General features: G+C 41.4%; 2 long non-coding RNA genes and 2 pseudogenes across 3 annotated transcripts; 1 reads left to right on the forward strand and 3 right to left on the reverse strand.

Annotated features, from left to right (window-relative positions):
• Positions 1-4,266: 4,266 nt before the first annotated feature.
• LOC118965933 (uncharacterized) lies at positions 4,267-43,333 on the reverse strand (annotated as a pseudogene).
• A 73,659-nt stretch (positions 43,334-116,992) lies between these two features.
• LOC149980886 (uncharacterized) lies at positions 116,993-458,625 on the forward strand. 2 transcript variants are annotated; one of them, XR_016483201.1, is made up of 4 exons: positions 116,993-117,557; positions 117,911-117,972; positions 453,355-453,418; positions 458,220-458,625. It is a non-coding gene; the product is annotated as an uncharacterized LOC149980886 (long non-coding RNA). The 2 variants fall into 2 exon arrangements; XR_016483200.1 differs by lacking the exon at positions 453,355-453,418.
• Positions 222,268-225,613, reverse strand: LOC118965934 (uncharacterized; annotated as a pseudogene).
• On the reverse strand, positions 438,777-457,149 carry LOC149980887 (uncharacterized). The gene is made up of 3 exons (XR_016483202.1): positions 456,696-457,149; positions 456,251-456,312; positions 438,777-438,804 (listed from the first exon to the last, which is right to left on the reverse strand). It is a non-coding gene; the product is annotated as an uncharacterized LOC149980887 (long non-coding RNA).
• Positions 458,626-566,232: the final 107,607 nt, after the last annotated feature.

Below are 566,232 nucleotides of genomic sequence, written 5' to 3' on the forward strand. Positions count from 1 at the left end.
TTGGATGTAATAAATGTATCACTAGTCACTTTAAACTATGCCACTTTATGTAATACCCTACACTACTCATCTTATATGCATATACTGTATACTGTACATATACTGCATACACTATACTGTACTGCATCTTGCCTATGCCGTTCGTCCATCACTCATCCATATATATTTTTATCTACATATTCTTATTAATTCCTTTACACTTGTGTATATAACGTACAGTAGTTGTTGTGAAATTGTTGGATTACTTATTAGATATTACTGCATGGTCGGAACTAGAAGCACAAGAATTTTGCTACACTCGCATTAACATCTGCTAACCGTGTTTATATGACAAATAAATTTGATATGATTTGACTTCCGACTCAATTGAATATGGTTAACCCATATAACCCATATTGGGTTATGTCAAATTTGACATTGGTGGTTATGTCACACAGTCCTCCACATTTATGAACCCTTCATAAAGCATGACATATATAAATGTGGCAAATTTTCATTTGGTCAGGAACAACTCTTTTACCTGATTATGATTACTTAGGCTTTTGAAATATCAGAAATACTTATATGTGGCATAGTCACTTAATCAACTGCTTCAGCAGTTTCCCAACTGCTTGGTGACTACTGTTTGTTGTTGTTATGATGGCATGATACTATTTGAGAAATATATTTGAGGAGTTTGATGGTAGCAATAACAATGTGAGCGACTAGCAGTTGTTCTGGTCGGGAAGTGGCAACAGACGCTCCAGTCTGCACCTTGGCATATATTTTATTTTTAATCATGCAAAGCCAGAGACTAACGACCATATCAAAGTGCTGCATCACACGTAATGATAATGGTTCTCATGATGAAGATAGCAAAGCCCCACTAAACTGTAAAAGATTCTTGCTGACAGAAACCCCATTTTACACCATATGGCAGTCTGTTGAACCCAATAACTCAGAGTCTTAAGCATGGCAGAGGGAAGCTGTAGCCGTAGAGGAAAACTAAGATCAGTAAACAGAGGTTTAGAAATTATTTACGCTTTGCACAGGGAACTAAGAGGATATTGTACTCACACAACATATCGCTCAAATCAATTTGTTTGGGGTCACATACACATGGTTAGCAGATGTTAATGCCAGTGTAGCAAAGTTATTGTGCTTCTAGTTCCGACAGTGCAGTAATATCTAACAAGTAATCTAACAATTCCCCAACAACTACCTAAAGGTGTGAATGAGAATATGTACATATAAGTACATGGATGAGCGATGGCCGAGCGGCATAGGCAAGGTGCAATAGATGGTATAATATACAGTATATACATGTGATATGAGTAATGTAAGATATGTAAACATTACTAAAGTGACATTATTTAAAGTGGCATTGTTTAAAGTGACTAGTGATCCATTTATTAAAGAGTCCAGTGATTGGGTCTCAATGTAGGCAGCAGCCTCTCTGATTTAGTGATTGCTGTTTAGCAGTCTGATGGCCTTGAGATTGAAACACATCTTCTATCTCTCTGTCCCAGCTTTGATGAACCTGTACTGACCCCGCCTTCTGGATGATAGTGGTGTGAACAGGCAGTGGCTCGGATGTTTGTTGTCCTTGATGATCTTTTTGGCCTTCCTGTGACATAGGAGTACCATGTCATAGGAGTAGCATGTGAGTATGTAGTCAGAATCAAACCAGTAAACCTTTTCGCCCTAATTCAATAATGTTACCTAAGGGTTTTATCTAATGGTCTAAAAATTTTGGAAACAAAAGCAGAGAAACAGTCTTATAATCTAGCCTAATGGTGATAATGATTTGTTCATTTTCTTTCAGTAGCAATGTGTTGTGAAGAGCGCAGGCAAACAGTGGCAGATGGCCACACTCTCCACATCGGCCTGTTGAGGGAGTGACAGAGTAACCTTGCCAGAGCAAATACCAGTCAGCCGCCTTCCCACATCCCACATGACCAATTAACAAGGTTTCACCTTTGGGGGACCATGCAGACGGGTGTACCAAACCAAACTGTAGTATTTTACTTTATTAACTGAATTACAATGAGGGAATTCAACCAATAATGTGTTAGGCGCATAAGTGGATTAGTTAACAGTTTACCCACTTTACCGGTATGCTAACATTGTTGTTAACCAGTTGGATATAGGGGGCGCTCTTTTAATTTTTGGATTAAATATTTTTCCGCGAAAAGATGCTCGACTATGCATATAATTGACAGCTTTGGAAAGAAAACACTCTGACGTTTCCAAAACTGCAAAGATATTGTCTGTGAGTGCCACAGAACTGATGTTACAGGCGAAACCCAGATAAAAATCCAATCAGGAAGTGCCGCATTTTTTGAAACCGCCTCATGCCAATTACTCCTTATATGGCTGTGAAGGACCTAGGAATCAGCTTATGTTTTCCACGTTTCCCTCAAGGTGTCTACAGCATTGTGACGTCTTTTTAGGCATTTCTATTGGAGAATGTCTGTAAGAGGCCATATAGGGCGAGTGGTCGCATGGTGTCTCCCGGGGAAAACCTTGCGTAAAATACTGAGGTAGCCATTTTTCCAATCCAAATATGAGAAACCAACTGCTTCGACGGATATATTATCGAATACACATGTTAAAACCACCTTGAGGATGGATCCTAAACAACGTTTGCCGTGTTTCTGTCGATATTATGGAGTTAATTTTTAAAAAAGTTTGGCGTTGTAATGGTAGCATTTTCCGGTCGATTTCTCAGCCAAGCATGATGAACAAACGGGAGATATTTCGCCAACAAAAATTATATTTTTGGAAAAAAGGAACGTTTGCTATCTAACTGGGAGTCTCCTGAGTGAAAGCATCCGAAGTTCTTCAAAGGTAAATTATTTAATTTGGTTGCTTTTCTTATTTTTGTGAAAATGTTGCCTGCTGCCAGTAGAGCTAGCATAGCATTATGCCATGATAAACTTACACAAATGCTTGTCTAGCGTTGGCTGTAACGCATATTTTGAAAATCTGAGATGACAGTGTTGTTAACAAAAGGCTAAGCTTGTGTTTGAATATATTTATTTCATTTCATTTGCGATTTTCATGAATAGGAAAAGTTGCGTTATGGTAATGCGCTTGAGGCTATGATTACGCTCCCGGATACGGGATTGCTCGTCGCTAGAGGTTAAGTGGTAACATGTACAGGGCGTGATCAAAACCAAGCACAGACCTTTGATTCCTTGCTTTGCAGCCCGCCTCTAAATTTGTAAATTACACCTCCATTATCCCCATATTTGTCAGTGCCTTTGCTTCCCCATGCTAAGCCAATTTCTGCCATCGCTCGATTGGGAATCCCATCTTCAAAAGTAGGAGTGTGACGGTGTGTTTATTGGGTTTCAAACCTGGCCAGTGATAACAACATATTACCTCTTGCTGCCATGTTGCCCAGATGCTGAATAGTAAATCAGAGCTGTTAAATTGGCTGGAGAGGGGGTTAGGAAGGAGGAGATTGCACAATATGGTGTGAAATCACTAGGATGTGTAATGTTATTGACCGTGGTCACCATGTGATAATAAATGTATGCTCACACCGCCTCCCCCTTTTTCAAGTATTCCGTATTAGAATTTGGGGGAACATACAGTATATGTTTTGGAGGAAGCATTAGATGGGACTCTCTTATAATACAGTTTCCTTTGACATTGTCCCTAAAAAGCATCCCTTGTGAGTGGGATATCTGCCACCACTGTCAGAGCTCCACCTGGCCTGAGCATCTGCTGTCAACTGTCAGCCACCCCCTTTTTAGGCTAGACAACAGTTCCTCTGCCAAAACTGGCAACACTATTATAGTGTAGGACCATGTGAGAACTTACTGATCTTCTTCATCTTTCACCATTTTAAATCATAGTTGTCATCATCGTCATTATAATACTAGTTGTTTTTTATGTTCTTCTTCAGCAGACTTCTCCTCTAACTCACTCTATTCTTCTTTGGTTTGTTGATTGTGGATGGATGGGGTCAGTGTTAGGTTTGTCACTAACCCATGGATGGGTTTGGTGCCACACCAGTATCTCAGAGGATCCCCTCACCACGGCACACAGAATGGAGTAGGGTTGGCTCTTGGCGGGGTCAGCCCGTACTGATCCCACCCACCACACATTTTCATTTGTGGAGGTTTTCCAGACAGAGAAACCATGGGCAGAACAAGGTTCATATTTATATTTTAGTAATTTAGTAGACACTCTTATCCAGAGCAACTTACAGTTAGAGATAGTTAGGTGGGACAACCATATATCACAGTCATAGTAAGTCAAATGTTCCTCAATAAATTAGCTATCAGCAATGGTGGTGGTGGGGACACACTCTGCTGTCCTAGCATCAGGGGGAATCTGGTTCCACCACTGGGGTGCCAGGACAGAGAAGAGCTTGGACTGGGCTAAGTGGAAGTTGCCCTCCCATAGGGGTGGGAGGGCCAAGAGACCAGAGGTGGAAGAACAGAGTGCTCGGGTTAGGGTGTAGGTTTTGAGCAGTTGTGTAGGGAGGCACAGTTCCTCTTGCTGCTCGGTAGGAAAGTACCATGGTCTTTTAGTGGATGCGAGCTTTGGCTGGAAGCCAGTGGAGTGTGCGGAGGAGGTTGAATGGGAGAAGGTTGAACACCAGGCGAGCTGCCGTTTTCTGGAAAAGTTGCAGGAGTTTTATGGCACAAGTGGTGAGCCCAGACAACAGCGAGTTGCAGAAGTCCAGATGGGAGATGACTAGATTAGGTCCCGAGCCACTTCCTGTCTGAGGTAGGGTTGTACTCTATGAATGTTGTGGAGCATCAACCAGTAGGGGCGAGTCACTGCTTGATGTTTGCAGAGAATGACAGGGTGTTGCCCAGAGTTACATCAAGGTTCTTTGCACTCAGGGAGGGGGACACTGTGGAGTTGTCAACTGTGATGGAGAGGTCTTGGAGCGGACAGGCCATCCCCGGGAGGAAGAGCAGCTCCGTCTTGCCGAGTCTGAGCTTGAGGTGGTGGGCCGACATCCAAGGTAAGATATCTGATATGAACGCAGAGATGTGTGTCACGAACAGGGAAGGAGAAAATGAGTTGAGCGTCATCTGCATAGAAATCATAGGAGAGACCATTTGAGGATATGACGGAGCAGAGTGACTTGCTGTATAGAGAGAAGAGCCCTGGAGTACACCAGTAGTGACAGTATGTGGTTCAGACAAGTCACATGGTAGGATGCAATCCAAGAGTGTGCCGAGCCTGAGACACCCAGCCCTGAGAGGGTGGAGAGGAGGAGCTGATGGTTCATGGTGTCGAAGGCAGCGGATAGATCTAGGAGCTTGAGAACAGAGGAGAGATAGTTAGCTAATGGCAGTGGCGAGAGCTTTCGTGACATAGAGAAGGGCAGTCTAAAAAGTGGCTTTAGCAGTGGATACAGAGAAAGAGAAGGTAGAGAGGAGCGAGTGAAAGGATGATAGGTCCTCCAGAAGTTTAGTTTTCCTCCATTTTCACTCAGCTGCCCGCAGCCCTCTTCTGTAAGCTTGCAAAGAATAATTCAGCCACGGAGCAGGAGGGGAGGGCCAAGTCGGCCGGGAGGAAAGGGGACAGTGCGAGTCATAGGATGAGGAAAGGGAGGAGAGTAGGGGTCGAAGAGGCAGAATCAGGAGACAGGAGGGGGAAGGATTTAACAGAAAGGGAGCGATGATAGGATAGAAGAAAGATCAGTGGGAGATGGAGAGTGAAGATTGTGACGGCGCATGACCATCTGGGTAGGGGCTGAGTGGCTAGGGTTGGAGGAAAGGGACCCAGAATAGGAAACAAAGTAGTGATCAGAGACCTAGAGGTGGGTTCTAGTGAGATTAGTAGGCGAACAGCCCCTAATAAAGATGAAGTCAAGCATATTACCTGCCTTGTGAGTGGGAGGGGATAGGGAAAGTTCAAAAGGTTGATAGAGGTAAGGAGGGGACAGGTAGAAGGGAGATGTCGGGAGGATGAACATCGGGAGGTATAGCTCATTGAGTTCGCTTGGGCATGTTTATTACAGAAACGTTTTGTAACATTGCAGAGAGAAATGCCATGAACAGAACTGACATGATTCCTTAGAATAAGAGATGCATGTTTGTTCTACCTAACACATTTACATCTGAACTAATACAGGACTAACTACTGAAGGCCCAGTGCACTACTTACAATAAAATAATAATACAACTAATTATATACAACTTTACTTTTAAAAAAAATACATTTTAGAGCATCTTAGCTCTTATGGCAGGACTTTGACTGTGGGAAATCACCTTCCCAGTCAGTATTTTGTATGTATTGGACATTCGTATTGCACTCTACAGCCTTACCTATGGATTTCGCACCCACCTTATGGGGTATCAGCCCACTCATGAAATGGTGGTTTCCCACCATGAAATGAGTGGGCTGATACCCCATAAGATGGGTGCGAAATGCATAAATTTGATCGCTACTGAGACAACCTGGTTAAATTTGAGTCCTTAGGCAAAACCAGTTTAGAACCACTGCTTTAAGGTAAACAAAGGGACATAGCCTTAGTGTTGTGGAGTGTATATCTCTTCCCACTGCTATGAAGTGATGAGAAAGCTTTCAGTGCAGCATTAGCTGTTCATCTATGTTTGTTCGGCCCACATTAATTCAGCAGGACGGCTTTGCAGGGGGCTATCAGGCGTGCAGCAGGAAAACTTCTCGCTAAAACTGCAGACTGGATCTCAATCCTCACAAAGTCTAAGTCCTAATCGCATTCACTCCTTGCCTTGAATGATAATAGATGGTTCTGTCCTTCAAATCATTTTGATTGGCATATAATATAATTATGTAGCATGCATTTACTTATTTTTTTTATCCCAGTTAGAATTTATCAGTCTTGATTCTCACTTAAACTGCCTATAGTGCAATAAAAATATATTGATTAATTGTCTGTCTTTTTTAACAGTGTTCAATTTCATACCTGTCCCCGGGGAAAGGTATTATAGTGGAGAATGTGTTTCTGTTTCATTACATTTTTTCTCTCTATCCCCCTCTCTCTTTATTGACTCGGTTCATACAGTGCCTTGCAAAAGTATTCATCCCCTTGGCGTTTTTCCTATTTTGTACCATTACAACCTGTCATTTAAATTGATTTTTATTTGGATTTAATGTAATGGACAAACACAAAACAGTCCAAAGAGGTGAAGTGAAATGAAAAAAATTACTTGCTTCAAAAAATTCAAAAAAATTTAAAACAGGAAAAGTGGTGCATGCGTATGTATTCACCCCCTTTGCTATGAAGCCCCTGGTGCTACCAATTACCTTCAGAAGACACATAATTAGTTAAATAAATTCCACCTGTGTGCAATCTAAGTGTCACATGATCTCAGTATATATATACACCTGTTCTGAAAGACACCAGAGTCTGCAACACCACCAAGCAAGCGGCACCATGAAGACCAAGGAGCGCTCCAAACAGGTCAGGGACAAAGTTATGGAGAAGTACAGATCAGGGTTGGGTGATAGAAAAATATCAGAAACTTTTAACATCCCACGGAGCATGATTAAATCCATTATTAAAAAATGGAAAGAATATGGAACCAAAACAAACCTGCCAAGAGAGGGCCGCCCAGCAAAACTAACAGACCAGGCAAGGAGTGCAATAATCAGAGAGGCAACAAAGAGATGAAAGATAACCCTGAAGGATCTGCAAAGCTCCACAGCGGAGTATCTGTCCATATGACAACTTTAAGCTGTACATTCCACAGAGCTGGGCTTTACGGAAGAGTTTCCAAAAAAAAAAAAATTCTTATAGAAAGAAATAAGCAAACACGTTTGATGTTCGCCAAAAGGAAATTGAAAACTCCCCAAACATATGGAAGAAGGTACTATGGTCAGATGAGACTAAAATGTAGCTTTTTGGCCATCAAGGAAAAAGCTATGTCTGGCGCAAACCCAAAACATCTCATCACCACTAGCACACTGTCCACTAGCACACTGCTGTGGGGATGTTTTTCATCGGCAGGGACTGGGAAACTGGTCAGACTTGAAGTAATGATGGATGGTGCTAAATACAGGGAAATCATTGAGGGAAACCTGTTTGTCTTCCAGAGATTTGAGACCGGGACGGAGGTTCACCTTCCAGCAGGACAATGGCCCTAAGCAAGACTCGAGTGGTTTAAGGGGAAACATTTAAATGTCTTGGAATGGCCTAGTCAAAGCCCAGACCGCAAACCAATTGAGAATCTGTGGTGTAACTTAAAATTGCTGTACATCAGCGGAACCCATCCAACTTGATGGAACTGGAGCAGTTTTGCCTTGACGAAGCTTATAGAGGGATACCCCAAGAGACTTGCAGCTGTCATTGCTGCAAAAGGTGTCTCTACAAAGTATTGACTTCAGGGGGTGAATAGTTATGCACACGCAAGTTCAGGTTTTTTGTCTTATTTCTTGTTTGTTTCACATAAAAAATATTTAGCATCTTCAAAATGGTAGGCATGTTGTGTAAATCAAATTAAACAAACCCCCCCAAATATATTTTTTCATTCCAGGTTGTAAGGCAACAAAATAGGAAAAATGCCAACTTTTTAGGGTTAGACGTGCCTCTAGCAACCCACCTCGACAACATCAACATTTCTAATATTAAACATTCATGAAGTTACAAGTGTCTTACATCTTTTAAAAGCTTAACTTCTTGTTAATCCAGCCGCTTTGTCAGATTTCAAAAAGGCTTTACGGCAAAAGCATACCATGTGATTATCTGAGGACAGCGCCCCGCACAAAAGCATTAAAAACATTTTCCAACCAAGCAGATGCATCTAGAAAGTCGGATGTAGCGATAAAATAAATCCCTTATCTTTGAAGATCTTCATCTATTTGCAATCCCAAGGGTCGCTGTTACATAACTAATGGTCCTTTTGTTCGATAAAGTCCTTCTCTATATCCCAAAAAGTATGTTTATTTGGCGCGCTTCATTCAATAATCCACCTGTTTCCCCTCGTTCAAAGTGCATACAAAATAAATCCCAAACGTTGCCAATAAACTTGGTCGACACATGTCAAACGTTCCTAATCAATCCTCAGGTACCCTAATACGTAAATAAACGATACAATTTAAGATGAAATAAACTATTTTCAATACCGGAGAAAAACAACGAGGAGCGCACTCTCATTCATGTGCACCAAAAGACTAGAGTCCACCTGAGTGACACTTAGAAGACACATACTTCTTCACTTTTCAAAAGAAAAACATTGAACAATTTCTAAAGACTGTTGACACCAAGTGGAAGCCATAGGAACTGCAATCTGGGTCCTAATAATTAGGCTTTCCCATAGAAAGGCATTGGAAAGTACAATGACCTAAAATAAATTATCCTGGATGGATTGTCCTCGGGGTTTGCCTGCCAATTCAGTTCTGTTATACTCACAGACATTATTTTAACATTTTTAGAAACTTTAGAGTGTTTCCCTTTTTTTCTCCAATACTACCATGCATATGCATATCCTAGCTTCTGGGCCTGAGTAACAGGCAGTTTACTTTGGGCACCTCAGTCATCCAAACTTCTGAATACTGCCCCTTATCCCTAAAAAGTCAACTGCGTTTTGTTTGTAGCTACATCTGGTTTGGCCAGCGTTTTATCAAGTCGCTCCGGTCACGCCACAGTGACCATGGCGTGTGCAGAAAATAACCCATCACTTTTTCCAACTGATTTATCGATAGCTCCTGTTAAATCCAGGGCAGCAATTTAGTTGAGAAAAGTAGCCTTTGAAGACCTCGATGGCTAACATTATATCAAAAACGGTTCGGTAGAAATCGCATCATATACAGTACATCATTCAACACATGTTGAGCAGCTCATGTTATAGACAGAAGCATTCTACATGGCAGATCAATCCAAACTGGCCCTTCATGTCCAGCCCAGCCATTATCTCAGCCAGTCATGGCTTGCGTGAAAGTTCCTTTCTTTTTCCATGGCTAAACCAACTATGCTCATAACTTAACAATTTTTTCCTATTTAAGGATGGAATACAAGTTTGTTTTTATAGCACATGAAAGTGCACATGTTCCAGAAGGCATTTCTGCCCAAAAATGGATTTTGATTAAACAAATGAAATGCCTCTCCTGTGAAGTAGTGACGTGCGACACACAGCAAGTTTCCTGAAACAAGTCACATCTTTATTTTCTAAATAAACATTTTAAACTCAAGTTTAGAATAATACAATTTATCCAGTGGAAACAAAGTTTTTAAAATTATTTTAGAAGAAATAAGGAATTATTTAAAGATGCACTATGCAAAAATTGCTCCGCTATTTCCTGGTTGCTAAAACTCTAAAAGTTTCAGTTCCTGTGACAAAACAAGTATAGGTCAGAGAATCATTGTAGCATCTAAACTGCTGTGAAATATATTTTCCAGAACCAAAAGTATTGTATTTTCAGCTGTTTGAAGCTGGTGTACAAAACTGAAAGTAAAAATGCAAAAACAAAACATAAGAACTGCAATCATAGAAATAGTGCACATAGAACATAGAACATAGAACACAACACTTCTTAGACTTGCTTTCAATGAGAATGATAGATTTTTGACAGACATTTCTATGTGAATTTGGTTGGGTCACCCAAGGTGTTACATATTGCAGATTTAAGAGAAGTGCAAGGGTGCTAATATATTTATATGTAAAGAGACATTATGTAGACATAAATACAGTCAAATGAGATGCATGTTAGTCAATGTGTGTGTGTCTTCAGCTCAAATCCTTCCACAGTTAGTTTGAATATTAGAAAACCTTAGTAATGTGAGAAAGTAAGGTACTGAGGTTTAGGGACCCAAACTTGTCTTCATGCCGCTCTTTAATTGCAAACACATTTAACTTTAACCACTAGGGAATACTGATTGTCACAATAAAGTGCACTGTTCCTCCAAACCAAATTTGCCAGGAATTCGATCTCCTATCGCTGTAGGAAACACGTTTAATTAAGTCACATTTGCTTTTTTCAGACAGACCCCATAACCAAATTACCATTACAACCACACACCAGGCATTTATGTTCAGCTTATTGTGTCCCTTCTTCTTCTTATGCCTTGTGTAGTCTTTCTTTAGAGCAGACTGTAGCTTTACTGAACAACAACAGTGCTTGTGTGTGTGCGCGCACATATGCATCTGTGTGTGTTTGCCTATGTGCATGAAAGAGAGAGTAACCAAGAGAGAGCACACAACTCTTCACAATACATTTTAAAGATGAGCGCATCACTTTGATGATTCTGTGTCTCTGCGATTGTGTCTTATTCCTCAATGCCTCCCCCATACCACTCTACAGTGTAATTAAATTACATTTGATTGAGATTTACTCTTCCCATAATGAGCGCCTGCCTGCCGGCAGTTCGGGAGCAATGGGGGAAGCACGCTTTACACAACACCACTGCCTCTGCTCATTACTGGCTGACACAAAAAAGCATTCCCTCAGACCATGTTGTTATGTCCAGGACCTGTAGAATGACATTGTAGGGGACCTACATCTACAGCATGACTCTACCGCCACATTACAGCCGCCAGCCCAGTGCTCATTGCATATCTCTCCCCAGAGGACTTCTCATTTTAACTATGAGGAGAGAGGGGAAGTGACCAAGAAAATTAAATAGACAGAGTGCAGCCTTAGTGACGTGCACAATAAAACTGGTCATATACTGTATATACAGTACTTTCGAAAAGACCCCTTGACTTTTTCCACATTTTGTTATGTTACAGCCTTATTCTAAAATTTATTAAATCATTTTCCCCCCTCATCAATCTACACACAATACCCCATAATGAAAAATAAAACAATTTTTTTTTTCAAAATTGATAAAAATACAAAAACAGAAATATTACATTTACATAAGTCTTCAGTCCCTTTACTCAGTACTTTGTTGAAGCTCCTTTGGCAGTAATTACAGCATCAAGTCTTCTTGGCGCTACAAACTTGGCACATCTTTATTTGGGAGTGTCTCTCATTCTTCTATGCAAGAGAAGAACTGCATTGTTGGTTAATTTAATTTGATTTGAAATCCTCTCAAGCTCTGTCAGGTAGGATGGGGAGAGTCTCTGCACAGCCATTTGCAGGTCTCTCCAGAGATGTTTGATCGGGTTCAAGTCCGGGCTCTGGCTGGGCCACTCGAGGACATTCAGAGACTTGTCCAGAAGCCACCACCAATGTGTTGTCTGCGCTGTGTGCTTAGGGTTGTTGTCCTGTTGGAAGGTGAACCATCGCCCCAGTCTGAGGTCCTGAGTGCTCTGGAGCAGGATTTGATCAAGGATCTCTCTGTACTTTGCTCTGTTCATCATTCCTTCGATCCTGACTGCCACCACCAATCTAAACTGGCCCATCATGTCCTAAGATATGATAGGGCAGCCTTGATGTCCCTGATTCTCATTGTGCCACAGCGCTTTAAATCTAGCTAAGATTGGAGGGAAAAGATGATGCGTTTGTTCTGGTATTTCACAGGCTGGCTTTTTGGACCATGTGGATGCCTTGGAGCAGGTGCGAAGGCTGTGATTGGCTGTCTGGCCTTAGGACTATGGAAAGTGCAGCTGCAGTTAGGGAGCACTTAACAGCGTGAATTCACTTTGGTATAGGACATTTTTGTTTCCAATGATAGATTTATTTTGCCATTTTTTACTACTACAACTTCCCTTTGAGCAGCTTTATGTGGAGGAAACAAGGGAGTGTCCTGTCTCTCTCTGTCACTGTACTCTTTCTCCTCCTCTAGCTCTTCCATATCTTATGTAACACTAACACAGTCCATCCACTGTCTGATCCATCCACAAACAAACCACTGGGAATTACTATGACGTCTAAAGAACTGCCAATTCCACAGACATTCTCCTTTTCCTTATTTTATCCCCACTTTCCAGATAGATAGTTGTGTATTTCCCCAAAAACATTAATTTCCAGTGTGCTGGGAGAAAACTTCTGTCATAGTAGCCCCCGGGCTTTTTCTCTGCCTGAGTGTTTGGTGTCAAAGATCTAAACAGACCAAAATCTCAAAGCACAGCTGGCGTAATTGTTGAAGGGGAAGACTGAAGCACTCTGTCACTCTTTCTTTCAATCTGAAATACACAGACACACACATACAAAGTCCATCTCTCTCTTTCCTCCTCCTTCATTCACTTCTCAGACAAATAAGTCCTCTAAGAACGTACCACTCAATGCCTGATCCATTAAAACACTTTCTTCTACCTCTAACCCCCCCCCCCCAAGAGAGAGAGAGAAACAGATTGAGGGATAGTGACTGATTTGTGTCACAGAACCACCCATCAATCCCTTCTCATAGGGATAGGAATAGGGGCTGCAGGGACCCCCCTTTCCATTGGGTAGATCCATATAAATCAGATTCCAGCTCTGTGAGCCATAGAGGATAATCTCTAGAGTCCTATAAACACCAAATGTATCCTCTAAAGATTTAAAGAGATCAAGGGCAAAACAAATCTAATTGGTCAACAGACTCAGAACTTAAATAAGTTGTTCTGTCCTACTGAACGGAGTCGGTGGGTATTGGTGATGGAATAGAGTTTTTCTCTTGGTCTCCATTAGATTTGGTCTCAATTAGACTCTCTCTTACTTTTCTGCTTTTCTGGAATCAGCTGTGGAAGACGACTGCTAGAACCAATAAAGCATACAGTACAACAAAGATTAGTATGGACATGCTATACTTCCTGGATAGCTCTGGGCTATAGATTGCACATCATGGTGATATTTAGCCACTGGCTGGTGGGAGAAGTGAAAATAACTGGTGCCTTCTTTGTTCCGCACTTTGTACATATTTCCTATAATAGACAGCAACAACCCATGTATGCAGACAGGACATTCATTAAAATATAAAATAACAAGTCGTTAGGATAGAGTTGGAACACACACACTGACTCCACACAGACACGCACTCATTTACATCTTTCACGAGTATCATGGACAATTGGGACGTCAATTACCGCCTTTATTAAACAATACACTTCTCATTAATTACTTGTCATGATAGTTCCTTCCATTTTCCTTTCTAAGAAACAAAAAACCTTGAGGCATGTCATTAGTCAGAAGCTTGGCCAAATCTAATTCATATTCCTACTACCTCATAAAATGGAAATGGCCTAACTAAACATAATAATCAATGTACCTTGTGATCAGCATTAACCTACTGTTGTAGTATAACACATGATCAACCCTATGACCTGATGTCATCATTGTGCCAACATAGTTTAACCTCCCATGAAGAACCTAAATAAAAGCCACAATCATACATTAATGCCCAGGATTTTGAATTGAGATGTTTGACGAGCAGGTGTCCCACATACTTTTGGTGTGCCACATACTTTCACGTAGGGTATCTTGTTGTGCTGGAGTAATGGCTGTCTCGCCTCACCTGTCCCTATGGCTTTTGTTTTCACCAGGGCCTCTCTACTTTATGATCTACCTTTAAATCACAGCATGCTGTAAATAATATATTCATGAGTTATTATACCTTGTCTTTTCAATGGAGGATGCCTTGATCTTAGGCAGGTTAAATGTATATCATATAAAGTACATACTGTATAAGGCGTTTTATTTAACCTCTTGATCCTACTTGAGACGCAGACGTCTCAAGTAGGCACCTGGAAATGCAAATGCGCTACGCTAAATGCTAAATGTACTCGTTAAAACTCAAACGTTCATTAAAATACACATGCAGGGTATTGAATTAAAGCTACACTCGTTGTGAATCTAGCCAACAAGTCAGATTTTTAAAATGCTTTTCGGCAAAAGCATGAGAAGCTATTATCTGATAGCATGCAACACCCCAATATACCTGAAGGGGACGTAAACAAAATAATTAGCGTAGCCGGCGCTACACAAAAACGCAGAAATAAAATATAAAACATTCATTACCTTTGATGATATTCTTTGTTGGCACTCCTATATGTCCCATAAACATCACAAATTGGTATTTTTCCCGATTAAATCCGTCCATGTATGCCCAAAATATCCATTTGTATAGCCTGTCTAGTTCAGGAAAAAATCTCTCTTCCAACACGCAACGTCATTTTTAAAAATTATATAAGTTGCCTATATTCTTTGACAAAACACTTCAACCTACTTTTGTAAGCCAACTTTAGGTATTTGTAAACGTTAATAAGCGATCAAATTGATCACTGGGCGATCTGTATTCAATAGCAGCTACTCAAGAAAACAATGTCCATTTTTCAATCTTCCAAAATCGATTGTTGTAGGCTGGATGGAATGACGGATCTATTGGTCATGTCTCAAAGGGTTTTTGTCAATGAAAATGACGTTTTTGGCGACATCGTGTGGAAGCTGTAGGAATTGCATCCGTGTCCATATTAAATTTGGTGTCCTTCAAACAATACATGAAAGTGGCGCATGGATACTTTTTTCAGCTTTCAGTGACCAGTTTTTCTTGTGCTTTTCGATGAAACACACGCTCTGTTATAGTCACAGCCGTGATTTAACCAGTTTTAGAAACTTCCGAGTGTTTTCTATCCACACATACTAATCATATGCATATACTATATTCCTGGCATGAGTAGCAGGACACTGAAATGTTGCGCGATTTTTAACAGAATGTTCGAAAAAGGAGGGGGTAGAATGATTAAACATAGATAAAGCCATCTGAAGGTCAACTGCGCCAATTACATTTATATAGGCCAAATGGATGTAAAAACAGTTACACAGGAATGTTCATCGAGCAAGGGTTGTCAATATACTGCATTTAAAAGTGCATTGTTTAATTCCTTTGTGACAAAGAAAAAGAGGTCTTGTTACATTTCTCTGAAATAATTTCGTTTTTTTCATGTTGAGAGCTCTAAATCCATCTGAGACAATCACAGCGTGATCAGACACACATCAACAGACACACACTTGTCTGTCCTTTGTGGAAATATAAACCACCTGGAGCTGGGACATGGTGAGGTTGGACCCATGTGCAGAGAACAGACCAGACAAGGAATCAGTGGTTAAGGATAAACATAATACTTTACTGAGAAACGGTTCCGGAAGGATCAGAGTAACACAGTAATCCAAGCTGCTTCACATCCGGCCATGATTGGGAGTCCCATAGGGCGGCGCACAAATGGCCCAGCGTCGTTCGGATTTGGCCGGGGTAGGCCGTCAGTGTAAATAAGAATTTGTTCTTGATTAAAATAATAAAATCACTGGGAAAACAACAAACACTAAGTGTCAAACTCACTCAGGAGACAAACGCAGACAATTCAAGCTTCACTAAAGGACAACAGAAAACACACCTCTTTTAATTAACAGGGAAATCATAATGACTAAATAGTACACAGGCTGCATCAACAGAGTGTGGAGTGTACAGCAATTGATGTTGCTCTGTCACGAAGCGCTCCGTACACAATAATGTTGGTCAGAACCGGTCTAGAACAGCTCAATGTTCCCTAAAAAGGGGACATTACATCTAAGATGTTTTTAATGGATCACGTTCAAATGGCAACATAGTTCTGCTGTATGAAGGATCACTTCATGTTAATGCCAAGCAACGTATTGTAATGCAAACAAAAATAGTGATATTGAAAACAAAACCTGAAGCCCATAAACAAAGTAAAATTAGACTCTTGGAATTATCTAATTTGAATGACTTAGTAGCCATTAATTCAAGGATTTTATCATTCATTGACACTTCTTTGATAGTGTAAAGCAGGGCTGCTTTTAAATGCCAGAGCATGTAAGTGGGCGAGTGTGGAGAGAGGAGCAGAGTGTAATTCAAGCAGATTCAGCTTCAATCAATGGGCATGCTCTGCCTAGCTTTTGTTGTTTCCTTTATCACTATTCTTTTGATTAGGCATATTCGGTTGTAATTATTATTGAATTATTATTTTCATAAATAAAAGGGAATAAATAATCTCAAATTGCAGCGGTCAAATGGTTTGCGCAAAGAAGCAAGCACCAGGCTTTATATGTGTATTGAGCACTCTACAAACTACACATTTTCACTTAGTGGTTCAAACAAGGTAGTTCCAAGAGTTTAAGTTATTTTAGTTTTTTTTGCCTTGGCCTTCAGGGCTTCCGAAGATAGCAAAACAAAATATTGCAAGGAAAAACATTGAAATGCAAGAACAAATGAATTGTAATTGGTGCCCCGGAAAATTGTTTCAGGTATGTGTTTGTTGTTGTGATAATAATAAATACCTTAAAATATCTAGAAAGTTTTCATGTTTGTTTTGTTTTAAACCTTGCAATCGGGGGAAATGCAGAATGTTGTTTGAGAATGATCCGTGTGTATAAGTAGTAGATTGAGAAGGTCTTCCTATTGGGAAGAAGGGAGTCCTAGTTGAAGGAAACATATTATGGAGACTAGTGAAGGTAACAAAGTGAATTGCTTTCAGATAGCAATCCAATAATGCAATATTTTAGTAATTTGAAGAAGTAAGACAGAGGGACTGAGCATTGCGACTTAAACTAGAGGCTGCTCACTCTTCAAGACCTGGTCCACTGCTCTTGGGTTTAAGTCATATGTTGTTTGTGATTTAATAAAATAACCGCCAGGTCACTGAACTCAAACAGACTGCAAGAGACATAATGGGGAAATTAGGGACAGTTCATACAGAATTGTATGTCAATGCAACAGGTCAAAAAGATTAAGATTACAAGAGAGTTGTTAACTTTTACAAAGTGCCCAATTAATCTTTATGGAACACTGTATCATCTGATGTGCCTGAAGTATAAAACTGTCTGAAGAATAATTCTGTATACGCATGGGTTTATTAACACTTCCTGCTCAAGTTGCAGTAAACTCGATTATGTTTATTTTCTTTCTTCCAGAACTGATGGAATACCCGCTACCAAGTTAAAAAATAAATGTTTATCAATTATTCTGTATATCTCCCTTTGTAAGGCTTCCTGAGGCAGGTGCCTTAGGAGAGCAGTTAAACATATCCAGAACCAGCTGTTAACTTCTTTAGGCTAGGGGGCAGCATTTGGAATTTTGGATGAAAAGCATGCCCAAATTAAACGGCCTGTTACTCGAGCCCAGAAGATATGATATGCATATAACTGGTAGATTTATAGAAAAAACTCTAAAGTTTCCAAAGCTGGCGCCTAGCCACAGAAAACCATACAGCCATTTTCAAACCAAGGACAGGTGTCACAAAAGTCAGAAATAGCGTTAAAATGAATCACTTACATACCTTAAGGGAACATTCTGACATTCGCCATATGGTTAGTGAGAAAGTCCATATTGCAAATGTACTGTTCCTTACCAGACGTCCGAAAACGTTTGTAAAATTCGCGGACGAAGTAGGGCCGTGCTGCAGGGCCGGATCTACCGGGAATTCATCAAACGAACTCTCTCGGACATTTGGTTTCCGTTTTATAAAATAATACATTTTGGGGTCATTTTTCCTCTGTCCCGGTAAATCCCACAAGAGGGCATAAGCAATCATATTGCAAATGTACAAAACATCACGAATTACGACGTGGCCTTATCTCCTAAACGGAAAATATTTTGAAGCCGAAACTTGGTGAGCGTAGGTTTGGCATAATGGGCAGTTGGCCCCGAAAAAGATGGCGTCTAGGCCTCAACGGTTTTTGAGTTATGGAAATTTTTCTGGGATTAAAGGTCCAAAATGAAAATAGAGCAATAATTTTTCCGCTCACGTCAAAGTCATGGAGCCTCCTGTGTCAATAAAAAAAGAACCAGCCATTTATCTATCGTCATTTAAGAATGTCAAAATGGTGATGTTCAAAAATAGCTTTTTTTTTAAAAACAGTTACTGTTAATCCAGTTGCAGCTTGTTCATACGAATCTTTTTAAAGTGTGCTTCGGACCTCTGCGAGATTTCTGTGATTCTCTGTGATTTTCTGAAATAACACACACTCACTAAACCCTCCGTAAATAAGTCAGTTCTTAACATAAAGACTTAAAACTCAAAATTATATAACTGCCTACCCCAAGGAGGATATGTATTCACTTTCAGCTTCCTGTGTCAACCGGAAGTGCCTTAAAATGGAGTCATAGGTGCTGTTTCCAAGGGTTCAAAAGGTCAGATCTTTTCAAAACTTCATATGTGTGATTAGGCAACCCCCATGAACTGTAAGTCAGTCATTTCTCCCAACAGATGTCAAAGAAAAGCTCTCTCACACGCACACACAGCAAGGATGGAGTGACAAAGCGCGGTGCTTAAAGACACACAGAGCCTGCAATGGCATTTCCATATTCTCTAGGCCGTGCCGAGTTCAACGAGATGCCCTGCTAGACTGTAGCTCACTCAGAGTGCAGCGACCGTGAAAAAAAGTAGGCCCAAAATGAAGCCTGGCCCTAAATGTCATTTGCTTTTGGGTGACAGTGAGAGAACCGTTAGGGTGAGAAGCAAAATTTGACCTCAGGTACGATCCTGAGGTCCTCCCGATCTGTGCAAGCCTAACCTTGACCGTGTGGCATTAATCCTTAACAGTTTAAAGAAGGTGTTTACATCAAACAGTTTGCATTGACTTCTCTCCCCATAGGAATACATTGCCTGCACCTCTAAATTCAACCTGAAGCCTATGTGGGTTATGAATGCCGTATGAACCTGTCATCGATGACAGTCCATCAGGCCACTATGAGGTCTACCGGTGTCGATTCCAAGCTTCCTGGACCAACCGGAAGTGGTTAAATTCACCCTAAAAGTGTTTTGAAACGCACAACCTGTCATTATGAAAATCACTGTATTCAAACCTGTGTAGATCAGTCAATTCTTAACATAAAGACTTTAAACTCAGGATTCTGTAAGAGCCTACCCTAAGAAAGATATGTGTTTACTTATAGCTTCCTGTGCCAACCGGAAGTGCCTTTAATTGGGTCACACTGTCTGTTTTGAAGGGTTAAGAAACATCAGAACTGGACCCGTTTTTATTATGGTTTGAACAGAAGGCGTTGTGAATTTTGAGCCAGGTCTGAAGTATGTGATAGTTGGCTACTGAACCAGTTGGAAAAAGTGGGTTTGGTGTCAGTTTGTATCAGTTTGGTGTCAGAATGATATCTAATTGACTGATGGACGGTGACTTGCTGGTGACTCTTGTCCATTTGCAATATGTTTAAACAGTGAGGTACCATCACCAAAGTGACATTTTGAAATCAACCCTAACGAGCGATGGAGAGGAACCAGAATCACTGCCCAGCCATCCCGAGTTCATCGGTCCAGTCAATTTTGCATTTCTGCAGGATTTTTGAGCATGTCAAATTTCTTATGGCATTTGGCCCCCAAAAAAGTTACTTTTGACTTCCTATGAAATCATATTGCAAATGGAGAAAACATATGCCTTATGCACAAGTAAAAAAAGAAAAAATGATGATAATAAAATATGACTAAAGTATGTTCATACAGTTCTTACACATGTGTAATTGACAAAAGAATTTCGAAAAAACGGTCCAGAAAGCACTTTTTTAAGGGGTTGCTAGGTTTTTGATGTGTGATTTAATGAAAGTTTGATTTTTATATCATTTTATTTGAATTTGTGGCACTGCATTTTCCCTGGCTTTTGGCCAGGTGGGACGCAAGCGTCCCCTGTACCATAAGAAGTTAACAAGATGTTTATCTTTCATTTTCTGTATTGGACTTGTTAATGTGTGAAAGTTACATATTTAAAAAAAATATTTTAGAATTTCGCGCGCTGCCTTTTCAGCTGAATTTTATCGAGGGGTTCCGCACTAGAAAGTTCAACATCAAAATAATCCAAACAAGTCCTTTTTCATTTCACTGGTAGAATCGGAAAGTGTCGACTTCCTGTGTATTCGGGTGCTCATAATGAACCACAAAGTCCAGCATTCATAGCAAATGCAGACATTGCCCGCTAGGTAGATGGGGCATGCCCATAATCTTGGATAATTGTTTACTTCGAACGACCAACACGCAGTAATTTCAGAACTTGTCTTGGCACTATTTTTTTTCACTAATGTTTGTCATCAAGCCTGTGTGGTGTTCTGGTGCTGACAGTGATATTGACAAACAAGCATGAAAATATGTTAGCTTTCACTGTTCTACATACCAGACATTTACACTGATACAATTGTTTTTTCTTTCACAATCACAACTGAAGGTGCTAAATTAGAGGTAATGTAACATTAGCTGGTATGCGAGCTTAGCTGGAATAGGTAAGTTAGTTAGCTAACGTTACAGTCCTGCATTGAACTCTGAAACCCATCAGCTAAGTCATAAAGCTAGCTATCTTTTGGATACACACTGTGAATTAATTTCACCTATGCCATTGCAGTCACTGCTAGACTGGTATCTTCAGCAGAGTAAACATGTTAGAACTAACTATATTTGACTAACGGTATCTAACTCAAGCTAGCTAACATTAGCAAATAAGAGGAGCTTAATCTGGTAGCCATTTACTCAACCCTTGTGCTTCATTCTATAGTGCATTCAGACTCCTTTACCTTTTCTATGTTACAGTCTTATTCTAAAATGAATTAAATATATTTTTCCCTCATCAATCTACACACACACCCCATAATGACAAAGTTAAAATATATGAAAGATTAAAGCAGAAATACCTTGACATAATTAATCATACCCTTTATCTTGACAGAAGGCGAGACCCAGATGCAGACACGAGGCAGATGGTTGGAGTCTTACAATGTTTGATAATCCAAAAGGAGTAGGCAAGAGAATGGTTGTGGACAGACAAAAGGTCAAATCCAGATCAGAGTTCAGGAGGTACAAAGTGGCAGAAAGGCTTGTGGTCAAGGGAGGCAGAATGGTCAGGCAGGCGGGTACAGAGTACAGAACAGGCAAGGGTCAAAACTGGGAGGACTAGAAAAAAGAGAATAGCAAAAGTCAGGAGTATGGGAAAACCCCTGTTTGACTTGAAACATACAAGATGAACTGGCACAGAGAGACGGGAAACACAGGGATAAATACACTGGGGGAAAAAAGCGACACCTGGAGGGGGTGGAGACAATAATGAGGACAGGTGAAACTGATCAAGGTTTGACACCATTTGCTATGAGATTTGAAATTGAGCTCAGTTGCATCCTGTTTCCATTGATCATCCTTTAGATGTTTCTTCAACTTGATTGTCCACCTGTGGTAAATTCAATTGATTGGACATGATTTGGAAAGCCACACACCTGTCTATATAAGGTCCCACAGCTGACAATGCATGTCAGAGCGAAAACCAAGCTGGTTGAAGGAAGCGGCCGTAGAGCTCCGAGACAGGATTGTGCCGAGGCACAGATCTGGGGAACGGTATCAAAAAATGTCTGTAGCATTAAAGGTCTCCAAGAACACAATGGCCTCTATCATTCTTAAATTGAAGAAGCCTGAAACCACCAAGACTCTTCCTAGATCTGGATGACTGGCCAAACTGAGTAATCGGGGAAGAAGGGCCTTGGTCAGGGAGGTGACCAATAACCCGATTGTCACTCTGACAGAGATTCAGAGTACCTCTGTGGGGATGGGAGAACCTTCCAGAAGGACAACTATTCATGCAACTATCAGGCCTGTATGGTAAAGTGGCCAGACAGAAGCCACTCCCCAGTAAAAGGCACCTAAAGAATCACAGATCAAGAAAAACAAGATTCTCTGTTCTGATGAAACCAAGGTTTAACTATTTGGCCTGAATGCCAAGTGTCATGTCTGGAGGAAACTTGGCTCCATCCATCATGTTTTTCAGCGGCAGGTACTGGGAGACTAGTCAGGATCGAGGGAAAGATATCAGAGCATAGTACCGAGAGATCCTTGATTAAATCTTGTTTCAGAGTGCTCAAGACCACAGATTCACCTTCCAACAGGACAACAACCCTAAGCACACAGCCAAGACAATGTGGGACAAGTCTCTGAATCTCCTTGAGTGACCCAGCCAGAGCCCGGACTTGAACCAGATCGAAAATCTCTGGAGAGACCTGAAAATAGCTGTGCAGCGATGCTCCCCATCCAACCTGACAGCTTGAGAGGATATGCAGAGAAGAATTGGAGAAACTCCCGAAATACAGGTGTACCAAGCTTGTAGTGTCATATCGAAGAAGATTCGACGCTGTAATACCTACCAAAGGTGCTTCAACAAAGTACTGACAAAAGGGTCTGAATACTTATGTAAATGTTGTATTTCAGTTTTTTTATACATTTGCAAAAATGTCTGAAAACCTGTTTTTTGAGGTGTCATTACGGGGTATTGTGTGTAGATTGATGAGGGGAAAAACGATTTAATACATTTTAGAATACGGCTGTGCCGTAACAAAATGTGGAAAAAGTCAAGGAGTCTGAATTATTTCCGAAGGCACTGTATAGCTAAAGAACTCCTGTTATCTCCAGGAGTGATAAGTCTATTGTCTAGTTGTCTGTTGTCTAGTACCGTCTTTTTGCTGTATAGGGCCATCTACTTTAAGTGCTGCCTGTCTTTCCGGTAGCCTACTTGGTGTGTGAATTGCTGACTGATCCATACAATTACTGGAGTAGTTAAATTGTGTATTGTTGTGTGTTTTGTTGTACGTGGTACAGAATCTGATTTTACCAGCATGTGATTCCAACCCCTAGCTTTGCACAAGGTAAATTGGCAAAATATTTACAAGCTAACGGCTAACATAACTCAGTTTACATTAAGCATGGCATAATCATGAATTGGGTAGTGTTTGTATGTGTTTGTGCTATGGGGTTACAGGGGGTTAGATGTAGGAGGACCACAGAGTACCTTCCAGATGATGTAACAAATTGAGTATAATCCTTTTCTCGATGTAGAACTCGGTTAACTGGAGTGCTTCAACAGTGCCTCCTGAAAAATACCCTAAAGCATCTGAATTGTGGGTACACGAACATGAGGGAGGGGACACACCTCGCGGTTATGGAGCACAACAAGATTGTGGGACAAAAACCAGCAAGGGACACTGAAAGGTATAGAATCAAGGCTACGACAGTAATGACACAGCCACCTCATTCTTCTCCCTGCAGAATCTCAAAACACAATACAAAGACACGTCAAAAAAATCCCCTGCTAAGGACTACTATTGACAAGAATGATTTGTCAAAGGACTGGGGGAGGTTTACAGATAGGTGTTTGAGATGTGGAAAGGTGTTCTGCTTGGGCTGTGAGAGAAGACTCTCAATGAGAGAATACTTGAAATAGACAGAGGGTGGTGAACACATTGTTGGATTACTTCATGGAGCAAAAAATAATATTTGGTCAAAGTACAGGTGCTACACCAAACAGTACCTATCCTTTAATGCAGCTGTTGGCCATACTGTTACTTTTGATATTGACACCCCCCCCCCCCCCCCCCCTTTGTTCAGGAACACATTATTACATTTTTATTAGTCAAATGTCTGTGGAACTTGTTCAGTTTATGTCTCCGTTGTTGAATCTTGCTATGTTCACACAAATATTAACACATTTTAACCTCTCTGGGATCGTTCGGGACGCTAGCGTCCCACCTCGCCAACAGCGAGTGAAAGCACAGGGCACCAAATTCAAAACAACAGAAATCTCATAATTAAAATTCCTCAACCATACAACTATTGTACACCATTTTAAAGATACACTTCTCGTTAATCCAACAACAGTGTCTGATTTCAAAAAGGCTTTTCGGTGAAAGCAGAACATATCATTATGTTAGGTCAGCAACTAGTCACAGAAAGCGTTCAGACATTTTCCAACCAAAGAGAGGTGTCACATAGAGCAGAAATATAGATAGAATTAATCACTAACCTTTGACGATCTTCATCAGATGACACTCCCAGGACTAAATGTTACACAACACATGTATGTTTTGTTCGATCAAGTTCATATTTATATCCAGAAACCTCAGTTTACATTGGCGCCATGTTCAGAAATGCCTCCAAAACATCCGGAGAAAATGCAGAGCCACATCAAATAACAGAAATACTCATCAACTTTGATGAAAGAAACATGTTTTACATAGAATTAAAGATAAACTTCTTCTTAAAACCTGTTATGGCAAGGTGATCCCCGAGGGGAACTCCACCCCCCCATTCAGCTGAAAAGGTCCAATACCTCAAATGAAAGATAAACAGCTTGTTCATCTACATGTCCGATTTTTAAAATGTTTTACAGCGAAAACACAACATATATTTATGTTAGACCACCACCAAATAAAGGGAAAACGCAGCCATTTTTTCCAGCCAAAGAGAGTCACAAAAGCAGGATTAGAGAAAATGAATCACTAACCTTTTGAAAATCTTCATCAGATGACACTCATATGACATGTAACACAATACATTTATGTTGTGTTTGATAATATGCATATTTATATCCACCAATCTCGGTTTACATTGGCGCCATGTTCAGAAATGCCTCCAAAATATCCGGAGGAATTATAGAAAGCTATGCCAGAAAACAGAAATACATAAACTTTGACTAAAGATACATGTTCTACATATTATTAAAGATACACTGGTTCTTAATGCAACCGCTGTGTCAGATTTTTTTTAAACGTTACGGAAAAAGTCTACCATGCAATAATCTGAGACAGCGCTCAGACGTAAAAGTATTTCTCCGCCATGTTGGAGTCAACAGAAATACGAAATTACATCATAAATATTCCCTTACCTTTGATGATCTTTCATCAGAATGCAGTGCAAGGAGTCCTAGTTCCACAATAAATCGTTGTTTTGTTCCATAATGTCCAATACTAGTGTCCAATTAGCTGCATTTGCTACCACTTTCAGCTCACGTGCCTAAATGCTGACGCTGGTCCAGGACAACTCGCACGAAAACTTCAAAAATATATATTCCAGGTCGAATGAACTGGTCAAACTAAGTAGAGAATCAATCTTCAGGATGTTATTTTCATACATATCCAATAATGTTCCAACCGGATCATACGTTTTCAGCTGCAGCCAAATGGAACGACGGTGGCACCCACAGAGAAATGCGCCACAGGGAAATTGCATTCTGTCGGGACAGTGACTATTTCCACTCCCATTCGGTCAAAGTTCACACCAGAAGCTCCATTCCACGTTCTACTGAATGAGAACATCTAGTGGAAGGCGTAGGAAGTGCTACCAGATCCATATCTTGTTGGGAAAGGAAGGGGCGATGATGTCAAAGTTGACCCACGTTCAGAATTTCACTTCTTGTTTGGAAGTTTGCCTGCCCTATGAGTTCTGTTATACTCACAGACATAATTCAAACAGTTTTAGAAACTTCAGAGTGTTTTCTATCCAATAGTAATAACAATATGCATATATTAGCAATCTAGGACAGAGTAGGATGCAGTTCACTATGGGCACTCAATTCATCCAAAGTGAAAATACTGCCCCCTATCCTCAACAAGTTATTAACCTTTCTAGGTCAAGGGAACCCCTCAATATCATTCCGCTGAATGACAGAGCTTGAAATTCAAAAATATTTTTTTGAAATATGTACCTTTCACACATTAATTAAAACCTGTTAAAGATAGGGCTGACTTCTGCCCCCTTTGGAGGAATTGGGTACCCATAGTAAACTGAAAAAAAATCTGTCAAAAATTGCTAATATATGCATATATATATATTATTGGATAGAAAACACTCTAAAGCTTCTAAAACCGTTGGAATTATGTCTGTAAGTATAGCAGAACTCACAGGGCAGGCATTCTTCCAAACTAGTTTTTGTGGTCATGAAAATTGGGGCAACTTTGACATCATCGCCCCCACCCTTCCCAACCAGTTATGGATCTGGGGAGACTTTCTATGTCTTCCACTAGATGTCCTCATTCAGTAGAGCTTTTAATCGTTCAAATCCCGCAATCCAGAATTGGCCCTATGGGAGTGAAATTAGTGTGTGCCACGAGAAAATACCTTGTGCGTTGGGGCGCGAATTGGTCCCGGCCATTCCTTTGTTCCAGCACTCCTGGGAAGAGCTAACGATGACCGGTTGAATAGAAATTTGTTTTGTGTGTTTAAAACATCATAAAGCTTGATTCTGCACTTAGTTTGACCTGTTTAGTCGACATATAATATGTAATTTTGAAGTTTTGATGCGCAACTTTTCCGGACCAGAGGACATTTTGGGTGCATTTCAGCTGATGTTATTAGCAGTAGCTAATACAAAGACGCAAGACTTGAAACCAAACGATGTATTGGGTAAGTATGAACCCTTCCAGAACATTCTGAACGAAGACCATCGAAGGTAAGGGAATATTTATGCTGAAATCTGTGTTTCTGTTGACTCCAACATTACGGAGAAATTTAGCTTATCTGAGCGCCGTCTCAGAATATTGAATAGTGTGCGATTTCTGTAACGTTAAAAATAAATGTAACAAAGCGATTGCATAAAGAAGCAGTGTATCTTTCTAACTATATGTAGAACATGTATATTTAGTCAAAGTTTATGATGTCTATTTACGTTATCTTCTGAACATGAATTCAATGTAAATGGACATTTATGGATATAAATGGCATATTATTGAAAAAAAAAATGTACTGTGTAACATGTCCTATTACTATCATCTGATGAAGATTTTCAAAAGGTTAGTGAATGATTTATTTTTTAATCCTGCTTTTGTTGATTGCATGTTTTGGCTATTCAAATGAGCTGTGTCTGGTGGTGGTTTGACATATATATGTGCTATGTTTTCGCCGTAAAACATTTTAGAAATCTGACTTGCTGGCTAGATGAACAAGGTGTTTATCTTTCATTTGAGCTATTGGACTTGTTAATGTGTAGAGGTTAAATATTTCTAAGAATATTTTTGCGTTCCATGCACCACCGTTCCAGCTGAACGTGGGAGGGTAGGTTCCCAGCTGGGAACCATGATCCCTAAAGTCCAATACAGCAAATGAAAGATAAACATCTTGTTAATTATGTTAGATTCACCACCAAGTGGGAAAAACACACAGCCATTTTTCCAGCCAAAGATGGGAGTCACAAAAAGCTGAAATATAGATCAAATTAAACACTAACCTTTGATGATCTTCATCAGATGACACTCATAGGACATCATGTTACACAATATTGTGTATATTTATATCCCCAAAAATCTCAGTTTAAATTGGCGCCTTACGTGCAGTAATATTTTGATTCCAAAACATCCAGTGATTTTAGCAGAAATACTCATAATAAACATTGATAAAAGATGCAAGTGTTATTCATAGAATTAAAGATAGACTTATCCTCTATTCAACCGCTGTGTCAGATTTAAAAAAAACTTTACGGAAAAAGCATAATCTGAGAACGGCGCTCAGAACACAAAGGAATAGCCCCCATTTTGGCATCAACAGAAGCTATAAATATTCACTTACCTTTGATGATCTTCATCAGAAGGCACTCCCCGGAATCCCAGTTTGACAATAAAGGACTGATTTGTTCCATAAAGTTCCATCATTTATGTCCAAATAGCCACTTGTTGTTAGCGTGTTCAGCCCAGTAATCCATCTTGATGAGGTGCGAGCATTTCATCAGGACAAAAACTCGAAAAGTTCCATTACAGTCCTTTAGAAACATGTCGATCGATGTATGGAATCAATTGTTAGGATGTTTTTAGCATAGAACATCAATAATGTTCCAACCGGAGAATTCCTTTGTCTTCAGAAAAGGCACTGGAACGAGCGGTAACTCTTTCGGGAGCACGCGTCATGAGAACGAGGCACTATGCCAGACCACTGACTCAAACAGGTCTCATGAGCCCCTCCTTTATAGTAGAATCCTCATTCAACTTTCAAAAGACAGTTGACACCTAGTGGAAGCCGTAGAAAGTGCAACCTTATCCATATCTCAATGTGTACCCGGTAGGCAAAGCTTTGAAAAACTACAAACCTCAGATGTCCCACTTCCTGGTTGCAAAAGCACAATATTCAATAATCTGAGAACAGCGTTCAGCCACAAAAGCAAGCCACTCAGTTACCCGCAAGTTGTGGAGTCAACAAAAGTCATTAATAGCATTATAAATCTTTACTTACCTCTGCTGATATTCATCGAAATGCACTCCCAGGACTCCCAATTCCACAAGAAATGTTTTATTTTGTTCGATTACGTCCATATTTATGTACAAATTCCTCCGTTTTGTTTGCACGTTTAGTTCACTATTCCAAAGGCACAATGTGCGAGCGCAAAATCCAGCCGGAGGGTCAAAAGAGTTCCTTTACAGTTTGTAGAAACATGTCAAACGATGTTTACAATCAATCCTTAGGGTATTTTTGTAATAAATCTTCAATAATATTCCAACCAGACAATAGCATATTCATTACAGAGGAAAAAGAAGGAATGGCACGCCCGCTTGACCGTGCAGTAAACAACTGATTGGCCAAGCCTAGTCCACTTGTTGAAACAGCTCTTATTTGACCCCCTTCCACAATAGAAGCCTCAAACAACTTTCTAAAGACTGTTGACATCTGCTGGAAGCCTTGGGAAATGCAATCTGGCCGCATAGATGCGGCATATTGGATAGGCAATCACTAAAATGAAACTACAGATTTCCCACTTCCTGGTTGGATTTGTCTCAGGTTTTCGCCTGCCAGTTCTGTTATACTTATAGATATTATTCAAACAGTTTTAGAAACTTCAGAGTGTTTTCTATCCAATACTAATTTTTTGCATATATTAGCATCTGGGACAGAGTAGCAGGCAATTTACTCTGGGCACCTTATTCATCCAAGCTACTCAATACTGCCCCCCTGTCACCAAGAAGTTAAGTTTGCTGAAAATAAACACAGCTGACAGGAGAGGACATGTCTTTTTGTTGAGTTTAGTACATGTTTGTTTGGAGAAGTGTTTGTTTAAAGATGTGGGCGGATGAGTGTGTGTGCCTATGTCTGTGCACAGTACACTCTTTGAAAAAAGGGTTCCAAAAGGATTCTTCGGCTGTGCCCTCATGATAACCATTTTTGTTTACAGGTAGAATCCTTTTGGTCTCCATATAGAACTCTCTGTAGAAAGGGTTCTACATGTAACTGAAAAGGTTTATACCTGCAACCAAAAATTGTTCCTCAAAGGGTTCTCCAATGTGGACAGCTGAAGAACCCTTTAAGGATCTAGATGCCTTTTTTTCTATCTATAAATCAATCAATCACATTTATTTATATAGCCCTTCTTACATCAGTCACAAAGTGCTGTAAAGAAGCCTAGCCTAAAACTCCAAACAGCAAGAAATTCTGGTGTAGAAACACTGTGGCTCGGAAAAACTCCCTAGAATGGCCAGAACCTAGGAAGAAACCTAGAGAGGAACCAGGCTATGAGAGGTGGCCAGTCCTCTTCTGGCTGTGCCGGGTGGAGATTATAACAGAACATAGCCAAGATGTTCAAATGTTCATAGATGACCAGCAGGGTCAAATAATAATAATCATAGTGGTTGTCGAGGGTGCAACAGGTCAGCACCTCAGGAGTAATGTCAGTTGGCTTTTCATAGCCGATCATTCAGAGTATCTCTACCACTCCTGCTGTCTCTACAGAGTTGAAAACAGCAGGTCTGGGACAGTTAGCACGTCCGGTGAACAGGTCATGGTTCCATAGCCGCAAGCATTGAGTGTGTGTCTTAGAGTGTGTGTCTATGTGGCTCCTGACTACTGTGCCCAGTGCTGTAGAGTTGTGTGGTTCCTTGCCTGGGAAGCAAATGGCTGGACCGTGGGCACGTGGCTGCTCCACCCAGGGCCATATTAAGCGGGGGTTGCCTGCCACATGGAGGGGGTGGGGGTGTTAGGAAGTACTTTATGTCAGGGATCCGGTCGTCCCCGTCACAACAGTCTCCCCGGACATAAGGATGGACACATACAAGGTCGGACATTCACACACAAACACACGTGTTGGACACAAACATGGTCGGATACATTGCTGGTACACAAACACAGTCAGACGCACACATAGCCGGACACACATACACACACACAAACACACACACACACACTCGGTTGGACATAATACACCTATTATCCCTCTCTGAGGGTCGACAGAACTTGACTGTGTACCACTTTACACAAAGTATGGCCTGGCCTGGTAAACAAACATTAAAGGAGCTTAGAGGGCCGAATATTCTAAGGTAAATAACCTTAAGTGCTTCTATGAAATACCCAACTTTTAAAATGGATGATAATTAAACAATACAGGTCACCTTTAATACAGCATCTGGTGCGAAATCATGTTAACGATGCTAGTGGAGCTGTAGTACAAGAGACATGCCTGATTCTGTTGAGGGTGTAGATGACCAGATGAAGGGCTTGATCTAAAGTAAAGTTAGACCTGTCATCATTTTGGGGCGAGACACATATGATTAAAAATGATTAGAATCACCTTTCTGCAGGTTGATGTTGGAAACATTAAACAGTTGAATTATAATAGAATGATTACTTTTGGAATGGCTGCTGTGCGAGATTGATCCACTCAGAATGATGACAACCTGTTAATTTTCTGAAAAGTGATTTATCTATGGATGCAGCATTAATTAAGCTATCCATCATGCCTTGGCCAATACCTCATACCAGGCCTGGAAAAATAATATTTGTAGAAAAATGTAATATCTCCATATACTTGATATCATATCTGAGTGTGGGAGGGTGAGATAAGCTTGAAGTATGAGGAATAATGAACTTTTGGAACATAGATGACCTATGTTTTACAAAAAAACAGTAATGGTTGTGTATTGATTATCTGTTAGTTCTACATGTTTGTGTGTGTGCATGTTCACAGAACCATACTGTGCATGTGTGTGAGTGCTTTCTTGCTTACAAGTGGCTTGCATGTGCCACGTGTGTGCTACATATTTACAATTTAAACCCCTGTTGGTTTGAGAGCTCAAACAACAGTGTTTCCTTAAACCACAGTTGGCAACAAGCTGCTACCCTCATTATAACCATGGGAAGATAAGTGGTAATGAATGGATGGACCAAAAGTAGGGAAGAGGCACGGGGGTAAGTAGTGTGGTACGGAAATTCACCACTAAGGACTCAAACTAAAAGTAAATTAAGCAATATTTATCATCACGCCTCAAGATGCTTTCAAACTCCTTACAAGTCTGATGAAACACTGAAAAGGAGCTTTCACTTTTCAGTCCCTTTATACTTCTACACAAACAAGTCAAAAAAGCATGGTTTGTTGCTACATGAGACTGACTGATACCACACCAGGTGTCTTACCTTAAAACTGAGATACTCCTAGTTCCCAGAGCAATGTTCTGGGCGCTCTGCCAAATTGCTTATCAGTGATAGTGTGGATTCCTCCTTCGTACAATTAATCAGTCACTCGCATGAACCAAACCAAGTTGGTTATTAGAAAAGCAGCATAGTGGTAAACATACATTCATACACACAAGAACATTTCCATCACAAGTGTATGGAGAAAGGTTTATTAAAGCCATTCATTTAATTTATCTCAGAGAATGTCCCCTCTGATAGTTGTCATGCACAGTACAGACACTTAAGGCCAGGCACCACACCCTCACAGGATATTTTCCCCCTTTAATAACAGCATAATCAACTTTTATCAGTTGAATGTAAACACACATTAATACTTTTTGAATAAAACATTCCAATGACTACAATGAGTTGGCATGTGGGATGAATCTGACACAGGAGTGATGGTGTTACGGTGCGTGAATGAGGACCCAAAAGCGAATTAACGTAAACAGAGCTTCTTTAATAACAAAACAAAAAGTAGGCTCAGATGGACCGGCAGGTTCCGACAGGACAGGACAAGGTTGCAGCAAACATGACGATAGTCTGGTTCAGGCATGAACAACACAAACAAGAATCCGACAAGGACAGGAGCAGGAACAGAGAGAGATATAGAGACCTAATCAGAGGGAAAAAGGGAACAGGTGGGAAAAGGGGTGACGAGGTAGTTAGGAGGAGACAAGGCACAGCTGGGGAAAAGAGGGGGAGAAAAGGTAACCTAACAACGACCAGCAGAGGGAGACAGGGTGAAGGGAAAGGACAGAAACAAGACACAACATGACAGTACATGACAGTACCCCCCCACTCACCGAGCGCCTCCTGGCGCACTCGAGGAGGAAACCTGGCGGCAACGGAGGAAATCATCGATTAGCGCACGGTCCAGCACGTCCCGAGAGGGAACCCAACTCCTCTCCTCAGGACCGTACCCCTCCCAATCTACTAGGTACTGATGACCACGGCCCCGAGGACGCATGTCCAAAATCCTACGGACCCTGTAGATGGGTGCGCCCTCGACAAGGATGGGGGGGGGGGGGAAGACGAGCGGGGGCGCGAAGAACGGGCTTGATACAGGAGACATGGAAGACCGGGTGGACGCGACGAAGGTATCGCGGAAGAAGAAGTCGAACTGCGACAGGATTAATGACCTGAGAAATACGGAACGGACCAATGAACCGCGGGGTCAACTTGCGAGAAGTGGTCTTAAGGGGAAGGTTCTGAGTGGAGAGCCAAACTCTCTGACCGCGACAATATCTAGGACTCTTAGTTCTACGCTTATTAGCAGCCCTCACAGTCTGCGCCCTATAACGGCAAAGTGCAGACCTGACCCTCTTCCAGGTGCGCTCGCAACGTTGGACAAAAGCCTGAGCGGAGGGGATGCTGGACTCGGCGAACTGAGATGAGAACAGCGGAGGCTGGTACCCGAGGCTACTCTGAAAAGGAGATAGCCCGGTCGCAGACGAAGGAAGCGAGTTGTGGGCGTATTCTGCCCAGGGGAGCTGTTCTGACCAAGACGCAGGGTTGCGAAAAGAAAGACTGCGTAAGATGCGACCAATAGTCTGATTGGCCCGTTCTGCTTGACCGTTAGACTGGGGGTGAAAGCCGGAAGAGAGACTGACGGAAGCCCCAATCAAACGGCAAAACTCCCTCCAAAATTGAGACGTGAATTGCGGACCTCTGTCCGAAACGACGTCTGACGGAAGGCCATGAATTCTGAAAACATTCTCGATGATGATTTGTGCCGTCTCTTTAGCAGAAGGAAGCTTAGCAAGGGGAATAAAATGAGCCGCCTTAGAGAACCTGTCGACAACCGTAAGAATAACAGTCTTCCCCGCTGACGAAGGCAGTCCGGTGACAAAATCTAAGGCGATGTGAGACCACGGTCGAGAGGGAATGGGAAGCGGCCTGAGACGGCCGGCAGGAGGAGAGTTACCGGACTTAGTCTGCGCGCAGACCGAACAAGCAGCCACGAAGCGACGCGTGTCATGCTCCCGGGTGGGCCACCAAAAGCGCTGGCGAATGGAAGCAAGCGTACCCCGAACGCCAGGGTGGCCGGCTAACTTGGCAGAGTGAGCCCACTGAAGAACGGCCAGACGAGTAGGAACGGGAACGAAAAGAAGGTTCCTGGGACAAGCGCGCGGCGACGGAGTCTGAGTGAGTGCTTGCTTTACCTGCCTCTCAATTCCCCAGACAGTCAACCCGACAACACGCCCCTCAGGGAGAATCCCCTCGGGGTCAGTGGAGGCTACTGAAGAACTGAAGAGACGAGATAAAGCATCAGGCTTGGTGTTCTTAGAGCCCGGACGATAAGAAATCACGAACTCGAAACGAGCGAAAAACAGCGCCCAGCGCGCCTGACGCGCATTAAGTCGTTTGGCAGAACGGATGTACTCAAGGTTCCTATGGTCAGTCCAAACGACAAAAGGAACGGTCGCCCCCTCCAACCACTGTCGCCATTCGCCTAGGGCTAAGCGGATGGCGAGCAGTTCGCGGTTTCCCACATCATAGTTACGTTCCGACGGCGACAGGCGATGAGAAAAATACGCGCAAGGATGGACCTTGTCGTCAGAGAAGGAGCGCTGAGAAAGAATGGCTCCCACGCCCACCTCTGACACGTCAACCTCGACAATGAACTGTCTAGAGACGTCAGGTGTAACAAGGATAGGTGCGGATGTAAAACGATTCTTGAGGAGATCAAAAGCTCCCTGGGCGGAAACGGACCACTTAAAGCACGTCTTGACAGAAGTAAGGGCTGTGAGAGGGGCTGCCACCTGACCGAAATTACGGATGAAACGAAGATAGAAGTTTGCGAAGCCGAGAAAGCGCTGCAACTCGACGCGTGACTTAGGGACGGGCCAATCAATGACAGCTTGGACCTTAGCGGGATCCATCTTAATGCCTTCAGCGGAAATAACAGAACCGAGAAATGTGACGGAGGAGGCATGAAAAGAGCACTTCTCAGCCTTCACAAAAAGACAATTCTCTAAAAGGCGCTGGAGGACACGTCGAACGTGCTGAACATGAATCTGGAGTGACGGTGAAAAAATCAGGATATCGTCAAGGTAAACGAAAACAAACATGTTCAGCATGTCTCTCAGGACATCATTGACTAATGCCTGAAAGACAGCTGGAGCGTTAGCGAGGCCGAAAGGAAGAACCCGGTATTCAAAGTGCCCTAACGGAGTGTTAAACGCCGTCTTCCACTCGTCCCCCTCCCTGATGCGCACGAGATGGTAAGCGTTACGAAGGTCCAACTTAGTGAAAAACCTGGCTCCCTGCAGGATCTCGAAGGCTGAAGACATAAGAGGAAGCGGATAACGATTCTTCACTGTTATGTCATTCAGCCCTCGATAATCTATGCAGGGGCGCAGGGACCCGTCCTTCTTCTTAACAAAAAAAAACCCCGCTCCGGCGGGAGAGGAGGAGGGGACTATGGTACCGGCGGCAAGAGCTACAGACAAATAATCTTCGAGAGCCTTACGTTCGGGAGCCGACAGAGAGTATAGTCTACCCCGGGGGGGAGTGGTTCCCGGAAGGAGATCAATACTACAATCATACGACCGGTGTGGAGGAAGAGAGGTGGCCCTGGACCGACTGAACACCGTGCGCAGATCGTGATATTCCTCCGGCACCCCTGTCAAATCACCAGGCTCCTCCTGTGAAGAAGAGACAGAGGAAACAGGAGGGATAGCAGACATTAAACATTTCACATGACAAGAGACGTTCCAGGAGAGGATAGAATTACTAGACCAATTAATGGAAGGATTATGACAAACTAGCCAGGGATGGCCCAAAACAACAGGTGTAAAAGGTGAACGAAAAATTAAAAAAGAAATGGTTTCGCTATGATTACCAGAAACAGTGAGGGTTAAAGGTAGCGTCTCACGCTGAATCCTGGGGAGAGGACTACCATCCAGGGCGAACAAGGCCGTGGACTCCCTTAACCGTCTGAGAGGAATGTCATGTTCCCGAGCCCAGGTCTCGTCCATAAAACAGCCCTCCGCCCCAGAGTCTATTAAGGCACTGCAGGAAGCTGACGAACCGGTCCAGCGTAGATGGACCGACAAGGTAGTGCAGGATCTTGAAGGAGAGACAGGAGTAGTAGCGCTCACCAGTAGCCCTCCGCTTACTGATGAGCTCTGGCTTTTACTGGACATGAAGTGACAAAATGACCAGCAGAACCGCAATAGAGACAGAGGCGGTTGGTGATTCTCCGTTCCCTCTCCTTAGTCGAGATGCGGATACCTCCCAGCTGCATAGGCTCAGCACCCGAGCCGGCAGAGGAAGATGGTAGTGATGCGGAGAGGGGGGCAACGGAGAACGCGAGCTCCTTTCCACGAGCTCGGTGACGAAGATCAACCCGTCGCTCAATGCGAATAGCGAGTTCAATCAAGGAATCCACGCTGGAAGGAACCTCCCGGGAGAGAATCTCATCCTTTACCTCTGCGCGGAGACCCTCCAGAAAACGAGCGAGCAAAGCCGGCTCGTTCCAGCCACTGGAGGGATCAAGAGTGCGAAACTCAATAGAGTAGTCTGTTATGGATCGATTACCCTGACATAGGGAAGACAGGGCCCTGGAAGCCTCCTCCCCAAAAACAGATCGATCAAAAACCCGTATCATCTCCTCCTTAAAGTCCTGATACTGGTTAGTACACTCAGCCCTTGCCTCCCAGATTGCCGTGCCCCACTCACGAGCCCGTCCAGTAAGGAGAGATATGACGTAGGCGACACGAGCAGTGCTCCTGGAGTAAGTGTTGGGCTGGAGAGAAAACACAATATCACACTGGGTGAGGAACGAGCGGCATTCAGTGGGCTCCCCAGAGTAACACGGCGGGTTATTGATTCTGGGCTCCGGAGATTCGAAAGCCCTGGAAGTGGCCGGTGGATCGAGGCGGAGATGGTGAACCTGTTCTGTGAGGTTGGAGACTTGGGTGGCCAGGGTCTCAACGGCATGCCGAGCAGCAGACAATTCCTGCTTGTGTCTGCCTAGCATCGCTCCCTGGATCTCGACGGCTGAGTGGAGAGGATCCGAAGTCGCTGGGTCCATTCTTGGTCGGATTCTTCTGTTACGGTGCGTGAATGAGGACCCAAAAGCGAATTAACGTAAACAGAGCTTCTTTAATAACAAAACAAAAAGTAGGCTCAGATGGACCGGCAGGTTCCGACAGGACAGGACAAGGTTGCAGCAAACATGACGATAGTCTGGTTCAGGCATGAACAACACAAACAAGAATCCGACAAGGACAGGAGCAGGAACAGAGAGAGATATAGAGACCTAATCAGAGGGAAAAAGGGAACAGGTGGGAAAAGGGGTGACGAGGTAGTTAGGAGGAGACAAGGCACAGCTGGGGAAAAGAGGGGGAGAAAAGGTAACCTAACAACGACCAGCAGAGGGAGACAGGGTGAAGGGAAAGGACAGAAACAAGACACAACATGACAGTACATGACAGATGGTTGCTGATAATGGGCCTCTGTACGCCTATGTAGATATTCCATAAAAAATCAGCCGTTTCCAGCTACAATAGTAATTTACAACATTAACAATGTCTACACTGTATTTCTGATTAATTGGATGTTATTTTAATGGACAAAAAAAAATAGCTTTTCTTTAAAAAATTCTAAGCGACCTCAAACTTTTGAATGGTAGTGTATGTCCATTTTAAAGTGGTTAAAAAGCATTACAATTGTAAATTAGTATAATAAAATAGTATGATAACATTTTCATCAAGTTTAAGTTTATGTTCACTCTGAAACTACTGATATGAATGGACAAATATACAAAGAAATATTCAAATTAAAAGGTAGATGCAGAAATGTCATTTCAGGCTGTCGTGTCTGGTCTTAATGCTGCTACTGGTACTGCTGAGGATGGTAGTGTAAAATGATACAGTATTTAAACACTAACACACATGCTTACACAGTCATGTTGAAATAGTCTAGTGTTTAAGCAATCACATACAGTCGCGAGCGTACAGACACAACTTGTCAAATCGATCATAGGCTTTCTATGGTACCAGGACATAGCTTTGCTTTAGGTTATGGATAAATGTTTATTGGTAGGCCTATTTGGTCATCATTTTCTCAGCTTAAGCCTAACATTTTACAAAGCTGGTGTTACATTGTGTTGCAATGCTGCCATATTTAGACTGGTGGCAAAAATGTAATAACTTTTTCAGTAGTTAAAGTTGGAAATTCAAACATTGCAAATTGTCAAATACATTTTCATCATTGTTCACACTGTCTTAAGCCTTAGCCCCACCCATGTCTTTAAGGATTCATACGTCAGGCCATGTACTAAACAGTGAGTAAGGTGACCCAGCAAGCTAACATTCACTAGCTAGTTAACAGTACACTTTAACTTGCAAAGAAAATGACTTTCGCTCAAAATAAGAAATGTAGTTAGTAAAAATTTGAATAACCTGGGGATAAGGGGATAGACACGTTACTTTTTCTGGGAGACTTTTAGAGGGAGGAGATGGCATGAGTTTTGTAGTGAATACAGTAAATCCAACCAACCAGAAGCCCTGGATAATATGCTATGTCATCACACAGACAGACAGCCATAGTGAAGGAGGTTTTCAGATCACATAAAAGTATATTTTTTCAAAAAGGTTAAATGAAATACAAATATTATATTACCACCAGTGGAGTCCTCTGCTCTGGAGAGACTGCAGGTAGTTGGTCAGAAGGCTCTGCAGGTCTTTGGACCGCTCTCACCTGTAGAGAGATGGATAGAGGTACTGCATGCAATTGCAAGAGAGTTGACATTGTTAATTATTTAGGTCTATAAGGTTGCCTTCCAATCAGATAAAAATGGAATGCGTAAAAGACACAAGACCTCAATTGCTTTCAAAAGGAGGAGTGTGTTGGGGAGAGGCTTGTGTTGTGATGTCCAACAGAAAAGTTGCCATGAATATCCTGCAAACAATTAAAAATGTAGAATGGCGTTTCTCCCAACCAAACAGTTGTTGCACATCCATTTCATGCATTTGGTTGGTCAACTCACATACAGTACCATAGTCATGCTCGTTTGGTCATTTTCATGTGTTTACTTGCTGCTTTTGCAAACTAATAAAATATATGTATCTTTTTTTATAAAGTTGGATACTATTGCAACAGTACAAGAAAGCAATTCAAGTTGTTTTGACTGTTGAGTTTATTGAATTCCCATCCTTCACATTGTGTTTGTACTCTGGTCTAAGTAGAGATCCCGATGCACCAGGGCAGTGAAGGGGACATTTCCCTGCACAACGTGCTGTCTTTCGGACGGCTGTTCTGACTTTCTTTTCTCCTTAAAAATCCCATGGCACTGAGCAGAAGAGCAGGGGTGTTAATCGTGGTGTCATGGCTAAATTCCCAACCTGGCCCCATTCCCTCATGGACACCTAATCATCCCCCTAATCATCACTCCTCGCTTTTCATCACTCCTCACTTCTCAAGCTCATGTGTTGTGAGTGTTCTGGCACAAAATGGTTACCTATCACCCAGGTGGGTGCTACACATTGGTGATGGATGAGGGGAGCTTCCCCCTACTATGTGAAACACTTTGAGTGCCTCAGTTGGTATAAAAAGTGCTATATAAAATCAATAAATTGTTAATTGATCAGACATACCTGCAATTACAGGGAGAAAACAGGATTGCTCATTGGATGTGTTCTGAAATGCATGTTTTCTAATCAGATAAAGATTCAAAATGGAAGAAATGTGTTAGTTTCCTCAGGAAAGTAGATAAGATTCCGGCAACGGATTGGGTCTAACTCTAACCTTGAGCGAAAATATGTGCACAACTAAATATTGTCACTCCCTGATCTGTTTCAACTGTCTTTGTGATTGTCTCCACCCACCTCCAGGTGACACCTGTTTTCCCCATTAGTCCCTGGGTATTTATTCAGGTGTTCCCTGTTTGTCTGTTACCAGTTCGTCTTGTCTTGTCTAGTCAACCAGCGTGTTTTTCCGTGATCCTGCTTTTTCTCATCTCTGTTTTGCTAGTCCTCCCGGTTTTGACCCTTGCCTGGCTTGACTCTGAACCTGCCTGCCTGACCATACTACCTGCCCTGACGTTGAGCCTGCCTGCCACTTTGTACCTCTTGGACTCTGACCTTGTTATGATCATCTGCCTGTCCACAGCGATTATCTTGCCTGCCCCTTGGATTATAATAAATATCAGCTACTCAAACCATCTGCCTCCCGTGTCTCGCCCTGAATCTGAGTCTCGCCCTGTGCCCTTATAAATAATAATAATAAGAATACATTTGCACTGCTAAGCAAAACATGCCACACTTTTTCTACAGTAGAAAAACACACTATTGTTTATTTTAATTATTGGCGTCAGTAGAACAGTGAACATGTTGATGTGTGAGAGAAAAATTGCAAGATTATGTTATAATACTGTAATTGCATCAAATGGTTGTTTTATGCAACATAATAGAGGGTTCTTATAACTCTATCTCTGTGTGAACTGAAAGTGTTCCTCTGCGAGAATTAACACTGACAGGAGATTTACAATGTATTTGGGTGATACTGCATTCCATAGCATGAGTTAAAGTTTCTTTACTGGGGTACCAGGGGGAGATGGCTCCAGTATGGAGTTGGGGGCCAGACCCTGGTCTCTACACAATGAGGACAGTATTTACAGCAGATGCTGTTTGCTGTGAATTATTAGTAACCTTGTGATTCATTCCATACATCAGTTGTTTGTCATGAACATCCAGGAGGATGGACTTTTCTAGAAAATTCTGTGGCTCAAATCCGCTCGTTGAGATCTCAGTGATCACCTCCAGGGGTGATTACCGACCAGCTCCATTACTGTAGTAAATTAATAATAAATTTAGATTGTTTTGAATAAATCTAAAAGTCTATCATTTTGATTACAATAATTCCATGACATGGGAGAATTCTAAACAGATACACATTTCCAGCAAATCATATAAAATGGCGGGTGTAATATCAAATTAATGAATCTAGTATCCAGTTGTTAGCAGGGGCGGCAGGGTAGCCTAGTGTTTAGAGTGTTGGACTAGTAACTGGAAGGTTGCAAGTTCAAATCCCCGAGCTGACAAGGTACAAATCTGTCATTCTTCCCTTGAACAGGCAGTTAAACCCACTGTTCCTAGGCTGTCATTGAAAATAAGAATTTGTTCTTAACTTACTGAACTAGTTAAATAAAGGTACAAAAATAAAAAATATATATACCCTCAGGCTAAATACATTAGTTGCAGAACTGGTGGTGTAACGATTCTCCTCCACTTCTGAGGAGGAGTAGGAAATATCGGACCAATGCGCAGCATGGTAAGTGTCCATGTTGTTTATTATAACCGGAATACTGAAACAAAAACAAAAGTAGAACAAAACGCAAAAGTTCTGTCAGGTACTCACACAAAACACTAAACAGAAAATAATCACCCACAACTCAAAATGGAAAAACAGGCTACCAGGTATGGTTCTCAATCAGAGACAACAATTGCCACCTGCCTCTGATTGGGAACTATAACAGGCCAAACACATAGAGATAGAAAACATAGAACACAAAACAGAATGCCCACCCCAACTCACGCCCTGACCAAACTAAGATAGAGACATAAAAAAGGAACTAAGGTCAGGACGTGACAGGTGGGCTGTTTCTTGAATGGTGTTAATATATTTTTGCCATGAATGATATGTATGATTAGTATCTTAGTTTCAAAGGATATATGTGAGCTTGACTTATTCCACATTTTGTTACAGCTTGAATTCAAAATGGATTAACCTCTCTTGGGTAGGGGGCAGTATTTTCACATCCGGATGAAAAGTGTGCCCAAAGTAAACTGCCTGTTACTCAGGCCTATAAACTAGGATATGCATATAATTGGTATATTTGGATAGAAAACACGCTAAAGTTTCTAAAACGGTTAAAATAATGTATATGAGTATAACAGAACTGAGATGGCAGGCAAATCACCAAGGACAAACCATCCACCCCAAAATTATTCATCCTACCACTATTTTCAATGTCTGTCACTTTTATTATAAGGCGAAGTCCTCCCAGATTGCAGTTCCTAGGGCTTCCACTAGATGTCAACAGTCTTTAGAAATCGTTTCAGGCTGGTTTCTGGAAAAATGAGCCAGAAATAGTAGTTTTTCTAATTTGCTCCCATTTTGGCTGAAGTATTACCAAGCGTATGAATGAGAGTGCGTTCTTTGGTATTTCTCTCCAGTAAAGACTATAACCATTCTCTGTCTTAAATTGTATAGTTTATTTACGTTTTAGGGTATCTAAGGTTTGATTATAAACGTTGTTTGACATGTTTGGAAAAGTTTATTAGTAATATTTCGGATTAATTTTGTATGCATTTTGATGGCGGGAAACTGGGTGGAATATTGACTGAAGCGCACCAGCTTAACTGAGTTTTTATGGATATAAAGAAGGACATTATCGAACAAAAGGACCATTTGTGATGTAACTGGGACCTTTTGGAGTGGCAACAGAAGAAGATCATTAAAGGTAAGGCATTTATTATTTTGCTGTTTATGACTTTCGGGTCGCACCTGCCTGGTTGAAATATGTTTTTTATGGTTTGTATACGGGCGCTGCCCTTAGATAATTGCATGGTGTGCTTTCACTGTAAAACCTTTTTGAAATCGTACACCGCAGACAGACATTAATCTTAATTTTTGATGTATTACAGTTGTGATTTTATGAAAGTTAAATATGTGTAATTCTGTAGTTTGAATTCTGTGCTCTGCAATTTCACCGGATGTTGGCCAGGTGGGACTTTTGTAGATTTTTGTCCTCAACCATTTACACACAATACCCCATACTGAAAAAAGTGAAGACATGTTTTCAGAAATCTTTGCAAATGTATTGAAAATTGAATACAGAAATATCACATTTACATTAGTATTCACACCCCTTAGTCAATACTTTGGAGAAGCACCTTTTGTCATGTCTGCTTCCGCTCTTCCCTCCCCCTGGCGCTTGAGGGCACTGGGTTAACCTGCATCATGTGCTCCTGCCATCCGTCACGCACACTTGACTTCCCTCATCACGCGCTTCAGCGTTTTTGGACTCACCTGGACTCACTTATCACCTGTTAATTTCTTCCCCTATAGTTGTCAGTTTCTCTGCTTTTTTCCCCGCTGCTGCATTGTATTGGTTTTGTCTTTAGTATTAGGTTGCTGACGCTGTTCCTGTCTTATTCCATGTCCGTCTTTATTAAATGTTTTACTCCCCGTACCTGCTTCGTCTCGCCAACATCATAGCATGTGACGGAATGCAGCAGCCAACATGCAAAGCATCGGGGAGTACTGGCGTTCCTGTTGGTATGGTGATATCGGCTCTGGGTTGCCACCGATGAAACCGGGGTGCCATCAGGCTCCATGCCCTAGCTCGTCAGGCTCCATGCCCTAGCTGGCTTGAGAGGTTTCCTTGGCCCGGTTGGCTCAGATAACGCCCATCCCTTGCCGGGCCTCAGTCAGATCCTCAGTTCATGTTCACCCAGCCGGGCCAGGATTTTTTATTTATTTTGGTGACGTTGGGGTGGATTCCACCGCCGATGGAACCGGGGGTGCCTAAGCCAGCCCGTCAGGCTTCCATGCTCTGGATGGCTCGAAAGGTTTCCTTGCCTCAGTCGTCTCGGCGGCTTCCCATCCCATGTCACTCTCCACCAGATCATCAGGCTCCCTTCTCTGCAGTGGGATCAACAGGCGTCTTGCCTCAGCCGGAACGTCATGCTCCCATGCCTCAGCCGGCTCGCCAGGCTCTCATGCACCTGCCGTTTCGTCGGGCTTCCATGCCCCAACCGGCTTGCCCAGCACCCATGTCTAAGCCGGTTCGTCCAGGTGGGACGCCGGGTGGCGCCCCAAGAAGGGGTGGGGTACTGTCACTTCTGCTCCTGCTCGTCCCTCCCCCTGGCACTTAAGGGCGCCAGTTTGCCCTTTATCATGCAAAAATGCCATCCATCACACACACCTACCTTCCCTCGTCTCGCGCTTCAGCGTTATTGGACTCACCTGTTTCTTATCACCTATTTCCTCCCCTATATTTGTCAGTTCCCCAGCTCTGTTCCCCGCTGCTGCATTGTATTGTTTTGACTTTAGTATTAGTCTCATTCCATGTCCGTCTCTATTAAATGTTTTACTCTCCGTACCTGCTTTGTCTCTCCAGCATCATAAAATGTGACACCTTTGGCGGCGAGTACATCTCTGAGTCTTTCTGGTTAAGTCTCCAAGAGCTTTCTACACCTGGAGTGTGCAACATTTGCCCATTTTTTTCAAAAGTTTTGTAAAATTGGTTGTTGATCATTGCTTGACAACTATTTTAAGAATTTGCCATAGATTTTCAAAACTGTAACTCGGCCACCCAGGAACATTCACTGTTTTTTTTGTTAACTTCTCAAGGGTAGGGGGCAGAATTCAGAATTTTGGATGAAAAACAAGCCCAAATTAAACAGCCTGCTCCTCGGGCCCAGAAGATATGATATGCATATAACTGGTAGATTTTGATAGAAAACACTCTACAGTTTCCAAAACTGTTAAAATAGTGTCTATGAGTATAACAGACCTGATTTTGCTGGCGGAAACCTGGGAAAAAGTCATTCAGGAAGTAGGTTTTTTTTTTGGTGGTTTTCTATTCAATGCCATTACAGTATCCATTAAATTGGGACTCAAATTGCAGTTCTTATGCCTACCACTAGATCTTCAACAGTCTTTATAAATTGTTTCAGGCTTGTATTCTGATGAATCAAATAAAATTTGATTTGATTTGTTGAATGAGGGAGTAAGACAAGTCTGAATGAGTGGACCCTACCGTGTCACAGAGCTTTTTCATGCGCAATCCCAAGAGAGTGCCTTTCTTGTTTACCTTTTATATTAACGACGTTATTGTCCAGTTGAAATATTATAGATAATTTAGGCTAAAAACAACCTGAGGATTGAATATAAACATTGTTTGACATGTTTCTATGAACTTTACGGATACAATTTGAATTTTTTTGTCTGTCTGTTTTTACTGAGTTTGAGCCTGTGGATTACTAAAGAAAACTTGCGATCAAAACTGAGGTTTTTGGATATAAAGAGACTTTATCGAACAAAAGCAACATTTATTGAGTAAATCTGAGTCTTCTGAGTGCCACCATATCAAGATCATCAAATGTAAGGGATTAATTTTATCTCTATTTCTGACTTGTGTAACTCTTCTACTTGGCTGGTTACTGTTTGTAATGATTTGTCTGCTGGGCTATGTTCTCAAATAATTGTAAGTTATGCTTTCGCCGTAAAGAATTTTTTAAATCTGACACCGTGGTTGACATGCTAGACACAATCTGACACGCTAGCGTCCCACATACCCTAGAGAGGTTAACCTCTTTCAAAAACAACGTTCCCAATGTAACCGGACTATTTCTCAGGCCCATGTGCTAGAATATGCATATGATTGACAGATTAGGATAGAAAACACTCTGAAGTTTCCAAAACTGTCAAAATATCGTCTGTGAGTATAACAGAACTGATATTGCAGGCGAAACCTGAGGAAAATCAAACAATGAAGTGGCTTCTATTTTGAAAGCTCCATGTTTCATAGCCTGCCTTCGCTCCATTTAAAGGGATATCAACCAGATTCCTTTTCCTATCGCTTCCTCAAGGTGTCAACAGTCTTTAGATATAGTTTCAGGCTTTTATTTTGAAAAATGAGGGAGAAATATAACATTGCGTCGGTGGATAGCTGGGTGTTCGCATGAGTTTTGCTTGAGTAACACAGTGGGGCAGCCATTGACTCTCCCTCTCCTACTGAAAAAGAGACAGTTCCGGTTGATATATTATCGATTATATATTTTAAAAACAACCTGAGGATTGATTATAAAAAACGTTTGACATGTTTCTGTGGACATTACGGATACTATTTGGAATTTTCGTCTGTGTTGTCGTGACAGCTCGAGCCTGTGGATTTCTGAACATAACGCGCCAAACAAACAGAGGTATTTTGGATATAAAAATAATCTTTATGGAACAAAAGGAACATTTATTGTGTAACTGGGAGTCTTGTGAGGGGAAACATCTGAAGATCATCAAAGGTAAGCGATTAATTTGATTGCTTTTCAGATTTTTGTGACCAAGCTACTTTGATGCTAGGTGTTCATAATTTTGTCTAGTGATCGATAAACTTACACAAACGCTTGAATTGCTTTCGCTGTAAAGCATATTTTCAAAATCTGACACAACAGATGGATAAACAAAATGCTAAACTGTGTTTTGCTATATTGCAATTGTGATTTCATGAATATAAATCTTTTTAGTAATATTATTTGAATATGGTGCTATGTAATTCAGCGTTTGTTGATGACAATTATCCCGCTAAAGGGATGGGTAGCGTCAAGAAATTAAGCAACTCCAGTGTAGATTTGGCCTTGTGTTTTAAGTTATCTTGCTGAAAGGTGAATTCATTTGTCAGTGTTTGGTGGAAAGCAGACTGAACCAAGTTTTTCTCTAGGATTTTTCCTGTGATTAGCTCCATTACATTTGTTTTTATCCTGAACAACTCCCCAGTCCTTAGCAATTACAAGCATACCCATAACATGGTGCAGCCACCACTATGCATGAAAATATTGAAAGTGCTTGTCACTTTCAATATAGGATTTGCCCCAAACATAAAATGTTGCATTCAGGACATGAAAATAAAAACTAATTGAACTAATGGTTTGACAGATATTTTACAGTATTATTTTAGTGCCTTTTTGGAATATTTTTATTGTGTAAAGGCTTCCCCTTTTCCCCTCTGTCAGTTAGGTTAGTATTGTGGAGTAACTACAATGTTGTTGATCCATCCTCAGTTTTCTCCTACCACAGCTATGGTACTCTGTAACTGTTTTAAACCGTATCCATTGGCCTCATGGTGAAATCCATGAGCGGTTTCCTTTGCGTCAATTAGGCTGGATTATGGCCTACTGGCTACCTGACAGGCTCACTTTCCCGTTGAACTCGTCATCTCTATTCTCAATCGATTGAGACATGATGTAGTATTTTCATATTTTAGTATACAGTTTTCATTTTAATTCGAAATTACTGTTCTCTTTGTAAGATTTCTCAAAAAAAACAAGCGTATCTCTGTGAAATGTCAACGTATCACTGAGGGTATGCCAAGCTTTTCCAATTAATTCAGCTCGTGTCATGCTAATTTAGCTTTTTGTGACCCACAGAAATTACTTTGAAGGCGACGACCACAAAATGTGAAATCATCCAAAGTTGCACACATATCCTCAGTCGAAGGTGAGCTGTAGCTCACAGTATATGGGCACGGTTAAATTAATTTGCATTCAGGGTTTTTGATACAAAACTTATGGTATTGTAAACCGGTAGGCTTCCTAATTCGAAAAGCTTGGGACAAGTTCTGTGGTGCTGACAGCTAATTCACCCATGTTAGGGTCACACCCTCCTGTTGTAGATGTAATTGCTACTTGTATGATTTCACACTCATATTATTATTTAATATTTTTAATCAGGCAAGCTAGTTGAGAACAAGTTTTCATTTTCAACTGCGACCTGGCCAAGATAAAGCAAAGCAGTGCGACACAAACAACAACACAAGGTTACACATGGAATAAACAAGCGTACAGTCAATAACACAGTAGAAAAAAAAGAAAGTCTATATACAATGTGTGAAAATGGCGTGAGGAGGTAAGGCAATAAATAGTCCATAGTAGTGAAGTAATTACAGTTTAGCAAATTAACACTGGAGTGATAGATGAAAAGATGATGAAGTGCAAGTAAAAATACTTGTCACGTCCTGACCTTAGTTCCCTTTTTATGTCTCTATTTTGGATTGGTCAGTGCGCGAGTTGGGGTGGGCATTCTATGTTTTTCATTCTGTTTTGTTCTGAGTGTTGTATTTCTATGTGTTTGGCCTGGTATGGCTACCAATCAGATGCAGCTGTCAATCGTTGTCTCTGATTGAGAACCATACTTAGGTAGCCTGTTCCCACCTGTGTTGGTGGGTATGTGTTTTCTGTTTTGTATTCTGTACCAGACAGAACTGTTTCTTATTCTCCATGGACTTTACAGTGTCCCAAAACTTTTTGGAGTTAGAGCTACAGGATGCAAATTTCTGTTTGAAAAAGCTAGCCTTTGCTTTTGTGACTGACTGCATGTATTGGTTCCTGACTTATCTGAAAAGTTGCATATCGCAGGGACTATTCGATGCTAGCGCAGTCCACCGCAGGATGTTTTTGTGCTGGTTGGGGCAGTCAAGTCTGGAGTGAAACAAGGGCTATATCTGTTCTTAGTTCTACATTTTTTTGCAAGGGGTATGCTTATTTAAACCTCTCTAGGGTACGTGGGACGGTAGCGTCCCAACTGACCAACATCCAGTGAAATTGCATTGTGCCAACTTCAAAAACAGAAATACTTATTAGAAAAATTCCGAAAACATACAAGCATTATACATAGGTTTAAATATGAACTTCTTGTGAATCCAACCACGGTGTCAGATTTCAAAAAGGCTTTATGGCGAAAGCATACCTGCGATTATTTGAGAACATCGCCAAGCAGAAGAGTTACAAATAGTTACAAGTCAGAAATAGAGATAACATTAATCACTTACCTTTGATGATCATCATATGGTTGCACTCAGAAGACATTAATTTACTCAATAAATGTTTGTTCTGTTCAATAAAGTCTCTCTTTATATCAGAAAACCTCAGTTTTGTTCGCACGTTTTTCTTCAGTAATCTACAGGCTCAAACGCAGTCACAACAGGCAGACAAAAAAAATCCAAATTGTATCCGTGAAGTTCACAGAAACATGTAAAATGATGTTTTTATTCAATCCTCAGGTTGTTTTTAGCCTGAATAAACAATAATATTTCAACAGGGCAGTAACGTTGTCAATATAAAAGGTAAACAAGAAAGGCACGCTCTTGGGATTGCGCATGAAAAAGCTCTGTGACACTGCAGGGTCCAGTCATTCAGACTGGTCTTACTCCCTCATTTTTCAGAACACAAGCCTGAAACAATTTCTATAGACTGTTGACATCTAGTGGAAGGCATAGGAACTGCAATTTGAGTCCTAAGCTAATGGATACGGTAATGGCATTGAATAGAAAACTACAAAAGAATCCTACTTCCTGGATGTTTTTTTTCAGGTTTTCGCCTGCCAAATCAGATATGTTATACTGTTATCTGTTTCAAACGTTTTTCCCCATTAAGCAACGAGTCTCTGGTCTCTACTCCTAACGTTACGGGGTCTGAGACGCCGAAGCTTCCCACATTAGCTCTGACAAATTGAAAACTCTAGTCATTGGCGACTCCATTACCCGCAGTATTAGACTTAAAATGAATCATCCGGCGATCATACACTGTTTACCAGGGGGCAGGGCTACCGACGTTAAGGCTAATCTGAAGATGGTGCTGGCTAAAGCTAAAACTGGTGAGTGTAGAGAGCATAGAGATATTGTTATCCACGTCGGCACCAACGATGTTAGGATGAAATAGTCAGAGATCACCAAGCGCAACATAGCTTCAGCGTGTAAATCAGCCAGAAAGGTGTGTCGGCATCTCTGGCCCCGTCCCAGTTAGGGGGAGTGATGAGCTCTATAGCAGAGTCTCACAACTCAATCGCTGGTTGAAAACTGTTTTCTGCCCCTCCCAAAAGATAGAATTTGTAGATAATTGGCTATCTTTCTGGGACTCACCCACAAACAGGACCAAGCCTGACCTGCTAAGGAGTGACAGACTCCATCCTAGCTGGAGCGGTGCTCTCATCTTATCTACCAACATAGACAGGGCTCTAACTCCTCTAGCTCCACAATGAAATAGGGTGCAGGTCAGGCAGCAAGCTGTTAGTCAGCCTGCCAGCATAGTGGAGTCTGCCACTAGCACAGTCAGTGTTGTCAGCTCATCTATCCCCATTGAGACCATGTCTGTGCCTCGACCTAGGTTGGGCAAAACTAAACACGGCGGTGTTCGCCTTAGCAATCTCCCTAGGATAAAGACCTCCTCCATTCCTGCCATTATTGAAATAGATCATGATACCTCGCATCTCAAAATAGGGCTACTTAATGTTAGATCCCTTACTTCAAAGGCAATTATAGTCAATGAACTAATCACTGATCATAATCTTGATGTGATTGGCCTGACTGAAACATGGCTTAAGCCTGATGAATTTACTGTGTTAAATGAGGCCTCACCTCCTTGCTACACTAGTGACCATATCCTCCGTGCGTCGCGCAAAGGCGGAGGTGTTGCTAACATTTACGATAGCAAATTTCAATTTACAAAAAAAAATGACGCTTTCGTCTTTTGAGCTTCTAGTCATGAAATCTATGCAGCCTACTCAATCACTTTTTATAGCTACTGTTTACAGGCCTCCTGGGCCATATACAGCGTTCCTCATTGAGTTCCCTGAATTCCTACCGGATCTTGTAGTCATAGCAGATAATATTCTAATCTTTGGTGACTTTAATATCCACATGGAAAAGTCCACAGACCCACTCCAAAAGGCTTTCGGAGCCATCATCGACTCAGTGGGTTTTGTCCAACATGTCTCCAGACCTAATCACTTTCACAGTCATACTCTGGACCTAGTTTTGTCCCATGGAATAAATGTTGTGGATCTTAATGTTTTTCCTCATAATCCTGGACTATCGGACCACCATTTTATTACGTTTGCAATTGCAACAAATAATCTGCTCAGACCCCAACCAAGGAACATCAAAAGTCGTGCTATAAATTCACAGACAACACAAAGATTCCTTGATGTCCTTCCAGAGTCCCTCTGTCTACCCAAGGATAAAAAACGTTCCCTTTTTAAACAAGATATTTTGTCACGAAAAGATGCTCGACTATGCATATAATTGACAGCTTTGGAAAGAAAACACCCTGACGTTTCCAAATCTGCAAAGATATTGTCTGTGAGTGCCACAGAACTGGGTTAGGGTTAGGGTTAGGGTTACGTATCCGGGAGCGTAATCATAGCCTCAAGCTCATTAGCATAATGCAACGTTAACTATTCATGAAAATCGCAAATGAAATGAAATAAATATATTGGCTCACAAGCTTAGCCTTTTGTTAACAACACTGTCATCTCAGATTTTCAAAATATGCTTTTCAACCATAGCTACACAAGCATTTGTGTAAGAGTATTGATAGCTAGCATAGCATTAAGCCTAGCATTCAGCAGGCAACATTTTCACAAAAGCATTCAAATAAAATAATTTACCTTTGAAGAACTTCGGATGTTTTCAATGAGGAGACTCTCAGTTAGATAGCAAATGTTCAGTTTTTCCAAAAATATTATTTGTGCAGGAGAAATCGCTCCGTTTTGTTCATCACGTTTGGCTAAGAAAAAACCCTGAAATTTCAGTCATTACAACGCCAAACTTTTTTCCAAATTAACTCCATAATATCGACAGAAACATGGCAAACGTTGTTGATTTACTCACAGACATTATTTTAACAGTTTTGGAACCTTGAGTGTTTTCTATCCCAATCTACCAACTATATGCAGATACTTACCCTAGAGAAGTTAAGATGGTGATTAAATTACTTTTAAAGAACAAACAGGCATCCTCGACTGAAGGGATGAGGTCAATTTCCTTCCAGGATACCCGGGCCAGGTCGATTAAAAAAGGCCTGCTCACAGAAGTATTTTAGGGAGCATTTGATAGCGATGAGGGGTGGTCATTTGACCGCGGACCCATTGCGGATGCAAGCAATGAGGCAGTGATCGCTGAGATCCTGATTGAAAACAGCAGAGGTTTATTTGGAGGGCAAGTTGGTCAGGATAATATCTATGAGGGTGCCCATGTTTACGGATTTAGGGTTGTACCTGGTGGGTTCCTTGATCATTTGTGTGAGATTGAGGGCATCTAGCTTAGATTGTAGGACATCGGAGTGTTAAGCATATCCCAGTATAGGTCACCTAATAGAACGAACTCTGAAGATATATGGGGTGCAATCAATTCACATATGGTGTCCAGGGCACAGCTGGGTGGTGAGGGGGGGGGGGGGGGGGGGGGTCTATAACAGACTTATTTCTGGAGAGATTAATTTTTTTAATTAGAAGTTTGGGCGTAGACTTGGAAAGTATGACAGAACTTTGCAGGCTATCTCTGCAGGAGATTGCAACTGCTCCCCCTTTGGCAGTTCTATCTTGACGGAAAATGTTGTAGTTGGGGATGGAAATCTCAGAATTGTTGGTGGCCTTCCTTAGCCAGGATTCAGACACGGCAAGGACATCAGGGTTGGCGGAGTGTGCTAAAGCAGTGAGTAAAACAAACTTAGGGAGGAGGCTTCTGATGCATGAAACGAATGCTTTTTCTGTTACAGAATTCAACAAATGAGAGTGACTGGGCATACAGAGCCTGCGTTATCCTCCACATCACCCGAGGAACAGTAGGATGAGGGTACGGCTATAGGCTATCAAAAACTGGTAATCTAGTGCGTTAGAGACAGAGAATAAAAGGAGCAGATTTCTGGACGTTGTAGAATCAATTCAGGGCATACTTTACAGACAGGGGTATGGTGTGGTTCAGGTACAGTGGAGGTAAACCCAGGCACCGAGTGATGATAAGAGAGTTGCAACTCTGGACGCGCTAGTTATGCTGGGTGAGGTCACCACATGTGTGGGAGGTGGGACAAAGGAGGAATCTGAGGCATGTTGAGTGCGACTAGGGGCTCCGCAGTAAACTAAGACAATAATAACTAACTATCCTCACACTCAAAGTCAACAAAACTAAGGAGATGATTGTGGACTTCAGGAAACAGCAGAGGGAACAACCCCCTATCCACATCGATGGAACAGTAGTGGAGAGGGTAGTAAGTTTTAAGTTCCTCGGCGTACACATCACAGACAAACTGAATTGGTCCACCCACACAGACAGCATCGTGAAGAAGGCGCAGCAGCGCCTCTTCAACCTCAGGAGGCTGAAGAAATTTGACTTGTCACCAAAAGCACTTACAAACTTCTACAGATGCACAATCGAGAGCATCCTGTCGGGCTGTATCACCGCCTGGTACGGCAACTGCTCCGCCCACAACCGTAAGGCTCTCCAGAGGGTAGTGAGGTCTGCACAACGCATCACCGGGGGCAAACTACCTGCCCTCCAGGACACCTACACCACCCGATGTCACAGGAAGGCAATAAAGATCATCAAGGACAACAACCACCCGAGCCACTGCCTGTTCTCCCCGCTATCATCCAGAAGGCGAGGTCAGTACAGGTGCATCAAAGCTGGGACCGAGAGACTGAAAAACAGCTTCTATCTCAAGGCCATCAGAGTGTTAAACAGCCACCACTAACATTGAGTGGCTGCTGCCAACACACTGACTCAACTCCAGGCATTTTAACAATGGGAATTAATGGGAATTGATGTAAAATATATCACTAGCCACTTTAAACAATGCTACTTAATATAATGTTTACATACCCTACATTATTTACCTCATATGTATACGTATATACTGTACTCTATATCATCTACTGCATCTTTATGTAATACATGTATCACTAGCCACTTTAAACTATGCCACTTTGTTTACATACTCATCTCATATGTATATGCTGTACTCGATACCATCTACTGCATCTTGCCTATGCCGCTCTGTACCATCACTCATTCATATATCTTTATGTACATATTCTTTATCCCTTTCCACTTGTGTGTATAAGGTAGTAGTTTTGGAATTGTTAGCTAGATTACTCGTTGGTTATTACTGCATTGTCGGAACTAGAAGCACAAGCATTTTGCTACACTCGCATTAACATCTGCTAACCATGTGTATGTGACAAATAAAATTTGATTTGATTTGATTTTAAACGACGATGTGCAAGGCCATATGTTGATTTTCCTATTTAGTATGCTTCATTTAAACTCACAATGGATTCTCAATTCTCACAATGGAGCTCTTTGGATTCGTTGGGTCAGTCAAATCAATTGACATCTCTAGCGGTCGTTACTGTTTTTATACAGTACATTAAAAAAACGACATTTTGAATGAACAAGCATCATACAGAAGGGGCTCCTATGCTGCTTTTCAGAACCATGGCTCTTTTTCAGCACCATGGACATCTCTTCTCAACAGACCCCACTTGGATTGAAGGGGGGCAAGGGAGAGCAAGAACACTACAGTTTTTCCTTTCCATTTTTATCACACAGTCATAACTGAGGAGTAGACAGAGGCTTGAACCAACTACCTTACCCTTATTTTTCTAATCTCCCCTGAGGTCCTGATACACTAATGGATAGCAGCCAGTTAAAACACTCATAAAGCTGCCTTAAAGGTGTGCACTGATGCCACACACACACTGCCTGAGGCTTTTTCTTCAATACCACCTCTTCAGCATTATCCAGTGCCCTGGAATGTGTGTGGCTGCATTTACATAGGCAGCCTAATTCTGATATTTTTTCCACTAATCACATCCGATCTTTTCACATCAGATATTTGTCAGCGCTGATCTGATTGGTCAAAAGACCGTTAGTGAAAATCATATATCTGAATTGGGCTGCCTTAGAGTCCATGTGTGATACTACATGGGGTTCTCTAATATCTTCCAGCTGAGGAAAAAGACAAACACACTGAACAATGAAATATGCTATTTTTCAAATTGTACGACCATGAATGAAGCCGTGAATAGCAGCCGCCCTTTGTGGACTCAGACTTAAATTGATAAAGAAGCATTTTTTAAAGCATTCCTACAGACAATATTATTGTGGCATTGGAATCCTGGTCGATCCAGTTATCAGAGCAACAGCTTTTATGGTGGCTTTCTTTTCATAGTATTCTATATCCTCATATCATTGACATTTATAGTCGCAGCAGGAGCTGAGACATTTCTATTACACCTTCATTTGCAATAAGCTTTTTCTACTGTCCATTGAACAAGCACCAACCAACAGACAAATGGGCCCAGGAAGACCAAAACTTCCATGGGATGTGGAAAATCGAGTCAGAGTATCTGTGGCTGAAAATGTCATCCAAAGCTCAGGAGTGAATGTGGATGGATGGTGTAGCCTTCCTAATAGGAAGGAAAATATATTTTCACAGATCTCTCTAGAATTTATTTGTCAGCTCCTTAAAATGTTGCCTATCATCTGCTGCCACAACTTCATCATCGAACAGTTGACATACCATATGGGAAGTCATCTCATGTTAGCTTGGTTACCAGACATGTTTGTCATATGACAAGGAGTGGCAAGAAATGGAATGATAGCACAAACAGGTCTGGTACCCAGGCTAATGTCATGGCAGTTCTGGTTGGAACATGTATGTTATATATCTATTTCCTTCTAGTTACCTTATGTTCACTTATGTTACACCAAACAGGTGCTTTAGGCATCCCAAATAAACGTTCATCTAAATTTGCATCAAATGTACTAATTTATACATTTTACAACAGTGTCACAGTTCTGTATAACCTGGCCGTATGTTACTGTAATCAGTAGCCTGACTAATTTCTGTTATCCAGGAAATAAAACTATTTGACAAAGGAGCAGGAGGGGTAATAAGGTAATTACGCACATCGTGAGGTCTAATAAGAAAAAGTAGAACAAATTATTTTATGAACCCGGTCTCTATCTTATGTCTCCATCCACATAGGCAAAAGCAGTGCAGCAAATTACCTATTCTTTTTATAACAAGTTACAGCAACGAAGGGCACTTTAGATTGATATTAATGAATTCTGTGGACCATGCAATTTCAATTACCAAAGATAATCAAAACATTATGAAAGGAATCCAAATTTATTCTCGTTTTTAGACCCATATAAGATTCTTATAGACTCCTCATTGTCTGTAATCAAAATAAAACATTTTGTATGGCATCTGTGAAAAGTTACTGTTGAATTATACATTTTCTGTACTTTTATTGTCAACACTAATAATGAACCAATTAGAAAATGTCTCCTTAGCCGCAACAAAACACGATATTCAATTCCTGTTCTAAGCTTGTATTGAATGAACATCCTTGATATTGTAAAGGCGTCTTCAAACATATGCTCGGAACACAACACTGTACCTGGGCATGACACAACATACAGACCCAGTGACTCACAACCAGGTGGAGTGGAGATAATAGATTTAAGAGACTGTAAGCAGATTTGTGTGTATGACTTGACTTAAAGGCAGATCATTGGGAGCCACCCTGTATACAGGCTTTAGAGAAATCAAACCGTTAAATGTGAAAATACATTTATTAACTCAATCGGCTTAGTTCAGGTTCAGCTCTTTTCTCAAATTAAGTTTGCTACTGGATTTCACAGGATATTAGCAGACAGAGGAAGGGAAGGAGCGCATAAGAATCATTGGCATGTCATAGAAAGCCATTTGTTATACTGTCATTTCATCCCCTTTGGAATTATTTTCTTCTTAAAAAACTCTCATCCATTGTGCCGCTGAAAAGGAACATTCATAAATCTGACGCAGATAATAGTTGTGTGTTCTAATCTTCAACGATTCATCCTCCTCCAATTATAATTTTTAGCGCATATAATGTTTCTTTGTATTCCCTCTATTCATAAGTAACCCTTTGTGATGCTCCTAGGTAGAGATTTACTGAAATATGAAATATGCAGGCTATTTCAGAACATTAGAGCAAGGGGCCGTTTCCTTTAACTGTTTCTCCTTCATAATTGGCTACCCAATACAATCATTCAGATGGGAACCCATAGTGCTGAAACATTTACGTTAACCTTCATCTGAACTTGATGTCCTTGAGATTTAAACCCTTACAATTATTTCAAAATATATAATTGTACAGAGCTCTCTACTGCAGTACAGTCCATCCATATGGAGTAGTACTATATATAAAAAACACAATACTCTGGATCCAATTCCAGCTGTCTTTCAAAGCCCCATTCTATAACCTCTTTCTTATGTCTTCAGTTCCCGGAATGTACGTAGAGAACATCCTCCTAATGGGGAGCAATGGCAACCTAACTGGTAAATGTGCGTTTGTACCCAGAAAATAGCAGCCAGTCACATATACTATAGGGACTGATATGTTGGTGGTGGCAGTGGTCATCTAATAGTCATGGCACACAGAGTCAGGACCTATGCTATTATTCACCAATGCCTCAGACTCCTGGACCTATTTGGATGGTGTCTATATAGTGGAGAGCACTTGAATGGCTCCTGTGAAAAATAAAGGTACATGTTTGTGGATTGGTTGACTTTTAACGTACCCAGTTCCCTAATGTGACTGATTGGGATCTGGGGTTTTGCTGGACTTAGTCCATAAAACCACACATGTGCACAGACAAGAGTGCACAAACACAAACATGCATTCAGGCCCAAGTGCACACACACACCTCTACAGCCGATGCTATCTGGTCTGCTAGGCCACCAGAGCTTGAGCTGTGCAGCAAAAATAAGTGACTTGACAACAAACCATTGGTGTATGTTTAATCACTTAATTTCAGTGAGGTGTCAACACAGATGTTTCTGTTGGCAAGCCAAGAAGCAGGCCAATTTGGTCAAGGAAAACCACGAAACACAAGAAGAGGCAAGGAAACATCAAAAATATTTTTTTATCAGACTCAATAAGAATTGATTTCCCCACAAAGAGCTCGGCGTTATATAGAAATAATTATACAGGCAAATAGTCATGCCGATCTATGGGAAATAATTGGCTACACAGATTTCCTTGGCTGCTGGAACAGAGCAAGCGGAAGTGGAGTTGCTTGGCGCACTTACAGCATTAGCAGGGGGCCGGTAATGTGCAGGCCTGGTGACAGGGAGACATAATTATGGACGGAAGAGACAATAGGGCCAAGAAGCCAATTTGTAATAATCTGAGTTTGTGTGTGTGTGTGTGTGTGTGTGTGTGTGTGTGTGTGTGTGTGTGTGTGTGTGTGTGTGTGTGTGTGTGTGTGTGTGTGTGTGTGTGTGTGAGTTCTTGTTTATGGGTGTGGGAGTGTGTAACGTAAATGTGTGTGGTTGTGTTTATTAGTGAAAGCTATTTGTGTTGGTACTATATTGATGCACATCCTGTGTTGACTCATCTCTCGTCACCTCTCTGCATAACCTAGAGTATCTAGAGCCAAACCAGATAACAGACATACACTGCTTACATAGAAGGATGTACGGGTACCTAAATATGGGTAGGAAGTATACTGTGCCAAAGCTGGAACCCACATTAGCATATTTTAAAAAGTTAACAACCTTCTTGATGGACAATGCAATATAATATTATGGCTGCCGTAGTGAAACAATACCATTAAAGTTTGATTTGTACAAGAAGTTGTCAAATATTTACCGCCTCATGTTATAAACTGTTTTTGCTCTGTGGAGTGACTCATGTGGGAATTGGTCGCCTAGCCTCTCAAACACTCCAAATAACTTCTTCCTGAAAGGGTCCAGCTAGCATTGTGTGCAGTGGCAAGGGGCCTCTCTCTCTCTCTGGGTGTTTTCCTGAGGTCATCGGACGCCTCCTCTGCCTTAGGCTCTGTCTGCCAGACACTGGAAGTTTCTCCTTGTCTGGCAGCCCTCAATTCTGTCACTGGGTCTCCTCAGAGTGTTTTTTACTCTTGCCATCACCAGTGCTAGGGGTTTTCATATTTTGACAAGCCTTCGCCATGGTACCCAAACCTGCTCGTTGCGGGATGCAGGATTAAACTTTAATACCTCTCCCCCAGATACTGGGGTTTCAACTGTCAGTGAAATACATGTTTTTGGAGGAATTAAAAGCAAGAAGGGAACACAGTGGTCCGTGTGGGAGAAACTAAGAGTCCGATTCTGACTTAAGAATGTACGCCTTTCCTACTCACTTCTCAGTATTTCGTATTCAGACATACCTTATTCAGTCACGTAATGCGCTCTGCAGGTGTGGCTTCCTTGGGCTCTCTGAATATATTTAATTTAACAGCTGCAAACCCTCCCACTTACTGGCCGACACATTTTCTCATAGAGTTTTCATTCAATAGGGTTTTCAATAAATGTATCATAAGCCATCCCTTTAAATATGGAGTACCTTTTAATTAGAATTTTGTCAACAGATTCAATAGAATACATCAGGAGAACTGGTTCAAAATATATGGATCAATGAAATAATGCCATCTATGCATTTAAAAATACTCTGACCTTGTAGGATTATTTAGGAAAATTGTAGGGTTAGGAAAGTATGTATGAATCATAACAATTAAAATAAACGGGATTGGGGAGCCTTTATACGCAAAATATATTGATGGATAAAAAAATACAGTTTGATTCATCCTGAAAGTTGTCAATTTCAAGTTCATTCTATGCAATATTGGAAGGTAGAAAATAAGTGTACAATAGGGGTTGAACAATTGTCCTAAAAATCTAGCCTAAATCGCATGAGTCATGGAACTGTATGACAACGGTCCAGACGTCGTGAATCGTGCTCCAGGCTTAACATCCTTCATGTGGTCTGAGTTCCATAATGATTGAAATAGGCAAAATTATTGCACAACATTAGCCTAATGTGATCCACTAATACTAGCGACCCTCAGAAAAAACATACACAGATGTGACAGAGGAAAGAAAGGTTAAAAACTTCTTATGGCTGCAATCCCGTTAACGGGAGCGATATGACAACAGCCAGTGAAAGTGCAGGGCGCCAATTTCAAAACATCAAAAATCTCATAATTAAAATTCCTCAAACATACATGTATCTCATACCATTTTAAAGCTAATCTCGTTGTTAATTCCACCACAGTGTCCGATTTCAAATATGCTTTACAGCAGAAGCACCACAAACGATTATGAAAGGTCACCACATAGCCACAGAAAAACAGCAATTTTTCCAGCAAAATATTTGCCAGCCAGAGTCACAAAAACCACAGAGTTAAAATGTATCACTAACCTTTGATCATCTTCATCAGATGACACTCATAGGACTTCATGTTACACAATACATGTATGTTTTGTTTGATAAAGTTAGTATTTATCAAAATATGAGTTTACAATGGGGCGTTACATTCACTAGTTCCCGAAAACATCCAGTGATTTTGCATAGCCACATGATTAAACAGAAATACAAGTTATACATTATACACAGGAATTATAGCTATACCTCTCCTTAATGCAACCGCTGTGTCAGATTTTTAGAGACGGTGCTCAGAAGTAAAAATCGCAACGATGTCGTCAACATAAATAAGAAATTACATGATAAATATTCCCTTAACTTTGATGATCTACATCAGAAAGCACTCCAGGAATCCCAGGTCCACAATAAACGTTTGTTTTGTTCGATAATATCATCGGACAAATACTTCAAAAAGTTATATTACAGATCGAAGAAAAATTTCAAACTAAGTACAGAATCAATCATTAGGATGTTTTTAACATATAGCTTCAATAAAGTTCTACCCAGAGTATTCCTTGGTGTCTTCATGAGCAATGGAATGCAAGTGGGTACCATGAGTGGGAACCCCATCATAGCACTGTATCTGCACTTGTGAAGGTGGTAAATAACTTTTTAATGGCATCAGAACGAGGCTCTGCATCTGTCCTCGTGCTCCTAGACTTTAGTGCTGCTTTGATACCGTCGATCACCACATTCTTTTGGAGAGATTGGAAACCAAAATTGGTCTACACGGACAAATTCTGGCCTGGTTTAGATCTTAGTTTGTCTCTGTGAATGGTTTGTCCTCTGACAAATCAACTGTAAATGTCGGTGTTCCTCAAGGTTCCGTTTTAGGACCACTATTGTTTTCACTATATATTTTACCTCTTGGGGATGTCATTCAAAAACATAATGTTAACTTTCACTGCTATGCGGATGACACACAGCTGTACATTTCAATGAAACATGGTGAATCCCCAAATTTGCCCTCGCTAGAAGCATGTGTTTCAGACATAAGGAAGTGGAGGGCTGCAAACTTTCTACTTTGAAACTCGGACAAAACAGAGATGCTTGTTCTAGGTCCCAAGAAACAAAGAGATCTTCTGTTGAATCTGACAATTAATCTTAATGGTTGTACAGTCATCTCAAATAAAACTGTGAAGGACCTCGGCGTTACTCTGGACCCTGATCTCTCATTTGAAGAACATATCAAGTCCATTTCAAGGACAGCTTTTTTCCATCTACGTAACATTGCAAAAATCAGAAACTTTCTGTCAAAAAATTATGCAGAAAAATTCATCCATGCTTTTGTCACTTCTAGGTTAGACTACTGCAATGCTCTACTTTCCGGCTATCCGGATAAAGCACTAAAGGAACTTCAGTTAGTGCTAAACACGGCTGCTAGAATCCTGACTAGAACCAAAAAAATGTGATCATATTACTCCAGTGCTAGCCTCCCTACACTGGCTTCCTGTCAAGACAAGGGCTGATTTCAAGGTTTTACTGCTAACCTACAAACCATTACATGGGCTTGCTCCTACCTATCTCTCTGATATGGTCCTGCCGTACATACCTACACGTACGCTACGGTCACAAGACGCAGGCCTCCTAATTGTCCCTAGAATTTCTAAGCAAACAGCTGGAGGCAAGGGCTTTCTCCTATAGAGCTCCATTTTTATGGAATGGTCTGCCTACCCATGTAAGAGACGCAAACTCGGTCTCTACCTTTAAGTCTTCAGTGGGTCATATGATTGTAGTCTGGCCCAGGAGTGTGAAGGTGAACGGAAAGGCTCTGGAGCCACGAACCTTCCTTGCTGTCTCTGCCTGGCCGGTTCCCCTCTTTCTACTGGGATTCTCTGCCTCTAACCCTATTACAGGGGCTGAGTCACTGGCTTACTGGGGCTCTTTCATACCGTCCCTAGGAGGGGTGCGTCACTTGAGTGGGTTGAGTCACTGATGTGATCTTCCTGTCTGGGTTGGCACCCCCCCTTGGGTTGTGCTGTGGCGGAGATCTTTGTGGGCTATACTCGGTCTTGTCTCAGGATGGTAAGTTGGTGGTTGAAGATATCCCTCTAGTGGTGTGGGGGCTGTGCTTTGGCAAAGTGGGTGGGGTTATATCCTTCCTGTTTGGCCCTGTCCGGGGGTGTCCTTGGATGGGGCCACAGTGTCTTCTGACCCCTCCTGTCTCAGCCTCCAGTATTTATGCTGCAGTAGTTTATGTGTCAGGGGGCCAGGGTCAGTTTGTTATATCTGGAGTACTTCTCCTGTCCTATTCGGTGTCCTGTGTGAATTTAAGTGTGCTCTCTCTAATTCTCTCTTTCTCTCTCTCTGAGAACCTGAGCCCTAGGACCATGCCTCAGGACTACCTGACATGATAACTCCTTGCTGTCCCCATTCCACCTAGCCGTGCTGCTGCTCCAGTTTCAACTGTTCTGCCTTATTATTATTTGACCATGCTGGTCATTTATGAACATTTGAACATCTTGGCCATGTTCTGTTATAATCTCCACCCGGCACAGCCAGAAGAGGACTGGCCACCCCACATAGCCTGGTTCCTCTCTAGGTTTCTTCCTAGGTTTTCGCCTTTCTAGGGAGTTTTTCCTAGCCACCGTGATTCTACACCTGCATTGATTGCTGTTTGGGGTTTTAGGCTGGGTTTCTGTACAGCACTTTGACATATCAGGTGATGTACGAAGGGCTATATAAATCAATTTGATTTGATTTGATGAGGAATAAACGTGATCAGAAAATGGCTGCATGTCATACACCTGATACATTCTGCTCTCATTCACTCCCACAACAATGTAGAAGTCTCATTCAAATTTCTATTGATGGTTGACATCTAGTGGAACCCCCAGGCAGTGCAACATCATATCTCAAGGGGATTTCATTGGGGACTCTGGTGAATACATACAAAGCTCAGATTTCTCACTTCCTGTTTTGATTTCTCCTCAGGACTTTGCCTGCCATATGAGTTCTGTTATACTCACAGACATCATTCAAACAGCTTTAGAAACTTTAGTGTTTTCTATCCAATACTAATAATAATATGCATATATTAGCAACTGAGACTGAGGAGCAGGCCTTTTACTTTGGGCGACTTATTCATCAAAGCTACTCAATACTGCCCCCCAGCCGTAAGAAGTTAACGGAAGGAAATTCTGCAAAATGTAAGCTACAAATTGAATTAAACGAACACTAAAGTAACAGTTATAAATGTATGTAGTTATTACTGACGGTGGCTCCCGATAGTGACTAATATTTAACATGATACAAATTGCAAAATACATTGAAAAAAAACACAGAACATTGGCTAAATTCAAAACATTCTAAAGCACATGCATTAACTCGCCAAGTTCAGCCCTACAGAAGCCTGTAGCTTTGGTGTCAAAATGTAATTCATGCAAATTATGAGGGCACACAAAATTCGGAATTCAAGGCACAGCTATATATAGCCTATTTCACTGTGGAAAAGGGTCCGCAAAACATGCAACATTGATATGATTTTCAGTTTGCATCCATATCAAATCAAATGTTATTGGTCACATAAACATACTTAGCAAATGTTATTCAGGGTATAGCAACATTATTGTGTTCCTAGCTCCAACAGTGCTGTAATATCTAACAATGCACAACAATACACACAAATCTAAAAGTAAAATAATCAAATTAAGAAATGTAGACTTATTAGGACGCGCAATGTCGGAGTCCAGAGTATGTACAGTATATATATATACACATATATATATATATATATATATATATATATATATATATATACACACACATGTATACATATACACACATATATACACACACACACACACACACACTACCGTTCAAAAGTTTGGGGGCACTTAGAAATGTCCTTGTTTTTGAAAGAAAAGCAAATTTTTTGTCCATTAAAATAACGTCAAATTGATCAGAAATAGAGTGTAGACATTGTTAATGTTGTAAATTACTATTGTAGCCGGAAATGCCAGATTTTTTATGCAATATCTACAGAGGACCATCTACAGAGGCCCGTACAGAGGCCAATTATCTGCAACCATCACTCCTGTGTTCCAATGGCACGTTGTGTTAGCTAATCCAAGTTTGTCATTTTAAAAGGCTAAACGTTTATTAGAAAACCCTTTTGAAATTATGTTAGCACAGCTGAAAACTGTTGTTTTGATGAAAGAATCAATAAAACTGGCCTTCTTTAGAAAAGTTGAGTATCTGGAGCATCAGCATTTGTGGGTTCGATTACAGGTTCAAAATGGCCAGAAACAAAGACCTTTCTTCGGAAACTCGTCAGTCTAATCTTGTTCTGAGAAATGAAGGCTATTCCAAGCGAGTAATTGCCAAGAAACTGAAGATCTCATACAATTATGTGTAATACTCCCTTCACAGAACAGCACAAACTGTCTCTAACCAGAATATAAAGAGGAGTGGGAGGCCCCAGTGCACAACTGAGCAAGAGGACAGTACATTGGAGTGTCCAGTTTGAGAAACAGACACCTCAAAAGTCCTCAACTGGCAGCTTCATTAAATAGTACACCCAAAACACCAGTCTCAACATCACCAGTGATACTCCGGTACGCTCGTCTTCCAGGCAGAGTTCCTCTGTCCAGTGCTTGTGTTCTTTTGCCCATCTTAATCTTTTATTTTTATTGGCCAGTCTGAGACATGGCTTTTTCTTTGTAACTCTCAAAGCACTTCATAATGACAGAAGTGAGTGCTATGGGGCGATAGTCATTTAGTTCAGTAACCTTAGCTTTCTTGGGAACAGGAATAGTGATGGCCATCTTGAAGCATGTGGGCACAGCAGACTGGGATAGGGATTAATTGAATATGTGTATTATCCTCAAAGCGAGCAAAGAAGTTGTTTGATTTGTCTGGGAGCAAGACGTCGATGTCTGTGATGGGGCTGGTTTTCTTTTTGTAATCCGTGATTGACTGTAGACCCTGCCAAATATGTCTCGAGCCTTTGAATTGCGACTTTGTCTCTATACTGACGCTTTGTTTGTTTGATTGCCTTGAGGAGGGAATAGCTACACTGATTATATTTGGTCATGTTTCCAGTCACCTTGCCATGATTATAAGCGGTGGTTCACACTTTGTTTTGCCCGAATGCTGCCATCAATCCACAGTTTCTGGTTAGGGAAGGTTTTAATAGTCAGAGTGGTTACAACATCACAGATGCACTTGCTAATAAACTCACTCACCGACTCAGGATATACAGTGCCTTGCGAAAGTATTCGGCCCCCTTGAACTTTGCGACCTTTTGCCACATTTCAGGCTTCAAACATAAAGATATAAAACTGTATTTTTTTGTGAAGAATCAACAACAAGTGGGACACAATCATGAAGTGGAACGACATTTATTGGATATTTCAAACTTTTTTAACAAATCAAAAACTGAAAAATTGGGCGTGCAAAATTATTCAGCCCCTTTACTTTCAGTGCAGCAAACTCTCTCCAGAAGTTCAGTGAGGATCTCTGAATGATCCAATGTTGACCTAAATCACTAATGATGATAAATACAATCCACCTGTGTGTAATCAAGTCTCTGTATAAATGCACCTGCACTGTGATATTCTCAGAGGTCCGTTAAAAGCGCAGAGAGCATCATGAAGAACAGGGAACACACCAGGCAGGTCCGAGATACTGTTGTGAAGAAGTTTAAAGCCGGATTTGGATACAAAAAGATTTCCCAAGCTTTAAACATCCCAAGGAGCACTGTGCAAGCGATAATATTGAAATGGAAGGAGTATCAGACCACTGCAAATCTACCAAGACCTGGCCGTCCCTCTAAACTTTCAGCTCATACAAGAAGAAGACTGATCAGAGATGCAGCCAAGAGGCCCATGATCACTCTGGATGAACTGCAGAGATCTACAGCTGAGGTGGGAGACTCTGTCCATAGGACAACAATCAGTTGTATATTGCACAAATCTGGCCTTTATGGAAGAGTGGCAAGAAGAAAGCCATTTCTTAAAGATATCCATAAAAAGTGTCATTTAAAGTTTGCCACAAGCCACCTGGGAGACACACCAAACATGTGGAAGAAGGTGCTCTGGTCAGATGAAACCAAAATTGAACTTTTTGGCAACAATGCAAAACGTTATGTTTGGCGTAAAAGCAACACAGCTGAACACACCATCCCCACTGTCAAACATGGTGGTGACAGCATCATGGTTTGGGCCTGCTTTTCTTCAGCAGGGACAGGAAAGATGGTTAAAATTGATGGGAAGATGGATGGAGCCAAATACAGGACCATTCTGGAAGAAAACCTGATGGAGTCTGCAAAAGACCTGAGACTGGGACGGAGATTTGTCTTCCAACAAGACAATGATCCAAAACATAAAGCAAAATCTACAATGGAATGGTTCAAAAATAAACATATCCAGGTGTTAGAATGGCCAAGTCAAAGTCCAGACCTGAATCCAATCGAGAATCTGTGGAAAGAACTGAAAACTGCTGTTCACAAATGCTCTCCATCCAACCTCACTGAGCTCGAGCTGTTTTGCAAGGAGGAATGGGAAAAAACTTCAGTCTCTCGATGTGCAAAACTGATAGAGACATACCCCAAGCGACTTAAATCTGTAATCGCAGCAAAAGGTGGCGCTACAAAGTATTATCTTAAGGTGGCTGAATAATTTTGCACGCCCAATTTTTCAGTTTTTATTTGTTAAAAAAGTTTGAAATATCCAATAAATGTTGTTCCACTTCATGATTGTGTCCCACTTGTTGTTGATTCTTCACAAAAAAATACAGTTTTATGTTTGAAGCCTGAAATGTGGCAAAAGGTCGCAAAGTTCAAGGGGGCCGAATACTTTCGCAAGGCACTGTACATCAACGTTATTGTCTGAGGCTACCTGGAAAATATCCCAGTCCACAAGATCGAAGCAATCTTGAAGCAAGGAATCCAAATTGGTCAGACCAATGTTGGACAGACTTGAGCACGGGCGTTTCCTGTTTTAGTTTCTGTCTATAGGCTGGGTGCAACAAAATGGAGACATGGTCATATTTGCCGAAGGGAGGGTGGGTGAGGGCTTTGTATATATTACAAAGTAGTAGTAGCAATTACGAAGTTAGAGTAGCAATGGTCCAGAATGCTACCAGCTCATGTTGCGCATTCAATATGCTGATAGAATTTAGGATGCCTTGTTCACAGATTTGCTTTGTTAAAATCCCCAGCTACAATAAATGCAGCCTCAAGTTCTTTCAGGGCCGTCGAGATATCTGCTTGGGGGAGGGGGGGGGGGGTATACACAGATGTAATTATAATCGAAGAGAATTCTCTTGGTAGATAATGCAGTCGGGATTTGATTGTAAGGAATTCTAGATCAGGTGAACAAAAAGACTTAAGGTCCTGTATGTTGTTATGATCAGACCATGACTTGTTAATCATAAGGCACACCCCCGCCCTTCTTCTTACCAAAAAGACTTAAGGTCCTGTATGTTGTTATGATCAGACCATGACTTGTTAATCATAAGGCACACCCCCGCCCTTCTTCTTACCATAGAGTAGTTTGTTTCTGTCGGCGCGATGCGTGAAAAAAACATATGGCTGACAACATCCCGAGTGAGCCATTTTTCCGTGAAACAGAGAATGTTACAATCTCTGATGTCTCCCTGCCCTAACTTCATCCACCGAGTTGTCTAGAGATTGGACATTGGCGAGTAATATGCTCGGAAACTGTGTATGGTGAGTTCGCCTTCTAAGTCTGACCAGAAGGCTGCTCCGTCCGCCATTCCTGCGGCGACTGCGTTGTTTTGAATCGGCCTCTGGGGTAAGATCCCAGAGTGGGAGGTCCGAACTAAGGATCTGCTTCCGGAAAGTCGTATTCCTGGTCGTAATGTTGGTATGTTGACGTTGCTTTTAAATTCTATAGTTCTCCCTGGCTGTATGTAATAAGACTTAAGATTTTCTGGGCTAACAATGTAAGAAATAATACATTAAAAAAACACAATTCTGCATAGTTTCCTAAAGACCTAAAGCGAGGCAACAATCATCCTTGACATTAGGTTTTTGAGTTTTACGACGCAATATATATATATTTTAAAGCCGACACAATGGCAGACCAATCCAAACTCATCTCTCGACATGTCCAGCCCACTCATTATCTCAGCCAATCATGGCTAGAGGGAAGGTTGCTCTCACTTTGTGTGCCTAAACCAACTAGGCTAGAAATTGTATTTACAGATGACATACAATCTTGATATTAAGGCACATGACAGTTCACATGTTCGAGAAGATATTTCTGCCAAAAAACGCATTTAGATTTTTTTGATTTTTGACTTTTTTTTACATTCCAACAGCTCTCATTTGAAGTCGTGACTTGCGAAATATGCCTAGTTTCCTGAATAGTGTCAAATATTATTATGGCAAAAACAGCTCAAATAAGCAAATAGAAATGACAGTCCATTTCTTTAAGACATGAAGGTCAAACAATACAAAAAAAATGAAACAACCTTTAAAGTTTCTTCAAGTGCAGATGCAAAAACCATCAAGCGCAATGATAAAACTGACTCACATGAGCATCAACTGCTACAGAGGATAAGTTCATTAGAATTACCAACCTCAGATATTGCATCCCAAATAAATGCTTCACAGAGTTCAAGTAACAGATACAGCTCAACAACTGTTCAGAGGATACTGTCTGAATCAGGTCGTCATGGTCGATTTGCTGCATAGAAACCACTAAAGGACACCAACAAGAAGAATATACTTGCTTGGGTCAAGAAACACGAGCAGTGGAAATCTGTCCTTTTGTCTGATGAGTCCAAGTTTGAAAATGTTGGTTCCAACTGCCGTATCATTGTGAGAGACAGAATAGGTGAAGGAATAATCTCTGCATGTGTGGTTCCCACAGTGAAGCAAGGAGGAGGAGGTGTGAAGGTACTTTTCTGGTGACACTGTTAGTGATTTATTTAGAATTCAAGGCACACTTAACCAGCAAGGCTCCCATAGCATTCTGCACCATTACGCCATCCCATCTGGTTGGCGCTTATTGGGACTATCATTTGTTTTTCAACAGGACAATGACACATAACAACTCCAGGCTATGTAAGGACTATTTGACAAAGAAGGAGAGTGATGGAGTGCTGCATCAGATGACCTGTCCTCCACAATCACGCGACCCCAACCCATTTGAGATGGTTTGGGATGAGTTGGACTGCAGAGTGAAAGAAAAGCAGTCAACAAGTGCTCAGCATCTGTGGGAACTCCTTCAAGACTGTTACAAAAGCGTTCCAGATGAAGCTGGTTGAGAGAATACCAAGAGTGTGCAAAGCTGTCAACAAGGCAAATGGTGGCTACTTTGAAGAATCTCAAATATTACAAATATTTTTGATTTGTATAAAACTTCTTTAGTTTTGATGTCTTCACCATTATTATACAAAAAGGAAAACTCTTCAATGAGTGTGTCCAAAGTTTTGACTGATACTGTGTATATAAAAACAAAGAAACGTCCCTTTTTCAGGACCCTGTCTTTCAATGATAATTCGTAAAAATCCAAATAACTTCACAGATCTTCATTGTAATGGGTTTAAACACAGTTTCCCATTCTTGTTCAATGAACAATTAATGAACATGCACCTGTGGAACAGTTGTTAAAACACGAACAGCTTGCAGAGAGTAGGCAATTAAGGTCACAGTTATGAAAATTTAGGACAATAAAGAGGCATTTCTACGGACTCTGAAAAACACCAAAAGAAAGACGCCCAGTGTCCCTTCTCATCTGCGTGCATGTGCCTTAGGCATGCTGCAAGGAGGCATGAGTACTGCAGATGTGGCCAATAAATTGCAATGAACCGCCTAGTGCTACAGGGAGACAGGACAGACAGCTGGTCGTCCTCGCAGTGACGTTTAACAACACATGCACAGGATCGGTACATCCAAACGTCACACCTGCGGGACAGGTACAGGATGGCAACAACAACTGCCCGAGTTACTCAAGGACCTCACAATCCCTCCTTCAGTGCTCAGACTGTCCGCAATAGGCTGAGAGAGGCTGGACTGAGGGCTTGTAGGCCTATTGTAAGGTAGGTCCTCACCAGACATCACCAACAACGTCGTCGCCTATGGGCACAAACCCACCGTCGCTGGACCAGACAGGACTGGCAAAAAGTGCTCTTCACTGACGAGTAGTGATTTTTTCTCACCCAGGGTGATGGTCAGATTCGCGTTTATCATCAAAGGAATGAGCGTTACACCGAGGCCTGTACTCTGGAGCGGGATCGATTTGGAGGTGGAGGGTCCGTCATGGTCTGGGGCGGTGTGTCACAGCATCATCCGATTGAGCTTCTTGTCATTGCAGGCAATCTCAACGCTGTGTGTTACAGGGGAGACATCCTCCTCCCTCATGTGGTACCTTTCCTGCAGGCTCGTCCTGACGTGACCCTCCAGCATGACAATGTCTCATGCCATACTGCTCGTTCTGTGCGTGATTTCCTGCAAGACAGGAATGTCAGTGTTCTGCCATGGCCAGCGAAGAGCCCGTATCTCAATCCCATTGAGCACATCTGGGGCCTGTTGGATCGAAGGGTGAGGGCTAGGGCCATTCATCCAATAAATATCTGGGACCTTGCAGGTGCCTTGGTGGAAGAGTGGGGTAAAATCTCACAGCAAGAAATGGCAAATCTGATGCAGTCCACGAGGAAGAGATGCATGCACTGCAGTACTTAATTCAGCTGGTGACCCTCCCTTTGCTCAGTTTGTCTCAGTTGTTGAATCTTGTTATGTTCATGCAAATATTTACACGTTAAGTTTGCTCAATATAAACGCAGTTGACGTTTAGAGAACTTTTCTTTATGCCGAGTGTATATATACATATATGTGATTTACAGACTTTATGGACAGTATGTGAAGAGAACATTTTGTACTGTCTATCTGAAGAACAGGTAGGATAGAAAAATATATGTACAGCGATAGTTGAATAATATATCCTTTACTGGAATACAGTATATACATATGAAAAGGATAAAACGGTATATAAACATTTTTAAAGTGAACAGTGTTCCATATCACTGTACAGTGCAATCAAACCACTAGATGTTTTGTACATTTGGGTTACCTTACAGCCTACTTTTAAAATGGATTAAATTGTATTTTTCCTCTACACACAATACCCCACAATGAAAATATCACATTTACCTAAGTATTCAGATGCCACAAGCTTGGCACACCTGTATTTGGGGAGTTTCCCCCATTCTTCTCTGCAAATCCTCAGGTTGGATGGGTTGCGTTGCTGCACAGCTATTTTCAGGTCTCTCGAGATATGTTAGTTCAGGTTGAAGTTCGGGCTCTGGCTGGGCAACTCAAGGACATTAAGAGACTTGTCCCGAAGTTTCTTCTGCATTGTCTTGGCTGTGTGCTTAGGGTTGTTGTCCTGTTGGAAGGTGGACCTTCGCCCCAGTCTGATGTCCTGAGCACTTTGCAGCAGGTTTGCTCCGTTCATTTTTCCCTCGATCCTGACTAGTCTCCCAGTCTCTGCCGCTGAAAAACATCCAGACAGCTTGATGCTGCCACCACCATGCTGCTCCATAGAGATGGTGCCAGGTTTCCTCCAGATGTGATGCTTGGCATTCAGGCCAAAGAGTTTGGCCAATCTTGGTTTCATAAGACCAGAGAATCTTGTTTCTCATGGTCAGAGAGTATTTAGGTGTTTTTTGGCAAACTCCAAACGGGTTGTCATTTGCCTGTTACTGCGGAGTGGCTTCCGTCTGGCCACTCCACAATAATGGCCGGATTGGTGGAGTGCTGCAGTGATGGTTGTCCTTCTGGAAGGATCTCCCATCTCCATGGAGGAACTCTAGAGCTCTGTCAGAGTGACCATCGGGATATTAGGCCCTTCTCCCGAGATGACTCTGTTTGACTGGGCGGCCAGCTCTAGAGAGTCTTGGTGGTTCCAAACCTCTTCCATTTAAGAATGATGGAGGCCACTGTGTTCTTGGGGACCTTCAATGCTGCAGAATTATTTTGGTACCCTACCCCAGATCTGTGCCTCGACACAATCCAGTCTCAGCACTCTAAGGATAATTCCTTCGACCTCATGGCTTGGGTTTTGCTCTGACATGCACTATCAACTGTGGGACCTTATATAGACAGGTGTGTGCCTGTCCAAATCATGTCAAATCAATTTAATTTACCACAGGTGGAGTCCAATCAAGTTGTAGAAACATCTCAAGGGTGATCAATGGAATCAGGATGCACCTGAGCTCAATTCCATTGTATATTGTTCAAACATTTGCAAAAAAGTCTAAAAACCTGTTTTTCCTTTGTCATTTTGAGGTTTTGTGTGTAGGTTGGGGTGGCAGGGTAGCCTAGTGGTTAGAGCATTGAACTAGTAACCGGAGGGTTGCAAATCCCCGAGCTGACAAGGTACAAATCTGTCGTTCTGCCCCTGAACAGGCAGTTAACCCAGTGTTCCTAGGCTGTCATTGAAAATAATAATTTGTTATCAACTGACTTGCCTAGTTAAATAAAGGTAAAATAAAAAAAGGTTGATGAGGAAATGTTTTTTTTTTAATCATTTTTAGAATAAGACTGTAACGTAACAAAATGTGGAAAAAAGTCAAGGTGTTGTATAGCACACTTTATTACTTATACAACTAATATAAGGACAGGACATGAGACGGGAGTAGAAATTAACTTGGACATTGTTTAATGCGTTTCACAGGAAGAACATTCCAAGCATTTCAACGTAGGTATTGCAATGGGGGGTTACAGGTGCCCTAAAAGGACAAAAGTAGAATATCAATACACAACATATTCCTCCCCCTTTACCTTTGATGACTCATAAGGAAAAAGTTAATATTCACTGTTTTGCCTATTGTTTTCTTTTAAATATAAGTCCTCTTAATGTAAATAAATGAACTTTTCAGAATAACCTTTTCTAAACTGGGGATAGAGGGGTAGACTGCCTCAGTCCCCAGACTTAACCCTGGGGTGTATTCTGCCCGAATGTCAGAGGTTAGTCTGAACTAAATAGTCAACCTGTCAGGGGGTTGTCTTTCTCTTGCAGGGTAATGAAGACGTACAGGTGAGTCTACAGTCACATTATCTCTGAGTCTGAGTGGTGATGGTGTATGCTCAGACTGGAGTGCAACAGTACCCTAAGTAGGCACTCTGGCTGGTTAATTAAGGTGAGTCTGGAGCACTTCCTACATTTGTAAGTTTCTGCAGTGGATGTTCAGGTGATAGCTCATAGTCATGGTAGGTCTTCAGTATCTGATCTTGGTTTATCACGTGACAGGAGTCATCTCTGAGGTTGGTTCCTGGCAACAGTTGATCCACGTGTCTCCTCCAGAAGATGTTTTCCGGTGTGTGAACTGTGTAGGACACAGGCCCTGTTTGTGCAACCACTGTGGCTGGTATCCACTTTGGACCTTTGCAGTAGTTCTGAGCAAGAACTCTCTCTCCAGCTATGTTTTGCTCCGTCTCTCCACCTGTGCTCTCTGTTGTGTCTGTACAACCTGTCATCTTTGGAGGTCTCAGGAGTTCGAGTCACGTGCAAATCGGTCTTTTCATCATGGCTGACGCGGGTGCCACTTTGGTTGTAGCGTGGGGAATATTTATGTAGGTTAACAGGAAGTTGTTTAGACGCCTATTGAGGGAGCCGTTCCCTTTTGATGATTTTAATGCTTGCTTCATCGTTTGGACTAACCTGTCAGCGAGGCCGTTCGTTGCAGGGTAATACGGCGCTAACTTGATGTGCTGAATTTCATTTTCTTCCATGAATGACCGGAACTCAGACACCAGTTGGTGGCCATTATCACTAACGAGTTGTGTTGGCAAGCCGAGGCGACTGTAGATTGACCGTAGCTCTTCAATGGTTCTCTCCTCTGAGGTGCTCTTCATCACTGTAACCTCAGGCCATTTGCTGTGTGCATCAACAACGACTAAGAACATATGATCCTCTAGTGGGCCTGCATAGTCTATGTGGACTCACTGCCAAGGCTCCTCTGGGAGGTCCCATGGGTGTAGTGGCGCTAGCTGAGGCACACTCCTCATCTTTTGACATGCAGAAAATGACTTGATCTTGTTGTTGATAGCTGCGTCCCGACCAGGCCACCAAAAGTAGCTGGAGGCAATCTTCTTCATTCGCACCATGCCACAGTGCCCCGAATGGAGTTTTTCAAGCACCTGTCTTCTCAGTGGCGGCGGAATGATGACTCAAAAACCCCATAGCAAGCATCCAAACTGAGCTGTGAGCTCGTTTCTCCTCACTAGGTAAGGTTGTAGGCTGTCCAACATCTCTCCTTTTCCACGAGTGACAATGTCGACGACCTCAGACATCACTGGATCAGTGTGGGTAAATTTTTTCACTTGGACAGATGTAACTGGGGCGTTTATCACTCCCTTGAAGTAGAAGTTTTCAGCCTGGGAGTGCTCAGTGTGTGCGACAGATAAGGGAAGCCTTGAGAGGCCGTCTGCATTGAAGATGGAGGTGAGGGGTCTATGGTCCGTCAGCAGTGTGAATTGTCGGCCAAACAGAAACTGATTAAATTTCTTAAGCTCTCTGGTACAAGTGGGAAGGTAGCGTCCCACCTCGACAACAGCCAGTGAAATTGCAGGGCGCTAAATTCAAAACAACAGAAATCCCATAATTACATTTCCTCAAACATACAACTATTATACACCATTTTAAAGATAAACTTCTTGTAAATCCAACCACAGTGTCTGATTTCAAAAAGGCTTTACTGCGAAAGCACACCATTAGGGTATGTTAGGTCAGCACCAAGTCACAGAAAACCACAGCCATTTTTCAGCGAAATTATAGCAGTCACAAAAAGCAGAAAAAGATAAAATGAATCACTAACCTTGAATTATCTTCATCAGATGACACTCATAGGACTTCATGTTACACAATACATGCATGTTTTGTTTGATAAAGTTCATATTTATATAAAAAAATCTGAGTTTACATTGGCGCATTACATTCACTAGTTCCAAAAACATCAAGTGATTTTGCATAGCCACATCGTTTCAACAGAAATACTCATCATAAATGTAGATGATAATACAAGTTTAATTATAGATTATAGTTATACCTCTCCTTAATGCAACCGCTGTGTCAGATTTTTTTTAAACATTACGGAAAAAGCAACCCATGCAATAATCTGAGACGGAGCTCAGAACAATAGCCAAATTAGCCGCCATGTGAGAGTCAACAGAAACCAGAAAATACATGATAAATGTTTCCTTACCTATGATGAACTTCATCAGAATGCAGTTCTAGGAACTCCAGGTCCACAATAAATGCTTGATTTGTTCGGAAATGTCCGTTATTTATATCCAATTAGCTACTTTGGTTAGCGCGTTTGGTAAACAATTTCAAAGTCACAAAGCGCGTCCAACAGTCAGTAGAAACATGTCAAACGATGTACTGAATCAATCTTTAGAACGTTGTTTACATACATCTTGAATAACGTTCCAACCGGAGAATTAGAATGACTTCAGATGAGCGGTGGAACGCAGGTCCTTCCCATGTGAACGCGCATGGTGAAAGCATGGTCAACTCGTGGCAGTGGTGACTATTTCCTGTCTCATTTGACCCCCCTTCACATTAGAGTCATCAGACAAAGTTTAATTGGTTGTTGACATCTAGTGGAAGGCATAGGAAGGGAGAACTCATCAGAACTCAACTCAACTGTAATTTCAATGAGAGCTTGGTTGAAAATCTGTCACCCCCAAACAGGAAGTGGAATTTCTCAGGTTTTTCCTGCAATATGAGTGCTGTTATACTCACAGACATAATTCAAACAGTTTTAGAAACTTCAGAGTGTTTTCTATACAATACTAATACTAATATGCAAATATTAGCAACTATGACTGAGGAGCAGGCAGTTTACTATGGGCACCTCTCATCCAAGCTACTCAATACTGCCCCTGCAGCCATAAGAAGATCTGTATGATCATTATGATCAAAAACCTCCTTTATTTTCATGCGTTTTGTCCAGTAATCCGAATGCACAAGGCACGGGCACTAAGTCCAGACTAAAAGTTTTTTAAAAGTACAATAAAAGTTTGTATAAACATGCCAAACCATGTTTAATATCAATCGGACAAAAGCTTTGTCAATAGGAAAGGAGAAACAAGAAATGCGCTTTCCCAATCAGGCGCATGGCTGATGTCTGGAAATTTCCACTGGCCTCTCATTGAAAGTGCTATATCTCCCTAATTTTTCAGAGTAAAAGCCTGAAACAATGCCTAAAGACTGGCCACATGTAGAAGAAGCCATAGAGCTCGTGGATAGGCTTTCAATGGAAAAACAGCCTTTCAAAATAATATAACTTCCTGGTTGGAGTTTCCTCTGGTTTTTGCCTGCCATATCAGTTCTGTTATACTCAGACATTATTTTAACTTTTCTGGAAACTATAGAGTGTTTTCTATCCAAATCTACTAATTATATACATATCCTAGCTTCTGGGCCTGAGTAGCAGGCAGTCTGATTTTGGCACGCTTTTCATCCAAAATTCCGAATGCTGCCCCCTACCCTAGTGAAGTTAACTCCAAACACAACGGCGAGTGCTTCACGCTCTATATGTGCATAATTGCTCTCGGCTTACTTAAGATCCGTTATGCGAAAGCAATTGGCCTTTCTTCACCTGATGGCATGATGTGTGAGACAACCACACCAATGCCATAAGGCAATCCATCACATGCCAACTATAATGGCAAGTTGGGGTTGAAGTGGGTTAGGGCCTCTGACTGAACTAAGGCTGTTTTCACTTTCTTGAAGGTCTCCTCACATCTGTGTGTCCACTTCCACTGTTTTTTTTTTTCAAAAGTTAATGCAGTGGCTTTAACATGTTAGCTAGGTTTGGCACACACTTTTGAGTAGTATGTCAGTAGTCCTAAGATTGATCTCAGCTGACTCGCGTTCTGTGAGGAAGGAGCTTCCGCAACGGCCTTCACCTGTTGTTTCTATTTGAAAAAATTAAGTAGATACTTTTTCCACTAGCAACCAGTAGGTTAGCTAGACCTTGGTGGTGGAATTATTAGGGAATTAAGTCAAGGTCAGAATACTGCATATCTGTAGAGAGGCACCTTAATTTGTTCGATCTCCAACAAAATTAGTAGTTCAAGGTCAGATTGTGCATAAAAAGGGAATTTACATTCCATCTACGCATGCTTAAATTGGGTCGGAATCGGGGCCTCAAATATGAATCCTTGTTGAATTATTATATACTGTATAACTGGCTGCCCAGAGTCTTGAAGTTGTGTACACTACTTTGTTATGGCTTGGAAATGATACATTCATAGCTGGTTTTCATCTAGTATTGGAGAAAATATGGAAGATTTACGGTAAGTGAGAGTAGAAAAAAATTAAAATGTGCGTATTTATCCTTTAAATGATTACTTTCTAAAGCATCCATTAATCATTTGCATAATTAATTCTGTGAATATTGTGTTTTTGTTGAATTTTAACAAAGCCATTAACAAGTATTAATTTGTGGCAAATGAGACTTTGGTTTCCTTCCCAATACTTTCCAGCATAGGCTCATTTTCATGCCCTGGCCTTAGAGAGCCTTTTTATTTCTCTATTTGGTTAGGTCAGGGTGTGATTTGGGTGGGCATTCTAGTTTTCTATTTCTTTGTTGGCCGGGTAGGGTTCCCAATCAGAGGTAGCTGTCTATCATTGTCTCTGATTGGGAATCATACTTAGACAGCCTGTTTTCCACCCTAGTTTGTGGGATCTTGTCTTTGTATAGTTGCTGTTTAGCGCTACAAAGCCTTACAGTCGTTTATATTTTGGTCTTCTTTTAATAAAGTACAATGAACACTTTCCACACTGCGCTCTGGTCTCACTCATTCAACGACGGACGTAACGCATGTCCTTGGAATTACTTCCCAAGTGTGTTGTGAGCATCTCAAAAGATAAATTATGAAACAAGGGTGAACTATACACTACACAGTTATTTCACATTATTTCCACCCGCCAAGTCAATTTATAATCAGTTTTCAAAACAATTTCATTATTCTAAACTGTAACAATATACTGGGGCTCCCGAGTGGCGCACCGGTCTAAGTTACTGCATCTCAGTGCAAGAGGCGTCACTACAGTCCTGGTTTGAATCCAGGCTGTTTCACATTCGGCCGTGATTGGGAGCCCCATAGGTTTGGCCGTGGTAGGCCGTCATTGTAAATAAGAATTTGTTCTTAACTGACTTGCCAAGTTAAATAAAGGTTTCTTGGCTTGGGGGTTTGTGTGCATGTGTGAGGCAGTCTTTTTTGTTTACCAATTACTACCCATCATTGATTACGTGGTGAGACAAACAGAAATACACCATCATTCCTCCTATTTGTTACCAACTCCATCCCCTTCATCCTTCCTTTCTATGTAGCCATGAGTTCTGCCTCCTTTCTGACCTCTCCTGCACATCTAAAGGGCATGGAATGAAGTAAAAAGAAGGGAAGAAAGAAGGAAAGAAGACAAAGGAGAGTAAGGCAATGGAATGAAGATAAAAAGAGCAACGGAAGAAGGAAGGAGAGAATACATAAGAGTGTAAGGAAAGCTTTATAGCTTATTAACCAAAGAGGGAAAGTCAACAAAGGAGCTAGAGCTACCGTTTCTGGGGGAGGTAAAGATTATAGCTTTGGTGTTCGACATAGGACAACTGCATTGTCTCCAAAAAACAAGACTGATTCTACACCCACACTGCCAAGGTCATTACGTCACTACTGTTTCTCACTTACTGTAGCCTACATATACAGACAAGAAAGATTGCATTTAAAAAATATAAACACATCATCTAGGCTAGAAGAAGACAGTTCTGGGAATCACTATGTCAATCAAATGTATTTATAAAGCCCGTTCTACTGTACATCAGCAGATCACAAAGTGCTTATACAGAAACCTTAAAACCCCAAAGAGCAAGCACTGCAGATTTAGAAGCACGGGAGTTAGTAAAATCTCCCTAGAAAGGCAAGAACTTAGGAAGAAATCTAGAGAGGAACCAGGCTCTGAAGGGTGGCCAGTCCTCTTCTGGCTATACCAGCGGAGATTATAAGAGTATACGGCCATTAAGGCTAGATAGTTATTCCAGATGTTCAAAATTCCAGATGACTACCAGGCTTAAATACTAATTCCAGTGATTAGAGAGGGTGCAACATGAGTAAATGTCAGTTGGTGTTTCATAGCCAAGCATTTAGAGGTCAAGACAGCAGGTGTTAGCAGGTCATGTGAACAGGACAGGGTTCCATAGCCACAGATAGTACAGCAGAAACTGGATCAGCAGCACGATGAAGTAGCACATCCGGTGAACAGATCAAGTTTCAGAAACTAGATCAGCAGCATGACCAGGTGGACTGGGGACGGGCACAGCCAGGAGTCGTCAGGCCAGGTAGTCCTGGGGCATGGTCCTAGGGCTCAGGATCTCTGGCAGGTGAGAGAGAGACCGCAAGAGAAAGAAAGAGAGAGAGATTTACAGGGCGCATACTTAACCTTTTTGGGATAGGGGGCAGCATTTTCACTTTTGGATGAATAGCTGCTAATAGATGCTAATATATGCACAGTATTATTAGTATTGGATAGAAAACACTCTGAAAATTCTAAAACAGGTTGAATGATGTCTGTGAGTATAACAGAACTCATATGGCAGGCGAAAACCTGAGAAAAATCCAACCAGGAAGTGGGACGTCTGAGGTTTGTAGTTTTTCAAAGCTTTGCCTACCGAATACACATTGAGATATGGATAAAGTTGCACTTCCTACCACTTCCACTACATGTCAACCGTCTTTAAAAACTTGAATGAGGATTCTACTATAAAGGAGGAGCTCATGAGACCTCTTTGAGTCAGTGGTCTGGCAGCCTTGGTCTCATGACGCACGCTCCCGACAGTTACCTCTTGTTCCAGTGCTTTTCTGAAGACAAAGGAATTCTCCGGTTGGAACATTATTGATGTTTTATGTTGAAAACATCCTAAAGATTTATTCAATACATCGTTTAACATGTTTCTAAAGGGCTGTAAACGGAACTTTTACACCAGATAAGACAGTGGAAATACACAAGATAGGACTGACCCTAGATTATTCGATTATTGCAGCATAGATAATAGATACCGGGGACTGAGAGAGAGGGGGGGGGGACACACGATACCCCCAGACAGGGCCAACCAGGCAGGATATAACCCCACACACTTTTACAAAGCACAACTCCCGCACCACGAGAGGGAAATCAACATACCACTAGGAAGAGTATAGCCCACGAAGATCTCCCCCACCACACAAGCTCGAGGGAGCGCAAAAAAAGTCTGCAAGACACGATGCACCCCTCCTAGGGACGGCATGGGAGAGCAATATCAAGCCAGTGATATAGCCCCCGTTATAGGGTCAGAGGTAGAGTATCCCAGTGGAGAGAGTTGAGCCGGGCCAGACAAAAGACTTCAAGGGGGGTTCGTCATTCCAGTGCCTTGCCGTCCACCTTTGCACCTCTGGGCCAGACTTCGCTCAATCATATGACCTGCTGAGATCAGCCTTCAGTCAAGACTTCAACGTTTGCCGGCCTTGGCTGGGAGTCCCATAAGGCGGCGCACAAATGGCCCAGTGTCGTCCGGGTTAGTGGATGTTTTGGTAGGGGGGCTTTACTTGGCTCATTGCGCTCTACTGACTCCCTGTGGTGGGACGGGTGCCTGCAAGCTAACTTTAGTCATCAGTTGAACGGTGTTTCCTCTGACACATTGATGCGGCTGGCTTCCGGGTTAAGCGAGCGGGTGTTAAGAAGCAGCGCGGCTAGGCTGGTCATATTTTGGAGAACGCATGGTTCGACCGTCGCCTCTTTCTCTCAACTCCCGTTGGGGAGTTGGGGAGAAAAAGGGGGTAAAATTAAAATGACCATTCCATAAACATTGAGCTCTATAGAAGAAATTCCTGCCTCCAGCTGTTTTCTTTGAATTTCTAGGAACAATAAGCAGGCCTGCGTCTTTTGACCATAGCGTATGTGTAGGCGTCTGCACCAGGACCAAATCGGAGAGATAGGCAGGAGCAAGTCCATGTAATGCTTTGTAGGTTAGCAGTAAAACTTTTATATCAGCCCTAGCCCTAACAGGAAGCCGGTGTAGCACTGGAGTGATATGATATAATTGATCACTAGCAGAAGCGTATTTTGTGTTTTTACCAGGAGTAGAGCATTGAGATAGTCTAGTCTTGAAGTGGCAAAAGCATGGAGTAACTTTTCGCCGTTATTGTTAGACAAAACTTTTCCAATTTTTGCAATGTTACAAAGATGGAAAAAAGCTGAAATATTTTTTATATGTTAGTCGAAAGAGAGATCAGGGTCCACAGTAAAGCAGAGGTCCTTCAGTTTTATTTGAGATGAATGTACATCCATTGAGATTGTCACATCAAATATCAGATTCTCCAATATTCTTTATGTGCAACTTGTTACGGTATTTGGGTTGCTATACCATTTGGTTTGAAGTGATTTTGAGGATTTGGGAAGGCTTTTTGAAGAATCTTGCCATAGGCCCTACCACTCCCATTGTGTCAGTAGCAGCTATGCTGGCTGTGGGGCAAGTAAATAAAGTTTTACCGAATATGCAAATGAACTGTCATTCTGCTAAAATAACACTATGTTTTGGTACTTTTTTATTTCAGATAACATTATTTAAAGTAAAGTTCACATTTTTATTTATGGCGGGTTAAAATTAACCCTGTTGGTCATCTTTGCATGTCCAATATGTTAGTAATATGAGGGTTAATCCTCATTAGCCTATGGTCCAGAGTGTGTTGGCTTAGAAGGATTTAGAGGGGTTGGTCGATGTTGATTGAAGGGTGTGATGGTTGGAGCGAGCTGAAAAATGTAAGGAAGCATAGTGGGTAGAATTGCTTTGCTATGCCATTCTAGCTTTGCTCTGCTTTGCTTCAATATTCTCTGCCTTGCATGCTACCTCAGGGAGCAACGCCCCTGCCCTAGTCTCTGACGGCGCTCTTCCGGCGCTGACAGAGATGGCCGCCTCGCTTCGCGTTCCTAGGAAACTATGCAGTGTTTTGTTTTTTTACGTGTTATTTCTTACATTAGTACCCCAGGTCATCTTAGGTTTCATTACATACAGTCGAGAAGAACTACTGAATATAAGATCAGCGTCAACTCACCATCAGTACGACCAAGAATATGTTTTCCCGCGACGTGGATCCTGTGTTCTGCCTTTCACCCAGGACAACAGAATGGATCCCATGCAGCGACCCAAAAAAATGACTCCGAAAAAGAGGGAAACGAGGCGGTCTTCTGGTCAGACTCCGGAGACGGGCACATCGTGCACCACTCCCTAGCATTCTTCTCGCCAATGTCCAGTCTCTTGACAACAAGGTTGATGAAATCCAAGCAAGGGTAGCATTCCAGAGGGACATCAGAGACTGTAACATTCTTTGCTTCACGGAAACATGGCTCACTGGAGAGAAGCTATCGGAGGCTGTGCAGCCACCGGGTTTCTCCACGCATCGCGCCGACAGAAACAAACATCTTTCTGGTAAGAAGAGGGGCGGGGGCTTATGCCTTATGGCTAACGAGCCATGGTGTGATGAAAGAAACATACAGGAACTCAAATCCTTCTGTTCACCTGATTTAGAATTCCTCACAATCAAATGTAGACCGCATTATCTACCAAGAGAATTCTCTTCGATTATAATCACAGCCGTATATATCCCCCCCCAAGCAGACACATCGCTCTGAACGAACTTTATTTTACTCTTTGCAAACTGGAATCCATTTATCGGGAGGCTGCATTCGTTGTAGCTGGGGATTTTAACAAGGCTAATCTGAAAACAAGACTCCCTAAATTGTATCAGCATATTGATTGCGCAACCAGGGGTGGAAAAACCTTGGATCATTGTTACTCTAACTTCCGAGACGCATATAAGGCCCTGCCCCGTCCTCCCTTCGGAAAACCTGACCCCGACTCCATTTTGTTGAGCCTGCCTACAGACAGAAACTAAAACAAGAGGCTCCCACGCTGAGGTCTGTCCAATGCTGGTCCGATCAAGCTGACTCCACACTCCAAGACTGCTTCCATCACATGGACTGGGACATGTTTCGTATTGCGTCAGATAACAATATTGACGAATACGCTGATTCGGTGTGCGAGTTCATTAGAACGTGCGTTGAAGATGTCGTTCCCATAGCAACGATTAAAACATTCCCTAACCAGAAACCGTGGATTGATGGCAGCATTCGCGTGAAACTGAAAGCGCGAACCACTGCTTTTAATCAGGGCAAGGTGACTGGTAACATGACCGAATACAAACAGTGCAGCTATTCCCTCCGCAAGGCTATCAAACAAGCTAAGCGTCAGTACAGAGACAAAGTAGAATCTCAATTCAACGGCTCAGACACAAGAGGCATGTGGCAGGGTTTACAGTCAATCACGGACTACAAGAAGAAATCCAGCCCAGTCACAGACCAGGATGTCCTGCTCCCAGGCAGACTAAATCACTTTTTTTCCCGCTTTGAGGACAATACAGTGCCACTGACACAGCCTGCAACGAAAACATGCGGACTCTCCTTCACTGCAGCCGAGGTGAGTAAGACATTTAAACGTGTTAACCCTCGCAAGGCTGCAGGCCCAGACGGCATCCCCAGCCGCGCCCTCAGAGCATGCGCAGACCAGCTGGCCGGTGTGTTTACGGACATATTCAATCAATCCCTATACCAGTCTGCTGTTCCCACATGCTTCAAGAGGGCCACCATTGTTCCTGTTCCCAAGAAAGCTAAGGTAACTGAGCTAAACGACTACCGCCCCGTAGCACTCACTTCCGTCATCATGAAGTGCTTTGAGAGACTAGTCAAGGACCATATCACCTCCACCCTACCCAACATCCTAGACCCACTCCAATTTGCTTACCGCCCAAATAGGTCCACAGACGATGCAATCTCAACCACACTGCACACTGCCCTAACCCATCTGGACAAGAGGAATACTTATGTGAGAATGCTGTTCATCGACTACAGCTCGGCATTCAACACCATAGTACCCTCCAAGCTCGTCATCAAGCTCGAGACCCTGGGTCTCGACCCCGCCCTGTGCAACTGGGAACTGGACTTCCTGACGGGCCGCCCCCAGGTGGTGAGGGTAGGCAACAACATCTCCACCCCGCTGATCCTCAACACTGGGGCCCCACAAGGGTGCGTTCTGAGCCCTCTCCTGTACTCCCTGTTCACCCACGACTGCGTGGCCACGCACGCCTCCAACTCAATCATCAAGTTTGCGGACGACACAACAGTGGTAGGCTTGATTACCAACAATGACGAGACGGCCTACAGGGAGGAGGTGAGGGCCCTCGGAGTGTGGTGTCAGGAAAATAACCTCACACTCAACGTCAACAAAAATAAGGAGACTTCAAGAAACAGCAGAGGGAACACCCCCCTATCCACATCGATGGAACAGTAGTGGAGAGGGTAGCAAGTTTTAAGTTCCTCTGCATACACATCACAGACAAACTGAATTGGTCCACTCACACAGACAGCATCGTGAAGAAGGCGCAGCAGCGCCTCTTCAACCTCAGGAGGCTGAAGAAATTCGGTTTGTCACCAAAAGCACTCACAAACTTCTACAGATGCACAATCGAGAGCATCCTGGCGGGCTGTATCACCGCCTGGTACGGCAACTGCTCCGCCCACAACCGTAAGGCTGAGGGTAGTGAGGTCTGCACAACGCATCACCGGGGGCAAACTACCTGCCCTCCAGGACACCTACACCACCCGATGTTACAGGAAGGCCATAAAGATCATCAAGGACATCAACCACCCGAGCCACTGCCTGTTCACCCCGCTATCATCCAGAAGGCGAGGTCAGTACAGGTGCATCAAAGCTGGGACCGAGAGACTGAAAAACAGCTTCTATCTCAAGGCTATCAGACTGTTAAACAGCCACCACTAACATTGAGTGGCTGCTGCCAACACACTGACACTGACACTGACTCAACTCCAGCCACTTTAATAATGGGAATTGATGGGAAATTATGTAAATATATCACTAGCCACTTTAAACAATGCTACCTTATATAATGTTACTTACCCTACATTATTCATCTCATATGCATACATATATACTGTACTCTATATCATCGACTGCATCCTTATGTATCACTAGCCACTTTAACTATGCCACTTTGTTTACATACTCACCTCATGTATATACTGTACTCGATACCATCTACTGTATCCTGCCTATGCTGCTCTGTACCATCACTCATTCATATATCCTTATGTACATATTCTTTATCCCCTTACACTGTGTATAAGACAGTAATTTTGGAATTGTTAGTTAGATTACTTGTTGGTTATTACTGCATTGTCGGAACTAGAAGCACAAGCATTTCGCTACACTCGCATTAACATCTACTAACCATGTGTATGTGACAAAAAAAATTTGATTTGATTTGATTTGAAAGAAGTCTAGTGCTCAGCTGGCTCCGCCTGATAGCACTCGGTTAGGGCCCCCACCCAGGGTTACGGAAAAATTTAGGGTAGACTGGGCTCTCAAACCCTGGCAGGTAGCCAGTCCAGGAGAAGGACAAACTACAATTACAAAGCCACAAGTCCTCAACGGCTGATTCAAGAGTCCCATCTCCCAAACGTCTGGAAAGGCAGATGAATTCGGCAACTGATAACTGACAATTATGTACTCACTACTGTAAGTCGCTCTGGATAAGAGCATCTGCTAAATGACAAAAATGTAAGGGTGAGAGAAAGAGAAGATTGATTGCCATAGACATGGAGAAGGTTAAAGATGGGGAATGAGGGTTATGGGGAGGGCGAAATTTGGAATGAAGGTGGGAGTGAAAGAGTGATAGGGTTAGGGAAGAAAGAGAACAGAAGGGGGAGTGGCTTGGGATGGACATGTCCAGTCGAAGGTTGAGTTGATTGATGTAGGAGATAGGTCAGAGTGAACGGCAAAAGTTTCCAGTAGGAGTAGATGTGATTGAAGGATTTGAAGGACTTGCTGTAGTGGTTGAGATATAACAGGGTTAGACGTTTGTAAAGGATAGATGGGTTGAAGGATTTAAGTGAGAAAGGTGCAAACTATTGAGGAATTTATGGACATAATGCTTGAGGAAGTGTTGAAGTGATAGATGGTTTCAGTGAGTTAGAGATGTAAAAGGGCAAACTGTTTTGATCGGGTTAGAGGGGTTCAAATGTCTGAGTGAGTTGAGGGTAATGGTGGAAGTGATATGAAAATATGAAAGGGGTAAAGGTGGTAAATAGTTTTGGGAGGGATGTAGGCTTTATGATTCTGCCTCAGATGAGAGGTCAGGGGAGAGGTAGTAGTTGTCCATCTGTAGGTGAACCTCTATCACCTCTATCCTATTTAATCTTTCTGAATCTCTCAGATGTTTAGCTGTCATCTCTGAGGCAGTAATCTTGCCGGTGACCCGCACCCTTCATTCTTATCATACCTATATGATCTCTCTCTGCCTGCAACTGAATGATAGTCGGAAAGGAGGACTATGCAGGATACTATTCTGCAATGCATTTTCAATTTGGTAGAACTAGGGACCTTTTTTATATCAATTTCAATTTGGTTTTAGGTATACTGTATGTGTTCCATGCTCGGCCTTGTTAGAGAGCAACACCTTTCATTGTTTAAGGCAACATGACATGATGTGATTTCACACTTCATATTGACGTTGAGGATCATTTCTGTCATGATACCATCATGTTCAGGGAACTCATTTTTTTATTGAGAGACTGCTATCTTTATATGATTATTTTTTTCCCTCTAAAGAACACATTTGGTCTGGTACCTTTGGTATTGTCCAAGAAGTTAATTTTGGGAATATGGCTTTCCATTTGTTTACATCTACACTCATTCAAAAACAATGGATGGACCACTCATTGCTTTACCCTTAAACGTTTTGAAAAGTAACATTTACACATTTCAACATTTTACTTAGTAGTTCAAAACAGTTTCATTGAAATAGTTGCACCATGCCTTTAACCCTTTACACTCATGGGAAAGGGCCATGGGTTGTTTTTTACAGAATCAATATGAAAAGCATATACATAAGCATGGTAGAAATTGAAAGGGAATAGTTTGGAGATAAGTTTCCCATAATTAGGCCAAAGTTGAGAATAAAACAATTCACCTGACAAGACTGAATCCAAAAATTACACTGTTGAGTTTGTGCATTTTACATGTACTGTACTTTTCACCATATTTGTTGATAAGGGAATCAGAAAATACTCTGGATGCATTCAGCAACATTATACAAATATTCCTGGAAAATGTGGGGCAGGTGCAACTTAACACAAAAAAATGACAAGGGTTTACGTGAGAGGATTAAATGGTGTCTCAAAGTGGCCACATACCTCTCCAATGTGTCTGCAGTTCCTAAAGGCGCCCACATACTAGGTTTGGTTTGCTCCTAGCAGTTCTCGGGTAGGTGGAGCAAAAGTCTGTGCCTCGCATACTCCCCTAAAAGACCTTCACCTGAAAAACAAGAAAAGCAGCAATATTACCCTTTGTCCCTCTTGAGAGGCCGTAGCAACACCATACTGTAGCCAGTATACACTTCCTCAAAAAAGTCTGAATTAATCTAAGATTAATTTAATTACAAATTTGCTTAGTTGGGCAATTTGACATTAACTAAGATGTTTGGCCCTGCATTAAAGAGCAAAATTGGTTAAAGATAAATGGACAGCTGAGCCATACAAATTGCAAAATATTTGGGAAGAGATTTTTGATGTACTGATTCCATGGCACATGGTTTCTGAACTGATACACAATATCATGACACAAGGCGAGACCCAGATGCAGACACAGGAGGCAGATGGTTGGAGTCTTACAATATGTATTAATCCAATAGGGTAAGGCAAGAGAATGGTCATGGACAGGCAAAAGGGTCAAAATCAGTTCAGAGTCCAAAATGTACTGAAGGGCAGGCAGAATCAAGGTCAGGGCAGGCAGGATGATCAGGCAGGCGGGAAAGTAGTCCAGAGTCAGGCAGGGGTCAAAACCGGGAAGACTATCAAAAAGAGAATAGCAAAAGGAGTACGGGAAAAACACGCTGGTTGAATTGACTAACATACAAGACTGGCACAGAAAGACAGGAAACACAGGGGTAAATACACTGGAGAAAATCAGCAACAGCTGGAGGGGGTGGAGACAAAAACAGTTGAAACAGATCAGGGCGTGACACACAAAACAACGCTGGATTCAAAATGTAGAAATTTTAAATGTAAATTATTTTACACAATTCTTGCAACCAATGGGATACAACCATCCCATTTATGCAGATTTCACTGTGACAGCTACAGAATCATTAGATAATATGTTTTGGTACTGTCCATATTTAGCTTGTTTTTGGTCAAGGTTCAGGAATGGCTGGAGCTAACTCTGCAAATAGCACTGCTAGGTGATTTGAAAAGTCATAGTCAATATATCAGGAATCAAGGTAAGACCCAAGTGCGGACTGTGAAGTATCAATGTTTAAAGTAACAACGGGGGCAGGCAAATGGCAGGTCAAGGCTGGCAGGCTCAGGGTCAGGTCAGGCAGAGGTCGGTAATCGAGAGGTGGAGCAAGGCTACAGGACGGCAGGAAGGCTCAGGGTCAGAGACAGGCAGAGTGGTCAGGCGGGCGGGTACCAGGTCAGGACAGGCATGGGTCAAAAACCCAGGAGGACAGGAAAAGAGAAACAGGAAAAAGCAGGAGCGGAGACAAAAAAACGCTGGTAAAAGAATATCTCTCAACAGACAGACAGAAAACACTGGTTTAAATACCCAAATGATAAGTGGGGAAAATGGGCGACCCTTTAGGGGTGGTGGAGACAAGTACAAGGACATATTAGGACATGACACAAAATATCAATAGTACAATAAAGAAATGGTATCTTGAATTTACAATCTGTAGAAACTATTAGAATATAAAAGTTCAGACATTTTGTGAACCATCACAGCACAGTTGAAAAATAGATTGAGATTGATGGGAGGGGTTGAGGGTAGCTGAAGGATGGGACTAAAAACAAACAAAAGATAACTAGTGTAAAATGTACAGTTGAAGTCGGAAGTTTGCATACACCTTAGCCAAATACATTTAAACTCAGTTTTTCACAATTCCTGACATTTAATCCAAGTAACAATTCCCTGTTTTATGTCAGTTAGGATCACCTATTCATTTTAAGAATGTGAAATGTCAGAATAATAGTAGAACTTTCATCACATTCCCACTGGGTCAGAAGTGTACATACACTCAATTAGTATTTGGTAGCATTGCCTTTAAATTGGGTCAAACATTTTGGGTAGCCTTCCACAAGCTTCCCACAATAAATTGGGTGAATTTTGACCCATTCCTCCTGACAGAGCTGGTGTAACTGAGCCATGTTTGTAGGCCTCCTTGCTCGCACATGCTTATTCAGTTCTGCCCACAAATTGCCTATAGGGTTGAGGTCAGGGCTTTGTGATGTCCACTCCAATACCTTGACTTTGTCCTTAAGCCATTTTGCCACAACTTTGGAAGTATGCTTAGGGTCATTGTCCATTTGGAAGACCCATTTGCGACCAAGCTTTAACTTCCTGACTAATGTCTTGAGATGTTGCTTCAATATATCCACACAATTTTCCTACCTCATATTGCCATCTATTTTGTGAAGTGCACCAGCCCCTCCTGCAACAAAGCACCCCCAAAACATGATGCTGCCAACCCCATGCCTCACGGTTGGGATGGTGTTCTTCGGTTTCTCCTAAAACTACGATCTTTGTCCCCATGTGCAATTGCAAACTTTAGTCTGGCTTTTTTTGGGCGGTTTTGGAGCAGTGGCTTCTTCCTTGCACAGCGGCCTTTCAGGTTATGTTGATATAGGACTCGTTTTACTGTGGATATGGATACTTTTGTACCTGTTTGCTCAAGCATCTTCACAATGTCCTTTGCTGTTGTTCTGGGATTGATTTGCACTTTTCGCACCAAAGTACGTTCATTATCTCCAGGAGACAGAAGGCATCTCCTTTCTGAGCGGTATGACGGCTGCGTGGTCCCATGGTATTTATACTTGCGTACTATTGTTTGTACAGATGAACGTGGTACCTTCAGGCATTTGGAAATTGCTCCCAAGGATGAACCAGACTTGGAGGTCTACAATTTTTTTTCTGAGGTCTTGGCTGATTTCTTTAGATTTTCCCATGATGTCAAGAAAAGAGGCACTGAGTTTTAAGGTAGCCCTTGAAATACATCCACAGGTACACCTCCAATTGACTCAAACGATGTCAATTAGCCTATAAGAAGCTTTTTAAGCCATGACATCATTTTCTGGAATTTTCCAAGCTGTTTAACACACAGTCAACTTAGTGTATGTAAACTTCTGACCCACTGGAATTGTGATACAGTTAATTAATTATAAGTGAAATAATCCATCTGTAAACAGTTGTTGGAAAAATTACTTGTGTAATGAAAAAAGTAGATGTCCTAACCGACTTAGTTTGTCAACAAGAAATTTGTGGAGTGGTAGAAAAACTAGTTTTAATGACTCCAACCTAAGTGTATTTAAATGTCCGACTTCAACTGAATATATATTTACTTTTTACAAAAGTACATATTTGGTGGGATTGGAAATTATGAAGACAATCACATTGATAGAAGCCACAATATACCTGCAATATTAAATCTGATTTAAGACATTGAAAAATATGTTTGGTGCAATATTTGTCAGGTGAAAAATATATTAATGAAAATGAGCAGTCTCGCTTTGAATGACAACAAACACTTTATTGAAGAATCCCGTCCATAGTTCCCATTATCACAACAGTGGTTCCTCCTTTAAAAGTTGTGAGCTTACGCCGTGGGATAGAGGTAATTTAGAGGTAATTTGTGGTTTAGTATGGTATCCTGCGTCACCATATCATTGCTCCAGACCAGCACAAGGGGGAGTTAGAGCACTGATTATGCTTTTGGGTCCTACTGTGTCTCTAAATGATAATAAACAGGTGACATCAACCTAAATAGAAACTGATTATTGTGTATTGTGCACGACTTCAGTATTACTTACTAAAACTGTTAACTTCTTGCGGCTCATTGGGACCCGTCCGTCTCCCATGTGGCCAACATCCGGTGAAATTGCAGAGCGCCAAATTCAAATGACAAAAATCGTAATATTAGCCTCCCGGGTGGCACAGTGGTTAAGGGCGCTGTACTGCAGCGCCAGCTGTGCCACCAGAGACTCTGGGTTCTCGCCCAGGCTCTGTCGCGACCGGGAGGTCCGTGGGGCGACGCACAATTGGCCTAGCGTCGCCCGGGATAGGGAGGGCTTGGCCGGTAGTGATATCCTTGTCTCATCGCGCACCAGCGACTCCTGTGGCGGGCCAGGCGCAGTGCGCGCTAACCAAGGTTGCCAGGTGCACTGTGTTTCCTCCGACACATTGGTGTGGCTGGCTTCTGGGTTGGTTGCGCTGGGTTGTGTATCGGAGGACGCATGACTTTCAACCTTTGTCTCTCCCGAGCCCGTACGGGAGATGTAGCGATGAGACAAGATAGTAGCTACTAACAATTGGATACCATGAAATTGGGGAGAAAAAGGGTGAAATTCAAAAAAATTGAATAAAATCGTAATATTAAACCTTTATGAAAATACAGGTGTTACATCAGTTAAAAGCTTAACACTCTTATTAATCCAGGCACTTTATCAGATTTCAAAAAGGCTTTACGGTGAAAGCACATCATGTGATTATCTGAGGACAGTGCCCCACATACATTTCCAACCAAGCAGAGGTATCACGAAAGTCCGAAATAGCGATAAAATAAATCACTTACCTTTGAAGATCTTCATCTGGCTGCAATCACAAGGTTCTCAGCTACATAACAAATGGTCCTTCTGTTCAATGAAGTCCTTCTTTATATCCCAGCGCGCTAGACTCAGTAATCCCCCGGTTTCCCTCGCTCAAAATGCATACAAATTGTAGGATTTTTAATGAATTTATTTGCAAATTATGGTGGAAAATAAGTATTTGGTCAATTGCAAAAGTTTATCTCAATACCCTTTGTTGGCAATGACAGAGGTCAAACGTTTTCTGTAAGTCTTCAGAAGGTTTTCACACACTGTTGCTCGTATTTTGGCCCATTCCTCCATGCAGATCTCCTCAAGAGCAGTGATGTTTTGGGGCTGTAGCTGGGCAACACGGATTTATTTGTACGATCGAATGGGAAAAAATCTGTGTGAGCATTTGAAATAAGAGCAGGATCACAGAGGCAGGGAAGAAAGGATGGTGATCCTGCTTCTGCCTGGCTGCCAGCCATCTCCCAAGTAATTGCACCGGATTCAAAATACAGAATTATAAGCAAGCATTTAGTCAACATTGACGACAGTTTGGAAACTGGAGGTAGGCTGTCTCTCTACTACGTGTACTTTGGTTTGCAGTATGACAAAGTCATTCACAAATATCTTTGACATCTGTGTAAGCATTTTAATTAAAAGCAGGATTAAACGAATAGGATAAAAACGTTAGCAAATATCTTTGATACAGATGTTTTTAGCAACTTCTGGGCTAGCTAGCTAGCTTTATCTTGGTACCTAGCACCAATGCAACCAGCCTGAAAACAATGACAAGTAGAAACTGCAGTCATTTTCAATATTCTTATCAATGATTTAGGAATCCATGTGAGTAACTATTAGCTAGGTAGCCACTTGTTGTTCTCCTACTGAAGTCAAACTTCAGTTCATTAAAATGACTAGCTAGCCAGCTACTTAACCCTGTTGCCCAAAGCTAACGTCATAAGCAGCTTGCTAGCTTCATCTGGCTAGTGTGGATGGACCGAACCGGGTTATGTGTTGTGAAGCTAGCCACAATACGGATTAGCCATAATAATGGAATTTGTAGTTCACCCTCAAAATAAAAAATCCTCTTTGAAAGGGATGCAAATGCTTTACATTTTTCACATTTTATGCTGGTGGAATCATGCCATATTTAGACAAGATAATGATAAGCAAGGTTTGAGTGTTGGAATGTGGAGCAATGAAATGGGGTATCAGTCTACTCAGTGACACCCACAGAACACAATTTTGAAGCATTTACTCAAGTATTAGCGTCATAGCTCTTTTTGCAGGACTTTAACTGTGGGAAATCACATCCCTAGTCAGCCTGTTGTGCGTATTGACATTCATATTGCACTGTACAGCCTTACTTCAGGATTGGGGTATCATTCTACTCAGTACCCAAGTGTGTTTTTCCCCAATGTCCTCCTCAGAGTTATCAGACTCCAAAACATCCACTTTGTCTTGTTTTTCCTCCCGAATAGTGTTCAATGCACATAGTAGGTTGTTTGGTACAATAACCGTGGCTCATTTCACAGTGTTTACACATGATCTATTCCATTATAGCATAATTCCATTATTTGTATTGATTTGCATAACTTTTAATTAGATACTTTTATTTTGAAGGTGAACCTCAAATTCCACTATTGTGGCTAGCTTCACATAGGGGGGTCCAAACATAATTTATCAAATAACAACTGTCTTATAAATTAGGGGTGTTTAAGGTGGTAACACCTTTCTAGATAGTTAGCTAGCTAATTATAGTTACTGAAACAGATGTAATTTTGCTATGTTCTTAGAGAAAAACCTTGGTGACATCCATCAGCTAGCTAACTTTTTTATGACCAGCACTGACCCAGAGCTTGTGGAAGTGTGTCTGAGCTGGTGTAGCAGCGGCAGGTGCGTGATACAACATTTTATCAGTGTCATAGCATACGTATCTGTGAATTGCTGTGACAAATTAAATACGAGTGATAGTGTAATCAATGTGTAATAACTTTGTAAAAAGTAATGAATGTGTTATATTATTATGTGACATGCAGTCATATCCAGGTCCTGATTGGTCAACAAGATTATTTGACGTGCATCTTTTTGACACGGACGACCCAAATGGTGTTCCATACTTTAGCAATGGCAAATATACTTCAAATGAGTAGGCTACACTAATAAGCCATCCATCCTCAACAGCTCAGTCCAGAAGGCCAACATTTCTGTTCTGCAGAATAAAGAAGTTGTGCTTTCCACCTGTCCACCGTGTCACCACATTCAGCAGCATCTTTTGCATATTACATAACCGATCACCTGCACATAAAGAGTGGAAGCCTTTTCTGTTCACATAGTTTAAATTGTTTTGGGATGGTGATTTTATGGAGATGTGGTGGGTGCCGTCTATTGCTCCATTCTTATTTGGGAACCCATTGATGGCATTATGGCAAAGAAACCCCTCTTGACTTCAACCTGTTGTGCGATTGTATATGGACATTTTATGTGTTATTGTTAGTTTTGCTGATGATTGCATCCAGAACATTGGCTCATCTGGGGCTGTTTGATGTCGATCAGCAAGCTCCTGCTGAAAAGTGCCTTTGGCCAAAAACCCAACGATAGATTGCAGTTGGATGTGTTCCGGGATGCCTTTATAAAGTAGGTCCTAAATCCCTGCAAATATTCTATATGATTTGTTTTGGGAAACGATGTCTGATGAGCAAATGTGCAGAAAAAGTCTCACATTTCTCTAAAAACACACTCTCTGCGAAATGCAGCATGTGTCAAATCTTCTAGAGAGCAGATCAATTACATTTCTGAAAATGTCGTTCTTTTATAGTATTTCAACAATGATTTCACTTTCACATGTAGGCCTACCTCTAATTGAACTGCTTTATATAGGTTATTATCATAACAAATGCACTGATGTGGTCAAATTATAGGCTAAAGAATGTCAAGATATGTTTCACAATGGAAATACAATGAATTAAAACCCTTTATTATGATTACTCTTACAATTTTACACGTTTTCAAAATATATTTTCCCCATTCTACGCTTGAAAAGCAGTTCCCTTATTCCATCACTTGGCACTGTGCACATGCATGGTTATGGCTGTATGCAAATACATTGGGGAGAACAAGTATTTGATACACTGCCGATTTTGCAGGTTTTCCTACTTACAAAGCATGTAGAGGTCTGTAATTATTATCATAGGTGCACTTCAACTGTGAGAGACGGAATGTAAAACAAAAATCCAGAAAATCATAGTATGATTTTAAGTAATTAATTTGCATTTCATTGCATGACATAAGTATTCGTTCACCTACCAACCAGTAAGAATTCCGGCTCTCACAGACCTGTTAGTTTTCCTCCATGCTTTGTAAGTAGGAAAACCTGCAAAATCGGCAGTGTATCAATGACGTGTTCTCCATGTAAACGTTCATATTGACACATTTCACATTTTGCATGGATGATCCCATGCATGGTTTACACACAGATTTGTGCCTACGCATGATTGATAACTGAGGCCCCAGGAGACCACTGATGCAGTCTGTGTTAAACTTTTGAGTTCCATTTTTTTATGCATGTGATGTAGGAATGCACTCACGGTTCCAAAATGTGATTGTTAAGAAACAGGACAGTTAACCCGCACTGCCCTCAAACCAAGGCATGCTGCCTGCTAATTATCTAATTATTTGTTTCAACTTGTCAATTTGTAATTATTTTTGAACAAGTTTGATTTTCTAACAACCTTCTGAATTGAGGTGTGTTCCGCCTTACAATTAATTCACGAAAAAATGTAGCCCATTTCACTGTTGTGGACAATTTCGCGGAGCCTGACAAAAGCACTTTCGCGGAGCCCAAGCACTTTTCCAATATTTCTTCAGATCAAGTATGAAGACATTGCACATCTAGTCAGAATAGGCCTTGCAATACTGTTTCCCCGGGCACATGTTCTGGCTGGCACCCGTATTGTCTTCATTGTTGTTTTCCTTCCAAATAATGATTTTGGACGTGTGCATTCCTATCAAAGTAAGTGCATTATTTTCTGTATATCATGTTGTCATTTCTACTGTATGTATATATGGGGCAAAATGTATTTACTGTTTTATTCACAGGTTTTCAAGGACTGGTGACAAATCATGCATTCCGATTCTTGCATAGATTGTAATGGGCACCTATAATGTGTGTAGGCTAGACAGTAGACTTGTATTTGGTGAGATGATCTGTGAGGTCATAATACTATATTTTCTTTGTGATTTGTTAAAAACGGTAAACGACTTGTCAAGTCATGTGCTCCGGTTCTTGTATACAATGCAACAAGGACATAGAAGATTTGTGATATACTGAAAAGTGGCCAAACTAAATTCCTATTTTTCAGGCAATGAGCACATTCATCTTTGACTTTGTTTATTTGCATTTTATAGTGAATGGCATGCTGGGATTGTGGAGTTTTTGCTTGTCAAACATAAACAAACATGGCTGCCATAATAAAGAATTGATCTGCAGTTAGCCTAGCTGACATGCATCTCTTTTCTAAACAATATTACATTTCTCCCTTGTGCTCACTACAGATGTGGTACATTGTTAATTAACAAGTCTTGCTGTTAGGTCCCTAACTTATGTAAGGGAAAACCCCCCTGAAATGGACAAAAATGAATGGGAAGTCATTGATTTTTTTGTCAATTACACATGTGTAAGAACTGTATGAATATACTTTTGTCCAATTTTATTATCATTATTTTTTTATTTATTTTTTACTTGCGCATAAGGCATATGTTTTCTCCATTTGCAATATGATTTCTTAGGAAGTCAAAAGTCAAAAATAGCAACATTTTATAAAAAACTTCACACACCCTTAAAAAAGTGCTTTCTGGACCGTTTTTCGAAATTCTTTCGAATTTTGTGTCAATTACACATGTATAAGAACTGTATCAACATACTTTAGTTGTATTTTATTATCATAATTATTTTTATTTTTTTTAACTTGTGCATAAGGCATAGGTTTTGTCCATTTGCAATATGATTTCATAGGAAGTCAAAAGTCAAGAAATTTGACATGCTCAAAAATACTGCAGAAATGCAAAATTGACTGGCCTGATGAACTCGGGATGGCCGGGCAGTGATAGTTGTTCCTTTCCATCACTCGTTGTGTTGACTTCATCATGTCCATTTGGTGATGTTTTTTCACTGTTGAATTATATTGCAAGTGCACGTGTGTTTGCAATATGTTTCAATGGGCATTTACCATCACAAATTTGTCATGCTCAAAAATCATGCAGAATTGCAAAATTGACTGACCTAATGAACACAGGATGGCCGGGCAGTGATAGTTGTTCCTTTCCATCGCTCGTTGTGTTGACTTCATCATGTCCATTTGGTGATGTTTTTTCACTGTTGAATCATAGTGCACGTGCATTTGCAATATGTTTCAATGGGCATTTACCATCACGAATTTGTCATGCTCAAAAATCATGCAGAAATGAAAAATTGACTGACCTAATGATCACAAGATGGCCGGGCAGTGATAGTTATTCCTTTCCATCGGTCGTTGTGTTGACTTCATCATGTCCACTTGGTGATGTTTTTTCACTATTGAATGCTATTGCAAATGCACTTGCATTTGCAATATGTTTCAATGGGCATTTACCATCACGAATTTGTCATGCTCAAAAGTCAAACTATGCTTTGCTCAAACTATACTTTTGTCAACTTTTATTATCATCATTTTTTTTTAACCCGTGCATAAGGAATATGTTTTGTCCATTTGAAATATGATTTCATAGGAAGTCAAAAGTCAAGGTCAAAAGTCACTTCTTTTTTTGGCCAAATGCCATAAGAAATTTGACATGCTCAAAAATACTGAAGAAATAAAAAATTGACTGGCCTGATGAACACAGGATGGCCGGGCAGTGATAGTTGTTCCTAACTATCGCTCGTTGTGTTGATTTCATCATGTCCATTTGGTGATGTTTTTTTCACTATTGAATCATATTGCAAATGCACGTGCATTTGCAATATGTTTCAATGGGCATTTACCATCACGAATTTGGCATGGTCAAAAATCCTGCAGGAATGCAAAATTGACTGGCCTGATGAACACAGGATGGCCGGGCATTGATAGTGGTTCTTCTCCATCGCTCGTTGTGTTGATTTCATTATGTCCATTTGTTTATGTTTTCTCACTTTTGCAAATTCACTGGGCATTTGCAATATGGTTCAATGGGCATTTACCATCACGAATTTGTCATGCTATAAAAATCCTGCAGGAATGCGAAATTGACTGTCCCGATGAACTCGGGATGGCTGGGTAGTGATTCTGGTTCCTCTCAATCGCTCGTTAGGGTTGATTTCAGAATGTCACTTTGGTGATGGTACCTCACTGTTTAAACATATTGCAAATGGTCAAGAGTCACCAGCAAGTCACTGTCCATCAGTCAATTAGATATCATTCTGACACCAAACCCACTTTTTCCAACTCGTTAAGTAGCCAAAGCTAACTATTGCAGGCACTGTCTGTCTCTACGCACCCTCCATTCAAGCTGTGTGTGTGTGTGATTTAGTTTTTCTTTGAACTTTTATGGGAAAAATGACTGATTTACAGTTCATGGGGGTTGCCTAATCACACATATGAAGTTTTGGAAAGATCTGACTTTTTTAACCCTTCTAAACCAATTATGGCACTTCCGTTAAGAACTGACTGATTTACACAGGATTGAATGCACTATTTCTATCAAACTGCAGGTAGGGTATGGATATACACTTTTAGGGTGATTTTGACCACTTCCGGTTGGTCCAGGAAGCTTAGAATCGACAGAGGTAGACCTCATAGTGTCCTGATGGACTGTCATCGAAGACAGATTCATAAGGCATTCATAACCCACATTGGCTTCAGGTTGACTTTAGAGGAGCAGGCAATGTATTCCTATGGGGAGAGATGTCATTGTAATCTGTGAGATCAAAAAACCCTGTTTTACTGTTAAGGGTTAATGCCACACGGTCAAGGTTAGGCTTGCACAGATCGGGAGGCCCTCAGGATCGTACCCGAGGTCGAATTGTGCTTCTCACCCTAACGGTTCTCTCACTGTCACCCAAAAGCAAATGACATTTAGGGTCAGGCTTCATTTTGGGCCTACTTTTCTTCACGGTCGCTGCACTCAGAGCGAGCTACGGTCAAGCGGGGTGTCTCGTTGAACTCGGCACAGTCTAGAGAATATGGAAATCCATTGTAGGCTCTGTGTGTCTTTAAGCACCGCACTTTGTCACTCCATCCTTGCTGTGTGTTTGTGTGGGGGGGTGTGAGAGAGAGCTTTTCTTTGACATCTGTTGGCAGAAATGACTGACTTACAGTTTATGGGGGTTGCCTAATCACACATATGAAGTTTTGAAAAGATCTGACCTTTTTAACCCTTGGAAACAGCCACTATGACAACATTTAAGGCACTTCCGGTTGGCACAGGAAGAGTTTATAAATAAACTCATATCCTGATTGGGGTATGCCTTTACAGAATCCTGAGTCTTAAGTCTTTACGTTAAGAACTGAGTTATTTACAGAGGGTTTAGTGAGTGTGTGTTATTTCAGAAAATCATAGAAAATCACAGAAATCTCGCAGAGCTCCACAGCACACTTAAAAAATATTCGTATGAACACCCTGCAACTGGATCTGTAACTGTTTTTTTTTTTTTTAACTATTTTTGGACATCACCAATTTGACATTGTACGATTTCTCTTAAATGACGATAGATAAATGGCTTCTAGATAAATGGTTTCTTTTTTTATTGACACCGGAGGCTCCTTGACTTTGACGTGAAGCGGAAAAATTATTGCTATATTTTCATTTTGGACCTTTAAAACCTGTTAAGGATATGGCAGATATATGCCCCCTTTGGAGAGATTGGGTACCCCTAGTAAACTGAAAAAAAAATCTGTCAAAAATTCCTAATATATGCAAATAAAAATTATTATTGGATAGAAAATACTCTAAAGATTCTAAAACCGTTGGAATTATGTCTGTAAGTATAGCAGAACTCACAGGGCAGGCATTCTTCCAAACTAGTTTTTGTGGCCATGAAAGTTGGAGCAACTTTGACGTCATGGCCCCCACCCTTCCCAACCAGTTATGATTCTGGGGACACTTTCTATCTCTTCCGCTAGATGTCCTCTTTCAGTAGAGCTTTGAATCGTTCAAATCCCGCGAGAATTGACCCTATGGGAGTGAAATTAGTGCGTGCCACGAGAGAATAGGCTGTGCGTAGGGGCGCGAATTGGTCCCAGCCATTCCTTTGTTCCAGCACTCAAGAGAAGGGCAGACGATGGCCGATTGAATTGAAGTTTGTTTTGCGTGTCTAAAACATCATAAAGCTTGCTTCTGCACTTAGTTTGACCTGTTTAGTCGACATATAATATGTAATTTTGAAGTTTTGATGCGCAACTTTTCCGGACCAGAGGACGTTTTGGGTGCATTTCAGCTGATGTTATTAGCAGTAGCTAATACAAAGACGCAAGACTTGAAACCAAACGATGTATTGGGTAAGTATGAAGCCTTCCAGAACATTCTGAACGAAGACCATCGAAGGTAAGGGAATATTTATGCTTAAATCTGTGTTTCTGTTGACTCCAACATTACGTAGAAATGTAGCTTGGAACGGAGCGCTGTCTCAGCATATTGAATAGTGTGCGATTTCTGTAACGTTAAAAATAAATCTAACAAAGCGGTTGCATAAAGAAGCAGTGTATCTTTCTAACTATATGTAGAACATGTATATTTAGTCAAAGTTTATGATGTCTATTTACGTTATCTTGCCCCGCTACCTAGATTTCCTGCGGGCATTTTTGAGTAATTTCTGAACGTTAACTCAATGTAAATGGACATTTATGGATATAAATGGCATATTATTGAAAAAAAAAAATGTACTGTGTAACATGTCATATTACTGTCATCTGATGAAGATTTTCAAAAGGTTAGTGAGCGATTTATTTTTTAATCCTGCGTTTGTTGATTGCCTGTTTTGGCTATTCAAATGAGCTGTGTCTGGTGGTGGTTTTACATATATATGTGCTATGTTTTCGCCGTAAAACATTTTAGAAATCTGACTTGCTGGCTAGATGAACAAGGTGTTTATCTTTCATTTGAGCTATTGGACTTGTTAATGTGTGGAGGTTAAATATTTGTAAGAATATTTTTGCGTTCCATGCGCCACCGTTTCAGCTGAACGTGGGAGGGTTGATTCCCAATTGGGAACCAATATCGTAGACAGGTTAATCCCAGAAAAATGGCCATAACTCAAAAACCGTTGAGGCCTAGACGCCATCTTGTTCGGGGCCAACTGCCCATTATGCCAAATCTACGCTCACCAAGTTTTGGCTTCGAAATATTTTCAGTTTTGGAGATAAGGCCATGTTGTGATTTGTGATGTTTTGTACATTTGCAAAATGATTGCTTATGCCCTCTTGTGGGATTTTCCGGGACAGCGTAAAAATGACCAAAATTAGATTATTTTATAAAACGGAAACCGAATTCGTTTGATGACTTCCCTGCCGCTCGGCCCGACGCTGTCCACGAATTTTACAAACGTTTTCGGACGTCTAGTAAGGGACCGTACATTTGCAATATGGACTTTCTCACTAACCATATGGCGAATGTCAAAATGTTCCCTTAAGGTATGTAAAAATTTTTTGACAGAGGGCCTCCCGGGTGCCGCAGTGGCCTAGGGCACTGCATCACAGCGCCAGCTGTGCCACCAGAGACTCTGGGTTCGCGGCCAGGCTGTGTCGCAGCCGGCCTTGACCGGGAGGTCCGTGGGGTGATGCACAATTGGCCTAGCGTCGTCCGGGTTAGGGAGGGTTTGGCCGGAAGGGATATCCTTGTCACGTGGCGGGCCGGGCGTAGTGCACGCTAACCAAGGTCGCCAGGTGCTCGGTGTTTCCTCCGATACATTGGTGCGGCTGGCTTTCGGGTTCTGCGTTAACCTCTAGTGAGTCCCCATCCCGTGAACGGGACCGTTGTCATCATCTGACACTAATTAGCATAACGCAACGGACATAAATCTTCCTAGAAAATATTCCTATTCATGAAAATCACAAGTGAAATATATTGGAACACAGCTTAGCCTTTTGTTAATCACCCTGTCATCTCAGATTTTCAAAATACGCTTTACAGCCAAAGCATTTGTGTAAGTTTGTCGATAGCCTAGCATAGCATTATGCCTTGCTAGCAGCAGGCAACCTTGTCACGAAAATCAGAAAAGCAATCAAATTATGAACTTCGGATGTTTTCACTCACGATACTCCCAGGTAGATAGCCAAAGTTCATTTTTCCCCAAAATATTATTTTTGTAGGCGAAATAGCTCCGTTTGTTCTTCACGTTTGGCTGAGAAATCGACCGGAAATTGCGGTCACGACAACGCCAAAAAATATTCCAAATTAGCTCCATAATATTGACAGAAACATGGCAAAGGTTGTTTAGAATCAATCCTCAAGATGTTTTTCAAATATCTATTCGATAATGTATCCACCGGGACAATTGGTTTCTCAGTAGAAGCGATTGGAATAATTGCTACCTCTGTACTTTACACAAGATTTTCTCCGGGAGCATCATGTGACCACTTGCGCAATGTAGCCCCCTACGGGTATTCTTCAACATAAATGCGTAAAACTACGTCACAATGCTGCAGACACCTTGGGCAATACGTAGAAAGCGTAAGCTGGTTCACAGCTCAATGGGGACTCATTGGCACGCAGCGCTTTCAAAATATGGGGCACTTCCGGATTGAATTTTTCTCAGGCTTTCGCCTTCAACATCAGTTCTGTTATACTCACAGACAATATCTTTACAGTTTTGGAAACGTTAGAGTGTTTTCTATCCAAAGCTGTCAATTATATTCATATTCTAGCATCTTGTCCTGACAAAATATCCCGTTTGAAACGGGAACGTTTTCTTTCCAAAAATGAAAATACTGCCCATAGAGTCGCAACAGGTTATGAAGCAGTGCAGCTTGGTTGGGTTGTGTTTCGGAGGACGCATGGCTTTCGATCTTCGTCTCTCCCGAGCCCGTACGGGAGTTGAAGCGTTGAGACAAGATAGTAATTACTAACAATTGGATACCACGAAAAGGGGGTAAAAAAAACTGTTATTTAGACTGGTTGAAAAAAGTTGAAATTGACTAATAAATTTGTGAAGACCTTTATTTCCCATCAGTACAACCTATTGTTTAGATGCCTTTCAGACAGTGCTACCATATTTATGATGGTAGGCTGCATGGACAACTCAACAATGGTCACAAATATGTGATTGAACGCATCAAAGGGAGAACCGTAAGCAATCCGATGACCATTTTCAGTTTAATTGTGCATTAATACATGATCAACACGGCCCAGGCCGCCTAACGAGTGAGGTAGACCTTGCAGAGAAAAGTTTCTTTAATACCCCCCGAAGGATAATGATCAGCACTTCTTGAGCAAGTGGCAAACTGTGTTGGAATCCAGCACTGAATGTGCCTGAATGTGCATCCTGACTTGTAACAAGCTACACTAATTGCAGTTATCATCCTTCGGTGAATGAGGCTCATCTTGGGAAATAGGATACGTCAGACGAGGCAGTTCAAAATGTTGCATTCTCAGAGTTTTATGATCCTCACCAGAGCTCTGACAGTGCAGTGATGAATGACCGAGTGTACATTCTTTAACATAAAGATGATTTCTGTGTTCTCCTTGACTGAAGGCCCTTATTCACAGCGACAAATCCCCTCATTTATCCTCAGCCACATGTATTTTGTTTGGTAATTAAAGACTGAGAATCACACTCATCACAGTGTATGTACTTCTTCCTAATATTGAGTTTGCACCCCCTTTCGGCCTTCAGAACATCCTCAATTCGTTGGGGCATGGCCTCTACAAGGTGTCAAAAGTTGTGTCAAGTTGGCTGGATGTCCTTTGGGTGGTGGACCATTCTTGATACACATGGTAAACTGTTGAGCATGAAAACCCACCAGCGTTGCAGTTCTTGACACACTCAAACCGGTGAGCCTGGCAACTCCTACCATAACCCGTCCAAAGGCACTTACAAACACTATTTGTCTAGCCCATTCACCCTCTGAATGGCACACATACACAATACATGTCTCAATTGTCTCAATGCTTAAAAAAAACGGAACTGTCTCCTCCCTTTCGTCTACACTGATTGAAGTGGATTTAACAAGAGATCATAGCTTTCACCTGAATTCAAGTGGTCAGTCTATGTCATGGAAAGAGCAGGTGTTTCTAATGTTCTGTACACTCAGTGTAAATTTACTGTCTTTAGATATGGTAGGTGTGGATTGTTCACTTTCTAAGTAGGCTGTGTCTTATAGGTTTTGGTTTTTATTGGTCAAACAATGTATTGACTAAATTAGCTCTGGATACAGTAAGCACATACAGTATGTGACAGTCAAGTGTATGTTACAAATAATGTATCTGTCTAGGAATAGCTTAAATCTTAGAATAATGATTGGTTATCCTACCTTACACAAGCTGTTGTGTATTTCACTTGAACTTTGCTACGGTTGGATTATTCATGCCTTACTTGTTATTCACACCATCATGCCTAACTAATCCAGACTGATGTGGTTCACAGCAACCTGGTAAAAGGGAAAAGGAACATCTGCCCAGCAAGTTGAAATAGCCAGTTTGATCAGGAAATATTATGTTCGGTCATATGCACACACATGCGCACATAAACACACGCAGGCACATGTGAACACACATACCAGTGTTTGGCTCAATTCCAATTGAACCCAACCCTGAAGTGTCTGTCTTATATCTGTGAGATATAAGAAAGCTTAGGACAGTGGTTCTTAACCTTGTTGGAGGTACTGAACCCCACCAGTTTCATATGCGCATTCACCGAACCCTTCTTAATTGGAAAAATAAAATATGATTTTTTTCAAATTCAAAACATAGGTATATATTTTACTGGTGCACAAAACGAAGCGTGCATCAACATCACTGCGTTCAAAGAACAAAATCATCAAAACATGATTTTCACACAAAAACAAAAACATAATAATGAATATTTACTGCAAATCAGTGTGACTTCTGCTGTTGCCTTTCAGAGACCAGTTCAGAAATGCGCGGCTTCACCTTGGCAAGTGCCACTCTCATGTCATTTTTGCAACAAAGTCTGTTCCTTTTCTTCGTTTTTTATGTCCAGCATCCTCGAAAAGGATTGCTCGCAAAGATTTGTTGTAACACACGGTATGAACATCTCCAGAGCTTTCTTAGTAATAACAGGGTACGTTACCATTTGTTGACACCAAAACTTTGAAAGCGTTGTTGTTCTGAAGAGTTGCTGTTGAACCTGGCTCTGCTGAATTTCAATGATTTCATCGAGGTATTCATCATTGACATCTGTTGTCTCAACACTAAACGTGAACAGCTGTCTCACCCATGCTGGATATGACTCTATTGTAGGGATGTATCCGTCGAGAGACTTTGCAAGCTCATCTAAGTGCGTGGCAATTGCTTGCTTCAGTTCCGCGGGCAGAGATGTGTCTCCGATTCCAGATACATCTTCGATCTTACTTACACAGTCGTCCAGCAGGGAAAAGTTTGCGAAGTTATCGTTCTCTGTTCGTCGTTTCAATAACGGTAGCTTTTTTTTGAAAAGCCTTCAGGTTTTCCTCCGCTTCGATGATGTTGACTCCACCGCCCTGCATCTTTTGATTGAGATGATTGAGAGCTGCGAAGATATCAGTCATGTACGCTAAAATGAGAATGAACTCAGAATTTTTGACGCAATCTGTATGACAATGTTGGTGCTCTTGCAAAAACAGGGCTAATTCCACACGCACGGAAAAAACACGATTCAGCACCTGTCCCTGGGATAACCACCGAACGTTAGAATGGTACAGAAGTACCTCGAATTCAGAGCCCATTTCTTTACACAGCTCACTGAAGATGCGTTGCCTCAGAGCACTAGTTCGCACATAGTTCACGCATTCCACTACAATTTGTAATACTTCTGCCAGTTTTGGAGGCAAGGTTTTTGTTGCCAACGCATGCCTGTGCAGAATACAATGTGTAACAATGATGTGTGGTGCATCGGCTTTCACTAGCGCACCAAAACCAGACTTTCTTCCCAGCATGACTGGAGCTCCGTCCGAACAAACTGCAGAATACCATATCCCACGAAAGATTGTTGTCTTTGAAGAAGTCATCCACAAGTTTCTTCACATCGGCTGCCTTAGTTGTTGTTGTAAGTGGCTTACAAAATTTAAAAATCACATAGCGCACGAATACAGCAAGCTGGCTTAGATTGGAAAAGTCTGTGGTCTCGTCGAGTTGAAGGTTGAATTTTCCCGGGCTTGAAATCAGATCTGCAACTACTTGAGCCAAGATGTCCTCTATTCTGTCGCTGATGGTGTCATTTGAAAGAGGAATTTGGGATAACTTAACTTCAGCCTCTTTTCCCAGCATGATATTCGCCATCTTCAACACAGCTGGTTTTATGAGTGTTTCACCAATGGTGTGTGGTTTGCCCTCCTTTGCGATCAGGTAAGCAACTTCGTACGATGCTGTGAGGATCAGTTTGTTGATGGGTACAAAGCCGAGAACAGGCAGAGTAGCCTTTTCATCGAATCTGGCTCTCTTCACCTTGAATTCAACGAGTGTTGTGTTCTTGTATTTTCCATCTCCATGCAGCTTAAGGAAGTGTTCTCTTAGTTTTGCCGGTGCTAGACTAGAATTTCTCAACTTGGCATTGCAAATCATGCAGTTAGGATGCTGACTCCCATCACGTTCCGTTATACATGTGAATCCATATTGAACATATTCTTCTGACAATTTTGCTCGACATAGTAAGTATGAAGGGATTAAAATATTAAGAAAGAAATCACAAGACGTACCATCACGACAGTCACAAGTCGACTACTGAGCACACCAAATTCCCTGCAGCAAAGATAGGCCAAGCGATGTAGCGTGATCACCTGCAGCCAATTATGGCCAAGCGGGGCGTGTCATCACGAATCATGAGTCGGGTGTGTCTTGACCTCCGCCAAACCGCTGAGACTGACTCAGCGAACCCCTGGGGTTCGATCGAACCCAGGTTAAGAACCACTGGCTTAGGAACATATTTTTTATTTATTTTGACCGATATTTAACACCTTTTTTGACACAATAGTACAGATATAGGATCTTAATTTGAGCCAGTTTGCTACAGCAGGACAATAATCCTGCAGAAACAGGAAATGTCAATTATTATGTGGATTATAATTATTAAGGGACATTTTTTGTAAGGGAAAATCAAGTCTGAAATTTCAAAGTGGAAATTACAGTACAAACTTCAGAAGCCTTTTTAAAGTTCAAATACCCTACACGTTTTACATTTATCCTGCATCAGGGTGATCAAATTAAGATCTGACATCTGTACTTCCATAATTCCATTTTTTTTTTTAAATAACCTTCAGACAATTCTTGTGAGGCTTGTCAGTTTTGCTCTACGACGGTCATGTTTTTATGAGAGTCTATGCTTTCGAAGGTGGATTTTCATTTGTTTTGAGCCCAAACCATTTGGAGGCTACAGACCATTTAGTTGTCTGACAAACACCTCTGTAGCTCTACGCCGTTCCATCTCAGATGCGGAAGGCCAAAATTGGTGGATGTGGTGGATTGAGATACAGCCATGCAAGAAAACGGATATCTCTAGCTTAAACAGAAACATTTTTATGGGGATATTTGTATTATGCTAACATCGACTCTTGGGAGATTACTTAAACCCGAGCAGGAACATTGTTTATTTGGGCCTCTGTCCAACTCCTCCATTAGGCTTTTGGCCCAGGTGAACAGTAATTAAACAAGTCTAAAGCCCATGTCTGAAGTGCACTCCACAGCCTCGCCACCTCCACATTCGCTTCTATTATTATGTTATTATATTATTTATATTTCCCTCTCCAGCCATGGTTATACCATTTATTAACAAGTGGTTGTCATCATCCGGTCACTATCTGATCAAGATTTGTTGTGTTTACACATAGTAATAAAATGTATCTTATCTGCCCACTGCATCCACGTTGTGACCAGATTCCCTGGTTCCTCCCTGTATGCAAATTAATCCATCCTGCCTTGGACCTCCTTTTATGACACAAGCTGTATTCATCAACAGAAAACAGCACACTTTTATAGTTAATAGTTCAGTATCACAGTCTGTTTCACTCATTGAGGGTTGATGTGCTAGCATTACATACATTAAACTGAACTACAAATGTATTGGGGATCCATGGGACGGACTATGATGGAGTCACAACAGAAGAGCGTGACAAGTGTATGGAAATGTTTTAAAAGTCCAGAGTGGACTTTTAAAACATTTCCCATAGACAAACTACTGTATTATAATGCCACAGTAGACTATTATTTTCATATCTGATATAGCAACTGAATTATACTATTCTTCACATAACAAACACGTTTATAAAGCCACCTCACCTGCACACACTTAAAAAGATAGAGGATAAAGAGAGTTTTGTTGATGCTGTCACACCCTGACCATAGTTTGCTTTGTATGTTTCTATGTTTTGGTTGGTCAGGGTGTAATCTGAGTGGGCATTCTATGTTGGATGTCTTGTTTGTCTATTTCTATGTCTGGCCTGATATGGTTCTCAATCATAGGCAGGTGTTAGTCATTGTCTCTGATTGGGAACCATATTTAGGTAGCCTGGGTTTCACTGTGTGTTTGTGGGTGATTGTTCCTGTCTCTGTGTTTGTTTGCACCAGATAGGCTGTATAGGTTTTCACGTTACGTTTGTTGTTTTTGTATTGTTCGTTTTTTCGTCATCATTAAACATGTATCAAGAATACCAAGCTGCATTTTGGTCCGACTCTCCTTCACCGCAAGAAAACCGTAACAGAATCACCTAAAGAAAACTGTTACAGAATCACCCACCACAACAGGAACAAGCGGCGTGGTAACGGGCAGCAGCAGGAGCAGCGCAATAAAAACTTCTGGACTTGGGAGGAAATCCTCGATGGGAGATGACCCTGGGCAAAGCCAGGGGAGTGTTGCCATCCCAAGGTGTGGCAGGAGAAGCGGCAGCAGGAGCAGCGCGAGGAGGAATGGACATGGGAGGACGAATTGGACGGTAAAGGACCCTGGGCACAGCCTGGAGAATATCGCCGCCCCAAAGAAGAACTGGAGGCGGCGAAAGCGGAGAGGCGCTGGTATGAGGAGGCAGCACGGCGACGCGGATGGAAGCCCGAGAGTCAGCCCCAAAAATTTCTTGGGGGGGGCTCACAGGGAGTATGGCGACGCCAGGTAGGAGACCTACGCCAACTTCATGTGCTTACCGGGGGGCTAGAGAGACCGGGCAGGCACCGTGTTATGCTGTGGTGCGCACGGTGTCTCCAGTGCGGGTGCATAGCCCGGTGCGGTACATTCCAGCTCCGGGTATCGGCCGGGCTAGAGTGAGCATCGAGCCAAGTCTCTGATTGGGAACCATATTTAGGTAGCCTGGGTTTCACTGTGTGTTTGTGGGTGATTGTTCCTGTCTCTGTGTTTGTTTGCACCAGATAGGCTGTATAGGTTTTCACGTTACGTTTGTTGTTTTTGTATTGTTTGTTTTTTCGTCATCATTAAACATGTATCAAGAATACCACGCTGCATTTTTGTCCGACTCTCATTCACCGCAAGAAAACCGTAACAGATGCTAAGAATGGAATGTATGTTTCTAATAAACAATCTTAGAACGTTCAATGAACGTTGCTAAAGTTTCCTTGTGGTTTTTATGGAAAATGTTCTTCATGTTCCGAGGACAACATTTTGAAATTGTTCATGTGTAGAATTTCATTTTTTAGAACATTCCCAGAATACACACTGAACAAAAATATGAATGCAACATGCAGCAATTCACTGAGTTACAGTTCATATAAGGAAATATGTCAATTGAAATGAATGTTAGGCCATAATCTATGGATTCCACATGACTAGGAATACAGATATGCATCTGTGGACCAGTCAGTATCTGGTGTGACCACCATTTGCCTCCTTCACATAGAGTTGATTAGGTTGTTGATTGTGGCCTGTGGAATATTTTCCCACTCCTCATCAATGGCTGTGCGACATTGCTTGATGTTGATAGTAACTGGAACATTCTGTCGTACACGTTAATCCAGAGCATCCCAAACATGCTCAAATGGGTGACATGTCTGGTGAGTATGCAAGCCATGTAAGAACTGGGATATTTTCAGCTTCCTGGAATTGTGTACAGATCCTTGCGACATGGCGCTGTTCATTATTGTGATGGTGACGGATGAATGGCACGACAATGGGCCTCAGGAACTCGTCACGCTTATGCTGTGCATTCAAATTGCCATCGATAAAATGCAATAGTGTTTGTTGTCCGTAGCTTATTCCTGCTCATACCATAACCCCACCGCCACCATGGAGCACTCCGATCACAATGTTCACATCAGCAAACCGCTCGCCAAAACAATGCCATACACATGGTCTGCAGTTGTAGGCCGGTTGGACGTACTGCCAAATTCTTGAAAATGACGTTGGATGCGGTTTATGGAAGAGAAATGAATGTTAAATTCTCTGACAACAGCTCTGGTGGACATTCCTGCAGTCAGCATATCTATTTCAAGTTCCTCCAAAACTTGAAACATCTGTGGCATTGTCTGGCAAAACTGCACATTTTAGAGTGACCTTTTATTGTCCCCTGCACAAGGTGTACCTGTTGTAATGATCATAATGTTTAACCAGCTTCTTGATATGCCACAGCTGTCAGGTGGATGGATTATCTTGGTGAAGGAGAAAGGCTCACTAACAGGGTTGTAAACACGTTTGTGCACACAATTTGAGAGAAATAAGCTTTTTGTGGTTATGGAACATTTCTGGGATAATTTATTTCAGCTCATGAAACATGGGACCAACACTCTACATGTTGGGTTTACATTTTTGTTCAGTGTAGTAATAATGTGACATTAAAGGTAATGCGGAGTCATCCCATTAGCCATATAAAATAGTCTTAGAGTGACTAATCATCACCCATCATATTTTCTCCTGATTAAATTCCTCATAATCTGAGACAAAAATAACCGTATCGCTCATCTGTGACTGTTTGTAGACATTTAGAAAATATGCATAGAAAATAGATGTGACAATTGCCTGCTAGGGTACATTTCAATTGAACTATCTTTTGTTGATGAAAACAGCTGGACGTAATGACATCACACCTAAAACATTTATCAAAATGTTGCGGTTTTTCCACTTCCCATTTAGGCAAATTGCGCATGAAAAATGTTGACAACCTGTATGCCCTCCCACCTATCTGTTTTATGTCTTAAGTATCCTGCGAAAGCCAGCATGGATACAATGCAATAATTGACTAATATTTGTCATATTCTAATAATTACCATGTGCCAACGTATCGCCATGGTGAAACTTGCACTCCTGTATATCTGAAATAATTGGATGGTGAAACTTGCCAGCCAACCAGAAAATCATGATGAAGCAATTCAGGCATTCTTGACAATAAGGATAATCCGTGTCCTGCAAAATAAAGATAGTTTTTTTTATAGTAGAATGAATTGTGGAGTGGAGCTTTATAGTTACACAGTGATATCACGCATCCTGGGTACCTTAAATGATTTGTCAATCATTATTTATTTGAAAATCTCAGTTTCCATCATCATTTGTAGAAAATAAACGTAATGACATCACATTAATGTGGATGCTACTATGATTACAGATAATTCTGAATCTGTCACGTTCTGACCCTAGTTCTTGTGTTATTTGTTTGTTTTAGTTGGTCAGGACGTGAGTGTTGTTTTGTGTTTCTAGGTTGGTTTTCTGTGTTCGGCCTAGTATGGTTCTCAATCAGAGGCAGGTGTCGTTAGTTGTCTCTGATTGAGAATCATATTTAGGTAGCCTGGGTTTCACTGTTGTTTTGTGGGTGATTGTTTCCGTGACTGTGTTTGTTCGCTACAAGGCACTGTTTCGGTTTTGTTCACGTTTATTGTTTTGTATTTCATTGAGTGTTCAGTTTATGTTTTTAAATAAACAACCATGGACACATACCACATTAGCCTCACTAGGCAATTTTCCATTGACCCAGGTTTATTCGACAATTAACATTAATTACTATTAATTTAATTTCTCCACATTAATTACTCCAAAATGACAACACATTTTTTATCACTTTTTACCATGAACTTCTATTGGCCACAAAACAAATTGCATATGGATTCAACACGTTTGTAGAGTCACAAGGTTGAGTCGTTGTGTGGTAGAAATATGGGACCAAATACTGGACTTTTGACTACTTTATTTATAAGAATCTTTAGGGGGGTCAATTTTGACCACTACCTTTTTTCAAGAAAAAAATATTACTTCTCTGAGCAATTGTATTAGAATAAAATAATATAATTTCCACATTTTGAGCATACAATATAGCTCAGTGATTGCTTATCTTTATCAAGGGTGTCAATAATTTCAAACCCCACGGTATATACTGTACAAATAGACAGTAGATTTGTATATGGTGTCTGTTAAGCCAACATTCCACTCCTTTTACTCTGCAAAACATATTTGACACATGTCAAATCTAATTGTATTTGTCACGTACACATGGTTAGCAGATGTTAATACGAGTGTAGTGAAATGCTTGTGCTTCTAGTTCCGACAATGCAGTAATAACCTAACAATTTCACAACAACTACCTTATACACACAAGTGTAAAGAGATGAAGAATATGTACATAAAAATACATGAATGAGTGATGGTACAGAACGGAATAGGCAACATGCAGTAGATGGTACAGTATATACATATGAGATGAGTAATGTAGGGTATGTAAACATATACAAGTGGCGTTGTTTAAAGTGGCTAGTGATACATGTATTACATAAAGATGGCAAGATGCAGTAGATGGTATAGAGTACAGTATATACATATGAGATGAGTAATGTAGAGTATGTAAACATTATATTAAGTGGCATTGTTTAAAGTGGCTAGTGATACATTTTTTTCATCGATTTTCCATTATTAGAGTGGCTGGAATTGAGTCAGTATGTTGGCAGCAGACACTCAATGTTAGTGGTGGCTGTTTAACAGTCTGATGGCCTTGAGATAGAAGCTGTTTTTCAGTCTCTCGGTCCCTGCGTTGATGCACCTGTACTGACCTCGCCTTCTGGATGATAGCGGGGTGAACAGGCAGTGGCTCGGGTGGTTGTTGTCCTTGTTGATCTTTATGGCCTTCCTGTGACATCGGGTGGTGTAGGTTTCCTGGAGGGCAGGTAGTTTGCCCCCAGTGAAGCGTTGTGCAGACCTCACTACCCTCTGGAGAGCCTTACGGTTGTGGGCAGAGCAGTTGCCGTACCAGGTGCTGATACAGCAAGCCAAATTTCTTCAGCCTCCTGCGGTTGAAGAGGCACTGCTGCGTGGTGTTACGAGCAGAGACAGCAAAGGAAGCGAAACATCCCACTCGTGGGCCACTTACACATTTTTTATGTTGCAATGGTAGTCAATGAGCTAATTAGAACAGACACAGCTGCATTCACATGGTTTTCTATGAGAGAGCCACCCCCTTAAGTAGGCCGAAACTAACAATGTTTTAATGTGAGTGGAGTTGTGGGCCAGTGGAGGGACAGTGTTGACCGGTATGAGCTGCAAAAGCTTCCCTTCCGGGCTGTACTGGCAGCGTATGTAGTGGGAGAAGGCCGCACTGTATGTTGAACAGTGTATACCAGAGGGTTGATGGCTGAGGAGAGGTATCCACCCACACAAAACACATTAAGCAGCTCCCCCATCATCTCCAGGTCACAGTTCACTGGGTCGCCCACCACCGACAGTACGTTGATGATAAAGAAGGGACACCACATGACCACGAACAAGAAGAAGGCCATTTCCAGGAACTTGGATGCCTTCTGCACGTTGCTGATTGACTGCATGGTGTGATGCCTTCACCGCTGGTCCACCCTGTCCCTGCTGACCCCTCTTCCTACCCCTCCTGTGTCGCGGCTTAGCGAACGCATGAAGAAGAGCTTCTCTTAGAGAGAGGCCTGGGGGAAGAAGCCCAGCAACAGGGTGGCGGCCCACTTGGGCCGGGGATCCAGCTGGTCCAGGCGGAGGGAAGCTTCAGTATGCAGGGTGCTGATGGTGAGGAAGTAGGTGACCACCATGATATAGTGAGGGGGGTGAAGGCCACGAAGGAGTCCAAGCAGGATGAAACTGCTATCTGTCAGCAGACTACTCCTACCATACCTTTGTCTGTACATTATACCTTGAAGCTATTTTATCGCCCCCAGAAACCTCCTTTTACTCTCTGTTCCAGACTTTCTAGACGACCAATTCTCATTGCTTTTAGCCGTACCCTATATTTCACTTGTGATTTCATGAAGATTAGTATTTTCTAGTAAAATTATTTGACCGTTGCGCTAAGCTAATTAGTGTAGTTGATGACAATTCTCCCGGATCCGGGATGGGTAGTTCCAAGAGGTGAAAAGGCACAGTCAACTTAGTGTATGAAACTTCTGACCCACTGGAAATGTGATACAGTAAATTATAAGTGAAATAATCTGTCTGTAAACAATTGTTGGAAAAATTACTTGTGTCACGCACAAAGTAGATGTCCTAACCGACTTGCCAAAGCTATATTCTTTTAACAAGAAATGTATGGAGTGGTTGAAAAACTTGTTTTAAAACCTGTTGAGGATATGGCTGACTTATGCCCCCTTTGGAGGAATTGGGTACCCCTAGTAAACTGACATTTTTTTGTCAAAAATTGCTAATATATGCATATAATAATAATTATTGGATAGAAAACACTCTAAAGCTTCTAAAACCGTTGGAATTATGTCTGTAAGTATAGCAGAACTCACAGGGCAGGCATTCTTCCAAACTAGTTTTGTGGTCATGAAAGTTGGAGCAACTTTGACGTCATCGCCCCCACCCTTCCCAACCACTTATGGATCTGGGGACACTTTCTATGTCTTCCACTAGATGTCCTCGTTCTGTAGAGTGTTTAATCGTTCAAATCCCGCGAGAATTGGCCCTATGGGAGTGATTTGAGTAAGTGCCGCGAGAAAAAACCTGTGCGTTAGGGCGCGAATTGGTCACAGCCATTCCTTTGTTCCAGTACTCAGAAGAAGGACAAGCAATGACCGGTTGAATTGAAAATTGTTTGGTATGTCTATAACATCCTAAAGCTTGGTTTTGTACTTAGTTTGACCTGTTTAGTCGACATATAAAATGTAATTTTGAAGTTTTGATGCGCAACTTTTCCGGACCAGAGGACATTTTGGGTGCATTTCAGCTGATGTTATTAGCAGTAGCTAATACAAAGACGCAAGACTTGAAACCAAACGATGTATTGGGTAAGTATGAACCTTTCCAGAACATTCTGAACGAAGACCATCGAAGGTAAGGGAATATTTATGCTGAAATCTGTGTTTCTGTTGACTCCAACATTACGGAGAAATGTAACTTATATCTGAGCGCTGTCTCAGAATATTGAATAGTGTGCGATTTCTGTAACGTTAAAAATAAATGTAACAAAGCGATTGCATAAAGAAGCAGTGTATCTTTCTAACTATATGTAGAACATGTATATTTAGTCAAAGTTTATGATGTCTATTTACGTTATCTTGCGGCGCTACCTACATTTTCTGCGGACATTTTTGAGTATTTTCTGAACATGAATTCAATGTAAATGGACATTCATGGATATAAATGGCATATTATTGAAAAAAAAAATGTACTGTGTAACATGTCCTATTACTGTCATCTGATGAAGATTTTCAAAAGGTTAGTGAATGATTTATTTTTTAATCCTGCTTTTATAATTTTATATTTTCTGGGACAAAATGGCTGCCTCTTGTCTTGGTTTCGGTGGTGGTCTAATATAAATATGTGGTGTGTTTTCGCCGTAAAACATTTAAAAAATCTGACATGCTGGGTAGATGAACAAGGTGTTTATCTTTCATTTGAGCTATTGGACTTGTTAATGTGTGGAGGTTAAATATTTCTAAGAATATTTTTGCGTTCCATGCGCCACGGTTTGAGCTAAACGGGGGAGGGGGGGGGGGGGGTGGCGTTCCTCTAGAGGATCCCCTGGCATCAACAGGTTTTAACCTGTTGAGTGTAGGGGGCAGTATTTTGATGTTTGGATGAAAAACGTACCAAAATGAAACTGCTTATTTCTCAGGCCCAGAATCTAGAATATGCATATAATTGTCACATTAGGATAGAAAGCACTCCAAAGTTTCCAAAACTGTCAAAATATTGTCTGTGAGTATAACAGAACTGATACTGCAGTCGAAAACCTGAGGAAAATCAAACCAGGAAGTGCCTTAGAGAAATGAACATCCCTGTTCCATTGCATGCCTTTCCTCCATTTAAAGGGATATCAACCATATTCCTTTCCCTATGGCTTCCACATGGTGTGAACAGTCTTTAGACATAGTTTCAGGCTTTTATTCTGAAAAATGAGAGAGAACAATCACATCGTGTCAGTGGATGGCTGGGTGCCAGCAGAGTTTTGCATGCGCAATAGCTTGGAGCAGACATTTTCTCTATCTCTCCTATTGAAAAAGCTACGGTCCGGTTGAAATATTATTGATTATTTATTGTAAAAACAACCTGAGGATTTATTATAAAAAACTTTTTACACGTTTCTACGAACTTTACGAATACTATTTGGAATTTTCGTCTGCCCGTCATGACCTGCACGAGCCTGTGGATTTCTGAACAAAACGCGCCAACCAAATGGAGGTTTTTGGATTTAAATATAATCTTTATTGAACAAAAGGAACATTTATTGTGTAACTGGGAGTCTCGTGAGAGCAAACATCCGAAGATCATCAAAGGTAAGCGATTCATTTTATTGCTTTTCTGACTTTCGTGACCAATCTACTTTGCTGCTAGCTGTTTGTAATGTTTTGTCTGCTGAGAGAGATGTCCTAACATAAATGCTTGAATAGATTTTGCTATAAAGCTTTTTTGAAATCTGACACGCCAGGTGTTTTGCTCTATTGCACTTGTGATTTCATGGAAATTAAATATTTTTTGTAATTTAATTTGAATTTGGCACTCTGCAATTCAGCGGATGTTGACGAAAATGATCCCGCTAACGGGATGGGTGCGCCAAGATGTTAAAAAATGCAAATACAGGCGCTAAAAATATATATGTAACATGTATCCTTCCAGAATACCATTCATCATTAATTACCAAAATGGATGAGCCAGCAGACATAATTGAGACAGTTGAAACCCTGTTATCCCAGTTATAGCCCGAATTCCAAGCTATAATTAACCAGATGAATGAGGATGGGGTAACAGACATAATACCGATAGATGAAACCCTATTATCCCAGATTCCCGCCAAACTCATAGAATTAACCAGTTGCATCTCTAGGGGCGCTATTTCATTTTTGGATAAAAAACGTTCCCGTTTTAAGCGCGATATTTTGTCACGAAAAGATGCTCGACTATGCATATTGACAGTTTTGGAAAGAAAACACTCTGAAGTTTAAGAATCTGCAAAGATTTTGCCTGTAAGTGCCCCAGAACTCATTCTACAGGCGAAACCAAGATGATACGTTAAACAGGAAATGAGCAGAATTTCTGAAGCTCTGTTTTCTAATGTCTCCTTATATGGCTGTGAATGCGACAGGAATAAGCTTAGACCTTCTGCTGTTTCCCCAAGATGTCGGCAGCATTGTGACGTATTTGTAGGCATATCATTGGAAGATTGACCATAAGAGACTACATTTTCCAAGTGTCCGCCTGGTGTCCTGCGTCGAAACTGGTGCGTAAAGCCATGTGCAAGTATTTTTCCATTTGATTGAGAGGGGAAACCATGCTTCCACGAACGATATATCATCGAAGAGATATGTGAAAAACACCTTGAGGATTGATTCTAAACAACGTTTGCCATGTTTTCAGTCGATATTATGGAGTTAATTTGGAAAAAAGTTCGCGTTTTGAGGACTGAATTTTCGGGGTTTTTTGGTAGCCAAATGTGATGTACAAAACGGAGCTATTTCTAATACACAAAGAATCTTTTTGGAAAAACTGAGCATCTGCTATCTAACTGAGAGTATCCTCATTGAAAACATCAGAAGTTCTTCAAAGGTAAATGATTTTATTTGAAGGCTTTTATGTTTTTGTTAATGTTGCGTGCTGGATGCTAACGCTAATGCTAACGCTAAATGCTACGCTAGCTAGCTACTTTTACACAAATGATTGTTTTCCTATGGTTGAGAAGCATATTTTGAAAATCTGAGATGACAGTGTTGTTTACAAAAGGCTAAGCTTGAGAGATGGCATATTTATTTCATTTCATTTGCGATTTTCATGAATAGTTAACGTTGTGTTATGCTAATGAGCTTGCTGATAGATTTACACAATCCTGGATACAGGGTTTTTTTCATAGCTAAACGTGACGCAGAAAACGGAGCGATTTGTCCTAAACAAATATCTTTCAGGAAAAACTGAACATTTGCTATCTGAGAGTCTCCTCATTGAAAACATCTGAAGTTCTTCAAAGGTAAATGATTTTATTTGAATGCTTTTCTGTTTTTTTGTGTAAATGTTGCCAGCTGAATGCTAATGCTAAATGCTACCTTAAATGCTACGTTAGCCATCAATACTGTTACACATATGCTTGTTTTGCAATGGTTGAGAAGCATATTTTGAAAATCTGAGATGACAGTGTTGTTAACAAAAGGCTAAGCTTGAGAGCTAGCATATTTATTTCATTTCATTTGCGATTTTCATGAATAGTTAACGTTGCGTTATGGTAATGAGCTTGAGTCTGTATTCACGATCCCGGATCCGGGATGGGGAGATCAGAAAGGTTAATTAATCATATGAATGAGTCCGGGACGACCGATTTAAAACCTGTTATCCCAGATCCCTGACGCCCTCATATCGTTAATTAACCAGATGAATGAGAGCATAAGATCTTCTACCCCCCACAAACCCCGCCATTAACTCCGAAGAGTCTGAAACACAATACGATGTTTTTGTGGAATTGGAAAATTGTCTAATAAATCAGGAGGGAGATGGTATCGATAGAAGTGTCCGAGTTGTGTACTGAAATAAATTCAGCAATACAGAGATTCGACAGTTTTTCAATTTCACATGGATGAATCAGAATCTTGACGATGCAGTGTTTTATGTGATGATATTGGTTACTCTGAACAAACTGTTAGACAGGGCAACAGCTTATGGCGAACCTCGGGATGTCTTACAGTTGGAAATTTGTGGAGATAGCATGCAAAACAGTGTATATCTTATTTCACCCAATGGTGAAGCAGATCTTGAACAATTTATAGCGACTTGTTCAGTAAAATGTATCTGTCATAGCTGATAGAACCCACGAGCTTGTAGTGCAAATAATATGGCAACACCTGGGTGGTGGGGGGCAGAGAAGAAAACTAGATCCTAATGCAATCAGAAATCATAAGCAATAAAAGGGCATACCTCAAACGTTCACAATCCTGGTAATAAGCTATGCTTTGCAATAGGCCTAGCACTTTTACTCAACCCTGGATGTACGGATCTAGCGGCGTTACACAAGGCTAGAGAGCTCCAAACGGCCGTGGGTCTAGGTATACAGGATGCGTTGCCATTCTCCGACATAGTCAAATTTGAAAACTTTCTGAACATCAAGATTGTGGTTTTGTACCACAGTAGAGCTAATGCAGTTCTCTTGAAATTCCAAAACAACCCACAACCTCATCCTCAGATTCTGTACTTTTATGTGCAAAACGACCATTATTATGCTATTACCAACATCACAGCGTTTTTAGGAGCATGTCAGCATGTCATACCGGCTATACCCGAAAGGGGTGGCACTCGTGCCGTTATAACTATTCAGTATGTCTTGATGAAAATTGTCCGATGCAGCCCTTAAACCTGACACCCTGTGCGGATTGTCACCGCACATGTCATTCGGCCTACTGTTACGAAAAACACAAAATTGAAACACGGCACCCCAAGTCCTGTAAATCTTTAGGCAGGTGTGACATTAACAAGAAATGTCCAAAATGCCATTGCAATTACAACCTTAAAATAGACAGCCCTAAACCTCATGTGTGTGGAATCATACATTGCCCAATCTGTAAAGGGACTTTGAAAAGCAGAGACGCTGAAGTGGTTCAAGAAGTGCCACACGAGTGTTATATTCAGCCCTTGGCTGAAGATGAACATTCAGAGAAATACGTGTTCTATGATATTGAGACTAATCAGCAATCAGGGGTTAATTTGCCTATTTTTGTATCTACCATGACTTTCAAGGGTGATAAGTAGTCGGCAGAGGTGCCCAATTGTGCACTCCTCTTTCTAAAACACTTTAGAAAACCACAGTACAGAAACTTTATGTTTATATAGCACAATTCTAGAGCCTATTACTCCTACCTGCTTTTAACACCTTGATACAGCAAGGTGTTGCACCCAGTGTCATAGCTCAAGGTAGTAAAATCTTGTGGTTTGTAGACCCCGCCTTCAACCAGAGATACATTGACAGTTTAAGTTTCTTACCCATGAGATTGGCTCAAATGCCTGAGGCCTTGGGTTTGGAAAAATATGTGAAAGGTTGGTTTCCCCATTTCTTCACATCTGAGGAGAATCTACATTATATCGGATCTTAACCCAGACCCGAAATGTACGGGTGTGATCAAATGTCTCCCAAAGAGCGAGAGAGATTCCTGACGTGGTATGAGACAGTAAGACTTAGCAGCTTGATTTCCATAAAGAGATGGAATCATACTGTGGCAATGACGTGGTTATACTTTGTGACGGATGCCTCAGATTCTGAGAAGAGGTAATCAAAGATGCCGTCATTGGCCCCTGGAGTCACTACCGACGCCAATTCAAGTCATACTTTGTAGATGGATACACACAGATTGACAGTGTTGAGATCGTGTTTGATTACAACAGTTGTTTCTTCCACGGTTGTAAATCTTGCTTTGTGCCCCAGGCCATGTGTGTCCTAACCCAAAATACTTTTGGGGAAATGTACCAAGAGTTTCAAGACAAATTGGAATCTTTACAGGCTACTTATGGGTTGAAAGGGAATGTCATGTGGGAGCATGAGTGGACTGCATTCAAAAAGTCTGATCCACATTTTCGAGCCTTCCTTTCCAGCTTTGACACACTAGAACCCTTGGAACCACGACCGGCCTTGTATGGAGGACGTACCAATGCTTTGACATCGCGGTATGTAGCGCAACCCGACAAGACAATAGGACATGTAGATTTTACATCCCTTTATCATCATGTAATGAGTTCCTTCATGCTATCCTATGGGGCATCCTGAAATTATTCACCGCTACTTTGACTTACCCCAAAACTATTTTGGTCTGATCAAAGCAACTGTCTACCCTCCTTGGGGTTTGTTTATACCAGTGTTGCCTTACAAGGGACCTCAAGGAAAACTTTTCTTTCCCCTTTGTCGCACCTGGAGTGAAAACAACAACCAGGAAAACCCTTGTGATCACTCTGTATGGGTCACAGTTGAATTATTTAAGGCTCTAGAGATGGAGTATCAAGGAAATCAGACCTTCTTGAGATGCAAGCAAATGGCTTCAGGCTATCCTGCATCGGTCACAGATCAAGAGAGCAAAGACAAGTACATTCAAGACTATCACGACAGAGAAGGCATACTTCTTGACCCTGACAGAATAGAGGTAAAAAAATAAAAAAATAAATGTCAAAATTGTACTTAAACATTCTTTGGGGGGAGCTTTCGCAGAGAATTTGCTAACAACGTCAATCATTAAAGACCCCGAAGAATTTTGGAATTTGTTTATTTCGGACCAATACGAAACATTTTTCATTCTTGAGTCAAGACATTGCCCTGGTGCAATGGAGATGTAACAAGAAGTGGGTTCTACCCCTGGGTAATGTAAATATTTTTCTTGCAGCATTTACCACGGCCTTTGGCCAACTTGAACTGTACACTCTCACGGAGCAGCTTCAGAGGCGGGTTCTTTACCACGACACAGACTCTGTTGTCTATCACCCTGTCATTTCAGATTTTAAAAAATATACTTTACAGCCAAAGCTAGACAAGCATTTGTGTAAGTTTATCGATAGCCTAGCATAGCATTTTGTCCAGCTAGCAGCAGGTAACTTGGTCACGGAAATCAGAAAGGCAATCAAATTAAATTGTTTACCTTTGATGAGCTTCGGATGTTTTCACTCACGAGACTCCAAGTTAAATAGCAAATGTTCCTTTTTTCCAAAAATATTATTTTGTAGGCGAAATAGCTCCGTTTGTTCTTCACGTTTGGCTGAGAAATCGCCTGGAAATTACAGTCACGAAAACGGCGAAAATATTCAAAATTAGCTCCATAATATCGACAGAAACAAATCAAATCAAATCATATTTGTCACATACACATGGTTAGCAGATGTTAATGCGAGTGTAGCGAAATGCTTGTGCTTCTAGTTCCGACAATGCAGTAATAACAAGTAATCTAACTAACAATTCCAAAACTACTGTCTTGTACACAGTGTAAGGGGATAAAGAATATGTACATAAGGATATATGAATGAGTGATGGTACAGAGCAGCATAGGCAAGATACAGTAGATGGTATCGAGTACAGTATGTACAAATGAGATGAGTATGTAAACAAAGTGGCATAGTTTAAAGTGGCTAGTGATACATGTATTACATAAGGATACAGTCGATGATATATAGAGTACAGTATATACGTATGCATATGAGATGAATAATGTAGGGTAAGTAACATTATATAAGGTAGCATTGTTTAAAGTGGCTAGTGATATATTTACATCGTTTCCCATCAATTCCCATTATTAAAGTGGCTGGAGTTGAGTCAGTGTCAGTGTGTTGGCAGCAGCCACTCAGTGTTAGTGGTGGCTGTTTAACAGTCTGATGGCCTTGAGATAGAAGCTGTTTTTCAGTCTCTCGGTCCCAGCTTTGATGCACATGTACTGACCTCGCCTTCTGGATGATAGCGGGGTGAACAGGCAGTGGCTCGGGTGGTTGATGTCCTTGATGATCTTTATGGCCTTCCTGTGACATCGGGTGGTGTAGGTGTCCTGGAGGGCAGGTAGTTTGCCCCCGGTGATGCGTTGTGCAGACCTCACTACCCTCTGGAGAGTCTTACGGTTGAGGGCGGTGCAGTTGCCATACCAGGCGGTGATACAGCCCGCCAGGATGCTCTCGATTGTGCATCTGTAGAAGTTTGTGAGTGCTTTTGGTGACAAGCCGAATTTCTTCAGCCTCCTGAGGTTGAAGAGGTGCTGCTGCGCCTTCTTCACGATGCTGTCTGTGTGAGTGGACCAATTCAGTTTGTCTGTGATGTGTATGCCGAGGAACTTAAAACTTGCTTCCCTCTCCACTACTGTTCCATCGATGTGGATAGGGGGGTGTTCCCTCTGCTGTTTCCTGAAGTCCACAATCATCTCCTTAGTTTTGTTGACGTTGAGTGTGAGGTTATTTTCCTGACACCACACTCCGAGGGCCCTCACCTCCTCCCTGTAGGCCGTCTCGTCGTTGTTGGTAATCAAGCCTACCACTGTTGTGTCGTCCGCAAACTTGATGATTGAGTTGGAGGCGTGCGTGGCCACGCAATCGTGGGTGAACAGGGAGTACAGGAGAGGGCTCAGAACGCACCCTTGTGGGGCCCCAGTGTTGAGGATCAGCGGGGAGGAGATGTTGTTGCCTACCCTCACCACCTGGGGGCGGCCCGTCAGGAAGTCCAGTACCCAGTTGCACAGGGCGGGGTCGAGACCCAGGGTCTCGAGCTTGATGACGAGCTTGGAGGGTACTATGGTGTTGAATGCCGAGCTGTAGTCGATGAACAGCATTCTCACATAGGTATTCCTCTTGTCCAGATGGGTTAGGGCAGTGTGCAGTGTGGTTGAGATTGCATCGTCTGTGGACCTATTTGGGCGGTAAGCAAATTGGAGTGGGTCTAGGGTATCAGGTAGGGTGGGGGTGATATGGTCCTTGACTAGTCTCTCAAAGCACTTCATGATGACGGATGTGAGTGCTACGGGGCGGTAGTCGTTTAGCTCAGTTACCTTAGCTTTCTTGGGAACAGGAACAATGGTGGCCCTCTTGAAGCATGTGGGAACAGCAGACTGGTATAGGGATTGATTGAATATGTCCGTAAACACACCGGCCAGCTGGTCTGCGCATGCTCTGAGGGCGCGGCTGGGGATGCCGTCTGGGCCTGCAGCCTTGCGAGGGTTAACACGTTTAAATGTCTTACTCACCTCGGCTGCAGTGAAGGAGAGACCGCATGTTTTCGTTGCAGGCCGTGTCAGTGGCACTGTATTGTCCTCAAAGCGGGCAAAAAAGTTATTTAGTCTGCCTGGGAGCAAGACATCCTGGTCCGTGACTGGGCTGGATTTCTTCTTGTAGTCCGTGATTGACTGTAGACCCTGCCACATGCCTCTTGTGTCTGAGCCGTTGAATTGAGATTCTACTTTGTCTCTGTACTGGCGCTTAGCTTGTTTGATAGCCTTGCGGAGGGAATAGCTGCACTGTTTGTATTCGGTCATGTTACCAGACACCTTGCCCTGATTAAAAGCAGTGGTTCGCGCTTTCAGTTTCACACGAATGCTGCCATCAATCGACGGTTTCTGGTTAGGGAATGTTTTAATCGTTGCTATGGGAACGACATCTTCAACGCACGTTCTAATGAACTTGCACACCGAATCAGCGTATTCGTCAATGTTGTTATCTGACGCAATACGAAACATCTCCCAGTCCACGTGATGGAAGCAGTCTTGGAGTGTGGAGTCAGCTTGGTCGGACCAGCGTTGGACAGACCTCAGCGTGGGAGCCTCTTGTTTTAGTTTCTGTCTGTAGGCAGGGATCAACAAAATGGAGTCGTGGTCAGCTTTTCCGAAAGGGGGGCGGGGCAGGGCCTTATATGCGTCGCGGAAGTTAGAGTAACAATGATCCAAGGTCTTTCCACCCCTGGTTGCGCAATCGATATGCTGATAAAATTTAGGGAGTCTTGTTTTCAGATTAGCCTTGTTAAAATCCCCAGCTACAATGAATGCAGCCTCCGGATAAATCGTTTCCAGTTTGCAGAGAGTTAAATAAAGTTCGTTCAGAGCCATCGATGTGTCTGCTTGGGGGGGGATATATACGGCTGTGATTATAATCGAAGAGAATTCTCTTGGTAGATAATGCGGTCTACATTTGATTGTGAGGAATTCTAAATCAGGTGAACAGAAGGATTTGAGTTCCTGTATGTTTCTTTCATCACACCATGTCACGTTGGCCATGAGGCATACGCCCCCGCCCCTCTTCTTACCAGAAAGATGTTTGTTTCTGTCAGCGCGATGCGTGGAGAAACCCGTTGGCTGCACCGCTTCGGATAGAGTCTCTCCAGTGAGCCATGTTTCAGTGAAGCAAAGGACGTTACAGTCTCTGATGTCCCTCTGGAATGCTACCCTTGCTCGGATTTCATCAACCTTGTTGTCAAGAGACTGGACATTGGTAAGAAGAATGCTAGGGAGTGGTGAACGGTGTGCCCGTCTCCGGAGTCTGACCAGAAGACCGTCTCGTTTCCCTCTCTTTCGGAGTCGTTTTTTTGGGTCGCTGCATAGGATCCACTCCGTTGTCCTGTTTGTAAGGCAGAACACAGGATCCGCGTCGCGAAAAACATATTCTTGGTCGTACTGATGGTGAGTTGACGCTGATCTTATATTCAGTAGTTCTTCTCGACTGTATGTAATGAAACCTAAGATGACCTGGGGTACTAATGTAAGAAATAACACGTAAAAAAACAAAAAACTGCATAGTTTCCTAGGAACACGAAGCGAGGCGGCCATCTCTGTCGGCGTCGGAAGTTGACATGCAAACTTTGTTCATAATCAATCCTCAAGGTGTTTTTCAAATATCTATTCGATAATATATCAATCGGGACAATTCGTCTTTCAGTAGGACCGATTGGAGTAATGGCTACCTCTGTATTTTACGCCAGAATCTCTCTGGGAGCATCAGGTGACCACTTGCGCAATGTCGCCGCCTACCGGTATTCTTCGACATAAATGCGTAAAACTACATCACAATGCTGTAGACACCTTCGGGAATACGGAAAAAGAGTAATCTGGTTGATAGCTCATTCACTGCTCAATAGGGACACATTGGAATGCAGTGCTTTCAAAACATGAGTCACTTCCGGATTTGATTTTTCTCAGGCTTTCGCCTGCAACATCAGTTCTGTTATACTCACAGACAATATTTTTACAGTTTTGGAGACTTTAGAGTTTTTTCTATTCTAAGCTGTCAATTGTATGCATATTCTAGCATCTTGTCCTGACAAAATATCCTGTTTACAACGGGAACGTTTTTTTCCAAAAATGAAAATACTGCACCCTAGTCACAAAAGTTTAAAGATGAACTTCTTGCTAATCCAGCCACTCTGACAGATTTCAAAAAGGCTTTACGGCAAAAGCATACCATGCGATTATCTGAGGACAGCGCCCCGCTTACAAAACCATACAAACATTTTCCAACCAGGTAGAGGAGTCAAGAAAATTAGTCACTTACCTTTGAAGATCTTCATCGTGTTGCAGTCACAAGAGTTCCAGGTACACAAATGTTAGTTTTGTTCGATAAAGTCCCTCTTTATACTCCAAAAACTTTTTTGGTGCATTTTGTTCAGTAATCCACTAGCTCAAGTGTGGTCAAAACATGCAGACGAATACATCCTAATAGTACCGGTAAAGTTTGTCGAAACAAGTCAAACGATGTTTGAAATTAATCCTCAGGTTGTTAATTGTCTAAATAATCGATAATATTTCAACCGGACAATGGCTTATTCAATAGAAAGGAAAATTAACGAAGGGCGCGCACACAGTCACGTGCGCAAACCAGCACTGCATGCTTCCTCAGTCCCCTAACAGAAAGGTCTCATTCTTCTTCATTTTTCAGAAAACAAGCCTGAAACAATTTCTAAAAACTGACATCTAGTGGAATCCAAAGGAACTGCAATCTGGGTCCTAACCCATTAGATACTCAATAGGCATTCAATTGAAAACCACCCGCATCAAAGAAATCCCACTTCCTGGATGGATTTTCCTCAGGTTTTCACTTGCCATATCAGTTCTGTTTTACTCACAGACATTATTTTAACCGTTTTGGAAACATAACTTTAAACCTACCAATTATATGCATATCCTAGCTTCTGGGCCTGAGTAACAGGCAGTTTACTTTGGGCAGGTCATTCATCTGACTTTCCGAATACTGCCCCCTATCACTAAAAAGTTAATAAATGTCTTGGAATGGCCTGGTCAAAGCCCCGATCCAATTGAGAATCTGTGGTATGATTTAAAGATTGCGGAACCCATCCAACTTGAAGGAGCTGGAGCAGTTGTGCCTTGAAGAATAGGCAAAAATCCCAGTGGCAAGATTTGCTAAGCTAATAGAGACATACTCCAAGAGACTCGCAGCTGTCATTGCTGCAAAAGGTGGCTGTACAAAGTATTGACTTAGGGGGGTGAATGGTTAAGCATGCTCAAGTACTGTTTTTTTGTCTTATTTCTTGTTTGTTTCACAATAAAACAAAGGTTGCATCTTCAAAGTGGTAGGCATGTTGTGTAAATTAAATGTTACAAACACCCCAAAAATGTAATTCCAGGTTGTAAGGCAAGAAAACGTTAATGTGCTATTTCAGTTTATTTTTAATACATTTGAAAATGTTAACTTTTTTGCTTTGCCAATATTGGGTATTGTGGGTAGATTGATGGGGGAAAAAAACAAATGTAATGAATGTTACAATAAGGCTGTAACATAAAAATGTGGAAAAAAGTCAAGGGGTCTGAATACTTTCCGAATGCACTGTACATGCCTTGATAAGAGCCTTCATCACGTGACCCCTGAGCTCAAGGCCACTTTTGGTGTTTCGACTGAAGGCACTCCTGATTACATTGGGTGAATGTATTTTGGGCATGGGTATAAAGTATCTAATAATGACTTATACCAGTCTTTTAAGGCATTCATGTTTTAGAGCTTCTTATGGGGCTATTGTGGGCAAAAGCCAACTACATAATTCTAACCTAAACAGGTGAATTAAAGTTATGTGTTTGGGGTATAATGTAAAGAATTTTAGGTTGTGAATTGGATTGTAATTTAATATTTTTTTATATGTGTGTGAAATCCTATGTCAGGGATTTATGAGACCAATTATTAAATACACTTTAAAGAAACTAAACATTGAAATACAATAAAAATAATAAAAAACTGTTTTGCACTTGAGAGAATGTTGAATAAAATGCCACGTTCTCCTGTTTCATAATTTATCCTTTGTTGCAGGAACTATTATCTGCTGCACCAGTCCCAAAAACGGGGACCTGTAATAATTGCAATGTTGATGTGTTGGCTACTCTTGTGCGCAATACCTTGTGGATAGTATAATGTTGACTAATTTTAGTAGCCAACTGTTCATTTTCTCTTCTTGAACACAGTTGTTGTGATTTGAACAATTTATTTTTAGTGATTTTGTGCTTTGGTGGAAGGTTCTGGTGTTAAGTGATTCCATCTTTCTAGATTTAGTTGGGTGGCACCGGCCCAATTTTGCATGGAGAGCTCTCAGCTCTGTTTTGTAAGCAGTGCACTCATGATTTACGCTCTTATCTTTTCAGCTGTGGGGGTTTGGAGCCAGACACACGCTCTGTTGCAAGATAGACAGTTTAGTTTGAGTTAATTCAGATCTCTCTCTCTCTCCTCTTTTCTCCTTTCTATTAGTTTACAATTCAGAACATGCTGAAAAGGAATGGGAAGACATGGAACCCACTCACCGTTGGCTCGCAGCCCTGCTCCAGGCCATGTCAAACAAGTAGGCTTACTAGGCCAATAGCAAGCAACACAGGGCTGGTGCTAGATCGAGGTCATCGCTTTTCTCTTTGATGGCTGGCATAGCTGTCCATGGACCTGAAACCGTTTCTTATTTTTTTAAGGACAATCTTATCTTTACTAATTTATTTACAACACCTTTCTCTGACACACACTGTTGTAAATATGCAGTACAAAGAAATGTGCGCACAGTTCACAACAGGCATCTTTGCTTACAGCCATGAGCTAAATTCATTTAGGCTGCATTGATATTGTTACCTTAGCTTGTCCTATGCTTTGGCTACATTAGGAATTGTATTTTATTGTTAGTCAGCATAGGCGCAAATTAATGCTCTACTATAAAGTTTTTTTTTTTTTTTTTTCAATTATTAATTTTCAGTCAACACCCCCTACTCAAAACGACTTCCCATGGCTATGGTTAGAAGGCAGCTGTTATTGGGCCGGGGAAGGGATGTGCCATAGACAGAATGTTTTGGTGAGAATGGGAAGGTGTAATGGTAGTGGGTGGTTGCCAGGTTCTATTGCAGTGGAGTTTTTTTTTTCTCTCAACATATTCAGTGGTGTTGTGGTAGATTATATGTAACTCACCACCTGGATTCTCTCCTATGTAGCAACATTTGAATGTACGTTTTTTACATTGGATAAAAGTAGATTCAGAGCTACAAAATGGAATATCATACACTGCAATTGAGGAAAAAATGGGAAAGTTATTCCGCTTTGAATGTTGATCAACCTGTAAACTCACTTTTGAGAAAATGTCTTTCAACATTTGGGTACCACTATTGGAGTGCCCTGCTTGGTCTACACTCATTCAGCATTGTTCCCACCCTCTTAAAGCCTTAGCCCCACCCATCTCTTTAAGGGTTGATCTGTGTGTTCTGTAAGAACTTGCCAGCTACTTCCATACATCTAAGAGAGAGAACAGCTCACTGAACATTACTCACCCTAGCAGAATTGGTTAGGCAGGTTTCATGGTTTCCATAGCATTGTAACTAACAGTGCTGCTGGCAACAATTAGAATTTTGCTTTGCTGCCGACATTGACTGACACCGGACATATTCAACGGGTGTTGAGCGTTCTAAAATTCATCATTTATTCTGCGCTCTGGCACACTAAGATGAGAGCCTTTTGTTAAGAAATGTAGCTAGCTAGGTAAACAATTAATCCAAACGCATGATGTAACGTTAGTTAGCGAGCCTATCAACTAACGTTAGCTAGCTAACAGTAAACTAACTTCAAAGGAAAACACTTTGTCAAAATTAGAGTTGAGTCTTTGGTCAAGACATGTAGCTAGCTAGCTAAACAATGCACCATAATCACAACTCATGACATTACTACCCTGCATGAATCTGCAGGAAGCTAACCAACCAGGTTCTATGTCTGTAACTAGTCATGCAAATGTGTCTGAGATACGAAGAATAAGATCATACAAATAACGTTAGCTAGCTAGCAATACACTTGAAATGAAATCAGTTTCTGTCAAAATTAGAAACGTCTAATATCTGAAAATGTAGCTAGCTAGACTATCTTAACCGTGGTCTGAAATCAGTAGATAGCCAGAGTGAATTTACCAGCTAATATGGCTATCAACAGTTGCAGTGATTTTTCTATTTAAATAGTTACTTGCATCGTGGAGTCATATAGACATAAGACACATAGCTAGCTAAACAATGACCATAATCACAACTCATGACCTTACTACCCTGCATGAACCTGCAGGTAGCTAACTAGTCAAGCAAATGTGTCTGAGATACGAAGAATGAGATCATACACAACGTTAGTTAGCTAACGTTAGCTGGCTGGGTCGCAAGCTAACAGTACACTTGAAATGAAACCACTTTCTGTGAAAATTAGAAACGTGTAATATCTGAATGTTGCTAGCTAGATGGTGTTTGGATGAGTCTCTTGTCTGATGCCAAAAAATGCACTTTGATAAAGTATTTTTTACGTTTAAACAGTTCTCCTGTGTAGTCGTGACTTGCGACATATGCCTAGTTTCCTGAATCGGGTCACATATTTGTGTGTCAACTTGCATTAAACTGTCACGTAAGATTGTAGAGAATACTGTAGGTTAGTGTGTGTATAGACAGCGACTCCTCCCAGTTCTCTAGACATAGCCAATATTAGGCCTCTCTTTCTTCTGCAGACTGATGAGCGGGATTTTTGGGAAGCATTCGGCTGCAGCTAGGTACAGATGCAGCCTGGAGAGCCCAGCCCAGTCCAACCAAACACCACACAGAATATCATGAAGGAAGATTCATGAAGCAAAAAGGAATGCTGCTAAGGGTTGAATATTAGGAGGGAGAGCGATAAAGAGAGACTGGTAGAGAGACACAACGTTCGTCTCATTGTGAGTGTAGAGATGGCATGAGATTCCAGTGCCAACTGCACAGGCCATCAGTAGCTTGGATTGCATCCAGACCCTACTACTCTCTCTGTTTCTCATTCAACAACTCAGGCCTGGAGTTCCGTGCGTGCAATCAGTTAGGATACGTGTTAGAGAGGGGAGAGACAGTCAATGAGTCCTCAAAGACCTCAAGAGCATACAGACTGATTAGGAAAGGAGAACAATGTGTGATGTAAAAATAATGAGATGGAATGAGGGTAACAACTCTTAGCCGCCTGCTAATTATGTAACGGTACATCTGATCATCTGATGAAGTGTAACCTCTACCCTAGCCCCCAGAGCTAGCAGCTAGCACTACCCTGGCACTGCTAACCTGACACTCTTGACATTTTACTGGGAGGAATAAGAAATCAATTATTTTATGACCAATGACAGATCTGAGATCTGTAGGCCTCGATATATAATTCTAGCCTAATCAGAGAGACAATGGAGACTTATGTGAGATAGGGGTTATCATAGGCATACAGTAGTTGCCTTTATGAGCAATGCATGCATTTTTATTCATAACAAGAGTGCTTCAACAGTTGGTTATACTGCTTCTGTTGCAGAGCCTGGAAAAAATGTAAAGTTTTCACTTATACAAATACTCTTATGGATATGTTTTGAAGTTGTTACACTTTATCATGATCAGTTGGACACTCTTCAACTGTAGTAAGCATTCTGTGCTACAATGGTGAGTGATAAGGTAGTGTTGATTGAAAGGTTTAAATTTACAATAGTGATACTCTGTTAACCTCCCTGCGCACGGAGACCGAAATTCCACAACATACGGTGATCGCTACATAAATAGTCATATTAAACATTCATGGAAATACAAGTGTCTCACATGTATTGAAAGCCTAGAATCGTACTAATCCAACTGCATTGTCAGATTTAAAAAAGGATTTACTGCGAAATAATACGATGCGATTATCTGAGCATAGAGCCCCATAAAAAAAAACTATTTTAAAACCTCTTTATCCTACCCCCTCCTTTTTCGAACATTCTGTTAAAAATCGCGCAACTTTTCAGCGTCCTGCTACTCATGCCAGGAATATAGTATATGCATATGATTAGTATATGTGGATAGAAAACACTCTGAAGTTTCTAAAACCGGTTAAATCACGGCTGTGACTATAACAGATCGTGTGTTTCATCGAAAAGCGCAAGAAAAACTGCTCTCTGAAAGCTAAAAATAATTTCCATGCGTCACTTTCATGAGTTGTTAAAAGGGCACAAAATGAATTATGGACCTGCATGCAATTCCTACAGATTCCACACGATGTCGCCATTGTCGTCATTTTCCGGGGAGTGTTTTGTTGGTAAATCCAACTAACTGGATTCAATTTCTTCCGGTCTCCGCCAGGATGTTGTGAAGTGCACATTTTCAGCCATTGATTTGAAGACGAGGAGATATTGAATACACATCGCCCTGTAATCATTTTGATAGATTATAAACGTTTACTAATACCTAAAGTTGGATTACAAAAGTATTTCGAAGTGTTTTGTGAAAGTTTATCGTCAACTTTTTTAATTTTAAAAAATGACGCTGCGTTTTAAAACAATGTTTTTTTCTGAATTACACAGCTTCCATAGAAAGCTATTTTGGGTATATATGGACCGATTTAATCGAAAAAAAGACCCAATAGTGATGTTTATGGGGCATATAGGAGTGCCAAGAAAGAAGCTCGTCAAAGGTAATGAATGTTTTATATTTTATTTCTGCATTTTGTGTAGCGCCGGCTACGCTAAATCTTTGTTTACGTCGCATTCAGGCATTTTGGGGTGTTGCATGCTATCAGATAATAGCTTCTCATACTTTCGCCGAAAAGCATTTTAAAAATCTGACTTGTTGGCTAGATTCACAACGAGTGTAGCTTTAATTCAATACCCTACATGTGTATTTTGATGAACGTTTGAGTTTTAACGAGTACATTTAGCATTTAGAGTAGCGAATTTGCATTTCCAGGTGCCTAGTTGAGACATCTGCGTCTCAAGTAGGAGCAAGAAGTAACCAGCACAGGCGTAACATAATCACAAACCGCATTAAAATAAATTGTTTACCTAAGACGATCTTCATCTGTTTGCAATTCCAAACCGTTACAGAATCACCCACCACAACAGGACCAAGCGGCATGGTAACAGGCAGCAGCAGGAGCAGCGTGATAAAAACTTCTGGACTTGGGAGGAAATCCTCGATGGGAGAGGACCCTGGGCAAAGCCAGGGGAGTGTTGCCATCCCAAGGTGTGGCAGGAGAAGCGGCAGCAGGAGCAGCGCGAGGAGGAATGGACATGGGAGGACGAATTGGACGGTAAAGGACCCTGGGCACAGCCTGGAGAATATCGCCACCCCAAAGAAGAACTGGAGGCGGCGAAAGCAGAGGCGCTGGTATGAGGAGGCAGCACGGCGACGTGGATGGAAGCCCGAGAGTCAGCCCCAAAAATTTCTTGGGGGGGGCTCACAGGGAGTATGGCGACGCCAGGTAGGAGACCTACGCCAACTTCCTGTGCTTACCGGGGGGCTAGAGAGACCGGGCAGGCACCGTGGTATGCTGTGGTGCGCACGGTGTCTCCAGTGCGGGTGCATAGCCCGGTGCGGTACATTCCAGCTCCGCGTATCGGCCGGGCTAGAGTGAGCATCGAGCCAAGCGCCATGAAGCCGGCTCTACGCATCTGGTCCCCAGTGCGTCTCCTTGGGCCGGCTTACATGGCACCAGCCTTGCGCTCGGTGTCTCCGGTTCGCCTGCATAGCCCAGTGCGGGCTATTCCACCTCGCCGCACTGGCAGGGCGACCGGGAGCATTCAACCAGGTAAGGTTGGGCAGGCTCGGTGCTCAAGAGCTCCAGTGCGCCTGCACGGTCCGGTCTATCCAGTACCACCTCCACGCATCAGCCCTCCGGTGGCAGCTCCCCGCACCAGGCTTCCTGTGCGTGTTCTCGGCCCAGTACCACCAGTGCCAGCACCACGCATCAGGCCTACAGTGCACCTCTCCTGTCTAGCGCTGCCGGAGCCTTCCTCCTCTACAGCATTGCCGGAGTCTCCCGCCTGTTCAGCGCAGTCGGAGCCTTCCTCCTCTCCAGCGCTGCCGGAGTCTCCCGCCTGTCTAGCGCTGCCAGAGCCTTCCTCCTCTACAGCGTTGCCGGAGTCTCCCGCCTGTTCAGCGCAGTCGGAGCCTTCCTCCTCTCCAGCGCTGCTGGAGTCTCCCGCCTCTACAGCGCTGCCGGAGTCTCCCGCCTGTCCAGAGCTGCCAGTCTGCAAGGAGCTGCCAGTCTGCAAGGAGCTGCCAGAGCCGCCAGTCAGCATGGAGCAGCCAGAGCCGCCAGTCAGCATGGAGCAGCCAGAGCCACCAGTCAGCATGGAGCAGCCAGAGCCGCCAGTCAGCATGGAGCCGCCAGTCAGCATGGAGCAGCCAGAGCCGCCAGTCAGCATGGAGCAGCCAGAGCCGCCAGTCAGCATGGAGCAGCCAGAGCCGCCAGTCTGCATGGAGCAGCCAGAGCTGCCAGTCAGCCAGGATCTTCCAGATCCGCCAGTCAGCCAGGATCCGCCAGTTAGCCAGGATCTGCCAGGATCTGCCAGAACTGCCAGAGCCAACTACCTGCCTGAGCTTCCTCTCAGTGCCGAGCTTCATCTCAGTGCCAAGCTTCCTCTCAGTGCCGAGCTTCCTCTCAGTCCCGAGCTACCCCTCAGTCCCGAGCTACCCCTCAGTCCCGAGCTACCCCTCAGTCCCGAGCTACCCCTCAGTCCCGAGCTGCCCCTCAGTCCAGTGGGGCCCTTGGTGAGGACTACTAGGCCAAGGTCGGCGGCGAGGGTCGCCTATCTAGGGACGCTAAGGAGGTGGACTAAGACAATTATGGAGTGGGGTCCACGTCCAGCGCCAGAGCTGCCACCGCGGACAGATGCCCACCCACACCCTCCCCTATAGGTTTAGGTTGTGCGTTCGGAGTCCGCACCTTGGAGGGGGGGTACTGTCACGTTCTGACCATCGTTCGTGTGTGTTTTCCTTGTTTTAGTGTTGGTCAGGACGTGAGCTGGGTGGGCATTCTATGTTGTGTGTCTGGTTTGTCTATTTCTATGTTTGGCCTGATGTGGTTCTCAATCAGAGGCAGGTGTTAGTCATTGTCTCTGATTGGGAACCATATTTAAGTAGCCTGTTTGGTGTTGGGTTTTGTGGGTGATTGTTCCTGTCTCTGTGTTTGCACCAGATAGGACTGTTTAGGTTTTCACATTTCATTATTTTGTAGTTTTATTCATGTATAGTTTTCCTTTATTAAACAAACATGAATCATCACAATGCTGCATTTTGGTCCGACTCTCCTTCACCCAAAGAAAACCGTGACAAGATGTACACACAATTTTAGAATAAATTGATTGGAAAGGTGAGACAGAGATTGTTGTAGGACGATTCATTTAGCGATTGTGGAGGAATATTTTTTGAACGGGAGAGGACATCGTTTTGGACTGGTTAGTTCTTATCATGCTAATGCCCTTGTCTGAAATTAATAATATAAAATATTATTTGTGATTTTTTTTGTAAATTTTAGAAGCAATATATTAACATGTAATGTCATGAAATGTGAGATGCATGTGTCTGCCGCCCCACCCCAACCCGCATGAAATAGCCTATTTGAGGCTGTTGAGGAGAGGGCAGGACCACATCAATGGCCAAAGTGAAATGGTGACAGTAGATAGAGCTGGTCTGTCATAAGATAAAAGAGACAGATCTAGCAGGTCATAATAATATATTCAACCTTATGTTCCCTGTACTCTCTATATATATCTGTTTATTATACCTGTTGATACAGGGCTCATATGTGAAACAATTCTAACTGAACATTTTCTTTCACAGTGACACTGACTCCGAATGGGAGTTTTATCCAGTGTCCTGTGTGAATTTAAGTATGCTCTCTCTAATTCTCTCTTTCTCTCTCTCGGAGGACCTGAGCCCTAGGACCATGCGTCAGGACTACCTGGCATGATGACTCATTGCTGTCCCCAGTCCACCTGGCCTTGCCGCTGTTCCAGCTTCAACTGTTCTGCCTGCGGCTATGGAACCCTAAACTGTTCATTTTTACTCTTGAGGTGCTGTCCTGTTGCACCCTCTACAACCACTGTGATCTCCAACCGGCACAGCCAGAAGAGGACTGGCCACCCCTCATAGCCTGGTTCTTCTCCAGGTTTCTTCCTAGGTTTTTGCCTTTCTAGGGAGTTTTTCCTAGCCACCGTGCTTCTACACCTGCATTGCTTGCTGTTTGCGGTTTTAGGCTGGGGTTATATAAATTGATTTGATTTGATAGAGGACTGAGGGTCTTCCAAATATTGAAAGTGTGTAAATAGTTACCCATGTTATTTTGTAAATGTATTTTTTCTATATTTTTTGTCATATTTTTTAAACAATGTATGTTTTTTCCACTTTTTTTTCTCAATTGTTTTGGGGGGGGGGGTGTGTTAGAATACCATTTTGGTATTTTGTATATAGTTATTTGTTTCAAAATGTATACCTTCACCAATTTGGCCACATTTGGGCTACCTGGGTGACTTCATGATAAATGTCATGTAGCACAATCATTTTGGAAGTTATTATTCTGAAACTTTGCACAAATACTGTTGCCCTCTTCTATTTTTCACTGAAATTGTCCACATCATCCTATCTGAATGTTTGTTTTATCTTGTTAATTTTAAAGATGATGATTTAAAAAAAAACGTATGTTTTCTTTCATTGTTTTATATTCTCCTACATTCAATTCACATATACACAAACTTCAGAGTGTTTTCTTTCAAATGGTACCAAGAATATGCATATCCTTGGTTCTGTGCCTGAGCTGTTAGATTTGGGTATGTCTTCAGGTGGAAATTGCACAAAGTAGGGGGGGAGCTGTAAGAGGTTTTAACTGAAGACTTTTATTCAGGGCTCTTTTTTCGTCTGGCGTTAAGGTGGCGCTATTGTCTAATTCACACTCTTTGGCAATTTCTACTTGTAAATGCCAGCGCTCTGACATAAAACAGTAATTCAAGTGCCTTATATCAGCATGCTTGTGCTGAGGTGGAAGGGTAAAAGGTGTGTCCTTAACGTGTGCTAGCAATTTCAAGCAGTGCTACTGGTAATATTTACCATTTCTCAATACTGAAGTCCCTTTTTCAAAACTCTTCACACAGTGAGCACAACAGCAGTCTATGTAGGCTAAACTGTGGATAATTTTTTATTGCTTTGGCACAAAATGCATTAATTCTTTCAAATGTCATAAATTATTTTCACAAACACGACCACCACCACAAACTCTATGTACCTACAGGCCAATTTGCGCATGTTTACATACTATTTTCAAAACTGAAAACTTAAGTTAAAAACCTAACACAAAATTGAATAAAAACAGCAATACCATATTGAAATATATTCAAAATCTAAAAAATGAAATAATATAAAAACTATTTGACCAACCACAGCTGATTCCCATTGTAGTTGAACACCTACCCAGGTGTTAGTCTTTCAAATTCATTACCATTTATACAAAAGGGGACATTTTAGGAATAATGCTGTGCTGTAATGTAAACATGGACCCAGCCAGAGATCGAGAAGTGGCTGACAGAGGAAGAGGAGTGTGTGGGAGAGGGAGAGGAGTATGTATGCGTGGTGGAAGAAAACTGAGAGGAAGAGCAAGAGCTGTAGTCTCAGATGAGATTAGGGCTATTATAATTGATCATGAAATAAATCATGGTCTATCAGAGGGGCTAGTCTGAGAGTGCAGCCACATCTGCAACGCTCAGTGGCATCGTTTGTGAAAAATTTACGGGAAAACAACAGGTAAGATGTGCATTCTGCAAGGGAATCTGAGTGAAATGCACATTACAGTAGTAAATTGAGCAAAGACTCCAAACCCACTTGTGTGTAATTGATTTTGTATTTCTGGTTAGGTCCCAATGGTTATCTCCCACAGGCGGAGAGGTAGGATTTTTCACTCCTGTGCGGGAAACTGCAATCATTGATATGGTCATCAGAAACCATGGCATAAAACTCAGATTTGGGACAGATTTTTGGCAGATAACATTACATTTGGAAATATTCACAATGTAAGCATAACTATTTCTAGAGTCCTGAAACAACATCAAGTCAGAAAGAAGCAGTTGTACACTGTCCCCTTTGAGAGGAACTCTGAAAGAGTAAAAAAAACTCAGGAACCAATATGTCCAGGTGAGATGGCTATAAAATACAGAACTGGTTTTGATCAAAACCAAACAGGGAAGAGGCACACAATGGAATGTTTTTTAGGTATAATGTAAACTACCGTAATAGCCTGACTCTTATGATGCCTTGTGGATTTATTAGAGAGTCATGGAGATTGAAGCCTGGCAAACACCCCACATATTCATCTTTGTGGATGAGGCTGGTTTCAACTTGGCCAAAAAATGGTGGCGAGGAAGGAATGTGATTGGGAAAACAGCCACAGTGGATGTCTCGGGCCAGAGGGGTGCCAACATCACCATGTGTGCAGCAATGGATTGCTGTTACACAAACCACTAATTGGGCAATACAACACCGAGCGTCCCATTTCATTCATGGATTACCTCTATGGAAGGGTTGTGCCAGGTGATGAAACGGTAGCAGTGAGGTGAAATCGGCCAACGTTGGTATTTGTATGGGACAATGTGGCATTTCACCACTCCAGTGCAGTCTCAGAGTGGTTTGCTGCCCAACCCAGGATGGTGTCACTTTTCCTCCCACATTACTCTCCATTCCTCAACCCCATAGAGGAATTATTTTCCTCATGGAGTTGGAAGGCTTATGACCACCATTCACATGATCAAATGTCTCTCTTGGACGCAATGAATGCTGGATGCCTATACATACCTGCAGAAGATTGCCAGGGATGGACCAGGCATGCCAAAAGATTATTTCCTAAGTGACATAAGATGACATAAGATGTGATGTGATGTGATGTTGATGAGAACCTGTGGCCAACTGCAGAAGACAGGGTTGACTAGCATTGCTTCTAGATCGGTAGATGGTGTGTATATACAAACTTTTGTATTTTGGAATCACTCTGACCAAAAAAATTACAAAACATATGGAATATTGCATCATGTCTGATTCATTTCTGTAACATATAGTGCAGTGAATTCTAAATGGTAAAGTGTTTTTTAATTTGAATTATTTTATGTCATTGTTTTGAGTGACAATGTGTGATTGTTGGGTGATGGAAGAATGAGTTGATTTGAGACACGTGTGAAGCGTTTTGGTAGTTTTAGTGCATTTTGGATGTGAAATGAACTGTAGTGCCAAGCTGAAAGTTGGTTAGGAGAACTGTCTGAAGAGTTTTGAAGAAGTGACCTAAGTATTGAGAAATGGGTCCTAGCGATTGTAAAAAAAAAAAAAAAAACTACCACTCACAAAATGCTGGGCTTAGCAGTAATGCAATTGGTTTTGGCATCGATTTTGCCAGCAGAGGCACAGTAGCCTGTAACAACTGTTTTAATATAATAACACTAGCAGCAAAACAGTCAAAAGACATTCCTGTTTTTTTCTTTATATCGGATGCTATTTTTATCCATGAAGCTTCTGTGAAAAGTTTGGACTCATTAGGCCTACAGTATGTGCAATTCCCATTGAATTGAAGGTGTCAGTGACTGTCTGTTTAGAAACACCAAGATATTACAATAGACTGCATCTTCCACTTTCATCTGTTGGACCTAACGGTCAAATTGCGGACTGTTTGCGTGTCCGTGTGTTTACCTTTCACATGGCAAAGTCACTAACAGGCCTTATCAATGGTGATGGTGGGCTTGTCTTATTATAGCGTTTGGGTAATTTAACATTTTGTAAATGCGATTGCAATGTATATAGATTAATATTTCCATGTTGAAGCCCTCCGACAAATAAAAACTAGATGAGACCTATTGTATGCTATTTATCACTAATAAACTATATTCAATGGATAGGAGAAACATCCACACCTCTTAGGCTGCACACATTGCTTTATGTTCATGGAGCAAGTGATATTTTTTATGATATTATGCTCCCAACCCTGTCCTATTTAGAAATGTTGTTGGTTTAAAAACAAATGGCTTTTTTAAAATTATTAGCAATATTCACCTTCTGTGGGTTTATGGTGAGATGCCTTACATGCCTTGAATGCAATGCAATTTTGTCTGCTATTTCTGGAGAAGTGCAAATCTGCAACATGGTTCCATGTTGTTTATAAAACATTACATTTGCGAGCAGTATAATGGTGAGTGGACATTCCCCCTTTGTCTTTAGTGGATCTTTAGCCAGCTCCTGTGAAAAGTGTGGATGTGCGTCAAACTCTCCATAATCTAAGTTGCCTTGTCTGTATTAATGGCCTACGCCCACGGAGAGCAATGATGGTGCCTATAACTGTATTTAAAACAAGTTGTTGTTTTGATTTTATTCGAATTCAATTAGAATTATACACTGTCTTTTTAGGCCTTATCAATAGCCTAGTGAATTGAATCTTTCTTATTGACTACGTTTGGCATGTCCATGTCAAGACTGTAGTTTACAACAGGGCTAATGTTAAGGACAACAAAGTCAAGGTATTGGAGTGGCCATCATAACGCCATGACCTCAATCCTATAGAACATTTGTGGGAAGAACTGAAAAAGCGTGTGCGAGCAAAGAGTCCTACAATCCTGACTAAATTACACCAGCTCTGTCAGGAGGAATGGGCCAACATTCACCCAACTTATTGTGGGAAGCTTGTGGAAGGCTACCCGAAACGTTTGACCCAAGGTAATCAATTTAAAGGCAATTTCTACCAAATACTAATTGAGTGTATGTAAACTTCTGACCCACTGGAAATGTGATGAAAGAAATAAAAGCTGAAATAAATAATTCTCTCTACTATTATTCTGACATTTAATTTTAAAAATAAAGTGGTGATCCTAACTGACCTAAGACAGGGATTTTTATTATGATTAAATGTCAGGAATTGTGAAAAACTGAGTTTAAATGTATTTGGGTAAGGATGTGTGTAATCTTCCCACTTCAACTTTATGTAACTGAAATTATTTAATTGAGTTTTTTTTTGTATTAGTCTTTTTATTCACTTAGCTGCTCATGTTTTCTATTGTTGTAGCATTGTCGAGAGGTTAACCTGCAAGTAAGCATTTCATTGCACTGTGTGCTCCATGTACTGTATATCATGTGTATATGACAAATAAACAAACTTGAGCAGCCAGAAAGAGAGGCGAAAAGATGGCAAGCTTTGTGGTTAGATTGTAGTTGTAAAGCACATAAAAATACATACGCCCTAAAGTTATGTGTCCTCAAATGTTATAAAATCTAAAAATGTCACATTAGCTGATAGAGCTGACGAAATGAAATTATTCCTTGAGGTCTTATTATATTTTTCTATCCTTTTTTGTCCCATGTCTTTTTATGTTCATATAGCTTAGGGGCTATGTACTGTATCTTCCTATTGGTCATGTTTTGTGTTGTGTTATGTGGACACTTGAATTGCTCTGGTTGTGTCAGTATACAGTAACTTTAAAGTAACTTTAAACTGTGTCACATTCTCACGTTATGTCTTTGTTTTAGTATGGTCAAGGCGTGAGTTGGGTGGGTTGTCTATGTTCCCTTTTCTGTGTTGTGTTTTGCGTTTGGCCTGGTATGGTTCTCAATCAGAGGCAGGTGTCGTCAGTTGTCTCTGATTGAGAATCATACTTAGGTAGCCTTTTCCCACTTGTGTTTCGTGGGTGATTATTTTCTGTTATGTGTATGTCACCTTTCAGAACTGTTTAGTTTAGTTTCTCCATTGTTATTTTGTTTAGTGTTCTCGGTTTAATAAATATATGATGAACACTTACCACGCTGCGCTTTGGTCCTCACCTCATTCCAGCCACGATCGTCACAAACTGCCCCTAAAAAACTTCTAATTTAGAAAACAGCCTATGTGGAATCAATTTGAGTGAAACATTTTTTCTACTGTCAATATTGACTACAAAGTGTAAATATGACAATTTTGGTTATAAAGTCAGTATCGCCCAAAAGTGAGTTTTGTGAGACGTGTGGTTGTGACTTCATCGCAATGTAAATGAGGTTTGGTTTTGTTTCAAACCTACCCACATTCCAATAGCTGGCAGCACAGAAGTAATCATAAATTCAGAGTGAGCTGAACATGACCCGATCGTAAGGCCTGTGGTTTGGATATCCCTCTGGGGCTAGTTATGGTAGATATATAAAATTCCAATAGCTACAAATTTCAATAACTTATAAACCTCAAACTAACTATAAATTGTAGAAATTCATGTACAAATATTGAAAGCATTAAATGAGAACTAAAAGGGATGCAACATGAAAATATTGTCTAATTTGCATTGTTGTAATTTATTACTATCTAAAGTCAAAGTCAGGTCTCACACCAGCTAACTGAAGCTACAGTAATTTACTAAATAATTTGGATAACTCTTCACTCCTGCTGAGACACTCACATCAAACCACATCCCAATACCACTTCACGTTTGAATTCAGTCATGGCCGCTAGCTGTTCTTAATGAACCAAATCTAAAACAAGTCCAAATCAGGAAGTGCAGTTGCCCTTTAAAAGTAAATAATTACATATTCCACCTCTACATTGCTACCTTTCAGATGAGCCAAGGAGGAGGACAGATAAGAACAGCAGCAGTGGTAGGGAAGAGAATGATTTTTCATGACCCAGACACAGGCCCAATACAAGTTAAGCTACACCAGTATCTCCTTGACTGCTTTGGAGTGCAAAACTGAAGAGACTCACCAGACACAGAGTCAGCAACAGAAAAGTAGGATATGATTGAGAGAGACACACCAGATAAGACACAAAGACACCAACAGAAGAATATAATATGATGGAGAGAGACACCAGAAGAACGGAACAGGCATTAACTTCTTGGTGACGGGGCAGTATTTTCACATCCAGATGAAATGCATGCCCAAATTCAACTGCATGCTACTCATCCCCAGAAGATAAGATGTGCATATAGATTTGGATAGAAACCACTCTGAAGATTCTAAAACTGTTTGAATCATGTCTGTGAGTATAACAGAACTTACAGTATGTAGCAGGCGAAACCCAGAGGAAAAAGCATTCAATTTTTTTTTGAGGTCACTATCTTTCCAATGGGTTTTCATTGGGAATCCAGATTTTTAAGGGACCTTCTTGCAGTTCCTACCGTTTCACTGGATGTCACCAGTCTTTAGAAATTTGTTGAGGTTTTTCCTTTGTGTAATGAAGAAGTAGCCCTGTTCAAAACGAGGGTCATGTCAAGTGTACTGTTAGATAGAGGCGCTTGACCAGAAAGGTAGCGTCAGTTTGTTTGGCTCCTGTATTAAATACAGATCATCCAGTCTTCAATTTTATTGATTATTTACTTTAAAAAATACCTCAAGTTGTATTACAAAAGTAGTTTGAAATGTTTTGGCAAAGTTTACAGGTTACTTTTGAGATATTTTGTAGTCACGTTGCGCAAGTTGGAACCTGTGTTTTTCTGGATCAAACGCGCCAAATAAATGGACATTTTGGATATATATCGATCGGAATTAATCGAACAAAAGGACCATTTGTGATGTTTATGGGACATATTGTAGTGCCAACAAAAGAAGCTCGTCAAATGTAAGGCATGATTTATATTTTTATTTCTGTGTTTTGTGTCGCGCCTGCAGGGTTGAAATATGTTTTCTCTCTTTGTTTACAGAGGTGCTCCCTTCAGATAATAGCATCGTTTGCTTTCGCAGAAAAGCCTTTTTGAAATCTGACATGTTGGCTGGATTCACAACACGTGTAGCTTTAATTTGGTATCTTACATGTGTGATTTCATGAAAGTTTGATTTTTATAGTAATTCATTTGAATTTGACGCTCTGCAATTCAGCGGATGTTGACAAAAATGATCCCGCTAACGGGATGGGTGCGCCAAGAGGTTAATCCAGCCACTGTGTGAGATTTCAAAAAGGCTTTACGGCGAAAGCGCACCATGCGATTATCTGAGGACAGCACACCACATACAAAAGCTTGAAAAACATATTTCAACCAGGCAGGTGTGCCACGAAAGTCAGAAAAAGCGATATAATAAATGCCTTACCTTTGATGATCTTCTTCTGTTGGCACTCCAAAAGGTCCCAGATACATCACAACGGGTCCTTTTGTTCGATAATGTCCTTCTTTATATCCATAAAAACTCAGTTTAGCTGGCGCGCTTCTGGCAATAATCCACCCAGTTTCCCTCCATCAAAATGCATACAAAATTAATCCCAAACGTTACTAATAAACTTTTCCAAACATGTCAAACAATGTTTATAATCAAACCTTAGGTACCCTAATATGTAAATAAACTATCAAATTTAAGACAGAGACTCGTTTTTGTCTTTACCGGAGAAAAATACCAAAGCTCTCTTCCACACGCTTGGAAACATTACAGCCAAAATGGGAGCCACATAGAAAAACTACAATTTCTGGCTCATTTTTCCAAAAACCAGCCTAAAACTCTTTCTAAAGACTGGTGACATCTAGTGGAAGCCCTAGGAACTGCAATCTGGAAGGATTTTACCTTATAATAAAAGTGACAGCCATTGGAAACAGTGGTAGGCTGAAATATTTTTTTGGGGGGATGGTTTGTCCTCGGGATTTCGCCTGCCATATCAGTTCTGTTATACTCACAGACATAATTTTAACAGTTTTCCCAGTCATCAAGGCAAAGGGTGGCTACTTTGAATAATCTAAAATATAAAATGTATTTTGATTTGTTTAACACTTTTTTCTTACTACATGATTCCATATGTGTTATTTCCTAATGTTGAGGTCTTCAATATTATTCTACAAATGTAGAATCTGATATTTTGTGCAGCACAAGATGTAGGCCAATGTCATAGCCCTATAATCAACCAATCATATTTCTCAAATATTTTCAGGCTAAATTCCAGTTTAACTTGGAGAGGACAGTTAGGCCTAACTACTTACAAAGAGCACACTTCTAATGAATAGCTACAAAATAAAGTAAATAGCCATATTAGATTGGAAGATATACGGTAATTTCATCAAAATTGTGAGGCTCTTCAAGCTCATTAGTTGCTCATTCAACATATTTGCTGCTACTTCACTTAATCCAATTTTAAATGTCTCCAATCCTAACTGTTTTAAATTCCCTGAGACCCACCAGTATGTTGATTCCCTGGCCAAATATTCCCAGATTTTGTTTTCTATCATTAACGCAGAACAATAAATATGCCCCTGCTGAAGACCTGGTCTGCTTATACAGTACTAGTAAAGGCACAGTGCACTACTCTTGTGAGAAAAATAAAATTCACACCCCTCTTGTGACTGTTCACACCCATCTGTTTCTGTTTTAATGAGAGATTTCACCTGTAGGTGAAAGTAAATCTCAGCTCTGTTAAAAATACACTAAAGAAATATTATTATACTTAAAATAGCGATTCAGGAGTAACATTAAAACAGAATAATATGCCCCACCATCATTAGACAACTATACTGAAAACCTAAACTCAAATGTACACAGCGTTGTACAAGATCTTCAGTTTCTTAGTAATTTCTCGTATGGAGTTTCAGAAGAAAGTTATTTGTTTCTGGCCATTTTGAGCCTGTAATCGAACCCACAAATACTGATGCTCCAGATATTCAACAAGTCTAAAGAAGTAGAAGTATTCCTTTTTAAATCAGGACAACAGTTTTCAGCTGTGCTAACATAATTGCAAAAGGGTTTTCTAATGATCAATTAGTCTTTTAAAATTATAAACTTGGATTAGCTAACACAATGTGCTATTGGAACACAGGAGTGTTGGTTGCTGATAATGGGCCTCTGTACGCCTATGTAGATATTCCATAACATATAACATTTCTGATCTGTATTTCGGATCAATTTTATGTTATTTTAATGGGCTAAAACTTAGCTTTTCTTTCAAAAGCAATAACATTTCTAAGTGACCCCAAACTTGAACGGTAGTGTATATAACGTTTTGTGAGTGTGCATAGAGTCATTGCCAGTCCGGGTAACCATGGCTTCGGGGTAGAACTGTCTCGGAGACTGTTGGTCCGAGAGCCGATGCTCCGGTACTGTTTGCTGGACAGTAGCAGAGTGAATAGTCTATGGCTTGGGTGGCTGAAGTCTTTGGCAACTGCTTGATATAGAGGCCCTGGATGGCAGGGAGCTCAGCCCCTGTGATGTACTGGGTTGTAAACGCACCACCCACTGTAGCGCTTTGTAATCAAGGACTGTGCATTTTCCATACCAAGCATTGATGCAGTCAGTCAAGATGCTCTCAATGGTGCAGCTGTAGAACCTTTTGGTGAACCATGGGCTAATGCCCTCCTGAGGGAGAAGAGCTGCTGTCAGGGTGTGTGTGGACCATGTTAAGTCCTTATTGATGTGGACGCCAAGGAACTTGATGCTCTTGACCCGCTCCACTACAGTCCAGTAGATGTGGATGGGGGCATGCTTTCCCCTCTTTCTTCTGTAGTCCACGATCAGCCCCTTGATCTTACTGATGTTGAGTCAGAGGCTGTTGTCCTGGCACCACACTGTTAAGTCTCTGACCCTGTCCTTGTAGGCTGTCTCATTGCCGCATACCACCGTTGTGTTATCAGCAAACTTGATGATGGTGATGGAGTTGTGTGTGCTCACGCAGTTGCGGGTGAAGAAGGAGTACAGGAGGGAACTAAGCACACACCCCTGAGGGGCCACCTTGTTGTAACGTCTTATGGCTGCAGTATAGAGTAGCTTGGATGAAAGGTGCCCAGAGTAAACGGCCTGCTCCTCAGTCCCAGTTACTAATATATGCATATTATTATTAGTATTGGATAGAAAACACTCTGACGTTTCTAATGATGTCTGTGAGTATAAATCCTGTTAAGGATATGGCAGACATATGCCCCCTTTGGAGAGATTGGGTACCCCTAGTAAACTGAAAAAAAAATCTGTCAAAAATTGCTAATATATGCATATAATAATTATTATTGGATAGAAAACACTCTAAAGCTTCTAAAACCGTTGGAATTATGTCTGTAAGTATAGCAGAACTCACAGGGCAGGCATTCTTCCAAACTAGTTTTTGTGGTCATGAAAGTTGGAGCAACTTTGACGTCATCGCCCCCACCCTTCCCAACCAGTTATGATTCTGGGGAGACTTTATATGTCTTCCACTAGATGTCCTCATTCAGTAGAGATTTAAATTGTTCAAATCCCGCGAGAATTGGCCCTATGGGAGTGAAATTAGTGCGTGCCATGAGAAAATATGTTGTGCGTAGTGGCGCGAATTGGTCCCAGCCATTCCTTTGTTCCAGCACTCAAGAGAAGGACAGACAATGACCGATTGAATTGAAGTTTGTTTTGTGTGTTTAAAACATCATAAAGCTTGCTTCTGCACTTAGTTTGACCTGTTTAGTCGACATATAATATGTAATTTTGAAGTTTTGATGCGCAACTTTTCCGGACCAGAGGACATTTTGGGTGCATTTCAGCTGATGTTATTAGCAGTAGCTAATACAAAGACGCAAGACTTGAAACCAAACGATGTATTGGGTAAGTATGAAGCCTTCCAGAACATTCTGAACGAAGACCATCGAAGGTAAGGGAATAGTTATGCTGAAATCTGTGTTTCTGTTGACTCCAACATTACGGAAAAATGTAGCTTGTATCTGAGCGCCGTCTCAGCATATTGAATAGTGTGCGATTTCTGTAACGTTAAAAATAAATCTAACAAAGCGGTTGCATAAAGAAGCAGTGTATCTTTCTAACTATATGTAGAACATGTATATTTAGTCAAAGTTTATGATGTCTATTTACGTTTTCTTGCCGCGCTACCTAGATTTCCTGCGGACATTTTTGAGTAATTTCTGAACGTGAACTCAATGTAAATGGACATTTATAGATATAAATGGCATATTATTGAAAAAAAAAATGTACTGTGTAACATGTCCTATTACTGTCATCTGATGAAGATTTTCAAAAGGTTAGTGAACGATTTATTTTTTAATCCTGCGTTTGTTGATTGCATGTTTTGGCTATTCAAATGAGCTGTGTCTGGTGGTGGTTTGACATATATATGTGCTATGTTTCGCCGTAAAACATTTTAGAAATCTGACTTGCTGGCTAGATGAACAAGGTGTTTATCTTTCATTTGAGCTATTGGACTTGTTAATGTGTGGAGGTTAAATATTTCTAAGAATATTTTTGCGTTCCATGCGCCACCGTTCCAGCTGAACGTGGGAGGGTAGAGTCCCAAATGGGAACCAATATCTTTGAAAGGATAACATAACTCATATGGCAGGCAAAAACCTGAGGAGAAATCCAAACCGGAAGTGAGAATTCTGAGGTTGGTAGGTTTTCAACACAGTTCCCATTGAAATTCCCTTGAGATATGAATGAAGTTGCACTTCCTAGGGCTTCCACTAGATGTCAACCGTCTATAGAAATTTGAGTGAGGCTTCTACTGTGTTGTGGGACTGAATAAGAACAGAAGTCTGGCAGTCAGCATTCCACATGATTTCCACTTGCGTTCAGTTGCTCCTGAAGACACAAAGGAATTCTCTGGTTGAAACGTTATTGATATATGATAGATATATGATAAAACATCCTAATGATTGATTATGTACTTAGTTTGAAATGTTTCTTCGACCTGTAATATACATTTTTGAAGTTTTTATCTGAAGTATCACTCGACCAGAACAAGCTTTTGGATATGTTTACCAAACACGCTAACAAAAGGAGGTATTTGGACATAAATAACGGACATTATCGAACAAAGTAAACATTTATTGTGGACCTGGGATTCCTGGGAGTGCATTCTGATGAAGATCATCAAAATTAAGGGAACATTTATCTTGTAATTTATGGTTTATGTTGACTCCAACATGGCGGCTAATTTGACTATTGTTCTGAGCGCCGTCTCAGATTATTGCGTTTGCTTTTTCCGTAAAGTTTTTTTGAAATCTGACACAGCGGTTGCATTAAGGAGAGGTATATCTATAATTCCATGTGTATAACTTGTATTATCATCTACATATATGATGAGTATTTCTGTTAAATCGATGTGGCTATGCAAAATCACTGGATGTTTTTGGAACTAGTGAATGTAATGCGCCAATGTAAACTCTGATTTTTCTTTATATAAATATGGACTTTATCAAACAAAACATGCATGTATTGTGTAACATGAAGTCCTATGAGTGTCATCTGATGAAGATCATCAAAGGTTAGGGATTAATTTGATCTCTATTTGTGCTTTTTGTAACTCCTCTCTTTGGCTGGAAGAATGGCTGTGTTTTTCTGTGACTTGGCTGTAACCTATCATAATCGTTTGTGTTGCTTTTGCCGAAAAGCCTATTTGAAATCGGACAATGTGGTGGGATTAACAACAAGACTACCTTTAAAACGGTATCAGATACATGTACAGTGGGGCAAAAAAGTATTTAGTCAGCCACCAATTGTGCAAGTTCTTCCACTTAAAAAGATGAGAGAGGCCTGTAATTTTCATCATAGGTACACTTCAACTATGACAGACAAAATTAGAAAAAAAAAATCCAGAAAATCACATTGTAGGATTTTTAATTACTTTATTTGCAAATTATGGTGGAAAATAAGTACGAGATTATTTTTTTTATTTGACGCCCTGCACTTTCACTGGCTGTCATATCATCCCGTTAACGGGATTTAATTTTTATGAAACAAATGTATTTCCTGTGAAGGAGAGCTATCTGTCTTACGCCCAGCTTTCTGAGTTGAGGCACATTTCAGATTACAACATGAATCTTTCTCAGACACGCATCCTTACATAAGCACAGATAGAGTATGTGCCACTGTGGAAGTGCAGCCCTGTTGATGGTAATGGTGCAGAAATGTGGGCAATGTGTGCGGGTGTGTGATGAGCAGTAAAGGTAAGTGTAGTGGGTGAGGATGATGCCTGAGTGAAATGGTAACTCACGCTGGCATTTCCACTCTGATTCAGCCCATTCCAGCCCTTCCATTAGGAAGACCATTATTAAGACCATTAGGGAGGGTACAGGATCGAAGTCATGTCCAACCCACTATCAGGATGTAGATGTAAACTTCTATCAACTGGCCATTATCTTTATTCCAAATGGTCATAGCTAGACTTGTATTAAGTTATCAGACTATGCAGTTCAGTTGTTGTCGGTTCATTTATTTTATTTAAATTACTTGCTCATCCTGCCAATATGGGGGCTCTGAGAGAGAAGGGCTTGTCTCAGAGATGGCAAGCTGCATTTCATTTAAATGATCTGTTCTGCTCAGTCTATCAGAGAGCTTTATCTCTTGGCTCCAAACATCTGAATAAGATTGGATCAAGGTCTTTTCACCAGTCAAAGGAAAAGTGCAACCAGACATTAGATATTGACACAAACTCAATAATGACTTTTAATTCATATGTACTTTTCATTTGAATCTATGTCACCTAGAGAAAGGTCAACGAGTAAGGTTATTGGACTGTTGTATTTGAGGAAATGTATTGTATACAGTATATAGACACAATGCTTAGTAAAGTCACAAATTCGTCATACAGTTTAAATGTATAGAGACTTTCTATCAGATTCCCACCCTCAGTGGACAGCACCAGCGATGCTAATCATAATCAGCGTGGCTGGTGAGACTGTTCAGTTCATCCTAGTGCCAAATGTGTTTGGAGATGTTCAGTAGAAAACAAGATTAACAAGTTCAGAGCTGACATACGCAGATACAGTATGCAGTGAAAATCAAGTCCAATCTGAAAGCCGTGTTTCCCGCCGTGAAAAGTTCAAAGGTCCTTTCACAGTGTAACACAAAACAGTCTGTGATTTCTCGACAGAATCCATATTTATTCCCTGACAAAAATATGTTTTTGCATGTATTACATTTACGCCACCAAGGGAGATAACGTAATAGCACTAGGGCTCTGGTCTAGTAAAGGCAAAATGTTTCGTAAATGTGCTGACTAATGGAGTGTAAACTATAAAAGAAAGAAAATAAGAAAGTTGCACACTCTATTTTTGTTCCCACAGTTTACCGATTACATGTTTGAGAATATAATTAGAATGTGCGACATTCATTCTTATTTTTTTTAATAGTTTTGAGACATGAGACACAGGTTGCAACCTGTACTGTTACCCCTGTGCTGCCCCAAAAATTGTTAAATGCACTCATAGTACAGTATGGACCTGAGGAGTGAGAGAAGTTATAGGAGCAGGCAGTGCAGCCCTTTAAGTGCATGTGCTGCCAGACGGTGCTCACAGAAGCGTGATCATTTGGCATTTGTTTGCCAAAGTGCTCTTGGGGGATGGAGAGAGCAATGGGAGGGAAGAAGGGAGCAAGAAGAGGGAGGGAGGGAGGGAGGGAGGGAGGGAGGGAGGGAGGGAGGGAGGGAGGGAGGGAGGGAGGGAGGGAGGGGGGAAAGCCCACGAGCATGTCTCTCCTCAATGGCCGTACTGCTCTCTCTCTCCATGTCCGTCCTTGAGGCCCACTGGAGACCAGAGCCTCCCTCTGATGTCCCAGCATACCTCTTTGCTTCTGTACTGTACACAGGGCCTGCCACCAGTCACCTCCATGGCATTACATGTAGTTTGCTAATGGTCCTTTTTGATGCTCATGTGCTTAACAGATGCCCATATCAAAGATGCCTTGTCGCCAGGTTATCGCTGAGGCTATGCCAGGAACCTAATGGCACAAAGTCACCACCTGGGATTTAAGCTGTCCACCCTTTGATGTCGTTATGTCTATGTGTGTGTGTGCGTGTGTGCGTGCGTGTGCTGCCAATTAATTGCATCCTTGTCCCAGAGTATAGGTCTGTTAGTGATGAAGATCCATGCTAGGCCATCTATCATTATATGGGTCTGCACTTCTCTATTTGAGCAATTCCATAGTAAGGTCAACCTGAGCATGAAAAAACAAAATAGCTTATTTCCTAATTAAACTACTTTCAAATGTACCTTGAATGTGTGTATTTTGATGTAAAGACTACATTTGACCTGTCTATTTGCCAAATTGAATGATATTGTTACTGAAAAGTAGGATACAAAGTCTCAAATAAGTATTTTCAGTCAACAGGATTTCATAGCTTTTGGCACATTTGTTTTGGTACTGACATCTGTCCCCCTGTGTTTCTGACTAAGTCGGAAGGTTTCTGTTCCATTTTGGTCCATTGAGTGCTAGTATAGAATGCTACAGTCTAGTAAAGATAGAAAGCTGATTTGGACAGGCAGTGTCAAATCTGTAAAAGGTTTGAGGAACGGTTGTTATTGTGGACGCGTTTCTACTATGGTGGTACGCAAATGTTATGTGCAAAGCTAACTTTCATCAAGGGCTTAGGTGATGTATAATTGGTTTCCTTTCTCTCTTTGTCAGTCCTAGTTCTAAGCATAACGGATGTGACCGTTACGGACGCTTCATAACATGATCAATGACTAACTAGTCAGCATCACTGCATAATGCGATCATGATCAAATGTTCATGCCCTTCCTATTGATTTCATTAGCATATAAGCTAGCAGGCAATCTTTATTGGTGTGTGTATGTGTGATCTATTTCGGTGTGCTCAAGTTCTTGTATGTGCTGTAATCATGCGTTGTTCTGCTAACTGGAGCATTGTGTGTGATTACATGGCATAATAAAGGTCTGCAATTCATAAACATAATTAAGGTCTTTAAAATCCAGAAGAAACTTTCACCAGTCATGCGGAGTTTGTTTACTTCTTTGAGTAAGTACAGGTATTTGGTATTTTTCATATATTTTTGGGGGTATTTTATTAGGATCCCTATTAGCTGTTGCAAAGCAGCAACTACTCTTCCTGGGGTCAACACAAAACATTAAACATAATACAGAATGACATAATTGTAGCGGGGTGCGTAATTGGTGGCAGAGAAGTCAGGCGCAGGAGAGCAGAACTTGGTAATCACCGGAGATTTATTAAGCAAAATTAACGGCATCCAGAACAACAAGAATAAATGGGCACAAAATAACCCTTCATGCGCTCCCGGGGAACGAGCAGAAGCATTACAATAAACAATCCCACACAAAGACATGGGGGGAACAGAGGGTTAAATACACAACAAGTAAATGAGGGAATTGAAACCAGGTGTGAGAAAAGAAAGATAAAACAAATGGAAAATGAAAAGTGGATCGACGATGGATAGAAGACCGGCGACGCCGACCGCCGCCCGAACAAGGAGAGGACCCGACTTTGGCCGAAGTCGTGACACTACCTCCCCCTTGAAGCGCGACTCCAGCAGCACGCTGACGCCGGCCTTCGGTACGACACGGCGGGCGAGGCGCAGGGCGATCCGGACGGAGACAGTGGATCTCCCGCAGCATTGAAGGGTCAAACACGTCCTCCACCGGAACCCAGCACCTCTCCTCCTGACTGTACCCCTCCCACTCCACAAGGAACTGAAGGCCCCTCGCCCGACACCTTGAATCCAGTATGGAATGGACGGAGTATACCGGGGCCCCCTCGATGTCCAGAGGGGGCGGAGGAACCTCCCGCATCTCATACTCCTGGAGCGGGCCAACCACCACCGGCCTGAAGTGAGACACATGGAACGAGGGGTTAAAGAGATGGGTGGATCTGAAGACTTTAGAGGGTGAACCATGCTAAATGGGTGTGGAACAAAGAACAGCACTAAAGCTGTTTAATGTGTAAAAGGTTATCTTTATTTTACAACAATAGACTATGTAATACTGTTAATGGTTTGCCTGAAGGGGAAATTAGTAAGATAATGTTGAGATAATCTATTTTGGCAATTTGGTGAAAGTATTCCATTTCTAAATATATGTTTCCCAAGGATTAATGTAGAGCAAGTGTGAAAATCATAGCAAAATGTTAGTGGGCCCTTTTCTCCTAAATGGGAATAAAAGTTTGTCAACCTTCAAAGCAGCATTACTTCCCAATATTTCATCCATCTACAGTGTATTGTATAACATTTTGAAGCTCTGAGTCTGTACTTTGATCCATTTATATTTTTTATCAAATAAGTGTTGAATCTGGTGAGGCTGCTCTCTGGCTCTCTTTACTTTTGACTGACTGTGTGTGTGTGTGTGTGTGTGTGTGCGTGGTGCGTTTGTCAGTGATAAGTGACCTCATACTTAGCCCTGCTGGGTATTTCCATGCAGCAATGCTGGCTCCATGTGGGTCAGTGAATGCTATAGATGCATCAAATGTCATCACACCGCAAACACACTATCAGGAAACTGCCAAAATCTAAACACTCTCACCAAGTCCCCTTTATCACAACAGAATGATTCTACACTGAATTAAACCTAAATGAGAGGCGTTAGCCATAATTTTAGGTTAACAACCATAGAATAATGACACAAACTCAATCCCTACATGGTGTGGGAGTCCTTGGCAGTTCTATATTGGCGCTCTACCCCAATGCCTTGTGGGTGTTGCATTTTGTACCAGAACCAATGCCTTCACTACAGTGAACATGCATAGTGAACTCCATCTGGAGCCAGTGAGAGAAGCTAGATAGCACTTCTTAGCCATTGGGGAACGCAACCGCTACACGCTCCCGTGACACATTGTCCATCTAATTGCATTAGGTACAGTGCATTTGATGGGTTCTGGCTGACAACTGACTACTACTGCAGCACAGAGGGACACTGAGGAAGAGATTGTGTGTGAGGCACTGGCTCAAGGCGAACTATGTCCTCTCAGTCATGGTTTCACAGTGCTATTAAACCCACATTGGCTGTAATGGTGTGTCTGTTTACTGCCGCTGGGTGGGGATGATAGGCACAGCGAGGGTCAAAGAGAAGCTCTGTTATTAGCTCCTAACTGTCTTTCTGTTTTCTTCTTTCTTTCATTTTTTTTCTCTCGCTCTCTCTCTTTCTATTTCTTTCTTTTTACTACTGTCTATGGGCCGGATTCAATCTAACCTGCTTTGGAAATGTTCAAGTGCTCTATTTGTTCGCAAACTACTTGTCTACATTATGTATCTATACTTGACCATAAGGAAAAAGGGTGAATAACTGTGTAAATAATAAAACAAGTTGGTATATGCTGCTTTTATACAGTCAGCCCAATTCTGATCTGTTCTATACTAATTGGTCTTTTGACCAATCAAATCAGAATCAGATCTTTTCCAGAGCTGATCTGATTGGTCAAAAATATCTGAATTGGGCTGTCTGTGTAAACAGCCATATAGTACAATCCTAATTTTCTCCACAATTATAATTTGGTTAAGAGAGACATTGAGTATTTCTCAGAGCTGTCTTCACTTTAGTTTCAATCAGGGCTCTTCCATTGATAATCAATAGGACCGATTTTTCAATGAGAAATAAACTGCTGGGGCTATCTATCTGTCATGTGGAGCACATTATCCATGGTCACTTAGGATCACTTACATCACTCACACATGCATATAGATGGACATGCATGTGCACTCAAACACGCATACACTGTCGGTTTCTCTTTTTCTCTGTCTGTATATCTCTTCTCTCTCTCTCTCTCTCTCGCCTTTCCTCTCACAGCTACTCACAAATAAAGATCCAAGCTCACTCTCTTTTACACACACATACACCCATACTACCACCATCTTGGATACAATTAGGGGAGAAGAATCGTCATTATTCCTTCACCTGTGTGATCCCATTTTCAGTGCGATCAAAGGGAGACTCTGCCAGAGGAAATGGTTGGTGTAGAGATTTATTAGTAGGTGGAGTGGAGCTTTGTAATCATGGCTGGCTGCAGCCTCAGCACTATCCCCTCTCTGCAGCCCTCTCCCCTGAGGACACCCTGCTAACCAATAGTCATGTGGCTTAGAGGAGGAGAGGAGAGAGGAATAGGAGGGAGGGAGGAGGCAACGTAGGAAGTGGAAAAGCTTCTGTGGGAGAAACCTTTCCTGCTCTCTCCCTGTCTCTCTCTGCTCCTTCTGTGTCTGTCTCCCTCATTTTCTGTGTCTCGTTTTGTCTCTTTCTAGGTGTGGCTATATATTTTTTTCTGCTCCTCTCTTTCTCTCGTTTGTTTATTTATTTTGCTCGCTTACGCTCTCTTTCTCCATCCACCCATCTATAATTTCCACTTTCTCTCATCTTTTCTTTCCCTGCATACAGGAAGACAGAGCCCAGAATCAAACAGACAACAGCAGACACTCATTCTCACCCCCTCCTCCCTCACTTCCATTCCTCTCTCCTCCTTCCTCCATCTGTTTAATTTCTTATTTCCTGGCCAAGTGTAAATATTTGTGGCTCTCTTCCCACTATCAGATGTACCTGACCTTGTTGATTTCTCTATTTTAAGATGTTGTCCTAAAAACACATTAATATCAACACCTTACTATGTCCCCACCCTCTTATTCTAATATCTCTGCTCATAAAAACCCACGAAGGAATGTTGTGTATCTCAGCTTGAAAGAGAGTAGAAACAATTGGAGTGTACTTTTTTTCAGGTAAAGAGAGGGAAAACAGAAGCCTTGTGATTAGATCTTCCTGATCACCTCCGGAGGCAGTCGAAGACACGTTATACGGCTGTCCTTGAAGTGTAAACGAATCCTGACAACGAAAGCATATGCATTTGGCCAACGTTACGGTTGTCACATCGGCCAGTTGAGGTAGTAATTATGGACAACGATACCTCTACAATTCCTCCAGAATTATGGATCATGGTCTTCATTAGAAACCAAGTGCATACTGGCACTGTGGTCAGATGCCACCGTCCAATCGAAAGGATCCAGGTAGCACATAGCCGAACGTTCTGAGAACCAGCGTGGTTGTCCTATGGTTATTTTGCATACAACCTTCCCACGACTTACTGGGGAAAGTTGCTTGGCTTTGGAACATTCTCAGCACATTTAAGAGGTGGGATGACCTTAATGTATGTCAAATAGAGGCACTATGGGCTCAAGTACATCTGCCTCACCAGGCATCCATATTGGTAGGATGTGTGTATAGACCTCCTAGCTCTAAGGTGTCCTATCTGGATGACTTATGTACTGGATTTGACCTGGCCACAAATAGCAACAGAGATGTATTTATCTTGGGTAATTTTAATATAAATTGGAAGGATCACAATAATTTGAATAGAACAAAATTAATGAGATATGCCAAGAACTGTGGTTTGAAACAAATGGTAAATTATACTACTAGATATTCAATGAAGTTGGGTCATCGTTCAGACACTTGCATTGATCTGATTTTCTGTAATATACCATTGCAATGCTTAAAAGCCAGATCAACACCAGTGGGCTGGACAGACCATAATATTGTGACCATAACCATGAACACCAAGATTCCAAAGAAACCCCCTAGGATTGTGGTCAAAAGAAACTAAAACATTTAATCATGAGCTATTTCTAAATGATTTGGCTGCTGTACCCTGGGAGCTGATTTATCTAGAGGATGATTTAAATCACGCTAAAGAATGTTTTATTGATTTGCTCACTGAGGTAATGGACCATCATGCCCCTATAAGAAAGAGTACAGTTGGTGCCCGTCCATCTCCATGGATTGATGATGAACTGGGTGAGGCTTTTTCTCAAAGAATTATAGCAAAAGTCTTAGCAGCCAAATCAAAATTAGAAATGGATGAACAGAATTATAGAACATTACGTAATTATGCAGTTATATTGAATCGAAAGAAAAAAAGTTATTTTACAACAATGCGTTTATTGATTGTAAATATTATTCTAAAAAGTTATGGAACACAGTTAAGGGCTTACTTGGTACATCTATCTCATCATGCCCATCTAGTGTGGAGGTTGACGGGAGAATAATAACAAAACAGGTTGATATTGCCAATCATTTGCAGATTTTTTTACAAAGAAAATTAAATTACTGAGCAACAATGTAAACATATATTCTTCCAAACAAGCTTTTGTCCAATGGATTGATGATCATATTATGAGCAACAAGATCTGCTCTTTTCGTCTACAAACTGTGTCATTGGAGGAGGTGTTAAACCTATTGAAGTCATTACCTGATGGTAAATTTACAGGTTATGGCCTTAAGGGCAAGTTTTTGCTTCGCTGTGCTGTTCCCCAGATTGCAGTTCCACTGAGATACATATTTAATTGGTCACTTGAAAAGGGGATTTTTGCAAATGTATGGAAGCATGCGAAACTGTGTCCTATTCCGAAAGACTGCAAAGAACCCATTACTCCTGCCCATAGTCGACCAATTAGTCTACTCCCTACACTCAGTAAGATATTGGAGGGTATTGTGAGTAGACAAATGTGGGAGTACATGGAAAAGAATGATCTGATTACAGCCAATCAGCATGCTTATTGCAAAAACCATTCCACTACCACTGCATTGGTTGACATGACTGACCAGTGGCTCAATGCTATGGATAATGGCACGTTTGTGGGTGTACTATTTTTAGATTTCAGTGCAGCATTTGATTTAGTGGATCATGAAATAATTTTGACAATATGAATGCATTATGGTTTTAAGGAGGTAGCATTGAATTGGGTACAGTCATATCTAACTGACAGGAAACAGTCCACCTATGTCAATGGTTCATTTTCTTCCCCTCATGTGTTAAACTGTGGAATACCACAGGTCAGCTGCCTTGGGTCACTTCTTTATTTAATATATACAAACAATCTTCCCTATGCCTTAGCTGAAACTCAAGCTACTATACTTGCAGATGATACTACAATTTATGTAGCAAGACAATCAGTTTGACAGGTACAGCAAGCTTTACAAGGAGATTTGGAGAATATCAGGGAGTGGGTTTGCCAAAACAAACTTGTTTAAAAAATGTTCAAAGTTCTTGACATTTTCAGGATTGACTGAACTTCATGTCTTATAGTAATGATGAACTGTCATTTCTCTTTGCTTATTTGAGCTCTTCTCTCCATAATATGGATCTGGTATTTTACCAAATAGGTCTATCTTCTGTGTGCCACCCCTACCTTGTCACATCACAACTGATTTGCTCAAAAGCAATAAGAAACAAATTCCACAAATTAACTTTTAACAAAGCACACCTGTTAATTGAAATGCATTCCAGGTGACTACCTCATGAAGCTGGTTGAGATAATGCCAAAAGTGTGCAAAGCTGTCATCAAAGCAAATAGTGGCTACTTTGAAATATCTCAAATATGAAATAGATTTTGATTTGTTTAACCCTTTTTTGTTACTACTCATGATGGGCCACCAAAATGTCTGCCTCGGGAACACCAGTGTTTGATTAACTGGATGCCCAGTTCATTTGGAGGAGTGTCCCCATTGTAGTACTCATGAACGGGCTTATCAAGGAACATAAAGTCTGTTAGTGGGTCCTCCAACGGGGTCAGGTTCTCGGGTCGGGGTTTGTTGGACCATGGTCTCAATTCTCCACATCACAGGGGCCACAATGCGGAAGCTGGGATGACGGGCTCAGAGTGTTGGTGGGACAGGGCGTCTGCTTTCTGATTCTTGGATCGCGGGTGATAGGCTAGTGTGAAATTGAACCTGTTAAAAAACAGAGCCCACCTAGCCTTGTGAACGTTCAACATCTTGGCTTCTTGATTAGAGACCAGATCCAGATCACTAAAGGATGAGGTGTCACCTCCATCCAGTGTCTCCACCTGTCAAGGGCCTACTTCACTGCCAAGAGCTCTAGGTTGCCTACATTGAAGTTGCGTTCCGCTGTCAAGAACTGCTTGGAGAGAAAGGCACATGGTTGCAGTTTCTTGTCCTCCTCATTCCGCTGTGAAAGGACCGCCCCTGCTCCGGTGTCCAAGGCGTCCACCTCTACCACAAAAGGACGAGTAGGATCAGGATGATTGAGGATGGGTCCAGAGGTGAAACATCCCTTGAGCTCCATCAATGCACTGTCCACCTCGGGAATCCAGCAAAAACGGGTCTGGGACTTGAGGGTTAGGACCATGAGATGCACTGGCACTGCACCAAAGTTGCGTATAAAATGCCTGTAAAAATGTCCAAACCCGAGGAACCGCTGGACCTGCTTGAGTGAGGTGGGATGGGGCCAGTTGGGGATGGGGCCTCTAACTTTATGGGGTCCATTTGGATGTCTGCAGTAGAGATAATGTGACCCAGGAAGGAAACTTGGATGTGGAACTCACACTTCTCTATCTTGACATATAGTTGGCGCTGGACTTGGCAGACTTGCAGTTTGTGTATGTGCAGTAAGGGTTTTAGAGAAGATCAGGATGTTGTCAAGATAAACAAAGACACACCATATCCTTAAGAGTGTCACTGACCAATGCTTTGAAAGACTGCCGGTGAGTTTGATAATCTGAAGGGCATGACTTAAACTCATCTCCCTCCCTGATTCTCACCAGATTGTAAGCGTTGCGGAGGTCCGGTTCGTTGAAGAATTGAGCCCATTGGGCCAACTCCAAGGTGGCAGCCATCATGAGTAGGGTGTAACTATTCTTGATCGTAATTTGGTTCAGCCCTCTGCAATCGATGCAAGGACGCAGGCCTCCATCCTTCTTACCCACGAAGAAGAAGCCTACACCAGCTGGGGCTGTAGAGGGCCAAATGAAACCTGCCTCCAGTGACTGCTGGATGTAATTGTCCTTGACTGCTGCTTCAGGAGTCAAGAGGGAGTACAGACGGCCCGGGGGTAGTCATGGAGCCAGGTAGGAGATCTATGGCACAGTCGTATGGACTATGGGGGGGAAGGGTGGCGGCTTGCCTCTTACTGAAGGCCTTCCGGAGATCAACGTATTCAGGAGGAAGAATGGAGAAGCCTTTGGCTTCAATGGATGCAGGAAGACACAACAAGGGTCTTGGTGGGGTCTTAGACATTTAGTCTGGCAGTCCTTACCCCAGTCTAGTAGGTGTCCTGTGGACCAGGAGAATAGTGCAACGCTAGCCAGGGGTACCCTAGGATGAGAGGGTTCTCGAGAGCAGTGATCAAAAGAAAACTAAGAGTCTCTGAGTGGTTCACCCCAGCCTGCAGTAGAATGGGCTTGATCGGATATTCCACCTGACCGGAGCCAATGGGCCGTCCATCGATGGCTTGAATCTGCAGAGGGATGGGATACTTCACGCAGGGGATTTGTTATTCTCTAGTGAAGTCCTGATCAATGAAAATATCTGTGGGCCTGCAGTACACAAATGCTTGAATCTGGTTCTGACAGTTCTCCCATTGGAGGGTTGCGGGTAGTGACAGAAGGTAACTGGGTAGCCGGGAGGAAACTGAACAGCTCATCAGGGTCTACCCTTGTCCTGGCGAGACCTGGCATTTCCCGTCGGCTCTAGGCATGTAGCACGGAGATGGCCGAGATCTCCGCAGTAGAGGCAGCAGCCTTCGCACATGCCTGTCACGCGCCTATGACCTCAGACGTGTGCATCCCAGCTGCAATGGCTCCTTAACTTCTTGATGCTACCCATCCCTTAACTCCATATGACTGCAGGGGCAGTATTGAGTAGCTTGGATGAAGAGGTGCCCATTGTAACCGGCCAGCTTCTCAGTCGCTAATATATGCATATTATTTTTAGTATTGGATAGAAAACACTCAAAAGTTTCCAAAACTGTCCAAATATTGTCTGTGAGTATAACAGAACTGATATTGCAGGCGAAACCCTGAGGAAAATCAAAACAGGAAGTGGCTTCTATTTTGAAAACTTCATGTTCCATAGCCTCCCGTTGCTGGATTTAAAGGGATATGAACTAGATTCATTTTCCTATCGCTTCCTCAAGGTGTCAACAGTCTTCAGACATAGTTTCAGGCTTTTATGTTGAAAAATGAGCCAGAATGATAACATCGTGTCAAGTGGTCACATGAGTTTTGGTCGGAAATTGGACAGCCATTGTTTTCCCCTCTCCTACTGTGAAAGACATTTGCGGTTGATATATTATCGAATATATATATTAAAAACAACCTGAGGATTGATTATAAAAAACGTTTGACATGTTTCTATGGACATTATGGAAACTATTTGGAATTTTCGTCTGCGTTGTCGTGACCGCTCTTTCCTGTGGATTTCTGAACATAACGCGACAAACAAATTGAGGTGTTTTGGATATAAAAATCATCTTAACCTGTAGGATCTCTAGGGGCGATATTTCATTTTTGAATAAAAAACGTTTCCGTTTTAAGCTCGACTATGCATATTCTTGACAGTTTTTGAAAGAAAACACTCTGAAGTTTCAGAATCTGCAAAGATATTGTCTGTAAGTGCCCCAGAACTCATTCTACAGGCGAAACCAAGATGCAACGTCAAACAGGAAATGAGCAGAATTTCTGAAGCTCTGTTTTCTAATGTCTCCTTATATGGCTGTGAATGCGACAGGAATAAGCTTAGACCTTCTGCCGTTTCCCCAAGATGTCGGCAGCATTGTGACGCATTTGTAGGCATATCATTGGAAGATTGACCATAAGAGACTACATTTTCCAAGTGTCCGCCTGGTGTCCTGCGTCGAAATTGGTGCGCAAAGCCAGCTGCAAGTATTTTTCCATTTGATTGAGAGGAGAAACCATGCTTCCACGAACGATATATCATCGAAGAGATATGTGAAAAACACCTTGAGGATTGATTCTAAACCACGTTTGCCATGTTTTCAGTCGATATTATGGAGTTAATTTGGAAAAAAGTTCGCGTTTTGAGGACTGAATTTTCTGGGTTTTTTTGTAGCCAAATGTGATGTACAAAACGGAGCTATTTCTAATACACAAAGAATCTTTTTGGAAAAAACTGAGCATTTTCTATCTAAATGAGAGTCTCCTCATTGAAAACATCCGAAGTTCTTCAAAGGTAAATGATTTTATTTTAAGTATTTTATGTTTTTGTTGAAATGTTGCGTGCTGGATGCTAACGCTAATGCTAACGCTAAATGCTACGCTAGCTAGCTACTTTTACACAAATGATTGTTTTCCTATGGTTGAGAAGCATATTTTGAAAATCTGAGATGACAGTGTTGTTTACAAAAGGCTAAGCTTGAGAGATGGCATATTTATTTCATTTCATTTGCGATTTTCATGAATAGTTAACGTTGCGTTATGGTAATGAGCTTGAGTCTGTATTCACGATACCGGATCCGGGATGGGGAGATCAGAGAGGTTAATGGAACAAACGGAACATTTGTTGTGTAACTGGGAGTCTCGTGAGTGAAAATATCAGAAGATCAAAGGTAAACGATTAATTTGATTGCTTTTCTAATTTTCGTGACCAAGCTTCCTGATGCTAAGTGTACTTAATGTTTTGTAGTGCGATCGATAAACTTACACAAACGCTTGGATTGCTTTCGCTGAAAAGCATAATTTCAAAATCTGGCACGACAGGTGGATTAACAAAAGGCTAAGATGTGTTTTCCTATATTGCACTTGTGATTTCACGAATGTAAATATTTTTAGTAATATTTATTGAATGTAGCGCTATGCTATTCAGCGGTTGTTGATGACACTTATCCTGATATCGGGATTGCAGCCATAACAAGTTAACATAAAACATAAATAATGTTCCAACTGGATAATTCCTTTGTCTTCAGAAAAGCATTGGAACGAGAGTTAACTCTGTTGGGAGCGCGTCATGAGACCAAGGCTCTCTGCCAGACCACTGACTAAAAGAGGTCTCATAAGCCCCTCCTTTATAGTAGAATCCTCATTCAAGTTTCTAATGACGGTTGACATGTAGTGGAAGCCGTAGAAAGTGCAACTTTCTCCATATCTCAATGTGTATTCGGTAGGCCAAGCTTTGAACAACTACAAACCTCAGATGTCCCACTTCATGGTTGGATTTTTCTCAGGATTTCGCCTGCCATAGGAGTTCTGTTATACTCACAGACATCATTCAAACAGTTTTAGAAACTTCAGAGTGTTTTCTATCCAATACTAATAATGCTATGCATATATTAGCATCTATTAGCAGCTATTCATCCAAAAGTGAAAATGCTGCCCCCTATCCCAAAAAGGTTTATTTGAAAACATTTTTGTTTTGAATCTGACGTTGTTTTGCAAATCAATTCATAAACCATGTGCCATCTATATGGCGCAGCTGTACATTTGTTGGTCCTTAATTAAATGAAAAGGATATATATTTTTATTTATCACAATTTTCTTAACCCATTCTGGTGTTTATTGCAGGGCCGACAGACAAGTTCCTTACTTTTCTCCCCTTCCACTTGCCTCTTCCATTTTCGTGGTAATGCTGCAATTAGTTGCTTGTAGTTTTGGGTAGAGCAGACATTTCCATAGATTTTTGTTCGCTATATGTGTGACATAACTCCACCAGTCCTATTTATGATATAATTTTTTTATTTGATTATTTTTTTATCAATTAATATATTTGAGTTTAACCACAATACGTATGTATTATACTTTAACTTTTTATACTTCATTATATTTTAGCAGTTACATTTCATTTTGTATATTTAAAACCAAATACTTTTAGACTTTTACTCAAGTAGTATTTTACTAGGTGACTTTTACTTGAGTACTTTTCTATTAAGTTATATTTACTTTTACTCAAGTATGACAACTGGATAGTTTTCCACCACTGCATAAGGAATTGGTTTTGATGGTCATACCATGGATCATTTAGCTATTTGATTTAAAATTGTAGGACCCCTTTAGGCATACATTTTTTTAATGATTTGATAAAATATTGAATATGGCCTTTACTACTATAGTCCATATAAACACCTCAACAAATTCATAAATGGCAAAAAGGATTGTCCAAAAATGTTTAATAATAAGGAATATATCTAGGAACTATAAGAAAGCTCATGAAATAGTGGGGTGTTTTTGGACACATTTAAGAAGATTGCCTGCTGCTGTTGTTCGAGAGATATTCCGCTTGCAGCTGATGGATTCTGACTTCTAAACTTGAAATAATCATCAGGTATCCTATGGAAATGACAAGGGCCACAATCTGGTTTCTATACCAGTAGTTAATAATGGAGGAATATATATGGTGGAGTCAATTAAGGTTGGATATGAGCCAGGGGCTTGGAATGTAAATCAGAGGCAATCACATGGTTGCAGTCACTGATAAAGGTGGAGAGCAGTGGATTAGTGAGGATTGGTGGCCGAGGTCAGGTCAGGTCACATTAAGGGAGAAGGAGCAGTTTATTACCCGCATCACTTAACTTTCTGCCTAACATGAAATATGTAATGTTTAGAGGGAAGGAGGAGGCTTCACCCAAACTGGGGTATATACAGTGGGGCCAAAAACTATTTAGTCAGCCACCAATTGTGCAAGTTCTCCCACTTAATTTTCCTCATAGGTACATTTCAACTATGACAGACAAAATGAGAAAAAAAATCCAGAAAATCACATTGTAGGATTTTTTATGAATTTATTTGCAAATTATGGTGGAAAATAATTATTTGGTCACCTACAAACAAGCAAGATTTCTGGCTCTCACAGACCTGTAACTTCTTCTCTAAGAGGCTCTTCTTGTCCTCCACTTGTTACCTGTATTAATGGCACCTGTCCACAACCTCAAACAGTCACACTCCAAACTCCACTATGGCCAAGACCAAAGAGCTGTCAAAGGACACCAGAAACAAAATGGTAGACCTGCACCAGGCTGGGAAGACTGAATCTGCAATAGGTAAGCAGCTTGGTTTGAAGAAATCAACTGTGGGAGCAATTATTAGGAAATGAAAGACATACAAGACCACTGATAATCTCCCTCGATCTGGGGCTCCACGCAAGATCTCACCCCGTGGGGTCAAAATGATCACAAGAACGGTGAGCAAAAATCCCAGAAGCACACCGGGGGACCTAGTGAATGACCAAAGTAACAAAGCCTACCATCAGTAACACTACGCCGCCATGGACTCAAATCCTGCGGTGCCAGACGTGTCTCCCTGCTTAAGCCAGTACATGTCCAGGCCCGTCTGAAGTTTGCTTGAGAGCATTTGGATGATCCAGAAGAAGATTGGGAAAATGTCATATGGTCAGATGAAACCAAAATATAACTTTTTGGTAAAAACTCAACTCGTCGTGTTTGGAGGACAAAGAATGCTGAGTTGCATCCAAAGAACACCACACCTACTGTGAAGCATGGGGGTGGAAACATCATGCTTTGGGGCTGTTTTTCTGCAAAGGGACCAGGACGACTGATCCGTGTAAAGGAAAGAATGAATGGGGCCATGTATCGTGAGATTTTGAGTGAAAACCTCCTTCCATCAGCAATGAGCATGACAATGATCCCAAACACACCGCCTGGGCAACGAAGGAGTGGCTTCGTAAGAAGCATTTCAAGGTCCTGGAGTGGCCTAGCCAGTCTCCAGATCTCAACCCCATAGAAAATCTTTGGAGGGAGTTGAAAGTCTGTGTTGCCCAGCAACAGCCCCAAAACATCACTGCTCTAGAGGAGATCTGCATGGAGGAATGGGCCAAAATACCAGCAACAGTGTGTGAAAACCTTGTGAAGAATTACAGAAAACATTTGACCTCTGTCATTGCCAACAAAGGGTATAGAACAAAGTATTGAGATAAACTTTTGTTATTGACCAAATACAAATTTTCCACCATAATTTGCTAATAAATTCATTAAAAATCCTACAATGTGATTTTCTGGATTTTCTTTTCTCATTTTGTCTGTCATAGTTGAAGTGTACCTATGATGAAAATTACAGGCCTCTCTCATCTTTTTAAGTAGGAGAACTTGCACAATTGGTGGCTGACTAAATACTTTTTTGCCCCACTGTATATATGTAACGTATACAATGGAAGTCGGCAATCAAATGCAGGTGGTGAGTTTAATAATAAACGGAACATAGAACCAAATTACAAACACAAACAATAGTGACTGGGAAAATAACCTAAGGGAGTGCCAGATATAAGGAAGGTAATAAGTGAGGTAATGGAGCCCAGCCGTGCCTCATGATTACGTGCAGATGTGCGTAATGATGGAGCCCAGGACGGGTGGTTAGTATATCGGCAACGTGGAATGCAGGTGGAAACACTTCTTTGTCTGTACAGCTGTCTGACCTTTTGGGTGAATACACTTGGTTGGAGCTTTAATAATCGTCTGTGAGTTTTTACTATGTTCATTTAGACCCTAACACAGTTGAACATGCAACATATGTGAACATGACCTCACTGTGAGCTTTCCTATAAATGGAACAGGGATGACATTTTAATCAGGTTGGTAACTTATGACCTGGTCAAAACAGTTTAGAGTTTTGTCCCAATTCACATTCATAACGTAGCCTGGTGGAACCAGCCTGATTGCTGCGTTTAAAATTATATTTCACTTCACATATCAGGTTAGTTCCACCATGCTAATCACAATTGATAATGTAATCAGTGCTCTGTGTATGTATTTGTGTTTGACCGACCAGAATCTTTGAGGGGCCAGGAGCTGATCTATCCTGCCATGCCCATCAATGGGGTGCTGGCAAAGACCTTACCTCCAGCCTCACCTCTTTGCCTGCTCCCCAACGGTCATTGGGGAGCAGGCAAGAGGTGAGGATGGAGGTAAGGTTAGTTAGGTTTAGTTTGACCTGGTCAAACTTCAACATAGGTGATATGACAAAACAAACCTATACTAACTGCCACTGGGAATTGAACAGTGACTGTGTCAGACTGCTTTTTCACTCGGGAGCCTAAGGCACTGCATCTCAGTGCTAGAGGCATCACTTTAGACACCATGATTCAAATCCAGTCTTTCACATTCGGCTGTGATTGGGAGTCCCATAGGGTGGAGAACAATTGGCCCAGCGTTGTCCGGGTTTGGCCAGTGTAGACTGCCATTGTAAATAAGAATTTGTTCTTCATGGACTTGCCTAGTTAAATGTAAAAAATGTGTATGTTCACAGATACATCTATGGATTCAGCACTTAAACTTGCAAGATGATGTGATGTAGTCCTGACTGCTGACAGACAGGATATGAGACTGACATCTCTAAATGGCATTAACATCTTACTAGACATAAATTATTTTTGTATTATTGAATTGAATAGTATGAGGGAGAAACCCTGTGCATTCTGCACCAAGATCCGGGAACTCCTGTTGTATACAGGACACCATACAGGAAGGTATGACCACTATGACATGTTTGTGAAAGTAGCCCCATTACTGCCTGCCAAAATGCTAACAGGCACAGTATCTGTATTGGCTGGGAATAACAATAAAAGGTGCACATTGTTATTCTACATGGAGCTGTTACTACATTTAAAAGTTATCAGAACACTTAGTTTACGATATCTACATATATTCAACATTCACATTATTTCATATTACTCTGCAGGCTACTGACTTATTCATAGATTCCTTTGGCATTTCATCTTCTGTAGCTATTGAACGCAACCTGCATGCGGTTTCTATGTTGTGATTGAGTGGTGAAAACAGCTGCTGGCAAGGACACACCCAAGAAACACTCGCATCACACCACACTCCCAACCCAACTCAAGTTTGGCTTCTGTCATGACTGACAGCATTTCTTGAGGAACCTGCCAAAAGATTTGGCCAAATTGGTGAGTGCAGTTCCCCTTTAAAAACATAAATTATGTTCTCAGCGTCAACAAAACTCTATCTGGTTAATTTTGTTTAGGTGTGTTGCCAACACTTGATCTTAATGAGTGCTTGTTTCCTTCTAAATGGGGTCTGTTTTAAAAATAAAAAAATCAATCGCTCAGAGGTGGCACCAAAGGTTCAAAAGTGGTGTGGCAAGATTCGTTCGTATCTTTTCTGGGGTACTGGAGTTTTTCATGACCTGGTCAGGTAAAACAGGATCCTACTTGTAGGCTATGACAAAATATTATTATTATTATTGATTGCTTCCCTTTGTTATCTGTGCTATGACTATAGGGATAGGTTTTACCTTGTTTGGTCATGTAAATTGGAAACACTTCTGGCCTAAGGTGGGTCAAACAACCACAAACCTTGTTATTATTCTGATATCAAAAGGGCCAGAGACATTGTCAAGGGACGACATACTATGTAGTTTTATGTCACAAAACCAAATATTTGTTCATTTGATTTACAGTGCTCTAATGCAAATTATTCATTCTGTAAGCTTTATGTAAGGCAGGGTTTCATTGAACTCTATACACAAAAGACTTTGTAACAAAATTGTTTTCTACATGTCTAAGTCATAAAACCACTATCCTTGTTGTGCTGGTCTCCATCTGGCCCACAAGAGGTTGGTTCCCTGGCACTCACTGCTTGCCTGTAAAATCATTATGTTAATTAAATAATTAACCCCTTTTCATGAAGTTGATTTTATTGAATATCACTCACTCTATTGTGCTCTATTCTAATCAAACCTGCATTACTTGTTCATATCAGTTGGTGTCACTATTATTTTATTTCACCTTTATTTAACAAGTTCTCATTTACAACTGCGACCTGGCCAAGATAAAGCACAGCAGTTAGATACATACAACAACACAGAGTTACACATGGAATAAACAAATATACAGTCAAAAATACAGTAGAAAAAAAATCTGTATACAGTGAGTGCAAATGAGGTAAGATATGGGAGGTAAGGCAATACATAGGCCATGGTGGCGAAGTAATTAAAATATAGCAATTAGACGCTGGAATGTTAGATGTGCAGAAGATGAATGTGCAAGTAGAGATACTGGGGTGAAATGGAGCAAGATAAATAAATACAGTATGGAGATGAGGTAGTTTGATGGGCTGTTTACAGAAGAGCTATGATCTGTGAGCTGCTCTGACAGCTGGTGCTTGAAGCTAGTGAGGGGGATAAGAGTCTCCAGCTTCAGTGATTTTTATTTTGCAGTTTGTTCCACTCATTGGCAGCAGAGAACTGGAAGGAAAGGCGGCCAAACAGGAACTGGCTTTGGGGATGACCAGTGAGAGAACTGCTGGAGCACGTGCTATGGGTGGGTGCTGCTATGGTGACCAGCGAGCTGAGATAAGGTGAGGCTTTACCAAGAAGAGACTTGTAGATGACCTGGAGCCAGTGGGTTTGGTGATGAGTATGAAACGATCGCCAGCCAAAGAGAGTGTACAGGTCACAGTCAGTGGTGGGTAATATATGGGGCTTTGGTGACAAACCGGATGGCACTGTGATAGACCGCATCCAATTTGTTGAGTCGAGTGTTGGAGGCTATTTTATAGATGACATCGCAGAAGTCGAGGATCGGTAGGATGGTCAGTTTAACGATGGTATCTTTGGCAGCATGAGTGAAGGATGCTTTGTTGCGAAATAGGAAGCCGATTCTAGATTTAATTTGGAGATGGAGATGTTTAATGTGAGTCTGGAAGGAGAGTTTACAGTCTAGCCAGACACCTAGGTATTTGCAGTTGTCCACATATTCTAAGTCAGAACCATCCAGAGTAGTGATGCTGGACAGGCGGGCAGGCGCAGGCAGCGATCGGTTGAAGAGCATGCATTTGGTTTTACTTGCATTTAAGAGCAGTTGGAAGCTACGGAAGGAGAGGTGTATGACATTGAAGCTCGTTTGGAGGTTAGTTAGCACAGTGTCCAAAGAAGGGCCAGAAGTATACAAGATGGTGTCGTCTGTGTAGAGGTGGATCAGAGAATAACCAGCAGTGAGAGTGACATTATTGATGTATACAGAGAAGAGAGTCGGCCCGAGAATTTAACCATGTGGCACCACCATAGAGACTGCCAAAGGTCCGGACAACGGCCCTCTGTCAGAGAAGTAGTTGGCGAACCAGTAGAGTCAATCATTTGAGAAACCAAGGCTGTTGAGTCTGCCAATAAGAATGTGGTGATTGACAGAGTTGATAGCCTTGGCCAGGTTGATGAATACGGCTGCACAGTAATGTCTCTTATCGATGGCGGTTGTGATATCATTTAGGACCTTGAGCGTGGCTGTGGTGCACCCATGACCATCTCTGAAACCACTATGCACTAGCTAGTCGAAAAAGACTGAAGTGATGATGGCCGCCCATCTCTGAATTTGTTTAAGTTTGTTTAAATGCACATTTCTTTCGGCACTATCCATCTGTCATGGTTGGTCAAATGTGTTCATATTGTCTGTGTAGACTGCTCTATGGCAGAATTTATAGAAAGTGAAATAAGACAGTGAAATTTGAGCCACAAACATGTGAGTAATCATCAGAAAAATGTTGACTTTTCTTTTCTGTGTTTGATGCTACTGCTTTGAAAGTACTGGGGCAAATGCTGTCTTGCCACACGTTTTCCGTCAGCTCTGGAACAGCTTTGTACAGTATGCATAAAAAAACAAGGACTGCTAGCTCCATCCTGGTTGTGCAGTGGACTAATTCCATGGATAGAGAACTAAAGAAAGTAGGTTTGAACCTCACTGACACCATGTTATAATTACCCCTCCTGCTGTGTTCCGGTTGAATTTTTCACTCTGAAAAATGTAGTTAATTTAATCTGATTGTCATAAGGTTCCATGACTTTGTCCACACAGGGCATCTGAATACACAAAATACATGTTGATGATTTTCATAAAATTTTGGGTGTTTTATTTAACTGTTTTACACCTGTGGTGTTCTCTATCAAAAATGACAGGTCATTAGAAATGAATGGGTGAGACTACAATTAGTGTATAAAATTGAGTTCAGGCACATGCCCATTCATCAGATGGACACACACCCTGTCCCAGACCCCCACATGCACACACACACAAACGTCACTTCCCTTCTTCCATGGCAATCCCCACTGGAATCTTTCCCCAATAGAATCTCTACCCCACAGGAACCACACCTCTTGGCATTCTCACAAACAATCGCAACAATGTTTCAATAATGTATAGAACTTTTCTTGCAGCTCTGGTATATAAAGCTTTTTTGAGGCCTTGCTCACAATTCATTCTGTGGCAGCACAATGACCAAACAACTGTATGTGGGGCTCTTGATCATATCTTTGATCATGACACTGGTGTGGAGGAGAGAGTCCTTGTTAAACTTTGATGCAAAGTAGTCTGATTTATAGAACAATATGTTTCATCTGAGTATTTGTTGTAGTTAAAATAATCCATACATAATGCTTTTTTAACTCAAATCAGTTGCATGAGCTCAGGTCAATGAGGCCTACAGGCCATAAATAGCGAATAGAAGTTCAAAACTTGTAATGTTCATAAGAACTTAAGTTGATTTAAAAAGTTCTAACACATTAGTTTATAATATATGTATTATTATGGATTTATAATCAGCTATAATGGCGGTCATTTTGGACAGGAAACACAGAATTCACATGAAATGAACACAACAGGAGGGTTAATCTGTGCTTGGAATTTAAGAAAAAGTCAGTGTTATCAAATGTTTTTTTGAAACATTCAGTGAAAGTCAACCTCCAAATAACCTAGAAATCCGTTATATAACCTTCCAGGAAACTTTCAAGTAACTAGACTAAAACATTCGCAGAACTTCCCTGCAACTTAAAAATAAAGATTCCCAGAACAGGCAAAATTTTCTGTTTTCAGAACGTGTGTGTGAAACCAAAGACGTGTGTTCCCACAACTTCCAAGGTACCAAATGTGCTAGCTGAGATATTTTTATGTTTGCATAGATCAACATGAGACACCAAAATAAGTTAATTATACATGATTCCAGAACAATATATACTTTATGAGCTTGGTGCCTCTAGGTACATGGGTGCTCTTCAGAAGTAATAATTGCATCCTGTCAAGAGCTTGATATTAGCAACCGTATTACATGGCCCATTTTCATCTAACCATTGTTATTTTCCAAACAGAATGAAAATAAAATCATGACACACCAGAAAATTAAACTACTTTTTATTTATTTTCCCATTGAACCATATTGACTATATTCATTTATATAAAAGATTTGGTGACATACACATTTGACTCACTATACAATGCATGCTTTGATCTCTTGGTCTCTCTCACTCTCTCTCTCTCTACATCTCTCCCTCTCTCCCTTGTGTGTCTGTCTTGATCCTGACAGGCTGGGTGATAGTTTTGGTGGGGAAGGTTCAGTGCCTAAAATGGGGCGAGAGGAGACCGAGTTGACAGATTAGTGTTCTGCTGATACGAGACGGTCTGAGGGGATGGGAGGGGAAACCCAGGGTCGAATGGTCATATTACACAACTCTGCCCACTGACAGAACGGTGACACATCCTCTCCTTGCAGGTCAGGCAAGCCCACAAAAGATAGAGGGTGGCAGAGAGGAGGAGACCACAGACACCAAAATAAGTGTTGAATGTGGGTGTGGTGTTGGTGTGTGTGTGTCTGAGTAGCTACACATCAGTATGACTGATGACACATCACAAAACAATATCTTCATTTGAAACATTATGCCTCTTCCACAGCCTTGTAACATCCATCTTTAGCATACAACCACCACTGTATACCCTCCACATCAAATCAAATGTATTTATATAGCCCCCCTTAGTTCAGCTGATATATCAAAGTGCTGTACAGTAACCCAGCCTAAAACCCCAAACAGCAAGCAATGCAGGTGTAGAAGCACGGTGGCTAGGAAAAACTCCCTAGAAAGGACAAAACCTAGGAAGAAACCTAGAGAGGAACCAGGCTATGAGGGGTGGCCAGTCCTCTTCTGGCTGTGCCGGGTGGAGATTATAACAGAACATGGCCAAGATGTTCAAATGTTCATAAATGACCAGCATGGTCAAATAATAATAATCACAGTAGTTGTCGAGGGTGCATCAAGTCAGCACCTCAGGAGTAAATGTTGGCTTTTCATAGCTGATCATTGAGAGTATCTCAATGGCAGAACAGTTGAAACTGGAGCAGCAGCACGGCCAGGTAGACTGGGGACAGCAAGAAGTCCTGAGGCATGGTCCTAGGGCTCAGGTCCTCCGAGAGAGAGAAAGAGAGAGAGCATACTTAAATTCACAAAGGACACCGGATAAGACAGGAGAAATACTCCATATATGACTGACCCTAGCCCCCAGACACAAACGACTGCAGCATAATACTGGAGGCTGAGACAGGAGGGGTCAAGAGACACTTGTCTCAGTTTTGTAAAGTTAGCACAGAAGCCTAATTGGAAATGGAATCCTAATTGAGATAAGGCCACATAACTGCAATTGAGTAACAATCTGTTTCATAGTAATTACTGTATACAGTGCCTTGCGAAAGTATTCGGCCCCCTTGAACTTTGCGACCTTTTGCCACATTTCAGGCTTCAAACATAAAGATATAAAACTGTATTTTTTTGTGAAGAATCAACAACAAGTGGGACACAATCATGAAGTGGAACGACATTTATTGGATATTTCAAACTTTTTTAACAAATCAAAAACTGAAAAATTGGGCGTGCAAAATTATTCAGCCCCCTTAAGTTAATACTTTGTAGCGCCCCCTTAAGTTAATACTTTGTAGCGCCACCTTTTGCTGCGATTACAGCTGTAAGTCGCTTGGGGTATGTCTCTATCAGTTTTGCACATCGAGAGACTGAAATTTTTTCCCATTCCTCCTTGCAAAACAGCTCGAGCTCAGTGAGGTTTGATGGAGAGCATTTGTGAACAGCGGTTTTCAGTTCTTTCCACAGATTCTCGATTGGATTCAGGTCTGGACTTGGCCATTCTAACACCTGGATATGTTTATTTTTGAACCATTCCATTGTAGATTTTGCTTTATGTTTTGGATCATTGTCTTGTTGGAAGACAAATCTCTGTCCCAGTCTCAGGTCTTTTGCAGACTCCATCAGGTTTTCTTCCAGACTGGTCCTGTATTTGGCTCCATCCATCTTCCCATCAATTTTAACCATCTTCCCTGTCCCTGCTGAAGAAAAGCAGGCCCAAACCATGATGCTGCCACCACCATGTTTGACAGTGGGGATGGTGTGTTGCTTTTACGCCAAACATAACGTTTTGCATTGTTGCCAAAAAGTTCAATTTTGGTTTCATCTGACCAGAGCACCTTCTTCCATGTTTGGTGTGTCTCCAAGGTGGCTTGTGGCAAACTTTAACCGACACTTTTTATGGATATCTTTAAGAAATGGCTTTCTTCTTTCCACTCTTCCATAAAGGCCAGATTTGTGCAATATACGACTGATTGTTGTCCTATGGACAGAGTCTCCCACCTCAGCTGTAGATCTCTGCAGTTCATCCAGAGTGATCATGGGCCTCTTGGCTGCATCTCTGATTAGTCTTCTCCTTGTATGAGCTGAAAGTTTAGAGGGATGGCCAGGTCTTGGTAGATTTGCAGTGGTCTGATACTCCTTCCATTTCAATATTATCGCTTGCACAGTGCTCCTTGGGATGTTTAAAGCTTGGGAAATCTTTTTGTATCCAAATCCGGCTTTAAACTTCTCCACAACAGTATCTCGGACCAGCCTGGTGTGTTCCTTGTTCTTCATGATGCTCTCTGCGCTTTTAACGGACCTCTGAGACTATCACAGTGCAGGTGCATTTATACGAAGACTTGATTACACACAGGTGGATTGTATTTATCATCATTAGTCATTTAGGTCAACATTGGATCATTCAGAGATCCTCACTGAACTTCTGGAGAGAGTTTGCTGCACTGAAAGTAAAGGGGCTGAATAATTTTGCAAGCACAATTTTTCAGTTTTTGATTTGTTAAAAAAGTTTGAAATATCAAATAAATGTCGTTCCACATCATGATGGTGTCCCACTTGTTGTTGATTCTTCACAAAAAAATACAGTTTTATATATTTATGTTTGAAGCCTGAAATGTGCCAAAAGGTCGCAAAGTTCAAGGGGGCCGAATACTTTCGCAAGGCACTGTATGTATGACAATCAGCCTGTTTAAATTAGAAGGAAACACAAAATAAACTTGAAAGTGGGATGTCATAATTTTACTATCCCATGAGCTACTCATATGATGACGATGGTGGGAATTATGAGAGAGAGATTCCATCCCACCACCCTGGAATTATTCCAAAGATGGCCACAGAAAAAAACCCTGTCCACAAACTGCTTTTTTCCCTCTTATTAGTGTGCTGTGGTGAAATAAGAAGTCTCTACCAACATTGGCTGGAATGAACAGCCATGTCAACTTGTGTAAAAAAAAATTGGGTTGGATTGTTAATTTATTTACTGGATGGAGGAAGGAAAAATAATGAAAATAAATCATTAGCAAATCTGCAGTATTGGTCGGAGGCTTTGCAGGCAGAGGGTGGAGTGTGTGTGCGTGTGTGGGAGAAGGGGGCGGTTTTGCTCCTTACTCACCCTGTGTGTGTGCGATCTGGGGTTACACCGAGCCTACCAAGGGCACATCTACAGATTTTTCACCTTGTCGGCTCAGGTTCAGTATATGACTCAGTAACCTTTCTGTTAATGACCCCAACGCTCTAAAAGCTAGGCTTCCTGCCGCCCCCAAAGATAATCAAAAGAGACTGTTTGACAAGTTAAAACGTCTGAAACCTATCAGATGCTTCAGTGAATGTCTTTAGTGGCTGCTGCTCAGAAGGTCACGGGGAGGAGGTCAATCTGGAATTGAGTCAAGTTAAACCAGAATAGAGACAGGGAAAAATTAACACCCCAGAGTCTCCAAGAGATGTGTGCATTATTTAATCAGAGGTGGTGAAGCGAAAGTCACAGGAGAGAAGGAAAGTTGCTTACTTTCTCCTCGTCTGCTCTCTTTATACTCTTTCTTTTCCCCCTTACTATCTTACTCCTGCTTCCATATCCTTTGTATTTGAGAAATGTGAAACAATGACAGGTGTCGGCATCTTTGACATTTCACATTCAAGTGATCAACTAATGCATGTCCTGAGATCAAAGGTTGGGATCAATGCTTTCAAGTACCAAAGGACATGATTCAATAGATCTGAATATCAGATTGGTATTGAGGAAACAAAAAACAACATACTGTATCAAATCAATTCTCAAAGGACTCTAAAACGTCCAGTCATTGGTCCATATTTAGGTTTGTGAACAGAATAAATGTTTTTAATAGGCGACATGTTTTCCAGGCCTGATGATAAACAAAAAATAGAGTGCCTTGTGGTTTCAGCTTGGGCTGGGTTTGGAGCCTTATCATCAATTAGGATTCCATTTCCAATTAATGCTTCTGTGCTAACTTTACAAAAGTGAGACAAACAAACAATAAATAAGTCATAGGTACAGTATAACTGATATCTCAGCTCCGCTATGCTTCAGTGCCCTGGCATAACGTTGCTTTTCTCAAACACTATTTCGTTTTACATGCATTTTTTTCTTTATCTTTTTCAGATAAAGGGCTAAACATACATATAAAATAGTGACCTCTCTGTGAACCCTTGTGTATGGGTATACATTGGTCACAGCTGGCTTGCTACGTAAATGTAAAGTCTAAGTTGTGACTAGAAAATACTATTGCAATTTAGTCCAGAGTAATAGCATTGTTGTACCACAGGTGTACCAAAAGTTGCTTAGCTTACCTCAGATGGCCTGACTGCTCAGTAGTTTTAAACAACTACTGTAGGTTCTGCTTCCAGACATATTTTCTTACACTTTAAAAAAAATAGTTTTATAAAAAAAAAAAAAATTTTAGGTTTAGCTTTATTTGGTAGTTTGACCATCTACATGTGGACTATCAGTTGATAAGAAACTGCTTGTTAGGTTTAGAATAAGGGCGCTATTCAATCTGTGTTGCGGAAGTTAAGTTTTACAGTGTGATTGAAACATAGGCAATGTTACCGCTTTAGCTGAGACTGCATTCATGGTAAACACTGCATATGTCAGCTCAATCGGAAATGACCTTCATATTTCTATCGCAGAATCTGTGTCGCTTCTGTTTTACAGATTGAATAGAGCCGGTTACATGTAAGGGTTAGAGCTAGGGTGAAGTTTTGGTTTAGGATAAGGGTTGAAAATATAACTGATAGTCTAAAGAACATCTACAGATGGACTAGACCAAATAAAGTATTACCGAGTTTTATAGTAAGAACTGACAATTTTGTCAATGTTGAACTGTAATCAATAAACTGAATTGTTCAATTTTGACCGATTAAATTCATTCTTCTTTGTGTTCGGCTTTTGTTTTCCTTATCATATCCAATTAGGTCTCCAGCACGGAACACAGTTTAATGACACCTATCCATTTAATGGTCCTATAATAATTATTAATGGTCCTATAATAACTATCTTACAAACACATTATTCTGCAATCTGTAATGACAGTTGTTACATGATTTCCTGCTTATCAATTGAACTAGGCTGTTGGGAGGACACATTCTGATGACAGGTTCCTATTTGGTTTCCAAATGTGGTTTACTTAAGTTCATATAGTCACAAATAATTTTCAGTGCGTGGGTGAGTTTGTTTGTGCATGTGTGTGTGTGCATGCACAGGGCCGTTCACAGACCTTTTAGAGGGCAGGTGCTCAAAAGGGTTGTATTTGATCTCATATTCCTAGCACACAATGACTTCATCAAGCTTATGACTCTACAAACTGGTTGGATGTATTTGCAGTTTGTTTGGGTGTGTATAAGATTATTTTGTGAGAGGTTCGAAGATCTTACCGCCAAGATATGCAAACCTCACCTGCTATTCGTAACGGTGAGAGGTTATCATGTCTTTAGAGTATGATATTTGACCCTCTAATTTTATCAGACATTATTATTCACCATTCATTCATTGTCTGTAAAGATGGTAGCATCCATAATAATGTAGAAGTATTACACATTATATTCTTATCTAGAAAAAAATAAAATGCTCCAAAATGAAACCATTAATTTCTCTTGGCAACAAAATAACCTGAAACACAACCAAAACTAACTACAAATGCATATCACAAGCTTGATATAGTCATTGTGTACTAGGAATATGTGACCAAATAATAAAACATTTGTTTACTTTATTTATACAAATCTTTAGGGGTGTCAATTTTACCCCAACCTTTTTGAGAGAAAAAAATGCACCAAAATCTCTTTCTCTGAGCAATTGAATTACTATTAACCTCTCTTGAGTAGGGGGCAGTATTTTGACATCTGGATGAAAAGCATGCCCAAAGTAAACTACCTGTTACTCAGGCCCAGAAGCTAGGATATGCATATAATTGATAGATTATTCACTGTAAAGTTTCTAAAACGGTTCAAATTATGTATGTGAGTATAACAGAACTGATATGGCAGGAAAAACCCAGAAGACAAACCACCCCCCAAAAAAAATTCAGCCTACCAAAAGTCCTCCCAGATTGCAGTTCTTAGGGCTTCCACTAAATGTCAACAATCTTTAGAAAGAGTTTCACGTTGGTTTTTGGAAAAATGAGCCAGAAATTCTAGTTTTTCTAGGTGGTTCCCATTTTGGCTGTAGTGTTTCCAAGCGCGTGGAAGAGAGCGCGTTCTTTGGTATTTTTCTCCGGTAAAGACAATAACGATTCTCCGTCTTAAATTTTATAGTTTATTTACGTATTAGGGTACCTAAGGTTTGATGATAAATGTTGTTTGACTTGTTTGGAAAATGTTATTTGTAACGTTTGGGATTCATTTTGTATGCATTTTGATGGAGGGAAACTGGGTGGATTATTGACTGAAGCGTGCCAGCTAAACCGAGTTTTTATGGATATAAAGAAGGACATTATCGAACAAAAGGAACATTTGTGTTGTAATTCTGACCTTTTGGAGTGCCAACAGAAGAAGATAATCAAAGGTAAGGCATTTGTTATATCGTTATTTCTGCCTGGTTGAAATATGTTTTCATGTGTTTGTATGCGGGGCGCTGTCCTCAGATAGTCACATGGTGTGCATTCGCCGTAAAGCCTTTTTGAAATCTGACACAGCGGATGGATTAGCAAGAAGTTAAGCTTTATTTTGATGTATTACACTTGAGATTTTATAAAAGTTAAATATTTGTAATTCTGTAATTGGAATTTCGCGCCCTGCAATTTCACCGGATGTTGGCTACAACTGTCCCACCTGCCCATATGAAGTTAAATAATATTATTTCCCAATTGGTTGAAGAATATATTATAGCTCAGTATTTCAATTGTTTATTTTATACAGTCATTATTGTTCATCTTTATCAAGTGTGTCCATCCTTTCAGATCCCACTGTATGTATTGTTGTTTTTGTTGCATCTGTTGGGCTTTAGCTGAGCTTATTATTTACAGTCAAATATATTTGTCCAGGCATCAATTGTTCCTTGACTAGCACCATTCATTCTTGCTGTCGATAAATCTTTTTATTTTATACATTTGTTTAACCCCAATTTCGTGATATCCAAATTATAGTTATAGTCTTGTCCCATCGCTGCAACTCCCGTACGGACTCAGGAGAGAGCCCGAAATACTACCCCACCAAGTCGCACTGCTTTTTGACACAATGCTTGCTTAACCTGGAAGCCAGCTGCACCATACACCTGGTGACTGTGTCAGCATGCATTTTACCTGGCCCATCACAGGAGTTTCTAGAGCACGATGGGGCAAGGACAACCTGGCCGGCCAAACCCTCCCCTAACCCGGTTGACGCTGGGCCAATTGTGCAACGCCTCATGGGTCTCCCGGCTGCGGCCAGCTGCAACACAGCCTGGGATCAAACCAGGATCTGTCGTGAGGCAGCTAGCACTGCGAAGCAGTGCCTTAGACCGCAGCACCACTCGGGAGGCAATTCACTACTGATAGCCACTGTCGAATTGGGAGAGAGTGAGGTCATTGCCATGTAAGAGCCAACATTTGTTTTGGCAGTCCTGGTCTCTGATTGCTTGAGAAATTCAAGGAGCTATCACCATTAAAGAAGTCTGGAGGTATTGCTTGCCTGAGGTAGACTACCTCATGATAAGCTGTAGACCACACTATCTACGAAGTCAGAAGTTGAAGTCAGAAGTTGACATACACTTAGGTTGCAGTCATTAAAACTCATTTCTCAACCACTCAAAAACATTTTTTTTTACAAACTATAGTTTTGGCAAGTCGATTAGGACATCTACTTTGTGCATGACACAAGTCATTTTTTCAACAACTGTTTATCAGACAGATTATTTCACTTATAATTCACTGTCACAATCACAATTCCAGTGGGTCAGAAGTTTACATACACTCAAATCAAATCAAATGTATTTATATAGCCCTTCGTACATCAGCTGATATCTCAAATTGCTGTACAGAAACTCAGCCTAAAACCCCAAACAGCAAGCAATGCAGGTGTAGAAGCACGGTGGCTAGGAAAATCTCCCTAGAAAGGCCAAAACCTAGGAAGAAACCTAGAGAGGAACCAGGCTATGTGGGGTGGCCAGTCCTCTTCTGGCTGTGCCAGGTGGAGATTATGACAGAACATGGCCAAGATGTTCAAATGTTCATATATGATCAGCATGGTCATATAATAATAATCACAGGGGCTGGAGTTGAAACTGGAGCAGCAGCACGGTCAGGTGGACTGGGGACAGCAAGGAGTCATAATGCCAGGTAATCCTGAGGCATGGTCCTAGGGCTCAGGTCCTCCGAGAGAGAGAAAGAAAGAGAGAATTAGAGAAAGCATAATTAAATTCACACAGAACATTGGATAGGACAGGAGAAGTACTCCAGATATAACAAACTGACCCTAGCCCCCCGACACACAAACTACTGCAGCATAAATACTGGAGGATGAGACAGGAGGGGTCAGGAGACACTGTGGCCCCATCCGATGACACCCCTCGGACAGGGCCAAGCATGAAGGATATAACCCCACCCACTTTGCCAAAGCACAGCCCCCACACCACTAGAGGGATATCTTCAACCACCAACTTACCATCCTGAGAAAAGGCCGAGTATAGCCCACAAAGATCTCCGCCACGGCACAACCCAATGGGGAGGCACCAACCCAGACAGGAAGATCACATCAGTGACTCAACCCACTCAAGTGACGCACCCCTCCTAGGGACGGTATGAAAGAGCCCTAGTAAGCCAGTGACTCAGCCCCTGTAATAGGGGTAGAGTCAGAGAATCCAATTGGAAAGAGGGGAACCGGCCAGGCAGAGACAGCAAGAGCAGTTCGTTGCTCCAGATCCTTTCCGTTCACCTTCACACTCCTGGGCCAGATTACACTCAATCAAATGACCCACTGAAGAGATGAGTCTTCAGTAAAGACTTAAAGGTTGAGCCCGAGTTTGCGTCTCTGACATGGGTAGGCAGACCATTCCATAAAAATGGAGCTCTATAGGAGAAAGCCCTGCCTCCAGCTGTTTGTGAGGGACAATTAGGAGGCCTGCGCCTTGTGACCGTAGCGTACGTGTAGCTATGTACGGCAGGACCAAATCAGAGAGAGCGGTAGGCGCAAGCCCATGTAATGCTTTGTAAGTTAGCAGTAAAACCTTGAAATCAGCCCTTGCCTTGACAGGAAGCCAGTGTAGCGAGGCTAGCACTGGAGTAATATGCTATATTTTTTGGGTTCTAGTCAGGATTCTAGCAGCCGTATTTAGCCCTAAATGAAGTTTATTTAGTGCTTTATCCGGGTAGCCGGAAATTAGAGCATTGCAGTAGTCTAACCTAGAAGTGTCAAGCATGGATACATTTTTCTGCATCATTTTTGGAGTTTAAAAGTAGAAAGTTTGCAGCCATCCACTTCCTTATGTCTGAAACACATGCGTCTAGCGAGGGCAATTTTGGGGTTTCACCATGTTTCATTCGCATAGCCGTGAATGTTAACATGTTTTCGAATGACATCCGCAAGAGGTAAAATATATAGTGAAAACAATAGTGGTCCTAAAATGAGACCTTGAGGAACACCGAAATGTACAGTTGATTTGTCAGGACAAACCATTCACAGAGACAAACTGATATCTTTCTGACAGATAAGATCTAAACCAGGCAAGAAGTTGTCCATGTAGACCAATTTTGGTTTCCAATCTCTCCAAAAGAATGTGGTGATCGATGGTATCAAAAGCAGCACTAAGGTCTAGGAGCACGAGGACAGATGCAGAGCCTCGGTCTGATGCCATTACAAGGTAATTTACCACCTTCACAAGTGCAGTCTCAGTGCTATGATGGGGTCTAAAACCAGACTGAAGCATTTCGTATACATTGTTTGTCTTCAGGAAGGCAGTGAGTTGCTACGCGCAACAGCCTTCTATAACATTTTTGAGAGGAATGGAAGAATAGGTTTTTATATTTTATGGGTCAAGATTTGGCTTTTTCAAGAGGATTTATTACTGCCACTTTTAGTGAGTTTGGTACACATCCGGTGGATAGAGAGTCGTTTATTATGTTCAACATAGGAGGGCCAAGCACAGGAAGCAGCTCTTTCAGTAGTTTAGTTGGAATAGGGTCCAGTATGCAGCTTGAAGGTTTTGATGCCATGATTATTTTCATCATCGTGTCAAGAGATATAGTACTAAAACACTTGAGTGCCTCTCTTGATCCTAGGTCCTGGCAGAGTTGTGCAGACTCAGGACAACTGAGCTTTGACGGAATACGCAGATTTAAAGAGGAGTCCGTAATTTGCTTTCTAATAATCATGATCTTTTCCTCAAAGAATTTCATGAATTTATCACTGCTGAAGTGAAAGCCATCCTCTCTTGGGGAATGCTGCTTTTTAGTTAGCTTTGCGACAGTATCAAAAAGGAATTTAGGATTGTTCTTATTTTCCTCAATTAAGTTGGAAAAATAGGATGATCGAGCAGCAGTAAGGGCTCTTTGATACTGCACGGTACTGTCTTTCCAAGCTAGTCGGAAGACTTCCAGTTTGGTGTGGCACCATTTCCGTTCCAATTTTCTGGAAGCTTGCTTTATAGTTTTTAGGGGTGCAACTGCATCTAGGGTATTTTGCAAGGTTAAATTGAGTTCCTCAGTTAGGTGGTTAACTGATGTTTGTCCTCTGGCGTCCTTGGGTAGACAGAGGGAGTCTGGAAGGACAACAAAGTATCTTTGTGTTGTCTGTAATTTAAAAGCACGACTTGAGTGCTGTACACTGAGTTGACTATGCCTTTAAACATCTTGGAAAATTCCAGAAAATGTCATGGCTTTAGAAGCTTCTGATAAGCTAATTGACATCATTTGCGTCAATTGGAGGTGTACCTGTGGATTTATTTCAAGGCCTACCTTCAAACTCAGTGCCTATTTGCTTGATATCATGGAAAAATCTAGAAATCAGCCAAGACCTCAGAAAATAATTGTAGACCTCCACAAGTCTGGTTCATCCTTGGGAGCAATTTATATATCTGTACAAACAATAGTATGTAAGTATAAACACCATGGGACCACACAGCAATCATACCGCTCAGGAAGGAGACACACTCTGTCTCCTAGAGATGAAAGTACTTTGGTGCGAAAAGTGCAAATCAATCCCAGAACAACAGCAAAGGACCTTGTGAAGATGCTGGAGGAAATAGGTACGAAAGTATCTATATCCACAGTAAAATGAGTCCTTTATGGACATAACCTGAAAGGCCGCTCAGCAAGGAAGAAACCACTGCTTCAAAACAATCCAGACTACAAAGATCATACTCTGGTCTGATGAAACAACAGTAGAACATTTTGGCCATAATGACCATCATTATGTTTTGAAGAAAAAGGAGGAGGGTTGCAAACCAAATAACAACATCCCAACCGTGAAGCACAGGGGTGGCAACATCACATTGTGGGGGTGCTTTTCTGCAGGAGTGACTGGTGCACTTCATAAAATAAATTGCATCATGAGGCAGGAGAATTATGTGGATATATTGAAGCAACATGTCAAGACATCAGTCAGGAAGTTAAAGCTTGGTCGCAAATGGATCTTCCAAATGGACAATAGCCCCAAGCATACTTCCAAAGCAAAATGGCTTAAGGACAACACAGTCAAGATATTGGAGTGGCCATCACAAAGCCCTGACCTCAATCCTATAGAATATTTGTGGGCAGAACTGAAAATGCATGTGGGAGCAAGGAGGCCTTCAAACCTGACTCGGTTACACCAGCTTTGTCAGGATGAATGGGCCAAAATTCACCCAATTTATTGTGGGAAACTTGTGGAAGCCTACCCAAAACATTTGACTGAAGATAATCAATTTAAAACCAATGCTACCAAATACTAATTGAGTGTATGCAAACGTCTGACCCACTGGGAATGTGATGAAATAAATAAAATCTGAAATAAATCATTCTCTCTCCTATTATTCTGACATTTCACATTCTTAAAATAAAGTGGTGATCCTAACTGACAGATTTTTTACTTGGATTAAATGTCAGGAATTGTGAAAAACTGATTTTAAATGTATTTGGCTAAGGTGTATGTAAACTTCCAACTTCAACTGTATATTATTCGTAGCCATCTATTTACCACCACAAACTGATGCTGACCGAACTCAACCAGATGTATACGGCCATAAGCAAACAACAATAAAATGCTTATCCAGAAGCGGCGTTCCTAGTGGCCGGGGACTTTTATGCAGGCAAACTTATCAGTTTTACCTCATTTCTACCAGCATGTCAAATGTGCATCTAGAGGGGAAAAAACTTCACCTTTAATCCTCACAGAGACACAAACAAGCCTCTCCCTCACCCTCCATTTGACAAATCTGACCATAATTATATCCTTCTGATTCCGGCTTACAAGCGAAAAATAAAGCAAGAAGTACCAGTGACTCACTCAATATGGAAGTGGTCAGATGACGCGGATGCTACGCTACAGGACTGTTTTGCTAGAACAGACTGGAATATGTTCCAGGATTCATCCAATTGCATTAAGGAGTCTACCACCTCAGTCATCAGTTTCATCAACAAGTGCATCAATGACATTGTCCCCGTGGTAACCATATGTAGAACTCCCAACCAGAAGCCATGGATTACAGGCAACATCCGCACCGAGCTAAAGGCTAGACACTAATAGGACGCTTATAACAAATCCCGCTATACCCTCAGATCAAGTAGGCAAAGCGCCAATACAGGTGTTGTGGAAATTCATACAAAGGAACACTCAAAGTCAATCTTAAATTAATCATCCTTTATTTGTCAGCACACTGGAGAGGTTCCAACCAACTCAATGCACCATAGTACACATGTCAATCAGGAGCTTTCCCTGGGCAGTCCCAGCAGTAGTCTTATATAAGGCTATAGACAGACAAGTTATCTTTACACGATTTGGCATAATTAATCAATCATTACCGTTTTGTTTAATTTATGTGACAGACCAATACCTCATGATGCTTCTTTGCTTTAACTTCTTTGGGGGTAGGGGGCATTATTTTCACATCCGGATGAAAAGCGTGCCCAGAATAAACTACCTGCTACTCAGGCCCAGATGCTAGGATATGCATATTATAAATTTTTGAGAGTCACAAGAAGTTAACGACAAGTTTATCTTTAAAATGGTGTATAACACATGTATGTTTGAGGAATTTTAATTGAGATTTCTGTTTGAATTTGTCGCCCTGCACTTTCACTGGATGTTGGTCAGGTGGGACGTTAGCCTCTCTATGGTACGTGGAACTCTAAGCTGAGACTTTAAAATGTAGATATCTTTCATTCGTTCTCAAAACAACATCTGGGTGTACTGTCGAATTGAAAATAGTGATAATTGAGGATTCGTTAACTTCTTGTGACTCTCAAACCTGGACCCGGGAGCGTAACCATAGCCTCAAACGAATTAGCATAACGCAGCGGACATAAATCTTCCTAGAAAATCTTCCTATTCATGAAAATCACAAATGAAATGTATTGAGACACAGCTTAGACTTTTGTTAATCACACTGTCATCTCAGATTTTCAAAATATGCTTTACAGCCAACGCTAGACAAGCATTTGTGTAAGTTTATCATGGCATAATGCTATGCTAGGCTCTGCTAGCAGCAGGCAACATTTTCACGAAAATAAGAAAAGCAATCAAATTAAATAATTTACCTTTGAAGAACTTTGGATGTTTTCACACAGGAGACTCCCAGTTAGATAGTAAATGTTCCTTTTTTCAAAAAATATTATTGTTGTAGGCGAAATAGCTCCCGCTTGTTCTTCACGTTTGGCTGAGAAATCGACCGGAAAATGTGGTCACTACAACACCGAACGTTTTTCCAAATTAGCTCCATAATATCGACAGAAACATGGCAAACGTTGTTTAGAATCATTCCTCAAGGTGTTTTTCACATATCTATTCGATAATATATCCGTCGGGACAATTGGTTTCTTATTAGAAGCGATTGGAATAATGGCTACCTCAGTACTTTGCAAAAGGTTAAATCACTCACTTGCGTGAACACAGAAATCGGTTATTAGAACAGCACATGAATAGAATACAGAAATGAGTTATCAATAAAGCACAAACATTAAAGTTCCCTTACACAGGACTAAGATTGAATCCTACTACTCCGGCTCTGACATTCGTCAGATGTGGCAGGGCTAGAAAACTATTACGGACTTCAATGGGGAAACCCAGCCGTGAGCTGCCCATCCCACACTCTCCGTAGCTGATGTGAGCAAGACAGGTCAACATTCACAAAGCAACTGGGCCAGATAGATTACCAGGACGTCTACTCAAAGCATGTGCGAACCAACTGGCAAGTATCCTCACAAAACAATGCTCAACCGCTCCCTGACCGAGTCTATAATACCTACATGTTTCAAACAGACCACTATAGTCCCTATGCCCAAGAAAGTGAAGGTAACCTGCATAAATAATTACTGCCCTGTAGCACTCATGTCGGTAGTCATGGAGTGCTTTGAAAGGCCGGTCATGGCTCACATCAACACCATCATGCCGGACATTCTAGACCTACTCCAATTTGCATGCCGCCCCAACAGATTCACAGATTATGCAATCTCAATCGCACTCCACACTGCCCTTTCCCACCTGGACAAAATAAACACCTATGTGAGAATACTGTTCATTGACTACAGCATTCAACACCATAGTGCCCACAAAGCTCATCACTAAGATAAGGACCCTGGGATTAAACACAACCCTCTGCAACAAGATCCTAGACTTCCTGAGGGCCACCCCCAACAAATCTGCCACGCTGTTCCTCAACACTAGGCCTCCTCAGGGGCGCATGCCTAGTCCCGTCCTGTACTCCCTGTTCACCCAAGACTGCATGGCCAAGTACGACTCCAACACCATCATTAAGTTTGCTGATGACAATGATGAGACAGCCTACAGGGAGGAGGTCAGAGACCATCAACAACCTCTCCCTCAATGTGAGCAAGACAAAGGAACTCTATTTCTTGAACTGCATTGTTGGTTAAGGGCTTGTATGTAAGCATTTAATGGTAAGGTTGATACATGTTGTATGCAGAGCATGTGACAAATAACATTTGATTTGAAATGTTGTTCAGAATCTAAAATAAAACCTTGTTTTTTTTACCTGGTGTTTTATCGTCCTTGCTCATGAATTAAATGTGCAGATTTTTGGTCCAACAATAAGTACCTTGTTTTTAAATCACTAATGAAGTCTAATCATTTATTCATGGAGCTAAAACCCTCTAGTGACAAAGAAATTAAAAGTTGTGTATCGTCCACGTAGCAGTAAAAATGCATGCTGTGCTTTCTGATAATGCTGCCAAGGGGTAACATATGTTACTCATTTTAGAAAACTAGGCGGATGTCGCACGTCTATACTTCACAGAAAAGACATTTGAATATTATTTCTAATCAAAATGCATTTTTTTGGCAGAAAAGCCTTCTGGAACATGTGAACTTTCATGTGCCTTAATAATAAATGTGTATGCCACCTTTAAATACAAATAAAATAGTTAAATTACGAGCCTAGTTGGTTTAGCCACCTGAAAAGACAGGAAACTTCCCGAGACAATGAATGGGCCGAGAGATGAGTTCGGATTGGTCTGCATTGTAGCACCTTCTGTCTATAACATGAGCTGCTCGGTAAGTGTAGATAATCCTATATATGGTCAGTGAGAAAAAGTTGTGATGGACTAATTTCTGAAGGACGATCGTGCCTTGCTGATTCTCTGTCTGACTCTGAAAATGAATCAGATGATGAGGAAATCCCTGATTTAGGTAAAAACTTTTCCATTAAACCAGGCATTGTAGTCTTCTGATGACAGTGATGGGGAAGAAAAGGCGATCAAATTTCGAAATCAGTGGATTATGAGGTGGAAGAAGAGTATGATAGAGTGATTAATAAAATTCTGCCATTTGATTGCAAATGCAGAGGGACTAAAAAAAATTAACACAAGGCTGTTGTATAAAACACCTGTCCCTGGATTACAGATTCAAAATTAGGGCAACCATGGCATCCGTAACAGAGATGGAGAAAGAGCTGATGATTCTTATGGCATTGCACACAGTCGGTGTGAACCAGAGTGACTTCACACAACGAGCCAAGCAAGCTGTACAAACAAAACTTATTTAATGAAAAAGTTTGCAGTCTGTCATTTTCAAATATTATAGGTGTCTAATTTAGTCAAAGTCATTTTCATTGCAAGTTAAAGTGTACTGTAAACCAGCTAGATAATGTTAGCTTTCTGGCTCGCTACCTAACATCATGTGTAATTTTTATTTGACCTTTATTTAACTAAGCAAGTCAGTTAAGAACAAATTCTTATTTTCAATGACGGCCTAGGAACAGTGGGTTAACTGCCTGTTCAGGGGCAGAATGACAGATTTGTACCTTGACAGCTCAGGGATTTGAATTTGCAACCTTCCGGTTACTAGTCCGACTCTCTAACCACTAGGCTATCCTGCTGCCCCAGAAATCAATTTGCACTGCTGGTTTAAGCTAAATGTTAGCTAGCGAACTAACATTGTACCTAGCTGGTTAGCTCGGTTTGTATTGCTAGTACTCTATGGGTTGGGAGTATGGTTCATTGTTTAACTAGCTAGCTACATGTCTAAACCAAACACTTCACTTCACCAGATGATTACATGACCCGTCAAGTTAGCCAGGTGTGCCTGGCGGTGATTACGGCCATATATTATATAATAACGCTAAAATATTTGTTTCTGGAATTTGTCTTTCAGCATCAGTAGAGCACACGTCTTGGCCGGCTCTCCTCCACCAGTCATAAAAGGAGAATGGTCTAATACCTCCCATCAAAAAGAGAGCCGGCCGAAGCAAGCATTGGTTACACCTGAAGCATGAGGACTTGCAGTGAGTTGTGAAATGAATTAACAACTATGCAGAGGATAATGCAATAGTGTTACCAGGACACCACTCGGGACACAAACACTTTGGTAGAAAGCATCTGCCATCTCCTGTGACAAAAGCAGCAGTATTCTGAGGAAGTACAACAATTTCAACAGAATAACATTGTTCCTTAATACCCCCTAGAGTTTATGTCCGAGCAACCACATAAATCCAATAAAAAATTCTGCAAGATATCTGCAAGTTTAAAAAAACAAAAACAATGTATGAATGTTTTTCATTGTGTTTCTATGAACTAATAGCAAAATAAAATGGCTAAATGATCTCACAGAACTTTGATTCTTAATTCTCTGAACAAATTGTGGTCCGATTCTTAAAGTTGAGTCTGTAATGCATTTTCCTAATTCACAGGAGTTCACAGGCGTTATTTGAAAGTAAAAAATAAATAAAATGAGCCTAATAAGTAAACTTGTACGTAATCTGTAAATATAAATAAAATGTGAAATCATGAAGCTGTTTAGACACTGAGAAAATACAGAATCTAGCATAGCCATGATTGATCGAGATAATGAGGGGGCTGGGACATTCACAAGAAACAGAGTCAATTCTGTCACTCACAGCCTCTTTGTGAAATGGAACGTCCTGCTCTCTGCTACCACGGCCATTTTGAAACATCCATTGGATTTACTCATATTTTTATCATTGATAACTCAAATTAAATGCTAATTGATTAGCGAGCTAATCAAACCCAAGTTAAGTGACAGGGACACATGGTACAGAGCCTTCAGAAAGTATTCATAATCCTGGACTTAATCCACATTTTGCTGTGTTACAGATTGAGCTACACTACCCTGTAACACAAAAAAATATATACGTTTTTTATAATTCTTGCAAATGTATTGAAAACGAAATATTGAAAGTGAAATAAAGAATTTACATAGGTATTCAAACCCCTGAGTCATTACTTTGCATAAGCACCTTTGGCACTGATTACAGCTGAGTCTTTCTGGGTAAGTCTCTCTCTAAGAGCTTTCCACACCCTGATTGTGCAACATTTGCCCAATATTATTTTCTAAATTATTCAAGCTCTGACAAATCCTTTGTTGATCATTGCTAGACAACCATTTTCAGGTCTTGCCATAGATTTAGGTCAAAACTGTAACTCGGGCCATTCAGTAACATTCACTGTCTTCTTGGTAAGCAACTACATTGTATATTTGGCTTTATGTTTTAGGTTATTGTCCTGCTGAAAGGTTTACTTCCAGTGTCTGGTGGAAAGCAGACTGAACCAGATTTTCCTCAAGGATGTTGCCAGTGTGTAGCTCATTCCTTAACAATTACAATCATACCCATAACGTGATGCAGCCACCACTATGCTTGCAAATTTGGACAGTGGTAATCTGTAATGTGTTGAATTGGATTTGCCACAAACATAACGCTTTGTATACAGGACAAAAAGTTAATTGCTATGACACAATTTTTAGTGTATTAATTTAGTGCCTTCTTTTCCCACTTAGGTTAGCATGGTGCAGTAACTAAACTCAGCAAAAAAAGAAACGTCCGTTTTTCAGGATACTGTCTTTCAAAGATAATATGTAAAAATCAAAATAACTTCACAAATCTTCATTGTAAAGGGTTTAAACACTGTTTCCCATGCTTGTTCAATGAACCTTAAACAGTGGAACGGTCGTTAAGACACTTACAGCTTACAGACGGTAGGCAATTAAGGTCACAGTTATGAAAACTTAGGACACAAGAGAGGCCTTTCTACTGACTGTGAACAGCACCAAAAGAAAGATGCCCAGGATCCCTGCTCATCTGCGTGGACATGCCTTATGCATGCTGCAAGGAGGCATGATGACTACAGATGTGGCCATACATTGCAATGTATGTCCTGAGACACAGAGACAGGACGGAAAAATGATCATCCTCGCAGTGGCAGACCAGGATCGATATGGAGGTGGAGGGTCCGTCATGGTCTGGGGCGGTGTGTCACAGCATCAACGGACTGAGCTTGTTGTCATTGCAAGCAATCTCAACGCTGTGCGTTACAGGGAAGACATCCTCTTCCCTCATGTGATACCTTTCCTACAGGCTCATCCTGACATGATCCTCCAGCATGACAATGCCACCATCCATACTGCTCGTTCTGTTTGTGATTTCTTGCAAGACAGGAATGTCAGTGTTCTGCCGTGGCCAGCAAAGAGCCCAGATCTCAATCCCATTGAGCACAGCCATTAAACTCTGTAACTGTTTTAAAGTTACCATTGGCCTTATGGTGAAGTCCCTGAGCAGTTTCCTTGAAGTATTCAGACCCTTTACTCAGTACTTTGTTGAAGAATGTTTGGCATTGATTATGGCTTCGAGTCTTCTTGGGTATGAAACTACAAGCTTAGCACACCTGTATTTGAGGAGTTTCTCACATTCTTCTCTGCAGATCCTCTCAAGCTCTGTCAGGTTGGAAGGGAAGCGTCGCTGCACAGCTATTTTCAGGTCTCTCCAGAGATGTTATATTGGGTTCAAGTTCGGGCTCTGTCTGCGCCACTCAATGACATTCAGAGACTTGTCCCGAAGCCACTCCTGTGTTGTCTTGGCTGTATGCTTAGGGTCGTTGTCCTTTTGGAAGGTGAACCCATCATCCCAGTCTGAGATCTTGAGCACTCTGGAGAAGGTTTTCATCCTGACTAGTCTCCCAGTCCCTGAAAAACATCCCCACAGCATGATGCTGTCGCCACCAAGCTTCACAGTAGAGACGGTGCCAGGTTTCCTCCAGACATGACTTTTGGCATTCAGGCCAAATAATTACATCTTGGTTTCATCAGAACAGAGAATCTTTTCTCATGGTCTTAGTTTCCTTTATGTGCCTGTTGGCTAACTCCAAGAGTGCTGTCATGTGCCTTTTACTGAGTGAATGGCTTCTGTCTGGCCACTCTACCATAAAGGCCTGATTGGTGGAGTGCTGCAGAGATGGTTGTCCTTCTGGAAGGTTCTCCCATCTCAACAGAGGAACTCTGGAGCTCCGTCATAGTGACAATCACCTCCTTGAGTAAGATCCTTCTACCTCAGTTGCTCAGTTTGGCCATGTGGCCAGCTCTAGGAAGGGTCTTGGTGCTTCCAAACTTATTCCATTTAAGAATGATGCAGGCCACTTTGTTCTTGGACTTTCAATGCTGCAGAATTGTTTTGGTAAATTCCCCAGATCTGTGTCTCGACACATTCCTGTCTCTGACCTCTAGAGACAATTCCTTTGACCTCATGGCTTGGTTTTTGCACTGTCAACTGTGGGACCTTATTTAACTGGTGCTTCCAGAGACATAACTGCTCTCATCGTCACTCAAAGCCTAGGTTTACCTCCACTGTATTCACATCCTACCATACCCTTGTCTGTACATTATGCCCTATCTCTATTCCACCACGCCCAGAAAGCTGCTCTTTATATTCTCTGTTCTGAATGCAACAGACGACCCAGTTCTTATAGCCTTTAGCCGTACACTTAACCTACTCCTCCTCTGTTCCTCTGGTGATGTAGAGGTTAACCCAGGCACTGTAGCTTCCAGCACCACACCTATTTCCCAGGCACTCTAATTTGTTGATATCTGTAACCGTAAAGCCTTGGTTTCATGCATGTTAACATCATAAGCCTCCTCCCTAAGTTTGTTTTATTCATTGCTTTAGCACACTCCACCAACCCTGATGTCTTATCTGTATCTGAATCCTGATTTAGGAAGGCCACCAAGAATTCTGAAACTACAACATTTTCCGACAAGATAGAACTGCCTAAGGGGGCGGCATTGCCATCTACTGCAGAGAGCTGTCATACTATCCAGGTCTGTGCCCAAACAATTTGACCTTCTACTTTTAAAAATCCACCTGTCCAGAAATATCTCTCACCATTGCCACTTGTTGTAGACCCCTCTCAGCCCCCAGCTGTGCCCTTGACACCATATGTGAATTGATTGCCCCCCATCTATCTTCAGAGTACATACTGTTAGGTGACCTAAACTGGGATATGCTTAACACCCCTGTCTTCCTATACTCTAAGCTAGATCAATCTCTCTCAAATTATCAAGGAACCTACTACGTACAACCCTAAATCCGTAAATATGGGCACCCTCATAGATATCATCCTGACCTACTTGCCCTCCAAATACACCTCTACTGTCTTCAACCAGGACCATGACCACCCCTCATCACTGTCAAACACTTCTGCGAGCAGGCATCCTGGAAGGATATTGACCTCATCCCGTCAGTGGAGGATGCCTGGTTGCTCTTCAAATGTGCTTCAAAAAATCTTTGAACTAAGAACAGATATAGCCCTTTGTTCACCCCAGACATCACTGCCCTTGACCAGCACAAAAACATCCTGTGGCGTACTGCATTAGCATCAAATAGCCCCCGCGAAATGCAACTTTTCAGAGAATTCAGTAACCAATATACACGGTCAGTTAGGAAAGCTATCTTTTTCAAACAGAAATGTGCACTAATTCCAAAAGGTTTTGGGACACTAAAGTCCATGGAGAATAAGAGCACCTCCTCACAGCTGCTCACTGCACTGAGGCTAGGAAACACTCACCACCGATAAATCTACGATAATTGATCATTTCAATAAGCATTTTTCTGCGGCTGGCCATGCTTTCCACCTGGCTGCCCCTACCCCGGCCGACAGCTCTGCACCCCCCTGCAGAAACTTGCACAAGTTCCCCCCCTGCTTCTCTTTTCACCCAAATCCAGACAGCTGATGTTCTGACAGAGCTGCAAAATTTGGATCACTGCAAAACAGGTGGGCTAGAAAATCTGGACACTCTCTTTCTAGAATTATTCACCGCAATTGTTTCAACCCCTATTACAATCCTGTTCAACCTCTCATATCGTCTGTGATCCATAAAGATTGGAATGCTGCCGCGGTCATCCCCCTCTACAACGGGGGAGACACCTTAGACCCAAACTGTTTTAGACCTATCTCCATCCCGCCTTGCCTTTCTAAAATCTTCGATAGCCAAGTTAACAAAAAGATCTCCAACCATTTCAAATCCCACCGTACCTTCTCCGCTATGCAATCTGGTTTCCAAGCTGGTCATAGGTGCACCTCAGCCACACTCAAGGTCCTAAATGAACAATGAAAATGTAAAAAAATCTAAATATTGGGGGGGAAATGGCACGTTTATGTTTTGTAGTAAAAAAAGATGGAAGAGGAAGATACAGTAAGTGTCTCCAATGACATCATCGACCAGTTTGTTAGCAATCAGATGCACACTGATGATGTCATTGGAAACACTTATCTTGCTCTATATTTTTTACTAGAAACGTGCCATTTACAGATAATGAGGTCGGGGTGGTGCTGGAGATTATGAAGTAGAAGAACTGTGAAATGTCCCTTTAAATGGCTATTGTTGTATAAAGTGAACCGTTTTCATTGAACAGACGGCTGCTCTTTGTTTACAAAAGTTAGCATTATCTTTAGCCTTAGAGACACATATTTCTTAAATAATTAACATGTGAACACATGACTGTGGCCATGTGTTATGTCAGTGAGGCAGTGCTTCAAAAATATTTCAAGATTAAAATACTTTATTAATTATGGAACTTGACAAAAATATTTTATTTTCTTGGTGTTTCATAAAAGTTCAATCAAGGTTATATTTAATAAATGTTTTTCCAAACTGCCATTTGGAAAGTTCTCATATAGTTCAGAGAATGTTAAGAAACAATGTTTTTCTGTGGCAATTTCAGTATTTCAGCATAACATTTCCTGCTGTAATGTCTGCTTCCAACTCACACCCTCAAACACGTAGATCCCCTGAACGCAGCTCACTTTCCAGCTCACACTCTCAAATAACTAGTTCCCATGAAAGCAGCTCACTCTCCAGATCCCAATCACCTGAATTCTAATCACCTGTTTACACACCCGTACGTTATTATCACACACTATTTAGTACAGTTCTTTGCACCCCATCACTGTAAGGTATTGTTTGTTTTGTGAAACATGGCTTTCTTAGCGTTGTCTTTTCTGTGACTTACTCCTCCCGGATGTCACAAAGATGGCGTAGCATTCGGATTTGTGTTTATCTTGTCCTGTCTTAATAGCAGGTTTCCTTGTTTTTTGTATATATTTTAATCTCACTTTCCTGGAACCCGCCTCGCCCAATGTGGTATGGATTTGGTATTTTTATACTTTAGAACCAGAACCCCCATCAGCAGCTAGCCAGCTAACTAGCTAGTAGTCAGTTAGCCACTGCCAGCGGTCACCGTTAACTCGGACACCAGCCAGCTTCAGCTCGTTCAATACCTGCCAGTCTGCACAGCGCGATATCAACCAAGAGTTTATCGGACTGCTTTTTCTCTACCACATCACTGGATTCTTACCGCAAGTTCTGGACCATTACTCCGGACCATCGCAGCTAGCTAGCTGCAAACTGAGTGGCGACTGCTGACTAGCGCCTCTGTCCCGAAGAGAGCAGCAGTTAGTCTTGATCTAGCCTCGAGCTAGGCCCATCTCCCAGCTAGCCGACGTTCTACCAGCTAATTTTTGGGCTACAATAACTCTTGCCAATTGGCCTGGACCCTTAATTGCCGACACGGAGCCCCGCTAATCCATCATGACTGGTCTGCCGACGTAATCATCTGAGGAGGTTTCAAAAGGCTTTTCTGTTGCGATGTTGCCGAAGACCCATCTGCTAGCCCTGGCCCGCTAGCTTTCTGGATTGCCGTGTCTCGCCTAGCGCAATAGCGACTACAGAATGGCTCCCTGACTCACCTATTGCTGCTCATTGGACCCTATGATCACTCGGCTACACATGCCTTTCCCTAATGCCAATATGCCTTGTATATTGCTGTTTTGGTTAGTGATTGTCTTATTTCACTGTAGAGCCCCCAGCCCTGCCAATATGCCTTAGATAGCCATTTGTCCTACCACCCCAAACATGCAGTGACCTCACCTGGCTTAAGGTATTTTTTATGAATAATGAATAAATTATGTATACATTTCAATCAGAACTATGACTAAACAGAATACTACTATGTTACTGTATGGATGTATGAATCTTATTATAATCATAGTACTGAATATAATGTGTGTAATTATAATCAAGGCTTAGAACAAAGACTGTCTGTTCCTTGTTAGAAATGAATGGAGCTATCGTCAGACTGTCTGGAATGCTGTGTTCCTTACAGGACATCTCCACACAGGGAGAGGAGAGAACTTGGGCTAGTAGTAAATTATCTAACAGGTGGTGGACGATGTGGGAAGGCTTGTGAACTATACTGCCTTTGTATCGGAGTGGATGAGGGACATTTTTAGTTTATAACGTGTTGTGAATTGTACCATGGTCAGTACTCTCGAGAATAAACGCTATTGATTGATTTTGAGACTGGTCTCTGCCCATTTTTTGCAAATAAGTATCTTACAAATTCTTAGAAATGGGCTGAGTGTATTAATTGAATTCGTTAATAAACATATAGGAATCAAATTACTTTAACAAAGGAACGAATTGCAAAAATCGCTGAAGTTGGAGACTTTTATCTCCCTCACCAACTTCAAACATCTGCTATCTGAGCAGCTAACCGATCGCTGCAGCTGTACTTAGTCTATTGGTAAATAGCCCACCCATTTTCACCTACCTCATCCCCATACTGTTTTTATTTATTTATTTTTCTGCTCTTTTGCACACCAATATCTCTACCTGTACATAACCATCTGATCATTTATCACTCCAGTGTTACTCTGCATAATTGTAATTATTTGCCTACCTTCTCATGCCTTTTGCACACAATGTATATATAGACTCCCCTTTTTTCTACTGTGTTATTGACTTGTTAATTGTTTACTCCATGTGTAACTCTGTGTTGTCTGTTCACACTGCTATGCCTTATCTTGGCCAGGTCGCAGTTGCAAATGAGAACTTGTTCTCAACTAGCCTACCTGGTTAAATAAAGGTGAAATAAAAATAAAAAATAAAAACAATATATGATTCTGAATATACAGTGCTACACCCCCACCATTCCTATTCTTGTCACTTCTCAGTAGACTATATACTTGAATGTTAATTTGTCCATCATTTACAGATGCATCTAAATGCGCTTCGGTCAAAGCCAAAATATGAATATTATTTATGTTGACCAAGTTAAAAACCTCATGTATTTTGTTAGGAAGGGTACATACATTAACCTGAGCTATATGCAGCCCTTTCCTTATCAAATGGAGATCAATAGAGTATGTATTCATTATAGTTGAAGTTGTCATAATACACTACAACACACAAACTCAGATTTGAACATTAAATTAAAATAGCCAGGGAGTTACTCTAGAGTCCTGATACAATTGCCTGTTGATATAAAGTTTATCCATCACCATGGAGACTCGTTGATTCAGGCAACGCTTTTCCTTCATGATGGGACATAGTTTTTTTCTCCTTTTATTGATTTCGGTGGGGAAGTGATCATTCATTCCAAAGTCAGTGTTTCTGAATTCTCTCCCCATGTTCTTCGTCATTTCCTTTTGCTTAAATTTGTCAAAACATGCAATAATAGCCTGTGGCCTATTTCCAGAGGCCTTTTCTATGTACTCTGGAGAAAGTGGCATTACACACAACATCAGTGGGCAGTTTTAATTGAGTTGACATAAAGTCTCGGACTGTGTCCTCAGCCTCTGCTGTTGTCATTCTCCAGTATCCTGAAAATATTAGATTGTTCCGTATTGATCGACACTGTACATCCAGCAAGGTTTCTTTAAGTTGTTTGTTCTCCCTTTGCACCACCTCCACCTTGCAATGAATAGAGTCTACAGTACCTTACAGCGCCGTGTTCTCTTTCCTTAGATCATCAATCTGAAGTTGGCTGAATTCTAGACTAGCACAAAATGCATTGGTGTCCTCTCTGAATATATTCAAGATATCAAGTTTGGCAAGCCTTTCATTGATGGATTTTAACAAGTCAACATCCATATCAAATCAAATCAAATTTATTTATATAGCCCTTCGTACATCTCATATCTCAAAGTAATGTACAAAAACCCAGCCTAAAACCCCAAACAGCAAGCAATGCACGGTGGCTCGGAAAAACTCCCTAGAAAGGCCAAAACCTAGAAAGAAACCTAGAGAGGAACCAGGCTAGGAGGGGTGGCCAGTCCTCTTCTGGCTGTGCCGGGTGGAGATTATAACAGAACATGGCCAAGATATGGCCCACTCTCTACACTAGGGGATGGTTTGGTTCCATCGTTGATACCGCTTGGCCAACCTGGTTTTGGTTTGTTTTGTTGATTGGGTTGGTTGTCCTTAATTAACAATTCTTGAATCCTCCAAAACCAGCGACATGTTTTTTTGAGTTCGTAAGTATCTCTCGTCAATGAATCGTTCAAGCTCTTCAATGGATTCTGAATCATCCAGCGTGTTTACAGGCAGAGTTAATAATCCAATGGTTTCCCTCCTTCAAAATGCATACAAAATGAATCCCAAACGTTACCAATAAACTTCTCCAAACAAGTCAAACAACGTTTATAATCAAACTCAGGTACCCTAATACGTAAATAAACGATACAATTTAAGACAGAGAATCATTATTTTCTTTACTGGAGATAAACAACAAAGAATGAATTCTCATCTACTCGCATGAAAATACTACAGCCAAAATGGGAGCCACTTAGAAAAATTACTAATTCTAGCTCATTTTTCTAAAGACTGGTGACATCTAGTGGAAGCCCTAGGAACATCAATCTGGGAGGATTTCACCTCATAATAAACATGACAGCCTTTGGAAACAGTGGTAGGCTAAAAATATATATTTTGTGGATAGTTTGTCCTTGCGGTTTTGCCTGACGTATAAGCTCTGTTATACTCACAGACATTATTTTCACAGTTTTAGAAACTTTAGAGTGTTTTCTATCCAAATATACCAATTATATATATATCCTAGCTTCTGGTCCTGAGTAACAGTCAGTTTCCTTTTGGCAAGCTTTTCATCCGGACGTCAAAATACTGCCCCCTACCCCTGAGAGGTGAACCTTTCTAGCGCAGGCATTCTGCTAGGGGAAGCCCTCGACATCATTCCACTGAAAAGGCAGCGTGGGGAATATGTAACTTTCACACATTAACTCTTAGAACTACCCATCCCGGATCCGGTATATTTGTCATCAGCAACCGCTGAATAGCATAGCGCAACAACAATATTCATATTCATGAAATCACAAGTGAAATATAGCGAAACACCTTTTGTTAATCACCCTGTCGTCTCAGATTTTGAAATGATACTTTACAGCGAAAGCAATACAAGCGTTTGTGTAAGTTTATCGATAGCCTAGCATAGCATTATGTACACTTAGCATCAGGAAGCTTGGTCACGAAAATCAGAAAAGCAATCCCAGTTAGACAGCAAATGTTCCTTTTGTTCCATAAAGATATTTTTTATATCCAAATACCTCCGTTAGTTTGATGCGTTATGCCCAGGAATCCACCGGATATAGCGGTCACGAAAATGCAGACAAAAATTCCAAATTATATCCATAATGTCGACAGAAACATGGCAAACGTTTTTTTATAATTAATCTTCAAGGTGTTTTTCAAAAATGTATTCGATAATATATCAACAGGGACAGTTGGCTTTTCACTAGGACCGGGAGGAGCAATGGCCGCCTCTCTCTTTTGCGCAAAAACCACTCTGAGAGTCCCCATCTGACCGTTCACACTCATTCTTCAAAATAAAGGCCTGAAACTATATCTAAAGGCTGTAGACACCTTAGGGAAGCCATAGAAAAAGGAATCTGGTTGATATCCCTTTCATACCTTAAGGGAACATTTTGACATTTCGTGTAAAGTTAGTGAGAAAGTCCATATTGCAACTGTACGGTCCCTTACTAGACGTCCGAAAACGTTTGTAAAATTTGCGGTCGGCATCGGGCCGTGCGGTAGGGCCGGACCTACCGGGAAGTCATCGAATGAACTTTCTCGGACATTCGGTTTCCGTTTAATAAAATAATCAAATGTTGGTAATTTTTCCGCTGTACCGGAAATTCCCACAAGAGGGCATAAGCAATCATATTGCAATTTTTACAAAACATCACGAATCACGACGGGGCCTTATCTCCAAAACGGAAAATGTTTAGAAGCCGAAACTTGGTGAGCGTAGGTTTGGCATAATGGGCAGTTGGCCCCGAAGAAGATGGCGTCTAGGCCTCAACGGTTTTTGAGTTATGGCCATTTCTCTGGGATTAAAGGTCCAAAATGAAAAGATAAATTATTTTTCCACTTCACGTCAAAGTCAAGGAGCCTCCGGTGTCAATAAAAAAAGAACCAGCCATTTATCTATCATCGTTTAAGAGAAATCGTACAATGACAAATGGGGGATGTTCAAAGATAGGTGTTTGTTTTTTTCAACAGTTACAGATCCAGTTGCAGGGTGTTCATACAAATCTGCGAGATTTCTGTGATTTTCTATGATTTTCTGAAATAACACACACTCACTAAACCCTCCGTAAATAACTCAGTTCTTAACGTAAAGACTTAAAACTCAGGATTATGTAAAGGCATACCCCAATCAGGATATGAGTTTATTTATAGCTTCCTGTGCCAACCGGAAGTGCCTTAAATGGTGTCAAAGTGGCTGTTTCCAAGGGTTAAAAAGGTCAGATCTTTTCAAAACTTCATATGTGTGATTAGGCAACTCCCATGAACTGTAAGTCAGTCATTTCCCCCTACAGATGTCAAAGAAAAGCTCTCACACACACACACAGGAAGGATGGAGTGACAAAGTGTGGTGCTTAAAGACACAGAGAGCAGGCAATGGCATTACCATAATCCCTAGGCCGTGCCGAGTTCAACGAGATATCCCGCTTGACCGTAGCTCGCTCGGTCTAAGCGCAGCAACCATTTGAAAAGTAGGCCCAAAATGAAGCCTGCCCCACAATGTCATTTGCTTTTGGGTGACAGTGAGAGAACCGTTAGGTGAGAAGCACAATTCGACCTCAGGTACGTTCCTAAGGTCCTTCCGATCCGCACAAGCCTAACCTTGACCGTGTGGCATTAACCCTTAACAGTTAAAAGAAGGTGTTTACATCAAACAGTTTGCATTGACTTCTCTCCCCATAGGAATACATTGCCTGCACCCCTAAATTCAACCTGAAGCCTATGTGGGTTATGAATGCCGTATTAACCTGTCTTCGGTACCAGTCCATCAGGCCACTATGAGGTCTACCTGTGTTGATGCTAAGCTTCCTGGACCAACCGGAAGTGGTCAAAATCACCCTAAAAGTGTACATCCATACCCTGCCTGCAGTTTGATAGACATAGTGCATTCAACCCTGTGTAAATCAGTCAATTCTTAATGTAAAGACTTAAAACTCAGGATTCTGTAAAGGCATACCCCAATGAGGATGTGTGTTGACTTATAGCTTCCTGTGCCAACCAGAAGTGCCATAATTGGTGTCTCGGGGGCTGTTTCGAAGGGTTAAAAAAGTCAGATCTGTCCAAAACTTCATATATGTGATTAGGCAACCCCCATGAACTGTAAATCAGTCATTTTTCCCATAAAATTTCAAAGGAAAACTAAATCACTCACACACACAACTTGGAAGGAGGGACCCATTGGGGTGCGTAGAGACATACACTGCCTGCATTAGTTAACCTTGTTGGAACTTTTAAAGAACCGTCAGACCTAGAGTTCCGAAACTTTAGAAACCTGTTCTAGACCTCAGGTCGATAGTGCGTGTTGAGTTAGGTGGCTCTAGAAGGTTCTCGGACCGAGAAACAGCCTCGTACATTTGCAATGACTTCAATTCATTTTTGCATCACGAAAATGACGACATTTAGAAATATCCCAGAGTCGCAAGACTAGGTGCATTGCGACCATCTCGGCCCATATAGACAGACCCCAACGTTTCTGTCCGATAGCTCATTCAAGGACCCCGTAGCAAGTCATGGAAAAAAGTGGATTTTCAGAACCAATTAGGGTTTTGCTTGGACACCAAATGACCTATCGAGCCGAAACTTGGGATTCGAGGTCGCCTCAGCTAGGCCTACACATAACATAAGAAATGGACCCGCAGCTAGAACGTAACTACGTGTTTTATGGTTTGAACCGAAGGCTTTGTGAATTTTTGGCCAGCTCTGAAGTATGTGATAGTTGGCTACTAAACGAGTTGGAAAAAGTGGGTTTGGTGTCAGTTTGTATCAGTTTGGTGTCAGAATGATATCTAATTGACTGACGGACTCTTGTCCACTTGACTCTTGTCCATTTGCAATTTGTTTAAACAGTGAGGTACCATCACCAAAGTGAAATTCTGAAATCAACCCTAACGAGCGATTGAGAGGAACCAGAATCACTACCCAGCCATCCCGAGTTCATCGGGCCAGTCAATTTCACATTCCTGCAGGATTTTTATAGCATGACAAATTCGTCAAAAGTGAGAAAACATAAACAAATGGACATAAAGAAATCAACACAACGAACGATGGAAAGGAACAACTATCACTGCCCGGCCATCCTGTGTTCCCATAGCGGGCATTAATATCAGAATGACCGGTAAATGCATTCACAACCATATTTTTTGGGGGGGGTTACCAGGTGCCTATTTTCAATCACCAGTTGCACAACAATGCGTATCCATTATCATATCTTAAACTGTCCATAAAGCACTCAAGGACGGCCCCCACTGATAGAGGGCCGTAGTAGGGTGTTCACATAGCGGGCATGAATGTCAGGAATACCTTTAAATGCATTTTTAACCATATTTTAATTTGTGGGTTACCAGATGCACATTTCAAATGACCAGTTGCACAGAGGAAAATCACAATCTGCATCCATCGTCATATTTTAAACTGTCCATAAAGCACTCAAGGACGGCCCCCACTGATAGAGGGCCGTAGTAGGGTACTCCCATAGCGGGCATGGACAATAGGAGTCCCGGTAAATGCATTTACAACCATATTTTTATTTTTCGGTTACCAGGTGCCTATTTTCAATCACCAGTTGCACAACAATGCACGTGCATTTGCAATATGATTCAATAGTGAAAAAAACATCACCAAATGGACATGATGAAATCAACACAACGAGTGATGGAAAGGAACAACTATCACTGCCCGGCCATCCCCGAGTTTATCAGGCCAGTCAATTTTGCATTTCTGCAGGATTTTTGAGCATGTCAAATTTCTTATGGCATTTGGCCCCCAAAAAAGTGACTTTTGACTTCCTATGAAATCATATTGCAAATGGACAAATCATGTTCCTTATGCACAAGTAAAAAAAACTACAAAATTATGATAATAACAATTTACAAAAGTATATTCATACAGTTCTTACACATGATTAATTGACTTAAAATCGAAAGAATTTAAAAAAACGGTCCAGAAAGCACTTTAAGGGTGTGTGAAGTTTTTTATAAAATTTTGCTATTTTTGACTTTTGACTTACTATGAAATCATATTCCAAATGGAGAAAACATATGCCTTATGCGCAAGTAATAAAATAAAAAAAATGATGATAATAAAATTGGACAAAAGTATATTCATACAGTTCTTACACATGTGTAATTGACAAAAAAAATCGAAAGTATTTCGAAAAACGGTCCAGAAAGCACTTTTTTAAGCGATGATAAGTTTTTGACAAAAAAAAACATTTTTTCAAAATGTTGCTTTTCGATGTTGACTTGGGTTGCATAACCAATATGAAAAACCAAGGAGGAGCGCACTCACCACCTGTTGGATTTTTGAAGTGTTACAACTGGCATATGCCATGTGGCATTTGCAATCAACTTTACACGAATCAACGTCACATTGGGTGGTATTGGACATCGTGTACATGGTTTGTCCAATGCCAACGATTTGCCATTCATTTTTGTCCATTTCAGGGGGAATTCCCTTACAACGGTCAATAGGGATGCATAGGAACACATATTTTGAAACCTAAGAGTCACTTCCTGATTGGATTTTTCTCAGGCTTTCGCCTGCATTATCAGTTCTGTTTTACTCTCAGACAATATTTTAAAAGTTTTGGAAACTTTAGAGTGTTTTCCATCCTAAGCTGTCAAATATATGCATATTCTAGCATCTGGTCCTGAGAAATAGGCCGTTTACTTTGGGATTTTTTTTTTTCCAAACATAAAAATAGTGCCCCCTAGCTTCAAGAGGTTTTAACAAGTCCAATACAGCAAATGAAAGATAAACATCTTGTTAATCTACCCATCGTGTCCGATTTCAAAAATGCTTTTCAGCGAAAACACATCATATGATTATGTTAGGTCATAGCCAAGTCAAAAAACAGCCGTTTTTCCAGCCAAAGATAGGAGTAACAAAAAGCAGAAATATAGATCAAATTAATCACTAACACTTGATGATCGTCATCAGATGACACTCATAAGACATCATGTTACACAATAAAAGTATGTTTTGTTCGATAATGTGCATATTTATATCCAAAAATCTCGGTTTACATTGGCGCGTTACGTGCAGTAATGTTTTGATTCCAAAACATCCGGTGATTTTGCAGAAATATTTAAAGATAGACTTCTCCTTAAAACCTCTTGAAGCTAGGGGGCACTATTTTTATGTTTGGAAAAATAACGTTCCCAAAGTAAACGGCCTATTTCTCAGGACCAGATGTTAGAATATGCATATAATTTACAGATTAGGATGGAAAACACTCTAAAGTTTCTTAAACTGTCAAAATATTGTCTGTGAGTATAACATGACTTATATTGCAGTCGAAACCCTGATAAAAATAAATTCAGGAAGTGGCTTCTATTTTGAAAACTCCATGTTCCATAGCCTCCCATTGCTCCACTTAAAGGTATATGAACCAGATTCCTTTTCCCATCACTTCCTCAAGGTGTCAACAGTCGTTAGACATAGTTTCAGGCTTTTATTTTGAAAAATGAGCCAGGAAGATAACATCACGCCAGGTGGTCATATGAGTTTTGGACACGCAACAGAGTTTGGACAGCTATTGTTTTTCCCTCTCCTACTGATAAAGACATTTGCGGTTGATATATTATCGATTATATATTTTAAAAATACCTGAGGATTGATTATAAAAAACATTTGACATGTTTCTGTGGATATTATTTGGAATTTGTCTGCGTTGTCGTGACCGGTCTTTCCTGTGGATTTCTGAACATAATGCGCCAAACAAACGGAGGCATTTTGGATATAAAAATAATCTTTATGGAACAAAAGGAACATTTGTTGGGTAACTGGAAGTCTTGTGAGTGAAAACATCCGAAGATCATCGAAGGTAAACGATTCATTTGATTGCTTTTCTGATTTTTGTGACCAAGCTACCTGAACTTAATGTTTTACTGTGCGATCGATAAACTTACACAAACGCTTGGATTGCTTTCGCTGTAAAGCATATTTTCTAAATCTGAGACGGTGGATTAACAAAAGGCTAAAAGACTGGGGCGCTATGCTATTCAGCGGTTGCTGATGACAATTATCCCGCTGAAGGGATGGGTAGCGTCAAGAAGATAATGCAACCACTGTGTCAGCAAAATGGCGCTCAGAGCCCAATCCAGCCATTTTGGAGTCAACAGAGGTTAGAAATAACACTATAAATATTCCGTTACCTTTGATGATCTTCATCAGAAGGCACTTCCAGGAATCCCAGTTGGACAATAAATTACTGATTTGTTCCATAAAGTCCATAATTTATGTCCAAATAGCTACTTGTTAGCGTGTTCAGCCCAGTAATCCATCTTCATTAGGCACGAGCACTTCATCCAGACAAAAACTCGAAAAGTTCCATTACAGGTTGTAGAAACAAGTCAAACGATGTATGGAATCAATCTTTAGGATGTTGTTAACTTCTTCGATAAAGGGGGCGCTCTTTTAATTTTTGCATGAAAAACGTTCCTGCTTTAAAATATATTTTGTCACAAAAAGATGCTCGACTATGCATATAATTGACAGCTTTGGAAAGAAAACACTCTGATGTTTCCAAAACTGCAAAGATATTGTATGTGAGTGCAACAGAACTGATGTTACAGGCGAAACCCAGATAAAAAAATCAATCAGGAAGTGCCACATTTTTTAAACCGCCTCATTTCAATGACTCCTTATATGGCTGTGGAGGAGCTAGGAGTCAGCTTACGTTTTCCACGTTTTCCCCAAGGTGTCTGCAGCATTGTGACGTATTTGTAGGCATATCATTGGAAGATTGACCATAAGAGACTACATCTACCAGGTGGTCGCTTGGTGTCCTCCGTCGCAATTATTGCGTAATCTCCAGCTGCAGTATTTTTCCGTTTGCCTTTGATGAGAAACCGACTGCCAGGAATGATTTTTCATTGAATAGAATTGTGAAAAACACCTTGAGGATTGAGTCTAAACAACATTTGCCATGTTTCTGTCGATATTATGGAGCTAATTTGGAAAAAAGTTTGGCGTGGTGTTGACAGCATTTTTTTTTTCTTAGACAATCATGATGAACAAAACGGAGCTATTTCTCTTACACAAATAATATTTTTGGAAAAAATGAACATTTGCTATCTAACTGAGAGTCTCATCATTGAAAACATCTGAAGTTCTTCAAAGGTAAATTATTTTATTTGAATGCTTTTCTTGTTTTTGTGAAAATGTTGCCTGCTGAATGCTAGGCTTAATGCTATGCTAGGCTATCAATACTCTTACACAAATGCTTGTGTAGCTTTGGTTAAAGCATATTTTGAAAATCTGAGATGACAGTGTTGTTAACAAAAGGCTAAGCTTGTGTTTCAATATATTTATTTCATTTGCGATTTTCATGAATAGGAAACGTTGCGTTATGGTAATGAGCTTGAGGCTATGATTACGCTCCTGGATACGGGATTGCTCGACTCTAGAGGTTAACATAAAACATCAATAAGCTTCCAACCGGAGAATTCCTGTCTGAAGAAAAGCACTGGAACGAGAGGTAACTCTGTCGGGAGAGCGCGTCACGAGCCTGAGACACTCTGCCAGACCACTGACTCAAACAGGTCTCATGAGCCCCTCCTTTATAGTAGAATCCTCAAACCAGTTTCTAAAGACGGTTGACATCTAGTGGAAGCTGTCGGACGTGCATCTTGACTTCATAGACACTGTGTATTCGGTAGGCCAAACTTTGAAAACTACAAACCTCAGATATCCCATTTCTTGGTTGAATTTTTCTCAACCAAGGCCAGTACATCAGGCCAGTACATCAGGAGATGTGGAGGAGGCCGTATGAGGGCAACAACCCAGCAGCAGGACCGCTACGTCCGCCTTTGTGCAAGGAGGAGCAGGAGGAGCACTGCCAGAGCCCTGCAAAATTACCTCCAGCAGGCCACAAATGTGCATGTGTCTGCTCAAACAGTCAGAAATAGACTCCTTGAGGGTGGTATGAGGGCCCGACGTCCACAGGTGGGAGTTGTGCTTACAGCCCAACACCGTGCAGGACATTTGGCATTTGCCAGAGAACACCAAGATTGGCAAATTCGCCACTGTGCCCTGTGCTCTTCACAGATGCAAGCAGGTTCACACTGAGCACATGTGACAGACGTGACAGCGTCTGGAGACGCCGTGGAGAACGTTCTACTGCCTGCAACATCCTCCAGCATGACCGGTTTGGTGGTGGGTCAGTCATGGTGTGGGGTGACATTTCTTTGGGGGGCCGCACAGCCCTCCATGTGCTCGCCAGAGGTTGCCTGACTGCCATTAGGTACCGAGATGAGATCCTCAGACCCCTTGTGAGACCATATGCTTGTGCGGTTGGCCCTGGGTTCCTCCTAATGCAAGACAATGCTAGATCTCATGTGGCTGGAGTATGTCAGCAGTTCCTGCAAGAGGAAGGCATTGATGCTATGGACTGGCCCGCCCGTTCCCCAGACCTGAATCCAATTGAGCACATCTGGGACATCATGTCTCGCTCCATCCACCAACGCCACGTTACACCACAGACTGTTCAGGAGATGGCGGATGCTTTAGTCCAGGTCTGGGAGGAGATCCCTCAGGAGACCATCAGCCACCTCATCGGGAGCATGCCCAGGCGTTGTAGGGAGGTCATACAGGCACGTGGAGGCCACACACACTACTGATCCTCATTTTGACTTGTTTTAAGGACATTACATCAAAGTTGGGTCAGCCTGTAGTGTGGTTTTCCACTTTAATTTTGAGTGTGACTCCAAATCCAGACCTCCATGGGTTGATAAATTTGATTTCCATTGATCATTTTTGTGTTATTTTGTTGTCAGCACATTCAACAATGTAAAGAAAAAAGTATTTAATAAGAATATTTCAATCATTCAGATCTAGGATGTGTTATTTTAGTGTTCCCTTTATTTTTTTGAGCAGTGTATTTAAACTCAGTTTTTCACCATTCCTGACATATAATCATCGTACAATTTCCCTGTCTTAGGTCAGTTAGGATCACCACTTTATTTTAAGAATGTGAAATGTCAGAATAATAGTATGGAGAATTATTTATTTCAGCTTTTATTTCTTTCATCACATTCCCAGTGGGTCAGAATTTTGCATACACTCAATTAGTATTTGGTAGAATTGCCTTTGAATTGTTTAACTTAGGTCAAACATTTAGGTAGCCTTCCACAAGCTTCCCACAATAAGTTGCGTGAATTTTGGCCCATTCCTCCTGACAGAGCTGGTGTAACTGAGTCATGTTTGTAGGCCTTCTTGCTCGCACACGCTTTTTCAGTTCTGCCCATAGATTTTCTATAGGATTGAGGTCAGGGCTTTGTGATGGCACTCCAACACCTTGGCTTTGTTGTCCTTAACCCATTTTGCCACACCTTTGGAAGTATGCTTGGGGTCATGGTCCATTTGGAAGACCCATTTGCGACCAAGCTTTAACTTCTTGACTGATGTCTTGAGATGTTGCTTTAAGATACTCACATAATTTCTATTCCTTATGAAGCCATCCATTTTGAGAAGTGCACCAGTCCGTCCTGCAGCAAACCACCCACACAACATGAAGCTTCCACCCCCGTGCTTCAGGGTTGGGATGTTGTTCTTTGGCTTGCAAGCCCCCCCCCCTTTTCCTCCAAACATAACGATTGTCATCATGGCCAAACAGTTATATTTTCGTTTCATCAGAAGAGAGGATATTTCTCCAAAATGTACGATCTTTGTCCCCATGTGCGGTTGCAAACCGTAGTCTGGCTTTTTTATGGTGGTTTTGGAGCAGTGGCTTCTTCCTTGCACAGCGGTCTTGAAGGTTATGTCAATATAGGACTCGTTAAACTGTGGCTATAGATACTTTTGTACCCGTTTCCTCCAGCATCTTCACAAGGTCCTTTGCTGTTGTTCTTGGATTGATTTGGACTTTTCGCACCACTGTACGATCATCTCCAGGAGACAGAACTCGTCTCCTTCCTTTGCGGTATGATGACTGTGTGGTCCCATGGTGTTTATACTTGCGTACTATTGTTTGTACAGATGAACGAGGTACCTTCAGGCGTTTTAAAATTGCTCCCAAGGATGAACCAGACTTGTGGAGGTCTACAATTTTTTCCTGAGGTCTTGGATGATTTCTTTAGATTTCCCAATGATGTCAAGCGAAGAGGCACTGAGTTTGAAGGTAGGCCTTGAAATACATCCACAGGTACACCTCCAATTGACTCAAATTATGTATATTAACTTATCAGAAGCTTCTAAAACCATGATGTAATTTTCCAAGTTGTTTCAAGCTGTTTCATCTTAGTGTATGTAAACGTCTGACTCACTGGAATTATGATATAGTGAATTATAAGTGAAATAATCTGTCTGTAAACAATTTTTGGAAAAATAAACAACATAGATGTCCTTAACGACTTACCAAATCTATAGTTTGTTAACAAGAAATTTGTGGAGTTGTTGAAAAACAAGTTTTATTGACTCCAACCTAAGTGTATGTAAACTTCCGACTTCAACTGCAAATAGAATCATGAGGAAACTGTAGGTAACGTTGCTGTGGAAATGCTATATAAGAAGGAGAGAAGGACATTGTTTCTATGAGAACAGTCCCAATGTCAAACCAGAGAACGAAGATTCCTAGAACATTACCAAAATGTTAATTAAATTTCACAATTTTGAAGTTTTCGTAAATATTCCTTAAAAGTAATGAAATACCAAGAAAATAATGTTTTTTTGTTAAGTTCCTTAAATGTGCTGAGAATGTTCCAAAGCGTAGCAATAATCCTGCACCATTCCCAGAAAGTTGTGGGAAGGTTTTTTTGCAAAAGAACCATAGGACAACCACACTCTCAACAAGTTCTAAGAAACATATGGTTCTCAGAATGTTATGTGTTACCTGGGATATGATCAGTGGAGATACCCCAGGGGGTAAATATAGGGACAATGTTAATTTACAGTACTCACTGCCACTCTGTATCAGAGAAATCACAAGGAAATGCAATTGTTTTAATAAGACAAGGGATGGGAAGGAACGCAAAACACCTAGGAACATACATCCATGTCCTCAGCTGCTCCTGTACACATTCATGTCATACCTCAGCACTTTTAGAATAAACGTATTTTTCACACAAGTACATTTTCATTTCGTGCCGTTTCTGTTTTCATAGTCATCGTCATTCTCCTCATCTTATCATCATTCTTTTCATCATCACCATCCTCGTTTTCATAATCATCATCATAATCATCCTCATAATCATTATAATTATTGTTAACAATGTCATCGTTGTCAACACCTTCATCGAGAGAGAAAACAGCATGATAAACTAAACTCTTAATCTTTGTTTGCTGAAGCACAAAGGCCCACCTGAACTCTGAATCTGTTTGTTTACTGTTGTGTATGCTCTCAACTGGAAACAGACAATAATAACCAACTGAAATGCATTAAACTTTTGATCAGTGTTTAGACTGCTATTCATTCTGAGTTAATTATTGCAGAAATGGAACATCTCATAATCAGAAATTGGATGATTTGAATAACAAGGTGAATCCATAAACTATCCAATCTTCCACATTTAAAAAAAAAAACTTTATTTTAGCATTTTGTCAGGCAATTAAAGGCCTATATTTACTATTACCTCTCTGGAGAAAACTACATAAGGGAAACGTGAAGTGAAGTGAACAAACAATAAAAATAGACTTGTCTTGTAAAATATACCCTTATTCAAGCGATAAACTCAAATCTGTCGCCTTCACTTGCCCTCCTCTCCCTCTAATAGGCAAAGAAATTTTAACACAGCATATATTACAAAATCCACATCAAAACAATGGGGATGTCAACAAAGAAATTGGAAACAGTTGCCTTTTTTATGTAAATAATGATCAACTGTCTCTTCAAGTTAGAGAACTCAGCCTAGTCGAGGAGTGATCTAGATTCATGGAAATATTCCTAATCCCAGGGACATGCCAACATTCCCATTTAGACGGTAAGAAGTCCAATAAAAAAATCCCAGTTGATCTCACGTGTATTAATGCAAACATCATCATTGGGCTCCGAGTCACACTAAATTGTCATGTGTTCCTTTATGCACATAAGTGCAAAGTCATTTGGTCCATAGATTGTTTTGTATAATTTTTTAATTTAACTAGGAAAGTCAGTTAAGAACAAATTATTATTTACAATGACCAAACCCGGACGACCTGGGCCAATTGTGCACCGCTCTTTGGGACTCCCAATCATGGCCAGTTGTGATACAGCCTGGAATCAAACTAGGGTGTCTGTGGTGACACCTCAAGCACTGAGATGAAGTGCCTTAGACTGCTGCGCCACCCGGGAACCACGATCTTCTCTGCATGTTCTTCGACAGTTCCTTGTCATACTTATACTTAAAGGTCCAATGCAGTCATTTTTATCTCAATATCAAATAATTTCTGGGATACAATTAAGTACCTTACTTTGTTTTCAATTAAAATAGTGAAAAAGAAACAATAGTTTGGAACTCTTTCCTATTGATCTGTTAACTAATTTACTGCCTGGTAAAGTCACCAGCAGTGGTGTAAAGTACTTAAGTAAGAATACTTGAAAGTACAACTTAAGTAGTTTTTTGGGATATCTGTACTTTAATTTACTATTCATATTTGTGCCTACTTTAACTTCACTTTAACTTTAACTGCAGAAATTTCAGGCCATATTTTCCAATAGCTCTTACACTCAAAGGGCATTATCATCATTTTCACAATTACCTGCCCTGGGCCTTTAAGTGGCAATATCAGAGATCAGTTTCTTGGAGAACAAAATAAACATGTTTACTGTCAAATGCAAAAGCCTCAAACTCAAACGGATTGTTATGCCTTAATTTATGTTAAGTTAATTTAGAGTCAGAATGAGATAAATAGCAAGGAATAGAGAAATACATAGAGAAATACATGCACTCAAAAAAACTGCATTATTTTGGGTGAATAACAATGGCTGTGTTTACACAGGCAGCCCAATTCAATTTTTTCAACTAATTGTTCTTTTGACCAGTCACATCAGATATTTTACAGAGCTGATCTGAGCTGGTCTGATCTGAAATTGGGCTGCCTGTGTAGACACAGCCTGAGAGCCTTATAGGTGCAAATAGCAATCAACTGGTAATGTCCCACTTTAGCATGAGTGCATCATCTTGGTAGTGGGCATGTGAATGTGAAACACAGTGCCTAACAGGATCGATAGCAGTCCCACATCATCATCAGACTACATGATTGGGATTTTCAGCTCAATACGGCATGCACCAATCACTGCCCCTCTTATTAACTGATATGGGCTGTGTTGCCTTGCATTCCAATGAGTTTATTTGTTCCTGGATGAGCCTCAAAGAAAACTTTGAAAACAGGCACAGATGTGGACTACCAATGGCCACTGTGAAGGAGAACACCCATCTTCTGTCAAACAACAAACATTTGTAGATGTCTCACTTTATTGAATATGGACTACAAAAGAAAGGGGAGTTCAGGTATGACTTGCTGTCTTTAATAGTTTTTCTGTCTCTGCCCCGCCCATCTTTCTCAATCCACCTCTCTCTCTCTCATTCAACTCCCTGCACCTTCCTTCCCTAGCAAGATAGCTTTTTTTCCCTTTTTTCCCATCAGTAAGTAAAGCTTTTCCAGGAAGGTTGGCAACTTATGATCGTTTTCAAGATCTGCTCTGCATCATATAACCACTTCCCGTATCCCTCAGAAGTCGGGGGACCCTTCTCTATTAGTTCTTAATCTCATCTCCCCTGTGCACTCCCTGTGCTCATCCCTTGCTAAACCCCACTTCCGTTAATTCACTCTTTCATCTGTCGTCGTGTTCAGTTATGATATTAATCAATCGTTTCACATCTTTACATACACACACATATAGTCCCTACGAGCCCTCTGTTCCCTAATCGTCAAGTAAACTGAGCAATAGGGCCTACCGAGTTAGAAGTATAGTATCAACCTTGACTTTTAATCATCAACCACGTCTTGTGAGACGTATGTGTGGCACTGTATTTCTACATGGATCGGAATAAGGCAGAAATCACACAATCTTTGTCAGAAGATAGTGCTTTTGAGGATTACAATATCAGTGCTGTTGAGAATTACAATATCAGTATAATCTCAGTTTGTATCACACCTATATATATATATATATATATATATATATATATATTTTTTTTTTTACTAAATGCCAGTGTACTGTATGCTATTTTAAACACAATCAAAACACCTATTTTACCCCTAAGAGTGCAGCAGCCACTCTGAAAGAAACATTTAGTTCCAGTACAAAACACAGCTGTGTTAGCGTTTTGAGGCTTTAGCCCAAACACGACTAGAAAAGCTTGTCCTGTTAGGTTTAATCATAACATTTTCTAACCGGGGAAAGGCTAACAAGTTGGAGCACTGAGAGGACAGATATTCCAAGAGAACCATACACCCCTCTTCCTATGCCTCTACACTGCTCTGCCTCCATAACCTACACACGGCATGAGCGTCATATAGACGCTGGGTAGAATTGAAAGGTTTGTACTGGAGACACGGGCGAGTTGGAAGGCAGTTGCTGTCAAATATAAGCAATGAGGTGAAGGGGTGATGGGGTTTTTAGGAGAAGGCTGAGTTAGCTTATCGTACTGGTAGTCAACAAGAAGTTAGTCTAGCATAGCCTCTGAAGGATAAAGGGGAGGGACATCATTGAAAGGAGGACTGTTTTTGATAGTGCATGTGAACTTATTTAGTGACTCTGGTTCATTTTCCACCCACTCACTGACAGTCAATGTTACCAAACTGGGGATCAAAAAAGTTTAAATTGCTTTGAAACACCAACCTCAAAAGCCAGTCATGCACACAGCCCAAGCACACAGCCGCACAAAAACATCAGAGACCCAAAAACAGAGATCCGTGTACAAAAGGATGCTAATTCCACTGGACGTGTTGCAGATAGCAAGCTTCCATGGCCTATTCCCCCATGCTTCACCCTGCTAGTAGCCATGTTTCCGTCCAGGTTGAAAGCAAGAGCACAATGCGTTGAGAAAAGCAGAGAGCCGCCTCCATCTATCTTGTATCCGGAATTTAGGCATGACACACAGAATTACGAGTTTGGCTCCCACAGCCACAGGCTTAGGCGATAAAAGATTAACTGAAACAAAATGGTGTCACAATCAGTTGGAGCCCAGGATGGACCAGGAGGGAGATACCGGATTATACGGGGATATAGGAGAGTATAACCGTAAGAGCCCTGCTGCCGATTGACCGACTCGCCTCTTAAGCCAACGCCAACTTGGAATGACGTTCAAAGACTTGGCTTGATTCCCTAACACACAGATACTAAGCTTCAGTTGTTGTTTTTTTACTCCATTTACTATTTTTCTATTTATTTATTTTTACAGAAAAATGTGGCTTGGATTCAGGCTAAGCTCTTTAAAGTTATCTATACTCACAGGGATTGCATTTTACGAGAGTTAATCTTGAAAATATATGAAACGTCTGAGTTAAAAAATGTTTGCCCTCAGCATGCATGTGTATCAATTACATACCAATTAAAAACACATTTTACTCCACGGTCCAAAGGGCTGTAAACTGAATCAAAGGTGATGATGGTCGCTGATCCATAGTGGTCGGGAAACCTCCATGGACCAATCAATGACATTCCTACTCTGTATACATTCCCACCATGCCAATACTCTGTCTTTGAGAAATAGCATCAATATCGTGACTTAACATCTCCTCTGCCTGCCGTAACCCCAGGGACACAACCATGCGGAAGGAGATATAAAGTACTAATTAGGATATTTCTATCTAACGGTGCACACCAATCCATTCCTTGAGGTATCTGATTCCCCTCGAGTGAGGCTACATTACGATGCACTATTCTCTCTATATATCTCCAGATTTACATTCCACTGGATTCTTTTTACTCATGTTGAGGATGCAACCACACACCTCAATCTCCTGTTCACCAGTATGAATGAACTACTTTTTTTGTTCAAGCCCTCAAGAACTGTTGTCTGCTAAATATGATGATCTGTCTGCATATGCCAATTTATTGGCTGTCCAGTCTCCAGAGGACCTTTCCAAAGAGCTTCCTCTTTCTATAATGTGATGAGGCCAACAATTAAGGAGAATGAGAGGCTCAATTAAAGATGTTGAAGAACTGCTGTATTTGAAGCGCTCCTTGCTTCTGCCCAGTTTCCCTGATGTTGCTACAGCAAACAAGCAGTTTTTACCATCCCTGTAAGTCTCGCTTCTGCGGATAGATTGTTTTCTAAACCTCTTAAAGAACTACATAAGAAGCATTAGGCTGTCGGTCTGATATGAGCTTTTTAGCACCTGAGTAAGCTCCCCTCATTGCACTGGCACCATCGTAGCCTTGACCACAGCATTTTGTTCAGCTATACTTTCGATCAGTCACATTTTTTCAGTTATATTCCTGAAGCCCAAGAAACAAACACTTAGCTTCACAGTACTTACAGAAATAAAACAGTTATGAATTAATGACTTATTGAGGGTTACTGTCAAAATGATTTATTACATAAAACAATCTATACATCGATGACAGGGGCATGGGTCCCCAGAGCGGGTCCTGCACGCAAGTGGTGGGGCCTTGTCTGAGGTAAGGTAAGCGGAAAAGGCACTGAGGGATTTTGGGAGGAGGTATTATGGGGTTCCCCATGTTCCTCTGGTCAGCTGGACAAGTCTTAATGAAGGGGTCCGGTACGATCAGGGCTACAGAGTGAGTCCAGACCATACTGAACATTAATTAGCCAAGATCCTAGAGGTAGAGAACAGAGTTTTGTAACACCCTGATTTCAACTGGCCAATGTAAAAGGAGAACAACAAAACAATCTTGGTTCATCCAAGCGCTCGATTCAATCCATATCGCTGAAGTTCATCGCTATAGCACGATTTATAATTAAAGGTTATTTCCGATTGAGCCAAACAGACATATACATCGTTTAGTGGGAATGCAGTTTCCGCGAACATGGGAACATTGCCTTTAAATTTATATCAAGTTGTAGCGCAGTTCTTCAGCACAACAGATTGAATCGAGCCCTACAGTCCTACAGTTCATCCTTTATAAGTTGCAGCGTACTGCAGCACAGCTTGCATGGTGCCGCAGAATTCTATGGCATGTTATTTAAGTGTCAGCCATTGTAACCATTAAAGCTAATTAGTGCTAGTTTGACCACCAGAGGGCATTCATAGCTTTCAATAGTGGCTGTACTTGAGAATTTAAAAACATTTTTGTAAGAACATTTATTTAGCCTTCATTTAACTTGGTAAGTCAGTTAAGAACAACATTTTATTTACAATGACAGCCTACCAAGAGTGAAAATGCCTCCTGCGGGGACGGGGGCAAGGGATTAAAAAATAAAAAAATAAATACAGTACAAAATACACATCACAACAAGAGAGACAACACAACACTGCATAAAGAAAGACCTAAGACAACAACATAGCAAGGCAGCAACACATGACAACACAGCATGTAGTAACACAAAACAACACATGGTAGAAGCACAAAACATGGTAGCAGCACAAAACATGATACAAACATTATTGGGCACAGTCAACAGCACAGGAAAGGGCAAGAAGGTAGAGGAAACAATACATCACACAAAACAGCCACATCTGTCAGTAAGAGTGTCCATGATTGAGTCTTTGAATGAAGAGATTGAGATATACCTGTCCAGTTTGAGTGTTTGTTGTAGCTCGTTCCAGTATTATTACCATACTAAACCACAAATTACCTCTAAATCCCGCAGCATAATCGCAAAACCTTTAGTGGAGCAATTTGTGGTTTAGTATGTTACCCTGCGTCACTGCTTCATTGCTCCAGACCTCTGCATGGGAAGTTAGAGCACTGATTATGCTTTTGTGTCCCAAGGCGCTACTGTGTCTCTAACTTTTATTTCAATGAACTGAATGATGAGGATGAATGATGAGGATGAAGAAGGTAGGCCTAGCTACGTAACGGTCTACTTACTCTGCTGGCGTGTTGACCCAGTTTATGACCTCATTTGATTTGCAATGTAAACCCGGGCGGCAGTATTTGTTGGGTCATTGTTTGCATTTGGAGAAGCAAACAATTAATTTATCCTAACAGCCAAGATTAGGTACAATACAATAAATATAAAGTGGCAAGAAAAAGTAGGTGAGCCCTTTGGAAATACCTGGATTTCTGCATAAATTCATAAAATTTGATCTGATCTTCATCCAGGTCACAACAATAGACAAACACAGTCTGCTTAAACTAATAACTCACAACAATTATACATTTCACGTCTTTATTGAACACACCGTGTATACATTCACAGTGCAGGGTGGGAAAAGTATGTGAACCCCTCACTTGGCAGCAATAACCTCAACCAAATATTTTCTGTAGTTGCGGAACAGACCTGCACAATGGTCAGGAGCAATTTTGGACCTCTTTACAAAACTGTTTCAGTTAAGCAATATTCCTAGGATGTATGGTGTGAACTGCTCTCTTGAGGTCATGCCACAACATCTAAATCGGGTTGAGGTCAGGACTCTGACTGGGCCACTCCAGAAGGTGTATTTTCTTCTGTTGAAGCCATTCTGTTGTTGATTTACTTCTGTGTTTTGGGTCGTTGTCCTGATGCATCACCCAACTTCTGTTGACCTTCAATTGGTGGACAGATAGCCTAACATTCTCCTGCAAAATGTCTTGATAAACTTGGGAATTAATTTGTACGTCGATGATAGGTAGCTGTCCAAGCCCTATCATCAAACCATGATGCTCCCTCCACAATACTTTATAGCTGGGATGAGGTTTTGATGTTGGTGTGCTGTACATTTTTTCCTCCACACATAGTGTTGTGTGTTCCTTCCAAACAACTCAATTGTAGTTTCATCTGTCCACAGAATATTTTCCCAGTAGCGCTGTGGAACTTCCAGGTGCACTTTTGCAATCTTCAGACTTGCAGAAATGTTTTTTGGGACAGTCCTCCCATGAACACCATTCTTGTTTAGTGTTTTACGCATCGTAGACTCGTCAACAGAGATGTTAGCATGTTCCAGAGATTTCTGTAAGTCTTTAGCTGTAACTCTAGGATCCTTCTTAACCTCATTGAGCATTCTGTGCTGTGCTCTTGTACAAAACACACATCATTGCAGGATGGCCACTCCTAGGGAAAGTATCAACAGCGTTTATAGACAATTTATTTTACTGTGGACTGATGAACATCAAGGCTTGTAGATATACTTTGGTAACCATTTCCAGCTTTATGCAAGTCCACAATTCTTAATCTTAGGTCTTCTGAGATATCTTTTGTTTGAGGCATGGTTCACAAAAGGCAATGCTTGTTGTGAATAGCAAACTCAAATTTTGTGAGTGTTTTTTACAGGGCAAGGCAACTCTAACCAACATCTCCAATCTTGTCTCATTGATTGGACTCCATGTTAGCTGACTACTGACTCCAATTAGCTTATGGAGAAGTCATTAGCCTAGGGGTTCACATGCTTTTTCCAACCTACACTATGAATGTTTAAATTATGTATTCAATATAGACAATAAACATACAATAATTTGTGTGTTATTAGTTTAAGCACATTATGTTTGTCTATTGTTGTCAGATCAAATTTGATGAACAATTTATGCAGAAATCAAGGTAATTCCAAAGGTTTCAGATACTTTTTCTTGCCACTGTACATGTAAATAAGCCTAAACATAACAAAATATTGCTATAATCTTACTTTGAAAGCATTAACCAAACATGGTTAATCTTCTGAAACAAAATATATATCCATTTATATATATATATATATATATATATATATATATATATATATATATATATATATATATATATACACACCACCTTTCAAAAGTTTGGGGTCACTTAGAAATGTCATTGTTTTTTAAAGAAAAGCTATTTTTTTGGTCCATTACATTAACATCAAATTGATCAGTAATACAGTATGTGGTAAATGACTATTGTAGCTGGAAATGGCAGATTTATTTGTGGAATATCTACATAGGCGTACCGTACAAAAGTTGGATTGGCTTGATGGGAACTTCTTACGTATGTTTCCAGCTACAATAGTCATACGGTCAAGCAGCACCAACAACAGCTCAATAGGGTTGAGATCCTGTGATTGTGGTGGCCACTCCATTATAAACATAATACCAGCTGACTGTTTCTTCCCTAAATAGTTATTGCATAGTTTGGAGCTGTGCTTTGTGTCATTGTTCTGTTGTAGAAGGAAATTGGCTCCAATTAAGTGCCGTCCACAGGGTATGGCATGGCGTTGCAAAATGGAGTGATAGCCTTCCTTCTTCAAGATCCCTTTTACCCTGCACAAACCTCCCACTTTACCAACACCAAAGCACCCCCAGACAATCACATTACCTCCACAATGCTTGACAGATGGTGTTAAGCACTCCTCCTGCATCTTTTCATTTTTCTGCATCTCACAAATGTTCTTCTTTGTGATACGAATACCTCAAACTAAGATGTATCTGTCCATAACACAATCTTCCTCTGTCCAGTGTCTGTGTTCTTCTTCCCATCTTAATCTTTTATTTTTATTGGCCAGTCTGGAGATATGGCATTTTCTTTGCAACTCTGCTTAGAAGGCCAGCATCCCGGAGTTGCCTCTTCACTGTTGACGTTGAGACTGGTGTTTTGCAGGTACTATTTAATAAAGCTGCCAGTTGAGGACTTGTGAGGCGTCTGTTTCTCAAACTAGAACCTCTAAAGTACTTGTCCTCTTGCTCAGGTGTGCACCTGGGCCTTCCACTCCTCTGTCTATTCTTGTTAGAGCCAGTTTGCGCTGTTCTGTGAAGGGAGTAGTACACAGCGTTGTACGAGATCTTCAGTTTATTGGCCATTTCTCACAACAAGAATAGACTGACGAGTTTCAGGAGAAAGATCTTTGTTTCTGGCCATTTTAAGCCTGTAATCGAACCCACAAATGCTGATGGTCCAGATACACAACTAGTCTAAAGAAGGTCTGTTTTATTGCTTCTTTAATCAGAACAGTTTTCAGCTGTGCTAACATAATTGCAAAAGGGTTTTCTAATGATCAATAATCCTTTTAAAATTGTAAACTTTTATTAGCTAACACAGCTTGCCATTGGAACACAGGAGTGATGGTTGCATATAATGGGCCTCTGTACGCCTATGTAGATATTCCATGAAAAAATCTAAAAAGATCAGCCGTTTCCAGCTACAATAGTCATTTACAACAATAATGTCTGCACTGTATTTCTGTTCAATAAGATGTTATTTTAACTTCTTTAGGATAGGGGACAGTTACGTCCCACTAGGGCAAAAAACAGGGAAAATGCAGTGTGGCAAATTAAAAATATATATATACAAATCTAACTTTCATTAAATCACACATGTAAGATATTCAATTAAAGCTACACTCATTGTGAATCCAGCCAACATGTCAGATTTTAAAAAGACTTTTCGGCAAAAGCATAAGAAGCTATTATCTGATGATAGCACAGCAGTAAACAAAGAGGGTAGCATATTTCAACCCTGCAGGAGCTACACAAAATGCAGAAATAAAATATAAAACATGCATGACCTTTGACAAGCTACTTTTGTTGGCACTCCAATATGTCCCATAAACATCACAATTGGTTCTTTTGTTCGATTAATTCCGTCCATATTTTTCCAAATGGCCATTTATTTGACGCGTTTGATCCAGAAAAAAACAGCTTCCAAAAAATGCAACGTCACTACAAAATATTTCAAAAGTCGCCGATAAACATTGCCAAAATATTTCAAACGACTTTTGTAATACAACTTTAGGTATTTTTAAACGTTAATAATCAATCAAATTGTAGACGGGTCTATCTGTGTTCAATACAGGAAGACAGCAAACCATGCTACTTTTAACGTCTTGCTCACTCTCAACAGTGTTACCCAGTTCCTAGATGGCCTACTTCTTCATTGCACAAATGAATAACCTCAACCAAATTCCAAAGACTGGTGAAATCCAGTGGAAGCGGTAGGAACTGAAAACAGGTTTCTAAGAAATATAATTTGCCAATGAGAAATTAGTGAACAGACAGAGACAAAAAACAAAACAATTCTGAACGGTTAGTCCCCGGGGTTTTGCCTGCTACATAAGTTCTGTTATATTCACAGACATGATTCAAACAGTTTTAGAAACTTCAGAGTGTTTTCTATCCAAATCTACTATAATATGCATATCTTATATTCCTGGCATGAGTAGCAGGAAGGTGAAATTGGGCACGCTATTTATCCAAAAGTGAAAATGCTGCCCCCTATACCTTAAGTTAATGGACAAAAAATGTGCTTTTCTTTCAAAAACAAGGACATTTCTAAGTGAGCCCAAACTTTTGAATGGTAGTGTGCATATGGTAGTGTGTATATATAAAATGTCTTACAGAGCCTTTCTATAAGTCCACTCAAGGTTCTTCAACTGTCTTCTGTGATTAGAGCAAAGTTGATCGCCTTTGCCGATCGCTCATCATCTTCAACCATCAGTGAGTCCATCTTACAGAGACCACCAAATGCATTGTTTTAAGTCAACCCCTACAAATATATACATGTATTTATTTAACCCTCCCGTTGTCCTGGTATTGTGGCTAGTCCCCTTGTCCTCCGGGTCACCCTGTCCCGTCCTGGCTAAAGGCCCAATGTGCGCAAGTGTGACAGTAGGCGTGTGAACAGCCTTTGCAGATGTATTTCTTACACCTGCAGCACACCGTGTGTGTCTTGGAGTCCTTCTTGGGTGGGCAGAGCTGACACCTCTTCCTCTTACTTGCCACGGTGGCCGGGGCAACGAGCGGGGCAGCGGCCGTGTCAGCGGCGGGGCCCTGGCGCTGTTGATCACGAGGCGCCTCAGCCGCCACCGCGGCCGCCGCCGCCGCCGCCGTAGCACTCTGTAGGACTTTGACAAGGGCTGACGCCGCTTCGGTGCGGGGCAGATTCTGCCTTCTTTGGATCAGCGGCTTCACGAGTGCCTTTCCCAGCTGCTCGAGGAACACCCTGCGCTTGTTCCGCTTGCCAGGCATCCAGTCGGGCTTGTCCTCTCGCCATATGACAAAGGCGTTGTAGGAGGACACGTCGAGGATGTTGTGGAAGACGACCAGGGGCCAGCGGGCAGTCATCCGTCTGCAGCTGTAGGTGCCCACCACCTTGTCTAGGTTGTCCACGCCGCCCTTGTTGCAGTTGTAGTCTAGGATGAGGGCCGGCTTCCTGTCGCGGCGATCGCTGACGTGGCCCTCTGTGTGCAGCGTGCTCAAGAGTAGCACGTTCTTGTTTCTCTTTGCCAGGTAGGACACCAGACTGGCGGTGGGCGTGAAGGCGAACCTGGAGGACAGGACCTGTCTGCCCCTGGACTGGAGCAGCGCGGGCGGGAGCTCGGCCTTGTTCTTTCTCACCGTGCCCACCATGGTGAGGTTCCTCTCGAGGAGCCGCTGGCCCAGGTCGTAGGAGGTGAAGAAGTTGTCGCAGGTGACGTTGCGACCGCTCAGGCCCGTTGTCAGATCGAGGACGACGCGCATCCCCTGGTTCTTCTCGGGGCCTCCGCCGGCCGCCTTGCCGGTGTACACTTGCATCTTCCAAGCGTAGCTGGACTTGGCGTCGCAGGCCACCCACGACTTGATGCCGTATTTGGCCGGCTTGCTGGGGATGTACTGACGGAAAGGACAGCGGCCTTTTGGAAAGGGGACAAGACACAAGGGCCAACTTTTTGTGTTACACACGCTGCCAGCGCTGCTACAGCCAGCCGCTGCTTGTGCCGCTGCTGCGGCAGCACCGCCTCTCTGCATAGACATATAAGCACGCGCGCGCGCGCGCACACACACACACACACACACACACACACACACACACACACACACACACACAGGAAGCAAGCGCAAGAAGCGCAATCACAAGCACGGTGCCGTACCTCTGAACGGGACCAGTTACTCGTCCACCGTCACGTCGGGCCCCGGGTTGTAGAGGGCCGGCAGCCGCGCCTCCCACAGGTCCCAGACCTCCCGTATGGCCGCGAGTTTGTCCGTGGCGAGTCTGGCGGGTCTCGACTGGCGGTCGTCGAATCGCAGCAGCCTCGAGTACCTGTGAAAGACCTTGAGCGGCATGGTGGCTCGGAACACGGTCCTGCCGCTCTCGGCGTCCCACAGGCTGGCCGCGGCCTCGCCCCGGGACCTGTAGACGCCCGCTAGGATCAGCAGCCCTACGTAGGCGCGCAGGTCCGTGGCGTCCATGGGTCGCCAGCCGTCGCCGTATTTTCTGGCCCCGTGCAGGTTCGTCATTTCCACAATTATCCTTTCTATCGCCGGCGTGACAAACAGGTGGAAAGCGGACGCGATGTCGCGGGCCTGTGTCGCGGCATAGGCCGTGGGGCCCGGAGTCTGGTCCGGCCCGACCTGGCAGATGGCGAGGGCCCCGCGGCTGCGGCTGCGGCGGCCGTAGGCCACGGGGGACCACTCGATTTTGCCGTTTTTCGACAGCAACGGCGGCTCCCGTTGGTCCGGGGCCGAGGAGATCTCTTCCTCGCCGCGGTCCTCGCGCTCGTCCTCGTGCTCGTCCTCGGGCGGCTCTTCCTCGGGCTGCTCTCCCTCAGAAGAGGGAGAAGAGGCATCGTCGACCTCGCGGCGCTCGGGGTTGTATTCCTCCCCGTCTTCGTCTTCCGAAACCTCTTCCTCTTCCTCCTCCTCCTCCTCCTGGCAATCCGAGTAGTCTTCTTGGTCCACGCTGGACAAGATCTGTTCTAGAACCTGCGCGGCCGTAAAACGCGCGGCCATGGCCGCTCGGCTCCACTGATCGGGTCCGCTGAGCTGCGGGGCAAGAGCGCACTTGGCACGGGTGGGTGGGGCGCCGGTCACTTTGGGTGTGTGTGTGCGGTTGCGTGCGGGTGCGCGCGAGTGGGTGCCGCTGACAACATTAGTATCCTCTCTACGTAGGGTGCCGGCCGGGCCGGCTTACTGCGGGAGACCGAGACCCGAAAATGCTCGAGGCTCGCTTGCGCGCTCCTGCGTAGCCGTGTGCAGTCGACCCAGCCCAGCCGAGCAACGAGAACCACTCGGCTGTCACTCTAGCACACGACTGACGGAGCACGTCCGGACCTGTGCAGCGGCCGGCAGGGTCGCTCTGAGCCACGAGCGCAACGAGAACCACTCGGCTGTCACTCTAGCACACGACTGACGGAGCACGTCCGGACCTGTGCAGCGGCCGGCAGGGTCGCTCTGAGCCACAGAGCGTCGCACAGCCTGGCCACACTCGCAGACGCTCTAGTACGCTCCGCGGCAGACGCCTCGCCAGTGGCTGACAGGGTCGCACTGACTCGCAAGAGCGCAGAGAGCAGAGCGCCAGCCCTGGAAACGCAGGGCCTGGGTCGCTCTGACCCGCAGAGCGCAGGGCGCCACGAGAACACTCGGCTGCTGCTCTCTAGCACACGGCGGAGCACGTCCGGACCTGTGCGGCGGCCGGCTGGGTCGCTCTGACCCGCAGAGCGCAGGGCGCAACTACAACACTCGGCTGCTGCTCTCTAGCACACGGCTGAGCACGTCCGGACCTGTGCAGCGGCCGGCTGGGTCGCTCTGACCCGCAGAGCACGTCCGGACCTGTGCGGCGGCTGGCTGGGTCGCTCTGACCCGCAGAGCGCAGGGCGCAACTACAACACTCGGCTGCTGCTGCTCTCTAGCACACGGCGGAGCACGTCCGGACCTGTGCAGCGGCCGGCTGGGTCGCTCTGACCCATGAGCGCAGAGCCCAGAGCGCAGAGCCCAGAGCCCAGAGCGCAGAGCGCAGACCGGGGAGCCCGGAGCACAGCCTCGCCACACTCGCAGACGCTCTACTACGCTCGACGCCACACGCCTCGCCAGTGGCTGGCAGGGTCGCTCTGAGCCACGAGCGCGACTCTAACACTCGGCTGCTGCTCTCTAGCACGCGGCGGGGCACGTCCGGACCTGTGCAGCGGCCGGCTGGGTCGCTCTGACCCATGAGCGCAGAGCCCAGAGCGCAGAGCGCAGGGCGCAGAGCGGGGAGCCCGGAGCACAGCCTCGCCACACTCGCAGACGCTCTACTACGCTCCACGCCACACGTCTCGCCAGTGGCTGGCAGGGTCGCTCTGACTCAGGAGCGCAAGAGCGCGACTCTAACACTCGGCTGCTGCTCTCTAGCACACGGCGAGGCACGTGTAGCGGCTTGCAGCGGTGAGCCCAGAGCGCAGGGCGCAGACCGGGGAGCCCAGAGCACAGCCTCGCCACACTCACAGACGCTCTACTACGCTCCCACGCCACACGCCTCGCCAGTGGCTGACAGGGTCGCTCTGAGCCGCCGGCGCAAGAGCGCCAGCCCTCCACACACAGGGCCTGGGTCACTCTGACCCGCGAGCGCAGAGCACAGAAAGGGGAGCCCCCCCACACACAGGGCCTGGGTCACCCTGACCCCAGGACCACGGGAGGGTTATCCTGCATTAATTGTAAAAAAGCCCCTTATATATTCATTTCGAATCCTCAATGTAATTAGGTATACTATACAACGACATTTTATTGATGTGCCAGTATTTACATTTAGTTTCCTTTTATGAATCCTACCAATTATTATTGGATTATTCACAATGGCAACCAACAACATTTATTTATTAGTTATGTTGGATTGTTTGCAGAACTCACAGCCTGCTACGCTTGTGAAAAACAAAATGCCTCCAGCAGAATATCTAAAGGGCTTAAACATAATTAAAACGCAGGGTTAATATTAATAATCGTTGGATAACAAATCACTATCACAATATTAAAAACGTTCAAATGCATTCATGAATTATATCACTTTAGCCAACATTTTGCAGTTCATCTGATGAAGGTGAACATGGGCCTATTTATATAATGAATATGAAATCGGAGGGCAGAAATTATTAAACATCAAAGCATTAGACCTGTCACTAAAGGCGTCAGTCATACAAAAGTTATACTTCAATCCAAACTGGTTGGAGATTAGAGTACATGGCCATAGTACAAGGCTAGATAATTTTTCAAGCTGTTCAAACATTCATAGTTGACCAGCAGGGTCAAATAATATAAACAGTGGTTATAGTGTGCAACTGATCAGCACTTTAGGAGTAAATACCAGTTGGCTTTTCATAGCCAAGCATTCAGAGGTCAAGACAGCAAGTGTGTGTGAGTGAGTGAGTGAGAATCAGGATAAAGATAAGACCCAGATGTAGACTGTGTCGAAGTAGCAAAGTTTATTACAGCAACAGCGGCAAAGGTACAGGACAGCAGGCAGGCTCAGGCTCAGGGTCAGGTCAGGCAGAGGTCGGTAATCCAGAGGGAAAGCAAAGGTCAGAACGGCAGGCAGGCTCAGGGTCAGGGGTAGGCAGAGTGGTCAAGCGGGCGAACTCAGGGTCAGTACAGGCAAGGGTCAAAATCAGGAGGATGAGAAAAGAGAGACTGGGGAAAAAAAGGTGCTGTATTGGTTAGACTACAATTAGAGTGTTGAAAGGTTAGGATTATTTTGCTTTTAGTGCTGTATCATACTCCCGACCAGTCATGTTGTACAATGCCGTGGTTTCCTAACGGAAACCCTGAGGGTTTCGTTTTTCCTTGGAATAGAAACATCAAATATTAATCAAATTAAGCTACATTTCTTAAAATCAATCCAGTATACCCTGTCCTTACAAAAAAAAAGGTTTTATATTTTCTAGTACATGTTAAAAAAGTCAAATGCTTCTCAAAAATGCCCTCTGGTGGTCAAACTAGCACTAACTAGCATTAATGGCAACGATGGCTGACACTTATAAACACCATAGAAATCTGCTGCACCCCGCAAAGTGTGGTGCATTATGACGCACCTTTTAAAGGAAGAACCACTGTAAATGCATTCAATGTTTAAGCCTTAACTCAATGTCACACAGCTGGTATCTACAATAAACTTTCCACTCAGCTGGAAACACTAAATAAACTGAAGTTAAATGTCTCCCACCTGATTTTCAGTTCAGTTACTGATCCTCCCAATCAGAACACATCTCCAGCCAACCAGTGTGATTTCTAAGGGAATCCATTCATTTCCTGTGATAAAGTATATTTTAGATCCATTATTCTGTGCCTGTCACACCCTGATCTGTTTCACCTGTCCTAGTTATTGTCTCCACCCCCTCCAGGTGTCACTTGTTTTCCCCAGTGTATTTATCCCTGTGTTTCCTGTCTCTCTGTGCCAGTTTGTCTTGTGTGTCCAAGCCTACCAGCGTTTTTTTCCAGTTTCCTGCTTTGCCTTTTCTCCTTTTTCTATTCCTCCCGGTTTTGACCCTTGCCTGTTCTGGACTCTGTACCTGCCTGCTTGACCATTCTGCCTGCCCTGACCTCGAGCCTGCCTGCCACTCTGTACCTCCTGGACTCTGATCTGGTTTTGACCTTTTGCCTGTCCACAACCATTATCTTGCCTATTCCCTTTGGATTTATGAAACATCTTAAAATCCAACCATCTGCCTCCTGTGTCTATATTTGGGTCTATTCTAGTGTCAAGATAGTGCCGCATCGATCCTCCATGAGATGGTCATCACTAGCTACTATTTTATCAGTATCTACGACTGCAGTACCTACCACTACGACTGCAATCAGTCCCTATCAATTTAAAACATACCAACAAACATCCAATCAAGAGATAGCTCACTGTTTGATATAGGCCGCTGAATTTACAAGATGTGATGCGACTTGATGTTCAAATTCACCTTTATCTAAAGACTTTGTTGATCACAAACTTTCAGAAGTATTTGATTGAATCATGAACTCCCCGACTAAACTAGCACCTCAGTTGTCACAGGAACATTATGAATATACATAGAACAATGTCATGCACATCTCTCTCTGTTTGAGACAGGGATGGCAGTTGAGAAAAATTCGTAGCAGATTCAGAGTGCATCTGAATGCATCGCTGGCTGACTAACGGCCGTTGATTGGGATGATGACCCATCCAGGTGAATGGGAAACGGTCCACTGTCTCCAGGAATAGAAATACAAGTAATGTTTTCATTTCTCTATGTACTGTATATGTTGATACATACAGTACATGTAACAAATTGCTGAAAGACAATTGCAGGAAATGCTTTATGGAGTTGATGCAGTAAATGTTGTGTGGCCTAATTCTCCAGAGAGTTCAGGAGATATAAAGTAAGCCACCAGCATCCCTCTGGTACATTTCCTCTCTTCATTCCCTCATCATCATGACTGAAAGAAATAGAAATATGGACAGACAGATCAGTGCTTTTGCACACGGCTTCCCTCAGTTGAATGTGTTCCGCTGGCATGAATGTGAGGTGCTACATTGAGATTAGGGTATAATCCACTAATGTATGTTCATTCCTCTCTATTCCAGACCAGCAACACACAGCACAATTATATGTGAGAGTGTGAGTAATGGAACACCTTAGTGAAGACACATGGAAGCACACACTGTTCACACATACTCTCTCTAACACAGACCTTTTGATGTTTTGAAACTGAGTGGCTTGTTAATTAAAGCTTTGAAGGGATAATGCTGGTCTGAATGTGTCTGTTAGTGTTACAAAGACGGCTAATTACAATTGGAAATGGATCCTAGTGCTTCTTTCTTTCACAGATCCTCTTCCTCTAGTATAAAACAAACAAGGAAAAAGGACCGAAATTAAAGAAATCATATACAGTTGAAGTCGGAAGTACTCTTAGGTTGGAGTCATTAACCTCTTGAAACTAGGGGGCACTATTTTCATTTTTGGAAAAATAACGTTCCCAAAGTAAACGGGCTATTTTGTCAAGACAAGATGCTAGAATATGCATATAATTGACAGCTTAGGATAGAAAAATCCAATCAGGAAGGGACTCTTATTTGGAAAGCTCTGCGTTCCTATGCGTCCCTATTGAGCAGTGCATGGGATATCAACCAGATTCCTTTTTCTATGGCTTCCCTAATGTGTCTAGTGTCACAATACATAGTTTCAGGCTTTTATTTTGAAAAATGAGCCTGAACGACAACATTGCGTCAGTGGTCAGCTGGTGGCTCTCAGAGTGATTTGTGCGTAATAGACAAATGCGGCCATTGTTTCTCTCTTTCCTACTAAGAAGCCACCTGTCCCGGTTGATATATTATCGAATAGATATTTGAAAAACACCTTGAGGATTGATTATAAAAAAAAACGTTTTCCATGTTTCTGTCGATATTATGGATCTAATTTGGAAAAAAATTTGGCGTTGTCGGGACCGCAGTTTCCGGTGGATTTCTCAGCCAAACGTGAAGTACAAATGGCGGTATTTCGGCTATAAAGATAATCTTTATTGGACAAAATGAACATTTCCTGTCTAACTGGGAGTCTCTAACTGGGAAAACATCCGAAGGTCATCAAAGGTAAACCATTTAATTTGATTGCTTTTCTGATTTTCTTGCCCAAGTTGCCTACTGCTAGCTGGACATAATGCTATGCTAGGCTATTGATAAACTTACACAAATGCTTGTCTTGCTTTGGCTGTAATGCGTAATTTCAAATCTGAGATGACAGGGTGATTAACAAAAGGCTAAGGTGTGTTTCACTATATTTAACTTGTGATTTCATGAATATTTTCTAGTAATATTTTTTGTCCGTTGCATTATGCTAATTGGTGTCAGTTGATGACAATTCTCCCGGATCCAGGAGGGGAAGTTCTAAGAGGTTAAAACTCATTTCCAACCACTCCACAAATTTCTTGTCAACAAACTATAGTTTTGGCATGTCGGTTAGGGCATCTACTTTGTGCCTGACACAAGTCATTTTTTACAACAATTGTTGACAGATTATGTCACTTACAATTCACTGTATCACAGTTCCAGTGGGTCAGACGTTGACATACACTATGTTGACTGTGCCTTTAAACAGCTTGGAAAATTCCAGAAAATGATGTCATGACTGTAGAAGCTTCTGATTGACATCATTTGAGTTGTACCTGTGGATGTATTTCAAGGCATACCTTCAAACTCAGTGCCTCTTTTGCTTGTCATCTTTGGAAAATCAAAAGAAATCAGCCAAAAATTGTAGACCTCCACAAGTCTGGTTCATTCTTGGGAGCAATTTCCAAACGCCTGAAGGTACAATTAAAAGGCAATGCTACCAAATACTAATTGAGTGTATGTAAACTTTTGGGAATGTGATGAAATAAATAAAATATGAAATATATCATTATCTATACTATTATTCTGACATTTCACCTTCTTAAACAAAGTGGTGATCCTAACTGAACTAAGACAGGGACTGTTTATTATGATTGTCAGGAATTTTGAAAAACTGAGTTTAAATGTATTTGGCTAAGGTGTATGTAAACTTCCGACTTCAACTGTACATGGCTGGTGTATTCAAAAGTCAATGAGTTGAACCGGTGGAGCAGAATCCAACTTGCCCAAGGTGGTGGAGCAATATGGGTTAGGATAAGGGTGATTCTGAACTCATGAAGCCGATGTAGTTCTCTGTAGCTCAATTGTTAGAGCACTTGCTTCCAGGGACTAACAGTATGTAAATGCATGCAGCATGACTGTAAATTGCTCAAGATTTTAAAAAAGTGTCTGCTAAATGGCATATATTATACGGAGTGGCTGTAGTTCGGGATTTTCTGGAAACTCCCCTTATGAAAGAAGATTGCAGTCAAAGTGTAGTATAACTGCGACTACAGTATGTTGCAAAAAATGCGTCCAAAATACCACAGTTGATTGCAGTTACTGCACTTTCAAAACTTGTATATTTTTGTAAGGGCTGATTTGCCATGGGAAAAAAAAAGATTTCTGTGCATGTGCAGTATAATTTTTTTACGTAGCTGCTGTTCACTCCGCTACCTATGTAGCTGCTGCTCAGTGTTTCGCTGCCGGTTTGATCAGTGATTAATCTTCTTTTTTTCTGGTGTAGCCTATCAAAATGTCATGATGTACACAAAGGACATGGTCGACATGTTCGAACAATTGCATTCCAAGCATCATAATTTCATGCTCTTTTTTCAGGAATGGAGTCAGGCTACATGTTGTCAATAGACATGATCAAGGACCAAAACAAGCAGCAAATGCATCCAAAAAGTTTATACAGTCGGAAGCTTAATGTAAACATTGTGTGCTAGGAATGTGACGAATTACTACACTTTTGACGACACAAAACTGAATGTCCCAATACCTTTGGTCCCCTAAAATGAGGGGACCATGTAAAAAAAAGTGGTGTGATTTCTAAACGTTTCACCTGATGTGGAGGAAAACACCCTCAATTTAAAGCTGACAGTCAGCACTTTAACCTCATATTCAATGTATCATTTCAAATCCAAGGTGCTGGAGTGCAGAGCCAAAACAACAAACAATGTCACTGTCCCAATACTTTGAGCTCATTGTATCTAGTCAACATATCAGACACAAGCAAGACAAAAACATGCAGTCTAATTAGTGTTTGAATGTTATTTTTTTTCATCATCATCACAAACATTGGCTATGCTGGAGGCAGACAGGCAGTCAAAGTAGTAGGGGAGAACCCGGGACAAAAGTAACACTTTCAGTTTTTTCCTAATTACTCAGAGGTCAATAGAGCTGGAGACACCATATTAAAACTTGTTAGGGATAGGCTTTCTGTCAACGGGACAGTCATGTGTCATGATCGCAGATTTTAGAGAAACAACAGATATCGGTACATATAAGTATTATAGCGGCTGAAAGCTTAATTTCTTGTTAATATAACTGCACGGTCCAATTTACAGTCACTATTACTGAGAACAAATGCCATGCTATTGTTTGAGGAGAGCTCAAAACAACAAAACACTTTTTTCACCGCGATAGGTTTGATAAATTCACCTCTGAAGGTGAAATGTGCACTTACAGTCTGATATCTTGCTCCAATTTATTATACTAAGGGTCCAAGAGATAACATGAAATGTTGTTTTTTTAGATACATTTTTTTTTCATATCCTAAAAAAGGTCCATATAGCATGCACGATCGATTTTGTTTTTTCCACTCGTTCAATTTGCAAAGAAAATAATCTGAGAAAATGTTACCCTAAACATTGTTTCAACCTGTCAAATTACATTCGGATGAATTCTTCAGAGATCCCAGAACGTAACCAGACTTCACTATATCATTAGGAGTGTAGTATATTCTATAGGACACCAAAGTTGGTCAGAGAGCCACGCCTTCATGGCGCGCCGATGACACGGGGGTCTTCACATGATTGACTGTAAAGCCTGTATCTGTCGCACAATTTTCTTGCTGACCTATTTCCCTTTGGACTAAAATTGCAAGAATATGGAGAGTTATGAAAACTGGGTAAATTTGCAAATGTTGAACTCACAATATGGCTACTAATACTGGAAAAGATTTGACGATATTCTTGTCGAAAAATGTAATGTAAATGTACATTTAGGCAAATCGTGAAGGACACCTGGGTGACTTCACACTAAATGTCATGTAGCTTATACTTCAAGTCATCATTCTGAAACTGCACATACACTGCTGCCCTCTTGTGGACACCATCGGAATTACCAGAGTGATGGTTAGATTTGGGACCTTTCTGTTGGTGGTAGGAAAAAAAAATACATAAAAACAGTTTTTTTCTTTGTATTTTCTTCTACCAGATCTATGTTGTTATATTCTCCTACATTCACATTTCCACAAACGGTACCAATAATATGAATGTCCATGCTTCAGGGCCTGAGCTGCAGGCAGTTAAATTTGTATATGTCATTTTAGGTGAACATTTTAAAAAGGGGATTATCTCTTAGAAGCTTTTAACCATCATTTTCTCATCTCACTTTAATGGGAATGTAGTAGGAGATATTTTTTCACAATTTTCAAAACTATTCATGCTTATCCCTACTAATCAGGCGGGCTGGAGCTGTCCTTGTCATGTGCGCTCCTAATGTCTTGATAAAATAAATGTCTTTATTCTCTTCACAAATGGCAAACTCATTATTGTTATCATATTTCGTCATATAATTTTCAAACATTCCATCACTTGTTGACGTTATTCTTATAATTTCTTTTTACTTTTACACCTTTTTCGTGTTATCCAATTGGTAGTTACTGTCTTGTCCCATCGCTGCAACTCCCCTACGGACTCGGGAGAGGCGAAGGTCGAAAGCCATGCGTCCTCTGAGGCGCGACACTGCCAAGCCGCACTGCTCGCGTAACCCGGAAGCCAGCCGCACCGATGTGTCAAAAGAAACACAGTTCAGCTAGGGGACCGAAGTCAGTTTGCAGGCACCCCTGGTGGATTGGAAATGATGTAGACAATTACATTGATAGAAGCCACAATCTGCAATATTAAAGCTTATCTATCTCCTCTACATCAACAGAATATTATAAAAGCAATATTTTCTTTGAGGAGACAATGGCCTGTGTCTTTTAGTCACTAGATGGGTTATGTTTGGAGCCTAAAACAACTCTACTTTTTTTTTACATTGCTCAAAACCACTTTTTGTTGATAACTCGGCGGAACATGGTCGGACTGGGCTATTTTTTTGTGGCAGGGAGCTCATCCTCCACATTAGGAACTAGCTTACTTCACTGCATCATTCTAGCTTCTGTGTTATTTGAGAAAATGGGAGTGTTACTTTTGCCCTGGCTAGTGGCTACGATATGGATACGATATGGCATTAACTGAAAAGATTAGCCTACCTCATCACACAAAACAAAACTAGTGCAACTGCAATATCCATTACAAGATAGAGAAGGTTGTAGCCTTCATAATGACCTTGAATATTCAGTCAAATCTGATTAAGTTTTTATTTCAGCTGTCCAGGAATATATGGAAGAGACATTCAGTAGACTACATAATAGTTCAGAAAAGGGTGAGTAAAGAGAAACGTGAAGGGAGGTGTGAGCAGCAGCAACATAGAATAAATGGTTTCCGGATCTCTAGCTCTGAAAACTCTGATTCATGCATCTTGACAGAGGACCTCTTACAAGCACAAAAGGCTGATGCAGGTTTAGGGTGTTTACAAACCAGACTGATTGAATAAATATTGAAAAGCTCTGTTAAGAGGCCCATTTACAGTAAACATCTCATTTCCTCCAGATCTGTAGTGTTAGGGGGAAAAAACCGAGGCAGGCAGGCATCTGGCTTCATGCTCCGCTCTCGCCTTGCAGCACATAAACAGTAGGATGCCTTAGTGCCTTCACTCTCTCAATGGACCATTCATGAGAGCTTGAGCAGGTGTCATTGATTCTGGGAAAAGAGCAGACTGTACCGAGGCTGCGGAGACACGTTTCTAAAATAATAGGCCTAATTGATGTCTGTGGATATAGATGTGGGTGAAAAGGGGGGGAGAAAGTGAGTTGTCCCTTGAGAGAAAGGGATTTGTAAAGGAAGTGTTTGCAGGTTTCGCGTCTCTGATGAAGCTATCAAGGTTGTCTGACTACATACACTCAAAATGGGTGTAACATGTGCTTCCAACTCACACCCTCAAAAACCTAGATCCCCTGAACGCAGCACCTGTATGTCTTTAACACACTATTTACTTCAATTCTTTGCACCCCATCACTGTGAGGTATTGTTTGTTCGTGAAAAAAATGCTTGCAAATCTATGCGGGCATGTCTGTGTGTGAACCCAGATACCAGATTCAAATGATCATTTTTTACTCAAAAATTGTTTCTGGGTACAAAGGAACAGCAATATCTGGACATAACTGATATCCATAAGCCCTTTAAATTTCCAACTATTCTGAACTACAATCACTAAACGTACGTAATCACAGACAATTTCAGATTAAAGTGGAGGGAAAAAGTATGGCACTAGGTTACAGTAGTCTTTGATTACCTTGCCTAGAGTGTCAAAGGGTAAAATTTGAGGCATAATATATGGTCTCTTGGAAAAAATGTACATACAATACATTCGGAAAGGAAACCTGGCACCATCTCTATGGTGAAAGATGGCAGTGGCAGCATCATACTGTGCGGAAGTTTTTTAGCGGCAGGGACTGTGAGACTAGTCAGGATCGAAGGAAAGATGAACCGAGCAAAGTACAGTGTTTCTTCCTTTTAAACCTTTTTTTTGTAAGAACATATTATATGGGGCTGATTTTAAGAAATGTTGTTAAATTAATTTGATTAGTATTATGGTGTTTCTATTCCAAGAAAAACAAAAAACCCTCTGGGTTTCTGTTAGCATGGAATGGAAAATATGGCGCTGTACAACGTTAAAGTCGGGAGTAGGCTACAGTACTGGGCTATTTAGCTAAATAATCGGGTACGCACGAGTCCTGGGTTCAATTCCTCGATAGGGAGGAAGGAGTAGGCTGTCCTTGTAAATAAGAATTTGTACTTAACTGACTTGCCTAGTTAAATAAAGGTTACACTATAAGCCTAACATTTCTACACCATAATTGTAGTCTAACCAATACCCAAACAGAGATTCAGTGAAAATAAAAATCTCATTAATTTATCAAGACCAGCCCCCATGCTTGTCTCAGAGCACCGCGAAACGGTGCTAAAATAGTTGTAGGTTATTGCTTCTAACTTCAATATGGTCTTTAACTTCTTGGTGACAGGGGGGCAGTATTGAGTAGCTTGGATGAATAAGGTGCCCAGAGTGAACTGCCTGCTACTATGTCCCAGATGCTAAGGGAGGGGAAAAAATTATTTGATCCCCTGCTGATTTTGTACGTTTGCCCACTGACAAAGAAATGATCAGTCTATAATTTTAACCTTTATATTGCAGGCGTTCCGCTAGCGGAACCCCTTGACAACATTCCGCTGAAAAGGCGAAATTCAATTTTTTTTTTTTAAATATGTAACTTTCACACATTAACAAGTCCAATAAAGCAAATGAAAGATACACTTCTTGTTAATCTACCCATCATGTCCGATTTCAAAATCATATGTTTTGCTTTCGCTGTAAAGCATTTGTTAGATCACCGCCCAGTCAAAATAAACAGAGTAATTTTTCCAGACAAAGATAGGAGTCACAAAAAGCACAAATAGAGATAAAATGTATCACTAACCTTTGATGATCTTCATCAGATGACACTCATAGGACATCATGTTACACAATACATGTATGTTTTGTTCGATAATGTGGATATCAGTATCCAAAAATCTCAGTTTACATTGGCGCGTTACGTGTAGTAATGTTTTGATTCCAAAACATCTGGTGATTTTGCAGAAATACTCATAATAAACATTTGATAAATGATACAAGTGTTATTCACAGAATTAAAGACAGACTTCTCCTTAATGCAACCGCTGTGTCAGATTTCAAAAAAACTTTACGGAAAAAGCATAATCTGAGAACGGCACTCAGAGCCCAATCCAGCCAGAGAACAGAAGTTAGAAATAACACTATAAATACTCACTTACCTTTGATGATTTTCATCAGAAGGCACTCTGAGGTTTCCCAGTTCGACAATAAATGACTGATTAGTTCCATAAAGTCCATCATTTATGTCCAAATATCCACTTGTTGTTAGCGTGTTCAGCCCAGTAATCCATCTTCATGAGACGCGAGCACTTCTTCCAGACAAAAACTAAAAAAGTTCCGTTACAGGTCGTATAAACAAATCAAATGATGTATGGAATCAATCTTTAGGATATTTTTAACATTAAACATCAATAATGTTCCAACCGGAGAAATCCTATGTCTAAAGAAAAGCACTGGAACGGGAGCTAAATCTGTCGGTAGCGCGCGTCACGAGCCTGAGACACTCTGCCAGACCACTGACTCAAACAGGTCTCAGGAGCACCCCCTTCATAGTAGAATCCTCATTCAAGTTTGTAAAGACGGTTGACATCTAGTGGAAGCAGTAGGAAGTTTAACTTGACTCCATAGACACTGTGTATTCGGTAGGTCAAGCTTTGAAAAACCACAAACCTCAGATTTCCCACTCCTGGTTGGATTTTTCTCAGGTTTTCGCCTGCCATATGAGTTCTGTTATACTCACAGACATTATTCAAACAGTTTTAGAACCTTCCGAGTGTTTTCTATCCAATACTAATAATAATAATATGCAATTTTATCTCCATTTGCGCTTTTTGTGACTCCTCTCTTTGGCTGGAAAAATGGCTGTGTTTTTCTGTGAGTTGGTGTTGCTTTCGCTGTAAATCAGACACTGTGGCTGGATTAATGAGAATTGTATCTTTAAAATGGTGTAAAATACTTGTATGCTTGAGGAATTGTAATTATGAGTATGCTTGAGGAATTGTAATTATGAGATTTTTGTTGTTATGAATTTGGCGCCCTGCACTTTCACTGGCTGTTGACGAGGTAGGACGCTACCGTCCCACATATCCTAGAGAGGTTAAATAAATAAGACCTACACCACTTTTAACAGCACATCACTCAACACTAGTCAGACTCATGTCGCCTATGGTAGGCTCAGGAAGGTGCACATGAATCAGACACATGGATCACATGGACATGGATTCTAACTTTGAAGACCGTTGTCAGAAGCGGAATGTAAATGCCAGGGTGAACCGATGACCTGATGAACCCGCCAGCTATGTTGACTCTGCCTGTCGAAGGATGGTGTTTCAGAGCACACAGGTGTGCCAAGCATGATTGTGACTCCATCTCATTCCTCGCCCTCTTCAGCGTCTGGCTCTCCGCCAATTCTGCCTGGCTCTTGACCAATGCATCAGCTGTCGCCCGTATCTCTGCCCTCAAAAAATGTTTCTCTTTCTTCCTTCAATGACTCGATCTCGGTCTTTAAAGTTTGAATCTGATTGATGTGCATCAGATGAGCAGAATGGTACCGCCCTGAGCCCCCATCGATTACAGTGGCCTATGAACAGATACAGTAGGCGACAATACTGTAAAGTAGGCCTAATAATGCTAAAAATAATGTTTTAAAAAAATCAACTGCTGGTCTTTACTGTATAATGCACATTTTTACATTGTATTCCATTTCCAGCGAGACTATTCAAGCCATGGACTCACTGATGAATGAAGATGAGTAATCGGCAAAGGCCACCTGTAATCTGCTGGCATCATGGCACAACATCGCTCTAATCACTGTCAGGAGACAGTTGAAGAAACTTGCATGGACTTAAATAAAACATGTTTACCGAGCTTTTCCATATCAACTCGGCATTAAAATAAACGTCCCTTTTCAGAACACTGTCTTTCAAAGATAATTTGTATAAATCTAAATAACTTCACAGGTCTTCATTGTAAAGTGTTTAAACACTGTTTCCCATGCTTGTTCAATAAACAATTAATGAACATGCACCTGTGGAGATTGCACCTGTGACACGAACAGCTTAGACGATAGGCAATTAATGTCACAGTTATGAACACTTAGGACACTTAAGAGGCCTTTTTATTGACTCTGAAAAACACCAAAGAAGATTCCCAGGGTCCCTGCTCATCTGCGTGAATGTACCTTAGGTATGCTGCAAGGAGGCATGAGTCACAGATGTCACAATGTCACAGATGGGGCCAGGGCAATAAATTGCAATGTCCGTACTGTGAGACGCCTAAGACAGCACCAGTGGTAGACCAAGTGTAAAACCTGCACATGATCGGTACATCCGAACATCACACCTGCGACAAAGGTATAGGGTGGCAACAACAACTGCCCGTGTTACACCAGGAACACACAATCCCTCCATCAGTGCTCAGACAGTCCGCAAAAGGCTGAGAAAGGCTGGACTGAGGGCTTGTAGGCCTATTGTAAGGCAGGTCCTCACCAGACATCACCGGCAACAATGTTGCCTGTGGGCACAAACCCACCGTCGCTGGACCAGACAGGACTGGCAAACGTGCTCTTCACTGACTAGTCACGGTTTTGTCTCACCAGGAGTGATGGTTGGATTCGCGTTCATCGTCGAAGGAATGAGCGTTACACCGAGGCCTGTACTCTGGAGTGGGATCGATTTGGAGGTGGAGGGTCCATCATGGTCTGGGGCGGTGTGTCACAGCATCATTGGACTGAGCTCGTTGTCATTGCAGGCAATCGCAATGCTGTGCGTTAGAGGGAAGACATCCTCCTCCCTCATGAGTTACCCTTCCTGCAGGCTCATCCTGATATGACCCTCCAGCATGACAATGTCACATGCCATACTGCTCGTTCTGTGCGTGATTTCCTGCAAGACAGGAATGTCAGTGTTCTGCCATGGCCAGTGAAGAGCCCGGATCTCAATCCCATTGAGCACGTGCAGGACCTGTTGGATCGGAGGGTGTGGGCTAAGGCCATTCCCCCCAGAAATGTCCGGGAACTCGCAGGTGCGAGTAACGTCTCACAGCAAGAACTGGCAAACTGGTGAAGTCCATGAGGAGGAGATACACTGCAGGACTTTATGCAGCTGATGGCCATACCAGCCATCAGTGGGAGTCTCCTGTGCACAACTGCATCCCGGAGTCACCTCTTCACTGTGGACATTGAGACTGGTGTTTTGCGGGTACTATTTAATGAAAGAGCCAGTTGAGGACTTGTGAGGCATCTTTTTCTCAAACTAAACACTCTAATGTACTTGTCCTCTTGCTCGGTTGTGCACCGGAGACTCACTGATGGCTGGTAATTGGAAAGGTAAAAAAAATAAAAATTGTGACATTGTGGTTACAATAAAGAAAGAATGTAAACAAGAGGCCAACAAAACTGACTCAGTTACACTAGCTCTGCCAGGAGGAATGGGCTAAAATTCACCCAACTTATTGTGGGAAACTTTTGGAAGCCTACCCAAAATGTTTGACCCAAGTTAAACAATTTTAAAGGCAATGCTACCAAATACTACTGGAGTGTATGTAAACGTCCAACCCACTAGGAATGTGATGAAATAAATAAAAGCTGAATTAAATATTTCTCTCTACTATTCTGACATTTCACATTCTTAAAATAAAGTGGTCATCCTAACTGACCTAAGACAGGGAAATGTTACTATGATTAAATGGGAAAATTGTGAAATAGTGAGTTTAAATGTATTTGGATAAGGTGTATGTAAACATCTGACTTCGACTGTATATACCTTTACCAACACCTCTCTGTATTTTGATACTGTTTGGATGGGTCCTCCCCAGTGGTACAGCTATCTAAGTCACCTCACCGCAATGCAAAATGCGTTGCTACAGATATATATATATGCCGGCCGCCATCAGGAGACCCATGGGGTGGCATTTGGTTTTAACTCTTGAAACTACTCCTCCAGGATCCGGGAGAATTGTCATCAACTGACACTAATTAGCATAAAGCAAAGTTTTAGACTGAATCAATGAACCATTGCATTTCTATTCAAAATGTTGCCCAAATCTGCCTAAACGGTTTCTTAATACATTTTCAAGTTAAAATGCAAAAAAAGTATAGAAAACGCATGTTATCTTTTGTGAGATCTAATTTGTTATATTCTCCTACATTAATTTCAAACTACAAAGTGCTTCCTTTCAAATGGTATCAAGAATATGCTTGCTTCAGTTCCTGAGCTACAGGCAGTTAGATTTGGGTATGTCATTGGAAATTGAAAAAAAGGGTTAAATCTTCAAGAGTTATAATCATTAGTCCAAACAGTTGCAAAACGTTCTGTTTTGCAAATAAAACAATAATTTCTATTGGACAAATTCAGGGAGCTCCATCCCGGTTTTGTTCAGTTTGCTTCTGTTAAAGAAACATTTTGCAACAGAATTGGCAGATTGGTGGATTCACACAGCTCACTTTCATAGCAGTCATACTAACAGCATCATCACGTCTACTTGCTTTTTCCTCCTCTCAAATTTTCCCTTCGCTTGTGGACTTCAGTGCACAACACAACAGCTGTCTGTGACCAGGAAAAAAGCCAAATCTTTACATCATACCCGCTACACACAGCCTACATCATTGTCACCATATTAGCTAACGTCATAGTCAACATAGCTAGTAGAACTAACACGTTAGTAAACTCACAATCCAATCCATGTGTACAATCACACAGTAGTGTACAGCAAGCAGTGTAGCAGTTACACCCCCCAGTGGCAATACATTTATAAAACTGAAAGCTTACCTTGACTTGAAAGAGTTGGAGTGTAGGATAGCATTAGCCAGATCTCTAACATAAATATAATTCCTCTCTGTTTGAGTCAGGTTGTTGAGTTGGCTAAAAAAGCTGCCTGACCTAGCTAAGTAAATTAAAGTGAAAAAATACAACGAAATATAGTACATTTTTTAAAGAAATGAATTTCTTCAAAAATGTTCAACTTCTATCTTTGTCTTTGAGTCAACTACTAACCACATTGTATGCACTGCAGTGCTAGCTAGCTAAAACTTATGCTATCAGTACTAGATTAGTTCTCTGATCCTTTGATTGGATGAGCATGTCAGTTTATGCTGCAAGAGCTCTGATAGGTTGGAGGATATCCTCCGGAAGTCATCATAATTACTGTGTAATTCTACAGTATGTAAGAGGGTGAGAACCATGAGCCTCATAGGTTTTGTGTTGAAGTCAATGTAACCAGAGGATGGAAAATAGCTGTCCTACGGCTACACCATGGTGCTACCCTACAGAGTGCTGTTGAGGTTACTGTAGACCTTCATTGCAAAACAGTCTCTCTTAATCAGTTATTTGCTGAGGTGAATATTTTTTGTGTAGTTTTACCAATATATTTTTTATGTTTCACAATTTTTTTTCCAGAAATTTACTGAGTAGGATGGTCCTCCCCTTCCTCCTCTGAGGAGCCTCCACTGATAAACATCCAATTTCTGTTCAGTGTCTGGATGATTCTCAATTGCATACTCCTCGCGTCCTCTCTTCTCCCATGCGTCGAGAAGGTCAGAGTGGAGCGACCTCCATCTTTCTCATCCAATCGGTTTTGAGAAGGAAACGAGAAGAGGGGCTCTAAGAGTTGCAATTGAGATCTTCCCCTTATCTCAGACTGACCCAATGGGCTTGTGGCGTAAACTTATCATTCGTTATGCACAGCACTAAATCTGGCGGGAAAATCTGACCCAACAGGGAAATCAAATACAGCGGTTTTCAGGAAGGCTGGATGTGCAATATTGTTACTGTTGAATCATATTGTATAACTAGAAAATGATTTGAGCTGATGAACATAGAACACAATTAAAAGTTACATAATGCTGCTTTAATAACAGATTGATGAGTATTTGCAAAAATATTGCCAGGATTATTTAAATATCCATTCCATCTCTAAAATACACACTGGACAGCACATCCACACATCATCTCACAGAAACTTACTGTAAAATTTACAAACTGTAAAATTAATTATTTGAATTCGCCTTTTGGGGGCTAGAGCACAAATATCCCAGAAGTAAACAAAAAACTCTAAGCAATTAACTCAAATGAACCCGATATGTTCCAGTCCTGCACTCTGGCCAGTCATATAATCACAGTAGATTACCATATTTCCTCAGCATCTTAAAAGCGATGCTGCGTTAATTATCATCGGAAGGGGAGATGATACCCAATTAGGGTGGATTTTAATTATTACTTTTTTTACAGGCAAGACGGCAGGCTGACTGTTTCATCTTCACCTCGCGTGATCCCCAGCTAGACAGAAGGGCACGTTATTTTTGAAGGAATCTCCCAAGTGTCCTTGTTGGATGTGCTATAACTAAGCCAAAACATGCCAGGAAAACAAAGTGATGCTAATGAAGACAGGATAAAAAAAGATATCCAGAGATTCTCTGCCAAACTCGCCATCTAGGCTAGAAATCACGTGGAAAAGGAACCCCTAAGCCATATTTGCCACTCAAAAGTGTGTATCCCAAAATTCCTACCTTTCACTCAATTCCCTTTCATTGTAGTGGCCTAGTGAGTGTATTAGAGCTCCTTTACAGACTGCAATCAGATTACTGTCACAGAGCCATTCTGAGAATGGGAGCGGTGTCAGTGATTGGTCAGGGCTGCCTTTCACCCCCCATTTCATTCCAGTGTGTGTGAGAGTGATGTATTCAGCTACCTGACAGTCTGAACTCTGTGGAAACCACAGAGAAAAACATGGCCCACTAACAGGCAAAAGCAATCCTGGCCTGTGATCTTAGAAAGAACTGGTAATTGACTGAAATTATGCATCAAAATATGTACGGAACCTGGAACAGTTTGCTAAGTCTCTGCTTCCTGATCAGACTGATAATGAACTAATTTGAATACATTTCTGGCTCAGTAATTAGGACCTAATCGTAATTGATGGATCATTTGGGCCCAACCTGCATTAAACATTCATTATTACAAGCCCAACACATGGTTTGAACAGCGCTTGCCATATCAAACACTGCCATTTAGAACAGGGAATGTGCTAATGAGGCCGGCGTACCCAACAGATACAGGAGAGAGTCTCTCTCACATAGACACACACATGCTTAAATATATGCAGGAAAAAATACATGCAAAGACAAGCACTTGGGGTTTGTATGTTACATTATACACAAACAGGCACATCACAGTAAAAGCTGTCAAGACACATCGATATGTTTACACAGCTACAAACACATGCAAAAATGCTGTATATGTGCAAACATACCTGCAAGGATGAACACAGACAGAGAAGCTAGCATAAACTTGACCAAACACACAAGGACACGAGAACAGCCAAACTATGAGAAAAACAGTGAAACACAAACGTGACCCATCTTTAAAAGAATAAGCTAAAGAGAAGAAAGCTCATAAAGACAGTCAAGATTCTAGTCTCTGCTCTGGCAAACAAATTATGGTAAAAAAAAGTGTCATATCCATCCACATTAAATTACTAGAACAGACATTACAACAATTCATTACATTAATTCCTGGCCATCTACAACATATAAACTGGAGGCAGGTTGGCTTGAAACTGGATTCTCCATGGCCACCTAAATGGCTCTGGCCTGCACTGACTGCAGAGGGATTAGCCTAGCAAGTACTTCCTCCATTTTGGTGATTTTGCCCACGCCGGGACAAGGAGGAGCCTGTTTCCGAAAGGAAGATCTGGCTGGCTCACATCTGGACAATATTTTACCTCTGGCGATGATATGCTTCAAGCAAGATATATTTAATTCTGATTATCAAAGCCTTGCACCCCTTGCAAATCAACACAAGTATCAGGAATCAAGGTAAGCCCCAGATGCAGAACGTGTCGAAGTAACAATGTTTATTACAGCAACAGGGGCAAAGGAACAGGATGACAGGCAGGCTCAGGGTAAGGTCAAGCAGAGGTCGGTAATCCAGAGGTGGAGCAAAGGTACAGGATGGCAGGCAGGCTCGGGGTCAGGCGGGTGTGTACAGGGTCAGGACAGGCAAGGGAAAAAAAACAGGAGGATGAGAAAAGAGAGACTGGGGAAAAGCCGGAGCTGACACAAAAATGCTGGTTGGCTTGATAAACTGGCAAAGACAGACAGAAAACACAGGTAAAAATACCCAGGGGATAAGTGGGGGAAATGGACGACACCTGGAGGGGGGTGGAGACAAGCACAAGAACAGGTGAAACAGATCAGGTCGTGACAACAAGGAAAACAATATTTTAGTTGTCATCCATCTTTTGTCCAACATTTCTGGCAATAGCGAGGATAATCCTTCAACAGAAGACTTATTCCGACATATTAATTTATGTTTTTGATTATGACATTTCCTTTTCAGTTATACTCTCATAAGCATGTATTGACTGTACTATAGGCCTACAGTATCATAATGTAGTGAATGACTGGGTAAGGTATTGAACCCTGTCACACCCTGGTCAAAGTATTTTGTGTTTATCGTTATTTATTTGGTCAGGCCAGGGTGTGGCATGGGTTTTTGTATGTGGTGTGTATTTATGGGGATTGTAGCTAGTGGGGTGTTCTAGCTAAGTCTATGGCTGTCTGAAGTGGTTCTCAATCAGAGGCAGGTGTTTATCGTTGTCTCTGATTGGGAACCATATTTAGGCAGCCATATTCTTTGAGTTTGTCGTGGGTGATTGTCCTTAGTGTCCTGATGTCATTGTGCTTTGTTAGGTTACACAAGTATAGGCTGTTTTGGTTTTCTTCAAGTTTATTGTTTTGGTAGTGTTTGTGTTTAGTGTGTTACTTCATTAAACATGGATTGCAATAGACACGCCGCATTTTGGTCCGACTCTCCTTCTCACCAAGAAAACCGTTACAGAATCACCCACCACAAAGGGACCAAGCAGCGTGTCAACAGGCAAGAACAGCCCAAAGTGGAGTACAGTATGGACTATACTTCTTGGGAGGAGATAGACAGGTGGGCGGTCGACCCAGGGAGAGTGCCGGAGCCCGCCTGGGATTCGATGGAGCAGTGCGCGGAAGGATATAGGAGAATGGAGTTTGCGAAGCAAGCAAGGCGGCGCGGACGGAGGCCCCATAGTCAGCCCCAAAAATTTATTGGGGGGGGGCTCAGGGAGTGTGTGGCAGGAGCCAGACCTGAGCCAACTCTCCCTGTTTATCGTGAGGAGCCAAGGAGGAGACCAGAACCAGAGCCGGTGTTGGAGGTGAGCGAAACAGAGACTGTGAAGGAGTTAATGGGGAAATTGGAGGAGAGAGAAATGAGGGAGTTGCTGTGTTGGTGTTTTAAACATGGAATTCGCCCGACGGAGCGTGTCGGGGATTTGATGGCACCTGGGTCAGCGCTCCATACTCGTCCTGAGGTGCGTGTTAGTCGGCTGGTGAAGATGGTGCCAGTCTCACGTACCAGGCCTCCTGTGCACCTCCCTAGCCTTGCTCGTCCTGTGCCAGCACCGCTCTCAAGATCTCCAGTACGCCTTCACGGTCTAACCCATCCTGTGCCACCTCCACACCCCAGCCCTCCGGTAGCAGCTCCCCGCACCAGGCTTCCTGTGCGTGTCCTCGGCCCAGTACCACCAGTGCCAGCACCACGCATCAGGCCTACAGTGCGCCTCGCCTGTCCAGCGCTGTCGGAGCCCTCCTCCTCTCCAGCGCTGTCGGAGTCTCCCGCCTGTTTAGCGCTGTTAGAGCCTTCCTTCTCTACAGCGCTGCCGGAGTCTCCCGCCTGTTCAGAACTGCCAGTTAGCATAGAGCTGCCAGTTAGCATAGAGCTGCCAGTTAGCATAGAGCTGCCAGTTAGCATAGAGCTGCCAGTTAGCATAGAGCTGCCAGTTAGCATAGAGCTGCCAGTCTGCATAGAGCTGCCAGTCTGCAAGGAGCTGCCAGTCTGCAAGGAGCCGCCAGAGCTGCCTGTCTGCAGGATGCCGCCAAAGCTGCCAGTCTGCAAGGAGCCGCCAGAGCTGCCAGTCTGCAAGGAGCCGCCAGAGCTGCCAGTCTGCAAGGAGCCGCCAGAGCTGCCAGTTAGCATGGAGCAGCCAGGGCCGCCAGTCAGCATGGAGCAGCCAGGGCCGCCAGTCAGCATGGAGCAGCCAGTCAGCATGGAGCAGCCAGAGCAGCCAGTCAGCATGGAGCAGCCAGAGCTGCCAGTCAGCATGGAGCAGCCAGTCAGCATGGAGCAGCCAGAGCTGCCAGTCAGCATGGAGCAGCCAGTCAGCATGGAGCAGCCAGAGCTGCCAGTCAGCATGGAGCAGCCAGTCAGCATGGAGCAGCCAGAGCTGCCAGTCATCATGGAGCAGCCAGTCAGCATGGAGCAGCCAGAGCTGCCAGTCGACCAGACTCTCCCAGATCTGCCAGTCGACCAGACTCTTCCAGATCTGCCAGTCGACCAGATTCTTCCAGATCTGCCAGTCGACCAGACTCTTCCAGATCTGCCAGTCGACCAGACTCTTCCAGATCTGCCAGTCGACCAGACTCTTCCAGATCTGCCAGTCGACCAGACTCTTCCAGATCTGCCAGTCGACCAGACTCTTCCAGATCTGCCAGTCGACCAGACTCTTCCAGATCTGCCAGTCAGCCAGGATCTGCCGAAACCACCAGCCAGCCTGGATCTGGTAGATTCATCAACCTGCCTGAGCTTCCTCTCACTCCTGAGCTTCCTCTCACTCCTGAGCTTCCTCTCACTCCTGAGCTTCCTCTCACTCCTGAGCTTCCCCTCAGTCCCGAGCTGCCTCAGTCCCGAGCTGCCCCTCAGTCCCGATCTGCTCCTCAGTCCAGTGGGGTTCTGGGTGAGGACTACTAGGCCATGGTCGGCGGCGAGGGTGGACTATCCAGGGACGCGAGGAGAAGGGACTAAGACATTGATTGAGTGGGGTCCACGTCCCGCGCCGGAGCCGCCACCATGGACAGACGCCCACCCGGACCCTCCCTATTGTTTTGAGGTGCGTTCGGGAGTCCGCACCTTAGGGGGGGGGTTCTGTCACACCCTGGTCAAAGTATTTTGTGTTTATCGTTATTTATTTGGTCAGGCCAGGGTGTGGCATGGGTTTTTGTATGTGGTGTGTATTTATGGGGATTGTAGCTAGTGGGGTGTTCTAGCTAAGTCTATGGCTGTCTGAAGTGGTTCTCAATCAGAGGCAGGTGTTTATCGTTGTCTCTGATTGGGAACCATATTTAGGCAGCCATATTCTTTGAGTTTGTCGTGGGTGATTGTCCTTAGTGTCCTGATGTCATTGTGCTTTGTTAGGTTACACAAGTATAGGCTGTTTCGGTTTTCTTCAAGTTTATTGTTTTGGTAGTGTTTGTGTTTAGTGTGTTACTTCATTAAACATGGATTGCAATAGACACGCCGCATTTTGGTCCGACTCTCCTTCTCACCAAGAAAACCGTTACAAACCCGGGCGGCTCATATAGTGAGGCTCGTTACACTGCCCTCTCCGAATGGGAAGGCACATCCCCGTGCTTCGACTAACTTCAGCCCCCTCACATGTCTGGGTGTTCCAATGGCCAGTGACGGAAAAGGTACCCAATTGTCATACTTGAGATAAAGCAAAGATACCTTCATAAGAAATTACTTAGTAAACTACTACTTGAATAAATACAAAAAGTAATTGGTTTTAAATCTACTTAAGTATCAAAAGTAAACGTAATTGCAAAAATATACTTAAGTATCAAAAGTACCATTTTAAATCATTTTAAAATTCCTTACATTAAACAAACCAGACAGCACAATTTTCTTGTTTTTAAAATGTACAGATAGCCAGGGGCACATTCACACAAACTAAGCATTTGTGACTCACCACCTGGATTTGGTCTTATGCAGCAAAATGTGAAATTGTGTTTTTTTTACATTGGATAAAAGTAGAGATGATATATGATAAACTGCATTTGAGGAACAAAGGGAAAGTAATTCTGCTTTGAAAGTAGATCAACTTGTAAACTCACTTTTGAGAAAATCACCTTTAAATGTTTTGTTATCTAGTGAAGAGCTCCTTTGTCTACACCCATTCTGCATCGTTCACACTCTCTTAAGCTTTAGCCCTACCCTACTTTAGCCCTTTCGCTCTGGGTGCGCACACTTGATGCCCTGGCCAATGATTTGTTTACCTCTGGATAACATGAAAACAGTCTAACCAGCTCTGCTGGCAACAATTCCATTACACTTTTTTGCAGACACCGGCCAAATTCAACGGGTATTGTACATACGTCACGTAAAGTTAGCTAACGAGCCAGCCAGCTAAAGTTGGCTAGTTAAACAACAATGAACAAAGTGCCATCACTGCCTAACATTAGGCTCTAACTAGAAAAGCAAACAGCTCTGGGAAATGAATAATAACTTATGCTAGGGAGCCAACCAACTAACTTTAGCTAGCTAACAGTACACTAGCTTGAAATGAAACCACTTTCTGTGAAAATCAGAAACATGTAATATCTGAAAATATAGCTAGCTAATGCTAGACTATCTTACCTGTATAAGTCAAAATTTATCATGGACGCTTCTCCCTGTCAGGAACGCCATACCACAGTTGCCCTAAGTTTGAAGATGTAATCTGGAGAGAGGTGTGTTTTCCATCTCTTTAGCTATCATACTCTAATTCCAATTATTTCAAAACTTGATCCTCCAGAAAATGGAGAGCAACACTTATGCAGCTCCACTACACAATATTTTTTTTTTTGAAAGCAGCGTTCAACAGGATTCCCAACACAAACTGACAAGCTCAAAAGGACAGACTCCTTCAATATGGCAGAACAATCCGAAATCATCTCTCGGTATGTCAAGTCGACTCATTATCTCAGCCAATGATGGCTAGTGGGAAGGTTTGCCCACTTTTTCTATGGCTTAACCAACAAGGCTCGTAATTGAACCATTTTATTCGTATTTACAGATGGCATACACATTTGTTATTAAGGCACATGAAAGTTGACATGTTCGAGAAGGCATTTCTGCCAAAAAACGCGTTTTGAAAAAAATATTTTTTATGTTCAAATGGCTCTCCAGTGAAGTCATGACTTGCGACATATGCCTACTTTCCTGAATCGGGTCACATTTGTGTTTTGTGAGTCAGCCAGATCAAGGGCAGTAGGGATAGATATGTTCTCTTGACAAGTGTGTGAATTGGGCAATTATTCTCTCCTACTAGGCATTCTAAATGTAACAAGTATTTTGGGGTGTCAGGGAAAATGTATGAAGTAGAAAGTATATAATTTTATTTAGGAATGTGATGGAGTAAAAGTAAAAGTTGTCAAAAATATAAAAAGTAAAGCACAGATACCCTAGAAAACTACTTAAGCAGTACTTTTACTTAAGTACTTTACACAACTGCCGATGGCCTCTCGGCGGTCACCCAACTTCCTTCACCCATTTAGTAAACGGCGTGGGAAGGAAGCGAACCTGTGTCTCTGGTGTGAAAGACAAATGTTATGCATCATGCCAATAGGGTCAGCCCACTTGGTGGGAATTGTAACGTAACTTACACTCAGTGGTCAGTTTATTAGGTACATCACCCGTTCACATAACTGGTTTGCTCCTACAGACAGTGTCACGGGGGCCATGGCTTTCTATATAAAGCATGCAGACAGGCATCAAGGCATTCAGTTACTGTTTGATTGAACATTAGAATGGGCAAAATGAATGACCTAATTTACTTTGTGCGTGGTATGATCAGTGCCAGGCGCGCCGGTTCCAGTGTCTCAGAAACTGACAGTCTCATGGGCTTTTCACGCATTACAGGGTTTACCGAGAATGATGCGACAAACAAATATCCAGACAGCAGCAGTCATGTGGGCAAAAACGGCTCGTTAATGAGAGGTTGAAGGAGAATGGCAAGAATCGTATAAAAATAATAGGGAAAACAGGCAAATAATGCGCAGTAAACAGTGGTGTGCAGAACTGCATCTCGGAACACACAACTCGCCGGTCCTTGTCACGTATGGGCTATTGCAGCAGAAGACCACACCTGGTCCCACTACTATCGGCTAAAAATAAGATCACCAACAGTGGAAAATTGAGGAGTGGAAAAACATTGCCAGGTGTGACAAATCCCAGTTCCTATTGTGTCATGCTGAGTCAGGATTTGGTATAAGCATCATAAGTCTATGGCCCCATCCTGCCTGGTGTCAACGGTACAGGTTGGTGATAGTGGTATAATGGATTGGGGATGTTTTCCTGGAACACCGTTAGGTCCCTTGATACCATTTGAGCATTGTGACCTTGCCCCGAAGAATTCAGGTTGTTCTGGAGGCAAAGGGGGGGGGGGGGGTCCCAACTGGTACTAATAAACTGGCTCATGAGTGTATATACCAAGGATCGCTACAATAACATAACAAATACTGACAATAATATTGATTTCTAAAGGACTGATGAAGAACATTTACAGTGTGGAGAGGTGACACATACTGTAAGAGAGTAACTATGAACCATGAAGACCCAAGGGTAACAAAGATGACCAACCTCAATGTTACAGACACAAACAATGCTAGATGACAACCCACCGGGTCTCCTGAGCTAGATGCACTAGACCAGCCATGCATCCCTTTCAGTTACTGTACATATGGAAATGTGACAGGATGACAGCCACTGGGTAGAGACTTGTCAGAAATTATATACCTAGTAAAGGGCTGGAAAAGGGCCATGTACCTACCGTAGGCAAGTCTTTAGGGGCTAGAACATTGTGCAAATACTGTAGGGGGACTTGAGACATGAATAAGGGCATGGAAAATGAATGATTTAACTGAAGACAGCAAAGACGCCTGCTCTGTAAATCTCAATGGTGCTTCCATTCCATTTGTAAGTTATTTCAAATATAAAGCTTTTGTATACGAGACAGTGTCTAGAATGTCTAAAAACGATCAACTGCGGCTTTTCAGGGGCGCTGTGTGTGATAGAAGAAAGCCTTCAGAAAGTATTCACACCGCTTGACTTTTTTCAAATGTTGTTGTGTTTCAGCCTGAATTTAAAATAGTCAATTTAGGATTGCTTTTGTCATTGGCCTAGGCACGACAACCCATAATGAGAAAGTGGAATTATGTTTTTCAAATTGTTTACTAATAAATTAATTCAAAGCTGAAATGTCATGAGTCAACAAGTATTCAACCACTTTCTTATGGCAAGCCTAAATAAGTTCCGGAGTAAAAATTTGCTTAACAAGTTACAAAATACAGTAGGTTGCATGGACTCACTCGGTGTGCAATAATAGTTTTTAACATGATTTTTGAATGACTGCCTCATCTTTGTACACCACACATACATCTGTAAGGTCCCTCAGTCGAGCAGTGATTTTCAAACAGATTAAATTACAAAGACCAGGGAGGTTTTCCAATGCCTCGCAAAGAAGGGTAGATGGGTAAAACATATATATTGGTAGATGGGTAAAACATATATATCCCCTTGAGCATGGTGAAGTAATTAATGACACTTTGGGTGGTATGTCAATACACCCATTCACAACAAAGAAAGTGTGCGTCCTTCCTAACCCAGTTGCCGGAGAGGAAGGACATCTCTCAGTGATTTCACTATGAGCCAATGGTGACTTTAAAACAGTTACAGAGTTTAATGGCTGTGAAAGGAGAAAACTAAGGATGGAACAACAACATTGCCGTTACTCCACAATATTAACCTAATTGACAGAGGGAAATGAAGGACACCTGTACAGAATAACAATATTCCAAAACATGCAGCTGTTTGCAAAAAGTCACTGAAGTAATACTGCAAAAAATGTGGGACTGAGTACAAAGTGTTGTGTTTGGGGCATATCAAATACAACACATTACTGAGTAACACTCTCCATATTTTCAAGCAGAGTGGTGGCTGGATCACATTATTTGTATGCTTGTAATCGTTAAGGACTGGGGAGTTTTTCAAGATAAAAAGAAACAGAATGGAGCTAAGTACAGGCAAAATATGGTTCAGTCTGCTTTCCACCAGACCCTGGGAGATAAATTCACCTTTCAGCAGGACAATAACCTAAAACACAAGGCCACATTTACAATGGAGTTTCTTACCAAGAAGACAGTGAATGTTCCTGAGTGGCTGAGTTTAATGTAAAACTACTTGAAAATCTTGTGGCAAGACCTGGAAATTGTTGTCTAGCAGTGATCAACAACCAATTTGACAGAGCTTGAAGAATGCGGGGCAATTGTTGAACAATCCAGGTGTGGAAAGCTCTGAGAGACTTACCCAGAAAGACTCACTGTAATCGCTACCAAAGGTGCTTCTGCAAAGTATTGACTCAGGGGTGTGAATACTTATGTAAATGAGACTTTACTTTATTACTTTTCAATATATTTGCAAAAATGTCAAAAAAACATGTTTTAGCTTAGCCATTATGGGATTTTGTGTGTAGATGGGTGAGAATATATTTATATTTGATTGTTGTCTCCTTAGGCTACCCTTACCTTGTTTTATAGTTTCCAGGTTACCCTGATGTTTACTTATTGGATTCACCTGTGTTTAATTACCTTCTCTGTTCACATTGTTATTTAGGTTCCTCAGTTGGCCTGTATCTGTGCTTAGAGCTCATGTTTTACTAGTGTGTTCTTGTGCGATTGCCTTGTTTCTGTTAAGGCTCTAAGTAAAATATCTGCATTTACCCTTACATTTATTTTCCCTGGGTTCGAGTTCGTACAAGCTTTATTGTTAAAGCTCTATTGGACTCCCAATCACAGCCGGTTATGATAGTCTGGATTTGAACCAGGGTGTCTGTAGTGACTCCTCTAGCACTGAGCTGCAGTGCCTTAGACTGCTGCGCCACACGGGAGCACATTTACATGCCAAAACATGACACCCATCCTGTATTCAAGATCATGCTGTGGCTCAACCGATAGCAGACACATTACAAGAACCTCAGATAATGTGAATATGAAAGAGTTTGTGTTTTTTAGATAATTGATGTTAAAAGGTGAAATTATATGTATGGAATGTTTCTTTCAATCCAAAAGGGGTGCTGTCAAAAAGTGATCGAATACAAATGGATTTACCCATATACATAAACAGAGACATCATAAAGCCTATCTGCCTGAGTGTGTGTGTGCCTGTGCCTGTGTGCGCCTTTGTGTGTGCATGCCTGTGTCTGTGAGAGAGAGTCCTCTCAGTAAAGAAGACAGTATTTTCTCATTGATTATTAGAAACGTCCCCATGGTCCTCCAGCTTTCTCTGTGACCATCGGCTGGCCAGAAACACAGAGAGTTTCAATCCGTCAAGATGTCATCACCAGAGAGAGTAGATAGAACTGAATGGAGCAGACCAACCAACCTAACAGTCAATGCTGACAGAGACACATCGTGAGTCCCCATCCACTGGAGAGGCTCCCCACTGCCCTCTTTCTCCCCAGAGACTCAGAACATTGTTAACTTGTCTGTTCTCCTCCACAATACTACTGCAATGTTGACCTCTCAGCCTCACACTGTAAGTCACAATGGGTCCTGGAGACTGTGGATGTGAACTATTAAATAGGATTAGGACTGCACTTTGTTGGAGGCTCATCTATAATGTACAAAGACAATTAAGTTTGAGCGGTGGATTGGGTAGATAGACAGTCAGCTGAGTGGTTAGGTGCAGATAAGAATGAATGCAAATACACACCAAGAGTGACAGATTAACCTTGGGCTAGGTTGAGCATAGCGTTGCAGCAAACAGGCAGATGCATGTATTGGATGCCTTCAGTGAGAGCACACACCCACACACACAATGCACACATATGCACACACACACTACTAAGGCTATGACACATTTACATGCACAAATTGTGCAAGATGCATTTCCCATTGTTATAATGTAAGTGAGATTTAGAGGTGAATGTCTGTTGTGTGACTATGCATTACCCAGCTAATGCTAGGCCAATATTATCTGCTAAAGCCCAACATTATCCTCTTTCCCATAATTCAGCCACATACATACTTTAGTATGGACATTCATATTGTAAGTAATGTTTGTTCCAACCCTGTACTTTTTTCCTATTAGGCACGAATGTCCTTTTGGTGAGCATGGTAAAAATGAGGAGTGCTTGAGATCTACCTGCACTTCTCGCTCAACTGGAAAGTAGCATCCGGGAAAAAGAGCCATATACATCAAGTGCTGTTCCTCTACACAGATGGAAAACGGGGAGTCTGTGAATACCGAAACAATTGGTCCTGTGTATTCAGGCTGTGTTGAATCCCTGTTTTTGCATTGCAATTCTCAGAGCGTGCGCAAACCAATTGGCAAGTGCCTTCACTGAAATGTTCAATCTCTCCTTGTTCCAGTCTGTAATCCCAACACGACACAAGATGATCAACATTGTCCCTGTTCCCAAGAACTCCCAGGTAACCTGCCTTTACGACTATAGACCCTGTAGTACTCACATCTGTAATTATGAAGTGCATTGAAAGGCTGGTGATGACACACATCAACAACATCATACCAGACACCCTCAACTCAGCCCAATTTGAATACTGCCATTACAGATCAACAGATGACGCAATCTCAACTGCATTTCACACTGCCCTCTCCCAGCTGGACAAGAGGGGAAAAAACAATTTGAGAATGCTGCATAGACTAATCACCAAGCTAATCACCAAGCTCTGGACCCTGGGACTGACCACCTCCCCCTGCAACTGGATCCTGAGCTTCCTGAAGGGTCTGCAATGCAGAATCTCAAAACAGGGGCCCCTAAGGGGTGTATGCTTAGTTCCCTCCTGTTCTCCCTGTTCACTTCCACTAGATGTCAACAGTCTTTAGAAATTGTTTCAGGCTTGTATTCTAAAAAATGAGGTAGTAAGACCACTCTGAATGAGTGGACACTGCAGTGTCCCAGAGGTTTTTCATACGCACAACAGTTTGCCTTTCTTGTTTTCCTTTTATATTGACAAAGCTTTTGGCCGGTTGAAATATTAGTGATTATTATGACTAAAAACAACTTGAGGATTGATTAGAAACTTCGTTTGACCTGTTTCTACAAACTTTACTGATACTTTTCAGATTTTTTGACTGCCTTTGAGCCTGTGGATTATTGCACAAAATGCGTAAACAAATTGGAGGTTTATGGATATAAAGAAGGACTTTATCAAACAAAACGAACATTTATTGAGTAAATGGGAGTCTTGTGAGTGCAACCATATGACGATCATCAAAGGTAAGTGATACATTTTATCGCTATTTCTGACTTGTGTAACTCCTCTACTTGTGTATGTAATGATTTGTCTGCTGGTCGCTGTTCTCAGATAATCACATGGTATGCTTTCGCCGTAAAGCCTTTTTGAAATCTGACACCGTGGTTGGATTAACAAGATGTTAATCTTTAACATCTTTAACTTTATGTATGTTTTATTAATTTTTATAATGAGTATTTGTTTTGAATTTGGCGCTCTGCAATTTCACTGGATGTTGGCCAGGTGGGACGCTATCGTCCCACACCCCCTAGAGAGGTTAAGCACACCTGGACCTCATCATCACCTTGATTACTCTCCTTTTATTTGGCCCTCATTAGCCTCATTAGCCTCAGTCATCAGCCTATATTGGTTTTATTCACGTTCAGTATGCTTCTCCTGTTTTGTTTATCTGCCTTTGTTATGATTATTGAACTCACCTTCTGCACCTAATTCCTGACTCCTCGTTATAGAATAATGCCTCCCGTTATGGAAGCAGCAGAATTGAAAGACATCTCCCAGATGGTCAGTGAACAGGGACACCTACTCCGCCAAAACCACGATCAGCTTGTGCAAGCCGGTGCGGCAACAGATGAGGTCTTCCGCATCCTCCACCGCCTCAACACCACCCGAGAGGATTCACCTCCAACTATCGGAGGGCCTCTTACCACAAGTCATTCCAGCGAGCCAGTCCCCCAGCTTACCCATCAGTCTACCCCTGGGAATCGATGCCTAACTGTCCTTACCGGACAAGTATGACGGGACTCCATCCAAATGTCGTGGCTTCTTACTCCAGTTCACCCTTTATTTTGCCAATCAGGCAGGAGTACCCACCACCGAGAGGTCTAAGATTGCCACAGTAATTTCTCTGCTGACGGGGCGGGCGTTGGACTGGGATACTGGTGCCTGGAAGAGAGAAGAGGAAAAGCTGGGGTCTTACGAGAGGTTCATGGCTCTGTTAAGGGCTGTGAGAGAGGGAGGTGTGTGACTATTTCAACTCTGGCAGCGTGGCCAGATCGCTGAGGAGTACAACCTCACCTTCCGGACTGTGGCAGCATCCAGCGGATGGAATGAGCCAATGCTCCTCACCCTATTCCTGAAGAGGACTGGGAAAGGAGGTCCAGATGGAGTTGGCGTGCCGGGATGACAACCTTTCCTTGTTTGTGCTCATTGCGATGGCCATCTGTCTGGACAATCTTCTTCAGGAGTGCCGGCGACCCCCTCGTCTCTCATCCTCTTCGTTTGGCCATCCTGAATTTCATCGACAAGGTTCTCGCCTCCTCCATGAACATTACCTCGTACCATCTCTCCTCTCCTTTTCCGGTCCAGGCCCTGGATAATCAACCATTGGGATCCGGAACAATCACTCCCATTACAGCACCACTATGGGACCCATGCACAAAGAAAGCCTTCCCTTCCTCATCATCACCACACCACAAAGTAATCCTCGTCCTTCCATGACCCCACCATCTCCTCGTCGAGGATGAAAATCTATGCCTGGGCTCCCAGATGCCAGAAGATCGGCTTTCCTTTACCCTGTGTACCAGGATCTCTGGGAGGTTTACTCGAAGACCCGCGCCACATGTCTTCCTCCTCATCGCCCCTGGGACTGTGCCATCGAGCAGCTTGCAGGGCAGCCATGTCGACCCTCTATCGTGGCTGAAACCGAGGCCATGGAGGAATACATCCATGAGGTTCTCCAACAGGGTTTCATCCGCACATCCACCTTCACTGCATCAGCAGGATTCTTCTTCGTGGCCAAGAAGGACGGAGGTCTACGTCCATGCATCAACTACAGAGGCCTCAGTACCATCACCACTAAGTACTGCTACCCTCTCCTGTTGGTGCTTATTTTTTTTACTAAACTGGACGTGCAGAGTCCCTACAATATGATCCATATCCAGGAGGGGGGTGAATGGAAAACGGCCAGCACGATGTCTGAGCATTATGAGTACTTGTTGATGCTGTCTGGATTAGCCAATGTTCCGTCGGTGTTCCAGGCATTCGTGAAAGTTGTGTATAGCGACAACATCCTGGTCTACTCGGTCACCTTGGAGGATCACATCACCCATGTCCAAGTAGTCCTGGGATGCCTCCTCGAGAACCGCTTGTATGTGAAAGCAGAGAAGTGCCAGTTCCATCAGGTCGCTGTCTCTTTGTTTGGATACCAGATCAGCCCGCAGGGAGTGTTAATGGATGTAAGGGAATACCCCCTGAAATGGACAAAAATGAATGGCAAAACATTGGCATTGGACAAACCATATCCACGATGTCCAATACCACCCAATGTGGCGTTGATTGCAAATGCCATCTGGCAAGTGCCAGTTGTAACACTTCAAAAATCCAACAGGGGGCGAGTGCGCTCCACCGGGGTTTTTCATATTGGAAATGCAACCCAAGTCAACATCCAAAAGCAACATTTTGAAAAAAATGATTTTTTTGTCAAAAACTTATCACCCCTTAAAAAAGTGCTTTCTGGACCGTTTTTCAAAATTCTTTCGATTTTTGTGTCAATTACACATGTATAAGAACTGTATCAACATACTTTAGTCATATTTTATTATCATATATATATTTTTTTACTTGTGCATAAGGCATATCTTTTCTCCATTTGGAATATGATTTCATAGGAAGTCAAAAGTCAAAAGTAAAAAATGTCAATATTTTGTAAAAAACTTCACACACCCATAAAAAAGTGCTTTCTGGACCGTTTTTCAAAATTCTTTCGAATTTTGTGTCAATTACACACGTATAAGAACTGTATAAACATACTTTATTTGCATTTTATTATCATTATTATTATATTTTTTTTTTTACTTGTGCATAAGGCATATGTTTTGTCCATTTGCAATATGATTTAATAGGAAGTCAAAAGTCGAAAATGTGAACTTAAAAAAAAAAACTTACCACCCTCGTAAAAAAAGTGCTTTCTGGACCATTTTTCGAAATTGTTTCGATTTTAAGTCAATTAATCATGTGTAAGAACTGTATGAATATACTTTTGTAAAATGTTATCATTTTTATTTATTTTTTACTTGTGCATAAGGAATATGATTTGTCCATTTGCAATATGATTTCATAGGAAGTCAAGTCACTTTTTTGGGGGGCCAAAATTGACTGAACTGATGAACTCAGGATGGCCGGGCAGTGATAGTTGTTCATTTCCATCACTCGTTGTGTTGATTTCATCATGTCCATTTGGTGATGTTTTTTTCACTATTGAATCATATTGCAAATGCACGTGCATTTGCAATATGTTTCAATGGGCATTTACCGTCACGAATTTGGCATGCTCAAAAATCATGCAGAATTGCAAAATTGACTGACCTGATGAACACAGGATGGCCGGGCAGTGATAGTTGTTGATTTAATCATGTCCATTTGGTGATGTTTTTTCACTATAGAATCATATTGCAAATGCACGTGCACTGTTGTGCAACTGGTAACCCAAAAATAAAAATATGGTGATTTCATTATGTCCATTTGTTTATGTTTTCTTACTTTTGCAAAGTCACTGTGTATTTGCAATATGGTTCAATGGGCAGGTACCATCACGAATGTCATGCTATAAAAATCCTGCAGGAATGTGAAATTGACTGGCCCGATGAACTCGGGATGGCTGGGCAGTGATTCTGGTTCATCTCAATCGCTCGTTAGGGTAGATTTCAGAATTTCACTTTGGTGATGGTACCTCACTGTTTAAACATATTGCAAATGGACAAGAGTCAAGTGGACAAGAGTCCATCAGTCAATTAGATATCATAATGATACAAACTGACACCAAACCCACTTTTTCCAACTCGTTTAGGAGCCAACTATTACATACTTCAGAGCTGGCAAAAAATTCACAACACCTTTGGTTCAAACCATAAAAAAAACCATAAAACACGTAGTTAAGTTCTAGCTGCGTGTCCATTTCGTATGTTATGTGTTGGCCTAGCTGAGGCGACCCCGAATCCCAAGTTTCGGCTCGATAGGTCATTTGGTGTCCGAGCAAAACCCTAATTGCTTCTTAAAATCAACTTTTTTCCATGACTTGCTACGGGGTCCTTGAATGAGCTATCGGACAGAAACGTTGGGGTCTGTCTATATGGGCCGAGACGTTCGCAATGCACCTAGTCTTGCGATTCTGGGACATTTCTAAATGTCGTCATTTTCGTGATGCAAAAATTAATTGAAGTCATTGCAAATGTACGAGGCTGTTTCTCGGTCCGAGAACCTTCTAGAGCCACCTAACTCACCACACACTATCGATATGAGGTCTAGAACAGGATTCTAAAGTTTCGGAATTCTAGGTCTGACGGTTCTTTAAAAGTTCCAACAAGGTTAAGTAATGCAGGCAGTGTATGTCTCTACGCACCGCAATGGGTCTCTCCTTCCAAGCTGTGTGTGTGAGTGATTTAGTTTTCCTTTGAAATTTTATGGGGAAAAAGACTGATTTACAGTTCATGGGGGTTGCCTAATCACATATATGAAGTTTTGGACAGATCTGACTTTTTTAACCCTTCGAAACAGCCCCTGAGACACCAATTATGGCACTTCCGGTTGGCACAGGAAGCCAACATACATCCTCAATGGGGTATGCTTTTACAGAATCCTGAGTTTTAAGTCTTTACGTTAAGAATTGACTGATTTACACAGGGTTGAATGCACTATATCTATCAAACTGCAGGCAGGGTATGGATGTACACTTTTAGGGTGATTTTAACCACTTCCGGTTGGTCCAGGAAGCCTAGAATCAACACAGGTAGACCTCATAGTGGCCTGATGGACTGGTACCGAAGACAGGTTCATACGGCATTCATAACCCATATAGGCTTCAGGTTGAATTTAGGAGTGCAGGCAATGTATTCCTATGGGGAGAGAAGTCAGTGCAAACTGTTTTACGTAAACACCTTCTTTTAACTATTAAGAGTTAATGCCACACGGTCAAGGTTAGGCTTGCACAGATCGGGAGGACCTTAGGAACATTCCTGTGGTGGAATTGTGCTTCTCACCCTAACGGTTCTCTCACTGTCACCCAAAATCAAATGATGTTGTGGGGCAGGCTTCATTTTGGGCCTACTATTCTAATGGTCGCTGCGCTTAGACCGAGCGAGCTACGGTCAAGAGGGATATCTCGTTGAACTCGGCACGGCCTAGGGATTATGGTAATGCCATTGCCTGCTCTCTGTGTCTTTAAGCACCGCACTTTGTCACTCCATCCTTCCTGTGTGTGTGCGAGGGAGCTTTGCTTTGAGATCTGTTGGGAGAAATGACTGATTTACAGTTCAGAAGGGTTACCTAGTCACACATATGAAATTTTGGAGAGATGTGACTTTTTTAACCCTTCGAAACAGACAGTGTGACCCAATTAAAGGCACTTCCGGTTGGCACAGGAAGCTTAGAATCAACACAGGTAGACCTCATAGTGGCCTGATGGATTGTTATCGAAGACAGGTTCATAAGGCATTCATAACCCACATAGGCCTGAGGTTGAAATTAGGGGTGCAGGCAATGTATTCCTATGGGGAGAGAAGTCATTGTAATCTGTGAGATCAAAAAACCCTGTTTTACTTTTAAGGGTTAATGCCACACGGTCAAGGTTAGGCTTGCACAGATCGGGAGGACCTTAGGAACATTCCTGTGGTTGAATTGTCCTTCTAAATCTAACGTTTCCGCCGCTGTCACCCAAAAGCAAATGATGTTGTGGTGCAGGCTTCATTTTGGGCCTACTTTTCTAATGGTCGCTGCGCTTAGACCGAGCGAGCTACGGTCAAGCGGGATATCTCGTTGAACTCGGCACGGCCAAGAGATTATGGTAATGCCATTGCCTGCTCTCTGTATCTTTAAGCACACACTTTTTCACTCCATCCTTGCTTTGTGTATGTGTGAGAGCTTTTCTTTGACATCTGTTGGGAGAAATGACGGATTTACAGTTCAGGAGGGTTACCTAGTCACACATATGACATTTTGGAGAGATCAGACTTCTTTAACCCCTCGAAACAGCCCCTGTGACACCAATTATGGCACTTCCGGTTGGCACAGGAAGCTATAAGTAAACACATGTCTTGATTGACATAGCCACTTACAGAATCCTGAGTTTTAAGTCTTTACGTTAAGAACTGAGTTATTTACGGAGGGTTTAGTATGTGTGTGTTATTTCAGAAAATCATAGAAAATCACAGAAATCTCGCAGAGCTCCGCAGCACACTTTAAAAAGATTTGTATGAACACCCTGCAACTGGATCTGTAACTGTTGAAAAAAAAAAACACCTATCTTTGAACATCCCCAATTTGTCATTGTACGATTTCTCTTAACTGACGATAGATAAATGGCTGGTTCTTTTTTTATTGACACCGGAGGCTCCTTGACTTTGACGTGAAGTGGAAAAATTATTTCTCTATTTCCATTTTGGACCTTTAATCCCAGAGAAATGGCCATAACTCAAAAACCGTTGAGGCCTAGACGCCATCTTGTTTGGGGCCAACTGCCCATTATGCCAAACCTACGCTCACCAAGTTTCAGCTTCGAAATATTTTCCGTTTTCGAGATAAGGCCCCGTCGTGATTCATGATGTTTAGTACAATTGCCATATGATTCCTTATGCCCTCTTGTGGGAATTTCCGGGATAGCGGAAAAATGGACCAAAATCTGATTATTTTATAAAACGGAAACCGAATGTCCGACAAAGTTCATTTGATGACTTCCCGGTAGGTCCGGCCCTACCGCACGGCCCGACGCCGACCGCAAGTTTTCGGACGTCTATTAAGGGGCCGTACATTTCCAATATGGACTTTCTCACTAACCATACACGAAATGTCAAAATGTTCCCTTAAGGTATGAGAGGAAGGTCGAGGCAGTGTCCTGACTGTCCTGTGAGGATCCAAAAAGGTCAGATCAGCTTGGCAATGGAAGACAGTAACCAGACCCTCTCTCACCCACAGAGGGGGGAGGAGAAAGGCTGGTGGGGGGGTTGACACCTCACGCCCTGTGGTAAATTAAGAACAAGTGTATCTTTAATTATACGTAAAACGTGTATCTTTCATCAAAGTTTATGATGAGTATTTCTGTTATATGACATGCCTCTGTAATTGCTCCTGATATTTTGGAGGCATTTCTGAACATGGCGCCAATGTAAACCGAGATTTGTGGTGTATAAATATGCACATTATCGAACAAAACAGAAATGTATTGTGTAACATGATGTCCTATAAGTGTCATCTGATGAAGATTATCAAAGGTTAGTGATTAATTCTAGCTCTATTTCTAATTTTGTGACTATCTTTGGCTGGAAAAAAATGGCTTTGTGTTTTTTGGGATTTGGTGGTGATCTAACATAAATATATGTTGTGTTTTTGCTCTAAAACATTTTAAAAATCTGACACAATGGGTAGATTAACTTCATATGGCAGTATTGAATAGCTTGGATGAAAAGGTGCCCATTGTAAACGACCAGCTCCTCAGTCTCAGTTGCTAATATATGCATATTATTATTGGATATAAAACACTCTAAAGTTTCCAAAACTGTCAAAATATTGTCTGTGAGTATAACAGAACTGATATTGCAGGCGAAACCCTGAGGAAAATCAAACCAGGAAGTGGCTTCTATTATGAAAACTCCATGTTCCATAGCCTGCCTTTGCTCCATTTAAAGGGATATCAACAGGATTCCCGTTCCTATTGTTTCCTCAAGGTGTGAACAGTCTTCAGACACAGTTTCAGGCTTTTATTTTTAAAAATGAGCCAGAAAGATAACATCGCGTCAAGTGGTCACATGAGTTTTGCTCGCACAACAGAGTTTGGACAGCTATTGCTTTTCTTTCTCCTACTGTGAAAGACATTTGCGATTGATATGTTATCGATTATATATTTTAGAAACAACCTGAGGATTGATTATAAAAAACGTTTGACATGTTTCTGTGGACATTATGGAAACTATTTGGAATTTGTCTGCGTTGTCGTGACCGCTCTTTCCTGTGGATTTCTGAACATAACGCGCCAAACAAACAGAGGTATTTTGGATATAAAAATAATCTTTATGGAACAAAAGGAACATTGTTGTGTAACTGGGAGTCTCGTGAGTGAAAACATCCGAAGATCATCAAAGGTAAACGATTAATTTGATTGCCCTTCTGATTTTTGTGACCAAGCGACTTAATATCAAGTGTACATATTTTTTTGTCGTGCGATCGAAAAACTTACAAACGCTTGGATTGCTTTCGCTGTAAAGCATATTTTCAAAATCTGACACGACAGGTGGATTAACAAAAGGCTAAGCTGTTTTTTCCTATATTGCACTTGTGATTACATGAATATAAATATTTTTTGTAAAATTCATTGAATGTAGCGCTATGATATTCAGCGGTTGTTCATGACACTTATCCCTGACACTTATCCCAATTACGGGATTGCAGCCATAACAACTTAACAAGATGTTTATCTTTCATTTGCCTATTGGACTTGTTAATGTGTGAAATTTTTTAATTTTTGGATAAAAAACGTTCCCGTTTTAAACAAGATATTTTGTCACGAAAAGATGCTCGACTATGCATATAATTGACAGCTTTGGAAAGAAGACACTCTGACGTTTCCAAAACTGCAAAGATATTGTCTGTGAGTGCCACAGAACTGATGTTACAGGCGAAACCCAGATAAAAAACCAACCATGAAGTGTCACATTTTTTTAAACCGCCTCGTGCCGATGACTACTTATATGGCTTTGAATGAGCTACGAATGAGCTTACGTTTTCCACGTTTTCCCCAAGGTGTCTACAGCATTGTGACGTCTTTTAGGCATTTCCCTTGAAGAATGGCTGTAAGGGACCATATATGGCATGTGGTCACATGGTGTCTCCCGCAGAAAACCTTGCGTAAAATACTGAGGTAGCCAATTTTCCAATCGCTTCTTATGAGAAACCAACTGCCTCGACGGATATATTATCGAATATATTTTTTCAAAACACCGTGAGGATGGATCCTAAACAACGTTTGCCGTGTTTCTGTCGATATTATGTAGCTAATTTTGAAAAAAGTTTGCCGTTATAGTTGTAGCATTTTTCAGTCGATTTCTCAGCCAAGCATGGTGAAGAAACGGGAGCTTTTTCGCCAACAAAAATAATATTTTTGGAAAAAAGGAACATTTGCTATCTAACTGGGAGTCTCCTGAGTGAAAGCATACAAAGTTCTTCAAAGGTAAATGATTTAATTTGGTTGCTTTTCTTATTTTTGTGAAAATGTTGCCTGCTGCCAGCAGAGCCTAGCATAGCATTATGCCATGATAAACTTACACAAATGCTTGTCTAGCGTTGGCTGTAACGCATATTTTGAAAATCTAAGATGACAGTGTTGTTAACAAAAGGCTAAGCTTGTTTTTGAATATATGTATTTCATTTCATATGCGATTTTCATGAATGGGAAAAGTTTCTAGGGGTATTTATGTCTGTTGCGTTATGCTAATGAGTTTGAGGCTATGATTACTCTCCCGGATACGGGTTTGCTCGTCTCAAGAAGTTAAGGAGAGGTTCCTGTCCTGAGTTCACCCATAATTCCGCCGTCCTGAGTCATTGCCCCCATGCTTTGGGACATAGACATGGCCATCCACCAGGCTGTGGAGAGGGAACCTAGGCCTGCTACCTGCCCTCCAGAGCGCACCTACGTCCCCACGGAGGTAAGGGATTGGCTGTTGACCTGGGCACATATCCAGTGTCCAGCAGCGAGGGATGTATCACTGACACCATTCAATCCATCTCCGCAAGGTACTGGTGGCCAACCTTGACACAGGACATCGCCTCTATGTCAAGGCCAGCTCCGTATGTGCCCAAACCAAATCTCCCCGGCATGCTCCAGCAGGGAAATTCCTTCCCCTTCCCGTGCCTCAGCGGCCTTGGTCCCATCTGTCCATATATTCTGTTACTGATCTCCCCGTCTGATGGTTTCACCACCCTTGTCGTTGTTGTGGACAGATTCTGAAAATCCTGCCGTTTATACCCTGTCTCTGGTCTCCCTACCACTCTCCAGGTCGCTGAGAGTACATTGTCGTGGCATGGAGAGCCTTCATGGAAAAGCTGGGGGCCACGGCCAGTCTCACATCCGGGTACCAGCCTTAGTCCAACGGACTGGTGGAGAGAATTTTCCGGGAGCTGGGGAGGTTCCTTAGGAGTCAAGACAGGACCGGCAGGGGGAGTGGGCCTGGTTCCTTCCCTAGGGTAAGAATGCACAGAACTCACACTGTCACTCCTCCAGTGGGCTGACTCCGTTCCAGTGCTTCCTGGGATATCAGCCGGCCCTAGCCCTGTACAGCCCGAGCCAGAATGACGCCCCTGCAGTGGATGAGTGGTTGTCGGGCCCTTCAAAGTCCTCTAGAGGGTCAACGAGGTAACTTATTGTTTACAACTCCCCACCAACTACCGGATCTCACATTTCCCTCATCCTCTGGCTGGTGCCATTCTCCACAACACCCGTCCGCTTTCCCAGGACATCGATGGGACCCCTGCCAATGCCGTCAGGTCCCTACTGGGTCAGCGCCAGTACCTGGTGGACTGGGAGGTGTATGTTCCAGAGGAGAGCTGTTGAGTCCTGACAGCTGGCATCCTGGACCCCAACATCGTCTGAAATTTCCATCTCCGCCGTCCGAACCTGCCCGCAACTCGCCATCGGGTCTCTCCTTCTGGTCAGCGTCATCCTGCGGTACGGCCACACCTACTCCCGCTCCCCCGCTACAGTGCTCGACGTCGCCGGTCTACTAACCACCAGTCCTGGCAACCCTCATTATGCCCACCTGCTCCCTATCATTACCCACACCTGGACCTCATCACCTTGATTAATATTCCTATATTTATCACTCAGTAGCCTCAGTCAGTTGACACAGCAAGTTGTGTGTGACTAGTCATATATAAGTGTGTGTGTGTGTGTGTGTGTGTGTGTGTGTGTGTGTGAGTGTGAGAGAGAGAGAGTGTGAGAGAGAGAGATTTTAAATCCTTCACTCGATTGATCCATGACTGTGTTGATGACAGCAGGTGAGAGCTCACACATTCTTGGGAACAGTGGGTTAACATTGTGAGTGTGTCAGTCAGAGCTGTGTACTCAGACCTGCAGGGAGATGGAGATGGTTGGAACCAATCCACACATGATTTATTTATTTTTTATCCAAGAATAAAGAATCAGTAATGTTGCCTGCTGCCCTGATTAAATCATAGTGATGAATGGTTGGGATGCCATACAGTACTGTACAAATATGACATCCGCAGGTAACCATGGTTTCTGGTTAGAGTGTAATTACATAGTAATATTTTATAGAAATATACTGTAAAGATGATAAAATATATTTCCACAAAGGGGGCTAATGAGGGCTATCTGCATTCAGGGGGGGTACTCTATTCTAAATGAGTTAATACTTAACGAAATTGCATACTGTATCTTCTCAAAGCAGGTTCTTTGATAAAAAAAAATCCATGGAATGCACGGGACAGTAAGCTATCGCTATTCTCTCTGCAAGCCTGGCAAGTAAACCCTTGGAAGCAATTAGGGAGAAGCGGGAGCACCGAAAATTCCTCATAACGCCCCCCCCTAAAGGACAAAATTCTAATAAATTATAATTATGGAAACACAGCGTTATCCACTCCTCTCTCATCTGGCGGGCGAGATTTCATCCACTGTTAAAAGGGGGGGGTGTAAATCCTAGTTAATGAAATAAATGACCAGAATGGGAGGTATAATGCTGAAGATTAGCAGATAGAGAAACGACAAGCACTCTCACACACACACACACACACAGCAACTTGTCCATGAACAACAGCCTTGACTGATGAGAACTCCAGTTCGCTGACTGACACCAGATCAGATGCTGTTTGATAAACGGATCTAGAATGATTAAGATAAGAGGGATATCTGGATGTGATGTTGGTAAGTAAAAAAGAGATACGGCTGTTTATTATCGTTAATGTTTGTAAACAAATTGTGGAGAGCCTGGGTGTACATTTTAATGGGTATTATTTCCAATGGGTATTATTTCTCCAATACTGTGTTGTTTTAAGCAAAATGTATCTGTCCAACCAATGGCTATGAATTTGGAATAATGTTGAAATGGAGTGGCCATTGCCAGAGTGAAAACAAAAATGTCCCACTGTAATTTGTGTTTATTGTCCACAATGTCTTATATAAAAATAACACAGTGGCAGTTCTCGACAATTAATAATAATTAGCGTAGAGTACAAGACAACTGATACCCCTTCAATGGCATTTGGTGAGGGATAACAGTAACTGCCAAGAGAAGAGATATTGTTTCAACATTCCCTCGCCAGTCTCACTGATATATCCACCCTGTGTGGTTGATGTACAACTCCCTGACAACATTGGAATTTGTCTATGGCGGGCCTAAAAAGCCTCTAGACAGAACGACTTCCCTGAACTTGGGTCACCTGAAACTAACTCTTCTAGGGCATTGTATGACCTTTTTTGTTTGATTAATCTTTTCACCACAAAAGATTTCTAAATCACACGGAAGATTAATGTTGATTCTGTGCAACTCAGCAAAAACAGTGAAATGAAAGGGCTTGCCAAATAGCCATAGAACATTTTCACAAGACTGAATTACAAGAATATAACATTTTACTGAAGAACAGAAACTGTATTTGAAACTGGGGAAATTCCACTGCCAAACTACCAATTAATGACTTAAAACTTCATGAGTGTAGGTATGAGTGCAGTATTTTTGTTTTTGGATAAAAAATGTACCCATTTGACGGCTGCATTGTCCCATGGTGTTTATGCGTGCGTACTATTGTTTGTACAGATGAGCGTGGTACCTTAACCTGTTGAGTGTAGGGGGCAGTATTCTGATGTTTGGATGAAAAACGTACCCAAATGAAGCTGCCTATTTCTCAGGCCCAGAATCTAGAATATGCATATAATTGTCAGATTACGACAGAAAACACTAAAGTTTCCAAAACTGTCAAAATATTGTCTGTGAGTATAACAGAACTGATATTGCAGGCGAAAACCTGAGGAAAATCCAACAAGGAAGTGCTGGAAGAAGAAGAAGCTACATTCCGGTTGACATATTATCGATTATATATTGTAAAAACAACCTGAGGATTGATTTAAAAAAACATTTGACATCTTTCTACGCACTTTACGGATACTATTTGGAATTTTTGTCTGCGATGTTGTGACCGCTCGAGTCTATGGATTTCTGAACATAATGCGCCAAACAAATGGAGGTATTTTGGATATAAAAATCATCTTTATGGAACAAAAGGAAAATTTATTACGTAAATGGGAGTCTCGTGATTGCAAACATCCAAAGATCAAAGGTAAGCGATTTAATATATTGCTTTTCTGACTTTCGTGACCAATCTACTTGGCTGCTATCGGTTTGTAATATTTTGTCTACTGAGAGAGATGATATTACATAAACGCATGTTATGCTTTCGCCGAAAAGCTTTTTTGAAATCTGACACGCCAGGTGGATTAACTTCTTATGGCTGCAGGGGCAATATTGAATAGCTTGGATGAAAAGGTGCCCATTGTAAATGGCCAGCTCCTCAGTCTCAGTATTGAGTATTCCGTAAGGCGTATGTATGCCTTATGGCTAACGAGACATGGTGTGATGAAAGAAACATACAGGAAGTCAAATCCTTCTGTTCACCTGATTTAGAATTCCTCACAATCAAATGTAGACTGCATTATCTACCAAGAGAATTCTCTTCGATTATAATCACAGCCGTATATATCCCCCCCCCCCAAGCAGACACATCGATGGCTCTGAACGAACTTTGTTTGACTCTTTGCAAACTGGAATCCATTTATCCGGAGGCTGCATTCATTGTAGCTGGGGATTTTAACAAGGCTAATCTGAAAACAAGACTCCCTAAATTTTATCAGCATATCAATTGCGCAACCAGGGGTGGAAAAACCTTGGATCATTGTTACTCTAACTTCCGCGACGCATATAATTCCCTGCCCCGCCCTCCTTTCGGAAAAGCTGACCACGACTCCATTTTGTTGATCCCTGCCTACAGACAGAAACTAAAACAAGAGGCTCCCACGCTGAGGTCTATCCAACGCTGGTCCGACCAAGCTGACTCCACACTCCAAGACTGCTTCCATCACGTGGACTGGGACATGTTTCGTATTGCGTCAGATAACAATATTGACGAATACGCTGATTCGGTGTGCGAGTTCATTAGAACGTGCGTTGAAGATGTCGTTCCCATAGCAACGATTAAAACATTCCCTAACCAGAAACCGTGGATTGATGGCAGCATTCGCGTGAAACTGAAAGCGCAAACCACTGCTTTTAATCAGGGCAAGGTGACTGGTAACATGACCGAATACAAACAGTGCAGCTATTCCCTCCGCAAGGCTATCAAACAAGCTAAGCGTCAGTACAGAGACAAAGTAGAATCTCAATTCAACGGCTCAGACACAAGAGGCATGTGGCAGGGTCTACAGTCAATCACGGACTACAAGAAGAAATCCAGCCCAGTCACGGACCAGGATGTCCTGCTCCCAGGCAGACTAAATAACTTTTTTGCCCGCTTTGAGGACAATACAGTGCCACTGACAAGGCCTGCAACGAAAACATGCAGACTCTCCTTCACTGCAGCTGAGGTGAGTAAGACATTTAAACGTGTTAACCCTCGCAAGGCTGCAGGCCCAGACGGCATCCCCAGCCGCGCCCTCAGAGCATGCGCAGACCAGCTGGCCGGTGTGTTTACGGACATATTCAATCAATCCCTATACCAGTCTGCTGTTCCCACATGCTTCAAGAGGGCCACCATTGTTCCTGTTCCCAAGAAAGCTAAGGTAACTGAGCTAAACGACTACCGCCCCGTAGCACTCACTTCCGTCATCATGAAGTGCTTTGAGAGACTAGTCAAGGACCATATCACCTCCACCCTACCCGACACCCTAGACCCACTCCAATTTGCTTACCGCCCAAATAGGTCCACAGACGATGCAATCTCAACCACACTGCACACTGCCCTAACCCATCTGGACAAGAGGAATACCTATGTGAGAATGCTGTTCATCGACTCCAGCTCGGCATTCAACACCATAGTACCCTCCAAGCTCGTCATCAAGCTCGAGGCCCTGGGTCTCGACCCCGCCCTGTGCAACTGGGTACTGGACTTCCTGACGGGCCGCCCCCAGGTGGTGAGGGTAGGCAACAACATCTCCACCCCGCTGATCCTCAACACTGGGGCCCCACAAGGGTGCGTTCTGAGCCCTCACCTGTACTCCCTGTTCACTCACGACTGCGTGGCCACACACGCCTCCAACTCAATCATCAAGTTTGCGGACGACACAACAGTGGTAGGCTTGATTACCAACAACGACGAGACGGCCTACAGGGAGGAGGTGAGGGCCCTCGGAGTGTGGTGTCAGGAAAATAACCTCACACTCAACGTCAACAAAATTAAGGAGATGATTGTGGACTTCAGGAAACAGCAGAGGGAACACAACCCTTATCCACAACGATGGAACAGTAGTGGAGAGGGTAGCAAGTTTTAAGTTCCTCGGCATACACATCACAGACAAACTGAATTGGTCCACTCACACAGACAGCATCGTGAAGAAGGCGCAGCAGCGCCTCTTCAACCTCAGGAGGCTGAAGAAATTCGGTTTGTCACCAAAAGCACTCACAAACTTCTACAGATGCATAATCGAGAGCATCCTGGCGGGCTGTATCACCGCCTGGTACGGCAACTGCTCCGTCCACAACCGTAAGGCTCTCCAGAGGGTAGAAGGGTCTGCACAACGCATCACCGGGGGCAAACTACCTGCCCTCCAGGACACCTACACCACCCGATGTTACAGGAAGGCCATAAAGATCATCAAGGACATCAACCACCCGAGCCACTGCCTGTTCACCCCGCTATCATCCAGAAGGCGAGGTCAGTACAGGTGCATCAAAGCTGGGACCGAGAGACTGAAAAACAGCTTCTATCTCAAGGCCATCAGACTGTTAAACAGCCACCACTAACATTGAGTGGCTGCTGCCAACACACTGACACTGACTCAACTCCAGCCACTTTAATAATGGGAATTGATGGGAAATTATGTAAATATATCACTAGCCACTTTAAACAATGCTACCTTATATAATGTTACTTACCCTACATTATTCATCTCATATGCATACGTATATACTGTACTCTATATCATCGACTGCATCCTTTTGTAATACATGTATCACTAGCCACTTTAACTATGTCACTGTTTACATACTCACCTCATGTATATACTGTACTCGATACCATCTACTGTATCCTGCCTATGCTGCTCTGTACCATCACTCATTCATATATCCTTATGTACATATTCTTTATCCCTTTACACTGTGTATAAGACAGTAGTTTTAGAATTGTTAGTTAGATTACTTGTTGGTTATTACTGCATTGTCGGAAATAGAAGCACAAGCATTTCGCTACACTCACATTAACATCTGCTAACCATGTGTATGTGACAAATAAAATTTGATTTGATTTTATTTGAGTTGCTAATATATGCAAAATATTATTAGTATTGGATAGAAAACACTCTGAAGTTTCCAAAACTGTCAAAATATTTTCTATGAGTATAACAGAACTGATATTGCAGGCGAAACCCTGAGGAATATCAAACCAGGAAGTGGCTTCTATTTTGAAAACTCCATGTTCCATAGCCTCCCTTTGCTCCATTTAAAGGGATATCAGCCAGAACGATAACATCGCGTCAAGTGTTCGCATGAGTTTTGCTCACGCAACAGAGTTTGGGCAGATATTGCCATTCCCTCTCCTACTGAACAAGACTGTTGCGGTTGATATATTATCGATAATATATTTTTATAAAAAAGTTTGACATGTTTCTGTGGACATTACGGAAACTATTTGGAATTTGTTTGCGTTGTTGTGATGACTCTTTCCTGTGGATTTCTGAACATAACACTCCAAACAAACGGAGGTATTTTGGATATGAAAATAATCTTTATGGAACAAAAGGAATGTTTATTGTGTAACTGGGAGTCTCGTGAGTGAAAACATCCGAAGATCAAAGGTAAACGATTAATTTGATTGCTTTTCTGATTTTCGTGACCGAGCTACTTGATGCTAAGCATACTTAATGTTTTGTCGAGCGATCGATAAACTTACACAAACGCTTCGATTGCTTTCGCTGAAAAGCATCATTTCAAAATCTGACACGACACGTGGATTAATTTGTTGAATCTAGGGGTCATTTTTTTTATTTTGCCCTGTGTTGGGTGTCGGCTTTTGGATAGGAAGTTAAACGGGTATCCTGACTCCCTGTGGTCACTAAAAGATCCTATGGTACTAAAAGTAGAGGTTTTGACCTCTTGAAACTAGGGGGCACTATTTTCATTTTTGGAAAAATAACTATTTCTCAGGACCAGATGCTAGAAATTGCATATAATTGACAGCTTGGGATAGAAAACACTCTAAAGTTTCCAAATCTGTCAAAATACTGTCTGTGAGTATAACAGAACTGATATTGCAGGCGAAAGCCTAAGAAAAATCCAATCAGGAAGTGACTCATGTTTTGAAACCATTGTCTTCCTATGCACCCCTACTGGCCACTGAAAGGGCCAGCTAAGCTGTGTTTTACTATATTTCACTTGTGATTTCATGAATATGAATATTTTCTAGCAATATTTTTTGACCGTTGCGCTATGCTAATTAGCTGATGACAATTCTCCAGGATCCAGGATGGGTATTTCTAAGAGGTTAACCGTGGTGTACTGGTTAACCGTGGTGTACTGGCTAAATTCCCAATTTGGCCCTAATACCATGGTCCCCTAATCATCCCCAGCATCCAATTGACTCATTATTCACCCCTGTTACTATTCTGCAGGTCGTTGCTGTTAACGAGAATGTGTTCTCAGTCAATTTACCTGGAAAAATTTGGGTAAAATAAAAAAATAGGAAGTGTGTAGCCACTCAGTTGCCTCCAGGTGGAGATGGAATGAGGCTATGGATTTCACACCCTGCTTTGTCTAGGAACTCCAGTTAAAAGTCACCCTCTGTCCCTCTGAACTGCCCCAGAGGACCACTTAATGAGATGCAACCGAGGAACAAAGATTCTGTTTGGGATTGAAATTCTGGCTTGTTTTTAGGAGGGGGGGGGGGGGGGGGGGGGGGGGGGGGTTGGGGTGGCTTTACATCCACTTGCGAGTCTGTGAGCATGTGCGTGAGTGCGAACATAACCACATTATGTGTGTGCGTGTATGTGTGCATGTGCGTAGGTCTGTATAATCATCTGGCTCAAAGTGAGAAAGTTACAGAGACAGTAGAGAGAATAGTCCTCTCTATCGCTCAACAGTTCCCCTCAGCTGAGAGAGAAAGGTTATACGGCTGGTAGGGGGTGTATTGAAATTCAAGTCCACTTCACCTAGCCCAGGAGTGGCTGTGTGCAGATTAATGAGCTATTTGTGTAGAGTTCAGCTATTTCACATGCATCAGGTCCATATTAGTGATATAATTAATTTAACAACACTGGGGTGTTGTCACCCCGCCGTGGAATGCTGCACACGGCATGTGGCTATGATAAGCATTCTCTAATTAAACAGGCAAAAAAAAGGAGGGGACACCTTTTGACATTCAAAAAGCTTTGGGAGAAAAACAAGCTTTCGCAGCGAGTGTTGCCATGGCTGCACAAATGGCTGCCAACCACGTTTGACAGGGTGAAGGTGGAGGGGAGTTTTGAGGAGAGCGGCGAGTGTTGCAATCCCATCCCCTAAGGTAAACCCCCATACCCTAAGACAGATCTTTCAGGTAAATCAACAACCCTGTTCACAATTTTGCAGATTACACTTTATTAAAGTTGTTTGGACATATGCTAATTTGGCTCAAGCATGAAAAATGGACCTGTGAGAGTGCTTTTTCTTCCGCTTTCTACATGTAACTATGTTTTTTTTACTATTTGACTTTAATAAAGGCAATACATTATTAATATGGAATAGTTTATTTTTAGTAGAAAATCCAAAGAAGGGCTGTTTTCAATGGCTGATGCATCTTTTAAGCAGAAAATGTGCAAGATGGCACCAACAGAGAGGGCTGCCTCGCTTCTAGTCCTTAGGAAACTTTGCAGTATTTAGTTTTTTTTTAAATGTATCATTTCTTACATTGTTAGCCCCAAAAAATCTTATGTGATATTACTATTGGATGTCAGAGCGACGTCAACTTACCAGCACTATGACCAGGAATAGAACTTTCCCGAAGCGGATACTTTGTCCAAACCAGCCAGAGCATTTGAACTGATTCCAGACGCTGACCCAAAACAACGTCGCCGCAGAAGAAAAAGACTAAGTGGCCTTCTGGTCAGAATTCGGAGGCATCTACACCACCCACTGCTTCCAAGTATATTACTCGCTCATGTCCAGTCGATAGATAACAAGGTAGACAAAATTTGGGCAAGTGTTGCTTTTCAGAGAGACATCAGGGATTGTAACACTCTGTTTTACGGAAACATGGCTCTCTCGGGATATGCTGTCTGAGTCGGTACAGCCACCGGGATTCTTTGTGCATCGCGTATACATAAATAAACATCTCTCCGGGAAGAAGAAGGGCGGAGGTGTATGTTTCATGATTAATGACTCAGTAATTGTAACAACATACAAGAACTCTTGTCCTTTTGTTCACCTGACCTAGAATTCCTCGCAATCAAATGCCGACTGTATTGTCTCCCAAGAGAATTCTCTTCGGTTGTTGTCACAGCCATGTATATCCTCCTTCAAGCCGATACCATGACGGCCCTCAAGGAACTTCTCTAGACTTGATGCAAACTGGAATCCATATAGCCTGAGGCTGCATTTATTGTAGCTGGGGATTTTAACAAAGCAAATTTGAGAACAAGTCTACCTAAAATCTATCAGCATATTGACTGTAGTACTAACGCTGGCAAAACACTGGATCACTGCTACTCTCACTTCCGCAATGCATACAAGGCCCTCCCCCGCCCTCCTCTCACAACAACTCCATTTTGCTCCTCCCTTCTTGTAGGCAGAAACTCAAACAGGATGTACCTGTGATAAGGACTATTCAAAACTGGTCTGACCAATTGGAATCTACGCTTCAAAATAGTTTTGATGACGCAGACTGGGAGATGTTCCCTGGTAACCTCAGATAATAATATTGATTTAAATGCTTATTTGGTGACTGAGTTTATAACGATGTGCATAGGAGATGTTGTGCCCACTGTGACTATTAAAACCTACCCTAACCAGAAACCGTGGATAGAAGGTGGCATTTGTGCAAAACTGAAAGAGCCAACCATCACATTTAACCATAGAAATGTGCCTGAGGATATGGCTGAATACAAACACTGTAGATAATTCCTCCGCAAGGCAATCAAACAAACAAAATGTCAGTATAGAGACAAAGTGGAGTTGCAAGTCAGCGGCTCAGACACGAGACGTTTGTGGCAGGGTCAAAAGACAATCATGGACTACAAAAAGTAAACCAGCCACGTCGCGGACACCGACGTCTTGCTTCCAGACAAACTAAACACCTTCTTTGTCCACTTTGAGGATAATACAGTGCCTCTGACGTGGCCCTCTACCAACGATTGTGGGCTCTCCTTCTATGTGGCCGACGTGACTAAGACATTTAAACGTGTTAACCCTCACAAAGCTGCCAGCCCAGACGACATCCTTAGCTGTTTCCTCAGAGCATGCACATGCCAGCTGGCTGGTGTGTTTACGGACAAATTGAATCTCTCCAAATACTGGTCTGCTGCCACACATGCTGCAGGACGGCCACCATTGTTGCTGTAACCAAGAAGGCAAAGGTAACTGAACTAAATGACTATTGCCCCATAGCACTCACTTCTGTCATCAGGAAGTGATTTGAGAGACTAGTCAAGGATCATATCACCTCCACCTTAACTGTCACCCAAGACCCACTTCAATTTGCATACCGCCCCAATAGGCTGCACACAACACACTGCACACAGCCCGATCCCATCTAGGCAAGACGAATACCTGTGTAAGAATGCTGTTCACTGACTATAGCTCAGCATTCAACACCATATTAACCTCCGAGCTCATCATTAAGCTTGAGGCACTTAGTGTCATAACTGCCGTGTGCAATTGGGTCCTGGACTTCCTGACGGGCCGCCCCCACATGGTGAAGGTATGAAACAATATCACCACTTCGCTGATCTTCAACACTGGGGCCCCACAAGGGTGGGGCCCGCTCCTGGACTCCCTGTTCAACCATCACTGCATGGCCATGCACGCCTCCAACTCAATTATCAAGTTTGCAGAAAACACAACAGAGGTAGGCTTGATTACCAACAATGACGAGAAAGCCTATAGGGTGGAGGTGATGGCTCTCTGAGTGTAGTGTCAGCAACACAAAGGAGATGATCATGGACTATAGGAAACAGCAGAGGGAGCACCTACCCTATCCAAATCGACGGGACAACAGTGGAGAAGGTGGAAAGATTTAAGTTCCTCGGCGTACACATCATGGACAAACTAAAATGGTCGACCCACACAGACAGTGTGGTGAAGAAGGCGCAACAGCACCTCTTCAACCTCAGGAGGCTGAAGAAATGTGGCTTGTCACCTAAAACCCTCACAAACAGTTATATATGCACAATTGAGAGCATCCTGTCAGACTGTATGTTGTATGTTGTGAAGAAATGTGGCTTGTCACCTAAAACCCTCACAAACAGTTATATATGCACAATTGAGAGCATCCTGTCAGCCTTGCTGTTGTGGGTGGTGCAGTTGCCGTATCAGGAGAGCCATCACCTCCACCCTATAGGCTTTCTCGTCATTGTTGGTAATCAAGCCTACCTCTGTTGTGTTTACGGGAACTGCACCACCCACAACAGCAAGGCTCTCCAGAGGGTGGTAAGGTCACCGGGGGAATCAGACTGTTAAACAGCAATCACTAACAGAGGCTGGTGCCTACATACAGTCTTGAAACAATTGCCACTTTAATAAGGTTTTCATATATTGCATTACTCATCTTATATGTACAGTTGAAGTCAGAAGTTTACATGCACCTTAGCGAAATACATTTAAATTAAGTTTTTCACAATTCCTGACATTTAATCCTAGTAAATATTCCCTGTTTTAGGTCAGTTAGGATCACCACTTTATTTGAAAAAGAATGTGAAATGTCAGAATAATAGTAGAGAGAATTATTTATTTCAGCTTTTATTTCTTTCATCACATTCCCAGTGGGTCAGAAGTTTACATAACTCAATTAGTATTTGGTTGCATTGCCTTTAAACTGTTTAAGTTGGGTCAAATGTTCCGGGCATCCTTCCACAAGCTTCCCATAATAAGTTGGGTGAATTTTGGCCCATTCCTCCTGACAAAGCTGGTGTAACTGAGTCAGGTTAGTAGGCCTCCTTGCTCGCACACACTTTTTCAGTTCTGCCCACACATTTTCTGTAGGATTGAGGTCAGGGCTATGTGATGCCCACTCCAATACCTTGTCTTTGTTGTGCTTAAGCAATTTTGCCACAACTTTGGAAGTATGCTTGGGGTCATTGTCCATTTGGAAGACCCATTAGCGCCCATGCTTTAACTTCCTGACTGATGTCTTGAGATGTTACTTCAATATCTCCACGTAATTTTCCTGCTTCATGATGCCATCTACTGTGTGACGTGCACCAGTTCCTCCTGCAGCGAAGCACCCCAGCAACATGGATGGGATGGAGTTTTTCAGCTTGCAAGCCTCCTCCTTTTTTCTTCAAAATAACAATGATCATTATGGCCAAACAGTTCTATTTTTGTTTCATCAGATCAGAGGACATTTCTGAAAGAAGTACATTCTTCTCCCCATTGTTCAGTTGCAAACCGTAGTCTTGCTTTTTTATGGTGCTTTTGGAGCAGTGCCTTCTTCCTTGCTGAGCGGCCTTTCAGATTATGTCGATATATGACTCGTTTTACTGTGGATTTAGATACTTTTGTACCTGTTTCCTCCAGCATCTTCACAAGGACCTTTGCTGTTGTTCTGGGATTGATCTGTACTTTTCGCACCAAAGTACGTTCATCTCTAGGAGACAGAATGCGTCTCCTTTCTGAGCGGTATGACGGCTGCATTGTCCCATGGTGTTATACGTGCGTACTATTGTTTGTACAGATGAAAATGGTACCTTAACCTGTCGTGTAGGGGCCAGTATTTTGATGTTTGGATGAAAGAGGTACCCAAATTAAACTGCCTATTTCTCAGGCCCAGAATCTAGAATATGCATATACTTGTCAGATTAGGATAGAAACCACTCTAAAGTTTCCACAACTGTCAAACTATTGTCTGTGAGTATGACAAAACTGATATTGCAGGCAAAAACCTGAGGAACATACAACAAGGAAGTGCCTAAGAGAAACAAATCTTCCTGTTCCATTGCATGCCTTCCCTCCATTTAAAGGGATATCAACCAGACTGTGGATTTCTGGTAACAGGAACAATCACCCACAAAATACCCAAAGAATATGGCTGCCTAAATATGGTTCCCAATCAGAGACATTAATAGACAGCTGCCTCTAATTGAGAACCAATCTAGGCAACCATAGGCTTACAAAAACACCTAGATAGGGCCCACACCGATAAACATACTAGACAAGCCAAACCCATACATCACCCATGTCACACCCTGACCTAACTAAAATAACAAAGACAACAAAGAATACTAAGAATACTACATCCGAAGATCATCAAAGGTAAGCCATTCATTGTATTGCTTTTCTGACTTTCATGACTAATCTACTTTGCTGCTAGCTGTTTGTAATGTTTTGTCTGCTGAGAGAGATGTGCTCACATAAACGCTTGGATAGCTTTTGCTGTAGCGCTTTTTTGAAATCTGACACGCCAGGTGGATTAACAACAAGCTAAGCTGTGTTTTGCTGTATTGCACTTGTGATTCATGAAAATTATATATTTTTAGTAATTTAATTTGAATTTGGCGCTCTGCAATTCAGCGGATGTTGAGGAAAATGATCCCGCTAACGGGATGGGTTTGCCAAGAAGTTAAGGCATTTGGAATTTGCTCCCAAAGATGAACCAGACATGTGGAGGACCACCATTTTTTTCTTTTGATTTCCCAAGATGTCAAACAAAGAGGCACTGAGTTTGAAGGTAGGCCTTGAAATAGGTACACCTCCAATTTGACCCAAATTATGTAAATTAGCCTATCAGAAGCTTCTAAAGCCGTGACATCATTTTCGGGAATTTTCCAGGCTGTTAAAAGGCACAGTCAACTTAGTGTATGTCAACTTCTGACCCACTGGAATTGTGATACAGTGAATTATAAGTGAAATAATTTGTCTGTAAACAATCGTTGGAAAACTTACTTATGTCATGCACGAATTAGATGTCCTAACCGACTTGCCAAAATAATAGTTTGTTAAAACAAGAAATTTGTGGAGTGTTTGAAAAACATGTTTTAATGACTCTAACCTAACTGTATGTAAACTTCCGACTTCAACTGTATTTTATGCAATCTATTGCATCTTGCCTATGCCATCTATTGCATCATTGCTCATCCATTTATTTATATATATACTTACTTATTCCATTCCTTTACTTAGATGTGTGCATTAGATAGTTGTTGTGGAATTGTCAGATTACTTGCTAGAAATTGCTGCTCTGTCAGAACTAGAAGCACAAGCATTTTGCTACTCTCCCACTAACATCGGGTAACCATGTGGACAGTGGTTCCTCCTTCAAAAGTTGTGTCATACTGCGGCACACCTTGCGTGTTGCCTCGGCATTCTTTGGCAGGCCATTACATTTTCAGAAATGTTTTCTGTTACTGCTAGCTAGACCAACAGAGGGCATCTTTGAGAAGCATTTGATAGTATCCCATATTGGCATTACCAGAGATTTGAAAACCTTTTTTGTAGTAACATAGTACATGGGATTGATTTTGATACATTTTGCTTAATTAATTTGATTAATATTACGGTGTTTCTATTCAGAGAAAAAGGAAAAACAAAACCCTCACGGTTTCTATGGGGCTGTACAACGTGACAGCGGGAGTAGACTACAGGATCGGCGGATTATAAATTGTTTGCTTTCATTAGACAACTTTGTTCCAAAATGTCTGTAAATCAGTCATATTTATTCACATAGTGATTCGTTTAGATCCATAACTAAATCATCATCTGCGTTTTGAAAGAGTATTTTTTTATCATTATTTTATTAACGAAATGCGTTTATTTGTTTACTAGGCTACTGTGCAGTCTACAATAAATACTGTCGTAAACATCGGAAAGTGCCTAATTCCTTACATAAGGGAGAACAAGCCATGTCTGGCATGCATTATTTCATAGTAGTGATGTCTTCACTATTATTCTACCATGTCAAAAATAGTAAAAATACAGAAAAATCTTGGAATGAGTAGGTGTGTCCAATCTTTTGACTGGTACTTGCTTAATTAATTTGATTAATTTGATGGTGTTTCTAATCCATGGAAAACAAAAAAACGTCTGTGTTTCTGTTAGAATGGAACGGAAAATATGACGCGGTACAATGTCAAATCAAATCAAATGTATTTGTCACATGCACATGGTTAGCAGATGTTAATGCGAGTGTAGCGAAATGCTTGTGCTTCTAGTTCCGAGAATGCAATAATAACCAAAGAGTATTGCAATAATAATGCAATAATATCTAACCTAACAATTCCAAAACTACCACCTTATACACACAAGTGTAAAGGGATAAAGAATATGTACATAGATATATGAATGAGTGATGGTACAGAACGGCATAGGCAAGATGCAGTAGATGATAGAGTACAGTATATACATATACATATGAGATGAGTAATGTAGGGAATGTAACCATTATATTAAGTAGCATTGTTTAAACTTCTTAAGGTATATTGGGCAGCATTTTCACTTTTGGATAAATAGCATGCCCAATTTCAACTTCCTGCTACTCATGCCGAGAATATAAGATATGCATATTATTAGTAGATTTGGATAGAAAACACTCTGACGTTTCTAAAACTATTTGAATCATGTCTGTGAGTATAACAGAACTTATGTGGCAGGCAAAACCCAGAGGACTAACCGTTCAGAATGTTTTTTTTTAGGTCTCTGTCTGTTCACTGACTTCTCATTGGGAAACGAGCTTGGTGATGAGTTGAGGGTACTATGGTGTTAAATGCTGAGCTGCAGTCGATGAACAGCATTCTCACATAGGTATTCCTCTTGTCCAGATGGGTTAGGGCAGTGTGCAGTGTGGTTGCGATTGCGTCGTCTGTGGATCTATTTGGGCAGTAAGCAAATTGGAGTGGGTCTAGGGTGTCAGGTAGGGTGGAGGTGATATGATCCTTGACTAGTCTCTCAAAGCACTTCATAATGACGGAAGTAAGTGCTACGGGGCAGTAGTCGTTTAGCTCAGTTACCTTAGATTTCTTGGGAACAGGGACAATGGTGGCCCTCTTGAAGCATGTGGGAACAGCAGACTGGGATAAGGATTGATTGAATATGTCCGTAAACACACCAGCCAGCTGGTCTGCGCATGCTCTGAGGATGCGGCTGGGGATGCCGTCTGGGCCTGCAGCCTAAACACGTTTAAATGTTTTACTCACGTCGGCTGCAGTGAAGGAGACTCCGCAGGTTTTGGTTGCGGGCCGTGTCAGTGGCACTGTATTGTCCTCAAAGGGGGCAAAAAAGTGATTTAGTCTGTCTGGGAGCAAGACATCTGGGTCTGCGACGGGGCTGGTTTTCTTTTTGTAATCCGTGATTGACTGTAGACCCTGACGCATACCTCGTGTCTGAGCCGTTGAATTGCGACTCTACTACGTCTCTATACTGACGCTTATCTTGTTTGATTGCCTTGCGGAAGGAAAAGCGACACTGTTTTATATTCAGTTATGTTTCCGGTCACCTTGCACTGATTAAAAGCAATGGTTTGCGCTTTCAGTTTCACACGAATGCTGCCATCAATCCAAGGTTTCTGGTTCGGGAATATTTTAAATCGTTGGTATGGGTACGACATTGTCAATGCACTTTCTAATGAACTCGCTCACCGAATCAGCGTATTCGTCAATGTTGTTGTTGGACACAATGCGGAACATATCCCCATCTACGTGATCGAAGCAGTCTTGAAGCGTGGAATCAGATTGGTCGGACCAGCGTTGAACAGACCTGAGAGCGGGAGCTTGGTCGTGGTCAGCTTTTCCGAAAGGAGGGTGGGGGAGGGCCTTATATGCGTCGCGGAAGTTAGAATAACAATGATCTAGGGTTTTACCAGCCCTGGTTGCGCAATCAATATGCTGATACAATTTAGGGAGTCTTGTTTTCAGATTAGCCTTTTTAAAATCCCCAGCTACAATGAATGCAGCCTCAGGATATGTGGTTTCCAGTTTGTGAGTCAAATAAAGTTTGTTCATGGCCATCGATGTGTCTGCCTGGGGGGGAATATATACGGCTGTGATTATAATCGAAGAGAATTCCCTTGGTAGATAATGCCGTCGACATTTGATTGTGAGGAATTCTAAGTCAGGTGAACAGAAGGACTTGAGTTCCTGTATGTTGTTATGATCACATCACGTCTCGTTAATCATAAGGCATACACAGCCGCCCCCTTGTGATTCCATGTGTTATTTCATAGTTGTGATGTCTACTACAGAATTAGATATTAGATATGTCAGATGAGATGACGCTGGAGAAACGAAGCAGGTACAGGGAGTAAAACATATAAGAAAGACGGACATGGAATGAGACAGGAACAGCGTCAGCAAACTAACGCTAAAGACAAAAACAATACAATGCAATGCAGCAGCGGGGAACAGAGCTGGGGAACTGACAAATATAGGGGAGGAAATTAACAGGTTATAAGTGAGTCCTGTTGAGTCCAATAACGCTGATGCGCGTGAGGAGGGAAGGCAGGTGTGCGTGATGGATGTCAGGAGTGCGTGATGCAGGGCAACCTGGCGCACTCAAGCACCAGGCGGAGGGAAGAGTGGGAGCAGACGTGACAAGATATTACTCAACACAAGTGAGACTCATTTTGCCTATGGTAGATCTACAGTATGTAAAATTAAACAAAATTCAATGACGTTACTCTCCGCCAATAATTACATTTAGAGGATTGGAGGACTCTAAATTAATATCTAAGGGACATTTTCCATTAGATATTCTCACAGATCCTAAGGGGCTTTTATATTATTCTAAATTAGTTCATAAAAATCATTGCTTTGTTTAAAAAGTAACAATATTTTGGAGATTTCGTTTTCATTTAATACCCTTTTATGGAGGTGGTCCCTGTACAGGGACCGCTCAGCGGAAATTTCAGAGCGCCACCTATAGTACTTTACTTAGTACTCGTTAAATCTCAAACTTTCATAAAAATACACATGCAAGGTACTGAATTAAAGCTACACTCGTTGTGAATCTAGCCACCAAGTCAGATTTGTAAAATGCTTTTCGGCGAAAGCATGAGAAGCTATTATCTGATAGCATGCACCCCCCAAAATACCAGCACGACACGTAAACAACAGATTTTGCGGTAGCCGGCGCTACCCAAAACGCAGAAATAAAATATAAAACATTCATTACCTTGGACGAGCTTCTTTGTTGGCACTCCTATATGTCCCATAAACATCACAATTGGGTCTTTTTCCCAATTAAATCCGTCATTGTATACCCAAAATACCCAAAAAGGCCAGTCTGATGCTGCAAAAAGTCAATTTACAAGACGCAACGTCACTTTTTAAAATTACAAAAGTCGCCTATAAACTTTTACAAATCACTTCAAACGACGTTTCTAAACCAACTTTAGGTATTAAACGTTAATGATGTATCAAATTGATCACGGGGCGATCTGTATTCGATAGCAGTCTGGAAAACATCGTCCATTTTTTCAGTTTCACAACATACTGTGGTGCGCCTCAAGAAGGGAGGGGTCTATTCGTGTTGTAACCAAGGATAAATTAGTCTGATATTGATAGCAATGGTGACATCGTGTGGAAGCTGTAGGCATTTACAGGGGACTCGCATATATTTTCTCTCGTCTTAAACAGTTCATTGAATGGCGGACGAATATTTTGTTTTTGTTTTTGGTAAACAGTTTTACCAGGGATTTTTACTCCTAAACACGTTCTGTTATAGCCACAGACCCGATTTAACCAGTTTTAGAAACTTCAGAGTGTTTTCTATCCACACATACTTATCATATGCATATACTATATTCCTGGCATGAGTAGCAGGACTTTGAAATGTTGCGCGATTTTTAACAAAAAGCTGCGAAAATTCACATCATCCATAACAGGTTCATTTAACCTAGAGTGTGCGAGAAAAAAGCAATTCTTGGACATGGGGTGAGACATTCTGTAACGGCTTTCTTCCTGGGAAAGCGAGGACCAAAACCGAAAACAGTCCTATCTGGTGCATAGACACAAAGACAGGAAACAATCACCCACAACCCCCCAACACAAAACAAGCTACCTAAATATGGTTCCCAATCAGAGACAATGACTAACACCTGCCTCTGATTGAGAACCATATCAGGCCAACCACAGAAACAGACAAACTAGACACACAACATAGAATGCCTACCCAGCTCACGTCCTGACCAACACTAAAACAAGGAAAACACACAAGAACTATGGTCAGAACGTGACACATTCTGACTAATTTGTAAATAAAGCCAGTACAACGTGGCGTCGGGAGTAGGCTATTGGATTGGAGGATTCTAAATTGTTTGCCTTCATTATACATTACTCAACACTAGTGAGACTTATTTCGCCTATGGTAGGCACACAGTATATCGCTAAAAAATTGTTTTCAATGACGTGACTCTCCGCCAATAATTACATTTAGAGGATTGCAGGATTAATATCTAACAGGCATTTTCTGTTATATATTCTCACAGACCCTAAGGGGCTTTGATATAATCCTAAATGAATTAATAATAATTATCCCTTTGTTTAAAAAGTAACAATATTTTGGAGGTTTGGTTGTCATTTAACCTAGAGTGATTTAGAAAAAGTCAAAGAAGCAGACATCAATTGCTTATATTCAGTCAACACATCTCTCAAGAAAATCATGGCATATTTGAACAAGTCATTCGTTATGGATATTTTTAAAGAGTATTTCTATCATTATTTTATTAACGAAAGCATAATGATACTGATGAAGAAATACAGTACTGTACAGTATCTGCTTTTAAATATGGACATTAAAGCATTTTGAGGATGTTTGTTTTTTAGGCTACTATGCAGTCTGACAAGTAAACATAGCATACAGTCCATACTGTAGTAAACATAGGAAATGGCCTAATTCCTTATATAAGGGAGAGCAGGCCATGTCCAGACTTTCTCGGTGACCTCAAGTACTCATCAACTCTGTCTTTAATGCTTTTTCGGGTTGAATCAGTCATGGACGGAAACTTCTGAGACACCGTATTAATGATGACCACCCGGAGGTTCACTGGTAAGCCTGGCATGGATTATGACTCCATCTCCTTCCTCGCCCTTTTCAACACGTCATTCTCCACCTGACTCTTCACCAATGCCCTCTGACTCTCCGCTAATGAGGAGTGGCTCTCCGCCAGTACCGCCTGGCTCTGGACCAATACATCAGCTGTCGCCCGTGTCTCAGCCCTCAGAGAATGTTTCTCTTTCTGATGGTCTGCCTTCAATGACTTGATCTCGGTCTTGAAAGTTTTAATCTTACCCATGAGCACCTTCATCAGATGAGCAGAGTGGTACCGCCCTGAGCCCCCATCTATTACAGTGGCCTATGATAGAAACAGTAGATAAATTAAGAATCAAAAGTGGCTCCAACACACACATGCTGTACACATTTTAAGAATCGAGCAAAACTAACTGCTTTCTTGGCAACCTAAGCATTTTTTCGGTACAGCCTGTTGTCCAGCCCTTTGTCCACTGATCTCCACGGATGGTTGTCGGCATGATTGTAAGCTCTGGAAAAACACATTCACGTTTTTAGTACACAATTATTGAGTTTATTATACAGTATGCCTACACATTGATAGGCTATATACCTTCTCTTTTCTATATAAAATAATCTGAAACCAAAAACCTTTAGTTTTGGCTATCCTCTCAGCTCCAGCTCATTTTCAAGTCCTCTGGTGGTTACAGTCCTAAACCTGGAACGGTTAGCACCATAGAAAGAAGCTGGTTTGATTAAAACAAAGTCCATTTTGTCTGTTCTATTTGGTCGCAATGCGATCTTTTTTTATTAACATCTTGTTTTTGAATGGTGACTGTTAAGGGTGGAGTTTTGGGCGGGGTAAGGAAAGGTGTGACTTTCAGGTTTCAATAGGCTATAAATATACAGCAGACTGCCGATTGTCCTCACTTTGATTATATTGTAGCACCATGACCAGGATCTCTATTTATTTAAGTGAGCAGATTAGGGAGGAAAGGAAAATCTACTGTCCATCACTACTGCAAGTAAAAACAAAGCTTCTTGTTTACATTATTTATTGTGTCACACATTTGTATCTACCGTTCCAATTACTTTTAGAGTTTCTTTAAATTATGGTTTTATGTAGGATGCTACATGTTTGACCAGTTGCAATAGCAAGTAGGCCTAATAAAACCTCATAGCCTACCTCAGCCAGTTAAGTTATTTTATATAGGTCTAGGCCCCGAAGACTCCAATTAAGCCCTCTTGTTGTTTGTAAACCACACATGCATAGATAATTCGTTCACCTACTCTGCGTCACAAAGAAATGGCAGTTGGAACCTAAAATCTCAAATTTAGATTCATCAGACCAAAGGACAGATTTTCACCGGTCTAAGGTACATTGCTCGTGTTTCTTGGCCCAAGCAAGTCTCTTCTTATTATTGATGTCCTTTCGTTGTGTTTTCTTTGCAGCAATTCGACCATGAAGGCCTGGTTCACGCAGTCTCCTGTGAAGAGTCGATGTTGAGATGTGTCTGTTACTTGAACTCTGTGAAGCATTTATTTGACCTGCAATTTCTGAGGCTGGTAACTCTAATGAACTTATCCTCTGCAGTAGTGATATCCCTGGATCTTCCTTTCCTGTGGCGGTCCTCATGAAAGCCAGTTTCATCATACAATAATCACGCTGGCACTATGCACAAAGATAGGGGTCAGAATGATGAAAATGTCCCATCCTTACCATTCATTGATTTCCAACACCATGGACATCTACCTTTCTTGGGATATGTCCTACAAACTGAGTAGACCATTAGTTCAGTATCCTTAGCCCTAAGATTGGGTTTTGGGTCCTCATAATCAGATATGTAATCAGGAATGGAAATAGGTGTGGAAAATGATGCACTTAAAAATATATCATCATTATTCTCATCATCACTCTCAAGAGTCAGCATGAACATCAAGCAATGGCATAGTGAGGGCAGTATCCAGCACTTTACAACAAAGCATTTTAACCCAGACAATAAAAATAGCACTGCAAAAAAGATTACAAGGCCATTAATGAGCCAATGGAAAACTTGCTTCCATAACACCAAATAATGATTGAACCCATCCAAACGGATTCCAATCGTTGTCTGGTTGGGTTTCTTTTGCAAGATCGCCGCTGAGCTCTTTCAGGTGTTCCACTACAATAGTCAAGTTACCCTCACCCTGGGGCATGAATGTACAGCAATGTTCACCTATCAGCAGTATTGAGTAGCTTGGATGAATAAGGTACCCAAAGTAAACGGCCTGCTCCTCAGTCTCAGTTGCTAATATATGCATATTATTATTATTATTGGATAGAAAACACTCTGAAGTTTCTAAAACTGTTTGAATGATGTCTGTGAGTATAACAGAACTCATATGGCAGGCAAAAACCTGAGGACACTTCAAAACAGGAAGTGAGAAATCTGCGGTTGGTATGTACTCAACACAGTTCCCATTGACATCCCCTTGAGATATTAATGAAGATTCACGTCCTAGGGCTTCCACTAGATGTCAAGTGTCTATAGAAATTTGAATGCGGCTTCTACTGCGTTGTGGGACTGAATGACAGCAGGATGAATCAGGTGTCTGGCAGTCAGCCATTTTCTGGTCACGCACATTTCACATGATAGCGACCTGCGTTCCATGGCTCCTGAAGACACAAAGGAATACTCCGGTTGGAACTTTATTGAAGATTAACGATAAAAACATCCTAATGATTCATTCTGTACTTAGTTTTAAATGTTTCTTCGACCAGTAATATAACTTTTTAACGTTTTTGTCCGACGTAACGCTGACCAGAACGAGCGTTTGGATATGTATACCAACAAAAGTAGCTAATTGGACATAAATAACAGACATTATCGAACAAATCAAGCATTTATTGTGGACCTGGGATTCCTTGGAGTGCATTCTGATGAAGATCATCAAAGGTAAGGGAATATTTAGCATGTCATTTATGGTTTTTGTTGACTGCAACATGGCGGCTAATTTGACTTGATTGTTCTAAGCGCCGTCTCAGATTACTGTATGGTTTGCTTTTTCCGTCAAGTTTTTTAAAAATCTGACACAGCGGTTGCATTAAGGACAGGTTTATCTATAATTCCATGTGTATAACTTGTATTTAACTTGTATTTACATCTACATTTCTGTTGTTTTGAATTTGGCACCCTGCACTTTCACTGGCTGTTGTCATATCATCCTGTTAACGGGATTGCAGCCCAAAGAGTTAATGGGCTCACTAGAAGTGCATGTCCATATATCCAGCTACATCCTATTGGGAAGACTCTGTCATTAACACATGTTGACATTCCCAGATAGGATTCAGCAGACCATGGAATTGAGATATTACTTGGGTTGTGACAATGGTAGGTTCAGAATGGGGTTCTCTAACGGTCGCCCCAGCGTGAGTTTTTTTATGCTCGTGATGTTTGAACGTTCTTTCCATTCCGGCACGTGATTGGTATGCAACAGTACATTTAATCCGCACTGCAGCCTGTTTTTATTTATTTTTATTTATTTTATTTTTATTCAACTTGTCAATTTCAAATTATTTTCTAAACAGTTTTTTTATTTTCTAAGAACATTTTGAATTGAGGTGTGTTCCGCCTTATTCATTCACATAAAAGTAGTAATTTTTACTTTTGCGGACCAATTCATTTTTAAGACATTTCTGACCCAGACAAACACTTCCCAATTGTTTGTGCAGTCTCCCGTCCTGCACACACATTTTCCGTCTGTTGCCTGCATCGCAGTCATATTTGTTTTCGTTACCAATAATAACTTTTGAAAATGTGTGCGTTTCTATCAGAGTAAGTTACTTATTATGTTATAATAGTTTCTGCATGTCGTGTCATGTCGTTTATACTGTAGCATAATATTTTTGTGTATATTTCTTATTACCGCGGACACGCGAGGTAACGTTACTCATTTCATAACCTTTATGGTGCTCTACTCAATGCTTAGGGAGCTAGCTACATTCTTCTATTAGCTCTGGAAAGCAATGCTAATTGCGTCAGAGAAGTATTAGCATGTGTTGTATTTTGAAGCTACCCTGGCCTTACGACTCCTAAGTGAAGCAACTGTCTATGGCACAGCGTCTCAGTGCTAGAGGCGTAATTACAGACACCTACACCATAAGTGCCTTATTACATTAAAATAATTTATGTATGTCGTGTTATACAATTTCTATAGTAGCTCACTGTGTGTATGGAGCAAAATATATTTCTGTATATTCAGTGAGAGGACCAAGTAATTTGGCGTCACTCTAAAGCGTAAAGGTGGAATAAACGAGTCAGGAGTAGGTTTTCTTGATTGAACACAGTTCTCTATTGAGGGATTTTGGCCAATACAAACACTCCAACACATTTCCTTATAATGTTACTCATTTCAAAACCTTTATGGTGTTATATTTAATCGTGCTTATGTAGCTAGCTACATTATTCCATTAGCTCTGTAAAACAATGCTAATTGCCTCAGAAGCCAATACGGCTTATTGTATTTTGAAGCTACCATGAAAAAAAAATATATATATCTATTTATACCACTTGGTCGTTTTCTGAGTGCATTCCACAAAGCTGTTTATCATGTCCGCCTTATCCACTGCCTCCGTTTTGAGGTTATCGTCTAGCACGCAGTCTGGTTTTTCTCTCCCCCGTCAGGTGGTCCACCTTCCCTATGGCTGACATGGTTGCTGTATGGACAGTGGAGAGGACATGGATGTCTCATTTGTCATGCCACTTTACTGCCAGCTGTTGACCTTTCTTATTTTGTATAATGGGTCATTTAGGATGGCAGTAGCATTGTTGATGAAATTCAGTCATCGTAGCAGAACAGTCTTGGGAAAAGAGGTTGGCAAAGAAGGGAGTTGCAAACATAGGATCTGTGCACCAGAATTCTCGTAGGGAGTTATTCTTTACTATCCCCATGAGAAGGACTGTCAGAAGGAATACAATTCACTAAGTGTGGTTGACCCCCTATTCCTGGTTTTCTCTTCTCCTGTAGCTCCAAGGCATAGCGATTGGTCTCCTCTACTATGTCTCCCACCAGCTCCTCTGTCAGAAACAACTTGAAGCACTCTGCCTCAGATGTAAATGGCAAGGGGCGATGCACTCCAGACTGGGACTCATCAAAGCAAACAGCAGGGCCAGGAGGGGTGAAATGGCTGGCAGCCTTCCAGCTACCACAGAACTCCTGTACTTCATCCACTGTCATTCTGCCTCCATCACAACCAGCATCTTCAAAGGGAACTGGGACTTTGTCAGTGGACATGGGGTCCTCAGATTCAGGTCTCTCAATGGCTGGGGGTCAGCTCCTCACTGTCACTGTCAGAATCTGATTCCTGACTTTCAGTCAGAATGTGATTCCTGACTCTCAGTCAGAATCTGATTCCTGACTTTCAGACTCATTGTCAGAATTTTAAAACATCTCCAGAATTTCTGCATTTGTGAGAGTTTTCCTTTTGAAAGACATTGCTAATGCTACAGCTTAGCTCACTAGCTAAATATATAAACAATAATACTGAATGGCTCAGAGTGGGAGTGAGAGGTTACGTGATTGACTGCCTGGACGCCCCATTTGTATCAGTAAATCACTATCAGAAAACGTTTTGTGTGGTAGTTATTGCTATATTTACATTTTTTTTCACATGTTTTTGAAGTTCCGGTGATAAATCATGCATTCCGATTCTTGCATAGATTGTAACGGGCACATATTATGTCTGCAAAATACTTTTTTGAAGATTGAACTGATTATGATGAGCTAAGCTAATTCCAGCCATGTGTGGAGCCTTGTTTGTTGACATAAAATGCATTCTGGGTTTCACGTAATCATTTGTCAGACCAAAGATGCTATAAAAAAATTAGGTGAGTAAGGGTTCACACATTTTTTGAGAACTTCAGGAAGTGAATGGTGGGATGTGAACGATGGTAGACAACACAACCCTTCTAGAAAGTGTTTTATTAAACTATTTTGATCAATGGTGAGCTCTCCCGTGATGTGAATAATAATTAACCTCTAGCGTCTAGCCATCCCGGATCCGGGATCGTGAATACAGCCTGAAGCTCATTACCATAACGCAACGTTAACTATTCATGAAAATCGCAAATGAAATTAAATAAATATGCTAGCTCTCAAGCTTAGCCTTTTGTTAACAACACTGTCATCTCAGATTTTCAAAATAAGCTTCTCAACCATAGGAAAACAATAATTTGTGTAACAGTAACTAGCTAGCGTAGCATTTAGCGTTAGCATTCAGCAGGCAACATTTTCACAAAAACCAGAAAAGCATTCAAATAAAATAATTTACCTTTGAAGAACTTCAGATGTTTTCAATGAGGAGACTCTGTTAGATAGCAAATGTTCAGTTTTTCCTGAAAGATTATTTGTTTAGGAGAAATCGCTCCGTTTAGTGCGTCACGTTTGGCTACCAAAAAAAAACGAAAATCCAGTCATCAAAACGCTGAACTTTTTTCCAAATTAACTCCATAATATCGACTGAAACATGGCAAACGTTGTTTAGAACCAATCCTCAAGGTGTTTTTCACATATCTCTTCGATGATATATCGTTAGTGGAAGTGTGCTTTCTGTCCTGAATCCCAGGAGAAAATGCCCGCAACTGAAGATTACGCACCAATTTAGACAAAGGACACCGGGCGGACCTCTGGAAAATGTAGTCTCTCATGGCCAATCTTCCAATGATATGCCTACAAATACGTCACAATGCTGCAGACATCTTGAAGAAACGAGAGAAAGCGCAGGCTCGTTCCTGGTGCATTCACAGCCATATAAGGAGACATTGGAAAACAGAGCTTCAGAAATTCTGCTCATTTCCTGTTTGAAGTTTCATCTTGGTTTCGCCTGTAGCATGAGTTCTGTGGCACTCACAGATAATATCTTTGCAGTTTTGGAAACGTTAGACTGTTTTCTTTCCAAAGCTGTCAATTACTGTATATGCATAGTTGAGCATCTTTTCGTGACAAAATATTGCGCTTAAAACGGGCACGTTTTTTTATCCAATAATGAAATAGCGCCCCCATAGACTCAACAGGTTAAAAGTAATCGCTATTAGATTATTCATATTATAGTTTATGTCAGCCGAGAATTATAAAATTAGATCGCTTGTGTTGCGTCAATCTTTCCTCAGTTAGCACTAGGACAAATCTAGCCTACATTTTTCCGGTTTGGATGATTGTGTTATGCTATAGATACTTCTGTGAATATCTGAACATAGTATCCAAAAATAAAATGCTCACATTCTCGACATAACTTTGTAAGGACTGTGTTTGTGTAAATAGTTTCTGAAAAAAATGTGGCCAGCTCAAATGTTTTATTTTTCCTTTATTTAACTAGGCAAGTCAGTTAAGCATGTGAGGAAAATGATAACCCTTGCATTACAATGAGCTACTGTATAACTAATCTGCTCTGTGTGGAATGTCTTCCTGTCTCCAAATGGAACTAAACAACAAACATGCTTCTGTGTAAAAAAATTAAAAAGTTAACATTTTAGTGTAGGTGTCCTTATAACACATTATAAATGAGTGGTTTGAGCACTGAATGCTGATTGGCTGAAAGCCGTGGTATATCAGAGCGTTTACCACGGGTATAGCAAAACATGTATTTTTACAGCTTTACGTTGGTAACCACTTTATAACAGCAATAAGGCACATTGAGGATTTGTGATATATTGTCAATATACCACCTCTAAGAGCTGTATCCAGGCACACCATGTTGCATTGTGCATTAGGAACAGCCCTTAGCCATGGCATATTGGCCATACACCAGACCCCTTGGGCCTTATTGCTTAATTATAACATTTGTCATAAGCTGTCACTAGTAGATTTACCTAGTTATGAGTAAAGGCATAAAATTAACACAACTAGTTATAACCCACTAGGGTACGACGTGAGCGTCCCACCTGGCCAACATCCAGTGAGCGCCAAATTCAAAAACAGAAAAAAAACAAAAAACTAAGTCAGAAATAGCGATAAAATGAATCACTTACCTTTGATGATCTTCATATGGTTGCACTCACAAGACTCCCATTTACTCAATAAATGTTTGTTTTGTTTAATAAAGTCCCTCTTTATAACCAAAAACCTCAATTTTGTTTGCGCGTTTTGTTCAGTAATCCACAGGCTTGTTTTCACCCTATCCTACACACCAGGTTCCCAGAACATGAAGGCAGACACACTGTCCCGGATGTATGACACAGAGGAGCGGCCCATGGATCCCACTCCCATAATCCCGGCCTCTTGCCTGATGGCACGAGTAGTGTGGGAGCTGGACGCAGACATCGATCGGGTGTTACTTAGAGAGCCCACTCCCCTTCAATATCCAGCTTGGCGTCTGTACGTTCCGTCTGCTGTCCGTGACCGTTTCACCTATTGGGGCCACACCTCGCCCTCCTCTGGTCATCCGGGCATCGGTCGGACAGTGCGCTCTCTTAGTGGGAAGTACTGGTGGTCCACTTTAGCTAAGGACATGAGGGTTTATGTCTCCTCCTTCTCAGTATGCACCCAGTGCAAGGCCCCTAGGCACTTGCTTAGAGGGAAGTTGCAACCGTTACCCATTCTACAACTGCCGGAGTCGCATCTGTTGATGGATTTCCTAACGGATCTTCCTCCATCACAGGGTAACACCACGATCCTGGCTGTTGTGGAACAATTTTCTAAGTCCTGTCATCTCTTCCCTTTGCCCGGTCTCCCTACAAACCTACAGACTGCGGAGGCCCTGTTTACACACGTCTTCCGGCACAACGGGGTGCCTGAGGACATAGTATCTGATCGAGGTCCCCAGTTCACGCCAAAGGGTCTGGAGGGCATTCATGGAACATCTGGGGGTCTCGGTCAGCCTTACCTCAGGTTTTCACCCCAAGAGTAACGGGCAGGTGGAAAGAGTGAACCAGGATGTGGGTAGGTTTCTGCTGTCCCATTGCCAGGACTGGCCCGGGGAGTGGGTGGTGTTCGTGCCCTGGGCAGAGATGGCCCAGAACTTGCTCCGCCACTCCTCCACTAAGCTCTCCCCCTTCCAGTGAGTACTGGGGTACCAGCCGGTTCTGGTGCCTTGGCATCAGAGCCAGATCGAGGCTCCTGTTGTGGATGACTGGTTTAGGCGCGCTGAGGAGACACGGGACGCCGCTCATGTGCACCTTCAGCGGGCCGTGAGGCACCAGAAAACCTGATCAGATCTCCACCATAGTGAGGACCGGGTCTGGCTCTCGACCTGAAACCTGCCCCTCCACCTGCACTGCCGGAAGCTGGGCTCTTGGTTTGTGGGGCCATTCAAAGTCCTGAGGAGACTGAACGAGGTATGTTACAGGTTACAGCTTCCCTCGATTATCGAATTAACCCCTCTTTCCATGTGTCTCTCCTCAGGCCAGTGGTGGCTGGTCCACTCCAGGAGTCTGAGGTGCGGGAGGTTCCTCTGGCCCCTCTGGACATCGAGGGGGCCCCGGCGTATGCAATTTGAGGCGTCGGCGGGGGGTCTTCAGTACCTTGTGGAGTGGAAGGGGTACTGTCCAGAGGAGAGATGCTGGGTGCCGGTGGAGGACGTGTTAGACCCATCAATGCTGCGGGAGTTCCACCGACCCTCCGGGTTGTCCCCGATGCCAGTGTCAGCGTGCTGCTGGAGCCGCGTGTCAAGGGGGGTACTGTCACGACTTCTGCTGAGGTCGGTCCCTCTCCTTGTTCGGGCGGCGTTCGGCGGTCGATGTCACCGGTCTTCTAGCTCTCGATGAGCCATCTTTAATTTTCCATTAGTTTTGTCTTTATTTTCTACTCACCTGCTATTCATTATCCCATTACATGTTCATGTATTTAACCCTCTGTTTCCCCCATGTTTGTTGTGCGTGATTATTTCTGTGTTCAGTATGGTTCATGATGGCTGGTTTTTCGACGGGTGCTGTTCTCACCCGTGCGTAATATTAGCCATTGGTTATTGGTCAAGTGTATTTGTTTACCTTGTGCCTTTATTTTTTGAGTAAAGTACGGTGCTCATTCATTTTCCTCTCCTGCGCCTGACTTCATGCACCAGCTACACTCACCTTCTGACAGCCCTACAGTACCCAGCCATACCAGTCAGTGACATCAAGTAGTGTTTGGTGGTTTGCTCTGGGACAGAGAGAATAGCTTGCAATCTCTCTGGACCCAGCTGCCTGCCATTGGGTGTAATATCATGTCCCAAATATTTCAGAAATTGGGAGACAAGTTGCAACATATTTTTTTGATGGCAATGGCAATTCTCTGCCCGAAATATCAAAAGGGCTTGAGTATCAGTTTCACATTCCTCAAGTGGTGCCGGGATTGTAGCGCCCCTTCAATATGGAGAGTAGGGTAACTCCCCCGGCAAATCTCACAGATTCTGTGGACACAGTGAAATTATATGAGAGCTGGGTTCAAGTACTATTTGTTTCCTTTCAGACTGAAATGCCAGATGGTTGTGGTTTCACATTTTTGGGGTTACTCAATTGGTTCCATTGTGCCAGGCAAGCTTGATAAAGAGCAAGTGAAATATTCAGAGAAACAAATACTATTTCAACTCAGTTCTGAATGACACCACTTTGTATGCATTGTTTCTGGGAAAATGTCAGTCAATTCAAAGCTATATAAACCATCAAGCGCTATGACGAAACTGGCTCTCATGAGGACCGCCAAAGGAAAGGAAGATCCAGAGTTACCTCTGCTGCAGATGAAAAGTTTATTAGAGCTAGCTGCACCTCAGATTGAGCCCAAATAAATGCACACAGAGAGAAAAAATGCTTAGCAGTTAACAGACACATCTCAACATAACCGTTCAGAGGAGACTGCATGTATCAGGCCTTCATGGTCGAATTGCTGCAAAGAAACCCCTACTAAAGTACACCATGAATAAGAAGACACTTGCTTGATGGAAATCTGTCCCTTGTTCTGATGTAGTAAAATAGGAACAAACTTTTGACTGGTATGGAATAAAAATCAAAACATCTATTTGCATCTTTTCTCCTGGACGGGACATGCCGCCTGCACTCCATTGCATCCATGGTGACCTGGAGAGCCAGCCAGGGGCCCTTAAACACTACTGACAGTGAGTCCTATCTCAGATGGGCTTTCAGTCTCCCCAGCCTCCCAATATACCCTTTGCTGGATAGTGTGTATTATCCTACGTGTTTGATAATTCTCAATCTCCACCACAAGGTGACCCCCAAATGTCATATGTCATCTCTATGGTGTACACCACCAACTTTTAACATGCCACCACTGTCCCTCTCCAGCCATCGTGACAACCGCAACGGATTTCCGTAGGGAACACACTGGCATTCCAATACAAAGCTAACCAATACATTCTCCTCCTCCTCTTTTCTACCATCTCCTCTCTCACCATCCGTTTCCACTGTCTCCTTAAAATGTGACTCCACTTTGAGATAAGTGTTGGATAAAAATTACACATTTTGTTTTGATCACAGTGACATCTAATCAGTTTGGCAGGTTTTAATTTCACTGGACGATGCTAGCTACACTGGTGGGCCACAGGCTTATGGCGGCAGACACACATACTCTGTGGTCGGGGTCAAAGGCATGAATTAATATTTAGGACTTTTTAATCTGTTTAATACCCTTCCCTATTCACAAGAACAAGGATGTTTGTCCTTTCCTGACAGGTATAATGTGTCATTATATTATAATATACTAATAAAATGAGGGACGCAGAAATCTCATATCGGCATATACCAACACTCTGCATAAGAAGAGTTAGCAAGCGTTACATTTAATTTGTGTACTTGACACTTTCACTCTGTGCTCCGCGCTCTGCCCTGTCCCTCTCCATTAATCTTTCAACTTAGCGGCAACCCAGAATTTGGTTGTCAAAACAGAATCTTGTCTCCCATATCTGTTACTCCCCCCATGACAAGGGCCCAATGCACCACACCACATAGATGGATGGAAGACTAGCTCTCCGACAAGGAAAGGAAGGGGATGGAGTGATGAGTGGAGGGAGGTATGGAGGGAGGACTCTGGAGATATAGTTATGTAGTGTATCAGATCTTAATTTTCAGCCCTTTTACGTGTCACTATGGCGCCTGCTGTGTTTGCGTAGACAGGCCCCCTGACTGTACGAGGCCCCACAGAGTTCATTGTTGGGCATCCAGATATGCGCCTGATAAATAGAGCCGGCGTGCAGAGAGCCAAGGGAAAGGACAGTGTCACATTGAGCAGTCAACATGCATTATCTAGCTCTGTGTGTCAGGGGTAATGACAGGGGAGAGGAGAATTTAGAATGCATTATCACTCTCAGAATGAGTACATATCTGTGGGCCACTGGGCTCACCTACAAGGGAAAGCTACTGTGAACTGCTGTGAAATAGACAGCAATTTGTAGACATAAAATGTCAATCCTATTTCTTGGGAAATAATATCAGTTGTCTGTATTACATTTTGAGAGCAGAATACAGGTTTGCCAAGTCAGAATGTAAGAAGATGACTGCAATGTATTAAAAAGCACAGTTATTGTACATGCTTGTGCAAAACTTGTATGTTAATTTGAGGGTAAAACTGTTGATTGTAAAAGACAACGGCCAAAGTAAATATTTAATCAAAATGTAATGCAAATGTATAGCTCAGCTTAAACTCAAATTATCTCTAAATTCTCTGTGTCATTTTCAGGATTGGATAATATTCTACATTAAGGCCTTTAAATATCATTTAATAATTAACTACTATCACCTTTTCACGTAGCACGTGATAAATTAATAAGTATTACCTTTTATGATTACAGAGCATCTGGTGATTGAATTCCACCCACATTGGAATTAATTGTATTTATTCCCTAATGTCACAAATACTGTATGTGATTAAAATGCAAACATCATGCTCAGCACTGCAACATCATCAACAAACACACAACAACACGTAGCATTGGACTTGAGCGCCTCATGTGAGAGCATGCGCAACTCACCCTAAAAAACAGCTTGTCCTACCCTCGTGCTCCTAGAGCAACTCTCCATTTTTAGTTCAATCAGTAATAGGTTTCTCTCATGTTGTGGTTGAGTAAAAACGAATACGTTGAAAGTAGCCACTTCACTTTCCCATGCACCAAACCCTTACTGGTGTTGTTCACATTATTAAAATTAGAAAGTGTTATCGGGAAAGGAAAGATCCCACGGCATAGAATAACTCATCTGTGCTAATGAAATGAGATGTGTGTATCGATCGTAGAGAGACAGAGAGAGAGAAGGATAGAGTAGGGAGGAGAGTGTACAGTCTCTCTCAGAGAGAGAGCAAGATAAAAAGAAAGCGATGGAGGAGGAGAGAGTAGAATACATTATTCAGATGTATGGAGTGCGGACAAAAACAAGGATAGAGAGAGAAGGGAGAGAGAGAGAGAAGGGATGAAGAGATAAAGAAGAGAGAGTGAGAGAGAGAGAGAGAAAGAGTAGCAGTCTTAATAATGTAGTTTGTAGAAGCATGTTGGTTGGCCCTTTTCCATTTGCTCAGGCAGGTTGGGAGGAAGAAAATGCTGATGATTCACTGTGCTGACCCATATACTCTACCTGCTCCCAGCAAGCAATGCACCAGCTTGGTCTCTCTATCGCTCGCTCTCTCTATCACTCTCCCACCCCTCTCTCTCCCTTGCTCTCTTTCCATCTTCATACTTCAATGCAAGTTGGCTAAGGTTCCATTCCACCTAGCTCTGAATAAAATGAATGAATGATTATCCACTTGCCAAGAGATTAGCTGATGATACAGTTGTCACTAGATTTGACAGGGGAAGTGCTTGAAAATGAATTCACCATTGATAAAAACAGCACGACTTTTGATAAGGACACCCGATAACACCGACCAACATGCTGTCAACGGTACTTGCGCTCTGGTTAGCTACAAATAAACGCAATGACCAATTTCTCTCTCATTGCTTCATGAGACAGCTAGGTCAAAAACACAATAAAACACTAGCAGTGTAATTCATATCCTAGAACTACAGTACAACCCACCTGCAATGGGTAATATGGAACCATCCTGTATTCCACTCACATTCACCATCATCCAGTGATGTGCAGTTATTGATATGTAGGTTGCCACCATAGCTACGGTGTCAAAATGCATGAGGGTCCATGGTGGGTCCTGTTAGTGCCTGATGAAAACCCAAGAGGACCGGCACCTTGTGCTGCCAGTGATAGCGGTGGCGTTGGTGACAAAACTCGCTAGACAGATCAAAAGCTCGGCACAGCCAGGCGCAGCTCATCTGCTCCCTAGGAATCATTAGCAGAGATCAAAGGAGAGCTTCCTTTAGCTAACGAAATGCTGCGAACCTGCTGCGACGACACCAGTCTAGTAATAATGTGACATGCATTCAATTATTATTGATGAAATATTACACACATAATGGTGAAATGGAACATTCAACAATGTTGTGTGTTCAGATAAGCAATATACATGATAATGGAGCTGTAGTAGCCTACCAGACACAACAATGAGGCTTATTGTATGAGGAGAAAATGCACCAAATCTGTATCATAACCAATTGTACATTCTGAAGGAATGCAAATAATTAGAAGTGGTTCTGTGGCCATAGCAATTTTCTAACTCAAACTATGTCTTTGTAGCTCTTGTAGACATTTTTTTTTTTTTGGTAGAGGAAAATAGGGGCTAAGCGTATAATTACAAAGACACACGTATTTTCTGCATGACAGGATCCTCGCAATAATAGCTTCTGTTTCCAGAAGAATAGGGAGAATGAGAATCAGGTAATGCAAAAAAAGAGGGAGCGCTGCTTTGGCATCAAACATTCTCCTTGTTCAAATATTCATAGCTATAATGTGATATAATTATTGAAAAACAGGTAATAGGTAATTGGAGATAGGTGTGGTAGGTGATGTATCCAGCCCTTATGTTTCCTACATGCAGACATGATTTGAGGTCCTAAGCGCAATGGTAACAAATTCATTAAGAGATCCCAGTTTACACTTATTATTCCTATATCGACCTGCACAATCTCAAATTTGCATTCTCTATTTTTTTTTCCTCACACCAGCAATCGATGGGTTCAGATTTAAAACCGGCGATTGACATTGATGAATGGAGGTGTCAGTAGAATATCCAATAGAAATGCCAAGTCGTGGAGTTAGAGAAATAGAGAGAAGGGCGAGGGACAAAAAAACATAGAGACATCAGACAAAGGTGATGAGACTAAAAAAAAAATAATCAGAAAAAAATGACATTAACATAATATGTGAAATAGAGAAAAGGGAGGGGAATTCACTCAAAAAGAGGACAAAAAGACTGATCCAAGTCTGTAAAAAAGAAGAACAAAGAAAGACTAGCCTTCAGGTTAGCCTTCAGACAGCTCTTCATCCCTTAACCCCCTAGCCGAAAGTAGAGCAGAGACATGAGAGGGTAAACAGAGGGAGGCAAAGGAAGGGGTGGAGGGGGTCAGCCTGAGAAGTGCTGAAGCTAGGGGTTTTGGCTCTAGGAGAGAGAGAGAGTTTGTCTGTTTTTTTTGGGGGGGAAAGCAGGCACAAGCAATAATCTTCTAAAACAGGGTTAGGCATGAGTCTGCCGGATTAGGCAAGTGGAAATGTATAAACCTGCAACAATGTGCTTCTGCCTCTACATTCCAGCCCCAAACTCAGCGCTCAAAAAGCAAAGCTCAGTTAACAAAAACACCAAAGGCTACAGAAGGACTGGACAGTGCTGCGAAGCTTACACTTTGCCCAACTTACTCACCTTCGAAAACTGAGGTCAGGTGTTTGAATGCAACTTCAAACTCTGTATCCCGAAGTTAGAAACGATTGACATACAATTAAATAGCAACATCTAGCGCACACCTCAAACCTAGCTAGGACAACCATGGCGAACATTGCTGTCTGTGGACAATAAAGATATAATTGAATTTAAGTTGAGGCTGCAGGCTCCCAATGCTCTCTCCCCGTCTGTCAGAATGATTTTCCTGCCCAGTCTTTGTCCACCATTTTCCCTTCCACCTGACTAGTCTCACCCTCTTCCTGTTTTGAAAAACCAAAGCCAGTGCCGCCTCATGCATATGTTAGTTTGCCACAAAAAGGTATCTTATTAATATAATGGTGCATTCTCGACCATCTCGTGAATAAGTAACAAACACCTTGCCAGGTCAAAGTACAGTACGTCAGATTCACTATGACGTAGCACAGGGGATAGGTGGAAGCACAGCCGAACAGGCCGGTCTGTTCCCCTTAAGGGGGACATTCCATCCTGGCTATGTACCTGCATCTCAGCTCACAGAGGGCTCCATGGTTTCATACACACACAGCAGAAATCAAACCCAGAAAAACAGCAAGATAATCTCGCAAACAATAACTTTTCAAGAGCTCAAAATGAAGCTGCTTGACAATAGGGAGATGATTGGGAGATGCGGATTGTGTTGTGTGTCTCTCCAATGTGTCACCCCCTTGGTAGTGTCCTTTTATTATTTTATTATAATTCCCCCTTTCCTGGTTCCAGCTCTCCTACACCCTTTTGACTTAATTTGTGGGTATATCTCTCATATGACAGCGCCATTTCAGTCTTTTTCACGTTTCTACGTAATTCTAGTCACATTAGCGCACGTTAGAAACAATTGTCCCAGTTTAGGGACACCCATCCCGTAGAGGATAAGTATACAGACCATTTACTCAGTACTTTCTTGAAGCACCTTTGGCAGCGATTACAACCTCAAGTCTTTTGGGGTATGACACTACAAGCTTGGCACACCTGTATTTGGGTAGTTTCTCCAATTCCTCTCTGCAAATCCTCTCAAGCTCTGTCTGTTTGGATGGGGAGAGATGCTGCACAGATATTTTCAGGTCTCCCCAGAGAGGTTCGGGTTCAAGTCCGGGCTCTGTCTGGGCCACTCAAGGACAGTCTTGTCCCAAAGCCACTCCTGCTTTGTCTTGGCTGTGTGCATTACAAGCATACCCATGATGCAGCCACCACTCTGATTGAAAATATTGAGGGTGGTACTCATTTATTTTTATTTTTTTTTTTTTTATTTTTTTTTTTTGTACCTTTATTTAACCAGGCAAGTCAGTTCAGAACAAATTATTATTAAGGGTGGTACTCATTAATGTGTTGTATTTGATTTGCCCCAAACATAACACTTTGTATTCAGGACAAATCATGTATTGCTTTGCCACATTTTTTGCAATATTTATTGTTGCAAACAGGATGCAGGTTTTGGAATATTTGTATTCGGTACAGGCTTCCTTCATTTTACTTAATTAGTCAATTAGTTGAGTATTGCGGAGTAGCTACAACGTTGTTGATCCATCCTCAGTTTTCTCCTATCACAGTCATTAAACTCTGTAACTGTTTAAAATCATCATTGGCCTCATGGTGAAATAAGTGTTTTCCTTCCTCTCCGGAAACTGAGTTAGGAAGGATGCCTGTATCTTTGTAGTGATTAGGTGCATTGATACACCATCCAAAGTGTAACTACCATGCTCAAAGGGATATTCAATGTCTGACTTTTTTTACCAATCGACCAATAGGGGCCCTTCTTTGCGAGGCATTGGAAAACCTCCTTGGTCTTTATGGTTGAATCTATGTTTGAAATTCACTGCTCGACTGAAAGACTTTACAGATAATTGTATGCGTGGTGGGGTGCAGAGATGAGGTAGTCACTCAAAAATCTTTTTTTTTTTTTGTTTTTTTTACCCCATTTTTCTCCCCAATTTCATGGTATCCAATTGGTAGTAGTTACAGTCTTGTCTCATCGCTGCAACTCCCGTACGGACTTGGGAGAGACGAAGGTCGAGAGCCATGCATCCTCTGAAACACAACCCAACCTAGCCGCACTGCTTCTTGACACAATGCACATCCAACCCGGAAGCCAGCCGCACCAATGTGTCGGGGGAAACACCGTACGTACACCTGGCGACCTTATCAGCGTGCACTGATCCTGGCCAAACACAGGAGTCGCTACTGCGCGATGAGACAAGGATATCCCTTCCGGCCAAACACTCCCTTACCCGGACAACGCTTGGCCAATTGTGTGCTGCCCCATGGCCCTCCCGGTCACAGCCGGCTGCGACAGAGCCTTGGCTCGAACACAGAATCTCTGGTGGCACAGACCACTGCGCCACCTGGGAGGCCCATTCAAAAATCATGTTAAACACCATTGTTGCACACATAGTGAGTCCATGCAACTTATTATGTGACTTGTTTAAGCACATTTTTACTCCTGAACTTATTTAGGCTTGCCATAACAAAGGGGTTGAATCATTTCAGCTTTTAATTTGTAATATATTTCTAAAAACATAATTCCACTTCGACCTTATTGTGCGTAGGCCAGTAACAAACAAATATAAACGTAAACATTTTTAAAACCTCTTCGGGCTAGGGGGTGGTATTTTCACATCTGGATGAAAAGCGTGCCCAAAGTAAACTGCCTGCTACTCAGGCCCAGAAGCTAGGATATGCATATAATTGAATTTGGATAGAAAACACTAAAGTTTTTAAAACTGTTAAAATTATGTCTGAGTATAAAATAACTAATTTGTCATGCAAAACCCTGAGGACAAACCATCCAGGAATTTCTTTTTTGGGGGTGACTGTTTTCAACAATTTTCTATGTGTATCTAGATTTCTAAGGCACTTGCTTGCAGTTCCTATCACTTCCACTGGATGTCAACAGTCTTTAGAAATTGGTTGATGTTTGTCCTTTGAGAAATGAAGAAGTTGGGCTGTTCAGAGCGAGGGTCGAGTCTAGTGTACTGTTGTGGTTGGGGCGCGCGGCCTGAAAGCTTGCTCCACATTGTTTTTATCCGCTATTGAACGTAGTTTATCCCCTCTTAAATTGAATTGATGATTCACGTTAAAAAATACCTAAAGTTGTATTAGGAAAGTTATTTGAAATTTTTGGATCATGATTACAGGTAACTTATTAGATATTTTGTAGTCATGTTGCGCGAGTTGGAACCAGTGTTTTTTTTTAATCAAACGTGCAAAATAAATGGACATTTTAGAGATATAACGACGGAATTAATCGAACAAAAGGACATTTATGATGTTTAATGGACATATTGGAGTGCCAACAGAAGAAGATCTTCAAAGGTAAGGCATGAATTATATCGTTATTTCTGACTTTTGTGTCGCGCCTGGTGGGTTGAATTATGATTGTCATGTGTTTGTTTGATGGGGTGCTGTCCTCAGATTTTAGGGTTTGCTTTTGCCGTAAAGCCTTTTTGAAATCTGACACGATGGGTAGATTAATAAGAAGTTAAGCTTTAATTTGGTGTATTGCACTTGTGAATGTATGAAATTAAAAATGTCTAATAATTTCTTTTGAATTTCGCGCTCTGCCATTTCACCGGATGTTGTCGAAACGTAGCCCCTAGCCGTAAAAGGCTAAATTCAGGCTGTAACACAACAAAATGTGGAAAAAGTCAAGGGGTGTGAATACTTTCAAACACATACAGTGCCTTGCGAAAGTATTCGGCCCCCTTGAACTTTGCGACCTTTTGCCACATTTCAGGCTTCAAACAAAGAAATAAAACTGTATTTTTTTGTGAAGAATCAACAACAAGTGGAACACAATCATGAAGTGGAACGACATTTATTGGATATTTCAAACTTTTTAACAAATCAAAAACTGAAAAATTGGGCATGCAAAATTATTCAGCCCCCTTAAGTTAATACTTTGTAGCGCCACCTTTTGCTGCGATTACAGCTGTAAGTCGCTTGGGGTATGTCTCTATCAGTTTTGCACATCGAGAGACTGACATTTTTTCCCATTCCTCCTTGCAAAACAGCTCGAGCTCAGTGAGGTTGGATGGAGAGCATTTGTGAACAGCAGTTTTCAGTTCTTTCCACAGATTCTCGATTGGATTCAGGTCTGGACTTTGACTTGGCCATTCTAACACCTGGCTATGTTTATTTTTGAACCATTCCATTGTAGATTTTGCTTTATGTTTTGGATCATTGTCTTGTTGGAAGACAAATCTCTGTCCCAGTCTCAGGTCTTTTGCAGACTCCATCAGGTTTTCTTCCAGAATGGTCCTGCATTTGGCTCCATCCATCTTCCCATCAATTTTAACCATCTTCCCTGTCCCTGCTGAAGAAAAGCAGGCCCAAACCATGATGCTGCCACCACCATGTTTGACAGTGGGGATGGTGTGTTCAGCTGTGTTGCTTTTACGCCAAACATGACGTTTTGCATTGTTGCCAAAAAGTTCAATTTTGGTTTCATCTGACCAGAGCACCTTCTTCCACATGTTTGGTGTGTCTCCCAGGTGGCTTGTGGCAAACTTTAAACAACACTTTTTATGGATATCTTTAAGAAATGGCTTTCTTCTTGCCACTCTTCCATAAAGGCCAGATTTGTGCAATATACGACTGATTGTTGTCCTATGGACAGAGTCTCCCACCTCAGCTGTAGATCTCTGCAGTTCATCCAGAGTGATCATGGGCCTCTTGGCTGCATCTCTGATCAGTCTTCTCCTTGTATGAGCTGAAAGTTTAGAGAGACGGCCAGGTCTTGGTAGATTTGCAGTGGTCTGATACTCCTTCCATTTCAATATTATCGCTTGCACAGTGCTCCTTGGGATGTTTAAAGCTTGGGAAATCTTTTTTTATCCAAATCCGGCTTTAGACTTCTTCACAACAGTATCTCTGACCTGCCTGGTGTGTTCGTTGTTCTTCATGATGCTATCTGCGCTTTTAACGGACCGCTGAGACTATCACAGTGCAGGTGCATTTATACGGAGACTTGATTACACACAGGTGGATTGTATTTATCATCATTAGTCATTTAGGTCAACATTGGATCATTCAGAGATCTTCACTGAACTTCTGGAGAGAGTTTGCTGCACTGAAAGTAAAGGGGCTGAATAATTTTGCACGCCCAATTTTTCAGTTTTTGATTTGTTAAAAAAGTTTGAAATATCCAATAAATGTTGTTCCACTTCATGATTGTGTCCCACTTGTTGTTGATTCTTCACAAAAAAATACAGTTTTATATCTTTATGTTTGAAGCCTGAAATGTGGCAAAAGGTCGCAAAGTTCAAGGGGGCCGAATACTTTCGCAAGGCACTGTATAACATCACTACCAAAGCTAAAGATTATAAGAACCTATGGCAATCCTACACACTCTACCAGCTGTTCACAAGCATGTTCACCCTTGAGTGCATAAAGTCAACATAAAGCAGCCTTTCCCGTCTCTCATATACCACCCAATCTGTCACCTCTGAGACGTGACTTGCTGCCCACCTGTCAGGCAAACCAAGCAGCTGTGACAGCTATGTGAGGAAATTGTCTCCAAGAAGAGTGGCAGTGAACCGCAAGTGTTATGTAGTTCCTAACGCTCTCTGTCCCACTAAACTCCCATCTCCATTTGGTTCCTCTCGTAGAGATAGTCCCCCCCCCCCCTGGGAGCTTAGGGATTTTTGGAAAACAACACCACTATGAAAATAAGTGTTGTGAATGTGTGTGTATATTTCTTTAGTGGGTGTTTGTCTGTGTGTGTATGTATGTGTGTGTGTGCGAGTGTCATGTGCACAGGCATGTGTGTGCGTTTGTGTCATGTGTACCTACATGCCTCAGGTCCCTCCTGGATCACCAGGACTCTGACAGTGGGGGAGACTATTTTGAAGTTCCCATGCATCACAATACAGTTAGCTCCCAAAGACAAAGCATTAGCATTCAAGGATACAAATACATTTGACATAGCCTTGGCAGCAGCCTCCCTATCCCTGCTGGGGCCAAGAAAAGCAAAGGGAAGGAAAGAAAAGGGAAGAGAAGGAAGAGTCTTTGAAGTGGAGTCTTCAGAATCATCCATAGAGAGCAGTGACCCACCCCACTTTTTTAAATAAGTTTCTAATTCCTTGTGTGTTGTCTCGCTCAGTGCTCTCGTATGCTGTGGGGTGCTGCATTCCGTCATACTGCTGATGCCGGGGTATTTCCGCATTGATTATACAACTGGGATTAGCTCAAATGCAAATGTGTCTAAGTGTGTCTTTGTTAGTGTGCAGGAGAAGCTGAATCATACAAATGCTCTTTGAAATACCGCAAAACTGTCTGTACAGAGGAATATTATAGATACACACTGTACACAACTCATTAACTGACAATACACACAAAGACCGATAGTACAATGGGGATAAATCAGATTAACGCAGACGATAGAGAATCCTTGTAACTGTGAAAAAAGGAATTCTTTGAAAGCCTTGGGAGAGTTTTCCAGGAAACAAAAAAAGGCATCCCTAGATTAAAAAACAGGAAAGAGAGAAATCCCATTCTGATAATTACACTGTGAATGCTAAAATGATCAGCATTTCCAATTGGGGATTTTGTGAAGGCTATCTTTGAACATGTGTTTACAGGTAGACGCTGTGTATTAGCTTAGACCTACTGTAAACATAGACTCAACCTAACGGGATTCTCCGTGATGTGATTTTACAGAAAAAGGATGCTTGCAGATGTGCTCCACCAAGATTAGCTCAGCATATGTGTAGATTGAATCATCCACCGATTCATTTGATTAGTTCCGGAATCATCTGCCAAATTGGTGAGCAGGTGGGGCCTCTATTGTGTGACGTGTCCAATTTTGTATGACATGAATAAAATAACAACATGTAAAGTACCAGTCAAAAGTTTTGACACACCTACTAATTCAAGGGTTTATTTTCACTATTTTCTACATTGTTGAATAATAGTGAAGACATCAAAACTATGAAATAACACATATGGAATCATGTAGTAACAAAAAATGTGAAACAAATCAAAATGTATTTTATATTTGAGATTCTTCAAAGAGGCCCTTTGCCTTGATGACAGCTTTGTACACGCTTTGCAGTCTGTCAACCAGCTTCATGAGGTAGTCACCTGGAATGCATTTCAATTAACAGGTGTGCCAAGTTAAAAGTTAATTTGTCTAATTTCTTTCCTTGATAATGCATTTGAGCCAATCAGTTGTGTTGTCACAAGGTAGGGATGGTATACGTCCATATTATGGCCAGAACAGCTAAAATAAGCAAAGAGAAATGAGAGTCTACTATTACTTTGAGACATGAAGGTCAGTCAATACGGATTTACTTCGAATTCAAGGCACACTTAACCAACATGGCTACCACAGCATTCTGCAGTGATATGCCATCCCATCTGGTATGTGCTTAGTGGGACTATCATTTGTTTTTCAACATCACAATGACCCAACACACCTGCAGACTGCTTAAGGCTATTTGATCAATAAGGAGACTGATTGAGTGCTGCGTCAGATGACAAGGCCTCCACAATCACCCGACCTCAACCCATTTGAGATGGTTTGTGATGAGTTGGGCCGCAGAGTGAATGAAAAGCAGACAAGTGCTCAGCATATGCATATACCATAGCAACACTCAGCTCCAGCAGGTATACTTCACTAGCCATCCAAAAAGGCAACACTTCCTTTGGTCACCTTTCCTTCCAGTGCTCTGCTGCCAATGACTGGAACGAATTGCAAAAATCTCTGAAGCTGGAGTCTTATATCTCCCTCTCTAACTTAAAGCATCGGCTGTCAGAGCAGCTTACTGTACCTGTACACAGCCAATCTGTAAATAGCACACCCGCCTACCTCACCTCCATATTATTACTTAACCTTCCCTCTTGCTCATTTGCACCCCATTATCTCTACTTGCACATCATCATCTGCACATATATCACTCCAATATTAATGCTAAATTGTAATTACTTTAGCCTCTATGGCCTATTTATTGCCTACCTCCCTACTCTTCTGTACACACACTATTTTTAATTTTTTTGTGTTATTGACTGTTCGTTTGTTTATGTGTAACTCTGTGTTCTTGTTTTAGTCACACTGCTATGCTTTATCTTGTCCAGGCCGCAGTTGGGAAAGAGAAACTTGTTCTCAACTGGCCCACCTGGTTAAATAAAGGTACAAAAAAATAATAAAATATGTGGGAACTCCTTCAAGACTGTTGGAAAAGTATTCCAGGTGAAGCTGTGTGGGAGAATGCCAAGATTGTGCAAAGTTGTTCTCAAGGAAAAGGGTGGAAACTTTGAAGAATCTAAAATATTAAATACATTTTGATTTGTTTAACACTTTTTTGTTACTACATGAATCCATATGTGTTATTTCATAATATTGATGTCTTCACTATTATTCTACAATGTAGATAATAGTAAAAATTACAAAAAACTCTTGAATGAGTAGGTGTGTTCAAACTTTTGACAGGTAATGTATGTAGGATGCGGTAGGCCCACAGTGCAGTATGGTGACCTTGTAAAAACTCCAAAATCGTCAAAGACCACAACCACCGAAGCCATCAACTATTTTCTCTACTGCCGCAAGGCATCAAGTCTGGCACCAACGTGCTCTTGAACAGCTTCTATCCCCAAGCAACACGACTGATAAATAGCTAACAAAATAGCTACACAGACTGAGTTTACCTTGTACCTTTATTGACCTACAGTATGCACACTCACAGGGCCCTACACACACACACACACACACTGTCACAACACACACACACACACACAAATAATCACTCCATCATTTGCTCACTCACAGATAATATGCAAATACTGTACATATTTACTGACTCTACACACCTGCACGCCCACTCACATGCAAGCTGCTGCTAATGTTAATCTTGTTGCCTAGTCAATTTACCCGACCTCATACCACAAATACATATCTACCTCCATCACTCCAGTATCTTTGCACATGTAAATAAGGTATTTGAACTGACTTAAAAAATACGTCCTGTATATATTATGCTTACTTACTTACTTTATTGTGTATTTTATATTTCTTATTCTTATTTCTTGTGTGTTTTTTTCTTCTGGTAATACATTGTTTGGTTTAGAGTTTGCAAGAAAGTCATACTTGTACAACAAAACTTGAAACTTGAAAAATGTGTAATCATGCTGAAATAATTTACTGTACATCAATGCCTTCAAGAACAAAAACTTAGGCTTGAGATGGAGACTGTTTGATTGAATGGGCACGAGGAGGGTATAAAAAAGCATACATTTTATCACCTCCTTTTCCCTACTTCCTCTGGTGAACGTGGCCAGCTTCAGTTCTCTCTGCCTTGACTGTACAATTCATTACCACTGTCCGTCTCCTTCCCTTCTTTCCACCGTGAATTGATAATTCAACAATCTGGCTTAGTTTTCTTAGAAATTATAAAAAGTTTGCCGCCCCTGTCAGCAAAAATGACAAACTTCAGCATCCTGACAGCTATCCACTCCCCTACGCCTAACACACACACACATCACGTACCACACATCACATTCTCTGTCGCTCTTTAGAACATGCAGACTGACAAACACACACACACACCCATACTCAAACACACACACTTACCAATGCACGGCATGTCAGATCAAAACCCTGAACTTCAAATCAATGGGAGGAATGGAGACTGGTCTCTGTGCTGTTTGCAGCAAAATATGAGTTGTCTGTTGTTGAAAGGCTGATTGCCATGTCTGCAGAGACATACCACTGACACGGTGAAACACTACATTTCTCAGAGACATGCCACATGGTTGGTTGGAGAGTCTGTTTCATTTCTTAGTCAAGCCGATAAGTGTCATTGAAAGGGCTATTTCACCATTTCAGCCCTTTGCTGAAAGACACTACCCAACTGATCCATTGAGAGATGGAAGAAGATATGATCAAATAGCAAATATGTGAAATATGACATATCATGACAGAGGTGGGGGATGCAATGGTAACAGCTGTTTACAGGGATCATTATGATAATTAAGGATTCCCTTCAGGATAGTACTTCAATTGGAAAATGAACAAAAAGAACAAGAATCAACAAAATGGCTGAAATACCCATAGAAAGATTGTAATTTGTTAGCTTTCCTTTTCCTCAGAGGTTGAACATTATCCTGCCTCCCTGATCACAGTCGACGATCAACACGATCTTCTAATGTGCTTTCAAATGAGAGTGACTGTGCCTCCCTTAGTATGCTTCATCAAGCTATTCACATTAGCACTTTTGACCTAAATCTTCTTAGGTAGTAGAGAACACCCGCCCAAATCCACTGGCACTCCAATCCCACCGGATTGACACTGCTCTAGAGTTAAGTAACTCCATTGATTTAATTTCACATGCCATTCGATTCGCTGGATCATAACACCCACAAAGAGATTGGGTTGGCATGGATTTTCTCCTGTCGGGTCAAAAGGCCTAGACCATAATAGTTTTTTATTACTTTTTGTCCCTTCCAAACACATATCCATATATCAAATTTATGTCAACTGGTCAATATTGCACATGAGATTTTGTTCCTTTTTTCTTGTTTGTTATTCAGTCCAGTCTCTAAGATACTTGTCTGGTATTGAGAAGCGGCAGTATGTTCGATTAGTTCTCAACCCTCATAGTATGAGGTGCCTTTGGAGGTGCCTCTGGAAATGTTATTTTTTGCTCCCTTGTGCTGTTTGAAGGCTGACATAGCCTTGGTGAGGAAGAAAGACTTCACGTCTGTTAAGCACACCTAAAATGAACAATGGAGAAACTGACAATTCTTCCCACAGGGAAGAGTCTCTCCCATTTCTCTCTCTCTGTACACCCCCATTGCTCTCTCTCAATTCTCTCTCTTATCAGTGATTGTTAAAGAGCAAGAAAAGTAGATATAAGCACCCCCTATCCACTTTCTCTTTCCTCTTTGATGCATATGAAGACAGGTAGATTAGCAGTGTATGACATAATCTGCTACCATATATTAATCTATTGTTAAATGTTAGCTATTTACAGTGCCTTCAGAAAGTATTCTTACCCCTTGACTTGTTCCACATTTTGTTGTGTTACAGCCTGTATTCAACATTTATTAAATGTATTTTATTTCTCACCCAGCTACACACAATACCCTATAATGACAAAGTGAAAACGTGTTTTTAGAAATTTTTACAAATATATTGAAAATGAAATACAGATATCTCATTTACATAAGTATTCACTACGCTGAATCAATACTTTGTAGAAGCACCTTTGGAAGTGATTACAGCTGTGAGTCTTTCTGGGTAAGTCTCTAAGAGATTTGCACACCTGGAGAGCACAACACTTGTCCATGTTCTTTTCAAAATTCTTCAAACTCTGTCAAATTGGTTGCTGATCGTTGCTAGACAACCATTTTCAGTTCTTGTCATAGATTTTCAAGTAGATTTAAGTCAAAACTGTAACTCGGCCACTCAGGAACATTCACTATCTTCTTGGTAAGCAACTCCAGTGTACATTTGGCATTGTGTTTAGGTTATTGTCCTGCTGAAATGTCAAATCAAATCAAATTTTATTTGTCACATACACATGGTTAGCAGATGTTAATGCGAGTGTAGCGAAATGCTTGTGCTTCTAGTTCCGACAATGGAGTAATAACCAACAAGTAATCTAGCTAACAATTCCAAAACTACTACCTTATACACAGAAGTGTAAAGGGATAAAGAATATGTACATAAAGATATATGAATGAGTGATGGTACAGAGCGGCATAGGCAAGATGCAGTAGATGGTATTGAGTACAGTATATACATATGAGATGAGTATGTAAACAAAGTGGCATAGTTTAAAGTGGCTAGTGATACATGTATTACATAAAGATGCAGTAGATTATATAGAGTACAGTATATACATATACATATGAGATGAGTAATGTAGGGAATGTAACCATTATATTAAGTAGCATTGTTTAAAGTGGCTAGTGATATATTTTACATCCATTCCCATCAATTCCCATTATTAAAGTGGCTGGAGTTGAGTCAGTGTGTTGGCAGCAGCCACTCAATGTTAGTGGTGGCTGTTTAACAGTCTGATGGCCTTGAGATAGTAGCTGTTTTTCAGTCTCTCGGTCCCAGCTTTGATGCACCTGTACTGACCTCGCCTTCTGGATGATAGCGGGGTGAACAGGCAGTGGCTCGGGTGGTTGTTGTCCTTGATGATCTTTATGGCCTTCCTGTGACATCGGGTGGTGTAGGTGTCCTGGAGGGCAGGTAGTTTGCCCCCTGTGATGCGTTGTGAAGACATCACTACCCTCTGGAGAGCCTTACGGTTGTGGGCAGAGCAGTTGCCGTACCAGGCGGTGATACAGCCCGACAGGATGCTCTCGATTGTGCATCTGTAGAAGTTTGTGAGTGCTTTTGGTGACAAGCCGAATTTCTTCAGCCTCCTGAGGTTGAAGAGGCGCTGCTGCGCCTTCTTCACGATGCTGTCTGTGTGGGTGGACCAATTCAGTTTGTCTGTGCTGTGTACGCCGAGGAACTTAAAACTTACTACCCTCTCCACTACTGTTCCATCGATGTGGATAGGGGGGTGTTCCCTCTGCTGTTTCCTGAAGTCCACAATCATCTCCTTACTTTTATTGACGTTGAGTGTGAGGTTATTTTCCTGACACCACACTCCGAGGGCCCTCAGCTCCTCCCTGTAGGCCGTCTCGTTGTTGTTGGTAATCAAGCCTACCACTGTTGTGTCGTCCGCAAACTTGATGATTGAGTTGGAGGCGTGCGTGGCCACGCAGTCGTGGGTGAACAGGGAGCACAGGAGAGGGCTCAGAACGCACCCTTGTGGGGCCCCAGTGTTGAGGATCAGCAGGGTGGAGATGTTGTTACCTACCCTCACCACCTGGGGGTGGCCCGTCAGGAAGTCCAGTACCCAGTTGCACAGGGCGGGGTCGAGACCCAGGGTCTGGAGGTGACTAGTCTCTCAAAGCACTTCATGATGACAGAAGTGAGTGCTATTTGGCGGTAGTCGTTTTGCTCAGTTACCTTAGCTTTCTTGGGAACAGGAACAATGGTGGCCCTCTTGAAGCATGTGGGAACAGCAGACTGGGATAGGGATTGATTGAATATGTCCGTAAACACACCAGCCAGCTGGTCTGCGCATGCTCTCTGGGATGCCGTCTGGGCCTGCAGCCTTGCGAGGGTTAACACGTTTAAATGTTTTACTCACCTCGGCTGCAGTGAAGGAGAGCATGTTTTGGTTGCGGGCCGTGTCAGTAGCACTGTATTGTCCTCAAAGCGGGCAAAAAAGTGATTTAGTCTGCCTGGGAGCAAGGCATCCTGGTCCGTGACTGGGCTGGTTTTCTTTTTGTAATCCGTGATTGACTGTAGACCCTGCCACATACCTCTTGTGTCTGAGCCGTTGAATTGCGATTCTACTTTGTCTCTATACTGACGCTTAGCTTGTTTGATTGCCTTGCGGAGGGAAAAGCTACACTGAATTCATCATCCAGTGTCTGGTGGAAATCAGACTGGTGGAAATCAGACTGAAGTCCAGAGTCCTTAATGATTACAAGCATACCCATAACATGACACAGCCACCCCATGCTTGAAAATATGGAGAGTGGTACTCAGCAATATGTTGTTTTGGATTTGCCTCAAACATAACACTTAGTATTCAGGACAAAAAATGTATTGCTTTGCCACTTTATTTGCAGTATTACTTTAGTGCATGTTTTTCACTGTCAATTAGGTTACCAGTGGAGTTACTACAATGTTGTTGATTCATGCTCAGTTTTCTCCTATCACAGCCATTAAACTCTGTAACTGTTTTAAAGTCACCATAGGCCTCATGGTGAAATCCCTGAGCAGTTTCCATCCTCTCCGTCATCTGAGTTAGGAAGGACGCCTGTATCTTTGTAATAACTGAGTGTATTGATGCAAAATCCAAATTATTAATTTGCTATTATTAACTTCACCATGCTCAAAGGGATATTCAATGTCTGCTTTTTCAATTGAATTGTATCTACCAATAGGTGCCCTATTTGGAGGATTGGAAAACCTCCCTGGTCTTTGTGGTTGAATCTGTGTTTGAAATTCACTGTTAGACTGAGGGACCTTGCAGATAATTGTATGTGTGGAGTACAGAGATGAGGTAGTCATTCAAAAATCACGTTAAACAATATTATTGTTAACTATGCAAACCTGTATGTGATGATGTCTTTGTGCTTTGGGAAGGAAGTCAGCAGGAGCTAAATTAATTCTAAACTCTACTAAACGAGAGCTCTGAATACCTCAAATTCACCATGTAGACTGATGAGAGAAAAATAAACTACCTGGACTTATGGACTATCAAAGAGAATGATGTATTACACACAGACTTATACACAAAGCCCACAGATTGCAATGCCTTGCTATGTGCGGATAGTATGCATCCCCTTCCCCTCAAGAATGGTCTACCATATAGCCAGTTATGCAGGGTTAAACAAATCTGTGGCAACCAGTCAGATTTTGACAGCAAAGCTAAAAAATGAGGCTACAAGGACAAAACTCTTGATGCTGCAATAAAGAAAATATCTCAAAAACCAAGAGAGAAATTACTAAAAACTCAACCAAAGAAGAAAAACAATGCAACCGTCTTTTGCACTAAAGTACTCCAAGGGTTCGGAGAAAATGAAAGCATTCCTGAAAAAGCACTGGCATATTCTGCAATCAGACCAAAAAAATGTAACACCTCTTCAAGGAACCCCCACTGGTGGTCTATAAGTGTGGTCACAATATTGGAGATAGTTTGGTGAGATCTGACATGCCCCCTGAGCCTACTCAGACACTTGACGCCTATCCCAAATGGGAACTACAAATGTGTCTCATGCCCACAGTGGAATAGCACTATAAAGACACCCACATACAGGTCGAAATATCCCTGTTACAGGTATCATCTCATGAAAGACCAAGGGAGTAATCTATCTCATCACCTGTTCATGTGGAAAAGCCTACGTTGGACAAGCGAAAAGACAATAAAAGCAAAGCATAGCTGAACACCGCAGCCCAATCAGGTGTAAGAACACTGACTATCCAGTAGCAGCTCACTTTGTTGAAGCTAATCATTCAATCCCCTCCCTCAAATACACAGGCATTGAGCATGTTGCTCTACCAAGGAGATGAGGTAACATCGAGATCCTACTACTACAAAGGGAGGCTTACTGGATATCCAATCTAAAAACATTGACCCCTAGTGGTCTGAATATTGACTTTGATCTCAGGCCCTTCTTATGAACACATTTTTCCTTTATGAACAAGTCTTATAAATGTATATGTTCTTTCTACTGCTTATTAGCGTACACGTAATATCTTCCCCCTGTTTGATGATGCTCATTATACAATAAGGTTGAACCAAAAGATTAAATGTAACAAATTTGAAATGAAATACCAAATTATTATGTGAAATTGAATGAAACAATGTATGTTGATGCTAATATAATGTACAATATTCCATTATGTTTCTATATGATAACAATAGCGTAATATATTTAATTTGCCATATACTATTTTTTGACAGTTTCACTAATTAATTTTGATTAAGTCACACGCCTCACTATTGTCATTGGTTGCACTAATTGCACTGTTAGTCTATATAACCTGGTTCAAGTATTCATAACATTACCCTGAGGAAGGCACAGTGATGCCAAAACATTGGTAAATACCCATTCAATTGCTGGGAGTTCATACATGGAGTGTGTAACTTTCCTTATTTTGATAGTTTATAGTTTACTCGCCTCTAGTCAGCACCTCCACACAAACTATTTTTTTCTGGGTGTGCGCCAGCTCATGTTTTTTAAACAATAGTATTGCACACAGAGTGAGTCCATGCAACTTATTATGTGACTTCTTGCAAGCAAATGTTTACTCCTGAACTTATTTACACTTGCCATAACAAAGGGGTTGAATACTCATTGACATTTCATCTTTTAATTTTTCATTATTTTGTAAAAACTTTGAACTTATGGTGTTTGTGTGTGTAGGCCAGTGACAAAACAAGTCTCAATTTAATCAATTTTATATTCAGGCTGTAACACAACAAAATGTATAAAAAGTCAAGGAGTGTGAATACTTTCCGAAGGCACTGTACTCACTTATAAAGATGACTTCATATTGACTTTGATAAAATGCTGAAAAGGCAAGAGTGTGCCCTCTGTCAAAGTAACATTAAGTTGGCATAGGACTGTTGAAATTTCTGGGAGAGTGACCCGTTAACATACGGTATTCAAGACAAATACCACAACGTTCCTGCCTGAATGTCTGCCAAGCACCTGGATACTGCAGTGCAGACCTTCCCAGACCATGGGGAGAGGGAAGGGGTATAGGGGGTGCAGGTGGATTGAAAGTTGGCTGAAGGTTAAAGTGAGTTGGTGCTGAGGATATCCGAGGACAAACTATCCTCTCTGGTGCCCAGAGGTACACCCTTACAACACTAAAACACATGCAAATATAAAACATACGGATACACACACTTGCACATACACACTCACATGTGCACGTGCATGAGTACATACACAACCCCAAACCCATGCACACAAATAGGTATTGTTAGGCCATTCAGTATGTATCCACCATGCCTCCTCTAGCATCCCCACCGTGCACAGTGGGGCAAAAAAGTATTTAGTCAACCACCAATTGTGCAAGTTCTCCCACTTAAAAAGATGAGAGAGGCCTGTACTTTTCATCATAGGTACACTTCAACTATGACAGACAAAATGAGAAAAAAAATCCAGAAAATCACATTGTAGGATTTTTTATGAATTTATTTGCAAATTATGGTGGAAAATACGAATTTGGTCAGCTACCTTCAGGGCCTTGCCCTCACCAAAGTACTGAGCTAATTAAGGTTTGATTCAGTTCAGAACGGTTTCTACGGATATGCAGAACATCGCTGTGAAATTGGATGGTTGGCTGTTAACAAACAAAATTTTATTACAGAATAAAATATCCACTTTTCACTATGTTCAGACAACATAATAGGGCAACAATATGTGATTATACAGATATACTAATCACAATATTTCATGTTGTTTGTCTGCATAATTTAAACATAAAATCTAACATCCATTTGCATGAGACAAAGTCCACTTTATCAATAGTTATTGCTCCATCATCCTATGGTGCCACAGATACCAATGACATCTATTCTATAGTGGCTGCACCACCCACTAGGGTGGTGCAGCCATGAGAAGACCTTATATTCACACCACATTTAAGGACATATACTGTACATAACGTTTACACACAAAATCTGTACCATATTATTATTCTACCCAATAACGTTTGAACCATGTTTTGTGCTGCTACCACGTTGTACTGCTGCCATGTTGTGTTGTTACCATGTTGTGTTGTCATGTGTTGCGGCCTTGCTATGTTGTTGTCTTAGGTCTCACTTTATGTAGTGTTCTGTTGTCTCTCTTGCCGTGATGTGTGTTTTGTGCTATATATATTTTTTATTATCCCTGAATGATGTTTTATGTAAAAATTACATGCATTATAAAAACGTTTGACAACCCTGTTTTATAAGCTTTTAAATGGTATTAATCTCATCCGTTAATATTTTCCAGTGATGGATGTGTCATGGTATGGTGGGGTACGTAAAATAGGTTAATTTTGAGCACCTTTATCTCTTAAAAGTTTTTTTTATTTCTGATCACTTCTACAATGGGCAAATATATATGGAAGGTTTTTGATCAATTCAAAAGGGATGCTGTCAAACTGAGATTGAATTCAAATGGATTTACCCATGAGCAACTTGTCAAAATATGAACCAAAATCATCAGATTCCTTTTCAGCTCTTAAAAGCTTCATTTTGCTACATTATTTTTGTGCATATTGGCCTAAGCTACAGTACTGTATAATGCTCTATAATTCACCAGAGGAAGTGAGAACTCAAAACACATCAGTTAGATTGCTAACCCTTTACATTATATTATTGCTAGATGAGCATGTTAACAGTAAATGTAATGTCCAACAAAAACTGTCCATTGGTAGGCCTATTTGGGCTACTTGATGTATTCACTGCAAATTACGCACTCTGGTTCGCCAGCGCATCAACTCAATTACATTCTCTGCTTGAAAAGTGTTGGTATGAAACAGGGACAGGGCAGATGCAGAACATAGGACATGACAATGACATGCTGCTTATGACTAAATAGTAAACTACCGAGATAACTAGCTGGACTGGCAATTTAGTCATCATAATTGATTTTATAGGCTAGCCTACCTTTTATTTATTTTTTTTATTTTTTTTATTTCACCTTTATTTAACCAGGTAGGCTAGTTGAGAACAAGTTCTCATTTGCAACTGCGACCTGGCCAAGATAAGGCATAGCAGTGTGAACAGACAACACAGAGTTACACATGGAGTAAACAATTAACAAGTCAATAACACAGTAGAAAAAAGGGGAGTCTATATATACATTGTGTGCAAAAGGCATGAGAAGGTAGGCCAATAATTACAATTATGCAGATTAACACTGGAGTGATAAATGATCAGATGGTTATGTAAAGGTAGAGATAGAGATATTGGTGTGCAAAAGAGCAGAAAAATAAATAAATAAAAACAGTATGGGGATGAGGTAGGTGAAAATGGGTGGGCTATTTACCAATAGACTATGTACAGCTGCAGCGATCGGTTAGCTGCTCAGATAGCAGATGTTTGAAGTTGGTGAGGGAGATAAAAGTCTCCAACTTCAGCGATTTTTGCAATTCGTTCCAATCACAGGCAGCAGAGAACTGGAACGAAAGGCGGCCAAATGAGGTGTTGGCTTTAGGGATGATCAGTGAGATACACCTGCTGGAGCGCGTGCTACGGATGGGTGTTGCCATCGTAACCAGTGAACTGAGATAAGGCGGAGCTTTACCTAGCATGGACTTGTAGATGACCTGGAGCCAGTGGGTCTGGCGACGAATATGTAGCGAGGGCCAGCCGACTAGAGCATACAAGTCGCAGTGGTGGGTGGTATAAGGTGCTTTAGTGACAAAACGGATGGCACTGTGATAAACTGCATCCAGTTTGCTGAGTAGAGTGTTGGAAGCAATTTTGTAGATGACATCGCCGAAGTCGAGGATCGGTAGGATAGTCAGTTTTACTAGGGTAAGTTTGGCGGCGTGAGTGAAGGAGGCTTTGTTGCGGAATAGAAAGCCGACTCTTGATTTGATTTTCGATTGGAGATGTTTGATATGGGTCTGGAAGGAGAGTTTAGAGTCTAGCCAGACACCTAGGTACTTATAGATGTCCACATATTCAAGGTCGGAACCATCCAGGGTGGTGATGCTGGTCAGGCGTGCGGGTGCAGGCAGCGAACGGTTGAAAAGCATGCATTTGGTTTTACTAGCGTTTAAGAGCAGTTGGAGGCCACGGAAGGAGTGCTGTATGGCATTGAAGCTCGTTTGGAGGTTAGATAGCACAGTGTCCAAGGACGGGCCGGAAGTATATAGAATGGTGTCGTCTGCGTAGAGGTGGATCAGGGAATCGCCCGCAGCATGAGAAACATCATTGATATATACAGAGAAAAGAGTCGGCCCGAGAATTGAACCCTGTGGCACCCCCATAGAGACTGCCAGAGGACCGGACAGCATGCCCTCCGATTTGACACACTGAACTCTGTCTGCAAAGTAATTGGTGAACCAGGCAAGGCAGTCATCCGAAAAACCGAGGCTACTGAGTCTGCCGATAAGAATACGGTGATTGACAGAGTCGAAAGCCTTGGCAAGGTCTATGAAGACGGCTGCACAGTACTGTCTTTTATCGATGGCAGTTATGATATCGTTTAGTACCTTGAGCGTGGCTGAGGTACACCCGTGACCGGCTCGGAAACCAGATTGCACAGCGGAGAAGGTACGGTGGGATTCAAGATGGTCAGTGATCTGTTTGTTGACTTGGCTTTCGAAGACCTTAGATAGGCAGGGCAGGATGGATATTGGTCTGTAACAGTTTGGGTCCAGGGTGTCGCCCCCTTTGAAGAGGGGGATGACTGCGGCAGCTTTCCAATCCTTGGGGATCTCAGACGATATGAAAGAGAGGTTGAACAGGCTGGTAATAGGGGTTGCGACAATGGCGGCGGATAGTTTCAGGAATAGAGGGTCCACTGCTGCTGCAATGTCTCTATGTCTCTCCTCGAGCAACGGCCCCCTCGACCTTTCCGGACCATACAAACCCTGTTTGCTGACCGCTAACTGGGAAAATAACTCAGTAACTAGCAATGAATATGAACAAATGTGTACACGTGTCTACACAAGGTTCTAGATTTGGATTCTAACCCGTTGGGCCTAAGTTTTCAAGATTTGGTTGATGTCAGATTTAATTATCAAGTTAATAATGAATATGTTGGATTAATTTCTCCAAAATCTAAATTAAAGAATAGGACTAAATCAAATCAAACTTTATTTAAATTGCTTTTAAAGTTTGATTAGATTAGATGTATTCCTATTCTTTAACTTGAGATGGAGATATAAATCCAACATATCAATTATTAATTCGTAGGCAAACTGGAATGAAAGTCAGACTAAATCAATGGTACAAAATATACATCTTCAAATTTTGATATTTGGTTACATTGACAACCAAACACAATTCAATATCACTTTTGCAATGCAGTAAATAGCCTATTATTTTGTCAACAAGTTAACAAATTATGTGTTGGATTAATCTCCAACTAAACAATAAATACAATTGTAATGATTATACCCAGATTAAACAGTGCTCAGATGAAAATATCCAAGCATTAGATACAGTGCCTTGCGAAAGTATTTGGCCCCCTTGAACTTTGCGACCTTTTGCCACATTTCAGGCTTCAAACATAAAGATATAAAACTGTATTTTTTTGTGAAGAATCAACAACAAGTGGGACACAATCATGAAGTGGAACGACATTTATTGGATATTTCAAACTTTGTTAACAAATCAAAAACTGAAAAATTGGGCGTGCAAAATTATTCAGCCCCTTTACTTTCAGTGCAGCAAACTCTCTCCAGAAGTTCAGTGAGGATCTCTGAATGATCCAATGTTGACCTAAATGACTAATGATGATAAATACAATCCACCTGTGTGTAATCAAGTCTCCGTATAAATGCACCTGCACTGTGATAGTCTCAGAGGTCCGTCAAAAGCGCAGAGAGCATCATGAAGAACAAGGAACACACCAGGCAGGTCTGAGATACTGTTGTGAAGAAGTTTAAAGCCGGATTTGGATACAAAAAGATTTCCCAAGCTTTAAACATCCCAAGGAGCACTGTGCAAGCGATAATATTGAAATGGAAGGAGTATCAGACCACTGCAAATCTACCAAGACCTGGCCGTCCCTCTAAACTTTCAGCTCATACAAGGAGAAGACTGATCAGAGATGCAGCCAAGAGGCCCATGATCACTCTGGATGAACTGCAGAGATCTATAGCTGAGGTGGGAGACTCTGTCCATAGGACAACTATCAGTCGTATATTGCACAAATCTGGCCTTTATGGAAGAGTGGCAAGAAGAAAGCCATTTCTTAAAGATATCCATAAAAAGTGTTGTTTAAAGTTTGCCACAAGCCACCTGGGAGACACACCAAACATGTGGAAGAAGGTGCTCTGGTCAGATGAAACCAAAATTGAACTTTTTGGCAACAATGCAAAACGTTATGTTTGGCGTAAAAGCAACACAGCTGAACACACCATTCCCACTGTCAAACATGGTGGTGGCAGCATCATGGGTTGGGCCTGCTTTTCTTCAGCAGGGACAGGGAAGATGGTTAGAATTGTTGGGAAGATGGATGGAGCCAAATACAGGACCATTCTGGAAGAAAACCTGATGGAATCTGCAAAAGACCTGAGACTGGGACGGAGATTTGTCTTCCAACAAGACAATGATCCAAAACATAAAGCAAAATCTACAATGGAATGGTTCAAAAATAAACATATCCAGGTGTTAGAATGGCCAAGTCAAAGTCCAGACCTGAATCCAATCGAGAATCTGTGGAAAGAACTGAAAACTGCTGTTCACAAATGCTCTCCATCCAACCTCACTGAGCTCGAGCTGTTTTGCAAGGAGGAATGGGACAACATTTCAGTCTCTCGATGTGCAAAACTGATTGAGACATACCCCAAGCGACTTACAGCTGTAATCGCAGCAAAAGGTGGAGCTACAAAGTATTAACTTAAGGGGGCTGAATCATTTTGCACGCCCAATTTTTCAGTTTTTGAATTTGTTAAAAAAGTTTGAAATATCCAATAAATGTCGTTCCACTTCATGATTGTGTCCCACTTGTTGTTGATTCTTCACAAAAAATACAGTTTTATAACTTTATGTTTGAAGCCTGAAATGTGGCAAAAGGTCGCAAAGTTCAAGGGGGCCGAATACTTTCGCAAGGCACTGTAGATCTCATTTAAATGTTACATTTAACTGGTTTACTTTATGGTTGTCAATTTAATACAATTAAGTATTACTTTTGTAATGTTTTAATTAGCCTAAATTAAACCAGTAAAATGTAATCAAACATGAAATCTATGTAATCCCCAAAAGTAATAATTTATCATGAGAGGGCCAAAAACAATAACTAGTAATGATGCATACTTCAAGAAAGGTTAAATTCTCACCTTTCTGGTAATTTTTTTAAATAAAATGCTGAGGTGTTTTCACTTTTGAATACAAATGTGATTAAAATAAGAAATATATTATATGATGTATTTCCTATTCAACAAGCTGTATGAATAAGGCTTGACGTGACTTATGTACTTTCTAAACGTTGTAAAATCAAATTATAAAATGACTAACTATAAGATTTCACATTCCTTATAAATGGAAAAAACCTATTTGTATGTTTAGTGTTAGACAAAATGTTTTATAAATGACTTTCTTGATCAAAACATCTGCCACCACCGCTGTGAATGTCTCATAGAGCTCTAGTTTGGCTCCCTGAACTTGATAGGAACTTGCCTATCAGCTCATATTGTCCATCTATGACAAACAGAACGTTTATTTGTATTTTTATATTTTACTTATTTAGATTACTGGCTATAAATCGATCTCTGAATGTCCTACAGTGAAGAAACCAGAGTCTCCTGCTGGACTATAATGTAAAGATCCCAGGCGCATGTATTCTTAGTGGCTGTGACATAGGGTTCAGCCAGGAGTTAGACAGCCTGAACAGTGAATGAAACGGTAGGAGGGACATCCTTGCATCAAGTGGTGTCAGATTTCACATCCTGCTTCACACATGCAAAATATATACAGTTGAAGTTGGAAGATCACATACACCTTAGTCAAATACATTTAAACTCAACTTTTCACAATTCCCGACATTTATTCCTAGTAGAAATCCTTGTCTTAGGTCAGTTAGGATCACCACTTTATTTTAAGAAGGTGAAATAGAGAGAATGATTTATTTCAGCTTTTATTTCTTTCATCACATTCCCAGTGGGTCAGAAGTTTATATACACTCAATTAGTATTTGGTAGCTTTGCCTTTAAATTGTTTAACTTGGGTAAAATGTTTCGGGTAGCCTTCCACAAGCTTCCCACAATAAGTTGACAGTTACAGCAGCTCCTAACACACCCGCTTTTTCAATTCTGCCCACAAATGTTTGTAGGATTGAGGTCAGGGCTTTGTGATGGCCACTCCAATACCTTGACTTTGTTGTCCTTAAGCCATTTTGCCACAACTTTGGAAGTATGCTTGGGGTCATTGTCCATTTGGAAGACCCATTTGCGACCAAGCTTTAACTTCCTGACTGATGTCTTGAGATGTTGCTTCAATATATCCACATAATTTTCCTGCCTCATGATGTCATCTATCTTTGTGAAGTGCACCAGTCCCTCCTGCAGCAAAGCACCCCCACAACATGATGCTGCCACCCCCATGCTTCACTGTTGGGATGGTGTTCTTCGGCTTGCAAGCCTCCCCCTTCAAAAATAACGATCGTCATCACGGCCAAACAGTTCTGTTTTTGTTTCATCAGACCAGAGGATATTTCTCAAAAAAAGTATGATCTTTGTTCCCATGTGCAGTTTCAAACCGTAGACCTGGCTTTTTAATGGCAGTTTTGGACCAGTGGCTTCTTCCTTGCTGAGCGGCCTTTCAGGTTATGTAGATATAGGACTCTTTTTCTGTGGATATTGATACTTTTGTACCTGTTTCCTCCAGCATCTTCACAAGGTCTTTTGCTGTTGTTTTGGGATTGATTCGCACTTTTCACACCAAAGTACATTCATCTCTAGGAGACAGAATGTGTCTACTTCTGTTAAGAGAATTATGTTCTCCAGGTACATAACCCAATTTAATTACATTACTCTCAGTCTGCAAACCAGAATTTGTCAAATCCTGGTCGAATGAAACAGACGGAGGCCCTGCTAAAATAGTGAAAAAGGTTTATTCACGGAAACATTCTGGCGTGCGCAGTACACAGTAATTAATGTTATACTGACTTCTTACGCCCACACATTCACACAACCATACGCACACACATACACACAAACAGATGCACACAATGTCCTGCTACGCACACACTGTCTGTCTCACTACCCAGCAGACAGAGATTAGTGACCTTGTCCTTGAGACGTACTCTCCCAAATCTCTAGTCAGGTCAGCACCGAGCTCAGACAGTCTGTGTTTTAAAATACCATAAAGACATATTGTTCTACCCTAATTCTGACTTGGACTACACATTTATTGATTATCATTTTATACATTCTAATCAATTCCATACAACTATATGTTTCACGGCGGAATATTCTAATCATTCAATTAACAGATATTTCTCAACTAATGGCCAAACAGTTCTGTTTTTGTTTCATAAGACCAGAGGATATTTCTCCAAAAAGTACGATCTTTGTTCCCATGTGCGGTTGCAAACTGTAGTCTGACTTTATGGCGGTTTTGGAGAAGTGACTTCTTCCTTGCTGAGCGGCCTTTCAGAAAAAACTGAACTGTTTGGCCATTAGCTGAGAAATATCTGTTAATTGAATGGGCGGCAGGGTAGCCTAGTGGTTAGAGCGTTGGACTAGTAACCGGAAGGTTCAAATCCCCGAGCCGACAAGGTACAAATCTGTCGTTCTGCCCCTGAACAGGCAGTTAACCCACTGTTCCTAGGCTGTCATTGAAAATAAGAATGTGTTCTTAACTGACTTGCCTAGTTAAGTAAAATAAAAATAAAAAGGTTATGTAGATATAGGACTTATTTTTCTGTGGATATGGTCTTTTGCTGTTGTTTTGGGGATTGATTTGCACTTTTTGCACCAAAGTACGTTCATCTCTAGGAGGCAGATTGCGTCTCCTTCCTGAGCGGTGTGACGGCTGTGTGGTCCCATGGTGTTTATACTTGCGTACTATTGTTTGTACTGATGAACGTGGTACCTTCAGGCGTTTGGGAATTGCTCCCAAGGATGAACCAGTCTTGTGGAGGTCTACAATTATTTTTCTGAGGTCTTGGCGGAATAATTTTTTTAATTTTCCCATGATGTCAAGCAAAGAGGCACTGAGGTTGAATGGTAGGCCTTGAAATACATCCACAGGTACACCTCCAATTGACTCAAATGATGTCAATTAGCCTATCAGAAGCTTCAAAGCCATGACATAATTTTCAGAAATTTTGCAAGCTGTTTAAAGGCACAGTCAACTTAGTGTATGTACATTTATGACCCACTGGATTTGTGATACAGTGAATTTTCAATGAAATAAGCTGTCTGTAAACAATTGTTGGAAAAATGACTTGTGTCATGCACAAAGCAGATGTCCTAACTGACTTGCCAAGACTATAGTTTGTTAACAAGAAATGTGTGGAGTGGTTGAAAAATTGGTTTTAATGACTCCACCCTAAATTGGAGTAAACTTCTGACTTTAACTGTATACTCATATGTCCCTGAGAATGCAAGCCATTTCAATCTATGATGTTCTCAGGTCGACTTATAAGCGAAAATGTCAGTTGGAACCGGTACCAGAATGACACAGGTCCCCAAAACCGGGGACTTTACACCTAAAGAGGTTTTAGGTCTATTGTAAAAACTAATGTACAGTTTTTATTCAGCCTTAACCACATTTGTGGTTACTGTGACTATAAAAGTGATATTATATTATGTAATCATAGAAAGTGTGGCATGTTCAAGATAGCTGTGCAAAGGTGTGCAGAATCTCGGACAGCATTGATCACTTGCACCATGTACTTTTAATGTAATCTCATCAACAATCCAAGTCATTTCGTTGTGCTGTGAGATGAAGCACAGTGATAACACATTCATTTTTTGTATAAACACGAAATATCTGACATTGTATTTTTTGCACTTTTAAATGGTTGAAAGTGCAGTCATAACACATTTGGTGTCAACTAAACCCCACGTTTGACATTTTCATTCCATTGGAATTTGGTTGTGCTTTTAGATGGTTGAAAGCATCTGTCACGCCCTGACCTTAGTATTCTTTGTTTTCTTTATTATTTTGGTTAGGTCAGGGTGTGACATGGGCGATGTATGTGTTTTTGATCCTGTCTAGGGGTTTTGTATGTCTATGGGTGTTTACTAGTCTAGGTGTTATGTATGTCTATGGTTGCCTAGATTGGTTCTCAATTAGAGGCAGCTGTTTATCGTTGTCTCTGATTGGGAACCATATATAGGCAGACATATTCTTTGGGTAATTCGTGGGTTATTGTCTATGTGTCAGTTGCCTGTGTTTACACACACACACACACACACACACACACACACACACACACACACACACACACACACACACACACACACACACACACACACACACACACACACACACACACACACACACACACACACACACACACACACACACACACACACACACACACACACACACACACACACACACACACACACACACACACACACAGATAGATAGATAGCGTTTTGTAAGTTTGTTTAAGTGTTCTTCGTTTCATTACATAAGAAGATGTATTCATCTCACTCTGCGCCTTGGTCTCATCCATACAACGAACGTGACAGCATCATGATAATACATTGGGAATTCAACAGATTTCTTGCTGTCTTTTTGAGTGATTGAATACAATGTTGAAATTACATGGTGTACCCAGTGGAAAGTCTTCTGTCGTTTGCATTTCATCTGTTCAGCTTGCTTGGGATGTTGTGTCATGTCGCTTCAGTTCACACTGATGAGCCTTGATGAGCTACAGTATCAGTTGTTGTTGCCCAAGGTGGAATCAGCTAACCCACAGGCTCCTGAAGCATCCATAAGTTCACAAATCTAGAACCAGTCCAGCTAGTCTAGAACCAGTCTAACTAATGCGTTATCTAGCTAGCATCTCGCATTTCGCTAGCCAGCTGAGCTGTTTTACAATAAAATGTCTGAGAGACTCAAACACTGTAGCTGGCTAGCAAGCCCTGCTACATATCGCCAGATTATTACATGACCCATCAATTTAGCCAGGTGTGTCTGGCGGTGATTAAGGCCATCTATTGTATAATAATGCTAAACTATTTGTATCTGGAATTTTTCTTTCAGCCTTAGTAGAAAACGCCCTACTCTCCTCCACCAGTTATAATAGGAGAATGGTCTAATGCCTACAATAAAAAAAGAGAGCCGGCCCAAACAAGCACAGGTTACACCTGAAGCATAAGGACTTGCAGTTTGTTGTGAACTTCATCAACAACTATGCAGAGGATAATGCAATATTACCAGCACACCACCTAGGACACAAACAAAGCTGCTGGAAAGCTGCTGAATCTCATGTGACAAAAGCAGTGCTGTCACATCTTTACAAGGAATCAATGAAAACACTTGGAATGTTAAGCCTAAACAACACATCTTTTGATGATTTTATTTACCTCCAAAATTATTGGCACAATTTTTTGTGACGTGGTAAGGTTCGACCAAGGTGCAGAGAAGAGACCATATGAGGAATCCGTGGTTAAGAATAAACATAATACTTCACTAAGAAACGGTAGCTACAGGATCACAGTACACTTGAAAAAAACAACAATAACTAAGTCTTAAAAACTAACTCAGGATACGACCGCACACTGTCAACAATTTAAGCTTCTGCAAAGGACGACAGAAAACACATCTCTTTAACAGGGACACAATCATGAAATAATAAGACGTACCTGAGTCTAATAAAAGTTTATAGGGTGGTCTCTGCCGCCCCCTGGTGCCAGGAAGAACAATGACACTTTTATTGATCTAAGGTTGACCTCAGACTATCTTCCTTCAGGAATCTGTGAAGAGATTGCTGGTGTGGTGAAGGACAGCACTGTGACAGGGGTCAACATCCCACAGCTGGTTAGACTTAAGGATGGTACAGTGCTGGCTACTATGGCTGGCAACAACACCTCACTCTGTACTTCGGCTGCTGCCACAGATCAAGCAGTACCAGCACTTCAGGTGAATATCATTCTCATTGCATTATTGGAGGGGCGGCAGGGTAGCCTAGTTGTTAGAGTGTTGGACTAGTAACCGGAAGGATTGCAAGTTCAAACCCCCGAGCTGACAAGGTATTTTCCTGTTTTACTGCTTCGATACTCTAGTGCTGTTGTCGGACTAAAATCAGGACCAGGTTTCAGCTGCTGTGCAACGCTGACGTCCTTCCTCCCATAGATGGTTTACCTGTACAAGCACTGCCTGGACTGGAAACCACTAGACAGACGTATATTTTTGAGAAGATCGGGGAGTTTTGACACAAAGAGGCGATGGACATCACATGCCCTGCACCAAAGTTGAGGGCAGGACAGAAACAGGGTCTTCGAATATACTATATACTGCTACTATAAATTTTTGTTATCCTGCTGCTCAGCCACTTTACCCCTTATTGCATGCAGATAACTACCTTGTCTATCACCAGTATCACTAATATTGTTATTGATATTGTTCTTGTACATACTGTATATTATTCTGTTGTTTCATTACTGGTATTTACACTTTAATGAAAAATATATATATTTACACTTTCTATTTTAGGTATTGCTAAATTGCAAGTAACTGTACCATTTACACCTTCTGTAGAGACCCATTCACTTAGTGGCTGGGGCATTTCTTTCACATGACCCATCAGTCCAGACAACTGTGTCTGGGTAAGCATCATCTAATATTATTATCTGGACACTTTCTATTTTTGATATTTCTACTATGCAAATATGCAACCATTCCACTGTACTGTTGACAACTTCTGTATCCTGTGCTTGTGACAAATATATGTTGTTTTCATTTGATATAGTGTGTTTACCAGAGATGGTGATGTGAAGAACAACATGACCTGCACCAAAGTCAGAGTAGGATATCGGCCAAGAACTAGATACATTTTTCCTTATTGTAGGCTACAACTTGTATCACTTTTTGTTGTGAATTCTGTGGTTGTTTACTAGACTACTCACTCTTTTTTAGTACATGGCCTCACATGTGAATCCTTAATTAAGGAGAAAAAAAAATAGAAAAGTGAATTGTTAATAGTTAACTTATTTTTTAAGCTATCAATGCCATTGTCTTGCTAACGTTGAAAAATGTCAAGTTTATAGGGCGTCGTGGAGTGGATTTACAAAGGATTGAAAAGGACATGTAAAATTGTATTTCTTGATGTATCAATAACTCTACAATCTCTTAACCAATCCCTTAGCTGTTCTCAAACTATGAAAGATGCAGTATGTACCATAGGCCTACATCCGGAAATGTGTCTTATTATGGTTCAGGAAAATAAGTTTGTCAAATATTTTCCAGAATTTCAAAGGACCTTATTGGGCCCCTCAGGCAAATTTGTTCAGCTTCAGGAAAGACACCTACACTGGGGAGAACACGTATTTGATACACTGACGATTTTGAAGGTTTTCCTACTTACAAAGCATGTAGAGGTCTGTAATTATTCCTGATGTCCTTACACAGCTCTCTGGTCTTGGCCATTGTGGAGAGGTTGGAGTCTGGTTGATTGAGTGTGTGGACAGGTGTCTTTTATACAGGTAACAAGTTCAAACAGGTGCAGTTAATACAGGTAATGAGTGGAGAACAGGGGGGCTTCTTAAAGAAAAACTAACAGGTCTGTGAGAGCCGGAATTCTTACTGGTTGGTAGGTGATCAAATACTTATGTCATGCAATAAAATGCAAATGAATTACTTAAAAATCATACAATGTGATTTTCTGGAATTTTGTTTAAGATTCCGTCTCTCACAGTTGAAGTGTACCTATGATACAAATTACAGACCTCTGCATGCTTTGTAAGTAGGAAAACCTGCAAAATCGTCAGTGTATCAAATACTTGTTCTCCCCACTGTACATACAGTGCCTCAGAAATAATTCATACCCCTAGACTTATTTGTTAACTTCTTCGATACAGGGGGCGCTCTTTTAATTTTTGGATGAAAAACGTTCCCGTTTTAAACAAGATATTTTGTCACGAAAAGATGCTCGACTAGGCATATAATTGACAGCTTTGGAAAGAAAACACTCTGACGTTTCCAAAACTGCAAAGATATTGTCTGTGAGTGCCACAGAACTAATGTTACAGGCGAAACCCAGAAAAAAATCTAATCAGGAAGTGCCACATTTTTTGAAACCGCCTCATTCCAATGACTCCTTATATGGCTGTGGAGGAGCTAGGAGTCAGCTTACGTTTTCCCCAAGGTGTCTCCAATGACTCCTTATATGGCTGTGGAGGAGCTAGGAGTCAGCTTACGTTTTCCCCAAGGTGTCTGAATGATTTTTCATCTAATAGAATTGTGAAAAACACCTTGAGGATTGATTCTAAACAACGTTTGTCATGTTTCTGTCGATATTATGGAGCTAATTTGGAAAAAGGTTTGGCGTTGTGTTGACTGCATTTTCGTATTTTTTTCTTAGCCAAACGTGATGAACAAAACGGAGCTATTTCTCTTATACAAATAATCTTTTGGGGAAAAAATTAACATTTACTATCTAACTGAGAGTCTCGTCATTGAAAACATCAGAAGTTCTTCAAAGGTAAATTATTTTATTTGAATGCTTTTCTTGTTTTTGTGAAAATGTTGCCTGCTGAATGCTAGGCTTAATGCTATGCTAGGCTATCAATAGTCTTACACAAATGCTTGTGTAGCTTTGGTTAAAGCATATTTTGAAAATCTGAGATGACAGTGTTGTTAACAAAAGGCTAAGTTTGTGTTGCAATATATTTATTTCATTTAATTTGCGATTTTCATGAATAAGAAACGTTGCGTTATGGTAATGAGCTTGAGGCTATGATTACACTCCCGGATACGGGATTGCTCGACGCTAGAGGTTAAAGCCTGATTCAAAGCAGTGGTACTTAGTGATGTGTTGGATTTGACCCAAACATAACGCTTTGTATTCTGCACAGTCTTCCTTCTTTTCACTCTGTCATTTAGGTGCAGTAACTACAATTTTGTTGATCCATCCTTTTTACCTATCTACCAATAGGTGCCAATCTTTGCGAGACACTGGACAACCTCCCTGGTATTTATGGTTGAATCTGTGTTTGAAATTCACTGCTTGACTGAGGGACATTACAGATAATTGTATGTGTGGGGTACAGAGATGAGGTAGTCATTCAAAAATGATGTTAAACACTACTATTGCACACAGAGTTAGTCCGTGCAATTTATTATGCGACTTGTTATGCACATGTTTACTCCTGAAATTCTTTAGGCTTGTCATAACAAAGGGGTTGAATACTTAAAAACATAATTCCACTTTGACATTATGGGGTATTATGTGTAGGTCAGTGACAGAACATCTCAATTTTATAAATTTGAACTGCAGGCTATAAGACAACAAAATGTGGGAAAAGTCTGTGAATGCTTTCTGCAGGCACTCTACTTTCTGAAGGCACTGTACAAAGTTTCAAGTCGCTAGTTCAAATGGGGCGACAGATATGAGGGTTTAAGCGAGATTGCTTATAACAGCTCCCCCTATAGGCCAATCAATGCCATTCTTATGACCAAGTTACTAATGGCCTTTAGTTTCTGTATAGCTATCAAGGTATGCTTGAGTTTTTGGTCATGTCAAGAAAAATATATATAACAATAACTAACTTTCACAGTGAACGCACAAAAATATTTTGCATAATTACCAAATGTCGTAAATATGTTCGTTAACATTCGTTAACGTTTTGGTGTGTGTGTGCATGCTTGTGTTCTTTTGTGTTCATAGCAGGCTTTATAATCAGACCAGAATATGCAAACAGGACAAAAAAAACACAGGACAAAGTTGTATCAGTCACGGCCAGAATGCCATAATCTTCTTCAGATTAGGCTTATTAGTGAAGTCCTGTTGGTGAAATTCCTTCAAAGACAATAAAGAGATTAAGATCACATGCCTATTACGATATCCTTGTCCGGAAAGGAAAGCCTTATGAAAGAAACAAAACAGTCAAATATTCACTTCCTCTCCTTTCACAGTGATTTGCCTTGGAGTTAAAGTCTGACATTTCCATATTCCAATCTGTTGATTTGTTAAGGATTATTTTTCCTCTGGTCAGTTATATGAAAGTCTGTGAAAGGAAAACCACAAAGGTCCTGATAAAAGTATCCATGCTGAAAAAGCAGCATATACCAGTTCCAAAGCTACAGCACTTTTCCAACAATGCAAAACACCTTCCCCTTGTAATGGAATATGACAAAGTGAAATTTTAAAATAAACAACACAATAAAATGAAATGAATAATAGTATTTTTCCAGAAGATTGGCGTTGGTGGTTTATGTGTCAGGAGGATGTTTCAATCAGATCTTTACTCTGGGTCCAAGGTGTCGCTGAGTGTCATCTATTTTCCCCAGATCGCACCATTTGGAGAGTCAGTGAGATTCCAGGTGTCACTTAAAATCTCGGAAATTACAATGTCACACAGCCAATGAGCTCATTCCTCATAGCATAATGGTGATTATTACAAAACAACCATCATTCAGCAATAAGAATTATGATTCCTATAAATGGACCTTAATGAAACGGTCTCCTTCACCTACCAATTATTAATAAAATCATAAACCAACCAACAGAGAGAAGAGTGTCCAGGCAAAGCTGTGGTATTTACAGAAGTCAGAAGCATGTAGAAAGAGGCCAAACAAAGGAATGTGAATGTTCTGTTGGTGAGTAATATGTATTGTTGGTCAAAAGAAGAGCTAAAGCATAAAAGCTCGATTTTGATGTGTTCCTGTAATTTCTCTTTATTTTTCTCTACATCTGCCCCTTTTCTTTGTTGTTCTCGCTTTCTCCTCCTCTCTGTTAGGATACAATTACTTTCCTTCTCTCTTCTCTCTATGCCTCCTTCGCTCCCCACTCCACTCTCTACTTCATTATTTGCTTTCATCCTTGATGTTAACAGGAAGCCGATGTGTCTTGACGTCATTGGACAGCCTTGTCCTACTAGAAGACTGTGGATGTTGTGGATATCACACTCACCACAGTTACTTATTAGGCCTGATAGATTTAGTTGGCCCCCATTGTCACATCGAGCCATGCAGCGATACAGAGCCACAACACACACATTAATAAACTAATACCAGTCACATTAGCATGGGCTGACAGGGAAAGGTACACTGGTTATTGGGAACCGGTCATATTGGTTACATGCATGCCACTGCATAACCAATGCACCTTGGTTGTAATCAGGATGGCCAGCCTACTTTAATCATAATATCACATTTAATGTTCGGAATTGCATTTGTGACTGGTGAGGCAAACTGTGTCCAGTAATGACAACAAAAAAAATCCATTGCATCAGGCTGAAGTGCATTGGCAGATGCATAATCTCACTAAATCAAATCAAATGTTATTGGTCTCGTACACGGTTAGCAGATGTTATTGCAAGAGTAGCGAAATGCTTGTGCTTCTAGTTCCGACAGTGCACCAATATGTTTCATAGCTGAACCACTTATACATATCTGTTCAATCTAACCCTGGAATGTAATGAAATTCCAAAGATCTGGAAATCAGCATTTGTCCTACCATTTTTAAAAGGGGGAGATCCAACTCTTTTAAAATAATTATCTCAAAGTTGTCACCCCTGGTGAAAATACTTGAAACCCTTGTAAGTGAACAGCTAAAATAGTAAATAAAAACTAACTCTATTTCATCAATGTACCTTTCGGGCTTCAGAAAGAAGCATAGTACAATTACAGCAGCCATGAAGGTTTTAAATGATATCACTGAAGCCCTTGACAAAAAACAGCACTGTCTCTCACTTTTTATTGATCTCTCTAAGGCTTTTGATACAGTTGATCATGCTATACTAAGGCAGAGATTGTCGAGTGTAGGTCTTTTGGAGCACGCAGTTGCATGGTTTGCTAACTATCTGTCTGATAGAACTCAGTGCACTCAATTTGATGGGCTTATGTCTGTTAAATTGTCTGTCTTTAACTTCTTGGTGACAGGGGGCCATATTTCACGTCCAGATGAAATGCATGCCCAAATTCAACTGCCTGCTACTCACCCCCAGAAGATAAGATATGCATATCATTAGTAGATTTGGATAGAAAACACTCTGATGTTTCTAAAACTGTTTGAATCATGTATGTGAGTATAACATAACTTATGTAGCAGGCGAAACCCAGAGGAAAAAACACTGAGATTTTTGTTTTTGAGGTCACTCTCTTTTCAATGGATTTTCATTGGGAATCCAGATTTCTAAGGGTCCTTCTTCCAGTTGCTACCACTTCAACTGGATATCACCAGTCTTTAGAAATTGGTTGAAATTGGTTCAAAACGAGGGTCACTTCAAGTGTACTGTTTGTTAGAGCCGCGTGACCAGAATGCATGGGTCAGTTTGTTTTCTTCCTGTATTGAACACAGATCATCCCGTCTTCAATATTATCGATTATTTACTTTAAAAAATTCCTAAAGTTGTATTACAAAAGTAGTTTGAAATGTTTTGGTAAAGTTTACAGGTAACTGTTGAGATATTTTGTAGTCAGGTTGCGCAAGTTGGAACCTGTGTTTTTCTGGATCTAACGCACCAAATAAATTGACATTTTGGATATATATAGACATATTGGAGTGCCAACAAAAGAATCTTGTCAAAGGTAAGGCATGATTTATATTTTATTTCTGCGTTTTGTGTCGCGCCTGCAGGGTTGAAATATTATTTCTCTCTTTGGATACTGTTGTGCTATCATCAGATAGCTTCTTATGCTTTCGCCGAAACGCCTTTTTAAAATCTGACATGTTGGCTGGATTCACGAGTGTAGATTTAATTTGTTATCTTACATGTGTGATTTAATGAAAGTTTGAATTTTACAGTGCCTTGCGAAAGTATTCGGCCCCCTTGAACTTTGCGACCTTTTGCCATATTTCAGGCTTCAAACATAAAGATATAAAACTGTATTTTTTTGTGAAGAATCAACAACAAGTGGGAAACAATCATGAAGTGGAATGACATTTATTGGATATTTCAAACTTTTTTAACAAATCAAAAACTGAAAAATTGGGCGTGCAAAATTATTCCACTCTTCCATAAAGGCCAGATTTGTTCAATATACGACTGATTGTTGTCCTATGGACAGAGTCTCCCACCTCAGCTGTAGATCTCTGCAGTTCATCCAGAGTGATCATGGGCCTCTTGGCTGCATCTCTGATCAGTCTTCTCCTTGTATGAGCTGAAAGTTTAGAGGGACGGCCAGGTCTTGGTAGATTTGCAGTGGTCTGATACTCCTTCCATTTCAATATTATCGCTTGCACAGTGCTCCTTGGGATGTTTAAAGCTTGGGAAATCTTTTTGTATCCAAATCCGGCTTTAAACTTCTTCACAACAGTATCTCGGACCTGCCTGGTGTGTTCCTTGTTCTTCATGATGCTCTCTGCGCTTTTAACAGACCTCTGAGACTATCACAGTGCTGGTGCATTTATACGGAGACTTGATTACACACAGGTGGATTGTATTTATCATCATTAGTCATTTAGGTCAACATTGGATGATTCAGAGATCCTCACTGAACTTCTGGAGAGAGTTTGCTGCACTGAAAGTAAAGGGGCTGAATAATTTTGCATGCCCAATTTTTCAGTTTTTGATTTGTTAAAAAAGTTTGAAATATCCAATAAATGTCGTTCCACTTCAGTGATTGTGTCCCACTTGTTGTTGATTCTTCAGAAAAAAATACAGTTTTATATCTTTATGTTTGAAGCCTGAAATGTGGCAAAAGGTCGCAAAGTTCAAGGGGGCCGAATACTTTCGCAAGGCACTGTATAGTATTTTATTTGAATCTGGTGATTGGCCAAGTTCGACATTTGCGTCCCCCTATCCCAGAGAGGTTATTAACTGACTAGCCAAGTTAAATAAAGGTCAAATAAAAAATGTAAACATATTCACCACAATATCTGTGTGGGTGGACCAATTCCGTTAGTCCGTGATGTGTACACAGAGGAAATAAAAAAAATGTTCCACCTTCTCCACTGCTGTCCCGTCGATGTGGATGAGGGTGTTTGCCCTCTGCTGGTTCCTGGAGTCCACAATAATCTCCTTTGTTTTGTTGACGTTGAGTGAGAAAGGTTGTTTTCCTGACACCACATTCCGAGTGCCCTCACCTCCTCCCTGAGGGCTGTCTCATCATTGTTGGTAACCAAGCCTACTACTGTTGTGTCATCTGCAAACTTGATGATTGAGTTGGACGCAGTTGTGGATGAGCAGGGAGTACAGGAGGGGGCTGAGTACGCACCCTTGTGGAGCCCCAGTGTTGACGATCAGCAAACTAGATATGTTGTTTCCTACCTTCACCACCTGGGGGCAGCCCGTCAGGAACTCCAGGACCCAATTGCACAGGGCAGGGTTGAGACCACGGGCCTCAAGCTTAACTTTTTATGGCAGCAGGGTTAGTATTGAGTAGCTTGGATGAAAAGGTGCCCATTGTAAACGGCCAGCTCCTCAGTCGCAGCTGCTAATATATGCATTTTATTATTAGTATTGGATAGAAAACACTCTAAAGTTTCCAAAACTGTCACAATATTGTCTTTGAGTATAACAGAACTGATATTGCAGGCGAAACCCTGAGGAAAATCAAAGCAGGAAGTGGCTTCAATTTTGAAAACTCTGTTCCATAGCCTCCCTTTGCTCCATTTAAAGGGATGTGAACCAGATTCCTTTTCCTATCGCTTCCTCAAGGTGTCAACAGTCTTCAGACAGTTTCAGGCTTTTATTTTTTTTAAATGAGCCAGAATGATATCACGTCAAGTGGTCACATGAGTTTTGCTCACCCAACAGAGTTTGGGCAGGTATTGCTTTTCCCTCCCCTACTGTGAAAGACATTTGCGGTTGATATATTATCAATTATATATTTTAAAAACAACCTGAGGATTGATTATAAAAAACGTTTGACATGTTTCTGTGGACATTATGGAAACTATTTGGAATTTGTCTGTGTTTTTGTGATGACTCTTTCCTGTGAATTTCTGAACATAATGCGACAAACAAACGGAGGTATTTTGGATCTAAAAATAATCTTTATGGAACAAAAGGAACATTTATTGTGTAATTGGGAGTCGTAAGTGAAAAGAGCCGAAGATCAAAGGTAAACGATTAATTTGATTGCTTTCCTGATTTTTGTGACCGAGCTACCTGATGCTAAGTGTACTTAATGTTTTATCGTGCGATCGAATAACTTACACAAACACTTGGATTGCTTTCGCTGTAGAGCATCATTTCTAATTCTGACACGACAGGTGGATTAACAAAAGGCTAAGCTGTGTTTTCCTATATTGCACTTGTGATTTCATGAATATTTATAGTAAGTAATATTTATTGTATGTAGTGCTATGCTATTCAGCGGTTGTTGATGACACTTATCCCGATATCGGGATTGGAAAAGGGAAAGGGGCTGAGCTGGACCCAAGGAAAGAAGCAATAAGTATTGCAAAAACACCCCTAAGCTAGACTAGCCTATTTCAACAACAGCTAACTAACCAGAAATACAGTGGGTAGTCCACCCAGTTCTAACTAGTGTTTTTAACTAAGTTTACCTACGGGTAGTGTATGCCCATGGGCGACTTGTCTTGGTTCCCCCTTTTCCCACCAGCAAACAAACAAACACCATAACCAAAAACAATACTCACAGGTGAGGACAAAGTGATATGGAGATGCTCAAACAAAAAATAGCTCAATACATAAAGAGCGAGAGATAGCGAGACATTGTAGGAGAGCGTGAAACAGAGAGCTCTACAGACATATGGCACTTACAGAGAGATTGAGACAGGAGACACAGGAGGAGGTGTGTCTTCTGATTGATGATTGATTGGTGAGTGATGATTTTTACCTGTGAGGGGAGAAGGAGAGAAAATCAAATCAAATCAAATGTATTTATATAGCCCTTCGTACATCAGCTGATATCTCAAAGTGCTGTACAGAAACCCAGCCTAAAACCCCAAACAGCAAGCAATGCAGGTGTAGAAGCACGGTGGCTAGAAAAAACTCCCTAGAAAGGCCAAAACCTAGGAAGAAACCTAGAGAGGAACCAGGCTATGTGGGGTGGCCAGTCCTTTTCTGGCTGTGCCGGGTGGAGATTATAACAGAACATGGCCATGAAAAGAACACAGGATATACACACACACACACACACACACACACAGGATACCTGTATCCGTAACAGTCTCTTAGCAAGACGTCGGTGACCGTAATGGGGCTGGTTTTCCTATTGCAGTCCGTGATTGTCTGTAGACCCTGCCACATAGGTCTCGTGTCTGAGCCGTTGAATTGTGACTCCACTTTGTCTCTATACTGACATTTTGCTTGTTGATTGCCTGCCGAGGGAATAACTACACTGCTTGTATTCAGCCATATTCAGCCATAGTCACCTTTCCACAGTTAAATGAGGTGGTTCGCGCTTTCAGTTTTGCGCAAATACCGCCTTATATCCACGGTTTCTGGTTAGGGTAGGTTTTAAAAGTCACAGTAGGTACAACATCTTCCATGCACTTCCGTATAAACTCACTCACCGAATCAGCGTATACGTCAATATTATTCTCTGAGGCTCCTGGAACATGTCCAAGTCCAGGAGCCTCAGTGGACTCCGATTGGTCAGACCAACGTTGAATAGCACGGGTACAACCTGTTTGAGTTTCTGCCAATCGGAAGGGAGGAGCAAAATGGAGTCGTGGTCAGATGTGCCGAAAGGAGGGCAGGGGAGGGCCTTGTATGCATTGCGGAAGTTAGAGTAGCAGTGATCCAATGTTTTCCCAGTGCGAGTGCTACAGTCAATAAGCTGATATAATTTAGGTAACCTTGTTCTCAAATTTGCTTTGTTAAAATCCCCAGCTACAATAAATGCAGCCTCAGGATATATGGTTTCCAGTTTGCATAAGGTCCAGTTAAGTTCCTTGAGGGCTGTTGTGAAATCGGCTTGATAACAAGGCTGTGATAATAACTGAATATCTCCCTTGGGAGATAATACAGTCGGCATTTGATTATGAGAAATTCTAGTTCAGGTGAACAAAAGGACTTGAGTTCCTGTATATTCTTACAATTACACCATGAGTTGTTAATCATGAAACATACACCCCCACCCTTCTTCTTCCCAGAGAGATGTTTATTCCTGTCGGTGCAATGCACAAAGAATCCAGGTGGCTGTATCGACTCCGACAGCATATTCCGAGAGAACCATGTTTCCGTGTAACAATATGTTACAATCCCTGATGTCTCTCTGGAAAGCAACCCTCGCCCTATTTTCGTTTACCTTGTTATCAAGGGATTGGACATTAGTAAGTAATATACTCGGAAGCGTTGGGTGGTGTGACCAGAAGACCGCTCCGTCTACCTCTTCTCCGGCGACATTGTTTTGGGTCAGCCTCTGGAATTAGTTCAAATGCCCTGTCTGGTTCGGACAAAGTATCCGCTTCGGGAAAGTCCTATTCCTGATCGTAGTGCTGGTACTTCCCGGCTGTATGTAAGGGAATACCCCCCTGAAATGGACAAAAAAATGAATGGCAACATATTGGCATAGGACAAACCATATACACGATGTCCAATACCACCCAATGTGGCGTTGTTTCGTGCAAAGTGTATGGCAAATGAATATACTTTTGTAAAATGTTATCATCATATTTTTTTTTTTTTTTTACTTGTGCATAAGGAATATGTTTTGTCCATTTGCAATATGATTTCATAGGCAGTCAAAAGTCAAAAGTCAAAAATGTCAAAATTTGGTAAAAAACTTCACACATCCTTAAAAAAGTGCTTTCTGGACCGTTTTTTAAAATGATTTCGATTTTTGTGTCAATTACACACGTATAAGAAATGTATCAACATACTTTATTCGTATTTTATTATCATATTTTTTATTTTTTATTTTACTTGTGCATAAGGCATATGTTTTGTCCATTTGCAATATGATTTAATAGGAAGTCAAAAGTCGAAAATGTGAATTTAAAAAAAAAACTTATCACCCTCATAAAAAAGTGCTTTCTGGACCGTTTTTCGAAATTGTTTAAATTTTACGTCAATTAATCATGTGTAAGAACTGTATGAATATACTTTTGTAAAATGTTATTATCATATTTTTTTTTTTTACTTGTGCATAAGGAATATGATTTGTCCATTTGCAATATGATTTCATAGGAAGTCAAAAGTCAAAGTCAAAAGCCACTTTTTTTTTGGCCAAATGCCAAAAGAAATTTGACATGCTCAAAAATACTGCAGAATTGCAAATTTGACTGACCTGATGAACACAGGATGGCCGGGCAGTGATAGTTGTTCCTTTCCATCACTCGTTGTGTTGATTTCATCATGTCCATTTGGTGATGTTTTTTCACTATAGTATCATATTGCAAGTGCACGTGCTTTTGCAATATGGTTCAATGGGCAGGTACCATCACGAATTTGTCATGCTATAAAAATCCTGCAGGAATGTGAAATTGACTGGCCCGATGAACTCGGGATGGCTTTGCAGTGATTCTGGTTCATCTCAATCGCTCGTTAGGGTTGATTTCAGAATGTCACTTTGGTGATGTTTTTTCACTATAGAATCATATTGCAAATGCACGTGCATTGTTGTGCAACTGGCAACCCAAAAATAAAAAATATGGTTGTAAATGCATTTACCGGGACTCCTATTGTCCATGCCCGCTATGGGAGTACCCTACTACGTCCCTCTATCAATGGGGGCCATCCTTGAGTGCTTTATGGACAGTTTAAAATATGACGATGGATGCAGATTGCGATTTTCCTCCGTGCAACTGGTGATCTGAAATGTGCATCTGGTAACCCAAAAATTAAAATACATTTACCGGTACTCCTGTCATCCATGCCCGCTATGGGAGTACCCTACTACGGCCCTCTATCAATGGGGGCCATCCTGAGTGCTTTATGGACAGTTTAAAATATGACGATGGATGCAGATTGTGATTTTCCTCCGTGCAACTGGTGATCTGAAATGTGCATCTGGTAACCCAAAAATTAAAATACTGTTTTAAATACATTTACCGGTACTCCTGTCATCCATGCCCGCTATGGGAGTACCCTACTACGGCCCTCTATCCATGGGGGCCATCCTTGAGTGCTTTATGGACAGTTTAAAATATGACGATGGATACGCATTGTTTTCATGATTTCATTATGTCCATTTGTTTATGTTTTCTTTCTTTTTCAAAGTCACTGTGCATTTGCAATTTGGTTCAATGGGCAGGTACCATCACGAATTTGTCATGCTATAAAAATCCTGCAGGAATGTGAAATTGACTGGCCCGATGAACTTTGGATGGCTTTGCAGTGATTCTGGTTCACCTCAATCGCTCGTTAGGGTAGATTTCAGAATGTCACTTTTGGTGATGGTACCTCACTGTTTAAACATATTGCAAATGGATAAGAGTCAAGTGGACAAGAGTCCATCAATCAATTAGATATCATTCTGACACCAAACTGATACAAACTGACACCAAACCCACTTTTTCCAACTCGTTTAGGAGCCAACTATTACATACTTCAGAGCTGGCCCAAAATTCACAACGCCTTTGGTTCAAACCATAAAAAAAAACATAAAACACGTAGTTACGTTCTAGCTGCGGGTCCATTTCTTATGTTATGTGTTGGCCTAGCTGAGGCGACCCCGAATCCCAAGTTTCGGCTCGATAGGTCATTTGGTGTCCGAGAAAAACCCTAATTGGTGCTTAAAATCCACTATTTTCCATGACTTGCTACGGGGTCCTTGAATGAGCTATCGGACAGAAACGTTGGGGTCTGTCTATATGGGCCGAGACTTTCGCAATGCACCTAGTCTTGCGACTCTGGGACATTTCTAAATGTCGTCATTTTCGTGATGCAAAAATTAATTGAAGGTATTGCAAATGTACGAGAATGTTTCTCGGTCCGAGAACCTTCTAGAGCCACCTAACTCACCACGCACTATCGACCGGAGGTCTAGAACAGGTTTCTAAAGTTTCGGAACTCTAGGTCTGACGGTTCTTTTTTAGCTCGAACAAAGCTAACTATTGCAGCCACTGTCTGTCTCTACGCACCCGAATGGGTCCCTTTTTCCAAGTTGTGTTTTAGTGTGATTTATTTTTCCTTTGAATTTTTTCTGGATAAATGACTGATTTACAGTTCATGGGGTTGCCTAATGCCTGATTTACACAGGGTTGAATGCACTATGTCTATCAAACTGCAGGCAGGGCATGGATGTACACTTTTAGGGTGATTTTAACCACTTCCGGTTGGTCCAGGAAGCCTAGAATCAACACAGGTAGACCTCATAGTGGCCTGATGGACTGGTACCGAAGACAGGTTCATACGGCATTCATAACCCATATAGGCTTCAGGTTGAATTTAGGGGTGCAGGCAATATATTCCTATCGGGAGAGATGTTGCTGTAATCTGTGAGATCAAAAAACCCGGTTTTACTGTTAAGGGTTAATGCCACACAGTCCAGGTTAGGCTTGCACAGATCGGGAGGACCTTAGGAACATTCCTGTGGTGGAATTTTTCTTCTCACCCTAACGGTTCTCTCACTGTCACCCAAAATCAAATGACGTTGTGGGGCAGGCTTCATTTTGGGCCTACTATTCTAATGGTCGCTGCGCCTAGACCAAGCGAGCTACGGTCAAGCGGGATATCTCGTTGAACTCGGCACGGCCTAGGGATTATGGTAATGCCATTGCCTGCTCTCTGTGTCTCTCTCTGTGTCTTTGTCACTCCATCCTTGCTGTGTGTGTGTGTGAGAGCTTTTCTTTGACATCTGTTGGGAGAAATGACTGACTTACAGTTTATGGGGGTTGCCTAATCACACATATGAAGTTTTGAAAAGATCTGACCTTTTTAACCCTTGGAAACAGCCACTATGACACCATTTAAGGCACTTGCGGTTGGCACAGGAAGCTATAAATAAACTCATATCCTGACTGGGGTATGCCTTTACATAATCCTGAGTTAAGTCTTTATGTTAAGAACTGAGTTATTTACGGAGGGTTTAGTATGTGTGTGTTATTTCAGAAAATCATAAAAAATCACAGAAATCTCGCAGAGCTCCGCAGCACACTTTAAAAAGATTCGTATGAACACCCTGCAACTGGATCTGTAACTGCTGAAAAAAAATATATATGCCTATTTGTGAACATCACCAATTTGTCATTGTTCCATTTCTCTTAAATGACGATAGATAAATGGCTGGTTCTTTTTTTATTGACACCGGAGGCTCCTTGACTTTGACCTGAAGTGGAAAAATAATTTCTCTATTTCCATTTTGGCCCTTTAATCCCAGAAAAATGGCCATAACTCAAAATCCGTTGAGGCCTAGACGCCATCTTGTTCGGGGCCAACTGCCCATTATGCCAAACCTACGCTCACCAAGTTTCGGCTTCGAAATATTTTCCGTTTTCCAGATAAGGCCCCATCGTGATTCGTGATGTTTAGTCCAATTGCCATATGATTCCTTATGCCCTCTTGTGAGAATTTCCGGGATAGCGGAAAAATGGTCCAAAACTTGTTTATTTTATAAAACGGAAACCGAAAGTCCGACAAAGTTAATTCGATGACTTCCAGGTAGGTCCGGCCCTACCGCACGGCCCGACGCCGACCGCGAATTTTACAAACGTTTTCGGACGTCTAGTAAGGGACCGTACATTTGCAATATGGACTTTCTCACTAACCATACACGAAATGTCAAAATGTTCCCTTAAGGTATGTAATAACACTTAAGATTGTCTGGGCAAAAAATGTAAGAAATAATACATAAAAAAACAAAATACTGCAACGTTTCCTAAGGACTAGACTCGAGACAGCCCTCTCTGTCGACGTTATTTCATGTGTTTCACTACAGTGTGTGACAATGATTGCACACTACCCCCAGGGTAACTATTTTTCATAAAGCATATCTCTATTGCTGTAGTCATGTAACTTTAACTTAACTCATACCAACTCCTTGACACAACAAAGAAAGCCCAAGCATAGGACAACCACATAAGAGTTGATCTATAGAATTAGGATATCTATAGAATTAGAATTATTTCCACTCAAGCAGAAAGTGAAAACAAGGGCAGAGTCGTCCCTCCTACAGTGAAAGCCCCATACTGAGAGGGAGGCTTGTAGGCATGAAGCAAACAATCAAAACTGAAAAACAAAACAGGGAATTGGATCAGTCTTCTCACAGATTGCCTGACATGGGCTCACCAGGGGACATAGTCGGAGTGGTTGAGTGGTTTGATCTTGTTCGGGGCCAACTGCCCATTATGCCAAACCTACGCTCACCAAGTTTCGGCTTCGAAATATTTTCCGTTTTCCAGATAAGGCCCCATCGTGATTCGTGATGTTTAGTCCAATTGCCATATGATTCCTTATGCCCTCTTGTGAGAATTTCCGGGATAGCGGAAAAATGGTCCAAAACTTGTTTATTTTATAAAACGGAAACCGAAAGTCCGACAAAGTTAATTCGATGACTTCCAGGTAGGTCCGGCCCTACCGCACGGCCCGACGCCGACCGCGAATTTTACAAACGTTTTCGGACGTCTAGTAAGGGACCGTACATTTGCAATATGGACTTTCTCACTAACCATACACGAAATGTCAAAATGTTCCCTTAAGGTATGTAATAACACTTAAGATTGTCTGGGCAAAAAATGTAAGAAATAATACATAAAAAAACAAAATACTGCAACGTTTCCTAAGGACTAGACTCGAGACAGCCCTCTCTGTCGACGTTATTTAATGTGTTTCACTACAGTGTGTGACAATGATTGCACACTACCCCCAGGGTAACTATTTTTCATAAAGCATATCTCTATTGCTGTAGTCATGTAACTTTAACTTAACTCATACCAACTCCTTGACACAACAAAGAAAGCCCAAGCATAGGACAACCACATAAGAGTTGATCTATAGAATTAGGATATCTATAGAATTAGAATTATTTCCACTCAAGCATAAAGTGAAAACAAGGGCAGAGTCGTCCCTCCTACAGTGAAAGCCCCATACTGAGAGGGAGGCTTGTAGGCATGAAGCAAACAATCAAAACTGAAAAACAAAACAGGGAATTGGATCAGTCTTCTCACAGATTGCCTGACATGGGCTCACCAGGGGACATAGTCGGAGTGGTTGAGTGGTTTGATTTTACATGCTTTTTCTAGCTGACCTCTTGATATCAGTTGAGATATCCGACATTATATGCATTAGCAACCCGAGAGTTCACATTTATAATCAAAAACATTTTCAGCTTTTTCAAACACATCAATGTAGACCTCAATCGCCAAATGATTGCTAAGCACAGTGCATTCAGAAAATATTCAGTCCCCATGGCTTTTTCCACATTTGGTTACGTTACAGCCTTATTCTAAAATTGATTAAATAATGTGTTGCACTCATCATTTTACACGCAATATCCCATGATGACAAAGCAAAAACAGCTTTTCAGAATGTTTGGCAAATGCATAAGAAATAAAGCACTTAAATATCACATTTACATCAGTATTCAAACCCTGAACTCAGTACTTTGTTGAAGCACCTTTGGCAGCAATTACAGCCTCGAGTCTTCTTGGGTATGACGCTACAAGCTTGGCACACCAGTATTAGAATAGTTATTCTCTGCAGATCCTCTCAAGCTCTGTCAGGATTGATGTGGAGCATCGCCGGGCTCTGGCTGGGCCTCTCAAGGACATTCAGAGACTTGTCCCGAAACCACTCATGCGTTGTCTTGGCTATGTGCGTGGCTATGGTCATTTTCCAGTTGGAAGTTGAACCTTTGCCCCAGTCTGAGGTCCTGAGCGCTCTGCAGCAAGTTTTCATCAAGGATCTCTCTGTACTTTGCTCTGTTCATCTTTCCCTCGATCATGACCAGTCTCCCAGTCCCTGCCACTGAAAAACAACCCCACAGCATTATGCTGCCACCCCCATGCTTCACCATAGGGATTGTGCCAGGTTGCCTCCAGACGTGATGCTTGGCATTCAGACCAAACAATTCATTCTTGGTTTCATCAGTCCAGATAATTTTGTTTCTCATGGTCTGAGAGTCTTTAGATGACTTTGGGCAAACGTTAAGTGGGCTAGACCCTCAAGTGATAGGCCGCAGAACGAATCCGGACACATACCAGGGTCAATACGGGCAGGGGGGAGGGGGGGGGGGGTTGGGCTTCGACCCCTGGTATCATATATACACACATAAGACATGGAAGAATGCATCGAATTGCAGGAAATGAGCTGTAAAGGGGGACATCGGCAAAGAAAATCTTTGCCCCTTGCAAAATGTTTAGAATTGCTGGAAATTAGCTTTAAAACTGCAAATGTTTTTCCACCAACAAGAGGGCTGTAAACAGTTTGGGGTCAAATGGGTTGTGAGGTGGGGGTTTGTTACTATGCTGCTAAATTACATTATCCATCGCCACCTAGGAAATTTGTGTGACTGGACCTTCGCAAATAGTATTTGAGTGTCCATGGTCAAGACCATCTCTTTGTGCCCCCCACCCCCCCACACACACACGCGCAATATGAAAACAGGTGCAATCACACGTGTCCCTGTCCCGACACACACAAATAACCATTATCGCCCCCAAATTCGTTCTAATCATGTGTGTCTGCTAGTTCTGTTCATTTCGTCTAATAAAGCTGTATCTATTTCTTGGAGCATACAGTTGTTGCAGATCTATGTATCTCCAATTGCCTTTCAAACCACGTATCATTTTGATTGTAAACCTTATTAGGGATCGATGTCCCTTCCACGGGACGGTTGAGCTAACGTAGGCTAATGTGATTAGCATGAGGTTGTAATTAACAAGAAACTTTCCCAGGACATAGATGTATCTGATATTGGCAGAAAGCTTAAATTCTTGTTAATCTAACTGCAGCTTCCAATTTACAGGAGCTATTATAGTGAAAGAATACCATGCTATTGTTTGAGGAGAGTGCACAATTTTGAACATGAAAAATTATTAACAAATAAATTAGGCACATTTGGGCAGTCATGATACAACATTTTTACCAGAAATGCAATGGTTCATTGGATCAGTCTAAAACTTTGCAAATACACTGCTGTCATCTAGTGGCCAAAATCTAAATTGCACCTGGGCTGGAATAATACATTATGGCCTATCTCTTCCATTTCAAAGATGATTGTACAAAAACCACAAAAGAACGATTGTTTTTTTCTTTACATTATCTTTAACCAGACCGGACCAGTGTTATATTGTCCTACATTCCTTTCACAGTCCCAAACACTTCAAAGTGTTTCCTTTCAAATGGTACCAAGAATATGCATATCCTTGCTTCAGGGCCTGAGCTACAGGCAGTTAGATTTGGGTATGTAATTCAGGTGAAAATTGAAAAAAAGGGATCGGATCCAACCTCTCTGGGATAGGCGGGACGCTTGCATCCCATATGGCCAAGAGCCAGGGAAAATGCAGAGCACCAAATTCAAATAAATGTATATAAAAATCTAACTTTCATTAAATTACACATGCAAGATAGCAAATTAAAGCTACACTCATTGTGAATCCAGCCAACATGTCAGATTTCAAAAAGGCTTTTCGGCAAAAGCATAAGATGCTATTATCTGATGATAGCACATCAGTAAATAATGAGAGAGTAGCATATTTCAGCGCGACATAAAACGCAGAAATAAAATATAAGTCATGCCTTACCTTCGACGAGCTTCTTTTTTTGGCAATCCTATATGTCCCATAAACATCATAAATGGTACTTTTGTTCGATTAATTCCGTCGATCTAGATCCAAAATGTTAATTTATTTGGCGAGTTTGATCCAGAAAAACACAGCTTCCAACTTAACCAACATAGCTACAAAATCTCTCAAAAGTTATCTGTAAACTTTGCCAAAACATTTCAAACTACTTTTGTAATAAAACTTTAGGTATTTCTAAACGTATATAATCGATCAAATTAAAGACGGGATGATCTGTGTTCAATACAGGAGCAAAACAAACTGACGCTACTTTTCTTTTTACGCGCCTCTATCAAAAGGTACACATGAAGTGATGTTCGTTCTGAGCTATGGAACTTCTTCATTACACAAAGGAAAAACCTCAACCAATTTCTACAAACTGGTGACATCCAGTGGAAGCGGTAGGAACAGCAGGAAAGTCGATTAGAATTCTGGATTCCCCATGAAATGATATTGAAAAGACAGCGACCTCAAAAAAAAAAAATCTGAATGTTTTTTCCTCTGGGTTTCGCCTGCTAAATAAGTTATGTTATACTCACAGACCTGATTAAAACAGTTTTAGAAACTTCAGAGTGTTTTCAATCCAATACTAATCTGGGACAGAGATGGAGGCAGTTCAGTTTGTGCATGCTATTTATCCAAAAGTGAAAATGCTGCCACCTACCCCAAACAGGCTAACCTCTCCTGGGTAGGGGGCAGTATTTTCATATCTGGATGAAACGCGTGCCCAAAGTAAACTGCCTGTTCCTCAGGCCCGGAAGCTAGGATATCTATATAATTATGTCTGTGAGTACAACAGAACTGATATAGCAGGCGAAACCCCAAGGACAAACCATCCCAGAAAAAAAAACATTTTCAGCCTACCACTGTTTCCAATGGCTGTCACTTTTATTATAAGGCAAAATCCTCCCACATTGCAGTTCCTAGGGCTTCCACTAGATGTCAACAGTCTTTAAAAATAGTTTCATGCTGGTGTTTGGAAAAATGAGCCAGAAATTGAAGTTTTTCTAGGTGGCTCCCAATTTGGCTGTAGTGTTTCCAAGCGCATGGAAGAGAGCGGGTCTTTGGTATTTTTCTCCGGTAAAGATAATAACAATTCTCTGTCTTAAATTGTATTGTTTATTTACGTATTAGGGTACCTAAGGTTTGATTATAAACGTGGTTTGACTTGTTTGGAAAAGTTTATTAGTAACGCTTGGGATTCATTTTGTATGCATTTTGATGGAGGGAAACTGGGTGGAGTAACGGCTTTCTTCCTCCTCTTCTGAGGAGGAGTAGCGAGAAGGATCTGAGGACCAATGCACAGTGTGGTAAGTGGCCATAACATTTATTTAAAGACATAAACTGAACACTACAAAACAATAAACGTGAAACGAACAAAACAGTACCGTGTGGCAACAAACACTCACAACTCAAAAGTGAAACCTAGGCTACCTAAGTATGATTCTCAATCAGAGACAACTAACGACACCGGCCTCTGATTGAGAACCACACTAGGCTGAACTCAAGACCCCAACATAGAAAAACACACATAGACTGCCCACCCCAACTCACGCACTGACCATACTAAATAAAGACAAAACAAAGGAAATGAAGGTCAGAACATGACAGGTGGATTATTGACTGAAGCGAACCAGGTAAACTGAGTTTTTATGGATATAAAGAAGAACATTATCAAACAAAATGACCATTTGTGATGTATCTGGGACCTTTTGGAGTGCCAACAGAAGAAGATCACCAACAGTAGAGCATTTATTATATCGCTATGTCTGACTTTCGTGGCGCACCTACCTGGTTGAAATATATTTTTCATGCTTTTGGGTTGCTGTCCTCAGATAATCGCATGGTGTGCTTTCGCCATAAAGCCTTTTTGAAATCTGACAAAGCGGCTGGATTAAGAAGAAATTAAGCTTTATTTTGATGTATTAACTTGTGATTTTATGAAAGTAAAATATTTATAATTCTGTAGTTTGAATTTCATATTCTGCAATTTCACCGGGAGTTTCCAGGTGGGACACTACGGTCCCACAAGAAGTTTATAGCTCTTAATCAATAGAGTAAAAAGTATCAAGTAAAAAATACTGAGAGATGAGAGATTAAATAACTGTTCTGCAAGTCAAAATCAATCTGCCAATGTTGTGAAAAGGAGATACAGTATGTTAATTGCTCTTAACCTCTAGTAACTTCCCATCCCGGGTCCGGCAGCATAATCATCGACTGACACTAATTAGCATAACGCAACGGACATAAATATTCCTAAAAAATATTCCTATTCATGAAAATCACAAGTTAAATATATTGAGACACAGCTTAGCCTTTTGTTAATCACCCTGTCATCTCAGATTTTCAAAATATGCTTTACAGCCAAAGCTAGACAAGCATTTGTGTAAATGTATCGATAGCCTAGCATAGCATATTGTCTAGCTAGCAGCAGGTAACTTGGTCACGGAGATCAGAAAAGCAATCAAATTAAATAGTTTACCTTTGATGAGCTTCGGATGTTTTCACTCACTAGACTCCCAGTTAGATAGCAAATGTTCCTTTTTTCCAAAAATATTATTTTTGTAGGCGAAATAGCTCCGTTTCTTCTTCATGTTTGGCTGAGAAATCACCCGGAAATTGCAAAACGCCGAAAAATATTCCAAATTAGCGCCATAATATCGACAGAAACATGGCAAGCGTTGTTTATAATCAATCCTCAAGGTGTTTTTCAAATATCTACTAAATATCTACAATATATCCACCGGGACAAATTGTTTTTTCAGTAGGACCGATTGGAATAATGGCTACCTCTGTATTTTACGTGAGAATCACTCTGAGAGCCATCAGGTGACCACTTGCGCAATGTAGCCGCTTACGGTTATTCTTCAACATAAATGCGTAAAGCTACGTCACAATGCTGTAGACAACTTGGAGAATACGGAGAAAAATAATCTGATTGATAGCCCATTCACTGCTCAATATGGATGCATTGGAACGCAGAGCTTTCAAAAGATGAGTCACTTCCGGACTGGATTTTTCTCAGGCTTTCGCCTGCAATATCAGTTCTGTTATACTCACAGACAATATTTTTACAGTTTTGGAAACTTTAGAATGTTTTCTATCCTAAACTGTCAATTATATGCATATTCTAGCATCCTGTCTTGACAAAATATCCCGTTTACTATGGGAACGTTATTTTTCCAAAAATGAAAATACTGCCCCCTAGTGACAAAAGCTTAACTTCTTGACGCTACCCATCCCTTTAGCGGGATAAGTGTCAACAACAACCAATGAATTGCATAGCGCCACATTCAAATAATATTACAAAAAATATTCATATTCATGAAATCGCAAGTGCAATATAGGAAAACACAGTTTAGCCTTTTGTTAATCCACCTGTCGTGTCAGATTTTGAAAATATGCTTTACAGCAAAAGCAATCCAAGCGTTTGTGTAAGTTTATCGATCGCTCGACAAAACATTATGTACACTTAGCATCAAGTAGCTTGGTCACGAAAATCAGAAAAGCAATCAAATTAATAGTTTAGCTTTGATGATCTTCGGATGTTTTCACTCACGAGACTCCCAGTTACACAATAACTGTTCCTTTTGTTCCATAAAGATTATTTTTATATCCAAAATACCTCCGTTTGTTTGGCGCGTTATGTTCCACAGGAAAGAGCGGTCACGACAACGCAGACAAATTCCAAATAATACCCGTAATGTCCACAGAAACATGTCAAACGTTTTTTATAATCAATCCTCAGGTTGTTTTTAAAATATATAATTGATAATATATCAACCGCAACTGTCTTCATCAGTAGGAGAGGGAGAGACAATGGCTGCCCAAAACTCATGCGAACACCTGACGTTATCTTTCTTGCTCATTTTTCAAAAGAAAAGCCTGAAACTATGTCTGAAGACTGTTGACACCTTGAGGAAGCGATAGGTATCTGGTTGATATCCCTTTAAATGGAGCAAAGGCAGGCTATGGAACATGGAGTTTTCAAAATAGAAGCCACTTCCTGGTATGTGCATATTCTAGCATCTGGTCCTGAGAAATAGGCTGTTTACTTTGGGAACGTTATTTTTCCAAACATAAAAGTAGTGCCCCCAAGCTTCAAGAGGTTATTAATGTGGTGTGCTTACATAGTCAGTATGCAAGAGCTTACACGCAATTGACTGCTGAGAACATCTTGGAGTGGGGGGCAGCAGATGGCTGGAGGATTCTTTGTAAATTTGTTTCATTTGTCTGCAATGTCCCCTTCCGGCAGATACATCAGCAACTAGTGCAAACATACTTTTTATGCAAGAAAGAAATTACTACAAATTGGATGTTTTTGGCGAAGGAAACAGGATCAAGAAGCATCCAGTGTTGATCTGGATGATGATCTGTTGAGAGCCAGGCAAAATCAAATGTTAGTCCGCCTTTATTAGAAACACCACAGTCCTGGACTGTTATCCAGTGTCTAATCCAGAATGCAAAATTCTGACCATGGTAATAACTGTACCCTATAAGGCCATAATTAAGTTTTGGACCCACAAGCAATGTATCCACATTAAAACATGGACTTTTGTGTTTTTTCCATTGCAAAAGGTCTTATATACAGCATACATGAGCTAATGTGTATCTAGTTCAACCTCATTGAAGGGAAAAGAGCATTATGTTGACACACCCCGCTAATGAGATCTCATAGAGAGGTGAATCATGGAAACAACTATTCCATTAAGACATTTGAATTTGCCTGATTGTGATCACAGTATAACGTCATTATCATAATTAGATCGGAATGGAGTATCCTTATTAGTTGTCTAAAGCAAAAGAGAAAGGCACCAAGCAGAGGGAGTGACATCTGGTTGGGTTTATTCTAGTGCTTGAGTTAACCACTGGCAACTACGCTGTGTTCTGTGCTGCTCTGTGTTTCGCTAATCATGTTAGATTTGTTCTTAAATTATTTAAAATGTTAATTTGACTCATTTGAATGGTTTGTGGTGTGTTGCGTTAGCTCAATGTAGCTCGGGCATATGAACCACACAGATACACACAGGGATGGACTGGCCAAAAGGAAAATTCTGACAAATGCCAGATGGGTTGGTTCATCTTATGCCCAGTGGGTCTGTCTAAATTGGGAGTTTTGATAATTATTTGGCTAATAATGGGGTGCACAAGGAAAAACATGGACCTGTTTGTTAGAAATGCCCTGGCTGATTTCTGGTCCCAGCGCTGGATACACGCCTGCACGTGCACACACACACACACACACATACAGAACACAGCCATTAGATATAGACATGAATTGATGAATCTGAAACTCATTTCCAACATTGTATTGTCCAGAGACAACTCCAAACGAGTGGTGCTGCCCTTTACATAATGCACTTCAATCCTGGAATCAAATGTGTTATTCAAAATGCATAGGGAATGAAAATGTCATGCCCATTGATCAAAATAATGTCACATTGGTAGTAAATTGTCTGTGAGCGAGACGAGAGCCTCTAAGCAGCTCATTCCATAATTCTAAATGTATTATAACTGGCACAACTATAAAATATATGTTTCCCAGTAAATACTGATGGGCACCCGATAATTCAATTCACTCAATAGGCGGAATTTAAACTACGGAGCATCAGTTGCTAATTTCCTTAGGGAAATTAATATAACCAGCTCCTAACGGGGATGAGGTGTAGGATGAATGCTGACCACTGTCTCTAGCGTAAATATAGACAGTGGGAGAATAAGATGGCCATATGTTAAGCCTTTACGTGAGACCCCCAAGTTATTTATTGCATGAGTGAAATCTCCGAATTGATATGCTACAGGAGAGGAGTGGGAAGAAAGCATTGGCGTTTGGTGCTTTCCCCCAAGTGTATTCTGTTTTCCTACTGTAACATGCATGAGCTCTTGAAAGCAACCTCGAGGCCTGTTAGCACAGGTGTTCCTTGTTATTAATTAAAGGTCCAATGCAGCCATTTTTATCTCAATATTACAACATTTTCTGAGTAACAATAAAGTAACTTACTGTGATTGTTTTCAATCAAAATGATCAAAAAAATAAATAAATAGATACATAGCAAGAGCAATTTCTCAATAAATAATTTTGTCTGGGAGTGGAATGAGTGGGAAATGGAAAACTGAAAAGGAGCTGTTATTGGCAGAGAGCTTTGGAACTGTCTTTCTTATTGGTCTATCAACTAATTTACTGCCTGGTGATGTTGTTTTGGTTACACTGGGGGGATGGGAGTGACGACCGGAGGGGTTAGTCGAAGTAGGTGTCGTGACTATCATTAATCTGATGACTGTTATTTATTTGATCAACTAGCTATGTTTAATTGTTACTCAATTAAATTAATCATGTAACAATTAACTCAGTAGGAATTTGGGGCACCATGGGAAAAGTTGTTTAACGAGTTACTATCTCCCGACTTAAACTCTAAAAATATAGAGATATATCTTACATCAATAACAGTCAATTATTAATTATTAACTCATCAGTCTCATTCTGAACATTACATAATCTGTGGATCCGCAAGAACCCTAGTACTTTTGAATATTCAGAACTATACAAATTGTTTTAATAATTAATTTATTAACTAACTAAATAACACAGAATACCATACACTCTTACATGAGATAAAAGTCCCTAGTGGACTGACACGATATTTTGGCTTGTTACACAATGGAAGAGGTGGGGAAAGATAAAGAGGGTGAGTGACAAAGAGAGTCAACTTTTCATACATACATTAGGAAGCTAAGCTCATGGATATATGAATACTTAGTACCCTTAACTACTGCTCATTTGATTAGAAATGCAATAGTATAGTTCAAAGTTCTATGACCACTTTTTCATGTACAGCTGCATACTGTGAATGTTCTGGTCTAGACTTGATCTTTTTCACTCGTGTTGAGCGTTTCAGAGTTCAGCTTGCGTTGTACGTCGGCTGGTCTGTTGAGTTTAAACCATTTTCAGCCGTGTAGTCACCTCTCCACGCTGTCTGGTCTCAGTACAAAGTTTCTACAATCACAAGGCTATCTTCACAAAAGTATGCCGTGCCTCCCGCTCGCCTAGCATAGTAGCAACTACCGAACAGCTCCCGGACTCACCTAATGGTGTTCATTGGACCCTATGACCACTATTCTACACATGACTCTCTCTAATGTCAATATGCCTTATCTTCTGCTGTTTCGGTTAGGTATTGTTTTATTTCACTGTAGAGCCCCTAGTCCAGTTTAATATGCTCTATTGTCACACCCCACACATGGGGAGACCTCACCTGGCTTAGCTGGTGTCTCCAGAGATGCAAGCTGTCTCATCGTCACTCAATGCCTAGGTTTACCCCCACTGTACTCACATCCTACCTCACCCTTGTCTGTACATTATGCCCTGAATCTATTCTACCACGCGCAGAAATCTGCCCCTTTTATTCTCTGTTCTCAACGCACTAGCCTCTAGCCGTACCCTTATCCTACTCGTCCTCTGTTCCTCTGGTGATGTAGAGGTTGACCCAGGCCCTGTAGCCCCCAGCATCACACCTATTCCCCAGACGCTCTCATTTGTTGACTTCTGAAACCGTAAAAGCCTTGGTTTCATGCATGTTAACATCAGAAGCCTCCCCCCTACATTTCAAATCAAATCAAATTTGATTTGTCACATACACATGGTTAGCAGATGTTAATGCGAGTGTAGTGAAATGCTTGTGCTTCTAGTTCCGACAATGCAGTAATAACCAACAAGTAATCTAGCTAACAATTCCAAAACTACTACCCTATAGACACACGTGTAAGGGGATAAAGAATATGTACATAAAGATATATGAATGAGTGATGGTACAGAGCGGCAAAGGCAAGATACAGTAGATGGTATTGAGTACAGTATATACATATGAGATGAGTATGTAAACAAAGTGGCATAGTTAAAGTGGCTAGTGATACATGTATTACATAAAGATGCAGTAGATGATATAGAGTACAGTATATACGTATACATATGAGATGAATAATGTAGGGTATGTAAACATTATATTAGGTAGCATTGTTTAAAGTGGCTAGTGATATATTTTACATCATTTCCCATCAATTCCCATTATTAAAGTGGCTGGAGTTGAGTCAGTGTGTTGGCAGCAGCCACTCAATGTTAGTGGTGGCAGTTTAACAGTCTGATGGCCTTGAGATAGAAGCTGTTTTTCAGTCTCTCGGTCCCAGCTTTGATGCACCTGTACTGACCTCGCCTTCTGGATGATAGCGGGGTGAACAGGCAGTGGCTCGGGTGGTTGTTGTCCTTGATGATCTTTATGGCCTTCCTGTGACATCGGGTGGTGTAGGTGTCCTGGAGGGCAGGTAGTTTGCCCCAGGTGATGCGTTGTGTAGACCTCACCATAACCTCACCATAACAAGTGGCAGAGTGGAACTTATTTGTTATATTCACTGCTTTAGCACCCTCGGCCAACCCTGATGTCCTAGCCATGTCTGAATCCTGGCTTAGGAAGACCACCAAAAATGTGTACAGAGTTGCTACTACTACTGCTACTAGTTGCTAATCTACTGCAGAGATAGACTGCAGAGTTCTGTCATACTATCCAGGTCTGTGCCCAAACAGTTCGAGCTTCTACTTTTAAAAATGCACCTTTCCTGAAATAAGTCTCACTTTGCCACTTGTTATGGTCCCCCTCAGCACCCAGCTGTGAATTGATTGCCCCCCTTCTATCTTCAGAGTTTGTACTGTTAGGTGACCTAAACTGGGATATGTTTAGCACCCCGGCAGTCCTACAATCTAAGCTAGATGCCCTCAATCTCACACAAATTATCAAGGAACCCACCAGGTACAACCCTAAATCCATAAACATGGGCACCCTCATAGATATTATCCTGACCAACTTGCCCTCCAAATACACCTCTGCTGTTTTCAATCACAATCTCAGCGATTACTTCCTCATTGCCTGCTTCACTGTCAAACGCTCCCTAAAACACTTCAGCGAGCAGACCTTTCTAATCGACCTAGCCCGTGTATCCTGGAAGGAAATTGACCTCATCCCATCAGTAGAGGATGCCAGGTTGTTCTTTAAAAGTGCTTTCCTCACCATCTTAAATAAGCATGCCCCATTCAAAAAATGTAGAACTAAGAACAGATATGGTTCAATACAGCCTTGATCTTGACCAGCACAAAAACATCCTGTGGCATACTGCACTCGCATCAAATAGCCCCCGCGATATGCAACTTTTCAGGGAAGTCAGGAACCAATATACACAGTCAGTTAGGAAAGCTAGCGTTAGCTAGGAGAATATGAGCACCTCCTCCCAGCTGCCCACTGCACTCAGGCTAGGAAATACTGTCACCACCGATAAATGTATGATAATCGAGAATTTCAATAAGCATTTTTCTACGGCTAGCCATGCTTTCCACCTGGCTACCCCTACCAAGGCAAACAGCTCTGCACCCCCCACAGTAACTTGCCCAAGCCCCACCCCTACTTCTCCTTCGCCCAAATCCACATAGCTGAAGTTCTGAAAGAGCTGCAAAATCTGGATCCCCACAATTCAGCCGGGCTAGACAATCTGGACCCTCTCTTTCTAAAATGATCTGCCGAAATTGTTGTAGCCCCTATTACTATTCTGTTCAACCTCTCTTTTTTGTATCATCTGAGATCCCTAAAGATTGGAAAGCTGCCACGGTCATCCCCCTCTTCAAAGGACACTTTAGACCCACACTGTTACAGACCTATATTCGTCCTGGAACTGCCTTTCTAAAGTCTTCGAATGCCAAGTTAATGGACATATTGGAGTGCCAAAAGAAGAAGATCTTCAAAGGTAAGGCATGAGTTATATCGTTACTTTGTTTGATGGGGTGCTGTCCTCAGATAATAGCATGGTTTGCTTTCGCCATAAAGCCTTTTTGAAATCTGACACTGTGGCTGGATTAACAAGAAGTTCATCTTTAAACCGATGTATAACATAGCAAAGGGATAACTAAGAAGTTAACAAACAGATCACTGACCGTTTCGAATCCCACCATACCTTCTCTACTATGCAATCTGGTTTCTGAGCTCGTCATGGGTGCACCTCAGCCAAGTTCAAGGTCCTAAACGATTTAATGACCACCATAGATAAAAGAGTACTGTGCAGCTGTTTTCGACCTGGCCAAGGCTTTCGACTCTGTCAATCAAAGCATTCTTATCGGCAGACTCAATAGCCGTGGTTTCTCAAATGACTGCCTCGCCTGATTCACCAACTACTTCTCAGATAGAGTTCAGTGTGTCAAATCAGAGGGCCTGTTGTCCAGACCTCCGGCAGTCTCTTCGGGGGTGCCACAGTGTTCAATTCTTGAGCCAACTATTTTCTCTGTATATATCAATGATGTCGCTCTTGCTGCTGGTGATTCTCTGATCCACCTCTATGCAGACAACACCATTCTGTATACATCTTGCCCTTCCTTGGACACTGTGATAACAAACCACCAAACAAGCTTCATTGCCATACAACACTCCTTCCGTGGCCTCCAACTGCTCATAAATGCTAGTGAAACTAAATGCATGCTGTTCAAACGATTGCTACCTGCCTGACTAGCATCACTACTCTGGACTACAAATACCTAAGTGTCTCGTTAGACTGTAACTCTCCTTCCAGACTCACATTAAGTTGATAGTGCACTGTGAGTTATGTGACTCTAGACGGCTTCGATGACAATCCATCAGGCCACTGTGAGGACTACCTGTGTTGAATCTAAGCTTCCTGGAGCAACCGGAAGTGGTTAAATTGACCCTAAAAGTGGTTTTGAGATACCCAACCTGCATTTTGTGAAAAACACTGCATTTAACCCTCTGTAAATCTGTCAGTTCTTAAGGTAAACACTTGAAACTCAGGATTCTGTAAAAGCCTACCACAAGGAGGATATGTGTTTACTTCCAGCTTCCTGTGCTAACCGGAAGTGCCTTAAATTGGGGTCAATGAGTTTCAAAGGGTTAAAAAGGTCACATCTTTCCAAAATGTCATATGTGTTATTAAGCAGCCCTCATGAACTGTAAATCAGTCGTTTCTCCCATCAGATTTCCAAGAAAAACTCACACACACACAGCAAGGATGGAGTAACACAGTTTGGGGCTTACAGACACAAAGAGTCTGCAATAGATACCGATGTTCACACCATCAGAGAACCATCAGACCTAGAGCTCTGAAACTTTAGAAACCTGGGGTGTGCCTTTCCAAATAATGTCCAATCAATTGAATTTACCACAGATGGACTCCCAAGTTGTAGAAACATCTGAGGGATGATCAATGGAAACAGGATGCGCCTTAGCTCAATTTAGAGTCTCAGAGCAAAGTTATGTAAATCTTTTTTTTTTACTAATTTGCAACAATTTCTAAACCTGTTATCATTGTGGGATATTGTGTGTAGATTGCTGAGGATTTATTTTTATTTAATCCATTTTAGAATAAGTCTGTAACGTAACAAAATGTGAAAAAAGTCAGCTCTGAATACTTTCTGTAGGCACTGTAAATTAGGCCAAATTACCTGCTCCCGTCATGAAATTAAAGCTTTCCCAGGTGCTGTTTGGTGTATGCTCGATGGCTGGTGGACGTTGGTGGACTTCAGGTGGTGGTGGACTTTTCATTCTGAAACTGAATCCCGGCAAACTTCATGATCTAAAGACAGGAGAGAAAAAGGGAGAAACAAGAATAAAGAGCACTTACAAACAGTGTTATGCCATGTCTACAAGTGTCTCAATATAGAGAACAATGTAATGATTAATTGTGTGCGATTCATAATGACATACGCTAAAAACTAAGTTTAGACGTTAATTTATTAGCACCCTCCTGAATTTACCCTTGTTTCACTACATTCTAAAGCAGTGAGTGAACACCCTATAACATAACGTAACCAGAAGCGACATAATTTTGCAAAAGAGAAGTGAATTTTAGCTAGCCATCTAATTAAACCACTCAGGGTTACGCTTCAACAGTATCAGAATACATGGTGGAGTATTATGCAATTGCAACTCCTCCGCCGTTCGCCCCATGCTATAAAGTGAACCCGGTCACAAGTGGGGGATCACTGTTATACCCCTCTATTAAAAGAGGAAAAAGAACAATATGGGTTGCGAGAGGCGGGGTACAGGCACATTACGAGTCCAGACATAATGGTACTGGATAGTTGATCAGCATGGTCCAGGTAATCATAGAGAGGTGAGACCGGTACGAACACACGCAACCCCGGTGACATATTATCCAAGACAAATAGTACCCGGGGAGGACAACCCTATTCCAGATGAAGCGCAGCCCCAAGTACAGATTCAAATTCAGCATCACCATCAGCCATTGAGTGTGAGCGAAATGAATAGTATTATGAAAGAAGCACACAGATCCAGTAAGAGAGGGACAGGAATTCATCAGTTTCTTGAGGATACAAGGACAAATTTTTGGGTTCCATACTGGTGATTATGATCATATTGTACGCTCGCTGTTGCCAAGATCCATGTTGCCAACACTATCACAGGGGTATAGAACGTTGCCTTGATCCTCAGGACGAGAAGCGTGTGACCCAGCGACAGCCAATGATGAAATTGAAGGATTCTTAACTACGGTTGGGAATGTGTTATTCTGACCAGATGCTAGTAAAATTAGTAACTGTACTAAGGGTGCGAAAGAGACCAAGGCAGTCTGCCACACCACTGACTCAAACAGGTCTCATGAGCCTCTCCTTTATAGTAGAATTGTCAAACAAGTTTCTAAAGACGGTTGACATCTAGTGGAAGCCATAGGAAGTGCAACTTGACTCCATAGACACTGTGTATTCGGTAGGCCAAGCTTTGAAAAACTACAAACCTCAGATTTCCCACTTCCTGGTTGGATTTTTCTCAGGTTTTCACCTGCCATATGAGTTCTGTTATACACACAGACAGTTTTTTAGAAACTTCAGAGTGTTTTCTATCCAATACTAGTAATAATATGCAAATAATATGCATATATTAGCATCTGGGACAGAGTAGGAGGCAGTTCACTCTGGGCACGCTATTCCTCCAAAAGTGAAAATGCTGCCCCCTATCCCAAAAAAGGTTAACTCATGGCTAGATGGCTTGCCTAGGGGGTATAGCTGTCCTGTGAGTGGAGGCTAAACACCAGATATGCAAAAGTGGGCCTGTTGTGGTCTTATAGCAGTTCTCTGAATACGTTCTACCCGCCAGAGATGCAAATCCAATCTTGAGCGGCAAACTCCACTCGCCCGCCGGAGTCTATAGCCTTGGGCGTATCGACAGTGGAAAATAGCAAGCAAGAAATTGTTGTCTGGGATATAGCAAATTTTGAAATTGTGTTTTTAACATTGATAAAAGTAGAGACTCAGAGCTAGAAAATGGTAGTATATCAATGGGAAAGAAATTCGGCTTTGATACCTGATAAACTTGTAACCACACTTTAGAGAAAATTGACTTTCAATGTTTTGGTAGACCTACTGGAGAGCTCTTTGTTTACACCCATTCAGCATTGTTCACATCCTCTTAAGCCTTAGCCCCATACATCTCTTTAAAGATGCACATGTGAGGCCATGACCTGAGTGAGTACGGTAGTGTACTAAACATCTAAAGATTTAAAGACTAAAGGCTGGTTTATACTATGTCTATCGATATGTTTGTAGACAGTTGTCGCAGTGACATCATGAACATCGTTGTCTGACAGCAAACTTGTCGTGTCGTTATGAAAAAGTATAAACACAAAATCTACCGGATTTATGACATTAGCAGCCTGGTGGTGCAAAATAGCATAACTGATATATTTTCACACCAATAAACTCATCCGTTTTAAAAAGGAATGTAGTATGTCAATCTAGCAAACCAGGCAACTGAAAGCAACTTTCTAAACAATGATTTGGTTTGTTTCTAGCATGTTAGCTAGCTAGCTAACGTTAAGTTGACTTGTCTTAACTTGAGCTAAAATTGTATTCATTATTACATGAAAATACTCACAAAAAGATAATTATCTAAAAATAACCAACTATCTAAAGCTAACCAAATAGGTTAAATGTTATCTAGCTAGCTAATATTAGGCTATAACTACCAATGCAAATGGCCTTTCTGAGATACAAATAATATTACCACACAGACAATAAATAGTGTTAGCTAGCCAGCCAATACTAGCTAGCTAACTCTACTCCTTAACTTGCAATGAAAATGACTTTAGAAACGTATAATATATGACAAAATGTAGCTCGGTAGACTCTTAACTGTATACATAGATTAACATCTGTCATGGATGCCATGGTTGGCCTAATCCGGAGACAGGTGTTTTATACAACAACTTTCTGTGTGTTCTCCTTTCGACTCCCTCCACATATTAGCAATCAAACGCTATAATTTTCTCCATCTCCTTAGAGATCATACTCTGCATTCCAATGATTTCAAAACTCGGTCCTCGAGAAAGTTTAGAGCATTAGCAACACTTTTGCAGTTCTTCGTGATATCTTTCAGAAAAGCCGAAATGCTTACCTATAGACAATGAGCAGCTCATGTTATGCAGTAGACAGAAGCATAATACATCGCAGACCATTACGATCTCATCTCTCGTAATGTCCAGCCCATCCATTATCTCAGCCAGTCATGGCTAGCGGGAAGGTTCCTGTCTTTTTCCGTGGCTAAACAAACTAGGCTTGTAATTTCAAAACAATTATTTGCCTGTAATTGGCTCTATTCATGGTTCCCTCTATCATTACCAGTCTCCCAGTCCCTGCCATTAAAGCATCCCCATAGCATGATTCTGCCACCACCCATGCTTCATGGTATGGGTGGTGTTAGACAGGCGATGAGCTGTGCTTAGTTCTCTCTAGACATAGCGCTTGCATTGAGGCCAAAGACTAACATTTGTCAGACCACAGAATATTTTGCGCTATTCTGAGTCTTTCATGTGCCTTTTTGCAAACTCCATGCGTGTTGTCATGTGCCTTTTTCTCAGGAGTGGCTTCTGTCTGTCAACTCTCATAGAAATCCCAGATTGGCGAACTACTGTAGAGACTGTTGTCCATCTGGCAGGATCCCCCATCTCAGCCAAGGAACTCTAAAGTTTTGTCAGTGGTCATTGGTTTCTTGTTCACCTCCCTGACAAAGGTCATTTTTGCCCGGTTTCTCAGTTTGGTCAGATGGCCAGCTCGAGGCAGTCAGGGAAGGCTTGTACCTATAATTGCTGATTGAAGAAAAGCTCATTTACCCCCCCCCCACACACACACACACACACACACACCACTCACTCTGTTTAAAATGCCTTGGCTCTCTCTCTCTCACTATGCATGTTTCTTGCTGATAGGCATCCAAGGGTGTGTGTGCGTGCCATGGACATACATTTTCATGACCACAAATGAAAGTTCCTGTTAGACGATGCCAGGAAGTTCATAAGAGATTGTGACACACACACACACACTATGCAGGAATACACACACACACACACACACACACACACACACACACACACACACACACAAACCTAGAATGTGACCTTCACTTCAACTATGACAGACAAAACGAGAAAAAAAATCCAGAAAATCACATTGTAGGATTTTTTATGAATTTATTTGCAAATTATGGTGGAAAATAAGTATTTGGTCACCTACAAACAAGCAAGATTTCTGGCTCTCACAGACCTGTAACTTCTTTTTTAAGAGGCTCCTCTGTCCTCCACTCATTACCTGTATTAATGGCACCTGCTTGTACTTGTTATCAGTATAAAAGACACCCGTCCACAACCTCACACAGTCACACACCAAACTCCACTATGGCCAAGACCAAAGAGCTATCAAATGACACCAGAAACAAAATTGTAGACCTGCACCAGGCTGGGAAGACTGAATCTGCAATGGGTAAGCAGCTTGGTTTGAAGAAATCAACTGTGGGAGCAATTATTAGGAAATGGAAGACATACAAGACCACTGATAATCTCCCTCGATCTGGGGCTCCACGCAAGATCTCACCCCGTGGGGTCAAATGATCACAAGAACGGTGAACAAAAATCACAGAACCACACGGGGGGACCTAGTCAATGACCTGCAGAAAGCTGGGACCAAAGTAACAAAGCCTACCATCAGAAACACACTACGCCGCCAGGGACTCAAATCCTGCAGTGCCAGACGTGTCCCCCTACTTAAGCCACTACATGTCCAGGCCCGTCTGAAGTTCACTAGAGAGCATTTGGATGACCCAGAAGAAGATTGGGAGAATGTCATATGGTCAGATGAAACCAAAATATAACTTTTTGGTAAAATCTCAACTCGTCGTGTTTGGAGGACAAAGAATGCTGAGTTGCATCCAAAGAACACCATACCTACTGTGAAGCATGTGGGTGGAAACATCATGCTTTGGGGCTGTTTTTCTGCAAAGGGACCAGGACGACTGATCCGTGTAAAGGAAAGAATGAATGGGGCCATGTATCGTGAGATTTTGAGTGAAAACCTCCTTCCATCAGCAAGGGCATTGAAGATGAAACGTGGCTGGGTCTTTCAGCATGACAATGATCCCAAACACACTGCCCGGGCAACGAAGGAGTGGCTTCGTAAGAAGCATTTCAAGGTCTTGGAGTGGCCTAGCCAGTCTCCAGATCTCAACCCCATAGAAAATCTTTGGAGGGAGTTGAAAATCCGTGTTGCCCAGCAACAGCCCCAAAACATCACTGCTCTAGAGGAGATCTGCATGGAGGAAAGGGCCAAAATACCAGCAACAGTGTGTGAAAACCTTGTGAAGACTTACAGAAAACATTTGACCTCTGTCATTGCCAACAAAGGGTATATAACAAAGTATTGAGATAAACTTTTGTTATTGACCAAATACTTATTTTCCACCATAATTTGCAAATAAATTCATCAAAAATCCTACAATGTGATTTTCTGGATTTTTTTTCTCGTTTTGTTTGTCATAGTTGAAGTGTACCTATGATGAAAATTACAGGCCTCTCTCATCTTTTTAAGTGGGAGAACTTGCACAATTGGTGGCTGAATAAATACTTTTTTGCCCCACTGTATGTGTGTGTGTGTGTGTGTGTGTGCGCACATGGTAACAGTAAAAAGTTTGGACACACCAACTCATTCAAGAGTTTTTCTTTATTTAAACTATTTTATACATTGTAGAATAATAGTGAAGACATCAACACTATGAAATAACACACATGGAGTAGTAACCAAAAAAAGTGTTAAACAAATCAAAATATATATTTTTGCCTTGATGACAGCTTTGCACACTCTTGGCATTCTCTCAACCAGCTTCATGAGGAATGTTTTTCCAACAGTCTTGAAGGAGCTCCCACATATGCTGAGCATGTGTTGGCTGCTTTTCCTTCACCCTGCGTGGTCAAACTCATCCCAAACCATCTCAATTAGGTTGACGTCGGACAACTGTGGAGGCCAGGTCATCTGATGCAGCACTCAATCACGCTCCTTCTTGGTAAAATAGCCCTTATACAGCCTGGAAGTGTGTTTTGGGTCATTTTACTGTTGAAAAAAAAATTAGAGTCTCACTAAACACAAACCAGATGGGATAGCGTATCACTGCAGAATGCTGTGGTAGCCATGCTGGTTAAGTGTGCCTTGAATTCTAAATAAATCACTGACATTGTCACCAGCAAAGCACTCCCACACCATCACACCTCCTCTATGCTACACGGTGGGAACCACACAAATCATCCGTTTACCTACTATGCGTCTCACAAAGGACCAAAGGACAGATTTCCACCGGTCCAATGTCCATTGCTTGTCTTTCTTGGCCCAAGCAAATCTCTTCTTAATATGGGTGTCCTTTAGTAGTTATTTCTTTGTAGCAATTATCTGTAAGGTCCCTCAGTCAAGCAGTGAATTTCAAACACAGATGCAACCACAAAGACAAGGGAGGTTTCCCAATGCCTTGCAAAGAATTAACACTTCTGAAAACACGGAAATTAGTTGAGATATACACTACCGTTCAAAACGCCTTACAAGTCCTCAACTGGCAGCTTCATTAAAAACACCAGTCTCAACGTTAACAGTGAAGAGGCGACTCTAGGATGTGGGCCTTCTAGGCAGAGTTGCAAAGAAAAGCCATATCTCAGACTGGCCAATAAAAATTAAAGATTAAGATGGGCTAAAGAACACAAACACTTGACAGAGATTTGGCTTTGTTTGAGGGCAGCACCGGTTAACTTTCCTGTTGCTTAATAAACAACATTTTGGAACAGTGAGTGCATTCTCACATCACACGCATAAAAAAACTCAGGCTGGGGCGACCGTTAGATATTTGGAACTAGTGAGTGATAAGGTTAATAGAATGCCACGTTCACGTGCTATTCGGAATTAGGAAACTTGAAACTTGACTTAGGAAACTGATTACATTCCGACTAACATGTGAACACAGCATAAACACCGCTGTCTGGCTGTCCGACCTCTAATATAATGTTTTATTTTTGAATTTCGATATCTGTAGTACCATACATAGAGTTAAATGTGCCCAGAAGAAACAACAACTTTTCCTGAGCCTGAGCCAAATTCACACATCGTCATTATCATGGACAAATCCAAGTAAATTCCAATAGAAAAAAATCTCAAACAATGAAAATGCAGCTAGTGTACTGTCATTCCAGGTTCAATGTTTGACGTGACTGGGTTAGCTAAAGTTGGCTGGCTAGCTAGCAAGTGGCAAGAACATTATCCAACCTGCTTAGAAACCATTTGGTGTAGAACAGACAACTATGCAAAAATGATTTACGACAGGGTTGCTTCTGTAGCAACATGAACAAAATAACTAACCAGATTTGTGTCTTGACTATACATTCTGGTTTATATTCAATCATCAAGTATGCAGAAGACACAACAGTAGTAGGCTTGATTATCAACAACGACGAGACTCTCGGAGTGTGGTGTCAGGAAAATAACCTCTTACTCAATGTCAACAAAACAAAGGGGACTTCAGGAAACAGCAGATGGAGCACCATGACGATGGGACGTAAATGGAGAAGGTGGAAAGTTCCTCAGCATAAATATCACAGACAGTGTTGTGAAGGTGCAACACAGGATGCTGAAGAAATTTTGCTTGTCACCTAAAACCCTAAAAAAACAATTTAGAACACCCTGTCTGGCTATATCACCGTCTGGTACGGTAACTGCACTTCCCACAACCGCAGGGCTCTCCAGAAGATGGTGCGGTCTGTACAACGCATCACCGGACGCAAACTACCTGCCCTCCAGGACACCTACAGCACCCAATGTCAACCGGACACCAAAAGATCATCAAGGACAACAATCACCGAGCCACTGCCTGTTCAATTTTAGGGTTTTTTGTTACCATCCAGAAGGCGAGGTCAGTACAGGTGCAGCAAAGCTGGGACAGAAGCTGTTTTTCAGTCTCTCGATCTCAATGCCATCAGATTGTTAACCTGTTGAGTGTAGGGGGCAGTATTTTCATGTTTGGATGAAAAACGTACCCAAATGAAACTGCCTATTTCTCAGGCCCAGAATCTAGAATATGCATATAATTGTCAGATTAGGAAAACTGTCAAAATATTGTCTGTGAGTATAACAGAACTGATATTGCAGGCAAAAACCTGAGGAAAATCCAACCTGGAAGTGCTGCTTTTCCTGAAAGATCTCTGTTCCATTGCCTGCCATTGCTCCATTTAAAGGGATATAAACCAGATTCCTGTTCCTATGGCTTCCACATGTTGTGAACAGTCTTTAGACATAGTTTCAGGCTTTTATTTTGAAAAATGAGCAAGGAAGATCACATCGCGTCATTGAATGGCTGGGTGCCAGCAGCTTTTTGCATGCGCAACAGCTTGGAGCAGACATTTTCTCTCTCTCTCCTATTGAAGAAACTACAGTCCGGATGAAATATTGTCGATTATATATTGTAAAAACAACCTGAGGATTGATTATGAAAAACGTTTGACAAGTTTCTACGAACTTTACGGATACTATGTGGAATTCTCATCTGCCCGGTCGTGACCGCTCGAGCCTGTGGATTTCTGAACATAACGCGCCAACCAAATGGAGGTATTTTGGATGGAACAAGAGGAACATTTATTGTGTAACTGGGAGTCTCGTGACTGCAAACATCCGAAGATCATCAAAGGTAAGCGATTCAATTTATTGCTTTTCTGACTTTCGTGACCGCTTACTTGGCTGCTAGCTGTTTGTAATGTTTTGTCTGCTGAGAGAGATGTCCTTACATAAACGCTTGGTATGCGTTCGCAGAAAAGTTTTTTTGAAATCTGACACGCCAGGTGGATTAACAACAAGCTAAGCTGTGTTTTGCTATATTGCACTTGTGATTTCATAAAAATTTAATATTTTAATAATTTAATTTGAATTTGATGCTCTGCAATTCAGCGGATGTTGACGAAAATGATCCCACTAAAGGGATGGGTGCATCAAGAAGTTAAACAGCCATCACTAGCACAGAGAGGCTGCCTATATACATACTTGAAGTCATTGGCCACTAATAAATGGAACACTAATCACTTTAACCATTTCAAACCTACCATCACACGGGTTCTATAGTGCTCCCTGAAGCGTACAATCACAACCGTGTGATTGGAACGCTTATATAGAACGCATAATTAGAACAGCCAGTTTTGAATGACACAACCATCATCATTTGAGCTGGCCGCACCGTTTTTTCAGAATCTATTTACACAAACACATTCCTCCAGAATGTGAGCAGTTTATTTTTGGATGTAATATTCCGATATTCACAGAAGTATCTATAGCATAACACAATCATCGAAACCGGAAAAATGTAGGCTACATTTGTCCCAGCGCTAACTGAGGAAAGATTGACACAACACAAGTGGTCATATTTTTTTAAAACTCTCGGCTGACATAAACAACAATATGAATTAACTAATAACAATTACTATTTATAATTAATCACATCACGGGTGAGCTCACCATTGTGCCTTGCCATGCTTTTTTTCTCACAGAAACCAAAGATAATAGGAGAAGACAAGATGAGTTGGGTCTGTTTATAGTATGAATGTTGAAGGGGTGTGTTGTCTACCATCATTCACATTCCACCATTCACTTCCTGATCTTCTAAAAAAATTAGTGAACCCTTCCTCACCTCATTTCGTCATAGCATCTTTGGTCCGACATACAATTATGTGAAACCCAGCATGCATTGTATGTCAACAAATATGTCAGGAATCAGATTTTGACAGTGACAATGAGGAACTGCCCCCCAGCCATTGAGAACCCTGAATCTGAGGACCCCCTCTCTACTGACAAAGTCCCAGTTCCCTTTGAAGATGCTGGTGGTGATGGAGGCAGATGGACAGTGGATGAAGTACAGGAGTTCTATTGTAGCTGGAACAATGCTATTTGCATCCTAAATGACCCGTTATACAACTAAGAAATATTCTTACCTGCCTGACAATATTTGGTCTTTGTGCCATAAAGGACCTTTGCATTGATGAGTATGAGGGGCTTGGGGTGTCCGAGTCCGTGGTGTTGATCATCCTGGCTCCTCATCTCAGCAAGGGACACACTATGTATGTGGACAATGGTTACAGCAGTCTCACACTCTTCCAGCATCTGCTCTCCAACAGCACAGGAGCATGTGGCACAGTCATGTCAAACAGGAAGGGTATTCAGGAAGGGTATTCAGGAAGGGTATTCAGATGCATGAAGATGCAGAGAGGAGAGGTGGAGTTCAAGGAGAACGGTCAACAGCTGGCAGTAAAGTGACATGACAAACGAGATATCCATGTCCTCTCCACTGTCCATTCAGTAACCATGCCGGCCACAGGGACGGTGGACCACCTGACGGGAGAGAGAAAAATCTAACCAGACTGCGTGCTTGACTATAACCTCAAAATGGGGCCAGTGGATAGGGCGGATATGATAAACAGTTTTGTGGAATGCACTCAGAAAACAACCAAGTGGTATAATAAAGAATACATTTTTCCATCTGATCGATGCAGTCCTCAATGGCCACATAGTTCACCACCAACTAACAGGTGAGAGGATTACTGAACAAGGGATTTTTTGCAATTGGATGTATAGTTCATATGCAGAAACTAGAAACATATTAAGGCATTTACTTTAATAGAAACACAGCCTGGATTTGAACCAGGGTGTCTGTTGTGACGCCTCTAGTGCTAAGATGCTGTGCCTTAGACTACAGCACCACTTGGGAGCCATAAGGCCAGGGTAGCTTCAAAATACAACACAAGCTAATATTTCTCTGACACAATTAGCATTGTTTGCCAGAGCTTATGGTAGAATGTAGCAAGCTAACTAAGCATTGAGAAGAACACCATAAACGTTATGAAATGAAGAATGTTGCCTCGCGTGTCCGTGGTTATAAGGAATATACAGTAAAATATTATGCTACAGTAGAAACGACATAACACAACATGCAGAAACTATTATAACGTAATAAAGCACTTTGATAGAAACGCGCACATTTTCAAAGTTATTATTGGTAACGAAAACAACTATGACTGTGATGCAGGCAACAGATGGAAAATGTGAACATGTGTGTGCAGGACGGGAGATGCACAAATGTCTGCAGACTTGAACCGCACAAACAATTGGGAAGTGCTTCGGGAATTTTGTCCGGGTCAGAAATGTCAACAAATTTAATTGGTCCGCAAGTAAAAATGACTCATTTTATGTGAATGAATGAGGAGGCGGAACACACCTCAATTCAAACTGCTCTTAGAAAATAAAAAACTTGTTAGAAAATTGTTTTAAATTGACAAATTGAAAACTTACAATAAAAAAAAACAGGCTGCGTGCCTTGGTTTGAGGGCAGCGTGGATTGAATATACTGTTGCGTAACAATCACATCCTGGAATGGAAAGAACGTTCAAACATCACGTGCATAAAAAAACTCACGCTGGGGCAAACGATAGAGATAATTGGAACTCATGCCACTTTAACTTCATTAGGGTAGAGGGTACTATTTTCACCTCCGGATGAAAAGCGTGCCCAAAGTAATGGGATATGCATATAATGGTAGATTTGGATAGAAAACACTCCATAGTTTCTAAAACTGTTCGAATAATGTCTGTGAGTATAACATAACTGAAATGGCAGGCAAAAACCTGAAGAAAATCCATCCAGGAAGTGCCATTACTTTGAAATCTCTGTTTTTCCAATGAAAGCCTATCCACCATTTACAGGAATAGGAACCAGATTCCGTTCCACTAGTTTTTAACAGTCTTTAGACATTGTTTCAGGCTTTTATTCTGAAAAATGAGGGAGAATGACAACATTGAGTGAGTGGACCCTGGGATGTCCTACTGCATGCGACAAAGCTTTTGTCCAGTTCAAATATTATCGATTATTTAGGCTAAAAACAACCTGAGGATTGATTATGAACATCGTTTGACATGTTTCTACGAACTTTACGGATACAATTTGGAATTTTCGTCTGCCTCTTGTGACCACATTTGATCCATTGGATTACTGAACAAAATGTGCCAACAAAATGGAGGTTTTTGGATATAAAGAGGGACTTTATTGAACAAAATTAATATTTATTGTGTAACATGGAGTCTTGTGAGTGCAACCATACGAAGATCATCAAAGGTAAGTGATTAATTTTATTGCTATTTCTGACTTTCGTGGCTAATCTACTTGGCTGGTAACTGTACGTAATGTTTTGTTTGCTGAGCGCTGTCCTCAGATAATCGCATGGTTTGCTTTCACCGTAAAGCCTTTTTGAAATCGGAAATGGCGGCTGGATTAACAAGAAGTTAAGCTTTATTTTGATGTGTAACATATATTTTCAAGAATGTAAAATATTTGAATGGAGTATTTTTGAATTTCACGCTCTGCAATTTCACTGGATGTTGGCCAGGTGGGACGCTACCGTCCCACACCACCTAGAGAGGTTAATAATCTTTCATATTTTGCATTACTCATTTCATATGTATATACTGTATTCTATACTATCTATTGCAACTTAGTCTATGTCGCTCTGACATTGCTCATCCATATATTTACATTTATATATTCTTATTCCATTCCTTTACTTAGATTTGTGTGTATTGGGTATGTGTTGTGGAATTGTTAGATATTACCTGTTAGATATTGCTGCACTGTCGGAACTAGAGGCATAAGCATTCTGTTACACTCGCAATAACATCTGCTAACCATGTGTATGTGACCAATACAATTTGATTTGGAGGAAATTGAATGAATTGACTTGAATTGAGAAAATATTTAATTCATTATTATTTTAATAAATTGGTAACAGTTTAAAAAAAAGCAATAAGGCATATCTGGCCAAACAACGCCATTTACCTCTGAATGAAGGCATGATACAGCTCTGCCTCTTGTGCATTGTTGCTTAAAAATGGCACCACTGGGAATATTATAAGTTTACATTGGAACACAGAGCTTTCATAACATGAGGCACTTCCGGATTGGATTTTTCTCAGGCTTTCGCCGGCAATATCAGTTCTGTTATACTCACAGACAATATTTTTACAGCTTTGGAAACGTTAGAGTGTTTTCTATCGTAAGCTGTCAATGATATGCATATTCTAGCACCTTGTCCTGACAAAATATCCCGTTTACTATGGGAACGTTATTTTTCCAAAAATGAAAATACTGCCCCTAGTCACAACAGGTTTAGAAACAAGGTTCATGAACTAGTAACAGATGACATTCATATTCTGACAACATCTGAAACTCACTTAGATAATATCTTTGATGATATAGTGGTAGCAATACATGGTTATAAGATCTACAGAAATACAGAAATGCCAAAGGTCGAGGTGTGGCTGTTTATATTCACAACCACATTCCTGTAAAGTTTAGAGGACCTCATGTTAAATACTGTTGAAGTAATATGTCTACGGGTTAATCTGCCTCACCTAAAGCCCATTCTTGGTGGGAAGCTGCTATATACCACCAAGTGCTAACAGTCAGTATCTGGATAACATGTGTGAAATGCTTGGTAATGTATGTGATATCAATAGAGAGGTATATTTTCTGGGTGATTTAAATAATGACTGTTTTTCATCAGGTTGCCCAACCAAAAGATAGCTTCAAACTGTAACTAGTGCATTTAACCTGGTTCAGCTTATCAATCAACCTACCAGGGTAGTTACAAACAGTACAGGAATGAAATCAAAATGTATTGTGTATAAGAGGTCATACAATAAGTTTTGTAGTGATTCCTATGTTGTTGATGTAAAGAATATTTGTTGGTCCATGGTGTGTAATGATGAGCAACCAGACGCTGCACTTGACACATTTAAGAACTTACTAAAAAGCACGCACCCATTAACCTTTTGAGGGCATGGCAGATTTACGCCCCCTTTGGAGAAATTGGGTACCCCTAGTAAACTGAAAAAAAAATTCTCAAAAATTGCTGATATATGCATATAATAATTATTATTGGATAGAAAACACTCTAAAGCTTCTAAAACCGTTGGAATTATGTCTGTAAGTATAGCAGAACTCACAGGGCATGCATTCTTCCAAACTAGTTTTTGTGGTCATGAAAGTTGGAGCAACTTTGACGTCATCGCCCCCACCCTTCCCGACCACTTATGGATCTGTAGAGCGTTCAATCGTTCAAATCGCGCGAGAATTGGCCCTATGGGAGTGATTTGAGTAAGTGCCGCGAGAAAAAAACCTGTGCGTTAGGGCGCGAATTGGTCACAGCCATTCCTTTGTTCCAGCACTCCTGGGAAGAGCAAACGATGCCCGGTTGAATTGAAATTTGTTTTGTGTGTTAAAAACATCATAAAGCTTGCTTCTGCACTTAGTTTGACCTGTTTAGTCGACATATAATATGTCATTTTGAAGTTTTGATGCGCAACGTTTCCGGACCAGAGGACGTTTTGGGTGCATTTCAGCTGATGTTATTAGCTGTAGCTAATACAAAGACGCAAGACTTGAAACCAAACGATGTATTGGGTAAGTATGAACCCTTCCAGAACATTCTGAACGAAGACCATCGAAGGTAAGGGAATATTTATGCTTAAATCTGTGTTTCTGTTGACTCCAACATTACGGAGAAATGTAGCTTATATCTGAGCGCCGTCTCAGCAAATTGAATAGTGTGCGATTTCTGTAACGTTAAAAATAAATGTACCAAAGCGGTTGCATAAAGAAGCAGTGTATCTTTCTAACTATATGTAGAACATGTATATTTAGCCAAAGTTTATGATGTCTATTTACGTTATCTTGCCAAGCTACCTAGATTTCTTGCGGGCATTTTTGAGTAATTTCTGAACATGAGCACATTGTAAATGGACATTTATGGATATATATGGCATATTATTGAAAAAAAAAATGTACTGTGTAACATGTCCTATCACTGTCATCTGATGAAGATTTTCAAAAGGTTAGTGAGCGATTTATTTTTTAATCCTGCTTTTATAATTTTATATTTTCTGGGACAAAATGGCTGCCGCTTGTCTTGGTTTCGGTGGTGGTCTAATAGAAATATGTGGTGTGTTTTCGCCGTAAAACATTTAAAAAATCTGACATGCTGGGTAGATGAACAAGGTGTTTATCTTTCATTTGAGCTATTGGACTTGTTAATGTGTGGAGGTTAAATATTTCTAAGAATATTTTTGCGTTCCATGCGCCACGGTTTGAGCTGAACGGGGGGGGAGGTGTTCCTCTAGAGGAACTCCTGGCATCAACAGGAAAATGTCTAAAAACTGTAAAATCGGCAAGAATTGATGAGGAATTTAAAAATTGTATGGTTTAGAGGGATGAGACAAAAAAGATGGCAAACAGGTTTGGCTGTACAAGATGGCAAACATACTGGAAATTAAGATATCATGTGACTAAAATGAATAAAAAGAAGAAGAAACTACACTATGAAACAAAGATAAAAGACAAAGATTGATAGTAAAAAAGCCTTGGAGCACCTTAAATGACATTTTGGGCAAAAAGGCAAACTCTGCTCCATCATCCACTGAATCAGATGGATCATTCATTACAAAACCCACTGATATTGCCAACTACTTTAATTATTTTTTCATTGGAAAGATTAGCAAATTTTGGCATGACACTACATATCCAAGAATATCTGACGAAATTATGAAAGACAAGCTTTGTAATTTCGAATTCTGTAAAGTAAGTGTGGATGAGGTGAAAAAGTGATTGTCTTTCAACAATGACAAGCCACCGGGGTCTGACAACTTCAAAAAGCTTACCAATCAGCCTGTTACCGACTCTTAGTAAACTTTCGTAAAAAATTGTGTTTGACCAGATTCAGTGCTATTTTACAATAAACAAATTGACAACAAACTTTCAGCATGCATATAGGGAAGGACATTCAACAAGCTCAGCACTTACACAAATTACTGATTATTGGCTGAGAGAAATTGAAAATAAAAATGTTGTGGTGTCTGTTTTGTTAGACAACAGTGTGGCTGTTGGCATTATCGATCATAGTCTGCTGATGGGAAAACGTATGTGTTGTGATTTTACACAACCGGCTACATTGTGGATAAAGAGTTACATATCTAACATAACACAGAGGGTGTTCTTTAATGGAAGCCTCTACAACAAAATCCAGGTAGAGTCAGGAATTCCCCAGGGCAGCTGTCTAGGCCCCTCACTCTTTACTAACGACATGCCACTGGCTTTGCGTAAACCAGTGTGCAGATGACTCAAGACTACACGTCAGCTACCAAAGCAACTGAAATGAGAGCAACACTTAAGTTACTTTTCTGGGATGCTTGATTGCTAAACTTCTCAGTAAAGCAAGAAAAACAGAAGTAGACATGCTCAGGATATTTTTAATAGTGCAGGGTGAGCTGCACACAGTGGAGTTACTACTAGGGCACATCACCTCAGTGCCAACAGTATTACTCTGGTTCATACGTATATGATGACTGCATACAATAGCTGTAGGATCAGCAGAGGCATTCAGGGCAGTAAGAGGGACATACATTACACTTACATTTTGCCTTCCAATGCCCCAAGGATAATGTACATTTGCAAATGGTAGGTATTAAATGAGTGGGACTTGGAACAATTATAAGTCATTGCCTAGACACAGTCTTATAATGCTGTGAAAGGATCCAGTAACCCAAATGATTTGGGTGGATCCCATCCTCCTTATAATATGAGTTTAGTTTCCAGAAGGTATCAAAAGTGTCAATAAATGTTGCACCCATAGAGCTGCAATAGTCTCATAGCCAGTTGTGGAGGGCAAAAGGTTTTCTGAACTGTCCAATGCCACAATTTAGGGAGGGCAGAAGGCCAGATATTATGGGGAGTTTGTTGGTGTTAAGCAGAGACCCAATCAGTTCTTTAAAATCCATCAAAAGCTGTTCTGAGCTGCCATTCATAATCTCATTTGACCCAAATGAACCATTACAGTATCAGCCCTCGGTGTATCAGCCCCCGGTGACTGACTTACAGCTTTGGGAAGCAACCCAAAGCAATACAATACAATCATTGATAAATCATATTTAAAGCCACAGCAATATTGACTGACGTTCGATAATATGTATTAATTGATTATGGAATAATTCCCTATGATCATACTATAATACAAATATAGTGGTTTGATTTCACCAGCACGATCCCTGAAGTTAACAATCAAAGTGGGCAGGGTCAGGCTGTTGAAATTTTGGGTTACAGATTGTGGCTTTAAAAATCTCTCCTCTCCTTTCCTTCCATATTGAAGGAGAAACATCTCCAAACAAATAGACCAATGAACGTCCTCTCTTGACCTCCTTCTAATGGCTGCCTAAACAACGCACCGTCTTATCTGCCTTAATATCCCCCACATTATCCTCCCCCGCATCAAATCTATTTCAATAGCAGCCCAATAAACATTACCTGGCTTATATGCGGTATGAATGCTACTTAAAACTTCTCATGACTCTCAAACCCGCATGCGGGAGCGTAACCATAGCCTCAAACGAATTAGCATAACGCAGCGGACATAAATCTTCGTAGAAAATCTTCCTATTCATGAAAATCACAAATGAAATATATAGAGACACAGCTTAGCCTTTTGTTAATCACACTGTCATCTCAGATTTTCAAAACATGCTTTACAGCCAACGCTAGACAAGCATTTGTGTAAGTTTATCATGGCATAATGCTATGGCTAGGCTCTGCTACCAGCAGGCAACATTTTCACGAAAATAAGAAAAGCAATCAAATTAAATAATGTACCTTTGAAGAACTTCGCATGTTTTTCACTCAGGAGACTCCCAGTTAGATAGCAAATGTTCCTTTTTTCCAAAAATATTATTTTTTGTAGGCGAAATATCTCCGTTTTTTCTTCGCGTTTGGCTGAGAAATCGACCGGAAAATACAGTCACTACAACGCCAAACTTTTTTCCAAATTAGCTCCATAATATCGACAGAAACATGGCAAATGTTGTTAAGAATCAAGCCTCAAAGTGTTTTTCATTGTTATGACAATTCGATAATATATCCGTCGGGACAATTGGTTTCTCATAAGAAGTGATTGGAAAAATGGCTAGTTGTGTACTTTACGCAACTTCTGCGGGAGCCATCATGTGACCACTTGCTAAATGTGGTCCGTTACGGCTATTCTTCAACATAAATGAGTAAAAAGACAACACAATGCTGTAGACACCTTGGGAAATACGTAGAAAACGTAAGCTCATTCGTAGCTCATTCACAGCCATATTGGAATGAGGCGGTTTCAAAAAATGTGACACTTCCTGATTGGATTTTTATCTGGGTTTCGCCTGTAAGATCAGTTCTGTTGCACTCACAGACAATATCTTTGCAGTTTTGGAAATGTCAGAGTGTTTTCTATCCAAAGCTTTCAATTATATGCATCTTCGAGCATCTTGTCATGACAAAATATCCCGTTTAAAACGGGAACGTTTTTTATCCAAAAATGAAAATATTGCCCCCTAGTTATATAAGGTTAAATTACCAATTATGTTTCGCCGTGCCTTTTGTCATATAGATTTTTTTTTACATTGAGCCATATGATGCAGGAAGTGGCTGTAGCGTTGCTGGTGTGCGTTGGAGTTGTGTATATGTATTCATGTGCCGTAGCCTGGTTCTCAGTACAGTGTACAGAGTGCACTGCTGGCAATGTACCCGGGCAGGGATTTGCATGAAATAATGAGATATCATTAGTTCACTATCCTCATTAAAAGGTCCTCATCAGCAGAGGCTTGAGTGCAATATTAATTAATATGGAATGGAGAAAAAGAGGGGCATCGTACCCCAAATGCCATTTTGATTGGCGTTTTTCCCATTTATTATCGAACGCAGGATAAACATTATCAAAGGCAGGGTAGACACTTTGTTTTTGTTAACATTGTACACATACACACACATTCCATTGAGCTCATACACACATGGAGGGTATGGCCCCTGCAAAACTCAGGGTCACATTATATGTGTGTGTGTGTGTGTGTGTGTGTGTGTGTGTGTGTGTGTGTGTGTGTGTGTGTGTGTGTGTGTGTGTGTGTGTGTGTGTGTGTGTGTGTGTGTGTGTGTGTGTGGTGCTCCTGTCATCGGTGACAAAAGCTGCATAGAAGGACACCCCCATCACAGGTGGGGAGCAGAATCAGCCAGACCAGGAGAAAGCAGTTAAGGGAGCCACATGGCTGCAAGCGAAGAAAGACAAGCTCCTGGACTGTAAAGGAGACCTTCACACATGCAAACACATATAGAAGTGGTTGCACCTGTCACAAATTGTAGACAAACCATGACAAGAACAAACCGAGATATCCATGCAGTAACATGTGGAGAAGGAACCTGAACTCTCTTTGTTAACTACACTGTTACATGTCACTGAGATTTCTGGTACAATGATCGAGTAAAGATGAATCTGTCACAACTGCTTTCTATATCCTCTGTATATACTGTATCTCTCATCTCTTCTATCTCTCTCTATATACACACCAAACATTAGGATCACCTTCCAAATATTGAGTTGCACCCCTCCCCTTAGAACAGCCTCAATTTGTCAGGGCCTGGACTCTACAGGGATGAAAGTATTCCACAGGGATGCTGGTTCATGTTGACTCAAATGCTTCCCACAGTTGTGTCAAGTTGGCTGAATGTCCTTTGGGTGGTGGACCATTCTTGATACACACAGGAAACTATTGAGCATGAAAGACCTAGTAGCGTTGCAGTTCTTGACACAAACTACTATCATACTCCATTCATAGGCATTTTAATATTTTGTCTTATCCATTTACTCTCTGAATGGCACACATACACAACCCATGCCTCAATTGTCTTAAGGCTTAAAAATCCTTCTTTAACCTGTCTCACCCTTCATCTACACTGATTGAAGTGGATTTAACAAGTGACATCAATAAGCGATACTAGCTTTACCTGGATTTACCTGGTCAGTCTGTCATGGAAAGAGCAGGTGTTATTCATGTTTTGTATACTCAGTGTATACACTACCAGTCAAACGTTTGGACACCTACTCATACAAGGATCTTTCTTTATTTGTACTATTTTCTGCATTGTAGAAAAATAATGAAATAACACATATGGAATCATGTAGTAACCAAAAAAGTGATAAACAAATCAAAATATATTTTAGATTCTTCAAAGTAGCCATACTTTGCCTTTATGACAGCATTGCACACACTTGGCATCTCTCAACCAGATTCATGCCTTGTTAAATGCAAATTTTTAAAATTTCTTTCCTTAACTTCTTATGGTATAGGGGACGCTTGCGTCCCACTTGGCCAAAAACCAGGGAAAATGCAGCGCGATAAATTCAAATAAATGTATATAAAAATCTAACTTTCATTAAGTCACACATGTAAGATACTCAATTAAAGCTACACTCGTTGTGAATCCAGCCAACATGTCAGCTTTTTGAAAAGGCTTTTCGGCGAAAGCATAAGAAGCTATTATCTGATGATAGCACAACAGTAAACAAAGAGGGTAGCATATTTCAACCCTGCAGGCGCTACACAAAACGCAGAAATAAAATATAAAACATGCCTTAGCTTTGACGAGCTTCTTTTGTTGGCACTCCAATATGTCCCATAAACATCACAATTGGTCCTTTTGTTCGATTAATTCCGTCCATATAAATCCAAAATATCAATTTATTTGACGCGTTTGATCCAGAAAAATACAGCTTCTAAAATACGCAACGTCACCGTAAAATATTTCAAAAGTTGCCTATAAACTTTGCCAAAATATTTCAAACTACTTTTGTAATACAACTTTAGGTAATTTTAAACGTTAATAATCGATCAAATTAAAGACGGGTCAATCTGTTTTCAATAGAGGACTAGAGGAAACTAACGCTACTTTTCAAGTCTTGGCCAACTCTCAAACGGGTTACCCTTTTCCAGGATGACCCTACTTCTTCATTGCACAGATGAATAACCTCAACCAAAGACTGGTGACATCCAGTGGAAGCGGTAGGAACTGAAAACAAGTTCCTAAGAAATATTGTTTGCGAATGAGAAATCAGTGAACAGACACAGACCTCAAAAAAAATGTCTGAACAGTTAGTCCTCTGGGTTTTTCCTGCTACATAAGTTATGTTATACTCACAGACATGATTCAAACAGTTTTAGAAACTTCAGAGTGTTTTCTATCCAAATCTCCTAATATAATGCATATCTTATATCCTTGGCATGAGTAGCAGGAAGTTGAAATTGGGCACGCTATTTATCCAAAAGTGAAAATGCTGGCCCCTATACCTTAAGAAGTTAATGTGTTTGAGCCAATCAGTTCTGTTGTGACAAGGTAGGGGTGGTATACAGAAGATTACCCTATTTGTTAAAAGACCAAGTCCATAGAATGGAAAGAACAGCTCAAATAACCAAAGAGAAATGACAGTCCATCATTACTTTTAGACATGAAGGTCAGTCAATAAGGAACATTTAGAGAACTTTGAAAGTCTCTTCAAGTGCAGTCACAAAAACCATCAAGCGCTATGATGAAACTGGCTCACATGAGGACCACCAAAGGAAAGGAAGACCCAGAGTTACCGCTGCTGCAGAGTTTACTGCACCTCAGATTTTAGCCAATGTAAATGCTTCACAGAGTTCAGGTAACAGACACATCTCAACAGCAAACTGTTTAGAGGAGACTGCGTGAATCAGGCCTTCAAGGTCAAATTGCTGCAAAGTAACCACCACTAAAGGACACCAATAATAAGAAGAGACTTGCTTGGGCCCAGAAACACGAGCAATGGACCAGTGGAAATCTGTACTTTGGTCTGATGAGTTCAAACTTGAGATTTTTGGTTCCAACTGCTGTGTCTTTGTGAGACGCAGAGTAGGTGAACAGATGATCTCCGCATGTGTTTTATTTTTTATATTTTTTATTTCACCTTTATTTAACCAGGTAGGCTCATTTACAACTGCGACCTGGCAAATATAAAGCAAAGCAGTGCGACAAAAAAGAACAACACAAAGTTACTGTATATAGATTTTTCTATGGTATTATTGACTGTACTTTTGTTTATCCCATTTGTGTGTGCAAATGGAGTAAGGTAAAGCAATAAATAGGCCATAGTAGTGAAGTAATTTCAATTTAGCAAATTAACACTGGAGTGATAGATGTGCAGATGAGAAGAAATACTGGTGGGCAAAATAGCAAAAAGGTAAATAAAAACAATATGTGGATGAGGTAGGTAGTTGGATGGGCTATTTACATACAGATGGGCTATGTACAGCTGCAGCGATCAGTAAGCTGCTCAGATAGCTGATGCTTAATAATTAAGTTAGTGAGTGAGATATAAGCCTCCAACTTCAGCAATTTTTTTCAATTTGTTCCAGTCATTGGAAGCAGAGAACTGGAAGGAAAGGCGGCCAAAGGAGGACTTGGCTTTGGAGGTGACCAGTGAAATATACATGTACCTGCTGGAGTACGTGCTACGGGTGGGTGTCGTTATGGTGACCAGTGAGCTGACAAAAGGTAGCGCATTACCTAGCAAAGACTTATAGATTACCTGGAGCCAGTGGGTTTGGCGACGAATATGTAACGAGGGCCAGCCGATGAGAGCATACAGGTCGCAGTGGTGGGTGGTATATGGGGCTTTGGTGACAAAACGGATGGCACTGTGATAGACTGCATCCAGTTTGCTGAGTAGAGTGTTGGAGGCTATTTTGTAAATTACATCGCCAAAGTCGAGGATCGGTAGGATAGTCAGTTTTACGAGGGTATGTTTGGCAGCATGAGTGAAGGAGGCTTTGTTGCAAAATAGGAAGCCAATTCTAGATTTAATTTTGGATTGGAGATGCTTAATATGAGTCTGGAAGGAGAGTTTAAAGTCTAGCCAGACACCTAGGTATTTGTAGTTGTCCACATATTCTAAGTCAGAACCGTCCAGAGTAGTGATGCTAGTCGGGAGGGCGGGTGTGGGCAGCGATCGGTTGAAGAGCATGCATTTTGTTTTACTGGACTTCCTAAGTCAGGATTCAGACACGGCAAGGGCATCAGGGTTGGCGGAGTGTGCTAAAGCAGTGAGTAAAACAAACTTAGGGAGGATGCTTCTGATGTTGACATGCATGAAACCAAGGCTGTGTGGTGTGGTTCACACAGTGAAGCATGGAGGAGCAGGTGTGATGGTGTGGTGTTGATTTTCTGGTGACGCTGTCTGTTATTTATTTAGAATTGAAGGCACACTTAGCCAGCATGGCTACCACAGCATTCTGCAGCGATACGCCATCTCATCTGGTTTGCGCTTGGTGGGGCAATCATTTATTTTTCAACAGGACAATGACCAAAACACACCTCCAGGCTGTGTAAGGGCTATTTGATCAAGAATGATGGTGTGATGCAGAACATGACCTCAATCCAATTGAAATGGTTTGGGATGAGTTAGACTGCAGAGTGAAGAAAAATCAGCCAACAAGTGCTCAGCATATGTGGGAACTCTTTCAAGACTTTTGGAAAAGCATTCCTCATGAAGCTGGTTGAGAGAAGTCCAAGAGCGTGCAAAGCTGTCATCAAGGCAAAAGGTGGCTACTTTGAAGAATCTAAAATATTAAATATATTTTGATTTAACACTGTTCTTTTTAGTACATGATTCCATATACAGTGCCTTGCGAAAGTATTCGGCCCCCTTGAACTTTGCGACCTTTTGCCACATTTCAGGCTTCAAACATAAAGATATAAAACTGTATTTTTTTGTGAAGAATCAACAACAAGTGGGACACAATCATGAAGTGGAACGACATTTATTGGATATTTCAAACTTTTTAACAAATCAAAAACTGAAATATTGGGCTTGCAAAATTATTCAGCCCCTTTACTTTCAGTGCAGCAAACTCTCTCCAGAGGTTCAGTGAGATTCTCTGAATGATCCAATGTTGACCTAAATGACTAATGATGATAAATACAATCCACCTGTGTGTAATCAAGTCTCCGTATAAATGCACCTGCACTGTGATAGTCTCAGAGGTCCGTTAAAAGCGCAGAGAGCATCATGAAGAACAAGGAACACACCAGGCAGGTCCGAGATACTGTTGTGAAGAAGTTTAAAGCCGGATTTGGATACAAAAAGATTTCCCAAGCTTTAAACATCCCAAGGAGCACTGTGCAAGCGATAATATTGAAATGGAAGGAGTATCAGACCACTGCAAATCTACCAAGACCTGGCCGTCCCTCTAAACTTTCAGCTCATACAAGGAGAAGACTGATCAGAGATGCAGCCAAGAGGCCCATGATCACTCTGGATGAACTGCAGAGATATACAGCGGAGGTGGGAGACTCTGTCCATAGGACAACAATTTAGTCGTATATTGCACAAATCTGGCCTTTATGGAAGAGTGGCAAGAAGAAAGCCATTTCTCAAAGATATCCATAAAAAGTGTTGTTTAAAGTTTGCCACAAGCCACCTGGGAGACACACCAAACATGTGGAAGAAGGTGCTCTGGTCAGATGAAACCAAAATTGAACTTTTTGGCAACAATGCAAAACGTTATGTTTGGCGTAAAAGCAACACAGCTGAACAGACCATCCCCACTGTCAAACATGGCGGTGGCAGCATCATGGTTTGGGCCTGCTTTTCTTCAGCAGGGACAGGGAAATGGTTAAAATTGATGGGAAGATGGATGGAGCCAAATACAGGACCATTCTGGAAGAAAACCTGATGGAGTCTGCAAAAGACCTGAGACTGGGACGGAGATTTGTTTTCCAACAAGACAATGATCCAAAACATAAAGCAAAATCTACAATGGAATGGTTCAAAAATAAACATATCCAGGTGTTAGAATGGCCAAGTCAAAGTCCAGACCTGAATCCAATCGAGAATCTGTGGAAAGAACTGAAAACTGCTGTTCACAAATGCTCTCCATCCAACCTCACTGAGCTCGAGCTGTTTTGCAAGGAGGAATGGGAAAAAATGTCAGTCTCTCGATGTGCAAAACTGATAGAGACATACCCCAAGCGACTTACAGCTGTAATCGCAGCAAAAGGTGGCGCTACAAAGTATTAACTTAAGGGGGCTGAATAATTTTGCACGCCCAATTTCTCAGTTTTTGATTTCAAGATGGCGTAGCAGTAAGTCGTCCTGTCGTGTCGTGTCCCTTGTATATATCGTTTCTTTTTCTTTTTTTTACGTATTTTTCTAAGCATATCCCTTTAAAAACATTTTGCTAAACCTAAGCTTCCAATACTCTCCTGCAACCCGCCTCACCCAATGTAGCTATTTTTCCTAAAGTATTTATATTTACTTCGGAACCGGAACCCCTCAACTGAAGCTAGCCAGCTAACCACCAGCTGTGCTAGCGGTCTTCAGCTAACCGGTCATCAGCTAACCTTTAGCTCGGAAAGCTCTCGCCAGTTCGAACAACGCGACTCTAACCAGAGCATAACGGACCTATTTATTTTTCATCCCCGGATTCATCCCCGGATTCCCACCGCAAACGGAACATTTCTCAGCTGGATCTTCACAACTAGCTATCTAGCTAAACCGCAACCCCGGATGATTACTCCTGGCTAGCGTTTCCACCCACTTAGCTTGAAGCTAGCCCGGCCAGCGCACCTGTGCTACCACCGTAGCATACTCCTGGGCTACAATACCCGGGCCCACGACCGGTCTATCGATGTCACCGCATGAAGAGGAATAAACAGACTCACCCCATCGCGACGTCCCCCAAAGGCTAACTCTCTAGCCCTCGCTATCTCCCTGCTTGCTAATTCGGCCTGCTAACTGCTAGCTTGTCCAGCTCCGGTCCGCTAACTGCTACCTTGTTTAGCCCGGGCCTACAAACTGTTAGCTTGTTAGCACAGGCCTGCTAACCGTCTGAATCGCCGCGTCCCAAACACTCACTGGATCCATATTTACTTTCTATCTCTTTTTGATTTTTAACTTGTTTATACCTTCCGGAAACCTGCCTCACCCAATGTGATACGGAATCGCTATTATTTTTAATTTTTAGTACACACTCAAGAACCCCCAGAAGCTAACCAGCTAACTAGCTACAAGCTATTTAGTCATTGTTAGTTTTTTTTTTAACCTGGATAACACTCGCCAGTCCAGCTTCCCTGCCCCATCCACCGCTGCCCCCTGGACACTGATCTCTTGGCTACATAGCTGATGCACGCTGGACTGTCCATTAATCACGGTACTCCATTCTGCTTGTTTGTTTTATCTGTTGGCCCCGTTGCCTAGTCAACGCCATTTTACCTGCTGTTGTTGTGCTAGCTGATTAGCTGTTGTCTCACCTACTGTTTTAGCTAGCTTTCCCAACTCAACACCTGTGATTACTGTATGCCTCGCTGTATGTCTCTCTCAAGTGTCAATATGCCTTGTATACTGTTGTTCAGGTTAGTTATCATTGTTTTAGTTCACAATGGAGCCCCTAGTTCCACTCTTCATACCCCTGATAACTCCTTTGTCCCACCTCCCACACATGCGGTGACCTCACCCATTACAACCAGCATGTCCAGAGATACAACCTCTCTCATCATCACCCAGTGCCTGGGCTTACCTCCGCTGTACCCGCACCCCACCATACCCCTGTCTGCGCATTATGCCCTGAATATATTCTACCATGCCCAGAAACCTGCTCCTCTTATTCTCTGTCCCCAACGCTCTAGGCGACCAGTTTTGATAGCCTTTAGCCGCACTCTCATACTACTCCTTCTCTGTTCCGCGGGTGTTGTGGAGGTAAACCCAGGCCCTGCATGTCCCCAGGCACCCTCATTTGTTGACTTCTGTGATCGAAAAAGCCTTGGTTTCATGCATGTCAACATCAGAAGCCTCCTCCCTAAGTTTGTTTTACTCACTGCTTTAGCACACTCTGCTAAACCTGATGTCCTTGCTGTGTCTGAATCCTGGCTCAGGAAGGCCACCAAAAATTCAGAGATTTCCATACCCAACTATAACATCTTCCTTCAAGATAGAACTGCCAAAGGGGGAGGAGTTGCAGTCTACTGCAGAGATAGCCTGCAAAGTAATGTCATACTTTCCAGGTCCATACCCAAACAGTTCGAACTACTAATTTTGAAAATTACTCTCTCCAGAAATAAGTCTCTCACTGTTGCCGCCTGCTACCGACCTCCCTCAGCTCCCAGCTGTGCCCTGGACACCATTTGTGAATTGATCGCCCCCCATCTAGCTTCAGAGTTTGTTCTGTTAGGTGACCTAAACTGGGATATGCTTAACACCCCGGCAGTCCTACAATCTAAGCTAGATGCCCTCAATCTCACACAAATCATCAAGGAACCCACCAGGTACAACCCTAACTCTGTAAACAAGGGCACCCTCATAGACGTGATCCTGACCAACTGGCCCTCCAAATACACCTCCGCTGTCTTCAACCAGGATCTCAGCGATCACTGCCTCATTGCCTGTATCCGCTACGGAGCCGCAGTCAAACGACCACCCCTCATCACTGTCAAACGCTCCCTAAAACACTTCTGTGAGCAGGCCTTTCTAATCGACCTGGCCCGGGTATCCTGGAAGGACATTGACCTCATCCCGTCAGTTGAGGATGCCTGGTCATTCTTTAAAAGTAACTTCCTCACCATTTTAGATAAGCATGCTCCGTTCAAAAAATGCAGAACTAAGAACAGATACAGCCCTTGGTTCACCCCAGACCTCGACCAGCACAAAAACATCCTGTGGCGGACTGCAATAGCATCGAATAGTCCCCGTGATATGCAACTGTTCAGGGAAGTCCGGAACCAATACACGCAGTCAGTCAGGAAAGCTAAGGCCAGCTTCTTCAGGCAGAAGTTTGCATCCTGTAGCTCCAACTCCAAAAAGTTCTGGGACACTGTGAAGTCAATGGAGAACAAGAGCACCTCCTCCCAGCTGCCCACTGCACTGAGGCTAGGTAACACGGTCACCACCGATAAATCCATGATTATCGAAAACTTCAATAAGCATTTCTCAACGGCTGGCCATGCCTTCCGCCTGGCTACTTCAACCTCGGCCAACAGCCCCGCCCCCCCCGCTGCTCCTCGCCCAAGCCTCTCCAGGTTCTCCTTTACCCAAATCCAGATAGCAGATGTTCTGAAAGAGCTGCAAAACCTGGACCCGTACAAATCAGCTGGGCTTGACAATCTGGACCCTCTATTTCTGAAACTATCCGCCACCATTGTCGCAACCCCTATTACCAGCCTGTTCAACCTCTCTTTCATATCGTCTGAGATCCCCAAGGATTGGAAAGCTGCCGCAGTCATCCCCCTCTTCAAAGGGGGAGACACCCTGGACCCAAACTGTTACAGACCTATATCCATCCTGCCCTGCCTATCTAAGGTCTTCGAAAGCCAAGTCAACAAACAGGTCACTGACCATCTCGAATCCCACTGTACCTTCTCCGCTGTGCAATCTGGTTTCCGAGCCGGTCACGGGTGCACCTCAGCCACACTCAAGGTACTAAACGATATCATAACCGTCATCGATAAAAGACAGTACTGTGCAGCCGTCTTCATCGACCTTGCCAAGGCTTTCGACTCTGTCAATCACCATATTCTTATCGGCAGACTCAGTAGCCTCGGTTTTTCGGATGACTGCCTTGCCTGGTTCACCAATTACTTTGCAGACAGAGTTCAGTGTGTCAAATCGGAGGGCATGCTGTCCGGTCCTCTGGCAGTCTCTATGGGGGTGCCACAGGGTTCAATTCTCGGGCCGACTCTTTTCTCTGTATACATCAATGATGTTGCTCTTGCTGCGGGCGATTCCCTGATCCACCTTTACGCAGACGACACCATTCTATATACTTTCGGCCCGTCATTGGACACTGTGCTATCTAACCTCCAAACAAGCTTCAATGCCATACAACACTCCTTCCGTGGCCTCCGACTGCTCTTAAACGCTAGTAAAACCAAATGCATGCTTTTCAACCGATCGCTGCCTGCACCCGCATGCCCACCTAGCATCACCACCCTGGATGGTTCCGACCTAGAATATGTGGACATCTATAAGTACCTAGGTGTCTGGCTAGACTGCAAACTCTCCTTCCAGACTCATATCAAACATCTCCAATCGAAAATCAAATCAAGAGTCAGCTTTCTATTCCGCAACAAAGCCTCCTTCACTCACGCCGCCAAGCTTACCCTAGTAAAACTGACTATCCTACCGATCCTCGACTTCGGCGATGTCATCTACAAAATGGCCTCCAACACTCTACTCAGCAAACTGGATGCAGTCTATCACAGTGCCATCCGTTTTGTCACTAAAGCACCTTATACCACCCACCACTGCGACTTGTATGCTCTAGTCGGCTGGCCCTCGCTACATATTCGTCGCCAGACCCACTGGCTCCAGTTCATCTACAAGTCCATGCTAGGTAAAGCTCCGCCTTATCTCAGCTCACTGGTCACGATGGCAACACCCATCCGTAGCACGCGCTCCAGCAGGTGTATCTCACTGATCATCCCTAAAGCCAACACCTCATTTGGCCGCCTTTCGTTCCAGTACTCTGCTGCCTGTGACTGGAACGAATTGCAAAAATCGCTGAAGTTGGAGACTTTTATCTCCCTCACCAACTTCAAACATCAGCTATCTGAGCAGCTAACCGATCGCTGCAGCTGTACATAGTCTATTGGTAAATAGCCCACCCATTTTCACCTACCTCATCCCCATACTGTTTTTATTTATTTATTTACTTTTCTGCTCTTTTGCACACCAATATCTCTACCTGTACATGACCATCTGATCATTTATCACTCCAGTGTTAATCTGCAAAATTGTAATTATTCGCCTACCTCATGCCTTTTGCACACATTGTATATAGACTCCCCCTTTGTTTTCTACTGTGTTATTGACTTGTTAATTGTTTACTCCATGTGTAACTCTGTCTGCTCATACTGCTATGCTTTATCTTGGCCAGGTCGCAGTTGCAAATGAGAACTTGTTCTCAACTAGCCTACCTGGTTAAATAAAGGTGAAATAAAAAAATAAAAAAAAATTGTTAAAAAAGTTTGAAATATCCAATAAATGTCGCTCCACTTCATGATTGTGTCCCACTTGTTGTTGATTCTTCACAAAAAAATACAGTTTTATATCTTTATGTTTGAAGCCTGAAATGTGGCAAAAGGTCGCAAAGTTCAAGGGGGCCGAATACTTTTGCAAGGCACTGTAATTTCAAATTGGTCTGAGAAGAACAACATTGGCAGGGCAATTCAAGTGTAGCCAATATGCAGTGATAATGTATTGGGCCTATAGCCTGCTGCACAAACCTTATTGCTACAGAACTGTTTATAATTGGTTAATGTTGCATAGGCCTATGTTTTAAGTCAAGTTTTATTTATTTTTTATCTGAGCTGTAGATCTCGGCCTGCATTTTGACAGTGATCTTGACTCAGAAAAGGTTGGTGACCACTGATATAGATAGTAGGCCTGCCTGGCAGTGTACTTCCTTTTGCTGAGAAGAGCTCAGCTACATCAATGGGCTTGGCTTCACACAGTCAGACACATACCGCCTTACTGAGTTGTAGTGAGAGAAAAGAGAGTGGAAGAGTAGACACAATAACTCCTCACAGAGGGGAATAATCCAAACTCAAGAGTCCAAACAAAAACCATGCAGTGCTTCTGACAGCTGACTGCGATAGGTCTCGACCCCATCCGTTGGACCGCCGTTTCGGAAAAAGGGATATTTCAGAGGTGGTCTCCCATCTAACCCGGCAACACAAAAGATACACTGTGTCCGTATTTGTGTACTCAGATAAATATAGTCTGTGTGCTTGTCTCCATTGTGTCAGCCCCTGATGATGGTTGTGGTCTCTGCAGAGCAGGAGTATTCAACTCTTACCCTTCGAGGTCCGGAGCCTGATGGTTTTCTGTTCTACCTGATAATGAATTGCAGCCACCTGGTGTCCCATGTCTAAATCTGTCCCTGATTAGAGGGCACAATTAAAAAAAGTAGTGGAACTGGCTTCGAGGTCCAGAGTAGAGTGTGAGGGCTATAGAGAATTGGCCTTATTAGAGCAGATGATGCTGGTCCATTAGACAGAGAGAGATAATGTCTCAGGGTCAGGAGGAACCTGGATAAAAACCTACCTGAATGGATAAGTAACAAAGGAAGAAATAAGACCGAAAGGGAGGATGAGGGAGAAAAAGAGGACAACAACCTATAATGGAGGGACGTGTTCTGCTTGTTGAGGTCCTGTAGTCATCTTCCAGAACCTAAGACAACTATGGTCACATTGTATAATCTACGTTCTCTCTGTTGAGCTATCATAGTCTAACAATGTTATTTTGCAATAGCATTTGGTTACACGCCAAGATATGAAGATGTGCAGGTTGAAGTAATGAGCTATTATCTAACTTTCTGCATATTAATGTGGTTAATTTTGTGCAACCAGATAAAGACCTGGGGATGCGTCTCAATGACTTCCCCCTTCAACTTAACAGACAAAGACATGCAGATAGAAGAGAAACATACAGCTACAGAATATACGCCCACGCCTACTTCTATGTTAGCCAGCACAAGTGTCAAGAACCGCCTGAAAGAAACAAATCGTTGGGGTTGTAGATGTGTGTGAGGTATTTTGATTGGCTAATAGATACACTGTAAAACTTTCCCTGAAAATATACTGCATTACACTGGCACCAGAGTTGCCAGCATAATACAATAATTGTCCTTTACAGCAGAGATCCTGTAACATATATGACAGTACTCCTTTTCCTTCTTGAAAAAGCATCACCAATAGATTCTGGGACAAGTTGTGTTTGGAGAGAGTAGTGGAGCGAGTAGTTAAAGTCATCTGTGAGCCATTTTATCCTCATTTATAGGCTATTTTATATTTGAAATAATTGAGTGTTTCGAGCGTGGTGTTGGGGCTGTGCTATGGCAAAGTGGGTGGGGTTATATACTGCCTGTTTGGCCCTGTCTGGGGGTGTCATCGGATGGGGCCACAGTGTCTCCTGACCCCTCCTGCTCCAGTTTCAACTGTTTTGCCTGTGGCTATGGAACCCTGACCTGTTCACCAGATGTGCTACCTGTCCCAGACCTGCTGTTTTCAACTCTCTAGAGACAGCAGGAGCGGTAGAGCTACTCTCAATGATCGGCTATGAAAAGCAAACTGACATTTACTCCTGAGGTGCTGACCTGTTGCACCCTCGACAACTACTGTTATTACAGTTTTTCTCAGACGCTTTGGTGCATTTTTTACATCATCCCTAACATGTGCAAAATAATAATTGCATTTCTCAGAACAATTTGTACAAACTGCAATATACAATAGATATGTTTCTAAAGCTAGTCAGTCACTAAAAATCCTTAGTACATCTCTCAAAAGTAAATATTCGTGCCAATGATCATGTCAGTGTCATCAGAATGATAAGTCGTTGAGTCATTGTTCACAAACAAGGTCGTCAAAATGTTTAGGCATGTTGTCAATGTAACTGTGTACTTTGACAGTATTACCTGATGTAAACTTAGGCTACAGTTTGGATGACAGTTACTGTATTGAAAATGCACAAGGCTGCACTTCTATGGCATATATAAATTTCAACAGTACTATTTACATATTACTGCATGTGGGTTATTGATTGAAAGAGACTGGACAACCCAAGGGGCACAAAGGGAAAAACATTTTTTTGAAAGAAACACAGGAAACCACCCCTAAGGCACAACTTTTCCCGCAGCACTGTTGTGCTGTCTCTACACATCCAGACATTCCTGTCTGTCAGCGCACATATTCTCATCCACATCACACCGGATATTTTCCCTTCCAATGCAACGTGGAAAGAATCTTTTGGAATGCCTTATCCATCCTCTTCAGGTGTCTACTGTGATGTCCTCACATGCTGCATCCATTGCAGCCAGCAGGGTCATCGGTGTGTGTGGCTGACGATCGTACACCTTCCACCTCCATGCTGAAAATAACTCCTCAATTGGGTTAAGGAATGGTGAATAACGTGGGAGGAATTCTATGAGCATCCTCGGGTGGGTCACAAACCATTGCCTTATGATGTTAGATCGATGGAAACTCACATTATCACAAATGACCACATACTTTGGCAAATCCTCTCTAAACAGACCCCTCTCATTCTCAGGGATGAGAGCCCTGTAGAGAGTCTCTAAAAAGCTGAGCAGATGCTGGGTGTTGTTTGGCCCTATAAGGGGGATATGGATTAGGACACCATGCTCCGAAATAGCAGCACTCATGGTGATATTTCCTCCCCGTTGGCCTGGCAAATCCACAGTAGCTCTGTGACCGATAATATTCCAACCCCGCCTTCTGCATTTGGTCAGGTTGAAGCCAGCCTCATCTACGTATACAAAGTTGTGAGAGGGTTCACTTGATTCCAACTCCATTATACGCTATATCCCAGAACACACAGTTGTTTTTGTAAGGAAGAGTGACATAAAATGTACATATATTGAATGTTCCTTCCACAGCAATGGAAATGTGTGCAGTTTGTGCTTACTGTACTATGTATCACTATAAAATGTTGCTGTAAAGTAGTTACATAGATATGTTTTACCTGTACATACTGGTACCGTAGCTCCTTAACTCTGTCCTCATTCCTTTGGAATGGTACACGGTACCGCTGTTTCATACTCATCTGGTTTCTATGCAGCACCCTGTCAATGGTAACCGTATGGATGTTTTCAAAGACATCGTTATCTTCTATAATGGTCCTTGGTATTTCCCTGAGTCTCATGGCATTGTTTGCTCGAACCATGGTGCAAATAGCCTCCTCCTGTTGAGGTGTGAAAAGGCATCCTCTGCCACCGGTTTGAGGTAATCTTGCAGTCCTAAGTGGGGAAAAATGCAGTGATGCATCGCACACTTTCACATAGACAAAAACTATGCGAACACACATTTTACTGTAAAACATACAGGTGGGTGCATGTAAGGTGCAGTATGTATCTGTATAGGGTATATTTCTGTATGCTGTAAAATACAAGTGGACTACTGTAATATGAAGCATTGTAGGAAGTATACAGTATACTGCTTATATACAGTAACAGGGCACTGTACATTGGTGGACATACCTGTTCTCTCTTCGAAACGGTTGATCTCCCAATATTCGGCTGCACCCTTCGACCCGCCTCAGCCATTGTAATGCCATGATTGACAACATGGTCTACAATAGTGGCCCTTATGTCATCAGAAATGTGCCAATGTCCTCGTCTGCCTCTTCCTCTGTTTTGCTTTCCACCACGCATCCTTGCTCCTCTTCTTCCTCCTCTTGGCTGTTGACCCTGTTCGTTTCCTAGTCCATCCATTATTGGAAAATTGCAACTCGGTGTTGTGGTCTGTCTATATATGCTTGCCAATTGATTCTTCATGAGATGCACATTTGAGCAATTTAGACAACTGGTTGATTGTTGGTTGAACTAACACTTTTACATTCCTTCATGAGGGTCAATTTCACCTGCACGATTCATCAATTCACGTTTTTGTACAAAAGGTCTAATAGAAATGTGTAAAACTATGCTTGACAGTTTATGACAAATAGTTCAACAATTTTGCATGTAATGGCTTATGCAAGGAACTAATGCCTAGATGTTTTGAGGGGTAAGACTATTCAACAGAGAACCATCTACTATATTTTGATCAGCATGACATGAGCAATTGATAATGTGGAAAAAAGCTGACACTTGTACATTATCAATTGCAATTTGTTCAAAGGAATAAGAAATTGCTTTAATGATGTGCACAAGTGACTAGATGATTTGGAATTTGTACAAGTAGTATCAAGAATTGCACTTTTGATCTAAGAAATGAACCAAAGCGACTGAGAAAAACTGTATTATTACTTGATCCTGCTGGTCATTTATGAACATTTGAACATCTTGGCCATGTTCTGTTATAATCTCCACCAGACACAGCCAGAAGAGGACTGGCCACCCATCATAGCCTGGTTCCTCTCTAGGTTTCTTCCTAGTTTTTGGACTTTCTAGGGAGTTTTTCAGAGCCACCGTGCTTCTACACCTGCATTGCATGCTGTTTGGGGTTTTAGGCTGGGTTTCTGTACAGCACTTTGAGATATAAGCTGATGTAAGAAGGGCTGTATAAATACAGCTCTTCACAGAACGAACCATCTTAATCGACTTTTTCAACTTGAAGATATCACTCCTAGCTTTGACTAGCCTGCTTTGTTTTTAGCATTATGGCTTCCGACGGCTATCCAATGCATATCACTGGCCAACCATGAATTTCTCTCTCGCCCAGGGTGGTGGAGAGTTGGTCGAGGTTGATCTGTCCTACTTCTTGGAGCAGGTGGCTTGTTCAACTCAACTTCACCACAGAGACTGGGCCGAGGTTGTTCGTGAAAGGGCCCAAGGGAGTCGCAACCTAGGCGGTTCTTCCCTGCCTTAGAGGGTCCACTCCAACTGGCAAACAGCTTTGCACCACTGGAAGTGAACTGTCCGGCTCCAGGTGCCCGATCTGGTCCTGGACGATGCCAGGCAAGTTATCACCAACATCAAAAAACAGGGCTACAACATCAGTCCTTCTACCCATGTCCACCAGTCTGGTCCACCTTCAGCTGGCAGCCAGACCTTGACCAAGTTACAGATGCACACATTTCATACCAAGACATGCTAACTGAATACCATTACAATCACAGGGAAGGTTAGGATTTTGGGGGGCATGATATGTGTGTCTAACTTTCTCACTAATTATTATTCATGATTCAGTCAGGACTATTCATAATCATGGTGGCATCCATATGAATGTAAAAACATTATATTCTTATTAACAATTTATTTATATTGGGCATAACATAATCTGAAACAACAAAAACAAAGAGCAAATGCATCCAACAAGTTTGTAGAGTCAAATCAAATCAAATCATATTGTATTTGTCACATACACGTGTTTAGCAGATGTTATTGCAGGTGTAGCGAAATGCTTGTGTTTCTAGCTCCAAAAGTGCAGTAATATCTAACAATTCCATAACAATACACACACATCTAATGTAAAGGACAGAAGAATTTATAGACTAAGCTACAGTAGAATAGGATAGAATACAATATACATATGAGATGAGTAATGCAGAATATGTAAACATTATGAAAGAGACAAATGTTCCATTACTAAAGTGGACAGGGATGTCAAGTCTATGTACGTATATAGGTCAGCAGCCTCTAATGTGCTAGTAATGGCTATTTAAAAGTTTGATGGCATTGAGACAGAAGCTGTTTTTCAGTCTCTTGGTCCCAGCTTTGATTCACCTGTATTGACCTCGCCTTCTGGATGATAGCGGGGTGAACAGGCAGAGGCTTGGGTGTTTGTTGTCCTTGATGATCTTATTGACCTTCCTGTGACATTGGGTGCTGTAAGTGTCCTGGAGGGCAGGTAGTTTGGCCCCGGTGATGCATTTGGGCAGGCCACACCACCCTCTGGAAAGCCCTGTGTTTGCAGACGGTGAAGTTACCGTACCAGGTGATGATACAGCCCAGCAGGATGCTCTCAATTGTGCATCTGTAGAAGTTTTATGGTTTTAGGTGCCAATCCCAATTTTTTCAGCCTCCTGAGGTTGAAGAAGCGCTGTTGCGCCCGGTCGAACTTGATGTGTCCTACTTCTTGGAGCAGGGCAGGGTTCAGACCCAGGAACTCAAACTTACTGTTGAGCTTGGAGGGTGCTATGGTGTTGAATGCTGAACTATAGTCAATGAACAGCATTCTTACATAGCTATTCCTCTTTTATAGCTGGGATGGGGTAGTGTGCAGTGCGATGGCATCGTCTGTGGATCTATTGGGGCAGTAAGCAAATTGAAGTGGGTCTAGGTTGTCAGGTAAGGTAAGGTAATATGATCCTTGACTAGCCTCTCAAAGTACTTCATGATGACAGAAGTGAGTGCTACGGTGCGATAGTCATTTAGTTCAGTTACCTTTGCTTTCTGGGTACAGGTACTGATTATTTTGACAATAATAAATACTCAGATGATGTCAAAGTTTAAGGACATTTGTTTTGAGAACCGTTTCAAATGTTTAAATAGTGGTACGAAAAAACATCTGTTGGTTTCCCGGTCAAAACTGACCGGGAAACCAAAACTACACATGAAAACTTTACCAAACTACAACATTAATAATGTCTGAACATATATATATATATTTTTACCCCTTTTTCTCCCCAATTTCGTGGTATCCAATTGTTGTAGTAGCTACTATCTTGTCTCATCACTACAACTCCCGTACGGGCTCGGGAGAGACGAAGGTTGAAAGTCATGCGTCCTCCAATACACAACCCAACCAGCCGCACTGCTTCTTAACACAGCACACATCCAACCCGGAAGCCAGCCGCACCAATGTGTCGGAGGCTACACCGTGCACCTGGCAACCTTGGTTAGCGTGCACTGCGCCCGGCCCGCCACAGGAGTTGCTGGTGCGCGATGAGTCAAGGACATCCCCACCGATCAAGCCCTCCCTAACCCGGACGACACTAGGCCAATTGTGCGTCGCCCCACGGACCTCCCGGTCGCGGCCGGTTACGACAGAGCATGGGCACGATCCCAGGGACTCTGATGGCACAGCTGGCGCTGCAGTACAGCGCCTTTAACCACTGCGCCACCCGGGAGGCCAATGTCTGCACATATTAAAGAACAACAGTAACAGCAACAGCATTACTAACAATAACAACAACTTTAAAATGTTCATAATCTGTCAATCAATGGTAATTACATTTTGTGTGATCTTAAGCACATGTTGGACAATACGTGGTGGTATTAGCATGTTCCTTGCAAATATATGCACTGAATTTATGGCACATAATGCTCATCTCTTGGTGCAAAAAGAATGCACCTCTTCCTTTTTTTTCTGTCTCTGGCAGCTGTAGATATTGCTTCTGGCTCTTGTATATCTCTCACCAATCCAGAAGAGGATGATGTTCGAGGAAGGTGTCACGCCTTTGAATGAAGAGTGCCACCATGGCTTTCCCCAACTCTTCTAGGAATAGTCTCCTATTGAAGAATGTCCCCTGCTTCCAGCCTGGATTCTACTCCATCCACACCACAAACGTGTTGTAGGTCGACACATCTAGGATGTTCAAGAACACCAGCATGGGCCAACGTGCCGTCATCCTCTTACAACAGTATGTGCCAGTAACCTGCAAAAGTGCAACAATCAGTAAATAAAATAATGAGTGATACTAACAAGTGATACTTCATGTCTTGCATAGTAACTTGATAAATTGCATCAAAGCGTTGTTTTAAATGATCACATCAAAAACATATGTACATATTCAAATGATAATTGACTCTGTATTACTCACAAATTCAATAAACATTTCACCAAACAACAAAATGTCTTATTTTTATGGTGCAGATAAAACAATTTGGTAATAGAAAAAAACAGTACATGAGACTTGAAAGATAAAAAGTAACATACCTTATCAAGGTTGTCAATTCCCCTTTGCTACTGTTGTAATCCAGGATAGCGTTGGGCTTCTTCATAGCGGCATCCTTGTGCAGAGTTGTCATCAGGAGCAAATGTTATTTTTCTTCGGGCAGAGTGTGTGTATCGGTGAAGGCAAATTTAGAGGAAAAAAATGATCCCTGTCCTTGGTAGTGAGTAAGGCAGGAGGCAATTCAGGCTTGTTCCTTCTGACCGTCCCCACCATGGTCATTTTTGGGGAGCAGCTCCTGACCAATAGCATATGAGGTGAAGAAATTGTAACATGTTATGTTGTGCCCCTGGAGACCTGCAGTCATTTTCAGGACCACCCGCTTCCCCTGGTTCCTTTCAGAAACACCGACAGCAGATTTCCCGGTGTAAAGCTGCATGTTCTAGGCATAACTTGTCCTGTCATCACATGCTGCCCATATCTGTATTCCATATTTAGACTGTTTGCTTGGCATGTACTGTTTGAATGGGCAGCATCCCCTAAAAGCGACCAGATGCTCATGCACTGTGATGTCTGGACTTGAGTTATAGATGAGTGGCAGGCGCTCTACCCACTTGTGCCAAACCTCTCTGATCGCTGCCAGCTTGTCTTGTTGACGGTGGTCTTGTCTTGTATCACGGTTATCGAAGCGAATCACCTGTGACAATGCGTGAAATGTCGAGTGACATAGTGGCACGAAAAATTGCGTGCACAGACTCTGCATCGTATAAACTGGTGGTAGATTGGTTTCTGGATCTGAACACACCAGCCAAAATCAAGAGACCCACGTATTCTTGGCCATCTGTCTGGTCTACCTCCTTCCAGTTGTCTTTATAAACACGTCTCCCCTCCAAGTTGGTCATGTTCATCACTATAGTTTCGATTGACTCTGTCAGGAACAGTTCGAAGCAGGATTGTATGTCATCAACCCAGGATATGGTGTATCTCGTTGGCCCTCGGGTCATCCTGATAATGTTTTCAGCCGACAGTCGACCTCTCCTCTCAGGTGGGGATGAAGACCATGAAAACCAATTCCCATTATTTGACCGGAATGTAACAACAACCTCAGCAGGGTCTTCTTCCTCATCACTGGATTGTTTCACAATGGTTGTCTCTTGGTCTGGATCATATTATGTGTTGTCTTCGTCACATCCTCCTCTAATACATCTTCACTGTCACTTTCCTGGCCTCTCTCCTCCTCACCAAATATATGATCAAGAGCCTCACATACAGTATTTAGTTTGGTCATTATGCTGCCACAGAATGAATTGTGAGCAAGGCCTCAAAAATAAGCTTTATATACCAGCGCTGTGAGAAAAGTTCGATAAATTATTGAACCAATTTTGCGATTGTTTGTGAGAATGCCAACAGGTGTGGTTCCCGTGGGGGAAAGATTATCTTGGGGAAAGGTTCCTGTGGGGGTTGCCATGGCAGCCAATAAGGGAAGTGAGGTGTGTGTGAGCTCAAACACATGCATGTGGGGGTCAGGGAGAGGAAGTGTGTCCATATGATGACTGGTCATGTGCCTGAACTCAATTTTGTACACTAATTGTACTCTCACCCATTAATTTCCAATGAACTGTTATTTTTGACCAGGAACACCACACGGGAACACAAAAGTTAAATAAAACACCCAAAATGTAATGAAAATGATCAACATGTATTTTTTGTGTTCAGGTGCCCTGTGTGGACAAAGTCATGGAACCTTATGACTATCAGATTAAAATAACTACTTTTTTCAGATCGAGAACTTGTAAATCGGTCCAATTCAACCATTCGTCCCCACAGTGACAGTACGTACGTACCCCAACCAGAAGCCATGGATTACAGGAAACATTCGCACTGAGCTAAAGGGTAGAGCTGCCGCTTTCAAGCGCATCTGACAGGTCCACACCTCCCATGCTCTTGTTGTAGTCCTTTACTGCAGTTGGAATGGGGACATTTTTGTTGGTATATGCCCCGGCACCGTCTTTCACATGTCTGACGACATGATCCCCACTGAAGGACTTGTGGATAATATGACTATTTATGTAGCGGGTTCGGTGTGCAGAGAGGTTAAACAGGTCAACGTAGACAAGGCTGCGGGGCCAGACAGATTACTAGGACGTGTGCTCCGGGCATGTGCTGACCAACTGGCAGGTGTCTTTACTGACATTTTCAACATGTCCCTGATTGAGTCTGTAAAACCAACATGTTTCAAGCAGACCACCATAGTCCCTGTGCCCAAGAACACAAATGCAACCTGCCTAAATGACTACAGACCTGTAGCACTCACGTCCGTAGCCATGAAGTGCCCTTGAAAGTCTGGTAATGTATCACATCAACACCATTATCCCAGAAACCCTAGACCCAATCCAATTTGCATACCGCCCAAACAGATTCACAGATGATGCAATCTCCATTGCACTCCACACTGCCCTTTCCCAACTGGACAAAAGGAACACTTATGTGAGAATGCTATTCATTGACTACAGCTCAGCGTTCAACACCATAGTACCCTCAAAGCTCATCACTAAGCTAAGGATCCTGGGACTAAACACCTCCCTCTGCAACTGGATCCTGGACTTCCTGAAGGGCCGCCCCCAGGTGTGAGGGTAGGTAGCAACACATCTGCCACTGTGATCCTCAACACTGGAGTCCCCCAGGGGTGCATGCTCAGTCCCCTTCTGTACTCCTGGTTCACCCATGACTGCATGGCCAGGCACGACTCCAGCACCATCATTGATTTTGCAGACGACACAACAGTGGTAGGCCTGATCACCGACAACGACGAGACAGCCTATAGGGAGGAGGTCAGAGACCTCCTGAAGAGGGCACGACAAAGCCTATTCCCCCTCAGTAAACTAAAAATATTTGGCATGGGTCCTGAGATCCTCAAAAGGTTCTACAGCTGCAACATTGAGAGCATGGTTGCATCACTGCCTGGAATGGCAACTGCTCGGCCTTCGACCGCAATGCACTACAGAGGATAGTGCGTACTGTCCAGTACATCACTGGGGCTAAGCTGCCTGCCATCCAGGACCTCTACACCAGGCGGTGTCAGAAGAAGGCCCTAAAAATTGTCAAAGACCCCAGCCATAGACTGTTCTCTCTACTACTGCATGGCAAGCGGTACCGGAGTGCCAAGTCTAGGACAAAAAGGCTTTTCAACAGTTTTTACCCCCAAGCCATAAGGCTCCTGAACATTTAATAACATGGCTACCCAGACTATTTGCATTGTGTGCCACCCCAACCCCTCTTTTACGCTGCTGCTACTCTCTGTTTATCATATATGCATATTTACTTTAACTATACATTCCTGTACATATTTACATACTACCCCAATCGGCCCGACCAACCAGTGCTCCCGCACATTGGCTAACCGGGCTATCTGCATTGTGTCCCGCCACCCACCACCTGCCAACCCCTCTTCACGCTACTGCTACTCTCTGTTCATCATATATGCATGGTCACTTTAACCATATCTACATGTACATACTACCTCAATCAGCCTGACTAACCGGTGTCTGTATGTAGCCTCACTACCTTTATAGCCTCACTACTGTTTTTCACTGTCTTTTTCATGTTGTTTTTATTTCTTTACTTACCCATTGTTCACCTAATACTTTTTTGGGGTTAGAGCCTGTAAGTAAGCATTTCACTATAAAAAGATGAGAGAGGCCTGTAATTTTCATCATAGGTACACTTCAACTATGACAGACAAAATAAGAAAAAAAATCCAGAAAATCACATTGTAGGATTTTTAATTAATTTACTTGCAAATTATGGTGGAAAATAAGTATTTGGTCACATACAAACAAGCAAGATTTCTGGCTCTCACAGACCTGTAACTTCTTCTTTAAGAGGCTCCTCTGTCCTCCACTCGTTACCTGTATTAATGGCACCTGTTTGAACTTGTTATCAGTATAAAAGACACCTGTCCACAACCTCAAACAGTCACACTCCAAAGAGACCAAAGAGCTGTCAAAGGACACCAGAAACAAAATTGTAGACCTGCACCAGGCTGGGAAGACTGAATCTGTAATAGGTAAGCAGCTTGGTTTGAAGAAATCAACTGTGGGAGCAATTATTAGGAAATGGAAGACATACAAGACCACTGATAATCTCCCTCGATCTGGGGCTCCACGCAAGATCTCACCCAGTGGGGTCAAAATGATCACAAGAACGTTGAGCAAAAATCCCAGAACCACACGGGGGGACCTAGTGAATGATCTGCAGAGAGCTGGGACCAAAGTAACAAAGCCTACCATCAGTAACACACTACGCTGCCAGGGACTCAAATCCTGCAGTGCCAGACATGTCCCCCTGCTTAAACCAGTAAACCATGTCCAGGACCATCGGAAGTTTGCTAGAGAGCATTTTGGATGATCCAGAAGAAGATTGGGAGAATGTCATATGGTCAGATGAAACCAAAATATAACATTTTGGTAAAAACTCAACTCGTCGTGTTTGGAGCACAAAGAATGCTGAGTTGCATCCAAAGAACACCATACCTACTGTGAAGCATGGGGGTGGAAACATCATGCTTTGGGGATTTTTTTCTGCAAAGGGACCAGGACGACTGATCCTTGTAAAGGAAAGAATGAATGGGGCCATGTATCGTGAGATTTTGAGTGAAAACCTCCTTCCATCAGCAAGGGCATTGAAGATGAAACATGGCTGGGTCTTTCAGCATGACAATCATCCCAAACACTCCGCCCGGGCAACAAAGAAGTGGCTTCGTAAGAAGCATTTCAAGGTCCTGGAGTGGCCTAGCCAGTCTCCAGATCTCAACCCCATAGAAAATCTTTGGAGGGAGTTGAAAGTCTGTTTTGCCCAGCAACAGCCCCAAAACATCACTGCTCTAGAGGAGATCTGCATGGAGGAATGGGCCAAAATACCAGCAACAGTGTGTGAAAACCTTGTGAAGACTTACAGAAAATGTTTGACCTCTGTCAATGCCAACAAAGGGTATATAACAAAGTATTGAGATAAACTTTTGTTATTGACCAAATTCTTATTTTCCACTATAATTTGCAAATAAATTCATTAAAAATCCCACTATAATTTTCTGTATTTTTTTTTCCATTTTGTCTGTCATAGTTGAAGTTTACCTATGATGAAAATTACAGGCCTCTCTCATCTTTTTAAGTGGAAGAACTTGCACAATTGGTGGCTGACTAAATACTTTTTTGCCCCACTGTAACTGGACCTATCTATTGAAAATGTCGTTAAGGGGGCTGTGAAAAGATTGAGCTCTGTCTTTATAGCTTCAGAGGACATGCGGTGTAAAAGAGCTTGTTTTTTTGAAAATACTTCAGAGTATTATTTTTGTCGTTTTTGGTCCAGACCTCCTCACTTTACCACGTCTTTGACTTACCGAGTTTCTTTTAACGGTTAACGTCCGCTTTTTCTGGGCAGGCCTGCACCTTATACCCGGAGGTCTCTTTTTTGGTCTTCGAGACAACATCATAAGCCCCGAGCCTTCTTGATGCTCAGCATCTGATGACGCTCTTCTGGTCATAGCATTGGCTACAACCTCACTTACTATATTTGTATCCACTGATTTGAAATGTGGTTTGGCTATGCTGAGGCCTTTCTTCATAAACGGTAAAACCATCCTAAAGAGGTTACGAAATATACTGCCTATCCCCGAACCGTACATGGTCGGGGATCCATAATAGCCGGGTAACCCATTACCCACTTGATCAACATAGTATGAGTCATATCAGTTAGGGTCGAGATGGTGGTTGTGTTCCATAACCATTTTAATTTATTTGTATTATGTTTATAAAAAATAAAAATATATAATCCTAATAATATATTATATATGTAGAGAGGTTTTGGTGGGTCTAAAGTGGAGTTTTACAATTGTTTTACCATAAGTAAATTCAATGTTTTCGGTCTGATCCGTTTTAAGCTTATCCAGAATGTTTTCAATATATGTCTTGCCTACATGTGGCTTGTCATAGTGAACAGTGACTATATCACCATCATTTCCCTCTATATGAACTGTTCTCAGGAGGGGCACACAACCTTCTCCTACCCTTTGATAGGATATGATGTCGGAATTCACAAATATGTTGTAAAACCCTGCATGTATACCCACAGGGAATGGGAATAATTTATCTTTCACATACATACATTTATTCTAACCCATCCCCAACATGTAGGCTAAATTATGGCTGGTCTTTATACCCCCATCAGCAACCCTTGAGATTTGTACACGTATATGTATAGGGTTGTAGATCAAGTACTTCCATGTTGTTCAGTGTTAGGAGTTCATTCAACTCTGAGACGATCCTGTCAACGGTTCTATAGAACCCTTATAGAACCCTTAAAACCTGTTGCCCCCCCCCGTTCAGCTGAAAAGGTGGCGCAGGGATTTCAAAAATATTCTTTCGAAATATTTAACTTTCACACATTACTCAAGTCCAACACCTCAAATGAAAGATAAACATCTTGTTCATCTACCCAACATGTCAGATTTTTAAAATGTTTTACAGCGAAAACACAACATATATTTATGTTAGACCACCACCAAACCAAAGAAAAAACACAGCCATTTTTTCCAGCCAAAAATAAAATCACAAAAGCAGGATTAGAAAATAAAATGAATCACTAATCTCTTGAAAATATTCATCAGATGACAGTCATCTGACATGTTACACAGTACATTTATGTTTTCTTCGATAATATGCATTTTATATCCACAAATCTAGGTTTACATTGACGCCATGTTCAGAAATTCCTCCAAAATATCCGGAGGAATTATAGAAAGCTACGCCAGATAACAGAAATACTCATCATAAACTTTGACTAAAGATACATGTTCTACATATAATTAAAGATACATTGGTTCTTAACCTGTTGCGACTCTAAGGGGCAGTATTTTCATTTTGGAGAAAAAAAAACGTTCCCATTTTAAACAGGATATTTTGTCAGGACAAGATGCTAGAATATGCATATAATTGACAGCTTGGGATAGAAAACACTCTAACGTTTCCAAAACTGTAAAGATATTGTCTGTGTATAACAGAACTGGAAAAAAGGAACATTAGCTATCTAACTGGGAGTCTCCTGAGTGAAAACATCCGAAGTTCTTCAAAGGTAAATTATTTAATTTGATTGCTTTTCTTATTTTCGTGAAAATGTTGCCTGCTGCCAGCAGAGCCTAGCATAGCATTATGCCATGATAAACTTACACAAATGCTTGTCTAGCGTTGGCTGTAAAGCATATTTAGAAAATCTGAGATGACAGTGTGATTAACAAAAGGCTAAGCTGTGTCTCAATATATTTCATTTGTGATTTCCATGAATAGGAAGATTTTGTAGGAAGATTTATGTCCGCTGCGTTATACTAATTAGTTTGAGGCTATGATTATGCTCCCGGATCCGGGTTTGATAGTCGCAAGAAGTAAAAAAAAATATATTTTCCTCTGTCAGTCTGCACTTTCTTGGGGGCTCCTCCAAACCATCAAGATAGAGTCAAAGGCCCGGGTCACCTCTTCCCCACTCTTATTTTTTAAGACCCTTACAAATGCTATTTTCGAGAAAATATCTATAATCGTTAGCATGTAGCGATTTCCATCATTTTCATCTGCAAGGGCCTGCATGTCACATAGTTCCGCCTGAAACTGGGACATGGGATGAGTAGAAAAAACTATTTATTGGAAATTGTTTTCATACAGGTTTATGTAGAGTATAAGCATCCTGCTCTGCATACCACTCATTCACTTGAGCAACGCCTAACCGGCTACCTGTTTCTTCGGCTATAGCTATCTGTAAATGCTCCTTACCCCCATAAGACCCAGGGTTAGAGGGGGTATAATAAATGTTTTTCAACATCTGCTCCGCCATCTTTCTTGCCTCTCTGAGGTACAATAACGTTAATGATCCCCTTTCATATAACGACAACATTTCATTTTAATTTTTAATTTTTATTTTTGCAAACAACAAGTATTACGGAAACAGACAATTCAGGATTCGTAGCAGGAGACTAGTACCCGTTTTCTCAACGATCCAAGCATGCAACACCCTGTATATTTGGTTTACATTTACAGGCTTGTGTCACAGAATTTTTAAAGCACACACATCCGCTATATAAGTATATAAACAACAAATATGATACATGTTACAATTAAACGGTGTATAAAACAAATAAAGTAAAATCTTAGACAAAGTTGTTTCTAGTTCTTCAGAATCATCCACAAGACGGGATACCAGTTGTGTCCATTGTAGACTGTCGCCCATATGTCGTACATGATTCATGATTTGCTCCATCTACATTAGCCCATGTATTCAGGTTTGTGTAGAATGATACATTGTTCACATTATTTTCAATAATTTGCTGCATCACATTTGTAAGTTCTCTCTCAAAAAAATGTATTTATTCTCTCTAACATCTAACATTCCCTGTATTTGTTGTCGTCCACCAGGGTGTGTAGGATTTCTTTGAGTTTCTCGTGGATGTGGATCCCCTCCTTCAGTTCGTGTAGGAAAGCCTCGGTTACCCCGTAAACTCTGGGAATAGACAGCACAAGACCCATAGACTCCAGGCCTCTGACCAGCGAAGGTATAAACCAGCAGGACCAGAGTCTTTTCACCAGCTCCTCAAAATGGTTGAAGAAGTAGTAACTTGGGGGCTCGTATAAACAAGGATGACGGCGCTGGCTGGGGTGATTGATCTCACAACATATGCATTTTTCTCTTATATACTCTCCAATCACCACGTCTAAAAGTGTGGCGAAAGAGGCCTTGACGGTGTCCACAAAAATAATACTGACCACCCCATCAAACACATTCTCAGGCTGTGTACATAGAGCGTAATCATCGACTGACACTAATTAGCATAACGCAACGGACATAAATAGTCCTAGAAAATATTCCTATTCATGAAAATCACAAGTGAAATATATTGAGAAACAGCTTAGCCTTTTTTAAATCACCCTGTCATCTCAGATTTTCAAAATATGCTTTACAGCCAAAGTTAGACAAGCATTTGTGTAAGTTTATCGATAGCCTAGCATAGCATTTTGTCCAGCTAGCAGCAGGTAACTTGGTCACGGAAATCAGAAAAGCAATCAAATTAAATCGTTTACCTTTGATGAGCTTTGCATGTTTTCACTCACGAGACTCCCAGTTAGATAGCCAATGTTCCTTTTTTCCCAAAATATTATTTTTGTAGGCGAAATAGCTTTGTTTGTTCTTCACGTTTGGCTGAGAAATCGACTGGAAATTGCAGTCACGAAAACGCCTAAAAATATTCTAAATTAGCTCCATAATATCGACAGAAACATGGTAAACGTTGTTTACAATCAATCCTCAAGGTGTTTTTCAAATATCTATTCGATGGTAAAGTCCTCAGCTCGCTGGTCACCATAGCGTCACCCACCTGTAGCACACGCACCAGCAGGTTTATCTCTCTGGTCACCCCCAAAACCAATTATTTCTTTGGCCGCCTCTCCTTCCAGTTCTCTGCTGCCAATGACCGGAACGAACTACAAAAATCTCTGAAACACATCTCCCTCACTAGCTTTAAGCACCAACTGTCAGAGCAGCTCACAGATTACTGCACTTGTACATAGCCCTCCTATAATTTAGCCCAAACAACTACCTCTTTCCCTACTGTATTTATTTTATTTATTTATTTATTTTGCTCCTTTGCACCCCAATATTTTTATTTCTACTTTGCACATTCTTCCACTGCAAATCTACCATTCCAGTGTTTTACTATATTGTATTTACTTTGCCACCATGGCCTTTTTTTGCCTTTACCTCCCTTATCTCACCTAATTTGCTCACATCGTAATATAGACTTGTTTATACTGTATTATTGACTGTATGTTTCTTTTACTCCATGTGTAACTCTGTGTCGTTGTATGTGTCGAACTGCTTTGCTTTATCTTGGCCAGGTCGCAATGGTAAATGAGAACTTGTTCTCAACTTGCCTACCTGGTTAAGTAAAGGTGAAAAAAATAATACAAAATATACATATATATCCACCAGGACAATTGGTTTTTCAGTAGGAACGATTGGAATAATGGCTACCTCTGTATTTTACGCGAGAATCACTCTGGGAGACATCAGGTGACCACTTACGCAATGTAGCCGCTTACGGGTATTCTTCAACATAAATGCGTAAAACTATGTCACAATGCTGTAGACACCTTGGGGAATATGGAGAAAAAGTAATCTGGTTGATAGCCCATTCACTGCTCAATAGGGACGCATTGGAACGCAGAGCTTTCAAAAGATGAGTCACTTCCGGATTGGATTTTTCATAGGCTTTCGCCTGCAATATCAGTTATGTTATACTCACAGACAATATTTTTACAGTTTTGGAAACTTTGTTCTATCCTAAGCTGTCAATTATATGCATATTCTAGCATCTTGTCCTGACAAAATATCCCGTTTCCTATGGGAACGTTATTTTTCTAAAAATGAAAATACTGCCCCCTAGTCACAAAAGGAGTCAGGGGTACCTTCCCAACGGGTCTTGTAACCCGTGAACACACTATACCTCTTTGTGATAACTCTCTGTTCGGGACACACCACCTTGCAAAAAACCTGCCAGTCTTCAAGCCTGTAGTCCACTCCTAAAGTCTGGACTGTATTTTCTTCTCCTTCGGCTACGGTTTAGAGGTTCACTCTACAGGCCAGGTAATCAAAATGATAACCCCATTGCTGTCCATTAGACAACAATTGATCTTTCAGCGCCATTGCAGGTGGTATTTGGGTTCAATACACATTTAGAAACCGCTGTTTTAGGTGCATCGTAGATTGTTGCTTTGTACGCAGACTTTTCTCTATGTTTCAACTGCGGTCCTGCTTCCGTTGTTATGGTCATCACTGCTTTGCCGCTGATCACAAAATCCATGTTTAATTTCTTTAGTGGTTTATCGTGTTTGCTTGTGTTGTTCTGTGTCTTATTTATAATGCATCTTCCCCCAACACAATATCCCCACGACATTCCTGCTTCATAGACAACAGCCCTAAGGGAAATAAAATAGGGGGTGTGGGGCCATCCTCTTTGAAATGTTCAAACACATCCCCCCCAGTTCAACGAGGTCCCTACACATCAATCATCATGACAAGTTCAAAGGAATAGATGCATAAATTAACACACACTCTAACACGTGACAACAGGAACAGGATGCACTTATATGGGCATAACCACGTGATAACTTCCCGCCAGGATTTCCTGACAGGATGCTCATATTTGAGCACGCCCTAGATCACGTGATAACTTCCCACCTGGATTTCCTGACCGGATGCCCGTATTTGGGCATGCGCACATCATCCGGACATAGGGTCATAAATCAAACATTTTACACGTGCCGTCTACTGTATTCTCTCTCATGACAGGTAGACATTGTGGAGTGGTAATGCACCTGCAAGCAGTTGCTCCCGACGTCACTTGGGTACACTGCAGAATCCACCGAGAGGCTCCTGCTGCCAAGAGAATGCCTGACAGCTAGAAATATGTTTTCGACACTACAGTAAAATTGGTTGACTTTCTTAAAGCAAGGCCCCTGAATGCTAATTTATTTTCTGCACTATGATATGGGCAGCGACCATGTAACACTTTTACAACATACAGAAGTGCGGTGGTTATCAAGGGTCAAAGTATTGAAACGAGCTTAAAGTTTTCTTTACTGACCATAATTTTCACTGCTTGCATGAAGACGAGCTTCTCACATGACTGCCCTATCTTGGTGATGTTTTTTATTGCCTGAATGATCTGAATATAGGATTACAGGGACTCTCTGCACCTATATTCTATGAGCGGGACTAAATTGAGGATTTGATTCATAAGTTAGAGCACTTGTCTGTCTGCATTAACCTCTCTGGGATATGTGGGACGCTACCCAAAAGCCAGTGAAAATGCAGAGGGCCAAATTCAAATAAATTGCTATAAAAATCTAACTTTCATGAAATCACACATGTAAGATACCAAATTAAAGCTACACTTGTTGTGAATCCAGCCAACATGTCTGATTTCAAAAAGGCTTTTTGGCAAAAGCAAACAATGCTATTATCTGAGGATAGCAGCATAGTAAACAAAGAGAGAAAGCATATTTCAACCCAGAAATAAAAATATAATTAATGCCTTACCTTTGACGAGCTTATTTTGTTGGCACTCCAATATGTCCCATAAACATCACAAATGGTCCTTTTGTTCGATTAGTTCCGTCGATATATATGCAAAATGTCAATTTATTTGGCACGTTTGATCCAGAAAAACACCGGTTCCAACTTGTGCAACGTGACTACAAAATATCTCAAAAGTTACCTGTAAACTTTGCCAAAACATTTCAAACTACTTTTGTAATACAACTTTAGGTATTTTTTTAAAGTGAATAATCGCTAAAATTGAAGACGGGATGATCTGTGTTCAATACAGGAGGAAAACAAACTGTAGCTAGCTTTCTGGTCACGCGCCTCTATCTAACAGTACACTTCAAGTGACCCTCGTTCTGAACAGGGCTACTTCTTATTACACAAAGGAAAAACCTCAACCAATGTCTAAAGACTGGTGAAATCCATTGGAAGCGGAAGGAACTGCAAGAAGGTCCCTTAGAAATCTGGATTCCCAATGAAAACACATTGAAAAGAGAGTGACCTCAAAAAAAATCTGAATGGTTTGTCCTCTGGGTTTCGCCTGCTAAATAAGTTATGTATACTCAGACATGATTCAAACAGTTTAAGAAACTTTAGAGTGTTTTCTATCTATACTAATAATATGCATATCTTATCTTCTGGTGATGAGTAGCAGGCAGTTGAATTTGGACATGCATTTCAACCGGATGTGAAAATACTGTCCCCTGTCACCAAGAAGTTTCCATCATTGTATGATTTTTTGTGTGCAAATGAACTCAAGCTTAAGGACAATGTCAAATGTGATATAGCGAAGCACCTGAGGGAATTACGCAGGTACTTTAAAGAAACGGATGACCCAAACTGGATTCGTTATCCCTTTCATGTCCTGCCTCCAGTCCACTTACCGATATCTGAATAAGAGAGTCTCATCGAAATTGCAATAAACGGTTCTGTGAAAATTGAATTTAATCAGAAACCACTGCCAGATATCTGGATTGGGCTGCGCTCAGATAATCCTGCCTTTGCAAATCGCGCTGTTAAGACACTGATGCCATTTGCAAGCACGTACCTATGTGAGAATGAATTCTCTGCCCTCACTAGCATGAAAACTAAATACAGGCACAGACTGTGTGTCGAAAATTATTTAAGACAGACTCTCTCCAATACACCCCAACATTGCAGAGTTATGTGCATCCTTTCAAGCACATCCTTCTCATTAACATGTGGTTAGTTATTCACAATTTTCGATGAACAAATAAGGTTTTATATGTAAGATGGTTAAATAAAGAGTGAAATTATTGATTATTTTTATTATATTATTATTTGTTCCCTGGTCCAAAAAAGACCTCTTTATCACTTCCCATGAGCCGGGTTGTGACAAAAACTCACACTCATGCTAATGTTTAATAAATGTATTGAATATTGTGTGTGTGTGTGGCAGACTTACAATGATGGCAAAAAACAACATTTGAGAGTGCGATGACCCTGGTGCTAGAGGGGGTACGCAGCTGGAGGTTGAACGTTTGAAGGGGTATGGGACTATAAAAAGTTTGGGAAACACTGCACTAGAGGGAGTCCTTTAGTCACCTCAGAAAATATTGTAAAGCATGATGCTCTCAAACATTTTTTTCATTTTGACCATTTGATGTCTACGATATATTAAGTGCCTTGCTAAAGATCAATGTAAAAAATTCCACAGTGATGGATTCACTTGACCCGTTTTTACTGCACCTCTCTGCTCCACTCATTGTTGAACATTTAACCTGTGTTTTTTTACTTGACAATTGCTACTGGTGTTATCCCTAAGAAAAATAAATAATTCCCCTACATAAAGACGGAGATCCTTCTGACTTAGATAACTTGGAGATTGGCCGGTAATTATCTTCCCAAGGCATGGAACTAGAATCCCTGACCCACTCCCTGCTTTGAACATTTTAAACTTTTCACTCTATTGTAAATATGTGTCGTGTCTTTGGCTATGCCGGATTAAGTGATATAACATGCTATTCTATAAAATAATTTCTCCATAATTAATATTACCTGATTGAGCTAATCATGTAAATGTAATTAACTACGGACATAAATATTACTAGAAAATATTCCTATTCATGAAAATCCCAAGTGAAGTATATTGAAACACAGCTTAGCCTTTTGTTAATCACCCTGTCATCTTTACAGCCAAAGCAAGACAAGCATTTGTGTAAGTTTATCGATAGCTTAGCATAGCATTATGTCCAGCTAGCAGCAGGTAACTTGGTCACGAAAATCAGAAAAGCAATCAAATTAAATAGTTTACCTTTGATGAGCTTCGAAAGTTTTCACTCACAAGACTCCCAGATAGATAGCAAATGTTCCTTTTTTCCAAAAATATTATTTTTGTAGGCGAAATAGCTCCGTTTGTTCTTCACGTTTGGCTGAGAAATCGACCGGAAATTGCGGTCACAACAACGCTGAAAAATATCCACAATATTGACAGAAACATGGCAAATGTTGTTTATAATCAATCCTCAAGGTGTTTTTCAATTATCTATTCAATAATATATCCACCGGGACAATTGTTTTTTCAATAGGAGCGAGAGGAAAAATGTCTACCTCTGTATTTTACGCAAGAATCACTCTGGGAGCATCAGGTGACCACTTGTGCAATGTAGCCGCTTACGGGTATTTTTCAACATAAATGCGTGAAACTACGTCACAATGCTGTGGACACCTTGGGGAATACGTAGAAAAAGGAATCTGGTTGATAGCCCATTCACTGCTCAATAGGGACTCATCGGAACGCAGAGCATTCAAAAGATGAGTCACTTCCGGATTGGATTTTTCTCAGGCTTTCGCCTGCAATATCAGTTCTGTTATACTCACAGACAATATTTTTACAGTTTTGGAAACTTTAGAGTGTTTTCTATCCTAAGCTGTCAATTATATGCATATTCTAGCATCTTGTCCTGACAAAATATCCCGTTTAGTTTGGGAACGTTATTTTTCCAAAACTGAAAATACTGCCCCCTGGTCACAACAGGTTTTAAAGCCAGTTTGATTGTTTTTAGAAAACGTGTTAAATAGCCTAAATCATAACAAAACTTTGTGCTGCCCTATTTAAAGACATTTCCAAGGCATTCAAAACCGTTGACCATCCCCTATTCATTAAAAAACTGTCTGGAAGGTGCCGGGACAAGGAGTCTTGCAAAATGTTTAAGAGCTATCTGACAGACAAGAAATTATGTGTGCTTTCTGATGTTGTCAAGTCTAGTTTCCTCAATAGTATGACATGTGTACCACATGGGTAGGTAGTGGGACCTGTTCTGTTTACTATTGACATAAATAATATTGGTGTATGTACTAAATCCTACAATATTAATCTGCATGCAGACAATACGGTAATGTATGCCATTGCACTGACTGTTGACCAAGCTATGTTAGAGCTGCAATCTGATTTTCTTTCATTACAGAAAGCCCTTGTTAAATTAAAATGTGTACTTAATGCAAACAAAACAAAATATATGCTCTGTAATTCACAGTTCATCTTTGCCTCGATCCAGACTTGTCTCCCAGTCCCTGCCACTGAAAAACATCCCCACAACATGATGCTGCCACCACCATGCTTCAACGTAGGGATGGTGTCAGGCTTTCTCCAGATTTGGCACTTTGCATTCAGGCCAAAGAGTACAATCTTGGTTTCATCAGGTCAGAGAATCCTGTTTCTCATGGTCTGAGAGTCCTTTAGGTGCCTTTTGGCAAACTCCAAGCTGGCTTTCATGTGCCGCTTACTGAGGAGTGGCTTCCATCTGGCTACTATACCATAAAGGCCTAATGGTTGTCCTTCTGGAAGTTTTTCCAATCTCCACAGAGGAACTCTGGAGCTCTGTCAGAGTGACCATGGGGGTCTTGGTCACCACCCTGAACAAGACCTTTCTCCCCTGATTGCTCAGTTTGGCAGGGCTGCCAGCTTTAGGAAGAGTCTTGGTGGTTCCAAAACTTCTTCCATTTTAGAATGGAGTCCACTGTCTTCTTGGGGACCTTAATTTCTGCAGAAATGTTTTGGTACCCTTTCCTAGATTTGTGCCTCGATACAATACTGTCTCGGAGCTAAGGACAATTCCTTCAACTTCATGGCTTGGTTTTTGCTCTAACATGCACTGTCAACTGTGGGACCTTAAATAATTGATAAACGTAATGAACAACAACACTTAGGTTTCTGGACACAATCTATTTTATGGTAGTTTCATTTTTTTTTGTCCTTTCCTTCCTCTACCCTCAACCTCTCATCTAATTCTGATGTCCATCCAGTTTGATTTCAATTTGCCATATATTTTTAACTGTGACGTTTCACAAACGTTCTGAACCTATTTTAATTTTACACACACAGTATATTTTACATTAGTTGTCTTCTTACGCCTGAAATCCCATTAACGGGATCGATATGACAACAGCCAGTGAAAGTGCAGGGAATCAAATTCAAACAACAGAAATCTCATACTTAAAATTCTTCAAATATACAAGTATTATACACCACTTTAAAAATAAGCTTCTTGTTAATCCCACCACAGTGTCTGATTTCAAAAAGGCTTTACGACGAAAGCATACCAGGCGATTATGTTAGGAGTCACAAAAAGCAGAAACAGAGATAAAATTAATCACTAACCTTTGATAATCTTCATCAGATGGCACTCATAGGACTTCATGTTACACAATACATGTATGTTTTGTTTGATAAAGTTCCAATTTATATAAAAAAAATCTCAGTTTACATTGGCGAATTATGTTCAGTAATGTTTTGCCTCCAAGTGAATACTTATCATAAACGTTGATGAAAGATACAAGTGTTATGCATAGAATTAAAGATATACTTCTCCTTAATGCAACCGCTGTGTAACATTTCAAAAAATATTTATGGCAAAAGCACGCCATGCGATAATCTGAGTACAGCGCTCAGCCACCATACCTGCCATGTTGTGGAGTCAACAAAAGTTAGGAATAGCATTATAAATATTCACTTACCTTTGATGATTTTCATCGGAATGCAATCCCAGGAATCCCATTTCCACAATAAAATGTTAGTTTTCTTCGATAAAGTCCATCATTTATGTCCAAATACCTCCTTTTTGTTCACGCGTTTGGCCCAGTAATACAAATGCACAAGGCACGGGCACTAAGTCCAGACGAAAAGTAAAAAAAGATATTACAGTTCGTAGAAACATGTCAAACGATGCATAGAATCAATCTTTAGGATGTTTTTATCATAAATCTTCAATAATATTCCAACCGGACAATTCCTTACCACACGAACAATTCCTTTTCCGGGATGTCTCCTGGGCTGACAAACAGTTCTGTAGCTCTACCACTCTCCACTGCAGGTGTGGAAGACCAAAATAGGCGGATGTGGTGGTTTGAGACACAGCCAATGCAAAAAAAACTGATAACTTTCTCTTAAATTGACAGATTTTTATTATGGTGATTAGATTAAAGCACAGGTGCGTCAATAGACTCATAATGATTAAGAGTTTTAATAAAGCCAACCATGCAATTAATTTATCTCAATGATTGACAGTATACAGGCATTTTTAAATGTTGACTAATTAATCACAGTGATAAGAGATTAAATCTAGTCATGATAAGTTTCATATTTTTTATTTGGTTAAATTTAGTAGATTGGCTTGATAATGGCATTTACATTGGTTGGCTAGTAAGCAAAACCTGATGTTGCACATTGTTAACTTTTGGGAAAACTGGTCCAGCGACTTGGTAGCTATCTATCACTAATAAAGCTAAACGATGTAATATTAAAGTGCAATGGTAAACCAGGGGTTGGAGGAACAAATATTTTCAGACCGTTTTGTTCTGAACAGAACCACTATTTTCCACTGTTCAGACCAGCAAAATAAAGTTCAGAACTGGTTCAAACTCATAAAAAGTAATGTTTTTTATTGTTCTTTTATCTTCCACACCTGCTCCCGAATGTCGCAGCGGTCTAAGGCACTGCATCTCAGTGGAAGAGGTGTCACTATAGTACCTGGTTCAAATCAAGCCTGTGATTGGGAGTCCCAAAGGGCGGTGCACAATTGACCCAGGGTTGTCTGGGTTTGGCTGGAGTAGGCCGTTATTGTAAACAAGACTTTGTTCTTAACTGACTTGCCTAGTTAAATAAAGGTTACATTTTTAAAAATGTTGTTATTATTATAACCCTTTCACATGAACAATCACATATTTGTGATCATTGTTGAGTAGTCTTTGCAGCGCACCATCGCAAATATGTGATAGGAACAATAGCAACAGAATTTATCATGCAACAAACACGTCTAAACAGCATTGTTATCTGAAAAACATCTGAACAATGTTTTGCACTGATGGGAAATAAAGGTCTTTGACTTTATTCCTCAATTTCACCTTTTACTGTGAAAGATAAATACGAACTTCATCATCCAACCATCACAGGGACACATCCACAGGGAACTCATTCCATAAACCAGTCTAAATAACTTGTTATGGCTGCAATCCCAATATCGGGATAAGTGTCATTAACAACCGCTGAATAGCATAGCGCTACACACAATAAATATTACTATAAATATTTATATTCATGAAATCACAAGTGCAATATAGGAAAACGCAGCTTAACCTTTTGTTAAATCAATGTAATTGTCTGCATCATTTCCAATCCTTCATCTATATATATATATATATACACCGTGGCAAGAAAAAGTATGTGAACCCTTTGGAATTACCTGGATTTCTGCATAAATTGGTCAACAATTTTAATCTGATCTTCATCTAAGTCACAATAGAAAAACATAGTGTGCTTAAATTAAGAACACACATTATTGTATTTTCCTTGTCTATATTGAATACATAAGTTGAACATTCACAGTGTAAGTTGGAAAACGTATGTGAACCCCTAGGCTAATGTCTCCTCCAAAAGCTAATTGTAGTCAGGAGTCAGCTAACCTGGAGTCCAATCAATGAGACGAGATTGGAGATGTTGGTTAGAGCTGCTTTGCCCTATAAAAACACAAACACAATTTGAGTTTGCTATTCACAAGAAGCATTGCCTGATGTGAACCATGCTTCGAACAAAATTGATCTCAGAAGATTAAGATTAAGAATTGTTGACTTGCATAAAGCTGGAAAGGGTTACACAAGTACCTCTAAAAGCCTTGATGCTCATCAGTCCACAGCAAGACAAGTTATCTATAAATGGAGAAAGTTCAGTGCTGTTGCTACTCTCCCTGGGAGTGGCTCTTCTGCAAATATGACTGCAAGAGCACAGCGCAGAATGCTTAGGTTAAGAAGAATCCTAAAGTATCAGCTGAAGACTTACAGAAATCTCTGGAACATGGTTACATCTCTGTTAACGAGTCTACGATATGTGAAACACTAAAAAAGAATGGTGTTCATGGGAGGACAACATGGAAGAAGCCACTGCTGTCCAAAAAAACCATTGCTAAACGTTTTGAAGTTTTCAAACGTGCACCTCGATGTTCCACAGCGCTACTGGCAAAATATTATTCTGGACAGATGAAACCACAGTTGATTTGTTTGGAAGGAACACACAACAATATATGTTGAAAAGAAAGGCACGGCACCTGAACATCAAAACCTCATCCCAACTATAAAGTATGGTTGAGGGAGGATCATGGATGAGGCTGTTTTGCTCTGCCTCAGGGCCAGTACAGCTTGCTATCAGACAGAAAAATGAATTCCAAAGTTTATCAAATTTATCAAGACATTTTGCAGGAGAATGTTAGGCTATCTGTCCGCCAATTGAAACTCAACAGAAGTTGGGTGTTGCAACAGAACAACAACCTAAAACACAGAATGGCTTCAACAGAAGAAAATACGCCTTCTGGAGTGGCCCAGTCAGAGTCCTGAACTCAACCCGATTGAGATGCTGTGCATGAACTCGAGAGCAGTTCACACCAGACATCCCAAGAATATTGCTGAACTGAAGCAGTTTTGTAAAGAGGAATATTCCAAAATTCCTCCTGACCGTTGTGCAGGTCTGATCTGCAACTACAAAAAATGTTTGGTTGAGCTTATTGCTCTCACAGGAGGGTCAACCAGTTATTAAATCCAAGGGCTCACATACTATTTCCACAATGCGCTGTGAATGTTTACAAGGTGTGTTCAATAAAGACATGAGCACATATAATTGTTTGTGTGTTATTAGTTTAATCAGACTGTGTTTGTCTATTGTTGTGACCTAGATGAAGTTCATATCAAATTTTATTACGAATTTATGCAGACATTCAGGTATTTCCAAAGGGTTCATATACTTTTTCTTGCCACTGAATATATTTTTTCCTTCTTTCGTTCAGACAGTCTTTGCACTTTGAAACCCACGCAGACCGTGACGTATAGCACACCCACCACCACCAATCTAGGTTGAAAGGTCGGGAAAAGTTGAGCTAGCTAGCTAGATTAGCTAAGAAAACATGCAGTATTTCAACATTGAATAGCAATAAAGATACTTATAAACAAGTCAAAATACCTACCCAGCAGCTGCTGAAAATATTCTTCCACTTCCCAGCCTTTTCAAAAACATATTTACTAAGATAGTCTGAGTTTCATGTGTCTCGCCCAACAGCATGAGGTTGGTACCTGAAACGGATCCTTTGCATTTACAGTAGGCAAAAGCTATCACTGTAAAGGAATACGTTTCCAATTACAGTTAATAACAGTATTTGTTTTTCATTTTACCCATAATGCAGTGCAATCTACAGCATGAATGCTGTAAAACACATTTCCTGTGTTTTTACTGTCAAAATTACAGAAAAGTCACTGTGGGAGCCTAGTGATCACTGAAAATTTTCACTGGACAAACTGCTTGATCTCATAACTCTAATGTTCAATCTCTCATTGACATACACTACATGGATTTATTGAGAGAGACACAGAGAGAGAGATTTTTGCAGGAGTGATAGAGAAAGACTAAGCCTATGATCTGGAACATGCCTAAACACCCACAATGTATCAGGTAATGTATCAGTATACGAAGCAACTATACAAGCAACAGTACCTGTCACACAAAAGTGTTATCAAGGAGAAGTTGGAATCAGCTGTGTGTGTGTGTGGGAGTTTAACTGCACTCCAAAGCGATCTCTTCTGAGACACCCCCCCATTCCTGGCACCATTTCACAACTACAGATTGCAGCTCTCGCCAGCCAAAAGTATTGCTTGCAACTGGGATGCCAAAAATTTGAGGGTTATTGGGAGTTGGAGAATGTGCCTTTCCGCGTAATTTCACCTGGGCAGGGTCCAAGGCCATGCAAGCAGGCAGAGACCATTGGGCACCGAGCTATTACATGCTTTGCTGTCGGTGGCACCCTGGATATGGCTGTGAACATTCACATTTAGTTTGTATCTCTATGTGATGGCTGGAATCGCTCCTAATTAATATACACAGAGACACTAAAACGCTCTCTCTCTCATTCTCTCCCTCTCTCAATCTTCATCACTCTCTCTCCTTCTCTCTCTATAGTACTCGCACATTAAGCTGAACATTAAAAAGAGGTGCATCTACACATGAAATGTAATTTGCTAGAATTAATTGGAGCCTCCCATCTGTACGTTGGGCTTTCAGAGATAATTTGTTTGGATGAATTATCCTACTGGTCCCCATTTGGGTCACTTGAAAAGCAGTTGATGTCTTCAATTAGCATTTACAATCTGTGTGTGAGTGTGTGGTTGGCTCGATTAAAAGCGATTTCATAACATTAAGAAAACACTGCTGTTTTATTAAAATCTTTTAGAGGGGAGTGAATATTTTCTCATTAGTGAATTAAAATTACCACTTCAGAACAACATTTAAAACATTGAATTGCCAGAAACTGAAAATAAACGATTTATTGAACTATATCATGCTAATGGCTCCTGAATGGTGCGCAGCGGTTCGTTCTGAACAGAAACACTATTTTTCACTGTTCCGACCAGCAAAATAATGTTCCGAACCGGTTCGAACCCATGAAAAGTAATGGCTTATATATTTCCTTTATGTTCCACACCTGTTCTCAAGTGGCGCAGTGGTCTAAGGCACTGCATCTCAGTGCAAGAGGCATCACTACAGTCCCTGATTCAAATACAGACTGTATCACATCCGGCTGTGCTTGGGAGTCCCATAGGGCGGTGCACAATTGGCCCAGCGTTGTCCGGGTTGGCTGGGGGAGACCGTCATTGTAAATAAGAATTTGTTCTTAACTGACTTGCCTTGTTAAATAAAAAAAGGAAAGGGGTTTAAATGGTCAAAAACTATATGTAAATCCACTGAGGCTAGATAGTCATTGTCAGAGTACTCTGTCACTACTACATCGCCACAGTGCCCACACTGAGTAATAGCCCCATGTTGAGTGTGGTGTTTACAGTTTCCACTGCCAGGCTTGCAAAAGAGGAAAAACATTCCCTGCAGCCCCACCATTGTGGCACATGGAGCAGAGGCACATGTACTTGGCTCCGCTTGCCCAGGCCTCAATTAAAGTGTTTTAATCAGCCACTAAGCAACATTCTGGCTGGGCTGCAGCCAAGTCAGTCTGGGGGAGAGAGGGATGACGGCAGGGGGTGGGGGAGGCTAGAGAGAGCATCCAGTGGCCAGCTACAGACCAAAATAATAGCTAGGTAGTGTGAGCGTACCAAGTACTTTGAGTTTGCTCTAAAGCGGAAAGGTGGAATAAACGAGTCGGGAGCAGGTTCTTACATTGAACAAAGTTCTCTATTGAGGTATTTCTTCCTTCTCAAACAATCAAGGATGATCTCACAAGGAAAACAAAATTCGTTACAGGAACAAAGAACACAAGGTGAGTAACTTTTAACAATAACATAAGTTACCGCCTTAACTATCCGTTTGTGGAGGTGGTGGTGTGGATCAGTGGTTGCCATTCCCAATAGGTAGTTTGTCCTCTTCTTCTCCCTTCCGTCCGGTAAGTCCTCTCTCCTTTGGAGAAGTAAGCACTCTTATTTTCTCCAGTCCCCCTCACTGCCGGTCCTCTCCTCTCTCTTGTAGGGGGAAGGGAATAGGTCATTAGTACCATCAGATGTGCTTAACCTTTTGCGTGTAGGGGGCAGTTTTTTGGCTAAAACACATGCCTATTTCTCAGCCCCAGAAACTAGAATATGCATATAATTATAACAGCTTAGGATAGAAAACACTCTAAAGTTTCCAAAACTGTAAAAATATTGTCTGTGAGTATAACAGAACTGATATTGCAGGCAAAAGCCTGAGGAAAATCCAATCAGGAGGTGCCTCTTATTTTGAAATCTCCCTGTTCCTATGCATGCCTATCCTCCATTTAAAGGGATATCAACCAGATTCCTTTTTCTATGGCTTCCCTAAGGTGTCAAAAGTCTTTAGACATAGTTTCAGGCTTTTATTTTGAAAAAAGAGCGTGAATGATCACATTGCGTAAGTGGATAGGTGGGGGCTCTCAGAGTGAGTTTTGCACAACTGAGTAAAGCCGCCATTGGTTCTCCCGCTGTTATTGAAAAACCTACACATTCGGTTGATATATTATCGAATATATATTTTAAAAACAACATGAGGATTGATTATTAAAAACGTTTGACATGTTTCTGTGGACATTATGGATATTATTTGGAATATATGTCTGCGTTGTCGTGACCGCTCTTTCCTGTAGATTTCTGAACATAACGCGACAAAAAAAACGTCGGTATTTTGGGTATAAAAATAATCTTTATGGAACAAAAGGAATATTTGTTGTGTAACTGGGAGTCTCGTGAGTGAAAACATCCGAAGATCATCAAAGGTAAACTATTTTTTTGATTGCTTTTCTGATTTCCGTGACCTAGCTGATTAATGCTTAGTGTACATAATGTTATGCTAGCTATCGATAAACTTACACAAACGCTTGGATTGCCTTCGCTGTAAAGCATAATTTCAAAATCTGAGAACACAGGTGGATTAACAAAAAGGCTAAGCTCTGTTTTCCTATATTGCACTTGTGATTTCATGAATATGAATATTTTTTAGTAATACTATTTGACTGTGGTGCTATGCTATTCAGTGGTTGCTGATGACAATTATCCCTGCTACCGGGATGGGTAGTGTCAACAACTTAAGTGCCTCTGATCACCTTGACTAACATGCTGCGCTGGGCTATTATCCGTGGTACCAACCATGCCCCCTGGTGGTAATACCTTAAGGGAACATTTTGGCATTTTGTGTATGATTAGTGAAAAAGTCCATATTGCAAATGTACGGTCCCTTACTAGACGTCCGAAAACGTTTGTAAAATTTGCGGTCGGCGTCGGGCCGTGCGGTAGGGCCGGAACTACCGGGAAGTCATCAAATGAACTTTGTCGGACATTCGGTTTCCGTTTTATGAAATAAACAAGTTTTGGACCATTTTTCCGCTATCCCGGAAATTCCCACAAGAGGGCATAAGGAATCATATGGCAATTTGGCAAAACATCACGAATCACGACGGCGCCTTACCTCGAAAACGGAAAATATTTCGAAGTCGAAACTTGGTGAGCGTAGGTTTGGCATAATGGGCAGTTGGCCCCGAACAAGTGGAAATGGAAATAGAGAAATTATTTTTCCACTTCAGGTCAAAGTCAAGGAGCTTCCGGTGTCAATAAAAAAAGAACCAGCCATTTATCTATCGTCATTTAAGAGAAACGGAACAATGACAAATTGGTGATGTTCACAAATAGGCGGGTTTTTTTTTCAACGGTTACAGATCCAGTTGCGGGGTGTTCATACAAATCTTTTTAAAGTGTGAGGCAGAGCTCTGCAAGATTTCTGTGATTTTCTATGATTTTCTGAAATAACACACACATACTAAACCCTCCGTAAATAACTCAGTTCTTAACGTAAAGACTTAAAACTCAGGATTATGTAAAGGCATACCCCAATCAGGATATGAGTTTATTTATAGCTTCCTGTGCCAACCAGAAGTGCCTTAAATTGTGTCATAGTGGCTGTTTCCAAGGGTTAAAAAGGTCAGATCTTTTCAAAACTTCATGTGTGATTAGGCAACCCCCATAAACTGTAAGTCAGTCATTTCTCCCAACAGATGTCAAAGAAAAGCTCTCACACACACACACACAGCAAGGATGGAGTGATAAAGTGCGGTGCTTAAAGACACAGAGAGCAGGCAATGGCATTACCATAATCCCTAGGCCGTGCCGAGTTCAACGATATATCCCGCTTGACCGTAGCTCGCTCGGTCTAGGCGCAGCGACCATTAGAATAGTAGGCCCAAAATGAAGTCATTTGCTTTTGGGTGACAGTGAAAGAACCGTTAGGGTGAGAAGAAAAATTCCACCACAGGAATGTTCCTAAGGTCCTCCCGATCTGTGCAAGCCTAACCTTGACTGTGTGGCGTCAACCCTTAACAGTAAAACCGGGTTTTTTGATCTCACAGATTACAGTGACATCTCTCCCCATAGGAATACATTGCCTGCACCCCTAAATTCAACCTGAAGCCTATATGGGTTATGAATGCCGTATGAACCTGTCTTCGATACCAGTCCATCAGGCCACTATGAGGTCTACCTGTGTTGATTCTAAGCTTCCTGGACCAACCGGAAGTGGTTCAAATGCCCCTAAAAGTGTATATCCATACCCTGCCTGCAGTTTGACAGACATAGTGCATTCAAGCCTGTGTAAATCAGTCAATTCTTAACGTAAAGACTTAAAACTCAGGATTCTTTAACAGCACACCCCAATGAGGATATGTGTTGATTTATAGCTTCCTGTGCCAACCGGAAGTGCCATAATTGGTGTCTCAGGGGCTGTTTCGAAGGGTTAAAACAGTCAGATCTGTCCAAAACTTCATATATGTGATTAGGCAACCCCCATGAACGGTAAATCAGTCATTTTTCCCCAAAAAATTCAAAGGAAAAAAAAATCACACTAAAACACAACTTGGAAGGAGGGACGTATTGGGGTGCGTAGAGACAGACAGTGGCTGCAATAGTTAGCTTTGTTCAAGCTAAAAAAGAACCGTCATACCTAGAGTTCCGAAACTTTAGAAACCTGTTCTAGACCTCCGGTCGATAGTGCGTGGTGAGTTACGTGGCTCTAGACGGTTCTCGGACCGAGAAACAGCCTCGTACATTTGCAATACCTTCAATTCATTTTGACCATCACGAAAATGACGACGTTTAGAAAAGTCTCAGAGACGCAAGGCTAGGTGCATTGAAACCGGCTCGGCCCATAGAGACGGACCCCAACGTTTCTGTCCGATAGCTCGTTCAAGGAGGCAAGGCATGGAAAAAAGTGGATTTTCAGCACCAATTAGGGTTTTTCTCGGATACCAAATGACCTATCGAGCCGAAACTCGGGATTCGGGGTCGCCTCACATAGGCCTTCACATAATGTCCGAACTGGACCCGCAGCTAGAACGTAACTATGTGTTTTACCTTTTTATTATGTTTTAAACTGAAGGCGCTGTGAATTATGGGCCTGCTCTGACATATGTGATAGTTGGCTTCTAAATGAGTAGGAAAAAGTGGGTTTGGTGTCAATTGATATCAGTTTGGTGTCATAATGACATCTAATTGACTGATGGACACTGACTTGCTAGTTGACTTTTGTGCATTTGCAATATGTTTAAACGGAGAGGGACCATCACCAAAATGGCATTCTGAAATCAACACAAAAAATGGCATCACCATAGTCTCCAGACTGTGCTGAGTTCAACGAGCTATCCCGCTTGACCGTAGCTCGCTCGGTCTAAGCGCAACGACCATTAGAAAAGTAGGCCCAAAATGAAGCCTACCCCACAACGTCATTTGATTTTGAGTGACAGTGAGAGAACCGTTAGGGTGAGAAGAAAAATTCCACCACAGGAATGTTCCTAAGGTCCTCCCGATCTGTGCAAGCCTAACCTTGTCTGTGTGGCGTCAACCCTTAACAGTAAAACCGGGTTTTTTGATCTCACAGATTACAGTGACATCTCTCCCCATAGGAATACATTGCCTGCACCCCTAAATTCAACCTGAAGCCTATATGGGTTATGAATGCCGTATGAACCTGTCTTCGGTACCAGTCCATCAGGCCACTATGAGGTCTACCTGTGTTGATTCTAAGCTTCCTGGACCAACCGGAAGTGGTTCAAATGCCCCTAAAAGTGTATATCCATACCCTAACTGCAGTTTGACAGACATAGTGCATTCAAGCCTGTGTAAATCAGTCAATTCTTAACGTAAAGACTTAAAACTCAGGATTCTGTAACAGCATACCCCAATGAGGATATGTGTTGATTTATAGCTTCCTGTGCCAACCGGAAGTGCCATAATTGGTGTCTCAGGGGCTGTTTCGAAGGGTTAAAACAGTCAGATCTGTCCAAAACTTCATATATGTGATTAGGCAACCCCCATGAACGGTAAATCAGTCATTTTTCCCCAAAAAATTCAAAGGAAAAAAAAATCACACTAAAACACAACTTGGAAGGAGGGACGTATTGGGGTGCGTAGAGACAGACAGTGGCTGCAATAGTTAGCTTTGTTCGAGCTAAAAAAGAACCGTCATACCTAGAGTTCCGAAACTTTAGAAACCTGTTCTAGACCTCCGGTCGATGGTGCGTGGTGAGTTACGTGGCTCTAGAAGGTTCTCGGACCGAGAAACAGCCTCGTACATTTGCAATACCTTCAATTCATTTTGACCATCACGAAAATGACGACGTTTAGAAAAGTCTCAGAGACGCAAGGCTAGGTGCATTGAAACCGGCTCGGCCCATAGAGACGGACCCCAACGTTTCTGTCCGATAGCTCGTTCAAGGACCCCTTAGCAAGGCATGGAAATAAGTGGATTTTCAGCACCAATTAGGGTTTTTCTCGGACACCAAATGACCTATCGAGCCGAAACTCGGGATTCGGGGTCGCCTCACATAGGCCTTTACATAATGTCCGAACTGGACCTGCAGCTAGAACGTAACTATGTGTTTTACCTTTTTATTATGTTTTAAACTGAAGGCGCTGTGAATTATGGGCCTGCTCTGACATATGTGATAGTTGGCTACTAAATGAGTAGGAAAAAGTGGGTTTGGTGTCAATTGATATCTGTTTGGTGTCATAATGACATCTAATTGACTGATGGACACTGACTTGCTAGTTGACTTTTGTGCATTTGCAATCTGTTTAAACGGAGAGGGACCATCACCAAAATGGCATTCTGAAATCAACACAAAAAATGGCATCACCATAGTCTCCAGACTGTGCCGAGTTCAACGAGACGCCCCGCTTGACCGTAGCTCGTTCTGAGTGCAGCGAACTTGAAAAAAAGAAGGCCCAAAATGAAGCCTGCCCCACAATGTCATTTGATTTTGGGTGGCAGTGAGAGAACCGTTAGGGTGAGAAGCACAATTCGACCTCAGGTACATTCCTGAGGTCCTCCCGATCCGTGCAAGCCTAACCTTGACCGTTTGGCATTAACCCTTCACAGTAAAAAGAAGGTGTTTACTTGAAACAGCTTGCTTTGACTTCTCTCCCCATAGGAATACATTGCCTGCACCTCTAAATTCAACCTGAAGCCTATGTGGGTTATGAATGGCTTATGAACCTGTCTTCTATGACAGTCCATCAGGCCACTATGAGGTCTACCTGTGTCGAATCTAAGCTTCCTGGAGCAATCGGAAGTGGTTAAAATCACCCTAAAAGTGTTTAACCATACCCTGCCTGCAGTTTGATATACATAGTGCATTCAACCCTGTGTAGATCAGTCAATTCTTAACGTAAAGACTTAAAACTCAGGATTCTGTAAGTGGCTATGTCAATCAAGACATGTGTTTACTTATAGCTTCCTGTGCCAACCGGAAGTGCCTTTAATTGGGTCACACTGTCTGTTTCGAAGGGTTAAAAAAGTCACATCTCTCCAAAACTTCATATGTGTGACTAGGTAACCCTTCTGAACTGTAAATCAGTAATTTCTCCCAACAGATGTCAAAGAAAAGCTCCCTCACACACACACAGGAAGGATGGAGTTATAAAGTGCGGTGCTTAAAGACACAGAGAGCAGGAAATGGCATTACCATAATCCCTAGGCCGTGCCGAGTTCAACGAGATATCCCGCTTGACCGTAGCTCGCTCGGTCTAGGCGCAGCGACCATTAGAATAGTAGGCCCAAAATGAAGCCTGCCCCACAACGTCATTTGATTTTGGGTGAGAGTGAGAGAACCGTTAGGGTGAGAAGAAAAATTCCATCACAGGAATGTTCCTAAGGTCCTCCCGATCCGTGCAAGCCTAACCTTGACCGTGTGGCATTAACCCTTAATAGTTTAAAGAAGGTGTTTACATCAAACAGTTTGCATTGACTTCTCTCCCCATAGGAATACATTGCCTGCACCCCTAATTTCAACCTGAAGTCTATATGGGTTATGAATGCCGTATTAACCTGTCTTCAGCACCAGTCCATCAGGCCACTATGAGGTCTACCTGTGTTGATTCTAAGCTTCCTGGACCAACCGGAAGTGGTTAAAATCACCCTAAAAGTGTTTACCCATACCCTGCCTGCAGTTTGAGACATAGTGCATTCAACCCTGTGTAAATCAGTCAGTTCTTAACGTAAGGACTTAAAACTCAGGATTCTGTAACAGCATACCCCAATGATGATATGTGTTGATTTATAGCTTCCTGTGCCAACCGGAAGTGCCATAATTGGTGTCTCAGGGGCTGTTTTGAAGGGTTAAAACAGTCTGATCTTTCCAAAACTTCATATGTGTGATTAGGCAACCCCCATGAACTGTAAATCAGTCATTTTTCCACAAAAAAATTCAAAGAAAAAAAAAATCACACTAAAACACAACTTGGAAGGAGGGACGTATTGGGGTGCGTAGAGACAGACAGTGGCTGCAATAGTTAGCTTTGTTCGAGCTAAAAAAGAACCATCAGACCTAGAGTTCCGAAACTTTAGAAACCTGTTCTAGACCTCCCGTCGATGGTGCGTGGTGAGTTACGTGGCTCTAGAAGGTTCTCGGACCGAGAAACAGCCTCGTACATTTGCCATACTTTCAATTCATTTTTGCATCACGAAAATGACGACATTTAGAAATGTCCCAGAGTCGCAAGACTAGGTGCATTGCGAACGTCTCGGCCCATATAGACAGACCCCAACGTTTGCTGATGTCATCATTGTGAACAGAGTGCTCCATAGTGGCGGTGTGGTTATGGTATGAGTAGGCATTAGTTACGGACAATGAACACAACTTACCCCAAGGGAAACATGTATTAACCCACACAGCTACAAGGATGCACTTAAATGCTAGGTTTAGGACCTCATAATGAAGTTTATAGAGACCCCAAATTATGTATAGAACAATCTTAAAATTATCTACTTTAGATTCAAGCATCATAAAACCTCTAACACAATATATACATTTGACTTGGTGAAAATGTGTTTTTGGACCTAACATGCTTACCACTTTTCCGATGTCTTTTTTTTCCTTTACATACTCCATGGAACGATAACCTCTTCCTAAATATTTGGTCAAATTATACTGTACATTTTGTATATGGTGTCCCAGAAACACAGGTGGCTCAACTTACCACTTTTGGCTTAACTTACCCCACTCTCCCTTACAGTACATAATGTACCTCTCCTCAACCTATGATCTTCGCTTGTAGTAACTTCAACCTTTTATTCCTAACCAGGGGAAATTAACCTATCACTAAATACAGCACAAAAAGAAAGGACTGAAGATTCACCTCAATTCTTCCATCCCTCCCTTCCCTTTGATCTCTCTTCACTGCGTACAGAATTACCATGCTCCAGCAGAATGTACAAATTTGCATCACCTCAGGCCCCTGGTGAGTTGCATTTGTACAGGCCCCATGGGCGAGTGAACAAAAGAACAACAGAAGAGAAGGAGAGAGGTGTTGGCGAGGCGTCCGTGTTTCATGTGCACCTGCAGAGTTTGATGGATGACTAGGATAATGACTGATGATATCTGGGAGGCCTGGGGGAGAACACCTGAGTGGTTATATCTCTCTCTCTATCTCTCTCACACACACACACACAAGCACGCACGGACACACGCACACACACATCTCTACCACAAAGATTCAACACACAGGGATAGAAGAGTTTGGAAGATTAGATGTACCCGATCAATTATCTATTGTTGAAGGCAATTAATACTGTGAACAATATGTATTAGTTAGGTACTGTGACAAACACACAAGTCCTCTAGTCAAGACCATGAAAGATAATTTGCTGTAGTCATATTAAGATTATGTGGGTGGCAGTTGCGTATTTTGAGTGACACACACACACACACACACACACACACACACACACACACACACACACACACACACACACACACACACACACACACACAAAACACACACTTTATGGTCGACAATGAAATACTTATTGTGACTTTTAAAGCCAGGATCTGCAGTTTGTTTTCACAACAGAAGCCACCACAATGCTTGTGTTGTGAGAGAGAAAAAAACGTGATCAAAAATAAATAAATGAGGGTTTGGTATGGGCAGGCCATAGCCGCTGGGCTGGCCTTGGGGAAAAGTGTGGCTTTCATTGTGTCTTGCTCTGGGAGCCAGTGGAGTGAGAGGAAGCGGAAGGTCTCTAGCTCCTAAAACTGCCACCAGAACATATCACACGCACAATGAATTTGTTCAGGTTCAGGTCAGTGTTATGCTACTGCTAACCTTTGTGTGTTTGACAATGAAGTAAGATAGCTAGCTTGTCTTGTATTCTGATTGTTTTGTACTTACTATTAAGGAGTCTACTCTTGCTCGCTGCAGTGGTCCTTCAATTGAAAGTTATGAGCTTATGCCGTGACCGTTTGTGGTAGATGGTGGCATTCTATCATTGCACCACATTATCACAAAGGTGAGTTTGAACACTGATCTATCGGTAGTCTAAACTGTGGTAATTAATGGATGCGTTTTCAGTCTGAGAGTCTCTCCTCTGGCACTAGAGTCCTGTATCAGGCAACAGCACCAACAACTGCCGGTGGAGTCCTGGAGTTAAGAAAGAACTTGGGTAAATACAATGGTGGAATTTCACTTGACACGTGGACTGATGATTTTCGAAAAATAGGCACGGTCGGCTTTTGGTTTCTCTCCCTCTAAAACCGAAATAAATTATTCTAAATAACAAACTGTCTTTATTTACAAATTAGTAACAATGCCTCACCCCATGTTCAAGAATGGCCTTTTTCCCTTTACTCAGATTACTATCGCTCACTTTCGGTTATTTGGAATGAAATCTTATTATTATTTTTGACCAAGTTAATCTGCTCATGTTGCGTGTGTGTTCATTTATTTGTGACATTCATTTATTTGTGACATTAAAGATCCAAGATCCGATCTGTAATCCTGTTGGTGCTAGAGGGCAGTATTTTCATTTTTGGAAAAAAAACGTTCCCGTTTTAAACGGGATATTTTGTCAGGAAAAGATTTTAGAATATGCATATAATTGACAGCTTTCGATAGAAAACACTCTAACGTTTCCACAACTGTAAAGATATTGTCTGTGAGTATAACAGAACTGACGTTGCAGGCGAAAGCCTGCGAAAAATCCAATCCGGAAGTGCCCCAGGTTTTGAAAGCGCTGCGTTCCAATGACTCCCTGTTTGGCTGTGAATGTACCATCAACGAGCTTACGCTTTCTACGTTTTCTCCAAGGTGTCTACAGCATTGGGTCGTAGTTTTACACATTTCTGTTGAAGAATAGCCGTAGGCGGCCACATTGCGTGGTCACATGGTGGCTCCGAGAGAGATTCTTGCGTAAAGTACAGAGGTAGCCATTACTCCAATCAGTCCTTGAGAAAAACGAATTGTCCCAACGGATATATTATTGAATAGATATTAGAAAAACACCTTGAGGATGGATTCTAAACAACGTTTTCCATGTTTCTGTCGATATTATGGAGCTAATTTGAAATAATGTGGTGACTGCAATTTCTCAGCCAAACGTGAAGAACAAACGGAGCTGTTTCGCCTACAAAAATAATATTTTGGGACAAAATGAACTTTGGCTATCTACCTGGGAGTCTCGTGAGTGAAAACATCCAAAGTTCATCAAAGGTAAACGATTTAATTTGATTGCGTTTCTGATTTCCGTGACAAGGTTACCTGCTGCTAGCAAGGCATAATGCTATGCTAGGCTATTATAACCTTACACAAATGTTTGTCTAGCGTTGGCTGTAAAGCATATTTTGAAAATCTGAGATGACAGGGTGATTAACAAAAGGCTAAGCTGTGTCTCAATATATTTCATTTGTGATTTTCATGAATAGGAATATTTTCTAGGGATATTTATGTCCGCTGCGTTATGCTAATTCATTTCAGGCGATGATTACACTCCCGCATGCGGGTTTGGGAGTCACTAGAGGATAATTATCCAAAGATTAGTTTAATTGCCCGGCTACTTGCAATGTATTCGATGCTTACGTACTCTAAAGTTTGGCACAGTATGTGTTCATCAACATCTTAATGCTTTCGTTAATAAAATAGCGATAAGAAATATGAAAAAATGCAGATGTTAATTTCATCTACTGTACGGTACATCTCAGCTACATTTTAGTTGCACCTCGCCCAGCCCCACAACCACAGGTAAAACCTTGCTGAGATTATCAATGTATTTGTTACATTGTTGTATCGTCAGTTTCTCTAGCCAACACGTCTTGATGGCCTTCACCATCTTCACAACAACAAATTGTTGCTTACTGGAACACCCAAAGTCATCCAATTTTTATAATAGGATTTGAAGCATGTGTGGTCAACAATTTCAGCATCGTTTCGCACTGCTCTGAGACAAGCATGGGGTCTGGTCCCGATAAATCAATTCGATTTTTATTTTCACTGAATCTCCATTTGGGTATTGGTTAGCCTGCAATTACGGTGTGGAAATGTTAGAATATTTTTTCTCTTAGTAGCCTACTCCTGACCAGTCACGGTGTACAGCGCTATATTTTCCTACTGTACATAGCTTATGCCTGCCGTACCATAACCCTACCGCTACCATGGGGTGCTCTGTTCACAATGTTGACATCAGCAAACCACTCGCCCACACGACGCCATATACGCTGTCTGACTTCTGCCCAGTACAGTTGAAACCGGGATTCATCCGTGAAGAGCACACTTCTCCAGCATGCCAGTGGCTGTCAAAGTTGAGCATTTGCCCACGGAAGTCAGTCACAACTACAAACTGCAGTCAGGTCAAAACCCTGGTGGGGAGAACGAGCACACACATCCCTGAGACAGTTTCTGACAGTGTGTGCCGAAATTCTTCAGTTGTGCAAACCTACAGTTTCATCAGCTGTTCAGGTGGCTGGTCTCAGACGATCCCGCAGGTGAAGAAGCCGAATGTGGAGGTTCTGGGCTGACATGGTTACACGAGGTCTGTTGTTGTGAGGCCGGTTGGACGTACTGCCAAATTCTCTAAAACAACATTGGAGGTGGCTTATGGTAGATAAATTAACATTCAATTATCTGGCAGCTGCTCTGCTGGACATTCCTGCAGTCAGCATGCCAATTGCATCTTCCCTCAAAACTTGACACATCTGTGACATTGGGTTGTTTTAAAAGCTGCACATTTGCAGCTGTGTAGTGATCATGCTGTTTAATCAGCTTCTTTATTTGCCACACCTGTCACGTAGACGGATAAGTTTGGCAAATGAGAAATGCTCACTAACATGGATGTAAACACATTTGTGCACATTTGAGAAATAAGCTTTCAGTGTGAATTGAAAATATATACTTTGTTTCAGCTTATGAAACATGGGACCAAAATATGTTCTGTTCATATTTTTGTTCAGTGTCGTTTGCTAGGTTTTCCTGTTCAGCACATACAGTACAGCATTGATTCCTAGAGTGAACGACCCACCAGAATGATTGAATAAATATTCCACATGACAGGCTATGGGCAATCATCTCAATAGCATAATTTGTATTACATATTGGTTGACTATGGGCAAGCAATTAATAGGATGGCACGGTAGCATGACACATGTTACATTGTTGCTGTCCCAAGCAATAAGTGCTCCAATAACTTGGTTTCCATCCTTTTTATGTTGATGTGTCACACCCTGATCTGTTTTACCTGTCTTTGTACTTGTCTCCACCCCCTCCAGGTGTCGCCTGTCTTCCCCATTATCCCCAGTGTATTTATACCCGTGTTCTCTGTTTGTCTGTTGCCAGTTTGTCTTGTCTCGTTAAGCCTACCAGAGTTCTTCCCGTATGCCGTGTTTGTCTTTAGTCCCTGTTTTCATGGTTTTGACCATCCTGCCTGCCCTGACCCTGACTCTGCCTGCCGTTTTGTACCTTGTGACACTGCCCTGGATTACTGACCTCTGCCTGCCCGGACCCTGAGATTGCCTTCCGTTCTGTACCTTTTGCACTCTGCTATGGATTACTGATCTCTACCTGCCCTTGACCTGTTGTTTGCCTGCCCCCTGTTTTTGTAGTAAACTCTTGTTACTGAGAACTGTCTGCATCTGGGTCTTTTCCTAAGCCGTGATAGGACAAATTACCTGACGCATTAAAAAAGTCAGGATTTTTATTATTTTTTTAAGTCAGGACCGGGCTGAAGGAAATAGGAAATGCCGGTACAATTTTGTAAATGCCAACAAACACTATGTTCGCTCGACATGGTGGGTTCCTTTAGTGCGGGTAAAATTAATTATGTGATAAATTGCGGTGAAAAAGTGTTACTCTCTTACCCATAATAATCTCATAATGTAGGGAACCTACCCGCACTGTATATTCAAGCTTTTGGCTAGTGCACACATGACAAGACAGGAATGGAGGAGACAGTCTGTCTTAGATGATTCTAAAGACATTAAAGGTGCATTTCTGTCACACTGGTGCAGATGACCTCGTATTAGGGGGTGAAAGGTGCACTAGGAGCAGCACAGAAAGAGCTATGCCATGCAGATTACAGACAGTTTTGTGGCCTGTAGGTGTGCTCGCTGGGAGCTGGCAACATCATTCAAAGCTGCTGTGTGTGGTGAATACTGGACTCCATGTGGGCACCATCTGGGCTTCTTTCCTGGCAGTTGATAGCTAGTTGTAAACTGTGTGTACTCCCATGTATGAGTTTTCAGTTGTCAATATACAGTACCAGTCAGAAGTTTGGGGACACCACATCATTCCAGAGTTTTTAGTTGTTTTTATTATTTTCTATTTTGTAGAATAATAGTGAATACATCACAACTATGAAATAACACATGTGGAATCAGTTAAGAACAAATTCTTATTTACAAGGACAGCCTACTCCTTCCTACCCATCGGGGAATTGAAACCCGGTCTACCACATGCCCACACAACACGGGGATTCTTTAGCTAAATAGCCAAGCACTACTCCCAACCATCACATTGTACAGCGCCATATTTTCAATGTCATCTTAAAGGAAACCCAGAGTGTTTTTCGTTTTTTCTTGGAGTAGAAAATCCATAATATTAATGAAATCAATTAAGCAAGTACCAGTCAAAAGTTTGGACACACCTACTCATTCCAGGGTTTTGTATGTATTTTTAGTATTTTCTACATTTTAGAATAATTGTGAATACATCACAACTATGCAATAACACGTATGTATGGAATCAGTTAAGAACAAATTCTTATTTACAAGGACAGTCTACTCCTTCCTCCTTGAACCCTGGTCTCCCGCGTGCCGGCACAAAACAGGTATTTTTTGCTAAATTGCCCAGCACTGTAGCCTACTCCCGACCATCAAGTTGTACAGTACCATATTTTTTGTTCATCCTAACGGAAACCCAGAGGGTTTTAAGTTTTTCTTGGAATAGAAGCACCATAATATTAATCAAATGAATTAAGCAAAATGTCTTAAAATCAGTCGCAAATATCATATTTTTACAAAAAAATTCTCTAGTACAGCCACTATTGAAGGCCATAAATGCTTCCCAAAGATGCCCTCTGGTGGTCAAACTAGCACTAAGTAGCAACTTCTTGATACTACCCATCCCGCATGCGGGAGCGCAATCATAGCCGCAAACTAATTAGCATAACGCAGCAGACATAAATCTTCCTAGAAAATGTTCCTAATCATGAAAATCACAAATGAAATATATTGAGACACAGCTTAGCCTTTTGTTAATCACACTGTCACCTCAGATTTTCAAAATATGCTTTACAGCCAACACTAGACAAGCATTTGTGTAAGTTTATCATGGCATAATTCTATGCTAGGCTCTGCTACCAGCAGGCAACATTTTCACGAAAATAAGAAAAGCAATCAAATTAAATAATTTACCTTTGAAGAACTTCGGATGTTTTCACTCAGGAGACTCCCAGTTAGATAGCGAATGTTCCTTTTTCCGAAAATATTATTTTTGTAGGCGAAATACCTCCGTTTGTTCTTCACGTTTGGTCTGAGAAGTCAACCGGAAAATGCAGTCACTGCAACGCCAAACTTTTTTCCTTATTAGCTCCATAATATCGACAGAAACATGGCAAACGTTGTTTAGAATCAATCCTCAAGGTGTTTTTCACATATCTATTCGATAAAATATCCACCGGGACAATTGGTTTCTCATGAGAAGCGATTGGAAAAATGGCTACTTCTGTACTTTACGCAAGATTTTCTGCGGGAGCCATCATGTGCTTGCTAAATGTGGTCCCTTACGGCTATTCTTCAACATAAATGCGTAAAATCACGTCACAATGCTATAGACACCTTGGGGAATACGTAGAAAGCGTAAGCACATTCATAGCTCATTCACAGCCATATAAGGAGTCATTTGCATGCAGGGCTTTCAAAAATGGGGCACTTCCTGGTTGGATTTTTATCTGGGTTTCGCCTGTAACATCAGTTCTGTTGCACTCACAGACAATATCTTTGCAGTTTTGGAAATGTCAGAGTGTTTTCTATCCAAAGCTGTCAATTATATGCATAGTCAAGCATCTTGTCGTGACAAAATATCCCGTTTAAAACGGGAACGTTTTTTATCCAAAAATGAAAATACTGCCCCCTAGTTATAAAAGGTTAATGGTACCAGTGGTCGGCATTTAAATAACGTGCCATAGAATTCTGCGGCACCACGCAAGCTGTACGCTGCAAATTTTAAAGGACAAACCACTGTAAAAAGTGTGCAACAAATCAAAATATATTTTAGATTTTAGATTCTTCAAAGTAGCCACCCTTTGCCTGGATTACAGCTTTGCACAATCTTGGCATTCTCTCAACCATATTCACAAGGAATGCTTTTCCAACAGTCTTGAAGGAGTTTGCACATACGCTGAGCACATGTTGGCTGCTTTTCCTTCACTCTGCAGTCCAACTCATCCCAAACCATCTCAATTGGGTTGAGGTTGTGCAATTGTGGGGTTCAGGTCATCTGATGCAGCACTACATCGCTCTCCTTCATTAACCTAATCATGTAATCATTAATTAACTATGAAGTCGGGGCACCACAGGAATCATTCAAACCATCAATCAAATGTATTTATAAAGCCATTCTTACATCAGCTGATGTCACAAAGTGCTGTACAGAAACCCAGCCTAAAACCCCAAACAGCAATCAATGCAGGTGTAGAAGCACGGTGGCTAGGAAAAACTCCCTAGAAAGGCCAGAACCTAGGAAGAAACCGAGAGAGGAACTAGGTCAGTTCTCTTCTGGCTATGCTGGGTGGAGATTATAACAGAAAATGGCCAAGATGTTGTCACAGGCTGGCTCATAGCCTGTGGCAAAAATGAAGGGACACGAACAACCGGTATAGGCCAATCAAAAAGGTTATTTTTTGTAAACTAAAACTATTAACTTTAATCAAAGAAAAAGGAATGAGGTGTTAAAGTATCATAATATAAGGCATAAGTCAAGTGCAGGGATGCATGAATATGTGTGTGTGAATATGACTGAGTGAAAACTAAGTAAAACTTCAAAGGAACAAACAAACAGGATCATACCTGGAGGAGACGAGTGATTAGTGAAGCAGTTTAAATACCCTGAGCCCAGGTGACTCCAATCACTGCAAATGTTCATAGATGACCAGCAGGGTGCAACAAGCCAGCACCTCAGGAGTAAATGTCAGTTAGCTTTTCCTAGAAAATTATTCAGAGTATCTCTACTGCTCCTGCTGTCTCTAGAGAGTTGAAAACAGTAGGTCTGGGAAAGGTAGCACGTCCTGTGAACAGGTAAGGGTTCCATAGCCGCAGTCAAAACAGTTGAAACTGGAGCAGCAGCATGGCCAGGTGGACTGGGGACAGCAAGTAGTCATCAGGCCAGTCAGTCCTGAGTCATGGTCCTAGGGCTCAGGTCCTCCGAGAGAGAGAGAGTCAGAAATAAATAAATAAATAAATAAAGAAAGAAAGAAAGTAAGAGTGAAAGAGAGAATTAGAGAGAGCATACAGGACTTCCGAGGGGAACTCCACCCCCCCATTCAGCTGAAAAGGTGGCTCAGGGAATTCAAAAATACTCTTTAGAAATATTTAACTTTCACACATTAACAAGTCCAATACCTCAAATGAAAGATAAACATCTTGTTCATCTACCCATCATGTCGGACTTTTAAAATGTTTTACAGCGAAAACACAACATATATTTATGTTAGACCACCACCAAATCAAAGGGAAAACGCAGCCATTTTTTCCAGACAAAGATAGAGTCACAAAAGCAGGATTAGAGAAAATGAATCACTAACCTTTTGAAAATCTTCATCAGATGACACTCATATGACATGTTACACAATACATTTATGTTTTGTTCGATAATATGCATATTTATATCCACAAATCTCGGTTTACATTGACGCTATGTTCAGAACTGCCTCCAAAATATCCGGAGGAATTATAGAAAGCTACGCCAGAAAACAGAAATACTCATCATAAACTTTGACTAAAGATACATGTTCTACATATAATTAAAGAGACACTGGTTCTTAATGCAACCGCTATGTCAGATTTTTTTTAAACGTTATGGAAGAAGCCTACCATGCAATTATCTGAGACAGCGCTCAGACGTAAAAGTATTTCTCCGCCATGTTGGAGTCAACAGAAATACGAAATTACTTCATAAATATTCCCTTATCGTTGATGATCTTTCATCAGAATGTAGTGCATGGAGTCCTAGTTCCACAATAAATCATTGTTTTGTTCCATAATGTCCAATACTAGTGTCCAATTAGCTGCATTTGCTACCACTTTCAGCTCACGCGCCCAAAAACTGACTGCTGGTCCAGGACAACTCGCACAAAAACTTCAAAAAGATATATTCCAGGTCGAATAAACTGGTCAAACTAAGTAGAGAATCAATCTTTAGGATGTTATTTTCATATATATCCAATAACGTTCCAACCGGATCATACGTTTTCAGCTGCAGCCAAATGGAAAGGCGGTGGCACCCACAGAGAAATGCGCCACAGGAAAATGGCATTCTTTTGGGACACTGACTATTTCCCCTTTGTAATGCTCCGGGTGTCGTAGGTGTGGAGTCAGACACAGGAGACAGAGAGTGCAATGCTGTGCTCTTTAATGCACCACAGGGTGCTCACAACAATAACGGCCCCAAACACGGGGAATGAAAAATGTACAACTGAAATACACGACCAGGAGCAAACACGTTCCTCTACTACAGAGCCGAAGGTCACAATAATTAATCCCACACAACAAATAGGCGGAACGGCTGTCTAATAAAGCCCAACTAATCATTCACAAACAGGTGCTACCAATAAACATACAAAGAGGGGGAGAAAAGACAATCAGTGGCAGCTAATAGGTCGGTGACGACGACTGCCGAGCGCCACCTGACCGGGAAGGGAAGCCACCCTCGGTCGGACTCGTGACACCCTCCCATTCGGTCAAAGTTCACAGCAAATGCTCCATTTCACTTTCTACTGAATGAGGACATCTAGTGGAAGGCGTAGGAAGTGCTACCAGATCCATATCTTGTTGGGAAAGGAGGGGACGATGACGACAAAGTTGACCAACATTCAGAATTTCACTTCTTGTTTGGAAGTTTGCCTGCCCTATGAGTTCTGTTATACTCACAGACATAATTCAAACAGTTTTAGAAACTTCAGAGTGTTTTATATCCAATAGTAATAATAATATGCATATATTAGCAATCTAGGACAGAGTAGGATGCAGTTCACTATGGGCACACAATTCATCCAAAGTGAAAATACTGCCCCCTATCCTCAACAAGTTAAATTCACACAGGACACCGGATAAGACATGAGAAATAGTCCAGCTATAACAGACTGACCCTAGTCCCCTGACACAAACTACTGCAGCATAAATACTGTAGGATGAGACAGGAGGGGTCGGGAGACACCGTGGCCCCATCCGACGATACCCCCGGACAGGAACAAACAGGCAGGATATAACTCCACCCACTTTGCCAAAGCACTGTCCCCACTAGAGGGATATCTTCAACCACCAATTTACCATCCTGAGACAAGGCCGAGGATAGCCCACAAAGATCTCCGCCACGACACAACCCAACGGGGGGGCGCCAACCCGGACAAGAAGATCATGTCAGTGACTCAACCTACTCAAGTGAAGCACCCCTCCTAGGGACGGCATGGAAGAGCATCAGAAAGCCAGTGACTCAGCCCCTGTAATAGGGTTAGAGGCAGAGAATCCCAGTGGAGAGAGGGAAACTGGCCAGGTAGAGACAGCAAGGGAACATTTGCTTATAGATTTACTATCTCCCAAATTCAACTCTCCTGCGATATTTTTATATCACAGATAACAGTTGCTTATTGATGGATTACCTCATCAGTCTCATTCTAAACGGCGTAATTTTGTGTAGTCTGCATGAAGCCTAACTTTATTGATGAAATATCCATCCACAAACTGGCTCAAATATTTATTTACTAACTAATTGAACAATTACAGAAAATACAAAACATACTAACATTATACAGTAAATACTGTCCCTAGAGGACTAACGAACACAGGACAGTTTGGTTATATCAAGGTAGATTCAGAGAGAAGGGGGGGGGGGGGTGTATAAGGAAGAGAAAACGGAATGGGTCTCTCGGACATTTGTAAACCATTCTCACGCATATACAAAATATTAAGCACATTAATAACCGCTCATTCAGAAAAATAAATGATGGTGAATTGAATTGATGATGAATTGATGGTGTGAATTTCATCACAGGGTTTTTTATACTGGAGTAGGAAAAGGGGTGTTTCATGATTCCAAACCTAATGTCTGTGTTCACTTGGGCGGGGCCACTGACAGATCATAAGTTACTATGAAAAACAATTATCATTTAGACTAAAATGACAATGTCATCTTTTCAAAGTATTTTTATACTCAATCATTTATTTTATACAACATTCAGATGCAAAACAAATATTGAAAAAAAATCTTATTACACCTTTATTTAATCAAGCCTTCATGATCGATTGCTGAAAAGAAACCATTACTAAAGGACACCAATAAGAAGAGTCTTGCTTGGATCGCTTAACCTGCGTGGCTCCCACAGCGTTCTGCAGCGATACACCATCCCATCTGGTATGTGCTTAGTGGGACTATCATTTGCTTTTCAACAGGACAGTGACCCAAAACACACCTCCAGGCTGTGTAAGGGCAATTTGACCAAGATGGAGAGTGATGGAGTGATGCATCAGACCTCAGCCCAATTGAGATGGTTTGGGATGAGTTAGACCGCAGAGTGAAGGAAAAGCAACAAATAAGTGCTCATCATATGTGGGAACTCCTTCAAGACTTTTGGAAAAGCATTCCTCATGAAGCTGGTTGGGAGAATGCCAAGAGTGTGTAAAGCTGTCGTCAAGGCAAAGGGTGGCTAGTTTTTAGATTCTAAAATCTAAAATATATTTTGATTTGTTGAAGACTTTTTTGGTTACTACAAGATTCCATATGTGTTATTTCATAGTTTTGATGGCTTCACTATTATTCTACAATGTAGAATATAGATTTGCAGCCATTTGCTGATCCATCGTCAGTATTGTGAAATAATTCTAATGTTAATAAGATAAGATTGGAACATAGAAAGCTGATCCGAGAGCAGCAGTGCCTTTCTTTCGATTCTTATGATCCTAACATTTCCACAACCTAATTGTAGTCTAAGATCCGTTCAGTATTGACCTATGCTCCAATGACACACTTAGCAAACGATCTCCCTGCATGGTGTTTTGGAAAACTTGTGTTACATTTTCAGCCATTTATAGGAAAGATGCATTGTTAAAACCTCTTAACTTGATATGGCTGCAATCCCAATACCAAGATCGATATGACAACTCTAGCAGTGAAAAATACAGGGCGCCAAATTCAAACCACAGAAATCTCATAATTACAATATCTAAAACATACATGTGTCTTACATCATTTTAAAGGTAATCTTGTTGTTAATTCCACCAAAGTGTCCGATTTTGAATAGGCTTTTCAGCGAAAGCACTACAAACGATTATGTTAGGTCTCCACCAAACCACAATAAGCACAGCCATTTTCCAGCAAAATATAGCATTCACAGAAACCAGAAATAAAGATACAATTAATCACTAACCTTGAATTATCTTCATCAGATGACACTCATAGGACTTCATGTTACACAATACATGCATGTTTTGTTTGATAAAGCTCATATTTATATAAAAAAATCTGAGTTTACTTTGGTTTATTAGATTCACTTGTTCCAAAAACATCAAGTGATTTTGCATAGCGACATCATTTCAACAGAAATACTCATCATAATTGTCGATGATAATACACGTTATACACATGGAATTATAGATATACCTCTCCTTAATGCAACCGCTGTGTCAGATTTCAAAAAACGTTTACGGAAAAAGCAACACATGCAATAATCTGAGACGGCGCTCAGAACAGAAGACAAATTGGCCGCCATGTTGGAGTCAACAGAAACCAGAAAATACATGATAAATGTTTCCTTACCTTTGATGAACTTCATCAGAATGCAGTTCTAGGAATGCCAGGTCCACAATAAATGCTTGATTTGTTTGAAAATGTCCATTATTTATGTCCAATTAGCTACTTTGGTTAGCGCGTTTGGTAAACAATTCCAAAGTCCCAAAGCGCGTCCACTATAACGTGACAAAATGTCCAAAAGTTCTGTAACAGTCAGTAGAAACATGTCAAACGATGTACTGAATCAATCGTTAGAATGTTGTTTACATATATCTTGAATAACGTTCCAACCTGAGACTTAGAATGACTTCAGATGACCGGTGGAATGCAGGTGCTTCCCCTGTGAATGCGAATAGTGAATGCATGGTCAACTTGTGGCAGTGGTCGACCCCCCTTCACATTAGAGTCATCAGACAAAGTTCTATTGACTGTTGACATCTAGTGGAAGGCATAGGAAGTGAAAACTCATCCATATCTCGCTGTAATTTCAATGAGAGCTTGGTTGAAGATCTGCCACCCCCAGAAAAAAAAACAGGAAGTGGAATTCCTCAGATTTTTGCCTGCTATATGAGTTCTGTTATACTCAGACATAATTCAAACAGTTTTAGAAACTTCAGGGTGTTTTCTATCCAATACTAATAATAATTTGCATATATTAGCAACTGAGACTGAGGAGCTGGCCGTTTACAATGGGCACCTTTTCATCCAAGCTACTCAATACTGCCCCTGCAGCCATAAAAAGTTAAGGAACGGGCCCTTTTTTTCAACTTTTTCCTAAAATGACATACCCAAATCTAACTGCCTGTAGCTCAGGCCCTGAAGCAAGGATATGCATTTTCTTGGTACAATTTGAAAGGAAACACTTTGAAGTTTGTAGGAATGTCGTAGAATTTCACACATTAGATATGGTAAAGCATATGGTAACTTTTTTTTGTGTTTTTTTGTACCATCATCTTTGAACTGCAAGAGAAAGGCCATGATGTATTATTCCAGCCCAGGTGCAATTTATATATTGTCCACAAGATGGCAGCCGTGTATGTGCAAAGTTTTACGCTGATCCAATGAATCGTTGTATTTCTATTCCAAATTTTGTATCAAGATGGCCCAAATATGCCTAATTTGTTTATTATTAACTTTTCATGTTCAAAACTGTGCACTCACCTCAAACAATAGCATGCTATCATTTCACTTAATAGCCACTGTAAATTGGGCAGTGCAGTTAGATTAACAAGAATTTAAGCTTTCTGCCAATTTCAGATATGTCCATGTCCTGGGAAATGTTCTTGTTACTTACAACATCATGCTAATTGCATTAGCCTACGTTAGCTCAACCGTCCCACAGGGGACCCACCAATCCAAACCCCCATGTGTTTTTTCTCTCTCAAAAGCAGTGGGACGGCTTCTGTTGTGAAAAGCAATTACGGATCCGACCTTTAAATATACATGATGTCACATTATCCAAGGAGAGTTCAGAATACTGCAACTTGCAATTTAAGGGCTTGGGACTAAGTATTTCACAGTAAAGTCTACACCTGTTGTATTCGGCGCATGTGACGAATAACATTTAATTGTATTTGCCTGCTGGACGACATCTCATCCCTTTCATTTGGTGACACTGATGTTACAGTCATAATTCATTGTGTCTTCCTCTGAGTCCACATCATCAAGATCTTCAACATGGCAAGATGTATTTTTTGTTTCCTCCTATGACACAGAAATACAGCTTGACTGGGGCTGATGAGATACTTCCTTGTGGGTTGAATCTTTTACTTTTTAAATCATGTATTTATTTTTATTTAACTAGGCAAGTCACTTAAGAACAAATTCTTATTTACAATGACGGCCTACTCCGGCCAAACCCTAACCTGGATGACACTGGGCCAATTGTCCGCCGCCCTATGGGAATCCCAAACACGGCCGGTTGTGATACAGCCTGGAATCGATCCAGGGCCAGTAGTGATGCCAATAGCACTGAGATGCAGTGCCTTAGACCGCTACGCCACTCAGGAGCCACTGACATTTTCTTTTATCCATTTTCAGCCATTGCTGAAAATTTACCCACTGTTTATTTTGGAAAGACATTTTGGACACAGTTTTGTGTCATGCGTTTATCAAAGCACTGTTATGTTCAGAACAGATTTTTATAGTTGAGAGAGCTCGGCTTCTCCACCCTAAACTCAGAAGTGTAGAACTTGATCACCACCTGTTGCTAGAAGCCTTTGATATGTTGCCAGAATGGCTCATCTAATTTTTCCCCATTTCCTTATACCATTTCATGCATTTTCAATCCATGAGTGTACGGACCAATCCAAAAATGTTCCCTAAACTCTACGCTCTTTGCACTTGTGGAGATCTGAGAGCATTAGATTGGTATAATCAATATGGTGTAATTTCCACCTAGAGGCAAGTTTGAGCTATTACCAGATTTATTACACCTGTCAAATCATCTCAGATCTCCACGTGCATGTGGTTTAGGTGTAGTACTGCTGGTAGTAGCAGTACTACCAATAGAGCTGGTATGAGTCTCTATGGATGCGGGCCTTACTTTTTTGAACCATTTATCAATTTTCGAGCAAACGGAATGAGCGGCAGCTACGTTTGGCTACATACGGAATTCCTGTGAGAGAGTAATGGTTAATGTGTTGTTATTTCGCTGAACACTAGATAGTTGAATTTTATTTTTGGCAGTGAAACGAGGCTACTCAGGCGAGAGAAAAACCTCCCCCAAATGTATAGCAGCGTTGGAAAATATAAATGCAATGTTTGAAAATGTGAGGAAGAAAAAAATATAAAAAATAAATACAAAAATAAAATGTGAATCACATTTTTTATTGGCCCCATACAGCATTGTGCGTACCCCAGTTTGGGAATTCCTGCTTTAGGGGATTATTTGGGATTGGGCCACAGTGTTCCTGTGTGCGAATGTGTGAGACTGTGAATTGCTGACTTTGGGACAGTTTTGGATATGTTTTCATGTTGTAAATGTTCCCTGAGTTTATCACATGTTCAGAATATGTGTTTTATAATTAAGAGAAATCGACTTCTCCACTCTTAACTCAGAACTGTGCACTTGTTCACTCCCCCTGTTGCTAAAATCCTTTGATTGTTGTACCATTTTATGCACTTTGAATCCATGAGTGTGCATGTATGCCTGTGAGAGATTGTGAAATACATTTTCTTTCAAATTACAACATTCATTTTGTTATAGAAATATATGTTTGCTGAATCTTTGCTGATGTTCCCAGACACCATATCTACAGAAACTGTCCAAAAGCATTAGGGTGGTGAAAACAAAAGCAATTTAATTATGATTTATGTAAACAGATTGAGTAGGACGAACATAAGTCAAATAGCTAGAACTGGCATAATCTAATCATTTTGGAGGTATTTGATTCAGTTCTGTTTCATAGTGTTATGTTCAGCTCACTATTTCCTTTGTCTTTATGTTTTCTGGTGATCGAACCAACAGTGTTAAAACAGTCTGAGTCTGGACAACCCCTCCCTCTCTCTCTCCCTCTCTTTCTCCCTCTCTCCAGTTAATGTCACCTCTCCCAGCTCTTACTGAAACCTACTCATAAGCCTCCTTTCTTTCCATTTACTGTAACCATCATCCTCACCCACTGAGCACCGACTAATACCAGACATCCATGGATGTTGAATAGTTACAATTTGGTCAGTCCACCCTGCCTTTATGTTAATGTCTACAGACAAACCTGACTGGGCCAAATGTGAACCTATCATAGTAGAATACAGTACAGTGAGTAGAGCACAGTATAGTACAGTCCAATACAAGACAGTAACACAGGACAATGCAGGACAGTAAAGAAAACAAGAGCACAGTACAATTTACTCAACTGCACTGTACTGAACTCTACTCTGCTGTGCTCTGCTGTGCTATGATGTCCAAACTTGTGAAACATGAGGAGAATTACATTAATAACTATAATTATGCATTACTGTGTAATGTAGATCAGGGACCCGTGATATAATTATGTTACCGTAATTCCGTTACCGGATGTAAAGCCACTACTTCACCTACGATAGTTCTATAACCAAAAATGATATTTTCAAACTCAAGGTGCCATCCCACAGCTGACACCCAATTTTTTCTGCAGACATCTTTGAATCTTAATTCAGAACAGAGTTTTTGGAAAACGTGGTCACATTAAAAACCTAAGGGAGATTTTACCGTAATTACATTACTAAACCGCACAGTTTGTGCACAACATTTTTTTCAGTGGAAATTGTTAAATGTAGTCCTTGCAAATAGGAAATCTCAAAGTTTTTGTTTGGCATACATGTTTTCTATGGGAATCTAGATTTCTGAGGTATCTGGTTGCAGTTCCTAGGGCTTCCACTAGATGTCAACAGTCTTTAGAAATTGGTTGATGTTTTTCTATTGAGTAATGAAGAAGTATGGCTATTCAGAACGAGGGTCGAGTCTAGTGTACTGTTGTGTTTGGGGCGCACGACCTAGCGCTCGCTCCACTTTCATTTTATCCGCTATTGAAAACGGTTTATTCGTCTTAAATTGTATCGATTATTTACTATATAAAATACCTAAAGTTGTATTAGGAAAGTTGTTTTAAATATTTGGAACAAGATTACAGGTAATTTATTAGATAATGTGTAGTCATGTTGGGTGAGTTGGAACTGTTTTTTTTCTGGATCAAACGTGCCAAATAAATTGACATTTTGGTGATATAACAACGGAATTAATCGAACAAAAGGACCATTTGTGATGTTTATGGGACAAATTGGAGTGCCAACAGAAGAAGATCTTCAAAGGTAAGGCATGAATTATATAGTTATTTCTGAGTTTTGTGTCGCGTCTGGCGGGTTGAAATATGATTGTCATGTGTTTGTTTGATGGGGTGCTGTCCTCAGATAATAGCATGGTTTGCTTTCGTCGTAAAGCCTTTTTGAAGTCTGACATGGTGGCTGGATTAACAAGAAATTAAGCTTTAATTTGGTGTATTGCACTTGTGATTGTATGAAAGTTAAATATTACAAATATTTTTGGGGGAATTTCACGCTCTGCAATTTCACTGGATGTTGTCGAAACGTTCCGCTAGCGGAACCCCCAGCTGTGACATAGGGCCAATTGCCAGGGGAAATGCAGAGCGCCAGATTCAAATAAAATGCTATAAAATTCTAACTTTCATTAAATCACACATGTAAGATACTCAATTAAAGCTACACTCGTTGTGAATCCAGCCAACATGTCAGATTTTAAAAATGCTTTTCGGCAAAAGCATAAGAAGCTATTATCTGATAGCCTGCACCCATCTGCACCAGCAGCAAACAAAGGAGCTAGCGTAGCAGGCACTACACAAAACGCTGAAATAAAATATTAAATATGCATTACATTTGACGAGCTTCTTTTGTTGGCACTCCAATATGTCCCATAAAAATCACAATTGGTTCTTTTGTTCGATTAATTCCGTCCATATAAATCTAAATGTCCATTTATAAAGCGCATTTCATCCAGAAAAAGACAGCTTACAAAAACGCAACACCACTACAAAATATTTCAAAAGTTGCCTTAAAACTTTGCCAAAATATTTCAAACTACTTTTGTAATACAACGTTAGGTATTATTAAACGTTAATAATCGATCAAATTGTAGACAGGGCAATCTGTATTCAATACAGGAATGAAAACAAACCAGCACTGCCGTTCACGTCTTGAGCAACTCATAATACGGTGCAGTCGTCCTGTCCCCTTTTCAGAAAAGCATCCCCAAAGAATGGTGTTTCCACCTCCATGCTTCACGGTTGGGATGGTGTTCTTGAGGTTGTACTCATCCTTCTTCTTCCTCCAAACACTGCGAGTGGAATTTAGACCAAAAAGCTCTATTTTGTCTCATCAGACCATATGACCTTCTCCCATTCCTCCTCTGGATCCTCCAGATGGTCATTGGCAAACTTCAGACTTGCCTGGACATGCGTTGGCTTGAGCAGGGGGACCTTGTGTGTGCTGCAGGATTTTAATCCATGGCGGCGTTGTGTGTTACTAATGGTTTTCTTTGAAACTGTGGTCCCAGCTCTCTTCAGGTCATTGACCAGGTCCTGCGGTGTAGTTCTGGGCTGATCCCTCACCTTCCTCATGATCATTGGTGCCCTATGAGGTGAGATATTGCATGGAGCCCCAGACCGAGGGTGATTGACCGTCATCTTGAACTTCTTCCATTTTCTAATAACTGCGCCAACAGTTGATGCCTTCTCACCAAGCTGCTTGCCTATTGTCCTGTAGCCCATCCCAGCCTTGTGCAGGTCTACAATTGTATCCCTGATGTCCTTACACAGCTCCAATATCTTGGCCATTGTGGAGAGGTTGGAGTCTGTTTGATTGAGTGTGTGGACAGGTGTCTTTTATACAGGTAACAAGTTCAAACAGGTGCAGTTAATACAGGTAATGAGTGGAGAAAAACGAACAGGTCTGTGAGAGCCAGAATTCTTACTGGTTGGTAGGTGATCAAATACTTGTGTCATGCAATAAAATGCAAATTAATTACTTAAAAATCACACAATGTGATTTTCTGGATTTTTGTTTTAAATTCCGTCTCTTACAGTTGAAGTGTACCTATGATAAAAATGACAGACCTCTACATGCTTTATAAGTAGGAAAACCTGCAAAATTCTCATAGTATCAATTTCTCCCCACTGTACATATAATGTAGGTAATGTAGGGTATTTAAACAAAGTGGCATATTTTAAAGTGGCTAGTGATACATGTATTACATAAAGATGCAGTAGATGATATAGAGTACAGTATATACATATGAGATGAGTAATGTAGGGTATGTGAACATTATATTAAGTAGCATTGTTTAAAGTGGCTAGTGATATATTTGACATCAAATCCCATTATTAAATTGGCTGGAGTTGAGTCAGTGTGTTGGCATGCAGACACTCAATGTTAGTGGTGGCTGTTTAACAGTCTGATGGCCTTGAGATAGAATCTGCTTTTAAGTCTCCCTGTCCCTGCTTTAATGCACCTGTACTTAATTCTGTGAATAACACTTGTATCTTTTATCAATGTTTATTATGAGTTTTTCTTTTTCTGCAAAATCACTGGATGTTTTGGAATCAAAACACTACTGCACATAAGGCGCCAATGTAAACTGAGATTTTTGGATATAAATATGCACATTATCGAACAAAACGTACATGTATTGTGTATCATGATGTCCTATGAGTGTCATCTGATGAAAATCATCAAAGGTTAGTGATTCATTTGATCTATATTTCTGCTTTGGCTGTGGGTGTTTTTGTGACTTGACTATGACCTAACATAATCATATGTGGTGCTTTCGCTGTAAAGCATTTTTGAAATTGGACACGATGGGTAGATTAACAATATGTTTTACTTTCATTTGCTGTATTAGACATGTTAATGTGTAAAAGTTACATATTTCTAAAAAATATTATTGAATTTCGCACACTGCCTTTTCAGCGGAATGGTGTCGAGGGGTTCCGCTAAAGGTTAAAAGTCTAAACAATTATGCAGCAATCCCAGATTGCCCCTTTTAAAAGAATAGGCTTGTCAGACTTAGTATACAGATGGGAATCATTATAATTCAATTATTGAACAAAATTATGTATTTAACTAGCTAAATGTAATTGCCAAAATAAAGAAAACACCAACAAAATGAACCTTAATAAGGAGTTGAGCCACAAGAACAGCTTCAATGTACCTTGACAGAGATTCTACAAGTGTCTGGAACTCAAGCGAAGGGATGTGACATCATTCTTCCAAAATACAGTGGGGCAAAAAAGTATTTAGTCAGCCACGAATTGTGCATGTTCTCCCACTTAAAAAGATGAGAGAGGCCTGTGATTTTCATCGGATGTTGGGACCCAAATGCATAATGAGTGCTCTAACACCCCCTTGTGGTGGTCTGGAGAATTGAAGCTGTGATGCTGGGTACTTCTAAGTCCCGCTGTGCAAGCTCGCAATTTTTATAGGAGGAACCATTGTAGGTCTTCTGAGATCTCTATTGTTCAAGGCATGGTTTACATCAGGCAATGCTTCTTGTGAATAGCAAACTCACATTTTGTGAGTGTTTTTTTTATAGGACAGGGCAGCTCTAACCAACATCTACAATATTGTCTCATTGATTGAACTCCAGGTTAGCTGACTCCTGATTCCAATTAGCTTTGGAAAAGTCATTAGTCATTTATTCAATATAGACAAGAAAAATACAATAATTTGTGTGTTAGTAGTTTAAGCACTGTGTTTGTCTATTGTTGTGATTTAGAAGAAGATCAGACCAATTTATACAGAAATCCAGGTAATTCCAAAGGGTTCACATACTTTTTCTTGCCACTGTAAATTATGCTTCATGCCATTTTTCAGACAACAGTAGGCTGCGCCCGATGCGCCATCATGAATCATGTATAACTAACACTGATAGCCCCCCAAAACCTTACCAACAAGTTCCGATTGGGCATTTGCAGCTCAAGCAAATAATGTAGTTGCGAGGTTTATTTTTCAAACACCCAATTCACCCATTGTTCATATGAAGTTTATATGAAGTACAATTGGATGTCCTTTCAAGGACATTCCCTGTATTTGAGGGAGTAGGCCAGTACAGTCTATCTGACAATAGATACTCAATAGGGTATTAAATGTACACATTCATCAAATGTAAAAATTCAAAATAAAGTACTAGGACAATCCATTTAGAATCGTTCCATCTTATTAGGGTCTTAAATTGTGTCAGAGTGAAGACTACATTTCTTCTTTTCATGATTTGGTGCATTCATTCCCAGGAGGTCGTTGCAGGGCTGTACTTACTGCAAGAAATTGTGCGCTTGGTTTCTATCTGCAATTTTGTAAATATTGAATTATTGACATGTTCCGTTCAATATTCTCTACATATACAGTGCTTACCAAAGTATTAATCCCCCTTGGCGTTTTTCCTATTTTGTTGCATTACAACCTGTAATGTAACTTCTTGATGCACCCATCCCATTAGCGGGATCATTTTCATCAACACCCGCTGAATTGCAGCGCGCCAAATTAAAATTAAATTACTAAAAATATTTAATTTCATGAAATCACAAGTGCAATATAGCAAAACACAGCTTGTTAAGCAAAACATGTTGTTAATCCACCTGGCGTGTCAGATTTCAATACAGCTTTTCGGCGGAAGCATAACAAGCATTTATGTAAGAACATCTCTCTCAGTAGAAAAAAATATTTCAAACACCTAGCAGCCAAGTAGATTGGTCACGAAATTCAAAAAGCAATAGATTAAATCGGTTAACTTTGATGATGATCTTTGGATGATCTTCAGATGTTTGTACTCATGAGACTCCCAGGTACACAATAAATGTTCCTTTTGTTCCATAAAGATTATTTTTATATCCAAAATACCTCAATTTGTTTGGTACATTATGTTCAGAAATCTACAGGCTCGAGCAGTCACGACATCGCAGGAAAAACATCACTTCCTGGTTTGATTTTCCTCAGGTTTTCGCCTGCAATATCAGTTCTGTTATACTCACAGACAATATTTTGACAGTTTTGGAAACTTTAGAGTGCTTTCTATCCTAATCTGACAATGATATGCATATTATAGTTTCTGGGGGTGAGAAATAGGCAGTTTCAAATGGGTATGTTTTTTTTTAGCCAATAACGAAAATCTTGCCCCCTACACTCATGAAGTTAAATGGATATTTATTGTATTTCATGTAACAGACTAACACAAAATAGTCCAAATTGGTGAAGTGAAATGATAAAAAATAACTTATAACGTATCAAAAAATTCTAAAACATAAAAAACGGAAAAGTGGTGGTGCGGAAAATTGACCCGTTTGCTATGAAGGCCTTCAATAAGAGCTGGTGCAACCAATTACCTTCAGGAGTCACATAGTTAGTTAAATAAAGTCCACCTGTGTGCAATCTAAGTGTCACATGATCTGTCACATGATCTCAGTATATATACACCTGTTCTGATAGGCCCCAGAGTCTGCAACACCACCAAGCAAGCGGCACCATGAAGACCAAGGAGCTCTCCAAACAGGTCAGTGACAAAGTTGTGGAGAAGTACAGATCAGGGTTGGGTAATAGAAAAATATCAGAAACTTTGAACATTCCACAGAGCACGATTAAATCCATTATTAAAAAATGGAAAGAATATGGAACCAAAACAAACCTGCCAAGAGAGGACCACCCACCAAAACTAACAGACCAGACAAGGAGGGCATTAATCAGAGAGGCAACAAAGAGATGAATGATAACCCTGAAGGATCTGCAAATCTCCACAGCAGAGTGTCTGTCCATAGGACCACTTTAAGCCGTACATTCCACAGAGCTGGGCTTTATGGAAGAGTGGCCAGAAAAGAAAGAAATAAGCAAACACATTTGGTGTTCACCAAAAAGGAATTTGGGAGACTCCCCAAACATATGGAAGAAGGTATTCTGGTCAGATGAGACTAAAATGAAGCTTTTTGGCCACCAAGGAAAATGCTATGTCTAGCACAAACCCAACACCTCCCATCACCCTGAGAAACCATCCCCAAGTGGAACCATGGTGGTGGCAGCATCATGCTGTGGGGATGTTTTTCATTGGCAGGGACTGGGAAACTGGTCAGAAATGAAGGAATGATGGATGACGCTAAATACAGGGAAATTCTTGAGAGAAACCTGTTTTAGTCTTCCACAGATTTGAGACTGGGATGGAAGTTCACCTTCCAGCAGGACAATGGCCCTAAAGCAACACTCGTTTTTTTTGTCTCATTTCTTGTTTGTTTCACAATTAAACATATTTTGCATCTTCAAAATAAACAGAGATGCTTGTTCTAGGTCCCAAGAAACAAAGAGATCTTCTGTTGAATCTGACAATTAATCTTAATGGTTGTAGAGTCGTCTCAAATAAAACTGTGAAGGACCTTGGCGTTACTCTGGACCCTGATCTCTCTTTTGAAGAACATATCAAAACTGTTTCAAGGACAGCTTTTTTCCATCTATGTAACATTGCAAAAATCAGAAACTTTCTGTCCAAAAATGATGCAGAAAAATTCATCCATGCTTTTGTCACTTCTAGGTTAGACTACTGCAATGCTCTACTTTCCGGCTACCTGGATAAAGCACTAAATAAACTTCAGTTTGCACTAAATACGGCTGCTAGAATCCTGACTAGAACCAAAATTTGATCATATTACTCCAATGCTAGCCTCCCTACACTGGCTTCCTGTCAAGACAAGGGCTGATTTCAAGGTATTACTGCTAACCTACAAAGCATTACATGGGCTTGCTCCTACCTATCTCTCTGATTTAGTCCTGCCGTATATACCTACACGTACGCTACGGTCACAAGATGCAGGCCTCCTAATTGTCACTAAAATTTCTAAGCAAACAGCTGGAGGCAGGGCTTTCTCCTATATATAGAGCTCCATTTTTATGGAATGGTCTGCCCACCCATGTGAGAGACGCAAACTCGGCCTCAACCTTTAAGTCTATACTGAAGACTCATCTCTTCAGTGGGTCATATGATTGAGTGTAGTCTGGCCCAGGAGTGTGAAAGTGAACGGAAAGGCTCTGGAGCAACGAACCGCCCTTGCTGTCTCTGCCTGGCCGGTTCCCCTCTTTCCACTGGGATTCTCTGCCTCTAACCCTATTACAGGGGCTGAGTCCCTGGCTTTACTAGGGCTCTTTCATACCGTCCCTAGGAGGGGTGCGTCACTTGAGTGGGTTGAGTCACTGATGTGATCTGCCTGTCTAGGTTGGCGCCCCCCCTTGGGTTGTGCCGTGGCGGAGATCTTTGTGGGCTATACTCAGCCTTGTCTCAGGATGGTAAACTTGATGATTGAGTTGGAGGCGTGCGTGGCCACGCATTCACCCACAACTGCGTGGCCATGCATGCCTCCAACTCAATTATCAAGTTTGCGGACGACACAACAGTGGTAGGCTTGATTACCAACAACGACGAGACGGCCTACAGGGAGGAGGTGAGGGCCCTCGGAGTGTGGTGTCAGGAAAATAACCTCACACTCAACGTCAACAAAACTAAGGAGATGATTGTGGACTTCAGGAAACAGCAGAGGGAATGCCCCCTATCCACATCGATGGAACAGCAGAGGAGAGGGTAGTAAGTTTTAAGTTCCTCGGCGTACACATCACAGACAAACTGAATTGGTCCACCCACACAGACAGCATCGTGAAGAAGGCGCAGCAGCACCTCTTCAACCTCAGGAGGCTGAAGAAATTCGGCTTGTCACCAAAAGCACACAAACTTCTACAGATGCACAATCGAGAGCATCCTGTCGGGCTGTATCACCGCCTGGTACGGAAACTGCTCCGCCCACAACCGTAAGGCTCTCCAGAGGGTAGTGAGGTCCGCACAACGCATCACCGGGGGCAAACTACCTGCCCTCCAGGACACCTACACCACCCGATGTCACAGGAAGGCCATTAAGATCATCAAGGACAACAACCACCCGAGCCACTGCCTGTTCACCCCGCTATCATCCAGAAGGTGAGGTCAGTACAGGTGCATCAAAGCTGGGACCGAGAGACTGAAAAACAGCTTCTATCTCAAGGCCATCAGACTGTTAACCTTTCTGATCTCCCCATCCCGGATCCGGGATCGTGAATACAGACTCAAGCTCATTACCATAACGCAACGTTAACTATTCATGAAAATCGCAAATGAAATGAAATAAATATGCTAGCTCTCAAGCTTAGCCTTTTGTTAACAACACTGTCATCTCAGATTTTGAAAATCTGCTTCTCAACCATTGCAAAACAAGCATTTGTGTAACAGTATTGATGGCTAACGTAGCATTTAGCATTAGCATTCAGCTGGCAACATTTACACAAAAAAACAGAAAAGCATTCAAATAAAATCATTTACCTTTGAAGAACTTCAGATGTTTTCAATGAGGAGACTCTCAGATAGCAAATGTTCAGTTTTTCCTGAAAGATTATTTGTTTAGGACAAATCGCTCCGTTTTCTGCGTCACGTTTAGCTATGAAAAAACCCCTGTATCCAGGATTGTGTAAATCTATCAGCAAGCTCATTAGCATAACACAACGTTAACTATTCATGAAAATCGCAAATGAAATGAAATAAATATGCCATCTCTCAAGCTTAGCCTTTTGTAAACAACACTGTCATCTCAGATTTTCAAAATATGCTTCTCAACCATAGGAAAACAATCATTTGTGTAAAAGTAGCTAGCTAGCGTTAGCATTTAGCGTTAGCATTTAGCGTTAGCATTTAGCGTTAGCATTAGCGTTAGCATCCAGCACGCAACATTTCAACAAAAACATAAAAGCCTTCAAATAAAATCATTTACCTTTGAAGAACTTCTGATGTTTTCAATGAGGATACTCTCAGTTAGATAGCAGATGCTCAGTTTTTCCAAAAAGATTCTTTGTGTATTAGAAATAGCTCCGTTTTATACATCACATTTGGCTACCAAAAAAAATCCGAAAATTCAGTCCTCAAAACGCGAACTTTTTTCCAAATTAACTCCATAATATCGACTGAAAACATGGCAAACGTTGTTTAGAATCAATCATCAAGGTGTTTTTCACATATCTCTTCATTGATACATCGTTCTTGGACACATGGTTTCTCCCCTATATCAAATGGAAAAGTACGAGCAGCTGGCAATTGCGCACCGAATTCCACGCAGGACACCAGGCGGACACTTGGAAAATGTAGTCTCTTATGGTCAATCTTCCAATGATATGCCTACAAATACGTCACAATGCTGCTAAGACCTTGGGCGAACGACAGAAAGTGTAGGCTCATTCCTTGCACAATCACAGCCATATAAGGAGACAATGGAAAACAGAGCTTCAGAAATTCTGATAATTCCTGGTTGATGCATCATCTTGGTTTCGCCTGTAGAATGAGTTCTGGGGCACTTACAGACAAAATCTTTGCAGATTCTGAAACTTCAGAGTGTTTTCTTTCCAAAACTGTCAAGAATATGCATAGTCGAGCATCTTTTCGTGACAAAATATCGCGCTTAAAACGGGAACGTTTTTTATCCAAAAATGAAATAGCGCCCCTAGAGATCTAACAGGTTAAACTGCCACCACTAACATTGAGTGGCTGCTGCCAACACACTGACTCAACTCCAGCCACTTTAATAATGGGAATTGATGTAAAATACATCACTAGCCACTTTAAACAATGCTACTTAATATAATGTTTACATACCCTACATTATTCATCTCATATGTCTACGTATATACTGTACTCTATATCATCTACTGCATCTTTATGTAATACATGTATCACTAGCCACTTTAAACTGTGCCACTTTGTTTACATACTCATCTCATATGTATATACTGTACTCGATACCATCTACTGCATCTTGCCTATGCCGTTCTGTACCATCACTCATTCACATATCTTTATGTACATATTCTTTATCCCTTTACACTTGTGTGTATAAGGTAGTAGTTTTGGAATTGTTAGTTAGATTACTCGTTGGTTATTACTGCATTGTCGGAACTAGAAGCACAAGCATTTCGCTACACTCGCATTAACATCTGCTAACCATGTGTATGTGACAAATAAAATTTGATTTGATTCAAATTGGTGGTTGAAGATATCCCTCTAGTGGTGTGGGGGCTGTGCTTTGGCAAAGTGGGTGGGGTTATATCCTTCCTGTTTGGCCCTGTCCGGGGGTGTCATCGGATGGGGCCACAGTGTCTCCTGACCCCTCCTGTCTCAGCCTCCAGTATTTATGCTGCAGTAGTTTATGTGTCGGGGGGCTAGGGTCAGTTTGTCCTATCCGGTGTCCTGTGTGAATTTAAGTATGCTCTCACTAATTCTCTCTTTCTTTCTCTCTCTCTCGGAGGACCTGAGCCCTAAGACCATGCCTCAGGACCACCGGGCATGATGACTCCTTGCTTTCCCCAGTCCAACTGGCCGTGCTGCTGCTCCAGTTTCAACTGTTCTGCATGTGATTATTATTATTTGACCATGCTGGTCATTTATGAACATTTGAACATCTTGGCCATGTTCTGTTATAATCTCCACCCGGCACAGCCAGAAAAGGACTGGCCACCCCACATAGCCTGGTTCCTCTCTAGGTTTCTTCCTAGGTTTTTGCCTTACTAGGGAGTTTTTCCTAGCTGCCCTGCTTCTACACCTGCATTGCTTGCTGTTTGGGGTTTTAAGCTGGGTTTCTGTACAGCACTTTGAGATATCAGCTGATGTACGAAGGGCTATATAAATACATTTCATGTGATTTGATCTTCAAAGTGTGTGGCATGTTGTGTAAATCAAATGATACAACCCCCCCAAACAATTGATTTTAATTCCAGGTTGTAAGGCAACAAAATAGGAAAAATGCCAAGTGGTGTGAATACTTTCGAAAGCCCCTGTATAGTACTCTAAATAGCCAATTGCATGCTGTTAAGTTCAAAAGAATACTAAATAAAAATTGCTGACACCATTTAATCCAATGACGGTTCGGAACATTAGAACCAATAATCTCAGAATCTATGCAGATAGAAGGCTTGGGATAATAAAATTCTAAGTAATGCGTCTTGACAAACATTTAGCCCCACAGTTTAATTGCAAAATAACTATGATATGCATGCAACCAGTTCATGGGGAATAGAATAGAGGGGACACAAAGTGTACAATAGAGTTGTGGTGGGAGTGGAGCATTAACTGTACAGTACATGATGGGGGAGGTAAAGTGGATCTATTTTTCAACCACCACTGACAGACCTAGCCTTTTTCCAGGTAGGAGAGAAAAAAGCACTTAGATCATCATTAGAGCACAATATACCAAACTCACGGCTCTAATGGGCACCGTCATTCTCTGTGCGCATGCAGCAAGTTTACCTACGGTTGACCAATTGTGCGAACGTCTTACTAGAATGCATGATTTTGTTTTTTTTATATATGTTTTCTCCAGGTGCACTTGTCACTAGAAAGTGAAGAGAAAATAGGGAATCAAATTGAAGGAGCGAGATGCCATCAGAGGGAAGAGAGAGTGTTCATTAATGGAGGCCGGTTCCAAAGTATTTTCCGAGAAGCAAGTCGGAATGGACACTTTCAGGCTAAAGTAGTTTGTTCTTATATATATATATATATATATATATATATATAGAGAGAGATTTTGAAATGGCGACAAGTGTCTTTATTTATGCTTGAGGCACACTTACACAACACTCCACCTTGTCAAAATAAGAAACATAAACTTCTCGACACAACCCGGCAGGACTCAAATGAAAAGCATGCCTCTTCACACTGTAATCCAGGGGTTCCCAAACTTCTTTAGCACACAATCCCATTTTGATATTTGAATATTCTCACCATCCCATTTGAAAGAAAGTATGTAATTAATAGCCAATGTTGACTTTTTTATTTGGGCTATGGCAGTCAATTTAAAATGATTCAGACAGTACTTCTGATTGTCATCTCAACTTCACCATCATATATTTTAATATGAGGCTATGACAGTCAATTGCAAATTAGTCTGACAATGTATCTTATCTCATCACCACTAATGAGATGGGTGTGCTTGATACATGTTGGGTTTGGTGCTTCTGAAAGTCAGGGGGCGTGGTCAACAGTGCTGTCTCTGCTGTCACATCCAACCTGGATCAATATTTGGTTTTAATGCACACAAGAGCACTGAATCCAGCTTTACAGAGATATGAACTTTTATGGTGCTTTGAAGACCACTGAGAACTTGGGAAAAATAAGAGGTCAAATCATGACTTCAGTGATCTGAAGGAAAGTTGGAAAGTTGGAGCTCTAGAACAAGGCCCGAGTTCACGAGTAGGAATTCTGAGTTAGATGAACACACTGAAGTCTGAGCTTTTTGAGTTCTCAGTTATGAGTTCCCAGTTGTTTTGAATGTGGCATTAATTCTCAAAGGGAGATGGCCGGGTATTCCCTTTGATTCAGGAACAAAAAATCCGTAGTGACCCGTGAATGCATTCGGTCACGACAGCTCGATCAGGGCTCGTCCAAGCATTGGAGGTGAGCAGTCATCACTCGTGTGTGACACTTCTAAAAGTGTTATTTCACAAGGGTATTGATGTGAGTTTCTGTGCCTCTGCCTCCCAACATATTGTTTTCACCATGTCAATTGCGGCCCGGCAATATCAAAGTCTCTGCAAAAGTGTGTGCTTTCATACCTGTAGCGGGCCTAGCCATTCACTGTGGGAATGATTCAAGTGCAAAGGTCAGGTGCTGTATTCTCCCATGATCTAAGGGCGCTCTGGTTAAATTGTATCTTTTAGATTTTAAATATGTATTTCGATTTTTAAGGTTAACCACATTACAAGGATTTGGAGATACAAAGATGATATTATATTATAATTTATAAAAATAAAAAAATATCAACATGGGATCGCAACCCCTAATTTGGGAACCGCTGCACTGCCCTCTGTAGCGCTTTGCGTCCGGACGCCAAGCAGTTGCCATACCAAGAGGCAATGCAGAGAGTCAAGATGCTCTCAATAGTGCAGCTGTATAACTTTCTGAGGATCTGAGGGCCCATGACATCTTTTCAGACTCCTGAGGGGTAAGAGGCTTTGTCGTGCCCTCTTCACGACTGTATTAGTGTGTGTGGACCATGATAGATCCTTAGTGATGTGGACACTGAGGAACTTGAAGCTCTCAACGCGCTCCACTACAGCTCGGTCAATGAGAATGGGGGTGTGCTCGGCCCTCCATTTGCTGTAGTCCACAATCAGCTCCTTTGTCTTGCTGACATTGAGGAAGAGGTTGTTATCCTGGCACCACACTTCCAGGTCTCTGACCACTTCACTATAGGCTGTCGTCAATAATCAGGCCAACCACTGTCGAGTCGTCAGCAAACTTAATGATGATGTTGGAGTCGTGGGTGAACAGGGACGACAGGAGGGGACTAAGCACACACCCCTGATGGGCCCCTTTGTTGGGGTCAGAGTGGCGGATGTGTTGTTGCCTACCCTCACCACCTGGGGGCGGTCCGTTAAGAAGTCCAGGATCCATGTGCAGAGGAAGGTTTTCATTCCCAGGGTCCTTAGCTTAGTGATGATCTTAGATCTTCTATGGTGTTGAACACTGAGCTATAGTCAAGGAACAGCATTGTCACATAGGTATTCATTTTGTCCAGGTGGGAAAGGGCAGTGTTGAGTGCAATAGAGGTTGCTTCATCTGTGGATCTGTTGGGGGTGAATTTGAGTGGTTCCAGGTTGTCTGGGATGATGTCAGCCATGTTTTTCATTTCATTACTACAGATGATAGAGCTACGAGGCGATAGTCATTTGGACAGGTTACCTTTGCGTTCTTGGCCACAGGGTCTATGGGGTCTGCTTGAAACATGTAGGTATTACAGACTGGGTCAAAGAGAGGTTTAAAATATCAGTGGAGGCAAATTAAGGAATTTACAGTGGGTCAAAAAAAGTATTTAGTCAGGCACCAATTTAGCAAGTTCTCCCACTTAAAAAGATGAGAGAGGCCTGTAATTTTCATCATAGGTACACTTCAACTATGACAGACAAAATGAGAAAAAAAATCCAGAAAATCACATTGAAAGATTTTTTATGAATTTATTTGCAAATTATGGTGGAAAATAAGTATTTGGTCAATAACAAAAGTTTATCTCAATACTTTGTTATATACCCTTTGTTGGCAATAACAGAGGTCAAACATTTTCTGTAAGTCTTCACAAGGTTTTCACACACTGTTGCTGGTATTTTGGCCCATTCCTCCATGCAGATCTCCTCTAGAGCAATGATGTTTTGGGGCTGTTGCTGGGCAACACGGACTTTCAACTCCCTCCAAAGATTTTCTATGGGGTTGAGATCTGGAGACTGGCTAGGCCACTCCAGGACCTTGAAATGCTTCTTACGAAGCCACTCCTTCGTTGCCCGGGCGGTGTGTTTGGGATCATTGTCATGCTGAAAGACCCAGCCACGTTTCATCTTCAATGCCCTTCCTGATGGAAGGAGGTTTTCCCTCAAAATCTCACGATACATGGCCCCATTCATTCTTTCCTTTACACGGATCAGTCGTCCTGGTCCCTTTGCAGAAAAACTGCCCCAAAGCATGATGTTTCCACCCCCATGCTTCACAGTAGGTATGGTGTTCTTTGGATGCAACTCAGCGTTCTTTGTCCTCCAAACACGACAAATTGAGATTTTACCCAAAAGTTATATTTTGGTTTAATCTGACCATATGACATTCTCCCAATCTTCTTCTGGATCATCCAAATGCTCTCTAGGAAACTTCCGATGGGCCTGGACATGTACTGGCTTAAGCAAGGGGACACGTCTGGCACTGCAGGATTTGAGTCCCTGGCGGCGTAGTGTGTTACTGATGGTAGGCTTTGTTACTTTGGTCCCAGCTCTCTGCAGATCATTCACTAGGTCCCCCCGTGTGGTTCTGGGATTTTTGCTCACCGTTCTTGTGATCATTTTGGCCCCACGGGGTGAGATCTTGCGTCGATCCCCAGATCGAGGGAGGTTATCAGTGGTCTTGTATGTCTTCGATTTCCTAATAATTGCTCCCACAGTTGATTTCTTCAAACCAAGCTGCTTACCTATTGCAGATTCAGTCTTTCCAGCCTGGTGCAGGTCTACAATTTTGTCTCTTTGGTCTTAGCCATAGTGGAGTTTGGAGTGTGACTGTTTGAGGTTGTGGACAGGTGTCTTTTATACTGAATACAAGTTCAAACAGGTGCCATTAATACAGGTAATGAGTGGAGGACAGAGGAGCCTGTTAAAGAAGAAGTTACAGGTCTGCGAGAGCCAGAAATCTTGCTTGTTTGTAGATGACCAAATACTTATTTTCCACCATAATTTACAAATATATTAATTAAAAATCCTACAATGTGATCTTCTGGATTTTTTTCTCCTTTTGTCTGTCATAGTTGAAGTGTACCTATAATGAAAATTACAGGCCTCTCTCATATTTTTAAGTGGGAGAACTTGCACAATTCGTGGCTGACTAAATACTTTTTTGCCCCACTGTATTTTGGAAGAATGATGTCACATCCCTTCGCTTGAGTTCCAGACACTTGTAGAATCTCCATCAAGGTACATTGAAGCTGTTCTTGTGGCTCAACTTCTCATTAAGGTACATTTTGTTGGTGTTTTCTTTATTTTAGCAGTTACATTTAGCTAGTTAAATACATTATTTTGTTCAATAATTCATTTATAATGATTCCCATCTGTATACTAAGTCTAACAAGCGTATTCTTTTAAAAGGGGCAATCTGGGATTGCTGCATAATTGTTTTGACTTTTAACCTTTAGCGGAACCCCTCGACACCATTCCGCTGAAAAGGCAGCGCGCAAAATTCAATAATATTTTTTTTAAATATGTAACTTTCACACATTAACAAGTCCAATACAGCAAAAGAAAGATAAACATCTTGTTAATCTACCCATCGTCTCCATTTCAAAAATGTTTTACAGCGAAAGCACCACATATGATTATGTTAGGTCATAGTCAAGTCACAAACACACACAACCATTTTTCCAGCCAAAGATAGGAGTCACAAAAAGCAGAAATATAGATAAAATGAATCACTAACCTTTGATGATTTTCATCAGATGACAGTCATAGGACATCATGTTACACAATACATATATGTTTTGTTCAATATTGTACATATTTACATCCAAAAATCTCAGTTTACATTGACGCCTTACGTGCAGTAATGTTTTGATTCCAAAACATCCAGTGATTTTGCAGAAAAACTCATAATAAACATTGATAAAAGATACAAGTGTTATTCACAGAATTAAGTACAGGTGCATCAAAGCAGGGACAGAGAGACTAAAAACAGCTTCTATCTCAAGGCCATCAGACTGTTAAACAGCCACCACTAACATTGAGTGGCTGCTGCTAACACACTGACTCAACTCCAGCCACTTTAATATTGGGATTTGATGGAAATGTATGTAAAATATACCACTATCCACTTTAAACAATGGTACTTAATATAATGTTCACAGACTCTACATTACTCATCTGAAATGTATATACTGTACTCTATATCATCTACTGCATCTTTATGTAATACATGTATCACTAGCCACTTTAAAATATGCCACTTTGTTTACATACCCCACATTACTAGTCTCATATGTACAGTGGGGAGAACAAGTATTTGATTCACTGCCAATTTTGCAGGTTTTCCTACTTACAAAGCATGTAGAGGTCTGTAATTTTTTTAATCATAGGTACACTTCAACTGTGAGAGACGGAATCTAAAACAAAAATCCAGAAAATCACAACGTATGATTTTTAAGTAATTTATTTGCATTTTATTGCATGACATAAGTGTTTGATCACCTACCAACCAGTAAGAATTCCGGCTCTCACAGACCTGTTCGTTTTTCTTTAAGAAGCCCTCCTGTTCTCCACTCATTACCTGTATTAACTGCACCTGTTTGAACTCATTACCTGTATAAAAGAAACCTGTCCACACACTCAATCAAACAGAAGCCAACCTCTCCACAATGGCCAAGACCAGAGAGCTGTGTAAGGACATCAGGGATACAATTGTAGACCTGCACAAGGCTGGGATGGGCTACAGGACAATAGGCAAGCAGCTTGGTGAGAAGGCAACAACTGTTGGCGTAATTATTAGAAAATGGAAGAAGTTCAAGATGACGGTCAATCACCCTCGGTCTGGGGCTCCATGCAAGATCTCACCTCGTGGGGCATCAATGATCATGAGGAAGGTGAGGGATCAGCCCAGAACTGCACCGCAGGACCTGGTCAATGACCTGAAGAGAGCTGGGACCACAGTCTCAAAGAAAACCATTAGTAACACACTATGCCGTCATGGATTAAAATCCTGCAGCGCACGCAAGGTCCCCCTGCTCAAGCCAGCGCATATCCAGGCCCGTCTGAAGTTTGCCAATGACCATCTGGATGATCCAGAGGAGGAATGGGAGAGAGCTTTTTGGTCTATATTCCACTCGCCGTGTTTGGAGGAAGAAGAAGGATGAGTACAACCTCAAGAACACCATCCCAACCGTGAAGCATGGAGGTGGAAACACCATTCTTTGGGGATGCTTTTCTGTAAAGGGGACAGGACAACTGCACCATATTGAGGGGAGGATGGATAGGGCCATGTATCGCGAGATCTTGACCAACAACCTCCTTCCCTCAGTAAGAGCATTGAAGATGGGTCGTGGCTGGGTTTTCCAGCATGACAACGACCCGAAACACACAGCCAGGGCAACTAAGGAGTTCCGTAAGAAGCATCTCAAGGTCTTGGAGTGGCATAGCCAGTCTCCAGACCTGAACCCAATAGAAAATCTTTGGAAGGAGCTGAATGTACGTATTGCCCAGCGACAGCCCCTAAACCCGAAGGATCAGGAGAAGGTCTGTATGGAGGAGTGGGCCAAAATCCCTGGTGCAGTGTGTGCAAACCTGGTCAAGAACTATAGGAAACGTATGATCTCTGTAATTGCAAACTAAGGTTTCTGTACCAAATATTAAGTTCTGCTTTTCTTGTGTATCAAATACTTATGTCATGCAATAAAATGCTAATTAATTACTTAAAAATTATACAATGTGATTTTCTGGATTTTTGTGATTTTCTGGATTCCGTCTCTCACAGTTGAAGTGCACCTTTGATAAGAATTGCAGACCTCTACATGCTTTGAAAGTAGGAAACCTGCAAAATCGGCAGTGTATAAAATACTTGTTCTCCCCACTGTATATACTGTACTCGATACCATCTACTGCATCTTGCCTATGCAGTTCTGTACCATCACTCATTAAAATATCTTTATGTACATATTCTTTATCCCTTTACACTTGTGTGTATAAGGTAGTAGTTTTGGAATTGTTAGGTTAGATTTCTCGTTGGTTACTACTGCATTGTCGGAACTAGAAGCACAAGCATTTCGCTACACTCGCATTAACATCTGCTAACCATGTGTATGTGACAAATACATTTGATTTGATTTGAGCTTGGAGGGTAGTGTTTCAATAGTATTTTATTTGTGATGGATTGTCAAGCATTACGCCCATGTATCATTATTATGTATCACTATTATTAGTAAAATGCAATACTCTTCAACCAAGAACAAAGAAGATGGAGTGTTAAAACGGGCAAGGTGTACAATTCAAATTTGAGGGTTTTGAGAAGATGAAGGTACAAGTTTAAACTACTGGAACACCTTTTAGACACTCTGTTACACCCACTGTCTCTCTATCTCTCCAAGCACTCTCCTTGACTTGTATTTGTGGCTCCGTCTGTCCATCCTCCTTCTCTCCTCACCTCAAGGCATCCTTCTATCCTCCCACACTCTCTGCATTCATCCCACCTTCTAAGGCCCTTAAGACCACTTGAGCACCTTGTGTTCAAGCTACAAAGACTCTCAACTACAAAGTGGTGGAGGAGAGAGAAGTGGAAAGGTCTCGAGATCGCCTTGCACTTTGAGTGATTAACTCTTTCATTATCACACATACACGCACGCGCACACACACACACATACACTGTACCTGCACCGTATCTGATCCATCAAGCTCCTTTGACACAAAGCAAGTAGAATCAAATCTCATAAAACATTCCGTGTTTTTCAGTGGAGCTTTAATAATCCCCAAGTGATCAGTAGTTAAATTGTTCATTATTCTATCGTTCCATTTGATAAACTCTGTAATACAATAGAGGATAAATCATAGGGAAAAAAATCAGGCTACTTGAAATGCCTTTATCTTGAAAGGCTTTTGATAAATGTTGGAAACATCTGACAACATGTTTGTCCCTGGTGATGTCTGATATCCATTTATCATGTTAGATCTGATGTGTCTTCACTGTACAGTACCGTTCAGTTAGACTGAGTTGGTCAAGTTATCTGAGAATATGTATCAGGTATCACACTCCTTATCTTCCTGCACTCATTTCCCAAAGAGCGCAACAGGAAATTGCATATTTTTCTGATAACCAAAATACTCGAAACAGACAGTAATTAAGTGTCCATCCATCGTTTTTATGCAAGTAAAAAAAAGTTTAAAAAATCACAACAGCTGTTGTGGAAAGTTTCGGTGTAATTTTATAAATGCAGACAGATCATTTGTTCGGTCGACATGGTGTGATCTTTTTTGTCTAAAATGAATTAGGAGAGAAATGGCGGTGGAAACACCTTTGTGAGCAAATATTATTATAACCATCATATCGAAGTCAATTTGGAGTCATGCGATGATGTGGTTTGTGGTCCTCCCACCACGACTCAGGAAACCATGCAGTCTATTATGCTACAGATTAAATAAATTATGATTAATTTCACAGGGTGGTGAAAGTGCACAGTGAAGAGCTTGATTTTGCTTTCCAATAAATGTCTTATTCTGGTTACATGATGATTGATGCTTGACTGCCATTTGACAAATACAAATATTCTCGCTCTTAACCATAATAATCTCATCATGTAGATAGCCAACCCGCACAGCCTGCCCGCACTGTATCAGGAGCTTGTTGGCTAGATCACAGGTGCCAAGACCAGAGTAGGCACATTTGCTATTTAACGCAACAGTTTTTGTGGCAAAACTATAGGTAGATCTGAAAATGCAATCCAAACACATTGAATTTTTGATTCTTTGTGAAAAAGTATATTTTGTGTGCACTACATCACTGCGCACTGATTTTCATTTACCAAAGTCTGTTTGGTGGAAACACCACTGGTCGGTGTATTTTCTTTATGCAGATTTTTTAATATTCAAATGAAATTCTGTCGCCAATTGGATTAAAACTATCTAGTGTAGACAATATTTTAACCACTTAGTGACTATCACGGAACCCAAACCGGCTGCGCACGTGCGCAATCTTGCGACATCTTGCATAAATGTATTTTGTCCCACCACACCAAACGTGATCACGACACGCAGGTTAAAATATCAAAACAAACTCTTAACCAATTACATTAATTTGGGGACAGGTCGAAAAGCATTAAACATTTATGGCAATTTAGCTAGATAGCTTGCACTTGCTAGCTAATTTGTCCTGGGATATAAACATTGAGTTGTTATTTTACCGGAAATGCCCAAGGTCCTCTACTCTGACAATTAATCCACACATAAAACGGTCAACCGAATCTCTCCTCCTTCTAGGCTTTTTCTTCTCTTGACTTTATGTTGCGATTGGCAACTTTCATAAAATAAAAATTACTGACCTCGTTCGACTTTCAGTAACCCACGTGGGTTTAACCAATGAGGAGGTGGCACGTGGGTACCTGCTTCTTTAAACCAATGAGGAGATGGGAGAGGCAGGACTTGCAGCGCGATCTGGGTCACAAATAGAACTTACTTCTATTTTAGCCCTTGGCAACGCACATGCTCGTTGGCGTGCGCGATCAGTGAGGGTGTAAAACTACTAAATAAGTGGAAATACAGTCAATGACATGCAGTTTGATCAACAACCACTAGGTTAAAACTAGACTGTCCAGGGCAAAAGGAGGACTTCGACAATATGTAATTAACCATATTTATTATGTTATTATATTTTTGTCTCTGTTCATGCAGTGTATTTCCTAGTCTCTCACTCTATGATTAAAGTTGCAGACTAAGTTGTGTAGCAGTTAGCACCTGAAAGAGATGTGTTTGAATGCTCTCTCTCCATATTTTCTAAACACAGTGCCTCGGTGGTCTCTTTATCTTACAGTTATTAAGGTGATGTAGCCAACATTTCGGTCCCAGTAACTGCTCCAGTGGAACGCAGGGAACATGAGCAGGCATTGCAGACATACACACACACATGCCCGCGCACATCCAAGCACACGTACACATGCACACACATACTGTAGATACAGTGGGGCAAAAAAAGTATTTAGTCAGCCACCAATTATGCAAGTTCTCCCACTTAAAAAGATGACAGAGGCCTGTAATTTTCATCGTACACTTCAACTATGACAGACAAAATTAGAAAAAAATCCAGAAAATCATATTGAAAGATTTTTAATGAATTAATAAGTATTTGGTCAGCTACAAACAAGCAAGATTTCTGGCTCTCACAGACCTGTAACAACTTCTTTAAGAGGCTCCTCTGTCCTCCACTCGTTACCTATATTAATGGCACCTGTTTGAACTTGTATTCAGTATAAAAGACACCTGTCCACAACCTCAAACAGTCACACTCCAAACTCCACTATGGCCAAGACCAAAGAGCTGTCAAAGGACACCAGAAACAAAATTGTAGACCTGCACCAGGCTGGGAAGACTGAATCTGCAATAGGTAAGCAGCTTGGTTTGAAAAAATCAACTGTGGGAGCAATTATTAGGAAATGGAAGACATACAAGACCACTGATAATCTCCCTCGATCTGGGGCTCCATGCAAGATCTCACCCCGTGGGGTCAAAATGATCACAAGAACAGTGAGCAAAAGTCCCAGAACCACATGGGGGGACCTAGTGAATGACCTGCAGAGCTGGGACCAAAGTAACAAAGCCTACCATCAGTAACACACAACGCCGCCAGGGACTCAAATCCTACAGTGCCAGACGTGCCCCCCTGCTTAAGCCAGTACATGTCCAGGCCCATCGGAAGTTTGCTAGAGAGCATTTGGATGATCCAGAAGAAGATTGGGAGAATGTCATATGGTCAGATGAAACCAAAATATAACTTCTTAGTAAAAACTCAACTCGTCGTGTTTGGAGGACAAAGAACGCTGAGTTGCATCCAAAGAACACCATACCTACTGTGAAGCATGAGGGTGGAAATATCATTCTTTTGGGCTGTTTTTCTGCAAAGGGACCAGGACGACTGATCCGTGTAAAGGAAAGAATGAATGGGGCCATGTATCGTGAGATTTTGAGTGAAAACCTCCTTCCATCAGGAAGGGCATTGAAGATGAAACGTGGCTGCGTCTTTCAGCATGACAATGATCCCAAACACACCGCCCGGGCAACGAAGGAGTCATTTCAAGGTCCTGGAGTGGCCTAGCCAGTCTCCAGATCTCAACCCCATAGAAAATCTTTGGAGGGAGTTGAAAGTCCGTGTTGCCCAGCAATAGCCCCAAAACATCACTGCTCTAGAGGAGATCTGCATGGAGGAATGGGACAAAATACCAGCAACAGTGTGTGAAAACCTTGTGAAGACTTACAGAAAACATTTGACCTCTGTCATTGCCAACAAAGGGTATATAACAAAGTATTGAGATAAACTTTTGTTATTGACCAAATACCTATTTTCCACCATGATTTGCAAATAAATTAATTAATTCCTTAAATCCTACAATGTGATTTTCTGGATTTATTTTTCTAATTTTGTCTGTCATGGTTGAAGTGTACCTATGATGAAAATTACAGGCCTCTCTCATCTTTTTAAGTAGGAGAACTTGCACAATTGGTGGCTGACTAAATACTTTTTTGCCCCACTGTACATCCAGACCCGTTGCGCTATAGCCAACCTCAAAACATCACATCCCCCCCAGCCCAGCACTGGACTGGGTAAAGACAAATCAGAAAGCAGACAAAGAAAACATCAACCTGGAACAACAAATAAACAAACACACATATTGAAGACACAGGGCACTAGCTATTAGCGTTAAACTTTTAACCACGAATTGGCACGAACTTGCAGGCACTTGTAATGCCCCGTATTGTAACTCCAAAGGACCGGCAAATTCAGAGGGCACAGATAACTCTGTGCTCATATAGAGTGGCGTCCAGTCTGCTAATTATCACAAGGAACTAACACCGTTGAAGAGAAGCTGTGTGTGTGTGTGTGTGTGTGTGTGTGTGTGTGTGTCAGTCGGCCAGTCGGATTGTCATTAGCGCTATAGTTTTGTCTTCTAGATCGCTCACTGCAGTTAATTCAAGACCCTTTACTCCGTGGAGAGGTTATTATACCTAACAAATTATAAATGCAACATGCAACAATTTCAAAGATTTTACTGAGTAACAGTTCATATAAGGAAATCAGTGTAATGAAATTAATTAATTAGGCCCTAATCTATGGATTTCACGACTGGAAATACAGATGTGCATCTGTGGGTCACAGATACCTTAAAAAATGGTAGGAGCGTGGAAAACCAGTCAGTATCTGGTGTGACCTCCATTTGCCTCATGCAGCAAAACACACCTCCTTCGCATAGAGTTGATCTGGCTGTTGATTGTGGCCTGTGGAACGTTGTCCAAATTCTCTTCAATGGCTCCACAAAGTTGCTGGATATTGGGGAAAAAAAGGGAAACGCTTCTGTACACGTCGATTCAGGGCATCCCAAACTGATCAATTGATGACTGGTAAGTATGCAGGCCATGGAAGAACTGGGACATTTTCAGCTTCCGGGAATTGTGTACAGGTCCTTGCGAGATGGGGCCGTGTATTTTCAAGCTGGAACAAGAGGTGATGGCGGCGGATGAATGGCACAACAATGACATACTGCCAATGTATCTAAATCTACGTTGGAGGCGGCTTATGTTAGAGAAATGAACATAAAATTATCTGGCAACAGCTCTGGTGGACATTGCTGCAGTCAGCATGCCAATTGCACACTTCTTCAAAATTTGAGTCATCTGTGGCATTGTGTTGCACATTTCAGAGTGGCCTTTTATTGTCACCCAGCACAAGGTAATGATCGTGCTGTTTAATAATCTTCTTGATATGCCATGCGGATGGATTATCTTGGCAAAGGAGAAATTCTCAGGGTTGTTATTTGTGCACAACATTTGAGAGAAATACGTTTTTTTGTGCATATGGGAAATTTCAGGGATATTTTATTTCAGCTTATGAAATATTAGACCAACATTTTACATGTTCCGTTTATATTTTTGTTTAGTGTAAAACAAAATGGTAGACGGTTACTGTGAGTTATATTCTTGATGTGATATCCTGGATGTGATGTATTAATAAATCAATTTGTTTTATTTCTTCCTCAGTTGGAATAGATTGTGTAATGAAAAATGTTTTAGTCAATACTACGCTGTTACAAGAAGACGTGCGCTATGTTTGTCATTGATGTTGCTGGCTGTTATTTGAGTGCTAACCCAGCTAACAACAAATGTTCCCAAACATTAGATAATGTTACCTTAAGAGTCTCATAATGTTTTCATAGGAATGTTACAGTGACGTGCAAGGATGGTTTCTAAGAGACTATTCTCTTAATGTAAAATATAACTTTCCCAGAATGTGGTTACCATGTTCTGTTCGTGCTGGACACATTAATGTTCTTGCAACGTTACCATAAAACTTGTCTAGAACATTAATATTGGATATTCTGAGAACATGGCAACCACGTTCTAGGTAAGTTCTGTTTGACATTTAGGGTGTTTTTGCTAACATACAGTACCAGTAAAAGTTTTGGACACATCTACTCATTAAAGGGTTTTTCATTATTATTACTATTTTCTACATTGTAGAATAGTGAAGACATCAAAACTATGAAATAAGACATATGGAATCATGTTGTAAGCAAAACAAAATTAACAAATCAAAATATATTTGATGTATAGCCACCCTTTCCCTTGATGGCATTCTCTCGACCAGCTTCAGATGAATGCTTTTCCAACAGTCTTAAAGGAGGAGGTTCCCACAAATGCTGATCACTTGTTGGCTGCTTTTCCTTCACTCTGAGGTCCAACTCATCAAAAAAACATCTAAATTGGGTTGAGGTCAGGTGATTGTGGAGGCCAGGTCATCTGATACAGCACTCCATCACTCTCCTTGAACAAATAGCCCTTACACAGCCTGGAGGTGTGTTTTGCATCATTGTCCTGTTGAAAAACAAATGATAGTCCCACTAAGCGCAAACAAGATGGGATGGCGTATCGCTGCAGAATGCTGTGCTGGCCATACTGGTTAAGTGTGCCTTGAATTCTAGATAAATCACAAACAGCAAAGCGCCCCCACACCCATCACGCCTCCTCCTCCATGCTTCATGGTGGAAACCACACATGCGGATTTCATCCGTTCACCAACTCTGCATCTAAAAAAGACACAGTGGTTGGAAACAAAATTCTCAGACCAAAGGACATATTTCCACCTGTCTATTGTCCATTGCTCATGTTTCTTGGCCCACGCAAGTCTCTTCTTCTTATTGGTGTCCTTTAGTAGTGGTTTCTTTGCGGCAAATCAACCATGAAGGCCTGATTCACGCAGTCTCCTCTGAACTGTTTTTGTTGAGATGTGTCTGTTACTTGAACTCATTTAGCATTTATTTGGGCTGAAATCTGAGGTGGAGTTAACTAATGAATTCATCCTCTGCAGCAGTGGTAACTCTGGGTCTTCCTTTCCCGTGGCAGTCCTCATGAGAGGAAGTTTCATCATAGAGCTTGATGGTTTTTGCAACTGCACTTGAAGAAACTTTAAAAGTTCTTGATGATTTCCTGATTGAGAGACATTCATGTCTTTAAGTAATGATGGACAGTTGTTTCTCTTTGCTTATTTGAGCTGTTATTCTACAACAATCTAAAATCAGAATGCTTCTTCCACTACCACAAAAATAATTTCAAAGCGCTGAAGCATGTCCCAGAATTTTACTTCATGTAAAATTACCATCAAGTTATACCTGTGATTGCATTGGGATGATCGTTGATCTTTACAACAGCAAAAAATCCCCATATGGAATATTTTTCTTGGACTCCTAATCAAAGACTCAACCCGGAGGTTATGGTAGGACAAAGGTTTTAATAATTTGGGTTTGCTATCTGTACTGCTGACTCTTGCAGGAATATTCAGTTGGTGATTATTGAATTAGTATTTTGGTTCATATGTTGAAACTATTTAGATTTTCCTGTCACTGACATTGCCCTGACCACATTTCGCAATTTAAAAAATATATATATACACTGCTCAAAAAAATAAAGGGAACACTAAAATAACACATCCTAGATCTGAATGAATGAAATATTCTTACTAAATACTTTTTATTTACATAGTTGAATGTGCTGACAACAAAATCACACAAAAATTATCAATGGAAATCAAATTTATCAACCTATGGAGGTCTGGATTTGGAGTCACACTCAAAATTAAAGTGGAAAACCACACTACAGGCTGATCCAACTTTGATGTAATGTCCTTAAAACAAGTCAAAATGAGGCTCAGTAGTGTGTGTGGCCTCCACGTGCCTGTATGACCTCCCTACAACGCCTGGGCATGCTCCTGATGAGGTGGCGGATGGTCTCCTGAGGGATCTCCTCCCAGACCTGGACTAAAGTTATCTGCCAACTCCTGGACAGTCTGTGGTGCAATGTGGCGTTGGTGGATGGAGCAAGACATGATGTCCCAGATGTGCTCAATTGGATTAGGGTCTGGGGAACGGGCGGGCCTGTCCATAGCATCAATGCCTTCCTCTTGCAGGAACTGCTGACACACTCCAGCCACATGAGGTCTAGCATTGTCTTGCATTAGGAGGGACCCAGGACCAACCGCACCAGCATATGGTCTCACAAGGGGTCTGAGGATCTCATCTCGGTACCTAATGGCAGTCAGGCTACCTCTGGCGAGCACATGGAGGGCTGTGCGGCCCCCCAAAGAAATACCACCCCACACCATGACTGACCCACCGCCAAACCGGTCATGCTGGAGGATGTTGCAGGCAGCAGAACGTTCTCCACGGCGTCGCCAGACTGTCACGTTCATCACATGTGCTCAGTGTGAACCTGCTTTCATCTGTGAAGAGCACAGGGCGCCAGTGGCGAATTTGCCAATCTTGGTGTTCTCTGGCAAATGCCAAACGTTCTGCACGGTGTTGGGCTGTAAGCACAACCCCCACCTGTGGACGTCGGGCCCTCATACCACCCTCATGGAGTCTTTTTCTGACTGTTTGAGCAGACACATGCACATTTGTGGCCTGCTGGGGGTCATTTTGCAGGGCTCTGGCAGTGCTCCTCCTGCTCCTCCTTGCACAAAGGCGGAGGTAGCGGTCCTGCTGCTGGGTTGTTGCCCTCCTACGGCCTCCTCCACGTCTCCTGATGTACTGGCCTGTCTCCTGGTAGCGCCTCCATGCTCTGGACACTACGCTGACAGACACAGCAAACCTTCTTGCCACATCTCGCATTGATGTGCCATCCTGGATGAGCTGCACTACCTGAGCCACTTGTGTGGGTTGTAGACTCCGTCTCATGCTACCAATAGAGTGAAAGCACCGCCAGCATTCAAAAGTGACCAAAACATCAGCATAGGAAGCATAGGAACTGAGAAGTGGTCTGTGGTCCCCACCTGCAGAACCACTCCTTTATTGGGGGTGTCATGCTAAATGCCTATAATTTCCACCTGTTGTCTATTCCATTTGCACAACAGCATGTGAAATTTATTGTCAATCAATGTTGCTTCCTAAGTGGACAGTTTGATTTCACAGAAGTATGATTGACTTGGAGTTACATTGTGTTGTTTAAGTGTTCCCTATATTTTTTTGAGCAGTGTATATATGTTTTATTGGAAATATTAGCTCTTGCCTGAAGAAAAAAAGGCAGGATATTCAAAAGCTAATGTGACCTTAGCTCTCAAACACTGACCTGCCTAGTTAAATAAAGGTTAAGATAGGGGGCAGCATTTTCACTTTTAGATTAATAGCGTGCCCAGAGTGAACTACCTCCTACTCTGTCCCAGATGCTAATATATGCATATTATTATTCGAATTGGTTAGAAAACACTCTGAAGTTTCTAAAACTGTTTGAATGATGTCTGTGAGTATAACAGAACTCATATGGCAGGCGAAAACCTGAGAAAAATCCAACCAGGAAGTGGGACATCTGATGTTTGTAGTTTTTCAAAGCTTGGCCTACCAAATACACATTGATATATGGATAAAGTTGCACTTCCTAGGGCTTCCACTAGATGTCAACCGTCTTTAGAAACTTGAATGAGGATTCTACTATAAAGGAGGGGCTCATGAGACCTCTTTGAGTCAGTCAGTGGTCTGGCAGAGAGCCTTGGTCTCATGAATCGCGCTCCCGACAGTTACCTCTCTTTCCAGTGCTTTTCTGAAGACAAAGGAATTCTCCGGTTGGAACATTATACCTCTTGGAACTACCCATCCCGGATCCGGGAGAATTGTCATCAACTGCACTAATTAGCATAGCGTAACGGTCAAAAAATATTCATATGTGTAAGTTTATCAAACGTTTTTTATAATCAATCCTCAAGGTGTTTTTCAAATATCTATTCGATAATATATCAACCGGGACAATTGGCTTTTCAGTAGGAGCAAGAGGAACAATGGCCGCCTTTGTCTATTACGCACAAATCACTCTGAGATCCACCACCTGACCACTGACGCAATGTTGTCGTTCACGCTCATTTTTCAAAATAAAAGCCTGAAAAAATGTCTAGTGGCTATAGACACATTAGGGACTACATCTGCAACATCTGGTTGCATCACTGCCTGGTACGGCAACTGCTCGGCATCCGACCGCAAGGAACTACAGAAAAAGGAATCTGGTTGATATCCCTTTCAATGGGAAATAGGGATGCATAGGAACACAGGGGTTTCAAAATACGAGTCACTTCCTGATTGGATTTTTCTCAGGCTTTCACCTGCAATATCAGTTCTGTTATACTCACAGACAATATTTTCACAGTTTTGGAAACTTTAGAGTGTTTTCTATCCTAAGCTGTCAATTAAAAGCATATTCTAGCATCTGGTCCTGAGAAAAGCCTGTTTACTTTGGGAACGTTATTTTTCCAAAAATGAAAATAGTGCCAAACACTGACCTGGCCTTATTAATGTGTGAAAGTTACATATTTCTAAAAAATATTTTTGAATTTCGCGCACTGCCTTTTCAGCGGAATGTTGTCAAGGGGTTCCGCTAGCGCTAGAAAGATTTTAAAAAACATTTTAAAACATGCTAAGATAGATAATTTGCTCCTTTTGTCTTCTGTAAACAAGCACTGTAACATGGAGATGCAGCTGTGTGGGATTGTTTCGATCAATGTTTAGCTCACCCGTGATGTGATTAATTGTAAATAGTAATTGCTATTAGCTAATTCATATTGTAGTTTATGTCAGCCGAGAGTTATACAAATATGACCGCTTGTGTTACGTCAATCGTTCCTCCGTTAGCGCTAGGACGAAATGTAGCCAACATTTTTCCAGTTTGGATGATTGTGTTATGCTGTAGATACTTCATTGAATGTCTGAACATTGCATGCAAAAATAAACTGCTCACATTCTGGACATAACTTAGTAAGTACTGTGTTTGTGCAAAATGTTTTTCTGATAAAATAGTGTGACCAGCTCAAATGCTGATTGTTGTGTCATACCGAAAATGGACAATCTAAATAAGTGTCCTAATCACACCGGTTTGATTTTACGCTACAGGGACCACTGTAGAATGATCACACTGGTGTGTTGGTACATGTGAAAAGGTTAAGGTGTTTTTACAAGTTGGTCCGGGAGAGAGGGAGAGAGAAAGTCGAAACAGCAGGTCTGGGACAAGGTAGCATGTCCGTTGAAACGGGTAGTTGAAACAGGTAAAACAAATCAGTGGAAAAACAATTACACACCGATTCCATTTATGGATGGGTGTATCTTTGAATTTGCGGAACACCAGCCCGCTCCCGCAAAGTGACCGCCACTCTCTCTCTCTTTGAGCACTCAGGAGAGTCGGCTGGGATGGTCCTGGAGACAGATAGAAGTTACACAAATCATTGTAGGTAATCTCTCTCTTTATGTCTACATGACATTATCTAGTAGACTTACCATTGGCACAGCGGTCAATAAGGCCGTGTAGGAGCTCAGACCGGAAACACCATGTCTTCTCCTCCTTGACAGGTTTCACCACAAACACCCTGGCAGTCTTGGAGAACTCTTGCTTTAACCTCTAGCGTCGAGCAATCCCGTATCCGGGAGCGTAATCATAGCCTCAAGCTCATTACCATAACGCAACGTTTCCTATTCATGAAAATCGCAAATGAAATGAAATAAATATATTGAAACACAAGCTTAGCCTTTTGTTAACCTTTCTGATCTCCCCATCCCGGATCCGGGTTCGTGAATACAGACTCAAGCTCATTACCATAACGCAACGTTAACTATTCATGAAAATCGCAAATGAAATGAAATAAATATGCTAGCTCTCAAGCTTAGCCTTTTGTTAACAACACTGTCATCTCAGATTTTCAAAATATGCTTCTCAACCATTGCAAAACAAGCATTTGTGTAACAGTATTGATGGCTAACGTAGCATTTAGCATTAGCATTCAGCTGGCAACATTTACACAAAAAAACAGAAAAGCATTCAAAAAAATAATTTACCTTTGAAGAACTTCAGATGTTTTCAATGAGGAGACTCTCAGATAGCAAATGTTCAGTTTTTCCTGAAAGATTATTTGTTTAGGACAAATCGCTCCGTTTTCTGCGTCACGTTTAGCTATGAAAAAACCCCTGTATCCAGGATTGTGTAAATCTATCAGCAAGCTCATTAGCATAACACAACGTTAACTATTTATGAAAATCGCAAATGAAATGAAATAAATATGCCATCTCTCAAGCTTAGCCTTTTGTAAACAACACTGTCATCTCAGATTTTCAAAATATGCTTCTCAACCATAGGAAAACAATAATTTGTGTAAAAGTAGCTAGCTAGAGTTAGCATTTCGCGTTAGCATTTAGCGTTAGCATTAGCGTTAGCATCCAGCACGCAACATTAACAAAAACATAAAAGCCTTCAAATAAAATCATTTACCTTTGAAGAACTTCTGATGTTTTCAATGAGGATACTCTCAGTTAGACAGCAGATGCTCAGTTTTTCCAAAAAGATTCCTTGTGTATTAGAAATAGCTCCGTTTTATACATCACATTTGGCTACCAAAAAAAATCCATAAATTCAGTCCTCAAAACGCAAACTTTTTTCCAAATTAACTCCATAATATCGACTGAAAACATGGCAAATGTTGTTTAGAATCAATCATCAAGGTGTTTTTCACATATCTCTTCATTGATACATCGTTCTTGGACACATGCTTTCTCCCCTGAATCAAATGGTAAAGTAGAAGCAGCTGGCAATTGCGCACCGAATTCGACGCAGGACACCAGGCGGACACTTGGAAAATGTAGTCTCTTATGGTCAATCTTCCAATGATATGCCTACAAATACGTCACAATGCTGCTAAGACCTTGGGCGAACGACAGAAAGTGTAGGCTCATTCGTTGCGCAATCACAGCCATATAAGGAGAGAATGGAAAACAGAGCTTCAGAAATTCTGCTAATTCCTGGGTGATGCATCATCTTGGTTTCGCCTGTAGAATGAGTTCTGGGGCACTTACAGACAAAATCTTTGCAGATTCTGAAACTTCAGAGTGTTTTCTTTCCAAAACTGTCAAGAATATGCATAGTCAAGGATCTTTTCGTGACAAAATATCGCGCTTAAAACGGGAACGTTTTTTATCCAAAAATGAAATAGCGCCCCTAGAGCTCTAACTGGTTAACAACACTATCATCTCAGATTTTCAAAATATGCTTTAACCAAAGCTACACAAGCATTTGTGTAAGAGTATTGATAGCCTAGCATAGCATTAAGCCTAGCATTCAGCAGGCAACATTTTCACAAAAACAAGAAAAGCATTCAAATAAAATAATTTACCTTTGAAGAACTTCGGATGTTTTCAATGATGAGACTCTCAGTTAGATAGCAAATGTTAATTTTTTCAAAAAATATTATTTGTGTAAGAGAAATAGTTCCGTTTTGTTCATCATGTTTGGCTAAGAAAAAAAAACGAAAATGCAGTCAACACAACGCCAAACTTTTTTCCAAATTAGCTCCATAATATCTACAGAAACATGGCAAACGTTGTTTAGAATCAATCCTCAAGGTGTTTTTCACAATTCTATTCGATGAAAAATCATTCCTGGCAGTCGGTTTCTCATCAAAGGCAAATGGAAAAATACTACAGCTGGAGATTACGCAATAATTGTGATGGAGGACACCAAGCGACCACCTGGTAGATGTAGTCTCTTATGGTCAATCTTCCAATGATATGCCTACAAATACGTCACAATGCTGCAGACACCTTGGGGAAAACGTGGAAAACGTAAACTGACTCCTAGCTCCTCCACAGCCATATAAGAAGTCATTGGAATGAGGCGGTTTCAAAAAATGCGGCACTTCCTGATTTGATTTTTATCTGGGTTTCGCCTGTAACATCAGTTCTGTGGCACTCACAGACAATATCTTTGCAGTTTTGGAAACGTCAGAGTGTTTTCTTTCCAAAGCTGTCAATTATATGCATAGTCGAGCATCTTTTCGTGACAAAATATCTTGTTTAAAACGGAAACGTTTTTCATCCAAAAATTAAAAGAGCGCCCCCTATATTGAAGAAGTTAAACGGAGCTCTCCCTCCTTTGCTGCAGCCTGCTGTCTGTCCACGGAATAATTGTGGTCCAAGGCAGCTACTTGGAGTCTTGCGACCATCCCCTGCTGGCTGAACTTGTTCCTCTTGAGCATGTATTTAGTGTACAGGGCATGTACACTCTCAATTTCACCTGTCTGTACACACTTTGTCAACTACAAAAGAACACATTGTAGGCTACAACAATTATACTGTTACTGATTTTTTTAAAATCAATTGGTTGTAGTTATTCACACAGGAATGCACAAAGAAACAAAAACAAGGTTTTATTATTAATTTACTCAATGTTGCAGTATATGTATAGAAATAGTTTATCCTTTTTTACCATCTCAAGATCCTTCAACAATCTTGGGTTGGAACTATTTTACTCACTGCCTCGAAATCTGGCGACGACGTGTTCATCCAGGGTCATGTTGCCTCTTCTTCAGGTGTGTATATGTTGTGCTCACAGCAGTTGAGTGTGTCTCCAGTAACCCACTGGTGTTCATTTGTGATGTGGTGAACTGCAGTTATCCACTTTCTTTTAGCACCTGGACACTCCCAACAGCAGTGGTGTGTTAATAACCTCACCCATGGCAGAACCTAAGACACAGAATAAATAAGACCCCTGTGTCACTGACTTGAGTCATCATAATCATATTGTTCTGATTTTACTATAAAATATATGACAGTTCCTCTGGATTCCCGATGGCCACCAGCTGTTTCCTCACACCTTTGTCAATGTGACACAGTTCATACTCTTGCCAGATATCAGCATGTGAGTCCCTCAAGTGCACCCTCACACTTGGATGCTGTCAGTGGCCAGGGTTTCAATCCTGCATCCATGGGCTTCTTAGTAATAATAATTGTATGATTATTCACTTCGGTCACATGCACAGTCTCCTGCGGGAGGATCAGGTGGTAAGCAGATTACAGGACGGTGTAAGTGCCAAACGAGGAACATAAAGATTATTTTTATAGCCGAAACACCTCCGTTTGTACTTCATGTTGGGTTGAGAAATCCACCGGAAACTGCGGTCACGACAACGCCGAAAAATATTCCAAATTAGCTCCATAATATTGACAGAAACATGGCAAATGTTTTTTATAATCAATCCTCAAGGTGTTTTTCAAATATCTATTCGATAATATATCAACCGGGACAGGTGGCTTCTTAGTAGGAAAGAGAGAAACAATGGCCGCATTTGTCTTTTACGCACAAAACACTGAGAGCCTCCAGCTGACCACTGACGCAATGTTGTCGTTCAGGCTCATTTTTCAAAATAAAAGCCTGAAACGATGTATTTTTGACACTAGACACATTAGGGAAGCCATAGAAAAGGGAATCTGGTTGATATCTCATTCACTGGTCAATAGGGACGCATAGGAACGCAGAGCTTTCTAAATAAGAGTCCCTTCCTGACTGGATTTTTCTCAGGCTTTCGCCGGCAATATCAGTTCTGTTATACTCACAGACAATATTTTTACAGTTTTGGAAACTTTAGAGTATTTTCTATCCTAAGCTGTCAATTATATGCATATTCTAGCATCTTGTCCTGACAAAATTGCCCGTTTACTTTGGGAACGTTTTCATTTTCCAAAAATGAAAATAGTGCCCCCTAGTTTCAAGCGGTTAAGATGGCATTGTGTCAAGAAACAGTGCAGCTTGGTTAGGTTGTGTATCTGAGTACGCACGGATCTCTACCTTCGCCTCTTCCCAGTCCGTACGGGAGTTGCAGCGACAAGACTAGACTGCAACTACCAATTGGATACCATGAAATTGGGGAGAAAAAATGGCTACATTTTTTTTTATATAACAAATTACAGTCAGCGTCTTCGCTTCATACTCTCCAGTAGGTCTCCCAAGCAGCTTGGCTCCTCGCCAAAGAAGCTAGTCCATTGTTCTGCTCTCTCAGGAAATGTGGGTAAGTCGGGTGGACGTTGAGTACCCTGCAATTCAGATTAAAAAGTTATATCCGGGTGTGTGTAGTAAAAACAAACTGATTTAAACATTTTGAGAAAAACAACAAAAAAACAACATGTAGAAATCTGGTGCCCTCTCTCGACGCCATCTTATCTTGCTTTCGCAGTTAATCTTCATTGTCAACTTTTTTAAGAAACTATAAACTTTACCGAAATGTTCTTACCCTATCGATATTAATCATCTCAGATAATAAGGTGTCAGAGATCAGGCCAACTTGAAGCGAGGCGGGTAGAATACACCCACACACATACACAGACACACACACACACACAACCATATCCTCAGATGCCCATTGGCATGTTCATCTAGTACATGTCAATTTGGTTCAAATTTCTGGGACTGGGTGATCGACTCATTAGTTTTAATGAACACATTCCTCACAAAGAGGGTTATGTCAAATGCTCCAGCTCTCTACATTAATATCTAATCTATCTTATCACTGCCACAGATGTCTCCTACCCCATCTCTCCTCTTTTTATTTCTACTACTACGTACTTTCTGTCACTCCTGTCTTTCAAAATAGTTGGAGTAAAGTTTGGAACCGATAGTAAAGTTTGGGAGCTAAAGGTAGTCAAGTTCATCAACAGATGTCAGTCATAGCTGATTTTTTTTGTCACTACTATATGTTCATTTTCATATAATGAAAGAAGAAGTGTTTTTATTTTCATATATTGTTGAAGAAAATGTGGACCTGTTTCGAAATTAAGATTGAGGTCTTAGTGGATTGCCATTAGGTCTTTCCTTAAATTATCCGTATAGATACAATTTAATATAATTTCAACAGAATGTTCTAGATCAATGAGAACAGTAGCAGAGTAAAGACTTGCGCACATCACACCAAATGTGGATCTAATGGTCACCTGCTAATCATTTAGCTTGCTAGCTCACTGTTCCTAGGCCATCATTGAAAATAAGAATTTGACCTTAACTGACTTGCCTAGTTAAATAAAGGTAAAATAAATAACTCAAAACTGGACATAAATTTCCTGAATACACCTCTTCAGCACTGTACACATCCCAATGAATCAAATACACCGTAGGACAAAACTAAAGAGAGTTTACATACAAGACTGCCAGAAAGAAGGATTCATGTTTTCCTCAAACATAGTCAACACGGACCTACAGTGTGTACGTACATGAATCTCTAGATCAGGCTTAAAAGCCTAGTGAAAAGCATTAGCTCTACTGCTCTTGCAGCATGTTTCATAATAACGGCCCTTAAAAATACAAAAGCAGTACGATAGAATAGAAGTTTCTCCTCAGCACGACAACCGGCACGACAACCATGGGGACCGGTCTTCATCATCCAATGAGGAAGAACACCGACTAAATTGGAAAGCTTGGAGCAATTAGACACATCAAAGCCAGAATCTGAAAATGAATTGTTCTCTCTTTCTATCGCAGCATTCACTCACTAGCTATGCTAATTAGCATTGAGCCATCAATACATAGATGCAGGTAGCTACCCGTGTCTTTGCTGATGAGTGTCCCTTTTGGAACATGTTGTTAACTATTAGTTTGTGATCTGGGCCCCCTTTAAGTCAAGTAATAAATGCAGGAAGAAGCAGACAGAACTGGATGTCCAAGATACATTGTGATATTTGTATCGTTGTTAGAAAGTACAATTCTTGAAAATTGAGAGATGTACATTTGTTTTTTGGAGTTCTCAGTCATAAGTGAATAGACAATATTATGGTAAAGTTACAGTTAATTTCCACTGTGACTTCATACCTGACTAATTTATGAAGCAAACAGTGGGAAGAGCATGAGGGAACCTTTTATTTTCAGAGGAACAAAAAACCAGAAATGTGAACGCTATTCTCGTTCTCTCGTCACAGAGTGTCACGTTTCCACCACAATTTTGTAACTCTGCGGCTTGAGTTTGTTTCACTAAGTATCAAAATGCTTCAGCTAAGAACTTGCTCTCTGGTGCGTTAGACACATTAAAGGGACTTAGGGGCTCCTTGTTAACTTTTAATGTTAAAGAAAGCGCTGACATTCACTGAACTCAACGGTCGTTTTCCGAGCTTCATTAGCCGTTCACTCCCAATCCTGTTTTGCTGTGTGAAGTGACATTAAGGGGAAATCACATCATAGTCGGTCTAATGAAGAAGCTCCTTCAAACACAAGCGCTCATTAATGGCACCTGATTTTAAATGTGATTTGTATTATGTTTATTGCACATTATAATGTTTCCTTTCCAATAAAACATAGGAGTTTATTAGTTTTGTACTCTCTCTTTAAAATGACCTATGGTTGCTTGTGTTTTTGATTCAAGTTAGATGTTATGTCTAATGGGTATGTACATGTAACGGCTCTCGTTGGTAAACGGAGACCAAGGTGCAGCGTGGTAGGCATACATCGTAACTTTATTGATGACAAACAAAATAACAAAGTCAAAAAACGAAAACGCACAGTTCTGAAAGGCCCAGACACTAAACAGAAAACAAGATCCCACAACTTAATGGTGGGAAAAGGGGCTGCCTAAGTATGATCCCCAATCAGAGACAACGATAAACAGCTGCCTCTGATTAGGATCCACACTCGGCCAAAAACAAAAACAGAATTTCCCACCTGAGTCACACCCTGACCTAACCAAACATAGAGAATAATAAGGATCTCTAAGGTCAGGGTGTGACAGTACAGTAATACTGATGATAATACAAATAAAATTTCACAGCAAGAAAATGGAAGCACCTTTAACCCATAACATACGTTATATTGATCTGTAATGTGACTCTCCTTGTCTCCTGTTAACCTGTTTCTTCAATATAATACCAATTATTTTCTTCTCAACCTCTGCTGTGTGCAGATGAATGAAGTTGAATACGTTCCTCCCTTCAGGGTGAGTTTTGATTAATGACTTAGAGTTTGCCACACTGCTTGAACAGGGAAAGTTCCAATTTAAGGTATGTTTAAATTACTTAACTCATATCCCCAAATGTATGTAACTGCTCAGAGGGGGAGATGTGATACTGTACAGTGTTTACATTTGGTCACAATATATTGATGGACAAGTGAAAATATAGCTTAAGTCCATGTTGCCATCACTTACCAGGAATGCATTTCTTATTACCCTACATTATACAAGATTATAAACTGGGTGGTTCGAGCCCTGAATGCTGATTGGCTGAAAGCCATGTTATATCAGACCGTATTCCACGGGTATGACAAAACATTTAGCTTAACTACTCTAATTACTTTGGTAAAATGTTTTTAATAGCAATAATGCTCCTCGTGTGTTTGTGATATATGGGCTGTCACAGGCCGGCTCATAGCCTGTGGCAAAAATGAGGGGACAAGAACAACAGCCAATTAAAAACATGTTCTTTATTGTAAACAAAACTATTAACTTTAAACTAAGAAAAATGAATGAGGTGTGGAAGTACAGTGCCTTGCGAAAGTATTCTGCCCCCTTGAACTTTGCGACCTTTTGCCACATTTCAGGCTTCAAACATAAAGAAATAAAACTGTATTTTTTGTGAAGAATCAACAACAAGTGGGACACAATCATGAAGTGGAACGACATTTATTGGATATTTCAAACTTATTTAACAAATCAAAAACTGAAAAATTGGGCGTGCAAAATTATTCAGCCCCTTTACTTTCAGTGCAGCAAACTCTCTCCAGAAGTTCAGTGAGGATCTCTGAATGATCCAATGTTGACCTAAATGACTAATGATGATAAATACAATCCACCTGTGTGAAATCAAGTCTCCGTATAAATGCACCTGCACTGTGATAGTCTCAGAGGTCCGTTAAAAGCGCAGAGAGCATCATGAAGAACAAGGAACACACCAGGCAGGTCCGAGATACTGTTGTGAAGAAGTTTAAAGCCGGATTTGGATACAAAAAGATTTCCCAAGCTTTAAACATCCCAAGGAGCACTGTGCAAGCGATAATATTGAAATGGAAGGAGTGTCAGACACTGCAAATCTACCAAGACCTGGCCGTCCCTCTAAACTTTCAGCTCATACAAGGAGAAGACTGATCAGAGATGCAGCCAAGAGGCCCATGATCACTCTGGATGAACTGCAGAGATCTACAGCTGAGGTGGGAGACTCTGTCCATAGGACAACAATCAGTCGTATATTGCACAAATCTGGCCTTTATGGAAGAGTGGCAAGAAGAAAGCCATTTCTTAAAGATATCCATAAAAAGTGTTGTTTAAAGTTTGCCACAAGCCACCTGGGAGACACACCAAACACTCTCTGCGCTTTTAACGGACCTCTGAGACTATCACAGTGCAGGTGCATTTATACGGAGACTTGATTACACACAGGTGGATTGTATTTATCATCATTAGTCATTTAGGTCAACATTGGATCATTCAGAGATCCTCACTGAACTTCTGGAGAGAGTTTGCTGCACTGAAAGTAAAGGGGCTGAATAATTTTGCACGCCCAAATTCAGTTTTTGATTTGTTAAAGTTTGAAATATCCAATAAATGTCGTTCCACTTCATGATTGTGTCCCACTTGTTGTTGATTCTTCACAAAAAATACAGTTTTATATCTTTATGTTTGAAGCCTGAAATGTGGCAAAAGGTCGCAAAGTTCAAAGGGGCCGAATACTTTCGCAAGGCACTGTATCATAATGTAAGGTGTATGTAAAGTGCATGGATTCGTGAATCTGTGTGTGTGAATGGCTGAGTGAAAACTATGCAAAATTACAAAAGAACAAACAAAACAGCTTCATACCTGGAGGAGCAGAGAGAGAGAAGTGATTAGTGACACAGTTTAAATACTTAGAGCCCAGGTGACTCCAATCACTAACGACCCTCCTCTGCCTGCAGGAGGAACCACCCCCTGCACTGCAGAGGAGGAGCCGTGACACCCCTCTCCTTAAAATGAGGGTCCCGGCTCCTAGTAGTAGCCCCGTGTCCCCCAACTGACCGTCCACCCCTCAAACTCGGCTGCCCTGGTACCTGGGGAGCAATTTAAGAGGAAAGAGGCCAGACAGCCCGTAGTGGTCAGCAGACAGAAGATACAAACTAGGTAAAAGGAGCACGGGACAGAGCATCAGCAATGATATTATCTTTACCACTAATGTGTCTAATATCAAGGTTGAATGGTTGCAAGAAATGTCATGTATTGTCATGTTGTGTGTTTCTGTCCTTTCCCTTCACCCTGTCTCCCTCTGCTGGTCGTTGTTAGGTTACCTTTTCTCCCCCTCTTTCCCCCAGCTGTGCCTTGTCTCCTCCTAACTACCCATTCACCCCGTTTCCCACCTGTTCCCTTTTTCCCTCTGATTAGGTCCCTATATCTCTCTCTGTTTTTGTTCCTGTCCTTGTCGGATTCTTGTTTGTTGTGTTTCATGCCTGAGCCAGACTATCGTCATGTTTGCTGTAACCTTGTCCTGTCCTGTCGGAATCTGCCGGTCTATCTGAGCCTACCTATGTTTGGTTATTAAAGAAGCTCTGTTTAAGTTAGTTCGCTTTTGGGTCCTCATTCACGCACCGTAACAGAAGAATCCGACCAAGAATGGACCCAGCGACTTCGGATCCTCTCCACTCAGCCGTCGAGATCCAGGGAGCGATGCTAGGCAGGCACGAGCAGGAATTGTCTGCTGCTCGACATGCCGTTGAGACCCTGGCCACCCAAGTCTCCAACCTCACAGAACAGGTTCACCATCTCCGCCTCGATCCACCGGCCACTTCCAGGGCTTTCGAATCTCCGGAGCCCAGAATCAATAACCCGTCGTGTTACTCTGGGGAGCCCACTGAATGCCGCTCGTTCCTCACCCAGTGTGATATTGTGTTTTCTCTCCAGCCCAACACTTACGCCAGGAGCACTGCTCGTGTCGCCTACGTCATATCTCTCCTTACTGGACGGGCTCGTGAGTGGGGCACGGCAATCTGGGAGGCAAGGGCTGAGTGTACTAACCAGTATCAGGACTTTAAGGAGGAGATGATACGGGTTTTTGATCGATCTGTTTTTGGGGAGGAGGCTTCCAGGGCCCTGTCTTCCCTATGTCAAGGCAATCGATCCATAACAGACTACTCTATTGAGTTTCGCACTCTTGCTGCCTCCAGTGGCTGGAACGAGCCGGCTTTGCTCGCTCGTCTTCTGGAGGGTCTCCGCGCAGAGGTAAAGGATGAGATTCTCTCCCGGGAGGTTCCTTCCAGCGTGGATTCCTTGATTGAACTCGCTATTCGCATTGAGCGACGGGTTGATCTTCGTCACCGAGCTCGTGGAAAGGAGCTCGCGTTCTCCGTTGCCCCCCTCTCCGCATCACTACCATCTTCCTCTGCCGGCTCGGGAGCTGAGCCTATGCAGCTGGGAGGTATCCGCATCTCGACTAAGGAGAGGGAACGGAGAATCACCAACCGCCTCTGTCTCTATTGCGGTTCTGCTGGTCATTTTGTCACTTCATGTCCAGTAAAAGCCAGAGCTCATCAGTAAGCGGAGGGCTACTGGTGAGCGCTACTACTCCTGTCTCTCCTTCAAGATCCTGCACTACCTTGTCGGTCCATCTACGCTGGACCGGTTCGTCAGCTTCCTGCAGTGCCTTAATAGACTCTGGGGCGGAGGGCTGTTTTATGGACGAGACCTGGGCTCGGGAACATGACATTCCTCTCAGACAGTTAAGGGAGTCCACGGCCTTGTTCGCCCTGGATGGTAGTCCTCTCCCCAGGATTCAGCGTGAGACGCTACCTTTAACCCTCACTGTTTCTGGTAATCATAGCGAAACCATTTCTTTTTTGATTTTTCGTTCACCTTTTACACCTGTTGTTTTGGGCCATCCCTGGCTAGTTTGTCATAATCCTTCCATTAATTGGTCTAGTAATTCTATCCTCTCCTGGAACGTCTCTTGTCATGTGAAATGTTTAATGTCTGCTATCCCTCCTGTTTCCTCTGTCTCTTCTTCACAGGAGGAGCCTGGTGATTTGACAGGGGTGCCGGAGGAATATCACGATCTGCGCACGGTGTTCAGTCGGTCCAGGGCCACCTCTCTTCCTCCACACCGGTCGTATGATTGTAGTATTGATCTCCTTCCGGGAACCACTCCCCCCCGGGGTAGACTATACTCTCTGTCGGCTCCCGAACGTAAGGCTCTCGAGGATTATTTGTCTGTAGCTCTTGACGCCGGTACCATAGTCCCCTCCTCCTCTCCCGCCGGAGCGGGGTTTTTTTTTGTCAAGAAGAAGGACGGGTCTCTGCGCCCCTGCATAGATTATCGAGGGCTGAATGACATAACAGTTAAGAATCGTTATCCGCTTCCTCTTATGTCCTCAGCCTTCGAGATCCTGCAGGGAGCCAGGTTTTTCACTAAGTTGGACCTTCGTAACGCTTACCATCTCGTGCGCATCAGGGAGGGGGACGAGTGGAAGACGGCGTTTAACACTCCGTTAGGGCACTTTGAATACCGGGTTCTTCCTTTCGGCCTCGCTAACGCTCCAGCTGTCTTTCAGGCATTAGTCAATGATGTCCTGAGAGACATGCTGAACATCTTTGTTTTCGTTTACCTTGACGATATCCTGATTTTTTTCACCGTCACTCCAGATTCATCTTCAGCACGTTCGACGTGTCCTCCAGCGCCTTTTAGAGAATTGTCTTTTTGTGAAGGCTGAGAAGTGCACTTTTCATGCCCCCTCCGTCACATTTCTCGGTTCTGTTATTTCCGCTGAAGGCATTAAGATGGATCCCGCTAAGGTCCAAGCTGTCATTGATTGGCCCGCCCCTAAGTCACGCGTCGAGCTGCAGCGCTTTCTCGGCTTCGCGAACTTCTATCGTCGTTTCATCCGTAATTTCGGTCAGGTGGCAGCTCCTCTCACAGCCCTTACTTCTGTCAAGACGTGCTTTAAGTGGTCCGTTTCCGCCCAGGGAGCTTTTGATCTCCTCAAGAATCGTTTTACATCCGCTCCTATCCTTGTTACACCTGACGTCTCTAGACAGTTCGTTGTCGAGGTTGACGCGTCAGAGGTGGGCGTGGGAGCCATTCTTTCTCAGCGCTCCCTCTCTGACGACAAGGTCCACCCATGCGCGTATTTTTCTCATCGCCTGTCCCCGTCGGAACGTAACTATGATGTGGGAAACCGCGAACTGCTCGCCATCCGGTTAGCCCTAGGCGAATGGCGACAGTGGTTGGAGGGGGCGACCGTTCCTTTTGTCGTTTGGACTGACCATAGGAACCTTGAGTACATCCGTTCTGCCAAACGACTTAATGCGCGTCAGGCGCGTTGGGCGCTGTTTTTCGCTCGTTTCGAGTTCGTGATTTCTTATCGTCCGGGCTCTAAGAACACCAAGCCTGATGCTTTATCTCGTCTCTTCAGTTCTTCAGTAGCCTCCACTGACCCCGAGGGGATTCTCCCTGAGGGGCGTGTTGTCGGGTTGACTGTCTGGGGAATTGAGAGGCAGGTAAAGCAAGCGCTCACTCACACTCCGTCGCCGCGCGCTTGTCCTAGGAACCTTCTTTTCGTTCCCGTTCCTACTCGTCTGGCCGTTCTTCAGTGGGCTCACTCTGCCAAGTTAGCCGGCCACCCTGGCGTTCGGGGTACGCTTGCTTCCATTCGCCAGCGTTTTTGGTGGCCCACCCGGGAGCATGACACGCGTCGTTTCGTGGCTGCTTGTTCGGTCTGCGCGCAGACTAAGTCCGGTAACTCCCCTCCTGCCGGCCGTCTCAGGCCGCTTCCCATTCCCTCTCGACCGTGGTCTCACATCGCCTTAGATTTTGTCACCGGACTGCCTTCGTCAGCGGGGAAGACTGTTATTCTTACGGTTGTCGATAGGTTCTCTAAGGCGGCTCATTTCATTCCCCTTGCTAAGCTTCCTTCTGCTAAAGAGACGGCACAAATCATCATCGAGAATGTTTTCAGAATTCATGGCCTTCCGTCAGACGTCGTTTCGGACAGAGGTCCGCAATTCACGTCTCAATTTTGGAGGGAGTTTTGCCGTTTGATTGGGGCTTCCGTCAGTCTCTCTTCCGGCTTTCACCCCCAGTCTAACGGTCAAGCAGAACGGGCCAATCAGACTATTGGTCGCATCTTACGCAGTCTTTCTTTTCGCAACCCTGCGTCTTGGTCAGAACAGCTCCCCTGGGCAGAATACGCCCACAACTCGCTTCCTTCGTCTGCGACCGGGCTATCTCCTTTTCAGAGTAGCCTCGGGTACCAGCCTCCGCTGTTCTCATCTCAGTTCGCCGAGTCCAGCGTCCCCTCCGCTCAGGCTTTTGTCCAACGTTGCGAGCGCACCTGGAAGAGGGTCAGGTCTGCACTTTGCCGTTATAGGACGCAGACTGTGAGGGCTGCTAATAAGCGTAGAACTAAGAGTCCTAGATATTGTCGCGGTCAGAGAGTTTGGCTCTCCACTCAGAACCTTCCCCTTAAGACGGCTTCTCGCAAGTTGACCCCGCGGTTCATTGGTCCGTTCCGTATTTCTCGGGTCATTAATCCTGTCGCAGTTCGACTTCTTCTTCCGCGATACCTTCGTCGCGTCCACCCGGTCTTCCATGTCTCCTGTATTAAGCCCGTTCTTCGCGCCCCCGCTCGTCTTCCCCCCCCCCCCCCCCATCCTTGTCGAGGGCGCACCCATCTACAGGGTCCGCAGGATTTTGGACATGCGTCCTCGGGGCCGTGGTCACCAGTACCTCGTTGATTGGGAGGGGTACGGTCCTGAGGAGAGGAGTTGGGTTCCCTCTCGGGACGTGCTGGACCGTGCGCTGATCGAGGATTTCCTCCGTTGCCGCCAGGTTTCCTCCTCGAGTGCGCCAGGAGGCGCTCGGTGAGTGGGGGGGTACTGTCATGTATTGTCATGTTGTGTGTTTCTGTCCTTTCCCTTCACCCTGTCTCCCTCTGCTGGTCGTTGTTAGGTTACCTTTTCTCCCCCTCTTTCCCCCAGCTGTGCCTTGTCTCCTCCTAACTACCCATTCACCCCGTTTCCCACCTGTTCCCTTTTTCCCTCTGATTAGGTCCCTATATCTCTCTCTGTTTTTGTTCCTGTCCTTGTCGGATTCTTGTTTGTTGTGTTTCATGCCTGAGCCAGACTATCGTCATGTTTGCTGTAACCTTGTCCTGTCCTGTCGGAATCTGCCGGTCTATCTGAGCCTACCTATGTTTGGTTATTAAAGAAGCTCTGTTTAAGTTAGTTCGCTTTTGGGTCCTCATTCACGCACCGTAACAAGAAAGATCAAAGTCCAACGCATCAGGCGCTGATTGGGATTTTGCAGGGACCTCAGAAAAATAAGTGGGTTGTGAACAGGGGGCAAACCAGAACCAACATAGACCTCGAAGTGCTGTAAAGCCCAAATGAGACATAACGCCTCCTTTTCAATTACAGAGTAGTTTTTCTGATACTTGTTACATTTCCGGGAGAAGAAACTGACTGGACACTCAACATTGTTATCATTCTCCTGGAGAAGCACAGCCCAAGCACCGATTTGACTGGCGTCTACCTGCAATTTGAAAGGTTTCCCAAAATTTGGTGCTGCCAATACAGGTGCTAAACACAAAAGAGCCTTAACTGTATCAAATGCCTCTTGACACTGGGTGGACCAGATAACTTCAGCCTTGGCCTTCAACAGATTGGTCAGGGGGGACACTACTGCTGAAAAGTTTACAGAAAGCACGGTAGTACCCCGCCATTCCCAGGAAGCGCATCAGTTCTTTGTCGACGGCTGTGGGAACTGCTTCACAGCCTGGACCTTGGCTTCCACGGGACAGACAAAACCCTGACCAACAACCTTGCCTAGGTATGTGACTGTATCTTTGGCAAACTCACATTTTGCCAAACTAATAGTCAACCTGGCCCACACCAGTCTTTCGAACAGGGCTTGCACTCTCCAAACATGCTCCTCCCAGGAGTCTGAGTAGATGACCACGTCGTCCAAATACATGGCACACCCTTCCAGACCTGAGACCACCGGATTCATTAGCCTCGAAGGTGGCTCGAGCATTCCGCAAACCGAAAGGCATCACTGTATAAGAGAACAAACCAGATGGAGTTATAAAGGCAGCAATCTCACAAGCTCTTTTGGTAAGGGGTAATGGCCAATATCCCTTTAAAAGATCAAATTTGCTAACATACTTTGCTGACCCAACTTGATCAATACAGTCCTCCATCCTAGGAAGAGGGTAAAGGTCTGCTTTAGTAACATTGTTAACTTTTCTATCATCAGTGCAAGGTCTGAAAGTGGAATCAGACTTTTTGACCAAAAGACAGGGTGAAGCCCAATTTGAACAACATGGCTCCGCAATACCATTGTCCAACATATACTGCACCTCTGTTTCCAGTTGCAGTTTCTTCTCCTCAGATACACGATAAAATCTCTGTTTGATAGGCTTAGCATCCCCGATGTCTATATCATGCTCAATTAAAAGTGGGTTTGCGATGGAGTGTCAGAAGACAAAACAGGGTAGTTTCTAATAAGAGCTACCAATTCATCTCGTTTCTCAGAGTCTAAATGATCTACCAAAACTAATGTTTTGCAAAGTCAGAGTTTTTCAACCGACCTTGTAAGACCTCATCCGAAACCCTATAACGTCCTCCTGTTCTCCCCCCTCCACCAAATTAAAACCACAAGATACAGTGACTGGAGCAGCAGTCAACGCTGACCTCACAGCTGGAGTTCCTTCAACTTTGCTTAGATCACGGGAGTGATAACATTTTAACAGGTTCACATGGCATAATTTAGAGGACTTCCTATGACTAGGGGTTTCAATAAGATAGTCGGACAAAGACAGGTTATATAAGGATTTTTAAGCCTTTAGGCCTTCAGGCAATTGAAACATGGATTGTGTATGTGTGCCACTCAGAGAGGGAACGGTCAAGACAAAAGATTGAAGTGCCTTTGAACGGCGTACCGTAGTAGGTAATAGGCGCACCGGTTTGAGTGTGTCAAGAATTTCAACACTGCTGGGTGCTCAACAGTTTCCTGTGTGTATTAAGAATGTCCACCTCCCAAAGTCAACATGAGCCAGCATCCCTGTGAAACACATTTGACACCTTGTAGAGTCCATGCCCTGACGTAATGAGACTGTCTTGAAGGAAAAAGGGGGTGCAAATAAATATTAGCAAGGTGTTCCCAATGTTTTGTACACTCAGTGTAGAACACGTGCTGTTTCTAACACCTATATAACATATCACATGTTATGAGCTATGAATATCCTACACATATGACAACTCAGGTGAAACAATAAATAAAGTTCCAACCAGACCAAGTGGTGCAGAAAAATCAGTGCAAAGGTGCAGACAAAGCTATGGAGAAAGACCATTATTCAGAGGTTGTGGGATTTGCTGTTCTAATCTGACTCTTTCAGCCCTGTGACACATTAAATGCTAGACAAAAGGAGTTAACTGCCCTGTGGGGAGATCTTATTTACAATGTAACTGCCACTTTGACAGCCAGCCACCTTTGCTACTGTCTTGCTCATGTGTGCTTCTTCTTTGGCTTTGACGCCTTCCCTGTTCTTTTTTCTTTCTTTCGCTCGTCTTTTTTTTTCACTCCATCTGCTGTTGAGGGGACTTTAATTTCAAATCGCCGGAGCTGGAAATTCCATCTGACAGTTTTAGTTGTGAGTTGAAAGGCTTGGCGTTCAGGTGCTAGTTTCTGACTTGTCATTTAATTGAACAATTGTTCAATTTCAACTGTCCTGTGTTAAAAGTTGGGGATGAAAAAAAAACAGTTACATTGTAGAATAATAGTGAAGACATCAAACCTTTGAAATAACACATATGGAATGTGGTAACCAAAAAAGTGTTAAACAAATCAAAATATATGTTATATTTTAGATTCTTCAAAGTAGATGACAGCTTGATAACATCTGCCTTGATGACAGCTATGCACACTCTTGGAATTATCTTAACCTGCTTCACCTGGAATGCTTTTCCAACAGTCTTGAAGGAATTCCCACATATGCTGAGCACTTATTGGCTGATTTTCCTTCACTTTGCCATTCAACTCATCCCAAACCATCTCAATTGGTTTGAGGTTGGGTGATTGTGGAGGCCAGGTCATCTGATGCAGCGCTCAGTCACTCTCCTTATTGGTCAAATAGCCCTTACACAGCCTGGAGGTGTGTTGGGTCATTGTACTATTGCAAACAAATTATAGTCCCACTAAGCGCAAATCAGATGGGATGGCGTATCGCTGGAGAATGCTGTGGTAGTCATGCTGGTTAAGTGTGCTTTGAATTCTAAATAAATCACTGTCAGTGTCACCAGCAAACCACCCTCACCATCACACCTCCTCCTCCATACTTCATGGTGGAAACCACACAAGCAGAGATGATCCGTTCACCTACTCTGCGTCTCACATAGACACGGCAGTTGGAACCAAAAACCTCAAATTTTGACTAAGATCAAAGGACATATTTCCACTGGTGTAATATCCATTGCTCGTGTTTCTTGGCCCAAACAAGTCTCTTATTCTTATTGGTGTCCATTAGTAGTGGTTTCTTTGCAGTAATTTGACCATGAAGGCCTGATTCACACAGTCTCCTCTGAACAGTTGATGTTGAGATGTGTCTGTTACTTGAACTCTGTGAAGCATTTATTTGGGCTGCAATTTCTGAGGTTGGTAACTCTGCAGCAGAAATTATCCTCTGCAGAGGTAACTCTGGTTCTTCCTTTCCTGTGGCGGACCTCATGAGAGCCAGTTGAATCATAGCGCTTGATGGTTTTTGAGACTGCACTCGAAGAAACTTTCAAAGTTCTTGACTTTTTCCGGATTGACTGACTTTCATTTCTTAAAGTAATGATGGACTGTCGTTTCTTTTTGCTTATTTGAGCTGTTCTTGCCATAATATGGACTTGATCTTTTACCAAATAGGGCTATCTTCTTTATACCACCCCTACCTTGTCACAACACAAATGATTGGCTCCAACTTATTTTAAGGAAAGAAATTCCACAATTTACTTTTAACAAGGCACACCTGTTAATAGAAATTCAATCCTGGTGACTACCTCATGAAGCTGGTTGATAGAATGCCAATAGTGTGCAAAGCTGTCATCAAGGCAAAGGGTGACAACTTTGAAGAATCTCAAATATAAAATATATTTTGATTTGTTTAACACTTTCTTGGTTACTACATGATTCCATGTGCGTTGTTTCATATTTTTGATGTCTTCACTATTATTCTACAATGTAGAAAATAGTAAAACCCTTGAATGAGTATATTTGTCCAAACTTTTGACTGGCACTGTACATTGATGGAAGCTACAATCTATTTGCAATATTAATGGTAATCTGTTTAGTGCAGTTGAGTACAGTACAATACATTAGATTATACTGTACTCTAGTGTGATCTACTGTACTGTACTGAACTCCACTGAACAGTATTATTGTACTGTACTCTGCTTTTCTTTGCTATACTGTTCTCTGCTATGCTGTGCAGTCCAAACTCAGATTTGGTCCGTCCAGGGCAGACTGGCCAAATTTCTACTTCTTTTCAACGTCTATGGACATCTGGTGTTGCTCGGTGCTTAGTGGGTGAGGATGCTTGTTAAAGTAAATGGAAAGAGGGTAGGTATTAGGTGCAATGTTGGTGTCAGTAAGAGCCGGGAGAAGTGACATTAACCGGAGAGAGAGTGAACAGAGATAGGGAATAAATGGAGAGAGAGAGAAGAGAGAGCGGCAGAGAGAGAGAGAGGGAGAGTGTGAGAGGGACGGGTTGTCCAGACCGTGTTCACAGTCCTGCTTGAACCACCAGATGACATAAAGAGAAACACAAATCTGTATGAGCTGAACATAAAAGTATGCCAGTGGGAGGACAGTAGCACGTGACCTAACTGTCGTGTGTGACTACAATGATTTTCCATTGTAGAAAATTAAATCACAGTAATTATTTTACTGATTTTTGACATTTCCTGCTCAAACTAGGGCAGTTCCCGTAGGCTAATTATCAACACAGAATAAACAATAATCACACATTTACGCCAAAGCCTTGAAGCCAGACCACCTCATTACAGTGAAGATAAATAAGCCAATGAACATTCAGACCAAGGTCCTAAACTCACCGCCACAGCGTAGAAAACTATCTGAAATCAGTTTTTCATCCCTCTTAATGGTTAGACAGTTTTTCTTCAGTTTCAGTGGCTCAGACAATGGTCATGTATTTGGATTTAGCCATAGAGGTTTCAGTCATATAAGAGGCAGCCATATACGTTCATATACTGGACAGTAGCTGCTTATCTGAGGTCACGGCTCATACACACACCTACACATAAGCAACTAACCTGAGGACAAAACTCTCTCTCACACTGTCACCTTCCACCGGTCGTTGTCACCGGTCTACTAGCTGCCACCGATTCCCTTTTCCTTTTCTGTTGGTTATGTCTTTATTGGTTTCAGCTGTTTCTTGTTTGGGGTTTTTGTTCAGGGCTATTTAAGCCGTTTATGCCTGCCTGCTTTTGTGCGGGATTATTTTCTGTTCTGTGGGTGGATGGTTGCGTTTGTTTATTTGTTGGACTGTTTTAGTGTCCTGTTTTGGGTAGGTCAGTATTTTGTCGTCCTATTGTTATTTGGCGTGACCTTGTTCTGTCTGGAATAAATTACGGAAACCCAAAACCCTCTGTTCTCTGCGTTCTCTGCGCCTGACTCCGCACCCACCACTCCTAACGCCGTGACACACACGCTCACCTACACATATAATGGCAGGCTAAGGTACGGTATATAAACTCAGCAAAAAAGGAAAGGCTGAGAGGGCTTGTAGGCCTATTGTAAGGCAGGTCCTCACAAGACATCACTGGCAACAACGTCGCCTATGGGCACAAACCTACCGACGCTGGACCAGACAGGACTGGCAAAAAGTACCTTTCACTGATGAGTCGTGGTTTTGTCTCACCAGGGATGATGGTCGGATTCGCGTTTATCGTAGAAGGAATGAGTATTACACAGAGGCCTGTACTCTGGAGCGCTATGTAGCAGGATCAATTTGGAGGTGGAGGGTCTGTCATGGTCTGGGGCGGTGTGTCACAGCATCATCGGTCTGAGCTTGTTGTCATCGCAGGCAATCTCAACGCTGTGCGTTATAGGGAAGACATCCTCCTATCTCATGTGGTACCCTTCCTGCAGGCTCCTCCTGACATGACCCTCCAGCATTACAATGCCACCAGCCATACTGCTCGTTCTGTGCATGATTTCCTGCAAGACAGGAATGTCAATGTTCTGCCATGGCCAGTGAAGAGCCTGGATCTCATTCCCAATGAGCACGTCTGGGACCTGTTAGATCAGAGGGCCATTCCCCCCATAAACATCCAGGAGCTTGCAGGTGCCTTGGTGGAAGAGTGGGGTAACATCTCACAGCAAGAACTGGCAAATCTGTTGCAGTCCATGAGGAGGAGATGTACTGCAGTACTTAATGCAGCTGGTGGCCCACCAGATACTGACTGTTACTTTTGATTTGGACCCCTCCTTTGTTCAGGGACACATTATTCAATTTCTGTTAGTCACATGTCTGTGGAACTTGTTCAGTTTATGTCTCAGTTGTTGAGTCTTGTTATGTTCATACAAATATTTACACATGTTACATTTTCTGAAAATAAATTAAGTTGCCAGTGAGAGCACGTTTATATAGTAAATGTTTCAACCACTTTCCATCCTAAAAACATGGTATAAGCAAAGGTTTTGATTTTTGGTCAAACAGATGGAAAAGGAGTGGTAGGGTGTCTTCACACTTTGCCATTTTTATTTTACTCAGTGTGGTTGGCTTAATTTTTTGTGCAGTGTGATCTATAAGAGAGCTTCACAGGCTGTTTATTCAATTGATGGGTTTGAATAGTGTGAGAAGACAACATATTTGTTGAGAATCACAACATCTGGTACAAAGGGGCAGTAGCCTACATTGGGTGTACATTTTTCATTTACAACATTATTTAATCTGCAGTTATTTTTCTGTTATTTATTATGTTACCAAAAATATGTAAATGATAATAGTATCTTCTGATTACAATTATTATGGCTCATCTTCTAACTAAATGCAATCTATTAGCTTTAAAAATGTAAGTAAGTATGTTTATCTAGCTGTACAATAACACATTCAGATGAAATGGCTTGTCCCAGAGTGCATTGAGTGAATGTTGGAAAAAGATCTTGGTTCCTTTCTGAATATAGCAATGTGAATGCAAAGAGGAATCGGACCACAAAATGGGTGAAGTGAACTGGCAAAAGAGTTGAGTCCTCATTCAAAGCAAGTGCAGTCTAAATACAAAGATATTTGCTTCTTTTTACCTAGAATTCACTTCAAAGAGGACTGAGATTGTTTTTTTTTAAGAGGACTGTGTGAAAACCCCATTAGACAACATGTACCAGAAAAAGTCATAACATTTATCAGAAATTCATGTTAAAAACATCCTAAAGATTGATTCCATACATCGTTTGACATGTTTCTAAAGGACTGTCATGGAACTTTTTGAGTTTTTGTCTGGATGAAATGCATCCATCATTAAGATGGATTACTGGGCTGAACACGCTAACAACAAGTGGCTATTTGGACATAAATGACGGACTTTAGGGAACTTTATGGAACAAATCAGTCATTTATTGTTGACCTGGGATTCCTGGGAGTGTCTTCTGATGAAGATCATCATAGGTAAGTGACAATATATGGTGTTGTTTCTAACTTTGTTGACTCCAAAATGGCGGATATTCCTCTGGCTGTTTTGGGTTTTGAGCGCGGTTCTCAGATTATGCTTTTTTCGTAAAGTTTAATGCAACCGCTGTGTCAGATTTTTAAAAAACGTTACGAAAAAAGCCTACCATGCAATAATCTGAGACAGCGCTCAGACGTAAATATATTTCTCCGCCATGTTGGAGTCAACAGAAATACGAAATTACATCATCAATATTCCCTTACCTTTGATGATCTTTCATCAGAATGCAGTGCAAGGAGTCCTAGTTCCACAATAAATCGTTGTTTTGTTCCATAATGTCCAATACTAGTGTCCATTTAGCTGCATTTGCTAGCACTTTCAGCTCACGTGCCCAAAAGCTGACGCCGTTCCAGGAGAACTAGGACGAAAACTTCAAAATGATATATTCCAGGTCGAATAAACTGGTCAAACTAAGTAGAGAATCAATCTTCAGGATGTTATTTTCATATATATCCAATAACGTTCCAACCGGAGCATACGTTTTCATCTGCAGCCACATGGAACGATGGTGACACCCACAGACAAATGTGCCACAGGAAAATGGCATTCTGTCGGGACAGTGACTATTTCCCCTCCCATTCGGTCAAAGTTCACACCAGAAGCTCCATTCCACGTTCTACTGAATGAGGATATATAGTGGAAGGCGTAGGAAGTGCTACCAGATCCATATCTTATTTGGAAGTGGATAGGCGATGACTTGAAATTAGACATGTGTTCAGAATTTCACTTCCTGTTTGGAAGATTGCCTGCCCTATGAGTTCTGTTATACTCACAGACATAATTCAAACAGTTTTAGAAACTTCAGAGTGTTTTCTATCCAATAGTAATAATAATATCCATATATTAGCAATCTAGGACAGAGTAGGATGCAGTTCACTATGGGCACACAATTCATCCAAAGTGACAATACGGCCCGCTATCCCCAACAAGTTTTAAGACAGAGATTCTTTATTGTCTTTACCAGAGATAAACAACAAAGAATGCGCTCTCGTCCACACGCATGAAAACACTTCAGCCAAAATGATAGCTACTTAGAAAAACTACAAATTCGAGCTCATTTTTCCAAAAACAAGCCTGAAATGCTTTCTAAAAACTGTTGACATCTAGTGGAAACCCTAGGAACTGCAATCTTGGAGAATTTTGCCTCATAAAAAACATGACAGATATTGTAAAGAGTGGTAGCCTGAAATATATTTTGGGGGATGATTTGTCCTCAGGGTTTCGCCTGCCATATCAGTTCTGTTATACTCACAGACATGATTTAGAGTGTTTTCTATCCAAATCTACCAATTATATGCATATCCTAGCTTCTGGAACTGAGTAAATTTGGGCACACTTTTCATCCGGACGCCAAAATACTGCCCCCTAGCCCATTAACAGAGTTTTGGGAAAACGTGATTGCATAAAAAACAGGGATATTTTACTTTACATCTTCACAATACTTCCAACTAAATTAAAAATCTGTCCCTCACACCATCACGGTCACCTAATCGTCCCCAGCTTACAATTGGCTCATTCATCCCCCCTCTTCTCACATGTAACTACTCCCCAGGTCGTTGCGGTAAATGAGAATGTGTTCTCAGTCAACTTACCTGGTAAAATAAGGGTTAAATATAAAATGTTAAAATATTTTAAAAGTGGAATTGCCCACAGTCATACCTATCAAAACTATTTTTTTGTACTAGGTTGTGTATGCTTGGAGTCATTATTCATCTGGAAGACCCATTTGCGACCAAGCTTCCTAACTGATGTCTTGAGATGTATGTCAATATATCCACATTATTTTACCTCTTCATGAAGCCATCTATTTTGTGAAGTGCACCAGACCCTCCTGCAGCAAAGCACCCCCACAACATGAGGCTGCCACCCCGTGCTTCACGGTTGGGATGGTGTTCTTTGGCTTGCAAACCTCCCCCTTTTTCCTCCAGACATAACGATGGTCATTATGGCCAAACAGTTCTATTTTCGTTTCATCAGACCAGAGGACATTTCTCCAAAAAGTACGAACTTTGTCCCCATATGCAGTTGCAAACCGTAGTCTGGCTTTTTTATGGTGGTTTTGGAACAGTGGCTTCTTCATTGCTGAGCATCCTTTCAGGATATGTTGATATAGATACTTTTGTACCTGTTTCCTCCAGCATCTTCACAAGGTCCTTTGCTGTTGTTCTGGGATTGATTAGCACTTTTCTCACCAAAGTACGCTCATCTCTAGGAGACAGAACGCGTCTCCTTCCTGAGTGGTATGACGGCTGTGTGGTTCCATGGTGTTTATGCTTGCGTACTATTGTTCGTACAGATGAACATGGTATCTTCAGGCGCTTGGAACTTGCTCTCAAGGATGAACCAGACTTGTGGAAGTCTACAATTTTTCTTCTGAGGGCTTGGCGGATTTCTTTTGATTTTTCCCATGATGTCAAGCAAAAAGGCACTGAGTTTGAAGGTAGGCCTTAATATTCATCCACAGGGATTCCACCAATTGACAAAAAATTATGTCAATTAGCCTATCAGAAGCTTTTAAAGCCATGACACCACTTTTATCTGGAAACTTTCAAGCTGTTTAATGTTGTTCAAAATGGTAACCTTCACTTTAGTCTCAATTGGTGTAACCATGGATATGTGCTTTTGCAGTGTGCCATAGAGGGTTTTCATTGCTTCATTGGTCAATGTGTTATGGATTCTATTTTTCTTCAGGGGTGTTAAAGATCGCAGCGGTAAACAGGGTGGTTCACAGCCCTGTTAGAGTGAAGATGAATTTAGCTTAGATCTGGGAAATTTGTGCTTCCATGTTATTTCAGGATCGTCCTCATAGGTGACTTATTTTGTGTGTTTTGCTTAGTTGCAGTTTTCCAAAAGTAGTGTCGTTTCCATGAAAGTTAAGTCCAAACTGTAGATGTTGCTTCGATCTGTCAATTTTCAGATTTTGGGATATTTTGGGATATTTTGCAACTAAAAACACCATACTTTCATAAAATTCACAGATAAATAGGCAAAAATGTATATAAATAGTTGATTTGTATAATTTTATCCCAACTCTGTCAACTAAACCTGCCATAAAATGTGTTCTTGATAGCATGTTTCATGTAGAACTTCAACTGCTATTTTTAAAAACTCTCCATGTTGAATATATCATCCAAAAGCTTGTATTCTGGAGCATATTATTAGCTAGTCCATACATGGCTATATCCTTTGTATATGTAGTGCTTAGTGCTGAAAGATGAGTCATTTCCTGACATCTGATTGGTTACTGGCATTTAAAGGCCCTTTCCAGCAAACTGATTGGTTAAAATGCCTAACATGCCGCGCAGCACTTCCTTGTTTGAAAATATCTCCCGCGAAGAATCCATTTAAAGAGAGACAAAATGAGAAACTCTCGAAGAATGTACATACATTATGTGAATAAAAATAGGCGATCTCCGTTAGCCAATGCGAGAAAAGCAGGAAATGAAAGAAAAATGTGCCTGATCAGTCGTTAGTGGCAGTACAAGAAAAGGAAAAGGAGGTAGCCAGCGTGTTGAGATCAAATCAAATCAAATTTTATTTCAATCACGAAAGATGAAAATTAGTTTGAGATGAAGATGACAACTAGCAGCGATCAACCAGACAGCAGACAGCCAGCAGTGGCTTTTATTCCACATGCCACAAATAAACCTTGTACCTGATATGGTTTGCCCTAAGTGTTTAAACACTGGACTGAAAATCCCCATAGACCCCACAACCAGTGATTCTGTAATTCTGTCATGATAGCATGTACAGACTATGAAGGTGATCGTGATGAATTTAGGAGTGTTTACACTTCCTCCAGGCTGCAGGAGTGCTCCAGGGAGGATGGTTCTTGTGAGGATGGTTCTTCTAATCTAGCACATGAACTTGAACTTAGTTATGCAGCTCTAAAGAAAATAAGCAAAGTCCTAAGGATTCCTTCCTTGCGTCTCAGCTCATATCAGAGTCATGACAGGAGAATGACAGGTAAATAAAAAGGGAGAGTTGCCCAATATTGGCAGGTGACTTGCTGTGTTTAAATAATATTTATTTCCTTGCTCCAGCAAATGTATTCAAAGTTAATAAAACAGAGTTATAGGAAAACATAACTATACAATGAGACTGTAAGATAGGGCTGTAGCCTAATGTGATTAGTGAGAAATTACATGCGGATATATTTACATAGGGTAACATGGTGATATTTAGTCCTGCAGTTATCACTGTAATGTCGACAGACATAAGTACTTTTCCCTCCCACTTTAGTTGCAGAGATTCCGAAAGAGCTACAGTCAATGGAGAGTGGTGCAAAGCTAATTAGAAGAGCAAACACAGATATAGACCCAGACATATAAGATTTTCTGAAGGAGGATGAGGATGCCATCATTGACATTCATGTATCCTTTGATGGAACTTGGCACAAGAGAGGATTTACTTCCAACTACAGGACAGGTGTGTGCATTGGTGATGGTACCAGCAAGTCATAGAAAATGGTGAAGATTCACCCAGTAACAAAAACCTTGGAGACCATACATTTTTTAATAGAGGTTGCACAGAAAATGGTACCTGTATATCATAGGATGTCAAATGATATTCTCCTCAAAATAATGTAGCATGGAAGAACCCAGAATCCAAATGAATGTCTGAACTATGTAATATGGTCGCGATGCGAAAAACTGACTTTGTGGGCAAAAGCCGCATTTACGGAGCAGCCAGTATGGCAGTAGCCACGTTTTTATGAGGGAGCCACTGCTATATCAAATGTGATGAACAAATTGTGGCTTAACAGCACTTTGGTGACATTGGAAGCAATCAGAGAGGAGTTGTGAGAGCTGATGTTGCTTCAATGGCGTGCGTAGGCTCAGGTCCCATGACACAGTCAAGAAAGTAAAGAGGCAACAGCAACAACTCAAAGAAGGCCTTACATACAGGGCAGGCATAGCTGATAAATGTTCTGTACATTTAAACAGCCATACAAAAACTTAGTATGTGAGAAATTGAGCAAAGTGATATGCGAATTTGCCCAAAACTGCATATTTGCCCAACAGAGCAGTATTCAAAGCATATGCTCTATTGCTTGAAACAAATGTATTTAACGTGCTAATGTACTTGTGGATGGTATATTTGATATTTATTTTTCAGTTTAGAAGTGATATGTGAATAAGAGTATAATTAATGTGACAAATGGTGATATTTATTGAAAATACATTTTAATTGCGTCTTTATCGGCCATTTTCTCAAAATAACATATTCCCGGTGCACCAACTAATTTTTCTCACTATTCAAAGGACTTTTACATAGACTTTTTCATATCTTGTATCGTTTTGATTTTAAGTGTAAATATATGCAAAATATTCATCATTCATACATCATTTCATGAAATGACAATATTTTGATAAACTGATCTGTGAAAGTCTGACCATTGAATGTCTTATCACAATAAAACAAAAACATTCTACCTTGAAGCAATGTGTTGAAAAACGGATTCTTGTAATATGCAAATTAACAAAAATTTATGGACAGTTTGCCTCATTTGCACATTTTAATTTTAAAATAAATACAACTTGTAATACAATAACATCTCGTATTTATGTATACTTTCAACTGATAAAGTTTCAGTCTGATTAAACTAAGAGGGAAAAAAATCCTTAATGCAATAACAAAAAACATAAGATCCCATAATGATTATGCTTTTTGTAAATAAATTAATATTGTGTGTGTGTGTGTGTGTGTTGGTGCGCGTGCCTGCATGCGTTCCTGCTACTGTATTTAATAAAGCATTTTGTGAGTTTTCTTTAAATCCTGCATAGAAGAAATTTTTTTTTTTTACAGTACAGTGGATTGTTACATTTTTCTTTGCTTTCCTGATGAAACAAACCCCCCCCCCCAAAACACCTCTCTAGAGACTTCACACGCAGCATGTCAGAGGTTTATTTGAAGGAGACAAAACATTTCTCTAGGTGGAAGGAAAACAAAGACACAGATTAAAGTAAGCATTCCTAGCCCAAAGTTTGCACAAGGGTTGTTGTTTTCTACTGCTTGGAAAAAGATGCAGTTCCAGTCAGAAACACCAATTCACACAAATTTACGAGATAAAGAGAAAAGAAAGTGTAAACACAATGAGGAAAATAGCACTTCCCATAAAGCCTCTTATCTGGCTCGGCAGAGATGACACATCTGTGCGGCTCGATGTAAGAGGAGTAAACTTCCAATTTCCAATACAAACACGTCAATATAATCTGTCACAAAATAAGTAATGTGGTATGGGCATGAAAGTAAAAGTGAAAGGAAGGCCCCGTATCGAGCTGGGAAATTGACTGACATGTCGAGATGGAAAACACTACCACTGTAATGACAATTAAGTCCTAGACGTTTGAAATATGTAGATATAGAAGAGAGCATTATAGCATAGTGACACAGACGAAAACCCTGTGTTATGTTACTGATTACTGTCATATTGGACAACGATTGTCTCCCTCCCTCTCCAACACAAACTCTCATATTGTTTGTCAGTCGTCTCCATTGTTGCATCTCATTTGAGAAGGCATTGGAATCTTATTGTTAATAGACGGAACTGAACTTCATAACTTTATTGGCATCTCAATCTTCCATGAAAATTAGATATACTACTTGGAAAAAAGGCAAATATATTATCATATTATTTGTTTTACAATAGCTCTGCATTATGCAGTTACAATTACTGGAATTGTATATCAATAATGACAAGTATCAAGGACAGCTATTGGTTTCTGTTGACAGCCGTCCTGAAGCTGTCCTCATGTTTTATTGTCTTTATCACAATACATAAACTCAAAACACCCTTTCCTTTGACAATTCCTAATATGAAATAATCGCCCAACACGTATACTGTAAAGGCTGCAGTTGAAACAATGTTGCCTCATAGTAGGTCACTTTGAGAAATCCATTTCTTTCCAGCTCAGTGGACAACAAAACATCTCAGGTTAGGGCTGTGTTATGTCTCCCTTCTCTCCAATCCCTGGAGGTTGACGTCGTAAGGCATTGACCGCCACTCTCTCTCTCTCTCTACACATAGGAAGTAGCTTCTGGTCTGCGCCCCACCATTTCCCCAGGCCTCCACCAGATGGCCAGATATCTGTACCCGTTGACATGGAAAAGGTGGCCCGATGACGCTGATTTGATGTAGGATTTCCACCGTTCCGCTTAGGTGGGACAGTCCCCCTCCTCTCATACCACTATCTTCCCTTGTTCCCTTTGCTCCCTCATTTCACAGAATTTCACTGTTTGGAGTGTTTAGCGTTCATCAATCAGAAAGGTTATTGTCTGAATTGGCTGTGTAGTCATTGATTGGCTGGTGATTCTTTGTGTAGACACCATCAAAGCAGACAGCATCACAATGGTTTGTGGATGGGTTACATGGCTCCAGTGAAAAGCCCATTGCCTAGCTCGTCTCTCTCTCTCTCTCTCTCTGTATGCAAGCTGTGGCACAGGATTTGAAGGCCGAAGAGGAGGAGGAAGAGGTGGAGGATGGCAGCTAGTCTGGTAGCCTCCCTTTTGCCCACACCACCTACCCTCCCTCACACTTACCAGGCCAGAATGCCCACAGCGGTATACTGAGTTGGCAGGGACTACTTCCACAGCCCCTAACAGCACCTAACAGTCACCTAGACTCTGCCATCCCCCTTCTTAGCTACGGGGATCTGACAAGGCAGGCTGGCTAGAGGACTGGAGACACTGGATGCCTCCTTAGCTGATTGTTGGTCCCCCCAGTCCACCCTCTCCTCTGGTCCAAGGAGGCTTACCCAGAATAGGCAAAGAGAGGAGCAAGTACCCCCAGCCACAATACAACCCTCTACCTTCACTCCCCACATCAATCCATTATCCACAGCCATCAATACAAGCCTCTCTTTTTGAACTATGTTCTGCTGGAGTCTTTTAATGTTTTTTTCTTTACAAGAAAGCTGTAATTCCACATAATGCACTGACAAATCCATTCTTTCCCTGAATACCTGTCTCCATAATTACATCTGAAAGCCACTCTTCGTCTCACTCTACTTCATTCATTTCATACCCTGACATTATTTACCTGTTTGTTTCTCTCCTTTCACTGCAGTGTAATTGTTTGTATGATTGTTTATTATTTATGTATAATAAGCTTCTCGGAGACGCCAGGCACTTCTTTTCCCAGCTTATCTTGTTTTTTGTTGAATTTATTTCATTTAATTTTTTTCTCATTAATTTCTTCTTGTTTGTCTCCCTCCTCCCTCGTCCCCCGGAGCGATTAATCAAGGTTCTGAATTTCTCCTGGTTTTTACTCATATGCATCGCTGACTTATTTATTTACCTTCTGCAAGCTCTGCCGTATTTTCGTATGTTCCGAGTGAATCTTAATTTCCTGTAATTTTGAGATACGGGCAGTGAGGAGAAAAGGAGAGCAAGGTCTGGCAAGCGGAGAAAACACAAAATGAGGCAGAGATGTGTTCTGAGTGGAACATTTAGTGTAAATGTGATGTAGGCCCACCACCTCAAGCTGAACCACGTCAAGACGGAGCTGCTTTGCCTACCGGGGAAGGCATGCCTGCTCCAATACCTGTCTATCACAGTTGACAACTTCATGGTGTCACCCTCCCAGAGTACAAAGATCCTTGACGTGACCCTGAACAACACCCTGTTTCTGCAAACATCGAAGCGACGCAGGGAGCTTTAGGAGGGACTGAAAGATAGTGATGGACTCCGAGTTGTCTGAGGGAGATTGGATCAGTCAGTGATGAGTTTTTTTTGGTGCTCTTGTCTTTGAAAATCTGAAGGAAGTAGTTGTAGAGTTCAGTGGAGGGAGTAGAGAAGGTGCACCTGGCAACATGGAGGGCATCTCTGTACTGTAGGTGGAGAGGTGAAGTTCGTAGGCCTCAGCATGGACAGTGAGGCCAGACTTCCTGCTCAGGCGCTCCAAGCAGCGGCCAGCTTGCATCAGTGCGCGGAGCTCAGGGGTAAACCAAAGGGAGGAGGAGGAGAAGGAGATATGTTTAGATTGGAGAGGGGCCAGAGAGTTGAGGGTAGAGAAAGAGCAGTATTGAATTGGGCAGCTAGTTCATCAGATGAGATGGGGCATGGTCAAGGGGTAGAGCAGATTGTATCAGATAGTTGGAAGTGGTCAACAGCTTTGATGTTGAGAAAGGAGATGAGGTGTTTGTCAGTGTTGTGGGGTGCGTATGAGGTAAGAGAGAAATTACGGATCTTGTGATCAGACAGTGGGAACAAGGAGGGGGAAATATGAGTTAGGTTGAGGCCAACAGAGCAGACGAGGTCCAGTATGTGTCCCTTAATATGAGAGGCAAAATTGACATGCTGGGTAATATTGAACGAGTCCAGAACTGCAATGAAATCAGGCAAGTTTTGACTTTGAGTCCACGTGAATATTCATATTGCCAAGACACAGCAATCAGGGGGAGAGTGGGACAGCAATGGTGAGTAGTTCAGACTGGAATGATTTGTTAGCTTTAGGATGACGGTACACAAGTATAATGGTCATAGAGCAAGGCTGGTGGAGCTGGGGTTACACAGGTAGCTATAACCAGCGGGAGTAGCTTGGTAAGAGAAGTTTCAGTTAGGAGGAGAAAGTCTAGCTTGTTGTCCGATATAAGTTATCGGAGCAAGGGGGCTTTGTTGTTCATTGATTGAGTGTTGAGGAGAACAAAGTTAGTATTGTGAGATTGAGAGGTGAGTTTATGGATAAGGGTAGGCTGAAGGGGGCGTAGGCAGTCATGAGAGAGTTAATGTTGCTATTAGTAGTATAGTTGCCAGACCAGTTGAAACATGAGCCACAACGCAGCTAACTGTGTCTACGTACGAAGCAGGATGAGCGGGCAGGGATAAGTACATCAGAGGAGAGCCGAGGAGTGCATGACAGCGATTTAGATCCAATAAAACATCAGATAAATCCACACAGAAACCACCACGGTCAGTAAAGCAGCATGTCAGAGCCCAACTTACCTATTCTTCACCAGCTAGCACTAGAACCCACTGTCAAAACATATCTAAAACACAACCTTTGCCAGCAGAACAAAAGCAAAGAGAGTGAGGAAACCAAGTTCATGAGATTGACGGCTGGTGCCCATGCGATGGCAAAAGAGTGGAGGCTGGGTTACCAGAGCGAGAGCCAGGGAGAGAAGCGCTTCAGGGGCGAGGCCGTAAAGCTAGTCGGCGAATAAGCAGGGGGAGACGGGAACTACACCGGGCCGCGGGAGTGTCAAAGAGAGTAATCCGATAGGTATTCCAGAGGGAAATTCGAAATAGATAAATTCCAAGGCAATAATCCAGAGGTGGGTCGGGGAAACAGGAGCCCAGCGATCATATGATGAATCCAGGCATGTCGAGGTGATCACAGCAGTGCAGGCCAGCAAGCTAGTTAGCACTAATAAGCCAAGGTTGTAAAAGTCACAAAAAGTCAAGTAGGCTTAAAAGTGGACAAAACTATCGTTTAACGGTAAACAGACGAGTAAACACTGTTGCTAAACAGGTAAATGTTTTACATATGCTAGATCTCATATTACTGTACTGAACAATAAATCAATTTAATGTTTCAATATTGATATCACAAATGTATAATTTGTACATTTGACGGTGTGAAACCTAGTTATTAGTTATTAGTTATTAGTACTAGTTATTTCTCTGAGAATGAGGAGGAAATATAGCATTTTGCAAAATTACATGATTATTTGTCTTGCTGAAATGAAACCAAGATTTTAAACAAATATATGTATGTCATTGAACAACCCCATGCCATGATTATGCAGTTAAAAAAAGATACTAATCTCTTTCATAATTTCTTTAAACAATAAAAACAAATTTACCAACATTTCTGAAAATGGATATAGCGTTTTGGAATTAAACTCTTCCACTCTTTCCTCTCTCACTCAGTGTGAGAACAGCAGGAGTTCTGACAGCTCTGTCCTACAGAACCCATGTGAGGGACAAACCCCCTGTGCTAGGAACCAACTGTCACCTCACCCCACCATGCCTTCATCCATATGCATACACTTTCAGCTGCACGCTCAACCATTCCCCCGCAAAGAGTTTCTCTCTCTCAAAAACAATTGGCTACAGTACAGTTACATGACTGTCAAAATAAGCATTTTCCTTTTCCTTAATTTAGTCTTCAACAGATCATGCATCACATTCTATTTTGTTTTTAGATGAAAAATATATTAATAAACTTTTTTTTCTGCCAACATGGTGAAAAATAACGCATTTCCCGAGTGAAGAAGGAGAGTGCTGTTGCGTGTTCTATCACCCTACTCTTTCATGTTTCCCCTGGCACACAAGGTCACCCCGTCGCCCGATTTGCATTTTATTAAATTGTTTCTGAGGAGAAGCATCTGATTTGTATTTATTATATGTACGTGTCAGGCTTTGCATTTGACATAGCCTGAATATTCAGCAGGTCCCCGGCATTAACATTTATGAAAAAATACAATAAATCAATTTAAAATACATGTTATAGGATGTTGAATGGGTCTGGCCAAAGAATTGATTGTCTCGGGGTGTTTGCCTAGACTGGAATGTAAAAGAGACCATAGGAATGTTTCATGTGGTTTGTTGATAGTAATATTATGTGCATTGTTGTCTGTGTGTGCATTTTTGAGTGTGTAATTTTGTGCAGTCTTCATTAGGTCCACACACAGAAAAATGCCAAACAGAAAAATGCATGATGGTATTCTGTATATGAATTATGTCCACTGGTATGTACAGTTGAAGTCGGAATTTTACATACACTTAGGTTGGAGTCATTAAAACTCATTTTTTAACCACTCCACAAATGTCTTGTTAACGAACTATAGTTCTGGGAAGTCGGTTAGGACATCTACTTTGTGCATGACACAAGTAATTTTTCAAACAATTGTTTACAGACACATTATTTCACTGAAAATTATAGGCATACACAATCCCATTATAGTACCTAGCGCATGAAGAAATCCTGACAGAGGTGAAACAATACATTTCCCTGCTACATCCCACGACTTCACCGTGAGAATGTTATTTTAGCATCTCTCTCTCTCTGGCCCTCATTGCTTTCTCCAAAGCCACGACCACGAACGAGCAAAAGCCTTGCCGACACGTGTAGTCCTTTGAAAATAGTTTTATATTAATGACATAAGTGCTGTTGGGGGGACCTTGCACTGAGCCAATTGTAAAAAACGATTGCGGGGAATAGCGAGCATAGCGTGTTAATTATCACCTCTGCCTAACAACTGGCAAATGGAAGCGTGTGTTCTATTTGTCTCACAATTATCTGTGTGATATGGCGAGGTGGGGATATACACCGGGACCCTGCCTGCCACTTTGTTTGTGGACAAAGGGCTGGACAATGGGCCACACCGGAAAAATGCATGGTTGCCAAGAAAGCGGTTAATTTTGCTAGATTCTTAAAATGTGTGCACAGCATTTGTGTGTTGGAGTCACTTTTAATTCTTAATTGATCTACTGTTTCTATCATAGGCCACGGCAATCGATGGGGGCTCAGGGCGGTACTAGTCTGCCCATCTGATGAAGGTGCACATGGATCAGATTCAAACTTTGAAGACCAAGATCGAGTCATTGAAGGCAGACCAGCAGAAAGATAAACATTTACTGAGGGCAGAGAAACCAAAATAACCTCCAAAAAATTTGTTATATATTATCAAGTTGATGGCACAGTCATATGGCCCGGCATCTACGTAAAACTGAGTGACTCACTCATTCATGGCTTTGGATCAAAATAAATAAGTACCAACATTCTTTCTGATAGTTTTAATAAATAAATATTTTGATTATCCTGACCTGGACACCATGTACAGTATTATAATATCCCATTATGGGCTAATAGCAGGGCTAATATACCTTTACCAACACCCCTCTGTATTTTGATACTTTGTGGATGGGGTCTCTCCAGTGGCGCAGTGCAAAATGCGTTGCTGAAGATGCAGGTTCGTTACCCATGCCGGCTGCCACCAAGAGACCCATGGGGCGGCTTTTGGTTGTAATTTAGAATCCTCCAATCCTCTATATGTAATTATTGTTTGAGAGTCACGTCATATTTTTCTATATACTGTAGGTCTACCGTAGGCGACATGAGTATCACTAGTGTTGAGTAATGTGCTGTTTAAAGTGGTGTAGGTCTTATTTTGAGCATATTGAAGTTAGAAGCAATGTGATTTGAAGCACAAGCCTACAACTATTTTAGCACCGTTTCACACTGCTTTGAGACAAGCATGGGGGACTGGTCGTGATGAATTAATTTTTATTTTAATTGAATCTCCATTTGGGTATTGGTTAGACTACAATTATACAATTATGGTGTAGAAATGTCATGCTCTTAGTGTAACCTTTATATAACTTGTCAAGTCAGTTAAGAACAAATTCTTATTTACAAGGACAGCCTTCCTCCCCATCGGGGAATTGAACCCTGGTCTCCCTCGTGCCCGCAGGACACAGGAATTATTTAGCTAAATAGCCCAGTACTGTAGCCTACTCAAATCAAATCAAATGTTATTAGTCACATGCGCCAAATACAACAGGTGTAGACCTTACAGAGAAATGATAACTTACGAGCCCCTAACCAACAATGCAGTTTAAAAAAAAATTACAGATAAGAATAAGAGTTGAAAGTAACACCTAATTAAAGATCTGAGGACCCGTGCCAAATCTTTTCAGTCTCCTGAGGGGGAATAGGTTTTGTTGTGCCCTCTTCACAGCTGTCTTGGTGTGCTTGGACCATGTTAGTTTGTTGGTGATGTGAACTCAACCTACTCCACTGCAGCCCCGTCAATGAGAATGGGGCGTGCTTGGTCCTCTTTTTCCCGTAGTCCACAATCATCTACTTTGTCTAGATCACGTTGAGGGAGAGGTTGTTGTCCTGGCAAGTCTCTGACCTCCTCCCTATAGGCTGTCTTGTCGTTGTTGTTGATCAGGCCTACCACTTTTGTGTCATCGGCAAATTTAATAATGGTGTTGGAGTCGTGCTTGGCTGTGCAGTCATGAGTGAACAGGGAATACCGGAGGGGACTGAGCACGCACCCTGAGGGGCCCATGTGTTGAGGATCACTATGGCGGATGTGTTGTTACCTTCCATTACCACCTGGGGGCGGCCCGTCAGGACGTCCGGGATCCAGTTGCAGAGGGACGTGTTAAGTCCTAGGGTCTTTAGTAGAGGTCGACCGATTATGATTTTTCTACACCGATACCGATTAATGGAGGACCAAAAAAAGCTGATACTGATAAAAATGCTGATTTTTATATATATATTTGTAATAATGACAATTACAACAATACTGAATGAACACTTATTTTAACTTAATATAATACATCAGTAAAATCAATTTAGTCTCAAATGAATAATGAAACATGTTCAATTTGTTTAACTTCTTGAATCTACTTGAGACGCACATGTCCCAAGTAGGCACCTGGAAATGCAAATGCGCTACGCTAAATGCTAAATGTACTCGTTAAAACTCAAACCTTGATCAAAATTCACAAGCAGGGTATTAAATTAAAGCTACACTCGTTGTGAACCTAGCCAGCAAGTCAGATTTTTAAAATGCTTTTCGGCGAAAGCATCAGAAGCTATTATCTGATAGCATGCACCCCCCAAAATGCCAGCTCGACACGTAAACAACAGATTTTGCGATAGACGGCGCTACCCAAAACGCAGAAATAAAATATAAAACATTCATTACCTTAGACGAGCTTCTTTCTTGGCACTCCTATATGCCCCATAAACATCACTATTGGGTCTTTTTTTCGTTTAAATCGGTCCATATATACCCAAAATAGCTTTGTATAGAAGTAGTGTCATTCAGAAAAATTCATCGTTTTTAAACGCTGCGTAATTTTTTAAAATTAAAAAAGTCGACGATAAACTTTCACAAAACACTTCGAAATCCTTTTGTAATCCAACTTTAGGTATTAGTAAACGTTTATAATCTATCAAAACGATTACAGGGCGATGTCTCTTCAATAGGTCCTCACTTCAAAAACAATGCAATCTGATCTCTCCCTGAACTGCATCCGGGTGAAGACTGGAGAACTTGGGGTCAGACGGATGGATTTTCCAACAATTAATTCGATTGAAAATTAGTACAATGGCGCCATCGTGCGGAATTTGTAGACGGTGCAGGCAAATTCCCATTAAATTCTGTTCTCCTTTAACAACTGGTGGAAGTGACTTATGGAAATTATTTTTTGCTTTCAGAGAGCAGTTTTTCTTGCGTTTTTCAATGAAACACACGCTCTGTTATAGTCACAGCCGTGATTTAACCAGTTTTATAAACTTCAGAGTGTTTTCTATCCACACATACTAATCATATGCATATACTATATTCCTGGCATGAGTAGCAGGACGCTGAAAAGTTGCGCGATTTTTAACAGAATTTTCAAAAAAGGGGGGGGTAGATGTAACAGGTTTTAAATAATGCTAAAACCCAGTGTTGGAGAAGAAAGTAAAAGTGCAATATGTGCCATGTAAAAAAGCTAACGTTTAAGTTCCTTGCTCAGAACATATGAAAACGGGTGGTTCCTTTTAACATGTCTTCAATATTCCCAGGTAAGAAGTTTTTGCAATTGTATAAGCTATTTTATTTTATTTAACTTATTTAATTAGTTATTTTTGGACCAGTGCTAGCTAGCTGGCTTATCTTGCATATTGTTAATTTTTATTTAATTATATTTTATAATTTGACTCTAATTAGGAGTCTGAAACTATGGGATTTGGTGCAGTAGACATGACACATTAACTTTTAAAATATCTAATTTCCTTATTAAACTACGGAATTGTGGTAATAGATTTCATCATTGGTCCTGAAATGCAGAATTATGGATAAAGGTAATTCTGTTCGTGGTGATAAATAGGTAAACAAAAGGTATATAATATCCTCCTTTGCATATTTATTTATTTTATTTATTTCACCTTTATTTAACTAGGCAAGTCACTTTAAGAACACATTCTTATTTACAATGAAGGCCTACCAGGGATCAGTGGGTTAACTGCCTTGCTCAGGTGCAGAACGACAGATTTTTACCTTGTCAGCTCAGGGATTCAATCCAGCAACCTTTCAGTTACTGGCCCCTCTAACCAAATGTATTAAATATAAAAACAGATATGTAAATAAGGTAGGTATTCAGACCATTTGCTATGAGGCTCGAAATGTAGCTAAGATACATCCTGTTTCCATTGATCATCCTTGAAATGTTTCTACAACTTGATTGGAGTCCACATGTGGTAAATTCATTTGATTGGCCATGATTTGGAAAGGCTCACACCTGTCTATATAAGGTCCCACAGTTGACAGTGCATGTCAGAGCAAAAAACAAGCAATGAGGTTGAAGGAATTATCCGTAGAGCTCCGAGACAAGATTGTGTTGAGGCACGGAAGAAGTTTGGAACCACCAAGACTCTTCTGAGAGCTGGCCAAACTGAGCAATCGGGTGAAAAGGACCTTGGTCTGGGAGGTGACCAAGAATTCGATGTTCACTCTGACAGAGCTCCAGAGTTCCTCTGTGGAGATGGGAGACCCTTCCAGATGGACAACCATCTCTGCAACACTCCACAAAGTCAGGCCTTTATGGTAGATCAGTAAAAGACACATAACAGCATGCTTGGAGTTTGCCACAAGGCACCTAAAAGACTCTCAGACCATGTGAAACAAGATTATCTGGTCTGATGAAACCAACATTGAACTCTTTGGCCTGAATGCCAAGTGTCACGTCTGAAGGAAACCTGGCACCATCCCTACAGTGAAGCATGGTGGTGGCAGCATCATGCTGTGGTGATGGTTTTCCACAGCAGGGACTGGGCAACTTGGTTCACCTTCCACCTCGAATGCACTTCAATTAACAGGTGTGCCTTGTTAAAAGTTCATTTGTGGAATTTCTTTCCTTAATGCGTTTGAGCCAATCAGTTGTGTTGTGACAAGGTAGGGGTGTTATAAAGCCCTCTTTGGTAAAGACGAAGTCCATATTATGGCAAGAACAGTTCAAATAAACAAAGAGAAATGACAGTCAATCATTACTTTAAGACATGATGCTCTGTCTAATTCTGAAAATGTCAAAACTTTTAAAGTTTCTTCAAGTGCAGTTACAAAAAACATCAAGTGCTGAAAATGAAACTGGCTCTCATGAGGACCGCCATAGGAAAGCAAGATCCAGAGTTACCTCTGCTGCAGAGGATAAGTTCATTGGAGTTACCAGTCTCACAAATTGCAGCCTAAATAAATTCTTCATAGAGTTCAAGTAACAGACACATTTCAACATCAACTGTTCAGAGGAGTCTGGGTGAATCAGGCCTTCATGGTTGAATTGCTGTAAAGAAACCATTACTAAAGGACACCAATAATAAGAAGAGACTTGCTTCAGCCAAGAAACACAAGCATTAGACCGGTGGAAATCTGTCCTTTGGTTTGATGAGTCCAACCACCGTGTCTTTGTGAGACGCAGAGTAGGTGAATAGATGATCTCCGCATGTGTGGTTCCCACCATGAAGCATGGAAGAGGAGGTGTAATGGTGTGGGGGTGCTTTGCTGGTGTCAATGTCAGTGATTTATTTACAATTCAAGGCACACTTAACCAGCACCGCTACCGCAGCATTCTGCAGCGATACTCCATCCCATCTGGTTTGTGCTTAGCGGGACTATCATTTATTTTTCAGCAGAACAATGACCCAACACATCTCCTGGCTGTGTAAGGACTATTTGTAAAGGAGAGTCATAGAGTGCTGCATCAGATGACCTGGCCTCCGCAATCACCTGACCTCAACCCAATTGAGATGGTTTGAGATGAGTTGGACCGCAGAGTGAAGGAAAAGCAGCCAAAAAGTGCTCAAAATATGTGGGAACTCCTCAAGGGTGGCTACTTTGTAGAATCTTAAATATATTTTGATTTGTGTAACACTTTTTTTGGTTACTACATGATTTCCCTATGTGTTATTTCATGTCTTCATTGGTAATCTACAAAGTAAAAAATGAAGAAAACCCTTTGAATGAGTAGGTGTGTCCAAATACTGGTTCGGTATATGTCGAGGGGTGCTATTCCCGAGGACAGATTGTTCTGTCTTATGATTCCCAAGCATGAAACGGCACAAGGGATGTTAAGTGTGCTGCATGGCTATATTGACGAAAAATGTATTCCATGGGATTGAAAGGTGGGGCTCCATCTACGGTGGGCAGGCCTCTGCACTCTAATTATGAATGTGTCTCCCTCTGCCATATGGACGCATTGTATGACACACCGAGAGCAACTGGCAGAAAAAGTGCTGAGCACAGAACTCAAAGATATACTGCAGAAGGTAACTTCGATTGTAAACTACATCAAACCACATCCACTGTGCGCAAGCCTGTTTGAAACACTATGTGGAGATAAGTGATCAGATATCGACAATGTTCTATTTCATGCAGACCAGGCTGCACACCGAGGCTTGATGGTTATCAAGGGGTAGGGTTGGAAATATTTTTTTGCATTAAGAGAGGAAGTGTGTTCATTCACAATGGATGTCAAAAAAATTATTGGTTGATTTTCTGTGTAATGAAAATAAATTGTCTCCTTGCCTATGTAACAGACATATATAGGAAACTGAACAAACTGAACACAATCGTGCAGGGGAAATAATAAAACATTCTACAGATGAGTGACCAAATCATTGGATTCAGAGGAAATACATCTTATGGGAGAGACAGTCTTTCAAAAGCAAACCATGCCCCCTTCCCTCCGCTGTGCATGTTTCATCATTAAGTGTCCCACACGGGTGATGACTGCTCACCTCCAACTCTTGGAAGAGCACTTTGGGACCTACTTCCAAATCCATTTGGCTGTGATCATAGCTCAGTTGACATGCCGGAGAGTGAAATTGAACAGCTGATCTAGCTGTCATTTGACCGAATGCTGCAGCCAAAGCATTCACGGGTCACTATGGAGGAGTGTTGGTTCCTGATTCATGGGAAATACCCTGCCGTCTCCCTCTGAGCGTTGAAACTCATGGTACCCTTCTATAGCTCATATCTATGTGAAGCTGGATTCAGTGCTCTCATGCACATTAAAACCAAATATCAACCCAGGTTGGATGTGACAGCAGAGATGAGGTATTTTTTATTTTACCTTTATTTAACTAGGCAAGACAGTTAAGAACAAATTCTTATTTTCAATGACAGCCTAAGAACAGTGGGTTAACTGCCTGTTCAGGGGCAGAACAACAGATTTGTACCTTGTCAGCTAGGGGATTTAAACTTGCAACCTTCCGGTTACTAGTTCAATGCTCTAACCACTAGGCTACCCTGCCGACCCGTATATACTGTCCACAACGCCCCCTGACATTGAGAACCTCTGACGCGACGTGCACCAAGCGCACCCATCTCATTAGTGGTGGTGAGATAAGAGACATTATGTCAAACTAATTTGCAATTAATTGTTATAGACCCACAGTAAAAGTATGTGATGGTGAGTTGTGAAGACAAATGAGAAATAGTATTAGAATGTTTTTCAATTGACTGCCATAGCCCCGAATAAAAAAGTGAACATTGGCTGATATTTGTTTTTTTTCACATGATTGGGGTCGTGAGAGTTTGGATTTCAAAATGGGGTCATGGGCCAAAAAAATTTGGGAACCCCTGTATTATGATCAGTGCAAAACACAGAATAGTACAATTATTTTTTGTCTGGAACCTGTAAAATGGCCTTCATTTCCTCCAGTGCCATTCTGACAAAAACATCCTTCTCCTAAAGTGGGAGTGCAATTCCCTCACTGCTAGCTACTCACCCTGCCGACAAAGCTGGTCTTCAATGTTCAAGTCAAACCAACTCACTTTATCATATCTCTTTTCAAGGACAAATAAAGTATATGTGGATGTCAGATTCAACCCTACTCCACACTGACCAATGGAGACGTCATGGACAAATTGAAATGGTCCACCCACACACACTGTCACAGATCCCTCCGGGAACTTTCATCACACACACCTGTCCCATATTCCCACTGATTAAAATTTGTATATCAACTCAGAAAAAAAAGAAACGTCCTCTCTCTGTCAACTGCGTTTATTTTCAGCTAACTTAACATCTGTAAATATTTGTATGACCATGACAAGATTCAACAACTGAGACATTAACGGAACAAGTTCCACAGACATGTGACTAACAGAAATGTAATAATGTGTCCCTGAACAAAGGGCAGGTCAAAATCAAAAGTAACAGTCCGTATCTGGTGTGGCCACCAGCTGCATTAAGTACTGCAGTGCATCTCCTCCTCATGACCTGCACCAGATTTGCCAGTTCTTGCTGTGAGACATACCACACTCTTCCACCAAGGCACCTACAAGTTCCCGGACATTTCTGGGGGGGAATGGTCCTAGCCCTCACCCTCTGATCCAACAGGTCCCAGACGTGCTCAATACGATGGAGATCCGGGCTCTTCGCTGGCCATGGCAGAACACTGACATTCCTGTCTTGCAGGAAATCACGTACAGAACGAGCAGTATGGCTGGTGGCATTGTCATGCTGGAGGGTCATGTCAAGATGAGCCTGCAGGAAGGGTACCACATGAGGGAGGAGGATGTCTTCCCTGTAACGCACAGCATTGAGATTACCTGCAATGACAACAAGCTCAGTCTGATGATTCTGTGACACACAGTGTTACGGTGCGTGAATGAGGACCCAAAAGCGAATTAACGTAAACAGAGCTTCTTTAATAACAAAACATACGTAGGCTCAGATGGACCGGCAGATTCCGACAGGACAGGACAAGGTTGCAGCAAACATGACGATAGTCTGGTTCAGGCATGAATAACACAAACAAGAATCCGACAAAGACAGAAACAAAAACAGAGAGAGATATAGAGGACTAATCAGAGGGAAAAAGGGAACAGGTGGGAAAAGGGGTGACGAGGTAGTTAGGAGACAAGGAACAGCTGGGGGAAAGAGGGGGAGAAAAGGTAACCTAATAACGACCAGCAGAGGGAGACAGGGTGAAGGGAAAGGACAGAAACAAGACACAACATGACAATACATGACACACCGCCCCAGACCATGACGGACTATCCACCTCCAAATCGATCCCGCTCCAGAGTACAGGCCTCTGTGTAACGCTCATTCCTTTGACGATAAACGCGAATCCGACTATCACCCCTGGTGAGACATAACTGTGACTCATCAGTGAAGAGCACTTTTTGCCAGTCTTGTCTGGTCCAGCAACGGTGGGTTTGTGCCCATAGGAGACGTTGTTGCCGGTGATGTCTGGTGAGGACCTTCAAGCCCTCAGTCCAGCCTCTCTCAGCCTATTGCGTAAAGTCTGAGCACTGATGAAGGGATTGTGCATTCCTGGTGTAACTCGGGCAGTTGTTGTCATCCTGTACCCATCCCGCAGGTGTGATGTTCGGATGTACCGATGTTGTTATACGTGGTCTGTCACTGTGAGGATGATCAGCTGTCCGTTCTGTCTCCCAGTAACGCTGTCTTAGGGATCTCACAGTACGGACATTGACATTTATTGCCCTGGCCACATCTGCAGTCCTCATGCCTCCTTGCAGCATGCCTATGGCACGTTCACACAGATGAGCAGGGACCCTGGGCATCTTTCTTTTGGTGTTTTTCAGGGTCATTTGAAAGGCCTCTTTAGTGTCCTAAGTTTTCATAACTGTGACCTTAATTGCCTACCGTCCATAAGCTTTTAGTGTCTAAACGACCGTTCCACAAAGTGCATGTACATTAATTGTTTATGGTTCACTGAACAAGCATGGGAAACAGTGTTTAACTTTTTATGGCTGCAGGGTCAGTATATATGCATAGTTTTAGTAGTATTGGATAGAAAACACTCTGACGTTTCTAAAACTGTTTGAATTATGTCTGTGAGTATAACAGAACTCATATAGCAGGCAAAAACCTGAGAAATTCCACTTCCTGGTCTTTTTTTCTAGGGTTGGCAGAATTTCAACCAAGCTCTCATTGAAATTACAGCGATATATGGATTAGTTTTCACTTCCTACGCCTTCCACTAGATGTCAACAGTCAAAATGTCTTTGTCTGATGACTCTCATCTGAATGACACAGGAAATAGTCACCACTGCCACGAGTGCATTCACTAGGAGCGTTCACAGATGAAGGACCTTGTCACGCCCTGGTCTTAGTATTTTGTGTTTTCTTTATTATTTCGGTCAGGCCAGGGTGTGACATGGGCTTATTTATGTGGTGTGTTTTGTCTTGGGGTTTTTGTTAGGCATTGGGTTTGTATTATAGTAGGGGTATCTAGCATAGTCTATGGCTGTCTGGAGTGGTTCTCAATCAGAGGCAGGTGTTTATCGTTGTCTCTGATTGGGAACCATATTTAGGCAGCCATATTCTTTGAGTGTTTCGTGGGTGATTGTTCCTGTCTTTGTGTTTGTTGTCACCAGATAGGCTGTTTAGGTTTTCGCACGTTTATTGTTTTTGTTAGTTTATTCATGTATAGTTTAGTGTATTCATGTATAGGCACCGTGTTATGCTGTGGTGCGCACGGTGTCTCCAGTGTGGGTGCATAGCCTGGTGCGGTACATTCCAGCTGCGCGTATCGGCCGGGCTAGAGTGAGCATCGAGCCAAGTGCCATGAAGCCGGCTCTACGCATCTGGTCTCCAGTGCGTCTCCTTGGGCCGGCTTACATGGCACCAGCCTTGCGCTCGGTGTCTCCGGTTCTCCTGCATAGCCCAGTGCGGGCTATTCCACCTCGTCGCACTGGCAGGGCGACCGGGAGCATTCAACCAGGTAAGGTTGGGCAGGCTCGGTGCTCAAGAGCTCCAGTGCGTCTGCACGGTCCGGTCTATCCAGTACCACCTCCACGCATCAGCCCTCCGGTGGCAGCTCCCCGCACCAGGCTTCCTGTGCGTGTTCTCGGCCCTGTACCACCAGTGCCAGCACCACGCATCAGGCCTACAGTGCGCCTCGCCTGTCCAGCGCTGCCAGAGCCTTCCTCCTCTTTAGCGCTGCCCAGAGCCTTCCGCCTGTCCGGAGCTGCCAGTCTGCAAGGAGCTGCCAGTCTGCAAGGAGCTGCCAGAGCTGCCAGTCTGCAGGATGCCGCCAGAGCTGCCAGTCTGCAAGGAGCCGCCAGAGCTGCCAGTCTGCAAGGAGCCGCCAGAGCTGCCAGTCAGCATGGAGCAGCCAGAGCTGCCAGTCAGCATGGAGCAGCCAGAGCCGCCAGTCCGCATGGAGCAGCCAGAGCCGCCAGTCAGCATGGAGCATCCAGAGCAGCCAGAGTCGCCAGTCAGCATGGAGCAGCCAGTCAGCATGGAGCAGCCAGAGCAGCCAGTCAGCATGGAGCAGCCAGAGCTGCCAGTCAGCATGGAGCAGCCAGAGCCGCCAGTCAGCATGGAGCAGCCAGAGCCGCCAGTCAGCATGGAGCCGCCAGAGCCGCCAGTCAGCATGGAGCAGCCAGAGCCCCAGTCAGCATGGAGCAGCCAGAGCAGCCAGTCAGCATGGAGCAGCCAGAGCAGCCAGTCAGCATGGAGCAGCCAGAGCAGCCAGTCAGCATGGAGCAGCCAGAGCTGCCAGTCAGCTAGGATCTTCCAGATCCGCCAGTCAGGCAGGATCTTCCAGATCCGCCAGTCAGCCAGGATCCGCCAGTCAGCCAGGATCCGCCAGTCAGCCAGGATCTGCCAGAACTGCCAGTCAGCCAGGATCTGCCAGAACTGCCAGCCAGCCAGGATCTGCCAGAGCCAACTACCTGCCTGAGCTTCTTCTCAGTGCCGAGCTTCCTCTCAGTGCCGTGCTTCCTCTCAGTCCCGAGCTTCCCCTTAGTCCCGAGCTACCTCAGTCCCGAGCTGCCCCTCAGTCCAGTGGGGCCCTTGGTGAGGACTACTAGGCCAAGGTCGGCGGTGAGGATCGCCTATCTAAGGACGCAAGGCAAAGGGACTAAGACTTTGTTGGAGTGGGGTCCACGTCCCGCGCAGGAGCCGCCACCATGGACAGACGCCCACCCGGACTCTCCCCTATGGGTTTAGTTGTGCGGTCGGGAGTCCGCACCTTGGGGGGAGGGGGTTCTGTCACGCCCTGGTCCTAGTAATTTGTGTTTTCTTTATTATTTTGGTCAGGCCAGGGTGTGACATGGGTTTATTTATGTGGTGTGTTTTGTCTTGGGGTTTTTGTTAGGTATTGGGTTTGTATTATAGTAGGGGTATCTAGCATAGTCTATGGCTGTCTGGAGTGGTTCTCAATCTGAGGCAGGTGTTTATCGTTGTCTCTGATTGGGAACCATATTTAGGCAGCCATATTCTTTGAGTGTTTCGTGGGTGATTGTTCCTGTCTTTGTGTTTGTTGAAGTCCTATGAGTGTCATCTGATGAAGATAATTCCACGTTAGTGATTAATTTTATCTTTATTTCTGTTTTTTTGTGAATGCTATATTTCGCTGGAAAATGGCTGTGCTTATTGTGGTTTGGTGGAGACCTAACATAATCGTTTGTAGTGCCTTCGCTGAAAAGCCTATTCGAAATCGGACACTTTGGTGGAATTAACAACAAGATTACCTTTAAAATGATATAAAACACATGTTTGTTTTAGGAATTGTAATTCTGAGATTTCTGTGGTTTGATTTTGGCGCCCTTTATTTTCACTGGTAGTTGTCATATCAATCCAGGAATTAGGATTGCAGCCATAACAAGTTAAGGAGAAGTCTATATTTAATTATGTGAATAACACTTGTATCTTTTACAATTGTTTATTATGAGTATTTCTGCAAAATCACCTTATGTTTTGGAATCAAAACATTACTGCACATAAGGCGCCAATGTAAACCGAGATTTGTGGATATAAATATGCATATTACCGAACAAAACATCCATGTATTGTGTAACATGATGTCCTATGAGTGTCATCTGATGAAGATCATCAACGGTTAGTGATTAATTGGATCTATATTTCTGCTTTTTGTGACTCCCATCTTTGGCTGGAAAAATGGCTTTGTGTTTTTTCTACTTGGCGATGATCTAACATAATCATATGTTGTGCTTTCGCTGTAAAGCATTTTTGAAATCGGACACGAGGGGTACAGAAGTTTCTTTCATTTGATGTATTGGACTTGTTAATGTGTGAAAGTTACATATTTCAAAAAAATATTTTTGAATTTCGCATGCTGCCTTTTCAGTGGAATTTTGTCAAAGGGTTCCGCTAACGGAATGCCTGCGCTAGAAAGGTTAATTTCCTGCAATTCTACATATTTTGCCAGTCGGGAGCAGAGAAACTACTGCAGTTTTAAAGCAAGTATGCTGCAATTCTACACATTTTGCCATGGGTTGGAGAGATAATTAATTTCATGCAATTCTACTCATTTTGCCATAGCCTGTTAACATGGCATAAGTTATCTGAGTGAGTGACTAACAATGTCAATGGGGGACCCCTGGAGGGCCCCTGGGAAGTTTAGATAGTTGGCTAGACTAACTTACTAATAAAAACATGTTAGCTGACTTGGGCTAATTGAGTGACTGTCATGCACAAGAAAATGTCAAAATTGCCCCTTGTGTATTCTACAATTCTAATTCTCAACAGTAAGTTGAGACCCCGACTGAGTCCCCTATTGGCTCGTGGCCCTAAGTGACCGCTTATGCCTAGAGCCGGCCCTACCTGTAAGCATTGCCTTGTAGAGGTCCAATTGGGGGTTACACCGACTCACATGGCCCTTTATCACCATCTGGCTCCAGCCTTGTCTCAACTTACTAACGAGCCAGGCAACTATACCTGATGTGAGGTATGACCTGTTGTTAATCACTATCACACTGGGCCTGGACGGTCACGCCTGCAGCCACCAAACTCAGTGTGCATCATTGACAATCTGTTGTTCTTTAGGAGGTGTCTGTTTTATCTAAAAGGGGCCGACCCTAAGGTGATTCAGAACTCAATTTACTATGGTAGGATAGTAGGTTTCATATTTTGTAATATTTGCAGTGCCATTCAGCCTGTCATTAGATCTGTTTTCACTTGTGTACTTGCTTATATCACAGTTTAGTGTGAACCCCTTTTTACTCAAACCAACACAGGATTGAATCTTCTCCAGCAAATGACCCCAACACTGAAGACCAGGACAGGCAAGTATGCTCAAGGTATGTTTTATTTTTAATTCATGGATCGGACCCCGTTACCCACCTCCCACAGCAGACTGCACGATTTCCCAGACTGCTGACACAATAGAGTCCCCTCAAGTTGATTACCTTCCCCCTGACTCCCTCAGGTAAATAAATCTTGGGCATGCAAAAGTGACACACTGCACACTGAATTATTCTGATATGGCACTACAAATCTCATTCCAATGCACAATAAATTATTCTGATACGGCCCTGTACTAGATACTTATTCTAAGGGAAGACACTGTAAACAATATGGTGAAAGTTACTACAATCTCGTTCGGGAGCTGCACACAAAATGGGACCCACCCTTGGCCCAGCTCTACTCTGCCAACCCCTCTAATGTACTCTCTGCTGCCTCGGGACAAAACATGAAGGGGGATAGACAGACAATATATGGAAAGAGTGGGGATAGGTTTTTGATTTCTAGGGCACAATGAAAACCATATCCCCATAAAATCTAAATTAATGTCTCTGTATGGCGATATCCAGATCCGCACAGCTCCATGTCGTGGAACGTGCCCGGTCTGAGACTCTGCTTGGCGATGTCACCGATTGCCCCACCTCCGGTGCTAAACGAGAGGAAGACAGACGACAGGGAAACCTGTGGACAATAGTGGCTTTCAGTGGTGTAGCAAAACTGCCCAGAGAAAGAAAGATTAGTGTGAAGGGGAACACAGGAAGAATCATGTCCCTTTACCTGTCGGATCTAAAGCTCCTTGAACCAATGCCTCCCTCGGTCCTCTGCTCTCGGATCACCACTCAGCTCCACAGCCCCTGTTCTTCGTCAGCGCAGCAGCCAACTTCCTTACTGAATTTTTCCAGTAAGACTTCTCGTCCCGCAGACACTGGTGCAATGTGATCACAGCAAACACCCAAACAAACATGGCAACTTGCATCGGGGACCTATCCCCACGAGAGACATTATCCCCAAACACCACAAAACACATGGCTTTTAAAGAAAATGACAGCCAAACCCCAGCTACCTTTCTGATTACTTAACTCGCTGCAGGTGTGGGGTGGAATTGCATCTGGGCACGGATAGGGGCAAGGATGCTCAAAGGTTCCAATAAATTGTCTGTATGTCTATATTGGTTCCGCTCCCTCTGGTCGAATACGAAGGACTGGCAGTCCAGGCTGAAGGTCTCCTAGAATGACAAAAGACTGCGGTTGCCATCGGAGGGCTAGTTTACACTGATCAGGTCATCACAAGATCCTCAGGTTCTTTGTCCCTTTGTCGTACCGCTATGTCTTGCTCTCGCTGATGTCGGGTCCTTGCCTTGACCTAACTGTAGGCCCATCGTAGCTGGTCATGATGGTGTCTCACCCATCCATCTAAGTCCATCCGCAGTGTCTGGGCCTCCACACCCGAATTCACAAAAACAGGAAGATGGGCATGCCAAAAATGACAAAGATTGGGGTAAGCCGAGTGCTGCTATGTTCAGTGTTGTTGTATGCCTGGAGAAGCATGGGTAACTACTCTGGCCAATGCATCTGCTCATCTTGCCCCAGGGACACCAGGAGAGAAACAAATGTTTATTAAACTGCTCACAGGCCCCATTGCCCTGAGGGCGGTAGGGAGTGGTTTGGATTGTGGCACAACCATACAGGTGGCAGAACTGGGCTACAAGTGCAGATTCAAAAGCTGTCCCCCAATCAGACAAAATCCGCTAAGGACAAACCTAGTGTTACACTATAGTTGACTAGAGGGCTTTTACAGTGGTCTCTGCAGTTTGGTCTTTTTTGGGCACAGCCACCTATATCTGGAAAATAGACGAGCAGGTAAGGGTAAGTAATCACGAGGCTGACCCAGGGATAGATAGTCAATGGCCAAAATCTTCAATGGGTAACTGGTAGTGATTGGCATGAAGGGTGCCCTTTTCTCTGGTCCCGGTTTCCTCTGCACACACAGGGGGAACTCCAATGTCTATTGTGATCTCCGAGCCGGTGCCAGTAGAATCCCCACCCCAAACCTGTTTCGGTTCAGATGGCACTCAAGTTTCCAATTGAGGTGTGGTATCTCTCCCACAAGTCTTTGGTGGCAGTGTTAGGCTCCAGGATCTGCCACTTCCAGGTGTCCTCAACTTCATCCTAGACTCTACAGCTGAAAAAGGTTGAGAGGGTTATCTACTCTTGCCCCATTAGATTTTAGCTTGCCTTGCTCTGGCTAAAATTAGTTGTTGATCATAGGGAGGGAGAGAGCCTACCTGTTAATTGTTATTTGATCAATAGGACTGTACAGTTCCCAAAAGTATGTGGATTCTATTGGTATTTGCAGAAAACCATTCAGGTGTATTTTGTGGCTTTAGGGAAATGCTTTCCAATGGTCTAAAGTCATGCTGCTGCCACTGCCTGTAAAACATACAGTCCAGTTCAAAGTGAATGATGGCAGGCCCATGTGGAAAATTACTTATTTGCATATAGGCCTACTATAGCTTGATTGACTATGGCGCAGCGGTCTGTGTAGAGTCTGGTCTTGGACAAGACTGCTATGTTTTTATTTCATTTTATTTACTGCTATGTCTAGTAATTGTCCAAACGTAAGGCCACTTTCCCACTCTATATTGCTATATAATTTTCACAGGTGCTTTACTCCACGTCGCACGATTAAAATTCATTCCACGCAGGGCTGAGTGTCTGCAGGTTTTTGTTCCTTCCTTGGTCTTGATTGATGAATTAAGGTCACTGATTTGTAGTGATCTCCCCTCACTTGGTTTTCCTGGTCTTAATTGAAAGGAAAACACAAAAACCAGAAGACACTAGGCCCTCCATGGAATGAGTTTGAAAACCCTGCTCCACGCCATCCCCAAACATGCTATGAAAGTATACAAATGTGAAAATGATCATATCTGAGGGCTCACTTGTCAGAAAATGTACAAAAAAAAGGCATCATATTCTGCCTGGGTTTGTACAGTATATAAACAGATTTAATTTAGCAAAAATAGTGTCAATTCCATATGTTAGCTTAGTAGAACCCCCGCCCCACCCAAAGGGCTTAGACTTTTAGTTTAAATACCAAATGGCGATCAGCAGTTGGCAATGAAGCGTTTTATCACCTTTTAATGAAACGTTCTGTCTGAGAGTGCTTATTCCAGACAACTCTAATATGCAGGCCTGTTCTAGTAATCTATGGGACTATTTCTCTAGTTTTCAGGTAATCTATTATTTTCTCATGGTTACTGGCATGTAAGGGATAACATGGCCCTCAGCTCAGGTAGACTTTACATTTTAGGCCTAGGTTTAAGGTTATCATTGTCACTCATTGTGCATGCTCCATTGGGCATGCTCTCCATGTTGCAGATGCCTCAGGTACTGCTTAGCAGTATCAGTACTAGCATTAGCCCCTAGTCGATGTCCATGCCCCCAGTGGAAACCTAATTAGCAGAAGAAAAAAAATCCCATCAAAATCTGTCTGTTTAAGCAAGAGATCTGAGATCTGTTTTTGTTGCAATCTACCGCATCCGCCAATGGTGCCCTTCCTTTGTGGTCTCAACTAAACCTTGTTTAAAATGTTTCAAGAAATAATCATATTTATATGCCTAGCTATCAAAAAATATACATTGTTTAAAACTTCTTAAGGCTAGGGGGAACTATTTTCATGTCCAGATGAAAAGTGTGCCCAAAGTAAACTGCCTGCTACTCAGGTCCAGAATTGGTATATTGGTATATTTGGATAGAGAACACTCTAAAGTTTCTAAAACTGTTAAAATTATGTCTGAGTATAACATCATTTATTGGGCAGGTGAAACCCTGAGGACAAACCATCCAGACATTTTGTTTTGAGGTCACTCTCTTTTCAATGGGTTTTCTATATGGATCTCGATTTCTAAGGCACTTGCTTGCAGTTCCTATCGCTTCCACTAGATGTCAACAGTCTTTAGAAATTGGATGATGTTTTTCCTTTGAGAAATGAAGTAGCCGCCATTTCCTATCTGGGTGGTTAGCCAAGTGTACTGTTGTGGTTGGGGCACAAGACCTGAAGGCTCGCTCCACTTTGTTTTCGTCCGGTATCGAACACAGTTTATTCTATCATACATTTTAGATTATATAAATTTAAAAATACCTAAAGTTGGATTAGGAAAGTTGTTTGAAATGTTTGGATCAAGTTTACAGGTAACTTATTAGATATTTTGTAGTCATGTTGTGCGAGTTGGAACCGGTGTAATTTCTGAATCAAACGCACCAAATAAATGGGCCTTTTGGGGATATAACGATGGAATTTATCGAACAAAAGTACCATTTGTGATGTTTAATGGACATATTGGAGTGCCAACATAAGATCTTCAAAGGCATGAATTATATAGTTATTCCTGAATTGTGTGTCACGCCTGGCGGGTTGAAATATAATTTTCATGTGTTTGTTTGATGGGGTGCTGTCCTCAGGTAATAGCACGGTTTGCTTTCGCCGTTAGGGTTAGGGTTAGGGGCTTTTTGAAATCTGACACTGTGGCTGGATTAACAAGAAGTTAAACCGATGTGTAACACTTGTATGATTAATTAATTATTATTATGAGTATTTCTGTTTTTGAATTTGGCGCACTGCTATTTCACTGGGTGTTAACGGGATTGGCGCGCAAAGGGATCACTAAGAAGTTAAAGCACACATTTCATAAATTACAGCTCCATCAATGTGAATGAGTGGCTTGTAAAATCATGACTCGAATTTCAAGTGTTCAGTTCACTGTTCATCGGTTGGGGGTCCTGCGTGCTCTGGGCGTTACCGACTAAAATTAACAAAATTAGTCAAAAGATTTGTTCTTGTCCGGTTGCTTCTCTCTTACTGCATTGCAATCTGTTATATAACACTGTATACTGTAGCTGCTGGTGGTTGGCTGTGTTCATAGGTAAAATGTTGTCATGTACCACGATGGCAGCTCATCTTGCTCAGCAAGAGCACAATGGCTATACGTCACATGAGGAATAAGGTCATAGTTCCTGGGACGCTATCTCAGTACGGTGATTACAGTGCGGTTAGATGAGTAGATTATTTTAATATACCAAATGGCAGGTTCATCTTGACTCAGTGAAGAGGAAGTCGGGTGGGTAAAATGAGGAAAAGCCAATTTATAGTTCTGAGATTGGGGAATTATGGCATAGTATTCTTATTTTTATTTTCTTATTTAACCTTTATTTAACAAGGCAAGTCAGTTTTAAAACAAATTCTTATTTACAATGATGGCCTACCTGGGAACCATGGGTTAATTTAACTACCTTAATCAGGGGCAGAACGACTTATTTTTACCTTGTCAGCTCGGAGATTCGATCCAGCAACCTTTCAGTTACTGGCGCAATGCTCTAACCACCAGGCTACCTGCCACCACTAAACGTATCATTTACCAAGATGGCAGTGTTTATCTTGCCTTAGCGAGGTCACCGGTCCGTGACGAACATGAGAAATACGCCTACTTTTGATTTCTGAGAAGCTATCTCAGTATTGCTTGCATGCTGTATCCTACACACAGTTTCACATTCATCCTAAACCACTGGAGGCTGTTGAGGGCAGGAAGACTAATTAAATGGCTGCAATGGAGTCAATTGAACGGTATCAATCACATTGAAACCACGATTTTGATACCATTCCATAGACTCCATTCCAGCCATTATTATGAGCCTTCCTCCCCTCAGCTGCCACCTCTTTATCCTACCCCCTCCTTTTTCGAACATTCTGTTAAAAATCGCGCAACTTTTCAGCATCCTGCTACTCATGCCAGGAATATAGTATATGCATATGATTAGTATGTGTGGATAGAAAACACTCTGAAGTTTCTAAAACTGGTTAAATCACGGCTGTGACTATAACAGAGCGTGTGTTTCATCGAAAAGCGCAAGAAAAACTGCTCACTGAAATCTGAAAAAAGTATCCATGCGCCCCTTTCATGGATTATTTAAAGGAAACCAAATTTAATATGGAGACGGATGCAATTCCTACAGCTTCCACACGATGTCGCCAAAAACGTCATTTTCATTGACAAAAATCCATTGCGACATCCAGCCTACCTCAATCGATTTTGGAAGATTGAAAAATGGACACTGTTTTCTTTCTTGAATACAGATCGCCCAGTGATCAATTTGATCGCTTATTAACGTTTACAAATACCTAAAGTTGGGTTATAAAAGTAGGTTGAAGTTTTTTGTCAAAGAATATAGGCAACTTATATCATTTTTAAACATGACGTTGCGTCTTGGAAGAGAGCTTTTTTCGTGATGCAGACAGGCCATACAATGGACGGATTTAATCGGGAAAAAGACCAATTTGTGGTGTTTATGGGACATATAGGAGTGCCAACAAAGAATATCATCAAAGGTAATGAATGTTTTATATTTTATTTCTGCGTTTTGGGTAGCGCCTGCTACCGCAAAATCTGTTGTTTACGTGTCGTGCTGGTATTTTGGGGGGGTGCATGCTATCAGATAATAGCTTCTCATGCTTTCACCGAAAAGCATTTTAAAAATCTGACTTGTTGGCTAGATTCACAACGAGTGTAGCTTTAATTCAATACCCTACATGTCTATTTTAATGAACGTTTGAGTTTTAACAAGTACATTTAGCATTTAGCATAGCGCATTTGCATTTCCAGGTGCCTACTTGAGACGCAGTCGTCTCAAGTAGGACCAAGAAGTTAAAATGTACTACACATAGTATCAATCATATTATAAAGATCAGTTCTCAAACTTTTTATAGTCCCGTACCCCTTCAAACACCCTAGCACCAGGGTAAGCACAAATGTTGTTTTTTGCCATCAGTGTAAGCCTGCCACACACACACTATTTGATACATTTATTAAACATAAGAATGAGTGTGAGTTTTTGTTACAACCTGGCTCGTGGGAAGTGACAAAGAGCACTTATAGGAACAGGGCACAAATAATAAATAATTTTGCTCTTTATTTAGCCATCTTACATATTAAATCTTATTTGTTCATCAAATATTGTGAATAACTCACCACAGGTTAAAGATGTTGTGCTTGATAGGATGAACATAACTCTGCAATGTTGGGTTGTATTGGAGAGAGTCTCAGTCTTAAATAATTTTCCATATTTAATTTTCATGCTAGGGAGGGCAGAGAATCCACTCTCACATAGGTACCTGGTTGCAAAGGGCATCAGTGTCTTAACAGTGTGATTTGCCAAGGCAGGATACTCTGAGTGCAGCCATCTGGCAGTGGCTTCTGATTAAATAACATTTTCACAGAACCGCTTGTTGCAATTTTGATGAGGCTCTCCTGTTCAGATATCGGTATGTGTACTGGAGGCAGGGCATGAAAGGGATAACAAATCCAGTTGTTTGTGTCATCCGTTTCGGGAAAGTACCTGCGTAATTGCGCACCCAGCTCACTCAGGTGCTTCGCTATATCACTTTTGACATTGTCCACACTTGACATTGCCCATAAGCTTGAGTTCGTTTGCACACAAAAAATCATACAATGATGGAAAGACCTGTGTGTTGTAAATGTTAATGCAGACAGAGAAGAGCTCCAACTTCCTAACCTTTTTGGGATAGGGGACAGCATTTTCACTTTTGGATGAATAGCGTGCCCAGAGTGAACTGCCTCCTACTCTGTCCCATATGGTAATATATGCATATTATTAGTAGTATTGGATAGAAAACACTCTGAAGTTTCTAAAACTGTTTGAATGATGTCTGTGAGTATAACGGAACTCATATGGCAGGCAAAAACCTGAGAAAAATCCAACCAGGAAGTGGGAAATCTGAGGTTTGTAGTTTTTCAACTCAGCCCCCATTGAAGATACAGGGTGATATTAGTTATGTTTCACTTCCCAAGGCTTCCACTAGATGTCAACAGTATTTAGAACCTGTTTTGAGGATTCTACTCTAAAGGAGGGGCTCATAAGGGCTCTTTGAGTGAGTGGTCTGGCAGAGTGCCATAGCTTCGGTCTGGCGCGCTCACGTGAAAGGTAGCTAAGTTCCACTTCATTTGTACAGACAAAGGAATTGTCCGGTTGGAACATTAATTAAGTTTTATGTTACAAATCCTAAAGATTGATTCCATACTTAGGTTGGAATGTTCTACGGGCTGTAACGGAACTTTTGAACTTTTCGTCTGATGTTCGACCCAACCTGAACGCGCTTTTGGATTTGTCTACCAAACGCCTTAACAAAAGATGATATTTGATAGACATTAACGAACAAATCAATACATTTATGGTGGAACTGGGATTCCTGGGAGTGCATTCTGATCAAGATCAAAGCTAAGTGAATATTTAAAATGCTATTTCTGAGTAATGTTGACTACCCAATATGGCGGGTATCTTTTTGGCTGCTTTGTTATTTAAAGGCTGTACTCAGATTATTGCATGGTTTGCTTTCTTCGTAAAGTTTTGAAATCTGACAGCGGTTGGATTAAGCAGAAGTTTATCTAAAGTTCTATGTAGAAATGTCATATCTTTATCAATGTTTATTATGAGTATTTCTGTAGATTGATGTGGCTCTCTGCAATATCACAGCATGTTTTAGAACTACTGAATGTAACACGCCAATGTAAACTTGTGTAACATGAAGTCCTATGAGTGTAATCTGGTGAAGATCATCAAAGGTTAGTGATTCATTTTTTAAAAATGGCTGTGTTTTTCTGTGGCTTGGTGGTGACCTAACATAATTGTTTCTGTTGCTTTCGCTGTAAATACTTTTTCAAATCAGACACTGTGGCTGGATTAACAAGCATTTTATCTTTAAAATGGTGTAAAATACTTGTATGCTTGAGGAATTTTAACTGTCAGGTATTCCCTTGCACAATTGGTGGCTGACTAAATACTTTTTTGCCCCACTGTATATGACCTTAAAGGTAATGGCATGCGTCTACCATAGTTTTTTTCTGGCAGTTCTTCTGATCTTTTGGCTATTGGTATAGCATACCTTGCTCAAATTTAGCTAAGACAGTCTGGGACTGGTCTGAGTTGGAAGGGTAAACTGAACATGCGCTAAAGCCTCTTAGAGCTCCCCCCTACTTTGTGCAATTTCCGCCTGAAGACATACTCAAAACTGACAGCCTGTAGCTCAGGCACAGAACCAAGGATATGCATATTCTTGGTACCATTTGAAAGAAAACACTCTGAAGTGTGTGGAAATGTGAATTGAATGTCAGATAATATAACACAATAGATCTGGTTTAGATAAAACAATGAAAAAAAACATACATTTTTATTTTTGTTTCATCATTTTTAAAATGAACAAGATAAAACAAACATTCAGATAGGATGATGGGGACAAGTTAAGTGAAAAATATAAGAGGGCAACAGTACTTGTGCAAAGTTTCAGAATAATAACTTCCAAAATGAGTGTGCTACATGACATTTATCATGAAGTCACCCAGGTGTCCCACACATGTAGCCCAAATGTACCCAAATGGCCAAATTGGTGAAGTTATACATTTTGAAACAAATAACTATATACAAAATAGCAAAATGGTATTCTAACACACCCCCCCCCCGAAAAAAAAAATGGAGAAAAAAAATGTGAAAAAAAAAACATATATATATACCTTTACAAAATAACATGGGTAACTATTTACACACTTTCAATATTTGGAAGACCCTCAGTCCTCCATCAAATCAACTATTTATATAGCCCCAGCCTAAAACCACAAACAACAAGCAATGCAGGTGTAGAAGCACGGTGGCTAGGAAAAACTACCTAGAAAGGCAAAAACCTAGGAAGAAACCTAGAGAGGAACCAGGCCATGAAGGGTGGCCAGTCCTCTTCTGGCTGTGCCGGGTGGAGATCACAGTGGTTGTAGAGGGTGCAACAGGACAGCACCTCAAGAGTAAAAATGAACAGTTTAGGGTTCCATAGCCGCAGGCAGAACAGTTGAAGCTGGAACAGCGGCAAGGCCAGGTGGACTGGGGACAGCAAGGAGTCATCATGCCAGGTAGTCCTGACATATGGTCCTAGGGCTCAGGTCCTCCGGGAGAGAGAAAGAGAGCATTAGAGAGAGCATACTTAAAACTTCTTTCTCCTACTTGAGACGTCTGCGTCTCAAGTAGGCACCTGGAAATGCAAATGCGCTACGCTGAATGCTAAATGTACTCGTTAAAACTCAAACTATCATTAAAATATACATGTAGGGTATTGAATTAAAGCTACACTCATTGTGAATCTAGCCAATAAGTCAGATTTTTAAAATGCTTTTCGGCGAAAGCATGAGAAGCTATTATCTGATAGCATGCACCCCCCAAAATACCAGCACGACACATAAACAACAGATTTTGCGGTAGCCGGCGCTACCCAAAACGCAGAAATAAAATATTAAACATTCATTACCTTTGATGATATTCTTTGTTGGCACTCCTATATGTCCCATAAACATCACAAATTGGTATTTTTCCCGATTAAATCCGTCCATGAATGCCCAAAATATCCATTTGTATGGCCTGTCTGCATCACGAAAAAAGCTCTCTTCCAACACGCAACGTCATGTTTAAAAATTATATAAGTTGCCTATATTCTTTGACAAAAACCTTCAACCTACTTTTATAACCCAACTTTAGGTATTTGTAAACGTTAATAAGCGATCAAATTGATCACTGGGCGATCTGTATTCAATAGCAGCTACAAAAGAAAACAGTGTCCATTTTTCAATCTTCCAAAATCGATTGAGGTAGGCTGGATGTCGCAATGGATTTTTGTCAATGAAAATGACGTTTTTGGCGACATCGTGTGGAAGCTGTAGGAATTGCATCCGTCTCCATATTAAATTTGGTTTCCTTTAAATAATCCATGAAAGGGGCGCATGGATACTTTTTTCAGATTTCAGTGAGCAGTTTTTCTTGCGCTTTTCGATGAAACACACGCTCTGTTATAGTCACAGCCGTGATTTAACCAGTTTTAGAAACTTCAGAGTGTTTTCTATCCACACATACTAATCATATGCATATACTATATTCCTGGCATGAGTAGCAGGACGCTGAAAAGTTGCGCGATTTTTAACAGAATGTTCGAAAAAGGAGGGGGTAGGATAAAGAGGTTAAATTCACACAGGACACCGGATAATACTCCCATTCGCAGTCAGTGTCACTGTGAAAGAAAATGTTCAGTTAGAATAGTTTCACATACTGTATGAGCCCTGTATCAACAGGTATAATAAACAGATATATATATATATAGAGAGAGAGAGAGAGTACAGGGAACATAAGGTTGAATACATCATTATGACCTGCTAGATCTACTGTCTCTTTTATATTATGACAGACCAGCTAGATCTACTGTCTTTATTATATTACAACAGACCAGCTGTATCTACTGTCTCCATTTCACTTTGGCCATTGTTGTGTGGGCCTGCCGTCCCCTCAACAGCCTCAAATAGGCTATTTCATGTGGGTTGGGGTGGGGCGGCAGACACACGCATCTCACATTTCATGACATTACATGTTTATATATTGCTTCTAAAATAAACAAAAAATCACAAATAATATTTTAAATTATAAATTTCAAACAAGGGCATTATCATGATAAGAACTTACCAGTCCAAAACGATGTCCTCTCCCGTTCAAAAAATATTCCTCCACAATCGCTAAATGAATTGTCCTACATCAATCTCTGTCTCACCTTCCCAATCAATTTATTCAAAAATTGTGTGTACATCTGTATATTTAGACTTAGATTCAGCTTTCCCTGACTTAGTCACCATAATTATTGATATATAAATAGCTGAATCTATGCGTTTACCAAACAATGCAATGCGTAATATCTGTTTCTCCTTCCGGTCTGAAACTTCAATAGCGAATGACTCACTTTACGCTGGACCTTACTACATGGGTTGGTCTTGCAACACATAAACATGGCCTATTGCCGTTTACCTCAGCTCATTGGCTATCTACCCAGCTAGATTTCAAGACAGTCAATCAACGAAACAGCGAGCAAATCATTGGTGCACAATGATGTCATGACTTGTTGTCTTCAAATCGGTTTCTTTCAGGCAATACGTCCCGTGAACTGGCCCATCACGTTTGATTGTGTTACAAACAAACCAGTTGATTGCAGTGAAACCAAACATGACTGGAAAAGTCACGTTCTGTGTGGGTTATTTACCTGGAATGTGTCGTCGAAAATGGAATTAGACGGAATTCACGACACAAGCGGTTCACAAAATGTTTCATAAAAACGGATTTTATCAAACAAAAGATCCTTCATTGTGTAACAATGAGCATTGGAATTGCAAACAGACAAAGATCGTCAAAGGTAAACGATTTATTTTAATGCAGTTTGTGAATATGTTACGTCTGTGCTGGTTAAAATTGTTGTTTTTTATGGGGCTCTATGCTCAGATAATTGCATCGTATTCTTTCACAGTAAATCCTTTTTAAATCTGACAACGCAGTTGGATTAGCAAGATTCTAGGCTTTCGATACATGTGAGACACTTATATTTTCATGAATGTTTAATATGACTATTTATGTAGCGATCACCGTATGTTGTGGAATTTCAGCACCCTTGCGGGTTCTGTGCGCAGAGGTTAATGGTCTATTAACTAATTTACCATGGAAGGCCAAAACCCCATCCCACCAAAACAGGCAAAAATGTCAAGCATTTTTTTCAAACATCTCTTACACTAAAAGGGAATTATCATACTTTTCACAATTTCACAGCATTTTTCCAACCTCAGAGTGGAAATATATATATTAAAAAGCACAAGGAAATAACATTTTTGACTGCACTTGGACAAAAAATGAGAACAAGCTAAAATCATAAATCGACTCTGCTGAGAACTGTTTTCTGAGCCACTTTCTCAAAAGGTTTCTCTGGAGTTTTTTAAAACTAAACAATTAAATACAAATTACAGAGCACTATATCCTCATTTGTCCATCTACGCTGTGTTGTTGGTAATTTTCCATACCTAAGAGACTACACTATAACAAGAAAAAACTGCCTCAGCAAAATAACCTCCGGCATCTTATTACTTAAGCGTGGTCACAGGACTTGGCGACAAGGCATCTAGGCCTATACGTCATTGTACAAATTTGGCTTACTGGATTTAAAGGAGCTATGTTTCAAGCCCCCAAACGAGACAGTGGCCAATATTGATTGCGATAATGGCGGGTTAAACATGTGCTTTAAATGCTAGAAACCATGAAATTGTAGAGGCACCTAGATTGCCAACTTGCATTTACTACTCTCTATCTTTGGTTTAATGTAATTGTCAATTAATAAAATTCAACATCCTGGTCAATTGGTCCATGTACTGTATGTGTTTACCACATCTTTGTTAGCCCCACAGGTTGAATGCAGTGCACACACACACTTTTTTCACTTTAGGCTCAATTTCTCAAATTACACTAAATTGCAGAGTAAGTGGGGAATAACAGTTGTTGTATCTTCTCAGATCACAGTGAAATCTATATCCACTTGTAAAATAGAGAAACACTTCACACAATGGTAACTGGTCAAACAAGTGGCTATTCACCACAGTGCATTGAACAAATAACAGTTTTTCTTTGGCTTATGTAGAGGTTGGATGTACAATTTTGTTGCGTCTATCCCCTATAGTATTACAGAAGAGTTGCAACTTAAGTTTAAGAAATAGAGTTAAGAAAATATTTACGAAGTAAAGTAAATAAATTATGTAAAATGAAGAACTAACAGAAGAAAACTACATAGCAATAACGAGGCTATATACAGGGGGTACCGGTACCGAGTCAATGTGCAGGGGTGCAGGTTATTCGAGGTAATTCGTAAAGTGACTATGCATAGATAATAAACAGCGAGTAGTAGCAGTGTAAAAATAGAGGGGGGTGTCAATGTAAATAGTCCGGGTGGCCATTTGATTAATTGTTCACCCGTCTTATGTCTGTTAAGGAGTCTTTTGGTCCTAGACTTGGCGCTCCGGCAGCAGGGTACAAAAGCATTTACAAGGGGTCACTCTGATTCTGAACAGGATTCTGAACTTAACTGGAGCCATCATTTTCCAACTTCATCTGAGAGAGAAGAAACAGAGGACAAATTTAGTGGCAAAATCATTTAAACATTCAACTTTTCAAATCCCGAAACAAAAGTGCTGCAACAAGCCAATACCAACCACCACTTACTACCATGTGTGTGTGTGTGTGTGTGTGTGAGTGTGAATATGAGACTGACCGGCTCAAAGTGGTCTTATGTAGCAACATTTGAAATTTTGTTTTTAACATTGGCTAAAAGCAGAGACTCAGAGCTACAAAACGGTATATCATACACTGCATATTTGCATATATGCAAATAAATTAAGAAAAAATCCTACAATGTGATTTTCTGGATTTTTTTTCTAATTTTGTCTGTCATAGTTGAAGTGTACCTATATTGACAATTACAGGCCTCTCTCGTCTTTGTAAGTGGGAGAACTACTTTTTTACCCACTGTATTTACGCATAGATGTCTTCTCTCTCTGGTGAAATCATTTGATCCGTATACAGGGAGTCATTCGACAGAAAGTCTCTGGTTGTGTAAGTTTCTGGTAGCCCACCAGAGGTCAACATGTCCTTTGTAGTTGTAGTAGGTTGGTCTCGGATGATCTGTTAGAATAGACCTTCCAGAGGCCTACCAATGGTCGTTTGATAGGGAACTTATTTTCTCGTCTTCGGTCGGGTTCACAGGACTATTTTACATATACAGCTGCAGACTGTGAATGTGTATTCTTTATCTTCTTCACTCGTTGAGAGTTCCTGACCATTTGTGACATATTCAGCTCGTGTTGCACGTATACTGGTCTGGTAGAGTCTAGCCATTCATAACTTCCGGTTCAACACCGTCCGCCTGCTTCGTCTGGTGTGATTTTCTTCTTCTCTGTTGAAAGTTTCAATACCTTTCAGCTCACGCTGTCGGTCATGCTGGTCTAACGTGAAGTCTAACCATTTTACACGTGTGGCTTCCCGTCCGTGTACTGGTCTGATGTGAATTTTGTCACAAGGTTTTTATGTACTCTGGATTTAGGGAGCGTTCCCTGACGCCGACATAATGTCTGTTCTTACGTGGGTGTGGTAACTTTTATATGAAAAAACAATTATAATTTACAAGGCTAAAATCACAATTCACCTTCTCACAAATACTCTCATATTTAATCATATAAGTTCCACAACATTTAAATATAAATCCGATAACTGGGACGTATACAATTGTATAGTTACTATTATTTGGTTAAACCGTCCTCAATTATATCACAAAATAACAACTTATTTGACATGATTGTTTAGAGCCCACAAACCATTTACCACATTACTTACATTAGAAATATTGTTTCAAGGTGCCAACTTTTGATGTTACAGTACTGCAAATCTCTCTCTGTTGTAAACAAAGGGATTTTTAACTTCCATTTCTGCAGAGTGGGAGAGAGAGTTCCTGCAAGATATGTACGACTGTCATAAAACTTTAAATACAGTCAAGCATTTTAGTTATAAAACTAAATAATAAAGGGAGCCTTGATTGTACATTTAATCACAGCTTAAATGTAATGTGCTAAGGTGTATGTAAACGTCCGACTTCAACTGTATATATGTATCATTTATATATGGGTGTCACGAACCTCGCCGAAGATGGTGCCTCTTCCTGTTCGGGCGGTGCTCGGCGGTCGTCGTCGCCGGCCTATTAGCTGCCATCGATTCCCTTTCTGTTTGTTTTGGTTATTGGGTAATTGGGTACACCTGTTTTGTATTAGGGTTTGTTTGTAGGGTATTTAAGGACACTAGGCCCGCTGGGTATTTGTGCGGGCTTGTTTTTTGTTACTCTGTGTTTGATGGTGTTATTTATTCAAGTCTTTATTCTCCGGACTATTTTTGTCCTGTTGTTTGGACTGGCAACTTATATACGCCCTGTGTGTTGGCGTGACTGTTTTGTTGCGCTGGTGAATAAATTTGACAAACGACAGAACTCTGCTCTCTGCGCCTGATTCCACCCACCACTCCTAGTTGATCGTAACAATGGGAGGTAGGTTAACACCTTTCACTGAGATGTGTAAAGACAGACTGGGCAGTAGCTAACTAGCAATGTGAAATGGCATTCTGAGAAAACATCACTTATGTTACACACAGTTCATACACGTAAGTTAATGTTAGGTGGCAAACCAGCAATCAAACCTCAACTAACGTTTGCTAGCTAACAGCAATCTTTAACTTTGTCTTTTCTTTAGATATGCAACGTTAACGTTAGCTATCTAGCTAAACAAGTTAACAATAATCCCATCCCATAGAGCACTAGCGATACAGATACAAGAGAACGCTTTCACCGTAAAGCCTTTTTGAAATCTTACACAACGGTTGGATTAACTAGAAGTTATTCTTTAAGCCGATTTATAACACTGTTATGTTTTTTGAATATTTATTATGAGTATTTCTGTTTTGAACTTGGTGCTCTGCAATTTCCCCGGAAGTTGGCCAGGTGGGACGGTAGCGTTCCACACCCCCTAGAGAGGTTAACAACTTTATTATATGAAAGTTAATGTTCAAGAAGGCATTTCTGCTAAAAAAAACACATTTTGATAAAAAATATATTTTGTTCAAATGGCTCTCCTTCTGAAGTCGTGACTTGCGACATATGCCTACTTTCCTGAAACGGGTCACGTGTGTGACCACTTGAGGGTGATGTAAATGTCACACTGACCTCATATAAACAGTGCACGATCCAGATTCGCCAAGATTCTGACCTGAACTGGAGCTGACTTTTACCAACTTGTTATTCTGAGAGAGAAAAAACTCTACAAATTTAGTGGCAGAATATTTAGCACTCACCTTTTAAAATCCTGAAAAAGTATTGCAAACACAGCACCAAGTACCTGCTCGATACTACTACAGCACAGACTCTACACTTCCAATTTCACTGAAAGATGGTCCGCATGTCAAAAGGAAGGAACTGCTTTCAACACAACACAATGAATGAAACAAAAACTCCACTGTACAGAGAGGCGGTCCTCATTAGAATGAAATTTAAGAATATTTAGTCTTACCACCACTAAAGAGCCATGAAGCCTGCAAATTTTAGAAACGCTTCTCGATGACATCTGAAAATGGAGACAAAAAACATGTGGATTATGGATCCACATTCACACATTTGGTCAGTTCTACACTACAAGAATGCATCTGGTGCATATCAAATTCGGCCGAGTTAAGTCAATTGTTTTGTAAAAATTGTATATATGCCTTAATTTCCCCAAAACATTGTCTGCTGTGGTCTAAATACTTTTTATTTTATATTACTTAATTCAAAACGAATTATTCATTTGTCTAGAGTATTGCGTCAATAAAAACACATTTACACCCCCAGAATAATCACATTATCTTATCTGGAGAAGGAAATAATCACCAATCAACTCCTCTCATAAAGCTCAGAGCTTGGGAGGTGATTGAAAGGTAAGAAACAAATAAATAATTCCAAGATTTTTGGGAAGGGGGTCTACTGAACTCAACTGACAGCTTCCCCCCCACACACACACATTTATTGGTTAATAGGTTTGAATTAAGCCCATCAAGTGGCGTCGTGTGTGATAAGCAGTCTCGCGGGCCCTGTAAGGGGCTGAAGGAGCTCTTGTAATGAATGGTTGGAGTGCTGCTGATAAACAGAAATCAGAAACAGCATGAAAATTACTCAGGGTATATCAGTAGAGAAAATGTGTGTGTGTGCGTGCATACTGGGTTGGGGAGTGGGGTGGTGCAATAGGTGTGTGTGTGTATGTGTGTTTAAAACCTCATTGTGTGCTCTAAAATGAGTTATACATTTCATTATTTACATCTTGCATAATGAAATGTATTACTTGTTTTAGAGGACAAAATATATTTTCAAATGACATCAAGATTAAGTTTGTGCCACATGTAGATCAACCTTTATGGTGTCTTGCACAACCATCTCTCACAATCTCATATCAGAATTAGACATTCACCACCAAAGGACAATTTTTTACTCTAGTTTCAAAGCTTTTGTAAATTCATTTTTTACTTGCAAAATCATACATTTCTCATTCTATCCATCAGACAGAACCAATGACAGCGAAACAATAACTTTACCCTGCCTCAGTGGTGGTCAGTGACATTTATAATGAGGCAGTAATATTTGTTTTAATGATCATGGCCTTCTATTACAGCTTGTTGGATGACTGTCATTCATATTCCATTCACCCAGTTCAATGTAAAATTGACGCTCAACTTTCCCTATACCCATCATGAGGTTGTTACAACCTAGCCTATGACTGAAAGTTTACATTGTAGGTGCACACAGGTCGAGAGATTTTTGAAATGACAGAAAATGACACATGGGCAGAACAGTGACATATTCACTAGCGCCTTGCATATTCTTGCATGCATCTAGCGTATCTAGGGTGTAATCATTAGTCCAACAGTTTCAAAACATTTTTGGGAGGTATTTTTTATCTCAGTTTCATTTGCTTCTGTTGAAGAATGTTTTTCAACAGAATCGACAGAATTAATACACCCCTGATCACTCATATATTCTTTCTAGCCTTTATGCACTCACCTCCTCTCACATTTTCCCTTCGTTTGTCGACTTCAATGAACAACACATCAACTGGATGTGACAAGGTGAAAAAACCTTTCCAAGCCAAACCATGTCATAACCGCTACACACAGCCTATATTGTTGTCCCCATATCAGCTAAATGAACGTCCTCGTTAACATAGCTAATAGAACTAATGTGTTCGTAAACCCACTACAATTATGCTGTAATGTGACAGCCCCGGTGGCAATCAATTAATAAAACCAAAAGCTGACCTTGACTTGGAAGAGTTCCAGGGTTGTGTTGGATAGTCATAGCCAGCCAGCTAGCTAACATAACATCACTCGGTTTTAGCTGAACTTTTAGTAACTTAACTAGCCATTTGCATTTCCTAGCTAAGTAAGTGAAATTGAAAGTGAGAAAAAAAAGAAATATTTCTCTCTTTATTGCTTCTCCTTTTTTGAAGAAATTCATTTGTTAAACTGTTCAACTATGTTTTTCCTTTGAGTCAACTTCTCAACACATTTTATGCACTTCAATGCTAGCAAGCTGTAGCTTATGCTTTCAGTATTAGATTCATTATCTGATCCTTTGATACAGTATGTCAGTTCATGCTGCAAGAGCCCTGATACGTTGAAGGACGTCCTACAGAAGTTGTCATAATTACTGTGTAAGTCTATGGAAGGGGGTGAGAACCATGAGCCTCCTAGGTTTTGTATTGATGTCAATGTACCAAGATTAGGATGGAAGCTAGCTGTCCTCCGGCTACACCTTGGTACTACCCTACAGAGTGCTGTTGAGGCTACTGTAGACCACTGCAAACCAGTGTGTTTTAATCAATTATTTGGTGACATGTAAATATATTTGGTATAGGTTTATCTAAAAAGGATAACTTTTTCAATGTTTATGAAATTCACTGAGGAGGACGGTTCTCCACTTCCTCCTCTGACGAGCCTCCACTGCACTGCCTAGAGCACAAATTAAAATCATTACATTTAAAATCTAATTTGGACAAACTTCCCCAAGTCATAAATGTACTCCTAATGTAGACAAATTCTACAATTCCAAATATATTTGTGTTCTTCTGGGTATTTCAGCAATGAGTAGCTTTTTTCACTCATCATATTATCATTCATCCACTGTGTATCGTTTCAGCACCAACCAGACGGAGTGATGTCTCCATGGAAACCAAACCCAACGACTGGCTTCAATGCCAACTCGACATAATAGAATAATAATAAGAAAGACAATGATGCTCAAAAGTATCTCTCAAAACACACTAAATGATTCAATAGCCTGTCTTGCACTAGGAAAACCAAACATTAAGGCTTTAAGGACTCTATTGATATCGCTACCTCTCCATAAATACATATTTAAAGAGCCACACAGTCAATCGGCAACCGCCACATGGACATCAAAGGAATCCAAGGAACACCATCACTTTTGACTGCAAAACATTGAATTTAGCATTAAAAACTTTCACATTTTCAATTGAGACACTTTTTGTTCTATGATGTCATGCTATTCTGTTTTTGTTAACTTTTTTCATCGACCTTAGTAAAACATGAGAACACCTAACGACAGAAATACACCCAACAAAAAAGGTGAATAGAAAGCCTAAGTACTGTTTGGTTCTAAATGAACAGAGTAAAAAACTCACAGACTCATAGTAAAGCTCAAACCAAGTTTATTCACCCACTGGGTCATACAGCTGCATAAGACAAAGACATGATTCCACCTGCATATAGCAGGTTGGGTGGAGCATCCTCCTTCCTTCTAACCATTACACTGCTAGACAGGAAGTTATGTGATGTGGGCAATAAACTGTTCCTTTTCCCTTAATGTGACCTAACCTGACCTCGGCCCCTATTCATCCCTAACCCACATCTCTCCACCCTTACCAGTGACTGCAACCATGTGATTGCCTTTCCTTTATTCAATACATGCCAAGCTTAATTACATCCACCATATACATTCTTCCTACAGATAACCATTAACTTCTGGTGTAGAAACCAGACTATTGCACTGAATATTTCAATAGGATACTTGATAAAAGATATATATGAGACTCAAAATTGAGTTCAGGTGCATCCTGTTTCCATTGATCATCCTTGAGATGGGATAACCTTCCAGAAGGACAACCATCTCTGCAGCACTCCACCAATCAGGCAGAGTGGTAGAGTGGCCACTCCTCAGTAAAAGGCACTTGACACCCCACTTGGAATTTGCCAAAAGGCACCTAAAGACTCGCAGACCATGAGAAACAATATTATCTGGTCTGATGAAACCAAGATTGAACTCTTTGGCCTGAATGCCAAGCGCCACATCTGGAGAAAACCTGGCACCATCCCTACGGTGAAGCATGGTGATGGCAGCATCATGCTGTGGGGATGTTTTTCAGTGGCAGGGACTGGGAGACTAGTCAGGATTGAGGGGAAAGATGAACAGAGAAATGTACAGAGAGATCCTTGATGAAAACCTGCTCCAGAACACTCAGGACCTCAAACTGGGGTGACAGTTCACCTTCCAACAGGCAACAACCCTAAGCACACAGCCAAGACAAAGCAGGAGAGGCTTCAGGACAAGTCTCTGAATGTCCTTGAGTGGATCAGCCAGAGTCCTGTCTTGACCCCAATCGAACATCCCTGCAGAGACCTGAAAATAGCTGTGTAGCAACGCTCCCCATCCAACCTGACAGAGCTTTAGAGGATCTGCCCAAAAACAGGTGTACCAAGCTTGTAGCATCATACCCAAGAAAACTGCAGGCTATAATCACTGCCAAAGGTGCTCCAACAAAGTGCTGAGGAAAGTGTCTGAATACTTATGTAAATTTAATATTTACGTATTTTTTTGTTTTAAAACCTGTTATGGCAAGGCGATCCCCGAGGGGAACTCCAACACCCCATTCAGCTGAAAAGGTGGCTCAGGGAATTCAAAAATATTCTTTAGAAATATTTAACTTTCACACATTAACAAGTCCAATACCTCAAATGAAAGATAAACATCTTGTTCATCTACCCATCATGTCCGATTTTTTAAATGTTTTACAGCGAAAACACAACATATATTTATGTTAGACCACCATCAAATCAAAGGGAAAACGCAGCCATTTTTTCCAGCCAAAGATAGAGTCACAAAAGCAGGATTAGAGATAAAAATTAATCACTAACCTTTTGAAAATCTTCATCAGATGACACTCATATAACATGTTACACAATACATTTATGTTTTGTTCGATAATATGCATATTTATTTCCACCAATCTCGGTTTACATTGGCGCCATGTTCAGAAATGCCTCCAAAATATCCGGAGGAATTATAGAAAGCTACGCCAGATAACAGAAATACTCATCATAAATTTTGACTAAAGATACATGTTCTACACATAATTAAAGATACACTGGTTCTTAATGCAATGTATTTTTTTTTCGTTACGGAAAAAGCCTACCATGCAATAATCTGAGACAGCGCTCAGATGTAAAAGTATTTCTCCGCCATGTTGGAGTCAACAGAAATACGAAATGACATAAATATTCCCTTACCTTTGATGATCTTTCATCAGAATGCAGTGCAAGGAGTCCTAGTTCCACAATAAATCGTTGTTTTGTTCCATAATGTCCAATACTAGTGTTCAATTAGCTGCATTTGCTACCACTTTCAGCTCACGTGCCCAAAAGCTGACGCCGCTCCAGGACAACTCGCACAAAAACTTCAAAAATATATATTCCAGGTCGAATAAACTGGTTAAACTAAGTAGAGAATCAATCTTCAGGATGTTATTTTCATATATATCCAATGACGTTCCAACCGGATCATATGTTTTCAGCTGCAGCCAAATGGAACGACAGTGGCACCCACAGAGAAATGCGGCACAGGAAAATGGCATTCTGTCGGGACAGTGACTATTTCCCCTCCCATTCGGTCAAAGTTCACAGCAAAAGCTCCATTCCACTTTCTACTGAATGAGGGCATCGAGTGGAAGGTGTAGGAAGTGCTACCAGATCCATATCAGGTTGGGAAAGGAGGGGGCGAAGACGTCAAAGTTGACCCACATTCAGAATTTCACTTCTTGTTTGGAAGATTGCCCTATTAGTTATGTTATACTCACAGACATAATTCAAACAGTTTTAGAAACTTCAGAGTGTTTTCTATCCAATAGTCATAATAATAGGCATATATTAGCAATCTAGGACAGAGTAGGATGCAGTTCACTATGGGCACGCAATTCATCCAAAGTGAAAATACTGTCCCCTATCCTCAACAAAATGTAATACATTTGCATACATTTCTAAAAACATGGTTTTGCTTTGTCATTATTGGGTACTGTGTGCAGATTGAGGAGAAAATTTTACAAAAAGGCTGTAATGTAACACAATGTGGAAAAAACCAAGGGGTCTGAATACTTTCCGAATGCACTGTATATTAGGATCCCATTAGCTGCTGCTAACGGAGCCGCAGTGGCAGAAAAAGTACCCAATTGTCATACTTCAGTAAAATTAAAGATAACTTAATAGAATATGACTCAATTAAAAGTGAAAGTCACCCAGTAAAATTATCTTGATAAGTGTTTGAATTTAACAATTTTACTGTCCTGCTAAGCATTCAAAATGTCAGGGGAAAGAAATTTAGTGAAGTAAAAGTTGTCAAAAATATAAATAGTAATTTATAATACAAAAACTTAACTTCTTAGGGCATAGGGGGCAGCATTTTCACTTTTGGATAAATAGCGTGCCCAATTTCAACTTCCTGCTACTCATGCCAGGAATATAAGATATGCATATTATTAGTATATTTGGATGGAAAACACTATGAAGTTTCTAAAACTGTATGAATCATGTCTGTGAGTATAACAGAAGTTATGTAGCAGGCAAAACCCAGAGGACTCTCTGTTCAGTGAGTTCTCATTGGGAAACTATATTTCTTAGGAACTTGTTTTCAGTTCCTACCGCTTCCACTGGATGTCACCAGTCTTTGGAATGTGGTTGAGGTTATTCCTTTGTGCAATGAAGAAGTATAGCCATCTAGGAACTGCGTAACACTGAGAGTGTTGCAAGATTGCAAGATGTTGCAAGATTTGAAAAGTAGCTTGGTTTGTTGTCTTCCTGTATTTAACACAGATAGACCCGTCTTCAATTTGATCGATTATTAACGTTTAAAAATACCAAAAGTTGTATTACTAAAGTAGTTTGAAATGTTTTGGCAAAGTTTACAGGCATCGTTTGAAATATTTTGTAGTGACGTTGTGCAATTTGGAAGCAGTTTTTTTCTGGACCAACAAATGAAGCTCGTCAAAGGTAAGGCATGTTTTATTTCTGCGTTTTCTGTAGCGCCTGCAGGGTTGACATATGCTACCCTCTTTGTTTACTGCGGTGCTATCATCAGATAATAGCTTCTTATGCTTTTGCCGAAAAGCCATTTTAAAATCTGACATGTTGATTTTTATATTATTTTATTTGAATTTGCCGCGCTGCATTTTCCCTGGCTTTTGGCCAAGTGGGACGCAAGCATCCCCTATACCATAAGAAGTTAACTTCTTATGGATATGGGAGGCGCTAGCGTCTCAACTGGCCAATTGCTGGGGGAAATGAGAGAGAGAGAGAGAGAGAGAGAGAGAGAGAGAGAGAGAGAGAGAGAGAGAGAGAGAGAGAGAGAGAGAGAGAGAGAGAGAGAGAGAGAGAGAGAGAGAGAGAGAGAGAGAGAGAGAGAGAGAGAGAGAGAGAGAGAGAGAGAGAGAGAGAGAGAGAGAGAGAGAGAGAGAGAGAGAGAGAGAGAGAGAGAGAGAGAGAGAGAGAGAGAGAGAGAGAGAGAGAGAGAGAGAGAGAGAGAGAGAGAGAGAGAGAGAGAGAGAGAGAGAGAGAGAGAGAGAGAGCCAGCCAGCCAGCCAGCCAGCCAAGGAAAAGGTAGTGGAAAAAAAAACAAAATAAAAAAATTGTGGAAAAGTTGGGTGTTGGTGGGAAAAGAGCAAGTTATGGGGTAGAGCGAGACATACACAGAAATATTATTGAGAAGGTAGAGAGAAAAGCAGAGAGCAGAGTGGAAAAGGGGAGAAAGGGAGGCACTGAAGTAAGAACCAGAGAAAAGTGTGACATTTTCATACATTTACCAGAGAAAAAAACTTTTATTCCCTGAATCAAATTACAATTACAACTCTTGATAACTCCATAAGGAAATAATTGTATCCCTTGGCTTAAGTTAATGCTAAAATAGACTAGAGACAGGTGTCCCTCATTCAGGGGCAGGGCTCTCTCTCTGTCCTTCTCGTGGTCCAAATCACACGTAGGACTATTGATAAATTACAAACTTCTTCAAATCATTAGTGTTTACATAGCCCAATGAGGATGATCAGGTCTCACCAGGAAGTCAGAACAGAGGTCAGTTAGCCCTATTTAAGTGAGCATTTGTTTTCATATACCTCAAACATTATTTCAAACATTTTGTGTTTCAGGTTTACATTGGATTTTTTAGTACAAGAGAATTTACAGAACTTCATTTGTATACAGCATCCTTTCTAAACCGTGAAAAACCCACTAAATCCAAATAAAAATACCACACACATCTAAATCAAAACAGAGTATTAACCATTCACAAATATCCATTAACTTCTTGGTGACATGGGGCAGTATTTCCACATCCGGATGAAATGCATGCCCAAGTTCAACTGCCTGCTACTCATCCCCAGAAGATAACGCGACGCTAGCGTCTCAGCTCGCCAACAGCCAGTAAAAGTGCAGGGCGCCAAATTCAAAACAACAGAAATCTCATAATTAAAATTCCTCAACCTTACAAGTATTTTACACCATTTTAAAGATACACATCCCATTAACTCTTGAAACTAGCAATCCCGGATCCGGGATCCTAATCATAGCCTCAAACGAATTAGCATAACGCAGCGGACATAAATACCCCTTGAAACTTTTCCTATTCATGAAAATCGCAAATGAAATGAATGAAATATATTCAAACACAAGCTTAGCCTTTTGTTAACAACACTGTCATCTCAGATTTTAGTTAAATAAAGTTAAATAAAGTCCACCTGTGTGCAATCTAAGTGTCACATGATATGAGTACATATACATCTGTTCTGACAGGCCCGAGAGTCTGCAACACCACTACGCAAGGGGCATAGCCAAGCAAGCGACAGCATTAAGACGAAGGAGCTCTCCAAACAGGTCAGGGACAAAGTTGTGGAGAAGTACAGATCAGGGTTGGGTTATAAAAAAATATCAGAAACTTTGAACATCCTACGGAGCACCAATAAATCCATTATTTAAAAAATGAAAGAACATGGCACCACAGCAAACCTGCCAAGAGAAGGCCACCCACCAAAACATTAGAACCAGGCAAGGAAGGCAACAAATCAGAGAGGCAAAAAAGAGACCAAAGTTAACTTCAATACTGGAGGGGCAGTATTGAGTAGCTTGGATGGAAAGGTGCCCATTGTAAACGGCCAGCTCCTCAGTCTCAGTTGCTAATACAGTGGGGCAAAAAAAGTATTTACTCAGTTACCAATTGTGCAAGTTCTCCCACTTAAAAATATGAGGGAGGCCTGTAATTGTCATCATAGGTACACTTCAACTATGACAGACAAAATGACAAAAAAAATCCAGAAAATCACATTGTAGGATTTTTAATGAATTTATTTGCAAATTATGGTGGAAAATAAGTATTTGGTCACCTACAAACAAGCAAGATTTCTGGCTCTCACAGACCTGTAACTTCTTCTTTAAGAGGCTCCTCTGTCCTCCACTCATTACCTGTATTAATGGCACCTGTTTGAACTTGTTATCAGTATAAAATACACCTGTCCACAACCTCAAACAGTCACACTCCAAACTCGACTATGGCCAAGACCAAAGAGCTGTCAAAGGACACCAGAAACAAAATTATAGACCTGCACCAGGCTGGGAAGACTGAATCTGCAATAGGTAAGCAGATTGGTTTGAAGAAATCAACTGTGGGAGCAATTAGTATTAGTAGTATTGGATAGAACACACTAAAGTTTCCAAAACGGTCAAAATATTGTCTGTGAGTATAACATAACTGATATTGCAGGCGAAACCCTGAGGAAAATCAGAAGAGGAAGTGGCTTTTATTTTGAAAACTCCATGTCCCATGCTCCATTTAAAGGGATATCAACCAGATTACTTTTCCTATCGCTTCCTCAAGGTGTCAGTCTTCAGACTTAGTTTCAGGCTTTTATGAAAAATGAGCCAGAACGATAACATCGTGTCAAGTGGTCGCATGAGGTTTGTTCGCGCAACAGAGTTTGGATAGCCATTGCTTTTCCTTCTCCTACTGATAAAAACGTGCTGTTGATATATTATCGATTTATATATTTTAAAAACAACCTGAGGATTGATTATAAAAAAATGTTTTACATGTTTCTGTGGACATTATGGAAAATATTTGGAATTTGTCTGCGTTGTCGTGACCTCTCTTTCCTGTGGATTTCTGAACATAACGCGCCAAACAATTTTTTATATAAAAATAATCTTTATGGAACAAAAGGAACATTTGTTGTGTAACTGGGAGTCTCGTGAGTGAAAACATCCGAAGATCATCAAAGGTAAACGATTAATTTGATTGCTTTTCGGATTTTCGTGACCAAGCTACTTAATGCTAAGTGTACATAATGTTTTGTCGCTTGGATTGCTTTCGCTGTAAAGCATATTTTCAAAATCTGACACGACAGGTGGATTAACAAAAGGCTAAGCTGTGTTTTCCTATATTGCACTTGTGATTTCATGAATATAAATATTTTTTGTAATATTAATTGAATGTAGCGCTATGCTATTCAGCGGTTGTTGATGACACTTATCCCGAACTTCTTAGAGATAGGGGGCAGCATTTCCACTTTTGGATAAATAGCGTGCACAATTTCAACTTCCTGCTACTCATGCCAGGAATATATTATATGCATATGATTAGTTGGTGTGAATAGAAAACACTCTGACGTTTCTAAAACTGGTTCAATCATGTCTGTGACTATAACAGAACTTATGTACCAGGCAAAACCCCAAGGAAAAACTGTTCAGAATTATTATAATTTTTTTCCTCTGACCGTTCCCTCAAGGTGTCTTTGCCAAGGGAAATTAGATAGGGACCATTTTACAGTTCCTACGACTTCCACAGGATGTCACCAGTCTTTGGAATTAGGTTGAAGTTAATCATTGATGAAACGAAGAAGAGACACATCCTGGAACAACGTTACACTGTTGATAGTTACGCAAGAGGGAAAATGGTGCATGTTTTGTTTACTTGCTGTATTGAATACAGATTGCCCCGTCTACAATTTGATAGATTATTAACGTTTAAAAATACCTAAAGTTGTATTACAAAAGTAGTTCGAAATATTTTGGCAAAGTTTATAGGCAACTTTTGAAATGTTTTGTAGTGACGTTGTGTTTTGGAAAGCTGTTTTTTTCTGGATCAAACCTGCTTTATAAATGGACATTTTGGGTATACATGGACGGAATTAATCGAAAAAAATTGTGATGTTTATGGGACATATTGGAGTGCCAAGAAAGAAGCTTGTCAAAGGTAATGCATGTTTTATATTTTATTTCAGCATTTTGTGTAGCGCCTGCTACGTTAGTTATTTTGTTTACAACTGGTTCAGCTGGGTGCATGCTATCAGAAAATAGCTTCTCATACTTTCGCCGAAAAGCATTTTTTAAATCTGACATGTTGGCTGGATTCACAAAGAGTGTAGCTTTAATTGAGTACCCTGCATGTGTGATTTAATGAAAGTTTGAGTTTTAACCCGTTTTATTTGAATTTGGCGCTCTGCATTTCCCGAGGCTATTGGCCACTTGAGACGCTAGCGTCTCCAAATATGTGGAAGAAGGTACTCTGGTCAGATGAGATGAAAATGTAGCTTTTTGGCCATCAAGAAAAAAACTATGACTGGCATAAAGCCAACAGCACTCATCACCCCGAGAATATCATCCCCACAGTGAAGCACTTCTGGGCCTGAGTAACAGGCAGTTTACTTTGGGCACGCTCTTCATCTGGATGTCAAAATACTGCCCCCAATCCCACAGAGGTTAATAGTTATGCACGCTCAAGTTTTATGTTTTTTTCTTGTTACTCTTTTCTTTTATATCTTATTTCTTGTTTGTTTCACAATAAAAAATATTTTGCATCTTCAAAGTGGTAGGCATGTTGTGTAAATCAAATGATACATTACCTCCCAAAAATCAATTTTAATTCCAGGTTGAAAGGCAACAAAATTGGAAAAAAGCCAAGGCACTGTAGTTCAGGCTCCTTTCCATATTTTATTTGAATATTAATCGATCGTTTTCTTTGAATGTACAAGTAATTTTCTTCTAGTTTTTTGCCATTTATGTTCTAATAGAGTTGGTGAAAGTATTTTTTAGGCCAAAACGTAAGCACTGAATATGCAAAGCGAGCAAGAGGTTTGAAACTACAGATCACGTCAAGTACAAAACTTTAGTGTTTAGCCATGTACATGTAGTTGTAGGAAATTCCTGGCTGGTGAAAGGAGTGAAATAGATATATGAGCAATGAGAAAGTACTTTAAAAAAATCTGGGAAATTGATTTCCAAGCCCCACTGCCTTCCTATACACAAGCTTATGACGAGTTCAGCTGTCGCTATCTGACTTGAATTCCCCAGCCAGATGACCCTATACAGCATGGATTGTATACATTTCCTAGCCGTCAGACCTTCCGCTGGTTAAAAATGCTCCCAGAGATTTGAAACCTGAGAAAATGAGGCTTCTGATGGTATTGTGGAGTGACCGTGTCTGAAGTATGGGTGTTTATAGAGTAGATGGCCTTTATGGGGACTCTTATAGCAACCCAACACATCTCAAATAAACAAATGGAGCCTAATGGAGCCTAAAGGCATATCATAGACCTGCTGTATGGAAAATCACCCATCACCCAATTGGCCTTAAAGTACAAATATGGCATGAGTGGAGAGAGGATTTTAGCCCTAAATCAAGTTTGCATTTAGGTATTGATTTTGTACAGTAGTCAGCCCCAACTAAGCCTTGGAGCCCACACTTGCCTACACACATACAGTAAACGCACACACCAAAAAACACATTAACACAATTTAATTTGTTTTGCTGGTCGTCAGTACTAAATTAGCCAGATAAAAAATACATTTCAAAACTCTTTAATAAAAAAAACCTCATTAATAACACCACTGCTCTGGCAAAAGAAAATGTAGTAAAATAAAACAAAACTCAAATGGGAGAGCTGGTGTTATATCACAGAAGATCCATTACCTCTCCCTCTGTGAACATCAGCTCTATTGGGCACCACACAAACCTCTTTCTCCCTCCTGTCATCCTCCCCCAGCTCATCCTCCTCCTCCTGCTTCATATAATCCTGCCAGAGGAGTTTAAATGACTACATGAATAATTGTTTATTCCATGTGTAACTCTGTGTTGTTGTTTGTGTCGCACTGCTTTGCTTTATCTTGGCCAGGTCGCAGTTGGAAATGAGAACTCGTTCTCAACTAGCTTACCTGTTTAAATAAAGGTGAAATAAAAAAAAAATTAATTAAAAAAACACCATAAAAGTACATTTTATGACAATGCAATTTCATAGGTGCCCCGTATTGTAAATATTACTGCGAAGCATCATAAACATTAACAAGACAAAAGTGTGAGTCTGTGGTCCTCATTGCCGAAGCTCTCACTTGTATTATCGCCCGCTGAAGCACTTTTATTGGACGCTGGAGTGCCAACCCTGTACATCAATGAAAGTTGTTGTGTCGCTGGGAGACATAAGAGGAGATGGAATGGGAGATAAAGCCGGCTTGGAAAGAGAAACAACAGTGAACAGAAAACATTTATCACCAAGAATTCAGTTCAGCCCGAGTGTTTAAGTTCAAAGGTTTAGGTTCTCGAAGGGACTGATGTTGCACTAAGTGACACAGTGCTTATAGAGCAGTTGTAGGTGACCAAGAGAGACTACAGACATGTCCCTGACTCAAAGAAATACTGTGTTCACTGACAAAGCACTAAACACCTCAGGTGCAGCCTCAGCAGCACTCAATATGTCCGAGTCGACTCTGCAGTCACATACGTCCACATCTTCAAATAAGACCAAAGTCGGACTCAATCAACATTGTTGAAGCTCTAAAAGATTACACTATCAACCACTCACGATGTATTTTACCTCTCTCAATGTTTACTTTGTCTATCTAATATAAATGTGTTGCCTAAGCAAAAACGTGGTTAACACAGGGTTTTTATATAGCCCCCACCTGCCCTTTCTCCTCTATGTTCCAAGTTCTTTGTTTGTGAGCCACCGGGGCAGATGGGTAGACTACAGGCAGAAGGTGTATGGTCATGTGACAGCAGCCTTTGATTTCATAAATGAGCTGTGATTGAGTTAAGAATCAGTGCCACTGTGCCTCACTCCACGAGCTGATGGATGCTAAACATAGGTTTGTCGACGACCTCTGCCTTACTGGAATGTAACTGTCATCCCCACACTGGACTCCTGGTAGAGTCAGGCAGTCAAGTGCAATTACAGGGGTCAACAAACCTTATAATCAAGAGCTCACTGTGGCTTTCTTTGAGGAGATATTTAAAATGGCAAGAAAAAGTATGTGAAACCTAAGGAATTACCTGGATTTCTGCAGGACTTGCTCATAAAATTTGATCTGATCTTCATCTAAGTCACAACAATAGACAAACTGTGTGCATAAACTAATAACATGCTAATTCTTGTATTTTTCTTGTCTATATTGAATACATCATGTAAACATTCACAGTGAGGGTTGGAAAAGCTTCTCCAAAAGCTAATTGGAGTCAGGACTCAGCTAACCTGGAGTTCAATCAATGATACGAGATTGGAGATTGGTTAGAGCTGCCCTGCCCTATAAAAAACACTCACAAAATTTGAGTTTGCTATTTACATGAAGCATTGACTGATGTGAACCATGCATTGAACAAAAGAGATCACAGAATACCTAAGATTAAGAATGGTTGGCTTGCATAAAGCTGGAAAGGGTTACAAAAGAATCTCTAAAAACCTTGATTTTCATCAGTCCACGTTTTTATTTAACCTTTATTTAACTAGGCAAGTCAGTTAAGAACAAATTCTTATTTACAATGATGGCCTATCCCGGCCAAACACTAACCCGGACTACGCTGGGCCAATTGTGCGCAGCCCTATGGGACTCCCAATCACAGCCGGTTGTGATACAGCCTGGAACCGAACCAGGGTCTGAAGTGATGCCGCTTGCACTGAAATGCAGTGCCTTAGACCGCTGAGCCATGGAGAAATGGAGAAAGTTCAGCACTGTTGCTACTGTCCCTAGGAGTGGCCATCCTGCAAAGATGACTGCAAGAGCACAGCGCAAAATGCAAAATGAGGTTAAGAAGAATCCTAGAGTGTGAGCTAAAGATGTACAGACATCTCTGGAACATGCTGGGGCGGAAGGGTAGCCTAGTGGTTAGAGTGCTGGACTAGCAACCGGAAGGTTGCATGTTCAAAACTCCCGAGCTGGCAAGTCTGTCGTTCTGCCCCTGTACAGGCAGTTAACCCACTGTTCCTAGGCCTAGTTAAATAAAGGTAAAAAAAAAATGCTAACATTTCTGTTGATGAGTTTAGTAAAACAGTAAACAAGAATGGTGTTCATGGGAGGACACCACGGAAGAAGCCACTGCTGTCCAAAAAAAACATTTGTGCACGTCTTCAGTTCGCAAAAGAGTACCTGGATATTCCACACTGCTACTGGCAAAATATTCTGTGGACAAATGACACTAAAGTTGAGTTGTTTGGAAGGAACACACAACACTGTGTTGAGAAAAACACACCAACATCAAAATCTTATCCCAACTGTAAAGTATGGTGGAGCGAGCATCATGGTATGGGTCTGCTTTGCTGCCTCAGGTCCTGGACAGCTTGCTATCATCAACGAACAAATTAATTCCCAAGTTTATCAAGACATTTTGCAGGAGAATGTAAGGCTGTCTGCCAATTGAAGCTCAACGGAAGTTGGGTGATGCAACAGGACAGAAGAAAAAAATACGCTTCCTGGAGTGACAAAGTCAGAGTCCTGACCTCAACCTGATTGAGATGCTGTGGCATGACCTCGAGAGTTTTTCACACCAGACATCCCAAGAATATTGCTGAACTGAAAAATATTTGTAAAGAGGAATGGTCCTAAATTCCTCCCGACTGTTGTGCAGGTCTGATTTGCAACTACAGGAAATGTTATTGCTGCCAAAAGAGGGTCAACCAGTTATTAAATCTAAGGGTTCACATACTTTTTTCACCCTGCACTGTGAATGTTTACACGGTGTGTTCAATAAAGACATGAAAATGTATAATTGTTTGTGTGTTATTAGTTTAAGCAGACTGCGTTTGTCTATTACTGTGACTTAGATGAAGATCAGATTTTATGACCAATTTATGTAGAAATCCAGGTAATTCCAAAGGGTTCACATACTTTTTCTTGCCACTGTATGTCTTGTTTGATTAGCATAGGCGAACTGAACTGTAATACACTGAAAAACCTTGCTGTTAGTGCCAGAATGTCTTTGACTACATAACAGGACCTTAGCAGTTGCATAACGAATCCAAAATAAACAATAGAGCAAGGTGTATTCTACATGGATTTTTGCTAAATGGGGTTTTTGTGAAATAAATTGGCTTGTAGCTTCTACCAGGCCATTGTGCTCATGTCATTATGAACACATACCAGATTCATCATGCATAGAGGCTAAAAACCAAATCTGGTGTGGAAAAAAAATCTATGCTCATTAATGATAAATAAACTCTACAAATTTGAACATTACAGAACATTCTTAGTGTTCTTTCTTAGCATTGCATAATTCAGCATCTGTCAGACAGCTTCGTTTAAGAATTGTTTAAATTAAACATTTGTATAAGGAGGAGAGAAGAGAAAAAAACAAAGAAAAGCGAGCATGGGGAGTGGATAACCTAAGCCCACAATCAAAAGTTCCAAAATTGCTGTCTACGCAGGTTTACAATGTTAACCTTCCGACGTGTGACACTATTTACATACAGGATTCAGGTTTCTTAGAATATTAATCATTGATGCGAGTGGTAATGAATGATTTATAATTGAAAGCCAATCAAAAAATGCAGTCTCCCGGTGCCACCTGAGGTGTATTATATATTTATAACTCAAGGACATGCTGTCATTGTTTAGACCTAGCTACCAGCTAGAGTAGAAAGGAGCTTTGTTCCCTTTCCTTTCCTTGTACTTTCCCTTCCCTTCAAAGACACTGTCTATTGACTGTTCAGCACAAATGTCTTCTCCGTAGAAAAGTTGTGGAGGTGTCCTCATTTCAAGTGTGTTCTTTTAGGTACCTTCTAGCGTATGCTATGGCTTCAATGGCATCGCTCGTCACTTTTTGCTCACTCTTTCCTGAACCCATTTATTCAAAGAACAAACAGGATGAGGCTTTTGTGTGTACACATTGGTTGTTTCTCAAAATTCATACTACAGGTGCTCCGAGCACGGAAATTGGAGCACAGGAGGGTCGGAGTATGAGTCTAAATCAAAGTATAGAAATGGAGCACAGAGGGCAATTCTCAAATGCGTACTCTGTTTTTACAGTGGCTTGCGAAAGTATTCAACACCGTGGCATTTTTCCTTTTTTGTTGCCTTACAATCATTTGATTTACACAACATTAACAACTTTGAAGGGTGGCTCAACCCTGAAGTGACATATGGTTTCAAAACTCTTCCTCACTTTGCATATTCAGTGCTTATTTTATAGGCCTAAAAAATACTTTCACCAAATCTATTAGAACATAGATGTCAAAAAAAGAGAAGAAAATTACTTTTCCATTCAAAGAAAAATGTTCAGTGAATAGTGTCTATTCAAATAAAGTTTGGAAAGGAGCCTGATCTACAGTGCCTTACAAAAGTATTCAACCCCCTTGGCATTTTTCTGTTATTGATTTTTGGTGGGTTTGTATCATTTGATTTACACAACATTCCTACCACTTTGAAGATGCAAAATATTTTTTGTTGTGAAACAAACAATAAATAAGATAGAAAAAACATAAAACTTGAGCGTGCATAATTATTAACCCCCCCAAACTTTTGCAGCAATTACAGTTGCAAGTCTCTTAGGAAATGTTAGGATATATGATGCTGCCACCACCATGCTTCACTGTGGGGATGAGAGACATAGCATTTTCCTTGATGGCCAAAAAGCTACATTTCCGTCTCATCTGACCAGAGTACCTTCTTTCATATATTTGGGGAGTCTCACACATGCCTTTTGGAGAACACCAAGTGTGTTTGCTTATTTTCTTCTTTAGCCTCTAGCGACTCCCAAACCCGCATGTGGGAGCGTAATCATCGCCTGAAACTAATTAGCATAACGCAGTGGACATAAATATCCCTAGAAAATATTCCTATTCATGAAAATCACAAATGAAATATATTGAGACACAGCTTAGCCTTTTGTTAATCAATCATCACATAAATATGCTTTACAGCCAACGCTAGACAAGCATTTGTGTAAGTTTATAATAGCCTAGCATAGCATTATGCCTTGCTAGCAGCAGGCAACCTTGTCACGGAAATCAGAAAAGCAATCAAATTAAATAATTTACCTTTGATGAATTTCGGATGTTTTCACTCACGAGACTCCCAGGTAGATAGCCAAAGTTAATTTTTTCCCCAAATATTATTTTTGTAAGTGAAACAGCTCCGTTTGTTCTTCACGTTTGGCTGAGAAATCGCCCAAAAATTGCGGTCACCACAATGCCAAACTTTTTTCCAAATTAGCTCCATAATATCGACAGAAACATGACAAACGTTGTTTAGAATCCATCCTCAAGGTGTTTCTCTAATATCTATTTGATAATATATCGGTCGGGACAATTGCTTTTTCTCTAGGACCGATTGGAGTAATGGCTACCTCTGTACTTTACGCGAGAATCTCTCTCGGAGCCACCATGTGACCACTTACGCAATGTGCCCCCATGCGGCTATTCCTCAACAGAAATGTGTAAAACTATGTCACAATGCTGTAGACACATTGGGAAATACGTAGAAAGCATAAGCTCGTTGATGGTACATTCACAGCTATATAGGGAGTCATTGGAACGCAGCGCTTTCAAAACCTGGGGCACTTCCCGATTGGATTTTTCTCAGGCTTTCGCTTGCAACATCAGTTCTGTTATACTCACAGACAATATCTTTACAGTTTTGGAGTGTTTTCTATCCAAAGCTGTCAATTATATGCATATTCTAGCATATTTTCCTAAAAAAATATCCAGTTTAAAGCGGGAACGTTTTTTTTCTCCAAAAATGACAATACTGCCCCTAGAGTTCCAAGAGGTTTAAGCAATGGCTTTTTCTGGCTACTCTTCAGTAAAGCCCAGCTCAAGTGGTCCTATGGACAGATACTCCAATCTCCGCTGTGGAGCTTTGTCTCTTTGTTGCCTCTCTGATTAATGCCTTCCTTGCCTTGTTCTAGAGTTGTGGTGGACGGCCCTCTCTTGGCAGGTTTGTTGTGCTTCTATATTCTTTCAATTTTTTAATAATGGATTTAATGGTGCTCTGTGGGATGTTCAACGTTTTGGATATTTTTTTACAACCCAACCCTGATCTGTACTTCCCCACAACTTTGTCCCTGACCTGTTTGGAGAGCTCCTTGGTTTTCATGGTGCCGCTTGCTTGGTGGTGCCCCTTGCTTAGTGGTGTTGCAGACTCTGGGGCCTTTCAGAGCAGGTGTATATGCACTGAGATCATGTGATACTTAGATTGCACACAGGTGGACTTTAACTAATTATGTCACTTCTGAAGGTAATTGTTTGCACCAGATCTTATTTAGGTGCTTCATAGCAAAGAGGGTGAATACATATGCACCCACCACTTTTCCATTTTTGTTCCATTTTTTTAATCAAGTTCATTTTTTAATTTCACTTCACCAATTTGGACTATTTAGTGTATGTCCATTATATTAAATCATAATCAAAATCAATTTAAATTACCGTTTGTAATGCAACAAAATAGGTAAAATGCCAAGGGTGATGAATACTTTTGCAAGACACTGTCTTGTCAAACATCGATGCAAGCTTCAACGGAAAGTATGCAAAGAAATTTGATGCAACCACATAAAAAACCACATACATTTCCTAAACAAAGGTGGCTATTATTTGAGCTCAAGCGAGAGAAAATACACTCAGACTTTGGAAATATTGAAATATTGTCTTTTCACATCTCATATGTTATATGACATCAATATTTTATCTTGATATGTTAATAAATACATACTGTGTTAATTGTGGAATGTTTACCTGCCTACAAACCATAGATCACAAGCCCATAAGAAGTCAATAGTGCTAACTGGCTAGCTCCTACTGTTAGCGAGCCAGATGGCCACGAAGAATTGTTAGCTAGCTACCCTAGAAGTATTGACATCTAACTTTGCATAACATTAGTTTTAGGTAATTTTTGCCACACTATCTGGTTAGCTACATTATTACGATTCACATACACAGTGTAGCTGATAATTGTGAAGCAAAATGCTTGCTTTGTGTATATCTTATTTCATCTCTATTGCCATTTTCCTGGCTGGAAGAAGGTTCAGTGTAAGTCCAAAGTATGTCATTAGGACTAACTGGCTAGCTAGCTAGCCACGAATAATTGGTACATATACCTTGCATAACATTAGCTTTAAGTCATTGTTGCCTGTTTAACCAGTTGGCCAGGTACAATATTACAATTCACAAATATATAGCTGATAATTATGAAGTAAAATATTTGCTTTGTATATATCATCTTGTTTCATCGATTGTTGCGATTGTCCTAGCTGGAAGAAGGTTCAGTAAATGGGTAGGCGCACCGTGAGGTAATACAGTAGATGGAGTGTGGGTGCTTCTGAAATGTAATGTTTTATGCATTCTCTACACTCTTGTCCTCACAAGAAAGTAACCAAGAGAACACCTTTGGAGAATGCAATCGGAGCATGAGAGTGTGGTGAACCCTAGTATGTATATTGAGAAACACCCATAGTTAGCTGTGACCTTGTTGCTTGTTGGTGAACTTGGTATTGCGTTTTTTTCATTGTTTTATGATCTGAAGAAACCATTCCTTTATTATTCAGAAAACCATTTAAATATGCATAAGGTGAGGGAGGTGACCTTTGTGTCACTGAACATTTATAAAAACCTGCAGCTCACATACCTAACACAAAATGCACAAAAAAGCAAGTCGTGTCCGCATATGCAACAAATAAGTGACTAATCATGCTCCACCTTTTCATTGTGGATTGAATCAATGTATCACACTCCAAATGACCTCGCCATGTTAACTGAAGAGTGACCCGGGTCGTGACCCAGACACCTACCCATTCGACCCTTAAGAGGACTTAGAGCAGTTTTGGGTGGTTTCTCACCAGCATATACTGTAGGTTTAAATGAACCACTAAGCATCTCATTTAGCAGTTTTATATCCCTGGCTCGCCACATCTCCTTGTCATCCTTTTCTAAGGCAGTTGAGGTGTAAGACTGATGAAGGAAGACAGGAAAAACGTTCCATCAGTGACAGTAAGATAATAATGCCAGAAAGACATATCGAGATAAATTGTGGAAGAAAATGCGTCTATTCAATCAAATTTATTGTAAATGTCAGTGAATGAGCATTCAGGCGCGACTCCCGAGCCTCCAAAGGCTGTGGATATGTAACCCAATACCCCAGAGTCATCTGAGGGAAACTACATTGAAACAGGAAAGTGCGGCTGTCAGACAGAACAATCGCGAAGAAGTTGATTTCTAAGTGAATAACCTTGATACGCCTTGATAAAACCATTTAATTTTAACAAAAGTTCAGAATTGGACTTAACATTTAAAAATGCGTGAGAAGTCATTTGAATGCTTTAGTAGTCATCATGATGAATATAATCAACCTAACAACCAAGGGAGTCACATGGTCTTTGGGGTGAAATGTATTGTGCATACAACTAAATTAACCTCTGTTTCAATGTTGCTATGGTAATGTGCGGTCAGTGTTCACATAGCAACATGTCCACAGGAGATGATATGCTTGATCCATTTTTGCTGCAGCGCTCTTCCCCCATTATTTCTGAATCGTTAAACCATATTTTATACCTGACAATTATATCTGGTACCATCCCCAAGGTTTGAAAGGCAACCCATGTACTCCCCCTTCACAAAGGTGGTGACCCTTACGACCTAAATAATTAACGGCATATTTCAGCTTTAATATTGAAGATAGATTGTGGCTTCCATCAATGCAATTGTCTGCATAATTTACAATCCCGCAAATATTTTTTGGTAAATAGATCTTTTCTATTTACTTTTCTTCTTCATTGTTTCCCCCTAACCCTATCATCCTTCCCCTAAATGGAGCAAACCAATGGACAACACTAAGGTTTCCACTTCCAGCTTACTATAAACAGTACATTTTACAGACACAGTATACATTTACATGAATTATCTTGTTTATTTGTTATTTTTAATCACACCTTTCAACTCCCCTCAACCCCTCCCATCTATCTCTTAACAACACCCAGTTTTGATTATATTAGACATATAAAGTATTTTTAAACTGTGATATGGTGTTTTCACAAATGTCCTGAACCTTTGTACTCATAGTTTCTACAGATTACCATTTCAAAGGAAACACCGAAGTTTGTGGAAATGTGAAGTGAATGTAGGAGAATATAACACATTAGAGCTGGTAAAAGATAATACAAAGGAAAATCCATGCGTTATTTTTGTATTTTTTGTATCATCATCTTTGACATGTAAGAGAAAGGCCATAATGCATTATTCCAGCCCAGGCGCAATTTAGATTTTGGCCACTAGATGGCAGCAGTGTGTGTGTGCAAAGATTTAGACTGATCCAATGAACAATTGTATTTCTGTTCAAAATGTTGTATCAAGACTGCCCAAATGTGTCTAATTGGTTTATTAATAACTTCTCAAGTTCATTACTGTGCACTCTCCTCAAACAATAGCATGGTATTATTTCACTGTAATAGTTACTGCAAATTGGACAGTGCAGTTAGATTAACAATAATTTCAGCTTTCTGCCAATATCAGATAAGTCTATGTCCTGGGAAATGTTCTTATTGCGACCTTGGGACTCATCCATTGCTCGTGTTTCTTGGCCCAATCAAGTCTTTTCTTGTTATTGGTGTGTTTTAGTAGTGGTTTCTTTGCAGCAATTTGACCATGAAGGCCAAATTCACGCAGTCTCCTATGAACAGTTGATGTTGAGATGTGTCTGTTACTTCAACTCTGTGAAGCATTTATTTGGGCTGCAATCTGAGGTGCAGTAAACTCTAATGAATTTATCCTCTGTAGCAGAGGTAACTCTGGGTCTTCTTTTCCCATTGCGGTACTCATGAGAGCCAGTTTCATCGTAGCGCTTGGTGGTTTTTGCAATTGCACTTGAAGAAATGTTCCGTATTGACTGACCTTCATGTCTTAAAGTAATGATGGTCTGTCATTAATCTTTGCTTGTTTGAGCTGTTCTTGCCATTATATGATCTTAGTCTTTTACAAAATAGGGCTATCTTCTGTATACCACCCCTACCTTGTCACAACACAACTGAGTGGTTGTGGTTAAGGGCGCTGTACT

This window comes from Oncorhynchus mykiss, chromosome 9 (assembly GCF_057628025.1).
Source record: "Oncorhynchus mykiss isolate SJ-2025 chromosome 9, ASM5762802v1, whole genome shotgun sequence".
Lineage (NCBI taxonomy): Eukaryota > Metazoa > Chordata > Actinopteri > Salmoniformes > Salmonidae > Oncorhynchus > Oncorhynchus mykiss.